Genomic DNA, 576,716 nt, shown 5'->3' on the forward strand with positions numbered 1-576,716 from the left:
GCTAAAATATCAGGGTTTTCTTTTTTTCTTTCTTTCGTTTTTTTCATTATCCGCGGATCTTGCTTTTCTAGGTAAATAATATTACGATTGGGCTGTGGGTAAATCAGCTCTTGCTTGTGATCATGCTACAAGTGGACTGTCGACTCTACGTCCAGCTGGAAAAGAATGAGAGCCAGCACACGAATGACAAAATGTCTTCTTTGCTGACAGCAACAGTGGGCCAAGGCACTTGATGTTGGATTAATTCCTTTGAAATTTGGTCCCAGGTGCACGGCAGGGTTGAGACTTTCAAGTTTATTTAGCACGACAGGGGAAGTAAACTAGTCAGAAGCACATCGTTTCAAAAGCTGAACCAGGAGGTAGTCCGGGAGGCAGCTTGAACGGGGAGGGGCGGGGGAAGAGCCATGGATGAGTAGACGAGGGCTCTGGAAACTGGGGAGCTTCGGGCAAGTCACTTCCCTGCCTTGAGACCATATTTCTCCTCTGCGAGGTAGGAGCAGTAATACGCCTCCCGTGTTCTTGCAGGGATAGCGTGGAAGAGTTTTGCAAACCATAAAATACCAGAGACTTGTACTGGATTCTTATTATTGAGAGAGGAGATTGCTATTCTCCTAAGAGTACAAAGAAACTGTTGGTTGTTTATCTTTATGTCATATGTAATATGTGATTTGCTGTTGTTTAATAACTATAGAATGTTTATATTCCGCCAGGGTGCCAGCTGGCAGAGTTTACACTTCAGTCAAAACAGATAAAGAAGGAGATGTATCATATTAGAAGGAAGGAGGGGGTATTCTTAAGACTTCTGTGTTAATGGTTATGCTTAACTCACTTTCCGTGCCCAGTTTTCTAGTTAGGAATTTATGGAAAAGTGGTTCGGTTTCTCTGAGTTTCTAAATTCTATTTGGTGCACTGTTGTTCCCCAATCCAAATTCCCTCGTTTGGAAAGCCTGGAAGCCATTAACGGCCTTTACCATTCAGCGTCTAGAAGATGCTGCGGGCTCCAGGTATCATCTATCAATTGGTGATACTCGGGAGGGAGCTGAGTCATTTTCTGGACTTTTTTTTTTTTTTTTTTTTTTTTTTTTTTACCAGTGACACAATGTCACGGTGACATTCTCAGTCTCTTAGTCACTCAGGTCAGACAATGTCACTGACTCTAAGTGCTGTGCCTTGTCCGCAAGCTCTGCACACTTCCACTGAACACCCTGTGCTGTCTCTAGAATCACCCATTACGTTAGTGTGGTTTTGCATCCCTTCCTTAAACTACGGGAGGCATGAGTACAGCAGGCTGGTCAGAAGGAGAAAAGCTTTGAAACTTCATATCTTGGTTGTAGTAAGTAGTCTTAAAGTGTTAGCGACAGTTACTGTTATTTTGGAAGCACTTAGACTGGAGGTATCCTTGGATGTCTTTTCCAGAATTGCTCGTGGCAACTCTTCTGGAATCGCTAGCAGACATTGTTGGTTGGCAAATTCAGCAGCCATTTTCAGCTCCCTGTAGATACCGGGAAGCTAGGGACCCGTAGCTAGGTTTGGCCCCGTGGTTCGGTGCAGGACAGTGAGACCTAAGGGGAAATCTATCATAGGACTTGGTGAATGCTTGTGCTTTCATGATAGCAGGGCACACATGGCTACCCTTTTTATTCTTTTTTTTTTAAGTTTCTTTCTTTCTTTCTTTCTTTCTTTCTTTCTTTCTTTCTTTCTTTCTTCATACAATCTCTACATGAACGGGAGGCTCGAACTCATGACCCCAAGATCAAGAGCCACATGCTCCTCTGACTGAGCCAGCCAGGTGCCCCCACGCCTTTTATTCTTCTTGCTAAAATTTAAACAGAATGTCTGAAGCTTCGGCAGCCTTCTTGTCACCATGAAGTGACTTTGAGTGTGGCAGAGTGTAGAGGTGGAAAAGAACCTAAGTCCTTGAGGACACTGTTGAGCTATCTGCCCAACTCTCACACTGCCTTGTTCCATACCTTCGCTCAAGTGAACAGTAAATGTCCTTTTTTAAAAAAATTTAGTTTTAATTAGTTTTAAATTTTATTTAAATCCAAGTTAGTTAGTATATAGTGTAATGGTTTCAGGAGTAGAATTTAGTGATTCATCACTTACACGTAACACCCAGTGTTCATCTGGACAAGTGCTCTCGTTAATGCCCATCACCCATTTAGCCCATCCCCCCTCCCAACACCCCTCAAGCAACCCTCAGTTTGGTCTCTGTATTTAGGAGTCTCGGGGTGCCTGGGTGGCGCAGTCGGTTGAGCGTCCGACTTCAGCCAGGTCACGATCTCGCGGTCCGTGAGTTCGAGCCCCGCGTCAGGCTCTGGGCTGATGGCTCAGAGCCTGGAGCCTGTTTCCGATTCTGTGTCTCCCTCTCTCTCTGCCCCTCCCCTGTTCACGCTCTGTCTCTCTCTGTCCCAAAAATAAATAAATGTTGAAAAAAAAAAAAAGAGTCTCTTATGGTGGGGCACCTGGATGGCTCAGTTGGTTAAGCATCTGACTCTTGGTTTCGGCCCAGCTCGTGATCTCACAGTTTTGTGAGTTCGAGCCCTGCACTGGGCTCTCTGCTAACAGCGTGGAGCCTGCTTGGGATTCTCTCTCTCCCTCTCTCTCCGCCCCTCCCCCACGCATGCTGCCTCTGTCTCTCTCAAAAATAAACTTTAAAAACATAAAATTAAAATGTCTCTTATGGTTTGCCTCCCTCTCCATAAGTGTCCTTACATTTTCAATGACTATTCAGCAGGTATTAGTTACGTTTAGCCAAAAACCTTCCCAGTGACTATAAAACGCAAAGCTTCGTGATCGTTTCAGAAGGATGGATTTGTTTGAAGTTTGCGCATTCTCTGTCTCCAAGTTATGCGAAGGGCATGGTTTTCACGTGATTTCTACCCCTTGGTTTGCCAGCAAAGCTTTATAAAGCATATTTGAAGGAGGAGTCTGACACCAGAATGTTTTCATTAGATGTCACTTTTGTGTCTAAGATTTGGGTTATCTACTGCTGAGGGCAAGTCCTCCCACAACTTGATTCTCCATTGACTTGTAACAATATTACTGTTATTTATTACTCCCTTCCACAAAAGGAAGTAAAGTTGGTTTTTCCCAAGTTGGAATAAAAAGCATCCTTAAAGCTCTTCTTCGAAAATAAACATAGGCTAACATGAAGTAGCCAACAGATAATGGGTACAGTATGTAACCACCTGCCTCATAATGCCCTGAAAGGATTGAAAAAAGAAAAAAGGAAAGAAAGAAGGAATCTATGTGAAAACCATGCCCTTCGCATAACTTGGAGACAGAGAATGCCCAAACTTCAAATAACTGTAAGTGAAAACAGAAAATTCACCAGTTCCCAGAGTGTGATCCCTCATGACCCGTAACCCATGCCTGTCCTGCCATAAGGCAGATGAAGAAAAACTTCTGGGAAGACAGAACAAGTTAGCAAAAGGTCCGAAGTTTATTTTAAATCTACTGCCAGAAAGACTAACTCTACGCTAAGTTTGAAGATACTAAAAGAAGGGGCCCCTGGGTGGCTCAGTTGGTTAAGCGTCCGACTTCAGCTCAGGTCATGATCTCATCGTTTGTGGGTTCCAGCCCTGCATCAGGCTCTGTGCTGACAGCTCAGAGCCTGGAGCCTGCTTCAGATTCTGTGTCTCCCTCTCTCTCTGCCCCTCCCCTGCTCATGCTCTGTCTCTGTCTCTCAAAATAAATAAACGTTAAAAAAAAATTAAAAAAAAAGAAAGAAAATACTAAAAGAAAAACTTTCTAGGAAGATCAGAGCAGGAACCACAAGGAGGAACTTCAAATTATACAGGATTGAAAGGGATACACATGGTTCAAAATGGTCAAGCCCTATTTAAGCAGGTAGGCATGATGTGAAAGGGCAGGCAGGGGATAAAGGAATAGCTTTCAAAACACGTAACTCTGGAGGGGAAAACACAAAAAGGGAGAGAAGAGAATCATTTGGCAGTTGGGTACCCAAGAGGAATACAAGGGAAAAGGGGGAAAGTTTAGGGCCCCTGCAAGACAAAAGAGAACCACAAAATCTAAAAACTTCCAGTCCTCTCCCCTCTCAACCATCACTATCGAATTACTTGAGCTCTGCTATACTGACAGAGGAAGCTACCTGTGTTAGGTCAGCCTGGGCTGCCATAACAAATATCATAGACCAGGTGGCTTCAACAATAGACTTTTATTTTCTCACAGTCCTCGTGGCTGGGAAGTCCAAAGTCAAGGACTGGCAGGGTTCAGCTTCTTGTGCGGCCTTTCTTCTTGAAGTCAGCCACCTTCTCACTGTGCCCTTCCATGGTCATTCTTCTATGCATGCATGGAGAGAGGGATAGAGAGAGACAGAAAGAAATAGAAAGAGAGAGAGAAAGAGACATCTCTTCTTATAAAGCCACCAATCCTAAAGGATAAAAGCGCTATCTTTATGACCTCATTTAGCCTTAATTCCCTCTTTAGAGGCACTATCTCCAAATGCAGTCGAGGTTAGGGCTTCAACATATGGGATGTGATTTAGTTCATAGCAGTGTTGTTAAATTAGAAGTCCTGTAAGATGCCCTAATACCATAAAAATGAACAAAAGAAAAGAAAGCTATGGCAGAAAATCAAGAAATAAAAAACATATATGAACTGAGGATAATACTCCCGCCCCAAAACAAAAGGAGACAAAACATGAAGCATACAAAAAACTGTATGTGAACCAGCAGACATAATTAAATATACTCAAACAAGCTCTTAGGGCTATAAAAAACTACTTTGAATCAGAAAGTCAAAAATGAAAAGTATAAATGGACTGAAAACCAGGTGAAATAAAGAAAATTTAATGGACTTTGGAAATAAATAGAAGAAAAAGACAAAATTATCTCATAAAAGAAGAACAAATTACAAGGGACACAAGGGATGGGGAACAGGTTAAAATGAAAAAAAGGCAGGGATATAAAACCAAGAGAAGAAAATGCCATAAAGAAATAAGAAAAATGGTCATAGAGAAGGCAGTGGAAAGGGACGAGAGGCAAAGAAGGAATAGTATTTGTATTATTGGAGTCCCTGGAGAAGAAAAAGCAAAACACTGAGACAGGGCCACGAATTAAAAGTATAAAATGAGAAAACTTCCCAGAAATAGGAAAAGACCTGAATTGACCCAGGGCTACCTAGGGAAATTAACAGAAAATGATCAGCTCCAAGACATGACCTGGTAAAAGTATTAGATTTCAAAAACAAAATCTTCACGGCCTCCAGGCGAAAAGATCAATTAGCTTATAAAACAATTAGACTGACATAGACTTTTCAAAACCAACACACAAAGCAGGGCAACAATGGAGTAGCAGAGCGTTAAAACAAAAACAAAAACAAAAGCAAACACAAAAACAAAAACACAAAGCAGACCCAATGAAAGATAGTATGAACCGAGGATGATATATCCTACCAGGCCATCCTTCAAGTTTCCAAACAACAGAAAGCCAGTTTGCAATGTACAAGAACTCAGGGAATTCTGAAATCATCAGCTCATTTTGAGGAATACTGTAGGGGGTGAGTTTCATCCAATCATTATGCCTGGGAAACTTTTGCAAAGGACTGGCAATGAGCATGTTAAAATATAACTAAGAAAGTAAGAATTCTGGTGGGATATTAATGCACAAAACTTCACAATCCAATCATCATTAGGTGGAGGGAGGAGACTGAAAGAGGAAATAGCAAAGGCAATAGGTGTGCGTTAAGGGAATTGGGAAAAACAGGTCAACCAAACAGGAAAAGGTTAAACAAGAACGCCGGGTATGTTAACAAAGTATACCCACGACAGTAACCACTAGAGCAAAAGCACAGGCCTTCGTCAATGACAGAAGAAAATTATAAATGAAAAAGAAAAGTACTTCTATCTAGTAGGGGAAAGGCACAGAAAATATAGCAAAAGAAACATAACGACAGGATATTGTGGCAGATTTGAGAGAAAACCTATCAGTCATATCAATAGATGCAGATAAGCTTAACTCCTTAATTAATTCTTAATTAACACTTTGGTTGGCTCGTAACGCAAGATCCAATTATAACCTATACAAAGCTGGACCTAAAGCAACTTGATTTGGAAAGGCTAAAACCAAAGGGATGAATGAAAGAACAGCTGACAAATGGAGACCGAAAGAGATAGTGGTGCTGATACCGGACAAAGTAGGTTTCAGGCCACAAGACGTTAAATGTGATATAGTAGAAAACTTTTTTTATTGTTGGTTTTTTCTTGGCCAGACTTTTATCAATTTTATTAATCTTTCAAAGAACCATCTTTTGGTCTCGCTGATTTTCTCCATTGTGTTTGTTTTCGATTTAGTTGATCTCTCTTCTAATCTTTATTATTTACTTCCTTTTCCTTGTTTTGGGTCTCATTTGCTGTTCTTTGTTGATTTAAGGTCAGAAGCTTAGGTCAGTAATTTTAGGTCTTTCTCCCTTTTTTTTCCTATTTTATGCACTTAATGTTATAAATTTCTCTATGGCACTGTATTAACTGTGTCCCGCCGATTTTGATTTGCTGTATTCTTACTTTCATTTAGTTCAAAACACTTTTTAATTTCCCCTGAGGATGCCGTATTCACCTATGGGTTGCTTAGAAGCAGTATGTTGTTTAACTTCCAAATATTTGGGCATTTTCCAGATATCTTTTTGTTATTGATTTCTGCATTAAAACTGTTACAGTCTAAGGACGTAATTTATTATTTCTATTCTTTTAAATTTAAATTTTGTTTTACGGCTCAGATTATGGTCTATTATTGGTGAATAGTCCATGTACTTTTAGAAAGAATGTATGTGTATATATATGCATGTGTGTGTGTATATATATATATATATATATATATATATATATATGCTGTTTATATATATATACTGTTTTATGTATGTATATATAATATATATACTTTATATATATATAATTTCTTTTTCAACGTTTATTTATTTTTTGGGACAGAGAGAGACAGAGCATGAACGGGGGAGGGACAGAGAAAGAGGGAGACCCAGAATCGGAAACAGGTTCCAGGCTCTGAGCCATCAGCCCAGAGCCTGACGCGGGGCTCGAACTCACGGACCGCGAGATCGTGACCTGGCTGAAGTCGGACGCTTAACCAACTGTGCCACCCAGGCGCCCCTACTTTATATATATATATAAAGAATGTGTGTATGTCTGTGTGTGTGTGTGTGTGTGTGTGTGTGTGTGTGTGTGTGTGCGTGTGTGTGTGTATACATACTGTTGCCAGGTGGAGCATTCTATTAATATCAGTTAGGTAAAGTTGGTTAGTAGTGTTTTTCAGGTTACTATATACTGTCTTTTTTAAAAAGTTTATTTATTTAAGTAATCTCAACACCCAATGTGGAGCTTGAACTCACAGCCTGGAGATCTGTCAGCTGAACCAGCCAGGCGTCCTAAGGCTATCTGTATACTTTCTGACATTCTGCCTACTTGTTTTATCAATTCCTGAGAAAGGAATCTTGAAATCTCCTATTGTAACTATCGATTTGTCTATTTATCCTTTCAAATTGATCAGTATTTTTGCCTCCTGTATTTTGAAGCTCTGTTCTTAGGTGCAGAAACATTTAAGGTGGTTATATCTTCTTGAAGAATTGCCCTCTTATCATAGGTGATGTCCTGTTTTATCCCTGATGATATTCCAATGTCTACTTTGTCTGAAATTAATATAGCTTTCTTTTGGTTCCTGGTTGCATGTTACATCTTTCTTCATATTTTACTTTTAACCTATCCATTTAATTTATACTTACAGCCGGCTTCTTGGAGACATAAAGATACATATTAGTGCTAAAAGCCATGATTCACAATAAAGATATATCATTTATGAATATTTATGTACCAAATAAGACATCAACCACTTTTAGGAAGCAAAAACTACAGGAGATGACACTAATAATGGAGAGATTAATAAACCACTCTCAGTGTAAAAAAGATGAAGTGGACAACAATTAAGCAGGGAGAGAGAGGAGCTAAAGAACATAATCAACTGGGTAGATTTTATGGATATATATATTGAATTCCCTTATAAGAGCAAGTCCACATTCTCTCAATAAACCACAGCACAGGCACAATATTGATCGATACTAGAACACAGAGAAAATATTCGTAACTTCCATAAAGCAAAAATATTACAAGGAATACTCTCTAATCACAATATAATGAAAGTAGACATTGTTAACAAAACAAACATAGAAAATGTTCTTCAAACTGAAATTAAGAAAACCTACCAAACAACTCTTCAGTGAAATAGAAAATGTAAATTGGCATTATAGAATGTAAAAAATAATTATACTGAAAACACTATATATCAGAATCTACGGAATGCATTCAAAGCAGTGATCAGGGAATCACTATACACTCTCACTATACACTCTTCTCAATAAAAATGAAAGAATGAAAAGAAATGAAATACTTCTGAAAAAAAACTGGGACAAAAAAATCAAAGTAAACAAAAAATGAATAAGGAAGAAAAAATAAAGTTAAAAACAGGAATTAACGAAGCAGAGAATGGAAAAAGTAGATTTAATTAATAAAATCGTTGGATTTGGTTTCTTGCAAATTATCAAAATAGTTAAATCAGTAACTAAAGAAAAACAGGAGAAAGTAAAATTGTGTAAAACAAGCCAAGGTAAGAGGGAAGAACTTTAAATAAAACCTAAGATATTATTTTTCATACCTGTATGTAAAAACATTTGAAAACCTTAATGAAGTGCATGATTTCTTATGAAAGTGTAGATTACTGAAAATGAGCTTTTTGATTTTTGATTTAGAAAGCTAAGCAGATCAACTTCCATTGAAGGAATGCAGAAGTTTTAAGGCTTTACCCTCACACCAAAAGAAACACGAGGCTCAAATGATTTTACAGGGGAATCCTACCAAATCTTCAAATACCGGTTTGTCCCAATGTGCTGTAAATTATTCCTGAGCATCGAAAAAAAAAGGGGGAGAAACTTTTTAGCTCCTTTTACAAAGCAGTATAACATGGATATCTAAATTAGAGGAAGTCAATATTAAGAAACTAGAGAACACCATCACCCATGAATATCAATGCAAAAATACTAAATAAAATATTAGCAAACAGAATCCAATACCGTATTATCTAAATAGTACACATGACCATGTGAGATTTATTCCGGGCATCTAAGGTTGGTTTAATAATAGGATATTCATTAATACAGTGTATTTATAGATCTCAGGAAACAAATCATATAATTATCTCCATAGATGCTGAAAAAACTTGTAACAAAATTTACTATTCATTCATGAGTAAAAACATTGAAGAAAATAGTAATTTAATGTGTGACAAAGGTGTTATCTCAAATCACTGGGATAAAGATGGACTTTTTCATAAGAATTTCTGGGAAAACTGGCAAGTCATTTGAAAAAAAATATGTCCTTTCTTTTCACATAAAAGACATGAATAGACACCAAATGGATTGGGATCCAGATGTCAAAAAATGAGACCATACAAGTACTGGAAGAATATTGGGTGAATTCCAATTTAAATGTGATGTAAGCAATGCCTTCCTAATTGTGACTCAAAATCCAAAGCCAATAAAAGAAAAGATCAATGAATTTGACTACATACAATTAAAAAACACATGGCAAGGAACACTATAATAAAGTCAAAGACAACAGACAAACTGGGAGAAAAATATTTGCAACATACACCATAGACAAAAAGGCTTATAATCTTACTATATAAAGAATTCTTAAAAATTGACAAACAACAAACAACCCAATATAATAAATGGGTAAAACACAAGACTAGACAATTCACACACAGAGACACATAGACACACAGACACACACACACACACACACACACACACACACACACACTTCCTAGCTCTGTCTGCTGAGAGATGTAGGAGCAATGATACCCCAGTAGCAATGAGTACACCTAGTGCCCAGTTCTTGGCTTCTAAATACCTTGCTCCCATGAAAGCAATCAGAGACCCCCGAGGAAATGGTTGATTCCAGACCCGGAGCAAAGAAAATACAAATGAGCCTCAAACATGTTGTGGTAACTAAGAATAAAGAATTGCTCAAAATTATGGGTACATGTCAGTAGAAAACAAGTTCCAAACTAAAAGAGCTCCCAATGGCCAAATATGGTACGATCTGAGAAGCAAAATAAATAATGATAGTATTGGATTATAATTCACAAAATATAGTAAGTGTACTTGAGTCCATGGTGATGTAAATAATTCAATAAATGGGGGGGGGACAGCCCTTAGAGAATGATGCCAATTGATAAATGAAGAAGGAAAGAGGGAAATAGAAAATCACTATTAAAACATTACAATAATAATTGTTGCAGCAAGATCCAGTGGTGGATGTTAAAAGTGGTGGGCAAAAATTTGTGGAGAAACAGATTATTTCCACAGTCTCAAAGTATCTTCCTCAAGGTCTTTATTAATCACAATAGGAAAAGTCATGACCTTACAGCAGAGAAACCCAGCAGACACTTAGACCAGGTGATCAAAGTTAACGTCAGCAGTGATAACATGTTAGCACCATGAACCCCATTATATCATGCACTAAGGAAGGTGTAGTATTACTTCTTAGATATCCTTACCAGAATCGCATAACCTCAATCTAATCAAGAGAAAATATCAGGCAAACTCAAATTGAAGGACATTCTCAAAATAACTGGCCTGTGCTCTTCAAATACCAAGGTCATTAACATCAAGGGAAGACTTAGAAACCATCACAGATCGGAGGAGACTAAGGTGACAGGACATCTAAATGCAACGAGGGGGGCGCCTGGGTGTCTCAGTCAGTAAGGCATCCGACTCTTGACTTCAGCGAAGGTCATGATCCCAGGGTCGTGGGGCTGGCCCTGCCAGGGTCATGCGGTCGAGCCCCGTGAGTGGCTCCGTGCTGAACGTGGAGCCTGCTTGAGATTCTCTCTCTCCCTCTCTCTCTGCCCCACCCCCACTCGTGTGCTCTCACTCTTCAAAAATAAAATAAAATAAATGCAATGTGGGATTCCAGATTGGACTCTTAAACAGAAAAAAAAATGACACGAGGGGAAAAGTGGTGACATTCAAATGATTTCTGTAGCTCGGTTACTAAAATTGTACCAATTTTAATTTCCTGGGTTTGATAATTTTAGGATGGCCTTGTAAGGTGCTAACATTAGGGGGAAGCTGGGTATAGAGTATATGGCAGCTCTCTGTACTATGTTTGCAACCGTTCCCTATGTCTCAAATCATTGGCAAATAGAAGGTAAAACCCAAAAAGACAGACAAATCTGCCTCCCCTTCTGAAGCCATCTTTCTGATGGGGACAACATAAAATAAAGCATAAACGTAACAGTCGATTGAAAAACAACAACGAAACCCACCTTCCCAGGAAATACTGTGAAAACCTAGGGTCACACACAATCTTAAGCCTTCTCGGGGATAAATGGACTTACATTCCTGCACTTCCGTAGTTTCTGTTCGCTGGCCTGGGTTGCTGTGGGTGGTTCTTTCACAGATCCTTGCTGAGTTTTTGACATTCGTATGAATATACAGAGCCTTAAAAAATTTGAATCAGGTGTGACGAGGACTGAAACTCACCCCTTTCAGTTTCTTTTGATGGAATCCTCTCGAAATCAATTGTCCTTTTCACCCCTTCCCAGGAATATATCTCACTGAGGAGATTTCCACTAATGTACATCTCTTAGAAAAGAAGGCAGGGTCTTGGTTCCCAGGAGGAATTGGGCCTGGGGCTTCTGAGGAGACCTTAGTCCAATCTGTGCACAGATCAACTTCTTTCATGTGAAAGTTTAATTTTGAAAATTCAAAGGTAATACAGGGGAATTACAAAGAAATTTGAAAAATACAGAAAAGGAAAGAAAAAATTCACCCAAATCTCATTCCCTCTCCTTCCCCTAGAGACTACTATCTACTTTTTGATGCATTGTCTGTTCTGTGCAGTTCAGGACCGTGCCGTGTATGTAATTGTGCAACATGCCTTTTACATTCAGAACACAACAGTTTTTGGGAGTATCACAAACCTTTTGTAAGCATAACTGTCATGATTGAACAGTATTTCTTCGTGTGCCTGTGGACCCAATACGTCCCCTGGTTTTGGATGTTTCATTTGCAGACTGACTCCTTGCTAAATGATGCCAGCTATTGGCGAGTTTTGCGGAGAAGTATGTGATGGAGAGGAATGGACACTGGGCTTGAAGCAGGAGACATGGGTTAGAAGTTGGACTCTGCTCCTTATAAGCCTTTCAAACTGTGTTCTGCTCATTTCCCCCCTCTGCTCTTTTCTGTTGGAGGCAAAAATGCCATCACTGATCCACAGTCCCCAGGGTTTCTTCAAGCTCTAACACTCTATGAGAAGAATATTTATTTTAGTTTAAAACTTTTGTGAGGTTTGCAGCAATTTTCAAAACCTTGTCTGTCCCTGTGTCAATGTTGACACTGATATTTACATGTCGATACATCAAAGTTTATATAGGTCATATTTCTATAGTTCAAAATGTCAGGTAATGGCGCCCACATGATTTTGTTTTGCCAGTAGGCATATTCTTTGGCACCTGGGAACTCTACAAAACTTTCGAAGATTTATATGTTATCTCCCATGTGTAGAGAAATCCCCTGTTTATACACTACAATAGCCACATAGTCTTAACCACATTGACTGTTGATTGAAATTCTGCTCATGGTCCAAGAGGAATACCAGGTCTTGATCAACGGACTTGCCTTGAAAAGTTTGTTCCTTATTTTACGGTTATCTTCAAGTCTCATTGAGGTTGTGAACTTGTCCATATAAACTGTCCTGATGCCTCTTCAGCCTTAGAAAATGTTAACTGTAAACAGAATTCTTGCAGAAAGGTTTTATCATTATTCTATCAGTGAATTTCGAGGAACTACACTATGTTGAGTGCGACACATAGGTTCTAAGTGGCTACATGGAAACCTGTTAATACAGGCTAATGTATCTGAAAAAATAAAACCCACTCACTAAAAATATGTGTTAGGTTGAAAGCAGGTACTGTAGCCAAAACTGTGGTATGTGAGAATGGAAGGAAACTACCAGGTACCACATCCATCCTTCACTAGCTCTGGCACATGGGAGCACGAGATTTTTTTTCAAAAAAAGATTTTCTTCACACACACCACATTTATTTCTGACGCATTTGAGCAAAGTAGGCCAAAGTTTGCCGGCTTTGGAGGTAGACTATGGTTGCCATTTGGCCGAAGTGAAACATCTGCTCAAACGCGGCTCAGCAAATCAGAAATGGGAGGGATGAATTCTACCCGCTAGAAATCAAAAGAGGGATTTGGGAAAACAGAAAGCATGTAGGTCCTGTGTTGGCAGGGTTTTCGTAACATTTACTGGGTAAAGTATACCGTGTTGGAGAAAACGCGCATTATTGATGAGATTAATGTAGAACGAAGGTATGGTCAGAGTGTTTCTTTCTTCAGAGCCTGTGGCTTTGTTTTTGGTTTTATTCTTTAATTGAGAACTACTTTGGTACTTCACACTCAACAGAGCCAGTAGAATTCCTTCCAGGAAGTCCTGCTTTAAATAAGGTAAATTGCATGTGTTTTCTAAGGAGAGCTTGTTGTTTCCCTGTTCAAGCAGTGCCATGGGGCAAAGTGTCTACATAACGTGGGACCTTTTGGAGCTGAATGAACACTTGTTGACAGTTATTGACTTAGAGACTGTCAATCCTCAGAACAAACAACAGCCTCAACAATTCTCTTATAGACTGTCGGGTGGAAATTTACACTTTCTCCAAAGGATTATAGTTTCCTTAATTAATAGTTCAAATAACAAGTATTTTATAACGTAATTAAAAAATGGCACAAGATGCAATGGCTTGAGATTTCAGGATGGCATGATGTGCGCATTCAGCTGGGACTCAGGAGATGTGTGGTTATGGTTCTGGCTCAGTTATAACTAGCTATATGATCTTGGTGAGCCATCTGGGCCTCTGTTGGGTTAGAGATAATCAGTAAGGTTCCTGGTCGTGTTGATATTCAATGATTCTATGATCTATAAAACTGAATGATGACAGGAAAGCAAAAGGCCATCTTGGGGGCATCATCCTGCCGATAAATTCAAACTTAAGTAAAAAACATCATGCTCTAATAAGTAAGGCCACAAAGTCTAGCGAGTTGACATATGGGAAGGCTAATGGAGGCTCTAGGGTGACACCCTGAAGGGTTGTGGGGGGAGGGACGTGGCCCTCTTCTTGGCTTAGTCTCTCAGAGGAAGTAGCTTTGGACTGGAGGACACCTTTTGATTAGATCCCTGGTAGCAAGGCAAAGTAGACTATTGGGTAGAGATGGGCAGGGCCCCCACTTTGCTTCTTCACAGTAGATCCTGTTATCATTGGCGGTAGCCCCAGAGGTGTGTGATTCATTTAGGTGGCTGTAGGTTTAGGAAAGAAAGAGCCTAAGCGCGGCCACTGGGTAAGTGTTGGAAAGCCTTCTCGGCCACGCATCTGCTCCCGTCCAGCCGACCCCGAGTCTCTCCTACATCGCCCTGATCTGGTTCAACTGCTGTGAAAAGAGGAAGGGTGAACCACCAAGTGGCTGGACAGCACGGCCTCTTTGGAGCAGCAGTTCTCAGGAGGTCAGATGATCAGCCAAACTTTCCGGACGCTGATGCCTCTGTCCCCCCTTTCCCCATGGAACAACTGCACTGATTGTTCCTCTGACACCCATCCATGAAACTTTAGTTAAAAGATGAGTAAGTTCTGGGGATCTAATGTTCAGCTGATGCATAGGGATCTAATGGTCGCTATAGATAATGGCACTGTACTATATACTTGAAATTTGCTAAAAGAGTAGATCTTAAGTGCTCACACACACACACACACACACACACACACACACACAACACACACGCACAAATGGTTACCATATGAGGTGATGGATGTGTTAATTGGCTTGACTGTGATAATCATTTCACGATATATACGAATATCAAACCATCACTTTGTATACCTTAAATATATACAATTTTTAAAAAATGTTTAGTTTTGAGAGAGAGAGAGAAAGCATGAGTCAGGTAGGGGAAGAGAGAGATGGGGACAGAGGATCTGAAGTGGGATCTTTTGCTGACAGCAGAAAGCCCGATGTGGGGCTTGAACTCATGAACCATGAGACCATGACCTCAGCCAAAGTCGGACGCTTAACCCACTGAGCCACCCAGGTGCCCCAATATGTACCATTTTTATTTCTCAATTAGACCTCAGTAAAGCTGAAAGAAAGAAGAGTATGTCAAAGCATGAAGGACTTATCAGTGCATTCCACTTCTTGAAAATAGAAAGGCAGAGCAGCTGAAAGTTTACTGTAGGCAGTCATTTTATTTTTTCTAATGCCATTGCTAAGGATTTGATTCTTAGCAACTTAATAGAAAAATAAAGGTTTCACATGATGCTAAGAACCAGGAAGCTTTAAACAAACACACTGATTTAAAACTCTTAAATGTTTCAATATGAAAATCAATAACCTGAACGCTTTCCAAAAAATGATTACTAAGTAAAAATAAGTTTGTATGTCCTAATATTATTTTGACAGGATCCAAACTTGCAGCTCCTTAACCAGACTCTGTACCCCACGGCGTGTGCGCCCCTTTGCCAAACAAACAAACAGAAACAAAAACAAAAACAGAAACGTGAAGGAAAGCCCTACAAACACAGCCAGTGCACTTAGCACAGCTGATCTCACCTGAGCAGCCTCTGACACAGCAGCCGGAGGGATGAAGAGAGTAGGCATTTGTAGGAGGCTTTTTACCGTTTACAAAGCACTTTCAGAGACATTAGGTTCCCTCTCTCTGGCCACCGGGAAGATGCTTAACTTCCTTCTGGAATCCAGCCCTTCAACCTTGCAGAGTGGGCTCCGGGAAGAGACTTTTGGCACTCACACTGCTGAATGGGTTTATGAGAGCTGCCCAGGGACAGGGCTCTGAGCTCCAGGAAGCAGATTTCCCAATCACTGGATCAGGATTGGAGATGATTGACCTGGGTAATCGAGGCGACTCTTCGACTCTTCGCTTTGCCTCTCTCATCATTATAAGTTACCAATCTGCATTTGGTCGCGGACGGAGGTGGCGGGTCGCAGGGGGCGGGGGTGGGGTGGGGTGGTGGTGTTGTCTAAAGGGACCTCAAAACAAGGAGCCCTAGAATGTCCGAGCGGGAGTGTTTCCAACTCCCTTAATTTGTAGGCAAGGGGATGGAACCCTCAAGAAGTCGGGAGAGAGAGCTGCGGACTCCGTTGTACAGCAGCAAGGTCTATGCAGAAGAGAACTCCCCAGTGCGGTCTCACAGCCAGGCCACCGTGCACTCCCCCACAGTCAGCCTAAAGACTGTCTCAAACCTAGATTTCTAATCTCCAGGAAAAAGACCCATCTGAGTCTCCTTAAATGATGAAGCAAGAATTGCCCCACCATCTTCTTGTTTCCTGTGGCCGGACTGACTTTCTTTAGTCTGAGGGCATCGTTCAGCCAACTGCCTCTCCCCCAGGTCAGCCACGGTTGAGATCCGGGAAATTGCACCATGAGAATTTTTGTTTTTTAATCCAACAGTTAACTGATGCCAATGCAGCCCCCAAGTTCCAGAGTGGTAGAGGCCATGGCAGTGGCCCCGGGGCTATAAACAATAACGTGGTAAGGAGAGTGTATCCTGGGCTTGGAGCCCAGACGACCATGTCTGAGCTTCAGTTGCTCAGCTTTGCCACCGTATGATCTTGGCAAAGTCACTTGACCTGTTTCCTCAACCGTCAAATGAAGTTAATGGTCCCTTCCTCGATTCCTCCCCACTCCCTCCCTGCCCCCCCCACTACAGTGAGCGGAAAGCCTTTGCCTTTGCTCGAGTAGAGTGGAGGCTGTGGGGCAGCACGGATTAGACCTGAGCCTTGGCAGCAATCCAACTTGGGGACGACGCCTGGCTGTGGCACTTAGGAGCTCTGTAACCCTGGGCAAGTACTCAGCCTCTGAGAGCCTCAGCTTCCTCTTGCAAGATATGCATAATAGTAGCCCCTACCTTGGAGAGTCCTGGCAAGGAGTACATGCAATAAGGTTGGTAAAATGTTTAGCATAGCTCCTGGTCCATAATAAAAGCTCAGTCAACATCATCTCTTTATTCTTAAAGATGTACAAAGAGTCACAGGAATGTATCACAGAAAATCCTGACAGCATCACCTTCACTTCCGGACACCGAATGAAGCAGTGATTAAGCAGTAAGATAAAGTTAGCGGGAGTGGATATTTAGGACCCAGTAGGCGCCCAGAGCCAGGGACTATGGAAGATTTCTGAGATGGGGTCACCGTCTGCAATAATCAGACAGTCCGAGAGTAGGGACTTTCCCTTGTGATACATGATTGAGGTCCAAGGTCAAAGTGGTAGAACCAGAAGTTGGGAAAAATATTACACATGTGTATTCATGAGGCTCATCCTAAATTCAGAGGGTTGTCCCCATCTAATTTCACATCGACTCCTGGGATTGCCACCCTCACAGAGAGCAGGCGGATAGACCCTGCAGGGACTCGCTACACGTTAGATCCTGTGCTGGGCTTTGATGACACGGACATGGGCCCTGCCCTCATGTGGCTTCCAGTTTCTGGGAGCACTTGCACGGGACAAATACAGATATTCTGAAGTTAGAAAGGGTCGAAATGCTCCTTCAACGAGAATCATTCTGGATTGTCTCGCCCACATGTGATAACGGCCTCAGATTCTGAGAATCACACTGGTCCCTTCCAAACTCATGACAGTACCAGGCCGCTCTACCGAGGAAAATCCAGTTGCAGAAGGTGACGCTTCCCAAATGGAGCCCACGGAATTCTCTCAAGCAGGCTTCCTCAGATGAGTTGTTACCTTGGTCAGGATTTCCTCCTAGAGAGAGTAACTGGGCCTGACGCACACCAGGTCGGAAACAAATGCTTAATATTTTAAGTGGAAATCGGAGGCGTGACAGGATGACGTACGTATCACACTCTGTCTTTGTGTTCATTTCTTGGAACCGACATCAACAGTGAAACTTTCTTAAATTAATCTTAACTGTAGACACTATCTACCAGAACCTGCGTGATGGTGCCTTTACTACACCTGTTAAGAATCAAAGATTTCAAGTTCTTTGAAATGAAGATTAGTACCCCGAGGCTCCAAATTAAATTCCTTTAAAAGTAGCTCAAGTCAGGGGCACCTGGTGGCTCAGTTGGCTAAGCATCCCACCTCGGCTCAGGTTGTGATCTCAAGGTCCGTGAGTTCGAGCCCCACGTTGGACTGTGTGCTGACAGCTCAGAGCCTGGAACCTGTTTTGGATTCTGTCTCTCTCTCTCTCTCTCTCTCTCTCTCTCTCTCTCTGCCCCTACCCTGCTCATGCAGCGTCTCTAAAAAATAAATATTAAAAACATTTTTTTTAAGTAACTCAAGTCAAAAAATGTCCCTTTGGAAAGTCTGAGAATTGGCATTCCTACACAATCAAGCATCTTAAAAAATGATTTCTGGTTTTACCTCAAGAGATTGAGTCACGAAGTCTGTTTTGATTCTTTTCTCTCTGTAAAGGTGGCTTTCTCTTGGGCCAGTGGCCCTCCCAGGAGGTTCTCTGGGTCAGGGTTTTTGAATAGGGGGGTTCGGTGAGGTGTGGAGGGGGCCTGGTCACAGAGAATAGGAGAAGCCAGCAGAGAGAGGAGGGTCCGAGTTGGAGAGGCTGCAGCTTCTGGAATATTGGGTTGAACTAAGAGTGGTGTGGCCAGATCAGAGAGGGGCTTTTCCAGGCAAAGCCCGGACCACAGCCTGGCCCAGAGGAGTCTTCCGTAGCTAAGATGCCCTGGGGAGTGGAAGAGGAGGGAAGCGAGCTGACCCCAGGGAGTAGGTGGCTGAGCCACCAGTCTGACGGCAGCGGTTGGCTCTGCCTGCGGACAGCCTTTTTCACGTTCTGTTGCTACTGCCCTCCCTGCAACCTGCCTTCCCTTTCCTCCCGCCAGCGCGCCTGAGGAAGCCTGGCTTGGAGGCGTATCTGCAGATCCATAAGGAGCTGGCTTGTAAGGCTCTGGGGCCCCATCAGAGCCCGAGAGGGGCAGGAAGACGAGGAAGGGAGAAGGCCAGCTGCTCCCCACCTGGGAGCCGACAATGCCAGTGAGTGCGTGCTGGGCCTGGGCAGCCTGGCTGGCCTCAGGGACAGCCTGGCCCCTTCCTGCTGCCAGTCTCAGGCCCTCCCCATTCCAGGAGGGTGGCTGGGAGCGAGCCCCTTCCGCCCAGTCCACCCTTCCCCCCGCCTCCTGGTTTCGATCTCGGGAAGAGAAAGCCCCCCGTCCCTTTTCTGAAGCAGCGGCACACCCCACTTGTCTCTTCTCTCCTTCCCGCGGGCACTTCTGTGCCGAGTGCTGCCTCTTGCTGGCTCCTTCTGCTTCTGCTTGGTCCTCCCGCTGATTGGGAAGAAAGTGCACCAGTGGGGTGATGGGGGGGCTGCAACTCTTAAAGGAGCAGCTTTATTTCGGTAGGAAATGTATTTCCCCAGCACTTTGTGTATATATTTTTGTCTTTCCACAATCAATATAATCTGGTGAGAAAAGTGAATACAAAGTGACCATTATCACCACATTTAAATGTTAATTGTAGACGTTCTGGTTTTCCTCTAAGGATTTTCTAGCAGATCGAGCACTAGCCCAGGCAACAATCATTATTAGCAATCAGATCCAATTTGGGAGTCATTTACTGAGGGCACCAAGGTTGGGGGCCACAGATCTGAGCAGGGCAGTCCCTGCCGCCTCAAGGGCTCACAGGCTAGGGCTGAAGACTGGAATTCCCACGAACAAACAAGCCCCAGAGAGAATCTGAAAATCGCCTGCACCAATTTTGCCCATAGCTCTTCTACCCTGGAGTCTTTGACCAGAGGAGCTCGCAAGAAGCCAAACCGATAAGACGATTTGAAATGTAGTCTTCCCATGGCTGCTCGTTGGGCTGGTGTGCAGTCAGCTGGTATTTGTAAAGAACTCGGTTTTGTGCAAAATAAACATTTGAGCAGGGCCTTCAGTGGATGCTGGTGTAGCCATCTCAGTGCCTGGTTTCTGTGTGTTCCTGCCGTGCTTTCTTTGTCATACAAAGATTGCAAAAGAGGTGACCCTCCGGCCCCTTGGAGTTCAGATTCTGAAGGCGTCCATTTCTTCAAAGCTGTGGCACTCTACCTCATTTAGCCGTACACGGGCTTCCCAGTGTCTGGGTCCAGTGCAGTTCCCCCTCTAGGAGAAATGTCACATCTTGAGCAGAGTATCCAGTCTCAGTGCCTCCGTTTCTCCTGGGGGGGGGGGGCGGGCGGGGCGGGAGGAAAGCAAAGCTATCTGGATGATTTTGAGAATGTGAGATAATATTAGGGAAGCACAGTCACACAGAAAGGAGAATGGCCAGAGTGGCAAGAGCCAGATGGCCGCTGGATCAAGTCTCTGTTTTTACGGATGAAGAAAATGAGCCCCAGAGAAGAGACTTTGCTCAGTCACAGAGTCGCTGATAGGATCAGAACTGGCACCTTGCTCCTACTGCTGTTCCTAAGAGAGTCCTAGACTTAAGCTTTCGATAATGCACTTACACGATTCCCTCTGTATAACCACACGAAGGAGGCAAGCGAGATGTCCGGGACCCCAGAGTACTACCTTTCCTGAAACGCCACAGCCGGGTCCCGCCCCTTCCGACACCCCCGGTCCGTTTCGAAGCCAGGAAGCCTTCCCTGAGGGCATTGGCCAAGGGGAGGCACCCTGTCCTGGAGCGCCACTAGAGGCTTGCGCGAGGGAGGAAACTGCACCTGGAGAGGAAGATTCTCCGGCCAGAAGGGAGCCGGGCCGCCGGTGGGTGGGCTCGTGGGCACACATCCAGCGCCTTCCCCATTTCCCAGAGGAGGGAAGAGCATTAGTCCTCTGGCCCGGGCACGTGGCGGCTGTGCGGGGAAGGTGGTAGTGCAACCGAGTTTCCCAGCGTCCTGACCCCGCACCCAGAGTTCACGCAGGGGCCGCCACTCACGCCCACCCTTGCAGCCCACGGGATCCAGGGCCCGGAGCTCGCCGACCTACTGGGTGCGCACCGCGCCCGGCAGCCCGGCACGGCACTGCGGCACGCCCGGTGACACGATGAAGGTGACCGCCTTCTCCTTCCCGGCCCCGCGTGCTCTGCGCCGCGGGCCCGAGGGATGCTCGGGCCCGCCAAAGTTTGCTCCGGCGCTCGGGAGCGGGAGCAGAGTCCCCGGGGCTGCGGGGGTCGACCCCCGTCCCCGCGGCGGTTAGTGCGCTCTTTTCTGGTTCCAAACAGTAACTCCCGCGGTGGGAGTGGGCGGGGGTTCGGAGGGGGGGGCTCCCTCCTCGGAGCCTGTGCCCCGAGCGCCCCCCTCCCCTTCCCGCACCCCTGCGGGGCCGCCCCTCGGGCTCGGGCCAGGGTCCCCAGCTGGGCGGCCGCTGTCACCAGCTGATTTTGACAGGGTGGGGGGGTCCCGGGCGGCGCGGGCGGGCGCGGCGAGCCCCCTGCCAGATCCCGGGCCGATAACGTGCCGGCTCCATGTCGCGGCTTCGGGCTGCCCAGGCTCCGCCCCCTGTGAGTGTGTAAGTGTGTGATGCTGCCGCGGCCGCCGCCGCCGCCTGTGCAGCCGCCGCCGCCGCCGCCGCCGCCGCTGCCGCCCCGGCTGCCGCGCCGCGCCGCGCCGCCGCCGCTACCCCGGCCGCCCCCGCCGCCGCCGCCGCCGCCGCCGCCCCGCAGCCCGCCAGGCGGGCGGCCCCGCCGGCCCGAGCCCCCAGCGCCTGCCGCCGCAGCGTCGGGGCGCTGGGCGCGCGGGCAGCCGCGGAGCGAGCGGACCCGAGCGGGCGGCCGGGCACTCGCCCGCCCGGTGCCACCGCCGCCGCCGCTCCGGAGCGCAGGACCGGGCACCGCCGGCGCCCGCCGCCGCCGCCGATGCGGCCTGGGCACTTTTAGCCGGGCGGGAGGGCCGGAGAGCCGGGCCGCCGAGAGCAGCGAGCGAGCCGCGCCGAGAGCCGCGCCGACCCGCCGCGAGCAGGGACGGACGCCCGCCCGCCGCCGCCGCCGCCGCCCGGCCGCTATGGATCTATTCGACTTTTTCAGGGACTGGGACTTGGAGCAGCAGTGGTAGGTGTTGATCTCTGCCTTCTCCTTGCGACGCGGGTCCCCCGGCCGGGGCCGGGCTTTTCGCCTTTGTTAAGAGGAGCCGGGGCTGTGGTGGGGGCGCCCCAGACGCCCTCCCACTTGCTCCCAGCCACCTCTGGCCCCGCCGCCGCGACTCCTCTCGCGCGGGTGCCCGGGTGGTGGTGGGGGCGAGGGGAGGTGGCGGCCGCGGGTGGGATGCGGGTCCCGAAGGCGTCGTGTGGCGCTCCAAGTCCGAAGAGTTGCCTGTGGCCCGGATGGGAGCCCGCGCCGCCCGCGGGCCGAGCCGCACGACCCCCGCGGGGATCTTTCCTGCGCACCCACCGGCCCGGCCCGTCTCCCGGCGCACCGGATCCCGCCCGGCCGAAAGGCTTCAACTTTCTAGGTGTCGAGCGCCGGCGGCCGGCCGCGGGGACCGGCAGCGGCAAGGTGCCGTCGGCCGCCCTCCTCCGTGTCCGCGACCGCCTCCCCCGCCGCCGCCGCCGCCGCCGCCACCTCGGTCCCCGCGCGGCGCGCACACCTTCCCCCGCCGCTCGCGCAGCACAAGTTCCCCGCACGCGGGTGCCTGCTGGCCTCGCGGGCCGCCGAGCGGGGGACGCCGGGTCCGGGCCGACTTCGGCGTTGGCTCTCAAGGCAGGGATTTTGAAGTTAGTCCCCCGAAGTCTGCTGCTCCGACGTCTGTGCACATTTAATTACCGGCCGGACCCCTGTCCGCCCCCACTGGGAGGCAGCCGCAGGTCTGTGTGATGGGCACCCAGCTCGGATTCAGAGGGTTAGTCGGCTCTTCCCCAAATACCGTAAACTTGTCGCTGAGAGCGTTTTGAAAGATGGTGCAAAGGTGACTGGGGAGCCGGAAAGTTGTTACTCACCGCGTGCCGTGCGCGCGCGCGTGCATAAATAGTGATATACATATCTATTAACTTTTTAAAAAACTCCACCTTCTGCCACAGGCGTTATTATTGTTAATCCGTCACAACATTTTAACATACCAATTGCCGCCCCCCCCCCCCCCAGCCTGTGGCTTGAGAAGGGGTGAGGATGCGGCGGCAGCGATTTACAATTGCATCTTGGTTATTGCCTTTTTAAACGTAGTTAGGATAATCTACAATACAGACCGGTGGTGCGAAATCTTCTGCGATGTTAAACTGCTAGCAGCCGTTGGCTATGAATGCTGTGTATTTTTACAAGGATTTCCCTTGCTGATGTGATATTTTAGGCAATTTCCTTCTTTAGAAAAGGGTCATACTCTTAGCCAATAGCTTCATTATGCCAATCGTGAGCCCTTTAGTTGCAAATCCAAGATAATCAGAACTTAAATACATTTTCTTTTACAGCAATTCCGGGTAAATCCTTGCAGCCACAAATTACACTGTATCAGTATTAATCGGTAAGGCATTTTTGATACTATGCACGGTTTTATCAACCCTGCAGGAAAACATTCTGTTACGGTTTTTAATAACCGTGCTGTTATTTAAAAGTAAAGATCACAATAAAATTACTCCTCAATTAAATATTATGCTCCTGCACACAGCCTTTACTCTGCTTCACTAATTTATTTTGCAGACAACTGATAACCACAGCATTACCATTTGCATACAATTTGCCTAATATATGGTGTGGGTAACATCATTAATTTAACAGACGTTGTTATAATTGATTTCGTGGGTGTAGTTCAAATGTTAAACATATCCAAGGTATTAGGTTTTAAAAAAATGTGTTTCTTATATTGTTTTAATTTCAGTTTAATCTTAGACACATGCAGTTGCATATTTAAAGGGGATGGGCTCTTTTGATTTCTTTTTTCAGAAAGACACGCCCCCCCCCCTTTGGGGACTATCATTTCTTTTTTTAAAGAAAAGGCAAAACCTTTTTCCTCCAGTTTTGTAACTATGCCACATGCAGACTTGGACACTCTGTGGATATTATGTGAAATATGGATGAATTAGTGTAACATATCTGCATAAATAAGCTGGCCTTTTCCCTCTGTGCCCATGTGCCAGGAAAATTTCTCCTTCTTACTGTTTGATTGCGAGGGGCAAACTTCCTTATGAATCTGTTTGTAAACATTTGTAATGTGGGTTGTGCATCTGTCTTGAACCCCCCCCCCCAAAAAAAAAAGGAACATAAACGTGACAATAGCGGATGAACTAAAAAAGCTTCATACTGCCTTGAATGGAAATCTGTACTTTTCCAAACTCTGCGGACATGTAGAGCACACCAGTTATATGTTCATTACCTGTTTACTTCCTTTCCTGGGGAGTAAGTAGCTGCTTAGAGTGCTGGCATCCATTCTTCCCCCCTCCCCCCAGGAGGTCCAAGGAAAAAGGCTTGGGCCAAGTTAAGGGTCTCATTTACATAGTATCTTTTCTCAACCTTCACTTGTAGAACTGAAAACTCTGAGCTGCCTCTAATGCAACCCTAGATGTCTGACAACAAATGGAACAGGCCAGCTACAAAACAAACTCATTTACCTAGACTTAATGAAGGAAGACTTTACATACACAGGCATATGTGTTATTTGCAAACACTTGACTACAGTAAACAAAAAGTACATGCCCATTTACAAACACATTTGTCAGAATGAATGCAAATGGGAAGGATGGGGCATGAAAGACGATGTGCTGGGTCTGGGAGTGCTGTGTGCCTAAAGGAACATACCCCTGGATTTCACAAACTGCCCGCGTATCTTAATGGGTGGTGCTCTGGACTTGACGAAAGGGCCAAAGCATAAGTTCTTTAAGATTCTTGGATGAATGGGCAGTGTTCACCTGAGTCTGAATTTCATATGAACCATTCTGTGAAAGAAGAGGAAGGTGCAGGTGTCTGTCTGTGTGCACCAAACACACCATTGCTCTCAAGTAAAAGAAAAAAGAAAGGAAGAAAAAATGAAATTTTACAGCCTGAGCCATTCTATCGACTTGCCTCTGGTAACTCAGTAAATGAATTCTTGAGGTGTCTGGAGATCTTGTGGCGAGATTTGGCCTTGTTTACCAGCGGTGGGGATGTCATTAATCCCCATTTAAGAGGGGATAAAAGCAAAATCGGAGGGGCTACAAAGTGTCCCGCCTTTCAGTCCTGTGAGCACCCCCCGTATTGATTAGGTATGGCTTTGTGACAGGCCAAGGTCCTCTGTGGCGATGTTTATCTTTTCATTATTAAAAAAAAGAGGGAAGGAGAGAAGGGCCGACAGTTAGAGACAGGGGTGCATCCTTAAACATAAAAAATGGAAAGCAAGCCACCAGGCTACCAAAATCAAAGTGTGAAAAAGTCTAGTGAAGATTGTGGTGAGGCACTTGTGACCCAAGGCCGGCAGCAGTGGTTTGTAGTTTTTAAGTGATGTCTCACAAGTAGCCTAATTAGAGGCCAGCTCGCACACGGGCAGTTACACAGGAAGAGACTTAAACTCACTAAACCGTTATATAAATAGAAAGTTCAAAGGTCTGTGTGGGCTGTCAAGGCTGGGAAGGGGCCATGTGCAGGCCAGGCTTCTCCTCCTCCCGCGAAGGCGGCCCCGGGGGCCTGCCCCAGCGGCCCCTGCCTTCCCCAGCCCTCCTCGACCCTGCGGGGGAGGGGGAGACCCTGCTCCGCTCTGCAGACAAAAGTGAACTGTTTCACGTCCAGCCGGGCCCGGCCCGTGCGCGGCAACAGCCCGCCAGCCACTGCCAGCCGTGCGCGCACAGGTCTTCCGAGGCCCCTCCGGCCGCAGTCCTTCGGGAGCCTGGCACAGACCTGCTCCTACGTGGGAAGATGTGGGAGGGAGAGAGCGCCCGCCGAGGGGTGGCAGCACCATGGGGGCGGCGGGGCAGGGTCCTGTTCAGACCCCGGCCTACAGGTTGCCAGGGTTTGTGGTTCTCTACCTGCGTCCATTTGTCTCCCCCCTCTCTGTTTGGCTTCCATGAAAAAGGAGCCGGTCTGCGGTCTGTTTTCTTTGCTAGTACAATATGCATTCTCCAGAGTGCGTGAGCGTTCGTTCAGCAAACCGTGGCGGGGGTTGAGGCTCTTAAGGGAGTGTATGGATGGGGAGGCTAGACCGGAGGCCGTGAAATTAGCCAGTGCTGAGGTCTCCTCCGCAGCCCCGCCAAGCCCTCCAAAGGATAAAAGCTATCTCGGTAAATCTGAAAAAGGCACGTCTATTGGACAAGAAAGAAAATTGTCTCATGTTAGAAATCAGTTTAATGATACATGAATTGTTTTGCTAATGATTCAGTCAAGCGTTTAACAACTTTAAAATATACAAATCAAGATTGAAAATGACTACCTCAAAAATGAATCTGTCATTATAGACATAAACGAGATTCCAAACATTTAAGCATTTTGTAGATGGGTAAAAATTATATTGTATTTAAACATGCTAATTATTGTTGAATAGAAATGGCTTTAATGCGCTGAACCTTTATTTCATGCTCATTATTCTTAGCTAAGACTATTTCTTGCATGCAAAATTGGCACATATTTAATGTAATTTCAGAATCATAAAGGTCCAATAAAATGGCCATCTCTGGAACAATCTAGAAGCTCTTGCCCTATGGGCTTGTAGCTCCTACCTCAAAAAGTGAAACTGCCACACAGTTGATTAGCCTGTCCTGTAGACAAAACAATTGGTACAGGGACAGCATTTTTCACTTTTAATTTTGTCTTTTTCAGATTGTTGTGGGATAAAGAAAGAGGTTTTAAAAACTTGTTTACTGATAATGGGAAGAAATGCATTGCTGTTGACACCACAACTTGAAGCAACCTTTTGGAGTGTGTGTGTGTGTGTGTGTGTGTGTGTGTGTTTCACCTGTGCGTTCTAGAACGCATCGTCATCATTGCTACTGTGATTGGAGTATTTACTCTGTGCCCCAGGCATCACCGGATGCTTTAAATAGTCAATCTCACTTTATCCTTCAGACGTCTTTATGGGATAGGACCTGTTACGCTCTCTGTTTTACAGAGGAAGTAATGGAATCACTAAGCTACTTGGTGATACAATCCAGGTTCTGCCTTAGATGGAGTTGACCCCACAGCCTGCACCATTGACAGCTGATACCTTGTGCGAGCCTTTTCAAATGTGGGATACTTTCCCATATGTCACCTCATTTAGTCCTTGTAATTTAGAATGTTCAGGTGTTATTCCCATTTTACAGATGAGCAAACAGCCCTAGAGAGGTCGTTTGACTTGCTTACGGCCACACAACCTGGTTAGTAGTAGAGCTAGGTAAGAAATCCACATCTCCCAATTTCCAGGTCAGGTGCCTTGCCATGAAACCTCATTGCCTATTATTTATTGTTACTGTATGGGCCTGAGCATTTAGCCATCACTGAAACAAATGGATTGGATTGTGTATATCATACTTGTGTAAAAAAAAAAAAATTGGTGGAATTAGCATGTAATTGACTAGGCATGGGACTCTGCTTTTTTCTTTTAGATAAAAAAAACAATTTATGTACTGATATAATCTCTTAGCACTTCTTTGATGGATGCCCCTTTAATGAAAACCTGTGAATGGCAAGATATATATAAAAAAGAGGCAAAACTCAAGTCCTTGGGAACTGTCCATTTAAATTTGAATGCCTTAATTTTGAAGATTTGATACTTGATCATAAAGAAGATCATAGGTATATTTGGATCCTCAAAGCTGGGACTAGGAGGTGGATAACATTTCTTCCCAAAGCTTTGTAACTTACCGTATCGGTTGTTTGATGTGATCCTCACCATAACCTTGTGGGTTTGTCAGGACTGAGACTGTTAGCTTCATTTTGTAGATGAGAAAACTGAAGTTCGGAAAGGTTAAGTGACTTGCTTAAGTTTACACAGTCAGTGGAGGCCCTAGGATTTGTCTTTATGGCTCTTTTCACTGCGTTACTGCTGTTGCATTAAGTCGTCGATGTCTAAATATCCACACTGCTTCCTAGGGCGTGGTGTATCACCCTCTTGCATCATGTAGCACAGTGCCTTTCCCATCACAGGTGCGCAATAAACATCTGTTGATTGATGTTACAGCCCATCAGCTCAAAGAGTGTCCTATGCAAATGCTTGAATCTTTCAAAGATAAAAGTTGCTCAGTAAATCCTGGTGATAATACTGGCCCTCTGCCTCTTGGATAGTGGTTTAATTGTCTGTAATCTTCTTGAAGATCTCGGAGCCAGTCTGGCCTCTCTTACAGAAGGTAAGGACAAGGAAGAAGGGTTACGAAAGAAACTTAGGCAAGGAAGAGGCAAAATTGGAACCCATGTTATTTATGGGTACGATGTTTTAGAAAATAGAATTTCTCTGAACTCTCAGATATGCGTAGAACTGAAAACCCCAACTTTTAAAGCATGGGATACAGGAGTTAACGGACTAGGATTGTGTCTCAATCCGTACGGAGAATATTAAAGAAGAATGTGTGACAAAAACCTGAAGGAATTGAACGGTTGGAGGTTGGGATTCCTCCAGCTTTCCTTGAATTTCAGCCTTTCTGACTTGTATTTCATCACGAGAAGGCTGTTTTTCTACTTAACTGTAGCAGATCCACGCCATAAATTATCATGACTGTTAAACAAAGGTCCGGCGCTAGGTTCCTCTAATGTAAAACTTTTATGTTGCACTTTAATGAAATTTTATATGCATGTTCAAAGCAAGGTACACTTTGCGCTGTGGAGAGGGCGATGCTCTGAATTGTTGAATTTATTTTAAAGTAAATCTTTTCGATGACCTTAGCTGCTAACATCCACCCACTTACTGAGCTGCGAGAAATTATCTGAGGGCTTAAATAAAATGGCATGATTTAAGCAGGGCTGACAATAGCACTACAGCTAGAATCTGATTTTGATTATGGAGTGCTCAGTTTATGGAACGCTATTTTTTTATATACCTGTGCATTTTGCTTCATTTGAAAAAGAACGCCAGCCAGTGATTTAAAGTAATCTTTGATTTGGTTCTTCAGTAGGCACGTGCTGGTGTATGAGGGTATAAAAGCCACACGTTGGGAAATAAGCTAAGGAAAGAGGTTTTGGTTTCAACACAAGCTCAAAATCCCTCATCTGTTTATTTTTTTCAGCATTCCCTTGGCTGGAAAAAAGGAAAAGAAAAAAAGACGTTACTTCCATCCTATAAAGAATGATTCACTTTGTTACATTTCCAAATAATAGTTCTCTGTATTGTCTACCGTCTTCAGCGAAAACCAGATCTCAGTAGCGGATACTGGTTTGCTCGGTGGCCTTGATTAAACTGTATTCCTGGAGTCCGAATTTTGTGTTCTGTAGGCAACATGTCTCCGGGAAATAGCATCGAAATGGTTTCGTTTTTATATAAATAAAAAGTAAAACCCTATTTACCTCATAGTAACGCTGCACTTGCTTTAACACTCATTGCAAGAAGTTTCTTCGCGTCTGATGTACTCTGGGTCTTCAGGTCTCTAGTCTGGTTCGATCAAACCAACCAGCCAGAAGGAACGTGTTATGAAGTCAGTTTAACCTTCTGACGGTGGCAATATGTACATGACGACCTAACCATCCAGTGAACAACGAAACATGCAGTCACAGAGGCTTTACTTCTCCTTCCAGCATGCCAGTCAACTAATTTTTTTAAATAAATTAATTTTCCAAAGGGACTGGCTGTTTTCATGCCAGGTCGGCACAGCCACAGTAACTAAATTAAATTCCAGCATTGATGGATGTTTCTGACGAAGTGCCATGGAATCATGGAGAGGTCTCATCAATTAGCCATTATTTATTTGCTGGCAAAAGGCTTGGCTGTGGTGTGCACAAATTAATCAATTCCTCGAACCTAATGCTTCAAGACTGGAGGGCCCTTCAGAGTCATGTGGTCTAGCCTCTTCATTGTACAGATGAGGAGACCGAGGCCCAGGATGGGACAATGCCTTGCCCAAGGACATACAGTCAGTAAGGGACACGGCTGGGGTCGGGAGCCCTCATGCCCTAGTTCAGTGTTTGTCAGTTCTAGCAAGAACTGTTTTCAGGCATGCCTGGGTGACTCGGTCGGTTAAGCACCTGACTTTGGCTCAGGTCATGATCTCACGGTTTGTGGATGAAGCCCTGCATCAGGCTCTCTGCTCTCAGCACAGAGCCTGCTTCAGACCCTCTGTTTCCCTCTCTCTCTGCCCTTCCCCTCCCCTCCCAAGAAAAAATAAACATTAAAGAAAAGAACTGCTTTCACTGTGTACCTACTCTATGCCCAGCACGCTGCTAGGCAGTCACTTTTAGGGGGAGATGAAAGGAACGTAAAGATGACCTCTGGCCCCGCTGACGTGACAACAGAATGGAGAACGAGAACGGGGGAAATAGTGTGTCATGGGTGTGAGTAAAATAGGAATTCAGGGAGAGCGAGCGTGTGAGCTAGGATAGGAGAAGCGGTCGTCATCGGGGCCCATGAAACTCGTTGAGTACTATTAGCACGGGCCAGAGTGGACACGGAAAGCCAGAAATGTGGATTGTTTGGACGGCCAGCCAGAAATGGGGATCGTTTGGAGGGCCGGCGGCAGCCCACATTCAATATTAAGCAATGGTTTTGGCCCCGGAGTTGTCTGGTTTGACGGGATGAGCGTGTGCGTGTGACCTACCGAAGTTACGTTGTGCCGCACGAATGGCGTATTTTCATGCACATTGACCGCCATTGACTGGGAGACAATTGCAGAACTCTTGACAACTATGCTGACTCTCTGAATTATGGAAATATTGGCACAAACGCTCTTCAGAGAAATCCCAAATCAAAGTTTGTTTTCCCGAATCGGTTGAAACAAATGTTTGTAAATTGGCACAGTGGCCGACAAAAGAGCCGTTTTCAAAAGAGGCACGTGTTGTGGCTCTTGAGATGTGCCCAAATATCTCTCTTTGGTTCTTTCTCCGTTTTTCAAAAAATAATTAACTCATTTGTCTGGAAGGTGCCTACCGGTATTTTGACTTCTGTGTTTCCTTTCCCTAAAGAGCGAGTTGGTGCCTGGGGGGTTTATATCTGTGTTTCTGATTAGTTCTTTGACCACCAGATAATTCTTGGTCTGTCTCATCCTTCAGATCTCAGCTAGGTCTCTGGGAAGCCTCTAGCTGCGGTCCTCCTCATCCTCTGCCCACCAAACTCACATACTGATGTCCTGTCGAGTTAGACTCTCCTCCTCTGAACATACTTCTGACGTACTTGAATTGTTTTGGGGGGTGCGCATATATCTTTTATTTCTGTATTCCTGGCATCTGAGCCATAGTGGTAGCCTAATGCAGCCATGCGGAGTGTAGCATCATTCATTCATTCATTCATTCATTCATTTATGCCGAATTCCTTTGGGCACTTTGCTAGGTCTCAAAATATTAAGTCTAGGCATCGTAATAACAATTGAAGTGAAGATAATAAGTAGAGCTGTCGTTTCCTTTGTGAAGGGCTCTGGTTTGCGTTATCTGATTGCCCGATTTTACAGGGCGGAGAGACTGGGACGTAGTGGTTCAGTGACTTGCCCAAGGTCACGCAGGTAGTATATTGCAGAGCTGAAATGAAGCCTTAGCTTCTCTGCTAACCCGTGACGATACCCTGAGACACATGCTAGAATAGTGGCAAGACACTGCATGTTGCGGGGCACAGCCGGGGATGGGGCTGATGGGGCCTTTCTCGCTCAGCTCTGGTACTTACCTGTGGGGTTGGGTTTGAAACCATAGCCAAACAGGAGATGTAACTGACCTGATCTCTTACACAGCAAGACATTGCAAGATTGTGCTCCTCTTGGGTGTAAGCAGCAGATTGGGTGTTTGGGAGGGAACTGGACTGATCTGTAAACTTTAACTTAATTCAGACTCGGGAAGCATGAACTCAATGAGGGTGGATTCTGCTTTCTTTTCTTTTGTCCACTAGTGCGTCGGCAGTGCCTAGAACCTTGTCTGGCACGCAGTAGGCGCTTGATTACTTTTTGCTGAACAAATAAATGGATTTCTCTACAATAGCCTGCTTAATGCTGTATGTGGTCAAATTTGTGAAGAGATAGTTCAGAGGAGCAAGAATGAGGTCAAAGAGAAGAGCTAAAATCACAATGGTCAGACAGGTAGGTCCAGGTAGGTACATTGCCTTACCTTCAATAGATGTATTCTTGAAATAGCATGCCTATTAACATTTTATAAGTTAAATGATCTCGATGTGCATCTTGCCTGCCAGGAATCCTGTGGGGACTTCTTTATTGATGAGAATAATCGCTCCCAAATAGCCCCAAGCTTATCACTTTTGTGATTTTAGACTTTTACATATAGCTTCTCTCCCCCCGCAAGTTATACCTACATTTAATATCTACAATAATGCTATGAGGGTAATTGTGCCCACTTAAAAAAGAAAACATGTCTTAACTTATTGCCACCATTGGATGAGGCTTTCGTCCAGTACCAAGTGTGTGTGTGTGGGGGGGGGGGTGGGGGGAGGCGAAGAACACGCCTTCAACATTTGCTGAGTATTTTTCTCCACGCTTTAATAGCATTGTCTCCTTTGTGCCAGATGCCGTGTTTGTTTGTCTGTTTTGTCTTTCTTTTCTTCTTCTTTTTTTAAAAAAAATAGTTCCTGCTTTGGAGGCTAACCTAGGATTTGGGTTTTCCTAACATATATTTTTAGACTGAACACATTTTCTATTTAAGCCTCTGGAGGATTCAGATTACAATTTCATCCCAAGGATGTGCAGAAAAGATTCCATATGTTCCGTAAGATGGTTCGATAGTCAGGGTAAGAGAACCAACATTTGCAGAGCATCATGTCACATGCTTTGCACACATCACCTCTTGAATAAGCATCCCAGAGATAGGTGTTCTTACCCTTGCCTTCACAGAGTTCGAATCAGCTGTGTCTGAGCTGGACATAATAGAGTTTGATGGGTGATAAGGAGCATCTTTTCTTGTGTCTCTTGGCCATCTGTGCGTCTTCTTTGGAGACATGTCCATTCATGTCTTCTGCCCATTTTCCTATTGCATGATTTCTTTTGGGGGCTGAGTTTTATAAGTTCTTTATATGTTTTGAATACTCACCCTTTATCGGATATGTCATTTGCCAAGTTCCATTGAATGATGAATGGATAAAGAAGATGTGAGGTATATATGCATGTATGTATTATGTATACACACCCACACCCACACCCACACACACACACACACACCCACACAGAATGGAATATTTCTAAGCCATAAACAGAACGAATGAAATCTCACCATTTGCAGCGACATGGATGGAGCTAGAGAGGATAATGCTAAGTGAAATAAGTCAGTCATAGAAAGACAAATACCGTAAGATTTCATTCACATGTGGAATTTAAGAAACAAAGGAAGAAAAAAAAGAGAAATTAACAAACAGACTCTTAACTACTGACGGTTCCCAGAGGGGAGGTGGGGGGATGGGTGAAATAAGTGACGGGGATTAAGGAGGGCACTTGTGATGAGTACAGGTGATGCATGGAAGTGTTGAATCACTACATTATACACCTGAAACTAATATTACGCTGTATGTTAACTCACTTGAATTAAAATTAAAACTTAAAAAAAATACAGTTTGATGGGCAACTTCAAAGTATATAAAATAATCTTGGAAAAAACCCTTAAAACATGTTTGTATTGTTTTCCCAGCGCAAAATGAAACACGACACAATACACATTGAGGAAGACAGGTAAAACAGGATGAAGAAATCTAGGACATTTTAGTGCAGATGAAACACGCGAGTGGTTAAATTAATCATATACTAAGACACATACTAGGAGGAGAGATAGTAGGGACTTGTGGGTCTTTACTGAATTAGGGCTCATCGTCAGAAATGAAACATATCTGAGTCATAAAGATCCCGGAGAAGTGCAGGAGCCACCGTGGACCTTTTACAAAAGTTAGCTATTAAATATTAACTCTGTCCCTTTTGCTGCAATTAGGCATCTTGGCCCATTGGTTTTGAGGTTCTGTAACAGTTGAAACGTAAGCAGCGCACATATATTCAGACTGCAAGTGGGAAAAGTTCCCCTCAAGAATGATGAAGACCATTTTCGTTGGATTTTGATCAGCATTTTACCCAGAAGTCACAGGGAAATGTCAATGGGCGCTCTAAGGCCATTGAAAATTGACACGAGCGCCTCACTTCTGCTACCCAGGCTTTTGTAAACAATCGCTGTTACTCATGTATTTTGAACAAAAAAATAGAGATTTGATGACCCTTTTTCAAGGGGCTCGAAAAGTTAAAGTGAATTGTAAATGTAGATTAGAAGCGAATGATGACAGCCAAGCCAGTTTTACCCCAGTTGATTAATTTATAAGCATACTGGGCAATGATTTTAACCAACAGCTATGCAGAGTAGAATCCTAATGGGAACTGTCTGTTAAACATTACGTAAAGTAGGGCATTTGATTTATTTCATAGTTTCTCAAAGCTCAATTTTAACTTCATACAAAATAATGCATTAGTCACCCGGGATAAATGACACATTGAATGAAGTTGTGATTTTGTCTGCTTCTCCTAATCTGATTTAGCACAGGATTACATCTGGCTTCGTGGTTTATTCCTATCCTAAACATTTGCCGGGGAGGGAGGGATGGGAGGTGGGATCTGTGTATCTCCTGTTCCATATCTCGTTAGATGAGGCTGGGCCGTATAGCCCTGGCCCACCCTAGCCACAGTGAGGCAGATGGAAGGATTTATAGACACAGCCCCTTTAATACATGACCGACAGATTTCAGTTTTGGTGGTAACCAAGTTGAGATTGGTTACATTTTCAGACCTGGAATATGTATTATTATAAAGTATCTTTTTTAATGTTTATTTATTTTTGAGGGAGAGAGAGAGAGAGGGAGAGATTGGAAGGGGCAGAGAGAGAGAGGGAGGCAGAGGATCTGAAGCAGGCTCTGATGTTAGTGCAGAGCCCACATGGGGCTCGAACCCATGAACCACGAGCTCATGACCTGAGCCGAAGTCGGACGCTCAACCGACTGGCGCCCCTAAAGTACCTTTACTAAAGGAACACAAATCACTAAAATTCATGAAAACAAGTTAGAATGTGAGAGACCACCAGACTTGGCCTAGGTGCCTAATTCCAGCCCACCATCTCCAGTCATGCCTTTCCCCTCGACCCCGCGGCTGGGGAGTCTTTTCTGTGGACCACGAATGGGGTAGTGGTTGCCCCAGGGGACCACATCCCTCTGAGCCTTACAGTGTCACCCCACATTCAATTGCCGTGCCAAGACCTGCCAACTTTTTCTACTCTGATCACTGTTACCGCCATCTTTCATTAGGTTCGTTGCCTTCCTGGAAGGTGGAAAGGTGAATTTGTCCGGCGGAAAAGCTCTGAAATCTGTTTGGCCTGCAGTGGCACACCAAAATTAGAAGAGCCGGGAGGTTTTACATTCATGGCTGACTGGAAATATGCGGGCTTATATTTTTAAGATGTAAAAAACATGACTAGTAGAAAGTTCATGGAACTTCATGGACATCAAATAACTCTTAAAAACAGGTAAATGATGAAGTATGGGGTACGTTTCCCCTAAATTGAACATAATCATAAAAATTCAGGGAAAAGCAATATATTCTGCAAAATTTATGAGTTTTTTTTTTTTTTTGTGGGGGGGAGAGTTTACAAAGCTTGACAACCCCCAGTGCATCTGGCCTGGCACATTCCTGTTTGTAATGAGAACCTTATGGGGTTCTGGGCCTGCTCCCCAGGGGGTATCATAAATGATACGCAAGTCAGAGACTTCGTGGCTCATGGCATTTCCCAGAAATGTTTTAGTTAAGCTGCCTCACCCAGCTACAGGGGCAGAAGTTGGGATGAAGTCCACTCATAAATCTTCACTGAACTTTAATTAAGTTATTATTTTTTTGCTATTGTTCATAGGAATTAGAGAGGGGAAGACATAACTGAGTGAATATATACCCACCTGACTTCACAGAAATGGTCCAGGTTCTTGAGGTTAATGTGACTTTTATTATTTCATAGGCACACATTTTTTTTTAATTTAAACTTTTTTTTAGTGCTTACTTTTGAGAGAGAGAGAGAGACAGAGTGTGAGTGGGGGAGGGGCGGAGAGAGAGAGAGAGAGACATACAGAATTCGAACCAGGCTCTAGGCGAGCCATCAGCACAGAGCCCTACGTGGGGCTTGAACCCATGAACCGTGAGATCATGAGAGAGAGAGACAGAGAGAGAGAGAGAGAGAGAGAGAGCGCACAAGAGGCAGAGAGGCAGAGAGAGAGAGGGAGGCACGGAATCTCAAGCGGGCTCCCGGCTCTGAGCTGTCAGCACAGAGCCCAGCGTGGGGCTTGAACTCATGAACTGTGAGATGATGACCTGAGCCAAAGTTAGAAGCTTAACTGACTGAGCCACCCAGGTGTTGTGGCACACATTTTTTTTTTTTTAACAACAACAACAACAACCAGAAAACCACAGAAGTATAAATGCCTGAATGTAATCGTGATATGACTCTATTATCAAAAGATGTGACGTCATTCCAACCAGGATGCTGTGTTCTGGTGGTGGTGGTGATTGGGGATGGGAAAAGCTCAAGCTGAAGTGGCCCGTGTGTGTTGACCCCTTAACGTGCTACTGCCGCTCCTGGGAATTCTGGCCCTTCTTTTTGTGTGCCCAGAGCTCTGCAGCCTTTGGGAGAACCCTGTTGTTACTTTGAACTACACAACCCTCTGGGGGGCGCCTGGCTGGCGTGGTTGGTAGAGCATATGACTCCTGATCTCAGCGTTGTGAGTTCGAGCCCCACGTTGTGCCTAGAGATTAGTTGAAAAAGACAAATGGACTACGCAGCTCTCTGTTCTGCATCCCCTACCTTGCTGTCGCCATCTTTTGAATTCCTGACATTTATTCCTAGAATGAATGCTTCTTTGGGTAGGTCTAATAGCATTCGGAAATAGATACCTTATAGCATGAACATCACTGTTCTTTTCATTGTCTTTCTTTTAATCATATCTGTTACATCTGATCAATTTTCAGATTTGTTTACCTTTTATTAGTGAGCTGGGATACTTACAGCAGTGTTTTGAAAGGGGAAAAACAACACTGCTTTCTGGGAGCCATTTAACTAATTTCTCCTAAGGACTATTTGTGCATTTTACGAGAGGAATGTTTAAAAGGTTGTAGTGAATGAGGCAGCCACACTAAAAGACTGAGGAGATGAGACAAATGCAACATTTTTTAAAGGGAAAAAACCAGTTTTTGCCTTTCATAAGTTTATTTTGAAAGGGTAGTAGAGAAATTGCTGTTTCGTCACCGGAAAAGAAGAGGGAATTACATATGCAAGGGACAGAAACCTTTAACATCTTACAAGGTATTGCAGTGAATTCCGTATTGCAGGTCCTAGACTGTTGTGGCTAATAGAGATTTGTGCCCCTGCCAACTGTACGAATCAGAGGCGGCATGTTTTGTTTAAGTTGTCGAATTATTAGACCTTCATCATCAACAAAATGGAAAGACACTGGAAATTGCAGCCATTGTTTAATAGTGTTTAATAGTGAGACTTCATTTCCTTTCTTTCTTTTTTTTTTTAAATTTTTTAACGTTTATTTTGGAGAGACAGAGACAGAACATGAGTGGGGGAGGGGCAGAGAGAGAGGGAGACAGAGAATCTGAAGCGGGCTCCAGGCTCCTAGCCGTCAGCACAGAGCCCGACGTGGGGCTCGAACCCACGAACTGTGAGATCAAGAGGTGAGCTGAAGTCAGACGCTTCACCGACTGAGCCCCCCAGGCGCCCATTGTCTTAAGTAGACGATGGATGATGAAGGCTTCCGGCGTCACTCCTGGTACTCTGTACCCCCTCCATTGCATATTAACAGGAGAATTCAGGCTCTCTGTGAGCCACATCTTTTTTTCATAATCATAATCTTCCGTTTAAAAACTGAAATGTAAAAATCGTAAAAGCTATAAAAATATAAAAAGCAATACGATCGGTTTTCATGAATCAATTTGAGCTCCTTTGAGTGGTGTGCACGCGCAAGGATGAACGCGGATACGGCGTGATTCTCATGAATGGCGAGATCGGAAGGAGCGGTTGTGGTCTTCGAACTTCAGGCTTGTGGAGGTCTTTACGGGGATGAGAGCTAGGCCAACTATGGGGCAGCGCTGACGCCCTTTCCTCAATCTCCCTGCCAGTCGATGCCCAGCTTCTGCCAGTCCAAACAAATGGGAGGAGAACAAAAATCCCTCTCAAGGCAGCTCATTTCTTCCCGTTTGGACCGTTCTGGTACAGACTGCATCGAATGTATGAAAAGGGCCTCTCTGGAGCTCCCAGCTCTTGGTTGTGTTTCTGCCCTGGGGGCCACACAGAATAAATATAATCTCTTCAGTTCACCTGAGCCCTTCCTGGGTTTGAGGACAACCCTCCTGTGTTCACCGTGTTCTCATTTCTCAGGGCAAGATGTCCCAGCCTGTGGATAATTGCATAGTGAGAATCCTAGCAACCCTGCCTAGATCTGCAGGCGGGAGGTGGCCGTGCCCCGAATGCCCTCGTTCTGTTTTTAGGGTGGATAGAGCAGGGAGAGGCCACTCCGCCTTGTTTTCAGAAGCTGGGGTGATGAGCAGGTCCTCAACAGCCCTTGCTCATGGAGACTCCCCTCTGGATATCTTGTCCTTAAATAGCCCTGATATGGAAATCCCAAAGGATCCAAAGACTAACAAGAACTTTTCCAGAAGGAATCAAATACCTCCTGTTGGGCCTTGGTGCCTCCTGGGAAACTGTATCTCTCACTGTGGCTTCACTGGCCTGTACTTGGCAGGTGTGACGGCCCCCGTGTATCGAGCGGCTGTTGCATATCAGACACTCCTCTGAGCGTTCTCTAAACATAAACTTTGTCAAGCCTCCCAGTAACCCTGTGAGGTAGTCGACGTGTTTGTCACTGACGTTTTTACCGTGGGGACATCGAGGCCCAGAGAGGCTAAGCCATTTGCTCAAGATCACCTAGGTAGGTATAGTGGCTGATTTGCACCCTACACTGTCTATACTCCAGTGTTGAGATGTTGCTCCACACTGGCCGCCTCTGAACAAGCCACCACTTGGATGGCACAGAAGCCCCCTCTTCTCCTTGCTGTGACCGTCACTTCCTCTTACAAGATGGAGAACGGGATCTGAATAGCATTCCACTGTGGTGCCACATCCTTGACTGGCCACGTTTTCCTTGTGGTCTGAACTGACCATGAAATGCTTGAAGCAGGTTCTGCTGAACCTTTGCGATAGATGAGATCCTAAGATCTTCTGAAGTGGGGAATGGGCGTTCATTCATCCCTCCATTTGTGAGATATGTTGTGGGTGTCTCCCATCGGCCAGGCACGGGGGATCTCATGGTGGCCAGTGTAGGAATGGCCCCTGGAGCCCGACCATTACATTCGTGAAGTAGGATGAGAGTTGGGCCGACATTGTATCTGACGATCCTTCCTGTTGCGGGGATTATGGCACTCTTCAAGATGACAAGAACAGGTACCCGTTGACCCGTCCTACTCAGCCTACCCTTCAGTGCCACTGCTCTGGTTGATCCGTGCTGGAGATTTATGTGAACGGGATCAGCATGAGAAAGAGGATTGGCCAGAGTCATGGCGAGCCATTTCCAAAGACACTATTCTGAAAGGGCTTGAGCCATCAATCATATGTTGAAACGTAGGGCACAGGGCATGTGGCTTTGCCCGTGGCTGTCGGGAGGCTAGGCTGACCCAACACTGCCTCAAATAGTTTCTTCGGTGTCTAGTACTCATTATTTCCACCTGTTACAGGAGAGGGCCCTGAAATCAAAAGCTGGCTCTATGACATTGCACTTCATTGTTGATTACCACTTCCTATACTACAGTATTGACGAATTACTGTAAAGTCTCGAATTCAGCTTCACGATATAGACTCTGCCAAAAGGAATCTAAAGCACAAAATCATTTTTTCACACATCATCGTCACTGCGATTAATGGGGCACCCTGAGATGAATAATTTCTCGCTACCAAAGGCTTTTTTTCATAAATATTTCGAGTCAGGACTAGAGACTTGACTTGGGGGATTAGCTTAGTAAGGAGACTTTAGATCCCGTTTTGTGTGGGTCTAGTCTTGGCACCGGAGTATGAATTTTTCTAACAAGACCAAACAGAGCCAGCTGTTTTTCTTCCAGAGAGCCACCTTGACTGTCAGTGTGGGTGATAGATGACGGCCTCTGTGTTAAGAAGTTTATTGTATTTAATTGGACCGCGGTCTGTTGTGCTCTCAGTGCTTTGTTGGCGCCGTCTTCCTCTTCTGCGAGAAAGTTATACATGACTGTGGGTCATTTCCTGACCGTCCGGCGAAGCCTTTATGAGCCAGCATCCTCTGAGCTCTGCCCTCGGCGGTGACCCCACAGATGACTGACCTTTGATGGGGAGAGGAAGGAGTGGCATGTGGCACTTGGTCCCTTTCCACTTGAGTGGAGGTGACTTGGTGGAGTTTTGGGTGGGGGAGTATGTATGCCTTGTGTCAAAGCTGAGACTGACCGACCCTTGTCAGGAATGTTGCGGGGGGGGGGGCGGGGGGAAGGATTCCAGCAGGAGATAAAGGTTGAACTAGATGACCTTTGAGGTTGTTTCGACTGTTGCGTTTTTATGATGCTTTAAAATCCCTTAGGAGAATGGTATAGGGCATTGGCTAGGACTCTCAAGCTTGAAATTGTCGGAAAATAACACCCAAATCCAATCACACCAAATTCACTTTAAATTTTCAAAGTATGCGGCTCATATTTTTCCCGACTTTGGGGGGAGGGACTACGGTGAGAGCGCAGGAAGATTATGGCAACAGAAAATACAACAAACAATGAAAATAGCACCGACACCCCAAACTTTAAATTAAAAAAATTTTTTTAAGGATTGGGAATCGTTGACATATATAGTGTTTAAAACCTTTTTGCCTCCTTTGTGAGCGCAACCAATGGAGCCTATTAATTACTGTTGCCGCCTCTCGGCATTTAATGGTGCCTTATCTAAATAGAGACAGGGAAGCTGGCCGCTGCTCGCCCCAAATCTCTTCATTCTTGCAGTCCTGACTCAGCGTGGGGACCTTCCTCCATTCGGCTATTGACATGCTCGTTCCAGAAGTGGCTTAGCTCTTCTCTGGGTCAGGAGCGAGAGGCTAACATTCTCGCAGTGGAGAATGTACGCTTATCTCCCTCTAATCCACTCTCCGTGTGATTCCAAAATCAAACCCAGGCGTCTTATTCTTCTTTGTTCGTAATGCCACGGAATAAATATTACAGTGTTTAAACACATTCTTGACGAAATCACTTGCAGCGATTTCTAGTCCAGTTCGGTTTGTAGAGTTTAATGTCTCCCACCCGTGTGGACATGAGACTAATGCAAAGTGGAAGAGACTACAGATTAAAAAAATAAGTGATAAAGAGAGAGCTTAAAAACTCAGAGAGGAATTTGAACTGTCCCTTGTGTCCATGCATTAGGGCACATGCTAGGCACGTGGCATCAGTTAATGACATTAGAAGGGGCTATGCAGAAGCATGAGGAAAGAAGTTAGTAATAATGTTCACCTGTGCGTATACAGAGCCTATACTTACACACACGTGTCTATGTACACGTATACACATGTACACACGCATGCATACATAAGTTAGCTGTAGATTCTAGGCTTTTGTGAAACCTAAACTCTTAAGACATGTGGTTCCTGATACCCTATGCCACCTCCGTCGCCGATAGACACAAACAACCTGTCTTCCTCTGTTAGCCTTTTTGTGTGGTTGAGGGCTGTTCTATCTAAACAACTTATGCCATTATTGTATTTTAAACACTCCTTAAAAAAAAAGAGCAAAATAATCAATGCCAGCTGCCCTGAACACTTGCGTTTAAAGAAAAAAATTATGTCAAGCCAGCTTCCATCTGAGATGCTTCAAAGGGGGAGCATTTACTATCCAACGTTTTCAAGCTTCTAAAATCTCTTAATGTCCAGGATGCATTCTGGGCCTGCTGCTTGTCTAGAACTGTTTTGAAATGCTTTTGGATTCAGGGAACCCCCAGATGCGTGTAGCCCCACGCCCTTTTCCCCTCGTTGGTTTTGAGACCCCTGTGTATCTGGAGGCAAACGTATTCCATGTGTTTCCAATTCATTTACACTTAACTCGTCGAAATGTGGCCTCGTAAGAGCGATTTGAGGTTCAAGAAGCTTTTGTGCATTTTTTAGTGTAAGCTTTTGAAAACCTTTCCCACCACCCCCATTCGCCCCAAGAAAGGCCCGTTTTGCCACGGGTAAGCAAATCGAAATGCCGACAGGTCTGAATTCCTTGGTCACAGTGTGTCCAGGCGGCAGGCACTGGCTCCCGTGTTTTTGTGTTGGGTAGACTGGGCTCCCCTGGCTCGGCCGGCTGTCTTGGATGCGGTGGATGGAATTTCTGCATAAATTGAAACTGGACAGGGAATTGATGCCTTCTAACCGGAACTTGCACTCACCTCTTCAGAGAAGAGAGGCATTTGCCCTAATTTGTCACCTGAAATACAACGTCTTAAAGTGGAAATGACTCCATACCTCAGCTATAGGGTGTCTTTTACTTTCGGCATTACAGCTTTTGAAAAATTTGTCGTCGTTCCACCTGCAGTTACTTTCTTCCCATTTAATAAGCAATCTGATATAAAGTGATCAGAAATCTCCTTGGGTGCTGCCGGTGGCAAACAAGAGCCCCCGAGAAGCAGTCCGTGTGGAAGCGAGTGTCGTGGAGCACGAAGGTGGCACGGTGCTGAGGCCGGTGGAAATGAAGGTCAGTGTGACAAGCAGGTACGATTCCAGGGGAGCCTCTGATGGTGCCGTTGTCACCGTTCCTGCAGCCTGTGCCAGCACAGAGGACTGGCTGATTGCAAACCCCGCACAGGCGCGAGGAGCTCCTGGATCTCAAGGTACATTCATATATAACTCTTAGTAGTTCCACAGCCCAGAAAAGAAGCTTTTGCCTTCATCTTGCTAAGAAATTCTCTTAAAAAAGAGTATGTTTGGGGCGCCTGGGTGGCTCAGTTGGTTAAGCATACGACTTTGGCTCAGGTTGTAGTCTCACAGTTCATGAGCTCGAGCCCCATTTTGGGATTCTCGCTTTCTTCCTCTCCCTGTCTCCCTCTCTCTGCCCCTCGCGGGATTCTCTCTTCTCTCTCCTTCTCAATGCCCCTCGCTCACTTTTGCTTTCTCTCTCTCTTTTTCTCTCAATAAAAGGATAGGTCTAGTTTCACGAATTAACATAGAAACATTTCATATGAGATCATTTGGGTTCTCAAGATACATTTCCCTTCCATCATAAGCATTAAGAAGACCTGAGAACCAAATTGTGTGTATTTCACTGTGTGTGTGTGTGTGTGTGTGTGTGTGTGTGTGTGTGTGTGTAATCTCCAGGGATTTCTAAACCTGCTAATGCCAGTCCTTGGATTTGTGCTGATGTGGAAGCCAGTGGCCAAATGACCACCCAGGTTCTCAGTTGGGGCCACATAGAATTTCACATGAATATTTCAGGTTAGATTTGACCTGATCATAAATTCTTAGTTTTGTTTTTTTTAAGTGTTTTTATTTATTTTCGAGAGAGAGCGAGGGAGGGGCAGAGAGAGAGGGAGAGAGAGAATCCCAAGCAGGCTCCGTGCTGTCAGTGCAGAGCCCGATGCGGAACTAGAACTCAAACTGTGAGACCATGAGTTAAGCAGAAATCAAGGGTCATCAGACGCTTAACCGACTGAAGTGCCCAGGCACCCGTAAATTCTTATTTTTGTAGCTTGGGAGTGTGTGGAGTCGGTGTGAAAAAGAGAGCGGTCACGTGAGCCGTGTGTGGGCGTCCTGCAGGGGGGTTGAAAGGCACTGTGTGTGTGGAGCAGCCTCACTCACCCCCCGGACCCGCCTCTGCCCTCCCCACGTGCACCGCTCTTCGGCCGAGTTCACGCCACTGCCGGGTCGGGACACTGAGCGGGGGCGGACAGCTTCAAATGAAGGCTCTGCCCGTGAGCCACAACCTTTCCCTTTGTGCTCGTGGTGGCGGGAGATCGTGCAGCTGGCCTCCCCCGGTCCCAGTGGACTCCGGCTTGCCTCCGGGCTCTCAAGACAGCCCCGAAAAAGTTCTAATGCAAAACAGTCAAACCGTGGCTGTTATTTGCTGGCCACCTGTCCCGACCTAAAGTCTTCACTTCTCCAAGGATCGCAGGTGCACGGGGCTCTATATTTAACGTTGTGGGTTGTCTCCGAGGCAGTTGACGAGGCTGTGCCCGCATTGTGTTTAGCTAGATGACCAGGTCTTGTCTGTGTTCCATCCAGTGATAGAGGTATTTCACGTTATGTGTATTTTGGGGGGGGGGGCGTTTTGCATTAAGAGGTGACAGCGGGCTTTCCGTAGGCACTCACTCACTAGTTTATACAAACAGGCCTACAAGTGTGTCTGTCTCCAGAGCAACAACAACAACAACAAAAAACAGGCTTGGAGGGAAAACTTCAGTTCCTTCCTGCTGGGGCAACATGCTGCAGGGACCTTTTCAGTTTCGCATTCACTATTTTACTGTTTGTTCCAGGGCTACATTGAGTGGGAGTGAAATTTTAAATGCACATTACATCTCTGAAAAGACTTTTAGCATAGGGTCGCTGGTACGGTTGCACAGCTGGCCAACAGTCGCTCACAACTGATGGGTATTTGGACCGACTGAGGCCGGGCAGCAGTGGCCTCACCAGCCCTGTCCCCGTTTGTGCAGAAGACCCTCAACAACCCTAGTTTGTCAAGATATACCCATCTTGTTGATCTGATCATGTTTATATTTTCGTTTACCGTAGCTTCAGTCTCCTGGCACATACTCGTTTATAAACCATTCCAACACCTTAGTTTAGACCCCCCCCCCACACACACACACATGCACACACACTCACACGCACAGGCACACACATACATAAAAAGAGAAACTGAGGCACAGAGAAATCATGCACCTTTCCGGAGATCAAATTTTGTGTTGGTGGTCGTGTCGAGAAGTCATCCCTGGCATTGGAATCCCACCGCAGTCACTAAAACACTTGCTCCTCGCAGCATCCTTGTGCAGTGCAAGGCTGATGCATATGCATATGAATCTTCATTAAGATGAACGTAAGATGTTATCGTAACTGTTAATGTTAATATCTGTTCTCAACATTAATAACCAGATGAGCAAAACGAGGCCGATAGATCTCAGTTCTGTATGTGATTAAAATTATTTATTTTCATCTTCAGGGAAAATGTGATGTGGATTGCATGGTTTCCCCTGGATTTGTTAATAGTGACATTGTAACACACACACATGCACACACACCCCATTCATGTAATTAAACCGATTCATCAAACATATTGTTGGAGAATCTCGGAAACGCGTGGGACAGAGGATTAATTAACTCAGAAGCATGTAAACTCTCAAAAGTTTGTCAGCCTATTTTTATTATACATATGCTCTCCCATGTATGATTTGTGACAGCTTAAGGACAGATGGCCAAGTGATTTACAACTCTGACTTCAATTATATACCATGTAGTTCAAGTGAAAATAGCTCTCTTGCAGCCCAAATAGAGATGTTAGCAACCATTTATAAGAAGTGTTTTGAAATTCGAATCAAAGTCGAAGCCTGCTTTGTTTGATTTTGTGCAAAAAAAAAAAAAAAAAAAAATTGGACTGCCTGTTCCTGAAATTATCACTAAATATTAATCTCTGTTCCTTGGGCAGTTTTAAAATTGTGCAAGTTTAAAAGCGATGCTTTTTTCTCCTTTGTGTAGTTCATAGCAGATATTTCGACCCTGTCACCTCGTAGGGAAATCCTTGGATCCACCTCCTCCAGATTGAGAAAGAAATGGCATACTGTAATGACATATGACATCGTGTAATCACGTAGGCAGGGATGAGGAGGCAGGTCAAGGAGAGAGAATTCTTTTCTGCGTTTTGACTTGTAAAGGCACCCACCCCACCCTTATATTTTCAAAGTGGCTGTTAGCGTTTCAGTCTCGATGTACAACTTACGTTAAAATCTGTGGCGTGTGTGTGTGCATGCTCTTGGTGGTGGTGGCGTTTTGAGAAGCGTGTGCTTTCCTCCTGCAGACTATAACCTGGCCTTCTAACGTGAGGGGCGAGGGTAAAAATAAATATATGCCTCTAGAGAGAAGAGGGGGTAATATATTTTTGCCTTTCCATTTTTAATTTGCCCATTCTAAATTCTGTTCCAGAAGGGTTTGTATGACTGTATACTTTCCAGAAATATTCTATTTTTGTAGGCTAATGGTTCAGTTTACTTCTCATTTCTTCATTGCCTTTCAGATAAGTACTTCCCCAGGAACTTAGTATTAAAATTTGCCTTTCCAAATGTACCATCTGGAATTCCCAGAGGAAATTATTTTTCAAGTGTCAGTCTCACTCATGAATTTGGCTATAGAGTTGAGTTCTTTTTCTAGCACAACCCCCCTCCCCAATTTCAGGCGTTTTCATAAGTGAAGATACAGAGGGACTGAAAAAGGATCCCTGGATACTTGATTTCCATAAACATTTATTCGTGTCGAATTTTCCAGAATATTCCTATCATAAAGGGAATGTAGAGACAAAGTCTGCACTCACAGGCGTACAGCAGCCTAAGAAGCCAGGTGTAAAGGGCACTTTTCCATTCTCAGGGCTGTTTTTGTACGTAGGCTCAGAGGCGTTTTCTATCCGGACTGCTGACGCCTTCCAGAAAGCAGGCGGCAGGCAGCATGTGTGTCCCGGAACCCTGAGCTTGTCCTTCCCTGGACTCAGGGGCTGTGGCTGCCACATCATCATTTGGAGCTACGACTCACAAAGTACTCGGTCTACATGTCGACAACTGTTGCCCACCCCCCTCCCTAAAAGTTTTAAGAAATCAGGTCAGTTGAATTTTCTAGTATTTTTGGAATGCAAATTACCCGTACAAAAAGCTTCAACTGCAGTTGTAATTGTAGCTTGTTAAAAGTGAAAAACAGAGTTGTCAGAATTCTATTAGGAAGAAATAGTTTGGGTAATATTTTTCGGCTATATTGACCTTGCTAACTCTATAAAAAGCCAGTGAGTACAACATTTTCATTTGCGTGTGTGTGTGTGTGTGTGTGTGTGTGTGTGAGAAGGAGAGAGAGAGAGAGACAGAGAGAGAGAGAGAGAGAGAGAGAGAGAGAGAGAGAGAGAGAGATGGAGACAGAGACAGGCAGAGACACAGGGAGAGACACAGAGAGACAGAGAGAGAGAGACTAGTCACTGGTTTCCTCTTCTTTCTTTCTATAACCAAACATAAGACATTAAAAGAGCTTTGACATAACATTTAAAATCTAAACTACAGCCAATGTCAATATTATATAGCTAATATTGACTTTAATCAAAAAGGTCTGGTTAATGTTAAAGCTTATAAAGAACAAACAAAATTGTGACACTTATCGCTAAACTACCACTATACAAGTCTATGGGCGATAATCTCAGCTCTGCGAATGAGCTGACTTTCAGAGATAATGGTGCTATTAGTCAGATTTGGTCCTTTTACTTTATCTATATTGTAGATAAATAGCTCACATTTAAATAATCAGAATAGAAGACTTCATACATATACATTAGGTTTTTGGCTATAGATTTCAACACTATCTAGCTGTACATACAGCTACAAAGAGATGGGTATTAAACATAGTAAGTTATCACTTAAGTATTTTGTAGTATCGTTGAAAGGGATCACACCCGAGCCATACTTGTGAGGATTTCAAATGTTAGAGAAACAATTGAATTGTGAAATTCACCAAGAAAGACAGGAAGAACGTTCTGAACGGTCCAACCAGTTTGGAGATGAATGAAGGCAGCAGTAACAGTTCATTCTGCCTCTGTGTGTGTGTGTGTGTGTGTGTGTGTGTGTGTGTACATGTACATACTTATGCCCATAATTTGTCTCATGGCGGGGTCCCAGTGTGTTATTGGGATAAAATGACGTACAAGAAATCCGTGAGTCCTGAGTGCTCTGAGGGCTCAGAACCCCCAGAGAGCACCAGATCTTGATTGCCAAGTTCAGGACTTCTAGGACTCTGCAGTCACCCAGGTACAACTCCACACAATGTCTTCAGTGAGCAAGAACGCTTGGGCAGAAATGGGCAAAAAACCTGGTATTCTACCCTAAGAGCCTTTCCCTTCTCCCTTATTGATTGCTTTTGTTATTTAATCAGTTGATTCTTATTTTATTCTGTGAGTTGTAATACACTGCAGCCATTACTTGTATTTTTTTAATGTTTATTTATTATTTTGAGAGAGAGAGAGAGAGAGAGAGAGAGAGAGAGAGAGAGAAAAGGAGAGAGAGAGGAAGGGGCAGAGAGAGAGGAAGACACAGAATCCAAAGCAGGCTCCAGGCTCTGAGCTGTCAGCACAGAGCCCCACGTGGGGCTCGAACCCACGAACCGTGAGACCATGACCTGAGCTGAAGTCAGATGCTTAGCTGACTGAACCACCTAGGCTTCCCGACTTATATATATTTTAAGCATGTGAGATAATTTGTAGATTCATATTCATACACAGTTGCACAAAATAATACACGGAGATCCTCTGTACCCTTATCCAGTTTTCCTCCTGGTAATATCTTACAAAACTGTACTACAATATTACTGTCTCATCACTTTGAAGCACATTGTCCCAGACTTGACCAGTGGGCGACCCTTCAAGTTGGTTCCTGTGTTCTTTTGATCTTTGAGCACTTCCTTAATTTCTGGTGAGATACGCCACGCTCATCTTGTGTTTCCCTGCCTCAGCCCTGGAATCATCCATTTTTCTCAGGATCTTTGATTCTTTTTATTGGAAGATAGTATGTAGAGAACAAGATGTGGGGGGTTTGGCGTGTTTTTTACTGCTGGAATGTCATGATCTCTACACCATCTCAGCACATACACAGCGATGAGATATTTGTATGTGCATATACACAGATACATGCACACACACACCTCTGTGTGTATATTGGCCCTTCTGTGCATGTATTTAAATCCCATCACATTCCAGTCTTCCCCGTTTTCTGAGTGCTAACACCCTTCTCTAAGATTGAGAAACCTAGCTGTCATGATCCACGATACACTTAACTTCTCTAGCATGCTAACCCACACCACTGTGAAAAACTGATTCAGGCAAGAATCACTGATGGGTTCTAAAAGTAGTGGGTGGAAGTTTGAGGAGGAATGAGATATTTACCCAGCTTCTACGTATGTGTCCACAAAACATCGCAAGGGGTATCATGCCCTGCCAGTGGAGAAACGTGGGAGACGCCACCTTACCCAAGTGATCAAAGGTACGATCACTAGTATTAGGACGAGTTGACTTCATATGCATCCCGAGGTGAGGTGTCAAAGAGGATTGTTCCTGCCAAAAATGTGTGACTTGAACCTAATCCTGAGGGAACGCCAGACAACAAACTCAAATTGCGGAACATTCTACAAAATGGCAAGGCCATGGAAAACCGAAGAAGCGAAGAACTACTTCAGGTTAAAAGAGACTAAAGGCACATGACAGCTACACCTAAGACATGAACCTAGATTGGCTCCTAAGTCTCTTTTTCTTTTTCTTTTTCTTTTTCTTTTTCTTTTTCTTTTTCTTTTTCTTTTTCTTTTTCTTTTTCTTTTTCTTTTTCTTTTTCTTTTTCTTTTTCTTTTCTTTTTCTTTTTCTTTTTCTTTTTCTTTTTCTTTTTCTTTTTCTTTTTCTTTTTCTTTTTCTTTTTTAAAATTAAAAAAAAATGTTTACTTATTTTTGAGAGAGAGAGAGAGAGAGGGAGGGAGAGAGAGTGTGAGCGGGGAAGGGGCAGAGAGAGAGGGAGACACAGAATCTGAAGCAGGTGCCAGGCTCCCAGCTGTCAGCACAGAGTCCAATGCGGGACTTGAATCCACAGACTGTGAGATCATGACCTGAGCTGAAGTCGGACGCTTCACTGAGTGAGCCACCCAGGTGCCCCTTCTTTTTCTATAAAGGATATTATTGAGGCAACTGGCAGACCGTACATAAAGTTGCTAGATTAAACATTTTTTTTTTGGTAATGTGTATTTACTCTTGAGAGACAGAGCATGAGTGGGGGAGGGACAGAGAGAGAGAGAGAGGGAGACACAGAATCCGAAGCAGGCTCCAGGCTCCGAGCTGTCAGCACAGAGCTCACCGCGGGGCTCGAACTCACGAGCCAGGAGATCATGACCCAAGCCGAAGTCGGACGCTCAACCGACTGAGCCACCCAGGCGCCCCAAGATGATAGATTAGATCTAATCGTAGGGCATCAACATTTATTTCTTGATTACTTGATAACTGTATTGCGGTTATATATGAGAATGTCTGTATTTCCTGGAAATACACACTGAAGGATTTAGAGGTAGAGGAGAATCCTGTCTTGGTGAAGGATATATACGTGGGCTTTAGTTTAATATTCATGCAGCTTTTCTGGAAGCTTGAGTCGTTTTCAAACTACAAATGTTTTAAAAAAGAGATAAGTCAAGGTCCACTCATGTACCTCTATCACTTTCTGGAATAGTAGTAGGGTCCCGGCTATGCCACCCGAGGCCATCTGGTCCGCTTGCCCTAAGTCTTGTTGGGCTCAGGTGAGCCTGCTTCTATATCCCCGTAGGTTTCATTCTCCTCCTAACGGCGGAGAAGCAATTGAGGGATGGTGTACATATTGCCCCTTCTCTTACCTTTCCTCGGCAGTTCTCCAGTGACAATCTGCATCTAGCTAGCCCGCGAAAGTGATGATGCGATGAGCCATAGGCAGTGTCCTGTAATTGCAGATTTCAGCTTGCTGATAGATCCAAAGTGGCTTATGGCAAGTAACCGTTTGCCCCAGGAGAAGAGCAAAGGCGATTGCAATTCATTTTGCTTCTTAAAATCTCCCCCGGAAGAGGAAAAACAAGAGGGCCCATACAAAGTTGAGGGATTTGTTAGTTTATTTGGCATTTGCCCTCACAGGTATGCCTCGGTTCATGTATTCTGTCTACTTTGGGAAATCATCAGCACATTAGTAAAGTGTATAGTATTTTTAATTACCGTGATGGGCTTCCCATTTAAGAGGGAATTGAGGGGCGCCTGCTTGGTTTGGTTGGTGGAGCACGCGGCTCTTGATCTTGGCGTTGTACGTTTGAGCCCCATGTTGGGTGTAGACATTACTTAGAAATAAAATCTTAAAAACAAGGGGGGGAGTTGAGACAAATTCCTTTGTAAACCTAAGTCATCCCTTCCTACTTTTGACAAAGGAAATGTTTTCTGTGTTTATCTGTCTTTTGTTGTATAAGTGCACGTATCTGTTAGAGAAATCCTTACGGTGTTCTCGTTGCCCAGCCTTAGACCTTAGACAAAATTCTGGTCACAAAGTCTTGGGAGACAGAGAGTGGAAATTGGTGCTGGGCATGATATTATATGGAAATCAGCTGGATCAGGAAAGATTCTGGAACTGGGGAGGGAGGGCAGTGCCTCACCAATAACATTTTGGATTCATTGCAATTCGTTTTTTTTTTCTAAGTAGTGATCATAGTTCAAAATGATGAATTTTTTTTTTAATTTTTTTTAACGTTTTATTTATTTTTGAGACAGAGACAGAGCATGAACGGGGGAGGGGCAGAGAGAGAGGGAGACACAGAATCGGAAGCAGGCTCCAGGCTCTGAGCCATCAGCCCAGAGCCCGACGCGGGGCTCGAACTCACGGACCGCGAGATCGTGACCCGAGCTGAAGTCGGCCGCTTAACCGACTGAGCCACCCAGGCGCCCCCAAAATGATGAATATTTCTAAAAGAAACCATTGGCCCTCAATTCACTTAAACCAGTGTATTCAAAAAGCCACATGGATGTTGTTTTCATTCAGAAAATTACTGAATACCTGTGTATGGAATTTGCTGGGTATGGAATTTGCTTCAACTCCAGCATGTTGAGTGCAAGTGGCTCCTTTTCTAATTTATTTATTTTTATTTTAGAGAGAGAGAGAGAGGAGTGTGAACAGGGAAGAGGGGCAGAGGGAGAGAGAGAGAGAGAGAGAGAGAGAGAGAATCCTAAGCAGGCTCCACACTCCATGCGGATCCTGATGTATGGCTTGATCCCACAACCCTGGGATTGTGCCCTGAACTGAAATCAAGAGTTGGACGCTCAACTGACTGAGCCATCTAGGCACCCCAAGTGGTTCCTTGTTTAAAAAAAATACTTTTGTGGGGTTGGCAGGTGTCAGATACCTAAGCACATCAGATAATTACAGCGAAAAATACCAAATGTTGATAAATCCTTTTGAAAACTTTGCCTTAGCAACTTCTTCAGTTTTCTTTTTCTGCTCATCAAGTTGAGAGTCATAACCTAAAATTATATTGATACCACTTTTGTCCCAGATTTTACATCTTGAAATCTCACAAAACATCAAGATGTCCACACAAAGCGCTGAAAAAAAGTAGACCCGTTGTCGACTCCGAAGGTGGTAATGGAGGTGAGCCCCAGGGTCATGCCCAGGACATTTTGTCAGCCTCTTAATTCGTGACAAAATCCGTGCTAGCCCAGCGCTGCCCTGGGTGGGTTGGGGGAGCGGCGTGGTTGTCATGCCTGGCCCCGTGATCTTCACCATTTCACTGAAGATGGCACGTGGCGGTGTGCTGTCATCCAACGAGCACCGGCGCGGGCAGCGAGAGGAAGTTCTGTCACCTCCCCGCTCTGGGCTTCGGTTTCTCGAGGGGGGACCGGTGAATCTCTCGGGCCCCATTCCCGGGCCCCTTGTCTGTTCCTATGAAATGGGGCCTTTATAGGCAAACCCAAGGCACAGAGAAACACAGCCACAGCCACGGGCTGATCGGTACACGAGTCCACTGGCTGTGTTGACATTTTTCTTCTCGACCTAATCATTCGTTTGTTTAACTGATGGTTGTTAACATATCAAAATCGAGCTTGAAAAGTGATAAATTGGGTGCGTGTTTATCCTCTTGTCTCTGATGCGAAATGATTTTTGAACAGCCACCTTTTGATGTGCACACGTGCTCCAACGAGGTTAGGGTGAACGAATTGTGCGGACAGGAGTGGTCCCACCACATGGCAACCCGCTTTGAAGTTTCTAGCACCCTCACAACCAGGTTTCCAAACCAAAGAATGAGGCATCTTGAAAACCCACCCAGCTTTTCCTAAGTGTTGCCAGGTGGTCTTAAAGATTATTAAGAAGAAAATTGGAACATTTTTCTTTGCTTCTGGTGTTGGAAATGAGACGTAAGTGGGTGACTGTCTTGGAACAGCCTGCTGCTTCCTCATCATTTTAGCGCCCATCTCACCGGGTGGTTGTGGCCGTGGGACAGGTCGATACGGAAACGGGCTGAGAAGCGTGCCTGGCATGTCATAAAGAGCCGGGCCTCCCTCGCAGGGCCCTTGGGAGCATTAGATGAGTTTACACATCTAATATACATTGCAAAGGATCTAGAACAGTTCCTGAGTCATAGCGAGCGCTCAAGAAATGTTAGCTGCTGTTATCATTCTTACTCTCAGGTCATCCGGGGTCAGGTTTGCTATTGTTATCCAGTAACCTTATGCCGGGCACGTAATAAGTGCTCAGTAAATATCAGGACCATTCCCATGAAAAATATGATCGCCTGATAAAAATGCCCAGAAATCTCCCCTTGGGTTGAGCCGAAAACATTTTCCAAGGCAGATGATTTGGCAAGTGTCGCCTCGGGGTGATTTGCGCGGATCGTTCGTAATTGCCGTGTATTTCTCTCCCTCCCGTGTCTTCCGCCCTCCACGAGAAAGAACCGGACGCCTTGAGATCCCCTTTCTCCGGTCGTAATCCTTGTGTTTTGGCCTGCTTGCCAATGTCTAGTACAGTTAAGCTGCACTTCCCCGTGCCGCCAGCAGGTGCTGACGACGGACGCTTGGTGTGTGAGAGCCTCAACATTTTTAAGACCGGAAGCCCGGAATTCAGGGAAACAAATTCGTGCCATACTTCGTGACAGGGACATTGGAACTTGCGTACAACGGATGGGCCCAGGACAAGGAATGCCAGTGGGTGTGGTGCTCGAACTCCTTTCGTCAGGGAATTTAAAGCTCAAAGCCTTCTGCCCTTGTCTGTTCAATCGCTTGGGAGATATTGGAGTGCCTACTGTCTGCAAGGCGCCCGGTTGAGTAATCTGGGAACCGATGACGAGGAAAAATAGAAAACAGACATTAACTTCGCCCTGGGGTTTTCTTTTTTTTTATAGGCACACACACAGGAAAATGGCTTTAATGGTAGTTCATTCAGAAAAATAGAACTTCTCTCATTAACACAGACTGGCTTTATTAAAAGTGTACCAGAAAGGTTACGGCAAACATGAAAATGTAGTGAAAATCTGAACAGAACATTCAAATGCATTTGCGAGATGATGAGATGAAGGCCAGATGCCCCCCCCCCCCCCCCCCCGCCCCCGTCCCCTTTCTGAAGTAGTCTTCACAAAACACGGAGTTTGTTAGGAGGACCGGATATTCAACTTCACCGAAGAAGGCAATTTAACCTCGTACCGATCTAAATAAGATGAACCGTCGTGTTCCAGAACGCTGAATGTTTTCCTGCTGTATCTTGCGTGGAGCGACGGTATACAAGTCTCATGTTTCCAACCTGTCCTTTACCTTGGGCTTTAAATAGAAAAGAAACTATTCGTCAGCATCTTGAGGGGTCTGCTGAACAGGTATTCATTTACGGAGGACCGCTTCCTATAGGTAACACGTGAGGGAGGGAGGAGCGTGGGATCTCCAGGGGCCTCAGTGTTTCCATCTGTGAGATGGGGCTGTTGTGAAGGTCCTAGGGGGCAGTGTAGGCCAAAGCACTTGTGAGCTATGAAGCGATATACAAATGTGGGGACTGGTGGAGCGGTTAGTGCTGTTCCATGTATTAGTTTTAAATTTGGAAATGTTAGAGCCATACGACATGTGTCTGTCTACACAAGAAGTTGGAAATATTTGTATTTTTATTACCGGGGGATCAGATGTTTGCTCGCTTTGACAGCGACACAACTCAGCTGAGTTTCCTCAACTTTTATTTTTATTTATTTATTTATTTATTTATTTATTTATTTATTTATTTGTCTATTTAATGACGGCTGCGTACCTTTGTGGGAAGAAGAAGTATTTACGAGAGATCATGAATTGCCCTTTTAAAAAACAAAATATTGGACTAGCGTCTGCCTGTCTTATTTGTTCAAGTGTTGTTAACGCTCTTCAGGGGTGGTTTTTAATCAGTTCATCAACATCACCAAAAAGTACATCATTGAAACCTAGATTTAGTAACACAGCGAAGGCAGATCATACAAATTGACATTTGTACGTTTTCCTGATTCTCATTTTGTGCAAAGCTAACTTAAGATGCCAGTGACTCACAAAACATATTGTTTCAACATGTTCAGATTGCTAACAGACCATACTGTTATGCCTTTTAGATTCCAATAAACCATATGAAAATGCTAATTATTGAGTCTACATTAATTTGTATAAATTATGCAAATTGAGTAGCAATTAAGCACTACTGTGGTTGAGGTAGATTCCATGCTATTTTTTAACTTAATGTTGGACTGACATAGACTCTGTTCGCTAAAATAAATTGTTTTATTGTTGAGTGTTTACAAAGCAATTGCTGATGGTAATTGGTTGTAGATGACACTATTGTGCATTTCAGTAAGATTTATTTAACCATATGCACTACAACCAAAACACACACACGCAGGAAGAATGGTCAAGGAGTGGCTTTATAGGCAGTTCAGTCAGAAAAAAAAATAGAGCTTCTGTCCATTAACATAGACATTCCTTATGAAAGGTGTTTTAGAAAGAAGAAAACAAATAAGACAAAGGGAGAGTACTTGGAGAGATGGGGTTAGGAATGTTTGAAAGAAGGAGACTACAGCAAGAGGTCAGAACATCTCCCTCCGTCTTTTGAACAGAATCCCAGGGAGTGATTGTAATTTTAGATGCCTCCTTGGTATATGGATGAGAAATTCAGCCCCGATCTGGTCAAACCAGTTGTGTGTGCTTTGCACTGGCACACAGGGGTTTCTCCCTGAATCCCTGAGACACGCACAAACGGTCTAACCAGATCGCGTGCCTGGGTGTGTGCACGCGTGCGTGCACGCTTCCATGTATGTGCGCACGTGTGTGTGTGTGTGTGTGTGTGTGTGTGTACTTAGCAGTTGGTGGAACGCCATCTTCGCACTGTCTCCAAACACTAAATTATTAAGTGTCCATGTCTCGGGAGCGGGTCGGCCGCCTGGCTCGTCTTAGCCCCTCTCTCTGGAAGACAGGAACTCTCTCTGGAAGGCAGTCACCCTCTGTTACCACTGAGCAGAACTCGAGGCCACACATCGTTCTGTCTTTGGGATTCAGATTGGGTTTTCCAACGTAAAGGTTAAACACGTTGATACAATAATTGCCAGAGGAAAATAAATCCTTCCTCTCCTCCAAAATGATCGTGTGAAGGAGTGTGTAAATTACGATTTGCAAGTGCAGTACTGGCTTTAACGTTGAAACATGGCCTTGTGGTGATGAGCAGATCGTGTCAGCCTTTGCTAATTTATTTCATTTTAGTTTCTCTAACCGGCAATGAATCGGGGAACTTTAGATCCATGCAAGTGTCTTCCTGAGAGTTTAAACAAAATAAAGGGAATATGTTACCGAATGTCTACTGAGGTCATATTTATGCCATTATTCTAATAAGTTTAGTCAGACGAATCTAGAAATTGATTAGTTTTACCAGCTCCATAAATGTGTTTTCCATAACCTCCCAACCAATTTTCATCAGTTTTCATTGGCTTGAAATATATCAGAATTCTGAAAAATTCATGGAGTAAATCATTAACTCCAGTTTTTGTTACCTGATATTTTAATAACGAATGATAAATCTCCTCAAGGACTTTTTCAGCTTAAACTTTATGGCTTGAAATACAGCTCACTAAGTCCTTTGGTTTCCCTTTACAAACCAGACTTAGTTGTAATCCCTGTTACTTTTGCCAGATTTTCCATTTCCCTGGCGAAATCCATTGGGGGAAACAAGGTTTTAGAGCAAGGTCTCTACTGTGAACGTTTCATTCACACTAGCTCACTAAATCATGTAGAGTCAAAGGATTTGAATAGAACTCTGCTTCCAGCAAAAGAGGTGAAGCTGTGCATTGCCACGTGAGTCAAAACTTTGTTGCGTCTCTCAGCTGGGATCACTGGGCGGTACGGCGGCGGGCCAGCACTGAGCCAAGCGTCCAGAGACCTCTGTTCGGGACCAGCTTCGTGGCTTTAGGCATATTCAGACTCCGTGCTCGAGTGCCCTGATCTGTGGCTGCCGTGGAGAGACCTGAACGGATGTATAAACGGCAGGGATTATCACTTAGTCAGAAGAGCCAGGTAATTTAAAAGTCAGCATCACGTGTTGGTTTCAGCTCACACCCTAATACCAGACAGCAGTCCCCCTCTGGGGGCCCTCTGTATTAATGTTGACAAAATAGGAACCATGCCCATTGGGCAGGTACCAGAAGATGCCTGATAAAGTTTTATTTGTTTTCGTGTTCATTGCCTACCTGCCGACATTTAGATGCTTCAAACTTTATTGAACTGTCTAGGCTACCCCAGACTTGCCAACAGAGAGCCGTTCTGTTTCTAAATCACGGATCCAATCTGGTGACCTGCTTACTCAGTAGAACAGGATGGCCCCACAAATGACATCCTGAGATATGTAGGGAAGTGCTGAAAGGTGTAGTTTTGTGGCCAAGAGGACAAGGATTGGGGTGCCAACCTTTTTAGTTGCTAGCCGGGTGACCTTGGCAAAGCTACTTAAAGTCTTGGTGCCTTAGTTTTCTCATGTGTACAACAGAGATACTCACAGTACCTGAGTCATTGGGTACCTGATCGCGACGTAATCCACACAAGGACTTGGCCCATGATACTTAGTACTCGTCGCTGCCACCACCTTCATTGTGGTTATTCTTACAAAGATACGGTTTTGATTATTGGGAATTAAGTTCAGATTCCCGAGACTGGCATTGATTGATTTGACTGATTGATTGAAGTATAGTTAATACACGATGTTACATTAGTTTCAGGTGTCTAATGTAGCGATTCGAGAACTCTGTACGTTAAGCTGAATCTGTACGTTCAGCTGGCCTCACAAGTGCAGTTACCATCGGTTGCCATACGACGTTGCCATACCGCTGGCTGTGCCCCTCACACGGTACCTTTCATCCACGTGACTCCCAAGGCTGGCATTTAAAACCTCCCTTAAAATGATCTACCTCCATTGTTTTCTTTCTTCACACGTTGAAATTTTGAAGTATAAGTATGACCCAAATATTGCAGGGGTCATAATTCTACCCAAATAATAATTCGTCATTTATGTGAAACTCAAATTTAACGTGTAGTTGTACCTGTAGATGTAGCTGCCTTCCTCACAGGTGTGCTCCTCCCTTTCCCACCTTGTCCCCTGACTCCAGCGGGGAAAGATCTCCAGGAAGGCAGAGCCGCCCTCACCTCCTGAGTCTCTAATTAAATCCTGCTCAGGGGGCACCTGGGTGGCTCAGTCGGTTAAGTGTCCGACTCTTGATCTCGGCTCTGGTCGTGATCTCATGGTTTGGGAGTTCGAGCCCGCATCGGGCTCCATGCTGACAGTGCGGAGCCTGCTTGGGATTCTCTCTCTCTCTCTCTCTCTCTCTCTCTCTCTCTCTCTCAGTGCCTCCCCGTGCTCTCTCTCTCTCTCTCAAAATAAATAAACTTAAAAAGAAAAAGAGCTGCTCAGACCCCTGAGCATATGGTTATAGCAAGAAATATTTTTATTCTTTTCCTTCATCTTTCGGTGAACATTTTTTTTTTAATTTTTTTTAACGTTTATTTTTTTGAGACAGAGAGAGACAGAGCATGAATGGGGGAGGGTCAGAGAGAGAGGGAGACACAGAATCCGAAACAGGCTCCAGGCTCCGAGCTGTTGGCACAGAGCCCGACGCGGGGCCCGAACTCACAAACCCTGAGATCCATGACCTGAGCCGGAGTCGGACGCTCAACCGACTGAGCCACCCAGGCGCCCCTGTTTCAGCGAGCATTTCTCTATTCTTGCTCCTCCAGTGTGCGATGGTGTAGACTGGGGGGCCACCCACTCTGCTCGTGGCTGCTGGCTGCACTGCCCACGCCCGTCACCGCCTGGTTCTGCTCCCTGGCCGGCGGCGTCCGCTTTGCTAGCACGTTACATAAGCTCCCCTGCGTGATGCTGATGTGTGGCCACGGCGGTGAGAAATTGCTAGGCCCCTGCTGCAGACTGTTCCCTGTGCCTGGAGTACTCCCCCCCGCCCCCCATTCGCATGCCCACATTTTGCCCTTGACAAATTTTACCATCCGTGAGGACCCTAAATGCGGTCCCTGGAGTCACCTCCCATGGACGCTCCTCAGCACCTGCCTTCCGTCAGGGGGCTGCCTTCTTGTGCCTGGACGCTTGGCCCGCAGTGTTGGGAGCCGGGGGGGGGGGGCTGGGGTGCCAGCCCGCGGGGACTCACTGTCCCTTCCCCTGGTGCCTCGCGCAGTGCCGTCGGCATCACTGAGGCGGCGTCGAGGGCTGCCCAGTGGAACTGACCGTGCGAGTAGAGGCCCCGGCCTCCCGGGAAGGCTGCCAGGGAGAGAGACTTGCTGGAACTTCTCTCCGGGTGTTTTCCTGAAGAAACTAATGCAGATTTCTAGTGATCGTTCGTTCCCAAGCTGAAAGCATTTTTGACTACCCGTGTCAAAACTTTGTGAAGAGACTAATAAAAAATAGCTTCATAGGATACTTAGCGGTCATGAACTTTGGGACTTGTCGTCTCTGTATGTGAATCCTAGACACCCATTTTGATATCTGCACTTTTGTTGAAAACCGATTAAGCCAATAGGAAAATCAAAGATCTTTACCCATCTCTGTGAGCGGTGAAATCTGAATCTATAGCTTGCAGTCGAAACTATTTTTTTTTCCCCCAAAGCCTTTGAGGGCTGTTACTCGGTCTGGTGCAAACAATTTATTGTTCAAGTCCTAGAATATTTGCATTTTAATTAAAGAAAATTTTAATTAAACTGGAAACTTTGTTGAGAAAAGGCAAGTTCAGACAGCAAGTACACTTTGGGAATTCTGTGTTTGGTGCCATTTAAAGAGTAAAATGGCATGTGTCTGTCTGGCGAACTTAGTTGAAAACATCTCCCAGCCCCCTCTGGGGAGCGATTGCTGGAGCAGCCGAGGGAGGCTGGACTCGGAAGGGCTGCACACTGGCCAGGTGTTGAGATGTTTTAGACAGAGATGCAGATGAGAAATCAACTTTTCTTTGGCAGGGGATGGCAGGGGGAGGTCAGACGGTCAGAAGAAATAAAGAAGCTCTCTTTTTAAAAAAAAATTTAATGTTTATTTATTTTTGGGAGAGCGAGAGAGTATGAGCAGGGGAGGGGCAGGGAGAGAGGGAGACACAGAATCCAAAGCAGGCTCCAGGCTCCGAGCTGTCAGCACAGAGCCCGACGCGGGGCTTGAACTCGCAGACTGAGATCATGACCTGAGCCGAAGTCGGACGCTCAACCGACGGAGCCACCCAGGCGCCCCTACAGAAACTATATTAATAGAAATATTTTCATACATTTATGTCCACTTTGACGATGAGAAGTAGATTTGGCAGAACTGAAACGAAATTGTTTTACTAAATAGCATCTTAATATAGTGCCACATCAGCAGTCGGGTCAGCAGTGACCCGGAGGCATGGCTCTAGCCCTGGATCCACAGTGAGAAGACTGCGTTCACGCCTGGGTTCTGCCCCTTTTAAAAGCTGTGTGACCTCGGACAGGCCATAGAGTAAAGAATGAAGTTTCCCCAGCCGTGAAGTGCACATGGTAACCTCTGCCCTGTTAACACCACGAGCTTCTGTGATGGTCAAATGATGGAAAACCATGCAAATGCAAACACCATTAATGCGCGATATCAGTGTACAAAACACTTTGGTTAAGATTTGTGAGCAAATTTAATGTAAAGTACAAAAACAGTGAATTATTTAAACATTAGGGGGAAGTACCTCCTATTGTTGAAATGCAAAGTCCATGTCCTGATGTTTCATGATTCTTTTTTTAATGTTTATTTATTTTTGAGAGAGAGAGAGAGTGCGCACGCACGAGCGCAGGGGAGGGGCAGAGAGAGAGGGAGACAGAATCCAAAGCAGGCTCCAGGCTCCCCGAGCTGTCAGCCCAGAGCCCGTCACGGGGCTTGAAGTTGTGAACTGTGAGATCACGACCTGAGCTGACGTCAGACACTTAACCAACTGAGCCACCCAGGCGCCCCTGTCATGATTCTCAATGCAGCTGCGAGGAAATCACGATTAGGGTTTTGAACCCCTCTCCCAACTTTCAGATTGACAAAGGTCACACATGAATTTCACCTTACTCCAAGTATATTCTGAAAGATGAGGTGCCTGTGTGTCTCCAAAGATAATCATGGAACTGAAAAGGTTTCTTAATATCCTGTCATGTACACATGACAACAGCTGTCAAAGAAGAGGTTTGGTGAACATGGGTCAAGTCCCAGGGCAAACGCTGCTTAGGTGAGAGGTACATATCAACAGGCACAGAGAGTGACTGGACTGCCATGTGCTGGGTGACAAGAGATCAGGGACAGGGCTTTCCGAGACTATTTACATGGTCCGGGTGTAAGTTGATGCGAGCCTGCCCTGCGATGGTAGTGTGGGATTGGAAAGGAGAGGAGGAGAAATGCATTTCGAATTTTTGATTTGTCCAAGGTGTCCTTCCTTCCAGCGAGCGCTTATGTAATGGCAGCCCCTTGGATCCTGCCGTGGCTCTGTAGGGAAAGTAACAGGCAAGGCAGGCTTTTGTTTGTTTCCGGGAGCTTTCACTGAGGCCCGTTCACTGTTGGTGGCCTGGTAGCCAGCGCCCTGCATCTCCTCCCCACTGCTTAGCTGACAGCTGCAGGTAGAGAGGCTTTGCCTGTTCGGGAGGCAGCTCTGAGAGCAGAGGGGAAAGAGGGAGAGGCTGGGGGCGGGGGGGGGGGGAAGCGGAAGTGGCTCCATCAGTAGCATCGAGATTAAACAGCTCTCCCATCTAATGGTAGGAAATGAGGCATTTTCAGCGGGGCCAGCTCTGATAGCTGTGTCCTTGCGATGCCACACCGGGCGTGCGGGGGTAGGAGGCAGTTTGTAGTGAAGCAAGTTAAGAAATAGACCCAGACACGGGTCATCTTTCTCCTCGGCACAAAGGTGGCCTCCAGTGAGATTAGACCAACCTTCCCCCACACTGTCAAAGTCTACAACAGAAACACCGACGGATATTTGACTAAATTAAAAAACAAACAAACAACTACCCTTTCTAATGTAGGAGCTGTTTATCAAGGACTTAATCCAAGCAGATGTAATGGGGTCGTGTATTGATGCCTACCGCGTGGAAGGCACTGTGACGAATACAGTCAATGCACAGCCAGAAACATGCAGATTGCCAGGCTCAGCCCTGGAGGCTCAAATAAATGGGTCCAGCCTGGGGCCCCAGAAGCTGCCTTTTTTAACCGGCTTCTAGCTGACGCCCACGCTGCTGGTTCCCAGACCACGCTTGGCATAGCCAAGTTGAAGGGCACCTTACTAGAGGCGTGCTTCTCCAACTTTATTGTGTTACGATGCAGATTGCAACTCAGTTGATCTGGAGAGGCAGTGGCCGAGTCTACCTGACTGTCGAAGCCCACTGTCGTGCTCACCACCACCATCTGATCCTTCAAGAACAGCAACCAGAAAGAAGACAAGGCTTCGATTCCCGAATGGCTACCCCTTACGGATTCTTGGTTTGTTCAACGTGTCGTGCCAAGTGCTCTGCGTGTCTTCTCTCATTTAGTCCTGACAAGAGCTTATGGAGAAAGATAGGAAAAAAAAAAAACAAAAAACAAAAAAACAACTTACTGAGAGAAGACAATTCCCATTTTAAAGATGAAACAACTGAGCCTCAGAGAGATCTCCTCCACGCTAAAGACTTTCATTTGCTATTTAAAGTACCTGTCCTCTGTTGTCTGTGTCCCTCGATGGTCCTTCCTTGACATGTTCTCGGCTAAGCAGAACCTTTGTGCCTTTGTGGCTCCACGCAGAAAAACAGACAGGCTCTGCTAACTAGAAATTGTTTTTAATCCCCCAGTAAGCATGTGATGCATTACACAGTTGTATTTTTTCTTAAACTCTGGGTAACCTCTAAATTTAGTCTTAAGAGAGTTATAGGCAGACAAAACAATGTAATTTATTAGGCCTTATTACGTACCTTGTACTTTCATATCTGTTTTTTATTTTTTTAACTCTCTGTACTGCCCTGAAGGTCGGAATGATCCCCCCTCCCTCATTTTAACAGATGACAACTAGAGAAGGTTCTTGACCTGCTCAGCATCACACAGCTACAGAGACTGGGTTGGGCTCGGAAGCCAGCTCTTACCCTTAGGCCCTACTGCCTCCCAGTTCCTCATCTGTGAAATGGGGGAGAATAATACTCATTACTCAGACAAAGTCTAATACCTGGCATTGATTAGCCGTTCAATGCAGGGGAGCCGTGTATTACTTCGATTGTTTCGATGGGGCTCAACGTGGACGGAAAGCCCTTGCGTCATCGCCCACCCCCAGCGTCTCTGGAAGTTAAATGCCCCACGTCACTTTGTTAGATTATGTCTGAAACTGCGGCTCGTTTAAAAGGACCTGATCTGAGCTGCTAGATATAAGACGTCGTTTCTTTTCTTATAGCCCGAAACACCAGCTTGTTCCAATTAGAAATAACTGTAAGGCATCTGCTGAAAATATGTGCACTTTTGTTAATCTGGGGTTGCTCAAGAGAATGGAAGAGAGGTTTATATATTACATTTGCTAATAAAGAGAAATGTTAAATATAAACAGTATTTCAAGATGAGGACGAAAATGAAATACCTAAAACCTTACCACGTCCAGCTGGTTCATATTTACATCGCCAGAAGGAAACACTGGAAACCTTCTGCATTCTTAAATTAAAGGGACAAATCGTTATCTGCAGCGAGCCGTGGGCCAGGGGCGGGGTGGGGCCGGAGATAATAGTATCAGCAGGAACAAAGACCGTCACTGACCGGCGAAAGATTGACTTTCCACCCCACCCCATTTTTTCTGAATCTAAAACGAATCCCATCACACTGCGTCGTGTAACACGGGAGCAAACTAGAACAGAGAAAAGCCAGTGCAGTCACAGAGGCTAAGTGTATCCTCCCCACAACGGAGACTGTCCTTTGGCGTAATTCACACCAGCGTGGCCTCCCCTGGAGCGGACACCACTTCCTGGGAGTAAACGACGCTGGTCTTAGGCTACCGGGGTCCCATTCACTTAGTTATTGCTTCGGGACCCTTCCCGGTGCCCTCGTGGCCCCAAGTGAGTGAACGCAGTTTCTCTAACACCCTGACTTCTGGGAGTGGCTTGTGCGTGACGAGAAGCCGCTTCCTCGTAAGCCACGCAAAATCCCTGCAACGAGACGCCTCTGGAACTCCCAGAGCCAGTGTCAAGCTGGGAAAGCGGCCGTAGCCGGTACTTTGGCCGGTACAGATCGCTGGCATCCTTTACAAAAGCCGAGACGGGTGGAAAAGACAAGGTCTACGAATCGAAGATCTTACAGCTGTGCCACATGCTTTTGAAAAGAAAGAACTCAGTCATTCAGACAGCCTGGTTTTCACGAAGTGACATTTCAGATTATGATACGACATCGCAGATTTGACACGGTTGTGCTAATTGTGAGAAAATATGCTACTTTGATCAAACCGGAATAAAGGAAATAAAAAGACAGTGTGGTTCCACTTGTGCTGAAGAGTGGCTCATCCTCACAGCTTTTGGGTTGTTGCTGTCCAACACCCTTAACGTCTCCCTAGCCGGGAGCCTGTTGCCTGCTTGCTGTTAATGGGAATTTAACATACGAGCTTTCGTGTGAGTTGTTTGCCTAATTCGGATTCCTCGTGCTGACTGGCACGGATTGTATTTAACTGGTTTTATTGTGACGTGACTATGATGGATGTGACAAGGGCTTCTATTATTCGCTGGGGAGTGTGGCCGTTAATGAAGCCATTAGCCGAGCTAAGGCAAGTGAAGAAAATAGGGAAATTACCATTATTCCGAAGCCATTAAGTTGTAATCCGCCACTTTCTCTCCTTCCTCAAAAAGGCGTCGTCTTTTTAAGGCCTCCCTGACTGTCCTTTAAAGATTCATTAATTCATTAACTTTCCAAGGAGATAGGGGTGGATGGCACGGTTGAAATTTTAATCAGTCCGGCATGTCATATTATTACCATTACGCCGGTGTCTGTGCTCAGGGCTGGACCACAGCAGGTTAATTTTAAACAGACCACATTACAGCAGATGTGGTTCTGTTCTGTGCGTCACAGAGAGAGCTTCACGGAGCTCTTTTCATGCTCAGTAGGTACACAGGACAGGCAGTCTGTACCCTCATGTTACAGATGAGTGAACTGAGGCTTAGGGGGCCTAAATCACCGGGGGAGTGATAGCACGTGGGAGAACACGGGTCTCCCATTTACATTCTCCTTGAACCTTTCTGTATTACAGCGTGGGCTTCTCCCGTGCAAATGCTTTGCTGCGAAAGGAAAACTAACCTCTGCTTGGCACACGTCTTTTGAAAAGGAACGTCTCGCGTTGTGCCCTGTGCCCAGTACGTGCCCACCATCTTTACATACGTCTCCGGTCACGGCTGACCAGGGCTTTGCGGAGTCGGTTACACAGCGGCAGTGTGCTAGTCCTGGCCCTGTCGGGCATAGTCTCCCACTTCTGCATTTATGTGGAGAGGCGAACGCTGCCTGTGGGACTCATAGATGTCTTCTGCAGCGTCAGGAAGCTTGCCCCGTGGGTGGTTTCAGTTGACTCAAAAAAACCAAAAACCGTTCCGCTCGGTCAAGCTGAGCGAAGTCTACTTTTTGGCAAAGGAGAAGGTTCTTAAAGACGCAGTCCTGGGTCCTGCAGCCCTCAGGAAATCACGGTTTCCCTAGCAGCACTTAGCGCAGTTTCTCCTGCAGATGGACGAGGAGGTCAACTTCCATGCCCGATCCTTGACCTCTTAAGGAAGTTTGCCACCCAGAACCCACACCTTAGCTCACCGAGGGTGGCCTGGCGCCGAATGGATGCATTTTCAAACCCATTAGTGCAGGCCTGGTGCATATATAATTGTTACCACACACGTCGAGGTCCAGTTGGGTAAAGGATACAGATTAACGTCTCCTGCACATCCATCCGTGCACACACGTGCCCCCAGGCTGAAGGGCAGTCCGAGGCCCAAAGCAAGTGGGATCGATATTTCTTGTCACATTTTTGCATGTTTCTCGAGGTGGGCTAGAGCCTGGCCCTGAGTAGAAGCTGGGTGCGTATTTGTTAAAGGAATGGACGGAAAGTTAAGGGGCACTGGCTGCGCGTGATCTTTGGGGTCACTCATCTTCCTCACCAGCAAGGCCACACGTGGAAGTGGAGCTTGGTCCCCCACATCACACGGTGGACCACCAGGGGGAGAGCTGTAATGGCATCTCTGCCTCTGAGGCCTCCCAGGCCCGAACCTGGCCGCCTGGCCTTGGACATGTCTGTGCCAGTTAGCACGTGGTCTCCTGACACCGTCCTGACAACTTTTCACGCTCTGGAACCACACAAACAGCTACCCCGCGACCATGGGCAAGCTGCCTCGTGCCTCCCACTCTGGATTTCCTAGGCTAGAGCACGAGGAAGGCAGCAGGCCTTTTTTTTGTGACAGGGTCAAAGTAGGTGTTCGGACCCTTGGCTGCCACCATCCCTGTCGCTTATTTATTTTTGTCCCTCCGTGTCCATGAAGGCAGAAGTCTTTTTAGCCACAACATCTAATTACCTCCCATGGGAAGGAGCTGGAAAGACGGAAAACATCCAAAAGGTCAGTTCAGTTAAAGCCGGTGATCGGCCACAGTCTGAGGTGAGGTGGTCATTCTCGAACTTGGAACGGATGGTCACTAAGCAGGGACCCTCCCAGGGCCACCCTCTGCATGAGGCGCTGTCTTTCAGGAGGCATTTCCTGGCTTGCCCGAATTGGTTCCATGGTTCCACTTTCCCTGAACAAAATGCTCACCGGGTCTAAATATAAGCCAGGCCTTTCCTTAATTACTTTTTAAAAGTGGTTTTGGGATTCACCGTTTGAATGACCCACGTGACTTCTTACACTCATGGCTGTCTCTTAAAAGCATCCCGTATGGGAGATGATTGGATGCCCTAAGAAAACAAGCGGGTTGCGGGCTTCCGTCCTCTCTTTGTTTTGGTCTCTTCCGCTTGGACCAGCAGAATCCTCATTATGGGCATAAATGTGTGTGGCATGTGCGTGGGTCTCCATTCGTCTGTGCTTTAGAGATTGGCTCCGCTGCAAGGCAGCATTGTAACGGGCAGCCTCTCCTACATGTTTATTACTACTAATAATATTTCCTCCTGCGTTTTGCAGGGCCGTTCTGTACAAGCAAGCTATGTCTTATTCTTACTTTGAGGTTTTGTCAACTGCCACGCTATCAGGCTCCTGAGTTGTTAAGAAGCCATCTTCTCAAAAAGCCTGTAGCGAGAAAGCCGTGAGAGTGTGAGTCCATTGAGCTCCGTTCGTGTGGGTGGCCAGGCCAGCTATTGGCAGAATTGCTGGGCCCATGGGACAGTCACCACAGTCGTGACTCAATTTGGGAGGAGATGCTTTGAGGCTGCGCAAATATCCCATTGCTCTTAAATGTTTCACCCGCCAATGTCAGCATCCATCGGTGAACGTTGCCTGCAGCAATGATTACTGTGGTGTTCTAATGAAGATTTTCTCTTTCCCTCTTTCCCTCTGCTTTTATTAATTGGAATTCTTCTGTAAAGAAGATCTGCCCCTTTTCCCCCGTTATGTGTTTATTCAGTCATGTATTTATATTAGTACGAACTCACGGATATTTCTTTTATTCTATGGGTCATAATCTAATACTGTCATTTATTTTCTTGCTCACGCAAGATGGCCACGCTTCACTTCAGATCGCGAAACAGGCTGGAGCGGGGAATGCCTTGCCCGAGATCATGCCGTGGCTTTGGACGCAGTGCTGGTTTTAGAACACAAATCTCTCTTTGAACTCAAGGTTTAGGCCTCTCCCCTCACATGGCGCCATTCTGTGAAGCACGGTGAAAAATATTTAGGTGCGTCCTCTTGCCCCGCTCTCCATTTTGTTTATTTTTTGGTTAATTCAGCTTTGCTTGTATTTACTTTATAGTCGGGTACAGGAGGAACTCGTGGATGGGGGCTCTGCTGTGTTTAAGTCGGTCACGTACACAGCGCTTCGCCAGCATGATCCACTGGAGAAGGGGATTTAAAATAAGATGGGCGCATTTTGTATCCCTTTTAAGTGGTCACCCCATGGTGATCGCTTAGGTCACCTCCCTAAGGCAGCATAGGGACGGGAACACATGGTCAGCATCCTAGTTTCCCTGGGACAGTCCCAGTCCTGTTTTCCAGGTGTAATTGTCACGGATGTCCCTTTTTTCCCTCAAAAGTTTACCGATTTGGATGAATGTTTATATGGTCACCCCAGACTTTCAATCTTTTGGTCCCCATCAGACTCACCTGGACGGCTTGTTATGCCACAGACTACAGTGACCCCTCCCCCACAGCGTCTCCTTCCTTCGGTTTGAGGTGGGGCCTGAGAATGGGCATTTACAGAAAGCTGTAAGGTGATGCCGGTGCTGCCTTGTGGGGACCCCGCTTGGATTACGACTACCCTGAACACTGGACAGACACTCACTGGCAGATGAATGGATGAATAGTTGGCAGGGATAAGATTTGGTCTAGTGGGAGCAGATAGGCAGTTAGGCGGATGCACAATGATGAGATGCTGCTGTCATGGCGGTGATGGGGCTAGTACGGGATGCTCCATGAATGAATACCAGGGGCACTTGATGTGGATTTGAGGCCTGCCTTCCTGGACTCTGGGAAAGAGGTTGTATTGAGGTCTCAGTGCCTTATCAAATCACATTTTTCCTAGTCTGTTCTACAGGTGTTCAGTAATTCAGTCAATTGGACACCAACTGACAGTCCAAATCAGCATTTTTCTACTCTTGACTTTGATTTAAATTCAAGAGGTGAGGAACCACTTGCTCACCGTTCCCAGTATGGGCATGCACTGTTCAACTCCGTTCGAGGAACAATGTTTATATACATATGTGCATACAGGTTGAATTGGACTCCATTTCTCAGTTGTGTCACGGAGTAAAGACAGAGTCATTTCTTTCTGTTTAAAAAAAATTGTTTTAAATGTTTACTTATTTTTGAGAGAGAGAGAGAGAGACAGACAGAGCACAGGCAGGGGAGGGGCAGAGAGAGGGGGAGCCACAGAATCCGAGGGAGGCTCCAGGCTCTGAGCTGTCAGCACAGAGCCCAAGGCGGGGCTCCAACTCATGAACTGTGAGATCATGACCTGAACTGAAGGTGGTCACTTAACCGACTGAGCCACCCAGGCGCCCCATCATTTCTTTCTGCCACCTGCCTGCATCTACTAGACCAAATAGTGTTGAAAAATGACCTTGAATCTCTTTGGGATCCAGAATGAGAAGTACCTTATTATTGTACATATTAAGGCAGGAAACATGAAGGCATATGGCCCATTTTCAAAGGAATTTTTGCAATAACAGATGGAATAAAAGATTTTCAGTGAGCCCTTTACTTAACCACAAAGTCTGCTTAATCAGAACAACCCATCCCTCAAATAGTTTAGTAAAATTATGTTTCCTTGGGGGTTCATAGTTTGAAGATAGTAAAAGGGGTATTTGTTTTTCACGACACCACTAGGAAGAGTATTCCATAGACATGTGCATTTTCCAGTAAGAACCTAGCCTTCAGACTCTGTTCTCAGCAAGGTTGAAGTTTGCATTGGAATGTGTCACTGAACGTGGTTTCTCCTCAGATCACCTAGTGAGAGGAGTTCCAGCTGATGGCATAATTGCTGGGTGTCAAGCCACTTGATTGCGGTTAGGAATATCGCCCTCCTTTCTAGGGCTAAGTATTTGGCTTGGCCTCCATCCATAGCGTGTTGAACCAGAACTACCAGCAGGGACTCTCTCTGATGGGCCCTGATTTTATACCTAAGGTGCGAACAAAAATGGTGGGACTCATCACCTTCATGGTCGGGGATGTACTGTGTGATTAGTATAATAACATCCAGAAACTTTCCACTGGTAGGTATTATTAATGTTTTGTGGTAGAAAATAATCTTTTATACCTTGGCATGATGCCATGGGATAGATTCATTTAAAATATTTTTCAGGGGCACCTGGGTGGCGCAGTCGGTTAAGCGTCCGACTTCAGCCAGGTCACGATCTCGCGGTCCGTGAGTTTGAGCCCCGCGTCAGGCTCTGGGCTGACGGCTCATAGCCTGGAGCCTGTTTCCGATTCTGCGTCTCCCTCTCTCTCTGCCCCTCCCCCGTTCATGCTCTGTCTCTCTCTGTCCCAAAAATAAATAAACGTTGAAAAAAAATATTTTTCAGTTTTCCCCTCCAGTAAATTATGCTTATAGACATGTAGTTAGTGACAAAGGCAAGATAATAGTAATGACGCTACTAATTATATTGCTGTACATAAAAAGTGACATTGATATTATCAAGTGCCGTTAATAGCCGCAAATGGTGTCAGATGCAGCAACCTTTGATTTGAACACAACTTGTAAATCTTGTGAGACCTTCTTCTCCCCTACCAATTTTCAATTTTTCCTTGGCTCTATAGTTAATTGTTATTTAAAGAGAAATAGAACCGCTTAGGAGAGCCAACATACCCCCTTTGTAGCAGTGGCTTTGGGGACAGAGTTGACACCTGCTTCCTAGATGGCCCCAGGGAGGTGACCTTTTAGTCTGGCGTGCTAAGAACAAAGCAGTCTCGTGCCCCCGTCCTTCATATAAAGGAGAATACCACCGACCGTCATGATGACCACAAAGTTGGCCGCAGTCTTTCCTTTTGCAATTTTTTGGTAGAAGCCGATGATCGACGATGGCGTCTCCGGCTTCTAGGTGGCTGCCGTGCGTGTTCTGCATCGCTTCCTGTGTAGAACTGAGTTTGAGGGCTTGCGTTGTATTCTCCATGGAAATTATTTTCCCCTGTGTTTCTGAGGGAAAGAATCCCTTGGATGGGTATCTTCCCATGGTTCCAATCATATCATCAATAATACGACAGATTCCGAAGACCCGTGCCTCAAGTTTCCCTTTTCTGCAGGCCGGGGATATTTAGAGTGTTGGAAGAAACAATGTTGGGTTTGTGTGACGCAGCTTTATGTTTGCTGCGGTCACGTGCAAAAAGATAATTAACATTTAGCAGTGATTGGGTCCCGGTAGTTGTATTTATTGAGCAGCTAGTAAGTGCAAGGGGCTGTGAGAAATAAACATGTGGTCAAGACATTGACTTTGCCCTCGAGTCATTTAAGGTATTGTTGGGGAGATGATACATGCCCACAAACACCGTGAAGAGTAGACAGGGTTAGGAACTAAGAGAGAGCCTGATGCGAATTCACGGGAAGGGCTGCTCCCTTCCCACGGCGAGGGGTAAAGAGTGGCCTTCAGATTGGCTTTGTACGTGAGGAGACGAGAAAGAACAGTCTAGGTGGAGGATACAGGGGGGAAAAGGCAGAAAATAAAGAAAAAGCAGGCCAGGGAACAGACTGCGGATTCTTTTGGCTGGTTGCCTGCCAGGGGATAAGAGTGGGAAGGCCCGGGCCAGCCGAGCAGGAGGGGTGTCTGCCGCGTGGCCGGGGGCCACAGGACATGCCGCCTGCAACTTCAGCTGTTGGGGCAGGGAGCTGCAGACGCTGGGGAGCCACTGTACCCTAGGACAGTTTAGTTGGTGTCCCTGAGAGGTTGGAGGGATTGGTCGGCCAAGGAGTCCAGCTAGGAGGCTTGTTGAAAAAAAACAAAATAGGTAATGGTTTTGCAACCGGTGTACTTATAACACAGGCATCTGTAACATCTTTGTGGTTTTGGAATGAGGAATTTCTCCTCTGTGCGTATTTTTATTTGAAGATAGTAGTTTGAAAATGCTCTTATATTGCCACATAGATCGAGTAAGAGAAAGGATCTGGAATAGGGGTCTGTGTGTGTGCTTGGGATCCCTCCTCAGTGCATGGATCTCGAACCCTAGTATGCCCTGGAACTTTTGTTAGGATTTTAGATTCCGTACGTGCAGGCTGTGGCCCAGAAAGCACCACCTATGCCAAAGAGTCCAGGGCCCCGGGTGGCTCAGTTGGTGGAGCATCTGACTTCGGCTCAGGTCACGATCTCACGGTTTGTGGGTTTGAGGCCCGCATCAGGCTCTGTGCTGACCGCTCAGAGCCTGCTTGGGATTCCCTGTCTCTCTCTCTCTGCCCCTCCCGCACCTGCGTTCTCCCTCCGTCTCTCTCTTGTTCTCTCACTCTCTCAAAAATAAATAAACATTTTAAAACAGAGTCCAGGGTGATTCTGATGCAGGCGGTCTCTGTCCTTTCCAGGGGTAAAAAGGCAGGAGTCTTTGCCCACAAGTGGCCTGCCTGTCGCGGGCCGGTGACTGTGGTGGGTACCTGTGTGCCTTCCCTCATTTTGCCCTCAGCATTTCTCTGTGGGAGGGAATTGCTTCATTCTCACCTTTGGGTGAGGCCTGTGAATCTTTCTCAGGAGCAGAGGTTCCAACACGCTTCAGTAGGGTGTTGGGATTGTGTGACGGCACAACAAATTGAGTTGCCATGAATGTGGTCTGGTCCCAAGGCCCCTCTATAATTCAGAGTCTCTCAAGGGAGAAGCGTCGACTTCCCAAACATCCGGTTTAGTCAAAACCGAACAAGGAGAAAGCCCTTCTTTGAAGACACAGGTTGAGCTGGAGGTGTACCCTTCTCTTTTGTGCTCCCTGTCTGCCCGGGTGTGTGCCAAGATCAAGGTCACGTCTCCTCTTCATGCTACACCTGTCACTCTCCATCGCTCTCCTTGCCAGGCTCTCGTCATTGGACACTTCCACTGCGGGAATTTGATTGACTGTGGTTACCTGAAGTCCTTGCAGCGAGCTTCGGGCTGGTGCCGTGTCACACTGCGGGACGCTCTGCCGTGGGAGGGCTGAGATCATTTCGTTCAGCTCTTGCCACCCAAGGCCATTGAACGCTGCCCTGTGTCCTGTGGGTTTCCCGGACAGAGACCCTGTGCCGGGGAGACTGGCACAGTGTTGCATCTCCAGCCGCTGCCTCCCCCGCAACCGAGATGTCCATCCACGTCTTAGGATGTGGCTGCGTGAAGCAGCCATTTCCTATTTACTTTATTTTGATTTTCTTAAAGTGTTTCTGTATTCATTTTGAGACAGAGAGAGAACACGCGTAAGCGGGAGAAGGGCAGAGAGACAGGGAGAGGGAGAATCCCAAACAGACTCCTCACTGCCACTGCAGACTCCCATGTGGGGCTCAAACTCACCAATTGTGAGATCGTGACCTAGGCAGAAATCAGGAGTCGGACACTTAACCGACCGAGCCACCGAGGCACTCCCTATTTACTTTTAAAACGCAATGTTCCAATCTTACGACGTAGACAAGTCCATAGGGCGGGAATCCCTCTAATAGAATGGATTCTGGCCAATTAGTTCATGGGATCAAGAGGATGGAAATTTCATCTTTTCACATCTGCATGCCTTACTGTGCATGGGCTGCCTACCTCCTTTATCATTTTTAAGACTTCAAGTATGATCTCTCATGAAAATAACTCTGCACTAGTATAAAGTTCTTGGTTTTTATGATGTTTTTATTTGTTTTACCTGTAAATAGCGGAAACTCAACAAATACTCGTCAAATTAATGAACGAGTCTTTATTAGAAACACATTTAATTGGCCAGCAAGTAAGTTCTGAACACATATTTGTGGACTGGACGCCCTCATGAGGGAATGGCCAGAGACGCCACTAGGAAGTTTTCCGCTACAGCTCAGGTGATTTCCTCACGTTGCAGGTAAAATCCGTTTCTCCTTATTGACTTTGCGGAGTGTGAGTGAGTTCCCTTGGCCATTCACCATCCCCTCTATGTTTGAACGAAGTTCAGAATTCTTCCCTCAGTCCGGTCTTCCTCCAGCTGGATAATCACAGCCTCATTTGCCTTTCCTCAGAGTTTCGTCTTCCAAGGCCTCCAAGAGTCTCTGTGGCTCTCTGATCCTCTCTCTGTTGTGGATCCCAGGCCTGGAGGTGCCCAGTCGAGGTTCACAGAGGATTAGCGAGCATTTTGTACCTAAACCTGGATGATGGCAATCACAGAGTTCGTTAGTGGATAGCGAAGGCCATCAGACAGTGGAGGTTTCCTTAGATTTGTGACGAGGTTTTCAAAATCTGGTTTGACCACTCTTTGCTCTTCCTCCTCCCAGCCGCTATTTCTAGAACTCACAACTGTGATTAGACAACATCGGGAGAGGAGGCTCCTGCGTTTCCCTCTTGGTGATTGACAACGATATGCTTAATAGTTTATTAAGCATGTTCAAATAGCTTCCTCCAAGAGCTGGAGCAAGATCCCCCCTCTCCCCTGTAATTCTGCAGCTCCCAACTATTCCTTTAGCTGGAAAATATTGATTTGCTATTGTGTGGCCCCCAATGGATTGCTTCTTATCTCCAAGACTGGATTTTTGTTAGAATGAGAGCTGACAGAATTCAGATTTAGTCAAGAGAAGTATGCCAGGGTCGGCAAAATGTTAAACACTGAGAACAAATGGGGTATTAACTCGGGAAATTTTGTGTGACTTTCATGCAGTGAAATTCTGTCAGGAATCAGGACCTTTGTGGCGGACGTTTGTAGAAGATAATTATTTAAATGTTCCAGCCTCCTTGCGGACAGAGGGGATTGATTTCCGTGGATCTGTTTGTACAGGTTAGATCATAAAGCAAGACTAAAATGGGAAACAGTCCACATTTTCAACAGGAAGAGAAGACTTGAATCAAGTTTGGTACATCCATACGTACAATATTTCTTCTTTGTGCTTTTTAAAAATGGCCGTTTTTGTGTTACGATGGCCCTGTGTTGCCTTCTTATGCATACTCGTAGTCTTTCTGGTCATTCATTCTACCTGAGCTCTGTCCTGGGCGCCCTGGTGCTCCTAATGCACGTTCTGTATCTCACAGAGAGTGACGGGGGAAGGTGAGGGGTGAGTTGTGGTGTGGAGACCCCCCCAGCTTTACCCCTGGCAATGTGCTCCGGCTCCGAGTGGCCGCAAGGCCTGAACTGGCCGTGTGGCCCTGTTGCGGGCGGAGGCTTCACAGGCGAGATGCGCGTGGGAGCCGGGGTGGGCTGCACTGTGACCTTGGGGCTGTCTCCACCTGGGGAGGCTCATGGTCGGTCCCCCCTTCCCTTGGAGCCAGATGCGTGGAGTCCGACACGGGGGGACATTTGCCTTTAATTGCATTTGGTTCCCACCGGGTTCTGAGCGATGTTCCCGAATGCCCCGCCACGCTCCTTGGTCTGTTCACGGGGCTGTTTTGTTTTTGACCAGAAGGACCAAGTTTAATATTACAAGGCGAGTCTTGGCTCCACAGCACAGATACCTAGGCGTGAATGAAAAAGTCAAATCGAGGCGAAAGCAAGGCTTTAATGGTTTTCGATTTTTCTCTAACGTGTTTTGTTCAAAGTCTGTTTACCTCTAGATATGGAAATCAGGGACATCCCTCACTTACTGCCTCTGTAGTGACAGTTCCTAAGTCAGTCAGGGCCCAGCTCCGTTCTGAGCAGTGGTTGGTCTGTGGGAGAAAAAAGCGAATAGGAAATGAGAGGCTTCTTCTCCCTACTAGTTTGGTCTTGGTGGTGAGACACCAGATATCTGACATCTCGTGGGGTTTTAAAAACTCTCAGGGTGGTTCTCCCTTTTATGTCCGAACACATTCTTTGCGGGTGACAAAAGAGGAGACTCTTTCTTCTGTGGCCTTCTGTCTCGCGTGTGTGTCATTTTTTGTAACGGAACTGTAACTAAGAGATGACGGGCACAGATCTTCGGTGTTCAGTTCCACAAGTTTTGACAGTTGCACCCGCCCAGGTAACCGCCACACAAAGGAAGATACAGATGGGTTTTGCTCATTAGCAATTGTACGCCAGCCACAGACAATGTATAATTTGCTGGTAACCACACTAGGAAAAGTAAAAGGAAACAGTGACACAATTTTAATACATACCGGATTTGAACCCAGTGTGTTTAAAAAAAAAATTTTTTTTAATGTTTATTTATTTTTGAGAGAGAGAGAGAGAGAGACAGAGTGAGAGCGGGGGAGGCGCAGGAGAGAGGGAGACACAGAATCGGAAGCAGGCTCCAGGCTCTGAGCTGTCAGCACACAGCCCGACGCGGGGCTTGAACCCACGAACTATGAGACATCATGACCTGAGCTGAAGTCAGACGCTTAACTGACTGAGCTACCCAGGTGCCCCTAACCCAGTGCATTTAAACTGTGGCAATTCACCCCAAAATTAATATAGAAATTAGACCAAGAAACGTTACACATTTTTGATAATCCGTCTTTGAAACTTGGTGTATATGTGTGTGTGCATATGTATATGATAACACCTCAATTTGGATACTAACTTTTTAAAAATCATTACAGTGAAATCCACATAACATACAACGTGCCATGGCTTTCTCTGAAAGGGTTTTGAAAAAGTGCTTGAAATGAATGAGCAGGGGCTGCGTGAACAGAGCGCTCTGCCTCGGTTTCCACTTCCCAGTGACACAAAATTCTGAATCCCTGTGGACAGAAGGCAGACATGTCTTTCTGTGACATCATCTGAAGACCCGAACCATACCTGAGCCTCAGGCTGTGCCCTCGATCCGTTCCTTGTTTGCTCCTCTTCTTCCCATCCCTGCCCTCTGACTTCCTTCCGCTTATATCACTGAGTGCTTACCGAGGGCAGGGCATCTACAGAGTTGTGGGTGAGGGAAAGGCAGGGACATCGTCCTGGTCCCGGAGCAGCTCAGAACGCAGTGGAAGATCCTTCCCCCCACCCTTGTGGAGAAGTATGACACAGCCCTTGGATTAGACGAAAAATTAGGTTCTGAAAAACCTGTTGTGATGATCGGGTCATGCCCTCATTCCCTTCATTCGGCAAGTGCTTTAAAACCCTTACCACGTGCCAGGTGCCGGGCTGGTTGCTGGGAGGGTTGTAGCACAGTGTGTATCCTCCCAGAGCTGGATGTCCGTCTGAGGGGTTTAATCTACAGTAGCTGTTTTATCAAGAAGAGAGGAAGGCTTGGTAAAGCCCACGACGCCACCGGGGAGGGGCAAGAGGTTTAAATCAGGTGGACGCGCACCTAGGGAGGGGTTAGAACGGGGGCCCGCCTCACAGTCTCACCCCTGCTGCAAACATTTTGAGAATTTTCTTCAGGGTTGGCCAATATTCGGGATTACTCATGTGTTTAACTAAAACCAGAATGGACTGTTCTGTGGCGGGGACAACAGGAGGCCCTTGGGTTTCCCTTGCGCTTACCACGTGTTCCCATCCGCATTTCACGCTGCAATGAGGGACCGCGCCGCATGCGAAGAGTTCACTCGATTCCTATGCAAGGTCCTTTCGGAGCGCTCCCCAGACTTAGGTTTTCATTGACGTCACTGGATGCAGAGCCCCTGGCACCAGATCTGGCCCATGATGTTTGCTCCATAGATGTGGGCTGAGAAGCCGAATGGGCAGATGGGTGGGCCGGTCCCCGTGAGCGTCCGGGCTGCTGTGCCGAGTCCAGCCTTGCAGAGGAGAGGCACCTTGCTGCTTGATGAAAGGAGCGCTGGCCTAGAAGTTAGGGTAGCTGGACTGTGGCCCCATCTCTGTCGTTCATTTGCTTTGTGACCTGGGGCAAGTCACTTAACTCCTCTGGGACTGTTGCCCGTCCCGCAAAAGGATGAGTTTCAACTCCATGACCTCTAGGATCTCGTTTCACCTTCCATGATCATCTGGCTCCTGGGGTTTATTTCTTCCGAGCTCCTGGCCCTGACCGAACTCCCACCAGTTGAAAACGGAGCACATTGGGGCGCCTGGGTGGCTCAGTCGGTTGAGCATCTGACTCTTGATTTTGCCTCAAGTCACGACCTCGCGGTTTGTAGGATCGAGCTCTGCGTCGGGCTGAGCGCCGACGGCACGGAGCCTGCTTGGCATTGTCTCTCTCCCCCTCTCTCTGCCCCTCCCCAACTCAAAATAAATAAATAAACTTGAAAAAAGAAAAAAGAAAACGGAGCACATTGACAAGAGTTTTGGGGGAGATGTCTTATTCCCTTGTTGCTGCCAAGGGGAGTGAAAGGGCAGCGAGAGGTCTCTGTTGGGAGCTGTGTTTGGTTCTTCGTCTCGTCATTATCCACAGGCTGAGTACTCGATCATCGCTGTGCATTACGAAGAGGAAGGGCATACGTCATCTGATGCGTATTTCAAAGCACATGTTAGTATTGTGCTCGAGTGAGTCTGAGCCCTGCCCTCATAAGGCGGTTTCTATCTCAACCTTTTCAATCCTTAATATGTTCCACCTCCTGATTTGGGCACCAGACCTGGATTTGTGAAGACATGTCTGGCAGCAAGATTGGCGTTTCTTTTTGTAGTTGGTTACTGTGTGAGCTTCCAGCACCTGGGAGACGAGCCAGCGAACAGTTAGAAAGATGAAGACAGCCAGTGACTGTAGGTGTTGCCACATACACGCAGCCCATTCCGTCCTCCCGTACAAAAGTAAAATCACCATCGACATCTTTCCGCATATGTAAGAGTCTGCATTTGCAGCCTTGGAATATTCGTTCAATTTTTACGCATCAAATTGTGCACATACCAATAACCCTGTAATTTATGGATGCTTGCTATTAGGTTTGGTTTAAATGAGTTGCTTCCGAAAAGGAACCGGCTTCTGTTCTGAAGAAATAAATAAACCGCATGAGGTGAGCTCTCCTACAACTGATTTTCAGCATGGAGTTTTCAGGGTGTAATTTAGAAGTAGCGGTGGAGGTTTATGACCAGAGAAAGTGTGGGTATGTAGGTGGGAGGCTACATGGATGTGCTTGTAAATGACTGGAAGCCAGAGGGCAGAGGGAGAGATCTGGTGGTGCGGATTTCAGCTCAGTTTCACATCTCTACCCTAAGGCATTAGATGCTGCTAATTCCTCAAAAGCCAAAGATTTGTTTTACAGAAGAAATTCTGATTTGATTAAGATATTGCTTCCAGACCTAATGTTCCTTTAGCAAATCATGCCTACATCCATGATTGGAAATAAACTGCATGTTATCTAAGCATAAAGAAGCCACATGATTTGGAACTATTCTACAGAAGTAACATTTAGTGTAATTACAGTACATTTAGATTAATTATAGTGCTGGTTCCGGGCGCCACCATAGTTAAGGTCGTATCAGCATTTGCGTTATTAACCCTGTGCGGAGGAAGTTTGTCCTCTGGCTGTATATGTTTTCCTCTGGAAACTACTTGCATTCTCTATATGGCTGGAGGACCATTGTACGGCCTTTCTACTTTCAAGGTAACTTTGAAAAGATACGATTTCAGAGGAATGATTCTTGTTCAGATGGCTGTTTCTGTGTAGAATCTCAAAATCGGCAGAGATTAATTTTCCAAAAGTGAAAGTGGCCCAAATGTTTAGTTAGGAAATGGACTGGCTAGCAAATGCTCGCGCCTCCCTTTCGGAGGCTTCGTAACATTGACCACAAAGTACAAAGTGGCTGATACTTAACCACCGTGTCCAGGATTTACCTATCCAACCTGGGTTGGGCTTCATTCAAAGTGACCTCCTCGGGAGGCACCGCCTCAGTCCCACAAAGCTGCCAAACAAGGTTGGTGACAGTGTGCGGTTTCGTTCTTTCTGAATATCATCATAAGCCTCAGATTTTCATCTCTTGATAGCATCGGTGATTTTTTTTCCCTGAAACAACCAAAAGTAATCTGGAGCCAGATTTGGCAAGTAAGGAGGCTGATAAGGTCGAATACACATTTTACTAAAAAATGAGCTGTGGCTCTAAAATAATGAGCTTCATTTTCATGCACGGTTCATAACTAGAGCTGAAGGTAATTCCCTCAGAGGAATTCTAAACTTTGTTGAGCAGTGCGTGGCCCCTTGAAGACCGCGTATAGTTTCCTTTTTGCGTTGCTTCGAAGGGCCGGGTCTTCGTTTGAATGTCAAATGTCTGCTAGTTTGTTAGGTGAAGAGTCTCATTATTTGATGGTCCTATGTCATATGAGTAAAAGGTTTCTTCACAAGTCTGAGTGATCGACTTTAATGGCACTAAAAAGTGTTCTGACCTGTTATACATGTTAAAAAATTTCCCCAAATCTATCTTTCTGTAAATGAATATAAATATTCTTCAAAATTTTTGTCATAATAGCTAGCATCTTACTGCTGAATGCTTATCATGAATCAAGGAGTGTGTTTTCTATGCTTTAACTCATTCACCTGTGATTTTTAAAAAGGTTTTATTTTTATTTACGGTTTATTTATTTTTGAGATAGAGTGTACCAGCATGCGAGTGGGGGAGGGCCAGTGAGAGAGAGAGAGAGAGAGAGAGAGAGAGAGAGAGAATCCTAAGCAGTCCCCGTGCTGTCAGCTCAGAACCTGACGCAGGGCTCAATCTCATGAACCGTGAGATCATGACCTGAGCTGAAATCAAGAGTCGGACACTTAAATGACTGAGCCACCCAGACTCCCCTAAAAGATTTTATTTTTTAAACTAATCACTATACACAACATGGGGCTCGAACCCATAATCCCAAGATCAAGAGTCATACACTCTGCTGACTGAGCCAGTTGGGTGTCCCACCCTTGATTTTTTTTTTTTTTTAACCAACTTTAGGCAGCGGTCTTTTCAAATGGTGCCAATTACATTTACAGGGTGATTAAGTCACTTGCCTGAGCAAGAATCAGGGCAAAAGCAGTGGATTTTTGAAGTCCTGACTCGGTTTGATTTTTCTTTTCCCCTTCTGTTTTGCCCTGCTAGCTTCTCTTTTACCTTTTCCTGGTAGGGGCACGCAGGGGAGAAGCTCTTATCAGGAACGAATGATGCCACAAATCCGGACTGGGATCAGTGAGGTTCCGAGCTCTGAGACCGGGCTCTCCCTGCTCACCACGCTGCGTGTTTGAAGCCAGAAGCCAGAGGCTTGGGTGTTGTTCCCCACACAGCTCTCATTTACAGACCTATATATAGCTCCTCTGTCACCAAGCTGGGTTCCCAATACCCATCTTCCCCTTTTCGACGGGGGGAATATTTAGAAGAAATAATAGAGAGCACATATGTTCTCATGGCTGTCTCCAAACATGTAAGAAAAGAAATGGAAAAAGACGTGCCAAACAAAACCACCTCTTGGTAATAACACTGTAATGTAAAAATTACAGCCTGGAATTCTTGGAAGTGGCTCCATGCACCCCCCTCCCCCCCACCACCTCGGAGAGACTGGCACTGGCTCTTTAGTTTTACTCAGCTGAGGGGAACTTATTTACCAGCGCCAAATGCATTAATTTAGTCCAAGGGAGGGAAATAGCAATGGACGCCATTCAGCTTTCTGATGACTGGGTATGGCCATTTTCTGAAGTACTGACTTCATTTAGAGGAAACCCATTAACAGACACCAGGGATCCCAGGCACTCGTGGCCAGGGAGCCGCCCCTTGAATGCCGTGGGCTTCTGTTCTCGGTTCTTGGCACCTTTGGTGTGCTACAGAAGGCCAAGTGGGAGTGACCGCCGATGTCTCCACTCCAAGAAGACAGGTTCAGCCCTGTCATTTTTTAGGTAATGTGGGGGAAGCCGGTTTGGCAGTTTGAGTTGGTCTTTTCTAGTTGAGTGTGTGGAACAATGACTACTCTCTAGAATTGTGGAACGATTCTCTACTCCCTCATCACATAGATTGCTTGGCTCAGGGAAGGGCCAACCAAGCCTGTGGTGCGGCACGTGAGGTACTCGGCCCAGCACGTCGCTTAGGCGGCACCAAAGACTGAGCGATGGAGGTAAATAATAGTGAACGTGGCATTTGTGAAAAATCAAAAATGAATGTAACAGAATCCATGATGAGTTAAAAGATCGAATTAAAAAAATTTTTTTTAATGTCTATTCATTTTTGAGGCAAGAGAGACAGGATGTGAAGGGAGGGGAGAGAGAGAGAGAAGGAGACACAGAATCCGAAGCAGGCTCCAGGCTCCGAGCTGTCAGCCCAGAGCCCGATGTGGGGCTCGAGCCCACGAACCGCGAAATCATGACCTGAGCCCAAGTTGGACGCTTAACCGACTGAGCCATCCAGGTGCCCTAGAAAGATCTAACTTGAAAATAAAGCCAGGATCAGTAACAGTGCTGTTCTGAGCAACGTTGGAGCCCAGGGTGAAAGGAAAAAAACATCTTGCATTCGTTTTAATTAAAAAAAAAAAAAACTAGTGCCCTACAATTGCATTTATCTTGATGACTGAGTTTTTTGCACACCTGCTGCTCCCCTGAAAGCCCAACTCTACTGCCATGTCTCTGGAGTTTTCCCTGATTTCTCTGTCTCCCCCTCCACTGGCTTCTGTGTCAGAAAGTACAGATCTCCTGACACCATTTGGCACGGTGGCCTCCAGTTATTTGTCTGGGGTTTCTGCCTACTTCAGAATAGAATGGCTTCCTTGAGGATAAAGACCACGATGCCGGCGAGACATTCAGTAGGTCCACAACAAAATATTCGCTGGTTGTTAGAAACCAGAAATGAGTGAACGGATGTGTCACATGAATAAGGGAAAATAACGTCTTGAGTCTTTTAGTGCTTTATTAGTGGGGTTGCCATTTCCCAGTCATTCCTAATGATAACCTTGGCCCGATCGGGACCCTCTCTTGGGGAGACCCAAGCACCATGGAGAGAACCCTCCTTCACGAGGATCGCTCAGGGGGAGGGGTGTGTGAGGCGGGAAATAGTCGACTCGGCTGCTTGAACTGGTCCCGGCACTGATCTCCTTTCACTCCTTTCACGGCGGCCCGCCTGAGGACAAGGCAACCAGGAGTCAGTGCGGGCTCAGCAAAGCCTCAGAGACAAGGGGTTCGCCAAATCACCAAATCCGATTGGTGCTTCCGTGCTTCGGGAAGCGCCCCCACCCTAACCCCCGCGGCTTTCTTCTGGGGCCTGGTCCCTCAGCCTGGCTCTGCCTCAGGGTAGGGGCGGGGGTGCCTGGGCCCCGCCTTGGCCCCACAGAACCGAACCGGCAACTCTGCTGCTGCCAGAGGGTGGGGGGGGGAGGGGGGGCCCGTGCAATATACACAGATGACACTTAGGAACACAGCCTAGGGCCTCTGTGCAGATGACCTATGTGGCCCTATGTGCCCACTGTGCTCCTTTCTTTGAATTGCCCTTAACCGAAACCGTTTACCTTAGGGCAGCCTACTAAAAGAAACAAACAAACAAAAAGGAAACCCTGAGAGGGAGGCAAGTTATACAATATTCATGATCGCTTCAAATCAGAGACGCAGACGCCAGTATTGACATGGCCCCTTGCATGTGGAGCCCCTGTAGGACGTTGGGAAATGATTGGACCTCCTTATGGGGACAATGGTAACGAAAGCGAGGGGTTCCCCAGCCCCTGCCATCGTTACTGTCGTCGCAATAGAAGACGACAGAGTGGTGCCGGCGCGTGGCCACGTGGCTGTGCCTACCCGATGTCGAATGGCCGGTCTGTCTGATTTCCTTTTGAGCCACACTGAATCACTTGGCAGTTTGCTCTGGCATCATGGAGACGCAGCCTGTGCTGTCCTGGGAGCTGTGTATTGATGTAGTGTTAAGAAGCCACGGCTGAAGGGTGAGTAAGTCATGCGACGCTAGAGTATGCACCCACCCACGGCAGAACAGAGACTCTGCCGCTCAGGGTCTTGCCAACATGCTCGGGAGAGCGGCACCTTCCGCGTCTCCTCTTGGCCCCCTGTGTCCCGTGAGCAATCTCAGCAAGGTCCCAAACCTCACTCACCTCCAGAGCCCTGTCCCGTCGTGTAAGGTGTCGGGAAAACAGTGGCTCTGGCTGTGCCTCCCTCCCTGCCCCAAGCCCTACAGCGACTCAGGCTACAGACAGACCTAGGCCGACTCAACCACTGAAGGAAAACAAACCTGATATTCCCGAGACTAGCAGATGTCTCTCTTCTTCCCGCCCTTCCATTCCCTCTTTCTCCTCCTTTCCTCCCTCCTGTCCCCACCTCTCGTGAGGGGCTGAATGCCAGGCCCTGAGCCAGGCGCCAAGGGGAGGGGACTCGGTGCCTGTTTTCATGGCGAGAATGTTCTAGTCCGAGCGGGCAGATGTGCAGAAATGAGCACAGACGGAAAGGGTCTCACGTGCGATGGCAGTGAGTGATTTGAAGCATGAGAACAGGACGATGTGACGCAGCCAGGGAAGTGGACGAGCCCGACTTGAGCCTGGGTGGTCTGAGAAGGGCCTGTCTCAGCAGCCGCCTGAGTGAGGAGGGGAAGTGAGTGTCTCCGGGAAGCTTCTCCAGGAGGTAGCCACGCAATTACAAAAGGCCCCGAGGCAGGGACATGCTTGGCTCGTTCGAGGAACAAAACGCGCCTTGTCAAGGATGGTAACCTCACAGTGGATGGGGTCAGGGAGGTAGGCAACGACCAGATCAGTGGGTGTTTCAAAGGCTGAGATAAGCGATTTGAATTTTATTCTACCTGCAGTGAGTGGGAAGGCATGGGGGGGGGGAGGTGGAGGCAGGAGGGACCGGGTGATCTGACTCATGGGTTAAAAGGGCGCACTGGCTGCTGGGCAGTGGCCACGCGGTGCGGAGGGGAGCAAGGAGGCAGGGGAGGCCGGCCGTAGTGGCGGGCGAGAGGCGATGGTGGGAGGGGGCGAGAGGGGAACGGTTGCAAGTCGGATGTGTACGTGGGGGCGAAGGCTGATGAAAGGGAGGAATCGGGCAGGCCCTCCCAAGTTTAGTATCCAGTGCCAGCCGGATGGTGGCTCCTTCATTTATTATGCGTTGTGTTCGTGTCACTAGAGGGTTTGCGGAGATGGTTTTTCCAAATCAAAGGGCTGGTCTTTGCCTAAGAACCACTGAGGTTGTATCTTTGGATGGACGAGAGTAAAATAAGACGGAACTGTTTGCGGCCCACAGAGGGTCACCTTTTCCTTCCCATCGCACATACTCATTCGTGGGCTCTCGGGCGTCTTGGGACCGAGTTTCAGCCTGGGCTGTTTTCCCGACGAGACAATGAGCCAAGTGAGGGTAGACAAGGCACTCTCCTCCAGCTGCTTCTGGTGTCGGTGCGAATGTCTGGCGCGTGGCAGGGGTTTGGTAAATGCTTGGTGAAAGGAAGGAAGGAACGACGACTGCCCCTGTCTTTAGAACTTGTCTACCTTTCGTTTGCAAGGGTGATCGTGGACATGAAGGGGAGACGCACAGGGTAAGGGAATCTCTGCAGAGTGGGAAGGAAATGTCAGTATGCCCAGAAGGGGACCATGTGGTCGAAAACAACAAACACGCTGTACATAATTTCTCCCTCACCGTGGAAGGATTCGATAAATCTACGGTGGCACTTGCTTGTCTGACAATATCATGATGCTTGAGACTAAATTTCAACTCTAGGTGATCATTTGAATCCAGTCGCAGGTACATTTTAAATGTGTATTTTGTTCATGTCTGAGACCCTTAGGATGACAGATCTATGATCACAAGACCATATTCAGTGACTGATAAAGAAATTGCTGAGAAAGGGAAGTCCGTTGATGCGACAGAGGCAATGGACTTTCTGGAAGAAAGCTATTTTTCTCCAAAGCATTTGGTAGTTCCTTCTTGATTAAAGAGAAGAGCATCGACATTACTCAACACGCTCTTTTGGAGGCATGTTGGTGCGGTCTCACCCGCCTTTTCTCGCCCAACTTCTACTCTGCCATTTGATACGGTTTTCGAATTCTTAATTACTTATTCTTCTTTCCTTCTCTCCTCTTCTGTGCCTTTCCTCTTGCTCTTCCAATGCTCAGGAACACTGCTCCCTCGCCCCCTCTACCTCCACTAACCCAATTATCCTTCAGTGTTCAGCTGAAGTACAACCTCCTCCAAGCAGCCTTCCTGGATTTCCCGAGGCCGAGTGTACACTCTTCCCGGGTGTTTCCTCTGGCTTACGTTATGTTTTTTTGTTTTTTGTTTGTTTGTTTGTTTGTTTATGGCTGCCTCACAGAACTACACCATATCTATCTTCCACAGTCCCTGGAGAGTGCATTCCACAAAGTAAGGTTCGATAGAGACTATTGAATGGCTAAGTGGAATTGCAAGAAAATCATGATCGTTTTTCTCATCCTCTTCTTCTGCATCGGAAGGAGGATATGTGAAGACTTGGCTGCTCTGTGCTGTGCTGTTTACAGCAGGTCAGAACAGTTGCAAGATCTGATACATACCATGTAATTGAAGTGACGAGGAAAGAGCATGGATGTTTGTCATCGGTAGAATCATGGACATGCGGGGGAAAATTATTTCTTGGTGCTCGGAGGAGCATTGTGTAATTCATCTCTAGTTTATATATATATGAGAAGAACAGATTCTGTATCCCCTGTATTTTATTTTCTTAGGTTGTAAAAACTGGCTTCTTTCAACCGCTTGATTCAATCTTCCCCCACGGGCATCGGCAGCAAAAATTTATGAATATTTTTTATTAGTGATGATTTGGTTTTTATTCGTAGGAAACAGAGCTAGAAAAATTTTAAGGTCATTAGCCATAAGAATTTTAAATACATAGTCGTTTGAGTACGTTAGTTTTAGCTTTTAGGTTCTCTGCTATCTTTAGCTTTTTCCATTTAAAGTTAATAACGATAAAAATAAATCTCATATTTATTAGCTTTTTTCATCCTAAGGTGTTTAACAAACCTTAGGAGTGCAAATATAATGTAGTAAATCCATATGCTTGCTCCTAGGTTTATGGCCCTGAGTGCACTTGATTACAATTAGTTCTATTTCATTAAAATGGCCCACAGTGCACAGAAGAATTGAGTCCAAAGTTACTGGAAAAGTGTTTGCAGAAACCCTTGTCAACCCATTTAACATATCTCTCAAGATAGCATGTTAACACAGAACCTCCATATTTTTAAACTCCAAAATATTTATCTGTAGTCCTCTTCTCCCTTATTTCGCAACCATTTGTCGCGTAACAACGGTGTTGGATTCCGAACTCAACCCTGGGGACAGAAAGGTCAACAAGGCTGTCTGAACTATGTGTAAGTAGATATGGGTGTGTATAGATAGCAATAAGGTAGGTTGTATGTATATAGTAATAAGGTGGTAGGTATACACACATACGTATATGGGTATAAAGTATGTCTAAAAGCATATGTCAGAAGTACATTGCCAGGTGTGTGCATGCCCTACGCCTCCGTTTACAGAAAGTTTACTGTCTGCTCTAAGCACTGTGCCCAATGGTTTATACACAGTATCTCATTTAACATTTGTCGCAACTCCCCGAACTGCTATTATCCCCATTTCATGGATAAGAAACCCAGGACTCAGAAGTACGATGCCGATTTGCCCAAATTTACCTCCTAAAGGTGGTGTGGTCGGGGTTCAGACCCAACGTGTCTAACTTCCAAGCTCCTGTTCTTTGCTAGTATATATTTGAAGTGTCTCTTGTTTAACCTTATACTAATTTTGTCTGCGACATTAGGATTCAGGGTCAAAGAGAAAAGAACGCAAAGTATGAAATTGGTCGCGTGAGTATGGATACCGAGGATCTGTTTGTTTACTCGATACATGCTTTGGGAGTACAAAGTCAGCCTTCAGACTGTGGCGCCTGGTCCGTACTTGATTCAGAGCATGAAATACAGCATTTCAGTGACAGCTGCATTCCCCCTCTTCTAGCTGAAGACCACCTTCTTGAATTACTTTAGGGTGCGGCCGTTTAGCTATCATGGTGGCAGAGAAGGAGCTTCCAGACTCACGATGTGTTCAAATGCCAGATGTGCCACCAAGGTAGTCTGTGAGGCCCCCATCCTTAAGAATGTCCACGTGGTGAAAACCATCTGTCCTGAAGAGCTGAGCCATTGACCTTGTCTCAAGATCTCAGACAGTGTTATGATTTGGCAAAACATGCACAAGTCTCAAGTTAATTTCACCTGAGGCCAGACCCTACTTTGGAGCTCTTTAGAAAAAAGGTGTTGGGGCACCAGGGTGGCTTAGTCGGTTGAGCGTCCGACTTTAGCTCGGGTCATGATCTTGCGGTTTCTGAGTTCAAGCCCCGCGTTGGGCTCTGTGCTGACGGCTCAGAGCCTGGAGCTTGCTTTGGACTCTGTCTCCCTCTCTCTCTGCCCCTCCCCCACTTATGCGCGCGCGCGCTCTCTCTCTCTCCCCCCTCTCTGTCAAAAATAAATAAAACATTAAAAAAAATTTAGAAGCAAGGTGTCTCTGCAGCCCCTTACTCTACCTTCTGCTCCCTCTCAGGCACTCAGTAGTTTGGGCCTCGTAGCATTTCTTACGATTGCAGTTCATTTTGTGCGTGTCGTCGTTTGTTTACTGCCTGTCTCCCTGCTAGATCATGAACTCCAGGGGAACAGGGACCGGGTCTGTCGCTCAGTGCTGCACCTTACCTGCAATGCTTAACACCCTGTGGCTGGCAAATAGTTAGCACCCGATTAATATTTATCGAGGCACGAATAAATGACTGGAATCTGATAGAAGACCAGACACCTGCAGCCACGCGGTGGATTTAGTCTTGATTTATGCCACAGAGATTCCCCTTCTCAGTTTTTAAGCACAGCCCGAGTTCCATACCTCTTCCATGGCCTAACAACTCTTGGGGGTTTGATGTGACGGAGGGCAAGTCTGTTTGCTTGGTGATTACAAGAGACAGATACAATATTTACTAGCCTTAGCAACTCCTGAGCAAATGTGGTCCCTGGAGAAGGACACACCATAATAAAGCAGGGAAACCCAGCCGTTATCTCGAAGCGGAGCTACCCAGGCATCAAGGCCGTGACTCACGATCCTGTGGTCAGGAGCGCTCGAGTCTTCAAGGATAATTTATGGCGACACTGATGAGACACAGTTCCTTTAAATACTGTACCTGCCGAAGTACTGTGGAGTGGAGAAGTCAGCTCGTGGCTGGGCAGAGACCTCGTTGACCCCTTGTCACTCTCCGACACACCGTCGTCTCAAGTGTTTGCTCTATAGTGCTCGAGTCCTAAAGTGACCCAGGAGAGATGAGCTGATCACGGCTGCTTCACGCGCAGAGGATTTGGTTTCTGCAAGCGGAGCACACATTCATCTTTACCCAGCCCATTGTTCTTTGATTGGTTAAATGATGCTCTAAATGGAGGACTGTGATAGCACAAAATAAATGTTTTATACAGTGCTAGAAAAAGCTTTAGGGGAAAATTTTAGCGAAAGAACAGATTCTTTCTTGTTTCTATAGAAACCAGTAGCGATCAGGAGGAGAGAGGTGTTCTTTCAAGTGTACACGGTAGTAAGGCCAGCTTGGCAGTCCCCTGCACACTGGAGGGCTGCTGTGAAAGACCCACCAGCTGGGGAGCGCCTCTGTGTGTGTCCCTTTGATCTCATGGGGAGTGGGGGACATCTTGCCGGAAACCCCCGCTCCGTCACGGGCCGAGGAGGGCTGCAGTCCACAGTCGCCCGGCATCGTAGAACCAGAAAGGCTCGTAACAGGAATCTCTTGTTGAAAGAGGAAGAAAAAGATAAACATAAGGAAAGCCCTAATATCAGCTGTCAACAGGCCTTTGAACTGCTGCTTACCATGGAGCAGAAAATGTCCTGGTCACGTCCTGACTAGATCAGTCATAAACTGGCCCAGGCAAGCATGTGAGCCATGGGATGGTGGGACAGTCTGGGGCCCTTCCAACTTGTCTGCTTCCGTGCGATCTCTTTCTTAATGAAATTAGAAGTAAATGTGTCCCTTTTAGTGGCATTTGTAAAGCTGTTACATTCTTGACAAGTGAATGTTGGGCGAGACTTAAATCAAATTCCAAGGCAAACACTTTTCTAAAGCCTAATCAATACTACAGCTTTAAAATGAAGTTTAGGTCAAATGTAATGAAAGGATGAAACAGGCGCGTTTTGCTTCAGTCTGACGTGTCCCAGAAGGTAAGAGGAATACCTAGTAACTGACAAAAGGGTTTTCCCTTTGCCTGACATTTACTTTGTATGTAAACAATCCAGTATATTGGCCTGTCAACGTGTTAGTTGGTGGTCCAAAACATGATGCGAATTTAGAGAATATGTCTTTCTGCTCACAAAACACACTCTTGATCAACAGGAGAGCATTTATTGCAGTCTTGCCTTGCAGTTGGCAGAGCAGAATGAATCATTTTGAAATATAAACTTCCTCAGATCTAAAATATATCACGAGAAAACACAAGACACAAGGGGAGTGGATTACGGAATAAAAGGGACGTAGTTAGTAGTCCATAGGTTATGAACATCGATGGTCATTCGTAAAATATTGGGACAAATGTAGAAGGCTGCATTGAGTGAGTGTGGCTTAAAAGCCGTGCAACTTCCTTGAAGCTGTACTGTCGAGGCAGGGCGGAGGAAGTGACCTCGTGCTGGCTGGTGTGGCCTCAGGGAAGTCACCCCGCCACTCTGAACTTCAGTTTCCTTGGCTGTAGAATGGTAGTAATATAGATAATGGTGATAGTGAGGAGGAGGAGGAGGAGGAGGAGGAGGAGGAGGAAGAGGGGGGAGGTCTCTGTCGTTGGGTTGCTGCATGGCTTAAAGGAGAGCATTCTAGAAAGCTCTGCACGTAAGAGGTGCACAATGTGCGTCACGTTCCTTTCCCCCTTCCCTAAAATAACCATGTTAGTACTGACCGAGCATTTCTCTTTCACCAGACTTTCCACTGTCATCTGTCTGCTCTTAAAGGAGAACTCAAGTTTTGCTAAAAGATCCTTGGGCAGAACAGTAAACAAACTTCTCTAAGTCAGAAGCTTACATGGAATGAGAAATACCCCATATTTTCTAGACACGTTTTAGTTCAGCTCCCTTTCCCCTGGGAGTAAAGTCGAGGTGTAAAATCCATCAAATCCTTCTATGGATTGCAGATGACGAGACCTTGGGATTTGCTATGCCAGACCCAAAACAAAGCTCTTCTGGAGAATCGTGTGAATGTTTGACTTCTGGGGTTGGAGTCAGAGTATCAGCCTCATCTGACATTAGCATTCAGAAGCTCTTCCTGCTCTTGGATAAGTCTTGGTTGCGTAGCACACACATAGTAGGAGCTCAATAAATATTTGTGGAATGAATAAATGACAGTATTTTGAAATGAAAAGTGTAATGCTTACCAAACAGATCTCAATACATTTGTTTCAGCGATTTTTTTTTCCCTCCCGTACAGTCATGTGTCCTATTGGCCCATGTGCAATGTGTGAAAAGGGGGTAGCTGTAGGTAAAAATGGGAAGAGCCCTGGTTTTCATTTCACTGGCCTTATTGATGTATATACCAGTATCTCCTACCGATGTAATTGATTGTATTCGTGTCTGACTTAATTTTGACTGGATCAGGATGCAGGCTCAGTCTAACTTCTACCAACCCCAAATGACCAGCCTTTCTTTGTGGTGGTCTATAATCTCCAAACAGCCATTATCAAATAAAAAATGTATGGTCTCCCACTTCTGGAGGCTAGAAGTTGGAAATCGAGATGCTGGCATGGCCGTGCTTCTGCTCAAGGCACGAGGGAGACTTCTAGACGCATCACTCCAATCCTCTCTCACATGACCAACTTCTTCCTGTATCTTCACATGGGTTTCCCTCTGTGCCTGCCTCTCTGTGTCTAAATTTCTTCTTTTTGTGAGGACACCACTCACACTGCATTACGGTCCACCCTGGTGATATCATCTTAACCTGACTGCCTCTGTAAAGGTCCTGTCTCCAAATAAGGTCACATTGTGAGATAGTGGGAGTTAGGACTCCAGCATATCTTTTTGGGGGAGACCCAATGAACCCAGAAGGACCTGTCATCTCAAAAGCTTGCCCTTTGCAGCTGTGCCTCTGACACTCATGGTCTAGATGGAGCCTTAGCCCCCGAAAGCAACTCCAATCTTTGGACCTGCTTGCTAGGCAAGCTTGTGGACTCTTTAATTGTTGACCAGGCCCCACTGTTAGACCCTAACTCTGTGGATCTTTAAGGATGGACATGACCACCATATCTGGTCAGTTACAGCAGCATTGCTTTCCAAATATTCTGGAACTCGAATTTGTCACTAATTCACCCCGGCCTGCCCTCCACCCCCCTCCTCCCACCCCACAGTTAGCCTAGGTTCGTAAGCTTAACTGGATCTGAATGATATAAAGAAAATTTAAACTGCTGGGCAAATTAAATTTAAATGGGAAACCAGATGGCAAAGCTGTCTTGGATTATAAAGTAAAAGGTAGTATTGATTAAAGAGAGGATTTCTAAAAGTCTTGCAGCTACACTGTGCTCCAAGGGGTGAGGCTGCTAACTGAAATCCTCCTAGGTAAACAATGCCAGTTAAAAAAAGAAAAGGCGTTGAATTCATTTGCTCAGAAGCAGGCATTCACAATGCAGCATTATCATTTTAAAACTACTTCATCTTTTTGGGAAGTTTGAGAAGGTTCATTATCCTAAGGACAGATGGACGGACACCTGATAAAGTATTCATGTTCCAATCTAAGGATCAGCTCAGGATCAGAGGGCCAGTGGTGGTAGGACTAATATTTCTGGGTTCATCTACATGTAGGAAGCTCTTTCTAGAAATTATGAAAAAAATTATCCTGGGGCATTAGCAATTATTTTGATTAAAAATTGATAGGGACCTTCAAAGGACATTATCAAGAAATTGAAAAGACATCCCATAGAATGGGAGAAAATATTTGCAAATCATATATCTGATAAGGTACTAGTTTCTGGACTCGATCAAGAACTGATACAACTCAATAGTCAAAAGAGTAATGGCCCAATTAAAAATGAGCAAAAGCTCTGAGTAGACATTTTTCCAAAGAAGACGCATAAAAGATCGACAAACACATGAAAAGATGTTCAACACCCTAAGCCATCAGGAAAATGAAATCAAAACCACAATGAGATACCACTTTACGCCTTCTAGGATGGCTATGCTCGAAAAAATAGACAATGGTGTTGGTAAGGATGTAGAGACATTGGAATCCTTATGTTTTAATGGTGATGGAAGATGGGGTGGCCACTGTGGAGAACAGTTTGGTGGTTCCTCAAAAAGTTAAACATACAGGTACCATACGACTGAGCACTTCCGCTCCTAACCGTATATCCAAGAGAACTGAACATACGCATCCACACAAAATGTATCCATAATAGCCCCCAAATGGAAACAACCCAAATGTCCATCGGCTGATGAATGGATATACGATGTACGGTCATCTGTACAGTGGGCTATTAGCCGCAACAAGGAATGAAGTAATGATACATATGCTACAACTTGGATGAACCTTGAAAGTATTCTGCTCGGTGAAAGAGTGCAGCTCCAAAGGGTCATATATTATACAACTTCATTTGTATAAAATAAGCAGAATGGGTTAAATCCATAGAGTGGTTGCCAGGCACTGTGGGGCAGGGGACAGGATGGTACGTTTCTGTGAATATACAAGAACCACTGAGGTGTGTACTTTATTATTTTTTTTTAATGTTTATTTTTGAGAGAGAGAGAGAGAGAGAGAGCGCGCACGAACGCATAAGTGGGGGAGGGGCAGAGAGAGAGAGGGAGACACAGAATCCAAAGCAGGCTCCGGGCCCTGAGCTGTCAGCACAGGGCCCGACTCGGGACTCGAACTCGTGAACTGTGAGATCATGACCTGAGCTGAAGTTAGATGCTTAACTGACTGAGCCACCCAGGGGCCCCACGAGGTGTATACTTTAAAACGGTGAGGGGTGCCTGGGTGGCTCAGTCGGTTGAGCGTCCGACTTCGCTCAGGTCACGATCTCACGGTCCGTGAGTTCGAGCCCCGCATCAGGCTCTGTGCCGACAGCTCAGAGCCTGGAGCCTGCTTCAGATTCTGTGTCTCCCTCTCTCTCTGGCCCTCCCCCCATTCATGCTCTCTCTCTGTCTCAAAAATAAAATAAATGTTAAAAAAAAATTTAAATAAAAAAAATAAATAAAACGGTGAATTGCATGTCTATGAATTATGTGTCAGGAAAGCTGTGACGAAAAAGTTGCGCTCGCCAGCTTTAACATTCATTGATGATTCATTGGAACAGTGACTAGATCCACTGTTTACCACCTGGCCCAACAAAATGTCTATCGGGGAGGAGTATTTTATCACTGGCATTTAGAATTGCTGCTGTGTGGTGATAGTAAATAGCAGACAGCCCTAAAAAAATGGTTAGGGAAGTTACATCGGAATACGTTAATTAGGTAAGGATCACCAAGCTGCTGGAAACAAATACACAGAAAGCTTTCAGGGTTGGGCCAGGGAGCAGTGGCAGTCGATAGCCAGTGGTTTGCTGGCCTTCCAGTTGGAAGATCGGCCCATTTAGTGTCCTTCAAGCCACTGGGACCCTGATCCCCAGCACCTCCACTAGAGGGGGAGCAAGGCAGATGAGGGAGACCCACCATAAGCGCAGTGAGTTAACTGCCCCGGGGGAAGTTCTATAGGAACTGGAAAGTCCGGGCTAGCTTATAGTTTCTTATGTGTGTCTGTGAACTGCAAGTCGATCGTAACCTGTGCTCTTTAAAATGGTGACAGAGACAAAAATTTTGTCCTCAGGAATAGCAGAGAAAAATTAAAGTTGGCAATAAACTTAGCATCCTTATCAGTTGAACATCGGGATTATTTTGAATTGCATTAAAAAAACGCATGTGGGGAGGAAGGCTGACTTCGATGTGAACAGCCGTTAAAAACCAACAGCACATTTAAGGTTAACATCTCTCTTATTTCCACACACGGAGACCTTTAGTGTTTTCTTGCAGTCCTGGAAACAAGTTCAAGTCAAATAATACAGGGATTTGCAATTTTATCCTCTGGAAAGGGAAGCTAAAGGTTAGGAAAAGTGGAACACCCTGTATATTTGAGGCGAAAGAAAAATCATAATTTAGCAATAGAATTAGTATTAGCCGTTGCGTTCCGATCTGACAACTGAAACTAAGAATGTGTGGCGAATGTGCATCTGTGAGACTCCAAACTGAAAAGCTGAGAGCTTTCTCACCCTTAGCGTTGTGTACTCTGCCTTGATAAGGAGGAGACAAAGAATAAGCCACCAGTGTTTTAAGAGAATAAATATAGAGGTTATATCAGAGGGATGGTGGAGATGTAGCCCAATCTATATTTCTCACAGCAGCATCGGGGTTTATGATGACCTGAATCACCCAAAGAAAGAGTAAATAGTGTTCAGTAAGGATTCAGTTAACAACTGGATTTTATCATTGTCTGAGGCCTGAAAATTGGTAACCCGTGTCTGTAAGCGCACTGATGGTTCCCGAAAATATTCAGTGATCCGCACTGGCTCGTTCATTCTCGACAACATATCGTCAGGCCTCCCCAATATATGAGCTGATTTTCTGATATGGAGATTACTCGTGGCCCTCCTGCCCTGGTGACAAAGGGGAGGGTTGGGGCTTTGTGAAGGGATCTGACTGAACAGCCCTATAAGTGTTGGTGTTGACAAAGCCAAAGTTAGTGGATTCTTCATTATGATTCATGGCCCCTTGTAGGCAGCGGCACAACAGACTGAGCCATAACCACAGCTCTGGGTCTGGTTTGCTTTGATCCCAGTCAGTGACCTGGAAATCTCTCTTAATAATAGGAGCACACAGATTCGTTCTGTAGTGCGGCAACTTGTTTATTCTTGTTTGGGTCAAACTGCTCACGGATGGGGATGTGACTGACGACGTGCAGTGGGCTTCGGGGAGATGACTGATTAATCTGGTGCTTAGGTGGCTTCGGCGTTAGCCTTGTACCCGCTTGCTGATATGTCTAATAGTAAACGACTGCCGTTTACTGGTGCTGGACCATGCCTTTCATTTACCTCGTCGCCGTGTAATCCTCAGCCGACAGCTGAGAGGTGCCCATTATGATTTCCATTTTGGAGATGACAAAACTCAGAGTCTGAGGAGCGCTTGCAGCTGGTACCACGACCTGCCCCCGTTGAGAGATTGTGCAAGTTCGTGAATATACGCGTGGTGCTGGTGAGCACGTGCGCGCGCCTGGTGGCTGAGCACGGTGCCTGGGACAGGAGAAGGACAGGAGAAGCCCTCAGTAAATGAAAGCCATCCTTCTTTTGTCTTGCACGGCACTGAGTATTTTGCCGGCGCCTAACAGGTTCGATAGATAGTAGTTCAATTGAATTAAAATCTTGCTAACTGGATTTTGCAAGTTGGCTTTCCTTCTGTAATTAGCTTTCTGACAATTTGGGTGGTAATTGGTTGATGGAAAGAATAATTAATAATAAAGGCTGTTTATTTGTGGGGTAAGCATTTATCATAGTTTTCACTGCTTTCCGTCAGCATTTAATTCACGAAAAGGCTCATAAGTTAACTGCAGAGAAATTATATTACTAAATATTGAATAGTAATTACAATATATGATATGTTTTCCCTTTAATTAGCAAATAGGCTGTTCATTATGTTTTAGATAATTGTGACATATCATTTGATTTTATTTCTTTATCGTTTGTGGCAGGTGATTACATTTCCACAGGGTATAATTTTTTATCCCATTATTTTGAAATTTGATTGCAAGATTATGCAGTACAGAATTCAGTGTATTCAAATCACCCTGAATTCTCTCACATTCTCTACTCCTGGAAAATCGGCACTTCTTTTTCCCTCCCTGCGTGAGCATGATACGTAAGAATTCGTTATTAGCGAGCGCCTGTAATTGTGTAAATCTCTCTAAATGCCCCTGATCAGAGACCTCGGGCCTCGAACTCGGGAACTTCTACTGGTTTCCCGTCACAACAGTCATCTCTTTGAAAATCTCTTTTGCTAATAAAGGCACATAACATATATATGTAAACAACAATATAAAATGACATATGATAATGCAATCGATAGGTGAGCATTGATGACATTATAATATCTAACAACATTATAATGAATAAAAATGAAAGTAAATGCAGATTTTATGTACGAGTGTCTCCGGGCCCTGAGGGAGCTCGGGAGCACGGTAGTGATGGCTGCTGGCTTTCCTCTCCCCTGTCTTTGAGTAATTGGGCTGATAATGCCCCTCATTGCCCTGCTCCAGGATTGACACTGCGAGTTTAGCTATGACAGGAAATCAGTAACGGTGTGTGTGTTGCCTGAATGCATTCAGACCTCCCTGCCTCTGCTTTGATAATGTTATTTATGATGAAGGCGAGATCACAGGCTGCACAAATTACGGTTATCGCGGTATTCAGGCATCAGCGGATAAGGCATCCAGATGCCTGGTCACAATTTGTCTTATTAACTTGATTGTCTGATTTCCTACAAGTTCTGCAATGTCTACATGGCAGCCTTCGCGGGGAAAGTTTCACAGAATTCGCACCATTCCGCGCAAGGCAGCCGCCTCGGTTTAAAATAAGATCCCATCAGGGGAAGGGGGCAGGGGCAACAATGATATGGTCTTACGAAGATTGTTGCGATACTAGATGTGAAGCAAAACTCTTGCGTTCCCTCGTTTCGTTTTGTTCCAAGGTGTTTAAATAACACTGCTCAATGCCATCAGGACGATGTCAGTACTTCAAGGGAATAACTTTCCTATTTAGATTTGGCCATGCAGTCTGTTTAACAGCTATTGCCTTTATAATGGCATGTTGCGGTTCCCAGCATTCCTTAGGGCATGCAGGGAGAATGGCATGGACCTCTTGAATAATTAATATGGTTTTCAGAGCAGTAGTCATGGAAACCCAAGCAGTGTCACATATTTGGATTATAAGAATTAGGCACATTTTGAATATTACATTGAACCCAAAGAGGTGGCCATTCCCCCAAAGACAAAAAGCGTTCTTCCCGATTCCCCCAGCTCAGTGAAATGAACACGGGTTTACTTATTTATTTATGTTCTAGGCCCCGCGTGAAACTAATCCACGCTTCGTAAGAAAATTATTTTTCTATCTTTTGCGTCTGAATTGCTTAATTGGCTTCCTCTGCTCTATATTTGGCGTCTCTGTTTAATTGAGATGTTTCGCACACCGGCTTCTGTTTTCATACTTTACCCGGTGCTGTTCGTGGTCACAGGTTATTACTTTTTTATTAAAGACAAAATGTAGAACTTAATTTACAATAAAACAGCATAGACTGCTTGCTGTCTTGAGTATCTCTAAGGTGTCACATCCTATCTAATGCTACGAGGGTGGAGGATTTTCAAGAGGGTTCGATGGTTGCTCTAGACAGTGTTCCCAAGAAGTTCCTAGACCTGTTCTGTTAGACCAGTTGTATGGCTCTTTTATTTGTCTCAAAAAGTGTCTCTTCAGAATCAATATCGTCATTACCTTGGGGTGTGTGTGTGTGTGTGTGTGTGTGTGTGTGTGTGTGTAAGAAGTCAACCAGGCAATAGCAAAAAGCTATCATCCAGTCTTCAGGAAGAGTGTACGTGTAAAGAATAAGAATACGTGGAAGTTATTTATAGAGTGTAAACCCTCTGGTTTCATAAAGTGTGTTATGCTGTTATTTGCTCAGGTTTATTCCACAGACAACCGCACTAAGAGTCCCAAGCCTCCGCTTTCCTAGGGGTGACGAAGGAAGTGATTAGTAAGACCCTTACCAAAGATAAAGGAAAGCCAAGACCTCATTTTATTCTTACTACTGGTTTTCTGCCGGCTGTTTCAAATTGACTTCCTCGCAGAGACGTGTCCCCTCACGGAAGCCCCCGCGGGTTTTGACCGCCTCACTGTGTGCTCCCCCTTGCCAAGTACCCCTGGGTGGTGGGGTCCTCCTTGGCAGCCCCAGATTGCCCCCTTGCCTGACGTGGATCCTTCCTCTAGGACGAACACGCTCGGTTCGTCCTTTCTTCCCCCAAATGTGGTTACCGCAGTGTCACAGTGATTCCCCGGCGTGAGGCCCCGCCTACTTGTCACCTCTCAGCCCCTGCTACTGCTTTCCTTAGGATTCTGGCTGCGTGGCTGGCCGTCCATCTGGTGAGGAGTGGCAGCCCCCCCGCTCTTCCTCTGGTCCCCCAGTGGGTGCGCTGTCCCACTGCGCTTTCTTTTAGTCCTGTGTGGCACGTACCGTGGCTCTCGGCCTTTAATTCTTTCCAGTGAACTGACCCAGTCGGAAAATTCCGAATGCCTGTGATTCGAGGTGCTCTTTCTTCTTGGAAGTTCGCAGCCTGTGTTTATGAAGTCTGCCTGCCTGCAAGGGCCTGTTGACTTCCTCCCTGCCTGTGCTTCACCCCCAGGGCTGTCTCTTTGACGTTCCCCCAACTCCTTTCCTCCCTTCTTTGTTTCATTGGCAACGGCTTTCCTCCCTCCCTCCCCCCCCATCGCTTTTTCTAGCCTGTTCCTACTGGTCTTTCAAGGTTCAACTTCCTGGTCATCTCTTGCCCCCTTCATGGTCCCCGGGCCCTCCCACACTGAAGCAGACGTGCTGGGTGTAGACAGGCTTGCTTCCACCCCCCTGAAACTGCAAGGGGCTCCGGGGCGAGCAGCCCGTCTTCTTTATTTTTCCGGCTTCTGCCCTATGGACAGTGTCCAGCACGTAGGAGGTGCCCAATAAGCGTCCCTGGCAATGTTGGGGTCCGTTTCAAACTCTGTGAAGATTGTCAGGCTGCTTTGTTTTGTTGCCTCACGTGAGATTTGCTACCTCTACTTGTGCCCCAACACGCCACGGGACACTCCAGGATGCCTCGTCACCCAGCTAGCACCCCGTGGGGCAAAGATAGTTGAATGTGGACTGTGAAACATGCTGATTTCAAAAATTAAATCGCTTTGCAATTTCTCATGTAAGTGCGCACGTCTGGTGGAGGAAAAAGAAACGTGGAGCGTGTCCCGTGACATCGGGTCTGGCCTCTTAGGCAAATGTTTTAGAACGGTACCCTCCGCCCACCGCCCAGAAGCACCGCTGTCACCTTAATTAATTACAGACACAGAGATCTCCCCCGGACAGGGGCTTTGGGAGTTCCACGGGGAAGGACACCTAGCCCCAGTGGCTCTGCGGTTGGCGTTACCGCAGTCGCGGATTTCGTTTCCGGGCCGGAGTCAGCTACACTTGAGCCGTGCCTGTGTTCGCTAAGCTGTTTTGAAGCGGGAGGCACCAGGGCTCTTGTGTCTGTGATCAGGAATGCAGCAGGCAAAATCAAATAGTAATTTGAAATAGAAATGTTCTGTTGTGACAATTAAGCACCATTGTTAGCCTCCATATGCTGAACTGAAAACCCAAGTAGGTCTGTAATTGATGGCTGAAATGGCTGAATATAGCCTCCGTATTTGTTACCAGATTGCCTCCAATATATTTTGTCTGTAAATAACGTTGGGGTAGTACACACAGCTATATGGAGCGAAATTTTACCTGAGATGCACGCTCACAGTTTTCCCTGAGTTCAGTGCAAGGCCAAGCACAATTTAGTTCGGTGAATAACAGGCTTTTAACAGCAACATGTATATCATAGCCACACGTGTTCCGAAAAATAAACTGATTGTTGTCATTTGCCACAGTAAGGAGACAGTTGTCTGTAGTAATATATTTAAATGATGCTATTAGTCATTTATGCCCCCAATGTAAATGCTGTTTCCTGTTTGTTTTAGTAAACATAACAGTATAGCAAGAACCTCTTGATGCTCAGAGACCTAACCGGAACCCGGGCTAAATAAGATTAAAGAGCATTCCCTGCTCGCAGCGCGCGGCCACCAAGTTAAAATCGTCTTCTGTTTTGCGACGGCCTGGAACGCCGGTCACGGACCTGCCGGCTGGGCTTTACGGCGCTCAGTCTGCAAGGTGGGCAAATGGACGTGAGGACACAGAAATCTTCTTCGAGGGTAAACGATCGCGAGGTGCGGGGAGTGGCGAGGAGAGGTGGCAGAATGTGGCGCTGGCGAGGGGAGGATGGGCAGGGGTTCCTTTGCGACACGCGGAACCACTTTCCTTTGGGTCCTGCGTCTCTCGCAGAGATTTTTAGGGGGAACGTGTGGCTTTTTATGTTTTCCATTGCCGAGGGAGGTCGTTGCCGTGTCCTCTGCCGCCACGTTGGCCTTTGCTCAGAGGCGTCTCTGTGCCCCGTGCCTCCTATTTGCCAGATGGCCGTTGCCGGGTCCGAGTCGGTGAGGCTGGTGCTTATCAAATTCAACTCAGCTTCGAGGAGTCTGCGCTTCTAAGGGGCTTATCCTTGGAGGCGGCCCATCCACCTTGTGTAAAAGAATCCCCAGGTACAAAATCCAGGTTGTGGCATATTTCTTTTGAGGTAAAAGTAGTTAAAATAAAATCAAAAGTAATTTTGTCCCATTCTTTACAATACTGGCGTAAGTCAAACAGACTCGCATGAAGGGCCCCCAGTTTTTTTTTCCAAAGGAAACTATTGGAAGTTAGACACTTTGTAGAACGAATAAGCTCTATTAAAAAAAAAAAAAAACCTCAAAATTAAACAACTTTCTTTTTTTTTGTTTGTTTTAAAGTTATTTATTTATTTTGAGAGAGAGAATATGCAGGACAGGCAGAGAGAGAGAGAGAGAGAGAGAGAGAGAGACAAATCTTAAGCAGTCTCCACGCTCAGCATGGGGCTTGATCTCACGACACTGGGATCATGACCTGAGGCGAAATCAAGAGTCGGATGCTTAACCGACCGAGCCACCCAGTCGCCCCCAACTTCACTTCTTAACATAAATAAGAAAAAACAAGTTTATACTGCCATTAAAACTTTTTCTTTTTAAGTTTAATTTTTGTATGTTTTCGACGTACAAAGAAGTTGCAAGAATCGTGCAAAGAATGCCCATATACGTGTGACCCAGATTCCCCCAATGTTATCATTTTACCACATTTGCTTTTTTCTTCTTTGCCTGTATAACTATCTATGTATCTATGTACTTTTTTTCTGAATTATTTGAAAGTATAGACATGCTACTCCTTTTATCCCTAAATAGTTGAATGTATATTTGCTAAAAACAGTCTCTTACATAAGCGCGGCACGTTATTCACACTCAGGAAGTTGACCTTGATATGACACCGTATCTAATCTAGAGATATCCAGATTTTGCCAGTTGTCCCAATAATGTCCTTTATGGCAATGGAGGTTCAGCATTCAGCCTTTAGTCTCCTTTAATCTGGAAAATTTTCTCAGTCTGTCTTTGTTATTTCATGACCTTGATATTTTTGAAGATTATAGGCCATTTATTTTGCAGTGCATCCTTCATGTTGGGTTTGTCTGATGTTTTCCTGTGAGTAGATTCAGATTACATGCTATTGGCATCTCGATGCATCATATCAGAGAGCACATGCTGTTGATTTGTCCAATTACTGGTGATGTTCTTTGATCACTAGGTGAAGGTAGTATCTGTCACCTTCCTTCCCTGTAAACTTAGTATTTTTCCTCTTTGTAATTAGTAAGTATCTCATGGGGAGATACTTTGAGACTATGTAAATTATCTTGCTCCTCATCAGAGTTTCACCCGCAGCCCAAATGACAAATGGGCAAGAGCATGTGAGTAGACATTTCATCAGAGGGTTTTACAAATGAAAAGATGGTTAGCATCATTAGCCGTCAGGGAAATACACATTAAAACCACAATGAGATCGTACGTCACACCCACTGAGGTGACTGTAATCAAAAAGACACACGATAACAAGTGTTGATGAGGAGGTAGAGAGGTTGGAAACCTCGCACGTTGCTAGGTGGTAATTCAAGATGGCGGAGCTGCTGTGAAAAAATGTTTGGAAGTTCCTCAAACAGTTAAACGTAGAGTTACCATAGAGTACGACCCAAGAATTTCACTCCCAGGTATATATATTCAAGAGAATTGAAAACACAGATCCACACAGACACTTGTACATGAGTGTTCACAGCAGCATCATTGATTTATTTAAAACAATTTTTAAATTGTTAAATTGGACCATCAACACAGACCCCGACTCGGGGCTCAAACTCACGAACTGCGAGATCACGGCCCGAGCCGAGATCAAGAGTCGGACGCGTAACCAACTGTGCCACCCAGGAGCCCTGCAGCATCATTTATAATAGCCCCGAAGTGAAAACCAAAGTATCTTTCAACTGATGAATGGATAAAGAAAATATGATGTATGTCCATACCATGGAGTATTATTTACCCCTAAAGAGAAATGGAATTCTAACCTATGTTAAACATGGCTGAACCTTGAGAACATCATACCAAGTGGAAGAAGCCAGTCACGAAAGACCACATACTGTATGATTCCATTTACGTGAAATGTCCAGAATAGACAGATCTGTAAGAGACAGAAAATACATTTGTGCTTGTCAGGGGCTGAGGGACGGGGAAATGGGGAGCAACTGCTTGATGGGTACAGGGTTTCCTTTGGGGTGATAAAAAGCATTCTGCAGCTGGTGATGGTCGTACAACCTTGCGAATAGACTAAAAGCCACTGAATTAGCATTTGTTGATGATTCATTGGTGACTCCATCGAACCAGTTATTATGGCGGATGCTAAGTGGTGATTTTTAAAATTCCATCATTCCTGTGACATTTCTGTTGGCTTTCCACAATGAAGCCAGACTTTCCTCTCTTCCTCTTTCTTCCCTCCTTTTTCTGTCTTTCCGTGTGGATTCTTATGTTTTTCAATGGGCTGTGATCCTCCACTATCATTATGGTTCTGATGCTCAAATTGTTCCCAGTTTGACCAGGGAGAACCCCATAATGGTGGTTCGGGTGTCTGTTTTTGTCACGTGCCCGCCATTCTTTAAGACCGTTCTCACTTTATCCATTAAAACAAAAATTATCCCGGTTCATCTTGTACTTTGTCTGTTCCAGCCCTGGAACCGGCTGTTTTCCAAGGAATACTGTCAGTGGAAATGACGTTTGAAAACCAAGAGCTGGGAACTACGTGTGCTTATTACTGCTGGGACGCGATTGAATCTGAGCCCTCTTAGCAGACAGCGCTAGAAAATGCAGGTGCATTCTAGAGAAACCTGGATCCCTTCAGTCACTGTATGTTAACTTAGTTGCTCCATTCTAGAATACGCAGAAAGTTTTGAAATTGTCTTTAGCCTAAAGGTATATGGTTGAAAGCTACCTGGTTTCAAAAGCTACCTGGGTTCCTTCTCCATCGCGCACCTCCCCCCACACACCTGCCCTGACACACACACACCTGTACTTACGTTATTCATTTGAAAGATAGATCCGCTCGTTTGTTTCTTCGGGGGGGGGGGGGTTGTTTCCTGATCTTTAGTATTTCCCTTCTTTTGAATCATTGTGAAACATTAACATGGCTTCAAATGTTAGAGCTTTTTCACTTAAAAATATGTCCATGTCAGTTCATAGAGCTCTTCTGCATTTTAAAGCGTATTTTAATTAACTGAATCTCTAGTAAAGAAATGTCAAATAACTTCTTGCTAGTAAAGAAATGTCAAATAACTTCTTGCTTCTTTACAAAACACGTCACTTAATCTTTTATTTTGAAACTTATTTTCAAATGCCGGGACTTTTTAAAATGATGGCAGAGAATGTTAAGGAATCATTAGCAATCCAAGAGAGAGAGCTAGGAAAATGGCTGATGTAATAATTGAATAATCAAGGAAGAGACTGAAAAACTAAACTTTATTATGTCTGCTTACCAGCTGTTAAAGTGGGTCACCGAGGTCAGCTTGACCTAGTTATGTGTCCCTGGGGATAAATCAAATCACCCCCCCCCTTTTTTTTAACTGAGTATCTACTTTGTGCCAAGTTCCATTTGGACATAGAAGAAACATAAGATGTAATCCCTGACCTTAAAGAGCTTCAGATCTCACTGGAGGCAGAAGGCAAACATGGATAAACGGAAAATCCAACCTTGCGGAACAAGGCGCTGTTCCAGGGTAATAGATAATTATTTGACAAATGGATTGTTCCAGCTTCCAAGAAGATCGTGACTGCTCCAAGAGTTCAGAGGTGAAGAGCTCTGAGCACTGGCCTGGCCCAGTCCCAGGATGTCTCAAAGCCGGGATTTGAGATGGTTTGGGAGGGCACATGGGTAGGTGCAGGGAACGGGGAAGAGCTGGTGGGTACAGACAGAGGCAGTGCACCCCAGTGGTTCTGAGGACAGCACCGGAGCCAGGACGCCCGGATTTCACTATTGGCTCTACTGGGGTCAGGTCACTTATCCTTCCAGGTGTCGGCTACCTTCGTCTATAACATAGAGCAATAATGGTATCTGTCACGTGAAGATCTTGTGAAGCTTAAACAAGGTAACCCATGCAGCATTTAGCGCAGAGTCTGGCACGCTCTCAATAGATATTTGCTATCTTTGTGTGAAAGCACAATGGTAGGAAAGCAGGAGATGTAATAATTTAAGAAGAGTGAATAAAAGGGTCGCCTGGGTGGCTCAGCTGGTTGAGCGTCCGACTTCGGCTCGGGTCACGATCTCGCGGTTTGTGAGTTCAAGCCCCGCGTCGGATTCTGTGCCGACAGCTCAGAGCCTGGAGCCTGCTTCCCATTCTGTGTCTCCCTCTCTCTCTCTGCCCCTCCCTCGCTCATGCTCTGCCTCTCTCTCTCTCTCAAAAATATATAAACATTAAAAAAATTTTTAAAAAAAGAAGAGTGAATAAAGGGGCACCTGGGTGGCTCAGTCGGCTAAGCATCCAGCTTTGGCCGAGGCCATGATCTTGAGCCCCGCATCGGGCTCTCTGCTGTCCGCACAGGGCCCGCTTTGGATCCTCTCTCCCCCCTTCTCTCTGCACCTCCCCCGCTCAAGTGCTTTCTCTCTCTCTCTCTTTCTGTCTGTCTCTCTCAAAAATAATAAATAAAACAATTTTTAAAAGGAAGAAGAGTGAAGAAAGCAGTCTGATTGGATTGGAGTGTTCAAGAGGGGGGCAGTGGGAAGTATATGTTGAGACTGTCTTATGGAACGAGCAGCCATGGTAGCTGATATTTCTGTGTATCAATCCGTTTACTCCTCTCACCAACCTTATGAGCTAGGGATTACTAGTGTCCCCAGTTTATAGCTGAGGGCAAATCGAGGCACAGAGATGTTAAGTGACTTGCCCAAGTTCACAATGCTGTGGAGTGGAGGGTCCGAGGTGTCAGACTAAGGAGTTTGAGTTTTGTTCTGTAGGCAATGGGGAGCCATTGGGAGTCTTTAATTGTGTGTCTGTAGGTGTGAGGGAGGTTACTCACATGAACTTGTTTGAGTTAAGGAATTGTTCAACCTGCCTGTCATACTGGAGGAAGACAGAGAGAAGGGCAGAGAGAAAGGGAAGGAGGGAAGAAGAGAGGGAAGCAGGGAGGGAGAGAGAGAGAGATACCTAGGGCTCAGCAAATGAATGAATAATGATACTTCCTCACTCTGGGCTGCCTCTTGTAGCGTGTATAATGGTGTGTAATGGAGAAAGCATCTCGTTGGCACAGTTACAACTATGTGCACACTGAGAACTGAATTTTAATAGGTGTGCATTCAGATGAAGTGTATGGTCTTATGTTTTGTTTTCAAACTTGAGAAAATATGATTTTCTTTTAAAAGGTTTCTAAATGTATTCACTGTAGATTCACTAATACTGAATGTGAAGTTGCACAAATTCTCTTGTAGGCCGTAATATAAGTACTAGCTCAGCAGACACACAGCATTAACTAGCCTTGAGTTACAGGGTTTGTGGCTACTAGGAGAAATGTCATTACGCCCCTTCCGGGAGCTGTTAACCTTGGAAATGGGGGAGTTAGTTGTGGCAGGTGCTTTCGTTGGTAGAAGATAATCTTAGCCACACTTTGATGGAAATAGTTTTTAGGCTTTTAGAGTTTCAAGAGGTTAATATTCCACACGTGTTCCTTTTAGGTGACACTAGCTTCCTTTCCTCTCCTGAGTATACATTATTACAGGAGGATAATACTCGAATTGTTGAACTAGAGTAGTGACAAGTGTTTTAGTAAATCTGTGGAAACGCTTTGGAATCTGAGCCCTGTCAGTCTACAAATTAAGCAAATATATGCCCAGTTCATCTTTTCAGTGCAGTTTAAATATTTGAAACAAAGAATTCTCCAGCGTTTGGAGAATGGGACAGATATTGGGCTAATAAGGGGTGCCCTTCTGAATACTTTTACATATTTCATTGGCGACAAGAGAGTACTTTTTAAATTACCTACATTACCATTGACATCAGTGGGCAGTTTAACTCATAGAATCGTAGACTTTTACAGTTGGCAGGAATTTTAGACATTATCTGATCTGCCCTCTTCATTTGACCCAATAGAGGGTATGGCTTAGAGGCTCAATTACTTGTCCAAGGTCACATACCTAGCAGAGCCTGCCTGCCTGCCTTCCTTCCTTCCTTCCTTCCTTCCTTCCTTCCCTTTCCTTCCTTTATTCTTCCTCTGTTCCCTCTGTCTCTTCCCTTTTCCCTTTCTCCCTTCTCCTTCCCTGCTTCCTGATTTTCTCCCAACGAACATTTATGTACTGGGCACCTTCTAGGTGCGGATACCAGTCTGGGCACTGGGGACCCAGCAGTGAACGAGGCAGCAAAGTTCCCTGCTCTCATAGTCCCAATTTAATGTACTCTTAAATGCCTTTCTTCCAGACTGGAGCTCATACCCTACTCTGTTACTCTGCTAGGGATTCACTGACCAAGACAATCTAGAGGGAGAGATAATTTCTGCCTTAAACAAAAGCACGTGCAACATTATGCAGCCAGCCTTCTGCATATTTTAGGGGATAGGTCCAGGAAGGGGCTATTCTGTTTACCTGATTCTGACAGTGTTTCCAAAGCCAGAAAGGCCGACCACTCCAAAATTGGATGACTGGTGGGAAATTACTTTCAAACATATTGCTCATGATGAAAAAACATTTTAGTGTATGAATATTTTATTGAGCAAAGTGCCTGTGAATAGCTCCAGAATTTTGTAATATGCAGCATGAGGTGTGTAATAAATTTCATAATTGAAAAAAGAAAGGTGATTACAAAAACATGGCTTTAAGGGGGCTAATAACTCCCAGAAAGAGCACACGAGTGCATAACCGCTTGAGCATTAGAGTGCTAGATCTTGCAAAAGGCCCCGCAGTGTAAGTTGGAGTTGAGTCCTTAAAAGGAAAGAGCACACTCAAGGTACCTTTATCTCTTTGCCACGGGAAGGAGGCTGCCTGAGGAAGAGTGGCTGAGCTCCACTGTGGAGCCTGGCTCCACGTCCCTTCGCAAATGGGACAGATAGGATCCAGGCTTATACTGGCTCCCGTTGGAAAAGCAGGCATATAGATCTAGAAATATATTAGTTTTTCATGCATGCTTAGAGATCCGCTGTTTGCTTAGGTGTCAGTCCAACCTTTTGTTTATGCCACACTTTCCTGCTTACCCGACATGCACTTTGCACATAGGAGATGTCCCGAGCTTGTTGTTGATGTCCAGTTTTCCAGGGTTTCTGCCTCCCCCAAAAAGCAGTCCCCCTGAGGTCCTCTTCGGAGAGCATCAGTGTGCTTTAGCTGTGATGGCCTCACTAGTCCGGAGAATGGCTCTTTTGACACTGTGGGTGGACTTGGAAAGGCTGGAAGGTGGCCCGCTCTGGTACTCTGTCCCGCACAGGCTCTCAGGCAGCCGCGTGCACCTGCCCGGGCATGTGCACGGCATGGCTTTCCACATTAACGGAATGCAGCACGTTGATCCAGAAGCAGCAACATTTGCTCATATGGGTAAAATGGCGACATCTCTAATGCAGTGATGTGACCCGGCCAGAGTCACTCTTGGCAACGATGGAGTGGCAGTTGTGCTGTGGCTTTAAAGGCTTCATTCATGCGGTGGATGGTGGACAGGGGCCGCTGGGCAGGGGCCGTAGAGGTGCAAGTTTCACTGTTGTTGCCTCATCAGGCCTCCCCTTTGTTAGCCCTTCCGACTTTTGAATTTGCCACTTTGCACCCCAAGATCAAACTGGAGGGAAACTACTTGTGAAGGTCAGAGAGGGGAGGGACTTTGACTTCTGGGTTCCAGTAAAGAACATGTTAAGCCCGTGGGTTTGTTCAGTGAGTCACGTTGCAGAAATTTTGTGACATTTTTCCTCCAGACCAATCGTTCCCTGTTCACATTAAAAAAAAAAAAAATCAATATCTGAGTATAAGCTGATTAGAATGCTTTCTTTCCAGCGTGAAAAGTTGTGCTTTATTTCAATCAAGGCAGAAATACCAAAGCATTACACAATTTACACTAGCTTACCGGTGCGAAGTCAGGTTTGTTTGGTCATCTGCACGCCACTGGCGTTTTGTTTTTTCTAATCATCTTGCCCCGGATTGTTGGAGAGAGCTGATAAGAGATGATGCTTGATTAAAGTGAGTCGCAGGACCCCTGCTCTGTCTTTCAACAGAGTTTGTACGGACGTAGTGACATACTGGCCATGGAGATCAGAAGAGCCACTGTATGTCACTGATTAAATGAGACTGAAACCATGCCATCCATGGATCTGCATGGCACGTGGCCATTCGAGAGCTGAGCTAGGTTGGCATTCACGGCAGGGGAGTTGGAAAATTGCCCAGGTCACACCTAACCCAGCGGGTCTCTCACTGTGGTGACAAGACAATCAAGTTGACGGACTTCGAGAACTTTCGTCTTTCCACAGATGGGGGAGACACAGAGGCAATGAGAGGCATTTCACCGCGCTGATGTGACTTTTTAAATCTACTGTCACCGGTGGCGTGGATGTTAATTCCGGCGGTGTTAATTATGGGGAATTAAAAAGCCACTCCGAGCAGACTGTACCTTTCGCACTCTGATACAAACTAGGCTCTGGCATGAGAATGTCTCTTCATGCGTATCCAACCCCAAAGGGCCACCGGATGCGGTGTTCTGAATGTGCATCCTGAACTTACGAGGGGCCAGGGAGACAGGATTCCAAAGGCGGGTGACTGTTTCAGGAAAATACTGCAGCCCCTGCCTGGAGATCACCCGGCCAGTGACATCCGGAAAGGAGAATTTATTTATTTGCTTGTTGGCGCGTTACGACTTCTGAAATACAGTTTTTACTGCATTCTGTGTAGACCCCACTGCATCTGGGCTCTCGGCGTTGGCTGTGTGCGGCCGCTAACAGGTAGGTTTGCAGAAGCTCTGCAATTGTTTGCTGTTTAGTGCGTTGCCCAAGTGGCTCTAGGGTGTGCGTTTCCTCTTCAGGAAAATTTCACCAGCTTCTTACAAATGAGGCACTCCTCCACCAGCCTAATGTATTACGCTCAATAGCAGTCTCGTTACCCCAAATATGTTGCAGAAAGTAAACTGTGAAAAAAGAAATACCAATATAAACAGTGCGGCTGTAAGGCAGATGCTTAATTTATATTACGGTAACCTCAAAAGGCCATATTATGGAGGAAACCCACCTAGAAATGGAAATAGGTAAAACTGTAAAATGCTACCTTTCAGCCAAACTGAAGCCCTATTGTTCAACGGATTAGGCATTGAGGCTGGTCACAGAACAGCAGCTCTCCGCGTCAAGAACACGAGTGTTTTAGTAAAGGCATCTGCTAATCGTTACCAGAAAACACACAGTTGGATAGACATTAAAATATACTACCTTCCATAGAGAGCAAAGCTGGCGGTGTGAACACAGAGCCGTTCTCGGATTTGCTGGCTGTCTGAGGAGCAAAGACAGCCATTGGCTATTGGGAAAAAGAAGGAAGCAAATCCATCAATATGTAATTGGCCCTTCCCTTTTGTCTAAAGATCATATTGCTCAAGGGGGCCTAGACAGGCACACCACTTTTGTTCTGTGTGTGTGCTCTCTTTTACACCTTTCCCTGTCTGCTGAGTGGGCACGTACCCGGGCCTCGCTTTTGGTGGTCCACTAAGAACTCTTTGCATATCCACACTCTGCATGCTTGTAGGTCTTTCTCTCACCCTCTGTCCCTCCCTCCCTTTTTTTTTTCTTTTCTCTCCTTCATCTCCGGAGCCCCCGAGACCTTGGTGATTCCCCCAGGAACGCATCCTCGCCGCCCTCAGATTCTCTAAGAAGCGCGGGCCAAGGCAGCATCGCCTCGTTCAAGGTCCTAGCGGGTCAGAGTGTGGGAATCCACTCTGTGGCATCTAGTGGCTCCAAAGAAATCTTCATGGACCCTTCCAGAAGAACCAGAGAGTCCTGAGGGCAAGGTGGAACAAAGCCCCGGGTTACTAATATCCAAAATAAGGAATTTCCACATTTATTCTATTTCTTACGTTCTATTGTTATATTTCTTAAATGTTCCCTGCACCCAAGACTCAGTAAAATGGTTACTTTTCATTATGTTTTCAAAGAGGGGCACACGAAGACAGGGGAGTGGTCCTATGTGCAAAATGATTGGACGGAAACCATATGTCTAGTCTTGCGACGTTTCCATTCGGAAAGTACTTGTCTGTGCCAAAGCAGTGGGGGGTGCTTGGGGTGCAGGTTACCGTATATGCAACCCGTGTTTACGATTTCCCTTAAATGCACGAGCTGGTTGTTTCTCTTTGAATTGCTCTTGCCACCACCTGGGTATTACAGACAGGCCAGCGTCAGTGATGAGCTTGTATGTTCATCGAAACACCAGCAGTCGTCACCCAAATGTACGCTTGGTCTGAATTTTCTTCCTCTTGAGCTTACCGGTAGTGCCATCAAAAGAGAATGTCAGACATGAGGTCCATCTGCAGACCCGAGCCACAGGGAGCAGGGGGGACACAGGTCATCATAATTAGCTGACGGCGAAGTTCTCGGGCAGTGCTGGAATGGAAAGAACGCTGGATGTGTATGGAAGTTTGTCTGCAAGTCGGTCCAGTGGCTGCGTTGTAGGGCAGAGAGTTCCAGAGCTCTGCAGGCAGAAGAGCTGGCCCGGCCCCACTACTGGCGGCTAAGTTAATTCACCTATGAGAGCTTCCATCTCTCTCTCTCTCTCTCTCTCTCTCTCTGGAATCGAGCTGATCATCATTTCTACCTTGCTTTTGTCGCTAAGGATCAAACAAAATACACAGCAAGCACTGTAAGTACCATATAGTGCCACACACATGCCGCTTATTCTTGTGCGTTGCGTATTATTATCTGCATCCCTTATTTAATGGCTTCCAGCCTTGATCAGCTCTTTCAAGGCGTGGACTGGATTTCCTGCATCATTAGCGAAGAGACTTCCTTTTCTGAGAGGGCCAAGATTAGACTCTGTGTAATGTTGCCTTCCTTAGGAGTGACCACGTTCGAGTACTAATTTTACGTGCTCTTGAGCATTTGGCAAATGAAGTGGAACACTTTTGAAAAAACATCTTTCCATTCAGACAGTTGTCTCACAACACAGACCTAACGTTTCTGATCCGAGCGATTCTAACCGTTTTCAACGGGATTTCTTTCTTTCGTGAAAAATGCAGCTCACCCACGACTTGTTCCTGTCTCAGAAAAATGCTCACCGCCACATTTCCTCATTAGCTTCGCCTAAGACAGGCTCCTGTGTCACAGCCGATGGAGCCTTTATGAGCCTTTTAGCCAAATGACTGATGTTTGCCTCGTTATGTCAGATCTGAGGGCACTCCTGGCATCTCTCTTTATTCCCTGTCGAACACCATCAATCGAGCAGCTGCCGGCACCCGTGATCAGGCTGATTATGAAAATGTGCTCAGGAGCCTGACGACGCCGACTGGCTTTTACCTGAAGAGGCCGGTAGACGCTGCCTACAGCTTGCAGTTCTGTGAACGGCGGAGTTTGTCCCGGGACGGGCAGGTGACAGTCGCCTGAGTCCGTTGGAACTAGGGGTGGGCCATGCAAATTAACTTTGGCTCATTATGGAAGAAGTTCCTAGAAAGATGGCTCTTGTCCCTTTTAGCCATTTCTCCATTCACCCCTGAGAAGATCCTTTGGTCCTTTCGTTTTGATTTCTTGTCCACTAGACAAGTTCATTACTCCCAGGGCTGTGGGAAGAAAGATAAAGCCCGAGGCCTGCTCATAGAGAGTATGTTTCTCTAAATGCACTTCTGAGAAATGATGGCAAACACTTGTTTATGGAGAGCGTCAAGTTTCCCTGATTATGTGATGACGGCTTCCTTCGTTGCCGAAGATCAAAATGATCTGTGAGGTTTTGTGATTGTGGGACTGCTCCTGGCCCGCCCGGCTGGTGGAGTGCTCTGCATGTGATGGGGGTTTGGGCTTCCTGAGGAAACCCCCCTCCCATTCCCGAGCCAGCTGGAGGGGGTCAGGGGTTCTTGGCCTGTGGCCTCTGGATAGGGCGTGGCTAGGTGCCTTGTGTGGTGTCAGCTCTGTGACCTTGAGCTCATCAATGCCAGGTGCTCCCACCCAGGCTCGGGCAGGGTGACCTGTCCCTCATGGCTCTGAGGTTGTGACAGCCTTACAGCCTTGCCTCCTCCCAGCTTGCCGTTGACCCAAAAGTGTAGCCATATGGCATTTCTCTCTCTGTCCCCGGATCTAGCCTCGCTTTGTATCCTTTCTGGCTTAGCAAACCGGAAGCTGGTTTTTTAAATAATTTAGTTCAGAACCTCACGTTGCCCTAATGGTGTTTGAAATAGACCATTCTGCAGACCCTGTATGGGTCCAGGCTGACGGCCCAGAATCATGTCCCCATGTATTCAGGGAAACCTGGAGAGACTGTCGCTGGAACTTGACATGCTCATTTCTAGTCATTTCTGACCAGCTTTTAATTCTCTAAACCAGCCAGTCCCTGCGGTGGTCAAACAGTGGGTGGGTGGGGAGGAGTCTTTATATTTGTTTAACACTTTGTATAGATGGTATATCACGATTGCATTTCTCTGTAATGACAAGGAGTCTAGAGACATGGGTGTGAATAAGGGCCTGGTGGTATGTAAAATACGTAGTTCAAGACCACCTGGGACCTAAAGAGGAAGTTTGGTAAAAAGCATAGGTTTGCAACTCTGGCTTAGCGTCAGAATCGCCTGGGGAGCTTGGAAAACATACCCGTGTCCAGAATCCACACATGGCAGTTAAGTCCAAACCTCAAAGATCGGGCTTCTCAGCCTAGCCTCTGGCCTTATTGGTGCTGTGAACTTAGAGAAATCATTTAAACTCTCGGAATCTCAGGATCCTTATCTGTAGAATGAGAATCCGAGTAATGGCTACTGTGTATCAGTTGCTTCCTCTATACCAGCCACGCGCTGACTGCATTACCCGTGCGGTCTTCCTTAACCTTCACAAAAACCTCAGAACGTTGGAGTACTATAGTTCACTCCATTGTACAGATGTGGAAACCGAGGCTCGGAGCGTTTGGAGAATTTGTCCGGGGTTACACAAATGATGAACGTAGCACCAAGACTCTAACCCAAGTGGCGTTGGCCCCAGAGTCCAAGCTCTTAACCATCATTCTAGGAAATAGGGATCACCACCATCATGATAATTTCTTTGCCGAGTTTATATGTTTGAAAGCTCTTGAAACTGTATGTGGCTCTGCACGTGGAAATTGTTTATTGGTGGCAGCAATAGTAGTCAGAAGACTGGGTTGGGAATTTCAGTTTTTGAAACATAAATTCCAGCCAGGCTTTAGTAAGGTCTGGAATCAATTCAGAAATACATCTGGGACACCCTCCTCAGGACCTGTTTTTACCTAATGTTTATATCTGCTAAATTTCAGGTTCTTGCCCACTTTGCAGAGCTAGCTGTGTAACATCAGGAACGTAATTGGTGTTTAAAAGAAGAGAGGTGTAGTTGTCATGTGTGAATTAGCTGCTTGGACTTTTTTCAGTGCCGGGTTGATCACACACATCTAATTTCACTCCTTTCCAAAGCCACACCAAAACTACAGTGAAGGAGGTGTTTTTTTTTTTTTTTTCAAAGGGATAAACCCCAAAGGACTGGGACAATGGAGTGGAAATAAAACTTGGGAGGCTGGAGAGCATTTGGAGAAATACTAACCGATTTAGCAGATCTAGAAATCCAAGCCCTAAGCCGGCAGCTGGAAAAGCAGGGAATCCGTCCAATTCATGTCACAGAACCCTCAGAAAGCCCAGGAATTGCTGGTGCCAGATATCCTAGGAGCTGGGTAAGAAGACATTAGATCCCTAACTCCCCTCCCTTCCTCTTCCATTCTCCCACCTCTGCAGGAAATGGGGGGTTTATTCTCTGAGAGGGTGAAGCAGAAGGTTGTCCTGGGGTACTTTCCTGGAAACAGGGACGTGAAGCGAACACAACATACACCACCGACCAAATTCAGGGACTGCCAGTCTGCTTCCCCTCAAATGCTGGCAAACAGGATCCACCCTTATATTCCACAACGAAAGGAGATAGAGAGAAATGTCCATAAACTTCCTGTGGGAGGGAGGGAGAGACAGAGAGAAGGAGGAGGGGAGAGCGAGACAGAGAGAGAGAGAACAAGCAGGTATCATACAAAGGGACAGAAATAAGAATGGGTATGAACTTCTTAAGCAACGATGGAAGCCAGAAGACAATTCTCAAGGAAAATTACTTCCACCCGAAGATTTCTACCTAGCCACATGATTGGTCAAGTGGGAGGGTAGAATGAGGACAATTTCAGACACTCAGGATCTCAAAACAATTTGTCTCCAACCAATCCTTTCTGAGCAAGCTGCCGGAGGACTTGTTTGTTCCGTAGAGCGAAGGAATATATCAAGCAAGAGGGTGGCGTCCATACAGGAAGGGGACACAGGAGGGCCAACACGGGAGACCTGCAAGGGCAGGCGGGCTGCGGGGTGATGGTGAAGCGGATCCCCTGTGTAGACGGGACCAGTCTGGGTTGGAGAAGGCCAGAAGGCTCCGAAGGAAATTTATCACATTTACTGAAGATCAAATGATGGTACTTCCACAGCTGGGAGAGAGTTTGGGTTTGTGTTAGTGATAAGGGCAGAGAAAAGTAAGCCAGGCAAGAATAAAAGCCAAAGATGAGCATTAACTGCAAAGAACTGTGCAGGAAAGGAAAACCATAGTCTAGACAACTTAGTGTTGACCAGCATGTATAATCCTGAGAATGTAAAAGTAAGTTTCGATGTCCCCAAAGTTTTGATAAAGTGTGTTAGGAAGGTGGAGGGATGGGAAGACTTGAGTATGCGGTTGGGTCGGGGGAGAGTAAGAAGGCTAAGTGGTCGCCTTCCATTGAAGGAAGTGATCGAAGATATCTGAAACTGGAAAATCAAGAGCTAGCCATACGATTGTGTTATGTAGAGAAATGGGGAGCAAGCGTGCAAAGGACAAAGTCAAGAAAAGTTACAGTTGCCTCTCGAGGGGAGGGAAGGAGATGCGGGTCGAGTGCAGGGCTGGAGACTGTCGTCACAAATCGTTTGCTAAGCAGGTGATGGTCACAAAAGAAGAAAGAAGTCCATCAGCAGAGAAGCAAAGCCTTCCTCGGAGGTTAATTGTGGAGGAGAAACAATCTAACACCGAGGAAATGATCTCTGTGCATCCGGGGAACAAGAGCCTGCCCCCAACGTTCATGGCCCCTTGCGAATTGGCGTGACTGCCTGGCCAAGGGGCCGGGAAAGCAGCACAAAGGCCCCTTCATCTAGCCAGGTCTCTTCTCTCGTCGCTTGCAAATGCAGTGGCACTGACCCAAATCCAGTGGGCACTTGCGAGGTAGCCTCTGAACAGAGCATAAAGTGGGACTGCTATGTTCCATCTCCTTCGTCTAGCAATTGGGATTTTCCCTGACTTGGGCGTTGGCATTGGCATCGCTCTTTAGTATTTCAGCCCTCTGAACTAGGCCGAAGAGCGACACGCTGAACCCTGGGACAAATCCTAAATGCCAGTTAGCAAGGTTTAACGAAATCCAAGAGCTCAGCGCACGGGAAAATCATATTAACAGATATTTGTAGGCATTTACATAATTGATGCGACTCAGTAGTTTAACCGGGAGAATATGGGAAATAGTTGTTACTGTTTTCACCTCCTTTTGTCTTTCTGCATAATAAAGACGTGGCGATGGCGGTATGTATTGACTGACTCCTCACGGAACGAGATCTGTCTTGCCACAATAAAACTCCCTGATAAACTCTCAGCGTTACTAATGAATGACTCAGTAATGATGCTATGTCACCACTTCCTGTCTGTCACCAGGTAGCAAGCAGGAGTGGGGGGGGAGGTATTGTAGCTGGACTCTCCAGGGAAAGGGCTAGCAACATCACATGGGGCAGAGGAGGAGGAGGGGGTCCTAACTACCCTGTTTTCTGGGGTGAGGCTCCGGTTACTTAACTCGAAACAGGTAGCACCTCGGTGCGGTTTTCCAGGACCCTCTGCTTGCAGGGCTTTGCAACAAAGAGGGGAGCTTTCGAGCTGGAAAATGCTTAAGAGCGTTTAAAATCTCCAGCCCTGCTGCTTTTGTGCGTTGCCCTAAGAAAGGCCCTAGAAGGGAGTGGGGAGGCAGAGGTGGGCCAAGAAGCGAGTGCGGTAATCTCAAAGAGCGTGGTGGGCCGGCCAGGGACGTTTCTTTCTGTGCACCAGGTAAAATCCACACAGGAACCCTTAATCGCATGTTGTTCTATGGTATTATTAAGTGAATACATTTTTCATGGCCCACCTGCTAGTGTAACTAATTAACAGCCATTCTCATTAATTACATTGATCAGGATCATAAAATAATTTCAAATTGCTGAACATGATCAGCAGGAGTAAAATGGTTTCACTTTAATCCCTTAATGATTTTTTCATGATTAATCAAACAAAATATATGTAGTTATTTGATCCACTTTTTTCATCTTGGAACTGCAACTCAGGGCAATTATAGTAGACATAAAGTTGATGCAAACAGAACTACATTTCATGCAGTAGCTAATTAAGCAATAAGGCACAATGGGGTGGGGGGATATGATTATCATGAGATAATCACCCCCCTGAGGAGTCACAAAGCAAAAGGAACAGTTGAGTACCTCTGCTCCCACAGGGCTGTGATTACCTTCGGATAACCACATATCCCGCCGGCGCCTTACTGCTAATCGGAAACTCTTTCTGTTTTACGCAGAAATAAATTGAGGAAAAATGACTTTGATCATAGGAAATGGTTCATTACCGTATAAAGGTTTCATCTATTAATAGTGACACCATGAATGCGTGCTTTAGAAGGTTAACTAATCAATCATACTGTGATGTCATCCATGGGTGTTGGAGCTATTTTAAATTTATTGTTTACACTTTGAGGAAAAGCATACGTTTGGTGGTTTGGGTGTGTAAAACGTCGTCTCCAAATGCTCATCCGTCTACTAATTTTTGATCGAATTGGAAAGTTCTTGCATTTAAGGTACTAAGTGTTTCTTGAACGGAATCCTAAAAGAATAGCAGGGTAACTTACACGGTCTAAGAAAGAACAAAATAAATCTGTTAGATTTCGGCCATGATCTCCCGCATCGCTTCCAGCTCCGAAACTTTCACTGTGTTGTGTAGCCAGCTGCAGACCTGACGGTGGGAATGCACGACCATTTCAGCGGGGAAGATGATTCGGACTCTTTCTAGAACATGGCTCCTCTCCCTTTCTTCCAAAGGGAAAAGGGATGAAAAAAATCACACGCACGCAAAGAACAAGGTGAAGCGACCAGTATCCTTCCTGTGCCCAGGGCCAACTGGAAGCATAGAAGGTCCTGCTCTCCTGGATGAAGGCCGTCTGTGGCCTCAGTTTCTCCGTCCTCACCTGTGCACCCTGTGGGGTGTGAATTAAGTTCACCCCAGCCACCAGACCGAGTTATTTCTTCTTTTAGGAGCAATAATGGGGTTAGAGCGGGGTCACACGAAAGAAGAACAAAACAAAACCAAAACCCCACCAGTCTCACCAACGGCTTCTAAGCAACAGAGAGTGGAGACTAACACCTAATGGTGGACAGCATTCTTGCTAACTGTTGAGAGATACCTCGTAAACTTTATTTTGACCAACGAAGCTTCCCTTTTTGTTATTAAAAATCACTATAATGGAGGTGTACATAAAGCGATCAGATTTATTTCATTTCATAACCCCCCGCCCCCTCTTGGCTAAAGTATTTAGGGCATTTTCAAAAGTGGTTCTTTGTTCGTTTCTGTTTTAACTGTAGAACGATAGCGAACAACTTAAATAGTTGTTGATCGTTGAAGATGTTCATCCAAATTGGCCCAGGTTTCTTTCAAAATGAGGATGGCTGGTTTGGCATCTGTGGGCTTCCTGGAGGAAATGTAGCCGTGTACTTATTGTGACCCTGTGACCTGAAGATAAATCGTGTCGTGTGCAGGATACGTTACTGCCTTTATGACATATAGAAATCAGCAGTTGAGTGCGTCCCTTCCACAAAAGCAGCCTTCCATTGCTTACATTGTGTTTTTAATGTAACTTTGTTAACAGTGTGATGCATTGAAAAATATGAAGGTAAAACAGTTGGACACCAGGCTCCGTGTTTTTCCTTCAAGTGTCGAGTAAGTGCTAGTTTTGAAAAGAACAGGCTACCTTAACCCTGCGAGACATTCAATTCAAGCCACACTGCTTGATCAGGTCAAACCATTTGGCTCTATGCGGCTCTGCTTGGCATGGGGCTCTCTACCATTAGAAGCACATTCTGGTCAGGGTTAAGAGTGAGCAACATTTTATTGAAAAACAAAATAGGCACAAGAGATAGGCAATCAGTATGATCTTGAAACACTGGCTTCATACTGAGTGTACTGGTCCCGCGGCTTATCTCAGGTTCACAGCACTACTCGGGCTTACATTCCGCATTACGAAGAGGAAATGTCAGTTATTAACTTAAGTAGCATAGGTAGGAATTGTAAAAGGGCTTTTAAAGTGCCAAACGCTGAAAAAGGAAATTAAATGTAGTTATTTATGATAGAGCTTTGGAAATACTTAGATTTGTTCTTGGGAGGCCTGGCATTTAGATTTTAAATTACGTGCACTCTTCAAACTTGCACAACTCGTGTAAAAATAATAATAAAGGCATCTTCCCCTATAATCATCCACGTGTGCATTATGTGTGTTGGGCTGTGAATATTCCCCCCCCCAAAAAAACCAGCCGACCGTCCCCACTTCAGCCTTCTCTCAAATGTGAAACAACATTGTCGCCGAGGAGTTAAAATGATGACAGATGAAGCTTCACGGATGAATGAAGGTCATTTGAAAAACTCTTATCAGTCGGAATTCCTTAATTTTTTGGTTTTAATTCCTGTGACTCCTCAACATTTGGTGGAGACCGAATAGAGGAATCTGCACCTGTAAACACTGCAGGTGTTTTGATCTTTCCAGGCTTACGCAGACCCGATAAAGTCTTGTGTGGAATTTAACGGCACAATAGGTCTTTAGCTAGATAGCCCACATGATATCAATGAAGTGCCATTTAGGAATTGCTCATTGGCCCAAACGAGTGGGGGGCCAGCTTGGCGAGACAGATGGAAAGGGCTGCTTTAAGAAGGGATCAGAAAAGGCATTGCTCCTCCGCTGGCCTAAATCCACTAATCTGATGTTATTATTAGCGATAAGGAGCAGTGGCCAGAAGAAAATCTCATTCTCTGCAAATGTCATTTAAATAGGACTCTGATATTTTCCGGTCAAGTCGACAGGCTTTAGTCAAATAGTGAGCACTTGATTTGTAAATGCGGGGTTGGGGGGCGGGAGAAAAGCTTCAGTCCAGCAGTTCTTAGGATGTCGGCTTACCGGTATCGATTAATTGTTCAGCAGTGGCAGCTGCTTCCTTATTAAATGTGCAGCTCGCCATACAGAGGAGATCAGGTGTAGGAAACGTTTGTTGACGATTCACCTTTTCTCCCAGTGTGGCAGACCGGACCCTTCCGTGTTTCTCGACTGCCGTTCCTGGGAATTCACCTCCTTCCCTCTCCACCTGCTGCCCCCCCAAGAGTGGGTTACGAGGGTGAGCCTCCCCCGGATTGTGACTGCACAAGTTAAAGAATCTCGGGACATATTTTATCTTTCTTCTTCGCTTTGGGTCGTCGTTAGGCTCCGAGGGAAGATCTTCCCTCTTAAGTACTAGCTGTACTTCCAGAGGTAGCACGTACATTGCCTCAGAACCTTGCTTGGGGAATGAGGCCTCTCAAGAAGCCGAAAGCACTCTGTGGGACCACTGGGGGTACTGTTTACCAAGGTGTCTGCTCTTTGTTTTGAAATTGTACCCCAGCGAGGGCAGAGCCTTTCCGGTTTCCTAAAACATCTCCCAGGCAGAGTGGAATGTACACTTTAGAAGGATCTGGCATATCTGTAAATCCTCAGTTGGTTTACTGCCCCAAATGCGCCTTTAAGAAACACAAATCCAATGGGGGGGGGGGGGGGAAGAAAGCTCTCTAGCCTTTCCTCATTTCTTCAAGAGCAATCTTCAATTCATCTACCTTTAGGATTCCCCAGCCCTTTGAGCTCCCTTGGCATTTAACTTCTGGGGCCCTCACTTGGCATCTGGCATAAATTACATGTGCACGTATTACACGCACCTTTTCTTCCCCTTCCAGCTGGAGGGCTGGAGCTTTGTGGGGCGATGCCTTTGTTACTGGAAATCCGTATATCGTGAATTTTCAAGAATTAGTTCATTTTAAAAGATTTTATCTGGGTCCCATAAATCATCAGAACGCCTTAGAAATGTCAATATCTCAGCATCCTAACAACCTCTGGAAGCCTCTGGAAGCCTCTTTGGGCAGGGAGCATAAAAATGTTTGGTTATACCCTGTGTCCTCATTATTGACACACAAAAGATGGCCAGTGTACCGATGATTCTTTCCTCATTCAGTAAATTTCTATTGAGTGGCTACGATGTGCCACACATTCTAGCTACTTGAGGATACAGCAAACAGCGAGACAAAGCAGAAGGTGATGCCTGCCATGAATGAAATAGCGTTGGCTCACGTCATAGGGAGGGGTCGGGTGACATGGCGGAGTGGAGCACTTCCTGGACTGGGGTGCTCAAGGAAGGTCTTTCGGAAGAGGTAATGTTTGAGCGGAGACATGAAGGAAGATCCAGGAGGAGAGTGTCGCGTGCTAATTGCATAGCGCATACAAAGGCCCTGAGGCATGAGGGAGAGAAAGGAGGCCGGTATTGACATGAAGACAGTGCAGTGGGAAGCGGCTGGAGAATTGAAGTCAGGCAGTGACAAGATTTGGTTTATGTTTTATTAATAAGAAGTTGCTCTGGCTCCTGTGTGGAGAATGGATTGGAGGGGGGTGATTGTGGAAGCAGGGACGTTCTTATGGCAATTGTCCCAAGTGGGAGTTGGTTCTGGCTGAGACCAGAGTCACAGGCTTATTATATAGATGGAGAGCAAGGGACTACGTTTTGGAAGCACGCAGATGAACCTCGCTCAGGGTGTTCAGCGAACATGTGGAATCAAGGATGTCTTGAGGGTGGCTGTTGGGGCCGTACAAACAAGAGGATGAACGGAGAGGTAGGCGATATAGAGTTGTAGTCAGGAGCTCACGCTTTGGAACGGAGCGGCGTTGCTTGTGATCCCTGGGCAAGTTGCCTTACTTCTGTAGGTCTGACTTTCCTCATCTATAGAAAGTGGGTAATAGGAGGTACTTCCTAGATTTTTCTTAATGGAACACGTAAGAACTAATGCTGGTGAAGGCTTATTGGCACAGTACATCATAAGCACTCAAAAGATAGTTACGGGAGTGTTAATTGATAAACAACTCTGGAACTTTGTGTAAGTTTGTATTAAATAACTGAAGAGGGATGCCACCACCCCCAAGGTGAAGTTCCTGATTTGAGGAATTAAAAAGTCAAGTCAGAAATGCCACTTAGCTGAGGGCGACGTCAGTAGCGTAGCTGGCTCTCCCGAAAGGTTCCCCTCGCCACACGAACCGTAAGAAATAACAGCATTGGAAACGGAAACTCTACACAAAGCCTAATGCTCAGCATAATGTGAAAAAACTGTGAGTAAAAAGGGAAAAATGACCACATCCCAGCGCCATGACCTTACTCTTCCGCTCGCCTCCCTGCTCTGATGTAACAGCCAGATCCAAATTCTCCTGACTTTCTTTCATTGAATTTTGTTTGTTTGTTTTTAAATGCTACTCCATTGTTTCTTTGGTTTTGTAAACTCGTGTGTATGCCTTCCTTTCTTGCCTTTATAAGTTATTTGATGCTGTTTGTCAGGTGGTCTGGAGAGCGTTGTCTGTATCTTTCAAATCAAATGGTTTTACCACCATCTGGCTTGGAGTGGATCATTCTGGATAATTTTCCTAGGTATGCAGTGATCCTCTTTCAATGAGTTTATTCAGGTCTTGTTTTCTATTTGGGAACATTTTCTTGTATTATAATTTTACACATTAATTGTACCAGTGTTTTGTTTCTCTTTTCCAGGGACTCTGGTAATATGGATACTATTTCTGACGTTTTTTACTTTTGTTTCTGTGCCATTTTTCTTCTCTCTTGGTTGTTTTCTTTTAATGTCTCTTCTTAAATTTTCATTTGACTGTCTTTTCCCTTGTGATTTGTTCTTTCTTTTCCAGATAGTTTTTTTCTTCTCCATTTCATTCCTGTATTTCATCAACCCACTTCTCATTCCTTTCTGTTTTTCTTCTACATTAAAAAAAAATGTTTATTTATATATTTTGAAAGAGAGCGAGAGGCAGAGGGAGAATCCCAGGCAGGTTCCACGGTCCGCGCGGAGCCAGACGTGGGGCTTGATTTCACGACCGTGAGATCATGACCTGAGCTGAAATCAAGACTAGGGCGCTTAACCAACTGAGCCACCCAGGTGCCCCTCTTGTACACCTTAAATTTTAGTTTTTGCATTTCTGATTCAAGGTAGTTTTTCCTATCTTCAAATAACTTTTTGAGAATGTTCTTTTTGAGTGTATCCCTCTTTATCGTGTTAGCTTAACACTTTTCTTGTGCTTCATAATTGTTCCGTGGAAAGGGGATTTCTGCAATTGATGAGTATAAATTTTCAGTTCCTAGCTATTGACATGGCCACAAAGAGTGATCACGTAGTAGGTCACAAAGGAACCATGAATACTTTTCACAAAGTAGAAATAGTGAAGATAACACTCTGTGGCCACAATGTAATGAAACTAGAAAGCACTAACAAAATAAAAACCAGAGTGTCACTTTTGTCTAGAAATTTTAAAAGCTCCAATTAATTTCTTCTAGAAGGAGGAAATACAAACTAAAATTATAGACTAACAGATAGAAATGAAAATACCACACAGAAGAATCTGTGGAATGCATTTCAAACAACAGAGGAAAATTCATGACAACGCACACTTTTACCAATAAAAACGAAAGGCTAGAAATACGTGGGGAAACACCCAGATCAAAAAAACTGTCAAAAGAACAACAAAATACACCAAGAGAAAACACAAGAAGGGAAATAATAAAGATAAAAAAAAAGGAAAATAATGAGCTAGGGAACAGGAAAAAAGAGTAGATCTAATCAATAAATCTAAATCCTGTGTCTTAAAAAATGGCTGAAATAGAGAAACCACTAACTTACTAAAGAAAAAGAGAAGGCACTTTGCCAATAATAGATGAGAAGGAGGAGATATCCATTTGAAAAAAAGAAATAAAAACAAAATCCCAAGAGACTACTTTTCAGGCATCCATGGAGATTGGAAACTTCAAGAAAATTGATAATTTCTCAGAAAGATGTGGACTACCAGAATTTAGATGGTCTGATTTCGAAAGCTTAAACATATCAACGCCTATGAAAGCAATAGAGAAAGCTCCCAAGGAGCTACCTCACAAGACCCAGATGGTCTCATAGTTCTGAAACTAGGTATGTGTTATGGTTGATCAAACTTGTGACTATTTTGTAGATAATGAATGTAGGTTTCTCACTGTTGGGAGGAGTTACAAATAAGCAAAGGGAGAAGGGTAGAATGAAACTGGCGGTGTTGGATTACAACTGGAGGTGTCAAATGGACTCCTGTATTTTAGATAAGTAAGCGGTCAGTGTGTGCATCCACGTGCATGCTTCCTGGCTGGACCTGCTGTGAGAGCCTGAAAGAAATAACGCCCTCATAGCAATGAGCACACCAAGCACCCGGATTTTGTTTTTTAAATACCATCCTCCAACATGGGAAACCAGGAATACTTGGTGGATTGATTGACTCCAGCACCAGGACGGGAAAAGAATAAAGTAAGTCTGAAATACCTTCTGTCAGAAGTAAGGAAGTGCAAAAAGTTGTCAAGGCATGTCCAAGGGACACGGGAGCCGACATAAAAAAGCACACGCGGGTCAAATCTCAGAGAATGGGAACAATAAAATAATGATGTAAGGCAGTATAACTCACAGGATAAAATAAATATCCATTAGCTCTTACTGCTATGCCAATGGATCATAAAATCTGTTGATGAAAGGTTGAGGAGAAACAAGATGTTAGCATGGTCTCAAAATATCTCCCCCAAATTTTGATCAGTGGCAAAGGAAAAAAAACTTAAAAAATTACTTTAGCAATGTAGCAGACATCTCTCCAACTAAGTGATGAAAGTTCCCCTCACCAGTAGTAAGATATATGGACCTCACGGACTTCCTGAAGTGAGGCACTGAGAACAACAAGATGACTTTAAAAAAAGGTTTTTTTTTTTTTAATGTTTATTTACTTTTGAGAGAGACAGAGACAGAGTGCAAGCGGGGAGGGGCAGAGAGAGAGGGAGACACAGAATCGGAAGCAGGCTCCCTGCTCCGAGCTGTCAGCACAGAGCCCAACGCGGGGCTCAAATCCACAAACCGCGAGATCATGATCAGACACCCAACCGACTGAGCCACCCAAGCACCCCAAGAATAAGATGACTTTAATGCCACTTTTGTAGAATTCTTGCCCATGTGCATAACCTACATACGACCATGATAAAACATCTGACATACCCAAATTGGGAGACCTTTTACAAAGCAATTGACCAGTATTCATCAAAAGTGTCGAGACCCTGAAACTTTGACCTTGAGACACAAGATGTGGAATCGTCACAAGTCGGAGGAGACCAAGGGGACACAACCGATTCCTGAATGGGATCCTGTAACAGAGAAAAGGACATTAGGGGAAAACCTGATGAGGTTTAGTGTTTCATTAATGTCAATTCCATTTTTAATAATTGGATTGCAGTTACGTAGGTTAATAATATGGGAAGGCTGAGCAGAGGATGTACGTGAATTCTTTGTACTATGCTTGCAACTTTTCTATAAAGTCTAAATGTCTTTCAAAATAAAAAATTGGGGCGCCTGGGTGGCGCAGTCGGTTAAGCGTCCGACTTCAGCCAGGTCACGATCTTGCGGTCCGTGAGTTCGAGCCCCGCGTCAGGCTCTGGGCTGATGGCTCAGAGCCTGGAGCCTGTTTCTGATTCTGTGTCTCCCTCTCTCTCTGCCCCTCCCCTGTTCATGCTCTGTCTCTCTCTGTCCGAAAAATAAATAAACGTTGAAAAAAAGAAAATTAAAAAAATAAATAAATAAAAAAAAAAAATAAAAAATTAAGTCATCTTTGCAGATAGATTCATAACACTTTCTAATGCCAGCCTACTTCTTAGCAGCCTTTACATTTTTTACTGTGTAAAGCCTTTAAATGCCTAAGCCTTTTAAACGCCATAGTAAGGGCACCTGGCTGGCTCAGAGGTTGAGTATCCAACTCCTGGTTTTGGCTCGGGTCGTGACCTCGTGGTTCATGGGTTCGAGTTCTGCATTGGGCTCTGTGCTGGTGGCGTGGAGCTTGCTTGGGATTCTCTCTCTCCCTCTCTGCCCCTCCCCCCCCAAATAAATAAATAAATAAAAACCGAAAAGAAAAAAATCTTCAAAAAATGCCATAGTATGTTGTTATGAATGGAATGCTTGGATCACCCATAAAGACCGAATGTTGAAACCCTCCATCCCAATGTGGTGGTATTTGGAGGTGGGGCCTTTGGGAAGGAGTTAGGATTAGATGAGGTCCTAAGGAACTGAGCGTCACGAATGGGATTAGTGCCCTTGTAAGAGTCAGGAGAGAGTTCGCATCCCCTCTCTGCCCTGGCCATGTGAACATTTGGTGAGAAGGCAGCGGCCCTGACGAGGGCCCTCATCAGAACACAACTGCGCTGGCACCCTGATCTTGGCCCTCCTGCTTCCAGAACCGTGAGAGGGAAATGTCTGCTGTCTGAGCCGCCGAGCTGCGGCGTCCTGTGATAGCGGTCCCGGCGGTCTAAGCTACATGCGAAGGCTGTAGCGGTACAGGTTTCAGGAGCCATACCGTCCACGGGTCACCAGTTTTCATTCACTTAATACTAAAACTGTACTGGATGTGAAATACTTGCGGATTTTGCATAACCTCTGAATCATGCTTGTGAACGTCTAGTTACCATTGCGCAACATAAGAGACACACATAGAAGAGCCAGTTAACAGAGATTTCTGGTTGATATGATGCCACGTAAAGGAGTTGTTTCCCCAACTTAGATCCGAGTTAACATGGGTGGAATAAATAACTTGTCCTCTCTCTCTCTCTCTTTTTTTATCGTTTTTAACTTTTTAAAAATGTATTTATTTTGAGAGAGAGAAAGAGAGAGTATGCACCAGGTGTCAGTACTCAACGCGCAGCAGGACCTCAGTGTTCTAATTTGTGTCTTGATGCCCAAGACCCTAACTACGGTGCTTGACACACGAAGCCCAATTCTTATCATGGCCTTAGAGCAAGAGAAATGCGTGGAAACAAGGTCAACTCTGCTCTCAGAGGTAATGCTTTAAAAAAAGAGAGAGGGGGAGCCCAGGTGGCTCAGTCGGGTAAGCGTCGGTTGGGGTTAGAGTTAGGGCTGCGGCTGGGCTAGGGGCTAGAGGGGGTGGTAGGGGCACTCCAGGCCTGTGGTTTTGAGGTAAGCTGCCCCGTGATTAAGACTCCAGGCCTGAGTGCTCTAGGATGGACCGGCTGTAGATGTGGTCAGAGGTCACGGGTGATGCCCAGGGCTCTGTGCTCAGAGGTGGGCTTGGGGTCAGTGGGTCCCCTGCATTGCCCCTGCCGCACAGTGCGCAGCTTTTCTGTGTCTGTAACCCCAGCGACTGGCTGGGGCCTGTGCCATGGTAGGCACTAAGGATACGTCAAAAATAGAATATTAGAAGCAGTGCATCTCAGGGGAAGGGATCGGGTTCAGCGGCTGGAAACCCCCAAGACTCTGACGCTTGGAGGGGCCCAGAGACCGTGTTCGTGGGTGAGGCGTGCACCTTCTCTCCCAGCCCCTTTTATCCCTCTCTGGCCCGCCTCTCAGAAGTCTTCGCGGGAGGGCCCCCCTGTAGGTAACCTCTGATGTGTCTGATGACCTGAGTGTCTCCTGGAGCACATACTTGGGCAAGGGCTTCCCCATCAGGACTCTGACCCTAAACCATGAGAGGCATGTGCAAACTTGGAACACCCCTCTCCGGGACAGCCTCCTCAGCCAGGACTGAGAGAAGGAGCCCCCTGGCATGGAGGCAGGTGCTTGGTCCTTGTGCCGTCAGAACAGGGCCTTTCTCATGTGCGAGGGAGGCACCCGGTGTGCTGTGTCCCTCGCCTCCCTGCCGTCCGGTCCCTGCCTCTCCCCACGGAGGCCCCTGCAGGAAAAGCTCCTTGGCGTTCATCCCTTTCAATTTCCCTCTTCCTTCACTCATTGAGGAAGGTTCTGAAGCACATTCTCTCTTTCCCTCGTAAAGCCGTTGTCTCAGAGTGGGAAACCTCACCAGGAGACACCTGAGCCCAGCATTGTCTTTGGTGGTACTTGATCGGAGGAGCTCAGAAGAAAAGCAGGACCACTGAGGGTCCCGCCACTGTCCCCACTGGGGATGAATCCCGTCAGGGCACCAGGGCTCATTGACTTCACGGCAACCCCGCCCTCCATACCGGTGCTCCTCCTACCTCTCCCCTGTTACGGGTTTTTAGTTAGTTGTTGTGTGTGGTGTGAGATAGGGGTCTGGTGTTCTGCTTGGGGCTGTCCAGTTTTCCCAGCGCCAATCATTGAGACTTTCCTTCCACCATTGCGTATTCTTGGCTCCTTTATTGAGAGTTGTCCACATACGTGTGGATTTGCTGCCGGGCTCTCCATTCTGCTCCATTGGTCTTTCTGCCTCTTAGCCCATAGCATCCTCTTTTGGTTACTTTAGCTTTGTAATATAGTTTCAGATCAGGGAATGTGATGCCTCCTGGTTTGTTCTTCTTTGTACAGATGCTTTTTCTCTTCATGGTTAGACACCTTTCAGGATTTTTCTAGTTCTGTGCCAAATGGTACTAGGATGTTGATTGGGAGGGATGACATTGAATCTGTATATCACTCTTTGGTAAAATGGATAATTGTATAATATTCATTTTCAGAATCCATGAGCACATGATATCTTTCCATTTATTTGTGTCTTTTTCAGTTTCCTCACCAATGGCCTATCGTTTTGAGGATACAGGTTTTCCATGTCTGTGGTAAAGTTTCTTCCCAATTGTTTTCTTATTTTCTCCTTGTGATGGTTCAGTATGAGTTTGACCAATGTGATAATTTTTGTATCTTGACTTTGTATCCTACAACTTCACTGAATTTGTGTATTTGTTTTAACCTATTTTCCCTTTCTTTTTTTTTCTTAATTTTCTTTTTTTCTACCATTTCCACAGCACAGTGGCCACTAATGTAATTCTACCACAGTGTCCTTTAGTAATATGTTGCATCTTGTGAACTGTGTCCACGTTGGGTTTGGCCTCTATCATGAAGTTGGATGTGTTCTGCACTTTTCTGGTAGTTACTAATATAGTTGTTTTGAGAAGTAACGTAGTTTCCGTGAATTTCCGACATACAGCAAGTCTGCAATAGCAGCAGAAATACTCTATCTCTACACTCAGCTTCACCAGCTGTCGTCTTACACAGTTGCCACTTCATACGACATACTTGTTTATTTTTCGCTCAAAACAGGACGCCTTCCACGGGAACTGTCATAGAACTCCCAAACAGGGAAATCATTATGGTTTCCTCATTATAATCCAATCCAGAGGCCGCTTTAACTGTCATCACCTGCCCAGACTCTGTGACAATGACTTCTCCTGTTGTGACCCACTTTACTGTTCCTGAGACTCTCCCTCAATCTGGACAGCCTTTTCTGTGTGGCTCCTATAGTTAGTATGTTTTTAACCTTCGTTCATGTCATGACATGTTTTAGTACTTCAGTCATGACTTTAATTGTGGTTCAGTTTACAAAACATAATAGTGACCACTTAAAAGATTAAAAAAAATTTTTTAACGTTTATTTTTGAGAGAGAGAGAAAGAGAGAGAGCCAGCGAGCATGAACAGGGGAGGGGCAGAGAGAGGGAGACAGAATCCAAAGCAGGTTCCCGGCTCTGACCTATCCGCACAGAGCCCGACATGGGGTTCGCACCCATGAACCGTGAGATCACGACCTGAGCCGAAGTCGGACACTTAACCTTCAGAGCTACCCAGGAGCCCCTAAAGGATTTTAAGTCTACAGTTGTATGCCACTAAATATATTCCCATTGTACACAAATCACCACCTTCCATCTTGAGAAGGTCTAAATTTTGGCCTACTGAAAATCTGTGTATATTACACATTAACTCCCCATTCCCTTTCCCCTCTGCCTGGCAACCATATTTTACTTTTTGTAGGTGAATTTGATTATTTTGGATATCTTAAACAAGTAGAATCTTAACAATATTTTTTTCTGTGATTGGATTATCGCCCTTGCATAGTGAATTGAAGGTTCATCCATATTGTGACATGAATCAGTACTTTAGTCCTTTGCATGACTGGGCAACATTCCGTTGTCTGTACTTCACCCATTCATCCTTCAGTGGACACTTTGGTCGGCCTAGCCTTCCGACTCTCGTGCATGGTGGTGCTATGAACTTGGGGGAAGAAATACAGAGTGAGTCCACGCTTTCAAATATTTGGGGTATATACCCTGAGGTCTATTCATTTTATTTTTAAGCTTTTGAGGAGCTCCCATTCAGTTTTCCTCCACAGCTGCACAAATTTATTTCATTTCTTGCTACGTTGGAAGAGTATTTCAGTTTATGGATCTACCCCATGTTATATATTCATTTACCCTTTGTGGTATATTTGCATATTTAGTACCATTTTCTGGTTGTGAATAGTATTGCTATGAATATTTATGTTGGCTTTGGTTTTGATTATGGTTCTGGTTCAGGATGTGTGCATCATGGCTGTGGTTTGTTCCTATGACTTACGGTACCTAGTTAGAGCTCATGGTGTGTGGTTGATAGATTATGGCTTTAGGATTCTGCTGTTTAATGGTGTATGGTTTGGGGTTTATGGCATACGGCTTTTTGGTTACATGCCCTTATGATTTGGGTGTTTTAGCGTGAGGAGGTGGGAAGAAGGGGGAATGAGTGTTACTGGGTTTGAGATGAAATGTTTTTGGGGGTGAGTGGAGGAGGGGGTGAGCTTGTGTGTGTTTGTGGCCGGAGGGTGTAGGAGGTTCAGGGGGTGGTCTGTGGGGAGCCGGTGGGCTCAGAATTTGGAGGGTGATGGTTTAAGGTGAGTGAGGGAGGGGGTTTGATAGGGTGATTGTTTAGGTGGTGAGGTGACAGTTTGGGGTATGTGTTTATAAGGTTATGGGGATGATTGCTTATTTGTTGAGAGATTAGAGGGATCAGGTGATAATGGTTTAGGGAATGAGGGTTTAGAGATGAGGATAGGAGTTAGGGTGAGCCTTGAGTCATTGGAGATAATGGTTAATGTGTTTAGGCTGGGGTGGTGGAATTCCGATGCAAAGAGAACCCGGTTGTCCAGAGGACTCATGAGGGAGAGCACTCGACCAAATAACTGGAGTTTGTGGGTTCCAACTTACAGGTAGAAGACCGTGAGAGAACTAGGGGCTAGGATCAGGGTACATTCTGCATACAGATCCTTTTGTCAGATACGTGATTTACAAATATTTTCTCCCAGTTTGTGGCTTGTCTTTTGGTTCTTTGAGCAAGGTTTATCAGGGTAGAAGTTTTAATTTTATAAAGTCCATGTTGTCAATTTTTCTCTTTTTTGGACTGGTCTTTGTGTTTGTGTTTTATTTTTTTTAATATTTATTTATTTTGAGACATCGGTGCTGTCTGCACAGAGCCCAACGTGGGGCCGATCTCACCAATTGTGAGATCATGACCTGAGCGGAAATCAAGAGTCAGATGCTTTACCTGCTAAGCCACCCAGGCGCCCCTCGTGTTTGCACTGTATTGTGTTGTATTGTATTGTATTGTATTGTATTGTATTGTATTGTATGTATTCATTCATTTATTTATTTTTTTGGTGCAAAAAGGTGATTTTGTTAAAGCACGGGGACAGGACCTGTGGACAGGAAGAGCTGCCAGGGACCATGATGGAGTCTGGGGAGGTGGAGTCCAGGGGAAGTTTCCAGTGAGATTTTCATATGCTAAAGAAGACTCACAGGATATTAGAGGCCTAGCTTTTGTCAGGCTAAGGTTGGTTTTCCCCCTAGCAAAACATTAGCATTAAGACAGTAGGGAGTTCCTAGAGAAAACTCTACCTGTCAATGGGCTGCAGGTAATAAGGACCTTTAATTTTATCTGCCATTTCCTTCTGCCTTTGTTTCTCACATCATTCCCCCCCCCCCCCCCGGAACAATTTTGACCCTTAAAATCTTTGAGGCTGCTGAAGTTGGAAGGTCTCATCTTCTGTAACTTTTCCTGCTGAATAGGGGCGTCGAGATGTCCCTACTTATGGGTCAACATTGGTCAGTTGGGGAAGCTATTTATATATAAGAGTTACCACAGGCAGAGGCAGCCAATCCAAGGTAAACAACATATATGAACCTCCTTGAGTAGAAAGGACCATCTGTCTTCTAGAAGTTGTGGCTGTGAAGGAGTCTTGGCACCAGGCAGGGAGACACCGGAAAAGACAACAAAATAAGGTTCATATGATGAGAAAGAGAAGCCTAAGTATATTTAAAAAAACAAAAACAAAAACAAAAACTTTTGTTCATTACTGACATTTGAAGAGAGATTCGAGGCCTTCCACTGGTTCACGGGAATAAGAAGGCGTGTCAGCTTGCATAGTAGATTCCTGTGAGGAAGGTACAAGTTTAATTCTTGATACATGAGTCCATGAAGAATGGCCTTCGAATTTTTACTGTAGTGGGAGTACAGAGTACAACCAGGTAAGGGGCCCTTTAATTTTGGAGTTAAATCCGCTGTTGTATGAGACTTCCAGTGCTTTAAATACATCATGTCTCCTGGGTTTATACGGGGTGGGTTTCTAGTAACTGTCAGATCAGGTTCGGGGAGGCTATGACTTGCATATTCATTTAGAGATGCATGAATTAACCCGGCCTCAAGTGAATAAGTAAATGAAGCACTATAGTCTATCTATTGGTAGGTCTACAGTGAAGAAAGACCTTCCATATGCAATTATTGGGGGAGCCCATCCCATCTTTAGGTGTTTAAACAACCCTCTGCCCATGGGGTCCTGTTACTATCTGCACAGAATAACAAGCAAGGAGATTGTCCATACCTGTGCTATTGTGACAATTGTTTTCCAAATTTATCTCAAGTTGTCCAGCTTAGGCTGGAATAGCCTTTTCCACCCAAATCTTCCAGATGCCAAAACCGCAGGTTCCTTGCATCATCCCAGGTTGTCTCTAGAACAGGGGCACACAATCATTTGAGGATATGTGACCTAATACAAACTGTTTCTTTCGTCACCTGAAAATTTGTATCAGTGAGTTTAGGGCATAAAAGCTTTCGTTTGTGTTGAATCGCAAGGGAACACGTCTCTTTGAAATGTTTCCAAAACTCTGGGTGTTTGCTTCTTATGTAAGTTATATGCTGTTAACGTGCTTCGTGGCCCTTTGCTATTTCCTCTGACCTGGGGGAAGATTTGGACTCAAGACGATTCTTACCTGTCACGTGCAGTTTGGCAATACAAATAATAAGGTGAGCCTTGTAAGAAGTCGTTGATGCCTCGCCATCTTTAGAACTTCTGCTCCCCGGGAGTATTTAATAAACCCTACAAAGAGGCAGTTGTATTCTGTGCATTGGAAGTTCAACATACAGCTATAATCCAGCCTTGTTGCCTTTACTGAGGTCGAGGAGACAGTGTGACCCCTGAGAGTAGGGTCCTCTGTCCGCACTGACCTCTCTCTCTGTCTGGTATTTGATTAGAGGAGTTGACCACAAAGCTGTGGTCGGTTATTGGATTATCTAGTCTGGCAAGGCTTATTCCAGGATCCACAGCCCCGGGCCTGACATGCCCCAGGGTGTCAATGAATTTGTCCAGATGGTGTGATAAAGCTATCAAAGGGCTGTCCATGTAAAACTAATTTTAACTAGATTTTCAAAAAAATAAATATAAACCATGCGGTACTTCTGTATGAAGAACTGGGACGGGTATCATGATATCCGAGGAATACAGGTGGCAAATTGCACCTTCAGAATCAGTGGGAAATTCTGGAAGTTGCCTGGCTCTGGAGGAGGCCAAGGTTTTTGTTTGTTTGGCAGAGGAGTTGGTGAAATCTTTCAAGCTGCTCTGTGGACATCTCCAGAGTCTGCATTTTACATTCTTGTCCTGAAATTCAATTTTACTTTGTAATGGCATATATGTGTAAAGGTGCTTTTAACAACAGGAACGTTGAGTGCAGTGTGGAAAGTCTTTGAGCCAAACCCTGTCTTCGATGTGCACTCAAGTTTCCATTAAAGGGGAGTTGCAACTGAGCTCGCAGAGCTGAGGGTAAAATTTGAATTCTGCTGGAGGAAATCAGAGTATTAGAAGCTGGGATATAGAATTTCACTTTTCCCCATGCTGACATTGACTTTCCTCTGGAGCATCACCAACTAGTGAGATCTCGTTCAGTTGCATGATTTTTGTTTTTTATTTTTCTCCACTAACCCAAATCCAGAGATACAAATCCGGAGCTTAGGGGGGTCTCATATAGATTTGCGATATTCCTAAGGGTGTGTGAGATCTTAATCACTTTCATATTTTATTTATAAAGCAAATGTTTCATGACATTGAAACATTAAATGGATTTTACTCAGCCATGTGCAATGTATAATTTTCTAAAATCTCTGATTAATTTAATATGGGTGATTTTCATTCTTTGATACGTGGCCTTACTGTAATTTACAACAAGCTATAAATACTTGAAATGCCGTGGAAATATGGTTGGGGGAATATTATTAACACCTGTCTTATATGCTAGTTAGGTTATATTAAGCTCTGAACGTATGCGGGTATGTTTCTGGGATACCATCTGAGTTGCGTTCCATCTGAATTTGTGTGTGTAATGACTGGCTGGATTATAAGGGGTTCTCACTATTTTCTTAGCTTTTGATCCAAAACCAAGCCTAAATTTGGGGAGTTTTATGGAAGCATTCCTTCTTTTATGCACTTTTAAATTTTTGTCGAAGCAGAACTGCCAAATCTGATCCTTCTCTGCTTCTGTGCAAGGGCAGGTGGAAAGGCGGCCTGCAGCCCAGGAGAGGAGACTTTTCTCTGAGATCCTTGGCCTGCCCTCTGCCCCTCCCACATCCAGCTGGGCCACACCCTGTGACAGCTCTGGCTTGTCCCTAAGCACTTGCCCAGCTCTGCTGCTGAGGAATCTGAACCTCACTGAACCTCGATTCCTGTATCTGTAAACTAGGATTGTTTTAAAAATTAGGTATTACACACACACACACACACACGCACACAAATGCACGCACGCACACGTGCACACACACATACACACACAACACCAGGGGAGGAGGACGGGCGAGGGTCCGGTACATAGTATGGGTGCACCATTATTGCCACTGTTGTTCATTTTCTGCTGTTAATAATCCTGATTGCGGGGCGCCTGGGTGGCTCAGTGGGTTGGGCGTCCGACTTCAGCTCAGGTCACGATCTCACGGTCTGTGGGTTCGAGCCCCGCATCAGGCTCTGGGCTGATGGCTCAGAGCCTGGAGCCTGCTTTGGATTCTGTGTCTCCCTCTCTCTCTGCCCCTCCCCCGTTCATGCTCTGTCTCTCTCTGTCTCAAAAATAAATAAACGTTAAAAAAAATTTTAATAATCCTGATTGCAAATGACTTGGTATTGAGTCACAGGTATTGGCCGTTTGGTGACGTGTTAATGGCCAACCCACGAACACAATCTGGGATGCCTGACTTGCCGTTGCGGGTTTACCCCGCTTGGCCATGATCTCTGTGCCTGTCGATATTCCTTGTCACATGACGTCTATGTTTTTGTGCATTTCCTTTCCAAACAATAGCAGTGAAACAAAACAGAAAACAAAGGTTGTCGCGAATTATTAATGTGTAGCGAGGGCAGAGCAAGACAGTGTCCTCTTTTGTGTTTTTCCCCCTTCATTTCGATGGAGCCATAGCAGTACACATAAAAGGGGTGTAGCCGCCTCTTTCTTATTCTACAAGATTAGTGATTTGTAGAGTCAGCTGGGGATCTGTTCCCCCAAGTGCATTTCTGACATTCCAACTGCATTTCTGGTGGGGTAACGTGTCTGGGGAGTCTCGTGGTCCAATGCGGCCGATGTGTTGCTACAACCTGCCTTCTGGGAAGTGCCATCGGGGTATCTCCACACAGAGCGACACCGACGTCAACTGGTCCTGTCAGCCTTTGGAAAGTCCACTGTGTTAAGAGTTAGAATAAAATCTATTTTTTTCATAAATTTCATTTCTCCATATAAATAAGAAATTCCCCTGAAAAGGTAATTCAGGAACCTTATCAAATGGTAAATACAGCTAAGGAGGAAACAACACTTGGAAAGAATTGTATTAGCAAACACCGAAAGCAGCAGCTTATTAAAATAATGTTTTGCAAATTCTTGGTACTCAGTCCGTGTTTTTCGGACAATACTCTGTCTTCCTAACGGTCCCAGTGTGAACGTAGGAAACAGGCCTGTTTACGAACTATACAAGGTGACTTAGGCAGAAAGCTGGAGCTTGGACATGCAGGGTCAAGTGCTGGCAGGTAAGGAAGTCTCTTGGTGAGTAGTTGTCGTGTTACCCCGCGGAGTATTTCCCATGGTGCATTCTTTTAAGTTTAATTCCATACAGTTAGCATAGTGTTATATCAGTGTCAGGTGTACTGTGTAGTGATTCACCACTTCCCTACATCACCCTGTGCTCATCCCGCCAAGTGCGCTCCTTAATCCCTTTCACCTATTTCCCTCCTCCCCCACCCGCCTCCCCTCTGGTAACCGTCACTGTGTTCTCTAGAGTTAAGTATCTGTTTCTTGGTTTGCCTCTCTTTTTTGCCCCCTATGCTTGTCTGTTTTATTTCTTAAATTCCACAGATGAGTGAAATCATACGGTATTTGTCTTTCTCTGACTGATTTATTTCAGTTAGCGTAATACCCTCTCACTCCATCTATGTTGTTACAAATGGCCAGATTTTATTCTTTTTTATGGCTGAATAATATTTCATTGACTATATAAACCCCAACTTCTTTTAAATTTTTTTTTAACGTTTATTTATTTTTGAGACAGAGAGAGACACAGCATGAACAGGGGAGGGGCAAAGAGAGAGGGAGACACAGAATCTGAAACGGGCTCCAGGCTCTGAGCTGTCAGCACAGAGCCTGACGCGGGGCTCGAACTCACGGACCGTGAGATCGTGACCTGAGCCGAAGTTGGACGCTTAACTGACTGAGCCACCCAGGCGCCCCTAACCCCAACTTCTTTATCCATTCATCAGCTGATGGACACTTGGGCTGCTTCCATAACTTGGCTATTGTTGATAATGCTGCTATAAACATAGGGGTGCGCATATCTCTTTGAATTAGTGTTTATATTCTTTGGGTAAATACCCAGCAGTGCCATGGCTGGATTGTAGGGTAGTTCTGTTTTTAACTGTTTTTTTTAAAGTTTATGCATTTATTTTGAGACAGAGAGAGAGAGCATGAGCAGGGGAGGGGCAGAGAGAGAGGGAGAGACCGAATCCCAAGCAGGCTCTACGCTATCAGTGCAGAGCCTGACGCGGGGCTCGATCTCACAGACCTGTGAGATCACGACCTGAGCTGAGATCAAGAGTAGGATGCTTTAACTGACTGAGCCACCCAGGTGCCCCTGTTTCTAACTTTTTGAGGAACCTCCATACTGTTTTCCAGAGTGGCTGCACCAGTTTGCCTTCCCACCGACAGTGCAAGAGGGTTCCCCTTCCTCGCCAACACCTGTTGATTCTTGTGTTGGCGAGTTTAGCCATTCTCACAGGTGTGCGATGTTCTCTTATTGTGGTTTTGATTTGCATTTCCCTGATGATCAGTGATGTTGAACATCTTTTAATGGGTCTGTTGACCACCTGTATGTCTTTGGAGAAATAGCTGTTCATGTCTTCTGTCCATTTTTCAATTGGATTATTTGGGCGTTTTGGTTTTGTTTGTTTGTTTGTTTGTTTGTTTGGTGTGTGTTGTGTAAGTTCTTCATATATTTTGGATACTAACCCTGGATCAGATACGTGATTGGCAAATGTCTTCTTCCATTCAGTAGGTTGTCTTTTAGTTTTGCTGATTGTTTCCTTCGCTGTTCAGAAGCCTTTTATTTTGATGCAGATCCAATAGTTTAATTTTACTTTTGTTTCTCTTGCCTAAGGAGACATATCTAGAAAAATATGGCTGATGTCAAAGAAATTACTGCCTAGGATTTTTTTTCTAGGATTTCTGTGGTTTCAGGTCTTGAATCCATTTTGAGTTTATTTTTGTGTGTGGTGTAAAAAAGTGGTCCAATTTCATTCTTTGGCATGTAGCTGTCCAGTTTTCCAAACACCGTTCGTTGAAGAGACTATCTTTTTCTCATTGGATATTCTTGCCTCCTTTGTCGAAGATTAATTGACCATATAATAGTGGGTTTATTTCTGAGCTCCCTATTTGGCTCTATTGATCTATGTGTCTATTTTTGTGCCTTCCATGGTGCATTCTTATGATGTAGCTTTCTAATTTACTGAAATTGACAACACCTAATTCTCTGAGATGTGTGATTTTGGGAATGCCATAGTTTGGATGGTGACTTTTATTTTTAAAATTTTTTTTTTCAACGTTTATTTATTTTTGGGACAGAGAGAGACAGAGCATGAACGGGGGAGGGGCAGAGAGAGAGGGAGACACAGAATCAGAAACAGGCTCCAGGCTCTGAGCCATCAGCCCAGAGCCTGACGCGGGGCTCGAACTCGCGGACCGCAAGATCGTGACCTGGCTGAAGTCGGACGCTTAACCGACTGCGCCACCCAGGCGCCCCTGGATGGTGACTTTTAGAAGGCAGTCTCTTAGGAGAAGCTGGCTTGTTGCCTCCTGCTTCTGGATGGTTCTCAAGGTCTTGCTGTCTTGTCTACAATTTGTTGAAATTAAATACAAAATTCAGGGAAGATGGTCGAGTGGTTAGCATAAGTCTGTGAAAATGAGCAATATGTTTGTGTATACATATGCAGTATTAGTTTTCTATGGCTGCCGTAACAAATCATCCTACACTTAGTGGCTTAAAACAACACGCATTTATTCTCTTACAGTTCTGGAGGTCAAAAATCTGAAATGGGTCGATAGGGCTGTTCTCCTTCTGGAGGCTCTCAGGGAGAATCCCTTCTCTTGTCTTTTCCAGTTCCCAGAGACTGCCTGCATTTCTTGGCCATTGGTTCTCCATCATTCTGACCTGTGCTTCTTTGTCCCCACCCTGTTCTCCTTCTCTGATTCTGCCTCCCTCTTACCAGGACCCCTGTGATAACATTGGGCCCCCTCACATAGCTCAGGATAATTTTCCCACATCAATATCCGTAAGTCAATCACCTCTGCAAAGTCTGTTTTGCCAAATAAGATAACATAATCGTAGGGCCCAGGGATTAGGATGTGGACATCTTTGGGGGATGCTATTCCTGTGACCACACATGATTAACCTTGCGCCTCAGTTTCCTCATTTGTGAAGGACTGGCTAAAACCTCCCCCTTCCCCACTAACCCTTCCACTCTTTGAAATTTAGTGAAATATTTTCCCCAAAGTGCTTTAAGTGCCTTTGGGGATTAGTTCCTATGAGTGACAAAGTGGTTAAGGATGATATGCCAGTTGAAATCTGAAACATGAAACTCAGAATTTTCTTACCTCGCCTTAGGTTCTCACCTGCCCTTCCACCTGTGACTTGGGATCTCCCACCACGTCTCCACTGACCAAATGCGACTGCAATTTTCTCCTGCTTGTAGTCAGTCCCCACTTAGTCCATTTTACATCTTTGTCCCAGCGCAGCCGAAAGCAGAAATCACGTCTTCCCTGAGCTATTTGATGGAGCCTGAACTTGTCGCCTGCACCCATACCTTCCACGGTGCCCCAAACTACTTTGCCATACTCATCTTCCTTGGATTCCCTAAGTGTCCTTCCTCTTTGTGCAGACAGACTCGGACACTCAGTGTCCCCCGAGGGGGCTGCGTGTGCTCCTAGCCCCGAACCTCATGTCGCCCCCACCCCGTTCCCTAGACTTCCTTGGGGATCTTCCCCGTCTGGCAAGGTTCCGGTTTCAACTCATCCGTGAAACCTGCTTGCCCACTCCAGCCTTCGAGGGTTTTCGTTTCTGCGAACCCTCTGGCAGTTATAACCCATACCATTCATTTTGGCGATTGTTCGGGAGGGTCTAATTTCGTTAATTATCTTTACGTGTCCATAGGTCGTATTTCTTCAAATAATTATCATCTCGAGATCAGGGGCCATACATTTCACATTGGCGAGCTCTCCACTCAGCATTTAGCACCCAGTAAGCCTTAAATACATATTTCTTGATAACGGTGTGTGTGTGAATAGGGATTAGCTTTGCAGACCTTTTGTTCTGGGATTTATTTTCCTGCGCTATTAATCAGGCACTTGATGCTGTTTAAATATATGGACATTTAATTCCTTAGCTCGCACTCTGTCTGCTATGGAAAATTATGTACTGGCTCATTTTTCTGACTGTGAAACTATATGGAAGTTCGGGTAATTGTGCGGTGAGCAGCGCAGACAACCTTTCGTAGTTCCGACGATAGGGACTTTTTTTTGAGCTTTGGTCCATATTTCTGACCAGGTCTGTGTGAAGAGATTTCTCATCTATGGGTACTTTCCCCCTACTTAATGTGTCTGAGACCTTTATGGACAAAGCCCTGCCTCCTTGTGCTCTGTATTCGTAAGGCCTATCTTTGGGATTTCCTCCAAGGATGCCCCCACTGTGAGGCGGCAGACTCTCTCGGAAAGCCGTTGAATATACACTGCTTTCCCGATACCGTCGCTTCCACCTGCCGCCGCCCCTGTTGTTGCCAAACTGAAAACTATACGCAGCCATATTAGCAAACGAAGACAGATGCTGCGTGTGCAGGAAAACTATTTCTAGGGGCTTTCGAAGGGATAAGAAGACATGATCGTTAGACCTGTCCTGGGTTCGGGGGATCCTTAAGAGCCGGATTTGTGAGCCGGCCGGCTGGCTTCTGGCCGACTGGCAACAGGAGAAAGCTAGCACTGGACGCTTAGCGCAACACGATTTTCTGGGTAGTAAGAGGAGTTAACCCATGTACGAGTATTTATGAGCCTATTGATGAAAATTCCAAGTGGTTTGAGGCCCCAGATAAATGTGGCCTTCATGATCCTTTTCTTTTCTTTTCTTTTTTTTTAAATTTGATCCTTTGAAAGGAGGGGGGAGGGAAAGAGGAGGGGGTTGATCTTCCGCCGACGTTAGAAAGTAATCACCGTATTTGTGTCAAGGCTGTCTTTTGAGGCGATAATAATGATCACGTGGCAAATTTTAAGACGGGCTTTTCACTCCAGTTTCTAAATTGGATAGGCTCTTTCCAGGACACTCAGTGGTGACCATAAGGATCATTTTTAGCTTTCATTATTATGGCCTGCCTCCATTTTGCACCCCCTAATATATGAGGCCATAGAAATCAGAAGTGTGAATTCAGCCTTTCCTTTATCATTGCAGTTCCCTACTTATCGTTAAATCCTTAATTTTAAAGGCTCAAGTGGCCTATTGTGCTGGCAATTAGCCAATTGCAGGTGCAAAATCTCGAAGGCATCGATAGGGAGGTCTTGGTGGGAATCGTCTTAAGAACTGATCTCTCCTTATGCGCTGGGTTGCAGGATTTGTGAAGGGTGGGTGTGAAGAATATTAAACGGAGACAGATGCCGTTCCAGGAAAGAATTGCCGAAGCCCGTGAAAATGAACATGAAATTGCTTGTCTGAGGGTTGACCTTTGCTAGGCAATAGGCAAAAGAGACCCTTCACCCTAAGCCCTTCACAATAGAAATAGTCAGGGCGCAGTGGAAACGGAGGCAGTGGGACGTGTACCACTGCCCTGCCATCTGCCTGTCAGACTTCAATAATGCTGCAGCCTTCCACCCCTCTCCACCCCACTCGAAATCAAGGGCAGATGTTCGAGCTCGGCATATAAACCCCAGCACGATTTGGCCCCCAGCTTTGTCTCCCATCGACCCCCACCCCCACCCTACCACTCCGAACCCTGTGCTCTAGTCTCCTGTTTTTCACCCAGGCTGTTCCCTCTTTCTGAAATGCCTTTCCCTGCTCTCTATACACCTTAACTAATCTGCCAAGAACCACTTCAAATCCTCATGTCTTCTGAGAAACTTTTCCAGATCCTTCTAGCCAAAGGTAAAGTCTTTGTCAGTCACATCCCTGCAGCACCTTGTAACTCTTTTTTTGGGTACTTAGGCCTGCATTAGAGTGATTTGTGTCTCATTCGTCTGTGTATTCATCTGTAAAAACAACCATATAGCCAGCTTTGGAAAAACTTGGCATAAGAAACTCTGAGCACGTCTCTTTAAATAAGATATATGAAGAGTTGGCAGCTCATCAATGACTTAATGGACAGGCTGGGGGGGGGCCATCACAGATCAAGAGCTGAATTGTTAGGATAAACTATCAATTGGTGATCAGTTGGAAATGGAGACAATCACTTTTAAAACGATAGTCGATGAGGAAGGGGAAATGGACTGATGGTAGTTTAACGTGCAAATTTGCACTCACTTTTGTGAGAACACGGTATCACACGGTCCTGTGACTCCTACAAGCTGTGTTTTGTTTTGTAGCCTTCTACGCCTTTCTGAAAAATCGGGCATTGCGGTCCAGTGAGGTGGGAGGCTGCATTGTCCTTTTGAGGGAGAGCAGCGTCTGTTAATGGCATTTGTGGACCTACTGGTAGGGGTCCGATTAAACAAATGAGATACAGTATTCCAGTTTGTAGCCACTCCGAGCTATGATCCCTGCTCGGCAGGGTGAACACTTTGGCCTCATCGTAGCCAGCAGGACTCAGGAAACCAGCTCAGCTGAATCCACATTTCTGTAGCAGACTCCCTCTCGCACATCTCTCTTCTGTGCTTTATCGATGTTCAGTCTTCCCTTTCTTTCTGGGCAGAGATAAAGGACTGATCATTTTTCCCGAGTGAATGATTCCGTGCAAGAGATCTCCCGCATTGTTTTCCCACCCTTGCTTTTTGTTGTTGTTGTTTTCATTCCCCAAATAAAAGGCCATCTCTGTGAGCCAGAGTCGGTTTTTGCTCGGCTCCAACAATCTTGTCGGCAGTTTTTGAATGTCCGCGGCAAGTTTATATGGCCTTCAACACCCTGCACAATTGGCGCCCGCCTCTTCCTCCTGTCATTTCCATGCCGAGGGAGTTCAAGCCCGGTTTTGGTTAAGAGAGTAAACGGAGTCGTGAAATGCAAGAATGTTCTCAGCAGCCAAGGACAAACGCTCCTGAGCTCCTACACCATGGTGGAGGCTCTTTGCGACTGGCCGCCTTGTACACGGGAGGCGTGTGATCATTTGGGAAGAAGAGTGGTAACGGAACTGTACTTCGACGGTGTCATTCTGGGGCTTTTAAAGTTTAGACAGAGTTGTCAAACCATTATCGTGGCTCTCCATCATAATCCCTAAAAGAAAATTACTGTATGTGAAATTAAAATGAATCGTTCCTGATTTTCCCGTCTCTCTTCTATTTGTGCCTTTAGGGGGCCTTTAAGGACTAGAAGGCAGAATATTATGAAAGGAGATATATTTATTCTGCTCCTGAGAAGGCTCGATGCTCTTGGCCTCGCCGCCTGTGAATCATCCTGTCTTTCCTCCCTTGAAGGATAAATATGGCATTCATTCCAACCCATTTAGCCCATTATTCTTTTGTATATAAAATAGGCCCAATTAAGACATTCTTGTGTTAATTTCTGCATTCTATGTATGGCTAGAAAGAGTTTAAAAATATCCATCGCTACGAACGTCTCAAAATGCTTCGTGCATACTGAACATACAGCCGCGGCACCGCCCCCCCCCCCCAACTGAAGGCAATAATTCACCCAATCACGGAAATTTGCGATTTTCTGTTTTCCACTTACCTACATTAAGGGTCTGTCTGTGCACAATCCAATATTTAGAGAAAAACACGTGTTTGTAAATATCTGGGGTTTTGACTAAAAATTTCAATTTTCATCCAGATGTCTGGCATTGTAGAGACCCAGCCTAGGAGTCTACTCTCTCTGTGTGTTAACTCATTCGTGGCTACTCACGTGCACATGCGGAAAGTGACGCACGGCCCTGGTTCTTCTCTCCCTCATCTGCCTCTGCCTCCCCTGCTCCTCCCCACCGATGACAGCGTGGGATCATTGCTTTCCGAAGTGTCTCGCTGAAATTCCATTTTGTGTCTGCCATTGCTTACGCCAAGACGTTAGACAGACCGCATTTGGCCAAGTCTGGATGCCTGGGCTCTCATCCTCCTCTTACCGCTTACTGGCCATGTCATCTTTGGAAACTCATTGAACTTCTGTTGGGGCCTGGCTTCTTTAACATTGAAAACCGAAGGAACCCAGGGACGAGTTGGAACCCTGTAATCGCTAAAACTCTATTGCAGCCCAGAGTTCTGTGAATTCCCTGAGCTCCACCCTATGTATGAAAATTAATCGTTAAGGAATAAATATTACTGTGTCAGTCTGCCTTTTGGTATCCCTCCTGGCTTTGAGGTTATTTTGGCATGTTGTGGGTAAGTTGCCAGAGTATCCAATAACTAAAAACATGGTTTTCGAAATTTTTTGGAAAAAGGACATTTTAAAAGACAATTCCACTTTCTTTATGTTGATGTGACCCCCAGTCACCTCACGTTCACTTCTTGTAAAATCTTTCTTGTATATACCTTTTTGATAAACTCAGCGTGTAAGAACCTCATATGAAATATCTATCCCCAAGATGCCATCATATTTGGTTACTAGAAACATTATCTTCCAGAAGAGATTCACCAAAGTTCCTCTGAATGATGTTATAAACCTTTAAACTGAAGTGGCATCTAGTGAGAAAATACAGAGTATATACAATGAACCTTCTTCCTCATTCATGCTCGCTTGTGCTCATCCTCTCCCTCCCATATATAAACTTTCTGTGTGTGTGTGTGTGTGTGTGTGTGTGTGTGTGTGTGTATGTATGTATATATGTGTATATATTATATATGGCTCTACATTATAATCCCTAAAAGAAAATTACTGTATGTGAGAGTGTGTGTATATATATATATATATATATATATATACATATATATATATATACACAAAGAGAGAGAGGGAGAGAGATTATTGGAAGAAGCTGAAAATTATTTATAACCTGAATTCTATTCTTCCTGTAACTAACTCTTACTAAAAATTCTAAATATCTATTTGAGTCATTAAACAAAACTCATTTTCTTACCTAGGGGACAATTGAAGCTTATAACCTTTGAGATGGAATGAATCTAATTAAAAAAATCATACCCTTTCATTCCTGTATGAATCTTTCCCCATATGATGACATCAGCAGAAATTAGTACAAGGTAGATTTTACAAGAGGGCCTCATTTTAGCTGGGAGGGTTTCTTTAGGCACGGTTATAGTTTTCTTAATGAAGAAAACAAACGAACGAATTCTGCTCCTGGAAGACACGGGCAAGTCCTAAATAGGAAGAGGTTTCTAGCCAAAATGGATGCCTATTGAGCCAGTCACTTCCGGACAGTCCATCAGGATGAAAGAACCACCCATGCTATGAGTGAGGTTATGGCCCAGCTGTTCAGAGGCCAAAACATGTGTGGGAATACTCAAGGGCTCTGGGGGAATTGAGTTGAACATTGTTTTCTTCCGATTTCTTTAATTCCCCCAGAGTCCTTGAGTATTCCCGCACATGTTTTGGCCTCTGAGCAGCCTCACTCGCAGCATGAATTGTCCGGAAGTGACAAGGTAGATTTTACAAGAGGGCCTCCTTTTAGCTGGGGGCTTGGGAGGATTCCCCCAATAGCCCTCCATACGGGCCCTTCTGGCTTTCAGAAAGACCCTGTCATTTGGCCTGCAGGAGTCCCTTCTGACCTCTCTGAACCTGGGGCTCTAGACTTCCTTGCAAATGGCTCGGGTGTCATGTCAGCAAAGCAGCGCCGGGAATGGTGGGCGCCCCGTCTGGGGTGCGGTCTTACCGTTGACGCAGAACCGGAACGAGGACTTGGGACCACGTAGATGGCTGAGCCCTGAGCTTACCTTATAGCAGAGAAATCCTCCGACTGCCCCCTTCGACTTCTGTTCCCAGATAGCTCCGATGTGTTTGGTACGCCTGCTTTGTAGCCGAGCTGTTAGCGAACGTTGAGGAAAACGCGAGTTTCTTCTTTTGTTCCTGCCACTGGTCTTCTAGGAGGTGGCAGGATGGCCAGAAGACGAGAGACCGGTGGAAGAGGAGCTGCTGCGTCAACCTAAGTCGTTTCTGTGTAGATCACAGCAGCCTATTCTCCATACGCCTTCTGTAAACAACCCTGTGGGGGTGCTTTGTTGTAGTTTGTGTGTCTGGGCTCCGAGCTGCACCAGCTACATGGAGAAGCCAAGGGGAAGATACGTGCCTACACATACAACGTTTGTCTTCTGTCGTCCTGCGTCTGTAGGTGACTTTCCCGGGGGGCCGTCTTGGTGACTGCTCTTTCACCCTTGGCTGTGTGGTGTTCTGGGTTCTGTGTTATCTACCGGCACGTTTTTGTTCACGCTAGCAATTTTGCCGAGAAATTCTTAATTGGGATTATTGTCCTGGCAAAGCATTTTCCTCAGTGTGATGAGAAGTTCATCATTCGGGAGAGTGACGGTAATTCCCACCTCGATGTAGGCCCCTTTGTGCTTGGCTCGGGAGGACTATGTCAAACCCTAGAATTCAGTCTGGCAGAGCTGTCACCAAGATGGGCGTCAAAGGCATTAGGCTTTCGTGGGGAATAATGCCTTGGGCCATTGGTTGGGTAAGGCAAGGCTTGTCTCTCATTCCTACTCGGTGGGCTAGGATATCCACACACACGTGGTGGTTTGTGGCTAACAAACATGAAGGGAATGAGCCAGGCGACAGAAGAGTTGGGTTCGTAATAAAGATTGTTTTCATTTTTCCGAGAACAGCTCTTGGCCATACCATTCTTGTTCACAAGCTATACCTTAGAACTTCCTCAAAATAGAAGGCCAGGGTCTTTGAAAGATCTATGTGAATCACTCAACATGCCTTGGGCTCAATACAGAATACAGCCATATCCTCCTTCTATGGTGAGTGTTTTGGTTGTAACTTAGACTGGCCTTGCTCTGGGAAGACGTCCACATTGGCAGCGTTGGATTCTAGTCTCTCTGAGACTCCGATCGCGATTGGTGACTTGGAGCAAATTGGCTTATGCATCTCTACTGGGTCGTAACTTCTCGGCCCCTAGTGGGGCTCTTTTTTTTTTTTTTTTAACTCTCCCTAGGAGGTTTCAGGACTCTGGTGTCCCCAAAGGAAAGCAGTGCCTGTTTAGCCTCTAAATTTTAGCCAACTGTCGTAACCACTCATTTCAGGAAAACCTTTGATCAGAAGTGCCAACTCATACCATAAAGGACTGATGGGAGGGGCGCCTGGGTGGCGCAGTCGGTTAAGCGTCTGACTTCAGCCAGGTCACGATCTCGCAGTCCGTGAGTTCGAGCCCCGCGTCGGGCTCTGGGCTGATGGCTCGGAGCCTGGAGCCTGTTTCCGATTCTGTGTCTCCCTCTCTCTCTGCCCCTCCCCCGTTCATGCTCTGTCTCTCTCTGTCCCAAAAATAAATAAATGTTGAAAAAAAAAAAAAAGGACTGATGGGCAATCTCAACTCTCCTTTTGCCTAGTCTGCCCTCTGTCGGTGATATCGATGAGTGTTCGCGTACCTAACAACACTGTCAGGGAGCGAAATAATGATGGAAAGCACTCTCAAGGGAGAGCCGTCCAAGACAGTAAAAGCTTCCAAACCAGACAAGTGTATGGATTCAGAAGAGGTGATTTCTGGGAGCTGTCCCGGTCTTGCAGCAACAGCAGAAGTGACGCCGAAACTAAGGGCATACCTTTTCCGAATTATGGTACTTGTATTAGAGTGGAAGCCTTCTTGGACAAGACTGGGAATGGTAGTTGGTTCACTAATCAAAAAGTCAGCTAAAGCAGGGAATTATTGAAAAACTACAGCATATGAAACATTTTACTTTGACTTAACATGCCTAATATGTGTTTATTTACTAATTTTTGATGGTCTTTTTTGAAGCATTAGATATAATATATTGATGTAATATAGTATTATGACGATGTAATATAATATTAATGTAATATGATATTACAACATATAATATATGGAGTTGTAGGTCTCAGGAGATCTGCACTCTTTCTCCTTCTGGATGAATCACTGCCCCTCTCTGGCCCTTACTTTTCTCATATGTACAATGAAGGGGCTGTGGCCAGTGATTGTAGTTGACTCTCATGCGGAAGACCGTGTATGGTCGTTAATATTGAAAGAATCACAGACTTGGTTTTCTAAGCATTTGAGAGGCTCAGAGCTTGAAAGAAGTTGTTTTTTGGGGCACCTGGCTGGCTCAGTCAGTACAGCCTGCGACTCTTGATCTCAGGGTCGTGAGTTTGAGCCCCATGTTGAGCGTGGAGCCTACTTAAAAAAATTGTTTTTCTTGAGATCTGTATGAATGGGTGTACTTTGAAAAAACGAAAGGATGTCTTTGTATCCCTTTAGTCCATTGTTGCCTAGCTTAGTGCCTGACATGGGTGAAATGTTTCCAGAAAACATCTGGAGGAATACCAGAAGCATTGGAGGGTTTCTTTTAGTCCTTATAGTTTTTTTAAAAGAGTTCATTTATTTTGAGAAGGAGAGAGTGTGTACATGAGTAGGGGAGGGGCAGAGAGAGAAGGAGACAGAGAATCCCAAGCAGGCTCCGTGCTGTCAGCGTGGAGCCTGACCAGGGGCTCGGACCCAGGAACTGTGAGATCATGACCCGAGCCGAAATCAAGAGTCAGACATTTAACCAACTGAGCCACCCAGGCACCCCTAGTCTTTGTGTTTTATAGAAGTGTATTATCCCTTCTGTTAGGTGGTTCACACACATATGTCCTGCTCGAACATTTGAATAAAGATGTCCTTTTTCACTTGGTCTAGAATGAAAGATTGCATGTTTAAAGCCGCCTCAAATAATTGGAGGAACACAGGGAGTTGTAACTGGATAGGTAAGTAAAAGAATAGAAATAAACAGATGATCTCTGTAGGGAAGACCTGTGTAGGTGTTAGTCATTAATACAAAAAAGAAACGGCACGTTTCAGACTGTCTCGGGCTACGGGGGCCACACCAGCCCCCCAGTTCACAGTAGAAGCCGCCACTATCCCGGCCAGCTCCTCTGGAAACCCTGCTCTTTCCACAGGCGGTTTCATAATTCGGCCGGCACGTGTGCCCGCTAAAGCCTCCAGATCAGTGGAAGGTCTGCAGTTAGCTCACCCTTTTATATTCAGAGAGTGATTTTATAAGTGCAGTTTGACAAATGCCACACATTTAATTTAATTCTTGTTTCTAACCCGGCAGCTCTAGACATTGTAAGCCAATGGTAAATAACACAGCATAGGTTTTTGTTTTGTTTTTTTAAAGGGCCAGATCTAAATAATTTCTGATTTATTGGGCAATTTTGAAGTGTTGAGAAATGCATGTTCTCAAGTTAAAATCTGCACAGGTTTTGCAGTCCACCGTCCCTCCCCGTCACCACCTCTAGACTTGTCACCCATCATTCTTTCTTTGGGATTTCTCTCCTTTGCTACCTACCTTTTCCAAAAAATCTTGGTGTACACAAAACTATAATGACCTAGCTCTAAATGCATGTGATTGCAGGGGCGCCTGAAGGGCTCAGTTGGTTAAGCGTCCAACTCTTCATTTCGGCTCAGGTCATGATCTCGGGGTTCCTGGGATCGAGCCCCATGTCGGGCTCTGCGCTGACAGTGCGGGAGCCTGTTTGGGATTCTCTCCCTGTGCCCCTCCCCCACTCACTCGTAGCTCTCTCTCTGAAAATAAATAAACTGAAAAGTTTTTCCAACGTGGCATTTTTTTTTTAAAAAAGGCTTTTGCTTTCTGTTTTAGTGAATCAGCATTAAAGTTGCCTCTCACCTTTTAAAGTGACATAGCCAGATTACCAGCATCATTTTACTTTCTATATACCTGCGTGAGCATACCTTTTATGTTGCCTGTGCAGTTCATATTCAAGTTGCTGATCGTAAAAGGATGAGTTTCAACTGATTTTTATGTTTTCCCCTTTATGTATATGTACACTTTTCATGGAACAATAATGACCAGGAGGAAAGTAAGACTAGCTCGTTGCAGATAAATGTACTCAGCATTCACTTCTTTTTACATTTCTTTTTGCTTAGCCATCAGTAGAATTTATAATGCCAAATACTATTCTCTGTCACTTGCAGTATAAGAAAAATTACTACAGCCCAAAGACACATTCTAGGGCACCCGAAATCCAGGTGAAAACTGAAACGTCTGTGCCATATCCGACCCCATCTCCACCCTCCCCCATGATGACAATCCTTTTTCTATTTGGAGATTATCTCCATCTTTAAAAAAATTTTTTTTAATGTTTTTATTTATTTTTGAGACAGAGAGAGACAGAGCATGAGCAGAGGAGGGGCAGAGAGAGGGGGAGACACAGAATCCGAAGCAGGCTCCAGGCTCTGAGCTGTCAGCACAGAGCCCAACGCGGGGCTCAAACCCACGAACTGTGAGATCGTGACCTGAGCTGAAGCCGGATGCTTAACCGACTGAGCCACCCAGGTGCCCCAAGAGATTATCTCCATCTTAAAACCGTATTCAGAAACATTGATGGCCTGGGAACGGAGTCTAAGAACTGCCAGAGGACGCCTGAAATTTGGTTTGCACTCAGCTGATCGCACAATACAAACGGACAGGAGAAAACCACTGCTAACACTTTGAATCTCTGATGATGAGCTCCGCTTTCTACCTTGTTTTCTCCCTTTGCACGCTCATCGGGCAAGTGCCTCTTGTGGGGTATCCGTCTCGCGGCTTCTGAGCAGTTTCCTTGCCACTAGGAGGGACCTACCGCTCCCCACTGACTTGGTCCCAGTGATCGGCTTTCTGTGCAGACTTTGCTTCTGCACAGGGATGAGCTACTTCAGAGAAGGGAGATCTAACTTGAGGCTCTCCGCCCAGCAGCCAGACCCGGTCATTAGCTGCGGATACGGACCTCCAGGCGCTGAGCTACAAGATTGATGTGTCTGTGGCTGATTGAGCATGCTGGCCCATCCTGAGACGAGCGTCACTTGTGGAATTGTTATCTTGTCAGTGACAGATGTGCTTTGTGGTGGTGACTTTTGACCCCCTCCTCCCTCCCAAAAGGCCAAAGGAGCCAAAGGAAACTTCAAAGAACAGGAGTGTGGTCACCCGTTGCAGGCTGAAAGAACATGTACCGTAATCAACCTCATTATCAGTCACATTTCGCCTTGCGCTAATCGGAGTACATTTCGTTTAGTGGTCTAGTGCTGCCTGTCCCTTCCTCCTTTGGACTGGACATCAAAGGCTTCAGATGCTTTCATTTCCCTAGTCTTATTAACGTGCCGTAAAAAAAATATATATATCACACTTTCTTTCCACCATCGAAGAAATGTCTTTGTTCCTAAAGATAGGGGATCCTTCGGCCATTCTGACTTCGAAGGAGAAAGTAAAATGCATTAGCTCAGTTTGAGCACGAAAGACCGTTATCGCCAATGACCTGTTTCAGCAGGGCATATCATGGGGATTAATGACAGACTCAGGGGAGCTGATGACCCACAGCAAAACCAAAGGGCCATGAACCCCCATCAGCCATTTAATTCCCAGGGAAAACCCATTCAGAGGTAATTATTGCTGTTATAACCTGAAAAAAAAAAAAACCAGAGGTGCATGAATTACATTAATGAGCTCTGATCATTTTATTTTATAATGTTAGCCCCAGAAGAAGTAGATGGACTTAGAGATGTGAGTTTCCCTTTTTAATTTCTAAGAAAACACTCTTTCAGAAACCGTGGTGGTCCCGCGATGAGCCCACAAGTTTGGTGGACTCCCTTCCCTGTTCTGTGTTCAGTTTCTAATCCCAGACAGCGTGGACCAGAGAGACATTGACCTCAGGCTGTATTGTCCCAAGCCACCCAGGCACCCCCCGGTCGTTGATTTCATCTGGAGATCCTTGACTGATTGCATATACACTGCCAAGATCCTGTGTCCAAATAAGGTCGCAGTCTCAGGTTCTGAGTGGACATATATTTTGGAGATCACGACCCAACGCACTACAGGGAGCAAACGCCAGGCATGGGCATTGGAGAAGACTTAATGGCGGAGGGAGGCTTAACATTCAGACATGTAGAAGGGTCTTTCCGGGTGGGGGTGCCTGGGTGCAGAGACAGGACAATGGAGGGATTGGGGCAGAGTGGAGGTGGAAGATTGCCCGGGCACAGGATGTAGAGAACAGGGGCGAGGGACACGTTTGGGAAGACGGACCGGGGCCATGTCCTAGCCACTGGCCTGGGAAAGACTGAACAGGTAAGAGACTATGCAGGCACGTCCAAGAGAAAGGGACCAGAGATTCGAGTCAGGGCAGTAGCAGTAGGAACTGATGAGAAGGATTGGATCCTGAAGGTAAAATGACCTGGAAACTTGTGTATGTCACAGATGGAGGAAGCAGCCCCGGGCAAGAGCGAGTGAGGGGAAAGCAGCAGAGATGAGCCCCAGATGTGAAGCCTGCACGACTGGGAGTGTGTGTGTGTGTGTGTGTGTGTGTATTCTACTCTTTCTAGTCTGTGTTCTATCTATATAGATATAAGGGAATGGGAATTGGGAGAACGAAGCAAACTACTTTTAAAATAGTTGCCTGAGAGAACCATGATTAGAAAGGCCGTGTGGTTGACCCCCAGTCGTCCTGCTTTCTTTGGCCATTTGGAAAACGTTTTTGCCTAGCGGGTTGCTTCCTCTGGTGCATATCTGGGCTTGGCATTATAAAAAGATTCATGGGGCTGTGAATGCATGGCCTTCTTAGAGCCAAAGTAGTCACGTCCATGTTTAAACATCAGAGCAAGAGCAAGAGAAGGTACCATGACATATGCCTTTAGGAGCGTGGTCACGATGCTTATAGATAACGATATGCTAATTGCCATAAAGACACAGTGGCTATTCCTTCGAGATTTTCCCGCCTTCTCTGGATGGATATAACAGCTGTGCTATAGTAGAAAACGAACTTGTGCCCTGGCCGATGAACTGTGGTCGTCTCTAGCAGGCACCTCTTGGAACTAGCGCTAAGCTGTTAGTTTTCTCTGCCCGTAGGAATGAGCCTTGGCACCAGGCATAAATGTAATTTTGATAACTGTCATCGTCCTGTTAGATAAATTGAAACAAAATATGCATTTCCTAAAATATGTCGCGTTTTTAAACAATTGTCCAAGGCCAACAGAAACCTCATAAAGAATGTTAACTTGTAGGGGCTCCTGGGTGGCTCCGTCGGTTAAGCGTCCAACTTCGGCTGAGGTCACGATCTCACAGTTCATGACTTCGAGCCCCGTATCTGGGTCTGTGCTGACAGCCCAGAATCTGCAGCCTGTTTTGGATTCTGTGTCTCCCTTTCTCTCTACCCTCCCTGGCTCATGCTCGATCTCTCTCTGTCTCTCAAAAATAAACAAACATTTAAAAAATTTAAAAAAAAAGAATATTAACTTCTCTCGCGTTCGTTACAAGTCCGTGGTGAGTGAGTGTGTGAGTGTGTGTGTGTGTGGCCGGTTTTCTCATCTGTCAGCGAAGGGACAGGACCAGATGACCTCTGAGAGTACTCTGAGTGTACATATTATGTGCTCCTAATAGTGGGAATAGAACAGCAACAGACGTGCCTAAAAGTTTGAGATCAAGCCTTACATTAGCTTTCAAGTGGCAAGTTCTTAGTTTAATGAATCAAAACTTTGAAAAGTCAAATGTTTGATTAATTGCACCATTAACCTATTCCTATTAGTCGATGGAAACAAATTGTTTATTAAATTAATTTCCAGTTGGTAATATGTAAACTTGTAATTGAATTAAAATCCCATTATGTATTTTCTTAAGACAAAAGGCACATTGATATATAGTTTGATGAGTGAAGCATAACAAATGCTAAGCCATCAGCTCAGCTGGAAGAATGATGATCTCTTACCGAGCTCTTTGCTGAGGGAGTGCCGGGCCGAACAACAGTGGGAGAGCAAGCTCTTTATGGAACGTGAGCTCCATTGCACCCTGACCAGTGAGTGTGGCTCACACTGGCCTCAGCGGATCTGACAAATCAGCATTTCGGAGGTGAGGAGGCGTTTCGAGATGATCAGGCTCCCTTCCGGTTGTTTGAATCGGCAGCTGCCAGTTTAACAGTCCTACGACCCTGCTTGAGCCTCTCTGGCAGCAGGGAGCTTGCGGGCTAAGCCAAGTTTGCTTCCCTTTGGATGGAGCCAAACCTTCTCCTGTGTCCCCTGGGGGCCCCTCAGGGGGCTGCCCCTTCTTTCCTGAGACTGTGCTTCAGAGATTGAAAACCGGAGCCCATAGGTGCCTGGAGTCTTGCCTTTTTTTTTTTTTTTAAAGTTTATTTATTTCTTTTGAGAGAGAGAGAGAGAGAGAGAGAGAGAGAGAGAGAGAAAATCCTAAGCAGACTCTGCACTGTCAGCACAGAGCCCGATGCGGGGCTCGATCCCATGAACCTTGAGATCATGACCTGAGCAGAGATCAAGAGTCAGATGCTTAACCTACTGAGCCACTCAGGCGCCCTCAGAGTCTCGTCTTTTTTAAAGTGAAACATCCCAGCTCTTCAGGCCAGCGTTGAGAGCCCACTCTGTTTCACTTGTGAGAGCATTGCATTCTGCCTCGTTCCACTGAGCAGTGGGCCCACAGCGATGCTCCCTGTGGGGAGTCAGGGTGACCAATTCGACTTCTTTTCCTTAAGGGCCTTAGTGCAGGCCTGGGAGGCTCCTTGATGAGGGGGGAGGTGCAAAACCTGCAAAACCTCCCTAAGTAGGCATTTCCCAGCAGTTAGCAGTTTCACTGGGCTTTGAAATGCACTGGGGACCCTATGGGGCAGTTTGGTTTCCATTTTGGGGGGAAAGACAAGTAACATTTGCAAGCCATTGCAACGGAATTGTGGGGCATTTGGGGAAGTATTTCTCTGTTGTCCTTGAAGACTTCTCTCATTCTTGCAGGTGGAAAACCCTGAAGGTCACCTGTGTGCACACTCCAAGCATGTTTCCAAAGTGGCATCGCCTGGGCCCCCCACCCCGTGTAGGCCAAAGTATAGAAAGTGTAGAAGGTGTCTCTGGGGCTTCCGTCTGCTTCCCCTGCCCCCATTTCTACCAGAGCCCGGGAGGGACCTTGCAGACATGTGACCTCTCCAGCCCCTCCGGTGACTGGTCCTGTCCCCAACCAGCTCCCTGCTCACCTTCGTGGGCCCCCTCTCCTCGCCGTCCAGCAGATCTCTGGTTCAGCCTGACGTCTTCACAGCTGCCATTCCAAAAGCTTTCCTTTCTCTGTGAGCCTGGCCCTCCTGTCTTCCCCCTCCTCCGGCTCTCAGCAGTTGGACTCACCTTCTGTTTCTCCAAGGAGGTCAAGGCCGTTGGGCTGCTTGGCACAGGTTCCCTCATCTTTCCACCCCTCCAGCTGTCATGGTGCCTCTCTAGCTCTTCTCACTTCCTGCCTCAGGAGAAGGATCCTGCCCCTTCCCACATTCACCCCTCAGTCTCAGAACCCTGGGGCTTTCTCTTCTCTTTATGTTTGTAGGGTTGAGGGTCCTAGAGGATTCTATTTGCCCGACGACTCACCACCATAGAAGCTGCACCCTGAATCTGAATAAATCGCCTCTCAGTCTAAGAATATGTAGTGAGATTACACTGATAAACTGTTTCTGCCTAAACCCGGGAAGGAAAGACGGCACAGATTCCTGATTTGGCTAAGATTGCTTCAAGGAAGTTTGCAGAGAAAGGAAAACAGATCTATTTGGTTGTCAGGCGCCTGCAATTGAGATAAGGACGAGGCCAAAGCCTGACTGATGTGACTGGAAATGATACCTCAGCAGGACAGTTTCAGATTGAGGCAGTTGCACGCACACACAGACAGTACACAACAGAATGAGCCGGAGAGGCCAGGTCCCCTCCTCCGGGCGGCACACATAAAAAGGAGAACAGGGAGGGAAGAGGGGCTCATCCCCCCACCTTTGCTGAAGAGTTCCGGGGTGGGGGAGTGGCCGGAACCCAGGAGTTGTTGAGAGGCTGTCGTGACCGTCTTGCGGGGGATATGGGGAGGCGGGTGGGAGAAGGCCTTGCAGCCTCTGGTGTTCAGGGAGGATCACAGGGCTTCCCGCCAAAACGCAGACTGGCTGTGGTTCAGGCCTCTGCCCTGTGCAAGGTCACCGGGACGCCATGACAGCGCCGTGACCATATGGCAGTAAAGGACCAGATAAAGCACAGATAATAATGTTGTGTCTTCGTGTCTGGTGTACAGCCTGCCTGTGTGGGATGAGGGATTCCGCTGAAATGCAGCCGTCATTTTGAGTTTCACTGGCCTATGAACCCAGTAGTGAGCGACCAAAAACTAATTTCTATTTAACTCGCATGCTAACTTAATAATCATATAAATACCTTCATGTTTAATGCTCAAGCAGAATTTCATTAAAATTTCTTTGACGTTAAGCCAAATTTTGAAGTGAATTGGAACTGGTTTGCGTTTCTTAAATTGGTCTTTTCTTTGGAAATAATGAAAAAGTGTTAGAGTCTTGGCCGAATTCCAGTGACTGTGACTCAACTTTGTGAAAGTTAGATTTTAATATTTACACATTACATAGTATAATATTTATACTAGGCAACAGATTGGGAGTGCGGAATTCAAACTAGGATACACTTTGACTTGGAACTCCGGGATGGCAATTGTCACGCCCGGAGAATCGGGTTATCTCATCCTGAGACTGGGGCAGCTTGAGCAAAGGAGTTTGAAATAGCAAAACTGCTAAGCGTGCACTCCTAGCTTCTACTCGTGTGTTGGGTTTCGGGGCAGCGTGTGCTTTGTGTACTGGCTGATCGTTGATCGCTGTCTCATTGAGATATTGAGGGGACGGCTGCCTCAGCACCACCCCATGGACCAGCTAGGCTGGGAGTGGCCTCAGGGAGGTGGCTGGTGACCTGTCCTGAGCATGCTGGCATCGGAGAAGACAGAGGAAGCTATCAAAAGGTGAATAATATCCTAGGAGGACGCTGGAAACGATCCACCACAAACTCTGTGTTTTACATGAGAGGAAACTGAGGCCTGAAAGAGCGAAATCATTTGCTTGAGGTCGCCAAGCTGGTTAGTGGTAGGTCTGCGCTGGAAACCCAGGTCTCCAGGCTCCCGCCCAGATAGCTCTGCCATTCCCAGAGGGAAACCCACAGGCACCTGCCTGATGTTTACATATTTGCTGCTGTAAAGGGCATTCAAGAGTCAGTTAGGGGTTGGAGGGCAACCAGATGACATATCCGTTCCTTTCACAGCCCCCCAAGTCAGGTTCCGGGGGTGCTGTGCACAAGTACATCAGGTCTGCAGCCAAGAGAGGAAGGATTCAACACAACGCCCTCTCTCCCCAGTCACAACCATGTACCAGTGGATCGTTGAGCCAACCTTTGAGGGTTCTTTTCTTACTGAGCGGAGGGCTGGACAGTGGAACCAGATGACTTCTGTGGTCTCTTCTCGTCTGAGATGCTCTGATATAAATCTGCCTCACCCAAGAAGCACCTGGGTGGCCCAATCGGTTAAGCGTCTGAATCTTGATTTTTGGCTCAGGTCATGATCTTCTGGTTTGTGAGATCGAGCCCTGCATTGGGCTCTGCGCTGATAGCACAGAGCCTGCTTGGGATTCTGTCTCTCCTCTTTCTGTACTTTTCCCCTGCTCCTGCTCTCTCTCTCTCTCTCTCTCTCTCTCTCTCTCTCCTCTCTCTCAAAATAAGCATTAAAAAAATCAATCTGCCTCCCCCCTAAGTTGTGGGTGCGCACGTGTGCCCACACTCAGGGCCCGTTAACATTCACCGCAGCCTGCCCCTCAGCCGGACCACTGGGTTAAAGAGCATTAGGTTGTGCCCAGAGGACAACGTTGAGGCAACCAGTTACAAAGAACACATTCTGTCACTCACTTGGCCGTTTGGTCGGCCCCTCCCTCTTTATTTAATAACTCTCTCTGCTTTGTGCCAAACCAGGGGCTTTCCTTGGAGGGCTTCCAGGTTTCTTCTCTCCTAACGTAAATCCCACACAGTCTGGAATATGACAGCCTTTTCACATGGAGTGGGTTGCTTGCAGACACCGAGGCCCGTGTAGTTTTTAGCGATTCACGAGCATTTGAAAGCAAATTTCCCAAACTCAATTTGTCCGTTTCGCCTCCTATTTACAAACCTCGGGAGTGAAGGGATGCCCCCTGCACTCCCTCTGTCGCCTGCCCTTTCTCTCCCCAGGCAGTGAGCCGGCAGCACTGCCCCGGGCTCAGGGAAGCTGAAAGGTGGCACAGGGCAAAGGGCACTGAGCGGAGAGTCGGGACCTGGGCGCCAGTCCAAGTCATGCCACTGACCAGGTGGATGGCATCCGCCGCCCCGGTTCCCCTCTGTATACTTGATCTTCCTCATAAGGGAAAATGACAGCTTTGATCTTGATGCCCTCTAGAGACCCTTTGCTTGGAGGTTGTTTTCGTGCTCAAGTTTCTCCCGTGTTCACATTCCTGGCTTGAACTACATACAATCAAGCGTTTTGCAGGTGTGTGTGGCGCCTCTCGGGATCATTCTGCTCGTATTGGAAGATGTATTGTCATCTGTGTTGTCGTAATGTCAGGGAACCGTCTTATTAGTCAATAAAATTGATGCGTTAATATGCAGGGTTTGATAAATGAGTCACAACAGATCTCATACTGCCGTAATATGTAAACAGGGTGAACCCATCTTTGATTGTTGTGTTCAACTACAATGTGAGAGGGCGACTGTGGCCCCACTTATCTTGAGCAATTGAGCGTCTAGTTATTTGAGGTAATTTCAGTGTCTTGTGTCAATCTCTTAAGCTACTTGCATATGAATAGAAAGCATATTTTCAGGTCACTTTCAGATGGTTATTTTTATTTAGATTTACTGGGTAATAGTACCTTACATATCTGTAGAAGTGGGACTTCTTGCCTCTTTATTTTTCTCTCCCAAAGGTCTAGTGTCTTCTCTTAGCGATAAGCAAGGATAATGTTATAACACAGATAAAGCAAGTTACCTTCACAGATGTTTTCCCATACATTATCTTATTTGAGGGTCACAGCAATTCCCAGAGACACTTACTGGTGAGAAAAGTCAAGCCTTGGAGGACTGAAGTGGCGTTAAATGACAGAGCAGGTGTTGAGGCCATCAGGCTTTGCCCTGCCTCACCCATCGGGCACTCTTCATGCATGAGGCACTCTTCCGAAGAGACATCTGAAAGCTTTAATGAATCATCCTCATGCATTCATTCACCTCTGCTCATAATATTGAAGCCCCACTAATGTCATGTAACTGGGAGGACAAGAATGATTAAACCGTCGAACCTGTGGTAGGCAGAATAATATTCCCCTCAAAGATGTCCGTGTCCTAATCTGCCAAAGCCGTGAGTACTTTACCTACAAGGCGGGCGGGACTTTGCGGATGTGATTAAGATAAGGACCTGGAGAGGTGGAGAGGTGATCCCGGATTGAATGGGTGGGCCCTAAGTGTGATCACAAGGGTCTTTCTAAGAGGGAGGCAGGGGGGTCAGAGTCAGAGAAGATGTGATAAGGGAAGCCGATGTAAGAGAGAGATTTGAAGATGCTACACTGCTGGCCTTGATGTTGGAGGAAGGGATCACGAGCCAAGGAATGGGGGTGACCCTTGGAAGCTGGAAAAGGCAAGAAAAGCCATCCTCCCCGCCCCCGCCCCTCCGAGCCTTTAGAAGGAACACAGCCATAGACACCTTGATGTTAGCTCAGTGAGATTCATTTCAGACTTCTGACCTCCAGAACTGAGAGACTGCATGTGTGCTGTTTGAAGCCACCAAGTTGGTGGTAATTTGTTACAGCAGCCACAGGAGCGTCATACGGTGCTTAGCTCGGGGAAGTCGCCATCCGTTTAGCAGCAGACAGTTCTGGTAGAGTGGAATAAGTGAGGTTGAGGAGGAGCTGTGGAGTGCTGGAGAGTGGAGACCAGGGGCTCTGCTCCTAGCCTGGATGGAAGGTGCAGTGTCAGGCGACAGGGAAGATGAGTCACAGACATCTGGGTCACTCCGGAGGGAAATGAGTAGCCTGTGAGGGTTCCATTTGTCCTGAGGGGCGGGGGACAGAGCGGTAGAGGACCCACTGTTCCCGAGGATTCTGTGTCCTGGCCCAGTCTTAGCAGAGTCACGCCATCTGCCCCCACGGAGGCACGCAAGCCCGCCAAGTGGCCATCGGTTGTAGATCTGTGTGTCATCGACATACATGAAATACATATGAGTGTGCATATCTAGAACTCTCCGAAGATCCATCTCCTGCAACCCAGCAGATATACCGGCAGAATATTCTCCATCCATTAACTTAGGGACACACTGCGGAATTTGAAACAGCTGACGCTTGAAGTTGATCATCTCCTTTCTTTCCAGTTTGCGTTAGAGCATACATTACAATGAATGGAAGCAATTACAGGCGGATTCAGTGACAGTGCCATCATTTATTGGAGTATAATTCCTCTAGCCAATCAGTGCTCCAAGTAACAATAAATCATATTAGACTTCCAAGTATTACTTGAGCATGTTGGGGGCTATGGATCAATGGGTATCTGATACTTGAAAAGCTTCAGCATTCAGTTCTTGTTGAATCTGTAATTAACAAATGAAACTAAACTAATCACAGCAAATTGTTCATTTGCCTACATTCTTGTTGTCGAGCATACTGTGTGCTGAGGAACAAGAGTGTGAAGTGCCGCGGAGTGTGGGCCTGTGCTCCTCGCGTGGTGTGCCCATCAGCAAATGAATGCATCTATCAGAGCATTCGAATGGTGTGTTAGTGCGATAAAACGCTTCATCCTTGCAGGCTGCTGATTCATCTGGCTTGAACAGTATGTGTTAATCAATGATTGTTTTATATTAAAAGGCACAGTTTAATTTTGCTACAGATTGGCTGGCAGCGTTCCAAGAAAATATCAGTAAACTGAGGAGTTCTAAAAGTAACGTGTGAAATGTATGTGAAACAGGTAGGAAGGAACTGCTGGTGGCTTAGGCTAATCAAAATGCTTCCTAGCTGTGACACGCACTGGGGAAAGAAAACAAGCATAGAGGGCTTCAAAACCACACGGAGTTTAGATTTAAAGACACAGTTATTGGTGGAGTGAGGCCCATGCTGTTATTTAGTCTCTTAGTTTCTATATCCGAAAAAATGCCTTCCTCTTGTAGAATGAAATTCACATCAAGCCTGGGATAGTGCCTCGGCTCTTTTGGTATTTCAGAGAAGGGCGTGCGCTGCATTTGAGACACTCATTAAAAACATTAGGGATCGCGATGTTCAGCGACTACTTAGCATAATTTTGTTTTACTAGTTTACTAGGCACCAGTGATACTCAGTTGAGTCTTGGCGTTAATACGCTCATAATACACAGTGCAGTGCCTCCGTATGGCGCATTGGGTAGAAGCATATTAAGCATACTACACAAACACAGCTCGACACCTCACCTAGTATTGATCGACAACGCCCCACTTAGACAATATAGCGGTCACGAGAAGAAACATTGGCATATGTGCCCCAGGTCTAAATGAAAATGAGATTGAGGGGAGCAGCTGAGAATAGAGAAGGGGCCACGAGGTTAGACTGTTCCAGTGAACCCGAAGGCACAAAGCCTCTTACTGCCCTGAGGCAGCGCTCTGAAACCAGTATCGGTTAAGATGAGTGGGTTATTAAGTAGACCTAGAAAATCGTTCTTTTTCAGGCCAGTGCTGCCCAGTACAAATCTAATGTGAACCCCAAGCACAAGCCACATACACGTCTTTAGATTTTCGAGTAGCCACATTGAGAAAGGTGAACGGAAGGAGCCACCACCACCTGCTGCCAGTCTACTTGGGTGTTTTGTCCAGGTGGGAACATTCGGGTCCCGGCCCCGCACGACATACTAGACGGGCAATCCGCACACGCGGACTTTGCAACGCCAGGCTGACTTGGTGACCGCAGGTGAGCAGAGCGCCCCCACCTGCACAGCGGAGCGCGTCTGTACCGTTGCTGTTGCTTTGTCGCCACAGGTAACGTCCTTCATCACGAGTGTCAGGGGGTGTGTGGGCGCCCCGGGCCGTCCATCGGATCCACGCTAGACGCCTGCGATAGAGCCGCCTCTTGTGTTGACTGGCTTTTCACGAGATCTGGAAAAACAATGAAAGCTAGCGCTTTCTTTTTCAGATGAATTGGCGGGAATATTGGCTGTTAAGCCTTCTGTGACAGTATTCGCAGTAGAGAATTTTCTCTTTATTCGGTGAGTACGGCGGAGGGGAAGAAAAATCTGCCACCAGACACTGTCATGGCACCTGAAGTGATGATAATGGTAATGATTATAGGGATGATAGATAGAGGAACTGCTGTTTGATCAATATAGTAAGTTATTTTTGTTTCGATACGAAATGTTAAAATACTAAATCGCAAGGCATTGTCCATTTTTATTCACTGCTCTTCAGAGAGCAAATGCAAAGTGACAGAAGGGTTTGAATAACAATAGCAAGCAAACCTATAGAATAAGCCTTGTTAACTGATGCCATTAACGTGTGTCATGTTTCAAAAGACGAACATGTTTAATTTGCTCTTTTAAAACATCCATCCACAACAAGCTCGCTGAGCGTTTAAATAAAACAGAAATCGTCCATTAGAACAGAAGGAAACTATCTGGATATATTGGTCACAACTTGCTTGCAAGCGTTTCTGACAGCAGCCCTCTGCTGAAGGGAAAATTGCACAAATTGCCAGTTATTATCATTTTTAATAAATAAGCCTTCTATCCTCTCCCTCCCTCCCTCCATCCCTCTGGCTTCTATGCGATTGTGCTCAACAAGCATATTTTCAGTGGGACCATTTCTATTACAGAGTGATTGAGCTCTGATTTACACATCAATTACCCACCTTCATGGAGGTTTTCGTGCTCCCCTCGCTGACATCAATGAAGCATAACTGCGTAAACGCTTTATTTCATACCAGTTTCGGATAACTGAGACTGATAACTAATCATATCAGGAGACAATGCGCTATAACACAGGAAACAATAAATGCTTCCCTTTGAAATCGCATCATTCTTTATGAGCTCACCATTCACATGCTTATCTCAGCCATCCATTTCTTTGTGTATGGCGCTTCCTCTCACTGGGTATCACAAGTGCAAGTAGGGTTTTACCCTTGAATACCAGCACCTGCAAATACCAAACTCTCCTCTTCCCAGCTCCCCCAAAGAGCAGAAAATCTCACCGTTCTCACGCCACTGCCGTAGACCAGTTTCGCCAGGCATGGGCCATCCGAGGGACTGGCTTGGCTGCAACTTGAATCCTCTGTTCACTCGTCCACGTTTGTCCCACGGGATCATCTTTGGTTAGCGTGTACTTGAACGAGCTGATGGGCAGGATGTCAACCCCCCCGTCGCTCGAGGACCAGCTGCAACGCACCCCACACCAACCTGAGAATGTTCCCACAGCACTTTGTTCCTATAGGCACGGCATGTCACCCTATACTACGATTCTTTGGGAATGGATTTGCCTCCCCTTCTGGGCTGTGAATTTCTCAAAGAGTCGTACTGTGTCTTATTTTTTTCTACGCACCAAACATGGTGCCTGATGTGACGTAGGCACCCGGTAAATGTTTGTTGATTAAATAGACAAGTTAATTAATATATTAATTAATATGTCTCTGTCAACATTTGTCACTGAACTTGGGCAGAAAAAATATGTTTGCCTGTCGTTCGTTCATTCAGTCAGTCAGAAAAAATATTTATCGAGAGCTGAACACTGAGCTTGGCACTTTTCCAGATAAAAGGGAAGCAAAAAATGCGTCAATTCCTCTCTGGTGACAGTCTCACTGAACACCCACAGTTCAGTGAGACAGAGCTGGAAAGGGGGGAAGGAGGAGCGCGGTGCCGGAGTAGAAGGGAGACGAATAGGTGACAGTTCTGAGGTCTCGGTCATCTGCCCGCACCGGGAAGCGGCCTGACGTTTTCATCGTGAACTGCCTCGGAGACGCGTTCTGAGGGTGTTTTAGTTTGCTAGGGCTGTCGTATCAAAGTATCACACACTGGCAGGTTTAAACAAGAGACAGGGATCGTCTCACAGTCTGGAGGCTAGAAGTCGGAGATCCGGGTGTGAGCAGGGTGGGCTCCTTCGAAGGCCGTGACGGAAGAATCTGTTCCAGGCCTCTTCCCCGGCTTCCGGTGGTTCGCCGGCCATCTTTGGGGCTCCGTGGCTTGCAGCAGCGTCGCCCCCTCATCTGCCTCCATCTTCACGTAGCGTTCTTCCTGTGTGTCTTTGTGTTCAAATGCCCCTTCTTCTAAGGTCACCAGTCATATTGGAGTCCGGGCCCACCTTCCTCCAGGATGACCTCACCTTAACTTAGCTAACGTCCTTCACGATGACTGCATTTCCAAGTAAGGTCACCTCCTGAGTTCCGGGGGTCAGGGCTTCACCATACGAATTTTGAGGGGAACACACTTCAGCCTTTGTCAGACACCTCATCAAGGCAAGGGGGAGAAGTGGGACCCAGGAGAAAGTCACAATGTCAAGTCCACGTGACCTGTGAGAAAACAAGCATGGTGTCATGACAATAAGTAGACGCCTGGACAAGCTGGCTGTGCCCCGCGGGTCTTTCCTGCAGTCCGAATGCCCGCGGGTCTTTCCTGCAGTCCGAATGCCGTGTTCCTGGCTGTATGCTCAGGCCAGAACTCCGGTGGTGGCTGGGGGTGTGGGGGAGGTGACTGCGCCACAGAGAGGTGGGGGCCCAAAGGGTAAGCCTTTAGGGGGTAGAATTTGCCTGGGTAAAAATTAGTGAGTACACGAGGATCAAAGGGTTGGGTGAGACGTGAAAATAGAGTCAGCCTAAAGCTGTCAATTATAAACTGCTCGTTAAGGGCATTAATTTCCTTAGTTTAAAGGTAATTAAGAATCTGATTTCTGAGAAAATATTGTTTTAAATTAAGTAGTTATTGAAATTGTCTTGCTTATGGCTAGCTGAAAATAAAACACCTTTTAAAAAGTGTCCTTTATGAGAAGCCAGGTTCTGTGAAGGCTTTGACTTGGAAAAGAATTCCCCGTATTTAATGGGCATGGAGAGGAAATACTTCAGGCAGCTTTTTCGTAATTCGAAAGACAGAGCTGCGCTGTGTAGGTCGGCTGCGGAGGTAACAGGTGTGGAGCTGGGGACGTGGCACACGGGACGGCGCCAGGACCCACTGGGGCTGGACAGGAGATCCAGCGAGAGCAGAGGGTGAAGCCAAGCCTTGGCCAGCCAAGCGGGGCCTGCTGCCTGCCACAGGGCACAATTCCAACCAACACCGAAGACCTTCGGAGCCATCGAGGACGCTCAAGGCTTGTCGCCGCCGTCTCACGTGTGGACCCGTGGATTCGTCTTTTTCTTTTTTTTCGTTTTCCACAGAATCATTTCTTTAAAAAATTTTTTTTAAATGTTTATTCATTTTTGAAAGAGAGAGACAGAGCGTGAGCAGGGGAGGGGCAGAAAAAGAAAGAGACGCAGAATCCGAAGCAGGCTCCGGGCTCCCAGCTGCCAGCACAGAGCCTGACGTGGGGCTCGAACCCACGAACCATGAGATTGTGACCTGAGCCGAAGTCGGACGCCCAACCGACTGAGCCACCCAGGCGCCCCTGAGATCATTTCTGATGACGAAAATTCCCTTCAAGCAGATCAAGTCTTAGATCCAGAAAAGCTCCTTAAAGCTCAGCACTAGTCTCAACTCTGGTTAATTTAAAGAAAGAACTATAAATGAGATCATTTCAAGTCGACACTAAAGAGTACACAAAGAAACACTGGACGAATAAACAAGAAAATAATAAAAATGGTTACGTTTGATTGGCAGTGGTGAACAGCATAGGTACTTGCAAGAGTGGGAGTGAGAATGCTGTGTAACATTTTGATTTGTTTATAGTTTTAATGTTTGAACCAATTCAAGAGTCCTAAAGCTATAAGTACATACATTTACTGTATTCACTCTCTCACTGCGGCTATTCGTAGTGATTGTATCCACTCCAGGCCCTTACTCGTCTTCGGGAAGTCCTTTTGAAAGGTTCTGAGTCATGCAGTTGTTCGCCGCTCTCTCGGTTTGGCCACATTGAGTGCGCAGTGCTTGTAAGACACTGGATTGTGCTACCGAGGGGTCAATGAGCCAGAAGAAGTGATAGTGAATTCTCATTTTTGACGAATGGATCAGAAGTAGAGTTCTCTTTAAGTGATTTGCAATAAAAATGGAAAAGGGACGCTTAGCCGCGGAAAATGTTATGAAAGCAGAAAAGAAACTTGGGGATGTTTATGTATGTATTGTGCAGCACGGTCTTCTTGTAGCGGGGTGCCTGAGTATGGAAGAGGAGGGGTGCTTGACATGAAGTTGAAGGAGATACAGGCACACTGTCGTCAACGGAGAGCTAACACATTGTGAGCTGTCGAGGAGAGGAGGAAACTAACACTTGGTGCGGAGACAGATCCCTCTCTCTGGCAGTCATGGATATTGGACCGTGTCTCTTCACCATCGGTTATAGTGGGTGAGGACAAAAGAATTTAATTTCACTGCAAAGACTGCCTTTAAAGTACATTTCAACAGGCTTCTAGAAAGTTATTGATAAGCTGAATGCTGCTGCAGGCGGATGGGAACCTTCCGGCTGCCGGGCTCATGGTCATGCTGTATAAAAGTGGCATTTCCATTAAAATGGAATCCTCCAAAAATGGAATTTTAGTGCACTCTTAGAATATTGTTGATCATCGACATCCATATTCGACCCACTAGCGTCTTCTTTTAGGCTAAGGGGGCGGCCTCGGGATTCTAGCAGCCTCCACGGCGATTCTGCTGGCACCACGTACGAATTGTGTGATGCTGGGCCTGTTAACCTCCCTGGGTTTCGTGCAGCTCAGTTTCCTCATCTGCAAAGTGAGGATGGTAGGTACCTCATCGGAGTTTTTGTGAGCATTAAGGAAGATCCTGGTCACAAAATGCCTATCTTGGTGCCTGGCACGGAGCAAGGCATCAACAGAGAGTAGCTGTTGGTGTTACTGTTGTTCTGCCTGACAAGTCTATGCTTGTAATAACGGCTTTTTGCCTTCAAGGCATGTCTGCTGACATAGATTAGCAATGTAGATTTCTGCATAATAGAATACATCTGTTCCCTACACAGCCTGGTTCTTGATTTACCTTCATGTTAGGCCCATCAGATTTAAGCATGCCCAAATGGGTCCAATAGAGGAGATTATATATGAATGATCCGATATACGAAGACCAGAAGTTGTTTCATATTGGATGCCTGAGACCCACTCTGGGCCATTCTGATGCACTCGGTCTTGGCACGTGACCTGGGCATGAGGATTTATAAAGTCTTCCCTGGGTGATTCCCATGCACAGCCGACGGTGAGAGCCAGATGACAGAAGATTGAGAATATTTAGAAATATTTTAAATTAGGGGCACCTCGGTGGCTCAGTTGGTTAAGCGTCCCATTTATGCTCAGGTCATGATCTCAAGGTTTGTGGGTTCAAGTCCCATGTCGGGCTCTGCACTGACAGCGTGGAGCCTGCTTGGAATTCATATTCTCTCTCTCTCTCTCTCTCTCTCTCTCTCTCTCTCTCTCTCTCTCCCCCTCTTTCTCTGCCCCTTACCCACTCATGCTCTCTCTCCGTCTCTCCCTCTCTCAAAATAAATAAAATAAACTTTAAAAAAAGAAAATCTTAAAAAAAGGAAAAGAAATACTTTAATTGAACAGGTAGAATTTTAAGCCTCATGTCAGTATTAGTTTGTGAATTGAGTCTGGGCATTTGGTGCCTCTATCACAAAGATCAGTTTTGAGTCTATGGAGAAAAATTCCCAGGGGATATCTGATGGGCTTCGTGGGCCCTGTAGCAGTATCTCAGACTTTTTGAAAGAGCCCTGGGTTAGGAATCAGATGAGTGGTGCCCTGTCTCATAGTCTGGAGCAATTTTCCGAGCCTCTGTTTCCCATCCTTAAAAGGAAACAATATTCCCTGCCCTGCTAATTTGCCAGACGTTGGTGAGGTGCACGTGAACTAACGTGCAGTGAAGTTTTGTGTCATGAAGGTGAAGTATGGTCAGGGTACCAGTGGTCTTGCCCATGACAATGTGAGCAGCTCCTAGTAGTTTACAAGACCCTTTCTCACCCCTCATCGTGTTCAACCTTTACACCACCTGCAGGAAGAGGGAAGAGAAGGATGATTCCCATCTTACAAATAACAAAACTGAGGCTTAGAAATGGAAAGTGCTTTAGAAATGATCAAGCGACGTCAAAGTGAAAGAGGTAGGGCCCCGGCTTGGATCTTCCGAATCTGGATGCCGTCATTTCTGGACACCCCGCAGAATATTCAGGAACCACAGAACCTGTTTATTTGGTTGCTGTCGGGTTTGGTTTTTACTAGGTCTTTGCCATCCCTAGATGTGATCAGTTGTCTTTACCACTTGAGTATTGGATATACGTTAGAAGTAATGCAGCATTTGGGGAGTTTCATAGGCTAGTCAGAATAATTTTATGCTAAGCCTAAGGCAAAAACTTTTAAAAAAAAAGTCTTTGGGACGCCTGGGTGGCTCAGTCGGTTAAGCATCCGACTTTGGCTCAGGTCATGATCTCACGGTCTGTGAGTTCGAGCCCCGCGTCGGGCTCTGTACTGACAGCTCAGAGCCTGGAGCCTGCTTCCGATTCTGTGTCTCCCTCTCTCTCTGACCCTCCCCCATTCATGCTCTGTCTCTCTCTGTCTCAAAAGTAAACATTAAAAAAAAAGTCTTTATTTTCAGAAAGAGAATGCGTGAGTGGGGGAGGGGCAGAGACAGAGGGAGAAAGAGAATCCCAAGCAGGCTCCGGGCTGCCAGCACAGAGCCCGATGTGGCGCTTGAGCTCCTGAACCATGAGATCACAGCCTAAGCTGACATCAAGAGTTAGACTCTGAACCGACTGAGCCACTCAGGCGCCCCTGAGGCAAACACTTTTTAAAAGCATTTTCCTCACAATATCCGTATTTGACATTGCTTGTTTGTGTATAGGAAGCTTTGCACCCCAGTGAAATCATTGTAAGCTCCCAGGAATGAACCCCCTTAATGAGCATGGAGTAACACAGGACCAGGAATATACAGTGGAGTACCGATCCATGCTACAGGATGGATGGACCTTGAAAATACCATGCTGTGTGAAAGACGTCAGGCACGAAAGACCACATGTTACATAATTCCGTGCATATGAAATATCCGGAATAACCCAAGTCAGAGAGAAAGCAGATTAGTGGTTGCTTAGGGCTAGGCTGGATGGGAGGTGGTGGGAGGTGATCACCAAAGGATAGAGGGCTTCTTTTTGGAGCTATGAAAATAGTCTAAACCTGTATCACGACAGTAGTTGCAGAACTCTGTGAATATGCTGAAAACCACTGGGTTGTACACTTTAAGTAGGTGAATTGCATGATATGTGAATTATATCTCAGTGAAGACTGTTAATAATTTGTTTTTAAATGAGAGGGTGGGGACTGGGAGTTAAGGGGAGCTAAGTGACAGACATAAGACAAGGAGAGTGGTTCTTGGAATGTCTGCCTCACCGCACTGGAAGATGACCTTGGCAAAGCTTCTGCATGATCTGAATTTTTGCTTTTGTTCCCAGAGGTGGAGGGAACAGGGGTATCCCTGAGATGCCTCTACAAGGAAATATTGAGCCAGTTTCCCGCCAGGACTTCTGGGAGTATTGGTGTGTACTTTGTTTTAAAAAAGCACAGATTAGAGGCGCCTGGGTGGCTCAGTTAGGCGGCTGACTCTTGATTTCCGCTCAGGTCATCATTTCACGGTTCCTGAGTTTGAGCCTCACGTCGGCTCTGTGCACACAGCACAGAGCCTGCTTTGGATCCTCTGTCTCCCTCTCTCTCTCTGCCCCTCCCCCCCCCCTTTCTGTCTGTCTGTCTCTCTCTCTGTCTCTCAAAACTAAATAAATGTTAAAAATATAAAGCACAGATTTAAGGAAACTCTAAGGATAAGCACTGCCCCATTTCCCTAAGACCTAAAGAAATTGGCATGGCCGCAAGGGCAGCTGACAGATGTGTAGAGTAAATGTCTCCTTTTTGTTCCGATCTCGATTTTTTAAATGTATTTAAAAAATTGTTTTAATGTTTATTTATTTACTTCGAGAGAGAGACAGAGAGCATGAGCGGAGGAGGACAGAGAGGGAGACACAGAATCCAAAGCAGATTCCAGGCTCTGAGCTGTCAGCACACAGGCCGCGAGATCATGACCCGAGCCGAAGTTGGATGCTAAACGTACTGAGCCACCCAGGCGCCCTCGATTTTTTTTTTTATTTTAAATGAGAGCCACCGTCTGTGGGGAGTCCATTTGCTGAAGAGACTGGTTGTATGCAGAGGTCTCAATGAATCCTGCTGTCTGAACATGACTTAGAGGTTCTACTGATTGTAGAAACTCCTTTTCAAGGCCACGTTCACATGTCCAGATCCCAGGTCCTCATGTGTCTCCCCTAGATGTGTAAAACAACTATGACCTGCTTTTAGCTTTATTTCAGAGTTTTGAATTTAGCACTTTACATTTAAGTGCCCATGGATATGAACAGTATATAACTTGGGGGTGATTTTGAGGGAATTGAATAGCCGAGATTCATTCTTTCTTTCTTTCTTTCTTTCTTTCTTTTTCTTTCTTTCTTTCAACAGAAGCTATGTAAAGATTAGGTCAATGTCAAATTAAAAATAGGACTAGCTACTGAAAAAAAAGTGCCACTTGGAGCTCCGGAACATGTAGTGAGTATAAATACAAATCTCATAGAAGGCAGAGATTCATTCAGGAGAACCATAAGGAGTGAGTTATAGCTTACGTTTGTCTCTTGGGTGAATTAAATATGTATTTTTTATGCCTTTACAAAGATATTAGCCAAAAAAACCCAAGGTATTTTAGTGCCAGTTGTATTAGAGAATGAGTAAATCCTGTATTAGTTAGCAGTGTTTTTAAACAAGCTGGTCATTTAAAGATATCAGTGTTTTTTATTAACGTGTCCCCAACTAGCTTTGTAAAATAACTGAATTAGGCAAAGGATGATTTTTGAACTTCATGGAATCCACAAAGCAAATGGACTTCAACTGGGTTTTACTCTCCCTGGCTCAGCTTCTCCCCACAGATGTAGTTAATTTTTACAATCCCTTTAGGGTCTGTACGTTTGGTATAAGGAAACGAATGGTTTTTCTATACTCGAATCCAAATTAAATTCCTAAAGTTTTTTTTTTCCTACTGGCAATTTCTAATCAAAGACAATCCTGAGGAAAGTTGACCCACAGAGTGCAGATGGGACTGATACTTCTTCTCGATGGAAGCCTGGGCGGCAGAAGCCTGGTGCCGCCACAGACCTGCTGCGAGGCCCATTACCTTTCTGAGCTCAATTTCCTCATCTGTCAAATGAAGAGACCGGGACTGCATGATTGCTACGGTCTCTTCCTGTTCTGACAGCCTTTGTTCTAAAAGACTAGCCTGTGCCGTCAGCCCGACTGTGCTACCACCGTGAGCTAATGAAGACAGCACAATGGAACTTTCTCGATCTCAGCGAATCTGCATGTGCTCTGGGTTTTCTCGTCCTCGGAGTGCACCTGTGGCTTCTGGTGATGAAAATGGGAGTTGCCTGTGTACGTGATCGGGTTTAAGTGCCAGGATGGGAGAGTATCTGAGTGAGAAGGAGAAGTCACCTTTGCGTTTACCTGGGTGAGGCCTTGGCAGGAACGCCCCCGCCCTTCTCAGGAGGGTCTTAGCTTCCTCCCGTGTTAAGGAGGGCAATCTCTCTGTCATTGAGGCCAGGGCAACAGACGGGTGGGCAAAATCGGAGCTAACAGAAAAGCCCCATTCTAGAGAGAAGCTTCTCACCCTCACGCCCTGCACGGATTCCAAAAGGGAGAGGGGCTCCGGAGAGAGAACTCTCTCTCTCTCTCTCTCTCTCTCTCTCTCTCTCTCTCGACCTTCGGATAATTAAGACTCAATTGAGTTGTGGGTGTTTGGTGGTTTTCATACCACTGTAATGTGACCAATTTCATCATTTCCTGGAGTAAAAAGTTGGAAGAACATTGTATAACTTGCTATCAGGGAGAGGCCTTGAGTTGAGTTTTGGCTCAACCCTCCCCGTCCTCATCAGGGTGAGTAAATTCGGATTGTTCGGACCAATAATATGGTGATTAATCCTGATTTCTGGCTTGAGCGTTTCTTCATGGGCTGTGGAGCCCTTCTCTCCTCTGGGAAACGAGCCTGGGCGGGTGAAGGTACATCCGGTCGTCAGGGGACGGTCACAGAGTTTCCTGGGGCCTCTGTGGGGCTCACACGTTCCGACACGACCTGCGTGAATCAGAAGCACTTTAATTGAGTAGATAAAGAGGGCCTCATAATTATAAACTGCAGTAGGTATAACAAGAGGCTAAATACACTGCTGTGGTCTTAATTAGCCGGTGCTTCGAGTTACTAATTCTGGTTTCAGTCAGAAATCGGTGACATTCCCCGCCGCGAAAGCCTCGTCGCCGCGTAGTTCGTTCCTCATCAGACCTCGCCGGGTGAAGCTTTCAGCACAAGGCCGTGCCCAGCGAAAGGGGAACGCGTTGCAGAGACTCGGTTGCCTTCCAAGGGCGGGGGAGCTCTGTGGAGATGACATTCATTCTCGCCAGAGATGCGAGGCTTTAACCGTCCTCTGTGACGCGGGTTACAAAGTGCGGCAGGCAGTTTCCCGGCACCAGATAACACCCCTGTGCGCCCTCAGTCTGCTCTTCCTGTTTCCATCTGGAATTTGGTGGCTAATGCGCTGCTGCAGAATGGAGCCAAGAGCCTCCTAAGAAATCGGAGCCGGGTCGAAAGCGTCCGGAGGTACCCCGGCTGCCGGCCGCTTGGACGGTTGTCGCGCGAGTCCAAGCGCCGTCTCCTTTGCTTCTCCTTCCCCTTCTGTTCCTTCAGGGGTTGAATTCTGCCTTTTCCCTCAGAGGAGAAGGAAGGTGGTTCGCCAAGCCGGGGCACCAGAGGGCTTCGGTTCCCTTCGCGGGAGAATTAAACGTGACCCGTGGGCCTGTCATTCTGGGCCGTCGGGTGCACAGAATGAATGGAGGGCTAGAAAACGGGCGTCTTGCTCGCGTTCCTCGGACGCCTGAGGTGTGGGCTCTTGTTTCTGCGTGTAGAGTCGCGTGCTGGGGAAGGGCAAGGAAATGAGGTGTCTTCCTTTGTGACAGGCCTTCCTCCCCCCCACCCAGTACTGCTTTAACTCGTTCGTCCCCCTCCACACCTGACGCCCTCTCTTTCTTACATTTTTAATTTTTTTTTAACGTTTTTATTTATTTTTGAGACAGAGAGAGAGACAGAGCATGAATGGGGGAGGGGCAGAGAGAGAAGGAGACACAGAATCGGAAGCAGGCTCCAGGCTCTGAGCCATCAGCCCAGAGCCCGACGCGGGGCTTGAACTCACGGACCGTGAGATCGTGACCTGAGCTGAAGTCGGATGCTTAACCGACTGAGCCACCCAGGCGCCCCACTTTCTTACATTTTGACACACGGATGACGGGCTTGGGTTACGAGCGGCCCGCGGATGGTGCTGAGGTCGAACTCGGGCTCCGTGTACACGGTCTGAAGACATCGCCAGGTCTGGCGGATTCCCACAGCGGCCCTCCAACACGGTGGTAACCGGTCGGGGTTCTGATCTCAACTCGTGGGTGGAAATGAGAGCTGATGCCGGCGACCGTAATACCTGTGGATGGTGTCTGAGACTACGAGACGTAGGCCGCCTTCCTTCCGGTATCTGGACTTGGCCTCGTTCTTGACCGGACGGGGCCCAGATGTGGGGTCTGGGCTTTGTGTGGCGCTCCGGAGGGTCTTTGTGTTTTCCCGGGCAGTGTACGATACCATTTGCCGAGCGCTCTTGCGACCGGCCCGGCGAGCTCCTCTGTGTCTGGCATTGTTTGTATTGTGAAAGCATAACGTACGTCGGAACATCCTTTAAATGTTGCCACTTTTTAGATCGGAGAAGTGAAGTGTTGTTGATTTGGAAGAGAAGGCTATCAGAGTCACTTTGAATGTGTCAGTTCAAGGATTCCCGTGGAGAAAGGTGGATGATTAAGTGTAGTGGCATCTCACACTCCACGTATATCAATATCTAGTTAAGCTGCCGCGGATATTTCATGCTCTGTGCCCTTATTTTGTAAATTAAAAGTTCTGATACTCATGAGCAGACTCGGCTCCCAAGGATAGGCATTAAGGTTTGGGATGTATTCAAAACCTGTCGACTGTACTCCTAGATCAGCGTATCTCTTATAATTCCTTTAGCTATTACGTTCATTTGCATGCCAATTATCTAATTAAGTCTTAACATGGCGGTATTAACATGGGGAAGGAAAGCAACATTTGTACAGCACCTGTTAGGCATTTTACGTACGTTCATATAATTTAAATTTGCCCAGCATATATGTACTCGCTTTGAGTAAGATTTCAGTCAAAAGCAGGGGATGGGGAAACCCAATGGACAAAAAGAATTCACCACTTTTGATACTTCCGGATTATTGTTTGTTTGTTTATTTTGAGAGAGAGAGTGCACAGGTGTGGTGGAGGAAGGGCCGAGGGGGAGAGAGAATCTTAAGCAGGCTCCATGCCCGGTGCAGAGCCCGGCACAGGGCTTGATCTCACGACCACGAGATCATGACCTGAGCTGAAACCAAGAGTCGGACGCTTAACCGACTGAGCCACCCAGGTGCCCCCACGTTGTAGTTTAACGTGTACATTCTTGCCTGATGAAGAAGACAACTGTTTTCTTCATCAGGAAGCATTTCCTTCTATAAAATTCAAGGTCCTGGAGTACATCTTAGGTATTGTCTGGAAGCTTTTGTACTGAACCTCCCATGGGAAAGCCTGAAATGCAATGAGTCACAGAGCTATACAGTGTTTCTAGAACGTGTGCCTTAACGTCGTTCAAGGCTCTTAATCACCTTCTTTAATTGTTAGTGGTTTGGACTTCAAGCCAGGCACCTTTCTTTTGAAGAGTTTCCTTAAAAGGCTGTCACCTGTGACACAAACTATGAGAAGGCCAAAACGACACGACCAGTGTGAGAAGGAGTGTGAGTGAATGATCTCGTTACAACGGGCTCACTCTAACAATCCGAGTTATGGTTTGTCTGTGACATATTGGTTAATCCCTTCCCCTTAGGACTTTGTAGTATCTGTGAATTCTGAGCCCTGAGCCATTGGCAACAGAGCAACTTGAATTCAGGACCTTTCTGTGCAGTGGACTGACTTTTGGGGAGCCTCTAATTGCCTGTAGCACTCAAGCAAGGACAAGGAAAGAGGATTCTGCAGTGCTTAAGTGGGCATGAGTAGGATTTCTAATCAGCAAGTTTCCATTTTCTTCTGTATTCCAAAGAACTGGCTGGGATCTTAAACCCACTGGGGGTCAAGAAAAGGTTTCTCTGCTGTCTATATGGTATCCGTTTGGGGAGCGTTGCCTTGCATTGTTTTTCTTCTTATTGATGACAAGGGAGTGCTGAATGACTTAAGTGACTAATGAATCTTTTTCTCCTTTTGTCTTTTTTTTTCGTATCAGTCACTATGAACAAGACCGTAGTGCCCTTAAAAAAAGGGAATGGGAGCGGAGGAATCAAGAAGTCCAGCAAGAAGACGATCTCTTTTCTTCAGGCTTTGATCTTTTTGGGGAGCCCTACAAGGTAGCTGAATATGTATGTAATTTATCTTTCTGGAAAATGCTTGCTTGTTACATTTTTGAACACACTAATCAACGTTTAATCTATTTTTAAAGCACCCGAATCATTTCCAGGAGAATATATTTCACAAATGAAATATGTACGTACACTGTATTGGGAGCAATCGCAGGTTTCTGAGGAAGCCTTCAGAGACAAATTCTGTCTTCTTTGGGGAGTACCGTCAGATTTGAAAGGAACTAGTGAGACTTCCCGTCTCCAAGGAGTTCTCTCCCGCCCAGCACTTCCTACAGCAAGCAGTGCCCCCTTGACGCTTATCCCCACTCTGGCTATCAGCAAGGCAGCCCCTGAAGACTTCATCAGAATGTCAACGGCTATGTCTCTTTCTCCTCCCGGTCAATGCCGTCCATTGCTAGCAAGGCCAGTGCTTTCCTTTTCCATTTTATATTGCTAGCAGCCGTTGAGTGGTTTGAGTGCTCTTTGAAAATCGTTGCTCTAGGAGAAAGGGAAAAGCCAATCGTTTTCTCCGGTGGCTACCAATCCTGGATTAAGAGATCGCCTCAGCCAGAGCGGCTGGGGTAGCTGGCTTGACATTCTGGTGGTATTCTAGCTAGTGTGTAGCTCCAACAACACTCATACTGCTGAACTTTCTATGTGTGGGGTTTGGGGGAAGAATCTTGTGGAATTGCTGGCAGCTGGTTGGTGTTTATTGCGATTTAGTAGCAGTGTAATTTTCTGTAATGAAACAAAACTGATGTAAGAGTTAAAACAACAATAGAGAGAATTTTTGAGAGTTGTGATTTTCGAAGGGCACCAATTAGAAGACAATGACTTCTGGAAAAGGAAAGGACGGCATAGGCACAAATACCACTTTGGGGTAGAGAGTAAGCTGTTTGGATCGGTGACCAGTGAGACCAGAGTCTTGCTGCCTTGTTTGTGATAAGTAGGCAGCTCTTGACTAAGACTCAGGTGCTTCCAAGTTCGGTGAGTCTGGCCAAGAGAGTTAGGTCACCTAACCTACCGCTTTGCAATCTGTCAATAATAGTATAATCCTTCAAAAAGCGTTTTTCCTATCTCCATTTATTTAATGTATACAGTGCCTTTGAATGCACGTATTTAGGGATATGATCGGTTTAGCAAACACTTATTGAAGGCCCACTACGTGCTAGTCACGTCTTAGACTAAGGTACAAAGAGGAACAAGACCTAGTCCCTGCCCTCAAGGACTTCCTTGCCCAGTGGTAGACATCATCATGGTGAGTGAAGGCGTGACTGCGTGGTAACTGCTACAGAGATGGGCTGGGGAGAGGTTCGTGGAGATTTGTACCTCGTGCCAAGGAGTTTGGACCCAATTCCGCACATGAAGAGAAGTCACTGAGAGCTTTTAAGTAAGGGCACGTCCAGGACAGACAAAGAGCTTTAAAGGTGATGTTGGAAGCGTGGAGAGTGGGTTGGAGGTAAGGAAACTAGAGGCAGATAAAGAGGCCCTTGTAGTCAGCTAAGGGGAGTTCACGGAAGGCAAGATTTAAGGTAGAGCAAGTGGGTTGAAACGCTGAGACTGGCTGCCTGCGTGGATGTGGGAAGTGTGGGACAGGAATGAATGATGCCCGTATTTTTGACTTGAGAGTATGGCAGTCTCACTAACAGACTGTTGAGGAGGAAACAGGGTTGGTACTTGTGGAGAAAAAACACAATTCTGTTTTGACCATGCCAGTGGGATATGAAGGGAGAGATATCCAGTAGGCATTGGATGGAGGGATCTGGAGCTAATGAGAGTGGTCAAGAGAGAGAGTTTGGTGTTAGCAGGCAGGGGGGTAGAAGCTATCAGATGACTGAGTAAGAGGGACAGAGTCAGAATCTTGGGGAACAGCAACATTGAAGCAGTAAGCAAGGTGGCAAAGTAGAAGCCAGGAAAGGAACCTAAAGAAGGAGTGAATGATCACAGAGGTAGGAAGAGAAGGAAAAGAGAATCATTTAATAGAAGTCAAGGGGATACAGGGTTTTATAGAGGAAGGATTTGTTAGTTATCCGTGTCTGAGTGGCCAGGAAAGGTCAGGACTGGAAAGTGGCTGTTGGTTTGGTAGTTAAGGGGGAGGGGGTCAGTGACCTTAGGGAGAGTCGTTTAATTGTTGATGGTGGTGCTCACTGCAGGTAAGCCAAACTGCCTGGGGTTGGGGAGTAAATGGGAGGTGGTAAAAGAAAGACAGGCAGCGGGTTTTTGTATGGAGGGAGGAAGAAAGGAAGGTAAGTTAGAATGCAAGGGAAGAAATTATATGGAATGCAAGAGGCTTTGTTTTTAATAATGAGAGAAATGTGAACACATTTAGAGATTGATGGGAAGGACCCGACGTCCGTCGAGAGGGAGAGGGTGAAGGTAGTGGAGGAAGAGGTGATGAGTGGGGCAGGCTCCCAGAGGAGATGAGCAAACGCAAAATCAAGAGTGTGTGAAGGGTGACCAGCCATGGTGAGGAAGAGTGGGAAGGAATATTGGGTTGAGAGCAAAGCAGGAGAGTAGAAGAAAGACTGGGGGAAGGGCAAGATGTTGTGGCCTCCATTTTTTCCGGAAAATGGAGGAGAGTCCAAGGATGATAGATGCCTTGTCGCTTCTTAAGAGGAATAACCAGATGAGTTTTATGTCTTATCTTTGGATGAGTTAGAAAAGTCAGCTTTCCTCAAGAGTCATGCTTAAAATTCAAAGTCTACTTCATGCCCAACGCTATTATGAGGCATGGGACCCTTGGCTTATCCTCCCCCCTTTATAATTTAAGTCGTGTTGAATTAATGGTCTTGTATCTTTAAAGTAAATGCCATCTCTTGTTAACAAGGCCTGTGATGCAGATGCATATTCACTTTTAGATGTAAGCAGTATATTTTTGAGTAGGCAGTTATTAAAAAACCTGTTATCAACATTGTCAGAAGTTTTCAAAAGTCATCTGTCTTGCTATGACAAGGGTATATCAGGTAGGGACACTAGATGGGAACATTAGTCTAGCCCAGAGCCAGGCCGTTGTGTGACTAGTAGCCTATTGCCTTTATGCTTTTCTTGATCAGGAAGAGCTTTTGTTCTTCTCAAGACTGTATAGGAAAGGAATTAAGCTATTGGTTGATGACCTAGGAATTCTTTCTTCCTCCATTGCTTTGATGATCAGCTGCCATCTTGTGCTGTGTCCATGTTCAGGGTTCCCTGGGAGATCACTGGGGAGTATACCTTTCCTTTCCTCTCATACTATGATACTAGAACTGGTGTGCATCTCCATAACTCCCCGAGCCTGGACTAGTATGGACACCCTTGGAGTATCTGGACATGCCAGTAGCAATGGGAGTTTTAGAGCTGGCCCACGGTCCACTGGTAGAGACAAGGACATACCATAACCCCTTCCTTAGGGTTGTGGTAGGAATGCTTATCAAATTCAAAATCAGAACTCCTGGTGGTGGATCGGGACTTTCAGGAAACTTCTTGCCATCTTGAAGCCTACAACGCGGCCTGATCAGTTGTCCAATGGTGTTGGTAGTTCAGAAAGTAGCCAATGAGTATCGGTCCCTAAGACCCACTGCCCTTTCTTGGCAGTTAGAAGAAATGGTGATCTCTTATCAGCCTGGCTGGTTTCTTTCCGTTCTTTGCTTCACCGGAACCATTCCCGGAATGGAAAGAATGTTGACCACCCCTAGATTTGGTTGGTGATGGCTGCGTTTTTCGCTTATAACTTTCAAATCTGACTTTGTGCTGTGGTGCTGAGAAGGAGGTCTTCAAAAGCACTTGAAGACTGTGAAGCTCTTTGCCATGTCAGGTTAGTGTGGAAAGACTGGGCGGGACAAGGACCTGGCATGTATCAAGTGCCTACTGAAGGCCAGGCACGTGCTAGGGCTCTATACATGTGTGTTTAGTCCTTATGGCAGCCGGAGTACTCATTTTCCTCATGTTGACCACAAGGAATTTGAGGCTCAGAGAGGCGAGGTGACTTCTCTGCTGCTTCATATCCATGTAAGTGATGAATCTAGACCCAGTTCTGTGTGGTTCAGTATCTGTCACAGGAAGCTGTTTATCCTCCCATAGGAGGTCAGAAGACCTGATAAGCTTACTTCCCGTGTGACTTGGGTGAAGAAACTTCGTTCCTCTGACCTATAGTTTCCTCCTCTGTGAACTGAATAAGAATACCTGATATCAAAGAATCCCTGATAATAATAATGATGAGAAAGCAACAACAACTAACAATTTCTAGCTCTTTGCAGCTCTGCAAGAATGAGGAAAGCAAGGCACAGAGAGATTAAGTGGCTTACCCAAGGTCATTTGGGTCGGGGAGGTAGAAGGCAGACTGAGATCAGAGCTGCTCTGTTGAGTCATGTGCGTGTTGTAAGGATCAAGTCAAACGAGCTGGGAGACCTTGCTTTGAAATCTGGCAAGTGCTGTACAAGTTCAAGAGACCATTGTTATTATAATTAAAGAAAGAAATAACAACTTACAGCTTAGAGAGATTAACTGTAAAACTATTACAATTAGAGAAAAAGGAATTACTAAATCACACGCATTAGCCACAATGAGATAAAAGGAAAAAATGAGCCCCCAAACTTAAATTATTTTGTGACTTTTATTAAAAAGAAATGCCATGGTACAAATAGCCTCCTAGGACATTAGTCTTGCAATGAACTTCTACTTACTGATTTGTAGATAGCATTAGAAGCAAACTGAGGCAACTTTGCATTTCCTAAAGTAATGAGAGGCAAAAAGCTTAAATGGAGGAGTGCTGTTAGTCATGAGCCACAAACCAGACGTGTAATTTATGCCTGAAAATACTTGGAAAATGCATTTCCTTGATGATGGAGAAATTGTGATTACTTAGAAAGTAATAGCTGCAGAGGTTACCTTTAAGAATCAACCAATTATCTAGCACGGGAAGGAAAGAATCGGCCTATTGAAAGAAGGCTGTAATTGATTGAAATGGCTAAATTTCATTTTTGCCATGTTTATAATGTCCAATCAAGACTGCCAAGGATACCTTGCTCCTTAATAGGATTACTAAGACTCCGGAGGGTGAAACAGAACATGTGGAGTGTGAATCACAAGTTGCTGTGGTATATAATGAGAGTGCATCGTGCGGGTGTGCATAAATGTATTTCAGGCCCCATTGGGTTTTCTGTCTGGTAGCTCTCATAGCTACATCTTGAGAAATTTAAAAACTGGTTGATAGTCACCCAGCTCTGGTGGTGGAGAGGCAGAGAGGCGACTCAGGCGACCTGGACTGTACTGGTAATTATTCGGAGATTGTTCAGTGGTGGACTTTTTGAGGCTATGTGTCTGTGTGTCCTCTGTCCTAACCCTGCCTCGTGACTGTGTTGAATTTGCCAGTATGTGTCTTAAGCATGATCGTGGTAATTCCTACCTGTAGCCGCAGCACGTCTGTTATGCAAAGCATGTGGATCTTCTTCCTTCAATCAGCAACTCAGAAAGTGTCGCCAGTGAACTCCACCTTGAACTGTCTGCTGTGCAGTTCCGCTCACGAGTCTCTCTGAGACCATTGCTCTGTGAGGAAGCTAGTCTAAGGGAGTGGACATCCCTTCATTCCTCCAAGTTGTCTCGGCTCCGCCCCTAGGTCATTTGTGCACAGGAAATCCCCACACCTGGAGCCATTAGCCTAGCCCCCTAACTCCACATAGAGATATGCCTTCACCGAGTTAGACTTTAATGCAGCACTCTCGTTTTTTTGTCATTGTAAGAAAAAGCCACATAAAGATCATCTTTGCATCTTCTGTGAAATTGGGGCTGAAAAAAATGGTTTTATTGTACAGAGGTTCTTGTAACTGAACCAATGAGAAGAATTCCTATTACGTTTTAGTATCCGAAAGCCATTTAATCTTATTTAATAAATTAAGATATGTCTGCTTCCTTCCATCTGACAAAGAGAATTCTATAAGCTGGGAGCTTTTCCCTTTTTGCCTTAGCTACCAGGAAACTCAAAGTTCAATTGAATGTTCAATCACGGTAACCAAGGTAGCCTGGCTTTTGCTTTTCTGTTGCTGTACCTTTTACTCCAAGCTGTTGCAAATCCTTTATTTTGATATAGGTAGGGTATGAATTATAATTTGATTCTGTTCGTGTTAGCAACGAGCTTTTGAGTACCTGATGTGCATCTGACACGGTGCTAAGCCTTGAGGATATAAAGGCGAACAAAAGGCGGTCTTTGACTTTTAAGAGCTCGTAGTTTTATGCAGGAAAAGAAATCATTACTGTAGCATACCCTGTATGGTAGGAGGTTGACCTTCTGGACGTATTGAGAGAACTTTTAATTTTCCTCTGATTTTATTTACGTAGATACAGTTTTAGACATTGGCCAGGTTAGAAGGTCTCCTAATTTCAAAACGTAGAGATGGGAAAAAAAATCTTAGCATGCATTGGAAGCCCAGATCATTATAACAGTAGAAGTTAATAAAGAGACGTTAAAACCTAACCAAGGTTCTCCCCATTGAAGAAAAGATGAGTGTGGGTGGCCCCTTTTTTTGCTGCTAAACTAGCTTGCTTGCAAGCAGATGAGTCTCAAGTTTCTTGAGACTTGATTGTGTTTGCCCGGAGAGAGTGAATTACTTCTCAGGGGCTTTGAGGTATTGTGGTGGTCTTTTTGATATCACGGGGCAAGGTTCTGATTCTGTAGAACTCAGTTTCAGTGGAAATTCAATGAACTTTCAATGAAAGTCCAGTAACCTTTCAGTGAAAGTTGGGTAAGTTGAGCTTTGAGCTTCCTGGTAGCTAAGGCAAAAAGGAAAAGCACTCAGCTTATAGAATTCTCTTTGTCTAAGGGAAGGAAGCATATCCAAATTCATTAAAATGAGACAATGTAAACTAAAGGTGTTTGAAATGGGAAATAAACAGTTCAGACATTTGGAGACAGCCAGGTATTAGTGTTCGTTAAGCAATAATCTGACCCAAGAGGTAAACTGTTTGAGGGACCAGAACAACTTTGCAAGTATTTAAAGTTTGCATCAAATTTGTACTGGGCTTTCAGCATGATGAGATCTCCTTGTTTTGAATTTAGGGTCTGAATAGGAGGGACACTGGTTTTGGCTGCTACCCAAATGGTTCGTTTGTACAACGTCATCAAAGGAGACCCCACTGTATATACAAAATTTATTCTGGCCTTAGCTGAAGACTAATTTGTCCCATTAAAATGGACAAACGTAGGGATTTTTCAGGGAATAAAAATGAGTTCTGCTCATATCTATCTATTAAATATGCCTTTCAAATGTACTTCTGAAAACGGAGTGATTATTCGGCTGAGGATTATATGGAATGTTAATTGTTTCATCACTGCTTTAGCACCAATGTTGCATGTGAGGCAATATCAGATGTTCTTGTGGATAGGAAAACTAAAATGGACATCTATTGGATCTCTAAAATTCCCCCTCCCCAACAGAACCCTTTTAACATATATTTAACATACTTTTCCTTAATCTCTGGAATCGTATTTCCCTAATTGCCCTCATTTCTTTGGAAATGTCTTCTATGATTTCACACATGCTGTGAGTTGGATACTGTATACACTCTATGGAGACCATGTTAACAACGGGGCCAAGGTCACCAGTTTGATTCCCTCTCTGGTCGCTCCTTCTTGGTATCCTTTGCCGGTTCCTCTTCTTTTCTCAGTCGCTTAAAGGTTGATGTTCCCCAGGGTTGCCTCCTGAGCCTGATCTTCTCGTTCTGTGTTTTCTTTCTCTGGGTGATTTCATCCATTTCCTGCACTTCACCCTCCATTCATCTGCACCCTCTTCCATCCTCACATACAGAGAACAGCACACGGCCATACAGCCTAGGTTTAGTCTGAAATCCCAGGCTTGGATAGGCACACCCCCGTGTATGCCAGGAGATGGGGCTGTGTTAAGGGCAAATGAGAAACCTGAGATGTTAAACCTCTATCTGCAGTGGAGGCGGTATCCATGGGGAAGTTGTCACTGCCTCCCATGCACGGAGGGCACGCCTATGGCTCCTGGGAGCCAGAGGTGACGTAGGGTGGCTGTCTTCCCCATCCAGTGGTCCTGCTGCCACATGGCCCCACGGATGCCAGTAGCCGTGTTTCATTGCAATATCTTGGGCCAGGATAGTGCAGCCTAAGCACAAAGAAGTCCTTTGCCCTTCTGAATTCAACCGCTTGTTTTGAGAACACCTTTGGGCAGGTAAAGGGAATTATAAAAAGGCGCTCTCGGAGATGAACAGCTGAGCTTTTGTCAAAGTCATTTCCAAGTGTGTAGCTAGCCACCGTTTTCTAGTTCTGATAGCTGTGCTTTCTGTATTACAGAAACCCATGCAGGAACTTAATTGTTTTAAGAACAACCACAGCCATTTTAACAAGATTAGTATTTCCTGCAGGGGAAGATAGAGCCGGTATGTTGATTGCCCACAGAATGATTTAGTGGCCAACATCACTTTGGAAATCTGACTTTGTTTTGATTTACGTAAGCAGCGGTTTAAGTCCTTGAATAAATTTTTTTCTGAATCATTGAAAAGACACAGGAGAGCCTGAGTCAGTGTTGATGAACAATTGCACCATTTCAAAGCAAACAAGTATGAATCATCAATACGTAAACACAGTTGCCCCCAGAATGTGTAGGCAGACACTAGTAATTTATACAGTCCTTTCATTAAAAGGAATTAGATTCGCTTTAGTCATGTTAGCTCAATTAGATGTTGAGCTTTTCTGAACCAATATATTCACGACCGCACGATTTCACCGACTTCCTTATCCAATGGGCTAAGCCTTTTTCATGGTATAATGTGGCGCAAAGGGCTGACGTGTCAAGAACAAACATAAGTCGAATGTTCCATTACAATTCCCGGGCTCACCAGGCTGAAGTTGTCCCTCACAACGCGGAATGTAACGGTTCAGCTCCTCTGACCTAAAAGAAGTTATTTTGCTAATAAAATTCTTCAGCGACGTCATTTAAAACTTTCTCCCAATGAGCACGTTTAAGGATAGGCCAGGGAGTATACAAACGTTAATCACACAGCTCGTTCCAAGAGGCTCTTTCCATAGTGTTATTGGGTTTTTTTTTTCTTACATAGCACATGAAAAGTATGAAATTATACGGCAGCATGAGAATTTTAAAGAACCCTATATGCTAGTCTGCTTAGGACATCTGTTTGAAACATTAACATTAGGAAACACAAACCTATTCATTCTCTCTCCTCCCACCCCCATCTTTTTGTTATTTTAGACAAACAAAGGTGATGCACTTGCCAACCGAGTCCAGAACACGCTGGGAAACTATGATGAGATGAAGGATTTGCTAACTAACCATTCTAATCAGAATCATCTAGTGGGAATCCCAAAGAATTCTGTGCCCCAGCCTCCCATCAACAAAAACGAGCCAAGCTTTCTCCCCGAGCAAAAGAACCGAATGCTCCCACCTCACCAGGATAACACTCACCCCTCGGCCCCAATGCCTCCGCCTTCTGTCGTGATACTGAATTCCACTCTAATACACGGCAACAGGAAATCAAAAGCTGACTGGCCACGGGATGGTCATAACGCTAGCCTTGTACCAGCCAGCCAGGCCAGTAGCCAGCCAAACAAGATGCAGCTGCCTGCGCAAGACCAGCCCCAAGCCCGACTGGAAGACTTCTTCGTCTACCCGGCTGAACAGCCTCAGGTCGGGGCCACCGAAGAGTCAAACCCATCTGCGAAGGAAGACAATAGCCTCAAGTCCAGTGGAGGGGATGCTTTCAAAGAAATCTTTCAGTCCGTCTCACCAGAAGAATCTGAATTTACAGTGCACGCTCCTGGGTCTCCCCTAGTTGCCTCCTCTTTGTTAGCTCCCAGCAGTGGCCTTTCGGTTCAGAACTTTCCACCAGGGCTTTACTGCAAAACAAACATGGGGCAGCAAAAACCGACCGCGTATGTCAGACCCATGGATGGCCAGGACCAGGCACCGGACATCCCTCCGACACTGAAACCTTCCATTGAATTCGAGAACAGCTTTGGGAATCTGTCATTCGGATCACTGTTGGATGGAAAACCCAGTGCGGCCAGTTCAAAGCCCAAACTGCCCAAGTTCACGATTCTCCAAACAAGTGAAGTAAGTAATTTTTCAAGTTTTGTTTGTTTCTTTCTTTTTTTTTTTCTTTTTAGTTCACTTCTCTCACCGCTATAATCAAGTATTCACAAGCACCTCTTATTTACCTTCTTGAGCCGTAGATGAGACTCTTCAAGGTCAGAGTCTGAGTCTTGATCTTCTGTGGCTTGTGACTTGACTGATTAACATTCTGCAAATACAGTTAAATCTCCGTAATGTGGAATGGCAGCAGACAAGGTCAGTCTGAGTGAATGAAAATTTGGACTTCTAAAATAGTTTCAGAGAGTGCACCTGTAGCAATATGTACAGATTAGTAACACTGGAGATTGTAATTGGTCGTAAGCAGTATGAGGTCCCTGAAAAGATTGTGAGCCACCGTAGGCCTTCACTAGCAAGTAGCAGGTCATAAGCATAAAACACAGAAGTTCCTTAAGGTACAAGACTGTACAAGTGTGATTTGCTGGCATCGGAAGTGGAAGGCATTCCTTAAGAATCTTAGTTTCTTGAGTGCTTGTGGGGGCTATTCCTTGGCAAGATCCTAACGTTATCCTCTGTATCCCTCAGTCCTCCCTTCTGCACCACCTTCCTCTGCAGGTGCCTACATAGCCCTCTTACACTACCTTGACCCCTTCTGTCAAAGCCAAAGGCATATGCTCGACCACAGTGCCGCTGGGTTTAGAATGACTAACTGTCCTACCCATCTCAGGAGTCATTGCCTTATAAAAGAGAAGTCGGAGGGACCAAAGCCTCTCCCAAAGGAATGGATCGCTAATGATTGGATCCCAGGCCTTGTGGTCCCTGGGTGGGGGACATATATTGGGTGTCCCTCAGACACCACCATGTAAGCGGCTGCCTACTGCTCCTCAAGTCTTGATTGGAAGAAGCCACTGCTTTTAGATCGGATTCCTGTTACTGGTGCCTAAAGGCTTGAAAAGACACAGAGGAAGAAAGTAGGTTGAAATTCTTACTCAATAGGAGTCACAGACAGTCTGTGTGAATTGTTGCAGATTCTGAGGTAGTGGTGTCTCAATTACAGAAGTCTGACCATGTGCACCTCTGGCCCTTCCGCCGTTATCCGTACTCAGCAGATGTGGGGATGTCAGAGGATGATGGGAACACAAAAGAAGGGGAGGAGTGGGGCTGAGGGGTGTATTTTCCGAATGCGTGTTTTTAATACTGTTCCATTTCTGAGGCGGTTTCGCTTCTCATCATTCATCAAGTCTTGTCAAGCTTCCCCCTGAGTATCTCCCCAGCCTGTCACCTCTTCACCCGCACCGCCTTTCGGAGCGCCCGTGGGCACCCACGGACAGCCCCTCCTATCTGCTCTCCCTCCCTCTAGTGTCACCTCTTTTCCAAACCATCCTCCATTCAGGCTGACCCAGTGGGCTGACGTAGCCACGTCACCCCTGCTTTGCATTCTTCAGTGCCTTCTCATCGCTCCCCGGACAAGGTCCAAATCTCTTAGTCCCGCGTACAAAGCTCTTCACGCCGATTCCATGCTTCTCCTCTGACTTCACGTTTCACCATCTCTTCGTGCACAGATGAAATCCCAGCCACATGGAGCTGCCTGTGGCTCCCCATCATGTCACGCGTTGTCACGCTTCCTCGCTTTCATGCCCGCTGTTCTCTCCGCCTAGAGCATCTGTCCCCACCCTCCCTTGTCTTCCCGTGAAGTCCTGTTCCTCCTTCGGGTCTACCCGATTGTTCCTTTCTCTGTGAAAGCTTCCCTAATTCCACCAGGCTTACTACAGACTGCTCCCTCTGGAGTCCTCTAGCGCCTTACGTACCCCTTGACTGGCGCTTACTTCGTGTATCATAGCTACCTGTTGATGTGTCTGTGTCCTCTATTAGACTGTGAGCTCCTTGAGAGCAAGGAACGTCCCATTCTTCTCTGTATCCCGAGCGCCTAGCAGATGCCTGGTACGTGGTAGCGACTTAATAAATGTTTGCTGAGTGAATGAATTTGAAAATTGGTTCCTTGAGTACATTTTCGAAGCCACGATGTGAAGCAACTCACACGGAAAAGGTAAACGGTTGCCAGAAAATCCATCGTTCGTTGTACCTCTTTAATTGGACTCTGATCGCCCGTGTCTCGTTCTGCTCTGCTCCTGCACAGTCATTGGGAAGTCCTAATCCTAATTTCCACTGGATGACTTCACACAGGATTGTAATACTTAACATCCACAAGGAAACGTGCATTGAGAGACGAGTATAATGAGAGGCTGGGATCTTGTTCTTGTCCCTTCTCTTGCCCCGGTACCTGGTGGTGTTCCCTCCTCCCATGGCAGCGCCATCACTCAGGACTGGTCTGGGAGTTGTACTGGCCCATCAAGGGGTCTGTCAGCCTATGTCCATACCTCATTAGCGGAGTGGCAAGTCACAGACCCAGTGAGATTCACTCTGTTGTAATCCCCTCTCTTCTACATTCACGACATGGCTGACCCAGATTCAGAAACGACTTCATGCTTTTGCTCAGCACTCGGGCGCACCAATGAGAGGTACATTTCCAAAGAGAGTCTGAGCTATCTTCACTCTGGAGACGATGATCCAAGGAGCAGCCTGTGTGCACGCAGCCTTTGGTGACAGTACAAATAGACTTTGGTAGAGCCTTGTATGAAAAATGGGTCAGGTGCAATAGAGTCACGGTAAGAGATCAGTGAAGAGAGTACTTATTTTAAAATATTGGTCTCAAGAAAGGATTTGAAAGAGGGGTAGACACAAGCTTAGGGCCCTCGAGTCAGGAGAACATCCTGGCTTCAAAGGTAATATGAAAAGCAAGGGTAGGAGGAAAGGAAACCGGAGATCGACAGCCTGACAGGGAGCTTAGAAGGGTGTAGATTAAAACATGGGCATAAATATAGACGGGGTGGAGCATTAGGGAGCTTTGCACCTAATGGAATTTATGTGGCTAAAACTCTGACCAAGGCTGGAAATTCAACCTATTAAATCTTGATGCACTTTTCAAAAGCACTTAGCATTAGAATTCAGCCCCGGTCCCTGGCGCCGAGAGGTCCAGGCGTTGGGTTCTGGGTCCCCAGTCAAAGTAGCCATCGTTGATGAGTGGCAGCATTCCTTGGAGTTATTACTTAAAAGGGCTTGTCCAGAGGGCGGTCACAAAGAGGGTCTCTTTGTGTATTCCCATCTCTGTCCCTGGTTCTAGTGAGAGGAGGTCGACCCGTGTGTTAGTGAAGTGCATTTGGGAGCAGCGCGGGGCTGAATGCCCAGGAAACAGACCGCGTTCTAAGATACACAAATAAGCAGATACTAATATATTTGTGAGTTGGGAGACACAAACTATTATTGAAATGACACGAGCACGTGCCTATGCCCTTGTTCTTTTCCGTGTCTGTGCTCGTGTCTGGAGTGGAGAAGTGTTACTTATGGCCCATCCTTGACATATTTCCTGGCTTCTTCGAGTTTCTGTATCAATAAGAAGGATTCTAGAAGTCTAACCAACTTTATGGCGAAAGGTCAGCTTTTCAACTGAAGCATGCTTTTGGAACAAAATTTGTTTAAAAACTTAGTTTTGCAGAATTTACTAACATTCCAGGCAACCAAAAAAAAAAAAAAAAAAAAAGGAGAAAAGAAAAAGACTGATGTGTTCTTCAGTTGAGCTTAGAAGAATTTTCTGGGAACTGCATCTGAAAACAGTAAAAGGCCTATTTATATCCAGTGGAAACTGAGGGTACTTGCAGATGGTATTTTATTAGGAAATGAATTTGTTAATAAAGGTAGCTTTTATACGTGATTTCATTACATACATTTTTGCTTATGTTTCTCATTGGGATACAAATCTTTTGGTGTAGATAGCTGTGCATTTTGGCACAATTTGTTGTTAGTATACTGTCTGGGAAGTAAATGATCGCACGCAAATGAAAGGGCCAGTGACAGGTATGAAGCATTTCCATCCTAAGTCAATAAGCTTTCATAAGTACAATACTAACGTGTGGAGTGTCATCACCATAAAGGATCATTTGCCTTGCAAGCCGCTCTTGGCTGTGACCCTAAGGCTATCTGAGGCTCCAGCTGCCTCCAAATTAGGAGTCTCTTAGCAAAGTTTGATGGAACCCATAGGAATGATGGGATCTGGCGTTCGCTTATTTTAGTGGCTGGTTTTGTCAACCAGCTGCAAAGCTGTTGCTCACATTTGTGACTGCCCGTTTTGTTGTGTGTCCTATGCAGTGAACACTGTGGGTATAATTAGCTTTATGTATTGTGAGGTAGATGGGGAAGCTCAAGTCCCTTGGGGGAGAACCGCTGAGGATACTGGGAACTTAGCACTCAGGTGCCGGATGTGCCCAGGCAGCTCCACAGGAACCACTGAGGCAGCTCCTTCAGGGAGGGTTGCTGTGTGCAACCAGGCCGAGCATTTGCCACTTGATGTGCATCACCAGTTTATTTGGGGGCCCACTGTCACGGAAATAAAATAGCACCCAGGCAGTCTTCTTCCCACCCCATCGGGACTGATCTTAGCATTCAGTCCATACAAGCGTAGGATCCAGAAAGTTTTGTATGTCCTCTGTCAGCCCATCCCCTAGTGGTTGCTTTTCGTTTGTGCTTTTTGATGACGTCTCCAATGGCATGGTGTCATTGGTGTTAAAATTCATTTTCCGTGGGGCGCCTGGGTGGCTCAGTCGGTTAAGCGTCCGACTTCAGCTCAGGTCATGATCTCACACTCCATGAGTTCAAACCCCGCGTCAGGCTCTGCGCTGACAGCTCAGAGCCTGGAGCCTGCTTCGGATTCTGTGTCTCCCCCTCTCTCTGCCGCTCCCCTGGTCATGCTCTGTCTCTCTGTGTCTCAAAAATAAAGAAAAACATTTAAAAAAATAAAAAAATAAATAAAATTCATTTTCCTTACCACACGTCTTCATCCCCTCATAACTTCAGTGTCTCCCTAAGCTGACTGAAGTGGCCCCAGGGAGGCATCTGAGAAGGAAAACCGGTGATACAGATAGAACACGGAGCCTTGCACTGTTCGTGATGGAGAGGTCAGAGGTGCTGGGTGATCAGGTAGGGTGTCTTGGGGAGGGGCGGCTGAGACCATCCTCACGGTCTTGGGGTGTTTCGCCAGCCATTGACACAGAGGAGTAACCCCGGGAGGTCTTACAGAGATAGGATGCAAGATGCATTTTGAACTTGACCTTGAATCCTGGGTGGGATTACAGTAGGTGAAGAGGGATCAGGAGGGCAGTTCGTATTTGTGCGAATAGGGATGGATGGAGAGAATGGCAGGTACCAAAAAGGGAGGTAAGAACACAGAAGATACATTCTGAAGATAGGCCAGTTTGTCTGCAGCTGTGGGGTTATGGCACCAAAGTACGATAGGGCTCAAAAGGCTGCCTTCTAGGTGTCTTGAATGCCTGGGTGATGTGGCAACCAGATGGTAATGGTGAACTTGAAACTTGACTTTCCCAAAGGCTTCACGTGTGGCAACCTAGGAACTGTCTCAAGCCAAGTGCTCTCACCAGATCAAGCAGTAACTTCCGAGCTCCAGTGCTCTCTACTCCCTTTCAAGAAAGCACATCTCATTTCTGGGGTGCCCGGGTGGCTCAGTCGGTTAATTGTCTGACTTTAGTTTCGGCTCACGGTTCATGAGTTCGAGCCCCGCATTGGGCTCTACGGCTGGCAGCACGGACCCTGCTTGGGATTCTCCCTCTCCCCTTTTTTCTCTTTGCCTCTCCTGCTTGCACACACACACACTCTCTTTCTCTCAAAAATAAATAAACATTCTTTAAAAAAAGAAAGCACATCTCATTTCTTACTCTGTAGACCTCAGCTTCTCCTCAACATGCTTTCCCAAGGCTCTCTCTAAAGTTGTGCCAAAATGGTTGTACTCAACCAAGCTGTCTTTCCTGGGTGCCCCTGCCCTTCGTTGTCCCTTTCCATCCATTTGCTCGTTAGCACTAGGCAAACTGAGGAATAGAGCTCAACTTTGGCTTGGTGAAGGGCTTGTAGATCCCCGGTTTTCTGTGTGTGTTTTTTGTTGTTGTTCCTTCTCATTTCCTCAAATCCTGTTCTTTAGGGTCTGTATTTTCTCTTGTAAGACTCCATGTAAGTGATTCTAGCCACCAGTGTCCTGGAACAATGTCTGCTATTTCCACATTCCATGTTTGCAATGAATTGGGCTGTTCGGTTCAGCACAACTGTCTTGGTGTTCTGTGCTTTTAAACCCCTTGTTACTTTTAACATTCTTTTGGTCGGAAAGAAGCCAAAAGATTGATTTATTCTTCTAACACTAAAAAAACAACAACAAAAAACAACAACCTTTGATTCTTACACTCTGCAAATTTAAGTCATCCTTAATAATGATACTTTTTGAAACATCACTATTTATTAATAATTTCATTGAATCTTCGGGAGATGGCTGAAAGTCAATCTTACGTGAAGGAACGTGTGGTATACTAGCAAGTATAGTTTGGACGATGTCTACTGAGCTGTGGGTTCCACATCTGGCCTTGACTTGCTCTGTGAACTTGACAGAGCGATTTTGCCTCTCGTTACATGGGGAGTTCCGACTAGCTCACCAGTGAGGTTTCTTCTAGCTATACATCTCTGAGGGCATGCTTCTCCTTTGTGTTGAGCCCAGACCTGCCTTGTTTGTGAAGTTACTTCAGCCATTCCCTTGTCATGCACCCGCACCAAGAGCGTGGGGACAGCATGGAGGGATGGAAGCCTTGCCTGAATGCCTCTTACCACCATCCTTCCGCACAGCTGGGGACGTTTTTAGACTAGGGAAATAGGGGAAAGCTAGAATTGGATCTTCCTTGGGGATTGGATACTAGTTCATCCTGGATTAAACTCATTTTTTTTTAAAAGATAAACAGCTATATGCTGTATTTCACTGGAAAACACCAAGCTGTGAACTCAGGAAATAGCCTCCTAATCCTTTTGTCACTACCCACTCACATCGTGAAAGATGGAGAACTTCTATTTTCACATTACTTCTCGGAAAATATTTTGACAGATTCAGTATGCAGTAAAGTGATAAGCTTTTGTTATGTGTGTTCCAAATCATCCTGTTATCACTGGATATATCGATTAGCTTAGTACATTCTGAGCCAGTCATAAAAAACAGGCTGCTCACATTCTGTGTTAAAGAATAAGAAAAATTGACAAGTAGATAACCATATTGATTCAACCCAAATAGTGAATGCAAAGGGCTTTGGAGAGGAGTTATAAACTCTTTATGGCTGCTGTAAGTCTCTTTAGTATTTTTTAATTGATGTGAAAACAAATAATCCTTAATTAGCCATCTTTTTAAAAAGTACTGTTCTTTGCTTACCAAGTGAGTTGATAATATAGGTGACAATAATGAAGACCTACTGCCTTTATACTTTAAAATCTATGAACGCTTTCACATACATCGTCTTATCCTCATCTTACGGAGGTGCAGTTGACAAGTAACAATTGTGTCTGTTCAAGGTATACAGCTAGATGTTTTTATATACATACACATTGTGAAATAACCTCTGCGACTGAGCTAATTAACATATCCATCACCTCTAGCTGCCACGTTCTGAGCATGTGGTGAGAACACTTAAGATTTATTCTGTTAGCAACTTTCAAGTACTGCTTGAAACACAGTACTGCTAACTGTACTCACCACGCTGTACGTTAATTAGCTCTCTAGAACTTAGTCATCTTGCATAACTGAAACTATGTACCACTTAACCAACATCACCCCAATTCCCCCTCCATGTAGCCATCTTATTTGGATCTGACTCTAAGAGAGTCCGGGATTATTGTCATCCCCACTTTTCATAGGTGCAGAAGGGTAGTCTCAGAGCGACTAAGAGTTTCATGCCTAAAGTCACATGGCCAGCAAGTGACTCTGCTGGGACTAGAAGCCAGGTCTTCAGTGCCATTTCCACAATGGCATTTGGGGTCCAGTGTGCTACTGTATATATATGGGTTAATTTTCCAAAAGCAGCTTCTCTGCTGGCATATAAGGGGCAGGAGAATAACGAGCTGAATCCAGCTTAAGTTAAAATTCCCTTGCTGGGTTCATATTTCAAAAGTCTGGGGCCAAGCATACCAAAAGAGCAATTTTTCTTGTGGTATTACAGGTTACAGTCATGTGTTTTTCATTTACAAATATGGTGAGAAGTAGTGTTTTTGCAATATTCCTAAATGAGTAACATATGACACAACTTGTTAGAAGGCCTTTCCTTGGTTCATAAAGTTTCTGAGTTTTTGCCTATTTGGTAAGATGACTTTAGCAGAGCGCTCAGACAACATAGCTAAAATCTGGATTTCTGCAGCCAAAACGCAACCACTGAGTAGATAAGCCTGAGATGTGAATGAGAGGTCACTAAAACGTGGGCATGTGAATGATTGCCATAGAAGTTACGAGTAAGACTTCTCTCAAATGTTTGAACCCCCCTACCCCCCGCCAAGCAGACTGAAACAACTTGTGGGTCATGAGATTGCAAGAGTAGTTAACAAAGAGCAGGCAAGGTCCCTGGCTTTTGCTCATAGATACTCCATGGGGGAGTCTCCCTGTTCATCAGCACAAGAATGCCGTTCATCCATGGACTGCCTACACAGAAAGTCACTGCGAGAATAAGTGAGCTACGTAGCTGTGAAATGGCTTTGAAAATTTTACAAGACTCCAGAAATGCAAGACGTATTAGTTTTCTGTAGATGGCCCTAACAATGTGTCATAAACTGGACGGCCTCGAACAACAGAGATGTATTCTCTCCTAGTTATGGAGGCTGGAAATCCAGAAAGGTGTCGGCAGGGCTGAACTCCACCCACTTGCTCTACGGGGGAATCTTTCCTTGCCTCTTCTAAGCTTCTGGGTGGCCCGTGGCTTGTAGCGGCATCGCTCCCATCTCTGCCTGCATCTTCGCCCGTCTTCTCCTCCTGTGTGTCTCTCCGTGTCCTCTCCTCTTCTTGTAAGGACATCAGTCACCAGATTTAAGGCCTGCGCTATATCCCCGATGATTTCATATCTAGATCCTTAACTGATTACATCTGCAAAGGCCATATTTCCAGATAGTCACATTCTGAGCTTCTGGGTAGAGATGAGTTTTTTTGGGGGGAGGGGGGGCACTATTCAACCCACTGTGAGAAGGGTCATTCTTCCACTTCCCAGACCAGGAACGGAGGGAGGCCAGATGGTATTCACTGTGAAAAACCCAAGCCAGTCCCTAGGAGGGAGGTGGGCTTCCCCATCTCAGAGCTGACTTCAGGTTTAGTCCACAATGGTTTGGAGCCCGATTCTCTAAACTCTTCAATTTGTGCCTATGTGAAAGATAATTTCTGTGGATAAATGATTCAAATAAAAGTGTGGAAAAGTGATTTAAAAAAAAATCTTTTAGAATAAGTATAAAGGTTTTTGTCTTAAGTAATAGAGAAAACAGAATTTGTTGATGCAGTTGACTCAGTTATGAATTAGAGCTTAGGTGGGCAGGCTTATTCTGTGGAATAAATATTTTCGGTTTGGTGGGCCATACAGTCTGTGGCAAGTACTCAACTCTGCCACTGTAGTGTGAGAACAGCCATAGACAATACCTGAATGAACAGGCATGGCTGTATGCTGATAAAATTTTTTATATGAATACCGAAACTCAAATACCATGTATTTCCATGGGTCATGAAATATTGTCTTGATTTCTTTCAACCGCCTTATAGTATAAAAATCATTCTTAGCCTGCGAGCCGTATCAAACCAGGCAGTGGGCTGTGTCTGACTTGGCACAGTTAGTGAGCTGAGACCTGGACTAGATCTAGACAAAGCTTCAGACAGCAAAAAACATTTGGCTTCCTCTGCCTGTCGTCAGCAGGAAGATGGCCTTGAGTAGAGAAGGAGAAAGGTCAGCCCTGCAGCTTGTAGATTGCAGAATCCTAGAGTCTTGAGAGATGTCTGTAGTCGAGGGAGAGCAGACCCCTAGAAGGTTTTGCACCCAGGATCAGAAATACTTTTTTTTTTAATGTTTGTTTATTTTTGAGGCAGAGGGAGGGCAGAGAGAAAGGGAGACACAGAATCAGAACCGGGCTCCAGGCTCCCAGCTGTCAGCACAGAGCCCGACGCGGGGCTCGAACCCACAAACTGTGAGATCATGACCTGAGCCGAAGTCGGACACTTAACCGACTGAGCCACCCAGGCGCCCCAGAAATACTTTTCAAACCGAAAATTGTATCACCATTCAGCAGGGTTGTTTTTCCTTAGTAACTCAGGAGATGAAGATGGTTCGTCTTTTGCTGTTTTAGAATTGGGGTGCCTGAGTTCCCAGGGCACTGAAGTATGTATTTGACTTGGGTGTGGGGTGATAGGGATTTTTAAGATTCTAGGAAGAGCAAGTCCTCTTGCACAACCTGAGTTTTTGGGTCCAATGAGAAGAAAGGGCTAGTGGTCTGTGGCATCCCCTACAACCTCTTCAGAGCTGATGTGTAGCAGGGATTGTGCATGTGTATACACATGTGCATGTGTCAGTGTCCAAGTGTCTCTCTGGGAGGCCTGAGAAAGCCAGTGGCCTTCTGGGAGGAGAAGGCTAGACAATGATGGCTTTCTTGGCTTTCCCCATGAAGTTTAGCCCAGACTCCAGGGCAGTATCTAGGTTCTGAAGGACTGACAGAGGAAAGGATCTATGTCATTAAGGCTTTAAAGTTGAAACAGGGTTGAGCTAAGCCTCCAAATACATGGTTTGATGGAAAAAAGGAAGTCAGATCTTAGCCAGATCAAATGAACTGAAATAAAGCCTTAGAAGTTGGTGCAGTTGCAAGGGCCGTGATCCTGTGATACAGGGGTGTCATGATAGCTCTTAAAGCGTGTACCATAGAAGAATGTTACATCCGTGTTGTAATTTCATCAATTAGGTTCGTGGGGGCAGAGGTAGCTGCCGTCTTAGACAGTTTCCGGAGTCACCATTCACCTAGCCTACGTATGTGAACGGTGACTCCTAAAGCTGGTTAAGGAAATGTCCCTGGCTTTAGAGCAAAGCTGTTGTTGGACCTGCCTTTGCCTGTCAGCCTCTTATTCATCCGGGTCTTGAGGCAGACTTACTGGGGAAGCTGGCGTCCTCTGGGATACCCGGAAGTGCCCTCCCGGGCACCCAATGGAGATGCAGACCAGGATGCTCTCTCTAAGTCAAATGGTCTCTCCCATGTGTCGAGGCACCCACACTGTCTCTCTGTAGCTCTACTCTGCTTGCTTGAACAAACGTGGTCTTTAGGTCCTTGGGAAGATGAATAGATCTAACATCCTCCCAGGCAAGATTGATGGGTAAAGAGGACCCATATCAGAGAATTCAGTTTGAATCCACAATCCACCTATAATAAATCTCAAAGAAAATGGTCTTGTTGGATATTTGAGCACAACATTTGGCCCAAGAACACACATAAGAGAAACCCAAGTGTAACATTTTGAGTTGTTCACATTGAGCCTGATGTTATGAATTGTGATGCTTTAAATCTGAAAATATTGTCATATGTATTGTCGAAGAGATCCGTTAGAAGAGAATACCTAGAAGACATATCTTTTTTTATCTGTTTGTTTTATCTCCTCATTCATCCAACAAACTTTTATTGAGCACCCATTGTGCGCCAGGCACTATACCGGGAGTTCGGAGGCCGAGACGATGAAGACATGTTGCTTGATCTTGAGTAGCTTAAATCAGGGGATGTGGACACCGAAACGGAAAAACCACTGTGAAATATGATGCACGGTTGTTGAATATTCCTTAGGAGTGGAGAGGATGACTAAGACTGGCTGAAGTGTTCAGGAAAGCCTCTTCAAGAAGGCAGTGACTGGTGTGCTAGCTCTTGAAGTATGATTGGAAGTTTTCTTGGTGGAGTGGCGGTATGGACATTTCCTACAACGTCAACCCACATTAGGTTGCAAACGGGCCTGATGATTCCTGAGAGGCAAAATAATCCTCCGTGTTTGGGGAGTTCAGCTGGAAGATTGGGGTCTTGGGGTCAGCTCCAGGCGTTGAGGAGCTTTTCAGTGCTCTAAGATGGCCGCTGATGTTTTAAGAAAGTCATGCTGGAGGAGGGACCGACAGGGATTGTAGGAAGGGAGGAGCAGGCATGATAGGGCTGGTGAGGTTCGAGGCAGAAAGAGCACTGAGCAAGCTATTAAGGTATTCCAGACCAGAAATGCCAGCAATTTGAATTAGGCCATTTTTCAGATTTTTAAGGTTGAATTTGGGTAAGATTCACTGATTACTTAGGTGGGCCGTTGAGAGGAAGCTGGCAGAGAGGATCTAAAATGGCTCTGAGGTTTCTAGCTTGGGCCATCGGTGGATGGTGACACCATTACCCAATAGCCTTTATTTTGACACCCAAATCTTCACAAAGCAGGTAAGTTTCTTCTGTCTCTTTTATTGTCATGTTTCCGTGATGTTAGAGGCTTTGAATGTCATGTTACTTGATTAATGTTTGCATGGTGCTTCTCGTGCAAAGCTTTGTAAGAAAAGTCATGATTATTTTCTTATGCTTCAGTGAAGGATTTATTTCCTATAAATGGCCTTTTTGGTTCTGCACTTAAAAATTAATATCTTAACTCGGAAAGATTATAGTACTTCAGAGAACATGGGAAAATATGCTGAATACTTTCTTAGAAATCACAAAATTGGAAGTGACAATTTTCTGTAAGTTATGGAGTATATTAAATATTGAATTATGTTTTGTATGTTGTAATTTTTGAAAATTAAATGAACACATTTCCAGTTGAATTTGTCTTGCAGTAATAGCTGTGGACTTTGCTATGGTCCTTCCTGGCTTTTTTTTTTTTTTTCCTTTAGACTCATGCCGTCAACACAGGGAATGTGCTTACAATGGTGAGTTGGGGTAACTTTCCACTCAACACTATGCTCCTCCCGGCCATAATATAATCTTAAGTGGGAAATTGCATCCTTTGGTTTTGGTGGAGTTGGAATAGGGTTATTGCAACTGGCTATTTATATAAATTGCTACCTTAAAAACTGTTCAGCTCTGCTTCCTTGCCTTTATTTGGTGGGCATGGTCATTGCCTTTCAGTTAAGGTCATGAATTTCTGGCAGTGGAAGCAGGAGAAAGGAGCAGAACTGAGTTTACGACATGTTTGCACCCCATGGTTAGTAGGATTGACATTGTGTGTTTCAAATATAGGAAAAGATCATCATGTAGTTACTTGATTTTACTTACCCACTCCTCCTCTGTCCTCAACTATTTTAAATTCTCTCTGTAACTCCTGAATATCTGGAAATTATTCTAAACACAGACTTTGGGAGCTGAAAGCCTCACGTGTTGGAGGTGGTGAACACAGAAGCCAGGTGGGAAAAGGTCTCCTCAAAGGCCTCACTGTACCTAGTTACAGATCTGAGCCTTGAACTCTAGACTTGTAACTCTGGACATTAAGGTAAAACAAAAAAGTGGTCGATAAGTTAAAGAACAATGGTCTAGGGGCGCCTGGGTGGCGCAGTCGGTTAAGCGTCCGACTTCAGCCAGGTCACGATCTCGCGGTCCGTGAGTTCGAGCCCCGCCTCGGGCTCTGGGCTGATGGCTCAGAGCCTGGAGCCTGTTTCCGATTCTGTGTCTCCCTCTCTCTCTGCCCCTCCCCCGTTCATGCTCTGTCTCTCTCTGTCCCAAAAATAAATAAACGTTGGAAAAAAAAATTAAAAAAAAAAAAAAAAAAAAAGAACAATGGTCTAGTTTATAGAATTAGAGAATCTGCACATTGGAAGGACCCTGCACAGCCAACCAGTCCAGCTGGCTTGATAGAAATGCATTAGTCTGCTCTTAGGTGGCACATTCCTCACTCAAGAATGGGAAAGTCCTTAAAGGCCACAAGTGAAACCTTCATCTGAGAGTACTTGCACCAGAAATTATCAAGTGCAACATGGAACTTGGCCACTTTCCACAACTCAAAGATAACAGACAAAAGTTCCTTCGTTGGGATGTTCCGGCAAATATATTACCCATGTGAAAAAACAACATCTAGTTTCTGTATTTTGACTTCTGAAGGAAAAGGCATCCCTGCCACATAAATATGTTCATTTCACCTTCTGGGAGGAGAAGCAAGGAAATTGCAGCCGCAGTGTGTTATTGAATCTTCCTGAAATTAGCCTGTAGAGTTTGGGAAGGTTGAAAGATTGAATGCCAGTGCCTTCACACACACAAAACAAAACAAAAAAAGGCACTCTACCTTTGCTCTAGTACTGGTTCACCTCTTAAACAGCGTTAGTCAAAATCCCCCTTAAAAATTTCTGTGTTCTATATCACAGCTCTGAAACAGTGAAATATACATTTTGCCTTGGGAAGAAATCACCGACGAAATATTCGACTTAGTTTGTGGATTTTAATTGCAACGTAATTTACTATGTGATTTACATAGGTAGACATAAATATATTTCTTCCGAACCATATAACAATATGCGTGTAAAAGCCGTGGAGTAAAACAAACAAAAATTGTACTTGATCACTGGTAAGAAAAGATTACGGTTAATTTTTTTTAATGGCAGTCTGATAGTAAAGTCAAAGTGGCATGGGGGAAAAATGATTTCACTAATAGAAGTTTAAAAACTGCATTTTCATAAATCAAGAGTATATAGTACTTAGAGCTAGAAATAACAGTGTTGTGCTTCCTGTTTTGAATACGCCATTAGGCATTTTTGTCTTTGCATTCCTATTTAATCTGTACAGCATTATTTATTCCAATAATTAGTGTTAACTTTCTTGGCAGTAGGCAATATAATTACCTTTAAAATTTAAATGGGATAAAAATGCCTTGAGAACATGGTTTAGGAAAACTCTTAATATTTATTTTCAGTTGCCTCTTTAATTATTCATTTATGGAGTATTTGAAAAAAAAAAAAGAATCTTGAAAACTGGGAGGCCACACTGACAGAATGACATTCCAGATGAATGGCTTCGTGTTCTCAGTTGGTTGAGTAACATCCTGGACGGCTAAGCCATTAGTGATGTCCAATGGAAGCTCCACTACCCATTTACCTTGCCAATCTAAATATGTTTCATTTATTTTGTTTTAAAGCTTATTTTTTCTGAGAGAGAGAGAGTGAGACAAACGAGTGATGAGCGGGGGAGGGGCAGAGAGAGCGAAGGACAGAGGATCCCAAGCAGCCTCTCTGCTGACAGCAGAGAGCCTGATGTGGGGCTTGAATTCACGAACTGTGAGATCTTGACCTGAGCTGAAATCGAGAGTTGGCCGCTTAACTGACTGAGCCACCCAGGTGCCTCTAAATACATTTTATTTAGATCACCCCACACTGCTTTTTCTTATTATGATTGGTTCCCATTAAAATAAATCTCTCTCTTAACCCTGTACCCGTCCCTTTCCAGGTTGTAAAATCCCAAGTTTGTAGCTCACCGAATTACACGCTTTAACCCCTCCATTCACCAGGCAAGGAGGCAGTTACTTTAGTTTATTTGAAGAGTCTTAGTGCCATGTATGTGAATCTTGATTTCGAATATAAATATGAAAGTGATTATTTTCTTAACTGTGTAAGTTAATGAGAAACTAGCTTTTCAGCCTAATAAACCCTATAGTTCTGAAGGAGCATACGAGTCTCAAAGAAAATCAATGTTTCTAAAGATGGGAGGAATAAAGTTCGTCTGTTCTGAGCCATTCATTATGTATTGAGCACATCTACATGCACAATGTAGTTTCGGTTTTATGGGGGATTCCGAAACATTAGGAAAGACGGCTGGATTTTTACCAGTTCCAGTCAGAGAATAGGTACTTGGCACAGAATAGGTGGAGTCCATAGCATATCTGAGGCAATTCGAAAATAATCGCGAGAAAACGTGTCTTCTGTCGTGTGATAACAAGGAGAGCAAACAGGAGGGTGTTTTCTGTGTAGGCCTTGCCTGGAGATGCGAGCCCTGAGACTGACCAGCCAACAAGGCTAGGATTTGAGGAGGTGAGCCCTCTAGGTGAGGGAATTAGGTGACAAAGGTGAAGAGTACAAATCAAGAACAGTTTTGATAAGTAACGACCAGTCACTAAATCGTCTGACGTTGTCAGGCACCCCTTCTGTGCAGAGTACTGTGCTGGGGCGCTGAGGGAGACCTAGTTGGATGAGATCGTGCCCTACATTCAAGAAGCTTCCCTCTAGCGTGGCAGCTAAGATATGTACACAGATGATAACAAAACGAGACCAAACGCCAGGATTCCAGGAGCGGGCAGCGTGCTACAGGAGCCCGGAGGAGGGAGAGGGGCAGGCTGGCGGGCAGGTGTAGGATGGGTCTGGGGAAGCATTGCCATCTGCAGCAGGTTCTAGAAAGCACTACCATGAAATCATGGCAATTCATTATCTTTTGGGGCCACTAGCTCCTTTCCCCAAATGGATGTATCCAAACGATTTCGTATACAATTGCTTAGACTTCCTGAACACAATCTGTGCACCCTCCGGGGAGTGCGTGTACCCCAAGTCGACACCTCTGGCAGAGCAGGGAACAAATGGCTTCGGAAAAGGGTAGAGCCATATTCACATTGCAACTCGGTCGCCTCTACCTGTGGGATTTGGCCAAGTTTCTCAAGCCCTGGGTCTCAAGTTTCTCATCTAGGAGACAAGGACAGTAATACCCACTTCAGAGTACTGAGGCATGAAACGAGTCCGCAGAAGTCACGTGATTGCGTCGCCAGGGGCCAGACCCATTCCACTTCTCACGGTACCGCGTGGCTGTGCATGGTTCCCCGCGAGCAGCGGGACTGGCTGCCTGGCTGTGCTGTTTTATTAAGTGCTGTTTTTCTTCTATCCATTCCCCCCAATCAACAAGCTATTTGTTTTAAAATGTTCCCTAGGATTTAAAGGGCATGAGCATATGGGGCAACATGAACTGGGAAATAATAATCCCACACTGGATTCCTAGAATAAGCAAAGTCAAAAATGAGCCTGAGTGTTCTCTTTGGATGTTGTCGATCACGGTGTGCCGGCAGGTGCGTGTATGTGTGTGTGCGTGCGTGCATGCGTTCGTCTGGGTGTGTATGTGAATAATGGGGCTTTGTGCTCTCTTTGTTCCACCCTCCCCTCCGGAGGGCTTTGTGCTTTCATGTTCCTCGGTTATGCCTGAAATCGCCTTCCTGTGTCCACTCTTCACCCCCCCCCCCGCCCAGTTTGTTTTGATTTACTGATGGATGCCTCAAGATTTTGGTAGGAGCAATCCAGCCTCACAGAAATACACACACAAACTCAAAAGTTGACATGTATATACTCAAAAGCCCATATAACAACAGAACAAAAGCAGCGGGTGACGAGTACATACTATAGTTGTTGTACGAACTTCTAATGTAGCTTTACGAACATGATATTTAGAGAAGAAGTCAAAGGAGGGTGGCAATAGGTGGTGGGGTTTAAAATCAAAAGTTACTCAGCTGGTCGTCATACAGGTGGCTCAGGTCGGCTTTGTATACCGTGAGCGTTTTGATTGCAGGGCTTAAACATACGTAGTCCTAATTTTAAGGAAACCTGTGGAATACATACTCGTTACGCAAACAAAAGCCCTTCCATTCAGCTTTTCATTGCTTTACAGTTATTTTCTCCCAAATAAAATGAGTAATTATTTGAAAGTACTTTTAGCACACACACCATGTGGGCTAAGCTTGCTCCTGACATCCACAATCCTTTGAATGGAAGTGCCACAGGCACCCTGCCACTATAGGCCACAGCCAAGTGTCATGTGAATCTGAGTCTCACGGGTTACGTAGGAAAGAAACGACAGCCACACCAGCCTGCTCCTGAGAAAGATGCAAAATGCAGGGTCTAGAGAACAGCAACAAGGTCTTATGTGACACTAGGTGCTGAGTAGGTATTTCATCCATGTATGTTGGTGATGAGTGGATGCTTGGATGGATGGATGGATGAATGGAGGGAGGGAGGGAAGGAGACAGGGAGGGATGGAGGGATGGAGGGATGGATGGAAGGAGGGAGGACAGGAGGGAAGGTTAGAAGGATGGATGGGTTGATAAATGGATGGAGGGAGGGATGGAGGGAGGGAAGGAGAGAGGGTTGGATGGATGGATGGATGGATGAATGGAGGGAGGGAGGGAAGGAGACAGGGATGGATGGAGGGATGGAGGGATGGATGGAAGGAGGGAGGACAGGAGGGAAGGTTAGAAGGATGGATGGGTTGATAAATGGATGGAGGGAGGGATGGAGGGAGGGAAGGAGAGAGGGTTGGATGGATGGATGGATGGATGGAAGGAAGGAGGGAGGATAGGGAGGGTTGGATGGAGGGATGGATGGAAGGAGAGAGGACAGGAGGGAGGGTTGGAAGGATGGATGGATGAATGAATGGATGGAGGGATGGAGGGAGGGAAGGAGAGAGGGATGGATGGATGGAAGGATGGAAGGAGGGAGGATAGGTAGGGTTGGATGGATGGGTGGATAGATGGATGGATGGAAGGAGGGAGGACAGGAGGGAGGGTTGGAAGGAAGGATGGATGGATGGATAGAGGGATGGAGGGAGGGAAGGAGAGAGGGTTGGATGGATGGAGGGAGGGAAGGAGAGAGGGATGGATGGATGGATGGATGGATGGATGGAAGGAAGGAGGGAGGATAGGGATGGTTGGATGGATGGAAGGAGGGAGGATAGGGAGGGTTGGATGGATAGATGGAAGGAGGGAGGACAGGAGGGAGGGTGGGATGGAAGGGTGGATGGATGGAGGTTGGTGGGTATTTCATGCAAGCCTAGCGATGTAGCAAGATTAGAATCAGGCATGGTTATTCACTTACATGACAAAGACAACTTTTTGAAAACAAGATCTTTGTGATTTGGTTTACGATAGTAAACACTATGTATTTTTCTAATCAGAAACTTTTATGAAATGATCCTAAATTGTATCATTTGGCTATTTTTTTCCCCTTTGTGCTGAGAAATTCCAAAAGTTGATGATTTGGATAGGTACTAATTCCTAAAGCCCAGGTCTTGGTGAAGTCCACTAAAGAATTTGTGGTGCTCAGGAAATGGCAGATATCAATCTCACTGCCATTGTCATTTTTAGAAAGACAATTGTTCTGGAGTTGGGAGTGGGAGTGGATATGCGTGTTGCTACACCACACCCTTGCCCGAGGTGAACGGGGTGGAGAGATTTGACTAGAACTTTAGGAGCATCTAGCTGGGCTGACTTGCGGTCTAGGGTCCTCTTGGATCGGTCAAGTCCATCCCTTCTTCGAGCCACTTATTTCTCAGCTCTATCAGAGGGAGAAGTAATCCCTGCTTTGCTCTCCTTCAAAGGCTCTCCGAAAATCTACTGAGTTCACGGATGTGCGGGTGCTATATAAACTGTAAAGTGCATTATGCGTGCAAGACAGGAGCGCCCCAGATTCTTTTACCGGCCCGCGCGAGACCACAGGTGTGTTCCTCTCCACCACTGTGGTTGTATCAGGCTGTGTAGTACTCGGTGGCTGAACGGCTCAATATTTGAGGTTAAAATATCACGTTTTGAGCTCTAACTTAGTCTGTTTGAGCACGTTGACGGTTGCCGTGTGCAAGTGCCTTTTCGACTTTGCTTTCTCGTGCGCGTGGAGGGAGGGTTGGAGTGGTCCTGGACTGTTGCTCTGTTAATTTGGCCCGTGTGCATTTATTTTACATGTTTGGCTTAGGTCTTTTTAAGTGCAGAGTTGATATTCAGGGCCTGTGCTCCCCTCTCCGTGGAGAAGTTGTAACTGCAGTTTTTGTTGGGGAGCTTTCCAAGCCTGGCCGCCCATCCCTCCACCCCGCCTTTCTCTTGACAAAACTCGAGCCCCAAATGCTTTGCCCATTCCTGGTCAAGGTTTAGACTCGAGCTCTTCCTGAGCGGTAAGACGCTTTTAGTTGGCATCTTGTCTCTCGGAAGACCACTTTTCTGGGATCACTGACTTCTGTTGGCTTTTGAGACTGGGGGAGGTATTTAGAACATTTCTTTTTATGCGGCCGCATTGCCCAATGGAAACTTGCTTTCTGTTGACTTTACATACTTGAGATGAATGTGTGCCTGGCTTTCATTAATTTTACCTATACTTAATTGCTTGGAAATTACCCCATGTGAGAGCCTTTGCAAACATTTTAAATGAAGACAGGCTAATGTACAATCTCGACCTGAAAGGCATTTAAAAATTTAAAAGCATCATCGTTGGAGAGGAAGTGATGGAGGCTATTCTCAATGAGTAGGATCATTATTATTATAAAATAATTAATGAATATAACCAGCCCTTCCTAATCAGAAAGCTTTCAAATTAGAAAGAGTCAGCCCTTAGAATTCTGACCTCTTTGCATTCAGCAATGTCCAGCAGTTTTGATTCTGAAGAAAGCTTTTGGTGGGCCTTTAAATTTGTACACTTAGCTTCAAATGCAGCGTATTTCTGTAGTGTTCTGTGTGAGCCCAAATCGCATTTGCTGAGAAATGCGATTCATTTCTATGAACCACTTTCAAAAGGCAATATAGCAAGCTTGATAAAGGGGGCCACCTGTAAGTATATCATTAATGAGGCAGAGTCCAATTTCCTAACTTGGCCCCTCTCTTCAAAACACAAATTCCTGTAACCACTCCAAATAGCACTCAGGCACTTAGAACAAATATATACCTGGCCACCTACACACCTGTTTGATTTCCTAAATGTCAGAGCAGAGCTCCAGAGTTTAAAAGTGAACCTCAGTAAGAAAGTATCAATTTGCAGAATAAGCACCCCAGTAGCTAAATTGAGAAATGCAATTGTAATTATTTGGTGAAGTAGAAATCAGGTCACTGCAGCTGCACGTTGGTGGTAGTACAATAAACTTAGAAGGGAAATGTCTTAATTTTTTTTTTTTTTTTTTTTTTTTACTCACATTACCATCTTTTAACCTTGGGTTTTTTAGAACCTGTTTTTCCCTGGGCATTATCTATATTATATATGTAACACCAAAGCAGCTCTTAGGCTCCAACAGCTAAGTGGAAATAAATGTGTATTTGTTGAAAAGCTTTTCTAGTGTACAAGGAGAGAACATTGTTTTTCTGCTTCAAGGAACATAACTTACAACAGGATCCAGGTTAGACATTTCCAACTAAAGACATTTCTGTAGGTGCTTAAGTTCAAATTAAATGCGTTAAAACCCAAATTAGAATCAATCTGATGGGAGCCAATTTAGTCTGAGTCACAGTCCTGGGCAATGACAAGTGAAGTGCTATGTCAAGGCTTAGCTCAGCTCTTGGCAGAATAGTGGCCCAGTGGCTTCCACTTGGAAGAATAGTGACCAGTGGCTAAAAGTAATGTAGTAATTAGTTTTGCACATTAGTTAGTTCTTGCATTATTTACACAAAACCAGGAACATTTTCAACCCAGCTAGTTATGCCTGTCCCATAGCAGGAATTATTGGAGGACGCTGAAGGAATATACTGGGTCACCTAAAGCATTTGCATAGAGATTTTAAGTGAATTTCATTCCTGGCTAGCACAAAGTAAGCACATGTGGTGACTTTATTTTCCTAGGAGTTCGAGGTGTTTTTGTGTGTGTGTGTGTGTTTTTAAATGCTGGATGAGGTATTCAGAATTATGAATAGCTAAATGAAATGCCCAAACTCTAGAATGGGTCAATAGAATACCACTGTAGATAGGAGCCATCTCAGAACTCCCACTCATGTACATGTAAGGGTTTTGGAATTTAATGCTCCGACTTGCCAAATATCTCCCTTTTTCTGAAGAACTCCCTTCCAGCCCCCTACCGAAATATTTTATTTTTTAAAATTGCTGGTCTTTTGTAAAAATTCAGAACTTTAATATATCATTTTCATTCATTGGTTTCATTCATTCATTCGTATCATTCTCCTGCTCTGTCTCTTTTTCTTTCCCTCTCTCTCCCATGCCCTTCCTCTCTCCCCCTCCCTCCCTCCCCCTCCCTCTCTGCCTCTCCCCGTCCCTCTCCCCCTCCCTCCTCCTCCCACTCTGTCTTCTTCCCTCCCTCTCTGTCCCCCTCCCTCCCTTCTTTCCTCTCCCTCCCCCCACCATAGGAACTTTCATTTTCTTCTCAGGTGATTTGAAGTCCAAAGGCCTGTGTACTGTTTAATTTCAGAAATCGCCAAGATGGAATTCAGTGGTATATTACTTGTGGAACTTTTCAAGTGTGTAATTTTTAGCAAAATCTAAACGAATCTGTGATAACTTATGAACATGATAATAAAATGTTGGGTTTCTGTAATTGTTTCCATTCTGACAAATTCCTGACAATTTCACGTATGTATTTTATACATATATACCTGCAATTCACAAATTGAGGAAGGAGGTGAAATCACATGAATGCTCACAGCAGTGGTGACTCCCCTTCTCTGTTGTGCTTCAGGCCGTCAGTCAGCACACAGTGACTGAGCGCGTACTCTGTGCTGGATATTGACAGGGCATGACTCAGACGACAATAGGAGTTGTTCTGAGTAGAATGCTTTCTTTCTTTCTTTCTTTTTTTTTTTAGAGAGAGGGGGAGAGAGAGAGAGTGTGGGGGAGAGGGGCAGAGGGAGAGAATTGTAAGCAGGTTCCATGCTCAGTGCAGAGCCTGACATGGGGCTCGATGTCCTGACCCTGGGATCATGACCTGAGCTGAAATCAAGAGTCAGATGCTCAACTGACTGAGCCCACCCAGGTGCTCCTAAGTGGGATACTTTTAAAGCGAAAAGAGGCATGAACCACTGCTATGGGTAGTTGATCTCAGCAGAGGGACCTGTAGACAAGTGACTTAGCTTCTCTAAGCCTCAGTTTCCTCAACTGGAGATGAGAATACCACATACACACGTGGCATGTGCATGGTGCCTAACAGTACCTGGTTCACACCGTGGGCTCCCCCCCCCAAAATGTCCCATTTGCTCCTCTTCTCTGGAAGTGTTCCCACCCCTGCAATCCTGTACGTTTTTGTCTAATAATACTTAATGGCACTTATCATGTCTTCTAATGTCATTTGGATCATAATTCACTGGAGAGCTGGATCTGTGCCTTATTTATCTTTGCATTTACCAAGAAACCATTAATTAATTAATTAGTTACTGATTGAACACTGTGATTTAACAGAAATATTTTTTAATTTTTTTTAATGTTTATTTTTGAGACAGAGAGAGACAGAGCATGAATGGGGGAGGGGCAGAGAGAGAGGGAGACACAGAATCCGAAGCAGGCTCCAGGCTCTGAGCCATCAGCCCAGAGCCTGACGTGGGGCTCGAACTCACGGACTGCGAGATCGTGACCTGAGCTGAAGTCAGACACTTAACCGACTGAGCCAGCCAGGCGCCCCAACAGAAATATTTTTAAAACAAGATGGGTAGAGATAGGGAGGTAGAATAAAGCATGCCCGTATCGAATGAATACGTTAGGAACTGTAGAAATAATAATACAGTGTGAAGTTCAAGCAGTGACTATGACCAGGGGAATGTTCCCAACTAAATTCTGATGTAAGAATCATCAGTTTTGGGGTTCTTGGGTGACTCGGTCAGTTAAGCATCTGAGTTTGGCTCAGGTCATGATCTCATGGTTTGTGGGTTTGAGTCCTGCATCAGGCTCTGTACTGACAGCCTAGAACCTGCTTGGGATTCTCTCTCTCTCTCTCTCTCTCTCGCTCTCGCTCTCGCTCTCGCTCTCGCTCTCTCTTTGTCCCCCTCCCTCTCTGTCTGCCCCTCCGCTGCCTGCACTCTCTCTCAAAATAAATAAATAAACTTAAAAAAAAGAGAATCATCAGTTTTGATTTCATAAAACATGTGCATTGGCATTTTCATTTTAACTGGGTGAAAGTAAAGAAGTAACCATCGCTGTGTGGCAGGGTTTCCACTTTTTAAAAAACAGAACAAATTATCAGGTTTCAGTCTCAACTATTTTTTAAAAAAATCTTGCCAAGAGCTTTTTTTAAAACTTGTAATTTTGTCCATTTGGGGATGTGTTTGGGTTTCTTTTTAGATGCTTAAAAATAACTTCTGGAGATTGCAAAAATTGAAAGTTTTTTCATGGCGGTAGCCTTGTTTCTTTATTTTTAATTAAAGTCAATTAGGTGCTTATCAACGTGTTGATTTGGTAGCAGCAGAAAATTCAGTAGTGCCTTTCACACTAGAAAAAAAACTGTTGAAAGGCAGATTTTCAAATGTCATTTCAGTTGATGAGATTTAGAGTTTTCTACATATTTAGTTTGCTCCTTAAGATGATATTGGTACTTAGATAAGAGCTCATTATCTTAAGACTTTGATTTCCCTTCTGCTTGATCCTGCTGTGAAACCAAAAGCTCATGTCTGTAACTTCCTGGTCTCTTTCTTTACAGTGTTTTTCCTTTGTGGCACAACCCAGGATGTAGGGAGGCGTGCCAAGGGTTTCATCCACACTGATGCTTAAACAGTTAACGTTGTTAAAGGAGACCAGCTGAATAAAGAATTTGGACTTACCTATGATAAATCTCATTGCCTTCTGCCTTTCTCCACCTCTCCTTTTGCTTTCCTTCTGTTCTGAATACCTGCTATGCTCTAGACATCAGATATGCATACACAGCTGCCTCCTAGACATCCAGAGTCAGGTGTTCCCACAGGCACCCCATACTCAACTAACACTGAACGGTTGACGGCACAACCGTGGAGTCCGCTAAGATTCCTTCCCGTCCGTCTTGCTCTGTTGCCGATCAGTCATGACGCCCTACCTTCATTTGCTTTGAAACTGTAGCTCCGAGGCTTGGGCCATCACCTTACACCAGGTGATTGTCATGTCTCACCTGATTTCTGTACCTGAGTTTCTCGCCTCTGGTCTTGTCCTTCCCCCCACCCCCCATGCCTTCTCCACCTTGCTGCCAGGCTGACCTTTGAGGGCCTCCCATTGCTTAGAGGTAGAGGTGAAGCCCTTGGAACCCCCTTTTGACCTGACCCTTGCTGCACTTGCCAGAGTGGGTGGCTTAAACAAGACAGTTGTTGTTTTGCACTTCTTGAGGCTACAAGTCCAAGGTCAAGGTGTCGGCAGGGTTGCTTTCTTTTGGGGCTTCTCTCCCTGGCTTGTAGATGCCCTCTCCTCCTTGTGTCTTCACGTGGTCTCCCGTATATGTCTCTGTGTTCTGCTCTCTTCTTCTTAGAAGGACAGCACTCATTCGATTAGACCCAAATGATTTTGTTTCAACTTAATTACCTTTTGAAAGGCCCTGTCTCCAGACACAGTCACACTCTGAGGCCCTAGGTACTGGGCCTTAGGGCTTCCACATATGAAGTTTGAGCGGACAGTTCAGCCCAGAACACTTGCTTTCCTGATACTGGCAGTCTAGGGGGCAATTGTCCTGCCTAAGGCCTCTCTTACTATTTATGGCAGCACACGTTGGGAGTGTGATTCTCGCCGTGGGCATCTGGGGTGTTGGGGAGCCCCCAGGTTTTAAGTATGTGCGCTGCCCAGACCCCTGCTGAGCAGAGAGTGTATCTTCTTCTTCTAGTTCATGGATTTTGTTGACCTGATTGCTTGAGCAGCACTGGCAACAGGCTGTTCTGTAGAGCCGAGGGGAACGGATGCCCTGTGATGATGTTGGCTGTACTGCCTGATCCCAAGGGCTTTGCCCTCACTCTCAGCACCCAACGCTGTTGTAACTGTTGAATATGTGTCCGTTAGCAGAACGCCACGTTGATGCGATCACATCTAATCGTTTGCTTTTGCAAGCGTATCTGAAAAACTTTACCCTTAGCTCCTCTGGGTTGATTTCCTGCTGCAAAGCAAACTTGGATACTCAGAAAGCAGTTGCCTGGCCTCGGTAGGTCCATCACCTTATAGATGAATGGAAGCTACTGGTTATTTGTTCATTCGGAAACATACACATTACCAATAGCCTATTCTCTCTCTGGCGTGTTTGATTGACAGGCACCATTTGCAGTCTCCAAAGTATTCTTGGTGTATACAAGATTCCAGACTCGTGTGCAGTCCAAATATGAAATTAAAATGTTACTGAGAGACTCGGGCTTTCTCAGCCAGGCCTGACAATTCATCTCATGGAAGGCCTGTTTGAATCAGTGGACCCCTGACGTCATCAGACCCAGCCTTCTCTGGTCAGAGGAGGGGAAGTGTGTAGGAGCATAGATCTTCCAAAGGGAGAGGGCTGCAGTTTGCAGTGAGGGATTGTCAGCCAGAGGGAACTTGATCAATTTAGCATTAGTGATCAAATATTTGAGAAAGAGAATGCCTCAAACTGTCAGCATATACAGTTGACTCTTGAACAATGCTGGGGTTGGGGGGCAACCCCCATGCACTCACAAATCCGTGTGTAACTTTTGACTCCCCCCGCCCCCAATTTAACTATTAATAGTCTGCTGTTGACCGGACGCCTTACTGATAATATAAACAGTAAGTAGACACATATTTTGTATGTTACGTGTATTACATAGTGTATTCTTATACTAAAGTAAGTTAGAGAAAAGGAAATAGTGTTCAGAAAATCATAAGAGAAAATTGATTTACAGTATTGTACTGTATTTATAAAAAAGAAAAAAATCTATGTATATGTGGACCCGTGCAGTTCAAACCTGTGTTGTTCAAGGGTCAGCTGTATGATCATTCGATGGCAAGTCAGAGATGACTCAGTAACCTGGGGAAAAGCTTTTTGTTTTCCCTTAGATCAACCATTACTGCCAGCTCTCTGGCCATGTGGACCAGAGGCTCGTTGAACTACAGAGAATGCAGGGAAGGGTGCAGAGAGATCATCTAATCCAAACCTCTCATTTAGACATGTGGGGGAAATGAAGCCCAATGATAAGAGGCAACGTGTTGCTTGGGACAGTGTGTTGTGCGAGTGACACGGCAGGGAGCAGGATTTAGATCTCCTGCCCCTCAGCCCATCCTTCTTTCCTCATCCTACCAGGGTGATGAGACCTCACCATTCAGAGGGGCCGTGGCTGACCGTCTCGGTTGAGGGCAGTAGGGCTTAGCGGTTAAGAGTGTATGACCCAGCAAGAGCACTGCTAGGAATCGACCCAAGGGATCCAGGAGTGCTGATGCAGAGGGGCACTTGTACCCCAATGTTTCTAGCAGCGCTTTCAACAATAGCCAAAGTATGGAAAGAGCCTAAATGTCCATCGATGGATGAATGGATAAAGAAGATGTGGTTTATATATATAATGGAATACTACGTGGCAATGAGAAAGAATGAAATCTGACCTTTTGTAGCAACGTGGATGGAACTGGAGAGTGTTACGCTAAGTGAAACAAGTCATACAGAGAAAGACAGATACCATATGTTTTCACTCTTAAGTGGATCCTGAGAAACTCAACAGAAGACCAGGGGGGAGGGGAAGGGGGGGAAAGAAAGGTTACAGAGAGGGAGGGAGCCAACTCATAAGAGACTCTTAAAGACTGAGAACAAACTGAGGGTTGATGGGGTGGGGGAGAGGGGAGAGTGGGTGATGGGCATGGAGGAGGGCACCTGTTGGGAGGAGCACTAGGTGTTAGATGGAAACCAAGTTGACAATAAATTAAAAAAAAAAAAAAAAAAAAAAAAAAAAAAAAAAAAAACATGCACTCCAGAAGCAAACTGCCCGGATCTGAATCTCATATTCTGTGGCCTTCAGCGGGGTATTCTGGATGGCTTAAACGACACAAGTTTACTTCCTTACAGTTCTGGAGGCTGGACGTTTAAGGTCAAGGTGTGGGCATGGTTGGTGTCTTCTGAGGGTTCCCGGGCTCGCAGGTGGCAGTTTCCTCCTGGCGTCCTCACGTGGTCGTCCCTCTCTGTGCCTCTACGTCCTAATCCCCTCCTTCAAAGGCCTTATTTCCAAATACAGTCCATTTGAGGTACTGGGGTTTAAGACATTAATGTGTGAATTTGGGGGGATACAATTCAGCCCAGAAGCGTGACTGAAGGTTTTAGTTCTTTAAACTACAAAATGGGAATGATAATAGGTCCTGCTCCAGAAAGGTGTGGGAATTAAACGAACGGACTCCTCTCGAGTGCTGAGAGCAGTCCCTAGTATGTGGTAAGCCTGCAGGAAGCCTTGCCTAATATTCTGGAAGGTTAGCTTCAGAGTAGTTTTGAAGCTGTTTCCTGGCTGACTGTGTAAACACAGCAATAGCACACATTCCTCATTTCCAAAAGATCTTTAATTCACAAACTGACAAGACACAATCCAAAATACTTTGTTCAATGAGACTGTTCCACATGGATCAGTATAATTTGAAACACATTGAACAGAGGGTTCTGAGGGGCGGAAACATGCTACGTTTAAAGAGACAGTCCTGGATAATGCCCACAAAAGGTACAAATAACGAACAAAGGGTAGAATTGTGCTCGGTTTGCGCTTCTGGTCCCGTGAGCTATTACTGAATAAAACTTTCTTTCTTAATTAGTTGGCTGGCACCAGAAATATCTTTTGGGCCTAACACCCTGGTGGATGAAACCCAGACTTCTGAAACGTACATACCTTTTTCTCCTTTCATTCATTTATTCAGCAAAGGTTTATTTTGTATCATGGTGGCTGCCATCTGTCGCCTCAAGAAACTCCTAGTTTGGAGGGGCGATACAGGATTATAAGTGGATGAAATAGAAGAGATGGCCAGGGAGCCACTTAGCTCCGAAGAACTAGTTCTCATCGCCTCTGCTTGGCCTCTCCCCTCTGTAGGCGATGGCAGTCATCAATGAACAAAACGAGGTCAGAAACACTTGTTGTTCCTAAAACGATTAGTCTTGGAATAGTAGTCTAAAACTATAATTTTTTGGCTTCCTTGCCTGATTTGTAGATGTGATAGAAATGTTCTTCAGAAGGGCAGGATTGAGATCCGCTTCAACAATTTGGTTACAAGGGTTTCCTGAATAAAGCAAAAGATAAAATTGGCCCCGCATGTTTGTCTGAACGTGTACCGTTCTTCAAGTACGATGAAGCGTTCAAATAACACCATCGTATCGTGGCCATGGGTATCTTGGCCAAAAACTCAGCATTAGGAAGTTCGAAGAATGATTCATCTCAGTATGTTTGCTTTTTCTGTAAGGAATAAATGATTTTCTTCACAAATCCAGACAAAACAAAACACCCAAGGTTACCCTCTACCGTAATAAGGGAAGCCTTTAGAATGCAGTATACTGGTCAGCAGTACCAATTGGTATCATAGGGCCCATGGGCTGCACATGATATTCTGGAAAACCTGACCCACTTTTCTGTGTGCTGTTTTAATACTTGTGCCTTTGTTCACAATAGAAGAGGTTGCTGTTAAGGTAAATCAAACTTAACTGGCCACTTTTGGTTTTGGTGAGTTTTGTCTAATTCCTAAGAATCTTGAATTATTAATTTCTGGCAAGATGAAGTCACATTTCTTTTAGTGCTACCTGTATCTATTTATATCTATAAACATATATATATATATGTATATATATATATATATAAACATATAAAACTTAAGATATAGTTGTGTATTCTATTTAATTTCTTGTGTTACGTATGCAGAGATAATGGATGTTATCAACATATAGTGATGCTCTCACAGGTCAGTTTTTCCAGGAAGCCAACTCTGAGATGGAGATTTATTTTTGTCTGTGGGAAGCTTTTGGGGGAGTGCTTTTAGGGTCAACACTTACGAAGGAGTAAAGAAACTGAAATGACCCATTGTCCTGAATTGACATCACATCCCGGGTCTGTAACCCCTGTGTCACCCAGTTACTGGACACGTGCAGTCCCCAGGGAGTGGGTGTGACTTTGGGTGAGGGGCTCTCTTAGGCTAAGGGCAATCTCTGGGAAGATACTCAGTTGAGAGCAGTCAGCACCCTACTCTCCTAGCTGCTGGAGGAATGACTGTGTCTGTCTGGAGCACGGGTGGGAGTCTGGGACACTGGGGACACTGCATGGACCCATGCATTTACACAAAGATGCATATTCTTTGCATCTGATGGAAAGTGGTCTTTCCATTGGTGGTGGCACACTTAACAGATATTTGGCTTATGACTTTTCATGCCTATCTTTAATGTTCCCACTAGTCCTCTCTGGACTGATTGATATATGTGTCTTCTCCTTACATTGTCTCTAGTCAACTTAACCCAGTGTGTGTTTCTAGCCCCCTGGACCAAGCCACTTGAGGAAAGGCTATCATTTGCTATATACTGACATAATTCTTTCTTTTGTATACATGCGAGTGCCTGAGCCCATTGGCTGTGCCTGCCAAAGGAGAGGAAGCCATTGTTTCAATTGAATGACTGTTTCTGGCCTCACCTGCCTGCCAATAAGCCGTTGTTTGGTGTGGACTTACATTGGACTTAAACCCCTATCCTCACGCCACTGCTTCAAAATGGAAGTAAAAATCAGAGTCCTATTTAAGAATGAGACACCCAAGGACTGGACGCTGTGCCATTGGCTAGGACGAGCCTGCTGATGGTGTATTATGAGCAAAGCTCTGTTAGCTGGAAAAGACCCTCAGCTCAAAGGCGTGTACTCTAGGGCACTACTCTTTTTAAACTTAAAGGGACCATCGCGTCCAATCTAGTGTCCATCACCCTTGCCCGGTAGAGGGCAGAGAAGGGGGCAGTGAAGTTCATGAAGTTCCAAAGCGGCCTGTGAGCAACATGTTTACGTACTTTCAGATTTTAAAAGACAATTCTGGCTTTGTTGGTCTTACGTTACCTGGGGTTTGTTGGAATGTTTGGATGCTCTAACTCCAGACAGATACATTCACAGAAGCATTTGCATTCATGCCGCGATTGTCATTTAATTCTAATGAATGAGTTTAGGAGAATTCCTTGATTAACCATTTCTAGTAAGGGTTTTGAGATTCTGTGTTTAGTTTTGAAATTTGAAAATAGACCGTCTGTTTCAAACTATGTGTGGGGTATCCTAAAGTATACTATTTATTAACTGCCATACAACCTGTCCACTCAGTTACCATTTGTGTGGACTAGGTTTTATTTCAAGCCTCACTGTAACTTCACAAATATCTACTGAGTGCCTACTAAGTAGAAAACGGTATTTGTATCATAAGACCCCATCTGGTGACAGGTAGCGAGGCTGTGCATTTGGATGGTGCTGACACCTGGTCATGATGGAATCTGTGCCATCGGAGACAGTGCCCCAACTATGTCTGAGATAATGACACTGTAGTCTAACGCATGTATGTAGAAGCTGAAGACAGGCCCGATGAATAACAATACCCTCTGACAGCAAATAATCAACGCAGGAAATTTAGTGTCACGGTTGATTGGTTATTTTCATCACCCTTTGTTTAAAATCATTTCAGAATTAATTGGCATTCATTAACGAAAGTCTTTGCAGTGGAATTGCAGAAACAGTCATTAATGTAGCTAATAAACATAAAAAAGAAAAAAAGGTCCTATTACTGGGTCCCTACAGGCTGTTAACTAACATTTTGAATAAGAATACATAAACATAAATTAAACATTTTTCAAACCGCTAAGAATGTGGGAATTTCACTCGGTGGTCTGTAATAAGGCTTTGAACTAAATTGTTCTTTTTTTTTTAAAAAAGTGTACTCCAGAGAAAGTAGTTCAGGTTAGGAATCATCATCTTGGGTGAGCTGTCAGACAGAGAAGCCAGGGCAAGGCCAGAGATAAGCCATCCTATCAGCTGGTAGAATTCACTTAAAACTAGAGTCTTTCTAACACAGAACAAGAGCTAAGTCTAACATTGTGGCGTTATTTGATCACGCAGGAGGTTCCTAACGTAAGCACCTTCATGAGATTCAGAGAAAGACATGTTTCATAAGACAAAGAAACAGGTCTCTTTCTGAGACTCAGTGATGCTTTCTTGACCAGGTGCTTCAGGTGTGGCTTCTCGGAGTTACATATGCCAAATCTTTAACCACATCTCATAAGAACAGACTCCAGAAAACATCCACATAATTTTGGAATGGTGGAATGATCCTTACCTCTGTTTCTGCCCAGGGACCCAGGTACTAGGACTTGTAAATATTTTCAAATGAGCTGTTGACCTGCGTTCCCCGTATATCTTCATATGCACCACTCCGTTAATGCCCAAAACGTACAGTGTTCTAGAAGTGATCTGCAGCCAGGCTAGAGAATCCGTCACGATGCCACCAAGCACTTCCAATGATCTGAATGGAAGTGGAAACAAAATGTAGTTTTAAAAATTCACTTACTATGCAAAGGACATTCATGTCCTATGGCGACGTTGTGTTTTTAAGAACAGTGCAAGGCATGGGGGTCATCTCCTGGCTGCAGAGTGTGACGTCCGTACTGATGGCCAGAGACAACTTTCAGGTACACCTGTTCCTTCCGCTCCCACCAGTTCAGTTGTATGGCTAGCGGGGGGAGGGGGGGGGGAAAGGGTAGCTGTTTGCCCCCAGTCCTGCTAATGCTGGTTGTATTTAGTATCGTAATTATGTGATTTAATTCGGAATGGCGTCAACCAAAGAAAAATGGGTGTGAAGAAAAGGAAATTGTTTCTCCGATGACATGAAGTTGAATGTTTTGACAGAACTCAGTTCTGTTAGTTTCCTATCGTTGCTACAACATATTACCACAGACTTAGAGGCTTACAACAACACAAACTTATTCTCTTATGCTTCCAGAGATTGGAAATCTGAAATGGGAATTCTAGGTAAAAATCAATGTGCCTGTGTTCCTTCTGGAGGTTTTAGGGAAAAGATTGGTTCTTGTCTTCTTTAGCTTCTGGAAGCTACCTGCGTTCCTTGGCTTATAACCCCTTCCTCCATCTTCAAAGCCAGCAGTGTGTCATCTTCAAATCCTTCTCTCTCTGATCTCCACTCCCATCATCACATAGCCTCTTGTGCCCCGGCGTTCATTGTCACATCACCCTCTCTGACACTGACTGTACTGTTTCCCTCTTCTACCTTTGTGGACTCTTATAATTTTGTTGCCCTGTGATAGTCCAACACAGTCTCCCCATCCCAAGACCCTTAACCTAATCAGACACCCAAAGTCCTTTTTGCCACAGAAGGTAACGTATTTAAAGGTCTTGTGGATTGGGATATGGGCATTTTTTGGGGGGCATTATTTTCTCTACTAGCATCCAATCTCTGGGCCGCCAAGATTCATGCCCACCCCAACATACCTGCAAGTCTCAACCTGTTCCATCAGTAAAGTTCAGTTGATTAAAAATGTAATCAAAATAAGTGTTGATAAGACCACTGTTGAAGATGGAGGAAGAAATTATACAAATCTAAAAGATTCTGCACTCAGATTGCTTCTTAAGTGTCTTAAGTTCCTAGTCTTCTCGCAGGAATCTCCAACAAGTCCTAGAGGATGCGCTAGAGGTGTGTTTTATGTGAGAAGTATATTGTAGAACTCAAGGACTTTGGCTTTGGATTAAAAGATTTATGAATGAGGGATGCATGGGTGGCTCAGTCGGTTGAGCATCTGACTTCGACTCAGGCCATGATCTCACGGTTTGTGAGTTCGAGCCCTGCGTGGGGCTCTGTGCTGACAGCTTGGAGCCTGGAGCCTTCTTCGGATTCTGTGTCTCCCTCTCTCTCTGCCCCTCCCCCACTCATGCTCTGTCTCTCTCTCAAAAATAAATAAACATTAAAAGAAGTAAATGTTTAAGAAAAAAGATTTATGAATGAATTCACAGTTTTATAGGTGAAGTTATAGTATGGTTTTTGAGGCACCAAATGTGGCAATACCCCATGTGAACAAAATCCTTTCATTCAGTGACCAACTATGGGTTGTAATCAAGTCCGGTTGAAATAGCTTCTTTAACTCTAGAGTAATTCTAGGCTGAGAGTTACTGTCCCAGATGAATAAGCAAAGTTGGGCTTTATGGGTCTTGTGTTTAGGTCTTGCCGCTATATCTTCTTCCATTGCCAGATTGGGCTCTTCACTGACCCCCAAACTCCTCATGCACATTTCTCTCTGTGCCATTGTTCATACCATTTTTCCCTTGTCATTTTTCTAGTGTCCCCCCTTCCTTGCCAACAGGAGACATTTATCTTCTCTCTGGTTCTCTTTTAAAAGGAGCCAATTTAGGCAAATGTACAGTTCTGAACTTGGGCAATTCGATGAATAGGCTCCATTCCTGAGCCTCAGAGACTCACAAGGGTTGGGTCCCTTGGACCTGGATGGGTCCACGAGGACCTGGTGGGGGTGTTGTATATGGGATGTGACAGAGTCCAGCCTTGTCCACTGAAAATTATTTCTGTTGTATCCAGAAATGGTAGGACCAGTGCTTCTGGTTCCTGATACGGGTCATAGTAGGGTAGCCCAGAAAAATGTTTTGCTAATGTATTTGAACATAAAATATGCGGGCGGGTGATTTGTAATGGGATGCCGATACACTTTGAATAAATGCCAAATCTCCTCAGAAGTGCAAACGCTGAATGCGTTGTGACAAAACATAATTTTATTACGGCAGCAAACGCACACGCGTGTGTCTGGAGTATACATGTAATTGCAGGCATCATAGTACAGGGGATTTCATATTTAACTCTTAACTACAACTAAAGTCAGTCCTGGTGTGATAAAGAAAAATTGTGTTAACCTTTGGTAATTAGAATATAAAACCAGGAGGACTAAAAATTGTTAGTCTAACTTTTGTTTATTGACTAGAACATCTAAATGGCTTTAGGCATCGCAAAACAATAAAAAAAATGTGGCTTCCTATTGGGTCTTTGATCCATTTTAATTTATTTTTGATGCTGTGTGCAGTTTCTGAATATCTTTTGTGGCTTGTAATAAAATAGCCGCAGTGCAATTTTGCATGTATCTCAAGCGACGTGTGACCTGCTATGCAAATTTAATACCAAGGTGCCAAAGCTGAATTCATAATGTTTCCCAGCTACAGAGCTGTTTAAGGCAGTTTAGAAATCAATGAATATGTAATATGAAGGTGATAAGACCTAAATAAAAACCCTATTTATCTACTATGAAAAAGTATTTATACACAGAATACTTAGCACAAGCAGAAAATGGACAGAGTTTCCAATTATATGGTTTGCATAAACAAATGTTAAACTGCGTGCTCTGCATAGATAATAACGTAGGCAGTCCCTCTGCATTGTGCTTTAAACTTTGAAAATGTTTACAGATGTGTTCTCCCTCTTAGGATATAAATAAAACGAAATGTGCAGCCGAAGCAGTGGGATGTCCTCTGAGGTTCTAGCAGTTTTTTTTTTTTTTTTTTCCGCATGGTACGTCAGCTTAGATTCTATACCTACTTGATAGAGGACCGGATTTCTTTAATACAGATATGTGTCTGATGATGTCTTGCAGTTTGTTTTGCAATGAGAGAGATCAATTGACAGCAATTGACGAGAGCGAGAAAATCTTTCACCTGGGTTATTTTAGAATGCGTACTATGATAAGGGTCTCAACTTTTGAGATGCCACTATTCAAATCAATGCAATGCTCGTGATTCTGATGGAGTGGCCATGCTGTAATCTGAGTAAACGTGTCAGGAGTTTGCCGGCTGGTTCTTGTGTAGTAACTGGCTATGCCGTGGACAGAGGTGGATGGGGCGGTGGGGGCGGGGGGGGGGGGAGACAGGACTTGATTGATGGGAATCAATCCTAGCTTTTTTTCATGAGAAAAATATATTTCTGCGTCCCCCTCGAGAGAGTTACAAAGCAAGCTAGTGCATTTGTGTATAGGCAGTGGGTGCGCACGTGCACATGTGAGTTATGCGTATGCGTGCATGCATTTTTGCATACGTGCGCACGCACACACGCATACACGTACGTGTACACACTCAAGCTGCACTGTTTTTATGACACCCCTGCCAGTCAGATTGCAGACACATTTATATCCTTTGGCTTAGAGTAAGCTGCCACAATAATGACTAATAGTGTGTAGAGCAGTCAAGGAAAATGTAGGGGTGGGATTTGAAAAAGGCATCCATAATGCCATCTGGGTGGTGCTGATACTTGGAAGAACTGGGAATGAACCAATGTAGAGGCCAGATGCTATCATAACAAAGTCAGAAGAAAGTCCAAGTGATAGGGGAAGTCACGACTCTTGGTAGAGAGTGATGAACTTTCATACTGGGTCTGTGTTTAGGTCTTTCGACGGGGGCGGGGGGGGGATTAGTTTCTTGAAATTTAGTGCAGTGAAAGCCGCAATTTGCCCTTCGACAGGTTGCCAGAAGAGACACTACAGCTAGATAACCGGAGGGTCTCTGCCTTTGAATTTTCCCTTGCCATATGTTCCCTTTGGAAAGCAACATACTCACTAAGAGGGCTTAAAAATCAGACAGTAATCCAGAGGAAGGACCAAATAAAGACTAAGTATATCCAATGTAATCCCAAGATTTTCATATCAAATTTTATTTGTATTGGTGTTTGTCATTGTATATTTTCTGCATCTCACCTGAAGGTTACGTATTGCTTTCTAAATGAGATGTGATGTCAGGTACTGTTCATCTTATTAGCAAATGGGGAAACCGTCAGGGTAAGTAATGCTATCCTCAAAAGACTGCTGGCATATCTGGGTTGTGGAGACTGGTGAAATGGAGATTTGGCAATTATCTGGGTCATTTCATCAACATAGACAGCCAAACTTGATAATTCAGACAAAAAATAATCTACCTTGGCCACTTTTATTGAACAGATGAACTGAAAAATTGCCAAACCCCTACTTCCTGATGCTCTGTTCAAAGCAGCCTTGTCTGCCACAGGGCCGGGCGAGCAGGCTGACTCCCAGGGTAGGCTCTCGTTCTACTTAGCTTAATTAAATGTACCAGACCCCCGAAGTGATGGGGTTACCCACGGGAGTACTTGAGCCCCATATTGAACCAAAGAGACACGTGCCGTGGACGTGGGGAGGTGCCGTGTTTAGCGCCCACCGTGTTCCTGAACAAGCCCCAGTGTTGACACTGAAGCCGACCCCCCAGCCTCCACAGACTCCCCTCCTCTAATGCATTCTTCCCAGGAAGCTATTCTGACCTTGGCCCTGTTGCTGATGCTTTCGGGAAGAAGAAGCTCATAAGGGATGTTTTGGAATATAACTCCAGAAAAGCATTAAAAATTGTTGTTGTTGTTGTTGTTGTTTAGAAAGAACATCTGCAGCCACTATTTTTCAGGATTCTAATTTACTGCTGTGCAGACAACAGGCCAAATTATATTATCTGTATTTAGCCCAGTCTGTTGCTGTACTTCTGAGGATTTAATTGGCAAGCAAGTGTCCTGTCAAAATGCTTTCTGTGGCTGGAGATCTTTCTAGCTCTTAAAGATTATAAGGCTCAAAATTAACTAGAATTCCCCAAATAAAATTTTAGCTTGTCGTGTAGGGACTTTGTCCTTTGTATTCGGTGAAAACCTTTCTTTCATAGGTATGATGATAGTGTGTGTGTGTGTGTGTGTGTGTGTGCGCGCGCGCGTGGTGCCCATGTGCACATGTGCCCACACCATTATGGTAAATTGCCTTGGTGGATTCCACTCAGCTGTGCAAAAATCTGTAATGCTGGCAGGAGCAATTATATCATGTCCATAATATTGAAATAGACCTCCCAGATTTAGAAAAAGCGGTGTTTGAATGGGCAGACAAAATTGTGTTCTAAGCGATGTGCTTATAAGCATTTTGATGAGCATGAGCTTATGTGTGGAAAATGTTTGACCTGCCTCTCAAAACCTGGTCAAACACTGGCCACTTTTAACATTCAACGTGCTCTTTTTTTTTTTTTATTTCAGGAGACTTTAAAAACCTGTACAAGGCCCTCTCTCTGTTCTGATTTCCCTTCCTTCATGGATAAGAACAATGTGTTCATTGTTTAACTATTTGTTGCCATGATAAATGCCAAAACTTCGAGGGAATTCATATAAAGTCCAAATGATGACAACACACCCAAAGAGACTCTGCATTTCAAATACAGCACATTGATCAATTGCAACGATTTTCCGTGATTTTCGATTTCCAAAAATAGCAACAATATGTTGAAATTATTTGAATACTTACATAGAAGAGCACGGTTTTCCTGAAGAAGAATTTTTCTAGACTTGTTGCTTTAGAATGTAGTTTTCAGTGCATCCTATGGAAACATCTTGTGGCACACTCATGCTCTCATTTTTAACCCTGAAGAGTAATTTACTTAGCAGTTAAATTGATTTTATTTGCGGCTGTGTGTCTGTACATTAGTCTGTGACATACTGTGAAATTTGCCATCTTTGCCATGACCAACCCATGAAATTTATCATCTGTCTTTCTGATTTACATAAAACTCCATTTACAACCATCAAGCCCAACTCACGAGTGAAAAGTGTTAAAACGAAAATCCTCAATGTGGAAGCATTTTGACTTTGTATTTGGTGTGCAGTGAAAAGGTAAATTATGAGAGCGAACCATGTACAGATATTTTGACATTTATATTTTTAGGTTTCATTTGATCTTAAGTGTGCCATCATTATGAATTCATTTCGCTATTACTGGAAAAGTACTTAGTATAATGGATTCATTTGGTATCCATGTGGATGTCACATGTTCTTTTATACATGTTCTCCTATAATTTTATTTCCATTCCACTTTAATTCAGAATTGGTTAATGGACTCTATCATAACTACAGTTCATTTTTAAAAATCCAAACCTCCTAACTAAATTTTCTCATACTTAAACTGTTGAACTACATGGCTTAGAAATAGCAAATTTTCCTTGGTCCTTGTCAGAACTACGGAGTAAGAGCTGCTCCAGTAGAGTGGTGTGCGCTGTGGACAACGGGGCATAGCGACACAGAAACGGAAAAGACGTTAAAGGTGACGTTGGTGAGGGAAAAACACACCAACACCATTTCTAAGTCAGTTTTTCTGTACTGTTAAATGCTGCCTTATCAGTCCATCCTTTGTCTGCTCCCCCCCACCCCAATCTTAATGCTTTCTCTGTCTCTTCAATGCTTCAGTAGGGACGCTTCACCCGGTGAAGGAATATTTAGCACCGTCAGGAGGGTCACATGAAAACCCTTCCTGATATGTCCAGACCAGGCTGATGGATCAATTCCCTTGCAGAGGATTCTTGTAAGTCACTCCCACACTTAGTGAAACCTTAAACAGTAGAATTACCTAATGTTGCAGCCCAAACCCACACGATTTTAACGATGAGTCTTCCTCGGGTGTTTTAAACAAAAGTGGCTTCATATCCAATTATGTTGGAAAGGCCACACGGTCTGCATCAAAGCTTGGGATTGCTGAGAAACAATAGCATAAGGTCATAATTTTCGCTTGTTTGTAGAGCGATAGCGAACTGTTTGCCCAAGATTCGATCTAGGGAAACGAGCCCCTCTAGACTCACTTGGAAAAGCCAGCAAACTCACTGAAGCTCTTTGCCTATTAGGCTCCGGATGAAAAGCGAGGCTGAAAGCTGCCAATATTTATACACAGTATTTGATTCGGTTGTTTTATCTTATAGTAAAACCAGTCAGGGGGAGACAGAGACTTTGAGGGACCAGAACAAACAAAAAAGTATATATAAAACTATTTAATCAAGGTGTGGTGTCAAGGCGTCTAGACCTCTCTATCCCACTGTCTGCGTTTCTTGTTGCCTTTAACAATGTGCCATTTTTCTACTCTAATATTACTGTGGTCTTCTAGTTCGGGAGCAAATCATATACCAAAGTTCTTTTGATATCTCAGGGTCATGAAGACAAAGCAATGCCAAGCTTCTACCAGTAGTTCAGACTCCGATAAGGGTTTTTGTTTTTGTTTTTCTGCCCTCAGTCATCATTAAACATGAACACTCATAAACAGAAAACCCGTGTCATGCTAAATGCTTCCTTTAAAATCATATCTGGTTCCCATATTGTGCCTGGATGCTTATGCCAGAGAATATGATTCTCATGACTCGGATATAACCCCCAAAGTGCATTCAACTTGGAAGGTAAAACAGTAGAGGTGCCTGGGTGGCTCAGTCCACTGAGCATTGACTCTTGATTTCAGCCCAGGTCATGATCTCATGGTTCATGAGTTCAAGCCCGACGTTGGGCTCTGTACTGACAGCACGGAGCCCACTTGGGTTTCTCTCTCTCCCTCTCTCTCTGCCCTTCCCCAGCTCCCTCTCTCGAAATAAAAATAAATAAACTTAAAAAAAGAGAAAGTAAAACAGTAGGTTTATTATAGGTGGGTCGTGGATTTTGAAACTTAGTGTTTGTTTTATAGCTGTTTGAGGGTAAATCCCTTGCTTTGTAATGACTGACCCAGTGGGAGGGGCAGTATGTCAGTAGTTGACTCTAAGGCAATAGAATTTAACAGGGTTCGCTCTGTGGTTCTCACCTTTCTTCTGCACCCTCACTCTGCCACCCATGTTGATGACACCCAACTCATATCACCTGTCCACAATCACATTTCCAACCGCATATTACATTTTTTACCTAGATGCTCTGCACATAATAAAAGACCAACTCTTTTATTCTTAAGTGTTACACTTATATTAATGAGTTATAATTATTAATGGAACCTTGCATAACTCTGAAAGACATAGCTCTACATTCTTTTACAACAGAGTATTTTTCATTTTTGTCTGCTCAAAGACCATCATCCACACAGGCACCCAGGCTCAAACCCTGCCCCCCAACATCCAGTCATTTACCGCCTGTCGACTGACCGTTGTGGCTTTGCCCACCGCCACCTTCCTCCTCAGGCCCCTCTTCGTCTCCTGTCGGAATGACTGCAGGAGCCTGTCCAGCTGCTGGTCCTGCTAGCAATTCCGACTTTGTCTTCCGTGTCACTCATTTTCTGTATTCTTTGACTGATTGAGTTTTCAAAAAAACATTCCTCACCATTCGCTTCTTTGCTCAAAAACCTGGATAGTATGGTGTTTCCTGAAGAACAAAGTCCACACTCGTCCAGACCCTCAGCCTGAGCCCATCTCCCATTTCCCCTCCATAACTCCATCTGGCCCCATGAGCCTTGTGCTCTAGCCTGAGGTGTGGACAGCCTGTGGTGTCCTCATACACACCAGATGCTTTCACCTCTGTGCTTTGGCAGAGACTACTTTGAGGTGGAATAATCTTCCTTCCTGTCAAAATCCCATTCGTTTTGTAAAGTCATCCACAGAAGCTCCTCCTTCTGGGCTATTTCTAGTGTTCCCACCTCTCCTAAGCAGAATTTATGATGCCTTCCTCTGTGGACCTTTTTGAATATTTTAGTCATAACATATATGACACTTTAATTTTTATTATATCATCTCTGTCTTTCCTCCTACAGTGTTGTTCCCTGAGTAGGTTTTTTTGTTGTTGTATTCATCATGGTATCCTTAATTCCTAACATGGGATTTTCACTCAGTAGGCATTTTATAAATGTTTGTGAATTAAATCTCCCAGAACCAAATGGGGTCCACGTAAGTAGCAGAAGGTGAGGGTACACCAGGCATGATTTGATGGCAGAGGCAGTATGCTGCCTAGAGGTTATCGCGGGATGTCATTTTTTACTGTGATCAAAACAGCAAATAGGCTCTTCGTCGGCCAGGAGGAAGTGTAGTGTTTTGCAAAAGGACAGTGATCATTGCAGTTGACTTTGAACTCTTAGGACTATGACATGAGAGTTTCACTGAGGGCTGGGTGCCACCCGTAAGCTGGAGTGAATGAGAAGGGGAGGGGAGGGCTCTAAGCTTTATCACGTGAAGCAGAAGCAGTGAACTTAGGGGAACAGAAGACCTTTCATTATGCATCTCACAATCTGTCAAATGGAAGGAAAGCAGAATTAAGCTTGTTCTTTGTGGCGCTAAGGGATGGAGTCCCAATCACTGTACGAAAGCTTTCAGGGAGGCCAGTTTTAGCTGAGTGTTCGATAATGCATGTCTCATCCTGAGGCGGAGGAAGTACGGGTTCCCTGTCACAGAAAGTATGGGACGAGAAGCTCCGTGGGGGAGGGACGTACCAGATGAGAATTTCAACTAGATGACCACAACTAAATGGTCCTTCCAGCCCTACAATCCTGTGGTTCTATACGTTGCAGGGGGGAGGGGGAGGGCTCTCCTCATTTCATACAATATATATGGACTCAAGTTGTCCGGGTACATTTTCATCCTCTATCAAGCAACTGCGTATCTGAAGCCCCTTGACTGGTTTATTTCTCTAGCTTCTGTTGTCACTTTCTTCAGTGTAAAAAGCACCTGTGCCCTCCAGTTATCTTTGGAACCTTCTTTCTCGGAGCCCTGCCCTGCATTCTTGTGGTTGTGCTAGCTATAGTTCTTCCTAGGAAGCCATATGGACAGGATGGCATTTTGGACACCGTCCATCCAACAAGGAAACAAGTGCTTAACCTTGGCGTACGGAGCGGTGGAATTGTACGCCAGAAGGTACTGTTCATAGTTTCTGAAAGGGATCTCCCACCATGGAACCTACCGGCATTACCCTTAGCATAAAAGCTACATGTCACATAAGCTCGGCTATTGGAAACTTCGAGAAAACCCATACATGAATGGTACACACGAGACGAGAAGAACTCCCAGTACTACAATGCCTGCACTTATAACTGAGTTGTCCTAGATACCTGTGTTTAAATACCTGTGTGTTTCCTTTTCCAGACCGAGAATGTTCAGGGTAGGACCATGGGGTATGTCGATGTCATATCTAGCCTGGAGCCCAAGGATGCTCTTTCTTTAAGGCATAGAAACATTAAATGGGAGAGCTCTTTTGAAAAGCGTATGGCTTTCTGTGTTTCGGTTTCTGCCTCACTGACCATTTACTACATTATTCCATAGTCTAGGAGCGAAAGTCACTTTTGAGTGTAGTGGGAAAAAAATCATCAGCCATTTTAAACACTGTCTACAAATGTGTTGCCTGATTTACGCTTAAACAGAAGATTCTTATTTTAGGAGAGAGAAGATTCTTTCATGTGTCGGGTTTTAGAACCAAGCCGCCTCTCTCAGTGGCCTGTCATCTCCTTGAGGGCAGAGATTATGTCTTGTCTTTCTTTGTGTCCACAGGGCCTGTCAGAGCCGCTCGCACCCACAGTAGTGGCTTTGGAGCCGTTGGCTGGAGTGAATGGTTTTAATTTAATTTGAAAAGTTTTGATCTGTTCTAGCTTTTAATTCAGTGTTGGTTTCCTAACAATAGGTCTGATGCACAAATTGGGAGAACCTGGACTGTTAGAAGAATCTCAAAAAGCAATATGAATATACAGAGAGACCATTTCATTTTCATTTCTAGGGATAATAATAAGATGACCTCTGATATTCCTCTCAATACCTCTCTTTGAGGAGTTGAAATGCTCTGCTGGCTGTATTTGTACAAGGATATCTTTTATTAAAGTTTTATCTACTCATTGTAGAGACTAGAATCTGTGCATTGTAATCCTTAACATATTCATCTGTTTTAATTATCCCAACTAGGATCTCTTTGGCACTTCTGTGTTTGAAAATTCTATCACATAATTAGACATATTTATTGCTTTGTAAAGAGTATATCCTGTTACAGAATTTAAAATCCTAGATGTTTTTTTTTTCTTTTTCTTTTTGGTCATTTGGGGAGAGGAATAGAAGTGGCATTTATTGAGTATCCCATAAGTGCCAACAAGTGCGATAGGTTTTTGTATGCATCGTTTCATTTCATTTCTGCAGTTCCTTGAAGCAGGAGCTGTCATCCTCCCAGTTCTATTAACGTTGAAACGGAGGCTGCAAGGGACTCAAGTATCTGGACCGAAGGCACAGAATAAAGGATTTGAACACAAATCTACCCAGTTTCTAAACTGATGTTTCTTTATACAACAGTGTATCCATTTGGTTGGGCTTGTGGCCACTACAAGTGTTTTACATTAGCGGTGGTTTTAATATTGATCCAGTGTCACCATTAGAACTTTGCAATGCCTGGGGTGCCTGGGTGGCTCAGTTGGTTAAGCACCGACTCTCACGGTTCGTGAGATCGAGCCTCGTGTGGGGCTCCGCACTGACAGCACAGAGCCTGTTTGGGATTCTCTCTGTCATCTCTCTTTGACCCTCTCCCTGCTCACGCTCTCTCTCTCTCTCTCTCTCTCTCTCTCTCTTTCTGAAAATAAATAAGTAGACATTTAAAAATAAAACAACTTTGCAATGCCTGTCCTTTATTCCAAGGAAAGCTAAGATAGAAAGAGATGCAGAAAGGATGGCCTCTCAAATTTTAGTGTTTTTGGTGTCAGGGGGCTGAGGTTTCCAATGGCTGAAAATATAAAATACGCTCATAAAATAGAAAGGATAAACCATGTCAGAATTACCATGCAGCCCCCTTCTCCCCATCTTTTAAGCTCTACTAACTTATCATTACATTTGTTGGCTTGCCATTGTTACCACTCCTGAATTTCGGGTTTTTAAAAACTGCATGCTCACTCGTTGTTCCGAAATGTTCTGGTAATTAGATCTTGAAAAAAAAAAATTCAGTATACTATATATAGATGAGCTTGTCTGTAAATTTGCATGGATTAGAGCCTGAACTGTGTATTTCAACCACCATATAGAGATATTTAGAGCATCCTATAAAGTTATGCCATGGAATAAAAAGGAGTTAAATCAAAGATTCATGTTGCCTCATGAGTGGAGACAACTACTCACAGGTACCGTTGTAGTCTAAATGAAAAGTGAGTTTTACAAGTAATAACTTTTTTCTTGTATTCTTTGATCAACTCAACTCAGTTGGAAATGCACAAGCAATAAAGAAATCTCCAGCAGGTTAACTTTTTGCCTTTCATCTACTGTGGTCAGAAAAAGAAATCTAGAAATAGGGTAATAAGATACAACATGGACCACTTCGGACCAAGATTTCATGGGTCAACTTTTACAGGTAAAGTGTAGGCTAATCACATCCTAGGCTAAGTTGACCGCCTTAGCCAGATATGCTGAAGTCATGTAACTGCTTCTTGACCTACTGTTAACTTGAATGTGAAAAGATAGGATTAGACTGAGTACAGTGACAATTTTCAGAATATGTCTTCATGTGTCCTTGACACCTAGACCAGTGCCTGGAACTCAGTAAATGGTAGGCACTAAATAAGTGTGTATTTTGAATGTATGAGTTAGTGTCTTTAACATAAGCACTCGGGAAAAACACAATGTACTATGGACCACCTCTGCAAAATTATGACAATTATGTCATAGAGTTGGTATAAGGATAAAATTATTTAATCATGTAAAGTCCCTTGAATAGTACGTGGCATATTGTGATCACTTAATAAATATTGGAGTATAAATTATATAGTGATGGCTTCTCACAATGACTTTGCTGTTGGAACCGAGTTTGAGACACACACATATGCATGTGTGTGCACACACGGTGTGGCATAGTAGAGAGGGTGACATACTAGTGGCCAGGGGTACTGATTTCTGACACTCATTCCACAGTGTGCATTTTCTCTGACCCCAGGAAAGCATCGTTACTTATCTTGCTTCAATTGCCATGCCTGTAAAATGGGAATTCTAATATTGAACGGCTTAAAGGCAAGGTCTTGAGACAAAACCTCTCCAGAGGACTTTTCTACAATACTTAATGGACATGAGCCAATGCTAAGCTTAACATAAACTGCGAAAGCCTGATATGAGAATAGATTTGTGATGTATAAATACTTAATCTGGGGGCCCCTGGCTGGCTCAGTCGGTTAAGTGTCTGACTTTGGCTCAGGTCATGGTCTCATGGTTCGTGGGTTCGAGCCCCGTGTCGGGCTCTGTGCTGACAGCTCGGAGCCTGGAGCCTGCTTCGGATTCTGTGTCTCCCTCTCTCTCTGCCCCTTCTCGGATCACACTCTGTGCTTCTCTCTCTCAAAAATAAATAAACATTAAAGCAAATACTTAATCTGAAAGTTGTCATAATCTGAAAGTTGTCATCGTGGTGATGATCGGAGACTCGGGAATGGTGTTAGATTAATTGAACTGAAAGAATTCCTCACACAACAGATTCGGAAATGGAGCCCCAGTTAAAAATAAGGTAAATACTCCAAAGCCAGTTACTGTTACTAAGGGGAAGATTCTCGATTAGCAATTAGGTGTTCAGCTGGTGATGAGCTTGATCAAGCTAATTCTTATTGCATCACTGACTTGGATGAAAAAATGGCACAACAGAACCGAAGACAAATAAGGCTCTTAAAACGTATGCAGTGATAAAATGGATCTCTTTGAAAATGGATGATTCCCTGTACCCTTCCTCTCTGCCTCCCTTGATAGCGATGTCCATCCATCATATAGGCAATATAGATCTGAGAGCAACATTTATAATTTTTCTAGGGTTCTGTTCCATCTTCCTGCTTCGACAAATGAAAGCATTGAAATCCTTATGACTTTATGAATAACATAGCATTTAAATTTTGTTATCATAGTGGAATAGATAGAGCCTCAAGTTTACCATTTTAGCCATTTTTGTTGATGTACGATTCCGTGGCATGAAGTACGTTTGCAATGAGGTGTTACCACACCGCTCTCGGTTGCCAAAACTTTCATTATCCAGAACAGAGGCACATAGCGTTTTGGAAAATAAAATAGATCTTGATTTTTGGAAAATTGTGTTGGGATGGCGCATTATCTCCACATACATAAGTGGGTTTATTTCACGTGGTTTTCTCCTGTTGAATTCAACTGAAATAATTGGTTTTATCTTCTAGGTATATGCCATATCCCTCTGAGGCAATTTTCACAGTTTTGCATCTGGGAATCTCAACAGTGCTGTGGGATGGGAGGAGGCACTGGTTTTAGGTCGTTTGGCTGACCTGTCATCATTGTGTCTCTTGAAAATAACGACAGGGCTAATTTTAGTATTCTTCATGCTGATTGCTGTTTTTACATGTTGTTTAATTATTTAGACACCTCTCTTTTTGATACTGAATCACACCTGATGAAGTTACTAGCGTTAGCGCGTTTAAATGTGCCAGCCGTGGTCCAATATGATCATGGAAATGCTTAGCATACCAAGTTTAGGCCACATTGCCAAGACCAACTGAGTGAACAAGGGGTGAAGGCATTGGCCCTAGGTAGACTAGCTTTCCCCTTGCTTGAATATATCATAGTTTAACAATTTCTAAGAGAGAACAAAGTCTTCAATCCAATTTGGCTCTGGGAAAAAAAAATCATTTTGCAAAATGGATAAACTGCCATTTTCCATACCCAGTGATTCATCATGTATTTCTAAATTCTGATAAGAATTGTTACAAGTCTTTTCTATAGCATTATTTGAAAATCTACATTATTATGTATGACAGACCATGTCAAAATAATTGTGTGGGGGACTGGTCTGGGTTAAGGGGAATCATATTTGATGTTACTAATTTTCACATTATTTCACCCATAAAAATTCTTCTAGCAGCAAAAGTTTTATTGCACTGTATTTCAGAGTCTCTAATTTATTCATGGGATAAATGTTTCATATAATGAATTTTAGAGTAAATGTATTCTGAAATTCATGCATAACCACGGCTGCTGTAAAACCATAAAAATTTGGTTAAAATTGAGGCATCTCTCTATTCCTCTTGGAAAGTGTAGTGGGGGACCTGGAAGATTTTATGCTAATGAAGACAATATTGTTCGGCTTTCCTTTTTATCCAATATAGCCCTTTTATTGAGTTCAAGCCATTATCGCAATTAATAACTTTAAATGGAAGCACTTCATCAATTGTATTGAGCCACTACTACTGCTTAAAGGGTCGCGAGTGCCAGGCCCATTTTGTGTCATTTCCCATACGCCTCTTGGCTAGATGAACGCTCTCCGTATTGCCTTCTGGATGTCTTGTGTGGTAGTGGTTCAAGAGCCCTCTGCCCTTTGGTCTTTTATCTGCCATTCTCCCCTCACTCCCTCCATGCCCTGTCTACACCTGTGGATACCCGTGGCGAAGGTGGTCGCCGAGCTCTACACTGAATAAAGACACGTGAATAAAAGCAGTGGTTTCGAGCGCTCGGTCCCACTTGCCTCCACCCTCACCTACAAGAGTGGGATCAGATTACATCACCAGGGATTTTATTCTAGTTTCCATTCTTTTCAACTTGCAGAAGTAAGAGGTAATCCTAGGATTTGGAAGCACAGAATCTGTGTTTATCGTTAAGCCCAGGAATCGCTGTGATGTGGGAATGTTGCCATATGCCAAACCCGTGGAGTTACATCTAAAGATCAAGTTCACAAAAATAACTCCGATTCTGAAAGCACACGATGGTACTGCATTTGAAAAGTTTTTAAGTAGAAGCCCCTATTCTGAAAAATATCTGTGGAGTTCACTCCTCCTCAAGGCTGTGTTTCCTAGGGACGGGGACAACACAAAAGTTGAAAGATTACATGGCACACACGTGCCTGTGTCTAGACAGGCTCTCTGGAATGGAATCCTTCCCTGAGAGGTGAACGGTGATCAGAAAGGAATGGGCAACCCCCTCCTCCAAAAACTGAAAAAGAAAGAAAATTGGCTATGCAGTAGAGTTTTTTCAATGAGTAGAACCAGAAATTCAGCATCTAATTACTCGTCTCAGTTGGAGAGGAGCTGTTGCACACCCATACCTGGTCATTCGTTCAACAATGTGTGTTGTGTACCTACTATGAGCCAGCCACTTTTCGAGGCACTAGGGACATTAATGGTAAAGCCAAGTCCCTGCCCTCATTCACCTTCTGTTCCACAGAGGGGTGGCGGATGGGGGACAGAAAATACACAAAATAAATATAGACTGAAATACAGATCGTGCGGGATGATGATGGTGCTGAGGAGAGCAGTTGAGCAGGGAGGGGGTTGGGGCATGGGTTACAGGGGCTCAAGTTTTTTTTTTTAATGTTTGTTTATTTTTGAGAGAGAAAGAGTGCACAAGCTGGGGAGGGACAGAGAGAGAGAGGGACACAGAGGATCCAAAGCAGGCTCCGCATTTGACAGCAGAGAGCCTGACGTGGGGCTTGAACTCATGGGGTTCAGGTCATGATCCTGTTGGACGCTCGACTGACAGAGCCACCCAGGCGCCCCCACAAGGGCTCAAGTTTTTAAAAGAGTCGTTAAGAGAGGCTTGTTGAGAAGATGACATTTGGGAACAGACTTGAAGGAGGTGAGGGAGGAAGCCATGGGTTTCTGTGTGGGAAGAACCTTCCAAACAAAAGTATGTCTGAGAAATGCAAAGCAGGCCACTGAGGCTGGAGCAGAGCATGCGATGGGGAGAAAGCTAGGAGGTGGGGCAGGGAGCTGGCAGTTGGATTTGTGGTGAGTGGCCAGCAGGTCACAGAGCACCTTGTAGGCCATTTGTAAGGGCCCTGGATTTTTCTCTGAGTAACACGGAGCCTTTGGAGCAGTATGAACTAGGCATGCTTGTGTGGCATTTTGGCCAATAAAAAAAATGCATCGGGGTGCCTGGATGGCTCAGTTGGTTGAGCATCCGACTTCAGCTCAGGTCATGATCTTGCAGTTCATGAGATCGAGCCCCAAGTCAGGCTCTGTGCCGACAGCTCAGAGCCTGGAGCCTACTTCGGATTCTGTGTGTGTGTGTGTGTGTGTGTGTGTGTGTGTGTGTGTGTCTGTGTCTGCCCTTCCCCCACTCATGCTTTTTTTCTCTCTCTCTTTCAAAATAAATAAACATTAAAAAAAATTTTAATGCATCAAATTGCGTCCTTTTCCTTGGTATGTAACATCAAGTTTGGTAAGAAGTCTGCTGGGACTGGCACCTTCAGCGTGGGGGAGGTCAGCCTTGCTCTGAAGGATGCACAGTTTGCCCTGATCTTAAATAATTAGCAATAGATTTCCCAGGAAATGACTCTAGTATAGAATTTGCAGAGTTTCCCATTCCACCCAGCACGCAGAATTTCCGACAATAAATTACATTCCAAAACCACTAGCAGTCAGCCTAATTATAGGCATCTAAACAATCCCCTCTATCCATTGGCAGAAATAAACTTGAAAAGTCTGCCCAGTTATTGACTCTGAGTCCCAAAATCAATGTGAGGTAGTCAGTTCTCAAATGGAAGAGGCTGAGGAGAATGTAAGAAGAGGCTTGAAAAATTAGCCTCTTCAGAAATGCAGGAAAAGAAGATGTTTGCAGTCTTAAGGGGGGCGTATTTCCTCACAGCCTGTCTTGCAGGGGCCCTATTTAGGTAGATGAGTTCATCTTAGTCTGCTCAAGAAGTTCTGCTATTATAAGGGCTCTTTCAGGGTATGAAAATGCAAAGTGAATCTTTGGGTGACCAGATGCATGGAAACAGGTTTTAAATGACTACAATGTAATTGATCTATGCTGCCATCAGTTGTGACCCAGGTAATAGTGGAGCTAAAACAATTTCAAGTGGGTCAAGACATCCCTGGAGTACTTGCTGCCGTGATATAGAAATCTCCCAGCCATGTGTCTTAAGTCCTGTAAATCATGTTAGACTTAATGAAACCTTCTGCAGGAGCGTTCCATTTCTATGATGCATTTAACTGCAGTTGTTGACATGTTGTATCTGGATTGAAGAAATATATAAACTTTTGATTAATTGCAGTGGTACTAGGAAGATAAAATATATGGACCGCTAATTTTTTTTAAGTAATGTCCAGAGTGTGCGTCTTTATGTATAATTGCTCCCTAATTATTTACAGCAGGCTCCCGTAGATTTTGGCTTCCAGCTCAGACTAATATTTGCACTTCTACTTTATGGGTTTAGTTTATGATGTTTATTTTTTTAAGATAGAAAACTCTTAACACTCAAGTCTGATCCGGGTTGTCGTGTTTATTTTTGTTGCTTTGGCACGGCCGCGTCAGCTGTAAAAACACTGCCAATTTAGCCCAGTTCCGTCAAATGGATTCAGCGACCGTGGCGTGCCTACTGTGTGCAACGCTGTGTTCGGGAAGCATCTTCACCGTGAGCCAGAATATACGACAGCCCCAGTACAAGGTTACTGACAACCCAGATTTAAAGCCAGACATGGCCACTGTCTCCTTCCTCATCCTCTCCCTTCTCCATGTCTCACACCAGTCCTCTCTCCATACACGCACATGTACATACCTTTAATCTTTTGCCTGTAAATCTGGTCAATTCTCCATTGTTTTTTCCCTTTGGGGTTTAATAAGTATCTCCAGCCAATGTTCCATAAATTCTTGAGTCACAGTGATAATAGTGGTAGAGAGAGCAACACATTTGGTACTTTTTATCTCATGTACCAAAGCAAACATTCATGTTGCCATCCATTACTCCCCAAAAGATGCTGGAAGCATATTGGTTAGTGATATTTTGATAATAACTATATAAACCTTTTTGTCATGCTATTCGGACTCCCACACTTTCATTCACAGAAGAACATTTTATTTATATTGTCAGGTAAGACGGTGGCAGCTTGACTGAGACTTGCAGTGTATCACTCCCTTCACTTTCCAAGGCAAGTCCTGGAAGTTGCTTCCGCCTGCCCCTCCCCCCCACAAATGGATCTGGAACCATTCTTTGGAAATGTAGGTTTTCAATTATGCTTAGAAGGAAAAAACATATCTGTGTGTGTGTGTGTGTGTGTGTGTGTGTATAATATATATATAATATGTATTATATATAAATAAATATTTATATTTATTTATATATTTGTATTATATATAGTAATATATTAAATTATATATATAAATAAATATATAAATATATATATTTTATGTTTTGTTTTCTTTTTGAGAGAGAGAGACAGAATGTGAGTGGGGGAGGGGCAGAGAGAGAGAGGAAGACACAGAAATTGAAGCAGGCTCCAGGCTCTGAGCTGTCAGCACAGAGCCCAACACAGGGCTCGAACCCATGAACTCTGAGGTCATGACCTGAGCCGAGGTCGGATGCTTAACCGACTGAGCCACCCAGGCACCCCGTATTTATACCCATATTTATATGTATATTCATATATACCTTCCCTCTGCATCCTGGGTTTCTTTTGGCCACCTCAGGAGGCCGAGGTGATTCCAATCCACCAGGGTTTACGTGTCTGACTGCGTCTTGACATTAGAGGCTTAAAACCCATGCATAGAAAATTCATTGCACTTGGTGGAGGGCAACTTTCTTTTGTGTGTATGTTTCACAGTCAAAGCAAGATGGTCCCAGTGTGAAGGAAACTTTTACATGCAGGAGGTGGCACAGAACTGAACAAAATGGGGCCAGGCAAAAAAAAATTACCTATGGACAAAGGGAAACTTGAACATGGCAGTAAAGAGCCCATGCTTTGGAGTGGTACATAACTGGTTCTACCACTTATTTGCTTGGTGACATTGGAGAAAATCCTTCTGGGCCACTGTTTGCTGCTCACCTGTAAAACGTGGATAATAGACCCTGCCCTGTGGTGTCATCGTTAGGCTCAAATGAAACATGCATTTAAAATCACTTGTGGGGGCGCCTGGGTGGCGCAGTCGGTTAAGCGTCCGACTTCAGCCAGGTCACGATCTCGCGGTCCGTGAGTTCGAGCCCCGCGTCGGGCTCTGGGCTGATGGCTCGGAGCCTGGAGCCTGTTTCAGATTCTGTGTCTCCCACTCTCTCTGCCCCTCCCCCATTCATGCTCTGTCTCTCTCTGTCCCAAAAATAAATAAAAAACGTTGAAAAAAAAATAAAATAAAATCACTTGTGAGGATAACGCGAGATATGATTTATAAAGTGATCACATGGAATCACTTACTAAATGAGAGTTGTTATTATTGTCCTAGTAGATGGATTATCTGTGTCAGCCCCTCATTAGGATGGTACCATCCACCTAGGGCTAGCAGTGGAGGGCAGGGAAGGATTGTGGGCTGAAGATTGTTTTCTGACTTTTAGGGACAGATAATTTCAGGCTTGAAGAGACAGGGTAAGCTTCATGGAGGAGCCATGATTTTATCTGATTGTTTTCAATTCACAAGTGTATTGGTTTCCTAGGGCTGCTGTAAAAAAGCAGGTGGCATAAATGGCAGAAATGTACTGTGTCACAGTTCTGAAGGCTAGAAGTCCAACATCAGGGTGATGGCAGAACCACAGTCACTCTGAAGGCTCCAGGGAAGGGGCCTCCCTTACTTCTCCCAGCTCCTGGTGGCCCTAGATGTTCCTTGGCTCATAGCTGCGCACTTCAGTCTCTACCTTCTTGGTCACGTGGCCTGCTTTGTGTTCTTTCTTCCCACGAAGAGAGTTCTCTCTTCCTATGAAGAGATTTCTGTCGGATTCGTACGAAGAGATTTCTCTCTTCCTATGAAGACATCAGTCATACTGGATCAAGGACCCGTCTTACTGTAGTATGACTTCATCTTAACCTCACTAATTCCATCTGAAAGGACCCATTCCCAAACAAGGTGGGTCATGTTCACAGGTCCCGGGGATCAGGAGTTCAGCCTATCTTTTTTGGGTGCACACAGCTCAGCCTATAACGGCCAGTATGTATTAAGGTCCTGCTCCGTGCTGGGTGCCAATCTTAATTAGGAAGGATTGGCAGGTGGGGCCGAGGAAGGAGGGCTTGTAAGTGAGGGACATCATGTGAGTTAAGGTTCGGGAGAAGAAAAGCACCATTTTGTCCAGAAAGGAACATATTGATGTGCTTGTCAGAGCGGAAGTTTCCTCATGAGCGTGGGGGAGGAGTTGCAGGGAAGGTGGGCGGTGTCACATGTGACCAGGCCTTCTGATGTGTGGAATCACACTGGCCCCTTTTGCCTTAACGCCCAACTTGGGGACTGACCCTTCCCTCCACTCAGTCTCACGGGCAGCAAACCTGCATGGTGTCCTAGACTTCCTACCTCTTCCCACCTCCGCATGCCCCTCTTTGTTCAGTCATTACGGACTGTCAGGCTGACCTCTCCCCACACCCTTATTGCCTGAGACACGGCTGCGTTTCTTTCTTGCTTCTTCCTCTGCCTACAGTTCTTCTGCCTAGTTGATCTCACATATGGCCACAGACCTCATCGTCCCAAGCTCCTGTCAGAAACCCCTTCAATAGTTCTCCAACACTCACGTGATAAAAGTCAAACTCCTTCCTTTAGCACAGAGGCCGAATGTACATACTCCTTCACTACTAGACCCCATTTCCCCAGAAGGACTCTTCATTCCCATCACACTGAACTCCCACCTGGAGCACTTCAACTACCCCGCGCTGTGTCCTGCGCATTGCCTTCTTTACATCCTCTTACCCTGGGGAATGCCCTCTTCCTTTCTCCCGGTTCACGGTCTTGTTAGTTCTTTCTGAGCCTTGAATTGAATACTCGAGCGTCATCTCCTCCAGGAAGCCTTTCCTGACCCCCTTTCTGGTCTGCGACAGGTGCTCCTTCTTTTCATGCTTCCTGAGTACAGAGCTGTTGTCACTTCTCTGCCCACCCAGTGAGTGCTTGAGAAGGGCCTGTGGCTCATGCCTCTGTAGCCCCCAGGCCTAGTGATGGGTGTGGCCCAGGGAAGGCTTCCGGGAGAGGTTCAAGAGCTGGAGCTTGAAAGGGCAGAGGGAGTCCAACCTCGTGGCCTTTGAGTTACCCCTGAGACGACTGACCCCCTGATGTCTTCTGGCACAAATGCAGGTAGAAGCATCTCCATGACCTACAAACACTGTAACCAAAGAGGAATTTAATGCAACTGAGCGATAAGGGGAGAAACTTTCTAATTATACAGCCCATGGGCCCTGTCATTTGGCGGGGACCATATGCAGCACTCACTTTTCTCTGTTTTAATCCACCATTTCCCAAAGTCTAATTATTGAGAGAACATTAGGCAGAAGATGGGGAGTGCAGAAAAAACTTCAGTAGACAATCACCTTGTAAACATCTTGTGATGGGGATGGCTATTAAACAGGAACGCTCAGTACCAACTGAAGCTCGGGCGAGTTTAGCCAAGCAAATCAACGCAAGTTAATCTTTCAGTGTCAGCTGGCTGAGTTTTGGACGAGTGATGAATGCCTTGACTGGAAAGATGGAATGCTGGAATGCCAGCCAGTGCTGTGACAGCTACAGATGGTGCCAATTACTGCCAGTGGAGCCTGTGTCCTGCTGGGAGCCCAAGATGTCTGATTTGTGGCCACAGGAAAATGAAAAAGAGGCCTTCCAGCTGGGCCTGTCACCTGTCCTTTATTGTTCTGTAACCAAAATTGTATTCAGGTGTGAAGACCATTTCGGTGATGGTGGCGGTGGGGGGGTGAGGAGGGGAGGCGTCGAGTGTGGGGAGAGGACCGTGTGCCTCATGTGAATTTCACAGCCATGCTAATTGCCTAGCATGTGCCTGAGGAGGGTGGGGCGAGTCACTACCAAGGATGGCCGCTTCTTCCCACCCCATTCCCAGAAGACAAAAGACTCCCTGGAAATCATCCTGGAATACAGACAAAGGCAAATGAAAATATCCCGCATACTTGTGATTTCCACGGGGCTGGATACACAGCATCAGCATCTAGCGCGTCGTTTGATTAGGTGAGCCCTGCTTAGAAAGCCTGCTCTGCTTCTGGCCCGTGGCAGGCTTCGGAGCTCGGCTCTTCCCATGTTCACATCACGGCAATGAACGAGCCCACGGTCTAGTGCCCAAAGGCCTGCTAGTTTGCTTCTCCTCTGAGGGGGTCGCTGGTACTCACACTCCGGAGGCGATGACCAAGAATGAAATTTTGGCTTGAACCACAACATCGTTATAAGAGGAGCAGCAATAACAGTTTTGAAAAATAAGAGTAACATCAACAACAGTATCCGCCTCCACTCTCATTGGAAGAGAGCCCTGGATTACTTTTCTGATGTGATTCCTCATCTTCCCAACAACCGTGCCTGAGAGATATTATTACCCCACTTTAAAATGAAGGGACTCAGCAACAGAGAGACTGGATGGCTTTCTCAGGGGCTCAGAATTACTGAGTGATGCCACCCAGATTTGACCACAGTTCTCCAAATCGTAAGAAGAAGGACGGCCAAGAATGGAAAAGAAGGCTACTAATTTCCGTTCCGCGTAGTTGAAGAGACAAGTGCTTGAGAAATGTCAGAAGGAGCAGTAATGGCCCTGAGACTGGGCTGGTTACTAGTAATGGAATAGTAACGAGGCACAGAGGCAATGGCAGTGGTCCTAATTAATACATCATTTACAATTTTGCTATTATCGGCAGCCACGTTTTCTCTCCAGTGGGTTATGGCGAAATGTTACGGTCCTGGCCTTTGATAATAGTTAGGCGCTGGGGTGGGTTTTCATGAAGCAGGTGGGGAGATGGGGATGGCTGGCACCCAATTGCTTGAGTCAGGAGGAGACACCAGCCTACTCCAGTTTCTGAGCCTTGGAGTGGCGTTAGACTCTTCCAGAATGCCTAAAAGGAGCCCCTCCAGCCTCACTCACTAATAGTTCCATCGTCCCTCAGGAGCCCCATAGATTCAGGGATGTTGTCCTCCATGCATTATGGTTTCCCTAGAGGTAGAGCTGTAGTAGGTGTCTGCTGGGGTTCTCTCCTCAGGATTTGGGGGTATCGGTCCTGGGTCTGAAATGTGTATTCCATTAAGAGGCTCTCCCCCCTTCCATAAATCATGAGGCAAATCTAGTGACCTCTGAGAAAGCCTCAAAGACTTAACACAGTGTCTTAAAAGATATCCCCTCCAAGTCTGTGGGCGAGTCGAGATGAAGCTTGGGTCCTAAGGAAATTTGGCTCACTACGAGGTGGCTGGTGTCTTGAGACCATTTCACTTTTCTGACATAATTCACATCTTTGATAAACTTTCGGAACACGTCTCCCTTTCCCGCTTTGTTCGTTTGTACATTTTTTTTCTCATTCAACGCAAATGACCGCTTACTCCACTTCCACATTCCTTTCTCTTTGTGATATTTAATGGAATTAGTCTAGACATCTGTGATCTCTAATTGATTTTTTTTCCCAAAAGGCAATTAGCTATAAGAACTTAAGCCACTCAGAATTACTTTACTTGTAATATTGTGACCTTTGTGGACAGAATATCTGGGTCATTTTCGTTTTCCTTCCTGACTTTTCAAGATGGCCAAGGGTATCCTCTAGACTCTGTTGAGCACATGTATTTTTGGAGGGATTTTATGTAAATTGAATATAGTATCTGAAGGGTAACAGGCCATCAGTGATGGCCATGTGGGGATGGTTTCAGGGGTTTTTAAGATCACCCAGGGTTCACTGATTTGCTAGAAAGGCTCATAGGACTTAATGTACAGTCTTACTGATGGCTCAGATTTATTATAGAGACAACAGCAGGGATATGTAGCTGGATCACTAAGGGAGAAGATCCATCAAGAAGAGTCTGGGGGGGATCCATGTGCAGGCTTCCAGTGCTCTCTCTCTCTCCCACGAGGGGCCACACTGAATGCTCTAACCCCAAGTAGCAAAAATGCAGCAACCTGTGTGAGATGTTTCTGCCCAGGTCATCGCATTTGAGGCTTCGTGTCCACGTTTTTTACTGGGGTCTGGTCACATGGGCCCACTCTGCCTAGCCACTACCAAATGTCCAGATTTCAAGAATATGAGAGTCATCAGTGACCCAGCAGGTACAACAGCTTTACATTTGCACTTGTGGAAAGTCCCGTATCCGTGTAGGGAGATACAACAGTCCATCTTAGAAAGCTAGGTGGCTTCCTTCATATGTTTCCATATGGACCTTTTCAACCTGGCCTGGGCACACACACGATGTGTGATTCCTGAGGGCACATATGGTCCCCTGCAAATAGAGTTCACAAGGAGTAGGCACCCCAAGCAGTACAGGCTAACAGAGCCCCTGGTGTGACTGACCTTCCCCTCAAAGAGGAAGTGCTGGGTCTGAAAGGTAGGAATACTGCTTTATGGTTGAATTTAGATGTTTGCTTATCTATTTACTTCCTTATTTAAAATTAATAATGATCTTGGGGCACCTGGGTGGCTCAGTCGGTTAAGCGTCCAACTTCGGCTCAGGTCATGATCTCGCGGTCTGTGGGTTCCAGCCCCGCATCAGGCTCTGTGCTGATAGCTCAGAGCCTGGAGCCTGCTTTGGATTCTATGTCTCCCTTTCTCTCTGCTGCCCCCCACCCCCCACTCGTGCTTGCTCTCTCTCTCTTTCTCTCTCTCAAAAATAAACATTAAAAAATAATAGAATGAAATAAAATTAATAATCTACTGAAGCCAATTTAAGCATCATAATATGGAGACCTGCTACTTTCTCCATGGAATGATCTGGCTGGAATTACCTAACTGCTAATACTTTGTAAACTGAGATGGAGAAAGAAGCACTTTTTTCCCATTTTATTAAATCTGACTGATAGGAATTGAGCTGTTTTGCCCTCAACTTCACACACAAATACGTAGCAAACTTTAGGATCCTTTTTTTTTTTTTTTAAATATACTTTAGGATCCATTTAGCAGCAGGACTCCATCAATAGACAAATGGTCCTATAAAAATGACCCTCTCAACACCTGGGAATCAGGTCAGAAGTTCCAGATAAGCCTGTGTTTGCCAGTTGGTGTATATTGTATTTCCAACCATTAATGCTTTGGAGAATTGGTAGTTTCTGCGCCAAATGGCCATGGAAGCTAAATCGTAGTCTCTTAAATGAGAAAGTGGCTTTCCTATTAGAACATTTGGAAATGAAGATGGAGAGGGTGACAAAAGGGTCGGTAATGACACAGCACTTGGTAGTTTACAAAATCGTGTCCCCATTGATTCTCACAACTGTCCTCTGAGATGGGCACTTTCCTTCCCACTTCATAGGTCAAGAAAAATGGAGGTTGGAACCTGCTAAAAATCACTCTGAACATACAGATAACAAAGCGGGGATTCAAACGTGGCGATTCCGACTCCCACCTCTATACTCTTCACTGGCCGCAGGCTCTGAACACTCCGCCCTCACCTGGCTTCAGCCAGGAAATAGCTCACAGTAGAGAGAACATTCTTGATAGCCTCCTAGTGCCTCGAGGCTGAAGTTTCGCTTGCCAACATTCCTCGCTCTTTCCATTCGAGGAATCACAGGGTTCCTGTAGGAAGAGGTTGTATTCCGCCTGTTTGGGGCAGCGGGTGGTGGTGACGGCCTGGGTGGATGCCTGCTGTAGAAGGACTCTGGGCGCAGGGAAGCCGCTGCAAGACACAAACCCGCAGAGACTCAGCAAATACAATACGGCCTAAGCTCTGGATGTCACACGGGCTGGAGGAGTTTTGGGCTGGTGAACTGTCCTGCCCACAGAGGTGGTCACCTAAAAGCCTCTTGAGTCAGACACGCCGCCGCTGTGGCTAAGTCATCACCTCCCTCCCTCGGTCATTTGTGCAGAGGCAGCTAAGGATGGAAGCAAACCTCTAGGCTTCAGCCTTCCCCGGGCCTGGCTTGTTGCTCAAGGAATCTCCGCCGTCTCCCCGAACCCATGTTCATTTCCTGCCGGCAAAGAGAAGGGGTAAGGCTGGCGCGATCCGTGGGCCGCAGGCCCCAAGTGGACAGTTTGGTGCAGAGCTGGAGGAGAGGACGATGGGCGGGTTTATGTAACATTAAACCCAGGCGGGCACTTACCTACTTTGCCTCGGTGGGACTCGACTAGGACTTGGCACGAATTCGTGTGCATTTCATTCCGCTTGGCCCCTGGCCAGCAGGGAGACTCTATTTTCATTTCGAAATTTCACTTGGCAGATCCTTAAAAGTCACCAGAGAACTTTTCTTGAGTAATAAAACGCAACTTTTATTGGAAACTAATTATTTTTTCAGATGAATATGCCAGCTGTTTGAAAATGTTCTGGTCACGTTAAAGCATATTTTAATAGTGTGCCTACAGATCCAATTGTGAAATCCTTTTTGACAGTAACGTATAAGCACTTTATTCCAAAGTGCCTTGAAGGCTAGTTCCGTGCAGGTCTAGAAAGCTGATAAATGGAAAAAATATCCACTAGTTGAATAAATCAATGATTTGGGGAATGTGCAAATATTGTAAAATTCAATATGTAAGTTACAGCATTTTTTTTCCTTTGAGCTAAGACTGACAAAATAAATACAGATTTCATTCACTGAGCGGTTCTAAGCTTTTCGAAGGAAGTGGGATCCGATGACTTGGGAAGGTTTGGGTTATGCTGAGTATACTTGGCTTTGTGTCTCATTAATGGGGATACCTCCTCTGGTGTGTTCCCCGTGTTCTAGGCTCCCCGCTCGCCGCTGGGATGTGGGTGCGACACTAGGCTGAAGCGGAAGGCATTGTTTTGGCCTGCCAGGAATTTATAGCCCTGTGGGGTGCATCAGAACTGGGGTGAGAACAGACATGTGAACAAGCCAGAATGATGTGGGTGTCAGATAGAGGTTTGAGGGATATCTTGAGCAAGCCCAGAGCCTGGTGGACATGGTGACTGAAGGAAATGAGGCTAGAGGGAGCAGATAACGGAAGGTCTAAATGTCACACAGTGCAAAGTTTCTTCTCTTTTCTGCAGACGTCTGTGAAAAGGGGACTCACGTATTCAGGCTTCGTCTTAATTGTGGTGGAGAATCGATCCGAGGGGCAGGAGATGGGACTAGGAGGCTGACCAGTTGGAGCTGGTGTGGTAGTTCAGGGGAGGGTGATGGGGGCTTGAGAGAGGCATTAGAACAATTATCCAGGGAATTCAATCCGTGCGGAGTGTGATCCGGCTAATCTGGGGGTGAGAGTGGGGGCAGAGGGAGGCACTTTACTCTCAATCACTTGTTTTTATTGGCTTGACTTGGCCAGATGATGGTCTCAACTCTCCACATCGCTTTGCCTTTGTCCCAGCTCTTGTATCCTTCGGACAAATTGCCAGCATCTCTAGGTTTCCTTTTCGCCAGCTGGAAAATAGGGATAATAATTCTTACCACCAATGGTAACGGCCTCATAGGAATGTTCCATGCATTTGTGTGATGGCTAGCATATTCTTGGCATGAAATGATCATTAATAACATTCCTAATACTTCTGCTAATGTGCTTCGGGATCTTCAGAAAAGTCACCGCCCCCAAATACTAAATATTTGAACTAGGAGGAAACATTGGGAAGTAATAAAAGGCTGACACCATTTCCTTAAGCAATAATCCCTGATGGCTTTCCTTTCATTCGCAAATCCTCTCTGATCCATTTTCATTGAATTCACAGAGCTTCATTTTGTCAAACAAATGCAACATCCAAAGTTGTCATGAGAACCTTCCTAGGGTTTTTGCCACACAACGGAGGCCCCCTTCCAGCGGCTCAGAGGAGGCTCCAAGCTCCTAGAGTGTGCTTGTCTGTCTCTGGGTGACAGTTGAAATGCCATGGTGCCTCAGAGTTTGACGGACTCCTTTGCCTGTGGCCCAAGGGCCCAGTGACAGAAAGATGCTTTTTTATTTTTCAAAATGGTGATGGAAAGTTTAAAAAAAAATGCCTTTGCTAACTCACTTCTGGCTATTGTAGAGTGTTAAGGAAATAAAATGGCTTGAATTAAGGGGAGCTTTAGATGGCATTTTCTCTCAGGAAGCCAACCTCCACCATCCCCCTCAAAACAAATAAGACAGAAGTGCATGTTCATGAGGGGTTTAGCAGCCACGAGGACTCCAAGCACACGTCTGGGCAAAGATCCCAGAGGCCACTCTCAGAGGTCGACTCTTTCTGACAAGTCACTTCACAGAGACGACCGCTTCAAGGAATGGCATCCAGTTCCTTAAGTGGCCTCCATCCCCCATGCTCCTCTTACTTGCTTCTCATTGGCTGAGTTGTGACAGTCTCTCATTGACTGGGCTGTTGCTGGGCAAGGAGAAGATCATCTTGCCTCCTGCTGGGGTAACGGAGCAGTGGCTTCTTCCTGTTGGGAATGTATGTCTTTCTCTGCTGGGGTCTTCAACTGGTAGGGCAGGAGAGTGGTCTCCTTTTAGCTTCCTGACTCCATTGGAAATGAGAGTAATGTTTTAGTAGTGTTCACATTCCCAAAGGGTTCACCCCTGTGCTTCTCCAGGTGCCTCAGACCAGCTTCTAGAAAAGTGTTCCTTTGCATGCGTGCATTCTTCAGGACTCGGCAAGTGTAGAGCCATGCTACACGTCCTTTCCCAGGTGGTTTTGGTGAGAGGCCAGTCCCAAAGAATCTTACCCATGATAGCAACATTTGACAGCTTTATTTTTTTAATGTTTATTTATTTTGAGAGAGAGAGAGACAGAATCTGAAGCAGCCTCCAGGCTCTGAGCTGTCAGCACAGAGCCTAACACCGGGCTCGAACCCACAAACTGTGAGATCATGACCTGAGCTGAAGTCACATGCTTAACCGACTAAGCCTCTCAGGCACCCCCAAGGTAGCAACATTTTAATCCATCTAAGTTGTTTGCTATTTTTTTAATTATTATTTTAAAGTTCATTTATTTCTTTTGAGAGAGAGAGAGGATCGAGAGAGAGAGAGAGAGAGAGAGAGAGAGAGAGAGAGAGACAGAGGAGGGGAGGGGCAGAGAGAGAAGAAGAGGGAGAATGCCAAGCAGGCCCTGTACTATCAGCGCAGAACCCGATATGGGACTGGAACTCATGAACTGGGAAATCACGACCTGAGCCGAAACCAAGAGTCAGACGCTTCACCAGCTGAGCCACCCAGGTGCCCCTAAATGGTTTGCTTTAGTAGGAACGGGAAGATTTAGCCTGCGAGACTGTGGGGCTGGCCCTGACTTTATATCGGGCTACTGACTCACTTTTTATACCACACCCCCGAGCATCTAAAAAGCAGCATTTTCCTTCAGAGTACAGCCTTTACCTTGTCATAGAGGTAACTGAAGAAAGGAGGCATCTTGGGACACAGCACTTACTTTTGAACAAAATAGAGAGTCCTGTTTATTTTTAGAAAGGAAGAGTTTAAAAAGCATTGGCTACAGATTCAAAAGGCCCGAGGTACAAGAAGTTCTGCCGATGGTTTTTATTAACGTGGTTGGGGTTCGGTCACGTCAGCATTCTGACCACTTGTCTCTTCTCATATAGAAACGGAACATCTACGACCTGCTCCACTGGCCTCTCGGCATTTTGTTAGGGGGCCACAGAAGATGTTCCATATTGTCATTCTTGGAAAACTGTCGAGGGCTGTTCATTTGGAGGTTTCTGTTTGGGGTGAGGAATGTATTATGAGCGAGGGGCCTGTGATTGTCCAGGTTAATTACCTGTCAATAGAGGCAGGAAGAATCCAGTAGCCCGGCAGACCGCTCATATTCGCGAAATGCTGAACGACAGGTTTGTAACTTCCTTTTTCCTTGTATCTAAATAGCACTAGCTTAGAAGTGATTTGATCTTTGGTCAAGAGGTTATCACTGACTCTGATTTAGAGATGCCGTTCACTGGCCATCAATGACTGCGGTTGACCCCAAACAATTACAATAATTATTCTTTTCCCTGCAAGGTTTTGGCTGGAGGTGGGGTTAACTGTTTTTCCCATCAGCGAACTGGTGGGAATAAAGTAATCAAATGTTAGTTTCTTTTGGCCACTCATGCAACATAGTTCCCACAGGTTTTATGTTATCTCTTAGGGACATTTGATCGTGGCTGAGTGATATTGTCATGAATTTATTCATTAAAATATTTGTGGCGCAACACTCATGCCTCCAGAGCACTGTCACCTTAGGTACTAAATAATGTAGGATTTTTGTTTTGCCAGAAACCATCATGTCTCTTAAGCCTCGTCTGCTTTTCTGTCTTTTGCGCACTCATTCCTCTACTTGATAAATATTAGAATGAACCCTTGTTCTTTCTCTGAAATGGGGCTACTATACTCTGGAGGCGGGGTTCAGTAAGCGTATCTATGATGCCTCGCACGGAGGAGTCTCTAAAGGGATTTTCATGAAAATGAAAATATTTTAAAACACAGCACATGAGCCAAACTATAATTTTATTAAAGCAAAAGCCACACTTCCTGAAACTCCATGATTTGTGTTTTTCTGCCTCTAGGGTCTTTTGTTGTTTTTTTTTTTTCTCCTCCTTTGGAGCACTGCCATTGGGTTAACATATCAGTAGATGTACAGCCCACCAGCATATATAATTAATGCTTGGAAATTGTGGCTTTCAGTCTCACCAAGCACAGGAAAATGTCTCAATTTGACAGTGGGCCTGACCAAATGCTAATCGTTTGGGGAGAAAAAACTAGCCAGTTATGTAGCTATGTGTATGTGGTCTGTAATCTAAGTGGAAGGAGATCAAAACCTAGTCAGCTATTTCCATGTGATGGCCTCACTTCCAACAATAGTACCATTCTCAGTAAGACTATTAAATATCCTTGCAAAGCCTCATCGTATGGAAGTATAGTAGTGTGGGACTGGAAGCCTGGGGACAGAACACGTGTGTCCTGGCCCTCTGTCCACCCAGTGGGGACCTCCCAAGCCCTATTGGCCTTACACAGGGAGGTGGTGAAGTGTTTCCTCTGTACATTCTCTGCCTCCAGTTGTTGTCTATGGATCCCTATCCTTCAATAGGCCCTTCTTTGGCTCTTGACCTTGAGATCTTACCTAATCTCAGCTCAAGAATTTGGCCCAACTTTGGAGAAGGGGATTATGGGGATGGCAGTGCTGTGAGACGAGCCAGGGAGAAAGGAAAAGCAAAAGATTAAAGTTATTAAGTATATATATGTGCTTGGGACTCTGCTGGGCCTTTATACATGCCATCCCATTTGAACCTCCCAGTATCCTCGGGGGTAGGAGCTAGTGTTTTATCCCCACTAGGGATCATCCAGCCTTTCCAAAGCTATATAGTATGTATGGAGTCAGGATTCAAACCCAAGTTCACATAGACTCCCCACGCTGTGCTCTTTTTGCTATACGACACTGATTCCCTCTCCGTCTTTGCTTCTTGAATCTGGAAATGACAGCTGATAGGGACTGAAGACGGGCCATTTTCTTGGGTGGCTTACACTAGCCAGTGCCATAATTTTGAAGATACTCACTAAAGCCATTTTAGGACTTTAGAAGATTTTAAAAGTCCAGCTCAGTGTTTCCCAGTGCATTGCCCCCCTCCCCACCATTCCCACCAAATAATGTGGGCAGTGAAACCCATCTACCAGAATAGTCCATCGTCAACCTGGTTTTCCTTATGTTTTGTGCCTTTGTATTTTTTGTGTGCCTTCAACCATTTGAATATATACAGAGTCACAGGTGTGAGAACTGAAAAGAACCCTCCATGATCATCTCGCATGTTTGACAGATGACTAAACTTGGGTCCAGAGGAGACTCTTATTTCTTCCAAAGTTACACAGCAAGCTAGTGGCAGCACCAGAACTTAACCCTGAAGAAACTGCCACTGTGCCTGTAGCTGTAAGTTAGATCACCCAGACCCATTAGATAGCAGTTCAGATAGGAAAAGACTCTTAGGTTTTGCAGTGGCTTGACAGGTACCTACAAGTGCATGGAAAGCACGTACATTTTAGGCATTAAATCAAGAAACCGCACGTTATCTTTGATGATAGAAAAACCAGAGATCTAGGAAAATAATTATTCCTTGGAGAATGGGTACAAAAACACTGTCTCAGATTTTTTGATTTACAGCTCTCTTTGAAGATGTGTGTATCCTTATATACGTACCCATTTTTCCTTTACTAATTCTTTCAATCCTACATTTAGCTCTTTCGAATTTAAACATAATCTGTGTTTTTTGCTTTGTTTTGCATTTTGTTTTTTGTTTATTTTTTTGAGAGAGAGAGAGAGAGAGAGAGAGAGAGAGAAGAGAGAAAGAGAATGGGCATGAGGGGGGCAGGGACAGAGAGAGAGGGAGAGAGAGAATCCTAAGCAGGCTCCGTGCCCAGCACGGAGCCCAACGTGGGGCTCCATCGCACTACTGTGAGATCATGACCTTGAGATCATGACCGCAGCCGAAATCAAGAGTCGGATGCTTAACCTACTGAGCCACCCAGGTGCATTTTGGTCGGGCACATTAAAGGCTCCATTGGGGGTGGAGCAGGGATGAAGAGTGGCTCTACCGTATAGTTTATAAGTTTTAAACAGGCCAACTGATTGGTACATATTGGAATATTTAAAGAAACGAATGCAAGTCATTGCAGACTCTTTTACGGAGCAGTGCAGATAAATTTATCTTGGTGCACGTGAGTTAAAATCAAGACGGTAGCTCTGTATGTTTCAATCTGTTAATATTCAGACTCCTGTTTTCAGTCTTTTACGGATTCAAATACAAATTAATGTTCAGCAACGTTCACCAGACAGCTTTCTGCAACAAATCTATATTGGTTTCTGGATAAAAAGTATGCTTGATTCACCATGTCCCCTGAAAACTTGGACTTTCAGGAAGGAGAGAGTCAAACTCTTGGTTCAGTAATTCCATTGTGTATGGGTTTGTGGGAAGTGTTAGAAATGATCAGTTTCGAGTTTAAAGAGGATAATTAAGAGCTCCAAAGTTAATGTAAGCATTTTATTTTCAGTTTGTAGTGTGTAACAGTGGAGTTACTGCATCAGAGTCAGAACGCAGTGGACTTCTGTGTTTCTGTCTTTAAAATCAAAATGGAACTTAAATTATCATTAAGGTTCCTAAGATTCTAACATCAAGTGCTTGGTGAACTGCTGTCTAGTTTGCAGGTAGGAAAATTACGAACTAGGTTTACTGCAGAACCAAGTGTGTTTTGAGTATGGTTTTACCACAGGAATAGGATGACTGCATCTTAACATTAACCTTCAAAAATAAAACTGTCCATGATTTTGTCAGCAGAAAATGGGTTTATTCGGGAATAGCGGAGAATTGCCATTTGGGATGTGTAAGCTCTGGCAAAACCCCGGGGAAGGTTCTGCGAACAAAGGAGAGGAGAGCTCTTTGATAGAGGTAGAGGGAGAGTTGGGAGGGGCTATGATAAACACAAAGTCCACTGGAGCAAGCTGGGAGTTGGTAGTGTAGAGGCTTCTCGTTGGCCGAGTTGTGACAGCCTCTCATTGGCCAGGGTGTTGCCGGGCAAGGAGAAAATCTTCCTTCTGCTGGAGTAGTCAAGTAGTACCTAAAGTAGTATGGACTCGGGAGGTATGGCTCTTCCTGTTTGGTCTGCCATTTTGGACTGGTAGGGCATGAGAGATCCCCCTACTGGCCTCCTGGCTCCATTTTGAATGAGGTTTCTTTTTATTAATTTTCACACTAAACCCTAGTGGTTCATATTCTCTGTTCTGGACTTTCCATTTCCTTCATGAACTCGTATCACTCCATCTCCCCGTTGACACTCAAGAGGCCTATAACTTTTCTCTAGATTTCTTCTCTTGGCTTCAGAAATTTTATTTCGATTCTGTTCTAGCCTATATATTCTTGATTTATCCAAAGCTTACTTCTTTCTATACTGTCCCTTTTCTCTTCTTTTTGTGTTTCGCTACTATTTTGTGTTTATTGGCAGAGGTAAATCATTTACTGTTCATCTGTTTACAACTCTAGCTGCTTCCTCCTGCCCAGACATTCAGTTTCTCTAATCTGACTTTAAAACTTTCATTTTGGGGGCGCCTGGGTGGCGCAGTCGGTTAAGGGTCCGACTTCAGCCAGGTCACGATCTCGCGGTCCGTGAGTTCGAGCCCCGCGTCAGGCTCTGGGCTGATGGCTCGGAGCCTGGAGCCTGTTTCCGATTCTGTGTCTCCCTCTCTCTCTGCCCCTCCCCCGTTCATGCTCTGTCTCTCTCTGTCCCAAAAATAAATAAAAAAACATTGAAAAAAAAAACTTTCATTTTGTTTTCAGTTTACAGTTGATTTTCCCCATGAAGCTTTTGTGATACTATTGCCTTACGGACCTGAGGTATAATGGCATAATACTATAATGATCTAATGCGAGCGACTTTTGTGTGAAAGAGGTGTTTTCTCAATGAGTGTGACAGTATTTCTCCAGCATGCATTACTCCGTTTTAATAACAGAAAGCATTCGGTGTCCTTCGAATAGTAAGAATAGGTGAAAAGTGAAGGTTTTATTGATCAACGTTTATATGTTTTTTTTTTTTTTTAAATGAATCCGAAAATAGCAGTTGCTGCAAGTGTTTAAATATAGCGGAGGAACTCCTTTGTAGGAATACACAAACACACAGATACTCTTTCAGTGTGTGGATGGTTTTTTTTTTTTTTTTTTCATGCCTTGCTAAACAATAAAAGCTGACATTTAATAATGAGCCTTTGCATTCTGGGTGAAGGGTGGGGTATTTGTCAATGTTTGCATGTGCCTATATCATGGGCGGGGGGGGGGGCGCGGGTGTGCAGGATGAATTTCCTAGTTTGTCCTCTTTCTCCTCTTTTCATTTTAATGGAGGGCCCCGAATTCTTTATTCTCTTAACTGTGACTACTCACCCAACAACAAACACTAAAACATTGACTAAGGATGTACCTGGATAGAAAAGGCCAGAGCTGTAGTGTGATCTATAAAGAGGACTCTGAGGCTCAGAGTAAGACATACTAGTTAGTTGATTAAAAATGAAGTCCTTAATGGCTTCTGTCATAGATTCCTATGCGATTATGGGGTGTGGCGTACTGGCAATAGAAGAAAAAAAAACCTGCCAACCACAGAATGGATTTGGTTGAAAGGCTTTTAAAAGAGGGTTTCGAAGCATAAATGAATGTATATATAAGAAATATATAGAAAGAAATGTGTAAATGTGTGCTTATATTATTCTTCTTTTCACTGTGTTGGGATTTCTGTATAGAAACAGCATAGGAAAACCTATTCCTAATTGTTTACATCTTACATGTCCAAAGAAAGGAGTAAGTACCGGTGCTAAGAACCCAGGACGATTACCTTACACTTTTCTAATCGCCGCTTTCTGCATCCTGTCTTTCACTGTTTGAAACAGCTGTGTGCAGAAGGAGCCCCTCTGAGGATGGTTATCCTGGGGCTCAGCCAGGTTAAGTGGCCCCGTGAGTGGCGGGGCTGGGGCTCAAACCTGACTTCTCAGCGAGCGCGCTATTTTTCACTATCAAATTCTAATGTTGCATAACGTTAAGAAGTTTGCACGTATGCAAAAATGTAAAGAAGAAAACAAAGTCAAGGCATAACATCGACCGTGTTGGCTTACTTATGTGTGTATGTGCATATAGATGACAAGAATTCAGATGGTCCTCACAGTCAAAGTTTTGCACCTGGTTTGACTCCTCTTGATGTAACGTTACGAGCATTTTCCCGTGTCATTACATAGTATGCAGGATTGAAATTTTAAACTTTCAAAGTCTTTCTCCTGGCTTATGCTGCCCCTTTTCAAGGTGACAATGCCCAAAATGGAAACATGACATATTCTGATATTCTAAGAGCCTTCGAATATTTATGACGGTATTGTGGTACGGAAGCATCACATTAGGGTCAGGAAGAAAAAAATGTGTTTTTGTCTCTGTTTTTTTGTTGTTGTTTTTGGTCTGTTTGTTGGTTTGCATCAGTTCCAAAGAAGGAAGGCATAGAGAGAGAGAGACAGGCCTGTACAGCCAGCTGTCAGGTTTTTAAGCTGATTTTGCTTCACTTCTTACCCCTATGATGATTGTCATGGTCTGTCCCTTATTTCTTATCTATAAAGTAGGCGTGCCCCTCACCAGGGACGGGAGGATTCGGTGAAGATTCAGGATCCCTTAACATGTAGGACTGTGGCTGAGGAAATAAAGGATAAGCCAGGACTTCCCAAGCCGTGTCTGCCGTGGCGTCGTGGAGGGTGACCTTGGTGCTCGACTCCCTTATTTCCTTACTTAGGAAATGGACCTGTCAGGGGATTATTGCTCTGGCCACTATCCTTTTGTGAATCAACTGGTCATCGGCGCTGCTAGGTTTCCTGTCTGTGGCCTCGTCTCTAACATGTTAGGCTCGCAAAAGTGTGGACCAGCTGATCTGTGCATGCCTACAGCTTCAAAACGTGGTATATGACTGTCATATTCCGGACGGCGAGTAGATGACCAGACGGGAGCCCCGTAATGCAGGGCCATCGGCGGTTTCCATTAATCCCTTCCCCGCTTCACGATTTCTTTTAGGAGGCAAGTGCTTCTTGGCTTCTTGCAAACCAGTGTTTTGATGTGTTAATTTAAAGTGGATCAGCAACATATGGACTCTATTTTCCTCGAAGTATCCATTGGTTTAAAAATGAAACAAACAAAAAGGACTTGGGCAAATGTTTTAAAAGCATTTCGAAACATAACCCAGACTTGCTGGGCCCGTGCCTTTATATGAATGTGACGGTTATTGTTCCCTTTCCTTTAAATCCCAAGGCCTGCAGTGTTCATCACAATTATATGTGCACCAAAGAACCAGTAGGTGCAAGCTGACACTCAGACCTTTTCTTGGAATGCTAATACGCTGTGTAGCTTGTTAATTAAAAAAAAAAAATAGTAACCGGGGGCACCTCGATGGCCCAGTCGGTCAAGCATCCGACTCTTGATTTCAGCTCAGGTCGTGACCTCACGGTCCATGAGATTCAAGCCCTGCGTCGCACTCTGCGCCGACAGGGCAGAGCCTGCTTGGGATTCTCTCTCTCTCCGTCTCTCTCTGCCCCTCCCCTGCTCTCTCTCTTTCTCTCCCCCTCCACTTAAAATAAATAAATCATTAAAAATTAAAAAAAAAAAAATAGTAGCCCAGGCTGAAACGAGTCGAAATGGCTACTTGATTAGTAGTGTGTGATGATGTTATAGGCAGACAAGGAGAAATAGTCTTCTACTTATGCCTGTTCTTATTTAGTCTTGAATCCCCGACAGGGTTCTCTTTGAAAATTCTGCCTTCTGCCTCCGGATGTTGGCCCTTGTTTGTAAGATGCTACTCAGTTTTCTCCTAGCTACAGCCTAACCTTTTGTGTCTGAAGCGTTTAGAAAATGAATGAATTCATAGCATCATTTGCCTTCCTTTATACCCAGAGTGTTTGGGAAACTACGAATGAGAGAACACAGGTTGCAAAGCCAGGCGGGATCCCTCCTCTTACTTTTATCGTATCAATCAGAGTGTTGGTTTTTCTAAAGGGATCAATGCCGTTTATCTGTTGGAGCACATTAAACCCCTGACTAAAGGATTTAGGCTAGTGTTTTCTCTTCTAGAAAGGAATTACCACAGCCATAGAAATCAGCGTAGTAAGAGGTTAAGAACATTTTATCGATTTATTCATTCGTTCGTTCATTCATTCATTCATTCATATTCTGCATTATCTTCTACTTTGTGTCTTGCACAAGAGACGAAGCATGGGCAGGATGCTGGGGACTGAAGCAAGGAGGGACCTGGTGCCATCAGGGAAGATTTCTCAGAGTGGATTTACTTTTTTGAAACCTGAGGGCCAGTGCACTGGTAGGAATCGGTTGTGAATGGCAGCCCATCAGGTAGAAACAGATTGTACCAAAGCACAGAAATGGGAAAGGGTCTGGCTAAGTTTGGAAAGAAGGAAATTCAGCCTCTGTGGCCATAGGGTTGGTGGCAGAGACGCAGATGATCTAGGGACAGGGTTCCCAGACACAAGAGAAGCGTTAGACGTTTGATTATTTCTCTTAGAAAGACACAAATCTTTTTCAAGTGCATTTTCCCCCGGGACCTTCCGACTGCTACGTGAAGTTTTCCTGACTCACCCGTGCAGAGACACAGCTGTCAATAAAAGTTACTGTTGGCAGTAACAGACCAGTCCTCACAAACTCCTGGTCACACTTGAAGACCTAGCTGAAATGGCTCTTTCGCAAGGAAGTCCGTCTCGATCCCCCCACTGCTGGTACACTCACATAGCGCTTAGCATGCGTGATGGGTATTGCTTTTTAAAACCCCCTGGCTTCTGCACGAGTCTGCCCTGCCTCTCTTGCTCCCTGCTACGTCTCAGGAAGTAATTTTCGGAGGTACTAAAGAATACGCATTGAGTTCACTAAAATCCTACCAAAGATACAGGTACAACTTTGAGCGTATATGCGGGGAAAAAAAAAATGAAAACCTTTTGGCCTAAAGAGCAAATGAAGTATTTGTTGATGAAAATAACAGCAAGGCGGGAGGGGGGTGGGTGGGGGCTTGTAAACAACAAGAGAGTCCCAGGCAGGAATATTTGGGAAGCGACCCTGTTTGTTTTTCCATTGCCTTTCATAGTCCAGGGTCGCTTCCCAAATATTCCTGCCTGGGACTCTCTTGTTGTTTACAAGCCTCTGGCCCCTGGCGCCCCCCCCCCCCCCCCCCCGCCTTGCTGTTATTTTCATCAACAACAAATACTCCGATGTGATGCTAAACTGAGCTATATTAGATCAGCTAGAAATCTTTTAGGCTCTCAAAGCGTGGGGATTACATATTCAAAACAGGACCTAATGTTTCAGCGCTTCATATTCTACTATAATTATATGGTTCAATGCAAGTGATTATATCTCTTCTTCAGTAACGGGCTGCAAAGTTTTGGTTTGCCGGTTCCCTCATAATTTACTGCCTAGGTATAATAGGCCAGTCTTGCGGAAAAAAAGATGATAAATGATGCTGGCTAGGATTCATAGATTTATTAAATTTCTATCAAACAGTGCAACAAAAAAAATCTGCTTAAGTTAGAAATGGGCTCAAATTTTTTAATCAAAATTCATGAGTCCTGATGCTTGGTTCAGTAGGTCCAAGGAAGGCTTGAATTGAAGACTGATTAAAGAAAATAAAAGGCTTATTTGAAGTAATTTTTCAATGACGGCTTTTAATTGGATGTTAAATCAAATTCTTATCTGCCTTTCTGCAGATAGCACATTATATAAAATACAGTTAGTGGCACTACCACTGTAACGGATACACTGAATAACAATTGACTTCTTACTTTACACCGAGAGGGGAGAAGGGCCGCGGTTGTCAGCCTGTCAGAAATTAAGTATGTAAATTAATGCCTAAGTGTATGAATATGAATATGATTTACAAGAGGCTGGGAGTGTTGTTGGGGGAAAATACTGCCGTTTTTCTTTCCCCTTCAAGGTGAACAAGCGCTCGGCGACCTTTCCAGGCGGCGTCAGCCGGTGTGCCCCCATGTGCGTTTGGCCACCGAGCTCTGGCTGGGCCCTGGAAGCCTCCCGAAGAGCAAATACCGGGCTCCTTCGCTGATGTCCCTTTCTGCCATCCATGAATGTCAGCCCGCAAAAGCAATTTCATTAGCATTTCCTCATTTTCCAATATAAGCGCTTGGCGTGGCCTACTAATGGCCCCTTATCCGCCCTCTGTGGGGGACGGTGCTGTGCTTCGTGGACGGAGGGGGGGCTGCCAGGGCCGGGGGCTCGGGGGGCACCCCACTTGGCACATGGGGGCACTCAGAGCCTCGTCTGGGCGCCACGGCGGGCTTTCCTGGAAAAGCACGCTCCCTCTGGGCGGCCGCTGTTGGGGAAAAGAAGGGGGGAACAAATGCCCCTTTCACGGCTGACTTAGGTGGCAGTGGTTTGTGAGAGGTCCTGGAACTTTCGCAAACACTGAGTTAACTCCCAGGATAGCGTTTACAGATTGAGGGGATGGAGTTTGCCCACACTGGTTTTCTCGTATCCATTCTTGATGGTAGATCTTTAGTAGACAGCCCATTAATTTCATGCTTCTTTATTGCCAAGAATAATATCCCGTAGGCTTGGGGGAAAGTTTCTCCCGTTTTTGTTCTGATGTTCCGAGCAACCGTAAAAGCTGCCCTTCATAGAATTTTAACGGGGGAAACCCTAGCACATCTTCGTCTCCTTGTTACCCTAAATAGAATTGCATCCGTCTTGGCTTTCCGGGTTTGAAATCACACACCATGTAGTCATTTCGCTGCTTGACAATTATTCAGCCTCATGCAATTTATGTTGCCTGACTAGATAGTCTCTTTTTTATTGCGTATTTCACTGACCTTTTCTCTTTTTTAGAGTAGACTTCAGTTCAGTCGCCTGATTCTAAATTTCATTAATGATGATGCTTACGCCTGCTACATGTTGAGCACCTACCTGGGGCCAGGCTGGTCACTTTGTAGTGCTGGTCACAATCACCGGAGGTCAGTGCCGGGGCACCCGAGGCGTGGCCCGAAGCCACTAGGTTAGAAGTGACCCAGCCGACACTGTAGCCGTGCGTGCACGGACCCCAGATCCAAAGTGCTCCGGCAAGGTAGCTGGCCTGAAGCCCATTTTACAGATGAGGAGCCTGAGGCTCAGGAACGTTAAGTGATTAAGAGGATGGCAGTTAAGGGGCTGATGTGGAATTTGAGTCAAGGTCTCTCCATTTCCTCCCTTCAGCCCTTCCTCGCACCCCACCTTGGGGCTAAATGACTGCACCCCTGATACTCCTCCAGAGCTCCCTAAGCAGGGACCCTCCCACACACCTCGTTTTCGTTGAGTTTACGCTTTGAGGGGGAGCCCACGGTGCACCACCCTTCTCTCTGAAACTCCTACGACATGTGCTCATCTGTCATCTGATGTCTTTCCCTTCCACGCCCCAGCCTGGGGACATCATTCCTACCAGGGCCGTCCCTCCCAGATTCCCTCCTCTCCATCCTCCCACCAGATTCGGATTTCAATCCAGATCCTACAGAGTACTTGCTGTGTAACCTCGGGGCAGTAGGTGAACGCGTGTAAGCCTCGGTTTTCTTTGGTCACGTGTCACCCCCTGCCTCGCTTGTCATTTTCAATGGTCATGTCTTGTCTCCCTGAGAGACTGGGAACTACTTGAGCTATAGATATATATCAATGTAGCTCAATAAAAAGACAGACCCTTGACTCCGCTTTTGGTGGCAACCATTTACAGTAGTTCATCTTTATTCTGTGAGCTGCGCACAACAATTGATGCTTATTTCCAAATCCTCCAGTGTTTACAGGCTGTAACTGAAACCCCGTGAGGATGCCACGGTTATGACACAGAGCTAATAATTCTGTGCTACCAATATTGTCTAATATTTTAAGGAAGGAGCCAGTCTGTGGAGAGAAACTGATAGTTTCACCACCATGTATGACGGGCTTCCTGACTGGCTTTGCACAGCTGCAGCCAGGTCACGATGCTGGATCGGAAGTGCTACGCAAACCAAGTTCGAGTTCATTTGCCTCATTCCGATGTACCTGAGGGCCAGATCCTTCCCTCTCTGTTACTGTGTTGCTTTCCCTGAGCGGGAGTTGCCTTGGGAATGAGGGGGGCGTGGTGCTTCCAGAGCATTTCAGGATTCCTAGATTCCTGAGCAGGTACGCATGCCTCTGAGATGCCCCACTGACAGCGGCCGAGAGCACCCGGCCACTCGGCTTTCCTGCTGAGCAGGGTCCAGAGGACAGGGCTCCTGTTCCGGGCAGGTCTGCCCTGAGTGTCTATGCGTGTGTGTGTGTGTGTGTGTGTGTATACCAGTGGATATCGGGAGCTTCTGAGTACAGGATCCATGTTGTCTCGGGTGGCCAAAGGTCAGGTGTTTAAATTACTGTAGTATTGACACCCCTCAGCCTTTCTTAACCAGGCCTCTTGGATGCCAGCAGATGACTCTGTGAACTTTGTGAGTCCTTGTCTGTCTTCTGTTGTTAGGGTGTCCACCTACCCCTGTACGTCCAGTACTCAGCACAATGTCTTGAACCTAGGATGAGCTCCCTCAACGTTTCCAGACAGAAGGAAGGAGGAGAATAAGGGAGGGAGGGGATGGAGAGGGACACGAGCGCAGGGGGGCAATTTAGTCAAACCACTGGGGAACCGAGCAACTCATTAATAATCCGACTATGGAGTTTGCGCAACTAGTTTTATTCCTGAATAGCATCCCAATTAAAAAAAATTGGATTTCAAGTGAGAGAATGTCATGGTCACATTAGTATTGAACGAGCCAGAGCACGTCCCTGATTTAATTATGTTATGTGAAAATCTAAGTAGTGATGTAAGAACATCTCCCTTTTGGGGCATTTGCTGTTTTTAATTTAACCTTTGTGGCAGCTGAAACCATCTCCTAAATAAAGCGGTATTATCTGGTGAAGACCCTAATGAACACTGGCAGAAATTCATGTTTTTCTTTTAACTGCATAGAAGAAAAATAGCATGTTACTTGTGCAGATATGTTTCTAATTATAGCTTTTGCATTATACTGTTTTAATTGTCTTCTTAAATGCAGTGTTTGACATTCTGCCAAGAGCTGCTCAATGATTTCTTCATTGAGCAGAGGATTTTTGAAGCATCAACCCCGCTTCTTAAAACTGTAAATTTTAACAACATGAAAATCTCCTCTTTCCTCCCAGAGTCAAGTTGCACCGTATGCTCCTCCTTTCCCGGGGCACCTCGTCCCCTGGGCCCGGATGCCAAGGCCAAAGTCAGGGGAGCCCGAACAGCCATTTGTAAGGCTCCCTTCTCCTTTTTCAGCTCTAAGACCTTGGGGATGTTGTGATGATATAGCTGTTTGTGGGGGAGGAAATGGGATGAAATGAAATGAAACCAGAATCACTCAAGTCCACATTTTTATAGTATGCATAATCTGCTTTTTTTTTCCCCTGGAAGTCATGAAAGATGTTCTTTATTTCTTGTTTTACAAAAATAGCTGCCCCTGGGTGTTGATAACGCTAGTTTAAATTCTTCAAAAGGATCTGTGAATTGTAACTGTTTCGATAGTTCTGCGGCTATTTTAAAGTTTGTGGGTTTTTTTTTTTTTTTTTTTTTTTTTTTTGCTCAGAAAAATGATACACTGTGGGTAAATTTTATGTGTGATTATATATGGCTAGAGGAAACTTCTGAGGCAAGAGCACAAATGGACTTAGGGAGCGGCCCCCCGATAATCTGGCCCAGCCGATTTTGTGACGTGCACATCTTGTCTTTTGACGGACACTAATACTATCTCTGTTTTGGTGTCTTGGAGCGCTGATGTGTATCCTGCCTTTTACTAAGTGGCAAAAGGGCCTCTTGTCCTGGTCGATTATGACCAGGATCACCTGTGGGTGCTGAGATTCTGTCCAGCGCCTGGAACTGGCAGTTTCCCGCCCATCGCTGATGGAAGAAAGCCCGTGGGGTCCGTGTTGTTACGGTGGAGCTTCGGATCCTCCGGAAGCCATCGTCACCACCTGATCTGCCACTTAGCCTTCCAAACCTGTCTCCTGCTCCTTCTGGATAGATCATCCTCTCCCGATCTTTCTACAGGTGTCTAGCTAAGAGGTACACGATGAACTGCACAACTTCCCTGATTTAAGCAAGCTCTTCTTTTGGTGAAGGAACAATGTGATAGCAGGCCTTTTGTTTCTGATCAAGAGCTCCCCATCTGATTAATCAGGGCTCCGATCAGGGGTAGACCAGGAAAGCAGAAAGCACAACCGCAAGCCTCCGAAATCACCGAACCTAGTAAAATTATGTTCCAAATCCTATTAAAAGCACTAATGTACAACATACATCGATTATATAAGAGACCTCATTATGCCGCGTATAATATGCAACACACAAGAGCAACCATACTGTAAAGACTTTTTATCTCTATTAATCTAATAATAAGCTAAGTCTAATAAGCATTAATTCAACGTTTAATTACCAATAATTGTGTTTGGCTTCTTAGAATTCTAAGGAACTTTTGGCAATTGATTTGGTTTTTCACATCTCTTAAAAGTCTCTTGCTGGGAAATGTGAGCCGATATCTTTTGTTCCCTCTTGATGAGTTTCCCAGTAGGAAAGACCATCAGTATCAATGCCTTAAGCTTAGAACTGCTGTTAAGTGTCTACCCATGCTTTAGAAATTGCCATTGTTGTACTGAAACCTCTAGAGGCCTCACAAGGAATTCCACGATAAAAATCTGGGGACCAGACTACCTGTTGGTCCTCTTCCTTTCTCAGTTTTGTGCCTCTCCTTTCCAAAAAAAAAAAAAAACCCAAAACAAACAAACAAACAAACAAACAAAAACAAAACCCACACAACACACACACAACTCTCTAAAAAAAATCAGGTCTATCTCTGAAGGAACAAGAAAGCAGAAAATGTCGAATTGTGGTGATAGAAGAAGGTACGAAACGGGAAGATTTCTTTTTTGCCCTGAGGATGCAAGGTCTGTTTATGGGCTCCCTGGGTGGATCCAGACGTCTGACCTTAATGCCACTAATGAAATTAGCCACCACCTACCTCTTCTTCCTGCTTTGCGCCCCCCCCCCCCATTTCCTTTAGGGCACCAGCAAGATAGCCCCGCTGGAGAAGCCATCCAGCATCTGGGTATTGATTGATTAGGCCTTGTTGAAGGGGCAGGGAGCCACTGTTGGAGGAGGGCAAGTCTTAGTCAAGTGCAAGTTCTGAAAAGCGGAAACTTCTCTGCAGGAGACACACCTCTCTTCCCTGTTGGGAGACTGTTCACTTTCAATGCACTGTTAAGGAATAATATGCAATAATATGAATCCCCTGCCCTCCAGAAGTTCGTAATTAGGAGGGCTAAGAGAAATATACAAAGTAGTGTAGTGAAATCGGTAACAGGGCTGATCATTAACAGCATCTTTCTGAACTACGCGTATAAATTGGATGGAGGCATGAACATGCTCATTGCGTTTACTGTCTCATAGATGGAGTTTTTCATGTTGGCTGTAGTGGTGATTACGTCCTTGCGATTGTCAGAGCGAGTTTGGGAGTTAAGGGGATAGATTAATATTCGAAACTTCGTGATTGCTTTCCATCTTGCCATCAGGTTATCGTTTTACATGCACTCAAACCAGAAACTCCCGTGTTCAATCAATTCTTTCCATACCATATATTTAGCCCTATCTTGATCATGACTGAAACTGCATTTGTCACTTTTGTTTTCCAATCATGGTGATGCTAAGGCAGTCCAGTGCTTTGTCTGTACTTAATTATGATATTTAGTTACAGAAAAATGTTTCCGTTTTTCCCAGTCTACCTTAATCAAAGCCTTTGGTCTGACCTCCCAGCTCTGGATCATGTTGTATTTGCTCTGCAACAAAATAGCAGGGGGCTTCCTGCTCGGGTTACACTAAATCGCAAACTGATGAGGGGTGACAGGTTGTGCAGTAAGGTGGAATCGCGCCTTGTTTGATTTTTGCCTGTATGGGTCAGATTTCGACACAGAGACAAAAAGAGGAGGTCACCGCACATGTGCAGATCGTCTGAAATGAGATCACAGCACCATGGTGACACCATCTTATTCTTTCATAAGGGAAGCATATAGAATTTTCTAACACAACCCCAAATACCCAAACCTCATGAAAACGACTGTGCAGTGAACTACCTGTGTATGTATTTATATTCATGTATGTGTCATATATGATTAAACACATAGGTATCTTCATAAAGATACTCAATAAAGATATGTGCCTGCTTCGGTCCACCATGCCATCTTACGAGATGTTTCCTAGTTTCTGCTTGGAACTCCTGAACACCTTTCTGGAAACAAACATGCTGTTGGTCATCTGAGCCCTTTGCTCCTTCAAAAAAAAAAAAAATCACTGAAGCAGAACAGCTGACGTGGAAACATTGGCGAGTTTTAATGTTTATGATTAGTGATTATTTACAAGTTTCGTGGACCGAGCTTGACCAGCAAATGCATGGAAAGAGAGTGGGCCTGTATCAGTCTAGTGTTTAGAAGGCAGCAGCCTGCATTTACATCCAGGAGCTATCTCATACTAGCCTGGTAAGATACTGAACTGCCCCAAGTCTCATTTTCATTGTCTTTAAAATGCGGATAATAATAGTGCCTACCTTACAGGGTCAGCAAGGATCACGTGAAATAAAACTGGCAAAGTGCTCAGCACAAAAGGTTAGCTATGTTGTATGTGCGCTAACATTTAAATAGAGCTGTCTTGGTGGAAAAACAGAGCTGGCTGGGGTCGGCAGAAGGCAAGAACAGTTAGCAGTCGAATATGGCAACACAGGCACTTCTCATACCTTGCCCCGGCATCATCTCCAATGAAAGAGTTAACTGCGCTTTCTTCTTTGTGGGTGAAGTATGAGAATTCGGAATTTTATGCCTTTGAGATGCGAACACTTCGTTTGATAGTGAGTGGTTACTGGCATCCTTTGTAATTCATAAATAATCAACTTATTTATTTGACATAAAAAAGGCAGCTCAAGAATGACTCATTTCTCTCTGTTGTCTCCATATTGCTAAATTGGAGTCTTCACTCACTGTAACCAAAAGTAGTAGTTTTGAATTTTAAAAATAAAATAAATAAAACCGAGGCTTCGCGGCGATAACTTCCTTGCTCTCTGGGTGATTAGGTTTAGGTGGTGCGCGTGTGTGTCCTTTCTCAAGTCCCTAGATTTGACCCATTGACCCCTGGGCGGGGTGGCTGTACAGGGAGCGACCTCATAACGCAAGGACATGGAATCCAACAAAAGGGTCAGAAGATGTGAATTCTTGTCCTCCAAAGGGGAAAACCCCATGAGGAGGTTGAACTATGTAAGTCGATCCGATGGAGTTTCATTCTGATATATTTAGGAAATTTTGTTCTATGACAGTCTTGCCTCAGGGTATATAGCTTTCTGGTTGTGGCTGGGACTCTATCAAATTTCATTTGGGAGAGAGCAGGAGTTTATGAACTGCAGACAGCTGTTTTTGCAAATAAAGTTTTATCAGCACACAACCATGCCCATTTGTTTACTTCTTGTCTGTGATTGCTCTTGTGCTTCGAGTAGTTGTGACAGAGGCCATGTAGCCTGCCAAGCTGAAAATATATAGTGTATGGTTCCTTACGGGGAAAATGTGCTGCCTTGTGTGCATGTGTGTGACGCAATATGCATAAAATGTGTATACACATATAAATTTTAGAGTACCATATGTACGTATTTATTAGAAAATAATAGATTACCATGCCATGCTCCTAGCATGCTACTTGGCTGCGTTAGGTGCCCAATATATGAGAGTTATTCATAGATTCTTAAGGAATAGAAATACTCCTCAAATATTTGATAGACATTTTTGTGGTTTTGTTTGGTTTTGGGGATGATTCTTTGGCAGACATCTGCAATAACTTGTTTTTGTTTTTTTAATTTTTTTTTAATGTTTATTTCTGAGAGAGAGAGAGAGAGAGAGAGAGAGAGAGAGCAGGGGAGGGGCAGAGAGAGGAGGAGACACAGAATCCGAAGCCGGCTGAGGCTCTGAGCTGTCTGCACAGAGCCCAACGCGGGGCTCCAACTCACAAACTGTGAGATCATGACCTGAGCCGAAGTCGGACGCGTCACCGACTGAGCCACCTAGGTGCCCCTGCAATAACTCGTTTTAATAAAAGTAATGGAAGTTGACTGTGGAAAAGTAGGAAACTGCAGTAAAGTGTAAGGAATGGAATGAAAAACGCTCATAATCTCGCTAACTATCAATGACCACTGTAGACGTCTCGGGGATAGCTGTCTCTTCATTCGGTTATTTATCTCCTCCAGACAGAACCGTACTGTGTATACAACCGTCTGTCGTCCTTTTTTGAGCATTCTTACTTATCATTAATTTTTAAAACTTTATTTTAGGGGCGCCTGGGTGGCGCAGTCGGTTAAGCGTCCGACTTCAGCCAGGTCACGATCTCGCGGTCCGTGAGTTCGAGCCCCACATCAGGCTCTGGGCTGATGGCTCGGAGCCTGGAGCCTGTTTCCGATTCTGTGTCTCCCTCTCTCTCTGCCCCTCCCCCGTTCATGCTCTCTCTCTGTCCCAAAAATAAAAAAATAAAAACGCTGAAAAAAAAAATTTAAAACTTTATTTTAGGGACTGATAATATAAAGTTATAGCATATGATTAGGTCGTATTTGGTTTAACCACTCCCCCTGTGTTGAACAGTTAGACTCTCCATTCTTCGGCACAGTAAATAGAACTTCAGGACATAGTATTATACCTGAGTCATTTCATGTGTGTCAGGCTCTTTTCCCTGACGATAGGATCCCAGAAGTGGAATTACTGGGTACGTACATTTTTAAGGCCGTTGATATTTGTTGCCGGATGTCGTCCAGCACAATGAGAGAATGCTGAAATCCGCTACTCCTCCCTGATTGACAGCACTAGGCGGCATCCCTTTGAACATTATGCTCTTGTGAAAGTTGAAATGTATCGTTTTAAATGTATGCTAACAAAATACTTCCCCTTACCTCTCCATCTGCTGTTGTTGGAGCATTCGGAGATGTTCTGGCGCGTAAGGCTGAGTCTTTGCCATTCAGGAGGCTTTGCGGGAAGAGATGCCTCTCAAAGTAGGAAGGCCATCCATCTCTCTTTCTTCTTGCTGCCCAAGCCCAGGCCCAGGCCCAGGCAATAGTTCAGGGCCTGCTGCCAGGGAAAGAGCGTGCTCTAGGTAGGCAGACCAACCATCCTGTTCATTCGTCTGTTTCTTTCTTTCTTTCTTTCTTTCTTTCTTTCTTTCTTTCTTTCTTCCTTTCTTTCTTTCTTTTCTTTCTTTGTCTCTCTCTTCCTTTCTCTCTCTCTCTCTCTCTCTCTCTCTCTTTCTTTCTCTCCTTCTCTCTTTCTTTCTTTCTTCTTTTTTAAATTTATTTTTGGGAGAGCACAAGCAGGGGAGGGGCAGAGAGAGGGGGACAGAGGATCTGAAGTGGGCTATGGGCTGACAGGCTGATAGTGGCGAGCCCAATGTGGGGCTCAATCTCACGAACTGTGAGGTCATGACCTGAGCCGGAGTTGGATGCTCAACCGACTGAGCCCCCTACTGTCCTGCAGTTTCAATGCTCAACTGGGCAGTCCTGGACAAACCGAGATAAATGCTCACTCAATTTTGCTTGGTGTCACCTGGACATAGGACTTGAATCCTGGAAATGTCAGACAGGGGATTTGTAACATGACAGAGTCCTTACAGAAAGCTGCGTTTCTGTGAAAGAATCTCTCCTTTGGTTCGCATGATCCCTGAAGATGTTTACAAAATCATAAGCCATTCTACTTTGGAAGCTTTGAAACGTTTTGGTACTGGACTTGATTATTCGCGTGACTTTACGGGTCCTGGGGCCTATCTTCTTTCTCTTGAACTATGGAAAAAACCACATTTAAACCCAAACCAGAAAGATTGAAGGGGTTTTGCTCCTCAAGAAATACTGTGAAATGAGTTCAAGGATTGTTACCGCGATAAGAAGGTATGAATGTGGCGTGACGATGAGGGCACAATGTATTCGGAGAAGCAAAGCGGTTCTGAAAATGACATTTTCTGACACAGTTCTCAACTGACATTATGGTAACTCCAGAACGCGCCGTGTGCAGATGGTGTTGATTCCAGATCACGCTAGGGGAAATGGAGGGTGGAGACATTTTTCATTATCTTTTGAGGACGGAAGGATCATTATGTTGTCCTAGGGATAGTTTTGTTAGTGGAAATGCCTCTGATCTTCCCTCCATCCATCGTTAATAGACTCAGATGGCGTCAGGGCCACCGAGCCTGCATCCGTCTCCACTTGTAACAAACCCGAGCCACCTTCCGGCCGGGATGAGAATCGTCGTCCCACCAAGCGAATCCGGTCACGTCATCAACTTCTTAGGCGCGTTGTGCGAGAAACCTGTGAAGCAGCTGACCGGCGGTGGTTGCGAACCCCCCGCATTTATTAGAGAAGCTTTTCTTGACGCTTGTGTTTTGAGCCACAGGTAGAGACCATAGAGGGGAAAATTCAGCTGGCAGAGCTCACCCATTTGTCAAGCAACGCATCTGCCCCAGAGCCAAGTTTTCTCTCTTCTCATAACAATGAATAGCATCGTAAAGTGAAGACCAAAACACTGAAGCCAGGCCCCGTGTTCTCTTCTTTGTTGCCACGTGTCCTAGCTGGCATTTTCGTTGGGTTGGAAACTAAGGCACTCCCCAGCTGGGGCCGGGTGTCCCCGGTCGGCTCACCGAAGCGTCAGACCTGGCCAGACCAGGATTTACAATGGGGACAGCGGCACACCTCTCGAAGTCTGTGAGGCAGCATCGACTGGAGCTGCTTAAAAAGCCAAAATGGAGTTTTCTGTGGGTCTCCTTCCAAAGGATTCGACTTCCTCCCCGTGCTCCCTGATTACAGAAAGCAGTGTAAAGGGTGCACGAGGGATGTCCCTTTCTTCCTTCTTTCCTGGCAGAATTCACAAAAACTTCCTCGGGCTCTCAACGGTGTCTCTCTCGGCGCCTCCTCAGGAAGAGAGATGGCCCTCAGGCGTTGTCCAATAGCTACCGCGAGAGAGGCCGTAAGAATTATAGTGCCAACTGCACCCTCACGATCGGGCCGACTCCCTGGATTCCCGGACCGTGGCGGAGCGAGCTGTTTGTCATTGAGAAGAAGTGCCATCACTGAGAAGAAACTGGAAAGTGTCTGTGTGTACAAGAGTGAAATACTCTGAAATCTAGAAGTGCACACCTGGACTTTATATCCTTCATCTTCTGGACCACTTAGAGCATTTTCAAAGTGCCTTAAGCAAGGCGCTGTTGGTTGGGTGGGTGGTCACTACAGTAAAGTAAAATAAAATCACACGCAACTCTTATTACAGTTTGACGTCACCTCTTCGGAACATAAATATGCAGGATTTTAAAATGCACCTGTATTAAGCTCACGTTCAGTCCCGAGCCTACAGTTATGGCCCCTCAACACCCCATAAGCCAAGAGAGGATATAAGGGGAACTCTTCTCCTTTGGGCTCTCTCCATGTTACTCACGCACCTATGTAGCCTTAGGAGGAAAGTGGAAAGCGTGGTCTTAAATTTTGGTAACATGGTTCCTATGTGTTCTGGGCTCCATTTCCTTATAGGCGAAGCGACTTTCTCTCTTCCTATCACTTCATGGATTGGTTGTGGAGTTATAGCTCCAACTGCACTTGAAATATTCAACGACTTGGAGAATTTTAGAGATTGTAGTATTTTTTATTGTTTAAATCTATTCTTGTAAAGTACTTTCTGATACTGTATAGTTTGAGGAAAAAGTCATTGTACCTATAGCTCAGTTCTGTGTGTATATGTCGAAGGAAGGGAGACACGAAAACACAGAATGATAGGGGCGCCTGACTGGCTCAGTTGGGGGAGTGTCCGACTCATGACTTTGGCTCGGGTCACGATCTCACGTTTCGTGGGTTCGAACCGTGTCGAACTCTGTGTCGACCACGCGGAGCCTGCTTGGCATTCTTGGTCTCTCCTTCTCTCTCTGCCCCTCCCCCGCTTGTGTCACTCTCACTCTCTCAAAATAAATAAATAAACCGAGAAAAACATAGAATGATTAAAAAAAAGTGAATGATTGCGATGGCATGTCACTGAGCTGCCTTTCAAAATCAAGTCCCACGGTCTCTTTATCTCCTCAACTGAAAGCATTCACTCTCCAGTGTGTCTCTACTTCCTGTTCGGTTCAAGTCCTATTAAGTCAACTCCCTCTGATTCACTAGCTCTCTACACTGCAAACTCATTCACTGATTTATTCAACAGACGTTTACGGAGCCCTGACCCCATGCCAGGCAGGCACCGGGCGAGGTGCTGGGAATGTAGCAGTGAACACAGTGGACAGCGTCCCTGTCCTCACTGCCGTTGCCCCGATGCCCAGCGTGGTGTTAGCTGCCCAGTAGGACTTAGCGATGTTTGTTGAATACGTGCTGAACCACCGAGTGAATTAGCATATGACAGAGAAAGCGTGTGATACGGTGTTCTGCAGGTTTAGACTTCGTTAGCTCCAAGCACCTTTCTCTGACGATTATGACCCCCCCCCCCCATATGGTACTTACAAATATCAGAAGGCTGCTTGGGCATGATCCATTGTGTCATTGAGCATCTTCTTGTGAAGATCCAGGAAAGCAAGTTTTCTCAGATCTCCATCTAAGAAAGGGCTCTCCTTAGCGTGTAGTTGGCCCCTTCTCATTTCATGTGCCCTCTGCATCTCCTGACTTCTCAGGGCCTCCTCTTTGCTCTGGCTGCCAGGAACCAGCTCCTTTTTGACCCTTTTTGACCCTAAGTATCTGGGCTCTAACAGAAGCCTTTGGGCTACTGAATCTTGGCATTATTCCACTGTCCTTATTCCTTCCATTTTTTATATCATTGTATTAAGTTTATCTCACAGGCTGCCTCACACCTATTTTGTGACAGGCCAGGATTGAACTTGGAAAATATAAAAGTGAATGTGATGTGAGGTCACTGACCTTCACAGCCTAGGCTGATGAGGCTTTTTCTGGATAACTTACTTCTTGGACTCTGGGTGTGCTTTGCTGAATTACTTTATATTTTCAAATAAATGCACCATGGCCCTTCTCAAAACAACAAATATTGATTTTTTTTTAAATCTGTTTTTAGGATCGAGAATCTCAAAGCATTTTGTAGGCTAAAGGCGTCTAGACTTAGCCATATTCTCCTGGTAAAAACTTTTCTAGTACTTGGCATTGTGCTGGACACTCAAAAAATGTTTGCTGAATTGAATTAGCCTGCATATTTCACCTGGAGAGTAAAAACCAAAACCCAAATCTTGGTCCCTAAGACATGCGTTAAACCTCAGGCTGGCTTTTAGCACTGGATTTTAGAATCAGTATTTTATAAATTTAAAAAATTTCTTTTAATATTTATTTATTTTTGAGAGAGAGGGAGAGAGAGAGAACCAGCAGGAGGGGGGCAGAGAGAGAGGGAGACACGGAATCCGAAGCAGGTTCCAGGCTCCAAGCTGTCAGCACGGATCCTGACACGGGGCTTGAACCCACGAACCGCGAGATCATGACCTGAGCCGAAGTCGGATGCTTAACCGACTGAGCCACCTGGGCGCCCCGGAATCAGTATTTCATGATGCCGTTTCCCAAACACTTTCTGCTTTGCATCTTTGAATGAAGGAGAAGACCTTACTCCAGGGTTAATTTGGTATTTTCCACTTCTTTTCACCTGATTATCTTTATGAAATAGCAAGGTCGGAAATTAGTAAGAGACACTGAGGATGAATGCGCAGATGCTCAGGGTCTGGACCTTCAGACAGACAGCTTTGATCCCAAGAACTTCATTTTGATTTTGACCACTGCCTTGGTGGTGGTTCCCGTTGGGAGCATAGCATGCAAGGTGTCACCCAGGAAAGGAATTTGCCCAGGGAATAAACCAACAACCAGAAGGTTTTCCTGGGAGCAGAGGGAGTAATTCGAGCAATAACTTTTAGAGACTTCATTTCAGAAAAGTTCAGGTTTTAATATTCAAATAATAATTACATTAATCTGTAGATTAGTCAGCTGAAATATTAAATGCTTTGGCACAGGCTTGAGGAAAATTGTCCTAACAGTGCCAAAAAGAAATCTTATGGTTGCCTTTTAAATACCAAAGAAATTCCCCATTGTTGTGATAAAATACAGATGTGGCTTAGAAAGGAACTTGCATCGTGAGCAGAAATAGAATATATAATTAGAACAAAGAGGGCTTAAATCAAATTAATCTTAATCTGACAGGAACAGTTACATTTACATCATTGAGTGCAAAGTCATAGCCAAAATTGAAATTAGAAACAGATAATTATGATAAGAGAGGACACTTATGCTGACTTTTCTCGGGCGTAATTGGAAAGCATACAAAATGCAATGCTTGTTCTAATTAGAATTAGCATTAAAAGATGCCAGTTTTGATGAATTCTAGGTTTTGCTATAAAGTAAGTTGTTTAAATAATTGGACTATGGACATGCAAATTTATTGGCCTGTTTGTTCAAGATCAGAACAGGAAGCTAGTTTAAGAATACCACTTTCATAGTAGCAATAATAGGAATTATGTTAATTTCTTTTGTCAATGGCATATTGTAATTGTGTTGGCTTTGTGTTGGTTTGTTTCTGAGAATCTGATTTTATTCTTGAAACCTGCATTTTGTTTCCTTTTGCAAAGTCTCTCTTTTTTGCACGTGTACCTACATATCCGCGTGCCTGATAAAAACAGAAGGTCCACTTGTTTACTTGGCATGCACACATTTGTGACGTGAAACTGTTTGTGACATTTCACAAATGAAGACGTCAAAAGGCTTCGTGATACAGTCCCATTATTTCATCTTGAAGTTGAATAGACTTGCTATTCCTGAATGATTGTACTCAAAGGGAAAATTTGCTTCTCATTGACAGATCCTTTCGAAACACTTGTCCCTGAATTCCATGCCAGAATCAATCTCTTTGACTGCGGGGCATTTGCAGTGATCCTGGCGGTTTAGAGACGCAGGGGAAGGGGTTGGCCAGCATTCTGGGGCTTCAGATGGGGCCCCGGAAGCCATTACCCTATGGTACACGCATGCAAGGTGTCACCCAGGAAAGGAATTAGCAGTCTGTACTCTCTGCTTTTCCCAATCCCTTGTCCTGTTTCTCTTTACTTACTTCCTTTTCCTTCTTTCGAGGTGAAGCTTCTGGGTTCTTCAGTGGCAGCCGTGGGCCTCGCTGGCTCCTCGGCCTCCAGGGACCTTTGGGGGTAATTGCATCCTTTTCCCTTGGACCCTTTCTGTCACACGGCGATGCCCATGATGGTGGATTGGCAGTCTCCTAATTCCATCTTCGTGGATAACGGACAGGTTTCTGGTGAGGGAGACGGACCCAAACACACCAACGGACTATTATTTTAAAGCCCCTTACTTCTTGACTGGGGGTAAAGGGTTTTATCTATGCATAAACAAAGTATGCCTTAGCTGCTTTCTGAAAATAGATGAATCGGGGTTTATGGGACCCCTTTCTGCATAGCATAGAGGATTTCTATTTAGGGTAATAGTGAATGCCTTACCATCTAAGTGATGTCGATTTCCTTCCCAAAAAGGTCTTCATGAGCAAGGATTCTGATCTGTTAGGGATTATTTAGGGTGATGCAGCCTGAGGTTTGTCTAGTTCTACGACCTGATCGCTGTCTGCTTTCTTCTTTGCTTCATGTTCGGTCAGCATTCCCCGGCGCTCAGAAAGGCCAGCAGTGCTGAAGTGTGGATTCTCCCTTGATTATGGGTTAGCGGCATCTTTCTTTGGCCTTCCCATTTTTGTTAGGATCGTGTTTTTGTTCGGTTTTGGTCCAAGGGCAAAGGGCGAAGGAGAGGGTAGCTGGTATCTGATTTGGGGGAGCACAGTCCTATGATATGCAAAATGCCGTCTGAATTGAACTTCTCAGACTGTTGTACAGGTGATATCATCCTTGTCAACACGAATTACAGAAATGGTTCCTGTACTGTGCATTGTGTTCAAGAAGGGCAGTTGGAAAGGAAAGAGGATTCTCAACGCCAAGATACAAAAACTGATCATTTATCGTAAGGTTCAATTTGTGTTATTAATGTAGTTAGATGATGTAGGTTAAGTATCGCAGGCGATTAAAAGATGGTTGTAAAAGCTAAGCATGAACAAAGAAGTTACGTGACCATCCCAGGAAGCTTTCTGTTAAGAAGCGAACAGAGCCCCTGCACGGATGGGCGCAGAAGAGTTTTCACTCGAGAGACGAAGACACGCGGGCGGCTTGATGGCAGGATCGGCTCACGAAGGCCTCCTGCAACCTTAGCACAGTCTTACGGGAGAAAGGGCTTCCAGAGCTTGTGATTTCATAATCTCCTCGCAGCCACTCGCTGAACAAACTAATTTGCTATGAACTTGAAAGGGCTGACAAACAAATTGCTGCCATCTTGATAGAGGGTGATTATTGGCATTGCCGGCTCAGTTGGTTCTTCGTAATGAAATAAGACAGCTTTATTTTCCCAACTTGGCTTGTAATGGAGGTGAAGGATATTTAATGTTTTTTTAATGAGCAACACTACACAGCTAGATAGCGTTTTACATTTGCAGATATCATTGAAGTCAATTGTATTTTGTTCCCCTCCTAAGCCTTCCGTGAAGTAGGCCGGGTTGTATAGAAAGAATGACAACAACATAATCAGAACGCTCGTGTGTGCTGATGTCCGGGGCCCCTGGGACACTGGCTCGAAATGTGGCTGCCGGGTGCCCACCGCAGGCCACGCGCCTCCTCCACACCCTGCCTTCTGCTTGGAATTTTGGGCTTCCTCCGCTTCCCCTGCCTGGTGAACTCTTTCTCATCCCACAAGAGCCTCCCCTGGTCTCCCTTCTGTCATTTCCTCTGCTCTCTTCCCAGCCCCGCCCCCAGCCGTTGGTCCCTGCCTTCCGGGATCCCACCCTGCTCTTTTCTAGGCTATTAGAGTGTCTATCAGTCTGATTACAGTGATCTTGTCACATACGCTTCCCGGACTAATCTTGTGAACCCCTGTCGCCCCTGCATCTGAGACTTGTGTCCCGGTTACCTGCAGGAACTGGGAGCCGAGATAAAGATGCTTTAATTAAATGCAGTTCACACCTCCTTATAGACCTGTGCGTCCAGGTCTTTAGAGGTGCAAGCCTGCTGTTACCACCCCGCTGCCCTTACTGGCAATTTTCTAGAGTATGTTTGGGATTCTCTTTCAAAGTGGAACAAAAATGAGCACGTGTACACGTTTGTAAGCCACTGTGCTCTGTAGGAACTTTAAGTTTTGGGGACCACTAGGGGTTTAGGCTACAGATAAAGCCTTCCCATAGACATCACATGGAGAATAAATTCAAAAGAAAAGTTGCCTTCTCGGGTAGAGATCACGAGGGACAGAAGCAGCATTTTGGGTACACTGACCAAAATGGTTTTGGTTTGGCAGAAAGTTCTGGGGTATTATTTCGTGTGCTGGTCTGTTGGTCGTACAAGCCTGTCCATGTGGTTCTTCCTGGGCTACGTGGACTTGGCAGTCCGATTGTGCATCACCTCACTTCTTTTTTTTTTTTTTTTAATCCCAGCCTTTGTCATTGAATAACCCCAGCGGCCCCTTGAAGTAGGTGCTGTTCTCTCCCATTTCCAGGTATGAAGGTTGAGATTCAGGAGGCCAGGGAGCTTGCCCGTCTCTGTCCCGAGGGAAACTTGATAGGGGACAAACCGTATTACAAAATAGATGGCTTACTATAAAAATCTTTACAATTGGACTTGCCTTCTGGAAAGCCAGATGCACCTGCCTTACGAAGGGGCTAGTTTGAATACACTGGAGAAGAGGCAGTTAGAGCAGCACGAAAGCTGCCGACAGAAGAAACTAAGGTGACGGGGTAGCAGGCAGTGCCAACGGTGATGTGTTTTTGTTCCCTATTGATAAACTGTTCAACAGTTCTTAAATGCATTGTATTTAGGCGCAACGGTGTCACTGGCTACCTGGGTCGGAAATGTAGAGCCATTTCTTAGTACATTGGGGACAAAGACTTCGGCCCTGCCCCTCCATCCTGGACTTGGCTCCTGTCTCCCTCTGGGGGCCGTAGTTTCTGCGGGAGTCCAGAACAGACGTTCTCTGAAAGATTTGGGAGAGAGCCAGAGTTGTTGGAGGAATATGGAAACTGCTGTTCCTCGGACTGAGGGCTCCAAATTAATTGAACAGATTCCAAACCCAGACCCCTTCTCACTGCCCTGATATTAAATGTTGGGCTGTTTCCCAGGAAAGATCCACAGATTTCCAGCTGTCCAAATGGGAAATTCATTTCAAAGAAGTACATTTTACATTCAAGTAAAAAATGGTTCTATAGCATTGTGATTCCTGCCGCTGTAGGCAGAGCTTTCTTTGGGAACACGTGCCTTCTTTAGAAGTCCGGTTATCAGCACAATTCATATGGGCCGATTCAGAGCCCTTTCAGATTATTCAGCCATCCACCCATCCGACATACATTTGTTCAGTGCCTACTGGGTGCGAGTACTGTTAGACATTTAGTGGTTTGTCGTGGGGAAGGGCTGAAGGGTACAGAAATTGATCCTGATTGGTCTGGACCCTGCCTCCATGCAGCTTTTGCAGGTAGAGGGGGAAATCTGCATGCAGCAAAGTGTGGGCACAAATAACCATACTTGAAGGTAGAAACTACCGTGAGAGGTACGGATTAAGTCCAGCCGGGGTTACTGGGGAAGGCTTCGGAAGCAGGCAATGATATTTGATCTGAGCTTTGAAATGGGATTTGTCATTGTGGAGTTGGGGGAGGTGTGTGGTTGCCAGGGCAGGAGGCATTACAAGTGGTGGAACCGTAGGGGCGCCCGGGTGGCTCAGTCGGTTAAACGTCCGACTTCGGCTTGGGTCGTGATCTCGCTGTTCGTGGGTTCGAGCCCTGCGTCGGGCTCTGTGCTGACAGTTCAGGGCCTGGAGCCTGCTTCGGATTCTGTGTCTCTCGCTGGCTCGGCCCCTCCCCCATTCACACTCTGTCTCTCTCTCTCTCAAGAATAAATAAACGTTAAAAAAAATTTTTTTTTAAAGTGCCGGAAGTGTAACGCACACGCGGACAAATGGGTGAAATGTCATGTAGATTTAAATTGCATAACAGGTGATATTGCAGGCAGTCCCTGATCCTTTGAGAACTAGAAGGGATGACCATGGCTCCTCTGGCCCGGAAATGTCTCCCGGAAGGCTTGGATAGAACACTGAAGAACCTGAATGGGGTTCCTCATTCCTTCATGAGGATTGATTGGAAAAAAAGATTTTAAGACAGAGGCTCCCTTGACCTGCTTATGATGACTTTTCAGGGTTCAGATGCACACAAATTATTTGTAGTTTCATATAGCATCAGTGCATTTCACTGCAAGTGTATTTGTGCCGTACTAAAACCGTGATCTTTAGAAGAGTATGCCTGCAAGGTTGGCCTCTGGTGTCAGAACTTGGCTTTGAAAACATTCCCTGGGGTGCCTAGGTGGCTCAGTCGATGAAGCATCCGACTTTGGCTCAGGTCATGATCTCGCAGTTTGTGAGTTTGAGCCCCACATCAGGCTCTCTGCTTTCAGCACAGAGCCTGCTTCAGATCCTCTGCCCCCCTCTCAAAAATAAATACATGAACAGTTTAAAAAAAAAAAAAGAAAGAAAATGTTCCTTAACTGCAAAAGCTGCCTCACTGTGCCTAGGCTGTTGCTACAGGCAGCGTGGTTCGTGCTGAACACCTGATCCCTTTCTGCGAGTCTGGAGTTTTGGGATACGCTAGGTAGAGAGCGCCCACATGGCCAGCCCCAAATGCAAACCTTGAGCGCTGAGTCTGTAACGGGCCGCCCTGGGTAGAAGCATCACACGCACGGGACTCCATTGTCACCGTTGGGGCAGAATGCACTCTGCGTGGCCCTTCCCGGCGGGGAGAGAACATAAGGAAGCCTCCAAGACACCACCTGTGTCTTTTTCCCCTCACGATATTGTCACGTGTCCTTTCACTGTCAGAAACCGTAGCTGTGACTCTAACTGTATGCCGAGTCCCATGAGTTCTCCGAATATCGGTTGGCAAATGCAGTAATTGCCACCAACAGAACCAAGCCCTGCACTTCCTCCTTGTAACCACTTCCTCCTGGTCTTTTCCATCTGTAATTGCAAGGAGATGGCCCCTGATTTCCATATTGTACTGCCTGGTAATAAACATTCCCTCCAACCTATTTCATTCCCAGAATAGAAGCCACCTTTGAGCCCCATCGCCGTCTTGTCTGTGTTGTGACTGGCAGTCATCCAAGTAAAGACAGTAGTAAATATTTTTTCTCCTCTCACACCAGGTGATCCTCAGTCGATCTGATTGCTGACTCATTTGCTCCCTTGCTGTAACAGATGTTGCATTTGGAGATGGAAATCAATGTTACAAAGTATTAACAGGAGGAGAACTTACAGGAAAGTGAACCCAAATGACTCCCTGCTTATTTAATACAGCATGATCTTGGCCTGTTGTTACGTCGGGTTTTGCCAATAGATTTCAAGGGACATAATTTTAAGTAGGCAATTAGTTCTGTGAAGTGCATGCATGCATCCCAGATAGCCAAGGTAGGAAGACAAGACCCCACTTTGAAATGAAAGGACAGATCTAAAGTTTACTTGCAAAAGACACCTGCAGAATTCATGCAAGACTGGATATAGGCAGGAGACCGTTGGCCCTACAAATGTGTTTTTTGACCCATAATAGGTTACAGCCTGATTTAATAGGTCACATTTCACTGCCTTTATGGGCATCCTTACATCTTCTTTTCAGGGTAATTATCTCAGCACACATCTGATGTGGCAATGTAATTGACTCCTGCTTTGGTACAGTTATAGGTTAATGAACCAGACTGACTTTTTTAAACTAAATCACTCATGTTTTGTTTTTGAAATGAAATAGAAATGTATTTGGAAGGCGATGTTTGATACATTAAAAATTCTCAGATGGCTGACAACTTTGATTTCTCATCCTTTATGCATCTCAGTGTGTAGCCATGAAGAAAGGATTACAGAGGCATCTGAAAGCAGCTTGGATGTTTGAAATTTAGAATCCAAGAGGAAAGAATGGCAAAATGATGTTTTATGAGTTTAACACTGGGTGTATAAAATACCATGTGATTATGATAGAAGAGTGGTTTATGCTTTCCGAGCTTTGGTTTATTTTTTCTGCCCCTATGAATTGCAGGTGTACCACTTGGTTACTTTAAAATTTCCCTCAGAACCTTTCCAAAAGTCTGTTTGGGCATGTATCATTTTATACTCTGATGAAAGCTGTGTGATGATTTCTTTATTAGGAATTTCCAGATAATTGAAAGCAATGAAGAAATAAGGGATATTTCGGCTTAGAAGTGGGACTGAGAAAGCAGATGCCTTACACATTTTATTTGACATTTTGTATTTGCCGTGGAGTTAGAGTACTGCGGAATCAAAACCAGCATAAGATAAGAAGACAAAATACAATGATAATAAGTCATTCGTCCATTGACCAAGAAGCAATTGGTTATGTATGGTATAATCTGTTTTGTTTTTTTCAGAAAGCTTATGTATGTGAAAAACAAAACACTAGAAGACCATACACCAAGATGTTATCTCTAGTAATTTCTAGGGGGGGGGGTTTCATTCACTGTATTGCCTACATTTTATATAAATACCGTGCCCTTTTTTGTTATAAGATAAAATTATGTATCTCTGTAAAAACAAGTGATTCGCGTGGGGAGCTATGAAAGTAATAGTATACATTTGAATGTGGTTATTTTTTTTTTCAAATCTTGAAGAGGAGACAGTACCCCTCCGATGAAGGCTGTTTCTAGCTCTTATAACCAAATTGAAGGCCAGGGCAGTTTTATAAGCACTTGTGAAGAGGGTAGCCTGTGAGTCAGAAATGAGATTCGCTCTGGAAATGTGCAAAACTGGGGAGAGAATTAATCAGAATGACAAATGCCAATGATGAGTATGCTTCAGAGATGTAAAGCTGCTGTTGGAAAAAAACATTGTCAGGTCTTGAGGTTTTGGGAGAAACCCTCCATTTCCGAGAATTTCCTGTTCGAATGGAGATGTAGGTCTCATCTTAAGTTATTGCAGATACAACCAGCAGCACATACTGGTCAGAAATGGCAAGTCAGGATGACTGCCTCTATCCTGTCGTTTTTTTTTAACTCGCCTACCGTTATTGGTTTATGACCCACCTATTCTCCAAAATGAATCAAGGCAGGTGAAAAATTAAAATGAATATTGGCGAAGGCAATTCAAATAATGTTTCAAAGTGATAAAAAAAATATTTAGGGGAAGAAGGTGAAGACATACTGGAAACCTTAGATATAATCATCATCCTAAGAGCAAATGTGCAATTTTAGAATCTGCCCCCCCCCCCCGATTCCTTCTCCCTCGTATTTATGGGGATTTCGTTTCTTTGGCCTCAAGACCAGCAAGTTGGGAGTGAAGTTCACAACTAGATGGACAGGCCACTCTCTGCAGGCAATTGCCCAGCACCGTTCCAGGTTCATAGGCCACATGGAAGGAAAAAAAAAATCAGAAAGTGTCTTGTCATGTAATGAACTTTGGGGGCCTTTTGCATCATCAGAAAGAGCAAGTCGGACTTTATTGGACTGGAAAGTGCAGAGGAATTTTTATCAATTGGGTAGCTCAGCTCTTCTACTTGATTCATTATAATTATGCACAATCAGCAAATCCTTATTTTGAACGATTATTCATGCAAATGGATCCACCCTTAGCGAAACGCTCTACAGGATAGTGTCGTCCTCTTCGTTCATGTACATGTAGTCGGTATCCTCGAGAGCACATGCTAAGTGCTATGTAAGCACTAACCTTTCTTATTATTACGGTTAACCCTTTAACAACAGGAGGGTTAAGGGTGCCCATCCCCCATGCAGTTGAAAATCTTTGTATGACTTAACCCTCCACCAAACTCCACCAAACTCCACCAAAACTTAACTACCAACTCCACCAAAACTTAACTCCACCAAACTTAACTACTGCACCAAAACTTAACTACTGACAGCCTATTGTTGACTGGAAGCCTTACCAATAACATAAACAGTCAACACATATTTGGTATATGTTTTATCTATTGTATTCTTACAATAAAGTAAGCTAGAGAAAAGAAAATGTGGTTAAGAAAATCATAGGAAAGAGAAAATATTTACCAAAAAAATCCATGGACAAGTGGACCCGCACAGTTCAAACCTGTGTTGTTCAAGAGTTAACTGTACTTACTCGTAAGTTTATCACATTGAATCTGTGAGCTAGACTTTGTTGGCCTCATGTTACAGCCAAGCAAAGTGAAGTCCGCGGTTGGATTCGTTTCCTATGGCTGCGGTAACAAGCTAATACAAACCGAGTGGCTTAGAAACAATAGGAATGTATTTGCCAGTAGTTCGAGGGGCTAGAAGTCCAAACCGAAGGCTTATGCAGGACACCCCTTTGGGAGAACCCTGCCTTGCCTCTCTCAGCCTTTCCACACCTCCGTCTCCATCTTTACATCAACTTCTCTGTGTGTATGTCTGTCGTCTACTGTTCTGTGTCTGTCTCAAAACTCTTCCTTGTACAGGGATCCATGTGATTGTATTTTAGGGCCCACCCAGAGGATCCAGGGTAAATTCCTCCTGAAGACCTTTAACTGGACCACATCTTTTGTCATAGAAGCTAACACAGATCCCAGGGATTGGACAGGGACATACCTTTTTAGAACCATTATTTGGTCTTTCACACAGTTTGTTCAGCCAATAAGTGGCAGAACCGAGATGGACTGAAATCTGGGTATCTTGATACCACAGCTCACGTTCTTTCTAATACCATCTTAAAATGTACCTTAATTATCTCTGCTCCAGAAAAAACTTGGAGATCACCGTTTAGAGGTTAGGAAACTGAGTCCCCCCCGAGGAGAAATGTTTCAGAAGTGTTGTTAAGAAATTAGAACGACAACCTTAAAAGCAAATCATATCCACGGTTAATCCAGGCAGGATATTGTTTTCCCATTTCCCTATAAGGAAGTAAGGGTTTTCCTTGGAATGTTTCATACTAAAGACTTTGAGATATTATTTAGACTAAAGTAGGCTAAAAAGAATATTTTATTCCATTATGCATTTTAGTGAGCTTATTGCCAGTAATATGTTTAGCATAAAATTTATTAGTGGCATGCCCTTTAATTTAGCCTGTCTAATTGGTGCTAATTTAGGTAGATTGTATTAAATTACACCATTTCATGTAGCTATACATGGGTCAAGAAATCTATTTCAACAAGTTAGGTAATTTTTCATGTAGCTGAACAGTAAAAAAAAAAAATGGCAGCGAGGTGGCTGAAAAATGCAATATTCCAAAATACTAATTTTCCTGGAGTCTCGTCTCATTTTCCCAATCTGTAAAAATTAGGCAAGGTACACATGAAGGAAAGGGGATGGATACTTGTTCCAGCCTTCCATTTCACCCCAATTCACCCTTTCACCATTTCCACACAATTCACCAGGTTAACCGGCGAATAACCCTGGAGTGGGGGGTGGTTTGCCATCTTTGAGCTGTATGTTTTCCTACTTGAATCTTACCGGTTAGAAGGTGCTGACACTTCCCGCCTCAGTGGTCTAAGGAGAGACCAGCTGACACTCGGAAAACACACAGACAAAAACAGAACATCGCCGCGAACCCTCTCAGTGGTGCGCGGTGCTTCCACAGAGGATAATGGCAGTCCACGTTGGCAGTCCCCCTGCGGCATGGTCTCCGGGTCATGCTTCCCGTTTTATCTTTTTTTTTTTTTTTTTAATTTTTTTTTTTAACATTTATTTATTTTTGAGACAGAGAGAGACAGAGCATGAACGGGGGAGGGGCAGAGAGAGAGGGAGACACAGAATCGGAAACAGGCTCCAGGCTCTGAGCCGTCAGCACAGAGCCCGACGCGGGGCTCGAACTCCCAGACCGCGAGATCGTGACCTGGCTGAAGTCGGACGCTTAACCGACTGCGCCACCCAGGCGCCCCTTCCCGTTTTATCTTACCTCTGCCCTTAAACGACGCGTATCTCCTGTCACCTGCCAATGACTGAACGGATGCCGCAACATGACTGGAGCCCATTCTAGAATGCAATGACCATCTTCAGGTGTGACTTGTGACTTGTCTTTCTGGAAGGAAGGGTTGCCGTGGTCCTCGGAAGGTCTGCAGTAGTTCCAATTAGACCCACAGGTGCCTTTTTCTTCTGTTTTCTTTTAGACAGTGCAACGCTGGGCAGGACTGCTGAGCCACCCACAGATTGGACAGACACTTCCAGCTTTATCTAATGGGGTCTGCAAGATCACAGGACATCCGAGCCCTGGGTGCCTTGTAAACTGAGTGTGGGCAGTCTTCGGGGCTTTCTGGCACGATCTAGCTTCCGCCTCGCCTCCTGGGCGTTCCACAGGAACGGGAGCAAATGCCTCACACCCCAGTTGGTTTTGCCATTGTGCACAGCTGAAACCTGAGGCTTTAGCGAATGTTCTTTTCAATGGCAAAAGAGACCCTCGCTTATCCGGGGAGTGACAAGAGTACAGAGTAGGTTGAAGAAAACTTAATGCAGGAGAACTAGGAGCCGTAAGTGTCTATTTCTGGGGCCCGGCGGTGGGTAGCACCCCGTTACTGCCACCGAGTTCCTGGGCCTCTCCTTGCAGGAGACGGCTGAGGTGATGTTTTTGTGCGGCCCCTTGTGCTGGGCATTTGGGTCGCAGACCCAAGACATACGAGAGAGGAGGCTCTGCGGGGGGAGGGGAAAGTGCAGGAAGCAAATGAATTTGAAGCAGCGTTTTATTTAAATTTTTTTTTAATGTTTATTTATTGTTGAGAGACAGGCAGAGAGCATGAGCAGGGGAGGGGCAGAGAGAGAGGGAGACGCAGAATCCAAAGCAGGCTCCAGGCTCCGAGCTGTCAGCACGGAGCCCGACGTGGGGCCCGGACTCACAAACCGTGAGATCACGACCTCAGCTGAAGTCAAACGCTTAACCAACTGAGCCGCCCAGGCGCCCCTGAAGCAGCATTTTAACAGAAAGTCAAGAACCAGTTGGGAAGGACACCCCAGACTCAGGGAGGCTGGGGGAGAGAGGGTGCAGACCGGCAGCCTTCTGGGAGGGGTGCTTTGCTGGCTGAAGCCCCAAGCCAACTACCTTGATGAGATGAACCGTTCCCTGGTACCTAATGCCAGAATACTTAAGGATTAGATCGCTCTCGCTGAGTACCATTCCTCCTAATAATAAAATTAATTTGACCATTTGGAACAAGATTTAGTAATGGGCCTCATCCAAGCCTCTAAATATGCATATTCCACTTTGGAACTGTACATAATTGCTCAATTGCACCTGCAAATCATGTTGTTAGCTCACTAATTATTCAAATAGTGGGGGCAATTCCACAATTGTGTGTGTAATTGTGTTAATTGTTAATGCAGTTAGGTACAGGTGCACCGTGACTAATTACACATGCAGAAATGGCTCCTGAGCAGTCCACCGTCTCCACGCACGGGCCGTCCGTCTCCGAGACACGACAGAAGTGGGTGACACACACAAAGCCACAGGCCATCAGTGGGGGTCGATCTGGCACAGCTTTCACTTGGGACCACAGCATATACGTTTGGGAAACAATTAGGTCTTTGAATTCAGCTATTTATGCATTTGCTCCCCTTGCGACCCTGTCCGTGAGCCGAGAGAGGCAGGGGGCGCACGCGCACACAGTTACACGGTCAGACGTGGTCACACAGTCACACGCTCCTCAGGCTCCACTCATCTTTTCACTGATGGTTCTCGTGCCTGGTGAGTTTAGCTTTTAGTCAGGGGTTTGATCACTGTCTTTCCCAGGCACCTATATGGTTTCAGGAATCTCATTTCGCTGAACCCAATAGTGGGGTATTTATGCCACTTTCGGAGTCAGGTGCAGCCTGGGAGGTGACATTTGGGTGATTTCTGGGACGTTCTGACAGCTTATGTCTAGAGGACCGAAATCGGGAGTGCTACCACGTTCACGCTTCACCTTCTCACTCATCTCTGCATCCGGTTCAGCCTCATTTCACCTGGTGGCTCTGCGTAAGGCCCTGGCGAGCGCCTTCGGCAACAAGACAAGTCTGGTGAATGCAGAAGGCTTCTGTGTGGCGTGGTCAGGAGCTGGGTGCATGCCTCATGCGACGGGAGATACACTAGAGATAGGCCCTCGATGTTTCAAGATCCCCCCGAATTTCAGATATTCTGCCCAATCATCCCCGTAAACCAGAGTCTCTGAATCTTTGGTGGATCACAGTGTATTTTGAAAGTCTGATCAAAATGATGGAACCTCGTTTCAGAAAATGCACATAGGCAGTCATGCACACAAAATTTTCTGTACGATTTCAGATCCCCTTCAGTCCATTATGGATCCCAGGATAAGAACCCATTCCACAAATGCTTTGTGTTTTAGCACCTAGCAGGGTGCTCGGTTCATAGAAGGACTTTGATGGAATTAAATACATTATATGTAGGAACTCTGCCTGATAACTGAATGAAGTTGGTAAGAATTACACTGCAAATATACTCCTCTCTCTCCCTCTCCCTCTCCCTCTCCCTCTCCCTCTCCCTCTCCCTCTCCCTCTCCCTCTCCCTCTCCCTCTCCCTCTCCCTCTCCCTCTCCCTCTCCCCCCACCCCACACACACCTGTGAGATGATAAATTCTACTTCTCTGTTTGGAAAGATATGGTCAGCATTAGCTATAGGTTTCTGTTATTGTCACGACCATCTGTTAGTTTCATAACACAGTTGGTAAATTTAAAAATGAGTATTCACCGCCAAGTATGTGTTTGATGATCTGGAGCTCTTGTGCTCAGGAGGGAAGGAAGAGAGGATGAGTTGGATAGACATTTATGGACTTGAGTAAGCATAGACCCACTTGGACACGGAATGCGGGACTCCCAGGCTGCACATTCGTCATGTGCATTGCAGCTCGGGCCCTTTAGCATTTAACGTGTACTTATTGTTTTGACTTTGCGCCCTGTAAGCCTAGCTCTAAGGAGCAGGCTCTCTTATGAGGATCTTTACGTACCGTCCCTGCTGTAGGGAAGGTGGGTCAGCTGTAAAAAATTACTTAGCGCTGGCTTGTGAGCCCAGTGCCAAAGGACAAAGGACTACGCGGAAGACACATCAATCTGTGAGCGATGCGGGAGGACCTTTTTAGGGAACACTGAGGATAGGGGCAGGGGAGCCCACCCGAGTGTGGACTTGGTGTGGCAGAAGAGGTGCGTTCTTCACCACAGCTGTGTGGGGAACAGAAGTGACCAGCTGCATACCTGAGTTTGTGGGCCGGCAGGTGCCCAGTGGAACGTAGGGATAATGCTAGAACTCACCTCACAGGATCGCTGTGAGGATTAAATGAGATAATCCTTGCCGGGCATTCAGCGCAGTGCCTAGCACATATTAAGGACTTAGTCAATGTGACTATAATTTGTAACATTATTACCATTATTGTTATTGCGGTTATTATTTCTATTGTCGTCAGTTTAATCTATAAATATGGGAAATTAACCCCGCAGTGCTGCGCCTTCTCCCCTCCCCCTGGCAATTAACACTGTCCCCCCTGCCACCGAACATTGTTCGTACGTTCCTTTTGTCATTTTCTGTAGTCAGCCTCGTAGGGTAGGCATTCGTGTCTTTGTCTCATCCCACCAACTAGACGAAATGGCTGAATTAATTTGCGAAGGCTGCTGTGGCAAAGCCCCACAAACAAGGTGATGTAAGCAACAGAAACGTACGGTCCCATCGTCTGAGGTCAAGGTGTGGGTGATTTCTTCTGAGGGCTGTGATGGGGATCTGTTCCAGGTAGGGACGGCTGTCTTATCACTGGGTCTTCACAGTCTCTTCCTCCTATGTCTTTGTCCAAATTTCACGTTTACAACCATGCTTCATTTTATTGCCCTTTGCAGATAGTTTTTTTTTTTCTCTTCTTTTAACAAATCCGAGGTTGGTAGCGACACTGCGTTGAGCAGGTGTATCGGTGCCAGTTTTCCAATGGCGTTTGCTCCCTTTGTGTCTCTGGGTCACATTTTGGTAATTTGCACACTATTTCAAGCCTTGTCATTAGTATTGTATTTGTTATGGTGATCTGTAAATAGTGATTATGCCTCACCGAAAGCTCAGATTATGGTTAGCATTTTTTAGCAATAAAGTATTTTTATGTAAGGTATGTACACTGCTTTTTAGACATAATGCTATTGTAGACTTCACAGACTACAGTATAGTGTAAACATAACTTTTATACACACCGAGAAACCAAAAAAATTCACTCAACCCGCTTTACCGTGACACTCACTTTATTGCAAACGGCACTCTCCGAGTTAGGCCTGTGTAAGGACACCAGTTGTACCGGATCGGGACCCACCACAATTGACCTCATTTTGACTTGATGATATCTGGAAAGACCCCATCACCAAATAAGGTCATATTCTGAGGTACTGGGGGTTATGACCTCAACATGAATTTGGGGGGGAGACAATTTAACCCATGGTAATGATCATTAACGATAGGGCTTATGTTTTGCTGGTCTTTGAAGCATTGTCTGGGGCTATGCCTGGACCTCAGTGGAAGGAGCAATGGGCCCAATGTGGTGGAGACCAAGGAGCCTGGGTTCTGTTTCTCTCTATCCATGGGCCACTTAGCCAGTCTAAATATATATATGCAAAATACCTGCACATAATACATGCTCAGTCAAAGATGATTATTGCTCACAAATGTTTGCTGAATGAGTGAATGAAGAACCACATGAAGGGATGACTGAAACATAGGTGTCACTCTTTGATAGCATTTCATGATTTTGTACCCAGTCCGTATATCATGGAAAGGGACTCGTGCACTGGTATGGAATGGAGTGAAAAGTTAGTCAAGTTTCTGAATCCGTTTTTTGAACAACAGTCAACGTGTGTGTGTGTGTGTGTGTGTGTGTGTGTGTGTGTGTGTAGTCCAAGCTGCCTCTTTCAGACGTGATATTTAATTTGTGGATAGGCAAAGCTGTTTCATTATCACCCCAAATTGAAATGTGTCTACTGAATTTCAAAAATGTGTGTCATTATGTAAAAAAACCCCAAACCTCCCAATAACAACAGTGGATTACCTATGATTGGCCACAATGCCCAGTAGTGAGGAAACAGAAGAGAGGTACTTGTTTTGAGCGAAGGAAAATTGGAAGTTCATGTTGACATTGTTCTTCATTATAGGTTCGATTCATTAGCATAGGAGTGTCAAAATCAAATCCATATTTCCCTTTGCCTGCTTGTGTCAACACCGCAACAATGGCTCAATGTGCGTTATTTGCTATTTGGTTGAAACAGATCGGAAAATCAGTGACACCAAAAAGCCAACCTCATAATCACCGATTTTTAACACCGTGTCAATTGCTGTAAATCACAGAGATATAGATACGTGTAGTTGTCATGTCAAAGGTGATTAAAAGATGCCGAATCTCTAATCACTGCCATGAAAGAGATTGTCATCAATAAAGAGACTCTAGAGCTGGGGAATAGTATTGATCCGAGCAGAGGAATTTGCAAACTCTCTTTCTCAGTTTATCTTGCCCTTCTAGAACTGTGGCAGACACCTCTAAAGATATAGTGGTGCATTTGGTGGAAGAAGAAAGTCCATATTTCAGATAAGGGTACTTTGTTCAGTTTCAGCTTCCAGGTTCTAATGTGCACCTTCTTGGTGGATGGTGAAACGTCACTCGTGTTACCCGAAAGTTGTGCCCAGTTTAGACTGCGTGGAAAAATCATATGGGGCCCGGAGAGGGACTTCAGTGATCGTTTATCTTTGGTTAGAATTATCCACGGGCAGCGATTGGTTTCATACTCACTGTAAAGCGCTATAGAATTGTGTGTAAAATGCATACTAAATGGCCTAATGCAATAAAAATGAAGCATGTACTTCTATTAGGTTTTCTGTTTTCAGCAGTTCCACAAAGCCACATATCAGGAACTGTGTCTGCGTGGATCCCTATTAATATAAACTCTGTGTGATTGCAGGGCCCACAGGGCCCTGGCTATTTATATCTGGGGCCTAAACCAGCATGCTCTGTGCAGAGTCGACCCACGTTCCCACTGTCCTGCCCCTGTTCACGCCACCCTCTTCTGCATGCTTGGGTGGTCGTATTTTGAAATTTCCCCAGGCCCGGTTTGTCATGCAGTCACGTTTCTCGTCACATCTGAAGGCTGTTGTGCCTCGCATGGTAATGAGGCCCTCTTTGTTTCCGCTGCTGCACTGCTCCCAGTAAGTCCCATCCCTTCTATTCTGCAGTCTGAGGGCTAGTTGCTGTGAAGGCAGAGCCCTGCAGGGCCCCACAGAGCACACGACTCACCTATTACTCGGTAGGGTTTTTAAAAACTGATTTACATCAGTTTTGGGTTTGAAGCTGTTATGTGTACTCTGAGTTTTTTTTTTTTCTTTTACATGCATTAAAACAATTTATGGGCATCATTTGCAAGTGTTGTTCGTGTGGCACATGTACGTTTGCCCAGATTATCATGCTCGTGTACACAACTTACTGCATATTTAGCAAAGAGGCCGAACTAAGTGACGCCCACTGGCATATGTTCTAGGGAGAAGTGATACTCCTGGAGGCATTAATTTCTTTATGAATTTAGTAGCTCTGATGGTATATTTCCCACCCGAACTACTGAAGAGTGTGATTGTCTGTCATCTCTTGAAATGATTATTTGGTTTTCAATTGCTTTAAAGTGTGTCCTAAGAACATGTTGCCTTTCCAGAGATGCAGTTGGTCGATTTTCCTTTTTTTTTTTTCATGTTTATGTATTATTGAGAGACAGAGAGAGACAGAGCATGAGCAGGGGAGGGGCAGAGGGAGGAGGAAAGGCAGAATCCGAAGCAGGCTCAGGCTCTGAGCTGTCGGCACAGAGCCCGACGCGGGGCTCTAACTCACAGACCGTGAGATCGTGACCTGAGCCGAAGTTGGACGTTCAACCGACTGAGCCACCCGGGCGCCCCAACGGTTTTCTAAAAATATGTGCCCCTGCCTTATCTCAGCCAGTGAAGAATCTAGTTCCACATCCCTTAGCTGGACCCCAGAACATGAGTGGCAACTTGATGCTGTGGAAGGATGGTGGGATTGGGTTTTCTGTAGTTCCGTCTTATCCGCTTGCTGAGCATACCACCATCCCCACGGGATCAATGTCCTGAGTTAGGACCGAAGGTCTGGTTATTGCCGAAGGTGATTATTTCACCCTAAGAGTCCAGGAGGCCTTGGGAATAGTAGTTATATAGATACAGGCTCTCGTACAGTATAGACCATGGAGAGGATCAGACCCCTTCATTTCACAGCAAGGCATCTTTGGCCCAAAGAACAGAAGTGATTCACCAAAGACACACACCGGATGAAAAATGGGCCCCAGCTGCCAGAGTAAATAGTGAAGGATGGTTCAGATGATACGGTTTGAAGCTATCAACTGTTGTCCTGACAAAATGAGGAAGGCTTGAGAGTCCAACCCTTACCGTGTGTTCTGGATGAAAGTGTAACTCATCTTCCTAAAAGGAATCGTTCCTTGTAGATTCTTACAAAATGACTTACTCTCAGTCTTATTAATTTCAGCATGGCCATTTCATTTGATCACCAGTCCCAGCACTGATTGGGGGAGCCCTGTAAAATCCAGGATACATTCTCTTCCTGTTTCTTAATTTCGCAGGTGAGAGATCCAGAGAGAAGAGTAGAACCAGGGACTTCTGACCTCAGCTACAAAGTTCTTTCCCACTGGCCACCCCATCCTCCCTCGGTTAAACCATACATTTCAAAACTTCCCTCTCTGTTGTTGGTAGAAGCAGGCAGGCTGATTCTGAGATCTATTTCTTGTTCAAACTACAGCTCTGGAAACACAGAGATGGAAATAGAAGTCTATTGATACGTTGCCTTGACCAGACAGTGGAGCTGGTCGTCAAAGGGTCAGCTTGGCATGATCAAGGTCAAAGGAGCATTTCAAACCTGATCAGACCACAAAGTTTTTCACTTCAAAAGCTTCTGGTCATGATAATACTGGAGAGAGTAGATTTGCTGTGATTAGAGTCTAACCAAATAAACAAGCAAGTAGTGAGCCCATCAGAGAGAATTTGTGAGAAATGCAGCCTTTGAAAAATTAGGCTTTGACATTCCCGTATTGCCGTTAGATTATCGGTTGTGGGCCAATGTATGTGTATTCTATGTATACTCGCCTACGTATTTCACATTTGCAGAGAGAAACACTGAAGTTTCAGCCTCAGAAATCCACAGCAGGGTAATTCAATTTGTTTTTTAAAACTTTCGCTCCTTAACGACTTGTCTTTCTTCAACAGGCTCAACATAATCTTACCTTCTGGTTTGATGTAATTTTTTAGATAAAGGAAATTTGTTAGATAAAGAAAAAATGGCACCAAATCCTCTCATGGCCGCTTTAATCAGCTTCTCTTTGAGATCCTTTGACATAGCCCATTGAACTACATATTGTACTCTGTATACATTGATTTGAAGCAATTAAATTGGCCATAGTAGTTGTGAATGTGAAGAAATCATCATGATACCTTGTTTATCCTACAGAGCTGGGCATCTGTAACGTTATGCTCATCAGAACAATGGAAAAATCGTGCTTATGGAACGGCAACGTGTATGTTCACTACATTATGTTATATTGGTACAGCGAAGGAGTTTTGCAAAGTGAAAACAATGAACACAGTTTTAATAAGGGCTGCTGCATACCTTCCATTTTGGTAATATAATTTTGTTCGCATGCAGTGGTTAAGAGCACAGGTTTGAAGTCAGACAGACATGGTTGTCTGTCTTGGCTTTATCGCCTATTAGCTGTGTGACCTTGGGCAAATTACTTAGCCTCTCTGAACCTCACTTTCATCATTTATAAAATGGGGATAATAACGCCTACATCATAGGTTTTGTTAACATCTAGTTTGCGTTTCTGCACCTTACCATTAACTCAGTGTACTGTTAAGCACTCAGCTGGGCAAATAATTATGTGAGATGCCATTGCCGGGATGGTCTGCGGGTACCATTCAGTGTGCCTTGAGGGCAGCTGTCACCAACTGATGGACTAGGCCTGGAGGTTGCTATTAGGCCATAGGTTCCTCATAGGTTTCGTGTTAAAATGGGCACAGAAATGCTGACTGTTCACAGAAATGCTTGTTGAGCACTTACAATGGGCCAGGCCTGTCCTTTATCTTACTTAATCTCCATGACAACACTATGATGTAGGCATGAGAAGGATCATTTACAGAAGTGGGGCCTTTGCAGCTGCTCCAGAAATTGCATGTTGCTCCCGAAATGAACAAATACCATTATTTTGTGCACGTAAATCAAAATTTACAAAATGGGTTTATTCATCTAACCTTCCCTTCTCGACACTTCCAATTTCCTGTCTCTTTACTTTGACTCGCTCAGTTGTTTAGACCGAACGTGGTGCTACGGAAGCCAAGGCAATGGCCGTGACCCCAATGCCCTGAGAGCCAGAGAATCTAAGTAGGAGCTTTCGCCTATTGCCTAACGCACCTGGCTCTGGGCAAAGCTGGATTCTGACTTTCGGATGACCCAGCCTTTGATGGTGAAGGTGGGGGAGGGCGGGGCCCACACTGCCTGGGACTAGGGTGTAAGCATAGACGAAAGTGCCAGACACAGCCTCCCTTTTATGTGTCTTGTGGCCCGCGCATGGCTTTCTCGCGTGTCTTGCATCAGAGTCTGAACAAGCACCATGGTGTCACGCTATTTAACGTTTAAAATTTTCCGAAGATTTTTTGAACTCCATTTAGATACTGTTTTGTGGGGGTAAGGTCGGCACAACTCTCTCCTTCCCCGCCCCGCCCCCCCCCGCCACTTCCCAATAGAATACAGAGGAGACCATGTAGACAAATCAATTAGATCTTCCAGAAGAAACTTGAGCAGAGCTACTTTAGTTGTTTAATTTAATCGAAGTGACTTGAATCGAATGAGATGGAATCATAAGGTAGTGAGTCCTCTGTCATTGGGATTATGTAAGTAGTGGTTATATAATAGGATTACAAACACTTGGCCTTTTCAGTCACATGGACCAGAATGTAGTCCCAGTCCTTCCATTCACATGGCTGTGTGACCTTGGGCAAACTCTTTTACCTCTCTGCACTTCGTTGCGTCTTAGCTTTAATTTTTTTAATGTCTATATATTTTTGAGGGAGAGAGAGAGAGAGAGAGAAAGACAGAGACAGAGAGAGATGGAGTGTGAGCAGGGAAGGGGCAGAGAGACAGGGAGACACAGAATCCGAAGCAGGCCCCAGGCTCTGAGCTGTCGGCACAGAGCTCGACGCGGGGCTCGAACTCACAGACCGCGAGATCATGACCTGAGCTGAAGTCAGACGCTTAACCGACTGAGCCACCCAGGGGCCCCTAATTCTTAGCTTTAAAATGGGCCACATGTTAGAAGGTTGGAGCATATAACCCACCCTCCTTTGGGGTCCTTTCTCTGCCAAGAGTATATTGTGAGGTGAATGTGTCCGTTACTGGACAAGCCGTAAAAAGCATTCCATCGAGAATTCAGTCTGCATGTGACAGATGGCACACTCGTCATTAGAGAGTTATTTCATTTATTACCTGGGCCTTCTCCTCCCTGCCCTCCCGCAGATTTGGTAGATCATGGTGAGAATTCGAAGGCTTTGGGCCCCTCTGCCATACCTGTAAGGGCTGTCAGGGGCTGTCCTTTTTCAGAGTGGCCATCTTATTCAAGTAACCATTTTGCCCCAAACTCATGGCTTCTAAAATCAATGTTGACTGTGAGTGTTCCTGGGAAGACAGTTTTCACAGCATATTTGGACTGCCGGTGAACCTGTGGGAATTTCCTTCCATTGGATGTAAAATGGTCAAGGAACAGAAGCTAAAGGAAGAGCGAAGTAGACTGGCAAGGCGCTGGGCCGCTCAGTGTTGAACCTGAGGCGTCCATACTCGGCAACTTTGGAGGCCTGGCTGGGGGAGCAACCTGGTGTAGCAATGAAAACAGCAGGTGTGCTTCAAAGCGTGGGCTCTGATCCATGATTGTACAGGTGATGTACCTTCCAGATGCTCTCTTCTGCTCTCAAGTCTTCAACATGCCATTTCATAGGTCTCTTTCTAGACCATCAGTGGATTGTTTTTCCTTTTATGTTGATGGTTTGGAATCGGCGATAAACATTATTTGCCCCGTAACAGAGAGAAGTATCCTCTCATCCCAGAGGGGAACCTTCATTGCGGTACCTGAACTTGGCTCCTGAATTCCTGTGGCTTTGGTGGGAACTCTGTAAATCTGTGTTGGCAGATCAGCAGCACGAAATGATGCAGGGAAGCCAGAGGGACGAGTGTACACGAGGACACTAAACCTCCGGGGCATTATTTGCTCACATGGGTCCTTCTAGCAGTACTGGTAGAAGATATTCCTCATATCGCCCTCCTGTAAATGCCCTCCTCCCTGTTGTTTTCATATGCCCCAAGGGTGCTGTTCTTAGCATTTTGAATGAAGGGGTTAATATCTTCACATTAAGCATTTAGGAGATCTCACTTGGGGTTAGATTATCATTTATAGAGAAGAGAAGCTGACAATCTTGAAAATGCTAATTGGAAAGCTTATCATTACAAAATAGGTGTTTGAGGCCACTTATAAAGCTCCTAGCATCCTGATAAGGTGTCATGCTTGCCTTTTGAGCTCAAATTGTAAAACAAAGGCAAAACATTCAGAAATTAATGAAATGGATTTTATAGGTATACCTAAGTGCGAAGCTAGATAATTTCAGGATTAGTGTGATCACAATAAATTTTTATTTATAGTATGCCCTCAGCCCAGAGCCTGTTGGGTGCACAACTAAATGCACACTGAGTATCAGTAATTGCATCGTTTACATTGGTATGTTATTTTAGATTTAAAAAGTCCCTCTTCTTTATGGTAATCCATTTGAATGAAGGATGCCCTTAAAACCGATTCCAAATATCGTCAAATAACACTTTATGGTGTAATATATATCGGTGAGTTTATTTATCTTGAGTTGGGAGCTTTTATAGATTCCAGCTATACGTCTTCACCACAAATCTTGTTTTTTGTGCTCGTGGCGTCAGTGAGAATAAATGGAAGTTGTGGGTTCTGTGGAGGCCACTGGAGGGATCTCCCCATCTCCTAATATATCAGTGTCTCTTCATGTCTGCTTCTGATGGGGTCCAACAGCAGGTCAACATCCTTAGGTAAAGAAAGGCTTCCTCGGAGTGAGCAGCAGTCATTGAAAGTAAATTAATGAAAGCCAGTGACTGCTGATCTCTTTGACAAGAAGGAATTCTTGCTGCCAACATTTAGAAACCACCAGAAGTGGTCTCCATTGGAAACCAGGTTTCGACTTTCTGCCCTGGGCTGCCAAAAGTATTGCAGTGGAAAATGCGAAAGTAAGTTGAACTTTGAATTATAATTTCAATGACTGTCTAGCGAAATGGATTCATGCTCCGGCACTGCACCTTTGAGGCTCTGGGTTGATTTGCGTGAGATCAAAATCTGCCTGGTCTGACAGTCGAAAAGGTCGCAAGCACACTCGATGTCTGGTGGTCTCAGTACATTCCCAAATCTTGATTAAAAAAGGAAGGTTTAGGAACTATTACGGGATTTTTCAAAATAATCTTTTCAAACAGAGCCATTTCTACATGTTTTGGCTTCAAGTGTATTGACTTTGCCAAGTACAGATTATACTTTCAGTACCATTTAGCAGTAACCTCCAACTCAACGAGAGGATCTCACGTGATCGGCGCACTTTGCTTTGGGGCCAGCGTGTTATTTTTGAAAGTGACATCTAATTGTTGTTGTGGTCTCCCTGATCATAAAAATCAAACTGTTCACGTTTTAAATGCTTCCACTGGAGTTCTAATGCATATTGTGTGTCTGTTGCCATCTTGAAAATATTTCCGGAATGGCCTGACAATTTTACTTCTGTAGATCATGTGGGCTCTCTACCTTTGAAATTGAAAGCTCTTAACTTTAGATTGGAGACTTCTTTTTTCATATAATACTGTTTTTTTTTAATTTTATTTATTTTAAGTCATCCCTGTACCCAATATGGGGCTCGAACTCACAGCCCCGAGATCAAGAGTTGCATGCTCTTCCAGCTGAGCCAGCCAGGCGCCACTAGATTGGAGACTTCTGCTAATTCGAGATCAGCTGATGAGCACAAGTTGAAGTTTTGAAATTAATTTGCTTTGGACCACAGACCGAGTGACTTGTTTTCATGGTTTGGAGTCGCTTTAGAGACTGGATTCTAGGCCGGCCCCTTTGTTTTCTATCTGGAGAAGCTGTGACTTGCCGGAAGTCGTACGGTGCCATAGTCACTACCTGATCAAGTCTGTTCTCTTATTCAAAGTTAAGGTCAAGTCTCATTTCCTCGCCTGACCACCCCAGATCCTCGGACAGTTTTCCCTTCTCTGACTTTCCGTTAAAATTATTGTCAAAGCCGTTCATCTGTCTTTTTATTATTTTTTAGAGATTTTCTTTTTAAGCGATCTCCGCAGCCAATGTAGGGCTCGAACTTAAAACCCTGAGATCAAGTGTTGCGTGCTCCACCAGGTGAGCCAGCCAGGTGCCCCGCATCTATCTTTTGAAAAGCAGCTTTGGCACACAGTCTGAGATTTCTAGGATAGTCCCGATGTGAAATAATCACCTTCATTCTCCCTGTATAAGATGTTCTGGAAGTTCGCATATTTGGTCATCCGAGGCATGCCACCCAAACTGGCTCTCATACTCACCCAAAGAAAAATCCTCGTGCCCGTGTGCCTGATTCAGGGATCAGAAAATGTGTGCTAATCGCCACTGTTGTTACTCATTTTAGGCATGTAGGTCCTGTATGCTCACCTAGTGGATATGCCCCCTGAGGACATTTAGTCCGTTCTTTCTTTCTTTCTTTCTTTCTTTCTTTCTTTCTTTCTTTCTTTCTTTCTTTCTTTCTTTCTTTCTTTCTTTCTTTCTTTCTTTCTTTTCTTTCTTTTCTTTCTTTTCTTTCTTTCTTTCGTGGGGGGACCGTTTTCTTAGCATGAACAGGGGTAAGTGTGGTTATTTCCCTGAGTGTATTTTATTCGTGTCAGTCATGTGTGGTAATTGTACCTGGAATTATAAATAGCTGCCAGGTGTCTGTTTATCCTGCATACTTTCACAGCTAAGAAATAACCAGTTCCTGGTTTTCATGCACATGTGAGACAAGCTAAGATCATTGGTGCCATGCATATGCCGTCCACGTTAATTGGCATAAACTGTCAGGCTCCATAAACCGTGGTACATCATGCATCACTTCCTCTTTGGTGTTCGGCGTATTAAGGCGATGGGCTCACGATGCGCCACGGAGCAGGCCCACACTTAATGCCACCGACCCTTACTTTATGACGCCGTGTCAAGGGTCTGTGTTCACAGAGTGATTTTCTGGAAAAGTGCCATGCCCTTCCATGAGCCAAATGTTTCAGAGTGTCCCATAAATGCTGGGAAGATGGGGCCTTGGGGCCATCTCTCAAGCTAACTGGAGATACTAAGTAAGGCCCAGGGGAAGTTTAAGAAACAGGAGCTTCTTGTATTTGTTGTATTGATTTTGCTGCCAACAAAAAAGTGTAACCAGTCGTGGTGTTTTCAAAGAAAAGCATCGGGAGTAAACTCCAGTTTTAGAGAGCAGTTTCCCGGACGCACGTGCAGGTGCATTTGGGGGAAGGGCCACGATCGCGGATCATTATCTATAATCAAACAGCGTGGTGATTTTGCCAACTCTCTGTTCTCAAATAGGAGACCATCTTCATGGTAATCAAACTATTACTCTGACACAGTTTGCTTATCGGGAGACCAATTTGCAATTGTGACCTGAAAATGGAGGTTGTCTTTCAATTCATTTGAATTGCAAACAGGGTGGGCAACCTATAGCTACTGTGGCATATTTTTTAAAGCAAAATCAGGCACCTACATTGACCTCCTATTTACATTTCTTTGAGAAGAAAAAAAAATCACATAAAAGCTATCAAGAAACACATTTCACAGCAGGCAAATTAATTGGTTTTACAGTATTTGAATGGAGGGTTTGTCAAATAAAACATGCCGTGACAGTTAATAGTGTCATTTAGAGCCAGAAAATTATTGGCTTATTTGTTATTGGATAAAAGGAAGGCAAACATTTTGTATTAGGAAGTTTTAATGTGTTTAAAATCCTCATTAGGGATTAATGGACATGCTTGCTTAGCATAACGCCTCATTAATTTGGGGCTAAACAGTTACTTCTGTGTTTCAATCTCAATGTTGTTTCTTAACATTTTTTTTTTACTTCTCTTTAATTAGATCTTGCGTTTGAGTTTGGTCTCTACACCATTGGAGATGTAGAATTAATTAATGAGATTTATAAATCTAATGGAAGTGAGTTATTCTTAGCTATTTCATTTTAGCGAGCAGTGAAACCACATGTAAGCGGGCGCAGATCTAAGAGATTTCAGAAGTATGGGGAAAAAAACGCAAACTTCCCTGAATATATTTAGCAGTGTCACTTGGCATTAATAGATAAAAGTGTTTTAATTAGAGTTATAAATAATAGGGGAGCTGGCGAGGCCTCAGCTCCCAGGCGCGCGGTTTGTACTCCGGGATCATCACTGTCAGAGAGAAGAGCAGCTCTAACTTTTTTCTGTGGAATGACGGCGTCATCCGCTGGCAATTAAGACAATCCCAAGTGCAGGCGTTAGAGAGTCAAGAAGGCACCGAGTTCGTTAGAGGTTAGTCTGAAAGTGGAGCCGCTTTCTATCAAGTGTATTCTGTTGCCACATTTTTATTGAGCACATGTACGGGGACGGCTTGTAAACTCGGCCGTGCTGATGTTGCTTTAAGGAAAATTTCACTAGAGGAAAATCACACTGAAATCTGGGTTTCTCATTTGAGAGCAGACATTTGAATCATTAGCTATGTAGTTTAGAAGACCGAAGTGGTTTCTTTAGGGCAAGGGATTGTGAGTGTCGAGGAGAGACCTTCATCTTCCAAAAGTTTTTCGAAAAAACATGAGCGCAAGATAGGTATTTAAAAGGTCCTTGCGTAAATGGGGTTACAGCACTTAATTGAAGACCCCATGAGATGCCTGTGGCAATGTCTTCAGAAGCTGCCAGAAAAATCTGAGCCCCTACTTCATTTTTTGCCCCAAAGAGGGGGGTTCTTGTCAATCCAGGTGTATTATAAAAGATAATCACGTTTTAAAACGTTTCACGCCAACGATCACGTGGTAAACGTGGAAAGCGTTTGCTTAAATACAACATATTTTCCTAATTTAAAATAGCTCATCTTTAACCAATTTGGAAACTCCTTTCCAGTGTTCTAAGGCAATGATCTCTCTCAGGAGGCTATGGGTTAATCGAGTGCTCTGCTTCCCTCGAGACAGAGTTGAATTCATTTAGCCCCAGAGAGGAGATCCTCAAACCCCGTGGCCATATTTGGCCCTGGGCTTAATTTCATCTGGCCTTCTGGGTTATATTATGGGCTTCACCACTGTGGGGTCCCAGAAAATCATTACTCCTGCTCCTGGGCTCTCTGCTTGTTTCATGCAGAACAGAGCCTCTCGCAGATTAGAGCAGTTGGAGAACCGTGAACTGTGGGTAATTAGCTAATCAGTGTTGGAAAGGGCAGTACTCATAGTGGGCAGAAGAATGTCACCTCCTCCTAAATCACCGGAGCTACTTGGCCTCTGGCTCCCCCCTTCTCCCTGGCCTCCTCCTTCCGTTATCTCCATACTCCTCGGGATCCCCACCGTATCCCCTGTGTTTCACGCGTAGCTAGCTAGCTCTTTCTCTCTCTCCCTGAAACCTTGCCAGATAGTGCGGTTAGACTTGCCTAGCAAATCCACCTTCCTGTTCTCCAGCACAACTATTTCCCACCTTTCCTTTTCCTTCGCCTTTCCAATAACCACCTCCCATTCTTAGCTGATGACCTTGTGACATACTGCATAGAGAAAAATAGATACGGTCAAACACGGACGGCCCCATCTTCTCAGTCCGACCCAACTGCTTATGTATCTAGACACTCTGCCTTCCCTCCTGTTACAATGGAGGAAGCGTCCGGAAGGGTCCATGCTCCTACTTCAGGCCATCCTCTCCAGTTGGGTCCTGATGTGCTCTCTCCTCCTCGGGAACTTTGCTTTCACCACCATCTGCTTTCTCTTTTGCAACACCTTCCCCCTCTCCACTCATTGGTACATAAAATGCCTTCATATCATCCCTCTTAAAACAAAACAAAACAAAACAAAACAAAGGAAGCACAGCATCTGGCCCGCATCCCAACTTCCTCTCCCCCCATTCCTTTGCTCCCTTTCACGGGAGGAATCGATTATTCCCTCTCTCCTTCCACCCCGCGTTCCCTCCTCAACACATTCCAGTCAGCTTTGCGCCCACAGCATGCACTGAAACAGCTCTGACCAAGGTTGCCCGTGACGTAGACTTTGCCAAAGCCAATGGCCAAGTCTGCATCCTTATCTTACTCAATGACCGCTTTCTCCTTGAAGTACTTTCTTCTCCAGGGTCTGGGACACTGTGCTTACCTGATTTTCCCCGATGCCTCCCTAGCCCCTCCTAAGAATTCATGTTTGGCTTTCCAGTACGTGGCATGTGATAATATGCTAATGCTTTAGGTCATGCGGACCCCTAGCAAAAGAGACTGTAAATGGTCTCTTGTAAATGGTCTTCAGGTTCGGTTTCACGGATCAGGCCGATAGGATGTGTGGGCTGCGTGTACTATATGACTATATTACATAAGCGTTGCCTTCTTAATTATGTCTGTGTTGATTGGTCCGAAACTTAGTTTGCCTTTCCCCTGCTTTTAACAACCATCAACAGGGGAAGAGAAAATGTGACTGGAATCTGACAATTAGCATCAGTGATCCATGGAGAAAATAATCCATGGATAAGAGATAGAGAATTGAATGTTGAGAAGTGTACTACTATGTAGAATAAAATATATGTAATATAATAGAATAAAATCGGAGGTGAATACAACTATAAAACTCAAAAGATACCCCAGAGATCATCTCACCTGGCAACCAGTCCAAGACGAAGGTTGCTCCGTGGCCAAACGGAAACTGTTAGAACAATGGTATGTGTGAGTGTGTTTGATGCTATCCTTTTTTCAGAGATTGCGCCCTTCCTACCTTTTGGATATTGTTTTTGTAATGTGCTCTCAGGGCAAAGCCAAAAGTCGGCAATCGTGTTATTTTTGTAATGTCACGTGAAATACAAAACACTAGGAACTTGTGATATAATCCCGTGCCTTTGTCGTATAGGCTGGAGAGAGATGAAGTGAACTGTCCCAAAGCACACAGCTAATTAGTGGTAGAACTTGGATATGAAACCGTTTCCTGTCGGTATGTTTTCCTTTCACTGCCTTATAAGATCACAGCTGAAAGCGAGGTTGCTGCTTTGCAGTGGTTTGATTGCTGGATACCATGAGACTTTGCTGTGATCACGGAGCGGTTAGGAGTATCCAAAAACTCTGAAAACCCTTAATGTGTACTCTGGAAACAACAAAATTCAAAAGTGAACTTGCTTGTTGGTATGTCTTCTTGGCAGACGTAGCTCACGCATGTTGGCCTTGTTCACAATGGCTATTGACTGAGTTCAGAAGTTGCCTAACTTCACCCCAGTTCATACATCTGTAGTGTGACGGTATCCTCTTTTACTGGAAGAGATTACGGCCCTGCACACAATTCAGCCACTAACGTTAATGGCAGTGCAGTAAGTAGGGATTTGGTGGAATCGAGATTTAAATTTTAAATGGTTCCTGGTTGCGACGCCCCAGGACGCTAGACAGGACAGAAATGGGAATCCCACGGGCCCTGAGAAGTGGGATGCGTGGCTAGGAATCTCAAAAGGAAGGGGCCGTGGCTAGAAGGTCTATGGGTTATAGGCAGGCAGTGAGAGCAGACAGGCAGGAAGGGGCAAGCAAGTTGGGCCAGAGACTGGGAGGCTGGCAAAGGGAAGTAGGAGCGTGCATCTTAAGTGTGAGCAGCACAGTTAAGGAATCGAGGTGCAAAGCGTAGAGAATGTGTAAGTAGGAGGTCTGGCCCTGGAGCCCCCTGGGCCGCAGAGACCACATGGCCTAGGCGTGGGCGTGGACAGCGGCAACGGTGGCAGCGGCCGGAATGACCTCGCTGCCAGCCCAGGTGACCAGAGGAATGAGGGGCGCTTCCAGGTTTCTTATGGTAATCTTTCTAGATGTGTGCCTTTTCCTTAGTTTTCTTTAAGACGATAGAAGCCCACTGCCCATTTATAGCTCACTCTTCTATAGAAACTAGTCATTACACCAAATAAATGAACAGTGAGCTAATGGCTATTCAGAGCCCAGTGAATTAAGTACTCTTCACTTGAAATTCCATCTGCCATTAGGTACTCTGAGCTGCTGATGGGCCTGTCTGCATATGCATTCCGCCCTTGCCCATACCTAATGTAATCAGTGAAGAGATGTCCTCATAATGAAGCACATCGCCCACCCTTCCCACCTCCCCCCGCCCCCCATGTCTCTCTGTTGTCTTACCCCCTCAAGTTCCATCTCCGGCCTCCTTTGCCGTCTTCAGGGAGAGCCAGCAGGTGGAGCAGCAGCCTGAGACTCCTTATACGTCAGGCCCCTCCACAGGATTTAATAATTAGTGACAAGCACAAGATGTCATGGGGACCAGTTTACAAGGTGACCAGACTGTCTCCTTAGTGGTCCCACGTCTCAAGGTGCTGACGCCTCGCCAAGGGCCTCAGCGGCAACTCGGAATAAAAGTTGGGGAGGGGGCTTACGACGCACCCACTACCAGGCTAAGGTATAGCTCAGCCTCACAACAGTCCGAGAAATGCTCGTTTTGCTTCCCTTATATAGATAGAGAAACAGAGGCTCGGAGAAGTTCAAGTACCTTGCCCAAGTTCACAAAGCAAATTAAGTATCAGAGCTGGGATTAACATCCAAGTCGGTCCACCTTCAAAGACTGTATTCTTTCCACTCCCCTTTGGTGCCCCTAGAAAATGTAGCAAATTATCTCGTTTATTTGCTCAAATAAATACAATGTGCTTGCGTCCTCTTCCTTTTTTAGTTCTAATTCCATGGAAGATTCTAGACAAAGGGTCATTTTTCGTACTTGGCGTGAAATGGCAAGGACATTAAATTCCTTTGATCTTCCTGTTTTCCTTTTTGTTCCTTCCTTTCTTAGAGGGAATGGTGGCTATTAGCTTCTTTTGCGTGGGGTCTTTTGGCCATGTGACTCCCTTAAAAATTGGCCCGAAGCAGTATTTTAAAGTAAACTCCAACTCTTTGGACACCCAGGACTTCTGCTGTATTAGAAAGAAATTGGAAGATGAGCTGGCTGGCTGTACCATGTAACCGTTGTGAAATCTTTTTTGTTTTGATTAAAGTTATATTACCTGAGGACTTCTGTCTGCAGCTTATGTAATATTAACTGTTCCCGTTTAATCAGAGACTCATGAATACCAACTAGAGTAGGGACAGGTTAAGGTGAGGCAGGAAGCAAGGGACTGACGGATCCTGACGTGAAATGGGTTTGCAGTTTTCCAAATTGGAGAACTGGGACTCCCTGGATGAGGTGGGGAGAGAAAGGGATCCCCAGGCACATGCAAATTAAGAACTTCTGAGGCCGCTGCCCCTTGTTTTTACAAATGACCGGCCATGGGGATTCAACATTTTTAACAGTCGGGAGACTCATTTGGTAGTACAATATCATAACCTGCCTTTTCCTTTTATTAGTAATGCCGTGTCCCATAAATCAATCAGGGGGATAAATGTGGCAATTTGTTAATGAAAATACAAACGGAGTTAGTTAGGCGTCCGCCATCTCTGTCAGTCACGCATATTGTTCGGCTGGGCCTTTAGCGTGGTATTTGGTGTTAGGGGAATCCAAGCATCCGCTGGCAATTAAGCTTGGGATTTTTGAGTTTTACTTTGTGAAGCCTTTGTCAAGGTGGAATACGCCCGGAATGGTGGGCTTTGATTGCCAGATATTGTGGGACGACAACCTCAGGGTGATTTTAGGGGGGAAAAAAAAGAAAAGAAAATGACCCTTCTTCTCTCGCAATCCCTTAATAATAATGCACTCAGAGGCACGCATTGAGCTCCCCCGGGTTAACCGTGTGATGATCACTATTCTTTTAATGTTTTACATTAATCTCCGTGTTTTCTATTAGTGCCAGCTACTGCTTATGTCTCTCAATGCCACAATCAGGGTGTTTTTGATATGTTGTATTACCCTAATCGCCAAGAAGTATGCCCCAAACTGATTAATTCTAGAATGATTAAAACATCCTATGCAATTAATTCATTTATTGTTCCTGCAGTTAATTGAATATTTGATGATTTAAAGGCACCCTGATTATCTCCTAAGATATGTGTTTATCACCAGGCAGATGATGCGTGCGTGGTCTCTCTGTGGCCGCATGGGGTGGCAGGCGGTACCGTCATGTGCAGAGAGGGCAGGCACTTGCGAGGGCTCTCAGTCAACTCGCCACCTGCCCGCCGTGAGCCTGCCTTGCCTGGCCCTCAGAGGACAGCATCGGTGCCCCGCGTGAGAGGGTCGTCGGGGGCCAGGCGAGAGAGCACAGGCCCCCCGATGCGGCGCGCAGCCTGCTGTCTGCTCTGGGAGGAGGGGGCGGAGAGGGGGACGCGAAGGATGCTGCGGCTTTGAGTGGCTAACTTGTGCTTTGTGGACTATCTGAATACTCAAGAGTGGATTGAAAGCGAGGAGAAGGTGGCTCGGGAATTGAGCAGTTCTAATCCCGCTGTCACCACTAGTGTTAGTCTCCTTTGCCACCTGTCTGAGTGACTCCTCCAGAAGTACTGAGAGTGGGGTGTGTGTGTGTGTGTGTGTGTGTGTGTGTGTGCGAGAGAGAGAGAGAGAGAGAGAGAGAGAGAGAGAGAGAGAAAGAGAAGTGGGGGAGAGTGGCACTGGGCAAAATTTCGGGGCCAAGCCCCAGCCTCAGTGCAGCTGTCTTCAGTGTGCAGAGTGACCCCGGCGCGCAGCTCTGCAGGGGGCTCAGAGACTGAAGTGGCCTCAGGTGATCCCTGGCCTCCCACTCCCATGTGGAGTGAGGACTACGGCGGGGACCTCGGCGGCTGGGAGCTCCTGTCGGACATGGCTCTGTCCGTGAACCCGGTAGGTACCCCTCTCCCCGACACCTAAGCCCGACCTCCCGTTCCATGTTGTCTGTTCCCCGTGTAAATGTTTGTCTCCCCAATTTGCGTGGGGTCTGGAAGCCGGAAATTATGTTGTCTTCGGTGTCTTCAAACCCTCCCCCTTGGCACCATCCTGAGCACAGTGTGAGCTCAGTCAGGATTTGTTGTCTGAAGAAAGAAATGCGAGAGCTGATGAATAGGCGGTCGGCAGTGAATGCGATCCCATTACCCGTGTCACGACTACCTTACAATGTATGTCCCAGTGGGTCTCTAATTGTTTGTTTTGCCGTCCCATCTAGACGTTTAACTCCGAGAGAAAGAGGCCAAATCTCATAGCTCTTTGTATCACCAACCCCCCACGCCTAACACTATTCTAGGCACAGAGGAAATGCTCGCTGGTGATTTCAAAAGCACGGGCAGGGGGAAAAGCATTTGCCTCTCAGATGTAGTTGCCCGGCGGTGACAACAGCTGTGGGACAGGGCCAGACGAGTCTGCGGGACTAGGGACTCCATGCCAGTGCTGGATTCCACTACTTTCTGAAACACGAAAACAATCGGCGCACTCGCTGTGGATGCATACTTCTTTCACTGCCCTTGTCTGTAGAGTCCTTCCCAATCCTGAGTGCTAGGCACCCCAAGAAGTCATTATTAGATTTGCTGCAAACCCCAGAGTCGACAACTCTTTCTATGTTGACACCACTTCCCCCATAAGGAAACGGATGTTTATAATGCCAGGCGTGGGAATGATATGTACAGTTGGCAAGAGTGAGTCAGGTGTTGCCTTGAAGAGACGAGAAGACTAGACTTTGTAATGAAGCAGTAAGAAGAACAACAGAAACCCTGTGAGATTCGAAAGGAGCGGTGTTATTATTATGGTGATTTTATTTTATTCTACTTTATTGTACAGTTGGGAAAACTGGAACTCAGAGGGGCCCTACCCAAGTGGTAGGGGCCAAAACTCCCACCCAGCTCTTTATAGACCCACAGGCAAGTGTCTGTGCTGCCTGCATATTGCTGATATTTGTTTCTCTGTAGTTTAGAAATTAATCTTATGGGGATTTTTTGGCAGGGGGTTGGGGGGTGGGGGGAAGAGAGCCAAGCCCTCTTTATGAGAGAGGGACATACATGTTGAGCCCAGATGGCACACACTGATATGATGCAACAGTGATAATGAAGATCTAATTCTGCTATAATCATGTTGACCTTTGTCAGAGGTTATTTGTTAGAAGTTCAAGGATTGCCTTGGAAGATACAGTTGCTGGAGCACTGAGCAATGGAATGAGGTCGTATTTGCTGTTAAGATTAATCACTTGAGCTCTGGAATCCTGTAGTATGTTAGACCAGCATCACCCAGTCTGTGTTCTACAAGCACTCATTCTATGGGATGGTGGTCATCGTTGATTGGGAAACAACAATCACGAAAATTAAAAACCCAAGAATTCAATGATCAAGAAAGTTGGGAAAGTGTTGCATTAAACCAGTTAGACAGGTGTCTCAGAGCCTTTAATTTGCATGGTGGATTTGCTCGCGGTGGGGGGATGGATTGCAGCATTTCCCACACTTCTTTGGACACGGACACTTTCATTTTGCACACCTAGTGTCTGTGGGATGGTGTCTGTGGCACTTCCTGCAGTCACGGTGGTCCGTTAACTCTGTGATTCCTCATATCCCCCTTCCTCCTGAGTCTACGAACTCCATGAGGGAGGCAACTGTCTCTCCTCTTACTTTTCATAAGCCTAGAGACACAGTCACTGGCCCTCAAAACTTTGTGTTGCGTGAATGAATGAATGAATGAATGAACTGTCCTGGGCCAACCTACCCGTGGTTCCCTGTTGGAAACCCATATCGAAGGTCCTTTAGAAAGTGTGCCTGGCCCACTTTTTCAGTCTTTCCTTCTACTGTTCTCTCTACCCAGTACTAGAATAGCATTATTCTGAGAAGGGTAACTGAATAATTTGCCCTCCAAACTGGGACTTTAGTAAGGGCGAACGGAGACACTGGCGATAATTCCTCCAGCGTTACAAGTGTAACATCCCAGATGACGGACGGCCCCCTCATTATTGGTGACTCTTTCTCAGCCTGCCTCCCCCGGTAGGGATTTCATGCTCCTTTACTGATGGTTATAGCATGTATTTTTATAAGGTCGAGGGACACTGGAGCCATATATTTTCCATTTTCCCCAAATACGCGTGTGCTCATACTTCAGTCTTTTGGACTAACTAGGGGGCTATCACTTAACTGCCCTTGCAAGAGATCGGGACATATAGCCTCTGTGGCAGTGCCGCCTTTACAGGGCTGACCTTTCACCTTCAAGGCAGTGAATTAAAGCGACCAGATGTTCTCCTCGCCAGAACTGGAGGGAAGTGGAAGGTGACAAATGGTGAAGGTGTGAAAGAGAGAGGGATGTTGGGGGGTGGGTGGTGCTGTAACTCACACGAGTGACGTCATGCCTGGCAGACCTTTCCCCGGGGGGTTGTCCCGTGCCCAAGTCCCCCGTCAGGCACTGCTTTACAGCTGGTGTCTCACTTTGGTGTCGGGCTTCTTGCTTTCACTGATTATGGAGATCGGGAAGATGTCACGCTTGGAAAGACGGCTCATGGGATTCGCTTTGTATGTTTGTGAGATTCTTTCTCTCCGAGTGCCAAGGCAAGCGTGCGGTTTACACGGGAGTTTGAACCTTAGTGTTTTGGAGAAGAATTGTAGGCGTCCGGTTGGACCCCGAAATTAAAAGACAACTTAATCATAGAGGTGTTTCTTATAAGCCTCATCTTTAAAAATATGTAATTATGAATAATATATTAAACTCTGTCAGTGGGTCAGATAGGCCTTAAAGATGGGGAAGCTGAGCCCCTTCTTTGGATAGATGAGCAAAGTAAAGCCTGGATGCACCGGGGGAGGAGAGGCCAGCATCCCACAGAAAATCAGTGACAGAACGAGTCACCCTTTCTACAGTCTTTCTGCACCTTCCACTGTGGTCTGACTGCTTCGTGAAAGTAAAACAAAATTGGCCACTAGCAGATACTTTCTGCTTTGTACTAACTAGGGGAAAAACCCACATCGATAGCTGTATTTGCTTTCTTTACTGTTTTTCCTGCGCTGTAAAATATTGTACAACGAGCTTCTCTGAGAAGAGCTAGATCGTGCTTAAGATTTGTTTGTTTGTTTTTTATTTTATTTTAGGTAAGCCTTCCCAGCGATCCAAGCTGTGTTGAAGAAATCTTACGGGTGAGTTTAAACCTTTATTTCTGTGCCTTTTAATAATGAAGCAATGGATCTGCTTAACTAATTACTTCGCTGTTTCGGGGGGGGGGTGGGTATCCTGATGGAGAAGTCTCATTTTCCACTTTGAAGACCCCTCTGCTCCCATCTCCTGGCTCAGTTCTCCCCTGTCACCTGTCCCCCAGCCCCAGCCAAGCTAGTCTTGTTGTCTCACCAAGCTTCTATTTCATTCTCGTGCCTTTCTGGCTCTTTCTTTTGAGACTCCCCACCTTCTTCAGGAAACTCTCCCTGTTCAGGCAGCCTTCTCTCACTCTGGGCGTTCTGCTCTCTGGGACCTCCAGTCTCAACTTCATTGCCGCTTCCGGCTCCTTTGTGGGTGGAACATGGTTATGGGGCTTCTGACCTACGATGAGGGGGCAAGATGCCGGAGTGGGGAGTGAAGGCAGGTTGTAGGAAATGTTACTAATGGGGGGATGTGGGCATAAGGATGGCATGGAGGCAGCACAAAGTTGCAAAAGGTGGCAGTGACCCCTCCCAAAGTAGATGATTAAACCAGAGGAAACCCCAGAGCCCAGCCCGCAAACTGCGTCTCCTGTCTCTGGCTGTTAGCATCCTAAGAACTGCAGTCGTGACCGTGAGTTCCAGGGCCGGCTCTACTGTTTGTCACTCTGTGATTTGGACAGAGAACTTCATCTTTCTCAGTCTCCGTTCCTCGTCTGTGAAAGAGGATAATAATACCTGCCCTGATTCCTTTATAAGCTGCCAAGTGGTATATAAGTGCTCGTTATTATGATAAATGATGATCCGTGTGGCCATGAGAAAACCACGCAGGCTTTCCGCTGAGGAAAGACAACAATCCGTGTGCCGTTGAAAATTCCGCACGTCCTTTCCTCACTTTCCAAAGTGAGGATGTCGCCCCCAGCTCTCCCTGAGACTCCCCGTGGTAAGTGCCTTCTCAGCAGCCCAGTGGTCCAAGCCAACCCTGTGACGGTACAGCCGAAGGAGTAATAAAGAGGAGAAAGCTGTTGATCATCACGTTCACCGACCACCTGATTTCACCTGTTGTGGATATTTGCGCACTCTTTTCGGCCCAAGAGCATTGTCACTGGCTTATTAAAGACACGAGTCCTGTTACTCCCATCAGAGATGAGACTGCTCTTGAGAAATCGACGCTTGCTCCTTTCATTGGACAGACACGGGTCAGATACGGCAAATCTTTGCCCTCCTTAAAAGAAAGGTAACACAGCAAGCAACCTGTCTTCCTCGAGTCTCTACGGCAGTCGTGCTTTGCCAGCTGAAGTCAGGGGTCTTTTCTGAACTCCCGAAGGAATGTCGGACTCATTTCAACATCGCTGCGTAGTTTGCCGCAGGTGGAATCCCTCCTTAAGAGCAGCCCGGCCCTGGTGCCTGCGTGGCCCACACGGTGCCTGAGCGAGGGGAGCGGGGTGAACGAACACCTGGCAGAGGCTGGAGGAGCCACTTAGAGAGAACAACAGAATGTCGCTTAAACATGGAAAGAAAAGAAGCAGGTTGCCTTAATAAGCTCATAAAAGATAGCACCCTTTGAGAAAGTAACAAAAGTCCTTCTGTTCTTGGGAGAGAATCTAGGGAAACGTCTTTTTTTTTTTTGAAGGGCTCTAGATTGTATAGAATTCGGTTTTTTTTTTCAATGGCACCATTAATGAGTAGGCTTTCCTTTATTGAAGAATGGCATGTTTCATCACCCATGCTTAGAATAAAAATAAGCGTTTTGAAGTTCGTGTCCCAAATTTCATGACTAATTCTTCAATTGGTACAGACCACTCTATGTGGCACAACAGAGTGCTGGCTGGCCATTTTTGTTGTCATAGGTTCGTGTTCCTGTTTGTTTGAGATACTCTGTCCCCTTGCTGTCCATCAGCCTCCTTCTCGGGGGGCACCTTTTTCTCTCTTTCTCTTTCTCTTTCTCTTTCTCTTTCTCTTTCTCTTTCTCTTTCTCTTTCTCTCCTCCTCTCCCCGACACCCTGAGCGCTTTTCAGACAAGCTGAGCCAAGTGCAAAGTCATGTTCTCCCTCACTGAGGTCCAGCCATGTGGACGAAGGGGACACAGGAGTAGGAAGAGCTGTTCCATCACTCTCTAGCTGTGTGGCTTTTCGATCTCTTCATGTAGTAACTGGAGGTGGGGGGGGAATTACTCACCCTCCCACCCCACCACCCACCTGCAGTGAGAGAATCTTTAAAGTGTGCACACGGTTTGCTCTCCCAACTGCCCCAGCTCACTGATGCCCCCTTTTTGCCCTCTGTAGCCCGACAGACTTCTTTTATTAACCAACTAGAACACAGCTGGCCTCTCTCAGGCCCTCCATCCCCAGGCAGTGGAAATACCTTTCCCTAATGCATTTTCTTAGAGCCTCGTTTTCCAAAACGCCGTTTCAAATTCAAACCAGTTGGCTTCCTTTGAAAGTTCCTCTAACCATTTCTCTGATAATGGCCTCGGCTCTCCTTTATACCGATGCCTTCCACTTCTCTTTCTTTGTGCGCCTGGCTCTATGCTGTCCTGTAGGCCACCTCCTCGGGTCTTCCAGGGCTGACTCGACCGGATGGGATGACCTTAGGTTTCCATAGCACATGACTGCCTTTGAAAGCACTTGAACCCCATTATCTTATTTTGATTATAGGAAACGTGGTGCAGGCCCTAATTATTTCGAGAAATTGAGGCCCGGAGAGGTTACAAATGATCTGTAGCAAGGGTGAAGCCGGTGTACGGCAGAAAGCAGAAATAGAACCTGGTCTTTGTTTTGCACTTCACCAAACTGTCAACTGCCCCATCACAGACCTACGGGGAGAATCTCTGGATTAAAAAAACAAACAAACAAAAAAACCCAAAAAAACAAAAAAACTGCCCCAGATGCTGGCTGACTTAGTTCTGGCAACTTTAAGAATATCAGCAAACCAGTGTAGTTGGAGCAGGTCTCAGGAATTCATTCTCTTTCTACCATTGTTGAGATGTTCAAATCGCACTTCAAATAATAAAATAATAACAGTAAAAACCCCCTGCCACTAATACAAAATCATATCAATGTGCCACTTCTAGGCAGAGTACTTGAGCACATTAAGTCATGTAGTTTTCACAACAGTCCTGAGAGATTACATTATTAGTCACATTTTGCAGAACAGGAATGAGTAGAACCTATCCGTTCATTCTGTTCCTATTGACGTACCTGAATCCATTCTGATTTCACGAGCCCCCGGCTCCTTTGTGATTAACGTGGTGATGGCATCGGCCACCGATTCATTTCAGCTTCTGCTCGTTCCGTAAGTTGTGCAAATTCACTTATGCCAAAATAATTTTATGTAGTTTTTCAAACAGACCAGAATTCACCAGCCGACAGCACCTTTCCTCCAACCACCCTCCTCCCGCAAAAAAAAAGCCGTATAAATTCACTTGTCTTTGCTCCTTGACAAGTATATTATTGTGTATTATAAATTTTATAAATCAGAAACGTAAAGGCAACAACCTGTGCCGCACAGCCCGGACCGCGTCCCTGCTTCCGTCAGCATGCCATTTTCTCTTTAGAATCAAGCTACCCTCGAGTCCAAACAGAAATGAAAAAGAACAATAACTCTGGCCCTGATGGTGGTGTTTTGCAGTTACAATTCATCTATCATATGAGGGACTCCTAAGCTGCTCATATGTAATAATACGGGCAGCGGTAGCGGCTTCTTTTCTGGGCTCTGCGGGGTTTGATGGGTCCTAGAGTAATCATTTCTGGAAGAGTTAAGCCGAGGAGAGCAGCATGTACTAAATGCTAGCCAAGGATGGATGTTCAATGATTATTTGTTTTGCAGTAGCGTGATTTATTTGTTCCTTGCGAGAATTTACTTAAAAATATCAACAAACTATCAATTAAGTCCTTTCTTGAGTCAAAAACGCAGATAGAGCGCTTCTCTTAGATTTGACGCTGAACAGATTGTGTTTCCTAGCAAAGTACCTTCAGTAGTGGATAATTTCATAGTCTAACATCTGTAAGGGTAATTCACTGTTTATGACGAATGCTGAATTTGCTAGCTAAGATTTAGGGAACTTGATTTGATAAACTGTATCATCTTACAGATTTCTCCCTGCCATATGGATCAGGTTGGTAAACACCGACACGGGTACCTCTTTGGATTACGGCATGATCTGTGTTTACAGCATTCTAAATTACGGCAATTCCACGTATTAGGCCTGTGTTTAAGTGTACAGTTTCAGCATGGAAAGATCTGACCAAATAATTACAGGATGACCGTGTACAGCACTTGCTAGTTTTTGCTTTGAAAGGGGAAACAAATGAAGAAGCCCATCTTAAGAATGAGAAAGAAATGGACCAGGGAGCAAAATTGGTCAATTATGTCTGAAAGGAAATTTGATTGTATTATCATAACTATGCACCATAATCAAGCACCTTTCAGTAGAATTTCTTTGATAAATTTAACCAATAATTAGGCAATTGATTTTATATCCTGTCAAATTAATGTATAAATAATGTTCAAATTGGCATCATGCACACTACTTTCTGTATAGCTGCCTTAAATACTAATCCTTCCAGAATGTTTCAAAAGGCATCCATCCTATTCTGGTGTGGACTTTTAAAATTATAGTTTCTTGCAATAGTAATGTAGTGTTCCATCCAAGAAAGACAACAATTGCTAAATGTAATTTAGACTATAATTAATGTTAACCTCAACGGAGTCAAATAAATGAACTAACTAATGATCACACCCTCTGCTATTCTGATGACTAGCTCTTACCTAATGACATTGGAAAATATGTAAATTTGTCAGCAGGTGAAAATGCCCTTGACTGGGTAAATTATGTGGAGTATTACCTTTTCTGAAGCTAATTCAAAGCACTAATGGACTTAATGCGTAGCATGCATATGTGAGGTGAGCTCTGTGTGGGAGCAAATTCTCAAACACAAACCAACCCAGAAGAAAGATGCTAAATTTAATTATAACAACTATTACGTGAACAGTGTAGGTAAGCCATCCAGTGGGCTTCCACATGCTGCACTTAGAGCCTGTCAAGCAGTTTAAATATTTTCATGTGGAATCTGGGGGGTTGCAGCTAGTGTATGATGTGAATTTTAAATGATTATACAGACGTCATTGGGAAAATGAGTGTAACGTGAGTAACGAGGTGACTGGCCCAGGGAATCATGGGAACCTGTCAAACGTGGGACATGTCAGGGAAGAGATGATGTCAAATGCCAGTAACTTAGCAACTCAGCATTTAGCTGTCCGGGGAGTGAGGAGCCCCTTTCAAATAACCGAGTCAATATAGGAGTCCCTGTATATGTTAGGTGTGCTATAAAAATCAGTCTGTTTTCTGACAACCTGTTTCTTTTTGTGAATATGGTGATTTATTATTTTCTAGTGAATTGAATGAAAGCAGGTGAGAATTTAAGCCACGTGTAGAATTTACACCTGCTTTCTGTATCTTGGGCGTACACAGAAGGTAATGAAACAGTGTATTGCTTTGCCAAAAAGCAGTCTAGGCTTATCTGAAAGAAGTAATAGCTTCCAACTGTTGTTTGAGAACCAGCCTTATTGTCCCGGCTGCGCTAGTCGGATCAGGCTGGCAAAAAAAAAAAAAAAAAAAAAAAAAGAAGGCCGGGAGGTTAGCCATTGCATTTGCATCTGTGTAGAGGTACAACCAGCGTCTCTGGAAAATACGTTGAGAATGTAGTTTTGTAGCCTCTTCGAATCAATTTGGGGGACACCTTCCAGTTTGGGAGCAAAAGAATAGAGCAAGGCTTGCACCTCCTCCTGTTAAGCACCAACGGCACTGTGGACAATGAGAAAAAGAAATGTACACTCCATAACAAGACCTACATAAGCCTAAGTCACAACTTATTTTGTGAAGGTAAAACAGGGAAGAATCCAAAGGATGGTTCCCATGGTCATGAACCTGGAGCATGGCTGATGAAGCACCGCCTTTTAGGATAAATAGCACACCATCAAAAGCAAAACCAATGTGGGAATGATGGGGATGGGTGTGAAGGCTTGTAACGGAAGCTCCTGTGGACCAAGTCTGGAACATACCTATCTTGAAAAGTGGGAAAGGCAGGCTTGAATGAGAAGTTACATAACCAGTGCACGTTGGTGGGAAGCACTTGGTTGCTGAAGCAAGGCAGAGGAGTGAGATGCTGCTTTGTGAGCAGCCTGTAGGCCTGATGTCTCTCGATAAGACAGAAGTAAAGGCCAAAGCACCTGATCACACACACTGGGACTGAGAGGAGAATCCCTGCTAGTCTGGGATTGAGCCACAGGCCTCATTGCCCCCAAAACATCCTGCAAACAACTGGTCCAAGAACTCTTCTCACCAAAAAAAATTAGTAATAATAAAAAAAAAGGAACCACCATATGCAAAAATACCAAAAAAAAAAAAAAAAAAAAGAAGAAGAAGAAGAAGAGAAAAATGAACAAAATAACGTTGCTAGGGAACAAATTAAAACTATGACCAACACAGTGGCGTGAATTGTTAAAAAATGAAGCAATTTTATCTAAAAGAAAAAAAAAACAAAAGAGTCCAAGCAGTGACACAAGAGCTTAAAGATGCTGTTTTAAAAGTAGATAAATCAAGAGCTGCAAAGGAATGAATTCTAGACAGAAAATTATTAGAATTAGCACATTTAAGTTCTGGGGTTTTTTTCTGAAATAAAGGAGTAACAGCGATAGATGATTAGTTAGTTAACTTCACCAAGAAAAAGGAAAAAAAAAACCCACAAATATGTAAAGGAAGGAAAAATAAAGAGTGATAACTTTTCAGATACAGAGAAAATTAAAATAATTGTTAGTGGCAATTTACTAACCTCTGTGAAAGTAAATATAAGCATCTAGATGAGATGGACAATTTTTCTACTGAAATATAATTGACTGAAACTGTGTCCAGAAGAGAGAGAATCTAAATAGTATTATCACCATCAATGAAATGAAGATGAGTCTCACTCATTAATAAAATCATCAGTCCCAGACAAGGTTTCACAGGCAAATTAAACCAAACCACGAAGGAACAATATAACTCAATGGTTTCAGAACATAGAACAGAAAGAAAATATTGCCAAGTATTTTTTCAAAATTTTTAATGTTTTTATTTATTTTTGAGACAGAGAGAGAGACAGAGCATGAGCAGGGGAGGGGAAGAGAGAGAGGGAGACACAGAATCCGAAGCGGGCTCCAGGCTCGGAGCTGTGGGCACAGAGCCCGACGCGGGGCTCGAACTCAAGGAGTGTGAGATCATGACCTGAGCTGAAGTCGGACGCTTAACCGACTGAGCCACCCAGGTGCCCCTGCAAAGTATTTTTTTTTTTTAGAAAAGCCAAGCTAGCACATAATATTGATGCCAAAATCTGACAAAAACAGCATACAGGAAAGAAAATTACAGAATAACATCACTTGTGAATATTGATGCAGATTTCCTCAATGAAATATGAATGGAATCAGACGGAACTTTAAAGGATGTGCACCACGACCAGGTAGCTTTTTTTCCAGGAAAGTAAAGCTGGTTCAATATTAAGAAATCCATGAATACAATGCTAAACAATACTTGACAAAACACTTACACTGGATAAAATAGAAATAGGTGGAAACATCCTTAATGTGATAAAAATATAACCATCTCAACCCAAAAGCTAGTGTAACGTTTCACATAGAAGCTCTAAAAGCATTCTCATTGTAGTTGAGAAAAAAGACTAAACGTTCTTTATCACCATTATTATTTAATATTGTCCTGGAGGTTAGCCAAGGCAATTAAACAAGCTAAAGAAATAAGAGGCATTAAAATAGGAGGGAATGTGTAGCATGACTATTATTTTTAGATTATATATATATTGTTTTCCTGAAACCCCCGAAAGAATTAACCAAAAGCACTATTACAGACAATGTAACAATTCAGCAATATTTCAGTGTGCAAAATAAATATATAGAAACAGTCTTTACATGTAAGCAACCAACTGTAAGATATAATGGGCCAACAGACTCCATTTATATCTTGTGAATTCATTTAACAAGAAATGTGCCAGAAGCTATACGAATACACTAAGTCACTATGAGAGACACCAAAGAACATTTAAAGAAATGGAAAGGCATATTCTTCTTGGGTTCGAAGATGATATCACAAACATTTCTATTCTCCTCAAGTTAATCTTGGCTTCTGACCCCACACCACACAACAATATGGTTTCCGGATGCATTAAAGGTTAAAAACAAAACCAGAAAATGCTTGAAGTAAATGTGGGAGAATTTGATAATTTTTTATTTCCAGCCCAGGTCTCCTGATGAGCCAGCCTGTGCTGGTTGGAGGTAGTCAAGGGAACACTGAGAGGTTTGAGGAGATTGGAGAAGGTTTGAAATGGTCACGGAAAGGGAGAGAGGGGGCTACCCAAGGGATGCTATTAGTAAGATTATGAGATAGTGTCAAGGTTCCAATCTGTAGATTGTGTAAATTTCTCCAGCAGTGCTTACTTAGCTCGTTACCCAGAGACCACTGACCGATGGGTCAAGGGCAGTCTGGAGGCCCCAGAGAGGTGAAATAAATTGTCCCAAAGCACATAATCGTACAGCCACCAAGAGGATGAAACAGGATTGGAACTCAGGTTGACCTGGATTGAATGTAGACACTAATAACAACGTCAAATGCTCGCACAGCAGTTGTTTGTACCTAGCCCTTTTCTAAGGATTTTACATATAGTTAGTCATGTAATCACCCTGCTGATGCCAGGAAGCAAGTGCTGTTAGCATCCCCACCAATACAGATAATGAAATGGAAGAACTTTGAGCTTGAGTGACTTTCCAAGTTCAACAGTTAGCCAGTGGCAGAAGCAAGATCTCAACCCAGGCAGCCTGGCTTCAGAGTCCATGCTGTTAACCATTATGCATTCTGTCTTTCACCATGAGGATACAGGGCTGAAGAAAGAGGTTTTAAGTTATCTCTACAGGCCTCAGCTCCTAACCCAGCTGAGAGTGATGAGGCTAGGCGAGATTGCTAATAATACCATGTGCCAGAATCAAGAAATCAAGCCTACCGGATGGACCAGATCCAAGAAAATGAAGTTCCATGGTGGCATAGCAATATGGTAATGCACTCGAGTCCACCAATGTTTAGATAAGAAAAAGTTTAGCGGTAACATGTATTACTGCTCAAAAATGGTCCTGTGCAAGTCTCTAGAGCAGGGTTTGGCAAACTTTTCCTGTGAAGGGTGAGATTGTAAGTATATTTGGCTTTTTAGGCCTTTTGGTCTCTGTCTCAATGGCTCAACTCTGTTGTTCTAGCATGAAAACGTCCATAGACAGTGTGTAAAAATAATGCTTGTGACTGTGTTCTCATAAAACTTTATTTACAAAAACAGGCAGTTGGGCCAGAGTTAGCCTGTGAGAGCTAATTTGCCAAACCCTGATCTAGAACTCCTAGAACTAAGAAAGGGCTAGATCTGCTCTGCTCAGTTCTACTTAGACCACACTTGGCATGTGGTATGGATTTCTGGCCAGCACATTTTTTTGAAAAATTACATTCAGTAAAATTTACCTTGTTTTTTTGTTGCATTCCTATGAATTTTAATGAATGTATAGATTCCTGTAACCACCACCTTTAATGGAATACAAAACAATTCCAATTTTCCAAAGAATTCCTTTATATTCCCCTTCTGCAGTGGCTCTCCTCCCTACCCTCACCCCCTAGCAACCACTGATCTGTTGTCTGTCCCTACATCGTGTTGCCTTTCCCAGAACACCATATATAAACAGAATCATATAGTATGTAATCTTGCCATAGTGATTCTCTCGCTCAGCATATGCCTTTGAGATTCATTCAGGTTGTTGTGTTTAGAAATCATTCATTCCTTTCTATTCCTGAGTAAGATTCCGTTACATGGATCCTTCACAATTTGTTTATCCATTCATCCATTAAAGAACATTTGGGTCGTTTCTAGCTCTTTGGTGATTATAAATAATGTTGCTGTTAATAATCATGTACAGATTTTTGTGTGATCGTATGTCTTTATTTGTCTTGGATAGGTACCTAGGAGTTGGGTTGCTGTGGGTCAAGTGTATGTTTAACTTTAAAAAGGGCTGAATTGTTTTCCAGAGTGGTGTACTATTTTGCATTCACACCAGCAATTTTTTTATTTAAGCCTTTTTAATAAGTATGTAATGGTATGGGTGCCTGGGTGGCTCAGTCGGTTAAGTGTCTGACTTCGGCTCAGGTCATGATCTTGCAGTCCGTGAGGTCAAGCCCCACGGCTGGCTCTGTGCTGACAGTTCATATCCTGGAACCTGCTTTGGATTCTGTGTCTCCCTCTCTGCTCCTTCTCCACTCGTGCTCTGTCTCTCTGTCTCTGTCTCTCTCTCTCTCAAAAATAAATTATAAAAAAACATTAAAAAATGAAAAAAATAAGTATGTAGTGGTATATCATTGTGGTTTTAAACTGCATTTCCCAAATGACTGATGATGTTGAGCATCTTTTCATGTGCTTATTTTCATTTTTCTCTGTCTTCTTTGATGAATTGTCCACTCAAATCTGTTGCCCATTTTAAAAATCAGATTGTTACCTTATTGTTGAATTTTCAAGGTTCTGTATATGCATTGGATATAAGTTTTTGGTCAGATATGTGCTTTACAAATATTTTCTTCCAGACCGTGGGTTGCCTTTTCATTTCCTTGATGGTGTCCTTCTAAGAGCAAAAGTTCTTAATTTGCTAACATCCAATATATCAGTTTTTTTTCTCTTAGGGATTATGATTTTGGTGTTGAGTCTAAGAACTTGTTGACTAACCCAGGATCATCCACATTTTCTCCCGTGTTTTGTTCTAAGAATTTTAGAGTTTTATGCTTTATATTTAGGTCTTTGATCTTCTTTGAATTAATTTTGGTATGTGTTGTGAGGTGTAGGTTGAAGCTTATGGCTCATTGTGCTCTAGCACCATTTGTTGAAAAGACTATCTTTCTCTATTGGATTGACTTCGCGTTTTTGTAAAAAGTAGATTGACCTTATTTATGTGGTTCTATTTCTGTATTCTTTAGTCTTTTCCATTGGTCCATGTCTCTGGCCTTTACCCCAAACCATAATGTCTTGATTACTGTAGCTTTATAGCAAGTCTTAAAATTAGGATAATGAGAATGTTCCAACTTCATCCTTTTTCTAAAATGATTTCTCTATTCTAGTTTCCTTTTCTTTCCACATGAATTTACAGAGAATCCTGCTTGAATGCTAGTTAGGGTGCGTTGTATCTATATAGTTGAATTTACCTTGGGGCATCTTTTCAGTCACGAACACGGTGTTCCTCTACATTTATTAAGCTTGGCCACCCCATTTTTAGAGGGACGTTGATAATCTGTCATTCCATTTTGGGAAACCACGCTACGGGGGAAATCCAAACCCCTAGAAAAACTACATGAACAAAGCCATTCACTACAACATTATTTCCAATAACAAAGAATGCTGCTCTGTGTCCAACCGTAGATGGATAGTTAAACAAATTCTGATTTCTACACTCAGAAAAATAACCAGTCATTAAAAAAGATGGCTTTGAGGATGATGTAGTGATATGGGGGGAAAAAATCAAAACCTTACAAAATACTGTTAAGCGAAATAACTAGACTGTAACATTTTATGTACTTACTTTTTATAGCTATGTAAAGATATGAATAAAAAGAAACTAAAGGAAAATACGCTGAAATAATAAGTTTATTTTGTTAGAGTGACAGGATTATGGGTGAGGGTTTTTTTTTTTCCTTTTCTAACTTCTGTCAATTTCTAAAATTTATGTGTGTTCCATAACAAATCTTAAGAGGTACGCTGCTGAACTGAAATGCATTTAGCAAAGGGTAGGCAGAATAGTGAGTGCATTCAGAATCAGAATGGCCGAAGAGCCAGGCTAACCGAAAGAAGATTGAACTAGAAGAGGAAGCAGGCCACAGCTGCTGAGGGACTTCCAGTGTGGGAGTGGGGCTCAAGGGTGGATTTAGGCGAGGAGGCCTCATATGGTGGAACCCAACCCCTGAGGGGCAGTTGTATCTGAGCAGTAAAAGGAAGAACGTTCTAGGGAGACATCATGGTTAAGGCAGTAGAGCTTGGCTCTTCTCACCTGCGGAGCATTCTTGGGTAACTTAGCCATTCTGGATCTCATTTACAAAACTGGGATAATACTGTGTAATTTTCAGGATTAGTGGGAGGATTGCACGGGCCGGGGTGTGCTAAGGCCCTAGAACCGTGCTTGGGACACTGGGTAAATGTTAGGTCCTTCTTCTCTCCCCTGTCCTAATTGGTGGATTTGTCTGAGGATGAAAGGAAGTGAGGGTTCTGTTACCAGAGTTATTCAAGCAGAGGTACAGTGTTTCCCCAGCACCTAGAGGAGAAACTCCCATATCCTTATCTTGGCAGTCATGGCCCTTCCTGCAGGTCATCGCTCGTGCCTACCTTGCCTGTCGCCACTTTTCCTCCATTCTCCACAGACGTCCTTTCCCCTAGGATCGCTCTTCTCTGAAGCCCTAACTGTCCAAATGAAATGAATCTCTCTCTCCTTCCTCTGGGTCCCCTCACCACCTTGGCTGCATCTGCACTTGTCACTTGTGCCTCTCGTGGCATAACGTGAGGCTCCTTAGATCAGAGGCTGTGTCCCGTTGGCCTAGCCCAGAAGCCCCTCCACTCCCACATGTTCATGAAGGTGACGAGTGTGGGTGGATAATAAAGTGCATAGAGGTAGGTGTTTGTCGTGTGACTTCAGTTTGTAGAGGAACGGCTAAAGAAAATGGTCTCACAGTATCATGCCCACCCTTGGTAAAGTAATAATATGTTTTCCGTGAAGTTAATAAGCAGATAATAGTGTTTGGTAAGTAGAATAGTTATATGAATATTAGGCATTGTAATGACTGCATTTCTTATTTCTTCAAATAATGTATTTAGCATTACTTTTTGTGCTAGGTTTTTCCATTGCCAAGTATTACTTAATACCTTTGCTCTAACCCATTTTTAATATTGCTCCTCAAAGTCCAATAAGGTTGGCATTACCGCTTTAAGCAAGGCATCGATGAAAAGCAAAGGTGGAGGCCCCATATGCTACTATAATCGGAGAGAGCTGATCCGAATCTCTTAAATAATGTTAAAGGGGCTGATTGGTACCATTCACTGTGTTTATTATCATCGTGGTCACAAGAAAGATGCCTCCGTGACATGTGTCTTTTTTCCTCCAGAGGGAGTTTTCTAGACTTTGTTTTATGGCTGAAAACCAGTATGTTGCTTCCATTAGACACTCAGCCTCACAGCAAAGATTGTGTCAAAATGGCGCACTTCCCCCAAATCTTCCATTCCTGGGATGATCATGCTAACACAAGCCAACTCATCCAGCTCTCCCCCGGCAACACGCTTATTAGAATTTGCCAGATCACAAAATACAGATCAAAGGCGCATCTAAAGCTATGGCAGATAAAAGCATCCCGGCTACCTGGGCCTCTGGTAGTTTTCTCTTCAGTCCCTTCCAGCTTCTTGGAACCTGTTAAGGGCTGGAGAAAACCCGAGGAGCTTGTCCGCCCTCAAATCTTGCAGCCTCTTTCCTGTTCTTTAGCCCAAGAGCTGCTAGCACAGCCTCACACACCTAGCACTTTTGATACCAAAGTCAATGGTGGTCCGTGTCACTTAGCAAAGACCACAGAGCCCCTTGACTAGTCTCTGAACCATTATGGGCTTTGGGTTTTCCACCTGTAAAATCAAAGCGTTGACGATTTTGCTCTGCCCAGTACAGTAACAGTAGCCACATGTGGCTGGTTACTGAGGTTTAAATTAGTTAAATTATAATAGAAGTTCACATCCTCAGTCCGTTAGGTGCATGAGGGTACATGAGACCCTCGAAGGGCCCTTTCCAGAAAAATGATACTATAAAAACCCTGCACCTGATTTGTATTCACCCTTCCCTCTCTTTCACTCCCTCTTTCCTGCCCTCTTCAGCTTTTTCAGAAGAGCCATTACTTCGTACAGGAGGTGGCTCCCTACACCTTGATCTAATACAATTCCAGGGACCCTAGATCCAGATGATTAACCTTAAAGTGGCCTAAGTCCTGTGAAAAGACATTCGTTGGATTCTGTGTTAGTGACAAGGCTTACTTTCTTGTCTATGCCATCCAGGCTGTGTGATGCGCACATGACAATGAATTGGGAAACTAGCATGAGCGAAGGCAGTGGTTTCAAAACACTTATAAAGTAGCTCCTAAAACCACTGAGATATGGTTGGCCTGCAGAAAGGGGACAACGTCTGGTTCCTGCTGTGTGTTCGACGATGTTCCCGTTGAGAGAGACCATCCTGACGGAGCACAGTGGTGGCCAAAGCCCAGAGTGCAAAGCCACCACCTGGACAGAGGTCCTTCACCCGCCATGTGCTGGCTGTGTGACTTTGTGCCAGAGGTTGTTCTTGTGTGAGATGCGGCTTATCTGTGAAATGAGAATAATGGGAATGATTTCCCTGGATCCGTGAGCGGATGAGACACGGTGACATAAATGAAACATTGAAATATCCAGGGAATTCTCACCACTAAATCCTTGCAAACTTCTATTGGATTTAATGGTGACTCTTATTTTTTTTTTTTTAACGTTTATTCATTTTTGAGAGAGAGAGAGACAGAGCGCAAGCGTGGGTGGGTCAGAGAGAGAGGGAAACAGGCTCCAGGCTCCGAGCTGTCAGCACAGAGCCCAACGCGGGGCTTGAACTCACAAACTGCAAGATCATGACCTGACCCGAAGTCGGACGCTTAACGCGACCGAGCCACCCAGGCACCCCTGGCTGAATTGTCATTCAGCAATTCCAAGTATTCTCAAAGTGTGACTTTGAAGTCTGTGTTTCAACCCCTCACAGACTCTAGTCTGGTTTAGCTGAGGAGTTTAAATTGCCCCTGCGATGGCTTTCCTAATTATTAAATATATGAGCTCCTTTCACATCTTTAATACAGGACATTTTTTTTCTTTTTCGTTTTTGACCACTGCATGGTTCATAAGGCACTTTGCAGCTTTTCAAATTGTTACATGTGTTTAATTAGCCTAGAGACCCTGCCACGTTGATTTCTGTCAGCTGCATAACAGTCTCTGTGGGTAGCTTGCAAATCCCTGTCCGGGATTGTTTTTAATGATTTTGCACATTTCTTTTCTTTTTGAAAGCAAATGAAGGGCAGACTAGATGAGCAGGAGTCAGTGGCGGGATGGCTGTGGCGGGAGGAGGGGGGTGTTTGGGTGCTGTTGTGCTGGGGAGAAGCACGTGACTGGAGCCCAGTAGAAAATCACTGGTTGACGACTGGCGTTCGGACAGGAGTTGATTACACACCACGATCTGAAGCCCAGGCCTGAGACAGGCAGGGTTGTGAGGGAGCGTCCTTCATGTGCATTTATTTACCACAAGCTCAATGTAACATTTGCTCACTAGAACCTTTCCAGCAAAGGGTTTGACATTATTCTCTTTGGATCTTCTCTATGGTACTTGCCAAAATTTATAGCAATGTATTGATCTGGTTACCCCAAGAGATGGTATAGGCTGAAACAGACAGAGTTAAAGAGGATTTAGAGACATCCATGGGCAGTGGACTCTTACAAGATCATTGAACAAAGCTTGGCGGGGCTGGGGGGAGTTGGATGGGGTCCCTTTCTCATGGTGTGCCTCAAAGATGTCAACGGGAAACTCTTAATAAAAAGACACTTTGATAATAGACTGTAACTGTGATTGCCACCTTTTTATTTAAAAAAAAAAAAAAAAAACACCACCAAAACATGACTAGGTGATGAAATGCAAGAATCAGGTTGGATTTCTGTGTAGCAAATACTTAGTATATAGTATCTCTGTGTTCTGATTTCCAAAGAGGTATCACATGTCAGTAGCTACTTCTAGCTTACGCTGTGTGGCAAGTAGCTGTTTTCACCAAGGCAGAGAAGGACCAGCCTTCCTGATTTTCACCCAGGACTGAAGCTTTATAGCATGCCTCTGGGGCAAGGTTTTATGTCCACACTGCCTGGCCCCTCGAGTGTTCATACTGAGTTTAGAATGTTCTCTTTCTCCATTAGCCAGACATCCCTTTAGAAAAAGATACGGCTCTCACTTGTGCTGCTTCTTTGCCACTCTTAATATGGAATAAAGAAGCTATTTACTTCCCATTATTTGAAGTAATTGCAGAAAGAAACTAATCTGGAGAGAGGAGTGACTGTCCAGGCAGTGAAGAAGACACAGCCTGTTAGGGGCTTGGAATATTCTGAGGGGGCTTTCTGAATCAATTTCACTGAGGCGTGGTTTTGATGTTGTTAAATTCAGGCTACTGCGGAGTTTGATGCCTCTGTTGGCTTATTTTTATTTTTATTGGGGAGAGTGTGTTGATGGGGGAGGAGGGCCTGGTGTACCATAGCTAGACCAACACCTTATGATCAATTTGTTAGTTAATTTCATGTGAATGGGGCAAATCAGTTCTCTTTCATCCCCCCTGGCGCTGTGATTCTGTGAGTCTAAGATGGAAATAGCTGTTTCAGAGGAAAGACAATTCCATGCAAATCATATTGGCTGGAGTTTCAACTGTATTAGTGGCCTGATGCCTTATTTTTCCTGAGCTCAGAAATAATGAGAGAGCAAAGCTACGGCCAAGTTGTTCACTGGAGGGCTCTTTCCATGAAAATAGATATTACTTCTTTTTTTTCCTCAGCAATTGAGCCTTTGTTCCTTCTAAAAGCAGTTGTCATGAACTTCTCATTACCATTTTTCTTAATGTGATAAGTGTAAACTACAAGAAAGCTATCATGTTTGAAAAGCTATGGCAGCCTTTAGAAAGGAACACTGACGCCTGGCATAAGTCTTTAAAAAGGCTTAGACTGGGGATTGCAACAAATGTATCCTCTTGCCTCCCTGTGCCTGGACTTGTCTTTTACTTACAGCAGAATCCGTGTTGCTACATCTGCAATCTCTGTCTGTCCCGCAATGTGAGATCAGCAAATGTCTTGGGTGATTTCTGGAACGTGGTAGCAAGTCGATAGCAAAACTGTTTCTTTTCTTTTCTTTTTTTTTTTTTAATTCAACTCTGACAGGTTTATTTTAGCTCTACTTTTGAATGATAACTAATAATTGTTATCTTATACCCATTCCAATTATGAATACTCTGGTCACCTAGAGCCAGCCGCAACCCTGTACCTGGACCTGCTCCAGCTACCGGGCTCTTACGTACGTTGCAGAGAGCAAAACCATAATAATGTTTTTTGGATGAATGAAATTAAATGTAGATCATTAAAGATGGTGTTGGGGGAGCAGCCAATGAAAGTATATAAATTTTGTCAAATTGGTTTAGCTGACCTGGAGGTAAAGGAGCATATTAGAGCTTAGCCATAAAGAATTCTTTCATTAGGCTCTCCCAGGTGGCTCGCTCAGTTGGGCGTCCAACTTCAGCTCAGGTCATGATCTTGCAGTTTGTGAGTTCGAGCCCTGCGTCAGGCTCTGTGCTGACAGCTCGGAGCCTGACCCTATTTCCAATTCTGTGTCTCCCTCTCTCTCTGCCCCTCCTCTGCTCACACTCTGTCTTTGTCAAAAATAAAGAAACATTAAAAAGAATTTAAAAGCAGAATTCTTTCATGTTATGATGATAGCATGTGTCATGCTATCCGGTGAAGTTGCTTGGGAAAAAAATGGCTATAATATTACATTATAGTTTAATTTTTTTAAGGTTTACTTATTTTTGAGAGGGGGTGTGTGTGTGTGTGTGAGAGAGAGAGAGAGAGAGAGAGAGAGAGAGAGACAGGGTGGGAGCAGGGGAGGGGCAGAGAGAGAGGGAGACACAGAATCTGAAGCAGGCTCCAGGCTCTGAGCTGTCAGCACAGAGCCCGATGTGGGGCTCGAACTCACAAGCCATGAGATCATGATCTGAGCCAAAGTTGGACGCTTCACCGACTGAGCCGCCCAGGCGCCCCTGTATTACATTTTAAATGATGGTCATTTGGATGTAGTTGATGGCAAGATAATTTGAAACACAAGAATTAGAAACTGGACATCGAACTTTAAAAATCACTTTTGAAAAAGAGTAACAGTGTCAAAATTAGCTTATGGCTGAAGGAAACAAGTTCCTGGCTTAGAAAGGTTGAGTGGCGCCCAATGTGTCACCATGGTGGTCTGCCCACCTGTTGCTAGAGGTTTCTCTGTGGACTGTGTGCGTAGAGTGGCTGAAGTGTAACTGCACATGGCCGTACACATCCCCGTTACACTGAGTGAACGAAATGCAACTCCTCGCATCGGCCATGGCAAGAAGATGGATCGATTGTCTGAACGAACACATGGTGTGGCCACGGGGTCACTGATCACCACGCTCCCCAACTGTAAATTAGAATTAGGCCCTTTAAAATGTTTTTTAATGTTTATTTATGAGACAGAGAGAGACAGAGCACAAGGAGGGGCAGAGAGAGAGGGAGACACAGAATCCGAAGCAGGCTCCAGGCTCCAAGCTGTCAGCACAGAGCCCGATGACGGTCTCAAACTCAAAACCTCGAGATCGTGACCTGAGCTGAAGTCGGTCGCTTAACCGACTGAGCCACTCAGGTGCCCCTGGAATTAGGTCCTTTTAAAATAGAACCCTGGTTGGGGGGGGAGGGAGGGGCGGGCAGGATGAAGGCAGCAGTCTAAGGTGCACCTTGTGCATGTATAGTCCTGGGGCCGATGGAGAAAATTTCCAGATTCCCTGAAACAACTGCCGGCCCTAAAGAGCTTTAAATAAAGCAGTCAGTTATTTATTTGAAGACAAAAATACTGTCAGGATTTTTTATAACATGTCAATGAAATCATAACTTAGTGTTAGAAACTTTTAAAACAATTAGCCTTTTCCTTACTTTTTTTTTTTTCCTGGTGGATTGCATGATGTGTTGGCCTATTGTTGGGAGGTGATGTTTCGTATGACAGTTGAATTTATGCTTCTTCCCTACCGGCACTTGCATAGAAATCAGAGATGCAGTCTCAGGAGACTGTCTTAAGACCATTCCAAAGAGAAGAGTATCCATTCAGTTTCATGGAACAGCATTTTGACCACTTGAGAGGCTTGGCAGGAGCATCAGCGATCAAGCCCAGAAAAGCCCACCGTTGTTGGACTTTCCAAGAGCTGAGCAAACAGACGAATTGGGCTGTTAGCTGTCTCACCGCGAGCCAGAAGGCCCTCCACAGCCCTCCTTCCCCACCGTCCCTGGGACAGTGATGGACTTCCTTAGCCAGTGTGCTCAGCCGTGTTTGCATGTCACATAAAACAACAACAATAACAGCAAAGCCTGCTCTTTCAGATTCAGTTTTGCGTCATAAATATCCTCGGCTGTACCGAGATGAAGAATACGATCAAAGGTTCACGGAAGGCGGTGCGGTTGATCCTTAACCTCCCTCCCCTGCCTCTCTAGGAATCCCTTTTCTAGTACCCTGGGCACAGGCCCCCTTGCCTTTAGAGATGCGCCCCCATTGCCTTCTAAAGCAGTAGGCTCCATGGTTGAAAAGGCCACATGAATGGAAAATCTTGTATAGTTTGAACTAACATTGGTTCCCCGGTAACTTCTCCCTACAGGACATAGTCCTAACCTCTTGGTCCACAAAGCAGGTTGCAAATCTCTCCCATATGAGAGCCCTTAGGCTCTCTCATATTTGAATGCACTTCTCAGAACTTCCCTCTTCTATAGACTAAATGTTCTCTTTAAAAACGTTTCTTTTTAATGTTTGTTTATTTTTGAGAGAGAGACAGAGCGTGAGAGGCAGAGGGACAGAGAGAGAAGGAGTCACAGAATCCGAAGCAGGCTCCAGGGTCTGAGCTGTCAGCACAGAGCCCAACTCGGGGCTCGAACTCAGGAGCGTAAGATCATGACCTGAGCTGAAGTCGGATGCTTAACCGACTGAGCCACCCAGGCGCCCCCTAGATGTTCTCTCTTAAAGTGCATTTATACCTGTAATGAGCTTTCCAAGCTCTTACAGTTCTAGCAGTCATCCCTGTTAAGAGAGCGCAGTATTCCCAGGCTCCTGCTGAAATGAGCCATCCAGGATGGCGGTCTGTTTCAGATGTGGCCTGTCCCATACAGCGTACTATTGTGTGCAATCAACGATCGTCTTCTGCACTGGAGGCAGCATACTTACCTTAATATCACCTGTGTCGGCATTGGTTCTTTTGGCTGCCGAATCCCCTCAAGTTTGCTTCGGGTCAACTAAAATCCTTGCATTTTCATCCCATGAATCACAGCTAAGTCAGGTGGGCTTTCTCATTCTGCAATTTTACACTTGGTTTGCAGAACATAATTGCAGTTTTCATTTACCTCTGTTAAAATTCATCTTATTGGCTTCAGGCCAGGTTTGCAACGTGTTTCTGAATTTTGATATTCACAGTTTAGTGTCACCTACAGTTTTGATAAGCACACATGTTGTATGTCCCTAAGTTGTTGATTAAATGAGATAGTGCTTCTGAGTATCTCTGTCAATCAGAAGGCCCAATAACAAGTAAGGCACTATTATCATTAAAACTGGTAAACAAGGAAGGACCACAAATGGCAGAGCCTTAGGAAATGCCTCTGGAGGCTGCCTTCTAGGTGGACCTTATTTACTCAACAATTTGTGTAAGTTTATTCAGCTTAGGGCATGTTAATGCACCTTGCACATCTCCATCCTTAGCTGTAGGAGTTCTGTGTGAGGTTTGGTAAATGCCTCGCTGGGGCCAAGACGTACTGTGGCAATCCAGTCTTCCAACTAGGTCCTCATTTCCCGGGTGGTATCGATGTGCTAGATTGTGGCCTGGTCAGGGTTAAATACGCCCTTGAACCCGAAGTAAGCGGGATATTTTGTAGGAGCATCTTTAGGAGAAAACAGTCTGGGAAACACAGTGTCTATCCTGGGAGGGCCCAGAGGGGAGGAAGAGAGAGAGAGAGAGAGAGAGAGAGAGAGACCAGTAGCTCTTCCCCTGCACCCTCCTTCCTCGCATGGGTACTTTTACGACCCTGGCCAAAGGGCTCCAGCCTCCAGTCCTTGTCCTCCCAGGGCCTGCCGGGAAGGAGAGCCGGCCAGGAGGAGCAGGTGCACGTCTCTGCAGGGGCTGCCTGCTGGGAGGCCACACTGGGAGTGGCAGCGTGTGGGGACTCCTCTCCCGGCTGAGTGCTGGGCTCCCTCCGGGGGCCCACCCCACGGCCCGCCTCAGCCCCGTGGTCCATTTCCTACCGAACAGCCCCACTGCTGCTACAGGTGTCTGTGCGGATACTCTCCCTGCCTGGCTTCCCTCAGCCAGTTAGCAAGCGACAGCGGATTGAGGACTGAGGAATGGTTTGGCTGCTGTTCCCCCGAGGCCCAGTTCCATGGACAGGCCCTGCCAGGGACACCAAGGGCCCTTGACCCTTATTGCCTGGCCACCCTGATGCCTAACTCCACCTCAGCCCCCATTTCTGCCTCTTCAGAGAGCTGCTGGGGCTCGTGGATACAAAGGTTCTAAATCATTCATTCAAACAAATTAGGTTTTCTGGTAAATTATTAACATCCCCTTTACCCCCCCCACCGCCACCCCCCCACACACACACGTGGTTTTGCTCAGGAGGAAGGGGGGCACTTTGGCTAAAGAAGCAGATTTGACTCTCCAGTGAACATACCTCATTCGCCTGGTCGGGGCACATGGGCTGAGCTCACGAGTCTCACGTTTACGTTCATTTTGGAGAAGAGGGGGTGCCGATGTTCCTGCATCCCGAGGCCCCGGAGGCATGGCAGACTGCGCAGTGTATATGTTTACTATCCTATTACACTTCCTGGAACGAAAAACAGAAGGAAAAGTATCCCCTCCCCCAGTGGAAGTTGGAGTCCAAGGTCATTTCAGTCCAGGCCTCTGTGAAAATCAACTCCGGCCTGATTTCGTGGCTTCGTCTATTCAGTCGTACTTGTAATTTAAAAGCATTCAGCTGTTCCCACTTACTGGTACTTCCCAAGCTACACTTCTGTTCTTAGCATTTCAGCAAGGGGAAGGGGGAGGGTGGACAGAGCCCCTCTCATCTGGAGCTGCGGACGGAGCCTGAACTACCCATCTGCTGGGCTCATGCTGGCAATGTTCTAGCTCTGCTCGCGGGCCAAGTTGCCATGAACCTTGCCTTTGACACCGTGTGCTTCCCGTAACCTTGCACGCGCATTAGCTCCCTTTCTCCTGTGGCCCGGAGCGAGCAAGCAACTTGACCGGGCTCACTCGGGTAGCTTTTGGCCCAACTCAGACATGAGTTAAGCTCTCCTTACTCTTCGTCCGGGGGTCTTTTAGGGATCTTTCTGATTCTAGCAACCACAACAATGAAATATGTGAGATCCCACCTTTTATTCATTAAGATGGTTATCTGAAAAACGAATCATCTCTTCAGTTAACTCTTCGAGGTAAGGACCTGAATTTTTATGTTATGCTTTTTAACCTAAATATACGCACTCAGGAGCGCACACACACGTACGTGTGTGCACACGGCTCGCGAGGTGGTTAGCACATCCAGCAGCATGAGCCCTTCTGAGGAAGGTTCTTGACTTTGTATCCTTTCTAGATTCCAGTGACTAATGCATAATGACTACACACTACAAGTTAGTAGAGCAAAATGCAGGGAATTCACCAAGCAGACCCCACCATTTACTAATTGTGTGGCCTTGGACAAGTCACGTCACCTCTTTGTGTCTCCAAAGGAGTATGATAGTGACCCCTGCCTCTTTAGTTTGTAGTACCAAAAGACCGAGTGTGGGAAATAAGCATCTGGTACACGGTAAGCGCTTGGTGAATCTTGGTATGGTTATTATTCTTATCAATTCGGTTATGATTCTTATTATTAATCCATGCATAGAAACTGTAGATGCTAATAACAGCATCTCATATTAACCAGGTACCACGTACCAGGCACTGGAGATACGAAGTTGAATAAGACAAGGCTTGGGACAACATCCTAGTTATTACAAATAACAGCCAGTCGGACAGCTCCGTGTTAGATGAGTATGGGATGCATTTGAAATTAGGAGAGTCTGGAATCCAGACCATCTTCTGCTCCTCAGCCAGTGGCACACCCAGCTTGTGTGTCTAAGTCCAGCAAAGTGATTCTACCCACAAGTTGTTTTGGATCCGTTAGCGTCTTAGCCATGAGCCATCGTACGGATAATATGGTGGAGAAATAATCATTGGTGGAAAACTGGGCCTTTTCTGATTTTGCTGGGTTTGACTGTGAAGTCTTCAGATCACATTAATTTAAGCATCTGCCCCATTGTTAGAAATTACATAGAATGCTCTGTTGCCTGTGAAACCTATTCTTTGTCCAATACTGAAAGATAAAAACATCATTGCTTACTTAGTTCTTTCTCCATTAACTTAACCATGTTAGTCGACTTTACAATAACAGTCAACCTATCTGGTGTAGTGGAAAGGATGTGTGCTTTGGAGTCCCCAGCATTCACTTACCACTGCCCAATGGGAAGATGAGTCCCTGCTTCATTTCTTTCTTGGGGAGGATCGAAGGCGTTACAGAGCAGCTTCACGCGCATGCGTGTCTGTGTGTGCGTGTGAGATTTTTGTTGTTAGTGGAGGAGTGACGCTTGGTGTTAAGCCTAGGGTGGTCAGCACTGGAGCCTGATGAATAGGTAGGCTTAGGACAGTTGGATAAGGGTGCACGGGTGTTCTTATCTTGGGAATAGCAAGAGCATAAAAATAGATTAATATCCTTCGAGTGTGAATGAAAAGGATGACAGTGGAAAATCTGCTGTGAGCTCTCCACACCTTACGGGTCTAGCTCATTTTGAGAAGTGAAAGAGCTCGCTCCAACGTTCCTTGCTGAAGATATCCTTTCAGGAAATTATATTCCTTTCAACTGCATCCTCCCTACCTTAATCAAATGCATCGGTGGTAATATGCAATAGGCTTGCCGTTTCATGAAATCTCGCGTTTCAAATACAGAGAATCAGTTTTACTCGATGGTGCACTCTGGGGGTAATTCGATATCATCCGATTCCACCATCGAGTAAATTCAGATGACCTGGGGGAGAAGGTACATCTCTGAGGAGGGAGTTCATCCTTCCAGGCGTATGAAACACCTTTTAATAAGCCCAGAGGCACACCTCTAAAGCCAGTGGTGGAAAGGGAAATAACTAAGCCTCTCATTGATTGAGGCATACTCCCCAGTTGCCGATAAGAGACAACACTTCTTATCCCAGGCTAGGGCTTACTGCCCCTTCGTTAGCTCGGGCCAAATTAGGACCTGTATCTTGTAAATGGAACTAATTTTGGAGAAGACCAGCCTTAATCAGGAAAAAACACACACACACACACACACACACATCTAAAATTTAAAAGAAATCATTCAGTAACTAGAACTCGACTTTAAACTGTTGTCACACAGAGTTACTTTGGGCCAGTTTTGATGAATGCATAAACAGCATTTGTCAGGAACGTGATCAATTGCATACAAATGCACAACTCAAAACCACTTGAAAATAGTCTCTCTCTTAAGTAGGTTAAGCATCCCCTCTAAATCTTGTATGCATCTTTAATGTCCTTAGCGCCTCCTGTTAAATAGTGCGAGGTAGAACCCAATCTGTGTCAGCCCTTGTCTGAATCATACTTACAAATTCGGCTTCAGCGCTGCACTGTGAATGAACCTGTGAAGTATCTCCTTGCATTACCGCTCTTCATACATCAAAGACTCTTTTTGAACTGGGTAATTATAGAAGGAAAAAAAAAACATGTTTTAGTGCTACCTGAGAGTTCTTATTAATATTACCTTTGAAATGACTAATTATGTTACCCATAAAGATTGGGGGAAAGTATTATGTAACTGACTCATTAAAAAAGGCCTTTCATAAACTTTGATCCTCTCCGCTCCTCCCCAAAGCTCTCCTTTCTTTCCATTATGGCACTGATTTTTATGTTGGATGTTTATATACCAAAATGTCTGATGAATACAACACACGCGGGTGCCCTCCCGTTTCACAAACTTTGTCATCGCTGGTGCCGGGATGTGAAGCATGTGATTTAATTATCCTTCCTCTTCGGGTACAGTGTGTCGGCCACGAGCCCTATGACTCCGGTAAGATTTGAACAGCAACTCTTTTCAAACCGAGTGTTTGAAGGCATCGGGAAGGTGCCCCTGCTGAGAGCGGAGAGCGGGAGCCCGAGGGGCTCCTCCTACTTCGGAGACTTGGACTCGCAGACACCCTGTGGGTACGGCTAGGCGGAACGGTGCCGCCAATCTCACAGGAACCTTCTCGAGGAATGAGAAAGAATTCTCCTCGGCTGCCTCTTCTTTGCCTGGGGAAAGCAACGGCGCGTGCCCAATCTGTGTCCAGAACGCAGGTAGCGACAGTGCTGCCCTCCCCCTGAGCTGCCAGATCACACCCGCTGCAGGAGACCGGGAGTGAGAAGAGCCCCAGGCAATCAGGAGTCCTTCCTGGGAGCACCTCAGATAGTTGACAGAATGCAGAACTCAAGCCTTAGAAGAAAAGTTGAAGGTTCCCAACGAATGAACGAACAAGCTGCAAATGTCTCAGACTAGAGAAGAGGCGACACCAGGGGACAGGGTTGCTGTCTTCCAGCAGCTGAGGGCTTGTCATGCGAAGGAAGAGGGGACATGTTCTGTGCAGTTGCAAAGTACCATCCGTAGGTAGAAGCCCCTGGGAGACAGGCGTTTGGCTCACGACCAGGAAGAATAGTGTGATCGAGCTGTGTCACGTGGGACAGGCAGCGTCAAGCGTTAGTGAGCTCCCTGTCACTGGCACTGTGCAAGTGGGTGTTGGATGGCCCCGCGTGTCACAGGTAGGCTTCAAGCACGGGTATGGGGCAGGGGGAATGGAGTGGATGAATTTCAGTTCCCCTGAAAACAACTAGGCCGACTAAGTCAGTAAGTATTTATAAAGGGCCCTGCTATATTGAGTGCCAAGAAGGTATTTGATTTTCTCAATGCCCCAAAATAAAGTTGCTTTGTTTTTCCTCACCAGGAGATGACCCATTCCTGGCCTGCTCCTCTCACTGCCATGCATACTTCTGGAAACTCTGAGAAGAACACACTTTCCATCCCAGGACAGGTCAATTCTCTTCCTTCCTCCATTTTCCTTTATCTTAGTTTAATTGTACCGGTCTTCCAGTTGGATCCTTAAAAATAAAAGTGGCCTTGGTGCTCTGGTGCCCTATAATCTAGACTTCCTCTTGCCCCTTGGGATGTTGATAGAAATCTTGTTTTTACCGAGAGTCTCCAGGACCATATACCCCCAGACACTGGCTTGTGTGGTGTACTACCTAGAGCACAGCCACTGTCCACATAGATGATGTAGCAGCAACATCCAAGACTTTAAAAAAAATTTTTTTTAATGCTTATTTACTTTTGAGAGAGAGAGGATGAGGGGCAGAGAGAGGGAGACACAGAATCCGAAGCAGGCTCCAGGCTCTGAGTTGTCAGCACAGAGCCCCAGGCGGGGCTCGAACCCACGAACTGTGAGATCATAACCTGAGCCAAAGTCGGACGCTCAGCCGACTGAGCGACCCAGGTGCCCCCATCCAAGACTTTTTAATCAAAAAAAAAAAAAAAAAAAACAAAAACAAAAAACAAAAAACCTATCCTCTTCACCCTAATGGATCGATTTTCAATTTTGTATATCACCTTCCAGCCCTTGCGCACAAGCACACAGATCTTTACACGCCAACACATCATATTGACAGAACTTCTTTTACAGTGCTATTGTCAAATGTTTCATTTTTTCCCCTCACCTGCTCCCAGTAAGAATTTTCTCTCGCCATCCGTTTCTAAAATGCCTAAGTAACCATGGCTATTCTAATAGCACACTTTAAAAGAAAAAGTAATGTCTTTCTCCCGTCCTTCCTTCCGTCCAATTAGCCATCCGTTCATCCATCCATCCATTTATTCAGAAACCATTTTCTGAGGACATACAACAGACTTAAAGTTAGGGGTGAAGAAAAACCCTCTACATGTTATGAGCTAAATGACAAAACAATGTAGAAAATGTCTTCATAGAGAATGAAAGGTTCCGAGAACCACTTTGAGGGGCAGAGAAGGGCCCAAGAGAAGAACACTCCATGCGGAAGAACAGGGCGGGCAGAGGCACTGCGAGATGAGGGGTCACGGTGCGATCCATGCTGGCATGGTCTCGAGGGGCTGGCTCAGAGTCGTGTGATGGGAGGCGGACAGAGACGAACCCCCGGCCAGCAAGTGCATCTCTGTGAAAGACCCCGAGTGCCAGCCAAGGAGCGTAGACTCCGAAACCCAGTCAGATCCTTCAGTGTTTAGGGCCATGAGTTCAACAATACCATTGGCCTAAACTGCGTTCAGTTATCCCCTCCCACCTGAGAAAGGGGTCAGAAGTAAGTGAGCAGCAACCCTCTCTGTCCGTGTCCGGTGTGTGTCATCCCCTCCTGTAAACCCTCCTTAGGCCGCCCTGGACTGGCGTCCTCCTCCCTAGCATCCTGGCCAAGGGATCGGCTGAGCCGCTTCGGACATTGAATCCAACGCACTGATACAGCAATTGCATTGTTTTCAGCTGCGTTCTCCAATTTTAGAGATAATCCGCGCAAGTTGCGATTTTGACATTTGCCAGTGTATACAATAGAACCGGTTGTTTAAACGGGCTTTTGTAGTAAGTGCACAATTTGGAATCAGGAGCGATTCGCATTTTCTGCCAATTATCTGTGCTCCCATCGACCCCATGATAAAGGTAGAAGCGACTGGGATAAAATGGTGAGACCGAGATGGCTACACACCCACTCTTTTGTTTCACTTGGTTCCTGCCAAAACATTGGTCTGAAAGAAAAGTACATTTTAAATAACGGTAATGCCATCAACGACATAATGCGTGTGACATGCCTTGCTGCGTTCTAAGCAGATAATATCTAGTAAATGATTCATTCCTTCATACCCAAAGAGATTGGTAATTTGACTCTCCCTAATACACAGAGGAGGAAACTGAGGCACAGAGTAACGTAATGTGCCCCGAATGACCCAGCTAGTCAATCAGGGAACCAGCCTTTAGATTCAGGTGTTCTGGTGATGTGTTTATTACACAGATTTACAGATGCCTCGGTTTAAATTTCATCTTCCAAAACGCGGACACATACAGTAAAAACATGTGACTGGGGTGAGCCCCCTTTCCTCAGTGCTTGCACCGGAACTAGGTGACAGCACCCTCCCAGAAAGCATCGATTTCGTACACACGTGATAGAGTTTGCACAGCCGTACAGGTTCTGTCTTATTTGCCTTCGGAGCTACAGACGTGGCTGCTTTTAATCCTGGCTCTGCCGGTTGCTGGCGAAGTGGTCCCATTCAAGTTCTTCTGAGCCTCAGTTTCCCCATCTGTACCATCTGAGTGGAGGTGTGTGCACATGCACACACGTGTGGGTGCGTGCTGTATCCTCCCACTGGCTTTTTCGGGTCAAAGAGTCTGTGATTCTGCAAACTTGCAAAAGCAGACGCCGTTTAAAATTCCCAACTTACTGAAGTTTACTTATCCATCCCCAATTGAAAGTGCCGTGTTTTTTCAGAGAGAATGGAAAAAACTCACAAGGAAGGGAATACCTTGCTCAGCAGAAGTGAGGGAGCTAATAGTGTCCTCAGGGGAAGTTCAGTCAAGGCTTCGTGGAGGTAATCAAACTCCAGACAGAGGCTGGCACTCTACAACCTGTGGGCTTTTAGGTTTTTTAAACGGTTAGGATTTTCAAAAGAAAAAGAATGTGAATATTGTTACGAGTATTAGGGGTTACGTGAATGATGTGAAATAACACGGGTGATATGAATTCAAATTTCAGTGTCTGTAAACCAACCTGTCTTGGAATCCAACCACACAAATTTGTGGCAGAGTTGAATCGTTACGACAGAAGACTGCATGCCCCCCAAAGCTTAAAATATTTAGTATCTGGCCCATCGCAGGAAAAGTTGGCCAATCCCTGCTCTAGAATCTAGATCCTATGGGAGCCTCTCCTTGTAGGATGATCAAGGCTGTTATTTAAAATAGCCTCGGGGTGCCTGGGGTGGCTCAGTCAGTTGAGCAGGCCATGATCTTGTGGTCGGTGGGTTCAAGCCCCGCCTCGGGCTCTGTGCTGACAGCTCAGAGCCTGGAGCCTGTTTCGGATTCGGTGTCTCCCTCTCTCTCTGCCCCTCCCCCACTCACACTGTGTCTCTGTCTCTCAAAAATGAATAAACGGTAAAAAAATTGTTTTAAATAGCCTCACAGAAGTTTGTGAACACAACTTGGCATCGTTATCGTCTATTACTAAAATTACTTGTATGACATATCTATGAGCAAAATTCACAGATTGAAGTCAGACATTTTTTTTTTTTAATTTTGGATTATGTGCATCAACAATTATTGCATGAAGAATGCAAATTTTTTCCCACAACCAAGCCATTTCCGATCAGGGTTGGGTGTGTTTGTACAGTAACTTGGGTAATATCCAGAGGTGTTTCATTTTTTTGGAATTCTGTTTTTAAAAAGGGTTACCCAGCTTAACATTAAAAATGGTATCAGGAATACATAACTCCAGTGAGTCAAATTCAGTAAATAATATAACCCTCGAATTCGTGTCATGAGTCACTGCCCTGATGCTTTGAACAACTGACGGTTCCAGTCTAAAGTCCAGAATTCTTGGATGATGTTTAAAAATTCAGTCCAGATTTCTGGGACCGGTATGTTTCACTCTCTGATCAAGTATTTGGTCTACTTGACTTTCGACCTTGTCATTTGATTTCTAAGGGTACATGAGCCCAAACTTGCCCCATACAGTTGTGATGGAGTCCCTTTTAAAAAATAACAGGTAGACTGGGGCGCCTGGGTGGCTCAGTCGGTTAAGCGTCCGACTTCAGCTCAGGTCACGATCTCACAGTCTGTGAGTTCGAGCCCCGCATCGGGCTCTGGGCTGACGGCTCAGAGCCTGGAGCCTGTTTCAGATTCTGTGTCTCCCTCTCTCTGCCCCTCCCCCGTCCATCCTCTGTCTCTCTCTGTCCCAAAAATAAATAAACGTTAAAAAAATTTTTTTTAATAAATAAATAAATAAAAAATAACAGGTAGAATTATTGGTGTATAGTTAAGGACATACAAATGGTTAACCACTCATTCTGGGAGATGAGGTATTTTGGACGATTGAAATTCTTGGGTAACTAAAGGCTGTCCTTCCATAGGAGTCATGTAATACGAATCTTTCTGAGATGTAATTAATATTTTTCTGACTTCTTATAAAAATTATACTGAACACGCTTTAGTCTTTCTTGATAACTTAGACATCATGATGAGCGCTGGCGATTGAACTATGCTGTAATACTGTACTGAACCGTAATTATGCCCTCGGGAGCTATTAAGATGGGTAGGAATGCCTGCCTCTGTATTAAGTGGCCATAGACTTTTGTGCTTTTTACGTTCTGACTTTGTTGTGCCTCTGGTACTGTTTTCCCCGTCCCCACCATCTATGATTTGCTAAGGAGTGGAATCAAATGGCCAAGCTTATTAGAGTTTTTCGTCAGAAGTCAATTCTCTATCAAGTGAGGGTAGAGAAATCTTTGAGCAGCAATCTGCATGGGCTTTGTGATAGCTCTTTAGTTGAGAAGCCTTTTCCATCTCTTGTGGAGTTTACGGTAGTCTTCTGGAGTGACGATCTTGCTGGAAGGGAAGTCTCCCGGGCAGCAGAATCATGCGAAATAGGTAGCAGAACTCGCTCTCCGTGAAAGGACAGTGTTACTGTTCTTGATTGCTTCTCTCAAAGACAAATGATGCTGCGATTCTATTTTTCTTCTATAGGGTGGCAAGATTCGGCTTCACGAATGGATTACTTACAACGGTGGTTGACATAACTGACTCTTGCGTTTACTTGAATTCACGGTCTCCCTTTCGAGGCTCTTGTCTCGCAGTCAGGATTCTCCCTTCCATCCGCACGGTGTCGTGCGCGCCCTGTACGTCATTGAGGTGCCTCTGCCTGCCAGTTTCGTCAGGCGCCACACAGGTGTGCCGTGCTCCCCGAAAGCCCGCTGTGTCTACATCTGCGTTTCTCAAAAAACAGTGAATGAATTGTGTGCGGGATGCCTTTCAAATCAAATTCAAATCCCTTTAAATAATGTGCTCCACTGACATATTTCACATCGCTTCCCATACTTCACCAAATTTGTAATGAAGTCTTAAGAACCCTTCTCTTGTGAAAATGAGACCCACCTATCGCACAGGTGTCACAGCGAAGGTAGAAAACTGGAGTGGTTACTATAAAAAGGAGGAACCGAGCACATCTATTAATTACCGTCTTGTTTACGCTTCTCCGAAAACCATGATCATTTGTTAGTTTGAACCAGGGCCCCTTTACTTCCTTAGAGACATCATTGCCTAGCTAAGTGAGAAATTAAACACTTGAATTTCACACATGTGGGTCATTTGTTCCCACGTTGTACACATTTCCAAATAGACAGCGGTCTTAACTTACAGTTCTGATGAAATGGCAGTTATGGTCATGTTGCAGCAGGTTCGACTAGCAAATGTTTATCCTTCGAATAGAGCTCTGCACAGAAGCCGGATTACTGGAATCGTTAACAGTGGTTCTCTTTGTGCAAACATGAGTCAAGTCCTATCTTCAACGATAACAGATACGCGTCCTGTTCCCTTTGTATCATTGTAACTAATATTTGTATTATGTGTGTTCTTCCTTATAGGAATCCCAACATCTGACCCCAGGATTCACCTTACAAAGTAGGTGTTTTCAAAAAGAATTCTTCTCAGTCCAAACGTTCATGGCCTCTCCCCCTCCCCCACTTTCTTCTCATTCCTACTTAATATCATAAAATATGGATTAACAATAGCAAAAAGTCATACTGTGATGCATCCAGGCGGCTCCTTTATCTTATTCATGTGTTATTTGTGACGGGATGCCGTGAAAACATGTAACTGGAAGGGCTGCACGTGTGAAGACCAGTTGCATTGAGACTGATCGTCGGACAGGGGGAAACACGGCTAGTAATTGTGTGTGCCTTTCTTTTCAGAGTGGAGCGACCCGACTGGCAGAGCTTCTACAAAGTCAGTACCGCTCGAGTCGTAAGTACTTTGATTTCCAAAACAGGCTTCTTCGGGGGCATCTGGCAAGGGAACGGTGCCTCGGTGCTGAGCGAATCTTGTTCTCTGTCCTGCTCCTTGACAATAGGAACCTTGACTCCTAATAATACGGAGTTCAGTTAGGGAGGAGAATGAGATTGCCCACAATAAGCGAGTCACAGTAAAACTGAACGAGATCACCATTAGACTCTGTAATGATGTAAATACAGGCTGGACTGGTACCTGGAGTATGAAATCAACTATGATTCTTGACTGGTTGTTTGAACATTGTGTAACTTCAGCTGCAGGCATCCTTAGACACAACATTCCGACACCCCGACTGGGGAGGGGAAGGGACACATCTCGGCAACCATGTCTGCAGGTCTTCTGGGGACTGTACATTAAATGCAAACAAGGGCAGCCTGGAAGAGAGGGAATAAGAGATTACATGGCGCTGGGTTGAAGTTCAGAACGATTCACTCAGTGCCGTCTTCATTTCTTATTAATGTTAACTGAAGAAGGGGTATGGAGAAACCAATTTCCTCAGATTAACTGTTGTAGATTTTGTAATATCCATTTGTCCAAGAACGTATCAAGGGAGTATTTCTCTCACAACTTCTTTCATTCCTAATAATAGAAAATGAAAGTCGACTTTTCTATGTGAGTAATAGTCACCTTCTTGAAAATTTTTGAAATGAAATAATTTATGACATTCAAGTGGTCTAATGGCACACTTGAAGTGAATTGCTCACCTTTTGGAAGATCACGAAAAATTACATAAAACAACTGGGAATGACTCCCACATAGACCAAGGCTCTGCGAAAGTCAATGGCACGTCCACGTTCCTGGTTCCGTTTGACAGCAAAGCTCCCATCGCCAGTGCTCTTAGTTGGTTTTCTGGCCTGATTTGCGCCTTCTAATCAAGGTTCAATTTCAGCAACCAAGAATTCTCATTTAAAGAAGTGACCAAAAATAAGAAAGGGGAGAAAAAACTATAACCCTGAGTTAAAGACTAAATTAGATGGAAACACAGAAATCAAAATCATTTTTGATATTGTTCGTTTCAGTGTTTTCCATTCAGCGCATTTTGACTTGCCCTTTCTCTTGTCATTCTAGTAAACAATAGATCTTATCCTCCTACCTTACCTCTCTCCCATTAAAATGTCAGTAAAATTCACACACACACACACACACACACACACACACGCACGGGCGTGCGCGCACGCGCACACGCAAGCACTTACGGAATCAACACAGGTTTCCAAACGTGAAAAAATTTAAAAAAATATTTTTTTCCCACTGTAAAATGATCCTACTCCTAAAGCAAGAGTATTAGGCTCCTGCTGTGAAATACGCTGATTTCCATACAGACCATAAAAGTCAATATTTCAATACTTTGTAACTAACAGAAATAAACTCGGCAATTGTGATTTATAGTTAGAGGCTGCATTTCCAGAAAACAGTACTTCATAGCACGGGGGTATACTGTGTGATTCAATAGGACTAAGGTTCTCTATGGGAAGCATGGGTAAAACTGAAAAGATACAGAGTCGATTTTCTGAACGAGCCACTCTCTTTTTGGCTGCTGGATCTAAAGACCGAGCATTGTCCTTCAGACTTTGGCTGGAATAAGTTCCCTTCTTTATGGTAGGGTATAGGTTTCACAAAGGGACAGATAGAGTGATGGTAATTATTTTTAATTGTTAGCTTCCAAACAGTTATCCACTTAGCCAGTACTATCACTCCCATATTTTACTACATTTTACTACAGTGTGATTTTCAAGCCAGCTTCTAGGATTTTCCATCAGGCAGGGTAATCCTCCCGGCAACTAAGAACATTCTGTGTGTAGACAGACTACGAGTAGCCCAAGTTTGGTGGGAAACAACGCCTCAGCTGGCCCTCCTGCAGGAGAGGCCCCTTCCCGAGGCCGGCAAACGTCCTGGACATGCAGTCACCACCTACAGCAAGACAGATGGGAGTCTTCTAAGCCGAATCCCTTAATTACTGGAATACTTTATTAGTTTTCCTCATCTGGCCTTTTCTCCAGCTGAAGAAATACAGACCTTCCATTTGGGCCTGGATTATTTGAAAGAACTGCATGCACGGGCAGCAGGTTCGAGAACACTGATCCGAGTGCGTGCGAATGCAACCTGGGAACCAGCCAGGCTCCGTCTGTGTTCTTGACGGCCGCTGCTCTCTCTGGGCCTGACCCCAGCGGTCTGACTGGCTTTTGGAGAACTGGGTCTTTTCCTCGCTTGGTAGATCTTATTGACAGACAGCGCTTTTTATGGGATGTCCGTCCATGAGGTGATATCCTGCCCACTCTGGCTAGAACTCTCTCTGCCCGTTGAGGCAAGAGCATTAGTCCTGAGTTTCCATCTCTGTTCATGGTAGTTAGAGTACTGGGGCGGGGGGAAGCACTGACCTAGGATTCAGAGGATATGAGTGTAAATCATGGGGGTACATGTATTTTTATTTCAAAATATACAGATAGAGTCCCTTAAGGGAAGTTAAGCAAAGTAATGAGCAATGCATATACGTGTAAAGGTATACACGCAAATATTTGGCAGAATTCAAATGTAAACAGTTATATTTTTTAAACAAGTTATACTCTTTAGTAACTAGATTTAACAACACAAAAATGACTTTACCTTTAACCCTTAATAATCTCTGGAGGTGGGACGCCTGGGTGGCTCAGTCGGTTGAGTGTCCGACTTCTGCTCAGGTCATGATCTCACAGTTCGTGAGTTCAAGCCCCGCGTCAGGCTCTGTGCCGACAGCTTGGAGACTGGAGCCTGCTTCGGATTCTGTGTCTCCCTCTCTCTCTGCCCCTAACCTACTCGCATTCTGTCTCCAGCTCTGTCAAAAATAAACAAACGTTAAAAACAACAAAAAAAAATTAAAAAATAATTTCTGGAGGAAAGAAAAGCCAATTGTCTTTGTTTCCCTCCACGTCTGTGAGTGTTGGAACAGGCCTCACCCAAGGCTTCTAAAAGATCTATCTCCCAGAAGAGGGTGGGACATGGGCGTATGAGGGTCAAGTTGCATTTCTTGGGGCTCTAGAGTTGTATATTTGTACAGTGGTACCATACGCATTCTGCCTCTGAAAGATCCATTTATTTCAATTATGAGATTCAGGGATTGGATGTATACACTGGACAGTATGTTACTTTCTAGTTTCTTAATGAAGCCATTAAGGACTGATGGAGGAGAAAACTGAAACCAAACCCAAAGAACTTGGAGTTTCTTTGTTGAGTTGGACTGCTTCTTCTAGTGTGTAACATCTTGTCAAGTCCTTGTCAGTACAGTGGCTTTACAAAGATACTTGACCTCGTTGATCTTTTATGAGCCATCCTACGTAGGAACGTGTAAGATGTGTTCGGTTGCCCTGAGAAGCATTTTCAGACAGCATCCGGGAACTCCGGGGCATCCATCTTGTCAGTCCTTGACGTCAGCTAATTTTGTGAATGTAGTGCCTTTGTTATAGTTGGTTGTTAGCGTCTGGACTCTGTCCAGTTGGAAACCATCCAGCCCCCCTTTTAATCAAGCAGCTCCTGTGTTTTAAGCCATGCTGTCTTGAATGCCTGGAGAGTTTCCATAAAAGCCCAATATGAAGGCAGATGTAGCCAAAGTGCTTTTCTTTCCTTGCCATAAAACCGCCTCTTTCACTTGTGTTAGCTACAGGTTTGAAAACCTCCCAGCCCTGGACCCAGAGACCTGAGGAAAGGCGTTGTGGACACAGACTAGTTGTGGCCGGTCTCAGTTTACCTGTGGGCGATGGCCTTGTACACCCCATGAACAAATCCTTGAATGTAGCCCTAGTTGAGAGGAGGGGGAATTACACCGTCACAAGAATGGCAGAGGGTCTCGGGCAATAATCATTGTGCTGTTGAGTGTGCACGCGAGGCCAGGGCCCGGGGCCCACGCCCACTGTTCTGACACACATCACCTCACTGTGCTTGCCAGCCATCCTGGAGGGGCTCTGGATTCTTTCCGTTGTTTCGTTGAGAAAAGCAAAGCCAAAATACGGCCCCTCCTCGTGAAGTGTGCACAGTCCAGTGTGAAGACAAACTAACCGTGCACACTTACCTTGAACGGACACGTCGGCCGTGAGCGCACAGAGGGCCGAGTGAGTGATGCCGCTCCTTGGCAAGAGAGCCCGAACGCAGGCCTCTTCCTCCCACCACTCTGCCCTTCTTCGTGTACTCTCATGAGCTCAGGGATTTGGGACACCACATTGGGCATTTTGAACCTGGGAGACTTGTACGGCTGAAGTTAGTGGGAAGGAGTCCCCGATAAATTATAGCAAAACCTGGTCAAAATTGCTTGAAATAAAACATTATTTCTTTTTTTAAAAAATTTTTTTAACGTTTATTCATTTTTGAGAGACAGAGAGAGACCGACTGCGAGCAGGGGAGGAGCAGAGAAAGAGGGAGACACAGAATCCGAAGCAGGCTCCAGGCTCTGAGCTGTCAGCACAGAGGTGATGTGGGGCTCAAACTCATGAGCGGGAGATCATGGCCTGAGCTGAAGTTGGACGCTTCACCGACTGAACTTCCCAGGCACCCCAATAAAACTATTTCTAAACTCTTCTTTTTGTGGTAGGAAGAGTTCATTACCATAGAGAATAGAAAGATTATTATTATTAGAATGTTTTCCAGTTCATTATAACCACTAACAAGCATTACATTATTTCTTAGGGGACTTAAAATTTTTTTAACCAAAGAAAGAAAGAAAGAAAGACCCTCACATTCACCACCCTGCCCATCCTACCTAAATTTTTCTCGTTGAAAATGTTTGTTTTGGGGCACCTGGGTGGTTCAGTCAGTTAGGCGTCCGACCCTTAGTTTTGGGTCAGGTCATGATCTCACTGTTTGTGGGTTCGAGCCCCACATCAGGGTCCGTGCTGATGGTGCAGGGTCTGCTTGGGATTCTCTGTCTCCCTCTCTCTCTTCTTCTTCCTCTCTTTCTGTCTCAAAATAAATATGTAAACTTAAAAGAAAATGTTCGTTTTGAGAATGTGATTTGAGATTCGAGAATGGCCTGGGCTTACTGTGGAGCCTTAGTCCACATCGGTGGCAATTTCATATACTCTTTTATAAGTACATGTTCGGTCTGCTTTCCGGATAAAGTTCTGGTAGCAAAGCGCCTGTGTAATGAGGCAGGGGGAAAAAAGGGCTGTGATTTTCTTAATCAGATGAATTCTTACTCAGAGTATGTGATTGGGTACTTGGAATTGGGGGATGTTGATGATCAGTTTGTGGCTTACAAGAGCCCAACTGAACTCTCCTGATAAACAGGTAAACTCGATGAGCTCCACCGCTTCCCGCCATTCCGGGTTTCACATCGAGACGTATGCCAACTCTTGCTTTGAACCTGTCTTGTGTGCCCTGCATCTCGGGGCTTTTGCCAACTTTTCCTAAGGACTTAATATTTTTTTGGACGTCCTCCACCACATCAGGGACAGCCACCTGGGAGCAGAGAAAACCAAATTTGGCAGCCTGTTCAAGCTGTGAATTAAAGGTAATTCACAGTTTGAAATGAATCAGCATGAGGTCCTTAAGAAGAGTAATCAGACATCAAGAGGATTTTATTTTGAGGATCGTATATTGGCTAATGTGACAACAAGCAATATTGGCATTTGGAGTGTTCGCGTGGAGAAGGGCCGAAGCTGCTGGTGCTTGACAGGCCCCAAGACTGCGAGGCAGGGCTCCTTCAGCAGGAGCTGTGGGTTTCTACTTGCCTGACAAAAGCTCAAAACACAGATGTTTGTGTTTTTGTTTTTTTTTTTTTTTTTTGCTCAGGTGGCATAAATCTCGAAAGATCAGAGTTGATTTGTGTGTTGTACGTGTGCCCAAGATTCATCTGCTTCTGGTGGATTGTGAGAATCTGTCATTAGAGGCAAACCTCTCTCTCTCTTTCTCTCAGACAAAAGTCAAGTATCTCTTTTTTTCTACCTGGTTTGCAGCAATATTTATTCACTCATTGAAACTTTGGTTCCCTTTCAGCAAAAATGCATTAAGCCCCTAGTCCGTAAAGCTCCAGGTGGAGCTCTGTGGTACATTGGGGATGAATCACCACACACCCCTCCCTGAAGGAGCTCCCAGGTTAGCAAAGGTTAGAGTTACACTGATAACACCAGTGCCTCAGCCAACCCGTATCTACTCAGTGCCCACTACGTGCCGGGCGCTTGGTCCCTTTATAACGAGCCTGTGGCAGTCACCTCGTTATATTCCACAGAGGCAGAAACCAAAACTCAGAGGCATCGAGTGAGTTGCCCACGGAGCCAAAATAACAAAGCCAGAACCAGATAGACTTCAGAGCATGTGCCCTTAACCTCCACTGAAGCCATCTCATAGACACTTGGGAGATGGCCCTACTGATTTCCAGTCAGTTGTGATCTTGCCCAGGCATTAGGCCAACTGGACCGACCGCAGGTGTGTGCCAGAATGGTCGCCGTCAGTTTGGTTTAGATCAGGGAGAGCATTCGATCTTAATACCGTCACTGAGTCGGGTCTCACATACACTGCCCATGTGGACGTGGGCATTGCGTAGGCAAGTACAGGTCTGTCCTCAGCTCGGGTCCTTCAGCTCAATTGTGTCATCATGCCTGGAAGATGCTCCCTTCAGAGAGGCAGACGGATCCGTGCCTCTAAGGGACTTAGTAAGGTTGATTTCTGTGACCCGTGGTGGGAACAGCGTCTCTGTCCAGAAATCTCCATTTTCCCCTATTAAAGCAAAAAGAAGACAGCTGATGTTTAGGTCCGTTTTCATGAGAGGTTCAGCCATCACCCTTCCTGCTCGCCAACGTGGTTGACAATTGAAACGTTGCTTTTATGTCCTTCATAGTGGAATAATTAAAAAAATATGTCTTCCCAGCGTGATCAACCAGTGGCTTATTTCCAAACTCCCCTTGACGTTTTCAACAGTAACTGGGAGGGAAAGAAGTAATGCTGAAAATAATCCCACCGTGATTGATTACCGTAAAGACTTTCGCACGATGCGTTAGCCTCATGGGAGTTTCACGTCAGTCCTGTTAGACAGCCACAGGTGAAAAGAAACCAGGCTGAGCTCGGGGAACACACTTGCCCGAAGTCTTCCAGCTACAGATGGGGGAGCTGGGACTGGAAGCCAGAGTTCCGCATGCCCGTTAGAGCACGCTGCCTTGGGGGCACCTGGGTGGCTCAGTCGGTTAAGTGTCCGGCTTTGGCTCAGGTCACGATCTCGCAGTTTGTGGGTTCCAGCCCCACGTCGGGCTCTGTGCTGACATTTCAGAGCCTGGAGCCTGCTTCGGATTCTGTGTCTCCTCCTCTCTCTGCTCATGCTCTGTCTCTCTCTGTCTCTCAATAATAAATAAACGTGAAAGAAAGAAAGAAAGAAAGAAAGAAAGAAAGAAAAGAAAGAAAGAAAGAGAACACGCTGCCTTGTCCCCAGACGGCTGCAGGGCTGGAGCGCATCACAAATCTTCCACATTCAGAAGGCAGAGCAGCACAGTACGTGAGCCCCTTGGCCATTCCTAGAAATGGAAAAGAAACCCAACCAACCAGCACAGCTGAGACTGGAGTAGCTGAGAAGGAATGTCCACCCCGCTCGTGAACTATTTTCATTCTTCTCTCCCATCCTGTCAAGCATCTCACAAACAGCCCTTCTGCTTTCCTGATGCAGAATTGGTAGAATTGGTGGAATACTATAGATGCGTGCCCAGTTACAGCTGTAAAATCAGTTGAAAAATCTGACACATGCCTTTCTTGGTGGGTCATCCATCCACTTCAATAATGAGGACCCAAACAGGACAAGTTCTCCAAGCTCTTTGATTGACGTCTCCAAATATGCTGCCAAGATGGGCACAGAGGGACAGAGAGACTTTATGCCTTGTAAACCCAAGTGAACACAGTGTCTTTTCTTGGCTACCCCCTGGGATCTTGGCACCCAGGACCCACCAGTGCAACCTTAATACACTGCCTTCGTTCAGGTTCCACGGTGCCTGAGAGAGCAGTGTGGGAGACAGGGAACCGGGGTGGGGGGTGGAAGGTAATGATTTGCCACCTGAAGTATTTCTAGACCTTCAAGAGGAAATCCACCCCCCCCCAAAAGGCCCTAGTGCTCATAATATCTAGAAGTTGTCTAGGATCTCTGGAAACTGAGAGAGTTTTTCTAGGTGTCTCCGAAATCAGTTTCACACATCATGTGATACAACGAGAAGGGAAGCATAGAAACCGCACAGGAACACTGTGCTTGGGTAACTCTAGCCCCCACTTCCAGGCACTTTACGTACGCATGTCGTCACTGATGCCGCCACTGCCGTCATTGCCACTGCTCCCAGGCGTGTCCTCTGAAGGTTCTCACCCCAAACAGCCATGGCCACCCAGCCGCTGCTAGAGCTAATGCCGGGCACCGGGCCTTCCTGGTGTCCCAAGGGACCCTGTGCCCTTTGTCTGCTCCCGCCATGCACCACCTTTCATCCTCCAGCCCCTGTGTAAGGGGCTCCAACCTTACGGAGAAGGAGATTTCCTCTTAGCAGGTGAATGGCTTGCGCAGGATCGTGGACCTAGTTAGTGAAAGAGCTAGAATTTCACTCTAGGATTCTTGGATTATGAGACTCAAACTTTCATTTCTTATAGCGTACCTGCCATATCTGTATCACATTTCAGTTGAACAGTCATTAATGGCTTTGTTTCCATTTTTTTCAAGTTTATTTATATATTTTGGGAGAGAGAGAGAGAGTGAGAGAGAGAGAGCAAGTGAGCATGAGCAGGGGAAGGTCAGAGAGAGAGAGAGAGTGAGAGAGAGAGAATGCCAAGCAGGCTCTGTGCCGTTGGCACAGAACCCCAGGTGGGGCTTGAACTCGTGAACCGTGAGATCCTGGCCTGAGTTAAAACCAAGAGTTGGACGCTTAATCAACTGAGCCACCCAGGCGCCCCTGAAATCATGTGTTACATTTGTTACATGTGGTCTCTTACTCAGTCCTGGGAGCCGGGAGATGGGACGTTCAAATCCCGGTTGTCGCCGTCGTTGCCATGTGACTTCATGACATCACTCGGTGCTTCCCTGAGCCTTTGCTTCATCAGATAGAAAACGAAGAGTCGCTATTCCTCAGATTCTGCAGTGAATTGTGCTGCTGTCAGATGAGCTCACGGAGCCGATTGTAGGCACTTATTTGCATGACTTCTGTCCCCACATTAGGAGTCAGGCAAGTCGGGCTCGGGTGGCTTGAGCGAGGTGCCCAGGCTTCTGCAACTCGTAGTGTTGCAAGGCTTAGTCCTAAGCTTCTCGAGTCCTAGTCGAGTGCTCTTTTTGCTAATATCCACCATTACTTCTCACAAGTGTGGTATCGATGTGGTTTGAATCAAAGGATCGATTCCCAATGCTGGCAGAGAGCAGTTGACCTAAAATCAATCCCCATGTGTACCGCTCTTCCCCTGGTTAGATTAGCTATGCCCAGCACATTCCTGAATGTTTTACCACGTTGACAAGACTCAGTGCGTTTTCCCACCCACCTACTCGCACCCAAGGTATCATTTATTCAATTTAGTGATAGTTTGAGCGTTTGTAGAAAAATTTGCAAACTTTCCCCTCAAATCGCATACTCTTTATAACCTCACTGTCTTAGCGCATGCGATTTGGCGTTAGGTCAGCCCTTTATCTTCATGGTTTGTGGGGGGTGCTCTCTTCTTCGGAGATTCGAGTGGACCTGAAAACTGTGATCTGCCTTGACCTTTACTCCTGGATTAAAATTTGGGGACGCTATCGTGGTCACCATGCCTTGAAGATTAGATCCTGCCAGTCACTAAGAAATCGTAAAAGTGCACCGTTGCTATGAACTTGGAGAAAACATTGCTTGCAATTGTCAGCGACAGCCTCTTCATTGAAATAATCTGCCTTTCCATCTGCTAGAAAGAGTTTGGGGGGGGGGCACCAAAAGATTCTGTCTTGATGGATTCTTTTAACATAAAAGGTGGCCGTGGTTTGAAGCAAAGCTGTTTTTTGCATGAAGTTGAAATGCACTTCAGGGTGGCGGGAAGCCAAGATGCACAAGAACCGCGTAGAGACACTTAGGAAAGATACTTCTGGGGGGTCCTTCCCGGACAAACCTCAGGGGTCCTGGGGTCCAAGTGGCAGCCACTCCCAAACCACAGATGGCTGTGCCCAGGGCTCGGCGCAGTAGGGAAATGCAGGACAGCCACACGACAGACTTTCGGATCAAGAGGGCGAGTAGTCAGTGATTTGCCCTGTGGCATAAAGGACATGAAATCATATTGATGCTCCCGAGCTGGGGAAATGAAACGAGCAATAGTGAGTGTCTCACTTCTGAAGAAAATGAGGGGCTGAGGCGTTTGAAATTTCAGGGATGTTCCATCCCTTCGTGGTGAGCCTGGCTTTATAATCAGTTGCGGGCTATGTCTGTGGTTCCATAACAGGAATTTTTTGGTTGTTTGACCGGGCTTTTAGAATTTCTTTGTTGACACGCTCGTAACAGGGTTTCGATGTGTGTTTCCTACACGATGCGTAGAAAACATCTCTTGAACTCTCTGGATGGAGCAGTTTCAGACAGAAGCGACACTCTCATTCCGGGCAAGTCGGCAGACTCTTTCCCACACGACAGATATCCAACACGAAACCTGTCAGACAGTGTCAGGTAGCTGGGAGTGAGGGATGTGGAGGAACAGAAGACACATTCGATCGTGATCCCTCCTCCAAACCCCAGGAATGTCCAGGAAAGCCTGAGCAGCAGACTTGCCACTCGTGAGGACTGTCGAGCCCCAGGTAGCACCTTTAACATAATAGATTCGAGCTGCTTGAGGAGAGGGGTGGTGTGGATTCGCCTGCCTTTCCTCGGCAGCTGGTTCCAAGGCCTGCTCCACAGTGGGTAGCCAGCCCACGTCATCGGGTGAATGGTAGGTAAAAAGACCCAGAAAGCAGGAAGGATCCAGAAGGTGTCAATTACTACAAACATCTTGATATATTTTACTCTTCCGTTCCTCAATCCACGCATGGAAAGCAGTGTAGCGCTGAGCTGGAAATGGACAGGCTCTGGAGCCAGGTCGCCTGGGTTCGAATCCCACCTCCACCATTGTTGAGTCAGGTGATCTGGGGCAAGTTGCTCAACCTCTCTGTGACTCAGTTTTCCCCATCTGTAAAACGGGGATAGTAATAGCAGCTACGTCGCAGGACTAAGCGGCTGAAGTGCTGATCACAGCGTTTGGTACATCGGAAGTTCTCGGTACACGTTAATGGTTGTGATTCATTATGCTCACGCTTAGTACCGTCATCACTACCGAGTGCTCTGAGCTTTGCACTCGATTCTCTGAATTGTACCAGAGGTTCCCAGTTGGGGCACCACCTCTCCAGAACTAGCAAACCTGGACGACGTCGAACCTTTCCTCTGTTGACCCACATACCCCAGCCCCTGGGGATAAAAACGGCAAATGGCTGAAGTGTCTTGTGTGCACACACTTTCGGTGCTAGGCACATTCTTCCCCTCCTCAGAGCTCATCACAGCATCTTATCACAGCCACAGCTGTCCTTTGAATTCTGTGGTTATTTTTAAAAATAAAAGCTTCACTTATTAAGTGCCGGGCACTGTGCCGAGTGTTGATATCCACTAGCTAATTGAATCGTCACACTGCGGTGGTTCGTGTCTTGGAACCCAGGTCCGGCCGACTCCGATAAGAGATCCCTGAACCCTGGCCTTCCTACCTACCCATGGAATTACTCATCCCAGAATCCACCTGAACTCGATTGTTTGGGGAAATGACAGTACCTCCTCAGACATAGCAGAGAGGAAAACAGAGGACCAGAGCCTGATCCAAGACGTGCTCCGCCCCGCCCCCATTCCCAGGACAGCCTCTCACCTTTGGCAAGATCGCCACTGGGCTTATTTCCTGAGTCTTAGCTGTGGACCACTTGGTTCACATGTACATGAATAACTACTCCTGAAATATCATAACAAGCATGTTGGCAGTGTTCTAATCAGATAGAACAGAATCCTTTTCTGAGTTCTTTTTTTTTTTTTTCCTGTATGCGTGCATAAGGGGATTCGTCTGAATAAGAAAACATATGAATAAAATTTCATGGGCTAGCCCCCGCCATTCTGTGAAATAAACACTCTATTCCCTTGCCTGGGCAAATCATTCCTGATGCTTCTGTTTCCTTGGTCTAAAAAGACATTTCAGACTCTGCCTTTAATTATGATCAGGCTTGACTATGAATCCCTTGAGAAATAAGCTTGTTTTTGCTGGGAGGGAAGGTAAAATAACATTTAAATAGGTTTTAAAAATAAGAAAGAAATCTCAGAAGACACACTATTGTAGAACATACTGTATATCAAAATATATAAGCGCGTAGTTGTAACAGTGACTTAGTAAACACATTGCTGAGTGAACTATGAAAAATAATCCACTGCGGTGCTATTTCCTTTACTCCTAAGCACCGAGTTAAGAGAACATTGCCATAAAGTAGATATGCACTGTTTAAAAATATTTGTGTGTGGTTTTTTTTTGAATATCTCTTTCGGACCCAGTAGACTAATCTTTTTTCTTCCCTTGCTAGGAAAAGCACACTGTCAGGAATTTAGTTAAGTGGTATATTAAGTGGCGGTCTAAAACAGTCTTGGAAGATAGTATTTCTGAGCAAAGAAACGTCTTCAGCACTTTGATTCCATATGTGACGTAAATCAGCTCTTAAACAGAATCAAGAGAGGTCCGGTAATTTATGTAATTTACAAGTTGCCACCCATTGTATTTGCTACTGGCACCTTTATTATTATTATGAGAGCTTGAATCTATGAGTAAAAGAAATGTATCGGAGCAAGTAAATGAATTTCTATGTTCTGGAAAGTGATCTTTCTCTGGATAGCACGAACCATCCTGGTTAAGCGACCGACCACCTCTGTGGAAGAACAACCCTCCCAAAGACCATTCTTGGCATAACGTTTTATGTTAAATTCACAGAAGCCCTGTTCCAAGATTCCAGAATAATACGAGGCATTCCCAAGCATATGTCCTGCCATTGCTCTCGCTGAAACTTTTACCTCTAAACTGTAAAGTAACTTGACTTTTAAAATCATGCCACAATTCAGGTCTGTTGTCTTTTAGTTCCGTGTAGAAAAAAAAAAAAGTTTGATTAGATATGATGAGACAGTTAATTATGCACATCAGAGCACATCAAGCCATTTCTGGTTTAAAGCCATTACATAATTTCCCACGTTTGAAGCTATGGCACAAAACTCTTTTCTGTTTTTCTTTAGGTTTATTTATTTATTTTGAGAGAGAGAAAAAAGAGACAGCACGAGTCGGGGAGGGGCATGGGGGGGGAGGAGAGAGAGAGAATCCCAAGCGGGCTCCGGGCTGTCAGCGCAGAGCCCGATGAGGGGCTCAAACTCACGAACTGTGAGATCACGACCAGAGCCAAGATCAAGAGTCCCACGCTTAAGTGACTGAGCCCCCCCGGGCACCCCAAAACTCTTTTCTTAGTTGAATTCGAATAACGGTTCCAAAGAACTGTTTCTCATAAATGGCAATTCAACAGTTCCTTCCTTTCAAACGAGGGCAGAGGACGAGGCAGGCAAGTCGCGACAGTGTGTGCAATGAAACCGAGAGGCTGCACGCCCACACACCCGCTCCACTGTGGTGTCGTTTGGCTGCCTGACGCTTATCACCGAATGATTATAACTCACCGTTTTACGTGGGAGAGGGGAAAAAAAAGACATATAGAGATGTTTTCCCACTCGAAGCGAACCTGTCACAAAAATCCTAGCATATATTTCCAAACAGATAAAAAGGTAATTTTTCACCCTTAAAAAGAAGCCTTCACTTTGAAAATGATTCACTGCAGGTTTCCTCTAAATAGGAAGCTCATCTCATGCATTTACAATATGGTTTGATTTTCAAAACATCAATTTACAGGCACTTTCCAGACACAAATCTATTGTGCAAAATGAGGCTTACTTGTGTGGCATCCAACAGTAAAACTATTTCTTAAAAAATCGGGGTCCGTGGTTTATAGAGTTTGCTCATCATTAATATTAATTATTTCTAGTCCAGCAGCTTTCGCTAACCCAAGTAGAGACGGAGATGCCACAGGCTGCCTCAGAGGTAGTTCCATAATGCTCATTCATAATTAGCGAAATGCCGTATTTCAGCAGCAGTCAATCAAACATGGCCTTGTTCTTGTTCTCACGGGAACCTAATCCTCGAGTCCCTTCTTTCCCCTTCAGTTTGCCTGGTTCCCGGGCGCATTCCATGAGCCGAACATCTAACGGGAATTGGTGAGAAAGTTAGGGCCGTTTTCCCGACAAACGTTTGAGACGGAATGTGACCCTCGGCGTGTGCAGAATACTCACAGCCACCAGGAAGTGGGCACATCAGTCACTGGAGATGTGGCCGAGCGTCTCTCGGGACACGAAATCTCTACAGGACCCCGGCAGCCCACGTGAAAGGCTCACCTGGCGTCATCGTTTGGAACAGAGTCAGATGCCACCGAAAAGGGAGGCAGGGCTGAGCTTTGCAGCATCATAGGAGGTCTGTGCACCCCGGAGCTGTAAGCATGTCTCTGATACAGAAGACACACCTCCCCACGTTCCCGGGATTTTTTTTCTTCTTTTATCAATAAGGTGCTGGATGGGGCGGCTTTTTAAAATGTGTTCTGTCTTTGTTGGAGGGAGGATCAGACCACGCAGGAGCATTTACAGCAATATAGAGATAGGCATTAGATGGCTTCTCTATTCTCCTAAGATGCTTCCTTTGGGAAACTCCCCTCACTCTGCGTGAAGATAAACAGCCCCGGGGGCGCCTGCGTGGCTCAGTCGGTTAAGCAGCCTGCTTGGGCTCAGGTTAGAATCTCACCGTTCGTGAGTTCGAGCCCCTCGTCAGGCTCTGTGCTGACAGCTCAGAGCCCGGAGCCTGCTTCAGATTCTGTGTCTCCCTCTCTCTCTCTGTCCCTCCCCTGCTCGGGCTCTGTCTCTCTCTCTCAAAAATAAATAAACATTAAAAAATATTAAAGAAAAAGAAAAGAAACAGCCCCTGAAATAAATGCAAGCATTTAAAACCCTCATCCAATAACTTGGCCAAACACAGTTTTGAACTTCCATATGGAATTGAGCTTGAACAGCTTTGCCAAAGGTTTTTCAGAACCGACTCTACAGGGTTAATCCCAGGTCTTTTATTTGTAGAGCACTGGTTTCAGACTTTTTTTTTTTTTCAAATGTAATTGTCTCAGATAATTTACAAGGATACATTGAGCTTCTCAACTGTAAAACAAAACGGTCCATTGCTGCACTCGGGGTGAGCACCAGGCAGGTTGGCCAGAACGTCATGAATGTGGCACTGGGTGGTTATTTCAAGGATTTTAGTATATTGAGCCTCATCTTCTAATTGAAAATCAGGCTTTTCCTAGGCTGTTTACAATAATTCCTTATTAGTGTCAAACAACTTTCTTTGGGAGCTCTGGCTGTATGGCCTTAAACTTATGCCCATGCAAATGGTGTGGATATTTAAGGCAAATCAATTCAGAGGGAAAGAAAGTAACCTCACTTTTCTGTCAATTATGTGGATGTGCAGGGCAAAATTATTTTACATAGATAAAATATCTAGCTTCACCTTCACTCAGTTCTTTACCATAAAATATCACTGTGGAATGGTAATTGCTACTCAGGAAAAAAAAAAAAAAAACAAGTCTTTTATGATCGGATATATTTGGGCACCAGTGGGTTAAAAAAAAAACTAACAAGTCTTTTCATTGTAGAAATCCTTTGAGCCTTTAATATGCTAATGTTCACTGTGTTTCTACAGGAGGGGTATAGAATATGAAGTGTTTCCCAAACTGACTTGGCCATAGAATTTTTTTTCCCCAGGATACCTACCAGCGTTGTGTGGACCAACTTGGGCCATGCACATGTAGATAACTTAGTCATGACAGAGCCGTCCCCCAAGAGGGAGACTCTTCTTCATTAGCCACCTGGAGTGGAGATGCTCCGTATTTGTTTATCTTGCCATTCTCTCTTCGCCTTTCCTCTGGTGGCCCCGCCAGATCAGAAAGTACGTTCCCGGTGTAATGTCCCTTTTAGGCAGCTTAGTGAAATTACAATTTGCATTCAAAAATCACGGAGGCTTGATTTTTGCATCGGTAACGTAGAAGTTGTTCTGAAACCTCACCAACTCTCACTAGGAAGATTTCCTCTGGAGGAGCCTTTTGTCTGTTTTTATTTCTTATTTTTTTTCCCCGGACCACCTGCAATTTTAAGTTTGTCTCCTGAGTGGTTGACTCCAATCCCCCGATCATCTTCCCTCACTGTGGGGAGAAAAGCTGGCTGAATAGAGAAAGAATCACCGAACATTCTTGGCAGATAATTTGCTGCCATGTTTTATAAAACCAGGGACTGGATGTGCTTAAGAGCTTTTTATTAGATATTGCCGAGAGAGATAATAGTCCTATTATCCTGGTGACTTTTGAGACCATTCTGAATGCTGGCATTATTGAAAATGCGGTAATGAAGTCAACTCTCAAATCTAAGCATGTGGATTGTCCCCTTCAAACTGTGTGCGGGAATGTGTTTTTGGAATGCGAACTTGCGTAACATTAGATTGAGGGGGAAAAGAACACAATTAAGAAGATAGTTTTTCTCCTTCATTTTGGGAGGGAAGTTCCATCACACACCATCCAGAGACTAAAGGGAAGAATTTCCCATTTTGCACTGGTTTTCTGTGTATTACTTGGCTCGATCAGTACCAGTAATCCAGAGCTGATGGAATCCCTCCTAAACAGCCAAATCATAGTTTCAAAGAAGCCAAGAACGTGTCTTTTATTTAAGCACTTTCTTGATTACGTATCTCCTATTACGAGGAGCATTCACTCTGCAGTTCAGCTGTTATAAACTCATACGCTGGAATTTTTGGTCTTCTGATCTACACGCTTAAAACAAAGAGGTTTCCGGGCACACAGTACGCCATTTAATTATCATTTGAATGACTTCACTGACTGAAACGTTAGTTTTGAACATATTTTACAACAGTGGCTATAACGTACAGGCCATTTAGAATTTTCATCGTGTCTCATCTCGTTCACATGATCTGAGGTGTTGATAGTATTGATGGGCAGCAGAGAGGAGTTCTGACTGGCCGCTTTCACCAATTACATATTGTTACTTGTATTTAGTCCTGGCGTCTACTCAGTATCAGTAACATGCGTCTCCTAAAATTTGTAGAGACTGGGATCGTTCAGCGATAGTATTTGGAATATATCATAACAGCTATCTTAGAATATGGAAGAACTCAAATACTGAAACGTTTATTTCTGGGGTTAACATCAGGTTCTTCTTTGCGTTATCTTGGTCACCTGGACTTGGAAGTGGCCGAGATTTCGTGTTTGCAAAATCCGGTCGATCGCCTGCCTTATTCGCTGAGGTTGGGGATCTCAGACTGCAACATCATCCAGGCTGTAGCAAGTCACTTTCGTGGAGGGCATTTTTTAAAGGCACACCAGTATCCCTCCAGTCTACCTTCATGGTTATTCTTTGAGGAAGTACGTAGAGTGGATCCAGAAACCCAGCTTATCTTGGAAGTTGTAAAGTCATCCTACTAAAGGGATGCTTCTTACTGTGAGTTGAGCCTACTCTTGCTGTCCTTGTAGTTTTTTGTTTGTTTGTTTTTGTTTGGTTGGGTTTTTTTGTCCACGGGGAGAAAGGGGGTGGAGTGGGAATGATCCTGGAAACCCAGGTGGCAATGTGAGGAGGAATGTCTATTTTCATCTACAAAGAGAAGTAGAAATGAAGCTCTTAGAAGTCGGAAGGCTCTAATGTTTGCCGTCAGATGAAGTTCTGCCAGCAAATCGGCCCCAGGTGGACCTGGCCTTGGGGTGGAAGGATTCTTGTTTCGCATTTCTCTCACTGCAGCTGAGTGCTGATGAAAGCCAAGAGAGCGACAAATCGAAAAGTATGGAACAAGGGCTTAGAGATTCGCTGATGCTGCACTGTGTGTCCTTTGTTAAGGTCCAGTGCCCTCTGAGCACATCTTCATCATTTGGTACATGTCCAATGAGAGATATTTAACTCAAAGAGAAGCAGGCAGACTACTGATTGAAGTTGACTCTGCCAGTTGGCCTACCTTGAAAGCTCAGAGTGGATTGGCTTCAGATGGGTGACTTACGCAGTTTTTCAAAAGGATGTCCAACTTCAACTGGTTGGGGATCCAACTCAGTGACTTCAAATCAGCCAGAAAGGGTTTGGGAAGGCTTCTCTGCCTCTGCAACTGCTGATTTAGCAATCGAGAGTCAGGAGCCTTGTCGATGGTGTGGTTAATACAGACGGCGAGCGTTGTGTCTGGGGAAGAGACTGTTGCAATTCGTGATGAAGCCCGGTGGTTTGACTTTCCCCCGGATTCCACAAAAACAATAGTCTGAATGTTTTCCTTTTTCACAAACATGCATTCCAGTGTCCTAGAAACAGGTATAGACTCATGCAGATTAATTTGGCATAGTACGGCAAATTGCTGCCACGAGATGTATTTTAGAGTTACTTCCTTAGCTCAGGCTGATGGCTAGAATCAAATAAAACATAAAAGTAGGTTTACATAGATGGTTTTATAAATCAGATAAAGCTTTGTGTTACCTACCTTTGGAACTGGATGCATTTTTTTTTTTTTTGCAAGCAATGTAAGGGTTGTTCATGTAATACTTTCATTATTTCCAGCAAGAGAGAAACAAAATAGAAACAAGTCCATTGAATTTGGCCACCATTAACTACCATTAACTGTAATTTTTCCTGACAAGCTCTCTCTCATCTGATGATGAGTGAAACATTGGGAAAAGTCGCCTGAAAAATTGCATAAATGCTAATGAAATATGCCCTCGTATTTTAAGTGTGCCCAGTTCAGACGTTTCAAATGGAACCATTTATAATGTGTTAGCAGCCAGAACTCCATCTTGTTTTAAATAAATTTATTTTTCTACTTCTCGTGAGGCTCTACCTCACTGTGGGAAGACTCCTGACATTTCACTGCGCCGGGCGGGTCACAAATGGAATAACGTGAAATAACATTATTAGGGAACTGAAGAAAATGATATAGCAATAATGCGTCTTGTAGTAAAATTTGATAGTTCTCTAAAGATCAATGAATGTGTTTGTTTACTTTGAAGTGAAAGGACAAAGGCTTCCTAATGGAATCCAGAGAAACACCCGAATGAAAGGAATCTTTGCCAGATGAAATGCGCTGCTTTCCCAGTCTGCAGCGAATTCAGAAAATGTAGCGCGCACTTTGCAGTAGGAAGAAATAGCCTAGGTACTGTCTGTGATGCCATGTCATTCATTATTGAGCTACCCTGGAATGCATGGAAGTCCTCTCGTGGCCACACAGAATAAAACAAGCTGCAAGTCGCAAGGGTCTTGTCCCGTCCCAAACATTGATGGAAAGGGCACTCCATAAAAGGAGAAAGAAACAGCGGGGCCACCTTCATTTGCATCACCAAACGCTAATGATGGAGGCGCTTTTATGGACACACTGTGTACACAGAATAGGTTCAATTAAAAAGAAGCTATTTTACACTGGCCTTTACCCCACCAGGATTTGAAAGAAAGAAAGAAAGAAAGAAAGAAAGAAAGAAAGAAAGAAAGAAAGAAAGAAAGAAAGAAAGAAAGAAGACACCACAAAGACCATTTATCTAGGTAACAATACGTTACTTTAAAACAAATGACAGAGCGTCGGTCTCTCCCATGGTTTTTCTCTTTGCCGCTTCTCATCGGGACCAGTCTGCATCTTAGACTTCCCGAAGGCATATCTTTGTCAAAATCAGGTAAATGTGAATGACGCTTGGGGTATGCCGGAATGGAATGGCTGATCCTCCTACTAAGAACAGGATTCAGAACTTATGAGTTTAAAATCAAGCTGCATTAGCAGGGACCGAACATGAATTGCCGTCTGATATTTCTGGCCTTGAAAAAAATGAGTTGGGGGTTTGAGTTCAATGCCTATGGACAGATGTTCCACAGACAAAAAACGAGGCTCTTAATTGGCACTAATTAGCACCCTTGTTGGCAGGGAGGGATTGACAAGGTTATTTCTATGGCACCCTCCCCCCGCCGCCGGCTCCCAGAGCTGTTCTTTCCAGGACAAGGGGAGGGCAATGTAGGTAAACTCCTGCTCTCAGCCTTCAAGGATTATTTGTGTCCCCAAACAAAGAGAGGCTTCACGTTTCTAAGCTGTCAACTTAGTGAGATTCTTTGCCGAGGATATACATTGGCTTTTATTTTTAATTAAATAAAGTGTAATTAGTAGGAAACAATCAATACGGTAGAGTGACAGGCACTTTTTTTGTTGGTGTGTTTGTCCCTGCTTAAAGAAGCAGAAGCAAAAAGAAAAGAAACAAAGAAGAAGAGAAAGGAAGAACAAGAAGCTGTATCAAAGGATGAAAAAAACAATCACAGCACATTCTAGATGTTCAAACTCTCACGGAGCATGGCGATGTGTGTTTGGTACCAGCACGGATCCCCGCAACGTGCCGTGCGGTACATGGTTTCGCTGCGCTGCTTCTAGTCCCTGCCATCTGTGAAATGGGAAGAGCCACCCGCCTTGTGAGAGGGCTCGAGAGTTGCCAGAACGAGGGAGGGTGGAAAGTGAGCGTGTGATGAAGGAGCCTGTGGCTGCATTCTGATAAATCTTAAGCAAAGCTATGTGGAAATACGCTTTAAGTTTCCGCAAATGCTCCTCACTTCATAATTGCAAGCTTGGGAATTATGCAAAAGTAGTTATTTTTGCATTTATTCAATTTAGTGCTAATAAGGAACTCAAAGAATGGATTAAAGCCATTTTTAGTAGCACGACAGATTCTCTTATGCTGTAGCATGATGGTGTACGTTTCTGAAGAGCTAGAGAGGGTGGCGAATCTAGATTAAGCCCTTATTTTCTCCCAGGGAGACTCAGGGATTAGATCTCCCCGACAAAACGGACCCAAGGGTTCCCGTCAGTAAGACTCACAGGTGTGAGAAATCATACACGGGGCCGGGGCGGCCGCCTTCAGGTGGCTTAGAAGCGAAGCCCGATCTGGGTATTTCCCGAGAATGCACTTTAAAGAAGAGAAACCTTCCAAGGTAGTGAAGAGAACGGGACGGGGCAGGGAGAGACAGCCAAGCAAGCTGGTGGTCTGGACTGGAGCCCGGCTTGAGCCCGATCCCACAGGGAGTCCTTTTGTCTCTTATCAGTCAGTCGTTGGATAGGGGCTTCCTATCCAAGAGCAAGGTGGCTCTGTTTCTGCCAGGGGCCGCCCTCTGGGTGACAGGGACGCGGCGAGGCCCTCCAAGCCAGGGCCTGGGGCTGGGAGGGCCCAGTAGCTGCTCCCAAGGCGGGGCCTTCCGGTTACCCAGCAGCTTTCCGAAGAGCAAGATTTTATTTATCCCTAAATAGCCTTTAATGGGCGGTGCCGGAATGCGAAGAGCATTGTCTTTGGTGTGAACAGTCTCATTTGAAGTACAAAAAGGCGACGCCCACGCGAATTTGGGTTCTTAGTTGTTGATATGCTCTAGAAACCTGGGAATTGTTCTGCAAACGAGCTCTGCTCTCTCCTACCTGCCCATCCTTCCGGGGGGCGTCACGTGGCATGCTTCCTGCGGCAGTGCCACCGAGCCCTGTCTCGGGATTGCCCACAAACATGGGTGAGGCCTTTCAGAACACCGGAGCATCCCAGCGAGAAGTCACTGCGCGTGCTCTAGAAATGCCCCCATCCGAAGGGCGAAGCTCCTCTGATTTCCCAGCCACATCCTAGCACGAAGGGCCCGCATGCCTCTCGGCTTTCACTAGCCCTGCGTCCCCTCGAGGTTTCTTGTCCCTGAGTGCACACGTACACGCCCTCAGCGCCCTGTTCCCGCTTTCTCACCGAGAGCACCGGGCGAGGTGTCACGCTCTCAGGTTCCACGTGCTGCCCTGATAGCCCACGGTGCCGGCCACCCCTCGAAGCAGCCTCCTCAGATGCCCCAGGCCCTTCCTTGTCCGCTCGCGGCCACACTGCTCTACAGATGCCTGCAGCCCAGCCGTGATTTTCCGACACTGCGGCCTCTGCCGCCCTTGAAGGAGCTTCGTAAAGAGAACCGTGTGGCCAGAGTGGTGCTTCAGAAAGATCTCCGTGGCCCAGATGAGAGATGCTGAGGGCTCGAAACAAGGTGAGAGGGCAGACTGGCAAGGACGGTCCGTGGTCGCATCAAGAGAAGTGAACGACTGGCGAGATGATAGGAAGGCTAGGGGAGAAACCTTAAGAGAATCCAAAGTGGTCTTGCTTTGTTGTACGATCCCTTTCGTATGCAATGCCCAGAGTAGGCAAATCCATAGAGGCAGAAAGCAGATTGGAGGTTGCCTGTGGCTGAAGGAGAGTCAGGGACTAGGGAGTGACGGCTAACTAGTACAGGGTTTCTTTTTGGAGCAACGAACATGCCCTGGAACTAGGAATAGGTGATCGCTGCACAACATTATGAGCGTATGAAAAAGCATGGGCTAGACCCACTTTAAAATGGTAGATCTTATGCATGTTTTTTAAGTGTTTAGTTTTGAGAGAGAGAGAGAGACAATGCCAGCGGGGGTAGGGGCAGAGAGAGAGGGAGACACAGAATCCGAAGCAGGCTCAGCACAGAGCCCGACACGGGGCTCGAACCCACGAACTGTGAGATCATGACCTGAGCTGAAGTCGGACGCTTAACTGACTGAGCCACCCAGGTGCCCCAACTTGTTTTATTACAATAATAGATAGATGATAGATAGATAGATAGATAGATAGATAGATGATAGACCATAAAATGAATGGATTGATGGATACTTAAATGAAACAAACCAGAAGGAGGGGCAAGCTAAAGATGCTGAGTTCAATTTTGTTTTCTTAGGCTTGCGGCATTTGGGGGATGTGGTGGTACACTGTCCAGTGGAGAGCTGGATTTATGAGTCTCCAGCTCATGAGAACATTCTAGACTGAAGATGTAGTTGTGGGGATCAGGGGAGTGGATGATGTCACCCAGAAAGAGTGGAAAAGCAAACAGATCAAAGGGAAGGGAGCCATTTGCAGGCAGGTGGACAGGGGAGGAAAATCATGTCTGTACCCCCTTTCTCGACTCCTTACATTAGGAGACATAAGCCCCATTACTGGCCATGCCTCCAGCACCAGCATTTATCTTGCATTCTGTCCTTTTCCTTTATGTCATACTCTCTGGGATTTGACCCCGCATGCTGTGTGACTCAAGTTTTGCTTTGAGGTCTTCTGTCTAGTATGTGCCAAAAGGGTGACATTTTAAGCTAAGTGGACAAAAATCGTGGCACAGCAATGTTTTTGTTCTAAAATATCACATATTTAAAGAATTTGAATCTGCCTTCAGATGGCATTGTCAGAAATAACTGGAAGCAAAATTCAGCTGTACCACTAGCAGGAATAGAAGTGAAATCAATGAGGTTTACCAAAACAAAATAACAATAATCTCTCTTAAAAATAAGCAATGGCTTAAATAGGGTGAAGACTGACGTGGGGTTTGGTGGAGTTTGGCTTTGGAGATATTTTAACTCAAGCGGCTCAGTTATTCTGGGGCACCTGGGTGGCGCAGTCGGTTGAGCTGTTGATTTCAGCTCAGGCCATGATCCCAGGGTCGTGGGAGGGAGCCACGTGTCAAGGTCCATGCTCAGCGTGGAGCCTGTTTCACATTCTCTCTCTCCGACTCTCTCTCTCTCTCTCTCTCTCGCTCTCTCGCTCTCTCTCCCTCTGTCTCTCTCTTGCCCCCCTCCCCCACCGGCATGCTCTCTCTCTAAAATAAAAATTTAAAAAGAGGCTTGGTTATTTCTCACTTCAGCAAATCGGTTCCCAGGACCCTCTCTGTCGTCACCTTAGATGACATTTTCTATTAGCGAACAGGTTTCTGTCCTACCCCTAGATGTGTCTTCCCCTGGGTCATTAGATGGTGAGGCGACTCCATAAAAAGACAGCACGCTTGGGAGCTCTGGGAAAGTGGGGTGAAGCCCTGCGTTAGCTTCTTGGGGCTGCCGTAACAAGGCCCCACAAACTGGGAAGGCTTAGGACAACAGAAATGTATTGTCTCCCAGTTCTGGAGACCTGAAGTCCCAGGTGAAGGTGTTGGTGGGATTGGTTCCTTCCGAGGACTGTGACCGAGGGCGTCTCTCTTCCTGCATCTTTGCGCGGTCTTTCCTCTATGTGTCTCTCTGTCGACATTCCCCCTTTTTGTGAAGACACCAGTCGTGTTGGATTAGGCCCCACCCTGTTTATCTCACTCGAATTTGGTTACCTCTGCAAAGACCCTCTCTCCAAATAAGGTCACATTCTGAGGTAATGGGAGTTTAGGACCTCCTATGAATTGGAGTTCGACCCCCAAGGAGCCTGGTTCCTGAATTTGCCTTTTCTGAATGGCAGCCGTTCTGGAGACCTTTGTCGAACGTGTTCCCTCAGGTGGCCGTAGCGATCCATCGCTCAGGTCATCCGTCCCATCGCAGACAGTGGAATTGGAGGGCATGGAATCTTCCCCCTCGGGAGCTCCCTTCTCGGCCCTCTCAGAATGACATGGACGCAGGGAGCTGACTCAGGAGACATCTGCAAGCAGTGATTTCCAGATAACAGTGCTACTGCAATTACCAAGTTAAGAAAAGCCTGCTCAACCACCACTTGGGCAATTGATAAAGTAATAGGGGGAAAAAAACCCAACAGATTTTCTTTTTCCTGTGGAGACAGACTGTTTGTAGGAAGCAGCCCCCACATTCTGTGTAAGCAGGTCTGCCGTGGGTTTTCCCGACGTCCTTAACCGAGCCCAGCTTCTGACCGGCCTGTTCTCCCGTGGTAGTTCGTTCTGGGGCTTTGCAGTGGGACTTTATGCCAAGGGAACCCGCTGGAGACCAAGAGACAGACCAGGCTGTTGTCCCACATTCCGTCTTCACTCGATCGCAGGTTCTTGTTTTTTTGTTTTTTGTTTTTCCTGAGGGAAGGTGGCTATTGTGAAGCTGTCAAACTGAGGCAAGTTCAATGGGCTGAAGTGAAGGCGCCCATTAACAATAGCAGCTATCTCTGTCAGAGCCAGGCAGCCGACAGTTACAAGGCAATTTGGCCCTGATAGGTGGGTGATTAAAAATAACAAAAGGCAAGAAGGAGGAGAGGGGACAACCCCTATTACTCCGTGGGCTGGAATCCAAGAGGGCAGCCAGATAGTCCACGCTTGAACCTGGCCCCCAGTTAGTGTGGCGGGCCCCGGGGACGGGGCATCTTCTCGGGAGTCTCCCCGGGTAGGCTCCTGGGGCGGGGGGCGGAAGGTGGGCAGGCCGGGTGTGTGTCATGTCCATGTGTCAGGTGACTGGAGCCTGAGCGTGGGCGTTCTTCACGGTGTCACATCTCAGACTGAAGGGTAGGCGTGGACAACCGGAGGACCGTCAAAGGGAACTGCTCTCTGTGCTCGGGGGGGGGGGGGACCCCAGTCTAAATTGCATCTGTAATCGAACATTGGCATTACCGTAGGAGCGGCCCCCCCACCCCGGCCTTGGGCCCTGAAAGGAGCCAGCTACCTGGTCCCAGGGGGCAGGGGCTGAAAAATCGATTGGCTACCGAGCGCCAGGCCTGGCTCCGGCTCAACAGAGGGGGACCTGCTGCGCCTCTGGGCGGCCTGCCGCTGCCATCGGACCAGCAAGGAGGAGCTCCTTCTCCTGATCTGGAGCCGGGGAGGAGATTCGGTCCCGCGTTCCCTGTGCTTCACGAATCGCTTCCTAAAAGGATCGGCCCAGGGCCAACCCCACAAACTCGTCCCAGCCTGTCCGCCCTTTAACCTCTAAACCGTGCGCCTCCTTCCATCGGTCCTGACGTCCACTTACATCAACTCAGCCCGGTTGTCAGCCCACATTAAACATGCGCCTGCCTGGGGGTTTTCCGGGGCTTGGGCCGGGGGTGGGGGGAGACAGGAGCCTCTGCATGGACGAATGCCTCTCTTGCCTAGCCTCGGGTTTGGAAATTCTGAAGTCAAGGAGGGGTAGAGCATCTCTGCCGAAGGGTTCTTGGCTTGGTCTCTGCCCCCCTCCGGACGGCTGTCTCTTTAATGCAGTGCTTTGTCGCTCCTGGAAAAGACAAAGCCCTTTTCCCTCGGCGCGGCTTCTGCTGGCTGTATCAATTGCGGTGTTAAATGTAGGAAAAATGGAGGGCGAGGAGGATTGTGGGGGGCGGAAATAGCCCTTTTTCTGTTGGCATCTTTCTCCGTAGATGTGAGGAGGAATGCACGTGAGACCTTCTGCCGATCTCTCTAGCAGGGCAGGACGTGGAGTGCTCGGGGACACGGGCTTTGCCATCAGGCAGGTGTGTGTCATCATCCCAGCTCACTCTCTCCCACTGGGCCAGCTGTGTGCCTTTTTTAAATAACAGCTTTATTGCGATTCAGATACCATAAAATTCACCCTTTGAAAGTGCACAATTCTGTGGTTTTTAGAGTCACTTCTCTCTCGAGTTCCAGAACATTTGCATCACCCCTAAGAATCCCCGTGCCATTAGCAGTCATTCCCCATTCCTCCTCACCCCAGCCCCTGGCGACTGGTAATCTCCTCTGTGTCCCTATGGGATTTGCCTTTTTGAGACATTTCATCTATATGGAATCATTTAATACGTGGCCTTTTGTATCTGGCTGCTTTCCCCCTAGCATCAGGATTTCGGTGCCTGTCCAGGCTGTAGCCCGGACCAGTATTTCACTCCTTTTCGTGGCTGAATAATATTCCAGTACAGATTGACCACATCCTATCATTATACTGCTTGGTTTCCAGGCTTCTTCATATGTTACGGATACTAGACTCATCAGGTATATGACTTGCAAAGATATCTCTCTCCCCTACCCTAGGGACACTCTGCTTAATGTTTCCGAGCCTGAGCTTCCTTGCCTAAAAACAGAAAATATACAAGTACAACCTCCCAGATTTCTTGGAAAGAGTCAGTGAAGTGATCCATTGGTGCCCATCACCAAGGGAATGAATGTCTGGCATACGTTAGGCTTACCTGAGTGAGTATTGGCTGACTTTGATTCATTGTGAGACGGGGCAGGGTGTGAGCCCTCAAGTCATAATTATACATCTGACAGGTGCTACGTGAAAGGTTCAAAGTGCTTTGATTGGGCTAACATGTTATTCCTGGAATGACTGGACCAGTTTGGGGGGAGTGATTACATTTGTGTTCTGAATATATTTTATAGTTCTAGAAATGAGATTATAATTACTGGCCCGTATTGGGATCTGCCACTCTCCATATATCTATTTTTATAGCTCTCTCTGTTTCTCTCTCCATCAAGACAGCTAGTTGCCCACCTATCACCAATGTGAGTCTATGAATAACTTGATAGAAATAGCCTAGTGTTGGGACAGGTATCCAGGATTGGCACTTTCTTACCTAAAGCCAAGTCATGAAAGAATTCTTTCCAGTTTTCTATGATGTTGACCCACCGTATGTAAAACCTGCTCTGATGGCTCCCTGGTGTTCTTAAACCACTTTCTTTGATCGGTGATTTCCTCTGCAGCGATTCTTGTAATGCTGCTTCTGAATGTGTTGTTCGAAGAACTCCTGTCCGATTCATCTTAATATCAATAATAATAGAAGGAGTAGCATTTGTTAAGCGCTCACCCTCACACTCTTTTTGCGTGGTATTTAAGTTACTCTTTCCCAAAACCAAGCAAAGTAGGTATCAGCAGCCTCCTTCTAGAGATAGAAAACGGAGGCCCGGAGAGGTCAACCAGTTGACCTAGATTTGCACGGCTAGTGAATGCAAGAGCCCAGTCCATCCAACTTCCATCCAACTTCCAAGTCTTCGCTCTTGCCTTTAGATCGTGTCACCTCTTAGGAGATTGGATTTTCCAGAGCCATGAATCTTTAGGCACCTGGGTTGTTTCTGTGTTTCAGAATTAGAAAGCCAATCCCTTCTGGTTCATCGAGGAATGGTGGTACATAACAACCGAGATCCGTGTGCCGTCACTGGTCAGCAGCGAGCCCTCCCTATTTTGAGAATCCTCCTCTCTCAGAAATCCAGCTCTCCTTTTCAAGTCAAGGGCAGTGCTAAGGTGATGGCCTTACATGTATTCAGCAGGGTCACGGGCTTAGGAAACACCCGCAATGTGTTGGTGCGCCACCATGAATTCATTTGCGCCGAGTTAAAGTTTGGAGAGAGATGGCCAAAATGACTCAACATGGCTGGCTTTCCGCATCAATGTGATTGTGCCATGTGCTGTAATTTATAGTGTAAACAAGTTTTCTGCAAAAGCTAAATATATCACGCAACTCATTTAACATGCACAGAAGGAGCCGTTAAATTATTTCAGTCCCATTACTCAAAATGTTCAGAAAATTCCTCTGTATTAGAGCCAGTGCAGGATTGGCTCTGCAGCCAAGTGCATCAACATAAATGTTGAATTCCTGGGGGAAATGCATGTTACTTAGGGAAAATATATGCCCAGACATTGTGGAGCCCCTTCTAAAACAATTCTCATTTTGTTCGAACAGTAGGATCAAATTTTCAATCATGTTACCCAGCGTCTCTGCATTTGTAAGGCTTGCAGGCGGACGTGAAGGTCAATAAATTGGTGATGCATTTTTAAAAGATTAATACTTTCCGAAATGCAGAAGTGGAAACTGAGGTTTTGCATGTCACTTGCTAATTTTGTCTTTACCTACATGGAAAGAATCTCTTGTGGTAACCATATGTGATGCCTCAAAACTGTTGAAATTGGAGTAATTATCAGAACAAATGGTGTCATTGGATGATATTAGTCTGTTTGTGTTCCTTCTGTCTACCCAGTGAATCGACATTGATACAGAGTTTTAGAAACACTTGAAGCATAGTCATCTGTGATTCCATGTTTATTTTAAAATATATGTAAAAATGGATCTAACCTTCCTACCTACCTAAAACATACCTTTAGATTGACACTTTCCCGTTACGTGTTCCTTATCCAGAAAGGACGTACCCCTTCTCTACCTAGTCTTTAAAGGGTCTGGATCCGGAATGGGTATGAAATTTTATCAAGCGTATTTTTTGGCATCTATTAAGATGATCATATGGTCTGTATCATTTTATTTGTTGATAACATGATGCAGCATACTAATGGATTTCTCAATATCAAGCTGTTCGTGCACTCCTGGAATCTGCTAGATTCATATTTTATGATCGATGTGTAGTCCAGCTGCATTTTATGTAGATTTGAATTTTCCAGATTTGAAAATGTTGATATAATGATAAAGATTCTGTACTGAAAAACTTGTTCCACTTTTGGTGTGCAAAAGCCGTAGGTGGCGAAGGTACTGTTCTTTTCCTTCTGGCTTTAACGCGAGGATACATTTCTCCAGTCTTTCTTGTTTTCAAATAAACTGACATCTGATATATGTAGGATCGTCTAGGCTGAACTGTCTTGAGCCAGTAATCACAGGAGGTGATGACGATTGGGTGGTCACTGTGTGCTAGGGACTTGAAGTTGGGTTATTTCACTTCATAATTACAGAATCCGATCAGGTGGTGCTGTTATGATCCCTCATTCACCCAGGCACGGGAAAGTTCAAGGAATTTGGTCCAAGGTGACACCGCTACAGGGAGTGAGGGTTTGAACCTGGGCCTCTCTGTCTGCAGAGGAGGCTCAATCCCTACTCCGAGCTGTTCACTGTACCCTCGAGCCACACACAGGTCAACTGGCTTTGCAAAGAGGAAAGTTCCTGGTCTCCCAGGACTCTGAACATTGGCCAGTTCTTGCAGATGTGTTTCGCTGGACTCGAGCTATGGCTAACTTAGCTCACATTCGTCACTCGTGGCAGAGAACAAGTCCATTAGGTGTTGTTATGCTTATGGTAGTGACACCCCCAGCCTTCGTTAGCACTTACATGTGAGCAGCACGTTCGACACTGAACATCGGTAAATGAGTTGTTCGGCGTGGCACCGGGACCTGGAAAGCAGAGATTTCTGGTAGCCTGGGGGAATAACCCTGCCCGGCACCACAGACACCCTGCAGGTATCCAAACAGGCCATGTAGGCTGAGGTTTGAACCACAGCTAATCTGAGTCTTGGCAGAACACCTAGTGATCCTCCCAGAACAGGAGAGGACAGGAAGATCTTATGATGTACTTCAAGGCCATCTGCTGCTCGCCCCCCTGTGTCCTCTGGGAGGCTGTCATGAGACCATTTCCCATCACCTCCCAGGTTCTGATGAGATATGGAACATTCTGTCCCACGCCCCGCAGAATAGACCTGCAGCCTATAAAACCCCTTCACTGAGACCAGAAATGGGCTCCTTGGTAACAGAATACCCCACGACTTGCTCTGCAGTCACAGGGCACCTTTTGTTTTGCTGTCGTCTTTTCTGGTGTGTGGGACGAGGAGCGGGGGGCACTGGCACCTTTGGCAAGTCCTCCTTTCTTTTGTTATGTAAGTACTAAACTGTCTGAATCTAAAAGTGAGTCGCTGTAGCTTCACCAGTTGAGTCACTCAGGTCTTAACCTTGGCCTTGCCCTGGCGTGTGTGTGTGTGTGTGTGTGTGTGTGTGTGTGTGTGTGTGGCAGGTGGTACCTGAGCTCGCCTGATGGCATGCTCACAGGGCCCTGAGCTCCATGTGTCCAAGAAAGCTTTTCCAGCTCTAGCACTTTATAGGCTGAAACCCTGTCCACGCGGGCTATGAGACCATTCCTCCTTCTACCCTGAGCAAAAGTGTGTGGGGGGAGGGGAGGGGGTTCCTTCTGATGCAACAGAAAGAGCTGAGCCTAGAAATCAGGTGGGGTTTTCATAAAGAATGGAGCGGCATCACCTGTCATTTTAGCTGGGCCAGAATGGTCAGATGTGACCATTTTGCTTAAATAATCCGAAGGAACGTGTGACTTCTTTATGTTATCAGCGTAAAGCAAATCCTGTCTGCTGTGTCAGTTCAGGTAAGCGGCCCTTTTGGACAGCCTTTCTCACAAAATGGGTCGGAGGAAGAGTTTAAAGCCCTCTAAGCTAAAGTGTTGTGTTCCAGCAGCCGAGAATTCGCAGTGTCTCAGATGTAAGAATTGGTCCTTGCCCCCACGGAGTTTCATGTGAGGCACAGTGGCTGTCAGCAGGCACGATTTGTAGTGCACTTAACAGCGACTTAATATTTCAGTTGTTTTGAAGAGTTTCCATAGATAGAGATTAATGGACCAGCTCGATGAAGGAGTTCTTTACTTAATCCTTTAACAATTAGGAGCTGATGTAGAGAGATAAGTAATGAAGTATCCTCTGTGAGTGGGGGGTACTTTGGAGGTAACCGCAGGGGTTATTTTTTCTCTCTGATCAGCTGTGGTTGCTCTCAGAAGCTGATGGAAGGCTGAAAGGGACAACCCCAAATGAAAGGCTTCGTGGTGAGAAGTTGGCATTTCCTCCTCAGTTATGAGCAGGGCTCACCAGGTGTGTCCCCAGAAAGAAAAGTTGAGGACTAGAGATGCCCCTGCCCAGGAGCTGAGGCCTGAGTGCAGCATCAGAGCCCGGGGAGAACGAAAGGACATCTGTCAATACAGAGAGGCAGCCTAGTGGAGGGTGTGTGTGTGTGTGTGTGTGTGTGTGTATGCTTTGGGCTTTGGTAGAATTTGTGATATAAACTCCATGCCTCGCAGAGTGGCTGAGAAGACTGTGGATGTCACGATCACCAGTGTCCCAATTCAGTTGATTCTGACACGTCTGTACAATCCGGTTCCTTCTCTTCTCCATCCTCACTGTCTCTGCCCTGGCCCAGGCTGCCACCCTCTGCCACCTGGGCCACGCCAGTGGTGATCTAACCGGTTTCCCTGACACCTCCTTCTTCTAGTCAGTTTATATATAGTCTTTCCTCTCAGAGATCTCTACTTCCGACCTTCCGTGCTCCCTCCACGCCACCCACCCCCACTTGGAAACTTTGGTTTCCCACCTCCCCACTTTTAGAAAAAGGCGTGGCCCAGTCTCCCCCCCAACCTACCTCCTTAGGCTCCTCCCTTTTCAGTAACACATATCTACACATAGTATATTTGAGCCAAACCAAGCGTCCCACTCTTCTCGAAACTTCAAGTCTTTGGGCACCTCTGTCTGTTCTCCTTAGGCTTCTCTCTCCTCTGGGACTCCCCAGGAAGTTCATTCTGCCTTCAGGGCATTGCTGGAAGGCCACTGCTCTGCGTAGCCTTCACCAGCCTCTCAGTGGAGATGTAGACATTCCTCCCTCCTTACGCACCTCTAGCACTGAATTATAACATTGTCATCGTTTGCCGATGGAGTCTTTGTCCTTGCGAAAAAGGGCCAGCTTATTGGGGGAAGGGCCCACATCATACTCCTAGTTGCTTCCCTGTGAGTGTGTTTCAAGCACAGTCATAGCAAGTAACAACGATAGTAACTGTATTGATTGACTGCTTACCAACCACTTTACGTACATGATCTCATTTCATCCTCATACTAACCCTCTGAAATAGGGACTATTACTGGCCCCATCTTAACAGATTAGAACACTGAAGCTATAACAACTCACCCAAGCCCACACTTGGTAAGTTTTAGAGCTGGAGTTCAAATTAGCAGAGCCCAACTCCACAACCTGTTTCCCCCCAAATATTTTCTCAAGGCTTTAACTTAAAAGTCTGATTCCATGACCATCCTGCTGGGAACCTTGGAAAAGCCCAGTCCGAGGGCCAGTGCGGGGCCAAACAGTTTGAAGATCTAGGCTATACGCTAGACTATATGCCCAATGAATGGTCTTGGGTGAACCCCTATTAATCCACTTGGATAGCTCTCTCTTGCCCAGGATGACTCAAATGGTATCATTTTTCAGGGGCGTGGGTGTAAAAATAATGTCAAATGTCAAGATCCCTGCTTGGGATATTTTTTAAGACAAAAGATTCTCTTTTCTCCTTTGGAATTATCTCAGCATTTGTTTTCAGGTCCAGGTGGGTCCACCGGGTTCTGGTCTTCTCTGGGGAAATCCAGCCTCCGATGTTTTTACACCCACACCCCTGAAAAATGATACCATAGTGTTATGGTGTATGCAACATTATTGAAAGCCATCAGATTTCTATTAGGCAGTTTGTCATTTGCATGATAACATTGAGTTTCCCGCATCGGGAGAAATTATATAACCCAGAGAAATCTGCCAAGAAAATGAAAATCAAATTCAAAATAATGACCATGGAGCAGAAAATTGGTATTGCACTGAATTTATGTGATCAATTCTAAGGAAGTCCAAGGTTGGAGAGGTGGCAGTTTGATCCAAGTCAATAGTCATATATATCAAGGCGCATACCACCTGTGCATCTAGAGAAAGGAGATCCGTTCTTTTCTTTTTTCCTGCCATTGCCTTTTATGTACTCAGCGCTCTGCCCACACAGACTATTTGGCATTTCCTGATCTTCGAGTTACATAGTATTTTATTCCCATTGCACAGAGAAGTAAACCGAGATTCAGAGAGGTGAAGTAACTTAAATTTATCTAATTAAATTCTATGCAATCTCCTTGGAGCCAAAATGACCCCCCAAAATAAGACTTGAGCAGATGAGCTGTTTTCGCACTGGGCAGGGGAAAGGTTTCTTGAATTTAAAAGAGTTTGAAAAACATTGGCTTAAAGCAGAGGGTCAGCAAACTTTTGTATGTAAATGCTCAGATAGTAAATATTCTGGGTTTGGGGGGGGGGGCGTACGTTCTCCATCACAACTACCGAACCCAGCCATGGTAGCACAAGAACATAGCCAATATGAAGATGAACGGGCATGGCTGGCTTCCAGTATGACTTTATTTATGGATAATGAAATTTGAATGCCATGTAATTTTCATATGTCATGAAATATCATTCTTCTTTTGATTTTATTTTTCTCAACTATTTAAACATGTGAACACCATTCTTAACTCATGGGGCAGTTTAGGAACGGAGGGAGGGCTGATTTGGACGGAGGGCCTCAGTTTGCCAACCCCTGCCAACTGTATCCTTCCCGAAGGAGCACTTTACCGGGTGCTCATTCTATGAACCCCCTTCTCTGATCTGCGTGGCAGGGTGCGTGATCGAGTTGAGACCCAGGCCGTGGGCACAGGGCTAATGGGCCCCACCCAATAGGTCTGCATTGGCCCTCAGACTGGGCTTTTCCAGGATTCGCAGCAGGGTGGTCATGGAATCAGACTTTTAAGTTAAAGCCTTGAGAAAATTAAATGCAGCTTCTCCCAAGAAAGAAGTCTGAACACCCTTACCTCAGGGAAACAGAATGAGCGCTTTGAAAAATATCACTGCCTCTTCCTCATCGCCTGCCTTGCTTACCAGCAAATGATTCAGTGCTGCAGAGGGTCCAGAGCACTAGGTAGGAAAATATATAATTCCCTGAGTAATTCTAAACCAGTCATGTTTCATTCCTCCCAGCCTACTTTATGAAGAGAAAGTGCCCTTTAAGGAGTCAATGGGGCTAAGTTACTCTTCTAGAAAAGGGCCCACAGTACGATGGCTCCTAATTTTTGTTTAGAGCTTAAAACCTGAGTGAAGCAGTGTCCACACTCCCCACCTTCATCCCCACGTCTGCCACTGCACAGTGTGGACAGCAGCACTGGCTCTATCTCCAACACCATTCCAAGTGCAGTCTCCCAGTGTGGACTACAGAGGGGGACACTCAGGCTACCAGATGGAAGCTACCAGAGAGCTGAGGGCAATTCTTAAGGGGCAGAACGTTCTAACGATTAAAGCTCCTGAATACTAGAAGGGCATTGCCTGCTGCCCAGCAGACAATGGCTTATGGCCATGTGGTAGGGATGTTGTAGATATCTCCATTGGATGGCAAGGTGAAATAGATAACCCTCACAGGCACTTCCAACTGTAAGAGCCAGGGTCTATCTGACCGTTAGTCACCAGCATGGCAGCTATTTCCACGGATACTCGGAAGCTGGACTCCAGCCAGTATCGAGTGGTATGCCTGACAAGCTGTATGCCCAGAGAGGTACCATTTTGTAATTCAAAAAAAGGCACAACGTAGGCTTGCAGCCTACACGTTCAGGATTGTGAAGGTTGCTTCTGAGCAAGGATTCTGGATCAACTAAACAGCCTCTGAAGCCCCAGTCTTTTTTTTTTTTTACGTTTATTTATTTATTTATTATGAGAGAGAGAGAGAAAGTGAGAGAAAGAGAGAGAGACACAGAGAGAGAGGCAGAGAGAGAGAGAGGGAAAGAAAGAATTCCAAGCAGGCTCAGTGCTGCATCACCAGCATGGAGCCCGATGCGGGGCTCGATCCCACCAACCGTGAGATCATGACCTGAGCCAAAATCCAGAATCTGATGCTTAACCGACTGAGCCACCCAGGTGCCCCCAAAGCCCAGCCTTTTATACAAAGCTTAGAGCCAAATGCATATTGGAAGTTCCTCGTGAGAGTGGCATGCCCAACGACGAGGCGCTCAAGGTGAGTACAGCTTCCAGCGAGGGACCAAGTCACACCACAGATATAAGGAGCAGGATATCAAGGCCACTCTTACTTCGTTTTTAACTTCCCCTTGGAACTGTATGTTTCCTCAGGGCTTTCAAATCTCCAGGGGATCTTAAGCGCTCTGGGAGGATCGCAGGAAACCCCAGACAGCCATGATGGGTTTCGAACATTCTTGAAGAGTAAACCCAAGCACTGAAGCTTTGCAAACTCCTTCAAGAGCTCTGAGCCATGCTATTTGACACCTCTGCTTGTCTTTGGGTCACCACTGGAGCTCTTTGTTTTCTTGTTCCAATCTGTAAAGTACCGTTTCTCAGGTAATAACAATAGCAGCATATATTGACTCCTAGGCAATTTGTAGGAAGTTTATTTTCTAATCCTTCCCCAACTCTCCAAAGTAGATATTATTGTGGCTCATTTAAACATGTGAGAAAATGCAAGATTTGAAGAGTTTCATTAACGAGTTCAAGAGAACAACCCCATTAGAAAATTCTGTACTTGAACTCAAGTCTGTCTGTCTCTCAAGCTCTTGCTCGTAAGCCAATGCTGCCTCAAGGAAAGGCTTCGTTTACATAGAGCCTTCTGTAATCCTGTTCCAAGACTTCTATTGTTTCCTCTTCAAAATCACCTAAGCATTCCACTATTTATTTTTGAGAGAGAGAGAGAGAGAGAGAGAGAGAGAGAGAGAGAGAGAGAATGCGAGCGGGGAAGGGGCAGAGAGAGAGAGAGGGAGACCCAGAATCCGAAGCAGGCTCCAGGCTCTGAGCTGTCAGCACAGAGCCCAATGTGGGACTCAAACCCATGAACCATGAGATCATGACCTGAGCCCAAGTCAGATGCTTAGCTGACTGAGCCACCCACTCACTCCAGGACTATTTTATTTCTTGATAATACAGAATTGATATGTCATGGTAAAAATAAAAACCAGAGAGTTTTCACACAAAGACAGGCGCTGCGAACTACCGGATCCTTAACAAACATCTGGAGTCACTGAGGAGGCCTCCTTTGTTCTGTTTTCATCTAATTGAAAAGGGAAGAACAATTATTTTTTAAGATTACCTACACGGGAGATTTTTTCACACTGTAGGATACCCAGTGTGTGATGAATTTGTCTATGCAGTTGTGACCTACTGAAAAGAACTTAGCATTTTTCTTCTGAGACTACCTTAACTGCAGTGGGTGTGAACGGTGCTGCTATAATAATTAAATCCAAAATCTTTCATAATCCTCCTCGTTCCCTAGAGTAGTGTTCAGTATTAGTTATGGATGGAAATGCAAACAAGTACATGTATATTCAAGAATAAAGCTTAATAGGTCAGTGAAGGAGCCTTTCTAGTTGCTTCCTTGACTTGTGTTTACCAGGACTTGAATATATGCATCCAATTGTCCTTTATTAACAACCAAATCCACACCGAGCTTGTTGCATGGGGGGTGGGGTGTTTAATGTCAACCGCTATGGAGATTGGTTGCCTGTTTCCAGAATTGTACATCGGAAGGCCATTCATTTCCATGTTAGAATCACATAGAGTTGGTTGGAGAATAAGATAACTGCTGAGTTCAAGACTGAAATCTGACTCTGGATGTGCTAGTTCTCCCTGAAGAAGACCCATAAACCCGTTTCTGGATTAAGCTTTGAGACTTTGTGAGATGTTTACCTTCAGGTTGTTCAGCAAATGAAGATGAGAACAAGGTCTCAGAAAGGCTCTGCTTGTGATTACTTGTTAATGGTGTTAATGGTGTACATTATTTCTAACTATGATGCAATATTTCCAAAGTAATGATACCCTGCATTAATTTTGTGCCTTCCTAAAGCATTTCACATGCTTTTGCTCATATGATGCTCACCCCCACCTCCACCCTGTGAAAGAGTTTAATTATTATCCCATTTAACAGATGCGGGACACAGATGAGGCACAGAGACAGAAAATGCCTTTCCCAAGATATCAGAGTTTATGATTAGCCAGCACTTGAATCCAAATGATCTTGACTCCATGTCAGTATGTTTTGTGGGGTTTTTTGCTGTTGTTGTCGTCACTGTTGATTTTATTTAATATACCATCCTTTGTAAATTACACCCTCTAGGAAAACATTAGATATTCTCAAGTTCTGGCTGGAGATGGTCTGAGTTCCATGTTTGCCTCCATGATTTCCTAGCTTGCATAATCACAAACAAGTTCTGTACCTCTCTAAGCCTCACTGTTCCAATGGAAAATGGGGCTAATAATAGCCCCTCCTTCATAGGGTCCAAATTACAAGCTTCTGGTCAAATACTTGGCACTTTCCCTGACACATAAATGGGTCTTCTGAATGGAAGTAATTGTTGATCATTTATTTTGCTCAACACTTCTGTGTAAATTAACATGTAGACATTGCCCACCTATATTAAGACACACACACACACACACACACACACACACACACAGAAAATGAAGCCCTTTATGACCACCATAAGTATTAAAATATTTGACTTCTATAGCTTATGAGAATGATACCGTTTTCGTTTGCCACAATGTGTTATAAAGAATTATTTGTTTGGAGTCCTAAGCCTGCAATTGCAAGAAATGTGAAGATACATTTTGTCTTCTCTAAGATCTTGAAAACATCCATTAGTCTCATGAAGGACAGTCATAAATCTCACAAGTTTAGTTTATCTGAAACCAACTCTAACAGCTATCCTTCCTAGCAATCATTCTTTATACTGGTCTTTGGTTTTCAGACCTCAGTGAACATGTCCTGATCTTATGTGGCTGAGCATGAGAGTAGGGGGGCCGTGTTTTCTTTGAAGAGTTATTGGCTACCCACTCTGGCCCGAATCTCTTTCTAACATTTGAACATAAGTTCTCAAATAATGTATTCCCTCATTTATCACGTTAGAAGTTGCCTTTTGCCTTTCAACGTCCCTTCTGGAAAAATCACACAGGTAGAAATTAAGAGATGGGAGTTGTAGGACTGGCTCTCGCACAACTAGCTGTGTGACCTTGAGCAGAGCCCTGGACTTCTCTGAGCCTTTCTTTCCTTGTATGCAAAATGAGGGTGGTGGACTATCATTTCTGGGAAGACAGAAGTGAGTAAGTTGCAGCAGCAGCCCACATGGGAAGAAGGGGACACTCAGCGGAAAGCAGGGCACTGATCCAGCTGGAGCCGGGGGCGGGGCAGAAGGAAAAGGTGTCCTTTCTGAGACGGGGGTTCTTTCTTGAAAGCTTTTGCAGAGGAGGTGGGATCTGGCTGAGCTATAGAGAAAAAATAGGATTCACAGAGTCGAAGAAGGAAATTGTAGCCTGGGAGCTGAGCCTGATTCCGAGTCTGGAAGCAAGAAAATGGTAATCAGTCCAAGGAGGCTGGGACTGCCCCCATTTGAAGGCTGGGAACGAGGTCTATAGTTGCATTCAATACATAAAAATATTAACACCGATTACTCTTCGAAGGCTATGTAACTGGCATTTTAAGATAATCAGTCACTCTTCCTGCTGTGGCTCAAGTTTGGGGGTAGAGCGGATGGCACTGTAGGAACAAGAGGCTCTGTGTGCTCGATAAACAATTTTGAAAGTGCTAGTTCATCATCAAAGTTCGTATCTTTCAGGTACCTTGCCTTAGGAGAGAAAGATTTCTCATCCACATCATGGGCTTACATCTCTTGGATCAAATTTTACGGGAAGAGATCGGTCATATATCAAAAGGTTAATGACTAGCCATTTCTCGCCCAGCTATTTTGTGGCCACAGAGCTGCCACAGTGCAGAGGGCACTGCAAGGCAGCGGAAGTTCACTGGGCCTTTTGCCTCTGTCATCCAGAGAGCCCCAGCAGGCTGCGACAGCAGCCTCTAGAGCCAGGGGCTGTTACCATGCCCCTGTTCTTTCATGGGCGACTCGGAGCATCTTTTCCTGTAGAGATCCAATGTCACGTTCCACTCCACAGTGATTGATCAGTACATTTATTACACTTTCAGTAGTAAAAATATATAGACTCCAGTCATCTCTGGAGATGCTGAAATAGTCCTTTTTTTCCCCTTGATTTAGGGGAAGGTAGAGCGGGAAGATGTGTGCGGAGTATGACATAAATATAAGAGCTCAAATATCTAATTAGCTGAAAGAATCTTGGTTCCCTCTGCACCTTTGACAGAATTGCAGCTGTCAGATTGTAGCTCCAATATTTTATCCTCATTGCAAGATGTATCTGAGGATGGTTTCGAAAAGACGCTTTGTAACACGAACATCACCCTGCTTTTTTCGTAGGATGCTTGAGGACGACTTGAAGCTGAGCAGTGATGAAGACGACCTTGAGCCGGTGAAGACCTTGGCCACTCAGTGCACCGCCACTGAGCTCTACCAGGTAGGAGGAGCCTCGGGCTTGGGTCGGGACCTAACGGGAGGGAGCAGAAAGAATGGGAATGCCTTTGCCATCTACAAGCCTACCCTCTGCTTTACCTCTGGGCTTTAGAGAGAGGAAAAGAAGCAGAGATCGGCATGGTGTTCTGGAACAGGTTGAATCGGCTCTCAGTGTCATTCAAGCTGTAGTGAGGGGAACACCCCTTCACCCCCTCCCTCCACTCCCCTGTCGAACGCACAAACCGGTCCTCAGTAAGCCACAGACTGTCTTTCCCTCTCTTGGACTAAGTAAGCATCGTCTCGGGTGAGGTGTAACTTTAGTGACCCTGCTGCGAGGCTCACAGGCCACACTCATTCATTAATTAGGGCATCACGCGAGTGCTGCGCCCCCCCCTTCCCAGGTGCACCGCTTGGAGCACCTGCCGAGCACTGGCGCCCGGCATCCCACAGCGCGCACGAACCTTCAGCCCGGAGGCATGTGGCAAAAACTTGCTGCTGCCCCATCTTCGTCCGCGCTGCATCCTAAGTACTTACGGTCCTTAGCACCACATGAGACGGCAGACACTTGTTTGCAGCGTTTCCAGTGAGACTGGCCTTGTCGGTTTGCGAAGGCCAAGTATCGTCCACGAAGCAGGAGAGCGGCAGCGTAGCGTATCGAGCCAGTGATGCTTCTGCGTTTTCTCTGTGACAGGGCTGTGTCCCAGGTGGGCTCCACCTGGGTGTGTTTATCACCTTAGATAAGGAGCGTGCAAGGGTTGCCTTTTCTTAAAGCTGATACCTGACCAAGTTCTTTTCTACGGTGAAGTTGGCTAAGTCTGGAAAGTGAAAGCAGACGGTTTCCAGGGATGCTCATGTCAAGGTAATTGTCAAGTACAGAACTCCAGGCTCGCTAAATGTTCTCAGACGGGTCGGCAAAGACAAGCTTGGGAAAAACTCCCAAGGCTCGCCTCTTCCGCTCTCATGTGCGGTTGTTGGCCACGCTGAAACTCCTACCGTTTGGTGGAATTTTAAATTTGAAGTCATCTGCCATGTTATGCGGCCAACACTTTACTCTCCATTACTTTCTCCTCCTGATTCGGCTTGCGTTTTTCGTAATATGTAAAAATTGCATCTCTGCGCTTGGGTACCTCATCAAGGACCGGCGCCGTCGTCTCCCAGGGGCTCGCTGTCCCCGTCCTGGATGCAAGCCGTCCCTCTCCCTCTCCTATGTGAACCAGTGTCTGTTATTGCTGCTTTCTGCATTTAAGATACCAGTGACACGGATTGTGTCGGTAAATCAAACAAAAAATCCTACATCATTGAGTTTGACAGATGCAGCATTACTTTTTAATGGAAATGTTTAACACGGTAATCAACAATAAGTGGGAATAGATTCTGTACATTGACTTCCTCTCTATGGGATTACGGACATGCAGTCTGCTTTTTAGCTTCTCACGTTGTCATGTTCTGTATTTACCTGAAGGACTGGCATCAGGTCTGTGGGCCCGAATCATCTGGGTTTTTAGGATGTGTGTTCGGGGAGTGTGTCAGTGCCGAGACCCCCAGATAATCCTAGTTGGTGCGTTGGAGGCTTCCCGTGGCATGCTGCCATTAGACCAGTCATGCCTCCACCAACAAAGCTTCTCATTTGAAGGGGAGATTGAACCGGGGGATCTAAGGCAGGGCAAAAATGACAACTTCTTCCCCCTCGCTGGGCCTAGGGAGCAAGAACCAGATGCAAGGTTATAAACATTTATAAATGAGCCCTCGGTATAGAGTTTGAGGACTCGTTAAAAGGCAGGAAGGCTAAAGACCAAAAGAGAATGTTTGTGCAGGAGCGGACTGGATAGCGCCAAGCAGTGTTTGTTGAGCTCCAACTTCATGAGGCCTCACTCTTTCTTTTTTCAAAGATACGTGTATTGAAATGATTTTCCTGTTTTGTTTCATCGCGGTAAAATTCATGGCGCGTAAAAGTCACCATGTAGCGCATTCACCAGATTGTGCCCCTGTCACCAGTTCCAGGATATTTTCATCACCCCCGAAGGAAATCCCTCATACACGAAGCAGTTTTTCCCCATTTCCCCCCTTCCCAGTCCGTGACGACCAATAGTCTACTTTCTGCCTCTGCAGATTTGCCTAGTTCATAAATGAGTCGCAAGGTACGTGACCTTTTATGACCGGCTTCTTTCACTTGCCGTGATGTTTTCTAGGTCCGTCCGTGTTGTAGCAGCGATCAGTACTTCATTCCTGTTTATTCTTTTCTTTATCTATTCTGTGCCTGATATTAAGTCAGGTGCTCTGTCTTATTTGAACCTCACCAATAAACCTTAGAGGTAGGTTTGCACCCCCTGTCTGAGCTACAGAATTGCAGCAATATTCTATTTGTGCCAGGATGATGGGGGGGGGGGGACATATAAACAAATGCATCAGCGCGCATTAAGTGATGCGTCCAAGTGGCCAGACCACACCATTGGTTTGAGCTGACATTATACTTATAAACTTTCTCAGAACCCGGTGGCTACATTCATGCAAACGTAGTCCAAAAAACAAAAAAAAAGTCATTAGCTTTCGGGAGTCTCAGAGCATCTCATCTGTCATCATTGTACCTGGACTCACCTAAGGAGATCCAAGTTGTCCAAGCTTAGTGAGAGTAGATACCGGTCTTTTCCAGAAGCCCCTAAGACCTTACGCCGGAGTCTGCAACATAAAGAATCCCATGAGAATGCATTTCCAATGTGTGTATGAAAATGAAACGCAGGATCAAGATGTGTCAGTTTCTAATATGACATTTCGGTCCCAAGTCTCTCATCATCTACCCGCCACTGGTGCCCTCCACAGCAGTAATTAGCCAGGCTGGGCAGCTCCCGTGAACAAACCCCAACAGAACAGTTAGGATGTGTTTAAAGGCTAAGCATTATTCCTACAAACGGGAACATGGAGTATGAGGCTGGAATGGGTGAGCTGTGGAGACTAAGGACTGTTTAAAAAACAAAAACAAAACCTTTTCAACAAAAGGTTTCACCTCCTAGTGATGCTTTGAAGTCAGGGATACACAATCACTTAATGCACATAGTTTCAGTGAAGAAGCAATAGTGATTATACCCTGAAATGTTGGTTAAAAGTTTGTGTCTTTCCTCTACATTCCCTGCTGCATTTTGCTTTCTTGCTTGGGACCGTTTGGGAAGCAGATACGCCATGGATGGACACAGTTTGAATCTGGCTCTGCCTCTTACTGGATGACCTTGGGCTCAAGACCTAAGCGTGTCTGAAATGGGGGTCACAATAGCACCTATTTTATTAGGTCACAGAGGATTTAGCAACTAAGTGAATGGATAGAGTCATTGTCACTACCACCGGTAACAGTCTAAACCATCTCATGTTCTTGGAATGCTAGCTGCGTGACTTTCGATTTGGTTGTAAGGAATAGGATGTTAAAGAGAGCCACTGAATTAACTGCCTGGAAAACAGCGAGTGTGTGGCAAACCTGAGCGAAAAGGTTCTGTGTTGTCCTAACATGTATTAGCTGGGTGTGCCTGGCCGTGAGAATTACAAGTGTAGTTGTGAAGAATGTTCTGACAACCACAAGCGCTACACAAATCAGCGGTTATTCTTCCTTGTGGCCTTTTTAAACATTCATTGGAAGTCCCTTCTTTTGGATCCATTGGTACATAGATATTGCCCTTCATTTTGGCCTTGGTGTCCATAGGGATCTGCTAGGAACCGGATTGAAATGTCTTCACTGCCCTAAATGCCCCATAGGCATCCATTGGCTATGAACACCCTTTCCTCCCCTTTGACCCCTGACGAGTTTTAAACCAGACGTCACAGGGAGAAAGGCCAGGTTGCCAATGACGCTACACTAAGTCCTCCAGGAAAATTACGCGTCTCTAAGCATGAGTTTTTCTTCAAAGGCCTAATGTGGGTGGACAGCTGAGTCATACCTTTTGATTATGCTTCTTATTTCCCCTCAACTCGCCCTGGAGAAAGACAGAGGGTATGCTGTGATGCTGTACTCACGCTGGCTTTCAAATCTTAGGAGCTTCCCCGGAATGGGAACTAAATCATCACTTGAAATGGACATTGGACATTGGAATGTTTCAGAACCGTGTTTGAACTGGATACAGCGTTTTATAGTTAGTGACTACATAAATGTCCCTGGTGCAGTATGTTGGGTTTTTAAAAGCTGGATATCACTAACACGGTGGGGAACTACGTGATACCCATCACCCAGCTGACTAGGTCCCGGTTTTAGGTCTCAGCCTCCTCTCTTGGCCTCATAGATACAAAACCCCGCCCTGACCTTCCCCATACAACACTCACTGAAATGCCACTTTCCAGGCAGGCATCTGGGGCGGGCAGCGACGCCGGGGTGTGCCCGCTGGGGTTTGGCAGGCACGGGGCAGTTGGCCAGGCCTCTCGAGAACGCGCGCATGCGCGTTTCCTCCACGTGTCCTCGCCTTCAGTTTTCCTTTTGGTCAAATTTTCCTTCGTATGGTTCTTGGGACTTCAAGAACCCCTGAAAATGAGGAGTTAAACCTGGAATCAATTTTCATTTACAGCTGAGAAGCAGTTATTCATGCTGGCCTCGCAGCTCAATAAAAGATCCAAAGATATAGACCTTGTGCATCTCTTTCAATAGAAGCAGCCTAATCAGTCTCAAATGTTTTTTTTAACAAAGAAATTGTATTGACAGGTTTATTAAAATTGCTGTCTTTAAAGTTTTAAGCTACCCACAATTTGACCTAGTCCAAAGACTTCCACACGTTCTGGAAACATCTGCTTAACGTTTTAGTGCATGATAATCACGACGTCTGATTGACCCAGCCCTCGAGCGCAAATCGCACACTCTCCTGGCAGGACAGTCTGTGGGGCCCGGGCTCTGAACCCAGGCTGGCTCGGAGCATGGCTCTCTCGCGCCCCAGCCCTCCCAGACTGGCATTAGAAGCAGCACACTTTAGACACCGTAAAGGCTACAAAGAGATGGGTATTGTTAGAAACCGCCTTCAGGGCATTTGAACATTAATACCATCTTGTTATTAATGTGAATTAGACCGAAATGTTAGAGGACTTCATTTAGCTCCGTGAGAAGTTTAGCCAATGAGTCCTACGACGGGAAACGATCGGTTAGTGACCAGGCTCAACTCTTTACCTGAGATACAGCCCGACGTGGTGTTGGTGCTTTAAAAACAGAGCTGAACAATTCAGGTTTGCTTTGACCACAGAGGCCTTCCAATGAGTTGTGTCTGGATACGTTATTGCAAGTAGCTCCTCTGTACCCAGCTTTATTTAACCCGGTCTTCTTTCTTTTTCTGCCTGAGGATCACCCTAGTACCCCTAGAGATGGGCGGTTCATTCAAAGCGTCACTAGACGCCAGTATAGGGGGTGCATCTCAAGTATGTTAACATTTACGAAAACGTAGTGTCTTCGCAGCTCTTTCTCTCTACTCCGTAATTTTATTTTTTGACTGAAGGTCGCTGATTGCCTCACACAGGTAGCTTGCTTTTTATCCAGGCTCTTGATTTTGGTTTCACATTGGCTTGTTTGTTTCTGTTACTGTTGGGCCACCTCCCTGGCTAGGTTGTCTGTTACCGGACCGTCGCAAACGAGCTGAATTCCACGGTAGCAGAAGATATGAATATTCTGGCAGCTTTGGGATGTGTTCCTTATACCTGGGATGCATATTAAACTTCCAGGACATAGCAGCCCAGTTCAATGAAAGCCTGCTTTTATGTTCCAAGCGTGCTAACGAAAAACGATGTAGTAACTCTCGCGCCTGCTATTAGCTGGCTCTTTGGAAGCCGATGCGCCGTCGTGAATGCATTCGTTGTGACAGCAGATACCCTGCCCTGCTGTAATCGGTCCTCTGTTTTAGCCACAGTTCTCCCTCATCATGCTGAACAAGTTGTTACCTCCCCAGGGTTTCTCTGCATTTCCATTTACTTTGTTATCAGCGGAAAGGCTGGGGAAGGCCCTCTTCAGTAATGACATCAATATGGCACACACAGCAAGACAGGTCAGCCTGTCAGAGCTAAAGAAACAGCAGATAGATTAGGATGAAACCAGGTGCAAAATAACTTTGATAGAGTCTTTTAATGTAAACAGTTTATCTGTCATTGCCTTTCATTGAAATCCCCCACAAATGATAGAGTTTGGGCAGTTGAGGCTGTAGCATGTAGCTGAATAAAATGTGTACCTTGTCATACTCCAACTATCCAGCAATTAGAGAATGAGAGGACATTTTAATTTATTCATTAAAGACAGGAAAGTAAATAGGATAACATATAAGGTTAATAGAATAACATTGGCCCTCATACTCCCAAGACTGTGTTTCCCATTTGGCCGTATTAGCATCGAGACCAGATTAATAAGAAACTGCTTAGGGCTTGTATGATGTGATTTTTTAATATGCTCCAGGCAAGTCTGTGACTGTTTAGAAAACCTGAGTGCTGATTTTTTTTTCATTGTAATTAGCTCTTCTACATTTAGTAGCAAATATTTTGACTCGTAATCTCCGTAGATTACCTTTTTATTGTAATCTCAATAAAATGCTTCGAGCACGCAGAGAGGCAGAGAAGCGCAGCTGACGACCAGATACTGGCTAGTGTCCACTGCAGAGCCGCTGGGAGTTTTAATCGGACATTGGCGAGGGGGTGCTGTGCACCCTAAGAGCCAAACGGAAACAACAATGGGTTTGATCTGTAATTTCAGAAACGGTGACTCTTACGTAGGACAGGGATGAGCAGGGCCTCTTGTTACACGGCACATATCTGTAAAGTGCATGGCAGGGCTGGTGGGGGGTGGGTAGCAGCCACCTCTGGGAAGCTGGGGATCCCTCAGTTGACTTGAATTGAACTTGCCCTTGTCACTGCCCCTGGGATGGTCCCGTCTCCACTCTCACCCCACCCTTTGTTTGGTCCAAGCATGTTCTTTTCTTAGGCCCCTTCATCACCCCAAGTTGGGTCCCAAATCCCTGGTTGGAGCCTGTCTTGGAGTCAGTAGCCAACAAACCCCAGGCAACGTACCATGGGTACTGGAAGTTTGCTGGAAGTTTCCAAGTCTTCAATTTAATCAGGGTTCTAGCATATACTAGAGCAAAATGAGCATCTTCAGTAAAAGCTGGGTAATAAAACCCTGCCAGACTGAAAATGTGAGGTTTTGAAATTTATATGCCGGCTTTGAAAAATATACTGGGGGCTTTGGTTTAGGTCCCAAGAATGCTTTACTCTGTTCCCCAAATATCTGCCATCTGCTGGAAAAGCTACCAGGCAGGCTGCAAGGACCCGGGGTGTCGTCCTGAATGGGAAACAGAATCTGACTTATTCTTAAGCAGCTCTATATTTTTCTATTTATTTAGTAAGAGGAAAGAGCATAAGCATTGTAAATACACAGAAGAGGTATCCAAATTTGAGATTAGCTACCAGTCTAAGACTGGCCACTCAAAATTCAAGTAGGTGGGCAGATAAAAGCAGCAGACGCTTCCAGAATGTATGGGATGCCATAACCCATACTTCACAGACGATCTCATAGAACTCTTTGGAACATTAGACATAAACATTTGGAAACTTGATAATAAATCTTGTTTATTGTTAATGGAGGTAGACTCTGCTTCCATATTTAGCCGTGGCTCATGCGTGTATGACTGCATACTTGCATGTTGTATAGACTGCAATACTTATGTATTAGAATATAAAATGCCAGACTTGAAAATAACCGTGGAGAGGGGTGCCTGGGTGGTTTAGTTGGTTGAGTGTCTGACTTTGGCTCACATCATGATCTCACAGTTTGTGGGTTCAAGCCCCGCATTGGGCTCTGTGCTTACAGCCTGGAGCCTGCTTTGGATTCTATGTCTCCCTTCCTCTCTGTACCTCCCCCGGTCATGCTCTGTGTCTCTCTCTCTCTGTCTCTCTCTGTCTCTCTCTCTCAAAAATAAATAAACATTAAAACAATTAAAGAAAACTATTGTGGAGAGCCTTTATTCCAGCTGCCTCATTTTGCCAATAAGGACATTGGGGCACAGAGAAGTCGGTATTTGCTGTTGTGACATAATGGAAAATATATATAGGGATGCATTAGTCTCTGGCCCTGTTTCCTGGCATGGGGCTCCTAAAACCCTTGTGATTTCCTAAGTGATAAGAGCACTAGGAGCATCTTTTGTTCTGACACTTGGTCTTTGAACCCTTTGGCTGATACAGGGCACCAAATCCCTTGGAATTTCCTGGGTGATAGGAGTGTTCTAATGAGGTGACTCTGCATGGGCTCCTGAATGGTAGCTTCTCACCAGAAAGACAAAGTCATGATTAGAAGCTTGGAACTTTCAGCCCTGTTCCTCTACTTGATCCTGCTACACATGTGCACGTGCACGCATGCGCACACACACACACACACACACACACACACACACGCTTCTCTAGAGAAGGGAGAGATTGCAGAAGCTGAATTAACAATTAATCATACCTATGTGAAGAGGCCTCCATAAAATCCCAATAGTATGGGGTTTGGAGAGTTTCCAGGTGGGTTAACACACCACATCCCAGGAGCGTGATTGATGAACCCCAAGTCCACGGGGACATAAGCTCTTACACTTGGGACCGCCCAGACCTCACCCTGTGTATCTCTTCATCTGACTGTCCATCTGTCTCTTTTATCATGTCCTTTAACAAACCGGTAGACATAAGTAAACCGCCTGAGTTTTGTGAGTCGCTCTGGCCAATTTGTCGAACCTGAGGAGGGGGAACCTCTTGGTTTTTAGCCGATCGGTTAGAATGACAGGTGACAACTTGGGCCTGCAATGAGCATATGAAGTGGGAGGTGGTCTTGTGGGACTCAGCCCTTAACCTGAGGAGTCTGACACTGTCTCCAGGTGGAGAGTGTCAAAAGTGAGTTAAATTGTAGGACACCTAGCTGGTGTCACACAGAACTGCTTGGTGTGGGGACAATCCCTCACACATCTGGTGTCAGAAGTATGATGAGTGTGGTAGCAGTGAGAGAGTAAAGACGTCTCATAGGTGGAAGACTAAAGGGTTTTCTAATACAGGTATATGGATAATGGTGGGTGTAGTGTTCTCACCCAGAGGGTAACGTGCTCTTAAGGGACAGAAAGCCTGACTACACTAGTGTGCTGATGCTGAGGATGCATCATCAGTGTTCACTTCATGGAGGTTGTAGAATACTTTCATATAATGGGGTACCTACTATGCACTAAGAATATCCTTCCCATTTTCCTGCTCACATGTGGTAAGGAGAGAGCCTCTATTAGATAATAGAGGCTCCCACCAAAGAACACATGTCATGTTGTGAGAGGTGTCCCTCTAGCATGAGGGGCAAGAGGGGCAAGAGGGCTCAGGTTGGCAGTGGAGGGGAGAAAATTGAATTTTCAAATCCACCAATATCAGGGGACAATAGTAACTAAGTGCCTTTTCCATTGGTCCTTCTAATGGGGAGAATAAATAACTCAAGCCAATGTTGAGTTGCTCTGCCTGTTGTCTCCACATTTACTCCACTTAGAGAATGATTAATGTCAACAGAAGACTCTTCTGAGTGAAACATGCTTCTTCACCAAAGACAGTGCATTTTTCATTAAGTTACAAGATAGCAAAAGTTCAGGTATAAACAAAATCGCCAGGTGACAAATGGATCTTGCTAAAGACACTGGAAAAACTCCTACGAACTGCCATGTTAGCAAAATATATATACAAGAACAAATATGACCTGCTACCAGGCTACTGTTCAACTGGCACTAGGCAAGGTCTTGAATGGCAGGGTTGGTGAACTTGATTGATAGTTCGCCGAGCAGTAGGAAGCCATGAAGGGCTCTGAGAAAGTCATGGCCAAAGTGGAGCATAAAATAGGGATGGGGCGCCTGGGTGGCTCAGTCACTTAAGTGTCTGACTTCGGCTCAGGTTATGATCTCGTGGTTCATGAGTTCGAGCCTTGTGTCGGGCTCTGCGCTGACAGCTCAGAGCCTGAAGCCTGCTTTGGATTCTGTGCCTCCCTCTCTCTCTCTGTCCCTCCCCTGCTTTCTCTCTGTCTCCCTCTCTCAAAAATAAAAACATTAAACAAAATTTAAATAGGGGTAAAATAGAGAGACCAGAAGACCAGTGAAGGGGCAGTGGCCATTGTCCAGGTGAGTGGGAAGAGTAAGGAGGGGCACAACCTTCTGCCGAAAAGCAGACTGGGAAATCCACCCCGGCAGTGCCACCCTGGACTCCTCTCTGGGGTGGGAATCGTGGCCCCAGGTGCGCTCGCAGCACAGATCTAGATACACATATCCTAGAGCTCAGCTTTTCCTCCGGCGCCCTTCCGTGCCCAGAGTAGTGCCCAGGCCTATCCGATTCCGTGGCCGTCCGCAACTCATTTATCTGATCAATGTTTATTAAGTGACTGTTAGCTGCAAGATGCAGTTCCCTCCGCCTGGAACAAATTTCCTGCAGGCTCTGCCTGTCAGAATTCTATGGCTGCCCCTTTTCTGTCTAGCACGGGCCTACTTCATACACACATAGAAGTCAGTGAGTTAAACCAAAATGGGAGAAGCCCAGTACTCCAATGATAGGAAACGTGTTTTTACTTCCTACAGGTTCCAGGTTCAAACACGTGACGTTTTCCACGTTTCCTTCTGTGCACCTCTTCAGAGGGTTAAATGCAATGGGTGGTATTTTCCTAAAGGTTTCAGTCCCTGGATATACAGTCAGAAATTCAGGCAGGCATTCAGGTGTTGCAAAATGCTGAGTGACATTTTCTCCTCTTAATCTGCCATCCTGCCTATGCACGTGAGCCGCCCGCTGAAACCCCAGCCTATAGGATATAATGTGAGCCTCTGGCTGTTTCACTCATTCCAGTGAGGTCTATTTAAATGCCATAATTAAGCAATTCCTTTTTATATTTGGGCAAGTGTTCTCAGTATATGTCTCTTTACTTGATTTAACCAATTCTGGAGATACTGATTTTAGACCATCGCAATACCCTAATGATGAGTTCATTTGTTAATAGAGGGGTTTTCTCTTCTGAACGTAGGTGATCGATACAATTTACCAATACATGCCACTAGGTTAAGGTAAGGCCGTGTCTCACAGAATAGCCCTGTGAAGAGTTAAAAAAGGGAAAACACAGAAGCACAAAAGCCATGCAATCAATGGTTCTTCTGCCTTGTTTCCATAATGCCCCAATAGACACTTATTTAAAAATTATCTGAAGGATTGACTTTTCACTTTTTTTTTAATCACGAAATGTGTTGTATAGACCCAGCTTGGGTATATCTGCCAGCAGAATGCCAGGAGAAAAACACATAAGCGGGAGAGGCAAAAGCTATAGAGAGGAGTGCTAATAGAATCACGTTGTATGCTTGACTGACAGCATTATTATTGATTAAGGAAAAAAGCAGTACCTGAATACACAGCCTTGGAAAATGAGTCCACTGCTATAATATGTCTAGGCCATCCACGTGCTCACCTTGACAGTCTCAACAAACAGGAACCATACTGCATTGGATCCGTTTTCTGCACACCTGGGGCCAGGGCGAAGGCATTATCATAAGTGTGGCTATCACGGTTCAGGGCATGTTTCTGAAAAGCCCCAAAAGATTCTCTCGGTTAAAATAAATGAATGTAGTATACATGTTTGCTGGACTAGAAGAACACCGGGACAGAATTCCCTTACCAGAGGGTTTCTTGAAAGGTAGGTACATCCATCTACGGAGCGAGCGTTCGTAGCACTTTCTCCCTAAAGAAACACGGCGTTACGTATGCCATGGAGGACGGGACTCACCAGACGGCCACGTTCTTTCCTTCCTGCTTTCTGTTTTCTCAGGACAGCTGTAACACTTTCATGGTTCCTGTAATTCAGTATGGTCCCTGATTCACTTCGGCTTCGGCGCGGCCGGAGGAGTGTCTGCATCACAGAAAGGCGAGGTCCTTTCTTCATTTGAGGAAGATAGATTTAATGAGTGAGCACCTATGAGCGTGTCCTTTACCCCATCATCCCTCCTGAGGAATCAGTTCGTGAACACTCCTGGGATGAGAGACGAGCCTTCTCTCCGTGCGTGTAATTCTTCAAGATGCCCTATGACAGAGGGAGGGAGACAGAGACATTTGAGTGTTTGCACGAGCACTCGTGCCCCCACAGTGCCCCCCCGCTCCCCCCCCCCCCCCGCGTGCCCCCGACGGCACCTCGGGGGCCCTGACCTCGCTGCCACCAGCAGCAGCCCCTGAGAAGGTTGAGGGCAGAGGCCCACGTGAAGGTACCGGGCTCTGTCTCCTGCTGGCCTAGGCGTGTCAGGATCTAAACACATCAAAACCTCCCTCGGGGAGGACTTTCCAGACGGGAGCATTCTAGTCCGGAATAACTGCATACGTCTGCTAGCTGCTACCGGGTCACTAAGTCAGCAAGCCCATAAGCTCTCTGGCGGTGCCGGTGTGTGCGCGGAAGCCGGAAAGCAGAGCAGGCTGTTTCTCGAGCACCGTCGTGGATGCGGGCTACTCGCGACCGCCCTTGATCTAGATGGGGCAGGACTGATTATCTTCCTTTTTAAAATGAGGAAACTCAGGCTCAGAAGTGTCCGTCACCTTGCTAATGTCATGACGATAGTAAGTGGCAAAGCTGGGGGCGGAACCCAGGTTTCTGGATTTCTTTCTTTTCTTTTTTTAATATGAAATTTATTGTCAAGTCGGTTTCCATACAACACCCAGTGCTCATCCCAACAGGGGCCCTCCTCAATGCCCATCACCCACTTTCCCCTCCCTTCCACCTCTCCCCCCGCCATCGACCCTCAGGTTTCTGGATTTGTAGCTCATCAGTCTTTCCGCCGTAGTCCACGGCCTCTCCTCACACCATGGTGGAATATATTTTCTAACGTTTTCACTTATTGTATCATCCTTAGAGTAGAGGTGCCTTAGTGACAAGATGAGTGTCATGTTACGGAAACGCGGCACAAAAGAAGTAGAACGTAGGTATTAGAAAGCGTATAGACATTGCAAATTAAAGCAGCATGAGTGTTAACTATCTAGCCTCCATCTTCCAATCAGTTTAAATTACTTTTAATGTATGTTTTTAAACTCAAAATGATCTGTCCTCCCAATGTGCAACCCTCATAATGTGTGGTGAATTACACGAGATCATTTTGTTTTGATTCCCCTCCTTTTTAAGGGGATCTCCCATTTTGTACTTGGGATTGGTCTTTTCACGTCACGTCGTTTCAGAGAAAGGGATGTTCTCCCTGTGTATTTTGTAGACTACTTCTCAGACCCTAAAGACATAGATATTTTTCCCACAAATAATTCACTTAAGTTTTCTTCAAAGTCTGGGAGCTGAATAATTCTCTGTATCACGCTTGAAACAAAGTCACATCGCAGTGAGCATAAAGGACACACACTGTGAGCTCTGTCTCAGGTCTGACACTCCCTGCGACCGCTCAGCTTGGAGATCAAAGGTGCTGAGCACACAGGAGGGTGACGTGAGCACGTCTGAGCAGAGCGGTTGGCGCTCCGGAATGATCCCGAGTTAATTCCCAGAGGAAAGAGAACCTCTCGGCATAGACATTTTCAATCAATAGCCAAGCAGCCCAGAAAACATTAATTTCAATGAAGTTATTTTCCTATGATGGCTGTATAGAGAGACATAGGTTTCAAAGAAACTGGCCTCGAACACGATTATGTTCCTCCTGATCAGAGAAGAGAAGACATTTTCAAAAACCATGTCGCTGAATGAAAGCTAGGTTAAGCAATGTCACTTTGATTTCTCCCTCCCTGTCTTCTGCCAGTGGCCTGCTCATACTATCACTTCCAGCGTGCTTTCAAAGGAAACCACTCGAACAGCATGCTCGTTACTTTATGACATAGCCTTCGTCTTCTTTAAGCACAGACTCATTTGGATTAAAGAGATGGGGCGAAGTGGGTTCGTGTGATTTCCACAATGACACGTCTCCATCCCATTTCCCTACCCCGTTCCAACCCAGCCAGGACTGGGGGACGAAAGGCGGTAGAAAAGGAAGGTGCGGGTGTGCACAGGTGGGTAGACTGGGTCCGGCCCCTGCTCCCCGCCAGCATCCGCCTCTTCCTTTCCGCTTCCTTTCCGGGGCCGTCTCAGGGACAGACCTGCATCTCCGAACTACATGTGAGACGTGACGCGGGCCAGCCACACACCTATTGCTTATTTTATCATCTTCACCTGTTACCTCTTGCTCTCGCTTTCTTGCCGCTGTGCCGCCTGCCAGAATTCAACCCCGGGCACAGATGGTGAGAAGGTGATTTCTGCCACCGAGAGGCAAATAACCTGCCCACATATTAATGGGTATTTATTTACCTAGCAGCAGAACCCGAGACGTCGTAGGTGAGAAGGACTTGAATTCCCAGCACCAGTCTCTAAACTTGCGAAGCGTTTCACTTCTTTCAAACAAAATCGTTTCGAAGCGTGTCGAGCCGTAGTTAGGCGTAGGAGGCTTGCTTTGGGGTATTTCCTCACGCAGTGGTCACCCCGAACGCCAAGTCCAGCGTTACAAGTAGCTGCCTCTACATCCTGTAGGCCTCACCCACCTCCGAGATTCACAGATACGAAGGTCTCCAGATGGATACTTCTGGAAAGGGTCTGAAGGTCTCAGTGCTCCCCATAGTAAGTGTTCTTTCTATAGTCTGAAAAAGTCTAGGGGAGTACAAGTTTGGTTCTGATTACATAATTATGCTACAGAAGTATGAAAAAAAATCATCACTGAAACCCTCCAGGTGCTTAAACAGTTTGATAGACTGTAGCCATTCTGCCATCAGCGCCCCCAGCTGTGTTGCTTAGCAACATTTTAATTCCAGAAGAATCGAAGGAGATGCAATCCCTGTGGAGAGGGAAACAGAAATCTCTAAGAGGGCTGTTGACAGATGATCTGAGTTGTTTCTTCTAATATACTGTGAAGATCACTAGCTCTTTTCATGAATGATAAATGGACTGTACACAGATCAATGGGTTCAGCAATAAACTGGAACCAGGCTCCATGTCTAAGGCGACACAGGCCGAGAGGCCCAGAGATTTCCTCATTTCGATGATTTGGTGTGTGTTTTCTTAAAGGTTCCACGGGAGGACATTGATCCGAGTAGTCGGTCGTCCCTTGGCCTTTTGTGGTGTCTGCTAATAAAAATGATTTTAGAAATGGCTACTTTGGCCCTGCTCTCACCACGCAGGTGCGGCCAGGTGTCAGTAGTCAGGCAGGGTAAACGGGTCCCTGCCACAGATCTAAAAACCCGGGATGGGCCCATGACTGTCCCCCACCCCCCGCCCCTGCCTCTCCATCCAGTGGTAATAACCCAGGCAAGCCCACCCAGCAGGTAAGATTTGAGTGCAGGGTGGGGAGACAGGAATGACTGTCTGTGTCTGAAAGCTGCACTTGGACAGGTAACCATGTTCCCTGGGAGAGGAAAATTGCTTTCTGCGTCTCCAGTCTGCTTATCGCAAAGCAGCCTGCTTCGGTTAGGTCCTTATGTTTCGGAAGAGCATTTTATATTGCTTATTGTTTGGTAACTAGTTGCAAAGATTATGCCTGCTAATGTTGTCTAATTGCATTTTTTTTTTCTTCTGCTTACAGGCTGTTGAAAAGGCAAAACCTAAGAACAATCCTGTGAAGTAAGTTATTTTTTATTAGTTGGCATTTTTAATTTGAATGGACTCCATGCATGTGAAGAAAAATAAGGTCGTAAAAGAGACCTGGGATTTCAAGTTCGTCTCTGTTTATGACAGTCGACAGACAAAAACAAAACAAGGGGGTGGGGGAACCCACCAACACCCAAAAAGGGCTAGTGGGGACTAGCTTTTATTTTTATTTTATTTTTGCTTGTGGTCCTGATGACTAAGTGCCCCAAGTCGTGCCCAGTTTACATAAATTAATACGTGCCATCCATGAAGAGTTGCCAAATACTATTATAATCCCATTCGAGGCACGGCACTTCAGGCCTTTGGGTTTTGCGCATGCTAAAAAGATTATATATTTAATTGCAAACCTTGGACCTACGACAGAGACTTAAATGGCTAAAAATGTGCCAAGTGATTTCCAGCCACGTGGGGAGCTTCGGCACCTTGGCATCAAGGCCTTGCTACCCTGTTAATGAAAAGCTCATAAGAATATATTTAACTAAAGGTTTTTCTAGCTAACAGAGAGCTATTGCCAAGGCATTTTTATGGGACACTCTTAAATTATAAACAAGCAGCGCCGTATTCTTTTAAATATAGTACATCTTGGACATCCTGCCTCTTCCAGAAGGGAGACTTTCAAATTAAGAAGGATGTTTGCCTTGTCATTTGGGTTTGTGACATCTGATTGCACTGTTAATGCATACTAGGCCCACCAGCCATATGGCCTAGGGAAGTCCTGCTCTCCTGTCTGGGTTGTTACAGGCCTCGCAGTATCACGCCTCAAGGAACTCCGCGTTAAATCAGGGTAGCCCTGTCCCGTTGTCGTGGGCACTGAATGCAGAAATGGGGGGAGTGCGTTGATATTTAATAGTTTCTGGGAGAATGGGTCAACTGATAGCGATGGCAAGACGGCTGCTTTTCCAAGTCACCGAGGTAGTGTTTAGCACACCATTAAATCCAACCTCTAGTTCATTTTTCCAAAAGGTTTCGTGTCCTTTTTCAAATTCATTTTTCTTAGGCCACAGGACATTCCTTATTGGCTTTTGTAGCCTCTCGAGGAGCTTCTGTCGTCTGGAGATGTATTGTGCTATAGTCATCTTAGGGGAGTATTTCCAGTAGCTGAGTTTCTGGCTGGTTGTTTGATTGGGGTTGAAATCTTCTCTGCAGCCTGATTTCTTTCCTGTCTATGCCCTGAAGGCTTCTCTACCGCCAGCCTGTGGCGGGATTAGAGGGTGGTGCTAATGAGGCCGAGGCCAGAACTGCTAGTCCCTGGGTGGGCCATTAGCAATCTTCTTTCCCCTAGTCTTATTGCACCCTTCCCTCCCGTCCACCGGTGTGCAGATGTGTGCCCCAGGTCACAAGGGATGGGGCAAGGGCTGGAGGAGGGTAAGCCCAGGCCCTCAGTGGGGCAGACATATCCAAGTTCAAACCCCCCCGATAGGAAGTAAGACCCAGGCTCCATCTTGGCGTGCTCCTTGTAAGGATTCGATTTTACAGATAATGTGTGTGTGTGTGTGTGTGTGTGTGTGTGTACACAATATATATATTATGGGTTCTGGCTAATTCACGGCGAGACTCCCATCTAATGTCTAGCACCATAAGTCGTGTGGTAAAGAGAAAACGGGAAAAACGGCAGAGCCAGAAGATTAGTGATAGAATATGGAGCTTTTTACGTGTAAATATATTTGAAAATCTGCTTAGTAATAAGCCTCACAATCAACTGGTAGATGCTTAGAATTGTCTTCTAATTAAGTAAGATGCTGTTCTTGGTGTGCCTTTGGGTACCGGGCTACATGCGGGCTCACGACACCTAGCCCAGCCGCCCAGCCACAACCGCTGGGCACTTGAAGAAGAGAGATCTCTTCAAGACTTTAGCTCAGGGACAGAAATTCCAGAGCGTGGGTCATTTACACTGCCTGACAGCATAGCCAAAGCGGAGTTTTTACAGTTTTGTGCGTAGCGGTCCTCTTTCTGGTTCTGATGTCTGACGGAGAATTTTGGTTACACACAGTGCACTGAGACCTCAAATAGAGTAAGGGTTCAACCCATGTTTTTGTGACTGAATGAGCAGGTCAACACGTTGGACACATCCCAGAAAACAGTCCTTCCGGGAACCTGGCCTGGAGGCTTCAGGAGACGGTTGGCCGTATGCTAACTAGAGTGTCAGACCGGAAGGGGCCGTCTGTTGTGACAGATGAAGTCATCCACTACCCTCTTATTCTCGGCTCGCGCCACATATGAAATACTCCCACGTTGCTCTGGTTCATCCGAGCTGCTTTGCCTCTGACCAGTCACTGGCTTGATCTTCTGTGCCAGAATTGACATTTGATGGAGCGCACGATGGAAAGCGTATACAGTCTTGCTGGAAAAGTAGAGGTCTGGAGGCATTTACAAATAAAGCATGAACGCACATTGGTGCACGTGATCATATGTGTGATTGGATGTCGTCGTCTGGTGCAGGGTTTGGCAAATGGTTGGGGAAAAGAAATCAAAAGAATATTCCATGACATGTGAAAATTACATGAAATTCAAATTTCAGTGCCTATAAAAAAAGCTATATTGGCACACAGCAGCACTCATTTGTTTCCGTATTGTCTGTGCCTCCTTTTGTGCTACAGTGGCAGAGATTAGTTGCGACAGACACCGTACAAACCACACAACAAAAGCTGTTTACTACCTGGCCCCTTACAGAAAAAGATTGCCGACCTCTGCCCTCATTGGTCAGGTAGAAAAAGGCACAGGGGCACCTGGGTGGCTCAATCGGTTGAGCGTCTGACTTCAGCTCAAGTCATCTCGCGGTTGGTGGGTTTGAGCCCTGCATCAGGTTCTGTGCTGACAGCTCAGAGCCTGGATCCTGGTTTGAATTCTCTCTCTCTCTCTCTCTCTCTCTCTCTCTGCCCCTCCTGTGCTCTCTCTCTCTGTCTCTCCTCCTCTCTCAAAATAAATAAACTTAAAAAAATACAATAAAAGCAGGGGTGCCTAGGTGGCTCAGTCAGTTAAGCGTCCAACTTCGGCTTGGGTCATGATCTCACAGTTCATGGGTTCGAACCCTGTGTTGGGCTCTGTGCTGACAGCTCAGAGCCTGGAGCCTGCTTCAGATTCTGTGTCTTCCTCTCTCTCTTCCCCTCCCCTGCTTGCGCTCTTTCTCTCTCTGTCTGTCGAAAATAAATAAAAATGTTTAAAAATTTTTAAAAATAAAATAAAGAGAAGAAAAAGGCACAGATGTAAGCTTTTCCATGACTGTGCAAGTTAAATTTATCAGCCCCCCTTTTTTTTGGCCTTTAAAACATGGAGCAGGTGTTTACTGAGCCCTTTTCACGGGTTCTGAATATCTGGGGATGATGTCCCACCCAATTGTCATTTCTCATTCAGAGCAAAGAGACCGCTCCTAATTTACTATCTTTGAAGTCGTTACGCATATGAGACCTATTGACAGAGCAGCTATGTGTCAGAAACCGGTGAACACAGAGCTAGAGCATACTGCTAGCCTTCCAAGTTGTATGTAGATGGGTATATTGCAAAAGGCACGTGCATGTTCCAAAATTCCATTACTCCCCAAGATCTGACTAAGGCTAAGCATACTTTCAATCACAGTGATGGTAAATGACTCACAATATCCATTTAGTTGGTCTGTTTTCCCCTCCAAGGGTTTGCTTCCTCTTCCCCATTTCTCAAGCACTTGTTCAATTTACTTTTAATGCCTTCATGGTTGTAAGGTTCTTTCGACACCACAGGGGGACCGTGGTACACATTAATTACACTCCATAGAAAGGAGAAATTAAATATATGCTTAGTGAAGGTAAGCCCATAATGTACCTGGATACACTAATGATTCTACCCTGAAACATTAAATATTACCTCCGAGGGTAAGAATCAAAATGGAATGTTCTTAAGATCAGTGATCAGGACAAGAGATGCTGGTATATTTCTCAGTCTGCTGGAGCCGTGCCGATATCAAAGCTTGATTAGTATGTTCAAACTGTGGCTCTTTAATGTGTCAGAGAGACTTTCACTTGTATGTTAATGGTCTGCAGCAATTATCTTCAAGCTTTCATTGTGACAACAAGGCCTGAGAGATGTACAGATTTCTTCTACCATATGTGACTTATCACATACATTTTTTTAAAAACACATTTCTGTTATTAAGACATATGTGATAGTACACTTCTGCAAATGTGAATTGCTTTTGGCTAAAAGCCATGCACTAATAAGTTGAGTTGAATCTAACCGAGGTTGACATCTGTTACCAAAAGGAGGGGCGGGGGGTGGAGAGGGAGAGAGAGGGAGAACGAGTACAGTTGTCAAGCATCACATTCTTCCTTGCTTTTACACTTTAACAACGTTAAACAACGTAGTTGTTGTCTTTCACAAATCAGGATCAGAATCCACTCTGCTTCGGAAATTACAGCTTTATTTACGAGCCAATCCATCTTACAGATACGGTGGTTTCATTATTGAAATTGACAAATAGCCACAAAGATTGTCCTGCCCATGGTGTTTGTGCATTATTCATTTATTCACCCAATGAATATTTATTGAGAATCTACAGCGTTCCGGGAACTGCGATAGATGCTGAGGGAATTAAAAATAAATCTGACACAGGTCTTACCCTCGAGGAGTTTAGAGTCCAGTAGGAGAGATAAAATCGGTTTGTAAAGAACTAAATACAAGATAGAGAGAGATGTTTGTTAAGTAGGAAACAGATAGAGTACAAGGGAAGCTCTAAGGACAGAACGTGCTTCCAGTTAGCGCTGGTGGAGAAGGTGGGGGGACGGGGAGGGACATTTGCACCAGGACTTTAAAGACTTGGTTTGAGCCACTGGTGCTGAGGTGACAGGCAGTGCAAGGTCAGGTTGGAAACCAAAGCTCAGAAGAAATGGTGACTTAGGGACCTCAGCATTGAGGAGCCCTAACTCGTTACTGTGAATCATCATTTACTCCCCTATTACTAAACATAAACAATGAGTCCATAGACGTGGGATCCAGTCCTCAATCGAACACTAGCTTATGGTATGGGGTTGTACATGTTCCTTCCTTGCCGCAGACCTCAGCTACATTATTTGTTTGGTTCTTCCACCTCTTGGGAAAAAAAGCCAAAGCTTGAAATCCTGTTTTATAATTATTTTAGGAAATGTTTGATGTTAAGGTTTGATGTAGATGCACACAAGCAGGCACACTGTAAAGATCGCATGTATAATACTCCTGTTCACACACACACACACACACACACACACACACACACACACACAGAATGCCATTGCCCATCATTTCTGTCTTGTGTACCCGTGAAATGAGGGACAAGAAGCCACATCATTAGAATCTTAAAGAGATACGTTAGATAGAAGATGGGCGTGGCCCCAAGAATGTTGAGTTGAGTCATTTAAATGACCCCTCGCAACCAGAGGTAATTTTGCAGTTAGAATCCCTATCTCTTAAGACGCTCTCAGACACACGCACATCACCGCTGTGCAGAACATCGCTGGAATCACCACATCGTCTCAGAATGATGGAGCAATGGATTCTGTACTGTGTTCCACCAAACATCAGTCTTGCGGGGTCTTCTCCTTTGGGAATAAAAGGCTCCAGCACCCTTTCCTGGAGTGCCCTGTGCATATTTGAGTAATGCAGGCTCGAAGGAGTCCTGCAGAAAGAGGCTTCTTTACCTTTGTCTTAGCCAAGTTTTCCCAAATGTGTTTGGCCAGAGGACAGCCCGACCTGTGTTTTGTGGAACACAGAACTGGATGCGCAGGGCCATGGGAAATAAGATGACCCCACGGGAGTGTGGCTTCCGTAGGTAGTTTGAGAAAACCAGGGCCCAATAACTTACGTCCAGTCCCTAATAGGAATGTTTGCAATGAGCAGGCTAATTTACAAGTCAGCCATGGAAAGGAAAATGGGGACTATCCTGAGGGGTGGTCCTCAGCTAGGGGAGTGGGAGCTTTGGGTGAGGTCCCTCTGAGTGAGATCTGTGAAGCCAGCAGTCCCCAGTGAGCGTCATAAAGGCCCAGTCATTTCCTGATAGTGAGGCACCCAGCCCAGTGCGCTCCCTGTGACACCAGCCAAAGTCTAGGCAGCCTCTAATCGGCTCTGGCCGTTTTAAGGGTAGTTAAAGGAAAGAGAGCAATCAAACCTCTGTTTAAATGGCTGCATAAATGGTGCTGTTTATGTTGTCCGGATAGCTAAAATCGGATGCAGAAGGTCTCAGCAGGCATCTGCACAGCCCAAAGTTCTGGCCATCCTCCTTTTCACTTGGTAATGGGACTCGAATCATGGAGGCAATCCCAGATGACTGCCCAGAACCCTGGGGTGCCGGGAATTCTGTCCACTGTGGACCCGCTGCCTCTTTCTCATCACCTCTTAGGACACACACGTTCACTTCCAAATTTGTTGGTGGTTTTGAAAGTCCTACTAGTGAGCGGGGCGCCTGGGTGGCTCAGTCGGTTGAGCGTCAGACTTTGGCTCAGGTCATGATCTCACGGTTCATGAGTTTCAGCCCCGTATCGGGCTCTGTGCTGACAGCTCGGAGCCCGGATCCTGCTTCGGATTGTGTCTCCCTCTCTGTCTGCCCCTCCCCTGCTCGCACTCTGTCTCTCTCTCAAAAATAAACATTAAAAAACTTTTTTTAAATAAAAAAAATGTGAAGTCCTACTGGCACACTTTTTATACCAGTTTGTCTTCTTAGAGTGTGGCCTCAAATGTTTCCAATCTTAACGAACCAGCAAGTTTGCTGGCATTCGAACAATTATGCCAACTTCAATTATGGTAACTTTATGTCGATAAGGAAGAGTTTCTTCAAAACTGCAAGCTCGTTGGTTTGTCTCATTAGCATCTCCGATCTTTTCGGAAGCATCATGAGCACCTCTTTTCTTGAGGTGGTGAGTTAACATGCTAACGACCACGATGATGAGATGGAAGTAGAAAGCACCCATTCATTGGTGAAGCGACAGCACTCATAAAATACTCCTCTATCCAGTGCTTTATAAAGTACCGGGCAACTTTCTAACCCTGTGCTTCTTAGCGTGTGCCGCTTAGAAGAGAACAGACAACTCTTTCATCCGTTCACCCAGCCCAGCCCACTTTGGGGTGCATACGATTTCCAGCTATAATTTTATTTTAACATCAGTGTTCGGCAGTCTTTCAGAAAGCTGCTGAAAACTCAGAAGCACGTAGCCGATCTGCTAGAAAGTCAGGCAAGCCATGCACGTGCGTCCTTTGGACAAACATGAACTGTTCCAGGCTCGGTCGATGGGGAGAGGAGTAAGGTAGAGTGTCTGCCCTGAAGGTCCTCACTCTCCTAAGGAAACGGCCGCCTCGCTGCCCTGCAGAATAGACAGGCTCTGTGAGGAAAGCAGAGGAAAGTGTGTGCAGCATCTCACGAGGCCCAGAGGAAGAAGCGAGCACCTGCTCGGTGTGGGCTCACCCTCGCTCCACAGGAGTCCCCGGGTGAACCGTGTAGGGAGAGCCACTCAAGAGAGCCGGACAGCACTCGCAAACGGCATGGCGAGAAGAAAGCAGAGATTGTGTTGTGAGCCGTGTCTGGGAGGTCGAGGCAGCCAAGGAGAGGGGGCACTTTTCTAGATGGAAGGTGATGATACCACGTTTGTGACTCACAGGAGAGCAAAGAAGGGACACGTGCCGGGACACAGCCAGAGATTCGGGCCCCGCTTTTGACATTAAGAGGAGAGCAGTGCAGTGTGGACAAAACTAAGAAAATGCCAAAAAAGGATTCTTTTGTTCTAGAAAGTTAAAGGTTAGAGTTAGGGAAGGATTAGAAACCTTTTTTAAACTGTTTGCAGAGAAATAGATCTATCAAATCCTTCCTGATTAGATCTGGCTAATCCTTTTCGGCAGACTTTTATGTCAATCTCCACACACGCAGGGTTCCTCTAAGCATTGGGCTGCTCCCTTGTGGCTTTATCGACCCTTGATTGTTTCTTACATTTTTAAAAACTGTGCTTTCATATGGTTCCTTTCACATTATTCAAACGTCTAGTATTTTGGGCATGGCACATAACATTATTATTCTAGCTTCATTTTCTGAATTCATTGCACAGACATAAAAATTCTTTCTCAATGTATTTTTATCAGCCACAGACGTAAGCACAGTAGGGTTATTTTGATTTCTAGGGAAACGAGGCATGCCCCCATGGTAACTACACGCAGGACTCCAAACAGTAAATCAGCCCTCCATCGACCACAAAATATGTTCAAAGTCAGGAGCCTGGGGTCATGAGTTATTATTTAGTTGACTGAAATAGGAAGCATAGAGTTTCTGCTTTTATTAAAGCTTTTGTCTAAACCAAAAGCAGTTATCCAGAGAGCCAACATTAAAAAAAAAAAAAAAAGGTAAACCATTCTTCCACAGGGAAGTGTTTCCATTTGTAGAATTTACAGCACGGGGATAGATTACATGTCATTAGAACCCAGTTTCTGTACACACACGCATTTATGTACTCTGTGCCTCAGTATCCCCTCCTGCCCCGTGGTGATTTACATCCAAGATGGAGTTGGTGGTGATAGGCAGATAGAGCAGCCGTGACTATAGAAGTTCTGAAATCTCTTCCTTGGTGTCTCTTTCTCTGTCCTCATCACCCCCTAATATCTGACCACTTTCCTTCCTCCAAGACCATATCCCCACACGTGCGTGCCACGTCGTTGGGGAAAATATTTCAGAAAAGCCTTGTGGCTTTTTCTATTTTTTTTTTTTTTTTTTTTTGCAGCTTCAGGGAGTTTATGACTGTACACCTCCACGGAAGCCCTGAAGCTCACCGTGCATCATCAAACCCTGCAGTGTGAGCTACCAGGAGTCTGATAATAATAACACCTACACTGGAAACACCCCTTATTCATCTCCCTTCCACTCAGTAGAGATGCAGATTACTACGCTGGCTAAGTGAAAGTTTCACTTGCCTCAAGCTGTGATGCGACAAATTAGACACGCTAGCAAACCTGCTTGAAAGATAGGTGTGGGGGCGCCCGGGGGGGCTCAGTCGGTCGGGCGTCCGTCTTTGGCTCAGGCCATGATCTCACTGTTCGTGAGCTCGAGCCCGCGTCGGGCTCTGCGCTGACCGCTCAGATCAGAGCCTGGCGCCTGCTGCGGATTCTCTGTCTCCCTCGCTCTCTGCCCCTCCGCTGCCCGCACTCTGTCTCTCTCACAAAAATAAATAAAACCTTAAAAAAAATTATCAAAAAAGATAGGTGTGGATGTGTGTATATGCCCTCTACACATATATATGTACACTCGCTCACATATAACTGAAACCCCACCTGTTGCCAAAAATGGATTTGACGCGACTGAAACAAGATTGTAGGGGAGGGTGCTTAAAGGAAACGGGAGACCCTGCTGTTTGCTAGCACCGTAGAAGCATCTGTTTACATACGCGTAGCAACTAGAAAAATGCTGTGTGGTTTTGAATTCACCCAGGTGAAGGCTGCCGGACCATGACAGAACTAAGCACGGCCGGGCCCTTCTGCAGGGACGCCATTGGGGCGCAAAGCCTGTTGGGAGATCCCCTTGGAGAATGCCATCACACGCGCGGGAGGTTCTTCCGCCGGTGCTTAGCGACAGGTGCTAAATCTTTGAAAGTGGGTTTCACTTTTGTAAACTAGCCCAGGACGGCGACTCAGAGCCATGGATGTTGAAAAAGTAGCCAGCGAAGGAAATGCACGCGGATATTGGGTCAAAACGATAGTGATGTTCCCTTGTGGATAGTGAATGCTCCAAGAGGAATGTTAAAGGCTTTGTGCAAGAGCGACACCATTGGACAACCACCCTGTGCAAAAGAGCAGTTCCTCCCACCCGTACCTTCGCCATCCCCTTTAGGCTCCTTCGTTGTCCACTTTAGCAGTTACCATCGCACTGTATGTGTCTGTCTGTTAGATCCATCCATCTCATGGTCATTTCTCTGTGTTTTGGACAATTACTGAACTCGTTATTGGCCCTCATGTGGGTTACTAACTCTGTGCTCCATATTGGTTTTAACTCCAAGGCATTTTAAAGTTAGTTTTACTGTCTTTATAGCACTAGAGTTTCACCTCACGGATGATTCATTCTCCTGGTCTATACCCAGCTGCCGACCGCAGGACATAGCCCCATTCTTGATCGTGAAGGGAAGGCACAGGGGCAAAGGTGTCAGCTGCACTTGATGTCATTAAGCATTTTCGAGAATGACAGAAGGCACAAGGAAGGCTGTCTCCTCTTTTTGAAAGGCCATCCTGACGCTCAGAAATTAGCAGGATGGGGCACACAGCAGCCAGTGCCAAAACACACACACACTGGTCCTCTTCCTCAGAGCTGGGAAGGCTGAGAAGCGCCTTCCCCACGGGCCCATAGTCCCAGCAGTTGTTGGATGGCTCCACCGGTACTTCGGCAGATCCCTCACTTTATATCAATGTGTATGAAAGAAACCAAAACAAGAGCATGTTTCAGGAAATAATACCACCACAGGGTTACTTTTGCCTCATACAGCATCTCCTAGAATGGAATGGCCTGATCTCCTCCCTCGGGGATTGCTGTCACGCTCGCAGTAATCGAGGCTGATTTTATTGGCAAATCACCTCTGGATGAGGAACACACTCCAGAGGAAACTTTGTGTGGGACGAACTGTTTTCTGGTGCCGGTGGCACGTTAGCCAGGCCCGTGCTGTGCAAGTTCCCAATCTTTCTGCTCGTTCAGGCAGCACATTCATTAGCAGCCCTTCAGGCAGTGTCGAATAACTGGACATATTAGGGAAATTTACTTTGAATTGTTTTGGAGACTTACTGGCTAACAGGTCAGTAATCAAAGTGTAGCTTTTAACATGCACATTAAATATTTTACTGGTAGTGGCAGGACTCACTATTGTTTGTACTTCAAATGCTTGCCATAAAACCATTTTGCATGGGGTCCCTGGGTGGATTGGTCGGTTGGGCATCTGACTTTGGCTCAGGTCATGATCTCTTGGTTTGTGAGTTCGAGCCCTGCCTTGGGCTTTGCACTGACAGCACAGAGCCTGCTTCGGATCCTCTGTCTCCCTCTTTCTCCACCCCTCCCCAGCTCTCTTTCTGTCTCAAAATAAATAAACAGTAAAAACAAAAAAACAAAAACCATTTTGCCTAATGATTTAAGTCCTCAAAGATCCTGGGTCAACGACAGGGCAGAATTAGGGAGGGCAGGATAAGGGGAGACAGGATGGTGATACCGGGTATTGAGGCTGTCATACTACTACCTTTGTAGGCATGGCTCACCTAGCAATCATTTCTGGCTTGTTGCCTTTGTTAACTATAAAAAGAATCCAGAGTTATGTTGACGGCAGAGTGTAGCACAACTAACCAGAAGATCCCAATTCGGAAATGTACCCCAGCTCTCAAACCCCTCCCCCCAGTGGAAATTGAGAATATTACAAACAGAATATGTTGAGCCTCTAGGATGCAAGAAGGGAAGGAGGAAACTGGAAGAAGGAAACTGGAAGAAAGGAAGGAGGAGAAGCCACACATCAGGGGACTCTGGTAACCTTGGGGTGACATTGACTCTGAAGGGCTGGAGGAAAGGTACTTAAAAGCTGATTTGATTCATGAAGACAGAAGAGTTGAGTCGGGGGTGGGGGGAGCCAGAAAGAATGGTTTTATGCGCAAGAGAGGGAAACAGCGGAGGGGGAGCTCCTCAAAGTGTATGCCACGTCTTAGCCCTCCAGTTTCTCAGGCGAAACTGACAACAGGCAGGAGAGAGATGATTCCCCCTGTTGTGTTCCTGTGAAGAGTCTCAGTGCTTAGGCCAGTCGTCAGAGCACGAGAAAACTCGATCAGGGATGATGTGCCTAATGCCTGCTGCTGGGTTTGAGATAGTTCAGACACGAAGCGTAGAAGCCAAAATGCTGGCCTGGGCTGACTGGTTGGCACCCTTCTTTTATGAGTTTTGTGCCCAGATTATTACTATTATTTACTTTAACCAAGAGAGGGAAAGTAGAACAATTCCCATGATCCAACAGTCACACAAAGCTTTTTAAGTACTGATGTAAGTGGCATAAGGCTTAATACTTGGGTTCCCAGCAATCAAGAAACAACCTTGTGCAATATCACCAGAGCTCGGTTCCCCAGTGGGCATAACAGAGATGATTAGATATATTGAGTTCTTTGTGTCATTCAAAGAACACAGAATCTCATACACGTTGGTGTTAGCTTCCCTTCACTTCATTTCAATTTTCAATAACCAGGGTCATCACATGTAACCGTTGCTTCGTAATGAAACTTCATGTCGAATTGGATTTGTCTTTTAGGTGAAAGTATATTGTGAAACCTTCTGAAATCGGATGTTTAAAATAATTTTTACTGCCACAGAAATCATAAATATACCTCATATTCTGAACGACAATAATGTGGCCAGTGAATGATAAAAACAAAATCTCTGGAAAAAAAAATGTTATATTTCTGCTTTTGATATTTGACAAGCCTGGGGAAAGAAGTGCCCTGGTTAATCAAAATGATTTGGTTAACAGAACTATCAAATGTAGAGAGAATGATTTTTAAGGAATTAGAAGAGCGTGAGTACCCTTGGCAAGAAACAATGCGAGCTATAATCTAATCCTTCTTCAATGGCTCAGCCACCACCAGTTGATTAACCAGAGCATGCACTTACCAACAGGAAGCACATAGAACTTTTGAATAACCAAGGCTCCTGTGCAAATAGCACGATGAGAACCATTCATAGTGTCCTCATATAAAAAAGACCAGCGATAACAAGCATTGGCAAAGGCGTGGAGAAAAGGGAACCCTTGTGCACTGTTGTTGACAGTGTAAATTAGTGCGGCCACTGTGAAAAACAGTACAGAGGTTTCTCAGAAAATTAAAAATAGAACTTACCAGGGGACGCCTGGGTGGCTCAGCCGGTTAAGCGTCCGACTCTTGATTTTGGCTCAGGTCGTGATCTCATGGTTCCCGAGATCGAGCCCCGCACTGGGCTCTGTGCTGACAGCACGGAGCCTGATTGGGATTTACTCTCTCTCCCTCTCGCTCGGCCCCTTCCTCACTTGCACGCGTGCATGCATGTGGGTGCATGGGTGCTCTCTCTCAAAATAAATATATAAACATTTAAAAAAATAGAACTATCGTGCACTCCAGCAATCCCACTTCTGGAAATACATTTGAAAGAAATGAAATCATGATCTCAAAGAGAGAGCTGCACCCCCATGTTCATTGCAGCATAATTCATGACAGCCAAGACATGGGATGAATGAGTAAAGAAAATGTGATATATAATAGAATATTATTCATCCACACACACACACACACACACACACACACACACACACAAATGGAAGGGAATTCTGCCATCTGCAGCAACATGGATGAGCCTTGAGGTGATTATACTAAAGTGAAGTAAGATGGACAGAGAAATTCAAATACTGTGTGATTTCGCTTATGTATTTGGAATCTAATAAAACTAGAACTCATAGAGACAGAGTAGATTGGTAGCTACCAGGGGAGGGAGCATGGGGGAGATGGATGAGGGTGGTTGAAGGGTACAAACCTCCAGTTGTAAGATGAGTAAGTTCTGAGGACCTAATGCACAGCATGGTGATGGTCCTTAACAATGCTGTATTGTATACGTGACAGGTGCTGAGAGAGTGGATCTTAAAAGTTCTCACCACACACACACACACACACACACACACACACACACACGGTAGCTATGTGAAGTGACAGTTGTATTCACCGAACTTACTTTAGCAATCATTTTTTGCAATATAGTCTATCAAATTATCATGTCATGTGCCTCAAGCTTACACAACATCGCATGTCCATTATATCTCGATAAAGATGGGGAAAAAATTTCCCGGTGCCTAGATGTGGTCATGCCCAGTCGGATTCCTCGGAGTATCCAGTTATGTTCCTGGATTTAGCAGTTTTCCCAGGAAAACTGTAGTCAGTGTCACAGTGATGTGAAAAGCATTGTGGTGGTATCTGTACAAATTCTCTGATGTCCAGATAAGTCAGGGGTCACCCACACAGTTTATCTTCTCATTCTCAAACATGAAAACAATTAGGGGGATTTTCTGATACATTGTCCAGAGCAGAGCTGCCCCACAACTTTTTAGTGGCACAGGTAACAGAAATGCAGATATACCGATCCTTGTAAACCTCGGGATGGCAGGGCCCAGGGGCACTGGAGTCTCTTGACTACAAACCATACTATTCCAGTCCTTTCCTACGTAGACCAAGATGTGGAAACGGTTAGGAAACACTGTTCTATGGATTTGAGCGTTATGCATCGTGTTCATTTTCTTTAAGGTTTAGCTTCACGGTGATGATTCTCTCTTCCTTCTGCTAATTTGATGGTCTAAGTTAGCTTTTCCCAAAGTGTGACCCATGGAGAGTGTTTTGAAAGATGTTAATAGGTGTCATTCAGGAGACAAAACAGACAGTGTATGTGGGTGGGTGTGTTTGGTGGAGATTGGTCAACTAAGTATTGGGAAATGCTGGATTAAAAGGGTTTTCTTCTAAGTTGCATTTTGAGCCCTTAATGCATCTCTAAGAGGGGGAAATATAGTTTAATGCAGTGTTTCGCCAGCTTGTTTGACCTAGAAAGCTTTTGTCTGTGGAATATCAGTCTACTGTGAGATATGCTGCAGTAACTAACGCTGGGTTGCATTAATGGTGTCAACTCATGAGTGAGTTAAGCAAACTGATCCTCATTTGAGGGTACCTCCCCCAAGCTAGAAACAGAAGTTTCTTTAGCCAATCTCTGTTGGTGTACAGAGCCACTGGGGCACAACCTGGAAGGTTCACCAGCCTGCCAAGGGGGCCGCTAAAGGGGCCACTAGTCTGAATCAACAGACAGTCGTCCTGAGCAGAGTCTTCCGGCCACAGCCACACTGTGAGCAGGTAAAAGTGAACTGGAAAAGTGGAGTTCTGGCCTCAAGAATTAGATGAACATGAATACCCGTGTTGTCTAGATCAGCATCCCATGTGATGTCTATCCCTCTCTTAAAACTTTCTTCACTGTAGACATATAAAGTGGAGCTTTTTGGATGATAGCACAATTTCTTAAAATAGCTATTTTGAGATATGATTCACGAAACATACAGTTTGCTGATTTAAAGTGTATAATTCAGTGGGTTTTAGTATATTCACAGATTTGTGCAGCAATCACCACAATCAATTTTAGAACATTTTCATCACCCCCAAGGGAAACCCTGTGCCCATTAAGCTGTCACTCCCCGCTGTGTCGCTCCACACAGCCCTAACCACTCTGTATCTATGGATTTGTCTATTCTGGACATTTCATCTGAATGGAATCATACAACATGTGGTCTTATGTGCCTGGCTTCCCTCACTTAGCATGATGGTTTCAAGGCTCGTCCAGGTTGTGGCACGAATCGGTACTTCATTCCTCCTTATGGCTGAATAATACTAGTCCATCTTCTGGATAGACCACATCATGTTTGTCCATTCCCCCACTGATGGGCATTTGGGTTGTTTTCACCTTTTGGCTCTTGCAAATAGTGTTGCTGTGAACACACGTGCACAGGTTTTTGTGTGAACATGCTTTCAGCTCTTTTAGGTCTACGCCTAGGAGTGGAATTGCTGGGTCCTCTGATAACTCTGGGTTCAGCCTTTTGAGAATCTGCCGGACTGTTTTCTAGAGTCACTGCTCCATTTGCATTCTCATCAGCAGTACATGAGGCTTCCAGTTTTTTGGATGACATCACCCACACCTGTCATTGTCTGTGTTTTGATTATTGCCATCCTAGTAGGTATGAAGGGAGAACTCACGGTAGTTTTCATCTGCATTTACCTGATGACTAATGATGTTAGGCGTCTTTTTGTGGACTTACTGGCCAATTTTATGTCTTCGGAGAAATATCTATTCAGATCCTGTGTCTTTTTATTATTTATTTGTAGTAATTCTTTATATATGCTAGCTATAAGTCCCTTATCAGATTTTTGATTTGCAAAAATTTGCTCCTATTCTGTGGATTGCCATGTCACTTTCTTGATGATGTATTTTGAGGCACAACAGTCTATAATTTTGATGAAATCCAATGTGCCTATTTTTTTCTTTTGTTCCTTGTGCTTTAGTTGTCATATCATGAAGGTCCACGCCTTCCAAGGGTTTTAGTTCTTAGGTCTTAGGTGTTAGGTTTTAGGTCTTAGTTTTAGGTTTTTGATCCATTTTAAGTTGACTTTTACGTACGGTCCGAGGTGAAGGACCGAAGCCCATCGTCCTTTTGCGTGTAGAAATCCAGTTGTCCAGGCATCATTTGCTGAAAAGACTATTATTCTTTCCCTGTTGAAATGGCTTGATGCCATTGATCTATATATCTGTCCTTATTTTCAACCATGCTGTCTTGGTTACTATAGCTTTGTAGTAGGTTTAGAAATTAGCAAGTTTGATTCCTCCAACTTTGTTCTTTTTCAAGATTGCTTTGGCTATTCTGGGTCCCAATTACACATTTTTAAGCTTCACTCTACTTGTATAGGCACCGCCTCCTAGTTTAGAAGGCGGCCGTTGAGCCAGTATTTGAACTTAGCACATAGGACGCGAAGACAAAAACCCTTAGCTCAATATGGAAGTGGATATTTCCAATTGTGAATTCAAAAGCCAGAAGAGAATGAGACTGGGAATTAGGCCTCAAGTCTATTCCGTAGTCTCTGAACCAGGATGGAATCCAGGTTCTCTCCAAATCTGTGTGTCTACACTCGTGAATCGCCGTGATTTCAATTTTTCGTTGTGCTGGAGACGGTGATGCCCCAGAGCCTCCGTTGTGGGTGAGACGCACTAGTTGACTCTAACTAGGGGATGTCACCAGGAAAATAGGAAAACCTTCCCTTTTTTACATTCCAAATATATAGTGAGGAAGAATTTAACAGCATTTTAAGTATATTGAAGGTATTGCAACAAAAGTAAATGACAGCTTGATGTTTAATGCTTAGAATAAAATGACTACATCGTGTGGCTCCTTCTCAAAAGCATCCAACATCTTATGGATTGGTAAGCTGGTGTTAAGTATGAATGGTCTTCTTCAATTCTGTAAACCGATTCATTCTACTTACAAAACAGGGGGGCGGTGTGGGTATTGTATCAAATATCCAAGGCTTCCCAGTCCATGTTCTTCCTTCTTGGCAGTTTTCCGTAATTTTATGAAATATTTTAATGTGACAAAGTCACTTCAATTACACAGTCATTATAAGTTTTGCCAAGGTTGAGTATGGATCGTTTTGTGTTCATTAGAGCACAAAATTAGAATTTTCATTGCTGCAACTGTAAACACTGTTTGGCTCAAAGGAATCAAACATTTTCTCATAAAATCTTGGATAAGTGATAATGGGCATTTTTACTATTCTTCAGCATGTTTTAATTTTTTGAAACTATTTTCTGCTTTCCCTCTTTGGGTCTATTTCAGGAAGTTGAATAAGTGATTCCCCCCACCCCACCCCACCCCTCTCGCCGACTTGAACTAGCGGGCACAGAGAGAACAGTCCCCAGAGTCAGGAGAAAGAGAATAAATTATTTCTTTAATTTTCTCAGCTTTAGTTGGCCCGAAGTCTGGCAGTTAGACCTGAGTAAGTCTGGCAAAACCGTCTGGCACACCTACATCTGTTCTCACATTTGCCAATCAGGATTTATCAAAAACCAATGGCTCAAAAACGTGAAGCTCTTAAGAGGTGCTAATTTGTGGCTAAACAGCAATTCAAATGCTACACCATTTGGTCCTCATGGAGTGTAGTTTTGGTTTTGGGGGATTTAGTGAACCTGTTTCATCTTCCTCTCTTGCGTTCTCTGGAAAAAGAAGAAAGAAGAAATGGGAAGCAGTTCGTATCTAAGAACCTTCTTTTCCTCCCTTTGATCCCTTCTGATACTGGAAGGGCTGCCGACAGGGTTTAGATACCTTGGTACCATTTATTAATGGGCAGTCAGACATTCCTGCTCTCTTCAGTTATGAGGATGTTCTCAGTAAAACACCAACACTTGATTCTAAATCATTGCCCACTTACCATCTCTGTTCTCCAACCTTCTGCCTGCCACTCAAAGTCAGTCATCTGTGAAGAACCCTCCCCTCCCTTTCCCTCCCCACCAGCAAAGGGGAGAGGGCATTCATTATTCATTACCATGCTTCCTCTTGGCCAAGGTGTATTCTCTTGCTTCAAACTCAGAACAGCTCACTGGCTTGCGGGGATCCAACAGCCACGGGCGGAGGAACAAGTTTATTATGGAAAGCACATGACTCTGCCAGATTTCACTGACAGATTTTGAAGCCGGAGCAAGGAATTGGCTGGCACTCTTCGTGCATTAATGTCCTTTGGCCCTCAACGTGCTCATTGTTACACAGGTGCACCTTATAAAGCACATAGACATTTCTAAGCTAATGAAATAAATAACGCCATTCACATACCAACAACTATGAGGAGTTGATGCCCCCAAAACAAATCTCTACCACAACAGCCCATGTGTAATAGACTAAATTATAGTTTGATACAATGATAGATTGTTTTGATCAGACCTTGTAGGTTCGGGGCTTGAGTGGTTTACTTTCGTACCTTGTATGCCTGTATGCCTGGCACAAGGCGTTTTGTCCCTGAGTTACCAAAAGCACTTGTCAAAAGGTGGTTTCCCCAGTAAATAGATGACTCCCAAGGTCAGTTTTACGATGTGCCATCTAAGTGCATGAATATTAAACTCTACTACTGTTTGCTGAAATTTGGAAACTGAAACACAGCAAACCGTGTCTAACTTTCTAGTAAGGAAAAACAAAGCATGTGTGACAGATCAAATATGGGCATGTGTTAGAAGTTGCAGTGTGCATTAGCAGAGTTGAACAGGGTCCCACAGATAGAGCATAGGGAATCGAAAAATACTTCAACTCCTAGGAAAACACACGATTATTTGCTTTGTAGGATGTATATAGCCTTTGCCTGGAAGGGTTTTATTCTCTGCCGGGAAACGTGCAGTGTACCGAATGCTCCCCCTCACAGGCTCCCAAATCACTTTTGAAATCCAACCCAAAGCTTATCTGACTACACGTTTTATGGGGCCGGTGAGTATCTAGACCTTAGAAGGAGGAGGACTTTGTTACAGAAAAGGGAGGTTAGGGGTGATTTGTCTGGGCTGTCTTTTTTGGGAAAAGTGGAATATGTCAAAAGGGAGCCCCAGCTTAGACTTTGGCGATTGCCAGAAGCTAACGGGGCCGAATTATATTTAAGACTTCAGCTCTGTTACCATAGATGTAATAACATTAGAAACGACCCCCATATTTCAGAGTTTTCACGGACATAATTAATGACCAACAAGCGTGATTAAACCCACCAGCTAATAAAAAGAGAACAGTGAGAGTTGTAACAAAAACAAAAACAGAACCTTCGTGTGTGTGTGTGTGTGTGTGTGTGTGTGTTGTGTGTATGTACTTTTTTAAAAGTTTTTATTTATTTATTTTGAGAGAGACTGAGTATGAGCAGGGGAGGAGCAAGGAGAGAGAGAGAGAGAGAGAGAGAGAGAGAGAGAGAGAGAGAGAGAGTCAGGAGCAGGCTCCGCACTGTCAGCGTGGAGCCCATTGTGGGGCTCAATCGCACAAACCACGAAATCATGACCTGAGCTGAAATCAAGAGTCAGCCCTTAACCGACTGAGCCACTCAGGCGCCCCGTGTGTGTGTACTTCTAGCAGACATCAATTTTCTGTCACTGAAGGCAAACCTGTTTAGCTTGAGGGTTCGTACCTGTACCTCATGCTTTCCATCTAGATGAACAGTGCTTGATTTTTATGGGGTTTTGAAAATGGAGACAACTTGGACAGCTACTCCGTCTTCCAGGGAAAGCATTCGGTAGGATTTGATGCACTTGAATGGAAATGTGATGAACCTCTTGTCTGCGAGACACTGAAGGGGATGCCAAAGTGGGGATGCCAACACCCGCCCCCAGGGCATTGGACTTTAGTTGTGGGGTGTGGGGGTAGCTCAGATACACAGATGCTGCCACTTCCAGATAGATGCCAATCTAAGCGTGATACAGGATAGTTTTTTTTAATGTTAGAATCAAGCCAAGCCCCCCTCCCCCCCCCCCACCCCCGACACACACACGCAGACAAATCCTGCTGGCTCCAGCAGCCTTTGGGTAATGTGAGTGTATGCAGCTTCTGCTGAGGTCTAACCGCTGTGTCCTTCGTCTGTGTCAGATTTTGCCAAGAGGGTCTTCAGAGGCTGAATGTCACCAAACAACGCAGCCGGATCAACTCCAGAAGTGACACACCCCCAAATCTAACCACTGCATAGACAGTGATAAAAAGTAGATCCGCATGGCATCGGATTGAATCATTTTAACAATTTGCTTTCAAAAGCAGCTGTCTGCTTGGCCTCTGTTTCCCCCTGACTCTAATGAAAGAGGAAACCGCATGAACTCTGAGGCTCTAGGTAACTCTGGTCCTGCCTAAAATGCAAATCCTTTCTATTAATTTGTACCTTCCTGTCATTATGCAGGTGTAGAGAGAAATCTGAGGGTATCTAATTGTCTTATCCCACATTAAAAAAAAAGTTTTAATGTTTATTTTATTATTTTTGAGAGAGACAGAGAGTGTGAGTGGGGGTGGGGCAGAGAGCGAGAGGGAGACCCAGAATCCAAAACAGGCTCCAGGCTCTGAGCTGTCAGCCCAGAGCCCGATGCGGGCCTCAAACCCACAAACCGTGACATCATGACCTGAGCCAAAGTCAGACGTTCAACCGACTGAGCCACCCAGGTGCCCCATATCCCAAATTTTAAAGATATCTTCATAAAGACACATTGTTATCATCTCTGTTTAGAGAAAATTAGAAAAGAATAGAAAAATAACTTGAGCTTTTTAACCAATTTATACAGAGACAGTGCATAGCACACAGTAGGCATTTCATATGTGTTTAGATGAATGGATGCAAGAAATACCGAAGGCAACCTCAGCCTTTGGAACAGCATCTCCGCCGCGCGTCACACACGCACACTTGTCCCAAGGAATGCAAGGAGGTCACTTCCGTAGCAAAATTCTGGCTGTTAGCTCTGGCCTCAGGAGTCTAAGCCCTCTCTCTGTGGGGCTTTCAGAGAGCCCAGGTGACAGGAGGCGCAGCGTGGAGAAGTGAGGGGCATAGGCTGTGGTGTCCGTTCAGATCCCGGCCCTTCCCCCTCCCCACCTGGTAGCTTTAGATTTGCCTCACTTCTCTTTGCCTCCTTCTCCTCATCTGGAAGATGGGGATAATGATAGAACCTGCTCCGTAGGGTGTGGTGGAGATGAAACACGCTGACAATGAGTAAGGCACTCGGAATACCATACCTGTACAAGTGTCTGCCAGAACGTTGGTCCCCGTGTTGGAAGGCCCGCCAGCTGGGTTCACTGGCAAGAGCTCTGGGCCTGATGTCAGGAGACTGGGATTTGAAACCTGGCTGGCTTTGTGGCCTTGGGCAATTTCCTGAACTTTTCTCAGCCTTAGTATCCTTATTTCTAAACTGGGGTAATGCCTCCTATAATGTGTAGAAAAATCCCCGGCATATGGCAAGTGCTGGATAAACACCTGCTGTGGCTGCTGGATGCAGGTTCTTAGAGCAATTGCCCCAAAAGCCAGCCACCGTTCAGCTGATCCGATATTTCTAGTATTTTCCCTGCCTTGTCTACTGCTTCCCATGTTCTGTGTGTTATGTAAAGAGTAATCCAGAGGTGGGGAAGCATCAAGCCTGCAATGGAAGCTCCATTTGACCATTTGAGTTCTAAGCTCGCTACATCTCAAAGGGAAATAGCAAAGTATGTGTCGGCGTCCTTTGCCAAAAGCAGCCTAGCCACATCAAAGCCTGGCGGTTCTATTTATTCAGTCTCTTCTGAAACGAGAAGCCCGGAGAGACATTCTCCTAGCCTGCATCACGTAGGTTACGGGAGCTCCCCACTACTGACGCCGTCTGAATGGTGCTATAGGTCCGGAGGGAGATGCCCCCCCCCCAAGCCACATCACCTTGCCTATGCAAAGCAGAAAGAGAAGTCTCTAAAGTTCAGATGAGTCACTTTTGTGGCGTATCTGTGGGGAAATCGGTTTCATTGCAGAGCCGAGGTGGAAGGAGCCACGAATGCCATCGCTTCTAAATGAAGACGGAGCATATGGAGAACACAGAGTGGAATTTGTAGCTCATAATTAGAGAGGATATGTGGTAGAGTCCATCTCTGGCGTCTGCAGCCACCCGCTCCTTCCCACATCAAAGCGTCGTCCTATTGCAGTGACCTCCTCACCATTTTCCCGGCAGTTGAACCTTGCCCACGACTTCAATCCATATTCATTGATTTTTATCGCTCAAATGAAAGCCTATTGGTGGATCTGTTTGGGTGACCTCTTAGAATAAAAGCCTCGATGTCACATGGAGAGCGCAGCTTATGAATTCTTCCCTGATGCTCTAATTGAAAAGTATACAAAGCATTCAGCGGATGCCTTCCGCCCAGCCCTGTTTCTTCCCCGATAGTTTACGATTCTTCAACCCTGAGACCTAAGGCCTCATTTCCTCTAGTGATTGTGTTTGAGGTGTTTTTTTTTTTTTTTTTATGAATTCTAATCATTCGTTTACCTTTCCGTGCCACTTTGAGTAATGTTAGGTTTTTTTTGTTTTTGTTTTTATAGTATGCCTGAGACTTACACTTTTCAATTTATCCAGAGAACTGATAGATTCTGGAAGGAAGAGAAATTGGGACCTTGAACACAGACATATATTAATAACTACTAATGCTATGGCTAGAATTCTTTCACGAGAGGGAGTATGGCCAGGACTGAGTTCAAGGCGGGAAATATGTCTTGGCAGAGGCCTTACAGTAGCCGGACCGATAAGCTCCATAATTTTCCTCTTTCGATAAATAACTCTATTACCACAAATCATTCTTCCCTTTCTACTTTTTTCTCTCACCTTTGTCTCTTTTATTACATTTTCTCCTTCCTTTCCTTTTTCTTTCATCTTGACACTTCTCGCCAGGACCCACACTCGGCCTCTTCCCCATTACCCTGCAGTCCGCAGAACACACACAAAGCTAAGTGAAGGCTGGACCAGAGGCGAGGGGCCTCTAACTAGTCTCTTGAGTTTGGTTATGAGTTGGAGCACCACACGGCCATTCAGTCACAGGCAAGAGACACCACGCATTCTGCGTTCCGGCCAGATGTTGGCTTCTCTCGTGGAGTGTCATGAAACATATTTATAATGAAAGCACCACCAAACTCCCTACTTTAGTAGAGTGAACAAATGGCATTATGAGGTTTTTATGTATTCACTGTTAACTTGCACTTCCAGAACATTGAGATGGTATCCAAAACCCCCTCAATGGAAGCCTTGGCTCTGTTTTTCATAAGCTTCCCACTCTGTTTATATACAAGGCTGTATCTTAAATATAAACCTATCGTCAGGTTTCGCAAATCAATACCATAAGAGTGTGAAATGGTCCCCAGAACTCTCCACAAGGGCATTTCGCAGTAAAAGCAATTGAAAAAGATGCTGCAACGGAATATCTTATGAGATAGCCATTTAGATCACAAAAGGGCCATAAAAGTCACAAGCAGTTTGTGTGAAGCAAGGTTCATAATATAACCATACAGGACTTGCTAGGAAGAAAGAGGAAAATTGCAAACCAATTTGTGGTTATAGCTTTTTCTGTCAATTCTATTGGGATTTAAAACTTGTAAAAGGTAGAAACTTCTGCCAGCTTACATTATGTAGAGAGTGTGTGATAACTATAATCATAGCAGCCAAACAAACACCAATTATTTGAAGCCAATAAAGTCTTTATTAACTTCAAGGCAATTAGTGCTTCTTGGGTTCATTTAGCCACAGAATGGGAAGGTGCCACCCAAGCTCATTTGTCAGTAACAAATTTGGGAGACATCCCAGGATGTTTCAATTACATCTTGCAAAAATAGTTTTGCGAATGCTAGGTGAATCGTTGCGAAACAGAGTAGACAAAAGAACGGGCCTATGCTTGAGAGCCCATACAGACTCCAGGATTCCAAGATGGCGCACACAGGCAGGCCTCAAGTGGCATTCCCTACCGTCAGATGCCTTATCTATTGTGACAGTCTCTGCAGACCAAGTAGCCTCCTGAAAGCAAGTTGCAGCAATGATTGCTGTCTTTACAGAGCACCTGCTGGGCACTACACGTTCTACATGCGTCGTCTCTAGTCAGTTCAGCAGTTATGCGAGGCCTCGTTCTCTTTGTGCAGATGACAAAGCTGAGGCTTGGAAAGGTTATTTAGTAGTAGTCGAGAACCCAATCCAGAGATGCTTGGGTTCCCCACCTCGGATCTTGCCAGGACACCAGGCTCCTCCTGTACTCGACGAGTCAGTTGATGGCCAGAGCGACACAGCTTGCACATTTTTGTCCTTGGGTCGCCATTGGCATTAGCACACGGAGGTATAATCGTCACATTCTCCCGACTGGAGACCAGGGCTGACAGGTCTCCTAGACGTGTACCATTCTGCATTTCTGGCACTAGCTCTAAATTAATTTCTCCAAACAGTAAGAAAACTAATTAGATCACAATCGCAAGTCTTTTAGCATGAATCTTTATGATTCACTGTTGATTACAAGCTAATGCATAGCCAGTCTACTCGGGTCTTTATTTCCATCTGAGCAATAAACGTAGTTTCTGGTTTCCCTTCCGTTAACATTTCTCTTTAAAGAGCAGCACTCCATTAATGAAGATAGATGAAATGAAATCCCATCTCTGCCATACTCAATCCGATTTCTTCAAACGAATGAAAAGTAATACTGACTCTTTTAGTGTCAGAAAACCTGGCATCTCATAATGATCTTGAGGTTGTAGCCTAGCTTATGCCAGGAGTCCCAGTTGTTTTGCACCATGGCGATTCACCGAAGCACTTTCTTCAAGTGGCGAAACGGATTCCAGCAGGTGCCTTTGTCATCTGTCTCCATCTATGGTAGCCTTTCTGAGAGCAGAGAGGAATGTCTGTTTCTGTGTTTTGCAGAAGCCCCCGTCATCCTGATTCCATGACTGAAGGGTGCTTTCTGCAGATGGTTCACTAGCCCTCGCTAAGAAATCCAGATTCGTAGGTAGTCCAGAAGAGTTCTGGAAGTTCCCAGCCAAGGCTCACAGCCAGCTTCCGACCCTACAGAATGAGGCACACCGAAGTGCACGAAGTGGGTGGGCAGCCACTACCTGGAACGTGTCAAGGCGCAAAGGGCTTTGGTGTGCCAGGCAGCATCACAGCCTCGAGGCAGAGCTATAACATGAGAAGCCAGGTGTCAGACAGACCCAGGCCATCCTGACACTGCTGCATGCTGGCTCTGTGGCCTTGAATTAGACTGGTTTCCTTCTGGGGCATCAGCTTTTTCATTGGTAAATGATAATAATCTCTGTGCTGGCTCCCTCACCTGACCTCAAGGCACTTCAAGGAACAAGAGAGTTGGGTTTTGTTTGTTTGTTTTTTGTCCAAATGATATGTAAACTATAAGAAGCTACAAACCAACATGAGATTTTTCTCACCACCCATTGGCCAAAAGGGTAGATAAAACATCAAGCCTCAACATGTCCCGGCCTATAAAAGACATTAGAGAGTGTCCTACGAATCATCTGGGAAAGCTTTCACCTTGCTCCACACTGTGGTTCTCAGCTAAAGGGAAACAAAAAGCAAAAGTGGAGGCCCTGGTTGTGGTCTGAGTCATACAGGGCACTTGCTGTTTCCACACCGGAATGGAACTCATCGGGTGCTAACAGGAGCCTTCTGTGGCCCCGGGCCAGCCTGGACCGCTGTGATCTGTGTGGAGTCCCCTGGCCTGGCATTCCTTCCCAGGCCTGGAAACCGGCTCATCTCAAACAGCCAGGGCCAATTAGTAGCTGTGCCTTGGCCAAAGGTCACCCTGTCTCCCAAGGCTCTGTCCTCCATGCCCTTTCACTACGAGCATCCTGACCTTAGGATTTCAATTGCGTTGCTCCCGAACCACCACATACGTCACAGGTAAAGCGAGGACTCTGAGGCCTCTGGCTACTGGAACTACAGAAATGTCCATCGTCTGGCTAATCACGAACCTGATAGGGGCTCAAATAGCACAGGACTTAGGATCTCCTGGCTACTGTCACAGTGCTGTTCCCGTAGCTGCTGCTGGCTGACTTCAGAGAGGGACTTGGAATGAGTGATATTTTTGCAAGCTGCAAATGCCTCTGAGTAATGGGTTTCATTCATTTCATCAAAGACTGCATACATTTTACCAGCAGTTGTGCTAAGATGAGCATTTAAGAATTCATATGCAAGCCATGCTTGCGATTTACATTCCCCACGCTGAGTTATTTCACAGTATCTGCCTATCGCAGTGCATTGATATTTTCAATAATATCTCTGCTCCCTAAGAGTGAAAAGAAAAAAATGTGTAGGTTATAACAGCCATTATAACCCATTTATCAGGGTGGTGCAGTTATAAATAGTACTTCTCCAATTAATTGGTAACCTCAGTCATTATATACACACAAATCACACTGAGCTAGCATCTTCTAATTTGCATGTCTTATACCACTTGTATCATCTATAATGACTGCTGTTGTTGAGATAAATTTATTAATGCGACTCAGAAAGACAAAGGTAAGTCATCTTGCCTTTCCTTGCGTATCTCCTGGGAGTGGGGTGAGGTTCTCTTTCTGAAGAAGTCAAGTCTTTGGGCCGGCCAAGCACTTGGAGGACCAGCTTGGAACAGCACGGTGGGAAGGACCCATTCCAAAAGGAACGGAGTGGCGATCACAGCGTGTTCAACCTTAAACCCAACCACCCCTGTCCTTCCCTTGCTATTTACACATAACTGGGCCTTTATTTCTATCATTTTGTTTTTCCTGGCTGTCGTTGCTGCTACTGCTGATATCAGGAAGCATGACACGGGCCAGTGTGAGCCTCGGTCTAGCCAATGTGTAGCAGACTCCAGTGGGTACCACGAGACTAGCACTCTGACCAAAGCTGCCCCAGCTCAGCATATCCCTCTGGGCCGGGTCTGTTTGCCTATCGAGTGAGAAGGATGGACGAGAGCATTCCAAGTCCGACTCTGAAAGCCTCCATGTGGGACGCTAGGAGTTTGTATTTGCTTCCAAGGATGGATTGTCTAGGACCAAAGGTACCACATGGCTCGAGACTGGGTATGGCCCAGGGCCACTTAGTCTCTTGAGAATTTTCCAGATTAGAAACAAGCGAGGGCTACTTTTGGCTCCTCGGGGTTTCACGATAAAAGACAGGCCTGCTCAGCGGCCACTACTCTTCTTTGGGTTTGGAAAGAATGAGCTACGGGCATCTACCAGTCTCTTTGTGGTCTTGGGCAAGCGTGCTTGAGCCACCTGAGCCCCAGTGTCTGAGATGCTGGAGCCAGCTACATACCCTCGAAGGAGCCTTCCACCCCCAACATCAGACTCGTACACTCCCTCCCTCCAGTTGAGTCCACCTGGTTCCAGCACCATCCCGTCTCTTTAGAGAATTGCTGTAAGGACCGAGGTACTTTGTATCAAGTACTCAGCCCCTGGCACAGAGTAGTCACTCAAACCGGCACTATTATTCCTATTATCTGTTATTATCTGTTATTAGTGGTTTACTTTGTCAGTCGTTGATTCCACCAACCTTACCGAAGTCACAAAACACACGCTTTTATACTTACGTTCATTCATGCATCAAATACTTAACCAACACCTACCAGATGCCAGGCACTGTTTTAGGACCTAGAGACACAGCAGGAAACAAAAGAGTCCAAAGCTCTGCCCTAGTGGAATTTATATTCTATTGAGTGGAGATGGACACTAAATGATGTAAGTATATAATGATAAAATATGTTGCAAGGTGAGATGTGTTATGGAGAGAACTCAGGGAAGAGTGCTGCAGAGGGATGGGGTGGTCAGGAAGGCCTCGCTGAGAACTGGCATCTGAGCAAAGACCTAAAGGAAATGAGGTGACGAGCCCTGCAGAGGTTTGGGGGAAGAGCATTCCAGGAAGAATAGCACATGCAAAGGCCCTGAGGTTAGCACACACCAGTGTACCTGGTGTGCTTAGAAACTGTAAAGAAGATAGTTCCATCAAAGCAAAGTAAGGATAAGAATGTTAGGAGAGGAGGTCAGACTGTTCCCTGGGAATCATTATGCATAAGAGACTGGAATGGCCCCGGCCACGACTCTGAGTTGGGAACCACTAGGAGATTTTGAGCAACCTGATGTGATATCTGTCATAACACGATCACACTATGGTTATTAAAAATGACTATGGGGCTCAGGGGTGGAGGCAGAGAGAACAGTAAGGAGACTATTGCCATAATCCAGGCAAGAATGGTGGTGGCTTGGACCAGGGTGGGGGCTTTGAGGGTGGTGACACATGGATGGACTAGAGACATACTCTGAAGGGAGAGCACATAGCATTTGCTGATGGGCTCATTGAATGGAGATAGGAAAAAAAAATACAGCAGTCAAGAATGATCCCAAGATTTTTAGCCTGAACACTTGAAAAAATGCTATTGCTATTAATGGAATAATTCATTATAACTATTAACAGCCTGATAACAGTGAGATCAAATGAAAATATTTGAATAATTCTTCCCAATAAGTGGACCTGGAGAATGTTAGCCACTTGCTATCTTTCTTATACCAATATATTTTTTAAGTTGATTTGAGAGAGGGGGAGAGACAGAGCATGAGCAGGGGCGAGGGCAGAGGGAGAGAAGGAGAGAGGGAGGCGGGGTTAGGAGGTTGATTGACTCGTTCACGTGCCTTTCAGCTCGCTGAACCTACTGCTGATTGGCCTCAGTTCTTCTAACAGTTGAGGGAGGCAAATTCATAGATCTCCAAGGTCCTCTAGAGCCTACATCATGATATGAGACTGTGATTCTGCTCTGTCACTATGGAAGTGTGATTAGGAGAAGGCCGTTTGCCTCTTCAAATGGGGTTATTTACTAAACCAGAAACCTAACTGATGGTGATGGATATTTTATTTAAATTACATATGGGAATTATTCCCCAACCCCTTCAGGATAGCATAGTAGCAAAAGAGCACAGCCTTTGGAGTGCGATCTTTAAGCCAGTTGCTTCCCTCCCCGAGCCTCAGTTTTCTCAGCTGTAAAATGAGGCTAATAGTATGTGCACCTCGGAGCTGCTGTGAGGACTAAGTGGGATCGCAGGGCACGGGACCTGGCGCACGGGGGAGCCTAATAAATAGTAGCTGTCGTCCTCATCATTAATTGCCGTTGCTATTAACCGAAGAATAATTCGTAAGCATTATGCATCTTCAATTGTCATTACAGAAGCCTGCAAATAATTTGGTGAAAGCATATGTTTAAAGATTTTAGTATTTGTTCTCCAATAGATTTTTCTGAAACTACACATATGGATGAACGATTGGCAGAAATAGAGCAGAACTTTTCAAAATGTGTTCCGGCAAAACAAACAAAAACAACCAAAAGGCGGGATCGTTGCTTCCTAGCCATTCACTGCCTGTGAGGCCTCGGACGAGTGACGTATTAAGAGCTTTATGTTAAATGTTATCCGCGTTATCGCTACTACATATAATGTGAGTGGTAATGTCGGGCATCGAAGTCAGAGGAGAGAGGAAGCAACTTTGAAATTAGATGTAGCTGAGACTTTCCCGTTAGAAGCTGCACATTGAGGGGCGCCTGGGTGGCGCAGTCGGTTAAGCGTCCGACTTCAGCCAGGTCACGATCTCGCGGTCCGTGAGTTCGAGCCCCGCGTCGGGCTCTGTGCTGACGGCTCAGAGCCTGGAGCCTGTTTCCGATTCTGTGTCTCCCTCTCTCTCTGCCCCTCCCCCATTCATGCTCTGTCTCTCTCTGTCCCAAAAAATAAATAAACGTTGAAAAAAAAAAAAAAAGCTGCACATTGTCGATCGGCTTACGATGAGCTGATATATTATATATAATATATATATTCTGTATATATAGGGAACCTGTTCATTCTCACGTATTTCCGAGCTCAACCTTGATCTTCCTGCCATCCTCCCCTATCTCAGCTCATTTTCAGAGGTAATGCTATTGATGCTCCTTGCTCTCGGGGACAAGTGAAGTCCATATCACCTTCATCTCAGAATCCTCCTGCGGCCGCCTCGGCCCCTCTCCCCCAACTCTGTGATCTTCACTTTCGGGTGAAGACCCAACCCGCCCCGCCCCCACGACCCTGTGATCTTGGGTGTCAGGTGAACTCAAGCCTCGCCTCGTCTCCTTCCCGGCTTCTAGGAGGCCACTGCCATGTAATCAGAAGCTTGCCTGCAATTGGACTGTTTCGCAATAATTGCCATGTTTTCAATAACAATGATAAAAAGGCAAATATCAAGGCCTCTGGCTGACAAAAGCAGATTTCAGAGAGAAATGAGAAAGCAGCAACTTACTTCAGCAATAAAGAGAGTATATTTTATACTCTAGGTTTCTTTTTTTTTCGTTTTGTAAAATCATGCCTTTCCAGTAAATGACATCCCAGAAGATATTTATCAAAGGGGGAAAGCTGTGGAAAGGAGCACCTCGCATTCACTTTAATATTTTGCCTTTTCTTTTGACATTTTCTTGCCTAGAGATCTAATTCCATTAAATATGTACATTTTTTTTTTTTTGGCTGGAAGTCTTCTTCATGTATCTTTCAGATAAATCTTAAAAGTACATAAGGTCTGGAGGGCAGCTTTTTTTAAGTGCAAATGAGACACACAGTAGAATATTGTCTATGAGGTTTCCAAATTATTTATACTCCTGCCGCGTTGTACCTTGCTCTCTCTGTGATAATGATAAGGGAGAAGGTAAGAGTCCAATGTGCCTTCTGTGGAGCACTGTCAGACCACATTAGCCATATTTAATGTCCGACATGCAGGAACTTTCTTTGGCTGATTGCTACTTTGATTGGCTTTATTAAGCATTGTCATGACCGTAACTTTGCCTGATGGATAAGGTAAATAGAAGTGTGACAAAGTGTCAGGTTAGCAGTGCGCTGGGTAATACTCCATTGGGCCTTGGCACGGGGGTTCGGGTCGACTGTTCTGCTTCGCCATTAGACTTCTCTAGAACCTTGCTTGGAGTGGCAGTGTTTGCTAAATTGGAAGAATTCTATTCCGGATTCTATTCCACTGTGGGTGGATTGGGATGTCTTGGAGTAGACCTTTCAAACCTAAAAGCTTTTTAAAATTTATTTTTATTTCTTATTTTTTAATCTAAATTCCAGTATAGTTAACATACAGTGTTGTATTAGTTTCAGGTCTGCGATGTAGTGATTTAACAAGTCAGGTGCTCATCACAGGTGCCCTTTTTAATCCCCATCACCTGTTTTATCTAACCCCCCCCCAACCTCCCCTCTTATAACCATCAGTTTGTTCTCTATAGTTAAGAGTCTGTTTCTTGGTTTCTCTCTCTCTCTCTCTCTCTCTCTCTCCCCTTTTCCCTTTGCTTATTTGTTTTGCTTCTTAAATTCCACATGTGTGTGAAATCATATGGTATTTGTCTTTCTCTGACTTACTTCGCTTAGTATTATAGTCTCTAGCTCCATCCATGTCGTCACCAATAGGAAGATTTCACTCTTTCTGTGGCTAAATAATATTCCATTGTGTATATACACCACATCCTCTTGATCCATTCATCAACCTGTGGACACGGCCGCTTCCATGTCTTGGTTATCATAAGTAACGCTGCTATAAACATCGGGGTGCATGTAGCCCTGTGAATTCGTGTTTTTGTATTCTTTGGGTAAAAACCTAGTAGTGAAATTGCTGGATCATAGGGTAGTTCTATTTTTAACTTTTTGAGGATCCTCCATACTGTTTCGGAGTGGCAGTACCAGCAAAGCCGAAAATCTTGCATCCATAATTTCTTCTCTTTATTCTTCACTCCACACATCTTCAGCTATTTCCTGCATTCATATGAAGGCAAACTCTCACCACAAGGATTCACAGACACAGGATTTAGAATGTCACCGTTTATGGGTAGTCACTGCGGTGGGATCGGGGAGCTGCAGGTGGGGGGGGACCCAGAGTTGGAGTAATCTAGATTTGTTTTCTGCTGTGCAACAGAGCTTCTGCTTCGTGACTACATACCTTCTGGGTGTTCTCTTTAGAGCAGGTAAGACCTCGGTAAAAGAAGAGAAAATGCAAAGTCATTGAATAACTAAAGTTAGTCATAGTACCTGGAAGTTACTGCAGGGCTAGAATATTCAGGTTGGCGTGTGACATTACTCAGGAGCTCAGGACTGCAGGCCGGGCCAGCCAGTGCAATTCGTGGCTGCTGGCCTATGGCCCTATGGGACGGGCGAAGAGACCACAGTCAGGAGCAGTTTTTCTTTTGCATTCTGGAAGCAGGAAGCAAGTCTCTGTGATGATAAGGTTCTCTGCTTTCAGGTGGGCCATCTGAAGGCGATGAGACTGAAAGCAGATCTTACACGCTCCCACCACACCCGCCCCGCACCCCTCCCCCCCCACACACACAGATGGTAATTATGCGAAGTGACAGAGGGGTTAACTAACCCTATTGTGGTAATCATTTCACGATATGTACGTGTATCAAATGATCATGTCATATACGTGAACTCACACGATGTTATGTCAGTTATATCTCAATAAAGCTTGGGGGATCAAAATAAAGACAGTGAGACTAGACATTCGAAAGATAAATGTGCGAGCCCAGAAGAAAAGGCAAAAGAGGAGGCAAGAAGGGGGAAAATCTAGCCTCAGCGCAAATAAGCCACATCCCCGGTCCACCTGAGACCGTCCGTTTGGCAAAGACATCTTTCCACAGGAAGACCTCGTTCTTCTTTCCTCTCCGCCTGTGTCTTCTCCTGTCATTGGATAATTGCCATAGCTTGACTCAACTAATTTTCCTATCACTGAAGACAAGGGTGTGTTGAAGTTGCTACACAGCGGAGGAGATGGTGGGAATGAAGGGAGAGCACAAAATCTGTTGCTTTTGCAAACTTGTCATCGAGAGGATAGCCAGAACACAAATGATACTGTTTTGGCTTCAAAAGGGTAAGCAGGTGTCTTCGAAGTCCCAAATGAGCTGTGTACAAGCTTGTACAAACAAGCGCAGAATCAGGCCTGTTTGTTATTCACACAAACAGAGTGTAAACCATCTGAATTCCACCGCTCCCAGAATTCAGATGGTGCACAATGGTCCATAATGAGCAGCACCTGTGCTTACCTCAATTACCAGCCAGTTCTGAACAACGACAGAAAGGGCTTACTAGATTTTTTTTTTCAATAATAGATTTAGTTATGTCTTTCATAATTGGATTCAAAAGCTCAAAATTTCATTTTGCAACTTGTTCATAAAATTTGTATGAAAAAGTCTGGCATTTATTCAAAAGAAATAGTCTATGAAGGAAAAATTGCAAAACAGCCAACCGCTGGTAACTAAGCAGCCAAATTATAGTCCAAGCACTTGGCAAATACACCATCTTTTTATTATTTCAGTAATTGAATTTCTGTTAAAGCGTGGAGCATAATTTAACATGAGGAATTTATTTATAATACAATAGTGTTTCAGTAATAAATGCATTATTATTGTCACTTTTAATGGAGTCTTATGTATTCCCTCTGAGACTGTGTGGCAGACTTTGAGACAGCCACTGCACCAGTGTTGTTTGTAGACAATTGAATTAATTGGAGACAGGGTCATTAACTCGACCTGAATACCTCTGATTGCTTCTGTAAATAAGGTTAGAGAGCAAATGGCTAATCTTCATCGTCATTATAGATTCCTCTTCCATTTTCACACTGCCTTGTATGTTAACATCGTTTTGCTAAGCAGCTTTGCAGACTCTTCTCATATTTACAGTATTGTCTTGCGTGGCACATAACCATAATTGTATCAGACTTATATTACATTCTCCATATCTTCATAAAACACGATACTAGAAAAGAACCTATGTTGAATCACAACTCATAAAAACCATCAGACCAATAAATGAATAAACCACAGTGTATAGGCCATCGTATTAAAGGAAAGTAAAATCACAGAGCAAAAGTTGCTTTGGTCTCCTCTTGCAGATCCGTGTACAATTTGGAAACACAATTAACACAGGACGGGCTCCCGAAGATGCAGTCTCTAAAGAAAGAGCACAGCAAGGGAAGCATTGATTTAAATCTCTGTGTGTTTCAGATGATACCGGTGCCATTTCTTACCCTTCTAGAGTAACGTTAATAACATGCAAATTACAGGAACTTGGGTTCGTTCTCCCTGTTCGTTGTGGAATGGAGTTACCTTAACTATTTGAAATATAAATATTGAAAACTTTTAATTATTTGACTTGTTATTTTTCATAGAGTATTCTGTTATAGGCATATAAGATATTTAGGGGGCATTTGGGGGGAAATTTCTCCATTAAAATGACTCAAATAACTCAGAAAGACATGTACTGGAAACATTTCTAAAAATGGACTTTCTCAAGTCATTTTAAAATACAATTCAGAAAGAAAAGGCCATTAAAAATGGAAAATATTATGGGGAACAATGAGACTTTTACAAGTAAGATACCAGAACGAGACAAAGGAGAAGGAAGAGGAAAGAGAAAAGCAAAGTGATTCTATGCCTTATTATTTCTCTTGACAAGAGAAAAAAAAATTACTGAAAATATCAAAGCGATCATTGGCACTAGATCTGTACAACTAGAAGAGTATCTTAATTCTATATATGCCATAGCTCCAACACCAGGAATCGATCATAGTCCTACCACCGACTGGAACCCCATCAGTTTGTGCCAGCTTTATTCAGGTAGGATTGGCAAGTAAACTCCTACAAATTTCAGATGTGCGCGATGTTGTTTTCATAGACATATGCATTATGGCACGAGCACCACAGTCAAGCTGATTGACACATCCAACACCTCACAGAATCACCTTCTCTGTGTGCGGTGATATCTACTCTCTTAGCAAATTTCAATTGTACAATACACTCTTATGAACTATGGTCACCATGCTGTGCATTAGATCCCCAGAAGCAATTCATCTTGTAACTGAAAATTTGTACCCTTTGACCGATGTGTCCCTTTTTCTCTCAACCGCCCAGTCCCTGGTGACCACCATTCGACTCCCTGTTACTGTGAGCTGGGCGTTTTTCTTTTTTTTTTTTTTTTTTTAGATTCCACCTGTAAGTACTACAGGCAGTGCTTTTCCTTGCGTCTGGCTTCTTTCGCTTAGCATAACGTCCTCCAGGTTCATCCGTGTTGTTGCAAATAGCACGATCTCCTTCTTTCGTAGGGCTGAGCAATATTCCATGGTAAATTCATACACTGCGTTTTCTTTATCCATTCATCTGCTGGTAGAACAGTTATGTTGTGTTCGCGTATCGGTGTTCGTGAGTTTCGTGGCTGAGAGAGTCCCCATTTCCCTTGGCTACTTGATGAGTCTTGTCCAACAGATCAAAAAATAACCACCGTTTCGGTTCTCTCAGACTTGTTTTGCGTTTATATATTATTTGTAAAATATGTGAGAACTTGAGTAATAGCTCATCCTCGTACATGTGAATGTACATTTGTGTATCCTCCTAAAACATGACTTGAACCCAAATAGGGGCTAATATAAACCTTGGCCCACAACAATATCTTCTGTATTACATGTCTAATGCCTAGTATGTACTACAGAAGTCAACATTTCTGTCCTTAGCCAGCTAATAGCAACATTACTTTTTAAACTAATATTACGTACCTCACTTGGATTTTAGCTAATTGATGTATGCACACTCACACATACTGTCACTCACAGGCACATGCACACACACACTCACACACATACACACACACTTATCCATGGGCACACACACATTCTCTCTCATTCAGACACCTTGAATTTAATCATAGCTGTCTGAAATATATATTGGAACATAATTGTCGTCAAAGGGAATTTTCCAGCATATAACCTTTCTGGAAAATATTCCTCCCAACACTTTTTTTTTTGGTCCCATGTTTCCAACTGGCAGAGTAATGTACCTGGATCTTGTCATCATGAAGCTAGAGCAGTGTAGACTCCTGGAAATGAAACTGAGATGTTGCCATGGAATTTGAGATAGTGATACCATCAGGCTAGAAAACATAGTCACATCTCACTAAAAGTACATGCCTCGTGTGGTTTGCAAGTGAGCATATCTTTCTTGTTTTGGGTGTTTAATGCCCCTAAGTTGTGAATGCTTTGTCTTCACTGTAAATCCTTAAGATGTACCTTTGTTTGGGCTTAGCTGGTGGGGGCCCTGTATAATCGTGACCTGCTGTTGACATGACTCTTGGGACATGCACCTTCCCAGGTTTTTCTGCTGAGCGCGAATGTAATTTGCTTAGCCTCAGAAGGCATTTTTAATTGTCAGTTTTTAAAGTCCTTTTTATTCTAAACTCCACCTTCTTTGGAATTGCTAAATCTCCCAAATTCTCAGCATGACAAATTTCTCCACATGACAGATTCCTCTTAATGACAAAACCAAACACCCTGACCTTATTACTACCAGCCTGTTGGTCATTATCACAGATCCTGCTAGTTCTTGGAGAAATGCCTAAGTTTGTTTCCATTTCTTTCTAGGTCAGCTTTTAAATGGCTCTGTGTTCATTTGTAATACCGGATTGCCATTCTTGTTGCTGTTGAGCTAGAGTCACATGTAAGCCCTGCCATTCCACATACGAGAGTCACTGTTGAATAAGGCTACCTATACCCGGCTGTCTCATTGCTGGTGGCTGCGATCGGACGTCTGCTCTCGATGTCAAAAGCAAGCTGGGTGCAAGATGACGCAAGTGTGGTCCCCTCTTCTTCTCTCATTTGCACTTGACCTCCTTTAATTTAGCATTGATGAGAAGGGAGGCTGTTAGCTGGAAGGCGAGATTTTTGGGCAGATAGCATTACAGGATTAAGAAGATCCAGTGTTTCTTTGGCTGTCATTCAAAATAACAGGCGTAGGAAATTCTGTTTAAAATAGCTGGGCTTTTTGACTCAAAGGGCTTCTGTACAGAAGATTTCGGATGTCAGCTTTAAATATGACATTGATAGTCTTAGGCAAAGAATGAGAGTGAATTCTTGTAGGATCTGTCGTTTTTTTCCTGCCTGTTTATTAATGGTCTTTGTGATTTATAGTAAACGCTGGGGAGGATTTTCAGGCCCATTTATCATGGGAAGGGAACACCTTCTTGTTCTTAATGTGAGTGTGTCATAATTAGCAAGGCATGTGGGCTAGGAGATTTAGTTCTATCTTTTGTGAAAGTCCTTCCACCTCATATTTAATCCCAAATTGATTGAATATTTTTTCTTCCATGAGGAAATTAATTATGCCACTAGAAAAACCATCAAGTCGAAAGGGAGTTAATATCAAGCCCAATGTAGACTGGGCTGGTTAATGTATCAAAATGATATGACAAGAGTAGCTCACATTTCACACAAATCGGAATAATGGAATCGTCATTTTAATTAAGAACAGGGAGGTCTGTGTGTATGTGTAGCGCTCATTTTCAGTCAGGGCCACACCATTTATTTCCTATGTTCATGCACATACGTGCACTCTGCAACCCATCGACGCTGTTGCTCTAAATACCAATTACGTTAAAAATGTCCATCCAGGGAAGTTGCATCTTGCCATGGAACTGAAGCTGAAAAGAGAGGCAGGCACTGTGAGGGAATAGCATCCATCCAACCAGCTGAAAGGTTACAAATCTATCATTAGGCAACCCGTTTGCCTAATCATTTTCATCACATGAACTTCTGATCCAGGATGTCCTGGTGTTGCACGGGCCCGCCTAAGTATTGCCTTCTGTTGAGAGTCCGCAGTACAGAGACATTTCAGGTTAAGTATTGTTCTTTCCCACGTGACCTTGTCTGCACTGACTTTCTGTTCACTATGAGCCATTTGGGGTGTTATGTTGCACAATTTAGTTGGGTGGGCAAAAGGGTTAGCCTGATGAAATAATTTGAGAATAATTAAGTAATAAACAGTGATGCAGTTGGTGAAAAGACATCAGAACAGGTAGGTATCAAGGAGAATTAAAGTCATTGGAGAAGACCTTATTTTATTTGAATTTGAGCTTAAAAGATAAAGATTTCAGCAAACAGAAGAGGGAGGAAGAAGTCTCATTCCAGACAGAATAAACAGGCTAAGCAAAGACATGGGAGGAAGTGCGGGAGGACGGAGGGGACAACGGTAGCCGATGTGCTGGGACTAGAACAAGAACCGGCACCAAGGTAGGGTGGGCAGTGGACACATCTTGGCAAATCCTGTGGAGAAGAGCACATCTACCCGTGAGCGAGTCGCTGTGAACTCTAAAACCAAGAGCTCTCATGTTGTATGTGGTCCCTGGGACCAAGTGCCAAAGAAGTCAAAGCTTTTGGTCCAACAGGGAGCAAGGTCAAGGAGAGTGAGGAAAGAACACCTGGTTTGCGATGGGAAGTGGGCAGGACGGGGGTCGGTGGTCACCACTGAAAGCAGTTTCGGTAGGTCAAAGAGTTACAGAGCCTGATTACTGGGCTTATAGAAGTTTCTAGGAGCGAGGATGCAGAACCAGCCTGTGTCGACCACATCTTTAAGAAGTGTCACGGTGGAGGAAGATCAGTGACCGTTTCCCGATTTGGAACTTGCAGCCTCGTCCCACCCAGAAAGGCTGTCTGAGTGGCTTCCGTTCCTCATGGTTATGTGTTATGTTCCCGCCTCTTCCTTGTGGTAGGGTAACACGCTGCAGTTTTGCAAGTTGTAAGTTTTGCTATTCACTCGAGTGTCTTAATGCTGATGTTTGTGATATGTGCCAGGCACCGTTATGCAGGCACTTTTAGTAAGGACACTGCATGAGTTTTATTTTAGAAATTATGTGTGTGGCTTTGAATGCCATTCATTGAATTCCCTGCCATCCCACATACAGGACGGTTATTACCTTTATAATTAAAATTTTTTATTTTAAAAGCACACATACCAGTATTCATAAATGTAGAGGGTGTTATTGGAAGAATCCTAAGAAATGGCAACAGTGAAAAAGGGGTGATGGGACAGTAGAAGGTCAGAAGATCTACTTTTCATTGTATCCCTTTCAGTATCTTTTGAAGTCAATTTCATGTTTATTATCTATTTAAAAACAAATACAATTTTTGAAAAAACACAAGGATGTGAAACATAAAAGGCATTGAAATTTCCCCTACTGGGGCGCCTGGGTGGCTCAGTCAGTTAAGCGTCCGACTTTGGCTCAGGTCATGATCTCACAGTTCGTGGGTTCGAGCCCCACATCAGGCTCTGTGCTGACGGCTTGGAGCCTGGAGCCTGCTTCAGATTCTGTGTCTCCCTCTCTCTCTCTTCCCCTCCCCCCCTCAAAAATAAATAAACATTAAAAAAAAATAAATGTTCCCTAGTCGGTCTTCACAAACTCTTCATGTATGTGAAAGAGTCATCTGCTAGGCTCCAGGAGGTTTGTCATTGGAGTCAAACGGAGCAAGGTTTTCCTGGCATAAAGCATTGATGGCCTTCAGTGCTTTCAACGTCACATTCTTGCAGACTGTCTCATTTGGTCCCTTGAGGAACACCTTTGGAATTAATTCTGTGTCCCTGTCGCTTTTCGATATGATGGCGACAGTGGGTTCTGTAGTGGATCCATGATTCCTTTCATTTGCTCAGGCACACTTGCCATTGCCCAAATAGTCACAATAGCCTGGTGAAGCCCCCTCCCCCCCCCCTCGGATCCCAACCACATAACTTTGGCTGTGAGGTCCTGGAGCTTTGTGGGCAAAATGGGGAGGATACCTGGTCCACATACACCCCACTCAGTGTTCTTATAGCAACGAAATGAGGTCATGGGGGTGAAAATGCTGGAACATTATCAAGTGCCCTGCACTTAAAAACTATTTTGGTCTTGTTGATCCAATGATGACAGTATCCTTTTGGGACCATAGAGACAGACGGTAGGCAGTGGATACACCCAGGGACCATCTTCGCAGAAATCTACAGAGAAGATTTCTTCAGGGCTTTACTCTAGGGTGTCTTAGGTGCATGAAGCATTTTATAGTGTGTGTGTGTGTGTGTGTGTGTGTGTGTGTGTGTGTGTATGATGAAGCCTCTGGCCTTAGAAGCTTACCCTCTAAATCAAGTGTCTGTGATGCATCAAGTAACAAATCAGACATGAAGGGCAGCAGACAGTACTGATAAGGAGATTGGCATTGAGAGACGTCAAAGAAGAAGTGGAGTCTAGGGAGACACTGGAAGAGGGATGCCCACTTCCCAAATCAAGAGGCAGGGGCTCGTGTTGAGCTGCTCCGCCCCTATCTCCAGCCTGCTTTGTCCTCTCCTAGAATATTCAGCTTGCCTACTGCCCAGGCTCTTCTGCCCATCTCTAGACCAGTTCTGTGGATACAGGGAAGAGAGCCCTGCGTGGAAGCAGCTTCTGGGTTTGGGTCACCCGGTCAGGGCACATACCCTGCTTCACCTACGATTTGTGACTGATGGAATTCTTTGTTGGAAGGCTTCGACCTTGTTAGAGATTCCTAGCATCTGGCTGTCTCTGGGATCCTTATGAATGCAAACTGCCAATCATTCCTTCTCTGCTTTGCTTGGAGACCAGGACTCAAGGGAGGCGGCGTTCACGTCCACTTGCCTGCCTTTGCTCTCTCCCTCGCTCCCATTTTTTAAAAAACGTACTTTAAAGGCAAAAGGGACAAAAATACTCGGCTGTGTATGGTTTTTTCCCACCTGTTTAGCTGTTTGATTGAAGCAGCTCCGACTGCTAGTGGAGAAGTCTGTGTGGTTTTTAATTATTTCCAGAAAATTTTAAATATCAGTGTATTCTCCCAAATGCGGAGTGTGATGCTCTCGAGACATAGCTGGCCCATTAGCCAGCATTGACCAGCCTTCCCGGGAGCACGCTGGCACCCTCCGCGGCGCTGTCGCACCTTGGGCTGCGTTAGGCGGAAGCCAGATGCCTTGCTTTTTGGCTTTCTTTCATTTCTTTGAAGCTGCACATTGAATTGTGTCCCATAATATCCTTAAAACTAGTTTTCACCTTGCCATTGTTTGGTACTCAGTCTCAGTGTTGTCAGCTATAAAATGGAAGTCGTAAGAGGGTCTGCCTCACAGGACGGTCGCGAAAGTGGGGGCCCAGCGGTGACCATCCGTGCAATGCAATACCTCCCTTACGCTCGGCGAGGATAGTGGCAAGCCGCCTTTTGAGCCTCGCAGTGATCCGTATGCCACATTCAGAGGAAACAATCATGCATTTGGCCACCTAGTGGCGCGGGCAGGTAGCCCTTAGGATGGTTGTAAGCCTATCAGAAGGAATCTGAGAAAAACTCTTCAGGCCCAATTGCCCAAATGAACTTGATAGAATTTGAACTTAAACTTGACCAGGTTAGATTTAAAGTGGCATAAGGTGGTCAAATTTATCTGTTGCTGACGGAGGACATGATAGTTGTGGACATTTAAAATCCACAGGTGACCTCCAAATGGTGATTTTGCCCTCAGTTTCAAATCCACCAACTTATGTTTTGCCCCAGCAGCTTATGTCTGAGTAGCCCATGTAGGTTTTAGGCTCGCTCCTCTCTGTGCAGCCCACCGATCAGAAATATCGGCATCACCTGGGAGTGTAGTAAAAATGCAGAACTCAGGCCCCATCGGGGCCTAGCTAATTCAAGTCTGCACATTAATGAGTCTCCCAGTGATTCATGCATACGCTAAAGCTTGAGAAGCCTCAACTAAATGTGCTCACTCGGTCCTCTCGCTGCCTGTGATATAGTAGACCCATTTTACAGGCAAAGAATCTGAGACCCTATGTTAAGTGCTTAGTCTAAGATCACACAATAATAAAGTATCCAAGGTGACATTCAAGAGATCCTCTGACTTCCAATCCCACGCTCTTCCCACTAGACTAAAACTACTTCTTTAAAACCAGTAGGGGAGGGAACTGTCTGTTGGCTGGATGGGATGCTCCCTGATTCATGAAACTTACCAGCCTATTAGATGTTTAAAATCAAAAACAAAAACAAAGCAGTAGAGGAAACGTAGCTATTTCGATGTGTGAAATAGCCTGAAAATGGAGACAGGCCACAAGCAGGAATAGAAGACAAGGGCCTGGGTCTGGTCAGTCTCCAGAAAGGCTAACCAAACAGGGGTGCCTGGGTGGCTGAGTCGGTTAAGCGTCAGACTTCAGTTCAGGTCATGATCTCACGGTCCGTGAGTTCGAGCCCCACGCCGGGCTCTGTGCTGTCAGTTCAGAGCCTGGAACTTGCTTTGGATTCTGTGCCTCCCTCTCTCTCTGCCCCTCCCCCACTCACGCTCTGTCTCTGTCTATCAAAAAATGAATAAACATTAAAAAAAATTAAAAAAAGAAAGGCTAGCCAAACCATACTGGTTGCAAATCAAATGTAATTACGAGAAGCCATTGGCAAAATCACTCATCAGTATCCATCACCTCAGAAAGGAAGTAGGTGTCGGGTAAGTTAGGACAAATGGGCATTTCCACTCCTTATGAAAGTTCCAAATGATCGACTCACAGCTTCTCCAGAAGTTCATCACCCATTGCTGTGGCACTAATCTACTAGTGCCTTCCTGACACCGAGCTCTGCCTCCTAGAGACCCTGCGATTACATGGGGGCCACCCAGATTATCCAGGCCAGGATCGTCTCCCCATCTCAAATCCTGAATTTCTTCATATCTGCAAAATCCCTTTTGCCACATGAGGTACCATAGTCACAGGTTCTAGGGATTAGGACGTGGACACGGTTGGGGGGAGTCATTATTTGGCCAACCACAGCTCTCATCAGTCGGTCAGGGCTTTGAACAATGTCACGTTCAGTAACACCAGGACCGGACAAAAGGGCAACACCCAGTGTGCGCACGTTGGGCAACGACAAACTCTGGTGTGGCCTGAATTACAGCTGGACAGTGATTCTCTGTGCGCTCATCAACAGCGTCAGTCCATTACCACAAAAGATGCTTGATCCTGAGTTGCTGGTGATAATGTTGGGGTATGAAGCATTTTACTTTCAAACTGTGTTTGGGGGCCACCCACCCCAGAGAAGAGGACACACTACTGGGAACACCCTCTCCCTACTATCTACCCTATTCCTGTTTCCACCAGGGCAACTCTGCCTTTATCTGTTTTATGTATTATGCCTCTGCATATACTCCTTTGCCCCAGGGCTATCCCTTTGCAACTTGATGATGACGTCAAATATGGAAGCATTTCAAATCATCTGGTAGACAGACGTTTGAACCCTGTAAAACTGGAAAGGGGTCATGTTGCTGAAATTCACAAGTCTCAACTAAAGACAAGGGTTTAATAATACAGGACTCCCCGTCAAACACCTCCTGCTACTTGCCTCGGGCACATTCTGGGCCTTGTGAAATATGTTGCCAAGACCGGTACCTGGTCGGACCCTTGCTTGTCGGACCCTTCCCATGTACGTCTCCCACTAAAAAGTTGTCATCCATTCTGGAACCTTTCTTTTTTGATGCCCACACAGCTTGATTGAGTAGAATGGCCAATTCATCATCCCTGTTTCTCTCCTGAGGAAGGAATTTACAGTTAAATTAGGATTAGAATCAGTACTGATGCAGATGTTTGGCTTTCTGGGAGCTGTTAATCTGAATTAGTGAAAAGTCTGATTTATAAACTAGCCCCACAGAAATGCAGCCTTAATCCTCTAAGGCTCACACAAGAGCTCTGTGACTGATAAAGTGTTGCCAAGAGCAGCCTTAAGGAGCACATTGGATTGTGCAGACATCTCCTCACACACTTCGTCTATGGTCCTAAAAAGTCCCCCGTAAAATTCCCTGTACGCTGTACTTTCATAAGGATCAGAATCTTTGAGTTGGAGAACACCTTAAAGATCATCCAAGCCCACTTGGGACCCACGATAGAAATCTTTCTACCGTGTTCTCTGTTGCCAGCTATCTGGTCATCTAAAGGTCTTGAGCTCGCGGGCCTTCAAAGCCTTGGCTTCTCTCTGTGACCAGCTGTAGATTTTTTTAAGTTTATTTATTTATTTTGAGACAGAGAGAGCATGAGCAGGGGAGGGGCAGAGGGAGAAAGAGAGAGCCAATCCCGAGCAGGCTCCTCCGCTGCCAGTGCAGAGCCCGACACAGGGCTCGTGGTCTCGCGAGCCTGTGAGATCAGGACCTGAACCAAAATCAAGAGTAGGACACGTAAGTGTCACCACCCAGGCGCCCCTGACCTACAGCCCCAGCTATAGGTTTTTAAAAGTCTTCCCTGACGTTGAGGTGAAATCTTCCAGACCAGATGTCCAGCTCATTGGTCCTGGTTTTACCTTGGCCCTCAGAACAAGCCCACCCCCTCTCACACAGGACAGACCTTCCGGGGTTTTGAAGACTGTCGTCATAGGAACACCCTCCTCCCTGCCCCCGAGTCTTCTCCAGGCAGAGTACCCCCAGTTCCTTCCTATGGCTTTCGAACTATCTTACGGTATCGTGACCTGAGTCCTTTATTGCAGAAAAGGCCTGGTCAGCGTAAGCATAGAGAGACTGTCATGTCTAGAGATTAAGGTACTTGGACTTGCACTTACAACCCATCTTTCTCCTCTGGGATGCTCAAGCCTTCCACACCAGCGCCAACCCTGCCTGGAGAAGGCATCGTCAATGCCCCCTGGACTTCTGTCCCACTGGCCTACTCTTTGATCCCTCTCCCTAACCCTGCATTTCCCCACTAGGGTCTTTGACTTGCCAAGCCAGCCCCTTTGCACTCCGTCTGGCCTGCGACCACGAAGACCTATCACATGGGGTTGGGGTTAAAATGAGGCCTCACCTACTCAATGAAGGCTTCTTACCCTGATGAACACAATAGCAGAATCTGATCTCTGGAAAGGTTGAGCAGCTGACTTTGAAGTTGTTACAAATGTGGGTCCTTTGAGAAGTTTTATTACATCGGGGTGAAGTCCAAGAGCACAGTTTTAATATTTACAGACTCGGGAGTTAGACAGTTTAATACATCGAATGTTAATGATTTTTAGTATAACACATTATCTTTGTCGTAACCACTAGCATTCTTTTAAAAAGCAGTTTAGTAAAATACGAGAGGAAATGGTGCGTGGGAAATAATTCTAGTACAGTTTGGCAAATGAAGAATGTGTGAACCGCACATTAGTCCATCTCCTAGGCAGAATCAAGTATGGCATGCGCTAGCTTCACTCGTAGCCACTTTAATATACATTTGGAAAATAAACTGGCGATGTCTGAAAATAAATGTAGCAGAAGGGGGACTTTAACTAGCTGCACAGCTAACGGGTTTCGGCGGAGACCTGTGATGATTTGCCAAGTTGAAAGTTCCACCGTGGATTCCAGACAAGAATGTGGCCCTAGGCCAGTCATTCTGTTATTGATGTTTGTACTGCTTGTGAAGACGGTGTTTCGGTTTTGTATTCATTTTTGGTTCCCGGGAGCTGCTCCAGCTCGGTGCTAGGTGGGCCCAGAGGAAGTGAGGGTCAGATACACTCAAATACGTGGCTTGCGTTCCTCAGCAAGCGGGGTGCAGCCAGATTCTCCAGCAAGCCTGGGAACAGCAGGTAGATAATAGAGGTATAAGAAGGTACTGGGGAGCGCAGTTTTGCTTCCATTTTAAACGACTGTTATTCCCTCCCACGATCACTGGCTCTCCCTGTTTCCAACCGTGCAACTGCCCAGAGAAAGCAATTCTTTCTCATTAAGATGCTCCAGTCCTTCACCCCCAGTTTGAGTCCTCTTTGTGTCCTCTCTGAATTCAAGTCCACTTTCCCTCTCACCCCTACGTATCCACGTTCGTCAGTGTGGATCTGAAAAGCTGGTGAACCTCTTCCTGTTCTTTCTACACTACTTTCCTTTAAGGGATCATTGTCAATATTGACTGGCCGTGGGGTCCTTCCTGAGGACACAGCAATAGATTTAGCTGTAAGAAGTCTTAGGGAAAATAATTTCCGGTCTCATTTTATTGGGTCTCAATCAAGGTTACTCTGAGGTTTGAAATGGTCTTTATTTCATGTCTCTATCTATCTATACTTAACTTAGACAAATAGTTAGAGTCAGTTTTTCATATGTGGTTTCTGTCCACATCTACAATCCCTTAATCAAAATTCTGAAATTGAAAAAGTCCTAAGAGCTTTCATTTTCAGTAACTTTGAGACAAACTCACTTCACGGCAGAGCCCAACCTCAACTGATGTGCAGATATTTATTTAAAGTTTTTACTCCTCTTAACTGATGATGTTACGGTAACAATATTAATGAGTTTTTGAGTTTTATGAAAGGGTGCTTCCCCAGATCCCACTTGAGGTAATATATGTATATACACACACATACATACATATATATATTCACACATATACATATATATATACATACACACACTATATATACATATATATATATATATATATATATACGGTATATATGGTATATTCACATCAAAATCTAAAAAATCTGAACATCAGAATTCTTCTCCCCTTCAAAGGGCTTTGGATAAGGAACAACTGTGTACAAATGCACACATACAAGTTTCCAACTAAGTCCATGAAGCTTTACTGTGATGTAACTGATGAATAAGTTTATTCTGGTAAATAAAACATCTGTGTTTTATGTATATCACCTCAACGCATTTGGTTGTAAGGGAATAATCCCTGGGATTGTTTTGTTTCTTATAGCAGTTGCTCGAGAATAATCCAGTAAATGGAAACGCTATCCAGAAATATTCCAAAGTAAATCTAGAGTCGAGTTTGGTAATACTAGGATGGCCTGAGTCTTATGAGAATGCAGAAATGAATGCAGCTATGAAAGGAAACTAGGTGACCACTTTTCACTTGCAAATCATGAGTATGAGGTCGATTTTCTCGCAGTCCAGCGGCCAGTCAGCTCAGGCCAGTGGATGCTCTGTGCTGGACTTAAAACTTTACTTGGGGGGAATCAAGGCCAAGTTAGCATAACGGCTGGACTGGTCTCATTAAATCTGTTCCCTCGGCCTTTATTTAGTAACCAAAGACAAAAGCAATTGATTAGATTTAGAGGGTGCTTTGCATAAATACAGAGTTTTTACTGCCATTAAGGAGAGTTGTAGGTCCCTGCCCCCGCTGTCCAGGACACACACACATGCACACGCGCGCGCGCGCACACACACACACACACACGCGTGCGTGCACTTTCCCAGGAGATACAGTCCCCTATTTCCTCTGCTTCCCCTAATCTCTTGGTGTGTTTGGCAGAGAAATGTACTTTCGGATAGCATTTACTTAGCAGATAGCATTTTAAAATGAGCTTTGCTATATGAAAGAAAATACCTACCTGGGAGATTAAAGGGGCAGTCTTTAGGGAGGCAAGGTACATGGAATGAAAAGGCTCTCTGCACGGGATAGTGACTGACAAGGGGCCCATGCTGGCTTAAAAGGGATCCTGTTCCTTCCCAATCAGCGGCTGAGTATGGAGAAAAAAATAGCCACTGCTGAGGGGGGCGGATGGGGGCAGGCAAGCAGTCTTGGGCAGAGGGGTCCTTTGGGGTCCTTCTTGCTCCAGTTTGAAGGTGGGACCACAGGACGAGATGCCCTCCGGGACTAGAACTGTACTCTCCTGACTGATCTGAGGGGGGAGAGCCGGGCCAGGAGCATGAGCGGCCGTGAGCCCCGGCCGATGGGTGGGCCGGCCCGCTGGCCCAGCAGTGACACTGCTCTGGCCCCCGGCCCCGGCGTCACCATGATGAAACTTCCCTCCAAAGAGGGTATTGGGCTCATGAGATGGGAAGATGAGAGCCCTTCCAACTTCCTGAGGTTGCAGCCCCACTTGTGACACTGAGCCAGAGGGCAGGGGGCCGTGACAGAGCCCAACATGCCAAGCGGCAGCAGAGGCTGATCTGTTACGAGCACGGGGAGCAAACGATTAGTAAGAAGACTGTTGATTAGCATCAAAGGCAGAGTGTGAATGGTATCAATTTTCAAATGCTTTGCTTGGTCAGCTGTACAAATTTGAAATCCGTCATTAGACTTGCTCGGTCCTTTATGACCATAACCTCCCGGTAAGAGTCTTACAAAGAGTTTACAAATATTGGGATGAAGGCGGCCGAGAAATGGGGACTCCGGTCACCTGGGTGCTGGGTGCCGGGCACCTGGCAGGGAAGACGCTTCCCACAGTCCCTGCCCTTGGTGTTCTCCCCTCACTTGTCCAACTCACTGGGGGGGCAGAGGCAAGCCTCCCTCCCTCTGGACCTCAGTTTCCTCCGATTCAGATGGGGGTTGAATTCACTCATCCTCGGCGAGAGAACTAACTATACTGTGTGTATAACTGAGATCACAGCCCCTTGACAGACCTCTGGGTTTCTGAACGAGATGGCACCCGGAAATGAAAAATTATCTCAACTAAAAACAACACGGGACCATTAAGAATTTAAGGCTGCATGCGGCATATGGTATGTGTATCTGTGTCAGGAAGGCATGCAACCTTGGTCTAAAGTTTTCACGTGGAATGCGGGAGGCAAGGCCTTCCTGAGAGGGGAGGCAGTGTGACGGAACCTGAGGAACTTGGCCGCACGTTTGACCTCCGGCCGCTCACGGGGCCTCCTGAGCCTCACGTTTCCCACGTGTGGAATGGGACGGTGGGCTCCATTCTGCCTGTATCCAGCAGATCGTGGGTCCTTATGCCGAACGTGGCCGCGGGGGTGCTCTTTGCCCGCTGATCCGAGACTAAATGAGGCGGCGGATGATGTCATTTTTCTTTCAGCCCGCTCTTGGCCACTCCTCAGCCCCCACCTGCGGTGCAAGCCGGCGGGGGCTCCGGCAGCTCCAGTGACTCTGAGAGCAGCTCCGAGTCAGACTCTGACACTGAAAGCAGCACCACTGACAGCGAGTCCAATGAGGCGCCTCGTGCGGCCACGCCAGAGGTGGGTGAAGCGTCCAGGGCCGCGACCATGATTTCCCTGTCACCCACGCACACACACGCACACATACGCACACACGCTGTCGGCACGATGAATACTTCAGGAAGGTATTTGGGTATTTGACATCATTTTTTCCCTCGAAAACGTGTGTATGCAGAGTCCCTTCAAGAAAGACATTTCTTGCCCTGTGACTCCCTTAGCTTGTCTGAGCCTCAAGCCTCGTCATGTGTAAAATCTGGAGGAGTGATACCTGGGATAGCAACTTCTCTTTTGAGAGAACCAGTCAACACCCACTTCTGGTCGTGGGGACACCACCCCTTACTCCAGGTTGAAGTGCTGAATTGCTGCTTGGCAAGTAAGACCCAAGAAATGTGATGGATTTTTTTTTTTAATTTCAATTTGCAGCCTCCAAGTGTATTTGATAATAATTCATGAACACATTTAACACAGCTCCATAAAATGCCAAAATTATACTTTTGAAATAAAAAATGTGCTCTTCCCCTCCCTTCCTCTCTCAGTCCAGAATAACCCCTCAGTTCCCCCAAGCCTGCGCCTCGTACAGCAAGCAGGTCCGTCCAGGGCTCTGTGGACACTCGTTTGTAATAATCTGAACGTGGACCATGTGCCGGGCTCCTTGAGAAGCCCTTGACCTGCTGTTTTTCATGTTATGCTCAGAACAATCCTCTGGGGTCCTCGCTATCCTTATCCCCATTTTATAGAATAAAGAATAAGGTTCTGAGAGATTGAGAGAGAACTTTCCCAGCATCTCCCAGGTGGACACTGGGAGACCCAGGACCGAAATCGGGCTCTGTGCACCTGCCAGAGCTCATGCCCTTAACCAGCAGTGGCAGCCGATACGATTTCCTCGACCCTTCCCTGCCATTGCCCTGTGCGGGTTGGAATCCCAGCTACTCAAGTGTTTTTAATTCTGTCACCCTCTGTTGGCTGGTGCCATAAGCCTCAGCTGACGGCTTTCAGAAGAAGAGCGGTTCTAATAAAAATGATGGCTCTTTTAGTTCAACAGGCAGAATTCAGAGTTGGGAATCAAGCACCTGAATTGTACGCGTCATTTCCGTGGCTTAACAGCGGACGCTAATGCCTGCATGCATGTCCCCATAAATTGGTTATTGCCCATACACTGACAAAAATGCAGTGTTTTTTTCTTTTTTGGAAGTCAGATCTTTTCATCCTTCAGTAAAAAGAGAAAAGGCTTGTTCTTTTTGCAGTGAACTGCAGCGTCGTATAGGAGGCACCGGCACTTTGGCAGAGAGGAAGCCTTTCCTTTTGAATTACATGTGAGGCACGTTTGCATGGGTCTTCAGGACCCGAGATCATTACTTCTGCCTCCTGGTGAGAGGTTGGGCAATGAGTCCCACCAAAGGATTTGGGGACCAGGTTTCCCTGCCAGGCCTCCCTGCCCGCTCTCTGGAAAAACCCTCTGTGAAGAATTCTTTCCTTCCTGGCCAGAGTGGAGAATGTTTTCAGAAGAGGAGTAGACATTTGTTGGAATAAGTAGAGCGGGGCTGGGTTGTGGAGTCTTTGTCTACCTGGGTAATTTGATTAGTGTGGATTCCATGTGTGTTTCTAAATGTGTGAATGGGCACTTAACACGCACAGCTTCTATCAGCACTCGGTGTACCGAGTGTCCGTCCAGATTCTTCCAAGAGGTGAAATTCTTTCTTGCTGTCGTTTCTCATCCGCAGCCTGAGCCGCCCTCAACCAACAAGTGGCAGTTGGATAAATGGCTTAACAAAGTGACTTCCCAGAACAAGTCGTTTATTTGTGGCCAAAATGAAACGCCCATGGAGACGGTTTCTGTGCCTCCTCCAATCATCCAGCCAATGGAAGTCCAGATCAAAGTGAAGACGAACCCCAGCCAGGTCCTGGCTGAACCCAAAGAGAGGCCTCTCCTCAGTCTTATCAGGGAGAAAGCCCGTCCACGGCCTACCCAGAAAACTCCAGAAACAAAGGCTTTGAAGCATAAGTTGTCAACAACTGTTGAGACAGCTTCTCAAAGGACAATTGGAAAAAAACAGCCCAAAAAAGTCGAGAAGAACACCAGCATTGACGAGTTTACCTGGCCCAAACCAAATATTACCAGCAGCACCCCCAAAGAAAAAGAAAGCGTGGAGCTTCCTGATCCACCAAGAGGCCGCAACAAACCATCTGCCCACAAACCAGTCCCTAGGAAGGAACCAAGGCCGAACATTCCCTTGGCCACCGAGAAAAAGAAGTACAGAGGGCCTGGCAAGATCGTGCCAAAGTCCCGGGAATTTATCGAAACGGATTCATCTACATCTGATTCCAACACAGATCAGGAAGAGACCCTGCAGATCAAAGTCCTGCCTCCTTGCATTGCTCCCGGGGGCAATTCTGCCAAATCGAAGGAAACCTGTGGTGCCAGCCTGACCCTCAGCACCTCGGTCAGCAGTAGCAGCAGCAGCAGCAGCAGCAACATATCCGTCAATAGTGAGGAACCAGCTTTTTCGCCCATCCCTGTCATGCAAACGGAGCTTCTGTCCCCTCTACGAGATCACGAGAATCTGAAAAATCTCTGGGTGAAGATTGACCTTGACCTGCTGTCTAGAGTACCCGGTCACAACGCACTGCAAGCAGCACCAGCCAAGCCAGACCCCAAGGAGACTGCGCCGAAGCCCAAGCGCCAGACCGCTGCCGCGGCTGTGGAAAAACCCGCCCCTAAGGGCAAGCGTAAGCACAAGGTAAGCTGTCCCCGGTTGCCTGCCGAGTGAGCATGAGCAGTGGCTGTGTGTTGGCGAACTTGATCTGGAGTCCAATTTGCAAGGAGGCTCATGGCAGTGCATTGCAGCGTTTGGGGAAGGCAATGCTGCTTTCCACGGGAAAGTATTTGACATGACCGGGGAGGATGTGTTAGGAACGGTCCGGGTTTAGCAGGCAGTGTGAAGAGTATCCGATATGGTACACGAAGGATTATGATGTGTAGGAAAGACCATGAAGGCCGTTGCCTTGCCCCAGGTAGCCAGTCCCTGGGATGGGCTCCTTAAGCGACTCCTGCTTTCATGTCCACAGGCCACAGTCCCCACCCTGGCAGCAGCCGGGCACTCAAGTGCTCCTAAGGTCAAAAATGCATTCTCTGGGCCTTGTGAATTTCCCCAGACACACATCAGCATCCCCGCACCTGGGTGATACTTTGATGACCCGGGTTCCTGGCCGACACACAGTCTACCCAGCCCGCTGGGTCCCCTGACCTGTGTGGTTGGCCTGACTTGTGGAAACCTCACCTGCGAGAGGTTAGGGCTGAATTCCAGTGCTACAAATTATCATCAGAAGGAGAGGGATGCCCGGCTTTCTCAGCCAGTAGAGCATGCAACTCTTAATCTCGGGCTCATGAGTTCAAGCCCCACGTTGGGTGTAGAAATTATTTAAAAAAAAAAAAAAAAAAAGCAAAAAAAAAACTATCATCAGAAGGGAAAACCCAAAATGGCCTCTTCCATTTCAAATACCTCTAGGCAAGTGAGTTTGTATCTCATAGGCTCATTCTGTTGTACCTCCAGATCTCAGGGTAGTTTTTTAGAGTAACACCATCTCATCGTGATATTTGGGTAGTATTACTTTTAATGGCTGCCACAGAAAGTCTGGGGCTCTTGCCCTGTCACCGTTTCCCCACTCTTAGGGATGACGGCAGTGCAGCCAGGGTCTGAAAATTATAGATTCTCTTTGCTTTTGGTAGGAGATTCCTGTGCCACCCAATCTTTAGTCAGAGGGTCACATCGCAGCTCAGCTCACTCAAATGCCAACTTCTTGGTAGGAAGTAAGCTAGGCAAGGCCGATTGCTTTTCTTTCTGATCAGAGATGTGCGTTTAACTCCCCTGGCTAATCTAGAAGTTAAAATAGAAGCAAACTGTCTCCCTCGCTCGTGCGTTTTAAATGTCTGCATGTGCCATGTATTTCAAACACTGTATTTTTCTTCCCATTAAAGCCAACGGAAATTGCAGAGAAAATCCCTGAGAAGAAGCCACGTCTGGAGGAGGCCGCCGCTATCTGCCTGCTGCCCCCATGCATCTCACCAGCCCCACCCCACAAGCCTCCCAACACTAAAGAGTGAGTGGTTACCCTGTCTTTGTATGACACCTCGATTGTTCAGATTCTTTAGAAACATCGACTGAAGCCTTTTGTTGGGGGGGGGTGGGGACGGTCCTGTTTCAGAGGGATGGTAAGTAAGAAAACAGAAGTTGCTCAGTCCAGTCCTGACAGCTGTCCCTGGCCACCGGTCTAACGAGGGTGGTGTAAAGGGGGGGGAACACAGGCTGCCACATTTGGGGGGACTCCATGAGCTTTCTAGCCGTGTTTCTTTACTCCAACTCATGTGGAGGACCAAAGTGAACTTTTAGCACTAAGGGAAGAGTAAAAGGAGTAAATGAATTAAAAAGGGACAGAATCAAGAAGCACCCATCACTTGAAGCAGATCACCTGCTTCTGGGCCACTTCTAGTTTTGATAGTGATGGAAACAACCCCTTGGCCTTAACGGGATGCCCCCGATGCTGCTTCGTCTCTGGTGCCATTACTTAACCTTAGTACAGAGCTTGAGGACTAGTAGGTACCTCCTGAACTCCTCGGAGGCCGGGGACATGACACGTTTGTGGAGGCCAGGGAGATGAGGGGCAGTTGTGTGTCAGGGAAAGCCAGCTGAAGATACGTATGTTCGTTACAACCAGCTGGCGCCCCTTCCACCTCTCCCTCTTTGCACCAAAGGGCCAGAGTCAGGCGCAAGGCCCCCTTGTCCCCTCACTCAAATGGCCCCAGCCTTCCTCAGACAAGATCCCCCCTCTGTTGCTACCAAGTGTTGGGACCGAGTTCTTCCATCTTGTAAATATCACTTAACTAACAGTCACGTCAGCTACTGGAACCATTCCGTCTGGATAATTATTGCCATAAATTCATTCAACATTAGAGATTACTTCCATCAAAGACCAGTTTTGGAGCCTATTAGCAGCCCAGAGCAGAGAGGCAATCTGGCTTGCTGCTGCTAACAATTGATTTCACAGATTACTGTTTAACATCAGTGATATGGCATCAATCAGCCACACGTAAGATGTCGGAAATAAGTTTTCAGCTTACATTTGCTTAGCTCCTTGTTGTTTTGAGATGAGAGGTAGGAAAAGGCCAATTACCACGCTACCCACCTGGTATAATAAGATTTGGGCCCCGAGCTGCCCCTCTGCCAGAGGCTCCATAGCGCTTTGTGTGGTGCCTGTGTATCCCGGGTATAACTTCGCTCTGAAACATCCCGTTGCATATTTGGCTTTCTCAGAACTAGAAGCCCCTGCAATGGGGCAAGCTGAGCCCTTCACCACAGAGTGAGCCAGGCCTGTGGGGAAGCGTGCTTCTTCCCCAGTGGTCAAACGTGGTCCTTCCATGGCCCTCCTCCTTTCCTGGAGGACGGACTAAAATGGCGTCGCTGGGTGGTACTACCTTCCCAGTTCCCAGGCTTTGGCCAGTTCAGGCCACTTGAAGCCACCAGGAAAAGGCAGGAGGCATTGCCACAACCATCAGTCTCTGATGCCAGTCTCCCTAAGCAGCCCAGTGACCTGTTATTTCTCCTATGTCGTGGAAGATTGATGACCAACTATTCAGTAAATGTGCCATAATCTGAATTGGCTCTTCATAAAATGGTGTTTCTAACTCATGGTCTTTACGGTCTTTCTGCTTTTGTAGTCGTTAGGAAAGCAGTGTTTACCTGGTAGCATTTATCATTCAGGAGGGGCCCGAAGCAGGTTCTTAGGCTCATCAAACAAATCCATGTCTGCTCTGTCCACTCCTTGTGCCTTGGCGACCCTGCAAACCCCATCCTTGGAAATTTCTATGAGACAGCGTTCACTTTTCTAAATGAATGTTCTAAACCTAGCCAGGAATGCCACACGAGACCATGACAGCTGTGGTTCCTGTCGTCCAGCAGGAGGACCCTGCGGAGCCCCACCCGCACCCCGCATCCCACACCTCCTCAGGAGCTTGAACCATCAGCAGGGCCTCTGAAGCACTGAGTGGTGGTGGGGACACACATCTCTTGTCTGCTGGCTTCCTCTGCCATACACGAAGAGGTGCCCAAAGTGGCAAAAACTGTTCTCGTAGTAAGGCGCCATAATGGTGACAGAGCGATCTGTAGAACATGCTCTCTGGGTAGCCTTCACCAAGGAAGTTATTAAAGGCCCCATGGTTGTAGCTCACTGGCAAACGCATGGAAAGGGGCCCAGGTGACCAATGTCCGCTGCACAGAATGTGCTGGCCTGTGTGCAGCATCCTGTATACAGTGGCAGATGGGAAGGCCTAGCCCGACTGTAGTAGCCACTGGCAAATCCAATGCTTCTAGGGAACAGCTTTGCCCCCTGAAGTCCTCACTACCTTCTCAGGCAGCTCAAGTAGTGGAGGAGTGGCTGTGGCTAACAAACCATTCACCCCCCACCCCCATAGATGCCATGGCGATGCTTAACATCCCTCCATACAAATACCCGGAAGTCCGATGCCTCCGTATTGATTACACTTAGGGTGGCCTGATGTTTGTGGAGCTTCCTCGTGGACAGGAGTCTGAATCCATATGTTCACCATTGTTTTAATCAGACATCACAGCTATCCGAAAATGGTTCTCCGCGTCAAAACAGTTTGCAAAATCCACTGGCAAATATTTTTTTAGTTCATTTTAACTAATTGATGTAATGGCAGAAGCAGTTATGTTTTTAGAACTGTTGCTGCTTGACAAAAATTGACATAGGGCCACATTTATGAAACAAAAGATGGAAGAGATGGCAAATATTATTACAGTTGGCAAATGTGGGCGACACAGTGGAAGTGGAATGAGCAGACGGCGTTGACTGCTACCGTTGCAGGAAATCAAACCACTTGAATGCTTGTTCATCTTTGATTTGTTGCCTTGAGATATTGTAAATCTATATTTCTAGACACTGACTGAAATTGACCAAGAGGAAAACATAAATTCTCGTTGACTTAATTTGCTATTGAAAATTGTAGTCAATAATCATGGAAAGTAAGTGGCTGCACAGTGCAATATTAGTTGCCTAAGAAAAGATTAAAATTCAAGTAATCTTCATTGATTAGGCTAAGACAGTAACTAAAATGAAAATCCATGACCCAATTACCATGTTAAGCAGCTAGCATAAGGTTTTAGTTGTTCTGTTTTATTTGAAGTCTCTGTCTATTTGATGGTGCCCATTTAATGGGCAGATAAATCAGTCTGAAAGCACAGGAGTACTTCTAGAACTACAGATGTCTTGTGGAGATATGACAAAATAGTTTTCAAATGGGTTCTGGAAAGTGGAGCACATCAGAACTCTCCAGCGTAACAGCTTAAGGTCAGGGGCTTCTTACGCCTCAGAATGGGCACAGAACATTGTGAACGTACAGTGTGCAACGTGTCCCAAAAGTATTTAGCGTGTTATTGATAGCTAAGTAATGTAAAAGCATGCTGTTTCTTAAGAAGATATCCCCCCACTAATTGTTTATTGTACCATTCATTGTGTGATTATGCAGTTAAGTCCTGGGGCAAAATAAGTAGGAACCATCCTAAAAAATGACGGGATTAAAGTCTGCATTGGATTTTCCATAAAAATCTAATTAAGAGGAATCTTGAAAGGTTGCAAATATCACACTGTAGCACCCTCCATTAGACATTTACATTTTTCATGGAGTTCTGCTTCAAAGACATGTGTTTATTCTTGGATACATACATTTGCATTTATTTATAGTTATATCTCTCTATAGATATCTATGTCTATGTGCATTTTTATATATATACTCTTCACCATAGGCAAAAGACCATCAACTAAAATATCACTTAAGTCGAAAGTACCAGCAGCATGGGAAAAGCCACAATAGAGAGACAAAACTTTATGACGCCCTGTACTTTTTGTTTACACAGGAACAATTCATCCAGGAGAGCAAATAGAAGGAAAGAAGAAAAGCTGTTTCCTCCACCACTTTCCCCACTGCCAGAGGACCCTCCACACCGTAGAAACATCAGCGGCACCAACGGTCCCTTTGGTCAAGACAAAAACATCCCTGTGATTGGACAGATCACCTCTACCAAACCTAAGAGGAGTGAAGGCAAATTCTGTGCTACTTTCAAAGGGATATCCGTAAATGTAAGCATCTTGGAAGAAATATTAGAATCATCAGGTAGAAACAAGTTGACCCAGCTTATCTAACTGGACGCGACCATGGGGGGATGGGCGGAAGAGGCAGAAGATACAAGTGCGTGTGTGCAGAAACACGCAAACTCTCCGTTATTCCAGATCTTGGTTATTCTAATGTAGGATGAATTTTTCATTCCAGTCTTACTTAACCAAACAGATTATTATGCAGAGACTCGGGGCCTTGGATATCCTTTGGTCCAATGCTTTCATGTCTTGGCAGTGGGAAGCTTCCAAAATACTGATCACAGCATCTGGCACGGGGTAGGCACCGATCATTTAGTGAACACGTGGATGGGGTGGGATTGCCCAAGGTCACTGAACTGGGGCTGGAACCCTCAGTTACATCTTCCCACCACCCAGCTTAGCATGGGTGAATTATGCTTAAAATAGTGGCTGTAAAGGATGGAATTTAAAAGATGAATCTGTTGCTAAAAATCACACAATTGTGGTTCTAAGCCCAGCCAAAGGATTATCCAGCCCTTTGGATTTTCTGCACGGCTGCTCCATTAGCATAGAAAATTGAGACTCTGTATCACTTTTCACATCCGCCCAGTCTTTCCGTCTGTCTCAGGTATAGGTACCTGAAGCACAGAAGCCACAAACAGTAGTGTCATCAGTGAATATTAACGACCAATGCATCTGCTTTTCCATGTATGTGCAGATGTAGCGTCCATATGCATCTAGTCTCCTTTCAGTGTAATATAAAAACGTAGTTACGTGAAAATCAGTGAGCTTTCGAATGTCTTGATGCCAACCTGGTGGACGCTGAACCAGAAGTGCCCGTTTACCACTCCCACAAAAAGCCATGAGGCCTCTGAGCTTGAAGGACCCCGACATAGAGTCCTCCGTCATCTGAGATGGCTGGCATGGCATATGTATCTGGGCAAATATCTTCGCCGGTATAGAGAAATTGTTGTTATAAAATAGTCCTTTTCCATATGAAATTTGCATGTGTGCACACACACCAACGTAATATTTATATTCACATTTAAAACTGCTGACTTTGTTAGAAATAAGCCATCTAGTCTCAACAATAATTATACTATCCTATTTTTCACACCTTATGTAGGCAGCTGTCTTTGTACAGGGCCTGGTATATCGGCACAAAGAATCAGGTGCTTAATACAGTTGTGGTTATGATAATGGTACCGCTCACAAGAATCTGCAAAGTCATTTCTACAAGAACTAAAAGCAGCTAGGGAAACCTGATAAGTATGGTTACTTCTTCACCTAGAAATGGATTGTCCTTCTTAAGAAAATCACTGGAGTGTCCCATGATAGTCTCCCATGACTGACCACCCATTGCCTCTTCTTTGGCCATTCGTTCGCTTTGTGAATGGCTTCAAAGCCAGAATACTAGTATATTTTTGCCCTAGCCTAAGAGTTAAGATACTTGGTTCGTAGTGCTAAAACTGCAGTGGGTTTTCTGTGGCCTTGGGCAAATTATGAAACCTCTAGAGTCCATAAAGTGAGTGCATTTGACTAGATGATCTATAGGGCTTCTTCCAGCTCCCAACGTGTTTTCAGTTTTGTGCTCTCTGCGTCCCCTGTATTCCACATTTGCATGAAGACTTATTTATTGAGTCAGTGGATGGCTGAGCATGGACAGAGGACATGTTTATGTAACTTACATGATCATGGCTGAATGAAGCCATTTCCAGTCCAATGTGCCAGGACTGACATCAACGCCATGTGTGCAGTTGGATGTGGTGCTTCAGAGTTCTTGTCACATATCTTGGCCGTAGAGATGAGTGGGACCGTCTTGGGCTGACTCCACTGTTTGGTCTGGGCCATCTGGCTTTGGCAGTAGAAACATGGAGTTGGCTTAGGAGTTTTAGAAGGCTCCGATTTTTTTATGTGTTTGGGTTGAATAAAATCCATGATGATTTGTCAACTATTTTCTCCCTATCCATCATAACAATTTTTAGATGTGTAGCTCTCATTAAATTCATCTCAGCAAGCTCTTGGCGGTAAGAATTTTTGATAATTAGAAGATCCTGGATCAAGTGGAAAAGATACACTTCCATGGACATAAGAAATGTTCACATTTGGCTTCTATTTTTAATTTTTTAATTTTTTTTATTATTTTTGAGAGAGACGGAGAGAGGGGGAGAGAGAGAGAGAGAGGTAGAGAGAGAGGGAGGTAGAGGATCCAAAGCAGGCTCTGAGCTAACAGCAGCGAGCCTGACGCGTGGCTCGAACTCATGAACCATGAGATCGTAACCTGAGCTGAAGTTGGACGCTTAACAGACAGAGCCACCCAGGCGTACTGGCTTATATTTTTAAGGTGACCTTTCGCCTTTTGACTAAGGCAGGTATGCATTCATGCACTCAGCAAATTACTGGGAGCACAAGGCTGTGGGGCAGGGGGTATGGGGTACGGTAGCCATGTCATAAATCAGAGATGGCTCCAGTGTTCAGAGAGCTCTCAGTGTAAGGGAAGCAATGAAACATGTGCTCAAAGAGCTAGAATATAAAATGGCTGTGGTGATTGGTGTCATAGAGAAGGGATTGAGACAGACTTCGGATCTCTAAAGGGACCAAGGAGGATTAAAGCACTTCTGGCTGTAGACAGAAGGTGGTTTTCTTGGAGGAGAAGGCATTTGTTGAGCTGCACCTTTATAGATGAGTACGGTTTAGAAATAAAGGGAAGCGGATAAAGAAAAGTGATCTGTCCATACAATGGAATATTATTCAGCCTTTAAAGGGAAGGAAATTCTGACGCATGCTACAACAGGGATGAGCCTTGAGGATGTTATGCTAGGTGAAATAAGCCAGTCATGTGTTTTACCACAATTTTTTAAAATTAAAAAGTAAATTATCATAAGGCAAAAAAAAAAAAAAGCAACAAAGGGGAGGTTCTTTCAACTATAAGACTACACAGGAACCAAAGCAGGACAGTGAAGAAAGTGAGATGTGTTCAGTCTGGCGGAAGTTCCATGGTAATGAGTAGTGGGAGATAGAGTGAAAAGCTGAAGCCAGATCTGGGAGGACCTTACATGCCAGCAAAGGAGCTCAGCCTTGGGTTTGCATTTGGATGCGAGGCAGTGAAATGCATTGGAGCTTTGCGTAAGGAGGGCAGGCTGGCCGGCAGCAGATTGAGAGTGGATTGGGGAGGCTAGCGGGGGTCCAACCAGGAGGCTGATGGTCTCGGTCAGAAGCCACGAGGACCTGCACTTTGAGGCTTCAGAGGAGGGAGGGACAGACTTGGGAAACACTGGGGAGATGGAATGAATAGGACTTTGGAATTGATTGGATAAGGGCAATGAAGAGGAAGAAATTAAAGATGAGATACAGCTGTGAAATTCATTTTATTCTGAAGCTCTTTGCAAAAGAGTTTTAGGAACATTGTCATTTTTTGAAAGGAAAGAATTTACAGAACTCTGGTATATAAAGCTGATTGAGCAGAGCAGCTCAGATGGAAGGCAAGGTCGGGAGACACTGGTTCCAGTGTTCCTACCCCAGGGATGACCACAGTGCCCTTACTGACATGGAGAAATCCAACCTTGGTGACACGGAAGACCATCTGCATTAATGGAAAGAGGGGACTGCTTTGGTTATCAAATTGGTTTCAGAGCACTTTGAGGTACTAATGTGCCATCTTGGTGGTAATGATCCAGAGGTGATCACTGCAGGTCTAGAGCTCCAGAGAGAAGGTAAGATCGAGGTTTCCATTTGGCAGTAATCTGCATGTTGTCAAATCTGTGCCAATGCATACACGATTGGCAAATCCTGCCAAGGTCAAGGAAGCAGAGATCTGAGGAATGAACCTTGGTAGATACCAATCTTAGGGAGATACCAACTCAGAAGAGCAGAAGGAGGAAGAGGTCCCATGGCAAAGCATGGCCAGAAATAGAACAGTCAGGATCATCCCACCATTGCCAGGTGGGGAGGGCGGAGTCTACCGTGTGAACAAGGCACGTGGTCTCATGACACATACTGTCACAGGATTATAAATCTTTTCACCTACTTTCTTCATCTGGATCCCCGTCTTTTTGTGGGCAATGACAGTTCAGAGTGAAACCCAGAAGTCTCTTACCCATTTGGTTTTTGATCTGGTCGAGCTGTTACCATCCCGGAGGCCCTCAGGTGACATAGACACAGACATCAGTCAAGACCTCAGTGAACAAAAGGGCAGCTTCAGCCCTGGTCCCAGGCTACAAGGCCTGGTATGCTGGTATTTGCTGCACTGAATTTGGTATTTTGCAGAGTGACTAAGGTACCTTATTTACCCTAGTGAAAGTTCTGGGCTGTTCTCTTATCAAAAGTATACATATCAGGTCCACCTCTCTCTCTGTCTCGCTGTCTCTCTGTTTGTCTCTCTCTCTCTCTTGCTCAGTTCTCTCTCTCCTTGCTCATCTATCTTTCTTTCCCTCCCTTCCCCCTTCCTTCTATCCCCACCCACCTCTCCTACCAGACTTGCCAATGGCTGTGTTCATGGGGTAATGGGGCTTACGTAATGACAGCGCCTGACTAGCTCTGGGTTGGTGTCGTCACAGAGAAGAAGCTGGTGATATACCAGGGTCACGTATTTATCCTGCAGCTGTACGCATTGTTTTCTTTTCTCTTGCCTTGTTTCCTAATGTGCTTGACATTCAAAGTATGTCTTCGTCTTTTTTCCCAGGATGGAGACACTCCAAAAAAGACCACGTCTGCCACCGTCACGGTCACCAACACTGCTATTGCCACTGCCACTGTCACTGCTACTGCCATTGTCACTGCCACTGTCACGGCCACTGCGACCGCCACTGCCACAGCCACTACCACAACCACTACCACAACCATTTCCACCATCACATCTACCATCACTACTGGCCTCATGGACAGCAGTCACCTGGAAATGGCGTCCTGGGCGGCCCTGCCCCTTCTGTCCAGCAGCACCACCAACGTCCGGAGACCCAAGCTCACTTTTGACGACTCGTATGTTGTCCCCCAGTTATCATGGACACGGTGGGGCGGGGGGTGGAGGCTTTACGGCTTTTCTAGCACCTTCCACGTGTCACCCAAAGTAAGACCTCGGCAGTAGCTCCTCCTCCCCACGCACAGCTCTGTCCCCACCAAGAAATGTCTTTGGCCCATTTTAATCATGGGGCTCTGTTACCGTTTCCAAAGACAGGTGCTTAATTCTAGGTTGCTTTGTCCCCCTTTCTTATCCGCGTCCTCAGATGGAACAGTGTGTCAACGGCAGCCAGGTTCGTTTGGGTCTGTGGAATGTTCAGACCGTGGAATGGCTAGGTTAGAGGGGCAGTTATTTATCCTAATGCTCCATTACACACTTCACGTTCCACTTCTGGGGATATTTCCAGGCTGGTTGTCATACGAGGGAGGGCATTCACCTGCCGTTTTGAGGGCGTTGTATTGGAATGGATTTATAGCGAAATAATCTGTGATTCTTCTGGCTGTCGGCAGAAAGATGAAACGTTGGTTGCTGAAAGAGCTCGTTTCGTTTGTTTAGGGTTCACAATGCTGATTATTACATGCAAGAGGCTAAGAAGCTAAAGCACAAAGCTGACGCACTGGTAGGTTTTGTTCCTCTCGTCGCTTTCCTCCCACTAAGGTGTTATGCTCTGAAGGGGAACCAAGAAGGCACTTTACATACGAGTCAGAGTTCCTCGCTGCTCTGACACAGGGAGACTGGGGCTGGTCGATTCCTCACAGCATAGTTCCCAAGTCCTTGAGAGAGTGTTGCCCTGCCATCATCCATGTTCTTGCTCTTCCTCCCTTTGCCCTAACTTCAGGAGCTAAATGGCATACGCTATTGCTATCTTTCAAGTGAATTTTCAAATGACTTTTGAAACTGCCCTGGAGAAAGTGGGAACCCCCACTGGTCCCAATAAATCAGGACCGGTGTGGCAGAGAGGTTATAGAAAGCTGGTGAAGTGGCCTCAAAAATGGGCTTTGGGAAACCCGGGTGTGTAGAAAAACCTCCGCCCTGTGCTGCATCGATCACATGTTTCCAGAGTGAGGCGTACAGCCAGGCGAGGACCCTACACAGAGAAGGGAACTTCTGTCATCTGGGTTTCTGAGGACGCATGGCCCCACTGCCTCCAGGGGTCTTGGCCACCTAGATCAACCATGAGCTCAGCATGTTGAGTTGTTCTGACTGCGCCTCCCCACAGGGGGTGTCAACCACGTGTTACAATTCTTTGGGGGCCTTTAAAACAAACATGATGCCCAAGCCATACCCCAGACAAATGGAATCAGAAGTTCTGAGACTGGGACCCTGGTATGGGCATTAACACTCTCCACTGTCCTAGAGAAGGCTCTCCGTGGTATCCTCCACCATGGCATTGGGTCCACCCAGGACTTAGAGGACCCGCGGTGTTAGGCCCTGGCAGGGCTGTGACTTGTGTCAACACCAGCTGCATCTGACGCTTCCCTATTTTCTGTCAGTTCCCCACCATGGTCCAAATTGCTCAGGTATTGCCTACAGCTAACCTTTCTGTGGGGTGAACCGTCCTTTGAAAACTATTGTCCTCTGCTCCTGCAAATGAAAAAGACAAAGCAGGCTCGGGTCCAGCTCCACCAGAGATGCTGGGGAGACGGTGCCTGTGACCATTGTATGGGGGGCCGGTGATATGGAAGGTGTGTCCTCAACTCCGCAGCAGCACAGAAGTGCTCTGGGGTCGACCCTGTCAAAATCAGGGCAAGGGAGCACATAAACGTCTCTTGACAAGCTGGTCCGTGGGCTCAGGAAGAGTGGGATGTGCAGAGGAGACCATGTGGGTGAGATTTAAAAGAACTGAGAAGCATCACAGCCACAGAGATACATACGTGTGATTAAGAACTAATACTCTGTACCTTCCACTGTCGTCTTTATGTGTACCCCCAAAATCACTCTTGGTCTAAGCCATTTAGAAAATGCATTTTCATTTGTGGGGATTTCATCCCCCACAAGGGGGCAAAAACCAGTTTTGGGGGGTAAAGTAAAAAAGTCAGACGTTGCAATGGTGTGTGACCTGCCCCCCCCCAGGCCACAGTACATAAAGAGATAATGAATATATTTTTGGCATTGGAATTTCAGTGGAGCTGTGTGAAAAAAATATCTGAAATAGCTCCCTCAGTAGCCAGAGGTGAGGTAGTAATGATGGAAAAAAGGTGGAGAAACACTCATCTAGAGGAAGATATCTTTGCTAGGCTTATATCTGTGTCAGGGCTAGAAGCCCCTCTGTAGTTCAAGCCCCTCGTTTCATGGATGGGGAAACTGAGGCCCAGGAAGGGGGCGCGACCTGGCCACTGATTGGCACTATGGCCATGTAATTTTCCATCTGGACTTCAGTTTCTTGTCTTGGAAAAAAAGAGAGGTTTGGGCTAGGAGATCTTTAAGCAGCCTTGCAGCTATGGGTTTGTGAATGAAAAGTCACTTTGAAAACTCAGGATGTAAAGATTAATTTCCCCATGGGAGAGTCAGTTGGAGCTGGATTACCTAAGGAAATAATGTTGTAAGGCAAGAGAAGAAGGAGATAGTTTGCATATACACACACAGGTTTTCATCAAATCACTTTGAATTTGGTTGAAACCAGTATTTTCCCACAATAGCTTACAGTAAGGAAACCACAGAATTCCTGCGGTATGTAAAAGCCGAAGAACATTTGTTATAGAGTCATTTACAACAAGCGATTGTACTTAATCCTTTGCTAGAGACAGCCTCTCTGCCATTTTGAGAATTGAAACCTTGACAGTCGCAAGAAAATTTTTGATAAAAGGTATACAAGAAAATTAAAATAACTAAGTCTGCATTATACTGGTTCTTTTCCATAAAATTCCGTATTAGTGGAATTCTTACATGCCGCTATCAAAAATTGAAAACATTAAACACTGTTATAAAATACTCACTATAAAAGTGTCATATATAATATTCATTACACATAAAAAAGAAATCAGTATGTCTAAGTCAGTTTAATCATGACCATTATCAGGGCTAAAACCTTTTGCAATAAAATTTTACTAAACTAAAATATTTAGTAGTGCTATATTTTTTGGCTTTTTGACACGCTATTTCAGACCATCATTTACAATGAAAGTGATGTGATTATTGTCAACAGTCGCACTGAAGCCTCACATTTGTCATGACAATAGCGTCAATTTGTTACCCTTCTCCTGGGGTGGGAGTCGACGTGCTCCCAAAGAGTTCCAAGCACAGACTGTACGTGGACTTGGTCCAGGAGCCTTACCAAAAGCAGAGTTCATTGCAAGGTCTGTCCATAGGACCCTGCAATGACCAGGCTAGTCCATTCACTGCATAGAAACTAGCCAAGGCAGTGATTTGCATGCCGGGCCACTAAAAAATACTGACGACAACAGTACCACAAATATATGATAACACCACCACGACACGCGCGCCACCTTGGCCGCCTTTTCTCTTCTAAACCAGCGCCAGTGTCATGACAATAGAACCTTAAATCAGCTGCGTCATTGTCGATACAAAGTCACACATCGACTCCCCTTTCCGTCGCGGGGCCTGTCCTGTGCCTTGGGGAATGTGTGGCAGTCTCTCCGGCCTCGTGCTCATGACCAGAAATATCTCTGGACGTTGCCAAATGTTCCCGGGGGTGGGGGGTGGAAAATTGCCCCAGGTTGAGATCCACTCCTTTATAAGAGGGAGAAGAGAGGCAATATCGTGTTCACGAGCAATCTTCCCGTTTCAGTTTGAGAAATTTGGCAAAGCCGTGAATTACGCCGACGCAGCCCTGTCGTTCACCGAATGCGGCAACGCGATGGAGCGCGACCCTCTGGAAGCCAAGTCTCCGTACACCATGTACTCTGAGACCGTGGAGCTCCTCAGGTTCATGGCCTTTCCAAAGCCATCTTCCTAAGCTCGTCTCCCTCATAATTAGAATTCCGCTATGTTTTCCAAAAATATCATTTCCTCCTCCTAATGGTTTGTCCCGTGCGTCTTCTTCTTAGAAGCCATCATAATTAGTTCTTACCATTTGATTAACGTCATGGAAAATTTATAGTTGATGGACACTGCCTTGATAAATGACCCCCTTCAGAGGTTATAATGTGAGTGTTATAATTTGCAACATTCATAAAATTAAAATGAAAACGTGGTGGGTGGAAGTGAAGTGTGATAATTTTACCATTTGGCATTGACACTTGCCTTTCCAAAGCACAATTCAAGAAAGGTGGCACTATCGGGACTCCTGTTATAAACCATGTTTTCTAAGTATTTCTGCCTCAGTTATTAAAAAGGGGCCATGATTACAGGCGCCTGGGTGGCTCAGTCGGTTAAACGTCCATCTTAGGTCAGGTCGTGATTTCACGGTTTGTGAGTTCGAGCCCCTGCGTCAGGCTCTGTGCTGGCAGCTCAGAGCCTGGAGCCTGTTTCGGATTCTGTGTCTCCCTCTCTCTCTGCCCCTCCCCTGCTCACGCTCTGTCTCTCTCTCAAGAATAAAATAAACATTTTAAAAAATTGTAAAAAGGAGGGGCCGCAGAGTTGACATTTAAGGCCACAGGTGCACAGTAAACTTCCCATGTGTCTGGAATTTCAGGGAAACAGACAAGGTGGTAGCAGGGGGAGGGCCTCTTGTTGGTCTCTCTGGAGGAGAATTTGTGGGTAATCAGAAAAATTCCTGGAAGAAGGAGAAAGAAAAGAAAGGCCCATCGTGGTATTTTCCGGTAACCTGCAGATATTTGTAAAATAATTTAATCCACTTCTGAATAGTGGGAAAGCACCATCATTTGCTGGATGGAGTAAATAATTGCTTTTGAGATTGAGTGAGCCGTTCTTTACCTGATAGGTCCTTATTTCCGGGTCACCTCTGGCTCCATTAATTGATTATGCTGGGCCTAGTTTTTACTATGTTGCATGTGTCTGCATAAACGGTTACAAATCTGAGGCCCTTGTAATTAAACCTTCAGACAAGGTTTAGCATGGACACGTTTAGCATGCATATTTTCCCAGAAAAGCACTCCAAAAGATCAAAAGAGTGTGGACTATTCTAAAGAAAAAAAAAAAAAAAACTATGCTTGCATAGAATCAGATGATTAAGTTAAAGCCACAAAAGTAAGGAGATTATGAGGACAGCAGCCTCACCTTGCCAGGCCAGGCAGCCACCTTCCAATTTTCTGTGTTCAGAGAAGCATGTGAAGTATCTCTCGGACTTACTTTATGCTCTGTGAAAGCCACCACTGCCATTCTGTAGCTTTATAAGGGGAAATTGATTTCTCAGTGTATTCGAGGCTGCCAGTGATTTTCCAAGATGCACAAGATGAAAATTCTCGCAAAACTTATAAGGATTAAAAATTGACGGGCAGGGCGCTGGGGTGGCTCAGTCAGTTAAGCTTCTGACTCTTGGTTTCATCTCAGGTCGTGATCTCACGGTTCATGAGTTCAAGCCCTGCATCGGACTCTGTGCTGACAGCGGAGTCTGCTTGGGATTCTCTCTCTCTCCCTGTCTCTGCCCATCCCCCACTTGTGCACATTCTCTCTCTCTCTCTCTCTCTCTCTCTCTCTCTCTCTCTCTCCCCCCCCCCCCAAAATAAATAAACAAACATAAAAAAAATTGAGGGCAGGACACCTGGGTGGCTCAGTTGGTTAAGCGTCTGACTCTTGATCTTGGCTCAGGTTGCGATCTCAAGGGTTTGTGAGATCAATCCCCGCATCAGCCTCTGTACTGACTGCACAGAGCCTGCTTGGGATTCTCTCTCTGTCTGTCTGTCTCTCCCTCTCTCTCTCTCTCTCTCTCTCTGTGTTCCTCCCCCCATCTCAAAATAAATAAATTTTAAAAAAATTGAGGGGCAATATTAGTGAAGAAACATGGAGAAAATTCATGTTCTCTATCCTTCCAAAAATGCAGACTTTAAAAAAGGCACTTTTTAAATTAACAAGAAAATATAAAAATGCTAATACCTAGTGTTAACACACACACACACACACACACACACACACACACACACACACTAATGGTGACCTAGGCCTCTCCTTTGCTGGAAACCTCTACAAATGAGCGTTTATACCTTTTCAGCCAGTAATTCAACTTCTGGAAATTTGAATTTCCTGTACTGAAGGAAATAATTGCAAGAGTAGAGCAAGTTATCCGTATGGTTTTCAGTTTGGCATATATTATAGTACACAATTAGAAGCAAACCAAATAATCAATCACAGAAGAGTAAGTAATTACACTGTAGTACACTCAACAGAATTCTTTGCAGCCATTGAATTGCAGCAATGACGGGGACTATGTAGCTGCATGAAAATGTTTATAATACAATGTTAAGGTAAAAACGAGCTGCACAATTATATACACACAACATTGCTGACCATGAAAAGCATGTTTCTGCTTGTGGACTAACCTGGAAGGGAAATGAGATCATAGCTGCAGTAGGGTGAAATTATGGGTGTTTTCTATCTCGCTCTATTTTTCTTTCTAACTCATTTTCTTTTAGGAAAAAAAAAAACATGCTGTCTTAAAAATATAAAAGCAGAACATATCTTGTTCTTGGTAAAAATGCAATGTGAATCTTTGAGTAATATTTATTTCCATTAGAAAACACATCTTTTTCCATAATTATGTAGCAAAAAATATTTTTTTCCAAGCACAGCTGTTGTTGTCTTCTCATTATGTGATAGTTTGTTCCCCCCAGGAGTATATCTCAGTAGAACCTGGTGAAAGTCAATGGAGAATGTATGCATGTTTTTTGTTTTTTAAGTTTATTCATTTATTTTGGGCAGGGGGTGTGAGTGCCTGAGTGGGGGAGGGACAGAGAGAGGGAGAGAGAGAGAGAATCCCAAGCAGGCTCCATGCTGTCAGCATGGAGCCCAACATGGGACTGGAACTCACAAACCATGACATCATGACCTGAGCTGAAACCAAGAGTCAGACAGATGCTTAACTGACTAAGCCACCCAGGCGCCCCTGAACATTTAGTTTAAAGTCAATATTTTTAGAGTTTATTTTTGAGTGAATTGTAGATTCCTGTGCAGTTGTGAGAAACGATACCATAAGTTCCTGTGGCCCCACTCTCCCGTTTCCCCCAACGCCGATAAAATCCATGGACTTTGTTCAGATCACCCCAGTTTTACATGCACCTCTTTGTGTGCCCTCTCTCTACGTGGACAGTTTTTATATTTTCTGTAAAGCATGTGTGTGTCTAATTGTTTTTTTTTTTTTTGAGAGAGAGAGAGAGAGAGAAATTTCAGTTGAGAATAAAATGGGCTAAAGCAACTAGGTCTTTGAAAGTAGTTGCAATTATGGAGAGACTGTAATATGAACATAGTTTTTAGTAGCATAATATTGTGTTGCAGAGATTTTTATTACTCTCTCTCCGACAGTATGCTGGCCACAGAGAGAGAGCCCAGTTTTCTTCCTCCGAGTAATTATAGTTGCTCTGAGCCCTGGGAGTCTGCAATAGAAATGTATTTGTGCAAACAAGTGGGGCATCACAATGAGTTGACATTTCAGCGATCCAACTGTCAAAGACAGTTTGATTTATTACATAATAAAACTCCTTTTGCTTAATATGGCAACGACAGAAGGGACCTACATCACGTGCTCAGGTCCTTTTGTTGGAAAATGTTCCCTCAGCAGAAGTGGAGCGGGAGCCAGGAGAGCAGGGTGATAACAGCATGCCGACGGGGCGCCGAGTCTTGGGGGGCAAGCCCAGGGGTGCTGGTGTTCTGGAGAGGCTGTCGAAAACAGGGAGTCTGTGGTACAGGCTCCCCATCACCTTCTCGTAAATGAGAACTAGTCCACGCTGCCTGCACACTTTCAGCTTCCTTCTGCAACACTGAACTCCATTACTCATTCCTCCACAGGTACCTGTGAAATTGCATTAAAGCTCAGACAATGATTTTATGCAATGAATTGATTTTCAAGAGTCTAAATGCCCAGAATGGGATGTGCTCAGCTAGAAGGAAAAAAATGAGAGCTGCTCAACCTTTGATCACCCCAGTGTGGAACAGTAACAATTAAAGAGAATGGAAAGACAAAATATACCAGCACCATAAATTAAGGGCACTTAGACCTTCAAATGCTGTGAAATCGACCTTCCTTTTAAAAAACAAAAAAAAAAAAACAAAAAAACAAAAAAACAAAACCACTTTCTATAAGAATATATTCAAAAGCCGAGCCATTAGAAAAGACCTCTTTCACTGCGTGATTGTGGGCTCCCCATGCCCGTGTCACACAGAGTCGTGTATTATTTACCTCGTCTGTCATAAAGTCAGCTGAGACTGCCATTTGTGGCCACCTCTCGTGGCAAGCCAGGAATGTCTTTAGCTAGAGTGGTCCTAGAAACAGCCTTTTGCCAGCACTTGTTTTTATTTTGTTAAGTTTTTATTTAAATTCCAGTTAGCGGGCACGTGGGTGGCTCAGTTAGTTAAGCATCCAACTTCAGCTGAGGTCACCATCTCACAGTTTGCGAGTTCTAGCCCCACATCGGGCTCTGTGCTGACAGCTCAGAGCCTGGAGCCTGCCTCACATTCTGTGTCTCCCTGTCTCTCTGCCCCTTAATAAATTGCAGTTAATAAACCTACAATGTCCTATTAGTTTCAGGTGCACAGTATAGTGATCCAACACTTCCATACGTCACCCTGTGCTCATCACAAGTGCCCTCCTCAATCCCCCGTCACCTCTTCCGCGCATCTCCCCATCCCTCCCCATCACTTTGTCCTCTAGAGTGAAGAGTGTTTCTCGGTTCGTCTCTCTCTCTCTTTTTTTTTTCCTCCCTTGGCTTGTTTGTTTTGTTTCGGAAATTCCACATACGAGTGAATTTGTCTGTCTCTGACTTATTTCACTAAGCAGTATGCTCTCCAGCTCCGTCCATGTCCTGGCAAATGGCAAGCTTTCGTTCTTTCTTATGCCTCTGCCGGCGTTTAGCAGACCTTCCACGGCCCCGCCCTGGCACACGGGCTCCCGCTTTAGCTGACCTCTCCAGAGCTCCCTTCTGTATGTCACTCTGTCCATCGTCATTTTGCACGTGTCCAGGAAAGCGTGCTCTCGCCCGTGCTTTCGTTCTCCCACCCAGAGCAAATGTGGCACCGAGGCATGGGGGTTTCTGAGGGGTCACACAGATGGCACTCGAGCTTGTCCTTTCTCTCCAAAGGTACGCGATGAGACTGAAGAACTTTGCGAGCCCCCTGGCTTCGGACGGGGACAAAAAGCTGGCAGTATTATGGTAAGTCTCATGGAGGCTGTGAAACAGCTGAAATGTCACAGAAGGATTTGAAAACTCCAGATCGACTTAAGCTGCTTACCCCAGATCATTATTCTTGTTTTCCATTAAACTATTAAAGGATAACTAATGGATTTCTTCAGTCGCTGACTAAACATTTACTCTCCTAATTTATAGCCTTATCAAGATGGGATTTTAATGCTTACCCCTTCTCTTTTGAAAATTTTTCTTTTTGCACTGGTGTTCCTCAAGAACCGTAGGAGGGGAACCGCAAACTATGAATCAGCATTTTGTTGACAACGTGTCGCTTTCATTACGCACCGGCATTAACATAATCCTTCCTCATCACCACAGCTACAGATGTTTATCACTTCTCTACTTGCGGATGTTTAAGCTGAAGAAGGACCATGCCATGAAGTACTCCAGATCACTGATGGAATATTTTAAGGTAATCCTTATTTTGTATAATTTGTAAGTACCGAGTGAATAAAATCACTAATGAGACGTGGCAGGCATGTTATTAAATGTCAAGGTCGTTGCTGCCAAAGGCTTCACCTAGCATGCCCACCGGCCGTGGCCCTCCTGCCTCCCCCTCAGGGCTCAGCAGACAGCTCAGGTTTGGTCCAAGCAAAATGGCACTTTGCATCTTCCTGGTTGCAGTCAAGGGAACGATGCCTTCTCCCCCACTGTGCGTGGCGGACCCACCAGGGGACACAGGTTGTGACTGTGGCTGTGACCAGTGCCGTGTTAAGTGGACGGCCAGTCCCGGAGTTTCTCAACAGTGAGAGAAGTCACTGCAGCCACCCCAGGCTCTGGGGGGATAGCCATTCCATTTGGCCGTGGGGAGTCTTGGAGTATGGTGGCTGCACTTTAAAACAACTGATTGCTTTGGTTACCAAAATAAATTAGCACGAAAGAAAGAAAGAAAGAAAGACCCATCATCTAGGGAGCTGGAAATTTTAATTTGCAAGCAAAAAGAAAAAAGGTATTTTAACTGCAAAGAGAATGCCATAATTGAAGAGCGAGCCCAGATAAAAACTGCCAACCTGATGCTTAGTCTGGCCTCTAAAGTGTCACTGGCTCGATGATCTGTGAAGCTTCTGCTTCATTTGCCCCCCAACACTGACCGTGATTTAGACTTGAGAAGGCTCAAGGTTCCTGTTGGTCCGGCCATAAAAGGGAAGGATAATTTTATTATTGTTGTTGTTGTTATTATTATTATTATTTCTGCCAAGTGCATGAGACTGCTTGACTAAATTGCACCAAAGAAGTTATTTGAAATGAATCCAGTCATGGCCTCACATGCGTCACCCGAGTCCCATGAGTGACATCGCACAGCTGTGTGAGGACGCTGACTAGGGCGGGGAAGAGGGCAAGCTCGCCAAGGCCTCACCGTGCCGTGGAGCTGGTGCTCACGTAGCTGAACGGGTGGCACACGACAGCTGCCCATCCCTTCCTGTGTCCACGGGTCTCCAGCTGTGCTCTAGAAAGGCGGTCGTCGAACCTGAGTGGGCATTTAGATGCCCTGGAGGGCTTGTGAGAGCAGCGTTCTGGGTCCCATCCCCCCAAGTGTGATACCAAACAGATGTTAAATAAGTCGCTCTTCCGGCAGCGTGTTGAACTTCTTTTAGATTAAAACCTGGCGTCTCCAGAGAAGTATTGCGTGCTCACTGGGCTCCTGAAAATGCCCACCCTGCCCAGCACCCCATTTGCAAAGGGGGCTGGGCCGGAACCCAGGAGGCAATGGAAGAGCGTAAGCTCGGTCTTGACGCTGCAAAGGCCGGCCTGAGTCGGGTTCAGTGCCCCCGGGGGTCCTGGTCCTGTGCCCCTTGGGCTCTGACCCGGGGAGGTCATTCTAATGAGCCGGACCACTGTCCTGAGGCGGTGGTGCTGAGAGCCGCGAAGTGTGTGCTCCACCAAATGCAGAAGGCCCGGTTTTGAGACCAGCCCGGTCCCGTTCAGAGAGAAGGATGCTTTAGTGTCCCAAGGCAGCGCGGCCCTGGGCCAATTGCATTGCCAAACAGGGATTGGCCTGTCAAGATAGCAAATCAAGGTGATTCGCAACCGAATCGACCACACAACGCCGCTGCTGCCTCCCGGCACCTTCCTGGGATGGCAGAAATTACGGGCCACCTCGCCTCCCAGGGAACAAGTTTGCCAGGGGAGCTACAGGAGAAAAGCTTGCCAGCACTCTGAAGAGCTTGTTTTGCAGAATAAATTTCAGATGAGGATAATTAAACCACTTCTTGGAGAACTGAGTCTGATTTCACTGGGCCTTTTAGTGTATACGATCTTTCATCAAGTGACTTTCATGGTCCTGATTGGAGCCCACTAATTATCCTAACCAGCTATTTTCATCGAGTGTGTGTCATAGTGTGCATTCCCGAAATGCTGCAATCAATATTAATGTACTCTAAATCACACTTCCATCTGTTTCTGAATTAATAAAACACAAAATAGATGTCCTTACGTCCCTCTCTCTCTCTCTCTCTTTTGTAGCAAAATGCTTCAAAAGTCGCTCAGATACCGTCTCCCTGGGTAGGCAATGGAAAGTAAGTATCTCATGAAAATTGCTTTTTCAGAAACTCAGGGGACTTAATAGACCCCAGATATTTTGTATTGACAGCTCAGGAGCACAGGTCAATTCTGAGACTAGAGTAATTTTGGTGCCCACGAAATTCTAGTCAGCTCTCAGCTAACGGCCAGACAGAAAAGTTTAACATGGTGGCATTCCAAATTTCTTTAACTGTGTGATCTTGAAGCCAAATTATGGCCATAAAAATATCTGTTAATGAGATGGCAAGCACCATGCCATTTCAAGAGAGGCAGGGTAAAGTTAACTCCGCAGCAGTGATTTTTCAATGATTCACTCAGTAATGAAAGACCAATGAAATATTCATTGATGTATAGTAAGTGCTGTTTAATAAAACCAAAGGCATAATAGTGCTGAGAACGTGAAGGCACTTAGTCAGCCAATTATCTGAGCCTTCGTGGTGATTTTTATATTAATACTAAAACAGCCTGACCTAAAATACATAAAACCACCTGCTATACCGCTGGCGTAAGGCTCGATGGACCCACCCACTCCCGCGGGCCGCCCGGTCTCCCTGCAGCAGGTGGCAGTCAGAACCTCCTGGAGCGGGTCCTGGGCCCCTCCCACTGTCCAGAGCTCCCCGTGGCCTGAGTGGCCCCTCCCCCTCACTGCCCGTGTTTCTCTCTGAGATGAAAGGGCTGGACCCGACAGCCTCCGAGGCCCCTGTGAACACACGTACCTTCTAAGAGGGAGGTTTGGAGCATCTGCCTGGGACCTGGCCCCACGGCTGCCTTTCTGTGCTTGACCATCAGTGTTTCCTCTGATTCCCGGACCTCCCTCGCTGCCGCAGACCCACCTCCCACCCCCAGTGGGAGGGGCAACTTCCACAAAGAGACGCTCTTTCCCATTTTTCATCATCTCCAAATTCTGGTATCTCTGATCCATACGTTTCTTCCAGAGTAAAATAGTCTCCTCTGCCACTTTATAAAATCTCCACAAAGCGCACTCCCAGAGCGGTGGGACGTGAACTCTGCTCTGAGATCGTTCACACATTCAGACGGAGGGAACAGACCCATTAAAACCTGCACATTAACTCAATTACTGTATTGGAAGTATCCTTTAAATTGTTGATTAAGTCTTACTTTTATATCGAACAACAAAAGCAAAAGAATGCTTCTGTCTGGAAGTTTGGAAAATAAAAATAACCACTGAAAGGCCCAGAGAAAGCTATTTTCTCTGAGCACAGGGTAAAGCAAGGGCAAGTTCAGGTAAGCAGCCATTAAAGGATTTCTGGGGAAGAACAATTTTTTTAATTCTGAAACGAAAGAACTCAAACACATCCTAAGCTTGTGAAGTCACATTAAAAGCCTCCTGAAAGGATGTTTTAAGCAGCTTCTGTCTGAAGAGAGCACGCTCCCTTTCGTAGGCCATAGAAATTTTGAGTGAGGCAACTCAAAATGGTCACCCAGGGGTTACGTCCTATTCATTCAGCACTTGGGGCGCGTCTCCGTATGAGGGGCTGGGGACACAGCTGAATTCGATGTAATGCCTGCAGTCCCGGAGTACACGGTCCAGCCCAGGAAGGTGACAGGTGGGAAGAAAGTTCTGTGGAAGCCCAAGGGAGAAAGAGCTTGGACCTCCCTAGATGGTCAGGGAAGGCTTCTCGTATGCAAGCAAGACCACAGCCTGGCTTCCTCAGCGAAGGACGGTGGCTGGCACCACACAGGGAGTCGCGGGGCACCTTCCGGAAGCGGCAACCCCTGACCTTGAAGGCTGGGGGAGAAAATTGCAAGGAAGCGGTTGGAGGAAGCAGAAGAAAAATCTGCTTGCTACGGAGCGGGCCGTGGCAAACTTTTGCTGAGGCTGAGAGGTAATATCTGAGCACACAGATACTTTAACAAGCGTTGGCTGCTGCCGTTGCCGCGGTATTTGGTGTCGCGGTTACCATTTGAGTCGGAAAGCACACACTGTCGCACCCCTGGAGCGCCCACCACTGTTGGGGGACACTTCACTGGAGGCACTTACCCTCAGTTGTCAGAAAGGAATGGGTCTGCCCCCCCCCGACTATTTGCTGTCTCCGCTAAAGGGCCATTCATTCTTCATTCACCCGGTAAATAGTGTTCACTGAGTGCGTACTATGGATGGGACGCCCTGCCAGGCACTTGATAAACATGATCCCCCTTCCTTGTGCTCTACGTTGTTCTACCCTCTCCAGAGCCTCTTACAGGTACTGGATGCTAACTAATGATAGAGGGGTGGTGGGAAGACAGTTCATTCATTTCGTTAACTAGTATTCTTTAAGTACATAAGATGTGCCCCAGGCACTGTTCTAGATGCAGGGCACAGCGCTGGGTGACACAGGCAAAGATCCCTGCCCTCCTCGAGGCCACTTTCTGCTGGAGAAAAGCAGGAGAAAATACGCGGCATGCAAAAACGGTGGTAGATGTCATAGAGCAAATGCAAACCAGGAAGGGGCATTAGAAAGCTCGTCTGGGGTGGGGTGGGGAGCAGTACACTGGTCTTGAACAGGGATGTTCAAGAAGGATCGTGGAGAGCGGCCCATGGAGATACCCGGGGAAGTGCATTCCAGGCAGAGGAACAGCAACCACCTTCCGGAGTGCGGGGCGCCTGATGAGTCTGAGGAACAGCGGGAGGGAGAGTGTGGCAGACAGGTGGACAGGACCCGTGTGCTAATGGCGGGAGGTGTGCGCCTGCAGGTGCACGCTCATTTGCGTGTGCCATGAACGTGTGAAGACAAAGACAGGATCTACAGGTAGACCCACAGAAAGCGAACAGGACAAGGAACCCCAAGCAGGGGGAGAGAGCCGAGTTGGAGTTGGAGGGCCACCCACCCCCTCCCCAGGAGATGCGTGTGGCATCACGCTCCTGTGGCCAGGGTCACGGTTCCTTAGGCAGGTTTGAATTCTTTCATTAGTACGGTGCGTCAGGCAGATCCGCTCCTTTTTACTGGGGCGCCTGGGTGGCTCAGTGGGTTAAGCATCCGACTTCAGCTCGGGTCGTGGGTTCAAGCCCCACGTTGGGCTCTGTGCAGATGGCTCGGAGCCTGGAGCCTGCTTCAGATTCTGTGTCTCCCTCTCTCTGCCCCTTCCCCAGGTGGCACGCTCTCTCTCTCTCTCTTCTCAGTAATAAATAAACATTAAAAAAAGTCTTTACTTTTTAAAAGTTTTTTAATGCTTATTCATCTTTCACAGAGAGAGAGCCAGAGTGTGAGTGGAGGAGGGGCAGAGAGAGAGGGAGACACAGAATCTGAAGCAGGCTCCAGGCTCCAAGCCATCAGCACAGAGCCCGATGCGGGGCTTGAACCCATGAACCATGAGGTCATAACCTGAGCTGAAATCGATGCTTAACTGACTGAGCCACCCAGGCTTAGGCGCCCCTAAAAAGTCCTTTTTAAAATGTACAAAGTAAACTGACATGATGTGTTTCCCCCCGTGACTTCTGGACATGATTGGAAATCACTGAATCGGGGCTTTTCTTCCCGTCAAGGAACGGCTCTGCAAGGGGAAGGGGCACGGCTGGGAGCACACGGCCAGGGTTAGAATGCAGGCGTCCTGGGACTCCAGGACGTACTTTGTCCCCAGCACCACACAGTTCCCCTTTCAACATTCGTGACACCTGACAGCCTTGTGATTTTCCTCCAGCGATTACGAATGAGGACGTATTCTTTTCTTGCCTTACGTTGTCATTAGTTAACCCTTCTGGGCTTAGGTTCCTTAGCTGGGACGTCTGTCTCCCCACCCCACCCCTCCCCGGAGGATAAATCTTTCTACCAAGAAGTGTCAAAAGATCTCAGAAACTATAAACAGAGCAGGAAACCTTCACTCCGTCTTACAGACAAGTGCACAGCAAGTGTGGGGATCCACTTTCCCCCTCATATTAGAACATACCAGAAGATACACTCTGTTTCCAGAAAATGGACCAAAGCTTTCACGTGGCTCAGCACAACCTGCATGAGTCTCGAGGCAAGCACATCAGGGTGAGTTGTTCCCAAATTGGCTTAGCAGCGCTCCAGCGTTTTGGTACTTTGTGATGGCCGTCCCCCCAAATCCCGTGTGTAGGCTGCACATCCGCTCTGTGCGCGCGGATAGGAAGGCCGGGGGTGTGCACAGGCCTCGCTCCTGCGTCCAGGAAGCCACCCAGGCCCTGCATGCTATGTGCAGACAGCAGGTGACTCCTTGTTGCTGACGTTAAAGAATTAAACCAAAACTTATATCCAAACATTGGTTCTGCCCGAAGTAGGAACTGCGAAGACTTGTCTTTGTAAACAGCGTGCGGGTGAATGGTCAGCAATTAACAGCCGTCCCTGTAGCGTGTCTTCCAGAATCTTAAAGAGATACTCAGAATCTTACTTTTTCCAGCATCCCTAAGACTGCTCCTGGAGGGGGCTTTGAGGAACTGCATTCTGTTTATCGTGGTGACTGTATTTGGAGCAAATTGTCACGCTGGTTTCCACAAAACACTGATAATAGCCCAACACCGTGCATCCAGTCGTTCCTATGCCAGTAGCCATTCTGGCAGCAGGTAGAGAGATCATTGTAGCTCGGAGCCGTTTCTCTCTCTGAAACATCACAACTCGTGTTAATATATTCAAAGTCAGAGCTACATTGGTGGATAGAATTAATGCCAGAGAAACATTCACCCAGCTCTCTCCGGGATCTGAAAACGAAAGTAGCAGTACATATGGAGTCTGCAGGAGGCAGTGAGATGTCAGTGTTTAACTGAGTTAGAAAAGGAGAAGCATGGCTCATCCCGGAGCCTGGCACCGTAGCCGCGTGTGGGCTGGTCAGACGAGGCTGGAACGCAGCGATAATAAGTAAACTCTCCACACTGGGCCTCTAGAGCAAACGGACGTGCTGGCAGGAGCTCCAGGGCGTCCTCTGAGGACCAGCTTCGCCACACTTGAGCTTCATACGTGTTCACCGCGCTAACCCTCACGGCGGCAGCGATGTTCCCGTGAGGCCTCGGTGTGGTGCCGGAGGCCCGGCAGCCTGCCGTCGCTCTTCACGGCCAGCCTAACCGGGCCCGTCTCTTCCCCATTCCCCAGGAACACTCCTTCCCCGGTGTCTCTCAACAACGTCTCTCCCATCAACGCGATGGGCAGCTGTAACAACGGCCCGGTCACCATCCCCCAGCGCATTCACCACATGGCCGCCAGCCACGTCAACATCACCAGCAACGTGTTACGGGGCTACGAACACTGGGACATGGCCGACAAACTGACAAGAGAGAACAAAGGTATGCGTGTCTGCTCCCCCCACGTCCGCGGACCACGGTCGAGTCAACCGTGCTCCGAAGGGCTAGAGTTTTCCATGCTGGCCTTATCTTTCTGTCTCTCGGGCTTCCAGGGTGTAGATGAGGAGAGGGGGGTTAACTCAGGGCTGACACGGTGACCAGTTTTTTGCTGAGAGAGTGAACAAAAACCCTGGGATTTTTTTTTTTCCTCTTTCAAAGCTTAACCTAATCTGAGCTGTGATGTGTTGGCAAATGACTGTTTCAGATTTTCACCCCGTGGTAAGGATCAGTGCAGAGAAACCGAGGCCAAGTGAAAAAGAATGATTTGCAAATTAATTAAGATCGTGTTGGCCTCTGTCATCAGCTTTAATCTTTTTTTTTTTTTTTTTTTTTTTTTGGAGAGGTGAGGTTGTGTCTGTGGGAACACGTGGCTTTTGCTACAAACAAACTCGGACCCACAGCCCAGCTACACACTCCCACCGAGCCCTGGGACTATTTACATGTATTGGTTATATTGGTAACCAGGAAGAAATTGGGCAACAACTTCTACATGCCAGGCACGGTGCTGTTCGCTGTATCATTTGTTGCCTCATGTGTCCCTGTTTTGTAGATAAAGAAAAACTGAGACTCGGTGAGGTTAAGAAGCTCACCCATGACATCGCAGCCCTTAGTGTTGGAAGCAGGAATTAGATCTAGAACCGTGTGATTCCAGAGTCTGAACCCTTCACCTTCAGAGAACTCCTGCCCTCGGTTACTTGAGTAGTGGGCAGTTCTTAACTTCTCTACTTTTCTACGCTTATGAAAATCCAAAGACAACTGGTCCAGATGGCCAGGCCCATCCAAGAGTTCTAGAACTGCAAGCGAAAGCATAAGCATCTTAAGGCTTGCGTAGCTTGTCTGCCTCCACTCTTCTCTATCTTATTTTGTATTGGTAACTGGAGGGCAGTTCGATATTTATGGATTGCCGTCATAATTGCATCCATTTTCAAAATCTGTTAAAAGTAATTCCTTCTAAATTAACTGCAGAACTTTCCAGGAGCGATGTGGTGGCTGTGCTGATGTTCAAGGGAAACGGTGCTAATCTTGTCCTTAGCACAGTGTGTCAAGGGTTGTTAAGTTCCCTGCCTGATACTGAATCAAAACGACTCTGCACTCTACCAGCAGAAAGAACATGTTCCCGGCGAATGCTGGCCTCGGGCTCTGCAGTGGATTGGGGAGAGGGCCCAGTTCGGAATCTCCTGTTTGAAGCCTTGAGTTCCACACGCTTGTCATTTTTGACTGCGTGGAGTCAGAGACCCTTCCCCCCTCTGTCTTGTCCACATAGGCCTTTGGTCTAGAACCCCGTTCCCTACCTCCCCAGATGCTTACTTGAAGCAGTCATGAAAATGGTGACCTGGGTATCTAGTTAGGAATGCCACGGTGGGCTTTGTACAGAGAACACCCAGGGGGTGTCCTGCCTCACACGCGGCTCACATTCACTCAACAATGACTAGGTCCTTGAACATTTCCCTTAATATCGTGTTACGTAACAATGTATTTTAGATGCCAAAAATAATTTACTCCTTTATCAGCAGAAGTTACTTGTATTGCATAGTACAGGTTTAAAAGTATCACATAATCAAATGAAGGCGTCTAGTCTTTTCCACATACCTCCCACCCCGCTCCAAAGCAGACTGTCTACAACTGCAGTCTCCGTGGTTAGCAGTGTGGTCTCAGCACTGCCCCTTCTCCCAATCAGCTGGAGGGAAATCAGCCGGGTAGTCTTGCCATCCACGTCCTTGGGGGTGAGGTGGGAGTTGTGAGGGACAGATATCTGCAGGTCGCCTCCCTTCCCTAAAGGAATTGGTAATAAGACTTACCCCATCAGATGCCTCCTAGACATTTATTTAGCGTTAGATGCCGATGGCTATAATTGCTGTCCAGGTTCACTGGCTGTGTCTGCATCATGCCGAGAAAAATCGGTAAACTCAGTTCATTTAGACAAAAGGACAGGAGAATACTTTCAACTCAGTAATACATGCAGTGGCAAACAGCTCGATACCCTATCGACCATCGTTCCCTACCATTTTGTGTATATGGACCTCCGTCTAAATATAAATTTATAATATCTAAAAATATAAATTGTATGTGATGTCAAAATAGATTTAAATACATTTTATTTTATCTATGTATTTTGTGTACATTTCAATATATATAAATGTTATGTATCTTTATTATATGAACATATACAAATATGGAGACAAATACATTTTTGTATATAATGTGATGTGTGTGTGTGTGTGTGTGTGTGTGTGTGTGTGTGTATACCTCACAAACCTCCACAGGATTATAATGTATTTGTAGAATCTGCTATCTGTCTGAGAAAATACATCGTGATTTGAAAAAACTTACCAGGAATCAACAGATTTAAATGGAATTGTGCTTTATTAATCCCAGTAACACATACAAACGTTATTTATGCTTCAGAGTTTTTAGATCTACCTAGAGATTAAAATAATAGTGCCTCCTATACCTGTGGAGTTTTGGGCCCCCAGGAGGTAGTCTGTACATTTTTGTTGAATGAATGAATGAATGAATGAACAACGAATACTTTTTCGGCGTCCATGTGGTTGCGTTGGTGCGTGAAGGCAGCTTACGCAATCTGGCGCATATTGCTGAGATGATCCTTAAAGGCCTGACCAACGTCTGCTCTGATTTTCAGAATTCTTTGGCGATCTGGACACACTGATGGGGCCCCTGACCCAGCATAGCAGCATGACCAATCTCGTCCGCTACGTTCGCCAGGGACTGTGTTGGCTGCGCATCGATGCCCATTTGTTGTAGTGGGTGCTCCCCCCATGTCCAGCATCACCACCCATCACTCTACCTCTACCAGAGCACCAACGGTCACTGGTGGAACTCCACTCATTTGGGAAAGTTCTCTTTGATTCTGTTTGTTTTTACACTTCTTTTGATACCTGTGAAAAACAGAAGTCATTGTAAGTGGACACTACAACTTGAGAGCGGTATATGTTTTATTACTTAGTCATTTTTCAGTATTTTGTATGCATTTCTCAGATCCCACCATCTTTTTGTGCTTGATACGATGACACAGTCCCTACGGTATTGTTTTAAGACCACACTACCCAAAACAAAGAATGGGAAATACTTGTGATGATAACAGGTTCCTGAGAACTGAAATGAGATGTCATATATATATGATCTTAGACACAAAGGACCTACAAAGATTCAAATTTTCAACAATAGCCATTCCCCAAACTCTACTCTTATGTCCAGAAGAGAGCGTATTTCAGAATCCATTGTTAAACTTTTGTGGTTCCCGCAGACTCAGTCTCCAGGTGAGAATTTTCATTGTCAAAACCCACTGGTTAGATGTTGTAGCAACATCGTAAAATCAAGAGTATTAAGAAAATAGACGAGCGTAGCAATGCCACTCTTCAACAATACCGTGGCATACAACCAGAGCACTTTTCTTGTTGACATCCGTTCCCTGATGCCCTATTCTTAAAATTTTAATGAGATGAAGTGGCAACATTTATTTCTAAAGCGTAAATCCTCACCTGGGATTCTCTTTGTGTAAAGCTCTCCTTTTGAGGGGCAGTTAAGTGGGTGCACACCCTAGGAGCCAAAATACTGCCCTCCAGTTTTAGAGATGAGAGATTAGGAGAGGTCTGGAAATGTCCAGGGAACCCATACCTCTGCCGTTCTGCAGTTGGTAGGCAGGTCCATTCCTGGCAGGATATTTTTATTGTATTTTGCTCACATCTCTGGAAACAGAAGTCAGGTTTATCACTACCTAGGAGTAGGAATATACAGCTTGCCTCCTAGTGACTTTAAAATCTGGACTTTGCCAATTATAAGCCACATTTTCTATTTTACAGTGTTTCTCTTCCGCCTCCTCTTTCCCCACCTCCTCCTCCTCCCCCTCCTCTTCCCCCTTGTCGTCTTCTTCTTCTTCTTCTTCTTCTTCTTCTTCTTCTCTTTGATCTTTCATTTCCTTTTCCTTTTTCTGGGCTCATTAGCCTTTGACTCAAATACTGAAATCACTGATTTTATTCAAGTCTGTATTAACAGGAATCATTTCGTGAACATTCCAGAGAAAACTCTCAACTCTCTAAATACTGGCTAGCTTTTTAACAACAACGGAACAAAATGTGTCTTTCTTTGAAAGATCCCTGAAGATTGGGAACAGCTCACCTAATTTGGAGACATTTCTACATCACTTGTAACTATCCCCACCCCTTCTGATCCTCTGCATTCATTTTATGTCCCCAAACATCACAGTGTAAATATCATCTTTGGTGTTCCATCTCACCAGAAGAATCCCCCACACATAGTGCACACTATTCATATGTCGGCTCTTTATACTTACCTGCTGGTATGTAATTCCACGTCGCCTTTAATCTGTTGAGTTTATCGAGTTCTGTTCACCGAGTGATGACCAGATAAATAATACATAGGCACACGAGAGGTGCAAACTTGTATGATTTTTAAAGCAAGTCTTGTAAGTCTGTGACAGGAACAGCAAGGGATCGCCCTGCACTCTCATCATTGTCAAGGTTGCAAAAGAGCCAGACTTGAGCTCCGCCCTGGTCATCTTTGAGTTTAAGACCCTGTGCTTTATAATGAGGTTGTGGAAGTTGTACTCCAATGGCTGAGGCCACGTTGCCAGATGACTGCTGGGAGCGTCCCAGCAGCTGAACCCAGAACTTTCTACGCTCCCGGTGCGGTTGAGCTATACATTCGCAGCGTCCGCAACAACACACACACCTGCAGACATGCACACAGACAAATGAAACCGGAGAGAATCTTCTCTGAGCCTCTTAAATGGGGAGAATAATAATACGAAAGACTCCAAACACCCAAGGTGGGTGTCACATATAAAATTTCAGCTGATGGCTTCAGTGACCCAAGTTCTGTTTGTTTTGCGCGGCTTACCGGGTAGAGGGCCCGACTATTACTATATATAATGAAGCCCACTGGCTTGACTTGTAAGTTCAACCTAAACCACGATCCTAGACCATCATGGATTTAGGGGTAGATTCTTCTTGAAATTCACTCTCCAGAAACTAGATGTTAGAATGCGAGGGGCAGTTTCCAAGAGAAACGAGCATCTCGCCTCGTGGATGGATGAAAGGCTCGTAGCTCTAGTTTCAGCGAGTCCTTTTATCTACTTTACATACAACAGGGAGGCAGCAGAGAATCCCGCTGCCTGATGTCACCTCTGGTGGGTGACTGTAAAGTGTGTGCCAAATCAGCAGCACGATGATCACATCTGACAGTTGAGCTCAGGATCGCCACCTGATTATTTAGTAGACCTACTTGTAAAGCAGCTTAGAAACCAATTCAACATGGAGGATGAATTGCCTTCCTATCCCCGGAGATGAGACGTCTTTCGGTTTCACGATTAAGGACTGTTGCTGTTTTCTAGGCACTGTATTCATCACATTGTAAATGGTGATCTGTGTCGTAGGCGTGCGGCGATGTGAGGGATTGAGATATTTTGTCAAGTAAATCTCTTCAGTGTACCAGTTTGTGGGAGGGATATAGGACATGTGGATGGCGGTGAGAGATCCTGCCTCGAGACCTTGACGGAGGCTTGGTGAGACGCATCTCAGTAAGCACACAGAGGTAGGGCGATGGGCAGAGTAACGGGAACCTGAGCGAGTACACAGAAGGATCTCAGCCCTGCAACGTGACCCAGGTGGGGCCACCACTATGCCTTCCTTTGTCACCCAAGCTCCAGCCACAAAGGGTTTGACGAGTTTGTGTTAGGATGTTGGCTTGGCTTTGTATTTTTAATTAACTTTGGATTTTTTAGTGGTTTTGTCATATTACTGTCTGATTTTGGTAGGTAGGATTAATTTGAAAAGAGTATACTAGTGTGGTCCTCGGGGTAGAATTTAGCCGTAAGCATGTTGTTAGCCAGCCTGTAGACTGTTAATTACTTAATAATCTCATTGGGAAAATACTTGTAGTTTTATATTTGGATGACATAATTGGAAAAGCAGATTAGCTGCTGCTAACTTTTAAAAGACTTGACATTGACATCAAAAGATTCAAATCTTCAGTCGATAACCAAGTTGCTAAATTAGAAACCATTGGCTAAAATGTGTTTTGTTGAGTTTCCAAGTGTATGGATTTGCATTTGGACATTGCACCGCTCAGTGCATCGGAAAGATACTTGCTCTGTCATCTTTCCCAAAGCTGTCTAATTCACAGTTTGTTTTGTTCAGATGTGCATCCCGGAGGTTGAAGTTGGAGTCTGAAGTTGGAAAGCATTTTTGAAGGCAGGATCCATTTAGCTGTGAGGGCTTCCCCCTCACGTACTTCTCAACAGACATGATAAAATTCACCTGCGGGAGTTGGCAGGTGGGAGACCCACCCCGGTTCACTGGGTAGGACTACTCAGTAAGGCAATGAGCTGCTTGCTTAGAGAAGCATCACTATCCCCATTGAGAAACTGTGTGGCGAGACGATGTAGCTGCACGATATCAAACGAATGGGTCGATTCAGTGCCCCCGAATTCAATTCTGTGGGGGAAAAATATCGAGCCAGTTGTCACTACTCTGTTACGCAACTGGCAGACTAAACTCCTCTTCGTCGTTATGGTTGTCGTTGTTGTTGTTGTCGTCTGTCATTTCCACCCGCACAGCCTTATTCTCATAATTAAACCCTGATTCATTTTCTCTTTGGTGTTAGCAAACTCCAACAGCAAAGATGGCATCTGTGTATCGATAATTGGCATTTACCCTGGCAGGAGGCTAATCGGATAGGCTGGTCTCAGACATTAATCCTACCATCTGATATGTTCAGGGAAAGAAAAAGTAATTCCCTTTCCATTCTCCTCCTTGCAAATCTAGAAGCCCTCTTTACCAAGAGCATCACATTTTCCTCTGTAATCCATCGACTCAAAGAAAATTGCATTGTGGGGAGGGCGGAGGGGGGTGGGGTTGGGGGGGGTGGAGGGTAGGGAAGTCCTTGCAGGCCAGGCTGCAGTTCTTGCCCCTTTCTGCTTCTGACATGAGATGTTAATGAATCATTATTCATCAGGCTCACATTGGGTTAGGGGACACTGAACTGCTTTTCCGATCCATGATCAATCATCGTTCTTCTAAGAGATTGGAGCTTTGCTGTTTCATTAACTGTGCAGTGTAGACTAATGGTGTTTAATAAAAATCATTCAAAATTTCAAACTCTTTCTCCAGTGACCTCAATTTTGTTGGCTCTTTGACTTGTACTAGACTTTGAGGAGGGAAGGGGGAAGCAAAGGAAGCCTGCTACCAGGCCCCTGGGCAGGATGCTGTGGTGGCAGACAGCTGTGGGAAACCTCCTGAAGAACGCCACAGTGGATGGTCTCGGCCGGGGATAGCTTGTTCCCACTGAGGGACTCACTGTTCTCCAAACTCTGCAGCAGGAAGCCAGCTGCCATATCCGGAGCTTAGTAAGAATTGGAAATGCATTACCTCTTTGGTTTTGGCCGGCACCACTCGTGTGGCTACCAAATAGGAGAGGTATCTCTGAGAGTAGAGCCCAGGGGGGGGCAGCGGTAGCCAAATGTATCCCAGATGCTCCAGCCCTTCTGTGAAATCAGTGGAGGAGGAGCTCCAGGCAGGAGGCTGCGTTGGAGAAACCCACAGAGAAGCCAGGCTGGTGCCATGATGCCCAGATCGAGAGCTAGTCTCTCCCCTGGCCAGCCTGGCACGCAACCAGCGGCGGATTGGTAAAATGGTTAACAGCCAGCCCCCGTGAGAACAGAAAGCGCCTGATTTGGAGCATTTGCCAATTTCCGTAGCGTCAATATCCCCACCATGGCCGATTCCAAGCTACTCACTGTGACGTCGCAGAACACAGACTTGGGAGCAGATGCACGCCACGTTGGGGGACAGGGCAAGACAGCTCCAACACACCACCGAATGCGGCTATTCAAAGAGGGTTCAGATTTCACGTTGACGTTCATGTGGACACACGCGTGCAAACACGCACCCATGCGCACACACGTACTCTTCTGTGACAACTGTTACACGGCTTTCAAATGTGAATTGATCCTCTATGACTGTAGGTAGTTTGTGATATGGCCCAAGAGGTATGGATTTTAAGCAGGAGACAGCTGAGAAGAATGGCCTCTTGAGACCAAAGCACAGACGAATGGGGGTGGGGGCGGGCGGTCATCATATCTCAAGGGAAACCAGCAGTGAGATCAGCCCTTACAAAATCCACCTGGTTGGTTGAAAATAGGATAGCTGAGTGTTTTTCTGTTATTGTTATTTTTCAGATTCCAGTTGGTATTTCTAACCTATAAATGTAACTCGGATACATGACTTAATCCTTCCAATGACAACCTTTGTGTAGTTAGGAAACATTAGGGCCTCTATGGAGACTAGCATAATCCAAAATGCATTGTGTGGTTTTCTCGGAATATGGAAACTCAGTATTTCTCCCACCTCCCTGCTGTTCAGAAGATTTTTACTTTAGTTATTAGAGATCGAAGTTACATGTTTAACATGTGTTTTTAGTTAAAAGTATCTACTTACTGTCCTAGCTCTGAATTCAAACCAGAACGTCTCCTGTATCAATTACATGACTAATACTCAGAAATGATCATCCAAACCAAAATAATTCCCTTTTCTACTCAATATAAAGAAAACCAGGGTCACTAACAAGAAGGCATAAACCTCAGTATATTTTCCTAAGAGAATGAGGTTTTCATTAAACACACACACACACACACACACACACACACACACACACACACCACCCCTAGGCCTCCTCGTTATAAATCATCCTGAGAGTAGAGTAGAAAGTCTCAAAGGACCCATCCTCTTGGTCCTGTGCATCTTCTGCAGTTAATAAGAGGTTTGTATCTGGAAGGGTTGAAGAACTTGCCCTACAATCCCATTTGTCTTGAAACATTTCCGTGTTCTGTCTGAGCCTGTGTCCGTGGCCGAATGGTAGTCCCCGGAGGAGGCCCATGTCTTAATTCTTTCTTTCTGGCCTTTCTCTCTTGTGCCCCTGCAGTTCCTTCTGTGGCCAGCGCAATAACAGAGTTGCAGGGGGGTCTTCTATCCCCTCATGGTGTTCATGCAACACTTGTCCTACTGGTCAGGTTTAATTGACATCACACTCACACAGGGACTCAGAGTTGCCATAGGCAATGGACCGGTTTGCATGGATGCAGAGAGCTAGAAATATGTTCATCGTCATCCACTGATTGCCTATTTCAAAACCATCCTCACTAATCAATCATATTCACCCACAAATATTACAAATGAGATCGATTTGGTCTCAAGACAATCTGTCAAATAGTTTTCTTCCTGGATGATTCGACTCTCTGGATATTCTGGAACGAGAAACGTCTGAGATGAAATCCCTCACATTTATTCAATTCTACAAATTGCTGTTTTGATTCCTATTTTCATCGGAGTAGTGCTTCTGGAGAGTGTTTGATGTAGCGTCATCTTCAGATAAAATTAATACACAAAAGTGAGCCCAGTATTGATACGATGCTCGTAACACTTCTTGGGATCAGAAGATACCTAAAATTCTTCCCCTTGGCACACTTGGTTAGTTGAGTGAGATGTCCTTAAGATCCTCCACAGAAAAGACTGGTTTCTTTTCTGGTTTTGTGCTGGTGGTTGTGGCTGTAGCTGTGGTTGTTGTTGTGACCTGTTTCTCTCTCTCTCTCTTTCTCTCTTTCACACACACACACACACACACACACACACTTTCTCGCTTGCTTTGGCTCTGGCTTTCGCTTTCCTGCTTGGGCTCTTTCTGTCTCTAAACAAATGAATAGTTGAGTTAAACGTGAGCTTCTGAATTGTACTTGTTCATGCTTTTAAGACATAACAGATTAATAAAAATAGATGTGTTCTGATTTAAAACATGCCACTTGGAAAGGCATGCTGTATTATGAAATCATGATATTAGAAATACTAGTCTGTTGAATCCATTTGTCCAATTGTATACTTTGTGGAGCAGTGTTTTGACCTTTACAACATAATTTTGGAGCAAGTGGAGGCCTGGCAACGGCAAACATCTTCGGATGTTGCCGTAACTGTCACAAATACGAAGAACAAATTTCTGTTCTACAAATTTCCCAGAATCCTTCGGTCAAGAATTTTTTTAGGTTCACCTGTTTCTTTTTTTTTCTTTCCCCCCTCTCTCTCTTTTTTTTTTTTTTTTTTGAAGCTGCTTACTATTACTGACTGAAGAAATATGTTGATTGATTATACTGTGTACTTCTGTTCTCTCCCTTTGTGTCTCTCTCTGTGTCTCCCTCTCCATTAAAATAGTGAGATGTGGAGTCTTTGGTAAATCTGCATTTAGACCAGGCTGTAGGCTGGGAATGAGATCGAAATCTCAAGAAACCTTGATGGGTTTTCAAAGAGGGACACTGTGTTCATTGGGCCCTTCCACACCCGACAGGGACAGGTGATAAGACAGAAGTAGTTTGTGCAGAAGGGCACTTTTAAAATGTCCTCTGAGACCCAATGCAGTTTAACAAATGACTCCACCTGTTTTTCCAGCAAGTCGCTTGACTGAGACCTGAAAAATACCCCTGAAACTTACCGGTGGAGGGGGTGGGGGGGTGTCTTCTGCCTGGTCTACAGTGTGTGTGTTTGCTTTGTATCTAAGAGGCGCATTCACGTCTTGTGTGCTCGTGTGAAGTATTTCCTAGCATTTCCTTTAGCCTGTATATAAGAACCAGAAAGATAATCCCAACGTGTTGTAAATGAAGATGTGGCTCTATAAACCTTTCCTTTGTTCTGAAAGAGAAGACATTTCCATGCATATTTTAAACAGAAACTTTGTATATTTAAGTGTCATGAAAAATGTTTATTGAGTACCCAGAATACCAGTTGGGAATTTAATTGTCATCATGTGCTTGGGGGGGGGGGCGCGGGGTGCTGGCCAATGCCATGACTGTGGGCCACTGTGGCAAGCCGTAACTGCACAAACAGAAACGTGTCGCCTGTGTGCGTGTATGTGTGCGTGCGCGTGTGCGACATGTCTGGCTTGCTGGGTCCTTCACGGGATTTTAGCTTTCCCTTCTTGAAAAACATTCTTTTACAGTTCCAGGAGGCCATGGCCATGTTGCCGTCTGAAGGCAGTGATTTGAAATGAAAACTCTTTTCCTCTTGGAAGCTTTTATCGTAACATTATGGTCCAACCACATGGATTCCGCTGGCCTTTGTGAGGGAAGAGGCTCTGTTCCAATCCAGCTGAGTTTCCAAGATAAAACTGTAGGTCAAGACTCATGGCGGGGGAAGGTTGAGGCCACCTCAGCTGCAGCAACATATGAGCTGAGATGAGCCCTTCAGGGTTGGACTGAGCCTGCCCCGAGCTGTGGCTCATCGCTGGGGCCACTGTCCCGACCGGGACTTCCCCGCATGTCAGTGGACAAGGAGGACCATCAGAAGTAGCCTGGCCTGGACCCTGAGAAGAAAACTTCCTGAGTCCCTGCCCTTAGTGGAAGACCGTTTCCCACACTGGCGGCAGCCCGGGTGGCCATTAAAATGCGATGGATAATTCATAAAGTGCCCCTTTGTTTTACCACGACCCAATTAGCCTTTTGAACCACGTTTTCTTGAGTGCAGCTTTCCATCGTCATACTCACTGCAAATTCTTCGTCTTGTCATAATTTCCGATGTTCTGTATAGACCAAGGTAACTGTCCTTAACATCAAGCAAGGAATGAAACGCTATCTGGTTCCGAAAACTGGTTTCATGTGCTTTCTATGTATACAACTGTACCTGCCTGTGTGGCTTTGCATTTCTAATGTGTGGCGCACAAGCGTTTTGTTGGTGCTTTGTTCTCAGTACAGTAACTCTGTGTACAAACATTCTAATGTAGTTTTGTTGTTTCCCAACATGATGTCTCTGTAAAAATGATATTGGCTGAGCTGGTGCATCGGTTTCTCTCATAGAGGCATTAACTATACTGCCAATGCATTGAATTATTTAAAAATGCAAAATAAAATTTTTATGAAAATCTCATTTTAGACATGGAGATTATTCTGCTTACAGACTTTCCAGCCTGAAGTCCCTTGTTAGCACCCCTTTCAAAGTATAATACATAGTCTGTGCTCTCACTTACCTCAACAGCTTTAAAACTGAGGGCTGTAAAGAAATCAACTCTCACGAGGCCGACTCATTTCATAAGAGAGACCCTCAGACCGTCATTCAAAGCCCATTTCAGAGTAAATCATCAAATGTTTCGTTATCTGGATCCCTGATACACAGTACAAAAAAAAAAAAAGCTTCCAATTAGGAAGTCATAACTGTACTGGGTGCTGAGGGACAACGAGGAAATTCTCAAAACCAGAGTGCAAACTTAAAAGCACAGTGTATTTAGGTCGATACACGATTTGAAGTCATCGGGAAAAGGTTATGTTAAGTGTACCATCTTTACTAAGGCAGGAGAGCATGGCATGTTTTAGAACTATTTCCTTCAAGATGTTAAACATTTTCCAGACCATGAAAGAGGAGGTCTCAGGTATCTAGAAATTTCTCTGGCCAGGCAAAATGAGAAAGCTCAATGCTAAGACATCATATGGCAGTTACGAACAGTTGTGGGGTTTTTTTAAAATTATTTTAATGTTTATTTTTGAGAGATAGAGAGAGAACGTGAGGGAGGGAGGGACAGAGAGAGAGGGAGACACAGAATCTGAAACAGGCTCCAGGCTCTGAGCTGTCAGCACAGAGCCCGACGCGGGGCTCGAACTCACAGACCGCGAGATCATGACCTGAACTGAAGTCGGACACTTAACCAACCGAGCCACCGAGGCGCCCGCACTTACAGACACTTGTAAGTGAATGCTGTTAACGCTCGGTGGAATTTTCTGCAAACGAATGAACTACATTGGGCTTGGCCAGATATTCTGACACTACATAATGGTAGTCCAGGTGTGAATGCTAATCGAGCTACGTGTCACTGAAACTGGCGGTTGTGATGCTATTGCTGAGAGTTCCAAGTCTTTTCCAAAATGTGGAGCCTCTGATGGTAAATAGGAACATTTTTTCTTAGGAGATAATGAAGAAATATTTGATCTGAGCCAATAGAGCTAAATGGATTATAAATTTGTTCTCCGGCAACCAAGATGTTTTCTACTCTCAAAAGCCGAGGCCGTGAATTCTGATCGTGCCTGGGTAAAAGTATGCACGCGTGCAGAGAAGAACTGGAGGAAATGTGCAGAATGACATTTTTAAAGGTTAGAGTGCCGGGATCATGCTCCCTGGGCAGTTTACGCAGCCCTCACCGTGCACCAGGCACTGTCCTGGCACTTTCTGATATGCTAACTTCTGTAATCTTCCTGATGGCCCTATAAAATAGGTTCTATTATGTCCTTCTTCTGTAGATGACAAAACAGAGGCACAGAGAGGCTAAGCAGCTTGCCTAAGGTCACACAGCCAAGATTTGGACAGTGTGACCCAAAGGCCTTGCTCCATACCCTCGTTTCATTTTAGAAACAAAAGTAAAGAAGGGCCCTGAGCCCTCAGGAAAAGATGTCCCCTTAATCCTCGCAGAGGACTCTAAAGGAAAGGCATGGAGTCAGCCTTCTGGAAATGCCTCTTTGCATGAGGACCGACAGGGTCCCAGGTGGAGTCAGCAACTCAGGAAAGGTTTGGTGAGGGGTATCCTCTATATGGCTTTGGATCGGCCTATCAGCTCACTCGGGAGATGGGGCGGCGTGGCCGACCCCCCGCTCCCGGTCTCTGACCTGCAAGCACGGATGCCCTGGGCTGTGAGGCAGGATTTTAGAGCGGCCTCTTGCTTGCCTGAATGGAAATGCTTACCCTTTCCGTGCCCCCCTTTCTTACTCTGCAAAATGGGCTTGATAACATCAGCCTTCTCCCTGCTTCCCAGAGAGGAGCAAGGTTTCATAAAGACCAGTGTTTCTCATCCGACAGCCCCGCTCGGCAACTCCAAGGGCGGTAGAGCAGTGAGGGCAACCGCAACGTCCACGGCGTGTGGACGGTTAGCAGAGGGTGCCACGTGGAGGGCCGGGAGCACACCGAGCCTCACGCTTCGCACAGAGAACGTGTTTAGCTTTGCGAGTTTCTGCAGGAAGTACATCTGGGGCTTCGGTGGGCTCTTTTGCCCCCTTTCCCCGTTTTTTTTAGAAAATGAAATATAATCATAAAACCTTTGGCTGCGATATATGAGGGGTCTACGTAACTTGTTAAGGGGGATTTTGCCAAGTTTCAGGTGTACACATTCGAAGTTGAGACGAGTTCTCAGTGTGAGTAGTTATGTGCAGATCATGAGCTGTGAATTCAGGAGGCGAGTGGGGGCCGGGAAATCACCTTCCAGCCCTGTCTTTCTAGCTCTGTGACTCCATCCTGCAGCCTACCCACCTTCCTGAGGATGCGGGAGGGAAGATTCTGAGAGTCAAGCCAGAACAGGAGATAACGGTCCTTCCAGTGCTCTAGAGAAAACACCCCAGAGGAATCCGAACTTGCATCAGGCTTCTCCAGGGAAGGGATTTCCTGTCACACTTTCTAACTCTCCAGGTATTTCCCAGTTAGTTCAAACCACAGTGCACTTGAACTTACTGTCATCTCCTAAATAAGACAGTCCTTGCAGCAGGCCAGAGAGTGAGGCGAGTCCTGACAGGAGGCCTGTGCACCTGTCTGGAAACGTCTCAGACGAGGCCGGATCAGGGCAGAGGACGATGGCGGTGCGCCGAGATTCTCCCAGAATTCTCCACTCTGAGGACACAAGAAAACCCAGGGAGTGGGAAGGAAGCTCCCCTCACAGAAGCTCATTTAGATAGACACCCCCCCACCCCCGAAAGCCTCAGCTGGGCTAAAGTCTTGGCAGACAGCAGTCTGGGACTGGTTCGCTTAGAAGCCCACTGACAAAACCCGGGAAATCCACAGCCCTTTGTTTTAAATACAGCCCAGATAAGCAGATTTTGACCCATTTAGAGCCTGCCCGCTTTGCCTAATCCAAGTGCCGAGTCCACAGCCCCCAGGAATTATCTTGTTCTCTTCCTCTTCTGGCTGGAGGCCTCTCAGGAAGGTCTCCTGTGAGGGACACCCCCACCTCCACATGCAAAGCTGCCCAAGTGGCCTCCAAATAAAGCGTGCTTTACTCCACTGCCACCTTGTGGTCATACCTTTTCCCTCGCTGGGTCCCCGATCCCTCGAACTCACTACACCCGGGCCACAAACGACCAGCTGACAGGAGCGGTGGTGGGCTCCATTCAGAGTCCCCTCCTGGCACCCTCCAGGCACCCCTGACACCCCCTACACCGGCCAAGTCTTGGCCTCAACTCACTGGACCAGTTGTGTGACAACCACCAGACACATCCTGACGCAACAGCCACTGTCCCCCTGGAAAGGGCCAGCCCCCGCGAGGGGTGGCCCAGATATCCCCAGCATCCTGTTGTGGCTCAGTCCCAGCTCCTGCCCTACCGGCTGCCTCCCCAGGCCCTGCAGACCAGCCAGCTAGATGGGTGGCCTCTGCCCTGGCTCTGGGCTTAGGGCTGGGCTCATGTCCTACAGTCTGACAAAGGGCACCTCACCCTTGGCTGAGCCAACATCTCACCAGAAATTCTCATTTAGTTGATTTGGGTACTGCTCTCCCTTCCCCTGAACTCCCAGTAGTGTGGTTTCTAGAGCTAAGTGATCCCAATCTGCAGTCAGGATTAAGAATCATCTTTTCTAGGGGCACCCAGGTGGCTCAGTCGGTTAAGCATGAGACTTTGGCTCAGATCATGATCTCGCAATTTGTGAGTTCGAGTCCCGTGTTGGGCTCTGTGCTGTCATCTCAGGGCCTGGAGCCTACTTTGGATTCTGTGTCTCCTTCTCTTTCTGCCCTTCCCCCATTCATTCTCTCTCTCTCTGTCTCTCTCTCTCTCTCGCTCTCTCTCAACAATAAATAAAAACATAAAAAAAGAATCCTTTTTCTAGCCAAAGTTCCTCCAGCTGGGGCTGTACCCCATCTCTCAACCCAAGTATTTGGCCCTGGCAAGGCATCCAAGGTCATTCAAAAGCCAACGGACATTCGGGCTTGGGAGCTGACATCTAGACTCCATGGTACCCTCTCCGGATCCCTGAATATTCTTAAAAATCCCTGTGCAATCTGTTACCAACAGAAATAGCCGTCCACAAAACAATTGTAATTGCTAAGCAACTGTCAAGTGCCAATCGTACCCCTTTCTGAGTTAAGACCTGCCAATTCTCCCTTAGAATGTAACCTTTAGCCGGGGGCAAAGAGGAAGTCTAGGTTTACATCTGACCTCGCACGAACTCCCCGTGACTGTTCCTTTTTGGGACCTCAGTGTCCTATCAGTTCAATGAGAATGACAACAGCTTTGCTTGATGCCCAGTGGGAATAAGGATTTAGGGCACAGCATACACAATCTCCGGCCGAGGGACTAATATGGGACCTAGGCTGGCCCTTTCTTCCTTGGGCTGGAACCCTCCTCTCCTGACCATCCTTCTGCAATGTCTGAGGCAGCACCTAGGGAAGTTCCTGAAAGTAGACCCTTTCTTTTAAGCCCCTGCTTCATCCTGAAACCTTTGGGTAGTCTGCGGTATAGTCCATACGTTTCATGTCTGTTTTAATACAAAATGTACCTTTTCCACTTCAAAACCCAAATTCAGGCTCCACGACGATGTTCCTTGCTTCTTCATGGCTCAGCAAACTCAGCATGTTGCCTTGAACCAGATACCCTCAAAGACCCTCTCTAGTTCAAATGCACTATGAATTTATGTCTGAGAGTGGCTCTCAAATCTGACCCTTTCACTTCATCACCCCGGCCACAGCCTCAGTTGAAGTTCTAATCGTCGTCATCACATGCCAACTCATCTTCCTGCCTCCCTCAGCTTGGTGGCACAACTTACTTTCCTGCAGCTGTAGAACTCATGTTACTTTGCTTGGTCAAGGCCAGCAGGAGAGGGAGTCTGTCCTCTAGACTGTCTTTTTTTTTTATGTTTATTTATTTTTGAGAGAGAGAGAGTGCGCAAGTGGGGTGGGGCAGAGGGAGAGGGGGACAGAGGACCGGAAGGACGCTCTGTGGTGACAGCAGAGAGCCCCATGCGGGGCTCGAACTCACAAACCCTGAGATCATGAGCCAAGCTGAAGTGAGATGCTTAACCAACTGAACCACCCAGGTGCCCCTGGGCCCTCTTTTAAAGAACTTGCTGGATTAGGTCAGGCCCACCCAGGAGAATCTCCACTTCCATTAACTCAAATCAAACTGATTAGGGCCTTAATTACTCCTGCAAAATGCCATCATCTTTGCCATATAACATAGCCTCATCACACAAGTGACATTCAGCCTACTCACGGGTCCTGCCCATACTCAAGGGAGCTCACACAGGGCGTGTCAGGGGCAGGAATCTTGGAGGCCACTTAGAATTCCGCCTGCTACATGCCTCTGAGCGCCAGAAGTCTCCGCCTCCTGTCTGGCAGACCTTTCCCCTCCTCTCTATGATCTCTAGAGCACTGGACCTAAGAGCTTCTTGAGCAGTGGCCCTGCCACCAACAGAATCCTTCTCTCCCTGCCTTAGTTTCTCCAAGCAGAAAGTTCTTCAAGCAACCCTGATTTCTGTGCTGCCTAAAGGAGGGTGATAAATTAATGAATGAATTGTGTTAAATTCATTAGTCAGATGAAAGGTGCTATCGGGATGCAAATTATTATTATTTTAAAATCTTGTGGCTGTCATCGCAAGGTTTGCACTTGGTTATTAGACACCGTGCCTTTGCCATCTATCAGCCCCCAGATCAATAACAATGCTCGTATTTTGTTTCAAACCATTAATTTGAAAATAAGCACCTTGGAATGATCTGCTCTGGGAAACTGCCAGCAAGAATTATAAAAAGAGATGTGCATTAGCTGAAGCTCAAAGAGGAGAGCCAATCAGAAAGCAGGAGGGACACATTCCCACTGGTTGCCTCTCTCTCTTCCCTCTGGGGACTGCCTCTCAGAGGCTCCCACCTCCCCAAGGGCCAGGCGCAGCCCTGAGGCTCTTTCCCCTTGACTGCAGCTGTAGCAGCCCCAAGATGATTTGGGGTTCCTTGGGGGCAACTCCCCTTCCTGGTCCCCGCTTCCCAAGCCCTCCTCAAAGACCTGAGCCCCGCTCCCCAGACAGCGTTAGTCTCTCCACAGGGCAACCTCGTTCTCTGCAGTGTCTCGCTTGAGTCTCTGCTCCCTTCTGTCCCTCCCCATCAAGCTGTGCAACCCCTCCTGACCTGTTTCCCTGCAACCCCCACCCCCATGTTGGTCATAGGCGAATCTCTGTTCCACTGGCTTAGCCTTTACCCCTTCAGGAAGCCCCCACCCCAGCCCCAGCCCCAGCCCCACATGGTCCTCCTGGGTCCATTCTCCCCGGGAGCACTCCCCAAGGCCCAGCCCACCCTCTGTCTCCACAGCCTACTGGGGAAGCTAATGAGCCAACAGCAACAGGAGAAAGGATTGAGTGGGTGGGAAGGGAAAGGAAAGCAGGCCTTGACCTCGAGACACCTAAGCCTGAGGCCTCGTGTCTGGCTCCATACCTCTAGCCCTTGACTAGCTGCAGGAGACCCCTGTCTAATCCTCCCAGGGACAGGGTGACTGGATTTGAAGGTGCAGGATTGCGGGGGCAAGTTGAGAAGGGACCTGTTACTCTCCTTAGCTCTGACCCGGAAAATAATTCTAAGTGCTCGCCATCAAGGCACCTGAGAAATTTCTGCTCCCGGGCCAGTGGCTTCTACTTAGCGACCGAATTGTGTCTCCCTACAATTCATAGGTTGGGGTCCTAACCTCCACTACCCCAGAATATAACCTTCTTCAGAGATAGGGCCTTTACAGACACAGTCAAGTTAAAATGGGGTCGTGAAGATGGGCCCCAATCCAATATGACCGATGTCCTTACAAGAAGGGGATTCGGGGGACAAACTCGTGCACAGGTAGAACGCCGTGTGAACATGAAGACAGCCATCTCCAAGGCAAGAAGAGAAGCCTGGAGCAGATCCTTCCCTCTCAGCCCCCAGAAGGAACCAATCCTGCCCACACCTTGACCTTGGACTTCCAGTCTCCAGAACTGGGAGATGATACATTTCTGTTGCTTAAGCCCCCTAGTCTGTGGTGCTTTGTTACAGCGGTCCACGCAATTGAATATACCTGTTCTCCTCCACTCATTAAATAGCCATTCTGTGCCCCGTGTGAGGTTCTGGGACCTCATGGGGGAGCCGAACCACATCCTGCCCTGCCCTTGTGGAGCTTATGGGCCAGTGAGAGAGAGAGCCGTTCGGAGACAGTTCCACAAATACGTGTGAAATTGCCTCGAGAGCAAACGCCGCGAAGAAAAGCCGCCTGGTGCTGCGGCGGAGTTACGTGGCGAGTCAAGGACGGCTTTGCCGAGGAGGCGCCGATTGAGCCGAAATCTGAAAGGAGACAAGGTGGACAGGGAGAAGCAGTTCAGGCCTAGGGAACAGTAGGTGCAAAGGCCCTGTGGTAGGACTTGCCACAGGCCCTGCTCAGACTCTCGGGTGGCCCTCAAGCATCCATCAGCCTTGCAGCCCACACAACACTGCCATTCAGCCACCTCTGGCTGCGTGAGGGCGGCCCAACAGATCCTCGCTGGGGTGTACCCATCGACAGGGGAGGGAGAATTCCAGTGAGAAAAAAAGCCCGTGAGCTAAGGCAAGAACAAGTATGCCCGAACCCTGGCTTCGGTCCTCCGCTCCCTGGGTTCATGAGACCCAGAGTAAGGACAGCAGAGGCCCAAACATGTCACTTAACCTTTCTGAATGTCAATTTTCTCACCTGTAAAACGGGGATAATAAAAACACCTCCCAGTGTTGAACCACTCTAACAATTTTTTTAACGTTTTATTTATTTTTGAGAGAGAGAGAGAGAAACAGGGTACGAGTGGGGGAGGGGCAGAGAGAGGGAGGGAGACACAGAATCCGAAATAGGCTCCAGGCTCTGAGCTGTCAGCACAGAACTCATGAATCGTGAGATCATGACCTGAGCAGAAGTCGGACGCTTAACCAACTGAGCCACCCACGCGCCCCTATTATTTTATTTTTTTGAGAGAGAGAGAGAGAGATTGAAAGAGCACGAGCACAGAGAATCCAAAGCGGGCCGACAGCAGAGAGACTGACGTGGGGCTCGAGCTCATGAACCGTGAGATCATGACCTGAGCCGAAGTCGAACGCTGAGCCACCCAGGCACCCCAGTACTGAACCAATCTAAAGACTTCAGCACAGGAGAAACAGAGTGATCCGACCCCCTCTCCCTCACCACCCTCACATCCCGTATGGGTATTGTTTCTGGAAACAGAGAACAGCACACAGTAAACTGCCTTAGAGTCACAGCAGACCACAGGTGGTACAGGTCAAGCAAGTTGGGCCCCCTGAGGAGAGGGCACCTCCCATGGGGGCAAAGGCCAGCGGGGTAAGGATATAGTAGCCAAGGGGAGGCAACAGGACCAGGCTCCCTCCCCAGGGCACCCGGGAGCTGCTCCTTAGACCTGTCCCCACCCCAAACTGGTTCTGGCCCCCCACCTCTGGCCATTGGCTGTATTTCCTTCCTGCTTTTCAGGGGCCATAATTTATGTCTCTGCAAAGTCTGCGTTCTTTGTCGTGGAGCCATTGTGTTTGTTAGCATAATCATTTCTCAGAAAGGATGTCAATAAAGGCTGGGGAGTGAAACACAAAACCCCCCACAACCCCAACTGCTAAATAATTTCTGGAATGAGTTGTCAGGAACCTTTTATTTACTGATTTCGCGCATTTCATTTATTTCTGGCACGGGGCCAGCCTTCCTGACAGTTAAGATTTATTGATTTAATTGCCTAGGGTAACCATGCAATAAAATCATCTCAAAGATAAATTTTCATGGCACTGTGCAGCATGGAGGTAATTTTTCAAATGCTACGGCTATATTTCTGCAGGTTACAGGTGCAAAATTTGCTTAAAGCAGGGATGTCTCATTATTGCAGCTCAGGAACATCGGGGGCCAGCTCTTTGGTGGAAATTCTTTAGAGAGAGAAAGAGCAGAGAGAGAGCCAGAGGAGAAGAGAGGAGGGGAGGGGAGGGGAGGGAAGGGGAGAGGGGAGGGGAGGGGAGGCCAGGAGGGGAGAGGAGAGGGGAATAAGGGAGGGAGGGAGAGGAGAGGAGAGAACACAGGCTTTTCAGGAAAGAAATGATATTTCCTTAATTGGTTCATATATTTCAATGCCCATGAGAAAGCGGGGCTCTACTTTAATTAGGAGTGGGCTTGGAGGTTATTTACAGTGTTCTGCGGATTCATTTGTTTCCAGCTGTGCGACGCTTTGTACCGCACAAGCTTCACAAGGTAGATGATTGCCACTTGTGACATTCGCGTGTATTGCTTCTTTAGATTTTTTTATTTACCCTGTTAAAGTGCTCATTCGTGGCTCCGAACAACGGGTAAATGAAAAAGTCTGATTAACTCCCAGGTTAATGGCAACATTTCGGGAAGTCAAAAACAGCATAAACTTTTAACAATGTGAAATCTTTTCTTATCTCTCTTGATTTATTTTACAGTGTTTTTGCTTTGATTGCAGGTTTCAGATGGTGCCGTTTAATAGCTTATTAAACTCGCAGCCTAGCAGGTTTGCTGTTTGGATAAAATTTTATTTTTGCTCAGGTGTAAACCTTCGGAGCAGGTTGAGATTTTTTTTTTTTCCCCACCTTATGAATTCCAGCAGCCGAGGTCTGGCCTGTTTTCTCGGATGCCGTCGGCGCGACGCAGGACCGTGCAGGAGCTGGTGTGAAACCGCCGCCCGGGAAACCTCTTCCTTGCCCATCCTGGAGAAGCGTGACACCTGGGAAGGGCAAGGGAGGCAGCTTCGGGCTTTTCGGATCAACCAGGATGAGGAGCCAATGACCACGTGCTGTATGTGAATCCCTGGCCCCAGGCCCCTGTTGCTCCGAAGGGGAAACTGAGGCCTGGGGAGTTAGGAGCAGAGACAGGTCTGAAGGCAGATGTCCAGACGCCCTGGGCACATCTTCCCCTTTTTCTGCTACCCATGTGGCCCTGTCCCCACTGCTCAGGCAAGCAGCCCAACTGCCCCCTGTTGGGGGCAGCTCACGGCCCCTCTCTGTACTTCCACGTCTATTTACAGGTTGAGGGCACTGGCGTAGGTGCTCCCCAAGTGCGGGCCCAGTGTGGACAGTCTGCAGCTCCGGGGGGGCACAACCCAACCAATCCACCACCAGAGCCGCCAGAGCGGGCGAGTTCAATCTCTGCATTTTCTCTTCCAAAGAAGTGGGCTTTGCCTAGTTCCTAGTCCCTAGTTCAGCTCGGACCGGCTGAACCACTGCAAAGTGAAATTCGACTATGGCTAAAGAGACGACAGTGGGAATTCGAGATAACATGAAGCGGTGAGTCCAGGGGCGCCTGGGTGGCTCAGTCAAAGCATCTGACTTCGGCTCAGGTCATGATCTCGCGGTTCGTGGGTTCGAGCCCTGTGTTGGGCTCTGTGCTGACAGCTCAGGGCCTGGAACCTGCTTCGGATTCTGTGCCTCCCTCTCTCTCTGCCCCTCCTCCACTTGTGTGCATTTGCTCTCTCTCTCTCTCTCTCTCTCTCTCTCCATGGGGTCCATGGGGACCTGGCTGGAAAGCATGTGCCCGGGTGTGTCCGTGGCCATGTTTCTCAGGCGGGGTGCTAGGACGAGTTCTAGGCACAGGGTCTGCGCGTGAGCACTTCACGTACCCCACACACCTGGAGGAGGAGTCCCGCATGCAGGAGCTCTGCAGGAGGCGGTGTGAAGACAGGGGCCACATGGCCGTTGTGGGGATCGGACCTCCACCTGGCTCAGGGGGTCTCGCTGGCACCTGCAGAACAGCCTCCTGCCTTTTCTCTCTGCCTCTGCTCTTGCCCCCTCCCGGATTCTCTGCCTACACAGCAGCCAGCCAGCGGCATCTTTCTCGGGTGCGAATCTGATCGTGCTGTGCCCCCACTTAGGATCCTTAAAAGATGCCCCATCACCCCGAGGATAAAGTCCAAAAGCCTTAAGGTGACTTGAGAAGGTCTGGATGACCTGCCTCCTGCCTTGTTCTCCATTTGTTCTATCCCTTCTCATTCAGCCAATCACTAACTTCCTTCTAGCTTCATGAATCAAACCAGGGGCTCAAGGCTCAACTCTCTCTCTCTCTCCCCCCATCCCTCCCTCTCCCTTTCCCTCTCTCCCCCCCCCTCTTTCACACACACACACACACACACACACACCTTATTCTTAATTTTCTCCTTTCCACAATCATTCACGTCCAATCCATCACGCAGCCCTGTCAACTCTACCGCCAGTATGGATCTGGAGGCCGTCTCCTCCTTCCCACTGCCAAGGGCAACGGGAAGGCAGTGCACGGTGACACGCGCTCCTCAGAATGAAACGTTCGTGTTCCAGAAAACATTGTTCGGGAGAAGCTACCCGGAGGATAAATGCCTAACCCAAGGAGCTCCTTGTCCCAGATGAGCCTCTGGTGTATCTTAGCTGTCGCCAGCCCACCTCCCCACCCGCCCCTTCGGAACACACACGCCCTCCTCGGCGCCATACCGAAATCGCATTCCGTTTTCCCAGAACTACCTTGTGCCTTCCTTTGCCCACACCGTTCTCTGTACCTGAGGGAAGTCTATCCCTCGTGTTCCTCCTGGCAGTTAGCACAAGGCCGTGTCTGGACTCGCTCTGCAAGTGACTGTTAACTTGAACTGTTCTACCTTTCCCTTGGCCCAGGTCACGTCTCCCCTCCCAGGGTCCCCATCTTTCACGTGAAAGTTGAGCGCCCAGCCCAAAGGCACACATCTGAATCTCTGGTCCTTTCCACTCATTCCTGGGTCACCGCAGGGGGACACGGGAGAGCAATGGAGGTCTTCCCCCAGGCAAAAAAAAAAAAAAAAAAAAAAAAAAGTCAATGGCCAATAAAGGGCTCATGTCAAGAGAGCGGTTTGGGGACCACAGAAGGGCAAGGCGGAGGAGAGCTGATCCCCAGTGAAGATTTCGGGGAGCTGATTAGGACCCAGTTAGTCCAAGGGTAGGGGTGGAAAAATGAAGGTCTCCCTCATATGGAAGACATTAAGATTATAAAGCAGGAAGTTCGTGGTGGGGAGGATATTAAAAAGCACACACTTGTGCTAATTTGGAAACAGTCGGAAGAATGTGCAGGATTGGGGCAGATCTGGCAATGTTCTCTGGCCTAGAAAGCTGGGGGCATATTTCTCAATTGATCAAATTCCTACGGGCGTCAGGCAGACTTCTGACATGGCCCCATCAAACAGCAGCCTGAATTCCAAGTGCACCAAAGCATTTATGGCTGGGCATTAACATTTTAAAGTCCGCCGGGACGTTCATGTCTCTCTACTTAGAAAATTCCCATTGTCTGGGGTGCCAGGGTCTGGCCCGGTAGAACCATCAGAAATCATTCCATTGCAGTGGCCTGTGTGCACCTGTAATGGAAGGAATGACTGGGTTCCTTGGTTTGTCTATGCAAGACACTGACCAACATATCTGGTCTGTTGCACATGACAATGGCCATTACAGAGTGCGCATGACACATGTAAATTCAGGCCAGGCAGGATTAAATGAACCGTGCTGGCACAGCGTAAAGCCCTTTCTGTTGCTGAGTGGGTTCAACTCCCAGGCGTGTGTCCACACACACTGCCTCACACACCTTGCTGAGCCCTGTTGGTAAGGTGACAGCAGCCAGGACCATGCACACTTCCCTTTGAATTGGGTCATTGCTACAGAGCCAAGAAAAACACATCATTTGAGGCTTCTTGTCCTGTAACAGTCCTTCCCCAGGGGCCCTGTGGCTCAGCCCGGCCGACCGAGAGAAGCCAGGGCCATAAGCCCCGATGGCTGGTCGTTAGGCACAGTCTCATCGTGTGGATCCACCCAGATCCGGCTTCATGTTGAACTGAACTGCTCTGCCTCACCTCCCGGCCCCCATCTTCTCTGAAACGCATCCAGGGTCTTATCTACTCTTGCCTTCATGAGCCAGGTAGTCACTGGACACCCACTGTGTGCAAACACCAAGCTGGGAACAGAGGATATGGAAATGAATGCAACACGCTTCCCTCCTCGAGGGAAGACAGACAAGAGACTCCCACAAAACCTGTGCTTAGTGACCTGTGGCTGTGAATGTGGACATGGCTTTGCCCTCCACTTCAGTAGCTCTCAAGCTGTTTCGTCTTGGGGCCCTTTTATATTCCTAAAAATGATTGAGGGCCCCAAAGAGCTTGCATTTTTATGGATTATGTCTATCCTCCTCTACCATATTAGAAAGGAAAACTGAGAATTTTTAAAAATATTAATCTGTTAAATAACCTTAAAATAAAACAAACCAGTACATGGTAACATAAATAACATATTTTTTAAGCTTATTGATTTATTTTGAGAGAAAGAGACAGAGAGCACACGTAAGTGGGGGAGGGGCAACGAGGGGGGAGAGAGAGAATCCCGAGCAAGCTCTGCGCTGTCAGGGTGGAGCCTGGTGTGGGGATTGAATCCACAAACCGTGAGATCATGACCTGAGCCGAAGTTGGACATTTCACCGACTGAGACACCCAGGTGCCCCTCCCCCTAGCTACTTTTCTTTTTTTTTATATACGAAATTTATTGTCAAATTGGCTTCCATACAACACCCAGTGCTCGTCGCAACGAGTGCCCTCCTCAATGCCCATCACCCACTTTCCCCTCTCCCCAACCGCCCATCAACCCACAGTTTGTTCTCAGTATTTAAGAGTCTCATGGTTTGCCTCCCTCCCTCTCTTTTTTGCCCCCTTCCCTTTCCCCATGGTCTTCTGTCAAGTTTCTCAAGATCCACATATGAGTGAAAACATAGGGTATCTGTCTTTCTCTGCCTGACTTATTTCACTTAGCATAATACCCTCCAGTTCCATCTACGTTGCTACAAATGGCCAGATTTCATTCTTTCTCATTGCCAAGTAGTATTCCATTGTATATATAAACCACAATTTCTTTATCCATTCGTCAGTTGATGGACATTTGCCTAGCTACTTTTCTTAAAAAATATGTTATTTAGAGGTGCCCCTGCCCCAGTTACTTTCCTTAAAGAATGTGTTCTTTCGAGGTGCCTGGGTGGTTCTGTCAGTTAAGCATCTGACTTCAGCTCAGGTCGTGATCTCATGGTTCATGGGTTCGAGCCCCATGTGGAGCTCTGTGCTGCCAGCTTGGAGCCTGGAGCCTGCTTCAGATTCTCCATCTCTCTCTCTCTCTCTCCCTCTCCCTCTGCCCCTCCCCCGCTTAAGTGCATACTCATGCTCTCTCTCACTCCGTCTCTAAAATAAACAGTTAAAAAATTTTTTTAAAGAGAAGTAACTACGGGCGCCTGGGTGGCTCTGTTGGTTGAGCATCTGACTCTTGATCTCAGCTCAGGTCTGGTGCTCAGGGTTGTGAGTTCAAGCCCCGCATTGGGCTCTGCACTGGGTTCTGAAGCCTACTTAAAAACAAAAAGTAACTACATTTTCTAAAATAAAAACAGTTTAGTGAGAAGAGTTGCATTGGTTTACATTATTGCAAAATCTTTAATATTGTCTTAACGACAGGTTGAATCTGTTGCAATATGTACAGTTGAAGACATATGAAGAAAATGCACATAGACAAGCATTTGGAAAAGGGAAATCTATTTTAATAGGCTTTTCAGGGAACTGTGGGTATTCTTCTTTGAGACAACATGAAAATCTCAACAAGAGGAAGGGTTTTTTAAAGGTTAGTAACAATAAAGATAGAAAACTGTATCCAAAGGGGCGCCTGGGTGGCTCAGTCGGTTAAGCATCCACCTTCGGTTCAGGTCATGATCTCACAGTTGGTGAGTCCAAGCCCCACATTGGGCTCTGTGCTGACAGCTCAGAGCCTAGAGTCTGCTTTGGATTCTGTGTCTCCCTCTTTCTATGTTCCTCCCCCTCTCACGCTCTCTCACTCAAAAAATAAATAAACATTAAAAAAAAAAAGAAAACCATATCCATGAACATTTTCTACTCTGCTATATTAAAATCCACTGGTCTCTCTTGCCCTTTGAATGGATCGTTTAAGCAGTCATGATTTGGTAACACTGTACATTAGTTATTAGGAAAATACTAGTGCCCTGAGGTACGTCAACGCTCCAAATGATGACAGCATCTTTCATTATGCAATACCTAAAAGTCATGTTTCTCAGTATTACCACCTATCAGATAGGAAAAGTCTTTAAGTATTGGGAAGCTGTCAGACTCACAGTGCTGGATCCAACTTTCCCAAAATTGTGATTTTTGCCTAAAAGCTCAAATTTTATCAGTGGGAAAAAAAATGTTTTCTCGAAGTGATGGGCTCACTTTGTTCCTTTTCAAGAAAATCTCTGCTAAATAAATGCCCAACTCTACACGATAGTTTGTCCCTCATTCTTTCAAATAAAAATGAAGTTCTATGAAAAAATAAAAGTTGGCCCGTTCAGATCTCAATCGCACAAGTGATTTCTTTGAGTCAACCATCATACCATGGTGTGCAATAAATGCTCTACACAGAGTCCCCACTTTGTTGTACCGACTGTGAAAAGGCTATGTGTGCAAGGTCTGAGCTTTAATAAAATTAGTATTTGTTTTGCTACTCAACAAAGACATTCTTAAGTGAAACTGGCAAAGTGGTTTTGCCAAGTGCCCGTGTGTGGCAGTGAGGAATACAAAAACTAGTTGATTCATGCTCAGGTGCCAGCAGTGGGTGACTAGGGGGGCACCTGGGGGGCTCAGTCAGTTAAGGGTCTAACTCTTGGTTTTGGCTCATGTCATGATCTTGCGGTTCCATGAGTTCGAGCCCCACGTGGGGCTCTGCACTGGCACCTCAGAACCTGCTTGGGATGCTCTGTCTCCTTCTCTCTCTGCCCCTCCTCCTCTTGTGCTGTCTCTGTGTCTCTCTCAAAATAAAGAAATAAACTTTAAAAACAAATAAAAAAAAGATTAAATGGGTCACTAGGCCCCCAGACTCTAGCACCTGTGTCGTTGTGTCTGCAAACTTTGTGAGGACAGGGTTGCGCTCATTGCTGTTTCCCTGTCACCTGGTGCAGGGTCTCATTTAATGTTTGCTGAATGGATGAATGAATGAGAGAATGAATTGCGCAGAGTGGAGCCGAACATGAGGCACCAAGAACGGTTCAGCCAGAGGTGGCCGCCCTGCTCTCCAGCTATTTCTCCACCCTTCTAGTTCTGCATATGGAAGAGTGGAGCACGCCTGTCATGCAAGGGTGGGACTTCCAGCACAAGGTGAGCGGAAGCCACATCTACGGAGTCCCCCTGCAGTGAGTGTTTGCAGCGGTCCAAACATGGCTCACTCAATGGGAACTTGGGGGAAAATGGAAGCTCCGCTCTTTATCTTGCAAAGGCCATTTCAGTTTTCATTTTAAGATACCAATGATGGCGGCCTAATGACGTGTGACTGACAGAGATGGCACCGGCAGACCCCCGGGGAGACAAGGCTGTGCCTACAGGGCAGGTCGGAGTGAACCACGACCGGGCTCAGCCAACAGTTCTGACCACTTGACCAAGAGCCTTGGACATGAGAGCCACATTTGGAAACCAATTTCACATTTAAAAGGTAGTTCACGTGGGGCGCCCGGGTGGTTCAGTCGGTTAAGCGTCCACCTTTGGCTCAGGTCACGATCTCAGGATTCATGAGTTTGAGCCCCATGTCGGGCTCTGTGCTGACAGCTCAGAGCCTGGAGTCTGCTTCCGATTCTGTGTCTCCCTCTCGCTCTCTGCCCCTCCCCCACTCACACTCTCTGTCTCAAAAATATATAAACATTAAAAAAATAATAAAATAAAATAAAAGGTAGCTCACACACTGGATGTTGTACGTAAGTGATGAGTCACTGAATTCTACTCCTGAAGCCAATACTGCACAGGAATTTAAATAAAAATTTAAAAATAAATAAAAGGTAGCTCACAGAGATCACAGAAGAAGAAGGAACCGTGTGCAGGAGACATGGCAACCCACAGGGAAGTTTCCTCCTGTTCAGAGCAGCGTGTGTGTGTGGCGATGACAACAGTTAGCAAATGCATAGGTCACGTCCGCTGCTGTGGGAGATCCTTCTGTCTCGTTCGCTGTGGCCTAGCACAGTGCATGGCCAATAGTGGATCCCTGTCTATATACATAATTCAATGAAAACATACATAACAAAATTCATGGGCCCATGTGAGGCATAGGGATTTGTTGCCTAAAGTTTAGCACAATAGGGAGAAAGGAGGGATGTCCCTGTTTATTACCACATCAGTGTGTGTGAAGGTTCACGTAGGATTCAGGTTCCATGCCTTCCTGTTCAGGTCCAGGAACTACCTTTACATGTTCCTTACTGTCCAGTGAGCTGTGCATGGATACTTTCGTATCTCCCCACAGAGAGGAAAAGGAAATATTGCGGTTCCGACTCACATGCCGTGGCTCTTCAGAACCTGCCGGTTTGGGAACAATCTAGATATACTTGGCTCCGCAGATCCCTGACAGCAGTAACTTAATGCTGGCTATCCCATTACTCGTGACAGTACCATTATCCATTGGGCCACGTGTGGACACCGGCTTCCACTGACTGTCAGACATTGTTACTATGCTTCATTGATGAGGACTACCATGTAAGCCTTCCCCAGAGTATGCAGGAACATTTGAATAAGTTCTCTGGTCATAATCAATGCACCATTGGGCATTTTACAGCATTCTTCCAACCGTGTCCTCTCTTGAGCTCCCCAGGATGTAATCACTGCATTTCTAAAATGGGACCTCTTTCCATGTTGACTGCACCCCTGCATTCCATACACTGCTGCCAGAAGGGAGGATGGGTGAGGGGGCCCATTGGCAAAGTGTGAAAATGAGCAGTCCCATTCATGTAAGAAATGAACGTGACATCACCACATGGTTGAAAGCAAAACACGACATGGATATTTATCAGAAGGGCCCATGGAAGACAGAGGCAACAGTTGCCTCCATATGATATGACTTCTTGACAAGTGGCACAGACCCACAGAAGGGATGGTGCTCTGGGTGCCAGTGATGGGGGACACACCAGGTAAAGGGTTCCTGCCACTACCTTCCACCCTCAGGTGCTGTAGACTAGAGGGGGGCTATGGTCACAACACAGATGTGCAGGGGCTCATGCACAGGCCCACACATGCAACTCAAGCCCAAGGATTGGTAGTGCACTGACAGGAGCCCAGAGCCCTGGACTCATCCTGTGTCAGTCACGAATGAGACTCACATCAAAGCATCACGTCAGCAATATTCTTGCAATCCAGTCTTGCACAATGTCATGGAAGAAATGCCGCACAGCACACTGGAACAGCCCTTAGCTATTACTTGTGGAGTTCCTTGGGGCATCTGGTTGAAACCACAATCATCAGTAAGGGCACCACAGGAAAACAGTTGGAGGGTACCCAGAGAATTAGCACTGCCAATCTGGCTACTTTCCATCACTGGAAAGGGACTTCAAAATTTTCAGAGAAGGCTTTTATAGTGATCAGGACCCACACTGGACCAAGTCCAGGTCTGGGGCACCATGGCCGGGTGACATTGCTGGCCCCCCGGCTAGTCCTAAGCATCAGAGGGGTTCTCAGAAAAATTTGGAAGGCATTCCAAATTAGGGAACCTCCTGAAGGATGGGGTCCAGGTCAGGCAACATGTTTGTTCATGTCTGAGGGCAGTATGACAGTGAGAAACTGTACTTCCAAGCTCTCCTTAAATCTACATGAACTTAGGAGACTAGTCCTTACCCACGGAATGAGTAGAATTGAAGTGTGCTGCCTCTGGACCAAGCTAAAGAGCAGGTATGACTTTTCCAGCCTTTATGTAAAGCCACGCCTTCCAGCTAGAAGCAGAGTTCTCTGAGGTCTTAGTGGTAGCATAGCCACGAGATGGAAGGACTGGGCCCCTGCATCACCACGTGGTGGAAAGGCAGTCAACCAGCAATGCCCACCGTGCTCTGCCACCTGACTGAGAAAGAAACTTTGTGTCAAGCTGCTGACATTTGGTACGTTTGTTAGAGAACCAGTGTTATCCCAATTGCCCAGCCCAAGCTTACATTGGCTTATGTTTAAAATGGGCATGTGCAATTTTAAAGCTAAATGTGTTCTCTAGCATTCCAGTTACCAGCAACCCCATTAAGGCTGACATAGCTCATGATTCACTGGGACTGCAATGGGTGAAGTAACCAGATGCCTAGAGGTCACAGATCAGGGAAGAAGGACTAGCAAGAGGGACAGGTCTGTGTTTTTAGCATTTTTGCTTTCCTAGCTATACTCTGCAAAACTGACTGTCTGCTCTTCTAGGCTCTGACTGCTGAGTCTGAGCTCTCCCCAGAATTTCCACCCATCTCCAGGAGCCATCTTGGAAATAGGGGAGCTAGGATAATGGCGGTTAACTCTGGAGCCAAAGAAATAGATGGAGAGAGGTATTGAGGTCGACTTGCGTTCTCTGAATTTATTAGGCAAAGCTTTGATTGACTACATGATTTCCGGGCCCTTCATAGTCTCCATTTTTCTGTGAAATATAGCATGTAGAACGCTAATAATGGATGATATTGATTTAATGGGGGATTTTCAGGAGGAACAGATTTTTATGAGATGCAACAGTACTTACTTGAAACATATTGACATTTTTAGTGGTTGACAGCATTCATGCTGAGTAGCTTCCAGATTTGCAGAATGCAGGCTTGCAATAGGAGAAAAGACAATGAAGATCATTAAGAATTCTAAATTAAATCGGGAATCTTTAAGAACTGTAAAGTTTCAGTCGGAAAGTAGCTGTCAAGAGGGCCCCAGGTATTAACTGTGCGATTTCCAGCCACAGCAATCATGCCTCAGAAAACCATAGAAAGGACGATTCATTCTTTAGCTGTTTTCCTACAGGAACTCATCTCAATAGGAAATGTCTTGGCTTTACTCCAACCCTGGGAGTTTCCAGCAAGTGTGATCACTTCTTTTGTGGTTCCCCAGCTATCAGAGCCCAAGAAACACTGCAGAGCTAAGTGATGGAGTTATATGAGCGAGACGGAGCGGTAGAGGCAGCGTGAAAAGCAACATCTTTATCATCAACCGGGTTGTCAGCTTCTAAATATATCACTAGTCTCTCGGGGCTGGAATATCACCAGCGACTCATCTTCGTACGTCCTTCCAAGCAATCACACAGTAAGCCTCACTCAATGATGTGCACGTAGTAGGAATCAAAGGTCACTTATCCATGGACTCATTCGTTCATTAAATACATATTCCTGAGGCCCACTTTGTGCTAGGCCCTGGGGATACCTAAGCCTCCGATTTCACAGTACAGAAGGGGACACGTGTGCGTAGGTCACCGCAATCTAGTTTGAGCAGCATGAGTAGAAGTGTGCTGTTGTACAATATTTGACAGTATGTGCAAATGCTCAAGATGCAGCAGACAGGAAAAAGGGATAGATAACACTGTTTGTATGTTTCAAGGTCATACAAAAAATAGTCATGCGAGCATATTTTTGCAAAAGAAAACTTGGAGACATCTACCCAACATGGCATTGCAGATCCATACTTTGAGCCCTGTCTTGTCACATTGCCTCTTCACCCTTCCCCCTTCCTTTCCCATTCTCCAGACCCACCCCAGTGCAGAATGAAACGTGGGGAGAAAACATTTTTAAGACGATAGCCACATTCCAAAATAAAATAACATCTCTGGACCTAAAATGGTACAGAAAAACAAAGTAGCAAGCAGGGATAGCCTATCCAGTAGTGCCTGTAGGGTACTGATTTGGAAAACAACCAGAAGCGTCTAAGAGTTCACTGTCGAATGGGCAATGAGGCGTAAGAATACACCACACACTATGGACAAAAAAGCAAGGCTTGCTGCTTGAATGATGGGCTGGAACAGGACTCCTCCACCGAGGAAGCAGGCGGAAACATCCAGGGACATGGGAGGAAGCAGACCACACTGCTCAGCTAGACCTCGGGCCAAGGTGCTTATGGTCTTGTGGTTGGATCTAAGAAATCCCCAGTACCACGGAGGAGCGGGGAACCCTATGCTGTGCCGAGGGACCTGGGAGGCTGGATGAAGGCAAGTGCAAAACCATAAGTATGTTTATAATCCTCAGACAGAAAGGAAAGAGTAACTAATAAAATGAACCATAAATTATGAAAAACATATGGAGAAATAAACCAAATAGAAATTTGAAATACTGGCAATTCCATATACATATATGGAATACACATATATTCACATATACAGAGAGTAAGAGAGAGAGAGAGAGATGGAGAGAAGGAGTCAGAAAGAAAAAGACACAGAGAGATTGAAATAAAAACTCGATAGGTGGGAAAGAGTCAAAGAGCAAATCATTAAACTGGAGAACTCTTCTACAAATCAGCACAGAGAGACAGAGATACTAAAATGTATATGAAAGCATCTGAAAAAAAAGTATAAGAGAAAAGTTGAGACGTAAAGTGTAGATTTAGAGATTTCAACATACATGTCTTAAGAATTACAGAAGTAGGGGGTGTTGGATGGCTCAGTCGGTTAGGCATCCAACTTCAGTTCAGGTCATGATTTCACGACTCGTGAGTTCAAGCCCCACATTGGGCTCTGTGCTCACAGCTCGGAGCTGGGAGTCTGCTTCAGATTCTGTGTGTCTCTCTCTCTGCCCCTCCCCTGCTCATGCTCTGTCTCTCTCTGTCTCTGAAAAGTAAACAAACATTAAAAAATTTAAAAAGAATTACAGAAGTAGGGACACCTGGGTGGCTCAGTCAATTGAGCCTCCAACTCTTGATTTCAGCTCAGGTCATGATCTTGGCTCGAGTCATGATCTCATGGTTTGAGAGACTGAGCCCCATGTCAGGCTCCGTGTGTGGAACCTGCTTGGGATTTCTCTCTCTTCCTCTCTCTCTGCCCTTCCCCTGCTCATGCATGCTCGTTCTCTCTCTCTCTCTCTCTCTCCCTCTCTCTCTCGCTGTCTCAAAATAAATAAACATATTTTTAAAAAGAGTTACAGAAGTAAAGAAATGGCATAAAAGAAATATGTGAAGAGATAATGGCTGAGGACTTCCCAGAACTAAAGAAAAATATCAAAGTACCACCAGATCAATTTCACATGGATTACTGATTGAAATGTTAAAGGAAGAATAATAAAGCGTATAGAAAATAAAATAGTAGAATAACATAAGAGAATATGTGTATGACATTGGGGTAGGCAAAGGTGTCTTAAACAAAAGAAAAAAATCATGGGGGTGCCTGGGTGGCTCAGCTGGTTAAGCATCTATTTCTTGATTTCAGCTCAGGTCATGATCTCAGGTTCATGAGATCAAGCCCTGAATGGGGCTCTGCACCTGGCAGCGTGGAGCCTGCTTGGGATTCTCTCTCTCCCTCTCTCTCTGCCCCACCCTGCTGGTGTGCCTATGCATTCTCTCTCTCTCTCAAAATAAATAAATAAACTTTAAAAAAAGATAGAAAAAAATCATTAACCCTAAAGAGAAAGTTTGCAAAGTGGACTACATTAAAATTAAGAACTTCTGTTCATCCAAAGACACAGTTAAGAACTTGGAAAAGCAAGAAACAAAGAAAATATATCTGTGATAAATATAAATGATAAAGAACTTGTATCCAGAATATTGAAAGAAATCCTGCCATTCAATAAGAAAAAGACATTGTTAGGACAATAGGAAATGACTGAGCAGACATTTCATGACAGAAGTTAGTCAAATGGCCTACCAGCATAGTTGAGGTGTTCAATGTCAGTAGTCATCAAGGAAATTCAAATTAAAACCACAGTAAGGTATTACCACACACTTACCCAACTGGTTAATAAAAGAAAAAAATATTGACAATAGTATCAGGTGTTGGTGAACATGCGAAACAACCAGAACTCTCCAACATCTGTGGGGGGCGGGTAGAAATTGGTACAGCTATATTAGAATATTGCCAGTACCCACATCCCCAAAGGCAAGGGAATTAAAAGCAAAAATGAACTACTGGGAGCTTATGAAGATAAAAAGCTTCTGCACAGCAAAGGAAACAACCAACAAAACTAAAAGGCAACCAACGGAATGGGAAAAGATATTTGCAAATGACATATCGGACAAAGGGCTAGTATCCAAAATCTATAAAGAGCTCACCAAACTCCACACCCGAAAAACAACTCAGTGAAGAAATGGGCAGAAAACATGAATAGACACTTCTCTAAAGAAGACATCCGGATGGCCAACAGGCACATGAAAAGATGCTCAACGTCGCTCCTTATCAGGGAAATACAAATCAAAACCACACTCAGATATCACCTCACGCCAGTCAGAGTGGCTAAAATGAACAAATCAGGAGACTATAGATGCTGGAGAGGATGTGGAGAAACGGGAACCCTCTTGCACTTTTGGTGGGAATGCAAACTGGTGCAGCTGCTCTGGAAAACAGTGTGGAGGTTCCTCAAAAAATTAAAAATAGACCTACCCTATGACCCAGCAATAGCACTGCTAGGAATTTACCCAAGGGATACAGGAGTACTGATGCATAGGGGCACTTGTACCCCAATGTTTATAGCAGCACTCTCAACAATAGCCAAATTATGGAAAGAGCCTAAATGTCCATCAACTGATGAATGGATAAAGAAATTGTGGTTTATACACACAATGGAGTACTACGTGGCAATGAGAAAGAATGAAGTATGGCCCTTTGTAGCAACGTGGATGGAACTGGAAAGTGTGATGCTAAGTGAAATAAGCTATACAGAGAAAGACAGATACCATATGGTTTCACTCTTATGTGGATCCTGAGAAACTTAACAGAAACCCATGGGGGAGGGGAAGGAAAAAAAAAGAGGTTAGAGTGGGAGAGAGCCAAAGCATAAGAGACTCTTAAAAACTGAGAACTGAGGGTTGATGGGGGGTGGGAGGGAGGGGAGGGTGGGTGATGGGTATTGAGGAGGCCACCTTTTGGGATGAGCACCGGGTGTTGTATGGAAACCAATTTGACAAGAAATTTCATATATTGAAAAAAAAAAGAATATTGTCAGTACCTGCTAAAGCTGAATATATGCATACTTTATGATCCAACAATTATATTGTTAGGTAAAACCAGCATAAAAGTAGATATGGTGCACCAAAAGACATGTTCAAACTGAAAAAAAAAACCCAAATGTCCATCAACAGTACAGATCAATAAATTACACTATGCTTGTATAATTGAACATTATCCAGCAATAAGAACGATCGCTTCTACATGCAAAAACATGGATGAGTCTCCAAATCGTACTGGACAGGAGCGCCCAGACACAAATCAGTAGGTAACACATGATTCCATGGATACACAATTGTGAAAAAGGGGCAAATTAATCTAGGATAGTAGAAGCTGAAATCGTGGTCACCTCTGAGGAGGAGGGTGTGGAAAGTGGGAGGGTGAAAGAGAAGGGCCACCAGGCTCTACTAATGCTGTACTTCTTGATCTAGATGGTGCTCCCGTGGATACATTCACTTTGTGAAAATTCTTCAAACCACACCCTTAGGATCTGTGCACGTTTCTGTATATAAAAGTTTATAATGGACAAAAGACATCTAAAGTCTCCAGGATATACTGCTAGTGAAAAAAATCAAGGAGAGAAAGAAAAAAGTTCACATGTTCTCATTTTTGTAAGCTCTACACCCAATGTGAGGCTCGAACTCTTGACCCCAAGGTCAAGAGTCTGATGTTCTTTTGAAAGAGCCAGCCAGACGCCCCTGAATGTTCTCATTTATATAAAAAGGGGGAAGGATATGAATACACACACACACACACACACACACACACACAAACCTATCTTTACTATATCCTCCTCCAAAAAAAAAAAAAATAGATAGCCATAATATCTGTTTAAGGGCCTCCTACAGGGAAAGAGGGGACACAGGATAAGAGTAAAAGTGTAAACCCATACCTTTTAGAGTGTATCTGAATTTTTAATCAGACTTTGGAATGATATAAACATTCTGAATAATTATAATGCAAAGTTAAATGAAAACGAAAACAAAAGTCATTTCTACAAAGTGGTGGCAAAGCTGCACACAATGGAATTTGTTCATCTCTAGTGGGATATAATTTAGGAGGGGGGAAAAAAGCCAACCAAACCAAACCCAAACCCCCAGAACAACAAAGAAAAGCAAACAAGCAAAAGCAAAACAAAACAAAAACCCTGAAATTATTTTATTTTCAATAATCGTACTGGTAATTTTAAAAATAGTATTGCTGTTCTGAATCTATTATCTATCAATCTATTGGTCAAATGAGAGATATATAAAGCAAATAAGGAATTCTGTTAATGCCATTAGCAATTAGGATTTTCTGCACAGGAGAAAAGAAATAGAAACATAACATTGAGGAATTTAACAATAAAGTCTACAGTCATGATTTTGATTTGGAAGTATTAGTGTAAATTCATAATGTATTTGGATCTCGATTTGAACAAACCAAGTAGAAAACATTGTAGGACAATTTGAATGTTCGATGATATTAAGGATTTATCATTTTAGGTATGAAATAGTCTCTAAGTTTTTTTTAACTGTGCTTAAAATCAGCACAGGGAAGATAGACAACGATATTGTAATAGTGTTGCACAGTGACAGATGGTAGCTATACTTGTGGACAGCATAGCATAACGCTTAGAGAAGTTGAATCACTATGTTGGACCCCTGAAACTCACATAACATCGTGTGTCAACTGTACTCAAATTGAAAAAAATTAAGTGTGTTTAAAATGCCAAGCAGGATAAATTAAACTAAGTCCTCACTCTGCATACCTACGCACATCATAATAAATCTCATGTTCTGATGTGGAGGAAAAAAGGAAAATCTTAAACACTCCCATAAAGGCAGTATATTAACTACATATTGCTGCATACAAATAACCCCTAAACTTAGTGGCTTAAAACAGCAAACATCATGTCACAGTGTTAGTGGATCGGGAATGTGGGGGCAGTTTGTCATTGGTTATTGGACTGGGCTTCAGTTCTTTCTTAGCTATTGGCTGGAGGGGCTCCCTCAGAGCCTTGCCATGTATGCCTCTCCAGGGGAAGGTCACAACATGGCAGCTGACTTCATCACAGCAAGAAAGCAGGCGAAGAATAGAGACCATACAAGATGGAAGCCAGATTTTTTCTATAACCTAGTCTTGGAAGCACCATGTCATTATTTTTGTTATATTCCATTCATTAGAAGAAAGTTACTAGGCCCAGCCCACAGTGAACGGCAAGGGACTGCAAGAGGGGACACATACCAGCAGGTAGAGATCATGAAGCATCATTCATTTCAGAGGTAGCCTACCACTGGAAGATAACCGATAAAGAAACAAAACTTAGATTGGTAGGTTTTTCATCAGCAATAATGGATTCTAAAACATAATGGAAGAAGAGCTTCAAAATGCTGAAGGAAAATAGCCACCAACCTAGAATTTTATTCCAAGCTCTCTTTGGTATAATGAAAGAGATGTTTCTTCAAAAGTCAATGAAAAGTAAATCAATTTTTTAAAAGACCATAGCTCTGGAGTAAACAAAAGTATTCAATAAATCTAGAATAGAAAAACTGGTATAGCATTCAAGACTAAAAGATAAAACATGTTTTTCTGTACAAACGTTGAGTTTCCCACCACTACTGAGGGATATTTTTCAGTGGCAGGAAGGAAAGTGATCCGAGAAGGAAAGAATGGGATGCAGGAAGCAACTGAAATGGTGTGAAGCAATAAAACATGTCCCATCAGGGGAAAAGGAAAGGTAAAAAGTTGTTGGGAAGAGATGACTTCATTGTGACCAAAGATCATCACAAAACTGACACCAGACAGCAGTTGCCACCACAACTTACCAGAGGAAGAGGTCAACATGTCGGGTAGGTCACATGACTTGCACATGACACAGTACAGAGCTTCTCCCTTCTACACTCCCTTCCTGGAAGGGACCTCTGGGAGGTCATAGGAAAGAGTTGGAGGCCATTGATATAAAATCTCACTGGAATGATTCCATAAAAGGTGGTAAATGTCAGCCAGCAAGAGTTTTGCTTCCTTATAGGTATTTCACTATAAGCTTCCCTTCCAGCTCCATTAAGAGGAAACTAGGAAGGAACCAGCATTTTCTGACGGAGAGAGACCTGTGGAGAGGCCAGAGGAAGAAAAGAACTAAGGAGCACAAATGAAGAGGGAGGCCAGAAAATAAGGCTCTCAAATGCCCAGTCGAGGTGACATAATTTTAGACTTAGGAAAAGAAAAACAGGGCAAAACAAGACAAGATAGTAAAGATATTGCACCAAGGGCATCTGGGTGACTCAGGCTGTCAAGCTTCTGACTCTTGATCTCAGCTCAGGTCTTAATCTCAGGGTGATGAGTTCAAGCCCTGTGTTGGGCTCTGTGTCGAGCTCCATGTTGGGCGTGAAGCCTACTTAAAAAGAGAGAGAGAGAGAAAGAGAGACTGTTTCAAATGCTTACAAAGGTTATCTCTGGGAAATGTGACAAGTGATGATTTTTATTTTCTTTTTCTTTATTTTTATGTATTTTCGTAAGTTTCTATGGAAATAATACATTTTTTTTGTAATAGTAAACAAAGATGTGTATTCAAAAATGAAACAAGAGTAAATCACAAAAACAACCTTTATCTTTCCAGAGTCCTGAGGGTTTGTCATAGTGTGTTGGGGGTAGAGTTGTTGAAAATGGTAACAGGGAAACATTATAAACTGGTCTCGCCCCACACCACCCCCACATCAGTTTCGGATACCAGACGGCATCCATCTTCCCGTGGGAGTCACAAGTGCAACTTACATGTGTCACTTCTGTGTACAATTGGCTGAGTTGCCCTCCTCTTCACGAGGAGATAACACACTGAGGTGGAACTTCCATGGGCCTGAGTCTCGGAAGGGCCGTGATGAGGAGTCCCTCTGCTGACCCATGTCGGATGCATTCCAGGAGCACAACAACCCCGACTTTTATTACTTGGCACCACTCAGAGTTGGGAGTTGTTTGTTGCCGTAGCCATTCAGAGATCGCCTTGAGAGATCTGTCCAGCCGATATTCTATTATTATAAGGGTTTCTCATTTTTCTGCTGACAAATTTAAGAGCCAAATGAATGGAGCAGAAAATAGGCCTCCCCTAACATCTTTTGAATGACAGGCTTAAAATCACCTGATGGCTTCACCTTAAACTTTCAACACTTCATGCTTAGGAGATTTGCTCCAATAATGGCCAGGGCTCTAGAAGGATCTGTTCCTATTATTTACTCACAAAATGTCTCCAGTACTCTCAGAGAAAAAAAAAATCTCAGGATTGCGGCACATCAAGGCCTCCTTTTCCTCCACGCAAATGGCTAATTGCCTTGGAATCCCAGAGGCAGGGCAAGGCAGAAGGGAGAGGGAAAATAAAAGAAAATTGCTTTAAATGGGCTAAATATACCTATGAAGAAAAAAAAAAAAGCAAATTTTCCTACAAGGCAAGTGCATCAATTAAACCTTTCAATGGGGAGATCTTTCTTATGCTCTCGGCATTAGTCTGGAATATATATTATGGAACTCTATTTACTCCTCTAATTAATATAAATGAGTGGTTACCATAGCAATTATTGCATTATATGATGCACATAAAACCCTGGCTATGCCCAGAGCTAGGGTCAACATTTTAAATCACTCTTGACTCATCATGAATCAAATGTCCCTTTCTGGATATTCCGCTGCACGAAGGTTGAGCATATTTATTAGTAATAATGGAATGTAGAATTAATGTAGCACATTGTACCTTCAAAGTGTTTTAACAGTATTAACTAGCTAACCTCCACAGTGTCTCCTTTGTGCCTGTCTCACCCATCCTTCCAGTGGGGAACCAAGAGGAGGCCTGCTGATGGGGATGGCCCGGGAGCCATTCCCACAAAGGCTTGGAAATCCAGGGTCTAACATGACATTATTTGCCAAAGCAATGATAGAAGAGAGAATAGTTTCCATTAAGCCAGAGTCTGAGGAAATGGGAGGAGCCTGGGGCAGCCAGGTGGAGGCGTAGGGCAGGGGGCTCTGGGGGAGGAGCTTGGCCTAGAACACAGCCTGACGGCCCTTCCAGTCAAGGCCCACAGAGAACTCACCAGCCCAGCGCTGTGCTGCCTCTGGCTCACGTTCCTCTCCGTGCTCTCGCAGCTGCTGGCACAAGGCCTATGACCCAGGTGTGTGGTCAGGGCCAGCTCACGGGTGCGAGGCCAGGGTGGCTGCCCAGGGCTTGAGCTCGGATGGGCTCTGGGCTTGGTTTAATGCTGTGTGCCCGCTGTTTGAAGTTCTAAACAATTTTATCTTTGACTTTGGTAGGTGAAGTCTGCTGGGACAGTAAGGCTGGGAGCCTTGGCTCACGCCCCACCCCACTCACCTCCCTGGGACAGGTCCTTGGCTGTCTGCTCCCCAACCCCGCTACTCCTGGGCACCTCCTCACCTCACCCTTCACAGCTCTCTGTCCCTGGCAGGGGCCCGGGTGTAAGCACACCACCACACTGTCGGCAGCTAGGCAGAGGTGCGCCTCACCTCGACCCTGATCCAGGTGTCACATGTGTCTGGGGTGGTGGGGTGGTAAGAAAGAGAAGTGCCTGGTGCGGTATCCCTGCCCTCCAGCCCTCATGCGGGGCTCCGTGTGGCCATCTGGCATCAGGTGGACCTCATGGGGCCCCCAGGCACCTTTGAGGGTCTATACTTGCCTTACGAGTATCTCCATGCTCAAGTGAATGTCTATTTTTATTTTTGAGGGAGAGAAAGAGAGAGAGTGCAAGCAGGGAAGGGGCAGAGAGAGAGGGAGCCACAGAATCCGCAGCAGGCTCCAGGCCCTGAGCTGTCGGCACAGAGCCCGACGCGGGACTCGAACTCACAAACCATGAGATCACGACCTGAGCCGAAGTTGGACGCTTAACCGACTGAGCCAACCAGGCGCCCCTATAGTTTTGTAACTTCAAGAGTCCTTACCCTGACTTTTGAACAGGGGACCTCATTCTAATTTTGCACTGGGTCTCACGAACTATGGAGCTGGCCTGCCCTTAGTAAAGATTTGTTCGTAATTGTTGCTATTATCTACTGAGCAATAACTCTGGCTGAGCATGGTGCCAGGTGAATTACCTGTATCATCTCATCTAATCCTTGCGGCAGCCTTAGGAGGTAGATATTACTTCTTATTACCTCCATAACTTAGGAGTTTGGGGACAAGTTACTTAGCTTTTATATGCCTGTTTTCCCATCTGTAAAATGGGCCATCTGGGATTCAACCATATGAAATTGCTATTTTGTAGGTGAGGAATGGTCAAATATTCTAATTGTGTATGTTTCAACCTAATATCACTCTCCTCATAGGAGTACGGGGAAGATCCAATGACCTGGCCCAGGAAAACGATTGAGAAAAGGGCCCAGCTCCTACCAAGCACCCACCTAACATTCACTACTTGGCTTTTGTTGACAGTGGTGACGCCATTCATGGTATAAGAATCTTTTTTTATATACAAAACTGAGGGTCCTAGAAAGTTAGGTGAAAGTGTCGTAAAGTGATGGGTGCATGCTGCTGCAATCGTGGCCTAGGCACATGTGTCCTGAGCTGACCTGTGTCCCGTCTCCGTGGCTGACTCAGACTTTGCAATCCAGCCCGGATGCCATGCTTTGAAGCCCACGGTAGCACTGGTTTCTCACTGTTCCTAAAATGAGGGAAACGTCTGTGACCTGAAAATGCAGTCTGTTTGCCTGCGTGGTGGGTGGGAGGCAGCTTGCCAGAAAGGTATTGTTTAGAGAGAAGGAGCGTTTCCCTGTATTTAGATCCAGTTTTCCAAGGACAGACACGTCTCAAGATTCGTCCTCTCTGATGGCTTCCTTCTTGGAGGACTCAACAGGATTATAACGGCAATTGATTTCTTTTTATTAGCTGAGGATGAACTGAAAAAGGGTAAAGGTTCATTTTGGATAAATCCTCAAAAGTTCGGGAAGGCTCCCAAGACTCCTGCTGAACTTTCTTAATCTCTCTACAGCTTTGCGTTCTGTGTAATTATCCATATTTGTGAAGGGTAAACGGCTCCTGCCTTCTTCATCTCTGTCACTGCCGATGGCCCGCCGGTCCCAGAAGCCCCGCCGCCCTTCAGCGAGAGCCCTGCACTTCTCTCTGCCAGCCCACACAAGGTCACCATTGTCTGGGAGGACACAGGGCGGTTCTTCCCTGAGGAAGGCAGGCCGAAGAGTGGATTCCGTTCAACTCACAGAGCCGGCAGGCAGGGGCCCGTGGGGAAAGGGGGCTGAAATTAAGGAGCTTTAAAAAATGAAAGGCCTTTTGAAAACGAATGCTCACCACTTCTCTTACTCACAGAAGAGGGAACAAAAACGCCTTTCCAAGAATTTCTTGACAGGCGCTCCAGCAGGCTCGCTGAGGGACTTTGAGAAGTGTTTTCTCATCCACCCTCAGTCCTAAGGCAACGTTGCCACTGGCGAACAGGAGGAGGAGATAGGTAGAGTGACTCTGAAACGCTTCATGCCAAATCCCATCCTGTCACACAAGGCTGTCGCAGGCATCGACACACCATCTGAGAGGCCTGGGCCCTCATCCCGGCTCTGTTGATCTCTAGCTTTGGGCCTGGAAGCAAGCTCTGTCTTCTCCGAACCTTGCTTTCTCTGGCTGGAGAACAAGGGGCAGACCAGCCAGATAGCCTTACGGGCCAGTCCTGCCACCACAGGATTCCAGAGTTCTACATAAAATTTGATCCACAAACTTGCATTAATGGCTCTGACCACGTGAAGTAAATTACTACCTTCCTTAATATAACGTCAAGTTTATATCCTTCAAAGCTGGCAGTCTCTGCTATGGAGTGGATGTTTCTACCCTCCCCTCTATTCATACGTTGAAGCCCTAAGCTCCAATGTGATGGTATTTAGACAGGAAGACTTTGGGAGGTCATTAGGTCATGAAGGTGGAGCTTTCATGATGGGATTAGTGCCCTTACAGGAAGGGGCAGTAACATGATGGCCTCTCTCTTTTCCCTTCATGAAAACACAAGATGGCAGCCATCTACGAACCAAAAGAAGGGCTCTCACCAGGACCCAGCCATGCTGGCACCCTGACCTTGGACTTCCAGCTTCCAGAAATAAATGTCTGTTGTTTAAGCCCATCCAGTTCTAGGATATTTTTGTCATAGCAACCTGAGCTAAGACAACCCTCCCGCTAGAGGGAAGCCCTTCGGGTGAGAAGGTTGACTCTCCAAGTTGTATCTTATACCCTGAGCTGAAGCCAAGACCCCCATTCATCATATGGCTGCCTCATTGATTCCTGACTTGGCTCACACACTGGCCACATAGGAGGTGGAGAGTGGGCATGGTGGGGGGGGTGGGGGGGATGGCGCCGGGGTGGGGATGGTGGTGGTAGCAGCAGTGTCCCACCCTGTTAGCCACCATTCTGGCTAGAGGGTGGACATTGGACGCTCCCCTTTATCACTTCATAACATGAAACAGGCAGGGCTGGAGGATATAAATAAGACCTTACAGGATTTACTAAGGACTCAGGAATAACAGTTGAAAAATTAAGCGAAGTAGTCTTAGAACCTAAATAATTGTCTTGCAAACTTTGTTTTATTCTCTAGAGAATGCCTCGGCCCAGTCCCACCCTAGATCCCGGCCTGCAAGCAATCACTACAAGAGCAATCTTGCCACACACCCAGGAGTGCTAACTCAGAGATGTAAAACATTCCCTAAACAGTAGACTCAAAAATGTCAGTTTAAATTTAAAATATTTTTAATTTGTTTATTTAGTTTGAGAGAGAGAGAAAGAGGGTACACAAGCGGCAGAGGGACAGAGAGAGAGAGGGAGACAGAATCCCAAGCACAATCTGCACTGTCAGCACAGAGCCCGATGTGGGGCTTGAAGTCACGAACTGTGAGATCATGACCTGAGCCAAAGTCAAAAACTGGACACCCAACCAACTGAACCACCCAGGCACCCCAAAAATGTCAGTCCAAGGAGAAATCAGGTCACGTTCACTCTCCAGCCCTCCTCAAGGTCACCTACCTAGTCATAATTGTCTCAGAATCCACCTTTCTAGGGATAGACCCTGGGAGTCAGGGCAGAGCACAGCTACCAAGGACTACCCAGACAACTTGAACTTGATTGCAATGTAACATAGTAATGGCAATCCTTATAGCTACACCAAGAACTAACATGTGTGAGCACCTGTGATGCCCCAGAGGTGCGTCTGAACCTTTTACATATGCTAACTGATGGACTCCTCACAACAAGGCTATGAGGTTTATACTATTATACTCATTTAACAGATGAGAAAATTGAGATCCAGAAAGGGGAAGAAGCTTGCCTTGCCCAAGGTCATAGAGCAAATTATAACAGAGCTGGCATTCAAGCCCAGGCAATCTGATGCCAGAGCCCACACATTTAATTGCTACACGTGCTGTGAGATACACCCAGAAACGGCATGGGGCGGAGCATGCCCTGAGATGAGCTAAAGAGACCAGTCCTCAGACCGGTGGACAAACAACAGTATAATGCCATCGAGCACAGAGGGGATAGTTACTGCCTCCTCCTGGAGGGTTTATGGAAGACACCAAAGATGAGGAGACTTGCATTAGATTTAAACCTTAAAACAAGCAACTACTAGGGCTTTCATCCAGAGCAGCCCACCAAGTCTCCCCGGGTGCACTCTTGCCATGCATGAGGAGAGTGTATTGTTCTTCATCACTTTGGTGAAATTCTATAAGGTAGGCCACATTTGAAATGTAAAAAAGACATTTCATACGTTAAGAAATTACTGCAGAGCAAAGATGAAATTTTAAAATACATGAATATCCTCTCACACAGGATGGCCACTACAGAAAACAGAAAATAACAAGTGTCGTCGAGGACGTGGAGAAACTGGAATCCCTCTTGGTGGGAATGTAAAATGGTGCAGCCACCATGGAAAACAGTATGGCAGTTACTCAAAAAACTGAACATGGAATTACCCTATGATCCAGCAGTGACACTTCTGGGTGTATTTCCAAAGGAACTGAATCAAGATCTCAAAGGAATTGAATCAAGATCTCAAAGAGATGCTTGCACATCTATGTTCATCACACCATTATTTACAATACCCAGAGGCATTGTATCAAAGGAATTTAATCAAGATCTCAAAGGAATTGAATCAAGATCTCAAAGAGATGCTTGCACATCTATGTTCATCACAGCATTATTTACAACACCCAGAGGTAGAAGGAACCCAAGTGTGCACCAACAAGGACGAATGCATTAACAAAATGTGGTCTGTACATACAGTGTAACATTGTTCAGCCTTAAAAGAGGACATTTTGTCACATGGCACAACGTGGATGAGTCTCAAGGACATTACACTATGTGAATAAGCTAGTCACAAAAGGACAATATTGTAGGATTCCACTTATATGAGGCACTTAGAGCAGTCAGATTCATGGACACAAAAAGAAGGATGGTTCCAGGGACTGCGGAGAAGGGAAATAGGGAGTTGACATATGATGGGAACAGAGTTTCAGCTTTGCATGATGAAAGAGTTCTGGAGATCCATTGAAAACAAGGTGAATATTCTTCTTTTTTTTAATGTTTATTTTTGAGAGAGAGAGAGAGACAGGGCGTGAGCAGGAGAGGGGCAGAGAGAGGGAGACAATCTGAAGCAACTCCAGGCTCTGAGCTGATAGCTGTGAGTCTGATGTGGGGCTTGAACTGATGAACTGCAAGATGATGACCTGAGCCGAAGTCGGATGCTTAACCGAGTCACCCAGGCACCCCAACACTATGAATATTCTTAACATTACTGAAGTATATAAATTGAAGCTGTTCAGATGGTAAATTTTATGTTCTGTGTTTCTTACCACAGTTTTTAAAGAGCAAACGTATAAACTATGGCAGTTGTGTTACAATCTCAATCAAATACAAAACCGCCATTTTGAAGTAATGTCCGTTGATTCCTAACAGACCTTTCTTCACACTGATGCTACCTTGATTTCTAAGCATAACATGAAATGACAGCCAGATGCACCTGGAATCCATGAATGAATCCCACTTTGCCCTTTCTGTTGCTAAAAGCTTCCCCCCACCCCGCCACCATATTAGCACATTATTAGCAACAAACATGCCAACTGCTTAATTGGGAAAACATAGCCACAGCATAATGATCGATGTGTTCAATAACCATAACGGTATTTATTCTGCACGAGATAAAGATCATCAGAGTCTTGTAAAAGGCCTCAAACATGGAAACTATTGTCTTCCCATTTAAATAGAAAAGAGGAGTCTATGATCTGTGAGATCTGTGCTGCATGTTAAACAATAAAAGCCCTTGAAAGGCAAATTATGGCCTCATCGAATGATGACTGGGGCCCCCCTGTGCTTGGCTACAGCAAGCCTCAATCCCTACCAGGGTCTAGTTAAGGGGTCTCTGGGGTGAATGGGGCTGGGAGGGGGTTTCTGCAGTACTCAGCAGAGTCAGGGTCCCTTCTAGCCTTCCATGTACTCACTGCAGTGGAGTCCTCAGAGGAACTCAGATGGAGCTCCCATTCTCCACAAGGGCAGAATACACAGTGTTTGATAGTATGGTTTCTGGAGTCTGAGGTCCTGGATTCAAATTCCAGCCCTTCCGCTACTGATAATGTGACATCAGAAAGGTCATTTTCCTCTGAATCTCATCTATAAAATAAGAGAATAACGGTAGTGGGCTCACAGAGTTGTGACAACAAATGGGATAATGTATGTAAAGCTCTTAGCACCATATCCAGAGTTCATTACATCCGTAATATCTTACTGCTATTGCCACTTTAGGATGGTGCTTCAAACAAGGTAATGCTCAATGGCCTTCCTGACACATTCTGCAGCTTAGATTTCCTAGAAAGGGAAGAGTGAGTGTCTTCAGTAATCACTGCACTTGGACATGGTTCAGTCAGTCAACAAGTAGATCCTGGGGACTCAAGCCCAGTATTGCCCAGGAACACTGCTGATTCTTCCCCTTCATCTTCCCATTAGCCACGTGGCCCTGCACTTAGTAGGCCTCTGTAAATGTGGCCAAAAGGAGATGTCTGAGCAAGCACTTCCATGGCTCAGAACATAGATTTCTGCTGCATCAGTCGAACCCTCAAATCACTATCCCTCTTCACCACCACCACGGTGTTGGCCAAGTTGCTTGGCTTGGAGCCAATAGAAGAAAGACCTGAAAGTCAAGGTCTCCTCCCTCATAGATCCAGTGCTCTGGCCTTGACTGGCCAGACCACCAAAGAAGGCATGCCTTCCTTACCTGCTAGAGTTTAGTCCTTCCTCAAAGAATTATCAGGGCTTCCCCAGACCCATGTGGGTGGTTGTTTGAGGGCAACCAGCACACCCACTGACTGACACAGGCTCCAGGCTACACCCGGAATAAACCAAGTCTTACTTATTTCCAATAATCTTTCACTCCTATCTTTCATTCTGAAAGCATTTATCATTTGCCAGACATAGTTCTAAGCACTTTATACCTATTTGCTTATTTAATGCCCACAAAAAACCCTATGAACGAGATATTCAAACACGTCGGGTCTTCCAGCTGCTTAGTTCCTCAAAGGGGCCCAACAACGCTGATGCAGGAGATTCTGGTGTGAAGTCATCTTCCCAGTCCAAACAATGTGCCCTCTGCAAGGTGAACCGAGGGCAGCCGACGTTAGAGTACAAAGAATCACGAGAAACATTACTTTTGAAATGAGTTATAAGGGCGCCTGGGTGGCTCAGTCGGTTGAGCGTCTAACTTTGGCTCAGGTCATGATCTCACGGTTTGTGAGTTTGAGCCCCACATGGGGCTCTGTGCTGACAGCTCAGAGCCTGGAGCCTGCTGCGGAGTCAGTGTCTCCCTTTCTCTCTGCTCCTCCCTCCTTGGGCTCGTGCGCACGCACTCTCTCTCAATAAAAATAAACATTAAAAAGAAGAAATGAGTTATGGAAATGGTCTGAAGGCCTAGCACGTGGGGTACGTCCTAGAATACAATATAATACTGAGATAGGATGTGTGGCGTACATGAATGAATGAATGAGTGAATGATGCCCATTGATTTTTTTCAGCAAAGGTTTATGTTAAATGATGCTTGCTATGGTCTGCATGTTTGTTTCCTCCCCAGATTTTTAGGTTGAAGTCCCAACTCCCAGTGTGATGGCATTAGGAGGAGGTAGGGCCTCTGGAAGGTGCTTAGGTCATGAGGGTGGAGCCATCATGAATGGGAGCAGTGTTCTTATAAAAGGGCTCTACAGAGATCCCTCACCCCTTCCACCGTAGGGGGATATAACAAAAAGTCAGTTGTCTGTAGCCCAGAAGTGGACTCTCAGCAGAGCGTGACTGCACCGGCACCCTAAGCTTGGACTTCCAGCCTCCAGAGCCATGAGAAAGAAATGTCTGCTGTTTATAAGCCACCCTTTCCGTGGCAGTGAGAGCTGCCTGGAGGGACCAAGACAATCCAATAGCTGAAGAAACAAGGGAAAGCAGAGAGGTAAGAAGACACTTTTCACTTATGCTTTGTGAGACCCAGACTCTGTCCTCTGGGCTACTAAACAGGAAGTTAGTTGATGGATGCAGGCCTCCCAGGGTCTTCCATCTGGTCAGAACCCCAGTGAAAGGCTCGTCTTCACGCTATTTCCAGGGTAAGCACCTTCACGGGGAACTGGGCCCAGCCCTGCACTATTAGCTTCAGATGAGCCGGGCAATGCTTTGAATCCTGGTTTCAGTAAACATCTTCTCTCTAATCTGTAAGCTATTTATCAAATATGAATGCGCTTTTTGAAACGAGTAACTCATTTCCCTGGTGTTTTTGTTCCGAAAATAATTGGAAGTGACAATACAAAGAATTACACATGGAGTTGAATCATCATAGAATAAATATAAAGTTGGAACTGCCCTTGGAGGCTCACTCTCTTGTGCAGCTTCCTCTCCAAGGAGGCGCGGGTACTTCCATAGACAGATCTGTGTTCCATTATTGATTAGCTTTTAGACTCTTGTTACATATTAGATTACGATGGCTGAGTAGAGAATGAATAGTCCAACTACACATACAAACATCGTAGGAAAGAGCTTCTAATGTGATTTAAAAAATAAAAAAAGGAAACCTCATTTGGGCAAAATTGGAGAAAATGACAGAGTCCACTAAGCCCACGCTCTAGGTGACTCTTTATATGAATATTCTGTTTGTTTTTTTTTTTTTTTCAGAAGGAAGCTAAAGATCATTTTTACCCAATTTGGCATTTAGGCGTGTGTGTGCGTGCACGTACACATGTATATACATCAACCGCTTTGGACAGCAATTTGCAACTAAGGCATTAGAAGACGTTCTGAAGGAATAAACGATGTATAAGACTATTCCGTAAGATTAAGCCATTAAAACTCTAAAATGTATGTTGGAACAGCGTTTCAAGCTCAAATATCCTGAATTTAGCCAAAAACATTTGGCAGCATACTCTTACTTCTGCTTCCTCTCCCTCTCCTGCTCTCTCTCAATTTTCCTTCTCGTTCCTATATCCGCCTCAGAAACCGCACGGGCGAGGGACCAGGGAGCCTTGGAAAGTTGTGCTGGTTCTAACGGTCCTGTGCCAAAACAACCAACTGGATGTGGGCCTGTTTATTCACAGCACTTCTTAGGCATGATCCCAACGACAGAATCCTGGTTGCTAGACCGAACCCCATTTTGCTCATTCGAGAATGTATTTCTATTGGTTAGAGAGGCACAGACAAGGTTGTATTATTGTCCTCGAATGGAGAAAATAACCTTCCTGACCACACACGTATCGATCAATATCTGAGCTTGTATTGCTGCTGTAACAAATGACAACAAGGTAGTGGCTTCAAAGGACACAAATTCATTATCTTCTAGTTCCAAAGGTCAGAAGTCACACATGGGCCTCGCTGTGCTAAAGATCAAGGTGTTAACAGGACTGAATTCCTTTCTAGAAGACCTAGGGGAGAATTGGTTTCTTTGTGCTTTCTGGCTTCTAGAGACTATCTGCATTCCTTGGCTTATGGTCTTCCTCCATCTTCAAAGTCAACAGTGTGGCATGTCTCTGACCCTTCTTCCACCATGGCATCTTTTTCTGACTATAGTCGGGAAAGTTTCTCTGCTTTGAAGGATTCTTGACCCTTTAGCCATACAAGGTAACATATTGACAGGTTCTAGATTCAGGACATAGGTATCTTTGGGGGCCAGTACCCTGCTTTCCAGAGAGCTCCATCATTTTTGTTGTTTCTCTTCATGGTGGTGATGGCAGCAGAACCTTCCTGACTTCTGATGGATCTGAGAAGAACGACAGGGCTTACTCCATCCAAGAAACTCAACGAGGAGCCTCTTCCCTCTGGGCCATCGTGGGGGTCATTGAGATGCTCATTGGCCAAGGCCTGGCAGCAAGGCGAGAAGCTCATCTGGAACCTCTGATGGATGGGGTGTCACACTCGGGCCCTTCGGTGTTTGTGCTACATGACACAACGTGGCCACTTAATGGCTCCTCCTTCCTGAGATTAGCAGTTGTTTCTGCACGGATGGACATTTTCAACTTGCATAAAATTGTACTTTGAAAGTTGTCTGCTAACAGATATATAAAGCGTGTGTGCACATTGAACATAAAGCGCACATTTTCTTTTGCCAAATTAGTGGATAACATGCTTTCGCCTTCACTTGATAAACACCCTTTTCCAATTAAATGCCTACTAAATAGCAACGTAATTGTACAGAGCGAAGGGAGCGCAAAGTCAGCGGAGGTGCCATAATCAACTTTCAAGCCAAATTACTAGGCTTTCACTGAATCATGATTCCATGGCAGTTAAAACAAATGTAGGTGGCTGACACGGAGCAGGAGATCAATTGCACTTTTCAACACAGGGAAGTTATGTATTTGCCCCCCGAAAAGGTGTTTAAGTGATCAAATATTTCACAATACAACTTGACTAGTGGGGGAGTGAGGAGGCAGTAAGTCCCAGCGAGGCGCAGCGAGGGAGCGGATGCGACGCTCGAACTCGCATAGAGAAGTCCAGGCTGCCAACTCCTGAGGGAGGACTGGCGATGTCTTGTAAATCCGGGCAGTTCAGACTGTACGATTCAGGCTGAAAAAATAAATAATCTCCCTCTCCTTCATTTCCTGTGTAATTAAGGAAAGCACTGACTTCGTTCCCTGTATAATTACAGGCCTGGAAATGTGGCCTCAGGCTGTCTACACAAACGCCAATAAAATCACCTGCAAAGGGGAAAATATCGGATAATCAACTGGTGGCTTGGTCAAACAACTGGTTTAAATTATTTTCTTCCCCCTGTCCCTCTTGAACCGATGAGAAAAGGTAAATGGGCCTGAAGTGTCTGGTCCTGTGCCACTTACTTGGCCTCATCGGCACACACACCTGACTCTCCCGTTCACCCAAACCTCGTTATGATACCTATTCCCTCCTGTGTCCCTACTTCATCCATGAGATCGAGACCAAGAGGCATGTATTTCACCTCAACTGTCTGCCCTCTGCCCATGTGCTAGAGTATCCTCTGGGCCCATTCTGAATTCTGTCCTTCTTCTTAGTTGTGTGACCTGGGGCAAGTCACTTCACGTCTCTGAACGTCAGTTCGCCCATCTGTCAATGAGACAGCTTGAAGGTGAGCTATGGTAAGTGCTAGAGGAAATGTTAGTGCAGATAATGATGGCAATGTGGTACCGAGGGAAGGAGAAGACAGACAACGGTGATATCAGAGTCACTTTCCTTGGTAAATCTCTGCTGGAACCTCTCTCCACCTCTTCTCCCTCCATCCCAACTCAAGCCACTTGGTTGAGGGCTTGGAGAGGGAAAAGGGGGGTAAGGACATAAGAGCTCTCTAAGACACGTGATGGCAAACAGTTGTGACAGAGGCCAAGTTGCCTTTCATATTCCTTCCTCTCTTCTGTGAGAAGGAATTACAAATGTGGGATAAATAATACCATTTGGGACTTGGAGTAAGAGAGATCTGAGAGCCATGAATGTTCCTTTCCTTCTGGAAAGATTACACTGGATGGTAAGATGTGAGAAGAAGAAAACCTTGGAGCCAGAGATGCCTCTGGATGGAGACTGGTCCAGTTGGGTCGCAGAGGGTATAACCTCTGGGTCCTACCTCTTGGCCTTGGGCCAGTCTGGAAGAGACCTGAGACTGTAGGTGTGCCCGCGTCTCCATTCAGTTCTCTTCTGCTGGGCAGATGGAGAGTACAAGTTTCACCCTGTGCAAAAAAAGCCTTCCATTTTTATTTTTTATTATTTTGGTTTTTTTTTTTTTTTTTTTTTTTTTAGAGATAGAGAGTGAGCGCAAGTGGGGGAGGTGGGCAATGGGAGAAGGAGAGAGAGACCTGCCCTGAGCTCAAATCAAGAGTCCAATGCTTAACCGACTGAGCTGCCCCTCCATTTTTTTAAATGCAGTCTCTTCAAGTGTTACATAAGAGATGTTCCGGAATATGGAATCCAGAAAGAAAAAATCAACCAGAAGTACAACCATCAATTTCATAACCCAAACATGCAAGCAAAACCTGGCTTACGATACAATAGCCCTTCTCTGCTACATGGCTTCCTGTCATTCAGAGAGAAGCAGGGAAATCATGGGTTGTGCAATCGGTGAGATGTCACCTGAAGTCCTAGTTGCTCATGTACAAGCCTCTATAATGTTGGGCTACTTGGTTTACCTCCGAAAGCCTCGCTTGTCTTACCTCTAAAATGGAGGGGAGGGGGCGCCTGGGTGGCGCAGTCGGTTGAGCGTCCGACTTCAGCCAGGTCACGATCTCGCGGTCTGTGAGTTCGAGCCCCGCGTCAGGCTCTGGGCTGATGGCTCGGAGCCTGCTTCCGATTCTGTGTCTCCCTCTCTCTCTGCCCCTCCCCCATTCATGCTCTCTCTCTCTCTCTCTGTCCCAAAAATAAAGTTGAAAAAAAAATTTTAAAAAAAATAAAAATAAAAAAAAAATAAAATGGAGGGGAGGATTATAGGTCTCATAGCTACTTTTGAACATATGAAACACAGTTATAATAACTTAGTTTTTGTGGTTTTAAGGAATGTTTAACCTCAGCATAGTTTTAGATTTACAGAAAAACCATAGGGTAGTACAAACAGCTCTTTTGTATTCCACATCAATTTTCCCTACTGTTAACATCTGATATCAGCATGAGACATTTGTTACAACTAATGAACCAATATTGAGACATTGTAGTTTTTAAATTTTTTTTTAACATTTCTTCATTTTTGAGAGAGAGACAGAGACAGAGCACGGGTGGGGTGAGGGCAGAGAGAGAGGGAGACACCCAGAATCTGAAGCAGGCTCCAGTCTCTGAGCTGTCAGCACAGAGCCCGATGCTGGGCTCGAACTCACAAACCATGAGATCATGACCTGAGCTGAAGTCGGACACTTAAACTGAGCCACCCAGGTGCCTCTGTTTTTAGATTTTTTTTTAAAGTTTATTTATGTATTTAGAGAGAAAGAGAGAATGAGCTGGGGAGGGGCAGAGAGACAGGGGATCTGAAGTGGGCCCTGTGCTAACAGTAGAGAGCCCCATGCGGGGCTCAAAGTCATGAACTGTTGAGATCATGACCTGAGCCGAAGTCAGACACTCAACTGACTGAGCCACCCAGGTGCCCCGATACATTGTTATTATTAAAGCCCATACTTTATTCCTAAGTTTTTACCGAATGTCCCTTTTCTGTTCTAGGATCCCATCCAGGATTCTATTTACTTGTCACGTCTCCTTAGGTTTCTCTTGGCCATGAAACGTCTCTTGGAGGTTTCTCTCAGGCTTTCTTTGTTTTTGATGACACTGACAGTTTTATGGAGTACTGGTCAGATATTTTGTCAAATGACATTCAACTGGGATTTGTCTGACATTTCTCTCATGATTAGACTGGGGCTCTGGCTTTTGGGGAGGAGGACCAGTCACAGAGGCACAGCGTCCTTCTCATTCCATCATATCAAGGGAGCGTGCTATCAACATGACTCATCACTGTTGACGTTAACCTTGATCACCTGGCTGAGGGAGTGTCTGTCAGGTTGCTACACGGCAAAAGCTGCTCTTTTCTCTTCATGGTGTTCTCTTTGGAAGGAAACCCCCATGCACGGCCAAATGTTAAGGGGTGGGGAGTTACGCTCTACCTCCTTGAGGGAGTAGCACCCGTAAGATACTTAGACTTCTTTTCTACAGGAGATTTGTTTGTTCTCCTTCATTTAATTATTGATTCAAGCACTTCTTTGTGTCAGTAAGCACTCTTGAACATTATTTAGTGCCTTGAGTCAGAATGTAATATTCTTGTATTTATTTATTTTGTTGCTCACTTTGTTCCAGCTGTGGCCATTTTTATTTTTTTTATTTTATTTTTTTTTCAATATATGAAATTTATTGTCAAATTGGTTTCCATACATCACCCAGTGCTCATCCCAAAAGGTGCCCTCCTCAATACCCATCACCCACCCTCTCCTCCCTCCCACCCCCCATCAACCCTCAGTTTGTTCTCAGTTTTTAACAGTCTCTTATGCTTTGGCTCTCTCCCACTCTAACCTCTTTTTTTTTTTCCCTTCCCCTCCCCCATGGGTTCCTGTTAAGTTTCTCAGGATCCACATAAGAGTGAAACCATACGGTATCTGTCTTTCTCTGTATGGCTTATTTCACTTAGCATCACACTCTCCAGTTCCATCCACATGGCTCCAAAGGGCCATATTTCGTTCTTTCTCATTGCCACGTAGTATTCCATTGTGTATATAAACCACAATTTTTTCATCCATTCATCAGTGGATGGACATTTAGGCTCTTTCCACAATTTGGCTATTGTTGAGAGTGCTGCTATAAACATTGGGGTACAAGTGCCCCTATGCATCAGTCCTCCTGTATCCCTTGTGTGGCCATTTTTAGAGCTCTTTCGGTGGCTCCTGTGTCACTCTGCCATGCCCACCCTTTTGTGTTTTTGATCTGATCCTTACTTTCTGGCACAACATGCTCTAGGCTGATCCCGTATATTTCCTTCCCCAACCCTGAAATCTTCCATTTCTCTAGGAGCCTCTTTTCAGAAACCAAGTTCTGGTTTGGAGTGGTAGCTATGCTTGTTGCTATGGGGATGTCTCAGTGGAAACAGATAGGTTATATGTCTATGCATGCTCACTCATGTATATACTTATATCTGTAATTATTTCAGTATCTGTGTATGTGTCTCCGTCTGTGTCTATATTAAGTTACACATGAGTCCATACTGTGGTCTCTACTCTAGGACCACGGGGTTCATTCTAGTTTGCCTCCTTTGCGTGTGTGTGTCTCTCATGCCAACAGTGACAAACCTGCTTCTGACCATCTGCCACCCATTTACTGATTTGTTTCAATTCCATTATACACGTGCAATGACTTCAAAATCATTAACCCATACAATGGGAAACAACTTCACCAACTGGAATACAACATGTATGCACAGTTCCTTTTGTCTTTCAACTTAACATCTCCACTCATTATCAAAGTTACTTAGGTCAATGCCTCTGTACCCCACCCCCTTCAGTGAAGTTATGTCACACATTCGTAATACGGTTACATTACTTTGTCAGTCTGCCAATTGGGGTTCATGATCACCCAAGTGACTCTTTTAAAGATTTATCGTTCATGTGGTAAAGTTCTGTGGGTTTTGTCCAATTCGTAGTAACACTATTTTTGAAAGAGAGATAGAGAATGTGCACCAGTCGGGGAGGGGCAGAGAGTGGGAGACAGAGCTCAGAGCTATGAGCACAGAGCCCTGTGTGGGGCTCAAACTCATGAACCGAGAGATTGTGACCTGAGCTGAAATCAAGAGTCAGCAACTTAAGCGACTGAACCACCCAGGTGTCCCTGCATCCAGTTTTTAGTGACTATCTCCACTTACTTTGTGAACACACGGATATAGTTAGTATAACTATTTTAACACCCTTGTCTGCTAATTCTAAAGTCTGTGCCAGTTCTTAGGGCACTTTTGATTTCTCGAGGGAGTTTCTATTTGATTTTTCTCAACTTAGTGATGTCAAAAACCTCGTTAATGTGGTTAAAGGCCAGCGCTACATCTTTCTTGTAAATTGTAAATTTTTCACATTTTTCTCTCAGGTTTTGGATCTTATTTCTAAAAGTCAGAAGAGGCTTTCTGTGTCAGTGATATTAATGGTCTAGGTTACAATCCTCCCCTCCCCCGCTTTGCCCATCAGCTTTCAAGTTCTTGTATGGTGTGCTTTGTTCTTCCTTTTAACATTTTCAGACACGTGGTGCATCCTGGGTGACTCAGCAACCAGGGGACACTGGGAAGTGAGCCCTTCATTGGAAACCCCAGAAGTCCCGCTAAGCCTAGAGGCTGTGTGTCCAGGTGAGCGCCTCAGACCGACTGAGTCCAGTAGTCATTTAGGAACATAAGGCCATGGCCTGCTTCCCCTTTCCTCCGGGGCCAACAACCCTAATGGGACACCTTCAACCTAGGGAACTATATGGACAGGATTTGATGGCAGTGTCTCCTCCAAGGGGTCAGGAGCGTATTGGGCTTGTTCACTGAAATGAACTGTACCAGCGTCTCAGCTGTGAAATAAGCCCCAAGGGAGGGAGGATGCTACCAGTGCCAACAGTAAAGTCAGAGGCGGAAAGTGCTGTGAGGACCCGTGCTGAGAAGACCTTCACACGTGCGGCTGACGCACCGGTGGTTGAGGTGAGACCTTAACCGGGCACCTCCGGGCAATCCTCCAGGATGGCCACCAGCCCTAGGTTGTCCTTTCTCACCTGCTATCACCCAGCACAGCTTCCAGCACGCGAATACCCGCCTCATCCCCCTACGGGGTTAGCACCCAAGTCCGGAAGTACCCCTAATAAGGCAAGTATGGACCCCAGACTGGAAACAAGAGCGGGACGCCCAGTGGGGCAGGTTTGTTTGCTGAAGTCCGATGGCCTGAAGGCAGTGATTTCAGACTGGAAAGTGGAAAAGGGAACAGAGCGACGTGGACACTGGGAAAAGCAGGTGGGATGGGAAAGTTTCCTGGTGGCAGGCAGGGAATGAATGGGCTTGGCCTGTAAGAGTCATTTGTGGTCAGGAAGTGGGATGATTAACATTTCCATGTAAAGCTAAATGCCACCATGTTATCTGGTGGGGGTTTGGGGGCAGATATACCAAATCAAGGTGATTGGGGGGGGGGGGGAGAGCACAATGAGTCGCTGAAGAAGATTACTGTGAGAAAAGGCATGGAGAAGACACCCTCTCCCGGCCAGGTGGCCTCACACAACTAACTGGTGGAGATGAGGGGGTTGGCACATCAGTTTGGGAGGCTGTTTAAGGGGTGAGAAAGAAGTGGCCCCTCCCTCCCACCACAACATCTTGGCCTCACCCACCCTGCACTCCCCCTCCCCCCTGAAGGTGTCAGGATGGTCCCTCGTGAGGTCACAGTGGCTGGGGGAGTGGCCAGATGACCACACAAAGCTTAAGGGTGTGGTCCCTCGGGGCCCTGGGAGGGGTATATATAGGGGCGCCTCAGGGGGTCTGGGCCAGACCGCTGGGAGTCTTCGAGATGGCTAAGGCCGCCAGGAAAACCCAGAACCCACCAGCTTGTAGCACAGCTACACAGCAATCAACATCAGGCCCCAGAAGGAGGAAACCCGCGAAGACCCCCCGTCAACCCAAGACCGGAGGCAGCGGCAAGGTAAGACAACCCCACCCAACCCAAGCTCTTCTTCCCTAGTGTCACTTCCCACAAGACTCCTCTGTGCCCTTACCTGGCAAACCCCCCCTCTTCCGAAGGGTTCTCCCGAAGCCCCTGTCCCATCCACCCCTGACCCTGTTCCCCCAACCAGACACTCTGTTGTCTTTCCAGGTGACCAAACCAACCATAAAGGTGAAAAGACAACTCCGGGGGACCGTGACCAAGAAAGCCCCGATGAAGACTCCCATTTCTTCAAAGAAAGGGAAGAAAGGTAGAGGGACTGCCCTGTTCGGCCATTACCGCAGGATGAATAAAGCGCAGAATCCCCATGATTCGCAGTGGGACCAACCCAGCACCTCAAAGGTGCGTGGTGGCCGCTCTTAGAGTGAGGCCAGAGATTTCTGAGGTCTGCCCCTGAGAAATGGGTGGCTGTTTAGTCATCGAATTTCACACAAATGGGGCATACAATTGGCAATGAAAATAAAATGACCTGTTAAAAAAAAAAATCTGTGTGTCTGTGAGTTCTCTGACGGTGGGGAGTGGGGAAGGAAGGGGAGAGGTAGGCGAGCAAGGGAGGGAGCTTGGGCCTGGGGGGTTGGGGGTGAGACCGGAAGGTCTGGTAGGCCAGAAAGTGGGGATAAGGGCTGGGTGGGAACTGAGCACCGAAGACGAGCTTCCCGCAGAAGAGGAAGACCGGAAGAGGAGGAGACTTCGGACTTCTTTGTGTGCGTGTGTGTGCGCACGCAGAGGTGTGGACCTAGTTGGGGAGAGGTGTTATGTGTGGGGTGGCAGTGTCAGTCCCTGAAACAGCATGTGAGGTCACTGACTGCAGGTCGCCTACCTCACAATGGGTAGGCATGCCCCACCCTGTCCTGTCAGCCGCAAAAGGCCCTCAAAAAACCTGAACTTCTCACCCTATGAAAAGCCCAAAGGACTAAAATAATGGTGTTTTGGGAGGCCACAAACCCAACATTGAATAGGCCACTTTCTTCCTAAGATTACACACACACACACACACACACACACACACACACAGAGACACACACGCACACACGTACAATTCAGGTCTATTTTGTGCCTTCTACGACCCTACCAAACTGAACATATAGCGTATGTTTATACTAACGATTTTAATGTCCCTGTCAGCTCATTCTAAAATCTGTGTCAGTTTGGGGTTGGTTTCCCTTTCTCAGGGTAGTTTTGTTTTTGTTTTTTGTGGGTATTTTCTAACTTAGTGAAGATAGACAGCTGTTAATATGGTCAAAGGCCAGGACACCTGGCTGGCTCAGTCGGGTGAGCGTCTGACTTTGGCTCGGGTCATGATCTCATGGTTCATGAGTTCTAGCCCCACGTCAGGCTTTGTGCTGACAACTCAAGAAGGCCTGGAGCCTTCTTCGTGTCTCCTGCTTCTGTATCTCCCTCTCTGTCCCTCCCCCGCTTGAACTCTCTCTCACTCTCAAAAATAAAGATTAATATGGTCAAAGGCCAGCTCTATATCCCTCTTGTGAATTGTCTATATTTTTTCACAGTTTTCTGTCAGGCTTTGGATCCTTTACCCAATGATTTTCCAATGTTTAAATATAAGGAAGTTTAGCCCTAACATTAGCCCTAATCAGGGATCTACATTACAATGTTTTCCCAGTTTGGTGGTTGTCTTTTATGGTGTGTTTTTCTTTCTCTTTTAAAAGTTTATTTTTACTTTTTAAAGTTTATTTATTTTGAGTGAGAAAGAGAGAGAGAGAGGCGGGGGGGGGTGGGGAGGGAGAATCTCAAGCAGACTGTCAGTGCAGAGCCTGACATGGGGCTCAAACCCACACACCATGAGATCATGACCTGAGCCAAAACCAAGAGTAGGTTACTTAACTGAGTCACAAAGGTGCCCCTCTGCCTTTTACAATTGTGAGCAGTGTGATACATCCTGGGTGAGTAAGCAACTGGTGAACACCAGGAAGTGAGTGTTTCAAGAGAAACCCAGGAAGCCCTACCAAGCCAAAAGGTGGCCTGCCCAGGAGAGCACCTCAGGCTGGCTGAACCTGCTAGTCTTAGGAAGCATAAGGCCGCGGTGAAGCTCACCGTGTCTTTCCTTCAGGGCCGTAAGGCCAAATGGGCAACCCTCTACCTACGGAGCTGTAATAGGACACGATCACATGGTGTCTCCTCAAAGAAGCTGGAAGCTTGTTATGGCCAGAGCCAGCTTCATGAGCACAGGTCTGTGAGTTTGCACAGGGTACCATGTTTACAAGGGCACCGTGTACTTGGTTGGATGCTCTGCTCTTGGAATCTTGAAATTTGTAATAATTTTTGAACGGGGGCCTGCGTTTTCATTTTACACTCAGCCTTGCAAAGTGTGTAATTGGTTTTGCCCCCACCCTCAGGCCTCTGGAATCAGATTTTCTGTGGTGAGTGCCAGACCTCTAAGCACGAGGGCGTGAGTCCTGTGGCTGTACTGCCTCTTGGCTGCAAACAGTTCTCTGACTCTCTCATCCAATTTCACGTGGGCAAGACATAAAGACACAGGTAGACGCCCTTAAGTGGATAGCAAACAAGTGCGTGGCTCTCAGGACACTCCTCCCAGCAGGTCCCCACGCTGGCCTGCTGGCACTCCCAAATGCAGCGGGCGTGCGAAACCAGGACCCCAGCTGCTGGGGCCTCCTGTCTGCATCTGAAAGCCATTCTTGCACTTTCCATTTGAAGCCACACCTTGAAACCCAGGGCAGCCCTGCTAGACGGAATGTTAGTGCAGATAATGATCTTTGAATACTCTTGACTTCGAAGTTCTGAAACGAAGCCATGACCTGCGGGAGCTTGTGGTGTCCTCTGCTTTTGAGACAGAAGAAAGGGGTCGACAAAGTCTTTGTAGATTGCGAGGACATCAAAAGGCCCTGACGACCCTTTTATAATCGTGAAGGATTCAACAACGTGGGGATGAAACGTTGCCCCAAGCGCTCGCGAATTCTAACATGAGGAAGAGGCGATGGGCAAAATATGCTGGTCAGAATCCAAAAGCAGCAGAGGATGTGGGGGGCTCTGGGTGAAACCTCGCTTGTCTTGCCTGTGTCTAGTTAAAGCCAAATGAAAGCGCTCTGTCCTTTCCCGAAAGCCCATTTTCTCTCCGTCTGTCTCCACAGCCGCGGAGATCTGACAAGGCGGATTTCAAACGCCGATGACCACACATTCTGGAGGATCGTACGTTCAGGGCACCACAAGCGGCTCCTTTCATGCCTTCCTTTTCTAACTTGCTAGCTGCACATCAGAGCTCTTGCCTGCCCTGTAGAACGTAAGCTGTATCATCTCTTTCTTGCATAGTCGCTCCAAGCTGAAAGTGACCCAGCTACAGAAACGGGTGTTTTGCACCTGCCAGGAATTTACTCTGGAGGAGTTTCTCTCTGCACTGCCTCCTCCGCTAAGCTTCTTCCAAGGAGGAGGGGGGTGAGCCTGAGGGTTCCACCTCTCAAGTGGCCCCTGGCACAACCGCTCCAAAGCGTCGGCGTGCGTTTCAGCTTTTCCTTCAATGGGTTGAGCAGGAACTTCTGAAATTTGGAGGGAGACGGATCTTGTCCCCTCTGAGTGTTCAGAGCTGAAGCATGGGGACAGCGGGCTTGGCAGCGGTGGGATAGTACTGTGGCAGGCGTTTCACTTTGGACCTGTGTCAGCAGTCCTGGGAGCCCTAGATGACTCAGCCTTGCTAGTCTATCTATGACATACGATCACAGAGGCTTACGCACAGGGCACTGGGGTCTAAGCATGCTGTGCCAGTGCAGCACTGGCCGACCTGCCACACCAAAGAATGTAGGAGCTCACTTTGGCTGCCGGCAAAGGCCCCCATGATAGGACTGGTCAGTCACCTGCTTTGTGAACCACTGATGTCACCGTTGCTCAGCCATCGGAGCAGGCCCATGGGATTGAAAAGACCACCCAATACCAGTAATCACACAACGGTCTCTGACGCAGGCTGGCCCAGTAGCTGTCCCCGACCCCCATGCCTGCTTTCTGTCATTGGAGAGACCAGTTGCCCTGAGCACAGGGATCTCTGGAGTGCAACAGATTCTAATCAGGAATAAGTCAACACGTTTCCTCTTACGACACATATGGCCCACACTGAAAAGGCAGAAGAACAAACAGAAATCGCTTCCAGAGACAAAGTCTTCAAGTCATGCGGTATTCACACTGGTGCTTCGTTTCTCTTGCTTTTAAGGTTCTGGCTGCATTCCTGCAACATGCGAGAGACAAACAAAGATGACCCACGTCACACCTGTTAGGTGTGGCGGTCATTATCAAGAGAAACACTGACAAATACAAAACCCAGAAACCAAGTTGTGGCAAGGGCGTGGGGACATTGGAACCCTTGTACGCAGTTGCTGAGAACATGACTTGTAAGAGACATTATGGCAAACAGTGTGACGGTTCCCCTGAAAATTAAGAATGGATTCCACTACTGGGTATCTGTTCAGAAGAGTTGAAGCCGGGATCTCCAAGAGATGGCCGCACTCCTGTGTCCGTTGCTGCATCGTTCACACCAGCCAAGAGGTGGAAACGGCCGATGCGTGGACAAAAACGAATACATGGTCTGTCCATACAGTGGCATATTATGCAGTCATAAAAAAGAAGTAAATCCTGCTGTACGTGACAGCACGGATGAACCCGGAGGACATGATACAAAGTGACACAAGCCGGCCACAGAAGGACAAATCCTGCACGATTCCACTTGCACAAGGGGATCTAAGACAGTCAAATTCATAGAAGCAAAGAGAATGGTGGTTGCGAGGAGTTGTAGGGAGAGGGAGCGGGGAGAGGAAATAGGCACTTCTGGACACAGGATATAGTTTCAGCCACGCTGTACAGCATTGTGCCGACCGCTAACAATACTCGATTGCGCACTTAACAAATGTGTGAAGAGGGTGACTTTCCTGTTTGTTCTAGCACAAGAAAATGAAGATAACCCTTGGGGCGCCTGGGTGGCTCGGTCTGTTACGCATTTGACTCTTGATTTTGGCTCAAGTCGTGATCTCACAGCTCCTGAGATTGAGCCCCGCGTCAGGCTCTGCACTGGGTGTGGAGCCTGCTTGGGATTCTGTCTCTCTCTCTCCCTCTCTTTCTCTCTGCCCCTCCCCCACTCGCACACACACCTCTCCCACTCTGAAAATAAATACATGTTTAAAAAAAGATAACCCTTTATTTACCGAGGAGCTGCAAGTAGCTGACACATCCTACTACCCTGGCACCTTCACCCATTTTCCGTCTCAGATGACACAGCTAAGATCGGGTGTCTAGTGTTACCCTGAAAGGCCACTTGAACCACCTGTGCCTTCAAACGCAGCTCAAGCACAACGTGGATCCCCAAGGACCAGGAGGAGAGGCCCTGGCAAGAAAGGAGACCGGGGAGCAAGCGCGGGGCCAGAGTTTCAGATGTCACTGGGGGGCCTCCGGGCTGCCAATTCTGCTGACTTCAAACCGGACTTGACTGAGGACACTCATCTGTGATCCATGATGGTTCTGCCCCCTGCACGTGCTTGTTGATCCCATACACAGAGGGGGAGAAAGATGGCCACAGGCACATGGGAGAAAGAGACCCATTGGCCTGGGTGCTAGACCAGTGTTTCCCAACCTGTGAAACCACACGTCTTTGAGGGGCCTCTGCATTAATGCAGAGGGCTCAGTGTGGAAAGCAGGCCTTAACCCCAGAGCAAATAAATAGTCCAGATGCTTCCTGGGGGTAGCGTAGTATTGTGGTCAAGAGTAGGACTTTGGAGCTAGACAGCCTCGGTTCAAATCTCAGTTCTGACAGTTTCTCACTTTGCCGTGTCTGTTTGCTCACCTAGATAATAGGGATATGTGGTAATATTTACGTAAGAGTTAGCATATGCGAAGCATGTAAATATTTGATCATTATTACATGCACGTCACAGTTTCCTAATGTCTGTACTATATATAATGTATAGATTATAGATTATAATAAATGAAATACAAATGTATTTTAAAGTGTAACTAATCGAAAGTAGTTTATTGTCATTCTGCATTTTCTCAATCAACCAATGCCAAAAAGTATAATTACTGTCAAGTGAGGGCATCATGATTGATTGGGATGTACAAAATAAAGGATGGCAGGCCTCCTGAATGCACTGCCCCTTGACCGTGGTGTTTCTGCAGCCATTCGTCTAGCTGGACCGAGTCTGAGATTCAGGACTTGGTGGGCCCAGCTTCTCCTCCCAGCCCCACTCCTCTGTCAGTCATTCACAAAACTTTTATTAGGAACCTAATTATACTAGACCAAGATGAGACACTACCTCTCACCTGTGGAAGGGACACCTAACTCCCAGTTTGTTTTGAAAATTAGACGATTAACATCTGTAAAATCGTCTAGCACCGTGCCTGGCACAGAGAAGACACCCAATAAATGGCCACTATTTTCCTAACTTGTGAAATGGCAATTGAAAAATGGCCAAGTTATAACTTGCCTAATCTCTTAAATATGAAAAATCACATAAGGTTCCATGGGAATCACAAGAGGTGAAATGTACCCTGCCCTCTTCAAGCAGGGTCTGGGCAGATTACAATAATTAGATCTCATAAATCAGATCTTACAAGGCTACTGCTGTCCTTTGCGAGAAAGAGCCCAGCACACGGGTACTGGCAGGAGAGACCCTAGACTGGAAATGCTCCATGTCATGGAGTTTAATCAGGTGGGGGGGGTCAACGTTTAGTTGTAGATATGACTCCCAAAGGGGCTCTGATCTATATCACTATCCTTTAGATAAACATGTGGGCCAAAGAGAGGAGAAGGGGGGGGCGTCTGAGTGCTGGGCTGAAGGATGGGAGGATGAAGTGAGGCGGACCAGGAGCATCAATTAACTCCAGGTGCAGAACATCCATTTGTAATCACATCCCTGTGCTTGACATGACATTCCAGCATATGCATAAAGAACACTTCAGTAATGACGATAAATCCCCCCCCCCCCCACATCAGGCATCAGGGTGACACGACATGTGCCACGAGCTTTCTGGAAGCTAGTTATGCATCCCCCAACCCGGCATGGAGGGTATAGGGGTGAATAAGTTGGACAAAGACCCTACCCTCATGGAGCTTGCAGTCGAGGAGGGGAGACAAATAAACACATGAACATAAAATATAATATCAAGGTGTGGTAAACACTATGAAGCAAAATGAATCAGGGAAAGGCGTCCACGAGTGACACCGTAAATGAGGCCAGACGTAGAAGGGCTGTTTTAAGATGGAGTGGCCAAGAACAGTGTCTCTGAAGAGGTGACTTTTGAACAGAAGGGCGAATGTGGCAGGGGGAGCGATCCCTGTGAAGGTCTGGGGCAAGTGTTCCGGTCAGATGGCCAGGCAAGTGCAAAGCAGAGGCATAAATGAGCTGGTGAGACCAGGAACAGTGAGAAGAGCAGCATGGGGGTTGGAAGGAAAAAGTAGAAGAGGTCAGAAAGGGAGCCAAGATACGACCATCTCTTGCCTACACTGCTGTAATAGTCTCCTCAACCAGTCTTCTAGCTTCTGCCCTTGGTCTCCTTCAATCTATTCTACTGCTTCCCAAACTTCGCTGTGCACTAGAATCACTCGGGGCGCTTGTAATACTTCCCACGACCATGTCACACTTGAAACTGATGTAATCAGAAAGTCTGGAGGTGGGTGCCAGACATTAGCATGTTTAATGATCCCCAGGCATCCCCAGGATGCAGTGAAGTTTGGGAATCACTGGCCTGTTCTCAACACTGCAGCTAGAGTTTTTTGATAAAGTAAGCCTAAAACTATTTGTCCCTCTCCTCCTTCAATCCCTCCAATGGCTTCATGGCACTGAGCATAAAATCAGGCTTTTTTCTGTGGCCTCCGAGGCCCTACGTGACCTGGCTGGCCCTGTTCATCTCCTCAGCGTCATCTGGAGGCGTTCTTCCCCTTGCTTACCGTGCTCCAACCGCTGGCCTGTTTTCTATTCCTCGAACATACTGAGCTTCTCCTGCCTCAGAGCCCTGGTGCCTTGAAATTGGAACACTTTTCCTAATGAGATGTGCAGGGCTGGCTTCCTCTTGCTAATCAGGCTCAGCCCTAATAATATCACCCCCGAGAGGCCTTCCCTGCCTCCTCTAGCTAATTTTGCACACCCGCACACCGTATGGATGCTGTGATATGCCATCCAGACTCTCCTTTAGGAGAACTTATTTCCCCAGCTGCCAGGAATAGTGCCGGCACTTGACCTTGCCCGGAGAGACCACACCTTCTCACGTGTAGCCTGCATGCAGTGATTCATCATCGTTGGTGAAGTAGAAGGACACAGCCGCCTCACTGCATTTGAAGGGCCTGTCCAGCCACAGCACTCACCGAGGGGCTGACTGAAGCTTTGAGCAGATGTCACAGCCCAGCGTCTCCCTCCATCCAATCTCGCTCCCTGCCATTCTACAAGAGCACTTGATCACAAGAGCATTCCCTACTATTCCGGCACCTTAATTTCCATGTCAGAATCCAATATAACTCAAACCGCCAAAGTTGGTGCGAGGAATCTGAGGAAGCAAACATTAAGACAGCAACCTGGAGCGACACCAGGGCCCTTTTGCCGGACATAGCTGGCATAGGAATAGCTGTAGCACAGGGGAACAATTCAATTAAGACTCCTACCTGTGAGAACTGGGATGTCATACTCGTGGAAGGAAATTCACTAGCAAGAGTGCAATGGGGTGGCCTTTGCTAAGCACGATTGATGCTTTGGAGAAAGACAACCAAAGACTAGGAGTAATTAATTGGCAATTAATAGCTAAGTGTGAAAAACAGAGGGCTTCCCTTGTAGAAGGGAAAGGAGTTCTCATCTCTTGTATCCAGAGAGCGGAGAAAGCTGAGGTCCAGGCCTGGAAATGAATCATCGCAGTACCAGAGCCCCCAAAGAAGCCCATACCCTTGACCCCATTTTCGTTAGCCCTGACTGGGAAAGAAGGGGGTCCCAAATCACAGCATGTGGCACCTGAGTTGATGCACCTAAAAATCTGGGATCCTCAGGATTCCCCTGAAACCTCTGCATCTACAGAAGAAGCCCGCTCTTTCGTAAATGTTCCTTTCTTTCTGGAGAGTGAAGCAGAGGCTTCTCCCCTGAAGGTGACTCGTGCTCCATCAGGATCTGCCTCTGCCTCTGCCTCTGCCCCTGCCCACTAGCTAGGATTATGTCACAATATGACCTGGCTGGAGGAAGTGCTGGGCCTCTAAGGGAGGAGAGGGACTTGGCCTCCAAGGAGCAGGTGGGCCTAGTCAGCATGAACCAGGAGGAGTCAGGAGAGTGCACATGGGTCTGAATCCTGAGTGCTCCGGGGCAAGGGAGAGCCAAAGGTCATCAAGTGGCTATGCAGCCAGAGCTGCTCTACATGAGCTGGGTTCTTTCAGATCCAGATGACCTCACTGAGCTCTACCTTCAAGAAATTCCTTCAGTGTTACACAAACTATCCAAGGGAAAATAAGATGTACATCCAACTTATTTTATGAAGATATCATAACTATGATATAAAACCTGACAAGTACAGTACAAAAAAATTACATGTCTGGAGCATCTGGGTGGCTCTGTTGGTTGAGCGTCTGACTCTTGATTTCAGCTCAGGTGGTGATCTTGCAGTTTGTGGGATCGAGCCCCATGTTGGGCTCCACGCTGACAGTGCAGAGATCCTTGGGATTCTCTCTCTCCTCTCTCTGCCCCTTCCCCCACTCGTGTGCACTCTCTCTCCCTCAAAATAAAGAAGCATTAAAAAAATATTACATGTTGGGGTGCCTGGGTGGCTCAGTCAGTTAAGCATCTGACTTCGGCTCAGGTCATGATCTCACACTTCATGGTTTCGAGCCCCACCTCAGGTTCTGTGCTGACAGCTCAGAGCTTGCAGCCTGCTTTGGATTCTGTGTCTCCCTCTCTCTCTGCCTCTCCCCTGCTCACACTCTGTCTCTTTCTCAAAAATGAATAAACTCACAATTTTTTTTAAAAATTACATGTCAATCTTACTCAAAGCCACAGATGTAAAAATCTTAAATACTAGCATACCCAACCCGGCAATATGTGAAAAAAATACATCAGGATCAACTTGGGTTTATCTCAAGAATGCAAAGTTGGTTCAACATTAGAATATTAACGTATGCAATTCATTATTAATATAGAGAAAATTAATATTAAATTAACATAAAGGAGAAAAAACACATGATTTTATCAATTGATGAGGAAATTATGTTTGATAAAATTCAAAATATGTTCATGATAAAGCATCAAAACCTCTTCAGTGGCAGAGAGCTTTGTAAATATGATAGTGTTTCAAAAAACCGACCACAAACATAATGATGAGACACTCAAATCTTTCACTTTGTGATAAAGAAGACAAAGACTGTCCATTATCACTATTTCTATTCAACATTGTACTGGAATTCTTACTCAGCACAGTAAAGCAAGAAAAAAGAAAAACATAAGGGTTTTAAGGACAGAAACAAAACTATTACTCACAGATGATCTAATTGCATACATTGAAAATCCAAAATTATTACAGATAAATTATTTGAATTAATAAGAATTATCAGGTTTACTAGATTCAAAACAATACTCACAAATCACTTCCATCTCTAGATAAATACAACTTTTAAATATATATCCTTTAAACTAGCATGAAATCAATACAAAACTTGGGATAACTAACAAAAATGTGCAGATAATTGTAAAATAATATTGACAGAAATTGAGGAATATAGAAATAAATGGGGAGATATTCCATGTTCATGGGATGGAAGGCCCTATATTGCAAATATATTAATTCTCTCCAAACCAATCTATAGATTCAATGCCAATTCTACCCAACAGGTGTGAGTGTGTGTGTGTGTGTGTGTGTGTGCATGTAGAACATGAAAGTTGATTCTAAAAGTTATATGAAAATGCATAGGGCCAAGAATATGCATTGAACAGCACAACTTGGGAGGATTTGTTTTGTTGGATATCAAGGCTTGTTATAAAACTACAGTAATTAAAACAGTGTGGTTACATAGAGTAGTAAACCAAGTGATCAGAATACAAAGCCCAGAAGTAGAACCACACATATATGGACACTTGTTTTATGTAAAAGGTCACTATAGAGCACTAGAGAAAGGATAGCCTTTCCAATAAATGGTATTGGATCAATAGGATATATATTTGGGGAAAAAAATGAAATTGGGCCTGTCCCTCATTGATACACAAAAATCAATTATTGTGTTGTAGAGCTAAATGTGAATGGCAAAATAATAAACCTTTTAGAAATTAATATAGGAGAGTATCTTTATCAGCTGAAGATTTAAAATAATTTTAAATGGGACACAAAAAGCACCAATGAAGAAAATGTTAAGAAGTTATTTTTATTAAAAGACCTCATTAGGGGCACCTGAGTGGCTCAGTCAGTTAAGCGTCCAACTCTTGATTTTGGCTCAGGTCGTGATCTCACGCTTCGTGAGATCAAGCTCTGCATGGGGCTCTGTGCTGGCAACACAGAGCCTGCTTGGGATTCTCTCTCTGCCTCGCCTTCGGCCCCTCCCCAACTCATGCATATTCTCTCTCTCTCTCTCTTTCTCTCTCTCAAAAATTAATAAACTTTTAAAAAAGAGAATTCACTGAAAAATATAAAATATAAATAAAAATATATAAATCGGATCATACCACTCCCTGCTTAAAACCTTCCAAACTTCTTTGCCAAGCCCATACTTTGTCTGGGACCACTCTCCCTTGTCCGTTATAACCCAGCTATACTCTAAATGCCTTTCCTACGTCTGGGACTTTATACATGTTTTCTGTCTGTCTCTATTCCACTCTTCACTTGACTTGCACTCCCATCCTCTAGATCTCAGCTTAAATGCCTCCTCCCCAGAGAAGCCTCCTTTGATCATCTAATTTAAGTAAGGCTTCACATTATTATCTGTAAACCACCCTTGCCTTTCCTTCATAGTATTTAGTATGTATGCTCATTATATAAATCAGTTATTTTACTTGTTCACACATTTTTGTCCTATTACACTTAAGTTCCAAATATATGTTAAATGTGGATGGATGGATGGATGGATGGATGCTGGAAGCCGAGCTATCCCAGCCTGAGTGGCAGGGCCCGGGCCGTGGACGGATTGGTGACTGCGGGGTGGCCCACGGACAGGGAAGCTTCCTGTCCTCCCGCTTTTAGGTAATTTGGCCTTAAAACTACCTGGGGTATTGTCTGTTGGGGAATTGTTCTCGACAGGCCCTCCGGGAAAAGAACCGTTAGGGAAGAAAATAAGGTTCCGCAAGAAATTGAGCGGCCTTACGTTTAGCCCTTGCCATCCCCTATGGAGACTCCTCTACTTACAGGAAGGAGGGCCTCATGCAGTTGCCAGCAAAGGGGCCTGTAAAGGAGAGACATAGATTTGAAAGCCTCACTCTGGCAACTAAGGAGTGTATCTCTGGGCACAGGTGACTTCAACCCTAAGCCCACCTGGCCCCCGGAAGCATTCCAGATGATGACTGAACCTAGTGGGTTAAGCTATAGAATGGTTCACTGGTCCCTAGGTGCATTGTCTCTCTGAGAATGTATGAGGCGTGGGTTTCTAAGGCTTTTTCGGCCCCTTTCTGGCACCTGGGACCGAGGCGAACACATTGTTCTTCTGCCTCATGTGGTCAGGAGGTCATGTCCCTGTCACTGTTCCACTAAAGGTGTTGAGAAACGGAGGGCCTTTCACAAGAACAGCAAAGCAAATGCTTTGTAGATTATAGATAAACGCAGATGCATAATGTAATAATGTAAGAAATTAATCAATAATCAAAGGGTATGTGGGAAAATTAGGGGAAAATTGCCATGTTATTTCTTAAAGGTTGTTTACACATAGGAACATTTTCAAAGTTAGGTAATGTTAGAAAAACACAGATGACGTATGCTACAAGGAAATCACTAGCAAATATAATGCCACATTTGCTACAATAAATCGGCCAGTTCAACACACTGCTTTTGTCTGTGTCCATTTTTATTTTAGTTTTAGTTTTTTATTTTAGTTTTTTTATTTTCTAGTTTTTTATTTTAGTTTTGTTTCATTGTCACCGACGCCGTTCTTCCTTCGGGAACCCCTGCTTGCTGGAGCTGGTCTCCAGCAGATGGATGGATGTACAGATGGATAGATGGATGGATGGGTGGATGGATGGGTGGATGGATAACCGAAAGGACAACATAGTCATCTCCTAATCCAGAATTTGCTCTTCATATCTGATGAAAGCTCTCCATTTCGAGACCCTAAATTCAACAATTTTCTTTGGATATCTTTTCAGGTGTGTAAAGGATCATTTATTTATTTTTTATCCACTCATCTATTCAATTATTCAATATTCAACAAATGTTTTTGAAGAGGCTATTTGAATAAGAGGATAACGGGTCAAGCCATTGAACGAGCAGATTTATAACTGAAAGAAGAGACGTGAAGGGCACAGTGAAATTCTTACATACGTATACACTTAAAGGCCCCATAGAAATATGATTTAGAGGAGAAGTTTTCTATGCCTCAGCTGTGGCTTTCTTGGCAGTTGAGAGAGTGAAAGATGGCAACATGCTCTGTAACATCAACAACTTTTTATTCCCAAATTTGCAAATGAGTCATCAGTTACTTCTGTCAATTTTCTCAAGTATCATATAACAGCTGTAGTTGGGAAATTACATTGTTTACTGAGTCAACTACTGTTTCCGGTGATTGTCTGAAAGTGGTGTGTGAACAGTTTTGGAAACAACTTCTGAGTTATTCTACTTCTTTAGTAGGCGCAGAGAACAGTTAAGAGAAATTAAGATGTGTGGTGGTTGTAAAACACGACTGCAAATTCTTTGACACTCTTCCCATTGAGATATGGGGTTCGTGCCCCCTCTCTTTGAGTGTGGGTGGGCTTCCAACTTCTTTGACAATTACAGTATGGCAGAAGTGACTCTGTGTTCCAAGGCTAGGTCACAAAAGTCTATGTAGTTCCTGCCTGGCTCTCTTGAAACATTTGCTTTCTTTGGAAGCTCTGTATCAGGATGTTCTCTTTTAGAAAACAGATATCTTATCATAGGAGATCCAAGCCATAGTGATAGGGCCACGTGGACATACTCTGGTCAACAGTCCCAGCTGAGCCTAGCCTTGAAGACATTGCAGCCTAGGTGTCAGATGTGAGTGAGGAACCCTTCCAGCGAGTGCCAATCCCCAGCTGTTTAAGTTACCTGCTTATGTGAGTCTTCCCAGCTGAGGCCCCAGAAAATGTGGAACATTCCACTGTGCCCTGTCCAAATTCTTGACTCACAGAATTCTTGAGCATAATAGATGAATGATTGGCATTACACAGGGTGGTTTGGGGTAGTTCTCTACGCAAAGATAGTAATCGCAACAGAATGACAAAATGAGAAGTTTGGTTAAAGTGCTGAAAGATGGCAACATCTTAATATGGAATGTTGCAAGGTGAATGAATAAATAAGTACAGGCACTATAAAAAGATTCACAAGGCAGACTGAGAATGATAGCTTAGAAGCAATAGTCTCACTCTCAAGGTTAAATTTTTGGACAATGTCCCTGGGTTATGTGATTATTAGTATTTGACCCATAATTTAGGAAGAATCCAATGCCCTCCTATTATATTAATTATCCAAAGGTCAGTGTTCTGACATCCTCAGGCATCTGGAACATAGCCATTGACCTAGAAATGAAGAAGATATGTAGCCATAAAACAAACAGACAAATAAGGGTTGATGAATGAATAGAAGGATGGATAGAATAAATAGAAGGAAGGATGGATAAATACAAGGAAGGATAGGTATAGCAAGTGTAGTGATAAAGCAAGTGTAGTAAGAGGTTAATGATAAAATATAGATATATGGGTATGTATTATATCCACTGCTGTATAACAAATAACTCCGAAAACACAGTGCCTTAATCACACCTTTATTATTTCAAAGTTTCTGTGATCAGAAATGTGGCATGGCTTAGCTGGGTCTTCTGGATCAGTCTCTCACAGCGTTGCGATCAAGGTGTCACCAAAGCTGCAGTTTTTTTAAGGCTTGACTAGGGGGTGGGCCAAGTTTACACAAGAGATCATTGGCTGGATTCAATTCCTCACACGCTGATGACCACGGGCCTCCCTCAGTTCCTTATCACATGGGCCTCTCCATAGGTTGGCTCACAACATGGCAGCTGGCTTCCCTCAGAGTGACACAGTGATGGAACAAGAGAGCAGTAGTAAGACTGAAGTCAATCTTCTGGAACCTAATCTTGAGAGTGACACCTCATCACTGTGGCTATATTCTCTTCATTAGAAGCAAGGGATTAGGTCCACTCCACCCTCAAGGGGAGGGGATTACACAAAGGCCTCAGTACCAGAATGTGGGTATCATTGCATGATTGGCGGGGGTCTTCTGTAAAGGCTACTACGTCCTTCATGAGTCTGCTGTAAAATGAACATTTTCATTATAAAATATTTGGGGAAATTATTTTATATATATCAATCTCCAAATCTGTGTTCTCTACTCTGTGGGAAGCCATAGCAAACCTCAGGCTTTAATGTGATTATACAAATTAAGGCACCAGCTTAGAAGCGTTAAGGCATATAGACAAAGAGAAAAGTGAGAGCTTGAGAGAGAAAAAAGAAGGAAAATGCTATCTGGGGTCATGTAGTGCTGTTTTTTTTTTTTAAGTTTATTTATTTATTTTAGTAATTTCTATATCCACTGTGGGGCTCAAACTCACAACCCTGAGATCAAGAGTCCCACGCTCTTCCAACAGAGTCAGCCAGCGGCCCTGGGGCATGTCGTGTTGGAGCAAGAAATTCCTGAGCTCACAGTTCCTGAGAATGTAGATGAAATAGAAAACACAGCATTCGAAACCTTTATACATAGTAATAGATTTAGCCCACACGATGAAACAACGAGGAAAGTGATATTATTATCCCCATTTACGGATGAGAAAATTGGGGCACAGGATTTTTTCCCAAGGTCATAATGTCAGTCTTAAATCATCAAAAGGAACTTATATTCACCCTTTTTAAAAAGGCAAGGAGCATGTCCTGTGCCTTAGAACGATTTCCAGCTGAAAGAATTCAAATCAAAAGCATTCCTGAGCTGAAGGCCATAAACTTGAGTTATCTGAAATGTCCCCTTATAAGGACCAGCAACATTCTGTTGCTTCCCCGAAGAGACCTTCACTGACCTATGAAGATTCCATTCTTCCTCCTTGAACCCCTGGCTTTGTGCTCCAGAATCCTTGCAGTCCTGGCAACCCACCAGGCCTGTGATCCCTACCCAGGGATGGGAGATAAAATACAGGACTTGGGTTAAATTGGAATTCAGATTAACAACAAATACATTCTTAAAGTGTAGGCATATTACATGGGATGTACATGAAAAAGGGTTCATTGTATATCTGAAAGTCAACTTTAGGCACCCAATAACTTGGTCTGCTCATCGTACCACCACATCCCTAAGCAGAGCTCTCCTGCCCAAGCCCCTGAACCTCCCACGCCCCCTCTCTTTGATTCCCCCAGGACTTTCCACCTTCCACCTTCCAAGCCCAAAGGAAATGAGAAACTGGGGAGTTTCGGCTCCAGCTGCCAGAGGCTAGAAAGGGCCAGGGGAATTGCTTCTGGCATCCACAATTAGCCCTGGGAGCACATTTTCCCATAGAAACAATGATCCTAATGGTGGCTGGCTCCCTAGTGCTATGGGCCCTATAGTCCAGCCATATTCTTGGTTAAATAGGCTTTTGTGGACTGGCCTGGGAACCTTCTCACCATTTGTAACATTGTTTCCCTGGGAAAAATGCTTCTCGAGTTCCAAACAACCGACTTACAAACAAACTTTTGGAACAAAATGCATTGGTAAGTTGGGGAAGCCTGTAGCCTCTTCCAGAGTCATTCAAAGGCCTGTGACTTCACTCCAAGATGTTAGCAACGTTTAGGACTACTTAGCATACCAAAGGGAGGCCACTGGATTTGCCAAAGAAACTTTAATAAGCAAACAGACAGGATTGACAGAGCCATAATAGACGAGCTGACTCCGCGTTCGATTGGCTTCATAGGCCAGCATTTACATTGAATGATTTCCCTTAATCAAACACATGCCTTATCTGGACAGGCAGGACACTTATCCCACTAAGTGGGTGGTTATTAGGGAGATGGCAGGTACTCTGTATCTAATTGTACATTTAGCACCCTTTCACAGACACCAGAGGAAAGACAAGCTTATTTTTTCCCTCCATTGTCTGATACTTTCAATGTTTCATGGGTTCGTTCACCTTGATGAAAACAGAGCAATTATTCAGCTTTCATCTGCTTCTTTGAGAGGCATATGGGAAATTCTGCTTTCAGGAATAAAATGTTAATTTGGAAAAAGGACTCCAAGGCATTCTGAGAGGCGGTCTCCCATATTGCCGAAATTACATGCACAGCAAATGCGGCAGGGTGGTTACTTAGGAGACTAAAACAGGAGGAATAAAATGTATACAGATACCTCATTTCTCATTAATTATTATTTGAAATGAAATGTAATGCCAGGAGCTATAGGGTGCCAGAAGTAGAAGAAGGAAATACATCATCATGTATTTAAAAACCTTTACAGAATATAATAATAATGAGGAAATTATTACACTACTCATCTTCCAGAAGCACTGTAGCCACCTGTTCACGCCTTTATTAATCACCAAGTTTCTTCCTTAACACTGCACGGCAAAGATCATTAAAGGGAAGAATACAAAAATGGAGGTGCTAAGAAATAATGTATTTCGTGGAGCAAAAGTATATTAAAATGCATCATTTTAATTAAGACTTTCACTAGTAGAGAAAGTCATATTTTAAGTCTGGTTTATAGCAACCTATAATTTGACTTAAAAGAATAGCAATGCATATTAGTAATTATTATTGTTGATATTATTAATTTGTTCTAAAATTAGCTCTAAGAGATTCTTTTTTTTTTTTTTTTTTTCCTCATCTGAGCGGCAAAGCGATCACCACCGTGAGAGTGTATTCACCGCCTTAGTTCAGAAGGAGACATTCAAGTCCGGGCTATACACAGTGGGAAGGCACCGCGTTTCTCAAGGGAAGGGTGCAGCAAAGCCTGGTCCCCATGTCCCCGTAGGCTCAGTCCCTACCCAGGTAATGTGTGTGGCCCTCGTGGTTCCTGGGGGGACACTGGTGGCACAGGGTATATCGACAAATGCCTACTTAAGGGTGCTGAGAAGGAAAGTTGGATGTGGAGTCACCGCACTCTGTTCAGGTTTTGACAAGGGCATTTTCTGGAGCACGTGACCCTGGGCAAGTCACTTGATCTCCCTCAGACTCAATTACGTTCTTTTTCCGTTTTTGCAAAACCTTTCCAAATTTCGTTGAAAGTTTCCCAAAGGTCTTGGTTACTGTTACTTTTGAAATTGTGAATCTGGAAACGGTTTACTAACAAAAGTCATTAAGATGATATGTTCCGGCAATAATTAGCATATAAACCCTAAATTGCTTTCTAGGTAGAATTGTGAGGACCCTAGCTATCATTGCTTTTCACGGACTTGATTTTTATTTTATTTTTAAATGAACACAAGGTGAAATCGACATTTGGGGACACAGAGTTCTATGAATTTCAACATATGCATAAATTTGAGTAACTCCCACTGCAATCGGGATATAGAACAATTCCGTCACCCCATAAAACCACCCCACCATCTCTTTGTAATGTGTTCTCCATCGGTACAGTTTTATCTTTTCAAGCTTGTCATACAAACGGAATCATACAGTACATGACCTTTTGAAATTGGCTGCTCTCACTCAGCATGCCTTTGAGGTTCATCCAAATTGTTGTTATCAGTAAATCACCCCTTGGTATGGCTTTGTGACAGTCCATGGTATGAATGTACCACAACTTGTGTAACCAATCCCCCACCGAAGGACACTTGAGTTGTTTCCAGTTTGATGGTGTTTCCAGTTGATTCCTCAGGTGATTGTGAATAGACCCCCTAGGCGTTCACACGCAGGTTTTTGCGTGAACGTGACTTTTCATTTCTCTAGGGAAGGGCGATTGCTGAATCCTATGGTAAGTACATGTTTAACTTTATAAGAAATTGCCTGGTTTTCAGTGTGGCTCCACCATTTTGCATCCCCAAGCACCCCCCCAGCAACGTCTAGGAATTGCAGTGGCTCTCCCTCCATCCATGCCAGCACTTTGTATTGTCCATAGTTTTTATTTTAATCATTTAATAGGGTTGTAATGGTATTTCATTGTTGTTTTCATTTACATTTCACTAATGTCTAATGATGTTGAACATCTTTTCACATTCTTATTTTCCATCTGTATATCTCCACTGGTGATGCATCTGTGGAAGTACTTTGTCCATTTTTTTTAATTTTTAATGTTTATTTTTGAGAGAGAGAGAAAGAGAGAGAGAGAAACAGAGCGTGAGTGGGGGAGGGGCAGAGAGAGAGGGAGGCACAGAATCCGAAGCAGGCTCCAGGCTCCAAGCAGTCAGCACAGAGTCCGACGGGGGGCTCAAACTCATGAACCACAGGATCATGACCTGAGCTGAAGTTGGACGCTTAACCAGCTGAGCCACCCAGGTGCCTCTGCTCACTGATTTTTTTTAAATTAGGTTGCTTGTTCCCTTAATGTTGATTTTTGAGAATTAAATATGAATTCTGCATACAAATCCTTTGTCAGATATGTGGTTTACCAATATTTTCTCCCATTGTGTGATTGCCTTTTTATTATCTTGACAGTGACTTTGGCAGAGCAAAATTATTTAATTTTGATGACGTGTAATTTATCATGCTATTCTTTTATACAGTATGTTTTTGGTGTCATGCCTAATAATTCTTTGCCTAAATTCAGGTCAAAATCTTTCTTTTTTTTATTTTAGAGAGAGAGAGAGAGAGAAAGAGCTCAATCTGGGGAGAGGGGCAGAGGGAGAGAGAGAGAGAGAGAGAGAGAGAGAGAGAGAATCTTGAAAAGGCTCCACCCTCAGCGTGGAGCCCAACACAGGGCCCCATCTCATGACCCTGGGGTGATGACTTGAGCTGAAACCAAGAGTCAGACATTCAACTGACTGAGCCACCCAGGCGCCCCCAAAACCTCTTTTGAAAAAGTTTTGCTGCCTTAGGTTTTACATTTGGGTCTATGATATATTTTCAGTTAATTTTTGTATCAGTTAATTTTTGTATAAAGTATGAAGTTTAGGTCCAAGTTTATTGTTTTGCCTGGGGACGTCCAGCTGCTCCAGCACCGTTTGTTCAACAGGCGATCCTTCCTCCATTGAGCTGTTTCTGTCAAAAGTAAATTTCTTTGTCAAATTTGTCAAATTTGTCAAATTTCTTTGTCAAATTTTGTCAATTTTCTTTGACATATTTCTTTGTCAAAAGTAAATTGGCATCATCATCTTTTGCCTAGACCAGGGATTAGCAAACAAACTACGGTCTTCATTACATATTATCTATCTATGGCTGCTTTTGTATTACAAGAGTAGAGCTATATAGTTGTGAGAGACACCACAACTCTTTTCTATTGGGCCATTAACACAAGTCTGGCCCCTAACAGAAGAAGTTTGCCGTCCCCTGGTCTAGGCTACTGCAGCAGCTGAACTGTCAGGCTATGACCTTGGCAGTTCATTCTGGGTTGCTTGGAGAATGAGCCGGCAGGGGCTGAGGGTTCCCCCTTCTCCTAGAAGGGAAGAAGCTGCTCTCTCTCTCTCTCCCTCCCTCTCTCTCACACACACACAAAATAAATAAATGAACATTTTTTTTTAAAGGTGGACTACAAGGGAGGCATGTTCTTCTTACTGAGACCCAGTAGTGCTCTGGCCCTTGGCTCACTCCTTCATGGGATGACAGGGGAATGGAGGGTCTGTGCCCTTTTTTCCTGGCTATCCTGGAAACTTGTATTTTCTTTAATAATGCCCATTCTTTAACCCATGCTAGGTGGCTTTGTGAAATTTATCTGGAAGGCAAGTGCCTAACAGCTGACAACCCTGAATAGACTCATCTTGCACACCAGCTGGGACCCCAAAGGGATCCAGCTAGCACAACAGCCTCCTAACTGACCTCCTTGCATCCAGATTGACTCTCCTCCAATTCATTTTTCACACTGTTGCTAGACTGGGTCTTTCTAAACAAACCTATTGTGTCACCCACCTTCCCTCCCGCCCCCCGCCAATCCAATTTAAAACACTTCAGTGACTTCTTATTGGTCCTAAAATAAACCAAAATCTTTAACATGGCTTCATAAAACCCAACGTGATCTGGCCCCTGCCTTTCTCTCCAGTTTTGTCTCCTACCGTTCTTTCCTCTCTGAACTCCAGCCACACAAACCAGGATTTAGTTTATCTCAGTGAATGTTTCACATGCACTTGAAAAGAATATTTCTTCTGCTGTCATTAGTGTTCCATAAAATGTTCATTAATTCCTCTTGGCTGATAGCGCTGTTCAGTTCTACATCCTAGATTATTTTTTTCTACTAATTCGATCATTTACTGAGAGAAGAGTTTTTTTTTTAAATATATGAAATTTATTGTCAAATTGGTTTCCATACAACACCCAGTGCTCATCCCAACAGGTGCCCTCCTCAATACCCATCACCCACCCTCCCCTCCCTCCCACCCCCCATCAGCCCTTAGTTTGTTCTCAGTTTTGAAGAGTCTCTTATGCTTTGGCTCTCTCCCACTCTAACCTCTTTTTTTTCTTTCCTTCCCCTCCCCCATGGGTTCCTGTTAAGTTTCTCAGGATCCACATAAGAGTGAACATGTATGGTATCTGTCTTTCTCTGTATGGCTTATTTCACTTAGCATCACACTCTCCAGTTCCATCCACGTTGCTACAAAAGGCCATATTTCATTCTTTCTCATTGCCACGTAGTACTCCATTGTGTATATAAACCACAATTTCTTCATTCATCAGTTGATGGACATTTAGGCTCTTTCCATAATTTGGCTATTGTTGAGAGTGCTGCTATAAACATTGGGGTACAAGTGCCCCTATGCATCAGTACTCCTGTATCCCTTGGGTAAATTCCTAGCAATGCTACTGCTGGATCATAGGGTAGGTCTATTTTTAATTTTTTGAGGAACCTCCACACTGTTTTCCAGAGTGGCTGCACCAGTTTGTATTCCCACCAACAGTGAAAGAGGGGTCCTGTTTGAGAGAAGAGTTTTGAAGTCTCCAATTATACATATGGATTTGTCTACTTTTCTTTTTAGTTCTGTCAGTTTTTGTTTCATATATTATAAACATCTGCTGTTGGTGCATACACATTTTAGATTATTATTTCTTCTCAGTGAATTGACCCTTTTACCATTTCGCAATGGCCCTCTTTATCCTTGGTAATCGTCCTCATTCTGAATTCTAATTTGTATGAAATTCATTTATCTACTCCAGCTTTCATTGGGTTAATTATTAATGGCATATCTTTTTACATCCTTTTACTTTTTTTAAAGTAAGCTCTATGCTCATTGTGGAGCTTGAACTCATGACCCCAAGATCAAAAGTCACATGCTATACTGACTGAGCCCACCAGGCACCCCTATATCCGTTTACTTTTTATCTAGCTATACTGTTATATTTAAGGTGAGTTTCTTGTATACAGCCTATAAGTTGGGTCCTGTGGGTTTTTAAGTGTATTCTGAAAATTTCTATCTTTTGTTTCATGTTTAAACTATCTATATCTAGAGGCGCCTGGGTGGCTCAGTCAGTTAAGCGTCCAACTTCAACTCGGGTCATGATCTCATGGTTCGTGAGTCCGAGCCCCACGTTGGGGTCTGTGCTAACAGCTCAGAGCCTGGAGCCTGCTTCGGATTTGTGTCTCCCTCTCTCTCTGTCCCTCCCCCACTTGCGCTCTGTCTCTCTCTCTCTTTCTCTCTCTCTCTCAAAAATAAATAAACATTAAAAGAAATTTTAAACCATTTACATCTAAGGTGACTGCTGATAGATTTGAATTTGGAGTTACCATTTATTATTTGTTTTCTCTATTTTTCATTCATATGTTGCTACTCTTCTGCCTTCTTTAGTGTTATTCGAGCATTAGTAATGCATATTAATTCATCTATTGTGTTTTTGATTATATATCTTTGACTAGTTCTTTTTTATTATTTGTTGTTCTAGCAACTGCAATGCACATATGGAACTCTCATGTTCTACTTAGAATCAATGTATTAGCACTTCAAAGGAATATAGAAATCTTACCACTCTATCAGTCCCTTTCCCTCCCCTCACTGTATGTTGTAATTGTGTTATGTGTTACATCTTTTACATTACAATTCAATCAGACAATGTTATAACTTTTGATTTCAACTTTCGCATATGCTTTAAGAACTCAAGATGCAAATAACCTATTGTAATTACCAAGATATTTACTATTTATGTTGTTCTTCTTTCATTCTTGATGTGCCAGTTTCCTTCTGGTATCATATCCCCCACCCCGAATTCTTGGCTGATAGTTCTTTTCTTTTAGCACCTTGAAAAAGCTTTACATTTTCTTTCTGGCCTAAACAATTTCTGGTTAGTGTCAAGCATTCCCTGAACAGTAGCATGGTGGTGGCAGCTGCTAGCTTGGGTTATCGCATTTTCATAGATTTGACTAGTAAGAAGATAGCAAGTTCGAATGAAGTTAGATAGTTGATGACTATTTCTTGAGCCAGAACTAGAAGTTTTCTCTTGGAACCCTCTCTGGGTTCCAGGCTACCATGAGCCCAGGGATGGAAATATAGAAGGAAAGAAACTGGTAAAGTGACCATCAATCTGTTGATACTTCAAATTCTGGTTTTCCTCTTCAATCTGCCTTCTACAATTTACTTCTCAGAGTCCTCAAATAGATACTCCATATATTCTGTCTAAATTTTACGGCTACAGTCAATAGGAGAGACAGGGTGGAAAGTGGTTACTCTATCTTACCTGAAACCAGAACTCACTCAGCCTCAGTTCTGCCACTTGAGAACCGAAGCCGTCTAAAGGCACACAGCTTAACTGGATGAAGATCATGATTTTACCATTCCATGAAATTCTACTGAGGAAGGTGAAATTGTATATACGTATGTTTTTCCAGGGACTTCCTGAAAATTCATTTATTTGAAACAAAAAGGACAAAAAAGGACAGCTAACTCTCATCAGAGGTTAAAAACCCTCACATCACTGTGTCCACCCATTCCAAAGTATTAATACATCACAAACTATGTCTAACACTAATCATGTTTTAGCATTGATTTATCTACCTTAAATCAGACTTTGCTTGATCAACAGATTATTTTGGTGGCTTTTTTTTTCGAAGTTGACAGTTAACGGACCTTACCCCAAGATAATCTTGATGGACCAAGGTAGCAATCAAAACCCCTTAACAATACTTTCTACTTTCACAAAAATAAAACAGTTAAGACAGATCACTGAATAAAGATCTCAATAAGAGTTTATGCATCACAAACGAGAGTCATAAAAACTGTCCAGTTCATTTCCACATACCGACCTTTACTAAGTAGGAAGTTTCCTGGATCTCCCTCCCAGCATGCTGAATGAGAGGCTTCTACATTTGTTTTGCTTTGTTACTCACAATATGGAAAAGAATGCAATTTTATTTTTATATGTCTGTTTTTTTCATTCAAGAACTTTCCTATATTACAGTCATGTGATTAACTCCTCCTGGGTCTCTCCCAAGCTCCCAGACACCCACCACAAAGCACATGTTAACTTCCCTTCCCTTCTTTATCAAACCAATGTTCCTTGTTTCTATATATGCAAATTTATCACCTCTTTTGCAGAGAAGCAAACCATAATTATTGTCTGCATGAGTTGTAAATGCCACACACTAGTGTGTGAATATAGGTATGTGTGTAATTAAATACGTCTGAGCTAAAGGAGGAAAAATAACCTGTTCAGATCTTATTCCAATTTATTTACAGGTAATCATGTTTGTTCTTTTTATTTTGCTTAATTTCCCAAAGGCTCTTTTCTCTCCGTTTTGCTTTTCATTGTAAAGCAGACTGACATTGGGTTTTTAAAAATTATTGTGTCAATATCATGTCATATGCATGGTGTAATCAGGAAGTGAGGCACTGTGATTTTCAAATCTGTGTCTTTAAGATTTTGCTTTGCATTTTAGAAATATTCACTGTAGTTTTAACTGTCATGTTGCAGTTTCCTTCTCCTCTCCACCTTCATTTCACTATCCCAAAGTCTCCATTCCTGCTTGAACACCCACTCCACTCTCTGTTTCTGACTTGAGGCCCCTCACTCTCTAATTACCCCTATCAGGAATGACTCACATTTTCTCACATGGAGATTCATCTCTGATCAAGTATTCAGAGATAAGGCTATCTACACTAGAATTTTGCTTGAGGGGAAATCACAGTGGGGAAAGGACTTGTATAATTCCACGGTGGGGGGGTGCTTTATTTATATCTATTCTCTGGTCTTCTTATTAAACAAATTCACAGAGCTCTTCTGTATAATATTTGTGTTTCCTGTTGACAAATCACTTTGATATGCATTTGATCTTTACAAATCTTGACTGCTTGAGACAGAGAACATCATTGCTCTCCTTGAACAGATTAGGAACCTGAGGCTCACCCAAGAAAGGGGGCACTATGGGCTTTGTGCTAAACAGTGTTGGGGAGGAAGAAATTTCTTCCGTTCTTTAAAGTCACTCTGGTTGGACTGAGAATCAAATTTGCATGAGGCAGATTCACAAGAGAAAATCAAATTTGGTTTCCTATGCAGGGGGAACTGACACAGAAGTGAAATGTCAAAGACAGTCAGGCAACATGAGGCTTATATGACATCCTGAGCTAAGGAGAGGGGTAAGAGTCTGGGGATACAAAGGGGAGGGAGACTATTAGCAGAAAGTTGAGAGGAGATGTTCAGAAAACACAGATTGCTCTGTTATGAAGATAAGTTTCTTAGGTAAAGAAATTCTGTTCATAGCTGTCTTCCTGGTACAGGCTCTCCCTTCTAATATATATATATATATATATATATATATATATATATATATATAGGCAGTTGGGGGGAGGCAAGGAGCTTTCCTTAAATCTGCTGGGTTTTGATTGCTTTTAACTCAAAAATAATTTTCACACCCAAGTGGCCCATCTTGGGGAAGCCTACCCTTGGACTCTATACTAGGCAGCTCTCCCATGATTGCTTATTTATTTATTCATTCATTTATTTACTAAATAAATATCTTCCGCATTCTTAGAATGTTCCAGTTTCTATGCTAGGTGGTAGGACCAGCTCCTGTGTTTCTCCCCGACTCCTGAAGCAGACAGATAAGACAATTTCCTTTATGATGTAGGCAACAAAATTCTTTGTATTTCCAGATCAAGCCCAAGCATATCTCAGCCCAGTCCAAGCTGAATTAGAAATTAATGAAAGCAAGCAGAAATAGCAGCAAACCAGGGCTCAAGAGATATTATGTAGCAAACCTGACTCGGCCTTTAACTCCAAGTATGGCTTTAGACAAATCCTTTCCCCCTCTCTGGGCCTCAGTTTCTCCATCTTTAAAGAGAAGTGGTAGACTAAGGGCCTTAATAGTCCTAAGAACCTGCCTTTAAAGATTCATGTTAATTGGCTTTTACTATCTATTCTAAGATACACTAAGGCAGTGACTCTCCGTGGGAGAGGGGGTGCATTCCCCAAGATGAGGGTGTGTCAGATTCTCAGAGTGTGTGGAATTTGAAAAGGCACTCTTAATATTATAGCTGAAGATTTCAACAAGGGGGGAAAGTGCAGAACGCAAAGTTTATGTAGTCTTCTGGACTGGTGAGAACGGATAGCAAAGTCGAGTTAGTATGGGGGTGGGACGATAGGTGGGCTAGTGCGCTCTCTGGTGACCTAAAGGGCCCGTGGGTTTTAAGAAATCCAGGATCCTCTGCCTGACTTGTAGGAGTGGCAAACAGGGCTAGGCCAGGCACCGCAGACCCTTTGACCATCCCTTTCCCCCAGGGACCCCTGGTGGGTTGTGCACTGGGTGTCACTCCACCTCTCCCTCCTCTAGGTCCCGGTCATATGTTGCAGGGAGGGGGCTCTACTGCAGGGCTCTCTCCTGGCTGAAATAGCTCCCCTCCCCGATCGACTTACTGATTGAATTACTGCCTGCTACCTGCCAACTGGCTGATTACTTAACAGCCGTTTACCTTGTTTTGCTGTCTTCCTTTACAGACAATTTAATTTTGGTTTTGATCTCCATAGTGCGGGGCTTTTTTTTTTTTTTTCCTTTTTGGCCTTCCAACTTGTTGATTTCAGCAAAGATGCCCTCATTGCTGCCCAATCCACTCTTTATTTCATCTCTCCTTTCATTTAACCTGTCTGTTTACACGTCACTTTCACGGGTTTTCATTCCCCCTCCATCAGTTGTCACTTTGGTTCCCATTCCCTCTGCCAGCCTCATCTGTAGCTTGCGTCTATCTAGCATTTATCTGTCCATATCTTTCTGCCATATTCTTGCACTCTGCTAGACCTGAAGCAGCGATTTTCCCGATTTGCCTGAGAAAACAGTCACGGGCTAAATGATTGTGCTTTTCAAGCCTCTTCTACTAGAAGCCCACCAATTATCATTGACCAAGGACTTCCATTAAGTGCATCGTTAAGCAAACCCTATTCTTTAACACCCCCGAAATCTGTCTCTCCCAGAAGAAGGGAGCAGGGGGAAAGCCCAGGGCAATTCTGTTGGCTGAGTTCTTCACACAAATGTGAAGGCGGCATAAAAAGCGGCCCTTCATCTCGATAGGGCCGCTCTCGTCTCCACACGAGCACGTAACTGGCAGTGACATAAATCGATTTCGTACGGATTAACACAGGCTTCCATGCAGAAGACAGGCAGGGTTCCTGGTGACTTCCGTCGGAAGAAAGCTCCCAATTTCTTTTCTCGCCCCCCTTTCAAATAAAATAAATGCAGGAGCTTGGAGCTGAAAGTCTCCTGGGTGCTAGCGAAGCGCTGTTGAGCGAAGCAACTTGGCACGCACCGCTGAACTCCCCTTGCTCCCAGAAATGCCACTTGGGCCACCTTCCCAACCTCCACCTCCGTGGCACCCCTTTGAAAAGCCATTGTTTCGATTTCAACTGCTAACTGTGGCCACTGACTCCTCATTTACCCCTTTGAAGCCCAGCGAAAAGGAGAAGTCGGAGGGAGGAAAGACCCGGGCAGAGCCACCCAAGAGCAAACATCAAAATGCCGGCACCCTGCGTGTGTTTCAAAAAAAGTCAGGGAAACCTGGCGGGAGCCAATAGCGTGTGTTTCTTATTCCTAAAACTCCAGCAGGCTTCACTCTGCCCAGACCAACTTTTGAAATGGAAAGGAGAAAAAAGAGGGGATGATTAACAAAGAAGAGAAGCCATGCTTAGATGATGATTTCATTTCCCAGACATGCCTTTCCTGCCTCATTAATATACCTCTGGAGTGGATGAAAGTACTTGGCATCCAAAGCAGGTAGTAATGGCCCATCAAGAGATCCCAGGTCAGCTTCCTAATGCCTTATCAAAGGTTTATTGAAGAATGCAGTCATCTTGCTACTCTCACTGGTTCTAAAGAGTTACATGAAGACAAATGAAATGCCCCTTTCCTTCACGCGTTTTGTCCTCAACCATTTCTGACACTATCTTTCATGTATAAATCATACTTTTCTGATAGCGTTTGGCTGGGTCTCTCATATTAACAACGGGATCAAGATAAGGCCAGAGGTCTGAGTAAATGTGTTATGTTCATTTAAAGATGCAGAAACATGTTCACAGCATATTAAACCCCAGAGAGCAGTGGGCGGTGTGTGCGTGCTGCGATTTTACTCGTGCTGGAACTTGGGATTTGTATACGGTAAATATATTATTGGAGCTCTCTATCTAGATACAGTTAAGACCAAGACCACATTATTAGCACCAATAACATGGAAAAGCTGTTCTTACCAGAGGTGTTGTTTAACCCAAGCTTGAACGACTTTCTGCCCGTTTGTCACTATGTAATAGTGGAGACAGGTTTACACAGGTACCCAGCCTTGGGCGGTTCAACACTCTGGACGCTCGCAGTGGATCTAAAGTCTCTCGTGTGTCAAAGACTGCCCCATCGCCACCCTGCCTGTTCCTCTGTCCCTAGGCTTTGAGCCATCTTTGGCTCCTTCCTATCCCCTGTTCCTCAGCTCTTCAACATCCTTCTGGCTGGACTAAGAATCAAATTGACAGGGTGCCTGGGTGGCTCAGTTAGGTCGAGTGTCCGCCTCTTGGTTTCGGCTTAGATCATGATCCCAGGGTGGTGGGAGTGAGCCCCACATCGGGCTCCGCAATGAGCATGGAGCCTGTTTAAGATTCTCTCTCTCTCCCTCTGCCCCTTTCCCGTGCTCGTGCACTCTCTCTTTCTCTAAGATAAAAAAAGAAATTGGCATGAGACAGATTAACAGGAGAAAATCGAATTTAATAGCGTATGTACAGGGAACCTACAGAGCCGTGAATTCCAAAGCCAGTTGGGCCACAGGAAGGAAGGAGAGGGGTAGGGGCCTCTGGATACAAAGGGGAGAAAGAAAGGTAATTAAGCAAGAAGGTAAGAGGAGATGTTTGGAAAACAAAGGTGTCCCATTATGCAAATAAGTGTCTTAGGTAAAGAGGAATCTCTGTTAACAGCTCTCTTCCTGGTACAGGCAGGCAGTTGAGGGGGAGGTAAAGACCTTTTTCTGAATTTGCTGGGTTTTGACTGCTTTAACTCAAAATAATGTTCATGCCAAGTGGCCCATTTTGTGTGGCCTGCTTTTGGCCCCTAAAGGATACTGCAATGATCTCTCTGAGGGTCTACGCACACCTGCCAATCCACCCAGTGAAGGCACCCATGGCAACCCACCCACCACACTGTGGCTGAGTGTCTATCCGGAAATGCAGCCCTGATCACACGCCTCCTTACTCAGGGCTTCCACTGCAAAACCTCGAAAGGCTTCAGTTTGCTTGCGGAAGGAGTCCTACTGCCTTGCCATGGCATTCAAAGTCATCCTCCATGAGAATCCAGAAGACTCGCCAGTACCACCTTTCTAAACCAGTATTTTGTTACTATTCGCCTTCACGTATCCTCTCTTCCATCCAAACTAAGCTACTGGGGTACCTGGGTGGCTCAGCTGGTTGAGTGTCTGACTCTTGATTTCAGCTCAGGTCATGATCCCAGGGTCATTCAATCAAGCCCCGCATCAAGATCTGTGCTGGGCATGGAGCCTCCTTAAGATTGCCTCTCTCCCTCCGCCCCTCTCCCCGTCTCACATGTGTGTGCACCTGCTCTCTCTCTAATAAATAAATAGCATTTATTAAATAAAAATAAATAAATAAAACGAACTAAGCTACTTGCCGTTCCCCATACAACAGACTTTCCAAGCCTTGGCTCTTGTGTAAGTTATTCCTTCCACTGTTCGTGTCCTGCTCCCATCCCATGCCAACATGTCCAAATCTTACTCATCTTTCAAGACTCAGGTCACAGGTCAATTCTCCTGTGCAATCTTCTCTGTTTCCCGCAGCCAGAGGTGATTGCTCCCTCTGGAAACCTGCAGAATACTTGCTCTTTGCCTCCTTGGTACCTTGTCACTCACTGTTTAGCCTGTATTCAGATAATTCCTCCTTATACCTGCAACAGCACTTTTTATTTCCAAATATTATTGTATATTGTAGTTCGTGTGATCGTCTTAACAACGCTGTGACACAGGGAGGGTTTGCTATCCCTATTTCACAGATAAAGAGATGAAGGCTTAGAATCGTAAATGACAAGGTCCCACTGTTTGTGGCAGAGTCAGGAGTCAGCCCAGGTTTGCCCCTACAGCTCCAAGCCTTTGTAATAGGGAAAAATAGGGGGGAAATGTAGTTGAAATTTCTTTTTGACAGAGTGAGACAGGGTTTCATTTGGATGATAATATGTTGTTGGACTCAATTCATCTACCTACCTCCTCCCTGTAAGTGATTTGGGTGTATACATACCATAGAATGGTGGAAAGAATACATTTTAACCTGTGTTCTACCACCTTCAACTTATGTGTTCTTGGCAAACCAGGTTCCCCCCTGGTCTCTACTTTCCTGATCTGTAATCCTGGATTTACTTAGCCAGGATTAAGAGGAAAATACATTCACTAAGCACACATGAGGTATTCAGCAAACATCACAGGATCAGTCACTACCCTTCTTTCTCTTATGTGCACTGGGCATTCCCTGGGACCAGATTCATCATAGTTCTCCATCCACTTTGGAAAATGGGGAGTGAGGATACAAACGCCTCTATCTCTGCCACCAAAACTTACCTGAATTCTGTCCTAGGGTAAATCAGTGGAGCAGATTGTTTTCTGACCTTTTCTAAGTGAGATGTGCTCAAAAGTATCCCAAAGAGCTCTTTTTTTTTTTCAGAAGCAACTTTACACAAATGATAAGGCTTTGCTCATAAGTCTGACCAGAGTACATCCAGGGATGAGAGCCAATCTTCTGGATTTGATGCAAAAGACCAATTTGTGATGGGGCCACATTATGGTAATTGGCTAATTTAACTCAATCATCGAGAGAGAGCACAGAGCTCAACAGACCAAAGATTCCAGACTGATCTACACATGGATTGCTTGGCCATGTAGCATGCTACCCCCTTAATCCCACCTAGCCTCTTGCTACTTTGTTGTAGGACAATTACCTGTCCAGTTACCAGGGAGCCGAATGATTGATTCAAATTGAGAACGAATAATAGAGGCAAATCAGGGGCAAACAGGGTAGGATTTTTTAAAGTATAGTATACATACAGAAAAGTACAAAAACCAATGAATTTTTAAAGTGCATACACCAATAGAACTCCATCTAGGTCAAGAAACAGAACATTAGCTGGATCCCAAAAGTCTTCCTCATGCCTTCTTCTAGCCACTACTGTCTCCTCCAGGGCAAATTAATTTGCCAAAGGACATATCAAGAAAGGGTGAAACTTCTACAAGGCCACCAGCATGGGAGGCAAGACACAGAGCAGTGAGTACAAGGTGAACAAAAGATTCTTAACTATTAGGCTGGTCTCTTTATAGCCACACTGTGACAAGAGAACAAGTAAAATGACAGCCTGGGAGGGTAGAGTGAGAATTGGACACACTGGCAGTGTGATCGCAGACAAGATACTTCATTTTTCTCATTTTTAGCCACAGTAAAACAGAAAAAACAAAATGTCTACCTTGAAAAGCTATTGTCATAATTAAGTAAAACCATGCATTTATATTTTATTATATAAACTTAGTAGGTGTTCAATGAATAGGAGCCACTATTTTGCCATCATCATTATCGGTGAGTTTAGATGATGCAACGTAATCCTAATTTCGAGGCACGTGCACTCCTGAAGGGATTGGCTACGGTTACCTTTATCTGCTACAAGGAGCATGTTATTTGGGCAACCTATTTCTTTACTGTTTATTTAAACCATATCAAGTGTTTTGATTGAGTAGAGAGCAGTTCAATTCGGAAGCTGACACTGCGCTATAACAAGTGGTTTGTATATTTTATTTAGCAAGCAATTATCCTTATCAGTTGCCAAAAAAAAGTTTTAATTCTATTTTGCAAACATTGTTATTTGAGGACAGTGTCTTCAGGGTGACACCTGTAAAGACAACACAGTGACCCTTCCTGTGCACTTGGGCTTGTTTGACATCTTGGAGATTACCTCCCTTTATTTCAACAGACCTTAGCTCTAACCCCTGAAAGTCCCCTTCACTAGAGGTGTAAGCCACCTTAATTACCACCCTAGCTTTAATCTATGTCAATCACAGTGGCTGCAAGAGGTGAACCCTTGCCGCTGTCCTCACCGAGAGACACAAGGCCAGTTCCTACAAACATCCCTGAGGACCAGGCTATCGATGCCCAAGAGTTAATTCTACCTGTTTCATCAAATAACCAACATGTTTCTGGGCAATCAAGGCCCAATCTCAGCTCTGCCACTTGCAATTAGCTAGGCCTGCAGGCAAACATTGAACAGAAACCAATGGCACCTTCCCATGGGGAGGGCTGCAGGAGCAGGGTGAGGAAAATAGAGCACAGAGGGTCCAAGGGCTGTGATGGGCGAACTAAAAAAGAGAAGGATATCATGTTCAGAAAAGCCTTTCACACCATTTCTGTGAGTTGCTCAGATCTTATTTTGGCCATCTCTTTTTAGTCATATGTATTATGATGAGTTGAGAAATGTGTTCTCTTTTCTGTTCCTCTAAAGAACACTTAGAAGCAGGTGGGGGTAGTGATTGGTTTATTTTTTTTTAATGTTTATTTATTTTTGAGAAAGAGAAAGAGAGCATGAGTGGGGGATGGGAAGAGAGAGAGGGAGAGAGAGAAGCTGAAGCAGGCTCATCTCTGTCAGTGCAAAGCCTGATATGGGGCTCGAACCCACGAGCCGTGAGATCATGACCTGAGCTGAAGTTCGAGGCTCTCCAGACTGAACCACCCAGGCGCCCCTAGTGTTTGTTTTAAACCCATTTTTAAAGTTAACATCAATAATCTTGGCTTCCTTTTTCAACAAATGGTGCTGGGAAAACTGACTATCCACATGCCAAAGAGTGAAGTTGGACACTTACCTAACACCATATGCAAAAAGTAACTCAACATGGATCAAGCACCTAAATGTAAGACCTAAAACAAACAAACAAACAAAAAACTCTTAGAAGAAAGCATAGGAAAAAAGCTTCACAACGTTGGATTATGCAATGATCTCTTGGATATGCTACCAAAGGCACAGGTAACAAAGGAAAAAAATAGACAAGTTAGACCTCATGACAATTTTTAAATTTCGTGCATCAAAAGACACCACCCACAGAGTAAAAAAGCAACTCACAGAATGGGATAAAATATTTGCAATTCATATATATGCTAAGAGATTAATACTTAGAATATGTAAAGAGTTCCTAAAACAACCACAAAAACCCGTACAACCTCATTCAAAAATGGGCAAATGACTGGAATAGACATTTCTCCAAACAAGATATACATATAGCAAATAATATGAAGAGATATGCTCCATATCTCTAGTCATTAGGGAAATTCAAATCAGAAGTACAATGAGATACCTCATACCCATTAGGATGGCTACCATCAAAAGAGCAGAAAACAAGTGTTAGCGCAGATGTGCAGAAACTGGAAGCCTTGCGCACTGTCAGAGGGAATGTGAAATGGTACAGCCGCTATGGAAAACAGTATGGCAGCTCCTCAAAAAATTAAAAATGTAATTACCATATGACCCAGCAATTCCATTTCTGGGTATATACCCAAAAGAACTTAAAATAGAGTCTCCAAAAGGTATTTGTATACCCGGTTTCATAGCAGCGTTATTCACAATAGCTAAAACGGGGAGGCAACACACATGCCCATCGACCAATGAATGGATAAGCAGAATGTGGAACAAACATACAATGCCACATGATGCAGCCTTTCAAAAGAAGAAAATTCCACAATATGCTACAAAGATGAACCTCGAAGGCATTATGCTAAGTGAAATAAACCAGTCACAAAAATTCAAATATTGTGTGAGTCTACTTATATGAGGTACTTAGAATAGTCAAAATCATAAAGACGGAAAGTATAATGGTGATTGGCAGGAACTGGGGAGTTAGTGTTTAATGGGGACAGAATTTCAGTTTTGCAAGATGAAGGACGTCTGGGGACGGCTGGTGGTGTGGTTGGCTGCACAACACTGTGAATGTATTTAGTGCCACTGGACTGTACACTTCAAAATGGTTGAGATGGTCAAGTTTATGTTACGTACATTTTATCACAACTTTTTAAACAAGAAAAACAAATGGCCATGGCTTTCATGATCTTTTGCTCCAAGCCTTCAACAAAAGCACTTCGTATTATCTGCTAGGATGCTTCTTGCCCTCAGAAGAAAGGAAAGATATGTTATTTCCGGAACTTTCTGGCTTCCTTTTTACAATGCCCGGCCTCTCCCCAGTCCAATTCCATCTTGTGTTTGGGCCCATCCCACCTCAAGGCTCCTACAGGTACCAGCCCCTGGCCTCTCCTTACTTACCTATGGTCCTTACTCTGCAGGGCCAGACACTCTGGGCTTTCCAGTCAGGCAGGTTGGAGGTTTCTCTATAAACTCTGGCATCCCTGGCAAGCTATTCCTCTTTACAAGGACAAGATTCAGTTCATGCTTCTATCCCCTTGGGAAGCTTTCCCAGACCCACCCAAGAAAACTTGATCCTTCCCCTCCTTGTTGCCACCTTTACCTGACCTGGAGCCCAGCTCTGACTCCTTTGCATGTGGAAGGATTGTTCATCTCTTGGTCTCACACTCTGTGCCTTTAGCTTTTCACCAAATTCCTGACACATGAGAGACAGTCATCTCCCAGATCGATGAATGAGTCTTAGAGCTGATCATACGCTATGAAAAAATTTAGTTGCCAGTTTCTTTTGTCTAAATTTTTCTCAAAAAGTAACAATATAGTAATAATAATTTCAATCCTTCCTACGTTCAACTTAAAGCAGAAGCTTCTTTTAGTGACATATCTACTTGCATTAAAAAAATAACTAGAAACCTCCAACCAGCTGGTCCTCCTGCCAGCCTTCCTTTCCTCTTTCCTTCCTGCTCCCCTCACAGAGTTTCTAGGGCCTGATCTACTTGGCCGATCACACTCCTTGACTTGAGGTCTCACTACTTGACTGCATGTTTAGAGGGCTGGAAGAGTTACATTCAACTTTCAACTTTCACTTGAGCTGGGCATCCAAAGTTGTCCTAAAACTAGCCTACAAACCAGCCTCATATCACAGCACCCCCTGGAAGTTTGAGTTCATACCAGCCTCTAACATCACCTCTACCATGGAAAGAGCTGCCTCCCCCCTCCCCCCATAACACTTTGTATCCCCTCCCCCAAATGTGTGTGTCCTTTGTATACCTACACGGGTCTCCATAATTCTCTGTCTTGTCCCTGTTGGTGTTCTAGCATGTGCCCTGAGTGGCTACCCAGTGAATACTGGTTAAAGCCCAAAACCTATAATCTGTCTTTCAAATGTCATTTTATTTAATATAGATTTTAGAAACCTTAAAATGCACTTAAAGTCAAACTGACTGTGATTTTCAAATGGGATTTCTCTATTAGCTTTTTTTCTGAAAAAAAGCCTCCCTTATAAAGAGAAAGCAAGTCCATCATAATTAGGTGGGAATTCTTTTTTAAGATTTTTCAAATCAGTAAAGATGTCATTAGCTGAATCACATAGCCCTCATTACTTGATCACATGTGACAATGATTCAACTGTCATTAAATAAGAATTAAAATATTTTTCTGATGATCTTGATTTTAACATGCATTTTAATATGTATTGATGGCACTCTAACAAGGACTATACACAGCAGAGTTCCCACAGATTAGAAATCATTTTGTCCCTAATGCCAATTATTAAGGGTCAATTGACATTTTCATCTTGAGATGTGATTTTCAGGTACAACTGGCCCAGAGATGCGAGCTGAATAAGAAATACTTGATTCTGAAAGGCAAGTCACAGAAACCACACCACCATTTTTGGAGATTAAAAATTGTCTGTTGCTTTCTTTGGGGTTGGCCACGGAGAGAAATAGCCGTGCATGGGATTTCTTTGCTTTGGGGGAATTACTTTTGTTTTTTTAGCAGTTAAACCAGATTTATCTTCAGAAATGAAATGTTTCTCTGGAGAATTTCTCAGGGGTGCACTGTGATTGAAGCTGGCCCATTTGGCCTGTTTGCCTTTCCACATTTTGCCACTACTCACTCTCACAACCTTCCCATCAACCAAGTAACCAGGAGCCTCCTGACGGTGACAAGTAAGAGGATATGGAGAACCTACCGACAATGACTTCTCCCGCAAGGTCTCTGGTTCAGAAACTCCCCCACCCAAGTTGGGGGGAAGCCTTTTTGAGGTCCCTGAGCTGTTTTCTATCCATTTAGGTCACTTAACACCTATCAAGCCAAGTCATTTAGAGAGCATTAAAATTAATGTCCAAGAACATTCAATGTAAGTGAACATATCCGGGAGATTTAATCACTCTGTCTAATCAACCTAAAGGCTCTAAAAGCTAAACAAGCAGTCTATGCCAGAAAGGTCAACGGGTACCGATTTCCCTAACACCAGATCGCAGGCTTCAAAACAAGGGCCAGTCAAAAGTGACAGATTCCAGCCGTGATGATGTATGGAGACCTTCTCGGGTGACCTGAGGTGGCAACCCACAATGTAATGACTCATCAGTGAGGAAGAAACAGTGGAGAGGGATCAGGAAAACAGTAATCTGGTTATGACATGTAATGTATGCCTAGAAACGAGTGTCAATTTCACCCAGACGGCCTTGTTAGCCTTGAAAAATTAGATCAACACGAATGAATGGAGTTCTGAAAGTTCAAAAGGGTTTTTTTCTTTTTTTTTTTGAGGAAAAAAAAAAGATTGCTTCCTTAAAATCAAGGAACCACTCAGGAGGCGTACAATGCTATTACTTCCAAATGTCTCTCCTTACCACTCCGAATATTTTTGTCTCAGATTTACGGCAGTTTGAGCTTGTTTTCCCCCAAATCTTTCTTTATCTGAAGAACCCCTTTTAATTTGTAACTTGGAAAAAAAAATAAATTCTCCACAGACATTCATAGCAGCTCCTACCTAGTGTTGCAAATTCTACTTTCAGATGGCATTCAATTTTTGCTCATTTTCACCTGAATCCTTTTGTTCTGTGCAGCAGAAGCAGGCATTCCTATTTCCACTGCCTTTTGTACTTCTCTTGTTAAGACTTCTAGGTCCTGAATAAGAAATTCAAGCTTGTGAAGGCAGATTAATAAAAATCAGAAACAAGAACAGATTTCCGTTTCCAAGAGCACACGGAGCCAGCCTGAAGTCCCTGAGAGCAGCAGGTACCAGAGGCCAGAGTCTGCCTTCACAGACAAATGTATTTATTACATCTCCATGTTAGTACTTGGATTGAACGGGCAAACTCATTTAGCAATTCACTTATCGCACCCAAACCCCAAGGCTTGTTTCATCCTAGAGAATGTTCACGTGCCTTCCAGATGCTGGCAACATGAGGCAGTAGCCATGATGTCTGTTGTATACGTGTGTGGGTGGGGGCACAGCGTAGCAGAGGATGTCCCTCAGGAAATTTCGAACTGCAGTGGCTTTGTGCATGGCAGTGAGTCCTGTATAGATTGCAGTCTTTGTGTTGGTTGGGTTTAAAACGCAGAGCTTTCAGAGGGAAGATGATAAGACAGAGTGAGTGGCCTTAGACCATCCGCTGTATAATTAGCTTCTGCTGAAATTAAAGGCTCTTAAGTGATATGTTATCTTGTTGTCAACTTGAGTGTGATTGCAAAAGATTTAACACAAATCGCACTATCCCCCTTCTGCACGCATCGCCCCCAACACACACACACACACACACACACACACACACACACACACACACAAAGGATTTGTAGATTCCATTTAGAGTAGGTCCTCCCTCCCTCCATCCTACAGAATAAATTTGCTACTTATTTTACAATGCGGATTGTTTTTAGTCAGCTCAATATAGATGAAAGCCACACACCCAAGGAGCCCACATGTAAAATTTTCCTTGGAGTTGTAAGTGATGTTATTCGCCATGTACTCAGGTCTCATAAATGTAGATCCAAGCCGGTCTGAGCTAGCTCTGTTTTTAAGAGTATTAGATATAGCTCACCTTTTAGGTGGGGGGAGGGTTATTGTAATTTAGTTACACTTGGGATTTGAGGCTTTGAAATGATTCTTTGGGTCCCCGGGGGGTGGGGTGGGGTGGGGTGAGGTGGGAGACGGGTTTAGGCTGGTTTCCAATTCAATCCTGTTTGCAAAAAGAGAAACCTGATCCCACATACACAGGGCTTCGTATAAGAGACCTTTGCTATTCTAGGTGGGGGTCTCCAATTTCAATTCTTTTTTTAAAAGGGAAAACCTGGACTCAATCCATCTAAGTGAAGGGTAGGTTTTTTAGCTTATTTAAGTCTCAAAGGGGAAAAAAAGCCCCCTTAGACACATCTCTTTGGTTACAAATCTGTTTTAACCTTTTCCAGGCAAGACACATTTCCCTCCCAGTTTCCAGTCTATAAATATCAATGTGCACAGGAACAGCCCTTTCCAGATCATTAAAGCATACAGTTAGTGGCTCCTCTATCAAATATTGGCCAAAATGGTATCCTTATTTACAGGGACCCCATCCTCCTCCTGCACTCCCACCAACCACACACACTGTGCAATCTCCTAACGGATTGTCTTTGAACAATGACTATCTGACTCGTCCGTGGGATCATTTGCAGCTCCTTCTAGTGTATATTATTCCAGTTCTCAAGAGTTAAAAATGTCCAGACAGAAGGCAACGTTACAAAAGGTAAAGGAAAAATAAACTAGCAGAAAGCCAGAAAGCAGCAAAGGAAAATCTAAAACGCATCCCACAGATATATGTATACTTGGCTGAAACATGGCAAAGTAGAGCCAAAAATGGAGCATTTTAAATCCAAATACTGCATCAATCCATGGGTTTAATATAATACCTCACTCCTTATAAATATGGTTAAAAGTTATGAGTACGACCCTGGAAAATGACCCAGCCAAAAATGAATGCATAAGAGATGGGCTGCTGGGTTTAAGGCACTGGGTCTGTCAGGCAGGAAGGAAAAATCTCCTTTGGGAGGAGAGAGACTGTTACATCATTTGTGAATCGGTCCTGCTCATTTTATGAGGTGTGTGATAGAGTTAAAAAATAGTTTATGTACAAATGTGTGGTCCATAAATCAATAGAGGTATCATCGTTTCTAAAGGACGGTGCAACATTGATTAAATGACGATTTCCTTACTAATAATGTTAACTTCAGAAATTGTTTCTATCCTTTCCAGATTTTTATGAGGGGAATTTACAACCAGATTTACATAATACTTCATGCAAGACATCTTTGTTTAAGGGAACACTGCACTGGGCCAGAGTGCATTGACTCAGATCTGACTCAGTGCCTTGGCTTTATGGAACTGGCTAATAAAAGCCCAGGTTGAGCACCTATAAGCCATGTCCCAAGAGACTCTGGAATCAGGTGCCGTGATCTGGACAAAGGCTTCAAGAGATTTTTAAAGATAAAACGGAGAAAGTTCAGCAAGAAGGATCTGACACGGAGGCAATGCGTCATAGCAGTTCAGCACGTGGACCTTAGAATTGTTGGGGAGGAAAAGCCTTTCTTCATTTTTCAAGTTTCTTTTGGCTGGTATAAGAATCACATTGACATGAGACAGATCAACAGGAGGAAATCAAACAAAAGTTTAATAGCATGTATACCTCCTGTATCCATGGGAGAGACACAAGGAAAGCGACCACTTCAAATACCATCTTCAGCTAAAGACAAAAGAAGACGTTGAGGGGTGGGGAGTCAGTTATGGGAGGTGATTGGGGGTCGGGGGGGGGGGAGCACAGTAATAAGAGACAGGTTGTTATGCAGATTTAAGTCATTGCCTTCTCCACTGATAACAGTTTCTAGTGACTTAGAGTCAACCCCCCTTCCTGGTACAGGGCGGAGGACATGCTACAAGTGGAGATTTCTCCCATAAATGTAAATATCTCTTACAAAAGGGTAGCCTCTATTTGTGTTTCAGAACTCTAGCACGGCTGTTTTTAAAATAAGCAGCTCAAAACAATCGATGTGCCAAAGGGGCATATTTTGGGGTGGTATATTCTGTGCCCCTTCAGAATCCAATTGCCTCGGGGCAAAGCCTGGCTGTACTACCACAACTATGTGAACATGGGCAACTTAATGCCCCTGAGCTTTCGTTTTCTCATCTGTGAACTGGAGATAACCACAGTGCCCACTTCAGAGAGTTTGTAAAGACAAAATGAGAGTACGCATATAAAGCACTTAGAAGAGTGACACAGGGGGCGCCTGGGTGGCGCAGTCGGTTAAGCGTCCGACTTCAGCCAGGTCACGATCTCGCGGTCCGTGAGTTCGAGCCCCGCGTCGGGCTCTGGGCTGATGGCTCAGAGCCTGGAGCCTGTTTCCGATTCTGTGTCTCCCTCTCTCTCTGCCCCTCCCCCGTTCATGCTCTGTCTCTCTGTCCCAAAAATAAATTAAAAAAAACGTTGAAAAAAAAATTAAAAAAAAAAAAAAAAAAAGAAGAGTGACACAGAATAAGCAATAGGTGAACGTTGGCTCTTGTGTTTTGCTAATGGATAGAGGAAGGACTCCAGACCACCGCTGAAAGAATTCACACATGGCTGCTTTTGAGATTGGATCCACAGGATGCCACTGGTTCCTGGCATTCATCTAAGAGCAGGAAAAGAGAAGTGTGAGGGCATAACTGACACCTTCTTGCCGGGCAACAAGCTCTTTTTCCCCTTCGTTTATTGAACAACAAATGTGGCTCCGGCACAAAAAATAGAGCAATGAAACGAATAGACGAAGTTCCTTGATGGGTGAGTCTTACAGGCTACCCCTTCTTCCCACCCGTGGGCCTGAGGGATCTGAAATAATCTTTCACCAAGCATAAACCATCATATCTTCTGCCTCTGGAGCCCCTATGGTTTAGGACACAAGCCCCCAAACTGTCTGCAAAATGACATATGACTGACAGCTTTCAGAGTCACAGGTGTTTGCAGTAAATACTCGTTTGAAAATGAACACAGAATATCTTGATAACTTCTAGGATGTTTCTTTAGGTTTAAAGTATTTGGTATTTTTAACCTGCCTAGTTCTCCAAAGTTTGTTAGACAGCATAAACCATATATTCTACAATAAGACAAAAATAAACGTGGAGGCTTGGCTCAAAATAGCAGATTAAAAACATACATTTTCAACCCCTCGGCATAACGTCATTAGAAAGTCCATACAAATAGGTTTCATAGGAAAGTCATAAATGGAAAGCAGCTCTGATAAACAAGAAAGACTGCCATCGGGAAGCCAGAAATGTTAAGGAATCTCAGGAAGATAGAAAGCAGATTAGGCTGAAACTAAAGCCAACATGCATGCAAAAGATCACTTCAAACTCACAAACAGTAGGTGCAAACACCTGAAGATTCTCCAGGACACCTGTCAGGGCAATTAACTGGGGAATTGTTTCCAATCAGAGTTCTAGAAAGGGAGATGACACAGATGAGAGAGGGAAGAGAATAAAAAATAGAAGAAAATTAGAAAATTTCCCACAGCTAAAGAAAGACATGACACTTGAGAAATTCCAGGGACTTCCAAATGCTAAAAAGAATGAATGAAAAAGATACTCAGTTATGTGTATTGTGAACCCCAAAGATAAAGGAAACCCCAAAGATAAAGGGGGTCTCAGAACCCCAAAGATAAAGGAAACAGTCCTGACAGCTATCAGAGATTACATACAAAAGAACAAGGATCAAATTCACATCAGACTTCTCGCCAGTAACACTGAATGTTAGAAGATGATGAGATGGTAAAGGTGAGAATGATTTTGAAGCTTGAATCTTATACCTAGCTAAACGAGGTTGGATGCAGACAGGTAAAATAAAGTGATTTTCAGGCATACTGGAACCCCAAAAGTTCATAATCCGCACTTTTAAATTTCTTGATGTTGTCATTCAGCAAAATGAAATCATAAATGCAAGAACAAAAGATGATAGGATGTGCACGAAAAGGAAGTGAACAAAGAAATCTGTAGAAGGTATAGTGAAGCCCAGAGAATAATGAATAATATTTTTAAAAGGAGGGTAACAGTAAGAAATTCAACATCAAATGATCTGAAAATGGAGGGGAAGGTCTGTCAGTGAACACATGCTAAAGCTCTTGTTAACCTATGGGTCAAGGGCCATCGTCCTGATTCTATCACTGGAGAGAGGCAGGGTCACCAGAGCGGCTTAGAACCTGGGCTGTACAATCAACTGGCTGAGGCAAGCCCTAACCTCTGCTATTTGCTCACTGTATGACTTTGGAAAATTTACTTACCTCTCTTTGTGGCCGATTTTTTCATCTGTAAAACGGAAATAATCATTAAAACCATCTTGCTGAAGGGCTGTGAAGCTGAAATTAGTTAAACATTGTACAGCACTTGGGACACTGTCTGGCACTCAATAAATGTCAGCTATTAGTATTATCATTGTTAGTATTAACTCTAGATGGTGACTTTACAAATATAAGTTTAAATACATGGAAAGAATTTAAGGGTTAGGGCTATAGGAATTGAAGCAGGCATGTATAACTTCCAAACCACTATAGGAAAAAAACACGTTGAATAAGGAAAATGTGAGAGGCAACAGAGGCTGGACAGAAAAACAGAAACAACAATAATGAATTCTTGTATAAACAGAAAACAAATTAAGGTAGCATGGATCAGTAACCATAAGCATTGCAAATAAATCCCTTTATTAAAGACAGAAATGCCCAGATTGGGTGTAAAAAATCTAATTATATACTGTTTCTAAGAGATGCACCTAAAACAAAATGACACACAAAGGTAAAACATGAAAGGATGGAAAAGATATTCCATGCAAATGTTTGCAAAAAGAAAACATAGGCAGACTTACTAATATCAAGCAAGATAGAATTCAAGATGAGAAACACTAAAAGTGACAAAATGGATATTTTGTATTGG

General features: G+C 45.2%; 2 protein-coding genes and 1 long non-coding RNA gene across 13 annotated transcripts; 2 read left to right on the plus strand and 1 right to left on the minus strand.

Moving 5' to 3' along the window:
• Positions 1-21,768: 21,768 nt before the first annotated feature.
• On the plus strand, positions 21,769-477,707 carry AFF2 (AF4/FMR2 family member 2). Of its 11 annotated transcripts, none has more exons than XM_023249262.2 (21): positions 21,769-22,087; positions 175,695-175,827; positions 185,007-185,867; positions 308,564-308,608; positions 334,547-334,633; positions 340,240-340,276; positions 340,567-340,618; positions 380,215-380,311; positions 395,844-395,881; positions 444,468-444,627; positions 446,328-447,344; positions 448,583-448,704; positions 452,535-452,757; positions 457,433-457,728; positions 458,264-458,327; positions 461,457-461,593; positions 466,858-466,929; positions 467,281-467,374; positions 469,426-469,478; positions 474,525-474,715; positions 477,414-477,707. In XM_023249262.2, exons 1-21 carry the CDS (start codon positions 22,041-22,043, stop codon positions 477,533-477,535), a joined length of 3,948 nt encoding a protein of 1,315 aa, XP_023105030.2. In that variant the 5' UTR covers positions 21,769-22,040; the 3' UTR covers positions 477,536-477,707. The 11 variants fall into 11 exon arrangements, with proteins under 11 accessions (XP_023105030.2, XP_023105032.2, XP_023105031.2 ...); XM_023249264.2 differs by having other exon boundaries at positions 340,567-340,600; XM_023249263.2 differs by having other exon boundaries at positions 175,695-175,815.
• On the minus strand, positions 62,289-63,336 carry LOC123383474. Its single transcript, XR_006593228.1, has 2 exons — positions 62,959-63,336; positions 62,289-62,812 (listed from the first exon to the last, which is right to left on the minus strand). It is a non-coding gene; the product is annotated as an uncharacterized LOC123383474 (long non-coding RNA).
• Positions 477,708-533,085: 55,378 nt separating the features above from the next.
• On the plus strand, positions 533,086-533,760 carry LOC123383461 (uncharacterized protein CXorf51A-like). The gene is made up of 2 exons (XM_045051062.1): positions 533,086-533,254; positions 533,426-533,760. The coding sequence occupies exons 1-2, from the start codon at positions 533,123-533,125 to the stop codon at positions 533,636-533,638; spliced, it is 345 nt and encodes a 114-aa protein (XP_044906997.1). The 5' UTR covers positions 533,086-533,122; the 3' UTR covers positions 533,639-533,760.
• The last annotated feature ends 42,956 nt before the right edge of the window (positions 533,761-576,716 follow it).

This window comes from Felis catus, chromosome X (genome assembly GCF_018350175.1).
Source record: "Felis catus isolate Fca126 chromosome X, F.catus_Fca126_mat1.0, whole genome shotgun sequence".
NCBI lineage: Eukaryota > Metazoa > Chordata > Mammalia > Carnivora > Felidae > Felis > Felis catus.

Excerpts from the sequence above, each read along its gene's own strand:
- AFF2 (XM_023249262.2), top strand. The coding sequence starts at position 22,041 with ATGGATCTATTCGACTTTTTCAGGGACTGGGACTTGGAGCAGCAGTG. Across the intron at positions 185,868-308,563 it reads CGATTCTCCAAACAAGTGAA|GTAAGCCTTCCCAGCGATCC; the intron begins GTAAGTAATTTT and ends ATTTTATTTTAG. Across the intron at positions 448,705-452,534 it reads AAGCCTCCCAACACTAAAGA|GAACAATTCATCCAGGAGAG; the intron begins GTGAGTGGTTAC and ends TTGTTTACACAG.
- LOC123383461 (XM_045051062.1), top strand. The coding sequence starts at position 533,123 with ATGGCTAAGGCCGCCAGGAAAACCCAGAACCCACCAGCTTGTAGCACA. Across the intron at positions 533,255-533,425 it reads AGACCGGAGGCAGCGGCAAG|GTGACCAAACCAACCATAAA; the intron begins GTAAGACAACCC and ends TTGTCTTTCCAG.